Below are 576,716 nucleotides of genomic sequence, written 5' to 3' on the forward strand. Positions count from 1 at the left end.
TATTATATTTATATTCTGTTTAATTAATTTGACAGAAAGATCTCTTTCGCACTAAGCTGAATACAAGCTTAGCGCGAAAATGACAAATCAGAAAAATCTACTGTTCTGATAGCTATCAAATGATAATAGATAATTAAAGTATTTAAAATAAAGAGTATAGATAAGTTACATAATCAAATTCACGTTTAGATAAAAAATAGTGGTTTATGAAATTTTAATCAACAATAAAAAATAATAATAATATGAATTTGAAAACCACTGCACATTACTTAATAAAGTAGAAAGGCCTTTTTCTTTAATACTTAATTTGTTATTCATAATACTACAAAAGGTATTGTTTTGATGGTAGTGTAATCAATAAAAGTGTATATGGTACATCACTATGATCAGCTGGTAGCTGTCAAAAGGCAGTGCTGCCAACATAGCGGTGTGACATTTGTAGATAATTTCAGGTCGGCTATGCGCCACACACAACAGCCGCAGTATCGACAAACGTTCACAAAACGTTTAGACGTAATAACCATAGTGTCACTTCACTTCTTATTTTAGTAATTAGACCATTCAAAATTTCTATTTCCTTCGTTTTAGTTGTTTAAGTGTTAAGTGTTTTAAATGATGTTTTAATAATGCTAAGTGCCGCAACCGTATACGCATTCTGAAGCAATTACGTAATGGGAATTATGCTAGAGAAGTTTAAAGTTTTGCCCTGAAATTCAACATGGCCGCTGACACAGGAATGGATACTTGCCCCAGTCCGGAGATCACGGACTCCAGGAAACGGCCTCTCGATGGAGACTCGGAGAATGGCGACGTGAAGCGCTCACACTTCAGCTCGGGTGAGTCCGCGCCCGCGCCCTGCTTGTACATATTTACACACTACTTTACTTCATTGCGTATTTGGCAAGCAAATATAACATTGACATACTGGTCGATCCAGCTATGTAGAGATCCAACAAGATTCTTATCAGAACGCTCCGCGTTATCAGTTTGACCTATTTTGAAAGGTAATTGAGTTATAACTCGTTATTTGCTCGATATTTTTGACGAATAGATAATATTTTCTTGTAAAATTACTTATTTCGTGATAAGTTTGCTAAAAGTTCCATAAAAAATATCTATCGAATAGTCTGTTTATTACTAGCACGTAAAAACTATAATCCTCGCTTGATAAGTGCACAACATAAAGTTTTTCAATTTATCAGAAGTAATTCCACGTCGTTTGATAAGCGGCGGGCAGTCGGCGTAGTGCACGCCCGAAAGTTGTTTTAATTTAGTTGTAATTTATGAAATGTTAAACGAGAGTCGTTATTTTTTAGTGCAAGACTTGGTGACGGCCTTGCCACTGGCCAACGGCCATGGCAATATTACGTCTCATTTCGGTGAGTCGTCGTTCTACAACATCCGTTTCGCTCCTCATCGGCTTTGTGGTTGTTGTGGCGCGCGCCGCGCATGCCCTCGCGCGCACTCGCTCACGCTCATCATCTGCTGATGCTCACCATTATCACCCTCGCTCCCGAGCCCGAGGACGCTCGTTGGCTCCGTCAACGAGTCTCCCGACTCCCGCAGGCCCGTGACATCAGCGCGATGTGAGCCGGCGCAGTAGGTGTTGGCCGTCGGCCCGGCTGCGGCCGCGGCCGCTCGTAGCACCTCATGTCGCGTCGTATGTAGCCGCACATTGTCCACCCATGGCTTAGTCGTTGCATCGTTGGTGTGCTCATCACCTAAATGTATAAATCTCGACCATTTACTCTTTGGTTTCTCGCAAACTCTTCTTGAAAATTTTATTTCATTTCTGATCGCTTTTATTTCGCTTTATTTATTTGAAAGTCACGTCATTCAACTAACAGAAATTGGAAGATTAACATTTAATATCATAATTCATTAATTTATTTTTTTAAATACATTTTATTATTGTCACAGTATTTAGGTATAGATTGGCACTTCCTCATTACCATACATGAATGAATAATTTCGTATTATTTATTAAATGTTGACACATCTCATTTAAATGTTAGCAAGTTATTTTATATTCCAAATTCTTAGTAAAGTTTACAATTTAAGGTATAAACATGACACTGTAACGTCATATTTAAGTCAACAACGGGCTTGCCAGTGTGAACTAAGTAATTGTAAGCAAAAAGTTGGTGTTAGTGTGTGAAGGTCTGAGCTAGGCGCTGTGGTTGCAAGTAGTGTTGCCGAAAAATCGATAGTTTTACTATCGATAGTAAACAGCCAAAATCATCTACCCAATCGATAGGCCTATCGATAGTATCGATACTATCGATAGTATCGATAGTATCGATAGCTCTTTTTTGGCGATACTATTGATAAGTAACGATAGTATCGATACTATCGATAGTATCGATAGTTAAAAGAAGAAAAACTATCGATAGCATCGATACTATCGATAGTATCGATAGTTGAAAAACGAAAAACTATCAATACTATCGATACTATCGATAGTATCGCTCTTCGATATTGCGCAAGCTATCGATACTATCGATAGTATCGATACTATCGATAGTTTTGTACGATCGATAGGGCCCTTAATTTCGATAGTATTGAATGTAGCATTGTGTGAAACAATTCACACCATTTAAAGCTCGTATTTAATATATTTTATGTTACGTGGGTGTTTTTGCAGTGGACGTTTGGTTTTGAAGTAGGCAATTCTCTAAACTTTAAAGAGACACTGTTAAGTTAGTGGATAGGATTTTTTTTACAATACTATCGAAATTAAGGTCACTATCGATCGTACAAAACTATCGATAGTATCGATACTATCGATAGTATCGATAGCTTGCTCAATATCGAAGAGCGATACTATCGATAGTATCGATAGTATTGATAGTTTTTTGTTTTTCAACTATCGATACCATCGATAGTATCGATACTATCGATAGTTTTTCATCTTTTAACTATCGATACTATCGATAGTATCGATACTATCGTTGCTTATCAATAGTATCGCCAAAAATGAGCTATCGATACTATCGATAGTATCGATAGCTCATTTTTGGCGATACTATTGATAAGCAACGATAGTATCGATACTATCGATAGTATCGATAGTTAAAAGATGAAAAACTATCGATAGTATCGATACTATCGATAGTTTTTCATCTTTTAACTATCGATACTATCGATAGTATCGATACTATCGTTGCTTATCAATAGTATCGCCAAAAATGAGCTATCGATACTATCGATACTATCGATAGTATCGATACTATCGATTAATTATCGATACTATCGTTATTTGGTAAACTATCGATAGTTCGATCGAAAACTATCGATATGGCGCTATCGATCGGCAACACTAGTTGCAAGGTCATTGCCGGCTGCGCGCGCTGAATAGCCCGCGGCGGCGGCGCGGAGGCGCGGAGCCGCGGCGCCCGCGCAGCGCGGCTCGAGTGACGCGCCAAGGCTGCGGCAGGTTGTGCGAGATGTTAGCATTGCGCAACCGGCTGCGTTTCCTCGCGTGTACTCCAATCATGCTACATTTAGGAATGTTGATTTGTCGCCCTGCCTTGTTAGGTGTCTTGGAGCTATCTTTACGTGACAAACGCGGAGAGAAAACTTGTATTTTTCTACTTGCGGCTGTCAAATACCAGGAAATTGTAAGGTTTACGTAAAAGTTAGTTCGAAACGCGTGATGTTCAATATTCTTCTCTCATTTAATAGTCGTTACTCTTCGTTTGAGATTGGCCTACTTTGGCAGTTTGGCTCTTTGGAAAATTGCTCGTTTCCTGGTAAGTTAAATGTTGTAATGGGAAGTCATAGGGTGCTTGTGTTGGATATAAATTGGTGTTAATGGTGCCAAATTAGCTAATGAAGCATTAGTTAGGGCGGCCGAACTCACGGCACATTTACTTATGTTTCTCAATTCACATCCGAACGTTGCCAAATTTACTTTAGAAATTACCAAGTTTGATACAACACGGCAATATTTGAACATTGCTAGCGCCTGGTAATAAAGTAGTAGTCTATAAAGTATACCTTGATAAGACCCAAAACTAAGCGTATTTATCCGATCTAGATATTATTTAAATTGAGTCGTTATCAATACAAGCAACTTTAATAAAGCATGATGTAAACTTGAGACTTGATGACTGTCCTTTGTTTGGTAAGGACATTGCAGACTTCAATCACCTGATTATGCGAAAAAGTAAGATGATTCCATGCTATTAGCCGTAAAACAGCTCCACCAACCCACAGCGCAGCAGCGTGGGGGAGTATGCTCAATACCCCCTCCGGTTGATTGAGGGGAGGTCTGTGCTCAGCAGTTGGACGTATATAGGTTGTTTATGTTTACTTATGTAGACGTGAGAATAATTCCGCCAGTAACCGAAAGTGCATCAGCATTAGATAATCAGTAGCTAAATGTCAAGGAGACCATGTAATAGCCAGCGTTGACTGGTCACGACTAGAGAAGCGGGAGTTCGACTGCTACCTCAGCGCTCTTAGAATAACACCTAAGTCATCATCACCAGCCCATTAACGTCCCCACTGCTGGGGCACGGGCCTTCCCTATGGATGGATAGGGAGATCGGGCCTTAAACCACCACGAGGGCCCAGTGCGGATTGGTGGTTATTAACGACTGCTAATGCAGCTGGGACCAACGGCTTAACGTGCCGAAGCACGCAGGAGCTCGAGATGAAAACTTCTTTTTTTGTGGTCACCCATCCTATGACCGGCCTTTGCGAAAGTTGCTTAACTTCAACAATCGCAGACCGAGCGCGTTAACCGCTGCGCCACCGAGCTCCTCCTATGTAAAAGGTTATACATATTACATTAATTTTGCGAAAAGGGCGATCTATCTTGTATTAAAGCTTATTTAACCTTTTCTTTCTTTCTTTCGTTCTTACATAGTGTCTTGTCTATAACACTCAAGGGGTAGGCAACACACCCACTCCTCGCCAGCTATCTTTAAGTCTCATTTAATAGGGGGCCACCCTAATGCCATCAATCGGCCACAAATCCTAGAAACTACGTGATATCAACAATCTATGATCCAAATATAAATTAATTTTCATAAAGTTGAATTCAATGATTCGAAGGGTCATCATTTATATCCAAAAGCAAAGATAAAAGATGTAATGTCTGTTATCCATGATATTAGAAGGTTAAACGAAGGCAACTCTGTACAGCGCCATCTACATATTTTTTGAAGAACGTAGACGCGAAAGTCTCTCATTAACAATTTATATTATTTAAGCATCGCTGGGCTTGGTTTTCATGCTGTAGTTTAACACTCATTCGTGAGAGAGATCGAATCTTGCGCAAATCATGAGACTCGATCTAAGTTACATTGACATTTGTTTTTCAGGGTTCTGGGAAATCGGTCAAGTGCGTGTCGGACTTGACAATAAAGCTGTTTTGCTAGTTTTATTGCGTATTTTAGATTATAGAAGTAAAGCTCTAATACAAGATAGAAATTCCATACTCTCTGCTTACCCCGGTGGGAAATAGGTGTGAGTTTATGTATGTTTGTAATTAAATACTTTTTCTATCGTCCTATTTTTTATCTAATTATACACGGTCCAATAATTTACTTTCAATTTAGGATGTGTCCTTTTTTCCATTTCGCCGACGACGACCCAAACACGCGTTATTAAAACGGCCAACGAAAACCAATTAATTAATTACACATAACGAATTGCCAGCTTTTTAGCGACGAGTGTTCATTTTTAATGTTTTTTTTTTATAATGATTTATCAGGAATTACACACTACACCCATAAGCCGTGATAGCCCAGTTGGAAGAACGCTTGACTCTCTAACTGTAAGGTCGCTGGTTCTAATCCAGCTCAGGCCTATGATATTAGAAATCGTTTTTTCAATATTTTTTTGTGTTCTTGTTGTAATGTTGTAGAGAAAAGATAGCAAATCGCTTACAGGAATGTCTGTATAATATGACAATAGCACAGGCGGCACGTGTTCCGAATATTATCTACGTGGATAAACGTCGTACCGCTATTAGTTGAAGCCCTCGATATAATTTGCCCGCGTGCTGATCTTCTTTAAACTGATAAACAAGCAGGACTTGGTGGATCAGCTTAATGAGCTGTAAAATCTTTGTATACAGGGTGTTCGTGACATCGTAACGAACATTAAGGGGGATGATACAGACCATGATTCTGAGTAATTATCAAGTGGAATTTTCCGTCGCAAAATTTTATTAAATCATTAAAATCTATACTTATAAGGTGGAAAATTCCACTTCATATTAACTTGGAATAATGAACTGAATCATCCCTCTCAATATTCGTTACGATGTCACTAACACCCCGTTTAAGTACATACAGATAGCTATACTAGTAGGTATGGGTGTTAGTGACACAGTAACGAATACTATTATTTTCCGATCTATACTTTTGCGACGAAAAATTCCACTTGATATTATCTCAGAATCATGGCCTGAATCATCCCTCAAAGTTTTCGTTACGATGTCACTAACACCCAGTACACTTGTCTACAAATAAATACTTTCTGATTCTAATTTCGTTTTACGTTGGTACTAGTTAGTAACAAAAGCCGATAAAACAACAAATTTAGTACCCTGAGTCGTAAACTGGATACAGTGTTAAACAATATGTTCTGAACATGGATTCAAATAAACTGGCATATTGAGCAATGAATCCTTAACTGAATGTGTCACGTTTGTTTAATAAAATCGCATGATCTGCTGCGCTTAATCTCTTTATTCTACTTCAATATAAATCCGAGTATAATGCAGTTAATGGCGCGCACGTCCAAAAACCTTTGAAAAGATTACCATCAACGTGTCAAGGCTCGTTCTCAATGATATATTATATTATATACCTTTGTTCCCAACTCGCCATTGTTCCGTTATCAACATTATCAACTTGAACAAATATAACAAATCCGCGATAATGGTTGTATTACCTTATAACTGCTCGTAATGTGCTGATATACAGCTCCTTGATAATATTCGCGATAGAGCCTCTTATCTCACTTGTGAGACTAATATGTAAGTGTTCGCAAACTTGGGTACATAACTGGCTATAAGTGGGACGAATGACGAAAATAATTTGCTAGATAGTAGTAACACTTCGAGTGCAATCTCGAACGTATTTTGCAAGAATTTGGCGATAGCTCGACAACATGCTATTTTCGAAAATAATATATTCACTGACACGTCTCTTGCCCAAGATGAACTCGAAGCTGGCGAGATTGTATCAGATGTAAAAGTCCGCAATGCGATGTTTCAAATTTGCTTTCTTACCGAATTCGAGGTGTTATGCAATCCGTGTAAAAGCTTTCCCAGGGCCTAGCATCTAGGTCAATTTAAAAGTGGGGTGTTTACCCGGTAGGGTGCAATTCCATTCCATTATTTTGTTGTCCCACGTACCGCTGAACGGTGGAACAACTCACAGAGCTCAATGGCGACAGTAAGTCTCGCGGAATGGAATTGGATCTACAGAAACAAGGTGGGGGTTAACAGATTTATGGTATTTGTTAGCTGCAGAAGTATTCTATTTTGGACAAAATCCAATTAGTTTAAAGTTAGTAAAATATCTGTGATTAATAATTACTTTGTCTAAATTGTACTTTGTCCCTTCTGGTCAAAAGATGTCCCTGCAGCATCAATAGACAGATTCTATGCGCTTCACCTATTGTGCTCTCGTCAATGTAATAGTGTCAACGTATTGAACTACGAGTAACTGCAATAACCGACCCTCACTGCGCCTGTCCTTTGTCTTCGAGCGACGTAACATCCTCCACACAACTTGAATGGATGAAAGCTTTATCAAAATGACGTTAGGCGGTTACACAATCCCGTAGGTCTGGCTCAAAATAATCTGATAACAGCAACAGTGAAGATTCGGTTAAAGGCCTTAGTGAGGAGGAAGCTCGTCACTTCGACCAAATCGTATTTAGCCGAGTTAAATGAAACTCGCAGATTTAAGGGAGAAGTTTGTTGGCAGCAGCGTCGGTGTGGCGGACGTGATTCAATTTATGCTTTGTGGAGAGGAGACACTGCAGACTTGCAAAACTGACCTCTGAGCTAATACCTATTTACGGTGGTTTCACTCACGACGACGGTGACGTGTTGGATTTTGCTAGATGAACATGTACATAGAGAGTTTTATCTTTACTACTTTTTTAAGATTTAGAATGTGAAGCAACGGCAACAACGGCTTTTCTGTTTCAAAATATACGTTTCCCCTATAATAAACCTACGGTCACGAGCATTAATATGTATACACTTTGGTACCATGTCACATTAACTTTTTTGACAAATTGAACTGTAAGTCTCACTAAATGTCAAATATGTTAGTGCGACAGAGTCCTAAAGTGGGTACATTATATTGTTCATGACTGTACATACTCGTAGTCTACGTAGAGTAGGATCTTCTTAATTTAAACTTTTTGTATTTCCGATTACCCATAATATAAAAGTACTTTTTTATTTTGCACTGTCTATCCCGCTACGTTTTGTATTAAATTCATTTCCTATACCTAAAGGTTGCTGGAAGAGATTGCTACCTTAGCAATAAGTCCGCCTGTTGTACTACCTATCTAATTATAATAATGTATTTTTAATATGTTTTAAGTGCAATAAAGAGTTTTTGTATTGTATTGTACTTAAATTTATAAGTCACCTCGAAAAACTATTGTCATAAAAAATGCTTTTGGCAATTGGTTTTAGATGTTAAAGTATAATGCGATTCCGGGAAGGAGTGCCTTGATGACGCAACTGTGGTTTTGTCTCGCCTACTGCTTAGATTAATTGCTCAATATAAATCTATCTATAAGACCCAAAAGAAGATACTTTACGATAAAACTATCATTCGTATGCGATCATTTCTATAAATATTTTTCCCATTTTATTCTTGATATTGTACGTACGTTCCCAATCGAGAAACTTACACAGTTTGTTCGCAAGAAAACTGCCCGTATCGTAACTACAAGTAGAAACTTTGTCGTAATTGCTTTTAATATTGTTATTCTCATGGTATGGCTCCCTCGGAACTAATTTATTTTGTAGCTATTTCACGCAGAACTGTGGCGGTTATTCTATACCACTTTGTTTTTAATATGAAATAAATTTCTATGGAAATCGCCAGAACTATTGTTCAAATGCGGCATACCGAATCTAAACTTGCCAACAATGAAAATCAGCAGGGATTTCTGGCTATAACCAATCTCGGAAGTTTATTTTCATAATTGATGGAAGTTCTTCAGCAACTGTCTGTTGTTGTTGAAGTTTGGAGATCGCCCGCAGCCGCGCGCAACGATACATAGAGAACAGTTTGTATCTCTGCGGTTGCTCAGGGAACTTTTTATCATCCCAGAAGGCAAATAGTAACAGGAAAATACGACATGACGGGTAACATCCTCATCAAAATATGCAACATTGTCCAACCTGTCAAAACAAGACCGAAAAAGTGGTTCATTTGACGAAACAGATATTTAACGAATCCAATAATCTCATTCTGGTTGGTTGCGTTTTCCTCCCATAACCGCAGATTGCGTTTCGATCGAGTTAGCTCGACATGAAAACGCTTCAATCATATTCAAATTTTTCCGTGGCAGGAATGAGGAACTAGACGGCAATGGGGTGGAAACAAATCCATTACCGCAGCAGACTGCGACCGCTGGGAAATCGTTTGTACCGGGAAAATAACGCCCTTAAATCCCTCTCAAGATGAGCAATTACATTATGTGGCCACTCAACAAAATCTTCCTTTGTCCTTATTTATGCTCGTACGTTTCTTCCATTAGTTTAACAGCGAAAAAGCACTAAAACCTTTCGACATTAACAATCAGTTACAATCATAATATCGAAAATTGTTCGTGGTAACTTTACCTTGACACGTTACATTAGATGTTCCACGAAATCATTTCCATCGCACGCGGTATTTTCATTTCCTAATTGTAAATGCTGATTATTCACTCTCAACCTAGTTCCGTTATAACCGCTGCGTTCGAAACAGACACTTATTACATGTTGTTGATTGTGAAAATCGATAACCTCTACACACTACGCAATCATGGAGTCTTTAAAATAACAATCACTTAGTAACTCCTCACTGAATCGATTCGTTAAGCAAACACTAGAATTTACTTTTATAAAGTCAAAACTATTAACATTGCTCTGGGAAAGTAAACCAAAAAGTTTTCTGCTTAAGGCTGAATTTGTATTTTCGCTTGTAGTGATAATACTTTGTAAGTGTATACCTCTACATGTGTTCATGTTGGTGACAGCATTGGTATTAATCGATGCGCATTACAAATGGAATTGTCACAAACAGTCGCACGGGTGCGCGCGCGCAACGCCCCGATCGATGCATGACAATTAGCCTCCATCTTGTTTTTTTATGTTTTAACTTCACTCCGTGACCTTTTAAAGTCATTAGGTATGCTAGATAACCGTATTTCAGAATTGAGGAATAGATTGTATATTATTTGTTTTTGAATATATTTGATCTATACGTATATTATACTATACACTATGCGTCGTGCCGAGTCGAAGTGGTCGCCATGGCCGAAATCGGTCGGAGAGATCATCATCACTATACACCTCTGCCTGCCCCTTCGTTATGTTATGTTGTTATGTGTTACTTTTGACCTCGCCAAAGCGTTTGATACTGTGTCTGTTCCTTTACTAATTCACAAATTGGAAGGAATCGGTGTTCGGGGCATTGGACTGGAAATTTTCAAGGACTACCTCGCAGGGAGAAAGCAGGCAGTGAAAATTGATGAATACATAAGCGAAACAGAGGATGTAACTTATGGTGTTCCGCAAGGAAGCATACTTGGCCCAACTCTGTTTCAGGTTTACATTAATGATCTCTGTACTTTGCGACTCCCTAACTGTAGTGTTTTCACATACGCTGACGACACAGCAATTTTGGTTTACGGCAGGGACTGGAATTCAGTTTATAATACGGCGGAGCAATCAATGCATAAAGTTATTAACTGGCTTAATCAAAATCTGCTTACTATCAATTTAGCAAAAACGTATCATGTTCCATTTTCGATTCGTAGCAGTACGCAACCAACAAGTAACTTTGCAATCAAAGCTCATCTTTGCAAACAGATGGATGATTACAACTGTAGTTGCCCTGTTATTGCTAAAGTTGATAGAGTTAAATATCTGGGTATAAATATTGATTGTAGACTCAATTGGTCTGCTCACATTAATGAACTTTCAAATAGGGTCATTCGACTTATAAGTATCTTTAAGTCTTTGCGATACTCAGCTTTCTCTGAAGTTTTAAAATTAACCTACCTTGCGTTGTGTCAATCTATCTTGTCCTACTGTGTACCTGTCTGGGGTGGAGCTGCTAAAACCCACATGATAAAGATTGAGAGAGCGCAGAGAGCGGTACTGAAGGTAATACATAAAAAACCTCGTCTTTTTCCGACTGCTCAACTACATAAGGAGTGCAAGGTACTTACCGTCAGACAGCTCTATGTGCTGAATTCGATCTTAAGAAAGCACCGAGATACAATACCATCCAGACCCGACAGGCGCAGAAATGACCCCGCTGGTGTTACACACAGGACTGTATTCTCCAAGCACCAATTTTACGTCTTGAGTTCACTGCTTTATAAAAAACTTAATAAAATTTTAAACATCAGTAACTGCTGTCGGTATGAGCTTAAGTTTAAAATTCAAAAGTGGCTATTGGAAATGGACTACGAAAAAACGGAAGACCTAATAAAGTTTGTTGCCTGATGTTTCCATACACACTCACACCACACACCCCACAAACACACACACTCACACACACAAACTCACACAAACACATACACTCACACATACACTCACACTCACACACACAAACACACACACACATACACTCTAACAAATATGAACACTAATATTAAGTATGTATTTTAAATCCGAACAAGCTGTTATAACACTGGTACTGTACTGTCATCTCGCATGCACCGATCACTGCTCCTTAAGATACAGGCTAACCTAGTTTAAGGAGCAGGGTTCAAGTTTTGAAGCTTATGTTTTTAGTTTTTAATCTATTGTCCTTAGTTTGTTGTTCTTATGGTCAAATAAATATTTTTATTATTATTTATTATTATTATTTGACCTATTCTGAGAACACTTATAAGCTTCTCATATAAGATGCCAATTAGGTTAGTCCATCGCAAGAAGAATTAAGTTTCCACGCTGCATCGAGCTTTCTGTTAGATCAACGTGATAGGTGGTAGAATCTTTATCCTTTATCCATACAGGCTTTTCTGTTAATGCCATAAAGGTCTTGTAACATATTTCTTTTAATATCTTAATGTCAACTACAAGGTTGACATTTTCACTTCTAGTTATTACTATCATATTTATCTTCGATGAGTTCGTCTTTGAGCACACATCATTAGCAAATACTTAATTAGCATTGATGTTGTCAAGCTTATATAGGTTAACTATTAAGAGTGATAGATATCTATTATATTATTTTATCTTATCTTCAGAAAACTTATCTTTATTTTAACGATCCAAAGTACGATTATGAAAACTAACATGTGCAACATCTTGTATCTTCTGTAATTGAAGGGTGTGGCCAAAGTTCAACATTTCATTGCCGTATCCGGATTCTAATCGATATTTGAATTTGGCCGCGAGATAACGTGATAAAAAAAGACATGAAGCGGTATTTATAAGTTGAAATCTCATTGCATATTGTCACATCAAGCAGGATCGCGCATGGGACGAAATTAAAGCCCCCATTTGAATGCCGGCTGCGCAAACATGGGTTGTTATGCTAGCGCACTTTCGTTTTTATGTGGCTGTCCCACTGCCTACACTTACGCTATCGTTACGCAACTCTGTTTACGATTCGGTTTACAGAGTAATCATTTGTCAAGCGATTGTTTTCGACAATGTAATCGTTTCATTACCTTCGGCGAGTGTTTAAGTTTACGTAGCATGAAGGGACTGGCACTTAGCGCCTGCCACAAAAATGTTGCAAGATTCAAGCCCTTGTTCCATATTCTAAGCATCGTGTTTGACTAATCCATTCAGTTCTGTCATCTTTATTAGTTTGGCCGAAGTTTCAAAATATGAATGCGACCTTTCAATTTAAAGCGTCAATGTCATTACTCATTGAACGCTAGGGTTAAATGTTATAAAATTCCTTGTTCTGAATTCGCACATGTGTTCTCTTCGTCGTCACACTCTCTATGGCTAATGTTCGCGTTCGATCTGCAAACTTGTCTTGATGTTGACTAGTTGCCACCATGTTTCTCTGTCTTGTCGGATGTAGCAATTTATCGCGAGGGATTTATTGTCAGAATCCGCTTCTTATCTTTTTGAAAGAAACGAAAAATTGCCATGTTTCTTAGCACTCAGATACACCTTGACGATTACCGGTTTATTAGCCTGTAACGTCTTACAAAGTATTCTTCCAATACAATAAGTACAATACAAAAACTCCATGCAGATGGTTTATCCTTACGACCATTTGTATTCCATATTTGTTTGGAATCGCTCACTGTTTCGTGATCCGAGCATATTTGGATGCAGCTGATTCCTTAGCGTTGTCGTGACTGAATCCGAATATTGGAATATTAGAATCCGTCAGCTGCAGCCCAAAGAAAATGGCAATGCACGAATAGTCATAAAATCGATTCGATGCATTATTGGAAATATGTTCTGACCGAGCTGCAGTTTAACGTAACGCGCATGCGATAACGTTACCGCATATCTCGATGTGGGCGGTTGTGTAACGATTTTTTTTTCGTAATTTGCGAGCAGACGATCCATTTTCAAGCAAAAATGTTGCATCGTTTTTTTTTACCTGTTTACAATTTTCTAGTTACATTTACTAAAGCTTGTAGAGCGTGTGGTTTGACCCTACAAACAACATACTCGTGCACATGTAAATCTTTACCTACGCCTGTCTGTAACTGAAAAGGTTTTCTACGCTAGAATGCTGCAGTAAGGGTTAGGCTCTTGGCGACTAGCCAAAGTATTAAATGCAACCCTATCGTTTCTCCAGCAGGTTATGTTATTCAACGGATACAATGTATTCATCAATTCCTATTCCAATTCCTATCCAATTTGCAGACGCTACGGTATTTTTTAATAAATTGACTGATAAAGCAATTAAAAGCAGTTGAGGCGTGAATCTTATCGGTTATATAGCTTGACCTCAATAGTTTAGTATATTTATAAAGTACTCGACGTCAATGCTACTTTTAGATTGCCGTCTGGATATAGGACGGGATTTTTTTCGCTGATAAATGTTCTATCGAAGCTTTATGAACAGTTAAAAGTAAGTTCTTTTTGATATTTTTCGCGTGTCGCCTATTTAAATGTCGACGATGACAGTTATTCATAGTAATGTAGGTACTTTAAATTTTCCAGATACCTATTCATGTTTCTACAACGTTATGTTATAATATTTTGTCATTGAAATAATCTTTGAGTTTGTCTTATTTAAAGAAAGATTATTCAAGAAGGATGTGATTCGAAGCGGAACTGTTTTTTGCGAAAGACGCTAAAATTACCTTTTGATTGATTACATTTAGATTGATTAATGTGTTCATTTTAATTGAAATACTTGTCCCGCTTTCACACGTTGCATAAAATATAATCTACACAGGCAGGAAATCTAATTTTTTGTAAAAGACAAATTTACAATCAGAGAGTATAAGAATGTTTTAGCATAATAGCGCGATAATCACAAATTCATCGAAACTACTTTTACCAACAGAAAGACGAAGGGCGATAAAGCAGACAGCATCTTAATCCGTTAAGTTTGCTCCAGACGTTGATGAATAGTGGCTTTTCATTGAGATTTTATTTTCCAAGATGGATGGAGCTTTGGCTGTCAATTCCAGCGTCCAATGGGTTGGGAATCGCATTAGGGCCTTTCCGACCCGCCTCTATCGAAGTCAACGTCATAATTTGCAGTTCTTTCCTGAAGGGTTAGACTCTCCCGCGGGTAAACCCTTTGTTATAAATAGTCCTCCGGATTTGTGGAACACAAATATTTGTAAACAATTGTTTTATTTGTTTCCGTTGACAGATTATTCTGGTACTTTTGCCATTTTGCATGGGACTAAACATAGCTGGCGAGGAGTCACCCACTCCTCGCCAGCTATGTTTTGTTTACTATACATCTCTGCCTACCCCTTCGAGGATACAGGCGTAACGTTTTGCCATTTAACGATGCCCCCGTTTATTTTAGATACTTTATGCTTAATAATATTTTGACTTATCATTTCATCTGGCACTAAGAGTAATATTAAACTGTTTGCATCTAAACATAGTTCTTTAGTACTTTATTGCATATTTTACCACGCTGATGATATATTTCTCATAACTTTGGGAGCTCTGAAAATGATGTTTTCATTGATATAATAATGTTCGTACTCAAACAGAACAGTTCTACTGGTTTTATCGTATTTACCACAAGTCTGTGTAGATGTTTTGACGAGTGTGTACCCGTCCAGTGAATCTATTCCGTAAGATGTTTCAATCTTTATGAAACTACTAAAGGAGATTCTGAAAATATTCATTATATAAATTTCCTTGTCTCTTCGGTTTATTAGGGTCCAGTTCAGATCTAGAGTTATATGATTCCTTCTCTGATAAGCTGTAGCAGGAAAATTGTAATCTATGTTGAATTTAAGTTAATTTATCTAAAATTTAATGTTCGGAATGTAAACGTGGTGGAAATTCACCGTGTTATCAAATATTATACAAAAACCTGCAAAAAGATTTTTTTGACTGAATACTTAATTAAATCACTCAGTCTTGTCCCTAAGAATTTGTTCATACTTACTCTCACACTTTCCAAAAGTAATATATGAATGTTTTATATGTAGAGAAAAACATCAGTGCTCGTTGTAAATAACAGATCCATAACAGATTATAGCAGGCTGTTGCAACAGCGACGGTCATCTAATAAAACCCGGGGCACGTGCGCCGGCGGCGCATACGTGCGCGCAAGATGTCAACGGTGATACTGCGCAATAAGCCACATTTATAGCTATAAATTGTTCAGTCCGACTGTACGGCGAGGAATTAGTTGCTCGCTCGGAAATACCAGAAAGACAAATGTCTTTTATACTTACCTTTTTAATCTGATGATTCATTATACTTGAATTATCGTTGTTAGTCACCAAAGAGATAGAGGTTTTAAAAATTACGTGAAATTCCAAAAGATGATAACCGTATAACACTACTAAAATAAAAACCGTCACTATTTTCTGCTAAGAGCTTCTTTCAACACCAAAAATCTTTACTTACTAGCGCATCTACAGACACTGTTTCCATGACAGCAGTTAAAATTGGCCAACGTTTACACATTGCACCTAATCTTGGAGCGTCGTCTATCTATCTATCACCTACGACACTTGGCGTATAAATAGCGCAAGTGTTATTAGCTGGAACCGTAACTTTCCTCGCATGCCTAATTGACTGCATAATGTCATCGCCTTTTGTAAGCGCAATGACGGATACGGTATTAAAAATAATTGTTTTTCGTAGGTACCTATCTACTTTTGATTTTTTTTTCCCAACGTTTTCTATAATAGGTTTTTACTCTTAGACTATCCGTTCTTTGGGATTAATCTTTAACGCTCCCGTTTCTTCATTCCTTGTAGTATTTATAGTCATTACCGAAATTTCCTCCTTCAAATTTTCGCACTTTCCTATTTCAAATTTTCCTCTCCTACGTTATTTTTTGTCGCTGAAATATTAAAGAGGCGAATCCACTCAAGTTTATTAACAAGAAGTCGACGGAAATTCTAAACTTGTCGCTACAAATCCACGACTTATGAGGCTTCTGTAACCAGTATGATGTGACCTAGTTATACATTGGCTTTTCTAGTCCACGTATAAATTACCAAATGGTAATAAATGGTGGTCACTTTAACAATGACAAGACTCGTGAATTATTACTGAGGTGGGAAGGTGACGCTTGCCAACTGTCTCTGCACTTTTGAGATGCCTACTGTGTGAAAAGAATTGTATTCACGTCTAGAACCGGCTTTTTGTATTGAAGACCCTACTTATTGATATGCTTTCTTAAAGACTTAATTCTAGATAATTACTCTGAAAGTATTTATGAAAGTGAAACTATGACGAGTATTGTTGCGTAAACGTACATAAGGTTGCCAGAAACATGCTATAGTTTGAATGTTCGTAGATTGAAAATATCATTTCTTCAAGCTCTTAATTATTATTTTAGATAGCATCGTCACCCTAAAGCTGTGCTGTGACGTAGTTGCTACGTCAAATGTATTAATGTTACGACCACGCACTTTTTGTTTGACGTAAAGACTATTTGTTGTATATTTAAAAAAATGGCATTTTCATTAAAGATTTTAATGCATGATGCTTGAAACGTTGTTACAGACTTTCTTTTAAATTGTGAAGCGATCGCACTGACATTTGAACTTAGTGATATATATAATTATGTAATGCAATTGCTGATTGCTTATACGATTAATAGATACCTATTTTTCCTTAAAAACGTTACCTGTTACGTGGCACGTTCTCCTATATATCCTGTATATCCACATTACAATCCTAAATTCCTCGAAGAGTTTTCGTATCTGTCCCCAGAGAGGGAACCTGACATCTTTTCGTATCTCCTGTCGCGTAAACTCAAGCGTAGATTTATCTTATATGTCGCTGCGAGATATATCAGTCGCGACAAGTTGTCTGCATATTGCGGTGTAATAGTGGTTTTGTTGTACCTTTCCATGCGGGTGTAATTTTTTATCGTATCATTTATCATTCAGTACGTGCTTGATTGTGAAGCAATAAATTTTGCCATTTTTACCTTAAGAGACCGATTAAAATTTACCACATACATATTTCTATGCTAGTAACTGACTGTAGATACCTCTACATCCCTTCTCTACCCTCAATTACCCTCTCAGAAATAGTGTCAAACCCCACTTGAAGGTGCATAATGATCGTTCTACATACCGGTGCCTGCTCTCGCATGCGGGGACTGCAGCTATATTATCCCGCAAGTTTCCGTCGCATGCGGGAAGCGTAGGCTTCTTTCCAACGTTAATTGCCCGGATTGTAGCGAAAGACTAGCCATTTCTTATCCGGGATTTCTACAAATGGCCTCCGTATATTTTTCAGATGTATTACCATCTGTAATGAGCACGGAATTCTTTTACAAGATTTTATTTCTCCAAGGTTGATGCACGCTCGTATTAGAAAATAAGATTATATTAGCTGTGAATTGAAATCTAGCGTAACGTGCTGCTAATTGGTTTTTGTTAAGTACTATTACGTCCAGTTGCGAATGGATCTCAAAGATTATTCGCACGAAACGCAACACGTCATGCATTGTGATTTTCCTGTATTTGATCAGTTTTTTATAGAATGCCATTGAGTATTATTTCAGTTCATGTCACAGATTAATATTATTAGACCAATTTCGTCGCCAACGATATTTATGTCGTTGTAAGTCATTTCTCAAAATCGTATTCATATTTACTTCCCGGGCCCTACAAGATTTCCTGCTTTGAATAACAAATCTTGTCCTGAATCCATAACAACGTATTATACCCACACTAAGGCCCGTATTTATAAACCGATCTCAATACCGCTCTCAAGAGCGATATCAACTGAGTCACTCTCAAGATGTAAACAGCGTCTTAAGTGCGACGTTAATTAATAGACGAATATTGAGCGCGTATCACATGATATCGATCTCAAGTTCAGGATCTCAAGTAAACGTCCTAATTGAGTGAACTATAGACCGAACGAATCAACGTTTCGTTCCTGCTTTAAAAAAATATTTCGGTTTAGGGCTTCAAACATATTAAAAATTGTTCAATTCTTTACTAAAATGTTAAAATTATTATAATTCATACGTAGGTTATTTAAATTTATTATAAAAACGGTCATTTAACGTTTTAAAAATAATTTGTTATGATTTCAAAACGCAATGCGTAGTGAAAACAAAACACAACAAACGTCATTCTCAAAAAAAAAGACGCGTCCTTCGCAACCACTTGTTTTGTTTTTGTATAGTTTAGACTTTAGTTATCAATAATAAACGTAAAGTAATTACTGTCCATAACGATGTCAACAATTAAGAAGCATATTTTTACTCCCCTCGAGAAGAAAACTTTTTTGGATATATTGAAAAGATACTCCTCGGTGATAGAGAATAAGGATACCGATGGCGCTTCATTACGCGCAAAAAATGAAGCTTGGGATATTGTAACCAGAGAATACAACGCAAGCCCTCATGCTACCAATCAGGTAAACAAAGTTATTTAACCTTTGGTGCGCGATTTCCTCTCGCTTTTTGCTAGTTTTTTATAATTGCATCCTTGATTTTAGGTTACAAATAAACAACTTAGGAGATTGTGGATGAACCTCAAGCAGCGGCAAAGGGAAGCACTGACAAAAGAACGTCAACATCGGCTAGCTACTGGAGGAGGGCCTGCAACCAGTGATGCAGTTGTAGACCCAGATGTGTCTGAGGTGGCCCCTGCTCTAATAGTTGGTATTGATTATGCTGTTGACTCTGATACAATTCCAGGTAAGTAATTTTCTTCTAATATAGCATCACGCCTATATCGCCGAAGGGGTAGGCAGAAGTATATAGTAAATACAAAATCACTACTTGCCAGCTATGTTTAAGTCTGAGGGGTGAGCCTATGGCCAATGGTCTAGAGCCAGAGCTGGGATTCAAACCTGGCAGTATGTTGTAAGCCACACATTCTCCAAAAACAGCTATCATCAATTCTATCATTTTTAAATATGTAAATTAGATCTTTTTTATATTTCTCTGTTTAAATTACTTTGTTCCAGTAACCGCTGACCTTGCCGTCCAAGAAGTAAATATGGACTTGCAGCCCATCTCTTGTCTTCCCTCAACTTCTTCCCAAATACCATCCACCAGTGCATTTTCTTCATCACCATTCCCATGCGCTGTTGTTACACAAGCACCACTTGCCCTTGCCCCAACCCGGACAACATTGACACCACCTCCACCTGGAGTAGGTCCACTACTGTCTCTCCCTACAACCACTCCACCACCAGCTCTCCCTACAACCACTCCACCACCACCTCTCCCTACATCCACTCCACCACCACCACCTCTTACTGCTTCCACTCCACCACCACCTCTTCCTACATCCACTCCACCACCACGTCTTCCTACCCCACCTCCACGTTTTCCTACTCCACCTCTTATTAACCCATCAAATACAGCTACCCAAACTTTTCAAAGGCATAAAAGTTCTATTCTGGATAAGGAATATAAAGACAGACAGAGACGAGCTAATGAGATTCATGAGTTGGAGGTTTTATTGTTAAGAGAAAGAATAAGAGAAGCGAAGGCGAGAGCAGACCTCGCAGAACTTCAACTGCAGCAGCAGTGTTCGTCAGGTACATCAGTATTACCTACTTGCTCATCATACTATTTTAAAAACTAGTATAGCTTTGTTAAGTCCTGGGATAATTAATAACACTTTTCATCTAATTTGTTTCAGATACTGCAACTGATGCCTGAAGAGGGGATGTGGCATAATATAATAAATGGAATATTGTTAATTTATTAAATAAAAGCATATAAGTCAATATATAAAATATGTTTTATTAAATAATTTCAAATACTATTCAATCACAAAGCACTGCTCATAAAGATTATTGGTAATAATTTTCAACAATTGAATTTCTAATTAAAAATCCAGTGCTAGTGCTTGGTATTAAACTATCTGTTTCTTCTTGTTCATCATTCTGATTCTCATCAAAAACCATGACATCATTTAAAATTAATGACAAGTTGTGTAATACCGCACATGATACAATTATATGAGAAACAGTTGACAGTTTGTTACCTAGGCCTCTAGATAAACAGGGAAACCTCCGCTTCCAAATGCCGAATGTTCTTTCCACAACATTTCTGGTTTTTATTTGAGCTCTATTGTACCGTACTGAGGGAGCATCTTCGGGGGCAGGTCTTATAGGTGTGAGAACAAAAGGTAGTGTAGGATACCCATTGTCTCGGACAAGTCTTCCATTTAAAATACCCTGCGTGTATTTTATGTAAACTGATGACATTTGAAATATCCTAGAATCTTGCATGCTGCCTGCCCATCTGGCTACTATGTCTAATATTTCCCTGCGGGGCCCTGCAACAATCTGGACATTAATAGAAAAATCTGATTTCCTATTTCTAAAGACTTCATGGTGCTGGCACCCTGGTGTTGATACAATTTTAACATGGGTACAGTCAATAGCTCCATCGATCCCGGGAAGTCCAGGCCACTGTCCATGTCTACCCATCTCTTTAAACAATTCTCTGTTTCTGTTAGCCTCTGCTCCTCGGGGAAACTTTATGTAGTGTGTATGCAATTGAGCTAGCAACTTTGAAACCTTTAGGCTGTGATATGTGCAGTAAGTCTCCACAGACTATCTAAAAAGGCAAGGTTTGTGTAAGTCATTTATGTAAAATTAAATTACTTCCTTACTAACTTATTCCTGTCCTGGACACAGGCTTTCTTTCATTTACTCGTTCAGAAGGATATGGTGCATTGCTCTACTGTATCCAGACCTCAAGATGTTCAGATACATAGTAATTTCGGTGTTCATTGTGCTGTCACTTACACTTTTTAAAGACAAAAGTAGAATAATTAGTATTGAATAAATTCTAGCTTGTTGGGATGTAAGGGGCTCCAAACGACTTGCTTTGATTGGGATGTAAGGGGCTCCAAACGACACCTTTCGGAGCCCAAGCCAACCTCGCCTGCACGCGGTACATCCTGCTATTCAACGAAAGAGGCTCTGGCGACCCACCAACACGCACTGGACCAGCGCGGTGGGCTTATGGTCCAAACCCCCCCCAATATGACCTCAACACATAAAAAACGGCCCCCAGTCCCCGGCAGCCCCGTTGTCCGTGGCTACGGTAGCGGCTACGGTAACGGCGGGGCAGGGGGTGCGAAGAATCTCCGGGCTGGATTCGGCTACCACCAACGACGACTGTACCTGGCAACATACAACACGTGCACACTGAGGACCGACGAGAAGCTTACCGAGTTGGAAGAATCTATCAGCAGGTTACACTGGGATGTCATCGGGTTGTCTGAAGTCCGAAGAAAGGGCGAGGACACGATAACTCTGGGCTCCGGTAACTTGCTGTACTTCCGGGAGGGCGAACAACTGTCCATGGGTGGTGTCGGGTTTATCGTCCACAAGTCCCTAGTCAACAACGTGTTGACCATCGGTAGTGTTTCGAGCAGGGTAGCGTACCTGGTACTCAGAATATCATCGCGATATTCGCTGACTGTCATCCAGGTATACGCTCCGACCTCGGGACACCATGATGACGAAGTGGAGACTATGTATGAGGAGATTTCTAAAGCCATGCATAGCCATAAAAGCCACTACACGATTGTGATGGGGGACTTTAATGCACAGTTGGGGAAACGTTGCGGTAACGAGCTGAGAGTGGGGCAATTTGGATTTGGGGTCCGGAACACCAGAGGCGGGATGCTTGCGGACTTTATGGAGAAGGAGAACCTCTATATGATGAACTCCTTCTTCAGGAAGCCCGCGACCCGCAAATGGACCTGGATAAGTCCCAATGGCAGGTATAAAAATGAGATCGATTTTATCATGTCGACGAAAAAGCACATATTCAATGATGTCTCTGTGATCAATGCCGTTAAGACGGGAAGCGATCACCGCATGGTAAGAGGCACATTGAATATCAATATCAAGCTAGAAAGATCGCGACTGATAAAATCCACGCTCCGACCGGCGCCAGCCCAGATCCAAAACCCCGAGCGCTTTCAGCTCGAGCTTCAAAACCGCTTCGAGTACCTTGAGAACTGCGCAGACGTGGACGATATAAACGACCTGATGGTGGATGCTGTCCGTACGGTAGGTTCTAAACACTTTAGAACCCGCCGTACCAAAACGCAGAAACTCTCCGCACACACACTCGAACTCATGGATAAGAGACACGAAATGAGGCTGCAGGACTCAGCGGATGTCGTACGTTATAGACAACTTAATAGACAGATCTCGAAGTCTTTGACGAGCGACCTTCGCCAATTTAATACTAAACGTATTAAAGAGGCTATTGAGCGGAACAAGGGCTCCAAGGTGTTCGCAAAAGATCTGTCTATTGGGCAAAGTCAACTAGCGAGACTGAAAACTGAGGACGGCAGAATCATTTCGTCGACTCCCGAAATCCTGAGAGAGATTGAGAGTTTCTATAGACAGCTATATTCCACGAAAACATCAGGCGAAAGCATGGCTCGAGACCCTCGAGCCAAGCTTACCCGACACTACACTGAAGATATCCCGGACGTCAGCCTGTACGAGATTAGGATGGCCCTCAAACAACTCAAAAACAACAAAGCGGCAGGAGATGACGGAATCACAGCAGAACTTCTGAGAGCGGGCGGAACGCCAATACTTAAAGTCCTCCAGAGGCTCTTCAATTCCGTCATATTTCAGGGCAAAACGCCGAGGGCATGGAGCGGAAGCGAGGTGATCTTGTTCTTCAAGAAAGGGGATAAAGCCCTACTGAAGAACTACAGACCTATCTCGCTTCTGAGCCATGTCTACAAGTTGTTTTCGAGGGTCATTACGAATCGTCTCGCTTGCAGGTTTGACGACTTCCAGCCTCCCGAACAAGCCGGTTTCCGAAAAGGCTTTAGCACCATAGACCACATCCATACGCTGCGGCAGGTTATACAGAAGACCGAAGAGTATAATTTGCCACTTTGCTTGGCGTTTGTGGACTATGAGAAAGCCTTTGATTCGATCGAGACCTGGGCTGTGTTGCAGTCTCTTCAGAGGTGCCAAGTGGACCATAGGTACATCGAAGTGCTAAGGGACCTCTACCAAAATGCCACTATGTCAGTTCGAGTACAGAACCAGAGCTCTAATCCGATCCAACTGCAGCGAGGAGTGAGACAGGGAGATGTCATCTCTCCGAAACTGTTCACTGCTGCATTGGAGGATATTTTTAAGCTTCTGGACTGGAAAGGATTTGGCATCAACATCAACGGCGAGTACCTGACGCACCTTCGATTTGCCGATGATATAGTCCTAATGGCTGAGACCCTGGAAGACCTGAACACCATGCTCGAGCATCTCAGTAACGCATCCCAACGAGTGGGTCTTAGCATGAACATGGCAAAGACAAAAATTATGTCCAACGACCATGTCGCACCCACTCCAGTTCAGGTTGGGAACGTTACACTCGAAGTTGTAGACCAGTACATTTACCTAGGACAAATAATCCAGTTAGGTAAGTCCAACTTCGAGAAAGAGATCTCTCGTCGGATCCAACTCGGATGGGCAGCGTTCGGGAAGCTGCGGAATATCTTCTCGTCCAGAATACCTCAGTGTCTCAAGACGAAAGTCTTTGACCAGTGCGTGTTGCCAGTGATGACCTACGGCAGTGAGACGTGGCCGCTTACTATGGGTCTCGTGAGGAGGCTCGGTGTCGCTCAGCGGGCAATGGAGAGAGCTATGCTCGGTATTTCCCTGCTGGATCGAATCAGAAATGAGGAGATCCGCAGGAGAACTAAAGTCACCGACATAGCTCGGAGAATTGCAAAGCTGAAGTGGCAGTGGGCAGGACACATAGCGAGGAGAACCGATGGCCGATGGGGCGGAAAGGTTCTGGAGTGGCGACCACGTGTCGGACGACGCTCAGTGGGTAGGCCCGCTACAAGGTGGACCGACGATCTGGTGAAGGTCGCGGGAAGCCGCTGGATGCGGGCAGCGCAGGACCGATCGTCGTGGAGATCCTTGGGGGAGGCCTATGCCCAGCAGTGGGCGTCATACGGCTGATGATGATGATGAAATTCTAGCTTACCTGAAATGACGCTGTAGCATAAAATCTCAGAGTTAATAAAACTGCTATTTCCGGAGCAATCGGTAGACCTCTGTTGTCCTGTTTTTCTAAGTCACTTCTCAGTAACGATGTTATAAACAATACAGATTCTTGGCAGAATCTGTATCTTTTCTGGAACCGATCCGCTCGCATTTCAAAGGGATTTTCGGCGTCCCTGATATAAACTTTTGGCAAACGATACGCATCTTGCCATAACAAATCGTCGTAATGATCTAAATCGTCGTAATAATTGATTTCTTGTAAAATATTTTCTAATTCCATTATCGCGAGATCACAAAACCCGCACTCAAGTCACGGTTTGACGGCACTCAGCAAACACGATCTTAAGTAACAACTTGAGAGCACTCTTGAGAGCCGAGTTTCGTTTATTAATACGGCGTCACTCAGTTGATATCGTAACCCTAAACGCGCACTTAAGTTCCGTTTATTAATAAGGACGTCATCTTAAGAGCTCACTCAAGATAGATCTCAGAGATAAGAGCGGTTTATAAATACGGGCCTAAAACTCTATCGTTCTTCAAAGAAACCTACTTAACGAAATCACACTTGAGATTCTCCAATGGATGAAGTATGTTGGAACGCAAATGACCATTTGGATGTCGTCACTCGTCGGTTCAAATTTTAGATAGCGACGATAACCCGCCGCAGTCGGCTGACGAACGATCCGATCTAACGTGATTTATTGCCTCAGCTTTACATATGTATTTTCCAATATTTGGTATGCAGGATTTCACCCAACGTTGACAGGGGTGCTATTGATTTTCCATGTTCTAAGGTTGCCTTTTAACTTGAAGTTGAAACTGCTCAAGCTGTTAAAGCCGCTTACATTATCAACGTCACGGTCTGGAAAGTTTTGACAGAGACAAATAGTTCCTCTTATGATCCAACTTGTCAAGCATGTAAGCTGCATTATAGTCTATATTTGATCACTTATTGATTTTTAATTTTCCAGTCTAATTTGCAGCATTACGTAGATTTAACTAATGCGTCCATAGCCCACTCTCACTTAGCCGTCATCATCATTAGGCTCTGTTAATTCTGAATAGCTTTGTTTGTCCGGTTTGGAAGTGTATTTAAGTTTTAATAATAATGTATCTACATTCTAGTTGTGTATATTTGTGTAAACTTCTAGCTTTCAAATGCGTTAAATGCCTTCTGTATAAACATATTCGACCATTCCATAAATAAACATTATATTAACAAGATAAATGGCAAAATATAACGTATTCATGAGATATTTATTTGAAATATTTGGCCTATTAACCCAGACATTTGAGATAGGAGTGAGGCGAGGATCGCTAAACCCAAGGTTTTGCTAATACATAGGTAGCAGCAGCAAGCCACGTCGTCCATCACGCGGACACGCCTTCTGACAGACAGGCTAAATTGGTTACTTGCCTATGAAAGATTTACTAATATTATGTACAAGATTGCTATCGGTTGCAAATAAACATTACGCTACAATTGATGATTCAGGCGAAAATAATGTATTGATATAGAATATACGTGACTATTGATTTGAGCGAATTCAGGAATTTCTGCTTGCATCATCTTAAAGCTATTTACATTTCAATTATAACAAAATAAACAAGCAATTAAAACGATAATATGATAACGATAATACCCCGCTTGGAATTCTAAACTGCGATTAAACTGTCACTTTTTTTGCATTACAATTTGTTCATAAGTTTGACACAAACAAAATATTCTTGTTGATTCATATTCGTTATCTCGGTCGTAATTTCTCAATTGTTAGAGTATCTTAAACTGATAAAATATAATTAACGTAAATTACCGCTTTGTTCGAATTTTGAAAAGGGAAGCACATTTTAAACTCGGGTTCTCATTTTATATCGATGGGTTGTATCTGTACAGTTCGGCATTACCTTGAAAACATTTAGCCATAAAGAATTTGAACAATTTTATTATTCATCGTGCGTGACTTTCGGTCCTTTAGATTCAGTATGTTTGTTTACTGTTTGGACGATAGGAATGATCAGTATTGCCCTGAGGCAGAATCATAATCTTCCGCATTCGTTTTACAGCTGAAGGTCGCTCCATCGACAGCCGCACTGGGCGTGGAAGTAATTAATGAACCAGATATTGCGCTCACGTTCGCTAATGAAATCATGTCGCATCTAATTACTAACTTCGTTGGTTTATGTTATGACACGTTTTATATTAATTAAAAAGCAATAAAGCCCACGCAGCAAGTCGCGAATGTAGCGTTGCTCGGCAAGCGCACGCCTTCTTCTGCTATCTGTGATGAAACTCCGAAATTATCCTGGGTTGCTTCCAATTTAAACTTATCGATAGCTTTGATTGAATTATTCTCTTTGGTAATACAATCGGCTGCCTTATAAATCTGGAGATTGCTCGAATTCCCTCGAGTTAATCTTGAATGCCCCGGAGCTATCGTGATGAGATGGAAAGTTCATTTGTACAGATTCACGAGGGGGGTGAGAGACGTCCTCCGATGCCCAATTTGCCCTGAATACTAAGCCTCTGCACATTTGCGTACAAATGCGTTTTAATTACACCACCATTTTATTACCTACTCCTGAATTTAGTTTAATTAGAGCGATTAGGTTGAACTAGCGGTTGTGTCCTAGTTTGGCGTCACCGGAACTCCCAGTTAAAACGAAACTTGGTTAAATGACAATTTGCTGCCTTTGTTGGCAAGGACGGCGAGAGCTGGAGTCCAATTCAAAATGTAATTTAGATTTTTAAATCCCACCGCTCTGTCTTCTAATTTCATTCCAACATTTTTAATCGAGTTAATGATATGATATTTATTCTCTTTTATTTTTTTGTGCTCGTTCTTTTGTAGAATGACAATTTCTCTTTTCTACTTCAGCAAACTGTGCTAATGTCCCTCGTTACTTTGGACGGATATTCTTCAATTTCCATACAGCTATCTGAAATACATATTTGGCTGTATGTAAATGAGTACGAGCCACCAGGGTGAGGGGAGTCGGGAAATGAAACGTCAGTTGTTGTACGAGACAGTCGCGTCTGTTCAGAGCATCACTATAATCCGCTATGAATATATCACCGAGATTCCGCTGAAGAAGAATATTTAGTATAATAGCAGCTGTATTTTATTTGCCCGTCTCTCGGCTATAATTTTGTATTCAAAAATGGCTGACTGGTAGTCTGATTCTATATCTATCACTCTCTATCGACACAGCACAATTTTACGCTAGAATTATTATATTTGAAAATTGCGTTTTGTGTTTATACCAATCACTCACTGACCGAGAATTCGTTTCTTTATTAAATAATTTCCTCGCATGATCGCATCTACTTAAACATGGGTCTCAAATTCAAACACTACTATAGTTAAGGCAGGCAAGATTGCCGAGAAAGCCATTATTGCCTTAGCCAGTCAAGATCTGCAGTGCTCTATAATCAGTGTCGTTAGTCGTTACCAACCGGTGAGTTGAATTGTGAATCGATACAACCGCAACCGTGGCTTTGAGTGCACACTGCAAGGCTAACTGATGTCGTGACAACCACACTCGGCAAACACGATGCATATTCAAATAGCTCAGCAGTTATGTAGATAGAGTGTATTTAATTCCAGCCAAGGTGCCGTTTAAGTTTAGTAGACCCCATTCAAATGACCTCCTTCACGGATATAAAACGATCGAAATATAGACAGGCTAATGTACTGGAAAATGTGTTCCGTGCCTCGTTTACGACATCCGCTGAAAAAAATAATGTAAAAGATATTCTCCATTGCGCAAAGTAATATCTGACATTTAATATTATTCAAACTTTTAAAAAAGTATTGTATTTCGATATGGGCGATAAATGACCAGTCACGGTTTAGTCATCGTGACATTTAATAAATGCTGTCATCAACTGTAGCTTAGTAAAAGATTGCGTCACTGTATCTGCACTTGTAATAAATACTGAATCTCAATTGTTTTTGTGAACTCAAGCTCCCTGAGGGGCAGTGAGCACCATTACGTCTCGCTTCTGGATATTGCTGTTACAAATCTTGACAAAAAGTAACCCCCTAACCCCAGTAACCCTCAGGACCACCTTTTTCTTCTGTCGGGCCGTTTGGACGCCTAAGTGGGATTTTTCGGCTACTAAACTGTTAACATGAAAGCTAAAGTATATAGAAGTAGATACAAAGGGAAATAAAATAAATCTCAGTGGATTTTATGTGTTTCGTGCCGTCCGGGAGTTAGCGGTCGGTATCGGCGCTATGCAGTGCCTAACATATACCAAGCACGAACCGCGGGACTATGTCATCGTTTTGGCAGGTGTTTCACTGCAGTGATTTCCAACTTTGATGTTATAGCTTCACTCAATACAATCGTATTGACCTACTTCAATAGGTCATGGAAGCTTTGACTTGTTTCTATTAGCTTTGCGACAAAATAATGTCTCATAAAATAAATGTAATGTCTACTCGAAAGCTTTATTGCTAAGTCTCGAGTATTTTCTTTGTTAGTCAAGATACAATATTACTTGTTCGTCTCTAGTCGTACAAGGCGGATAATTACGGTCAATCGTCATTACGCGCGAAACACGTTGTCGTACATCTGGTGTCGTCCTAAACTAATATTCACACGGTTGGCGGATTACACGTAGACTCAGTTCCTAACTCAAGGGTCTCTAACAAGGCATGGGCAAAACGCCGTCAGCTGGATCGCAACTTTTTGGACCCCGGCCAACTAGGCCGAAGGCTTCAAAAGCATGAATGTAATACATAACAGATTGTCGAACCAACTAGTTTTCGTAAATCGAGAAAGCTGGCACTAGGTCAACTTTTTCAGATGAAGTAAAATTTTAAATTTAAAATCGTTCATGAAAATTTACCTCTTCGAGGTCGTCCCCTGGAACTGGTCAATTTAATAATGTCGAAGACAAGAGTGAAACGAGGGTCAATTCTCAAAGGAACAAGAATTACAACTTCAAAGAATTGATATAGCCCTTTCTCAATACGTAACTTATGAACTGATTAGATTTTTCCGCTTGTACTATGTCTTCCAGCAATTTATAAAACATATAAAAAAAAAAGAAGCTTTTGAAATTTTGCCAAGTGTGCCAGGCAAATGAGCCTCGAAAACAATCCATTTTGTTACAGCCATTGACTTCTGTACACTGAATACTGGCAGGTGATTTGACACTCGCTTTGTCTGGATTGGGGTCAATTGAAATGACAGATGCAATAAAACTGCCTGTATAATGTTTCCGAGTTGTGTCCTCGACGCACAGCCTATTTACGAGAAGTACGCGCACTCCAGGGACAATTTTACTCAGTTTTATTAAATTCAACACTATATTTTGCTTTATACTACACTGTAAAAAGGCCAAAAGCTTTTGACAAGCTCCTACAAAGATAGCGCAAAACCACTAAAGCATTCCTTTTGACCTTTTCCATGGGACGCACCCGGACTGGAAAACACATAAGTTACTTTGATTTCGCTTTGAGCTCCTGCCAAGTTGTTTTGACCGAAGTCTCAGGTGGAGGCGCACGTTCCGGCGGACTGCGGAGCCCGGCGGACGGAGACAGGCGCCGGTGGGATGCTTCTCAATTGAAACATATTGGACGTGGGCGACGGCCGGACGGCCAGCCCTTTGTGCACGGCTACATTTTCCTATGTAGATGACATTATCTCTGCGAATGGTTTTAAATAGGCCACATTGTGAAATTGTGTCGCATATGCCTGGCGTCGTTCGTTGCCATCGGTTTATGGAACCACAGCGCCTTCTCTATGTCTCTACTATCACCACCTACAACTAATTTCTCGACCCAATACATATTCAATTAAAAAATAATGGCTTATTTATGATAACAGTAAAACACGTGTGGCATGTGTACCATGCGTCACGTATTCCATTGCTTGAACATCCAAATTGTTATTGTCGATTATAAATCTCATTCCGTTAGATGACAGCAAGCGTGATTGGAATGTTAATGATCATACTGCGGCCATCATACCAGACTAGGATGCATTTCCAGTATCGGAGGTCGTCTATGTAACGATGCCATATTAAAGGCCTCCATTCACCATTATTTCTGATCGTTTATCTGTTCCAACAAATCCCTGTTTCCGTTGATTTATATGGATATTTGGACCCAAAGCCATGTTTTGTGGCGCACAGTTGAAATTTATGGACTCTCGCTCTCTCAAAAGCTAGTGGGATTACAGGAATCGTTTTTAAATTCCGTTGCTACGTGAATTTCATAAGAGGAATTTGGAGCGGAATTTATTTAGGCGAGTGAAACGTTAAAAAAAATGTTGACCAGTTTTTGTTATTTAATATTTTCTGAAAATCTAGTGATTGGAGTACGTCACAACACGTTTTCTGTCATAGATAGAATCTCTCCTTAGGTGATGTCTTTTGTGTTATATTAATGTGTCATTATTTCGTAGGCTGTCGCCTTTGTTATCCTCTAAAGATGAAAACTTAACGGTGATTTTATAGGGTGTGACGGTCCTATTACGTTCGCAAGGAAACTCATTACGCAGTACAATGTCTACCGAAGCATCAAGACGCTTCATTATTCATTTGAATATTATACTTTAGAAAATAACTTTACATTAAATAGGTGTTTCGACAATGCATGAATAACATTCAGCTGTAATGTTGCCTTAATATAAACTTGTAACATATCTCTTAATATTCTTGGCTTCAATGTCTTAGAGACATTCAGAATGTCTTGTATAAATTAAACATCTATCTACACGTGTTTGGTACTTATTCAAATTATAATTTCTGCTGCAAACGTTCGGCCAAGCATTGGGCCAGCCGGCCAATGTTGGCACTAACAAGTAGTTTCAATGTCAATAGAATGTTTCATACACATTCAACTGACATCAGCACAGGGCTACCCGGTGTGTACCTACATACATACTCGTGCATACATAATGTGCACTCCGTACTGACGCATCACAGTGAAGTTTTGAAACGAGCGACCAAAATGTACGTTTGTTATTTTGCAAGAGCTTTTGTTCGCTGGTCCTCTTCAGAAATTAGCATAAAGCATTGAGGTTTTATTACTTAATTCATCATAAATGTCTTTTTATATTTCAAAATTGTCGGTTCACATATAAAACCTCAATTATTTAATATTATCTGTTAGAAAGATGTGCTGTGTTTTTGTCAAGTTACCTTGAACGTCCGCTAAAGGCCACACGAGATTGTTTAACAAAAGATGATTAATTAGCATATGTTCACGACGATATTTTACAATCTTAAAATGCCAAGAAATAAGGTGCTAATAGAATTCAATTTCCACGTTGTGGCTGCGGCGAGGCGAAGCGTAACTTTAGATTGAAACGGACAAAAAGTTTTAAGGTCTTCGGAAAGTTAGTCTTTCAAACAACGTGTTCTCTTTGCTAATGCCTTAAAAACACAGCATTTCTTTCAAAGTTCCTAACTGTCGCTACCGACAAGATGAAGGAATCTTATTTTATCAAAGAGAAGCTTTCATTTCGCAATATTGAACTTGTAATTCATCCATTATTTTATTAGCAAATGTAATTACTGCAGTAGACGATTGGAATGCGATGTCTTCATCTCAATATCGTCTGAAATCACCTCTTGTTCCTTTCAATTAAATACGTTCTTCCTATGAAGTTACGTAACATTAACATTAACTGTACGATCATGTTACTTATTAGTTTGTTGTTCCATTTACATCGTCACGGATATCAGATGGTAACACTGTAATTATAATGCTTTATGGAAACATTTAATCTTTTCGAATCTTCTGAACATCCACTCTCGATCCATACAAGCACTGGCAGTCAGCACATTATTTTCCGCAGACTGCATCATATTCTTTCTATCGCAAATACATAATACATCATAAGCAGAACGTGTAATTCCATTTTCATGTTGATTGGCTTCTGGAAACAGCAATTGACTTTTTTTATTTCCGCAGCCGTGGAGCCGACATACCACTTCAAGGTTCTGGTGCCGTCCATGGTGGCCGGAGCCATCATCGGCAAGGGCGGGGAGACCATCGCCCAGCTGCAGAAGGACACTGGTGCCAGAGTCAAGATGTCCAAGTCACATGACTTCTATCCTGGTAAGTTTAAGCCTGTGGTTACTAACCCTTCTTGAACTGAGCTTTTTTAGATTGGTCTTTATGTTAAAGAGATATGAAACAACAACAACCTTTCTAAAATATGCAAAAATACGGTAAACGGTTTTTTGTTTCGGTCACTTCAAGGATTATAATTTTCGCTTCATCAACGAGCGTCATATTTAGACAGATTATATGATTAACACCTAATCTCAGATTAGTGACCTGTCCAACTGGACAATGAAACGAGGTCGTCTGAAAGCCCTTTAGTCGCTCTACTTTTTACGAAATCGCCTCAGTAACGATTGTTTTTGTGACTAGAATAATTACGTCAGTGTTACGCAAATCTAGTAGCGCTCTGATTAAACTCCGCTTAAACGACCTCTTGCCGAAAAATAATAAACATCAAACAAAGAGTTCCAATTAACGCTTGCGAGTATATCCATCTCGCTCTATTTCTTGTAGCAAAACAGAGAAATCAATTCGGCAATAATTTGGGGCACCGGAATGATGTACTTCAGTGCGTAGAGACGCTGCCGCGCTGCTCGTGAATCAATAGCGCCGGGGGCTCCACTAAGTGCCCTGCTTGGAGAAGCTCCACTTAATCGGCTGCCAACTTTACAGTAGTTCCTTTTGCCTTTACGTCAAGTAACTTAGACCTGTTACTGTTTTGCTCAGTCAAGTTTACGCTTCGAGAAAAGCACCCAGATTTACATTTTGAAATTTCAACATCGTATTTTCAATCAAAAAAATTCTCGAGTATAAACAGACAACGACAGATTACAAGTAAATAAGTTAGTCTACATTTTGCGAGGAATCATTCAAATAAATAGTTTAGTAATTTGACCATAATAATATTATAATCGTCTTGGCTAAAAGGCAAATCATAAAATTTCTACTACAAATACAGTTAAAAACCCGTAAGATTCACAGGGTGGCATTAATATCTAAACTGTATCTCCGCTTTCACTTTCTGAGCGATCGTAGTGTAGGCGTAGAGGACAATATAAGGAAAATCAAGTTCGCATCTTTACAAGGAAGGGATACAAAATAGATCCATTGCCAAGCACACTCGAGATGTGAAGTCATGCGTACTAACTTTGATCTTACGAAGTATACTGCGACTATAGATATACATGTTGTGCGCAAAAAAGGAATTATTTGCTGTTTTTGTTCGAGTTTTTGCTGTATTTGCGATGATTAAAACGTTTGCGTCTCAGAGTGGATTCCTTGTAATTCAGTCTAGCACGATTTGAAACTACGGTTTTACATAATATAACATAGCAATGCACCTGTACCAGAGATAGGCAGAGGTGTATAAGGTGTTAAGTGTACCCACTCCTCGTCAGCTATACTTATTAAATATTCATCTTTAAGTGTAAACAAACATAAATGCGTCATAAAACGACAAATACGCCAAAATGACGTAATTACTAAAAAAATACGAATTCAATTCGGTCTTTCGGTCAGTCGGAAACCTTCAAGTTTTTCTCTTGTTAACAATTAGATAACAAGATTTCTCCCAACGGCCAATCCAACCTACATCAACAGTATCAATATTGAGCAATGTTGAGCAATAAACTCAACCAGAGAACACCCAGTGTGATGTCAAGTGGTATTCTTAGACCACTGATGGTGTTCAGACTGATTCCAATTAGCTCGCTCGTTTCAGGTTTCAATTAACTGTAAGCAAACAGCCTGCATCGATTACCAGCTGATACTGAACGGGTGTGGATGGCTGTCATTACATTATCCTCACGATCTGCAGACTAGACATCTGAAGGAGAGATGTGTTTGGCACTCTAAAAGCTCTAATTTTCGCTGAAATAAAATACCTGATGAGGTGGCCATTTCTCGCGCCAGGTACTGAACGCCAGGCAACAAACACAAACAAATCCAATTTGTTAAATAAAATCTACATTTTCTCGCAGTACACTCCACTCGCCACAAAATGTGAACACAAAAAATGTTAACAGACTCAAAATTCTGGCTTCAATAAACTTAATAAAAAATATCAAAGAAGCGATCTCCTCTCGTGAGAGTTGTGAGGTCCATGACCGACCTCATCAAACCACGGTTACTATAGAGCCAGCAAAGCATGGCTTGGTTCATGTAACGAGTGCTTACTTACTTAAGTAAATTGTAGCCGAGACCGGCATGGATCATCTTACTTACGGTCCATCGGATGATCCTGTATTGTCTTAACCAAACTAGGGATGACTTATGATATGTCCCTACTGGGATTCGAACTTGTAACCTCCGGATCGTGAGCATAGCGCTCGCGATCCTTTATTGGCCCACTTGTAACTCCATCTTCAGTATTACTTACGTAAACAAAATGGAAACAGCTAGAATCCTACAAAATAGACGCCATTCATAGTTAAATAGCTTTTACCAGTCTTATGATTTCTGACTTAATGTTGTCAAGCATTCATTTCACATTTAATAGTCGTCCGTGTCGCTCGTGAATGATCCTGCTTTGGCGATCTATCTTCCATTTACGGTCCGCTGGAGACGTCTTTGTGGCGAAATTTGTGAATGCGAAACTCAATCAGGTGTCAAAAAACATTTCAGTTGAAAACAGGAGCTCTATTTTCATTGGTTTGGCAATTTATTTACTTACGAATATTACATTTATTATAAGCCTTTAGTGGTATGTTAAAAATTCCACATTTTATTTTTTATTGGATGTTGCCATGTACATCGCGCTATTTTAACTCGTCTGTATGTAATAAAATAAAACACTTGTGTTTACGTAACTTATTGTAGATTTTCTTTACATCGTATTGTCACAGGTTTGACTGCCGACTTGGGCTCTAAGACCACTGAATTTGACTTTGTCACGTGGCACAAATCCTGTGTGCCAGATACCTACAGGGATACAAGCGTGACACTATAATTATTAAATGACACCGCACCATAAAGAAAATCAACGCAAGTAATAAATTCCAATCAACTGATTGTCTGACACGCGTTGTGATGCGATAAGCTTCGTATTCAGAGCTCCAAGGCGAATGGAGGGCCACTCGAACGGGGCGGAGGCCTGAAAAGGCGACGTAATCCTTCTCTGAGGTATTGAAGCGGACATTGCGCTTATGGACTTAAACTTGACAGGTACATCCTACAAAGTCTGGTGAGGGAAATAATCCCGCCACAGTTTTATAAAAATTACACCCTATCTGGTAGGGCTTCTCTTCACCTATATAACACATTTATCTTGCATTTTAAAAAAGAAATGCACCAAAGACTGTCAATCTGTTAGCCAAAGTGTGAAAAATATAAATAAATTATCATAAAACAAACCAAATTTATGTAAATACAAATTTGTTCAAAGCAGAATAAAATTCCTGGATTGTTTACATAATTAAGGACGGTGGGTGGGTATTTGAAATTTTCATCACTCACAAAGTAATATACATAATTTGATTTGATAAAAATAAGCGCGCACCTTTAGGTAAAGGCAAGCCAACTCTGGCAAGTTTTAATAAGGCTTCGAAAGTTTTGAGAATCTCAAAATATATAAATATCTTTTTGGGAAGTCTCACAACTGAGACGAGAATCTTTACAAGTGGCAAAGCCTTAGCTTTAATTCCCAAACTTCTTGTAAATATTTTTCGAGGACGCTTCTTTTAATCCTCCATTTCATTTGTGGTAATGTCTGAAGAACTCGCTGAACGCAAATGGCGTTTAATTTCTCTTGATGACAGCTGAGTTTTTTCGCCTTCATAATTTGGAGGATTTCGCCCGTAATTGATATCTATTCATGGATCGTTATGAGTCTGTAGCCTTTTGTCATCAGCCTTTTATATTACACCATTAACAAGTAAACATGATCCTATTCATGAAAAATCTCTCGTTACAATGTACTGATCAGGTTTTATGATCAAAGGTAGTAAAAGCGTTGAATAGCGCTGAACAGCGACAGAGTTCAACGTCCTTAAATTACTTTTCACTTTACTGTTCAAAGATCATAGACGCTCATTTATTGTTATTTTAACTCAAATATAACACAATATCATGAACATATTTTTCTCCTATTGGGATCCTTAACACGTTACATCATTAGTGATTTTAAAAAAAGAATCAGTTTTACGATCCGTCCGATATTCATATCTGCACAGGTACTGCTAAACAGATAGAAGTAAAGAGAGGTCGTGTATAACATCAATGTATATCAAAAATTACAGCATACCGTACGTAACGAAGACCCCAATTAAAATTGGATTTCGTGAGCAGCTGTGCATACTGTTGCTAGGGTCGACCAATCAGAATACATCGATACCCAAAAGCCATCACACGACATATTTACATTATACATCCATTATACATTCGTTTTACAATTATGAAGACCATAGTAATTTCAAAGTTTGTGTTCACTGTAAATAAGGCTCTGGCTATTTCGGGGCAATGTTTCCACCTGTGTTCGGGAACTCGATTAAGCCAACGTGGCGAATCTGGTAACTTTAATATATGTAATTATAAGTTTCATACGTTGTATTTGGTACGAAACAGGAATCTACTAAATATTACGGTAAAGTTATTATACGTAGTTTTGTCGCGACTTTAATATTGAATGATTACTTATGATCACCTAAATTAGTAAGAATGAAAGCATTCTAATCGACTTGCGTGTTTTACGTATCGGTTTCTATTACTTATGTTGATTGTATATCTAATTGGATGTTTATTTGTGTTACTGCTACTAATAGAACCAATGTACATTCTCTTGGAACATTACACCTACCTACTTGCAATTTCGTGAAAGTTAACAAAGAGTATACTTTGTAGGTTATAGGTGTCGGAGCCGACTGCTGTGCTGACATTCATCAATAGCCGTTAAGCTAAGTGCCGGAAACATTCGAGAGCTTCAATACTCTGACGCGTTAATAACCCCAACTTTACGTATTGCTTTTATCTTTGTCTATTGACCACTGCCAGGGGTTGGAGAACATCCCTTTCTCAAAATGTCTGATAGCAAAAGGTTCCGTTCACAAAATGGGACATTACTCCCACATAGAAATATCTTGATCAAAATGATTGGAACATTCATTTTCCTGCGTCCTGCGTTAGGGACATCTTTCTGAAAGTTTTTTTGTTTACTAAGGAGATTTTGAAATAGAGTATTTTAGCGCCAACAGTCCGCCAAGCTGTAGGACATATTTATGTAGGCTGTTCATGTAAACAAAATGTAACATCACCGTCGATAATCTAACACATAGTTATGAAAACCTCTCACCTTGACACGCTCCGTCCTGCTAAAAACGTCGGTGACGTAATCAAAGGTGCGAGCCTCTTTAAACAGAAAATGTTTCTGTCTGTTTGCAAATTGTTAGAAATTGGTTATAAGGAGGTGAGAAAAAAATATCGTGATGAGGAAAGTAGTGGGTTTAAACGGAGTGATAACAATTAGGGTACGCCAGTTCCGGTTGGTCTAATAGGGTAGGTCATATTACGTAACTTGATTTGACGTAAGCAAAGACAAGAAACATGTATTCAAGAATGTTAAATCTAAACCTAAATCATTCTATTATTGTATTGATCGTGAATTTAAAACTGTTCGTTCGATATAAAATTCAAATGTATGTAAATGTGAAGATAATGTAAAACTTTTGTTTGACGTTGAACATCGAACGGTTCACGTTAATTCACGATACAGCACTCGTTTCAAACTCAAAATTTACGTAACTGCAAAAGCCATTTGTGAAAAAGTGGCCTTTATTCAACAAAAACAGATTACTCTTGTTAAATCCCGGTCCCAGACTGTGAGGGTTTTAAATTATTTTAAAATGAACAATGGAAATACCTATCACTACGGTACCTAAATAATAATTAGATTAAGCCAGGATACCCTCGTTGTTTGAATCGTTTTGAAAGCGAAAACTTTACGAGATAAAAGTACAAATCCAGATAATTTAAAGCAGATTCCTGCCAGGACTCGCTTTGTTAACAAAGAACTGTTCCACTTCTAGAATGCCTGTGAAATTACAGAATTTTACAGGCTGTAACTGATAAACGTGTACTTGTAAAGTGGGCCGCGAGAATGAAGCCTTTACCGAGACCCTCCAGGCAATCTACAAAAATATCCTTCGCAGATTGAATATACACCATTGGCAAGTTTATATTCCAAAAAATAAAAACTTTGAAGTGTTGCTTTTACAACAAACACTTCACAAATAGCAAATTATCTGAAACACAGTTCCAAACTATCCATCTAAATTCGTCAGCAACGAATGCCCTTTTCCATGTCCCAATGTTTTCTGACAAAGGGTTTATTAAGCACTTGTGGGGTCCTGGGGGTCCTACCTGGGTCCCCCCGGCCCGGTTATCCGGGTCACCCGTTTATCATCCGGATCCCAGCTATAAGCAATTCTTACATTCTCGTTCTGTCCGTTGAACATTTCCGGGGCACTTTCGTCACGTGCCTTGTTTGTTGAGCCTATCTTCAGATTAAATTCTTCTTCATCCTTTTTGTGAAGTGTGTAAGTAACTGTTTAATAAGGGATTTATTCAAATGTGAGAAGGTTCTGTTCTTTAGGGATTTATTGTTGACAAGTTTATTTTATTTTTTGCCAAAAAGTTTAGTAAAATTGATATTGTGGGAAAGATGCGACAGATCTACAGCAACGAATGTAAAATATAATATGAATATAAAATGGTTTAGCCTAAAACAAAACCACTCTCCATCCAATGAAGTATTCATATCATATATCTATTTTCCTCGTAGAAAGTCCAAAATATAGCATGAACTAAAAAGGAAAATGTGCACTTTATCACTATTTGGCGCTGTTTTTCTTCCTAATACTGTCTGGGTGTATATTTATGGCGGTGGCGTTGTATATGTCACACCCACTGGCTAGCATGTTCACGTGGTAGCTATCATACCCATACATATGTGACTGCACATTTAGATATTGTAAACTTGTCAACACACTGATCAGACTTTGTAGCAACTATATCCAAAAGACTTCCGAAACCGTCTTTCTTCATATTTGAAATATCTAAAAATACCTGTTACGGATGCAGCTGAATTTAGGAAAATACTTATTTAAACCTTCTTGAGTTAGTCCACGAGACGACGAGCATCATAGCACCAGATATCCGAGAAGGGGTAAGCAGAGTTGTTATAGGATATTATATAAGTACACCTACTTCACGCCAGCTACGTTTAAGACCCATGTAATAGAGGCGAATATATTGCCATTAATCGGGCACAAGTCTTGGAAACCCCGTGAAATAATCATTAGTCACGTAGAAAACACACGAAATTGACACACGCCAAGCAAACGCGTGACAACAACAAAAATAAATGTCAATTTAGATAAATTTAGACTCAAGAATCTGTGTACACTACACAAGGATGATTTCATACACTGATGATTATATGAATAACAAATCTTAACGTTTGAGGAAAACAGTGGTTAGATGTGATCAGAGATGTTGCAGATGTAGTAAACAGAGTCAAAAGGCTAACCTGCCGCGCTCTCGAGTCCAAGGTCGACGATATTTACATCACCGCTGATGTCACAGCCACCGAAATATCAAGTGAGTGTATAACTGTTAGTTATACTAACATAGATATGTTAACAGTTTTAAGTAATAATAAAGTTATTTTGTGGACAACATACCGGCATGACGAATGCTTAGGCAAAGAAGAAGAACCTGATATATAACATAAGAAATATCAGTTTAGCCGAATGTTGCGTTAACATAGGATGATTATTGACGTTTGGATAATTAACATTTACTTTTGTATTACGTGACCCGAAAGCATTTCGACCGATAGTTTGGTCATTACTAATCAAGCAACAATGTGCGATGAAGCAATGAACCAACACGATCTAATTAACGTTCTAAATCACCTGAATATTACCACTCTTAACAATTCGTGTTAAATTAGCGAAATTATTAAGTATTATACGTTGTTTGAGGTTTACGCGGTCATTATTAATACTGAAACACATAATACCGAGTTCACGCGGCATCAGTCATCACTTGCAACAGTATTATGTGTTTTATTAAATATTCGCATAAACCCGATCCAGCTCAACCAACAAATTGTTGTAAAAGTTTTTTTTCGCTACTATTTTACGTCCTCGTGTTCACCTTGACCACTTCAAAGCAACATTTCCCAAATTCCCCTCAACGTGCTAGAGACAATTTTAGAAAAGTCATTCCTAGCTGTCACAAAACGAAGATGTATAATGAGAGTTGTCAAATGTGCTGTCAACGGGGACCTGTCACTGCCAACGTCAGCTGCAGTGGAAATAGCCACGCGAATGACCTTGACCTGGAAATAACAAAACACCCATCATCACACCATGTTTTAAACTTGAAACGAAGCAGTTTCCAACCGTTATGAACTCTAGGCCGCGGCGATAAAGATGAGCTGTGTCTTTGTTAGCTGCAGATTGCTTTGGTTTGCTAAGCAAATTTTATTGCTGATGCTTTTTAAAGAACTGGGTCTTGTTTTGTAGGTGATAGAGTTGAGTATTGGTTTTGCGGGCGATATTGGCTGGATTATATAATGGTCGCGATGGTCGCGTGTCGGTGGAAAGACGGCCACGCCGCTTCACACTTGGCTGGTGGAAAAAGTGATTCGTTTTGATTAGCAATGGCGTAATGTTTGTGGTTTTATAACTTGTTTAAGCTCGGATGTTTCCAGAGTTCAAATATTGAGGTTACACGGGGCTCGCGACGCTCGATAGGCGGCGACACCGATATGACAAGTCTATTAAAATACCTGCCTGGCCTGCCAAATACCATACCCTTGGTTTATAACAAATGGGCTTGTATGCAAGTGTTTCTTCCTTTCAGAGTGTTTGAAGAGATGCGAAACGTTTATATACGAGTTCTGAATTCTGGCGGTTTAAAAGGCTACGTTGAAACAATTCATTTAAAAAGTTATTTTATATGCGCAAATGTAAAATTAATGTTGCTTTTTAGATGAATTGCTTTAATGATGTGGTCGATGCTTACCTAGAAAGTGCCTATTCACTCTTGCCTTAAAGAGGTCCAAGTTGTATTGCCGGTAAAGGGCCATCCGTCCGAATATATCCAGACTTTCAGTCTTCTGTTTAGATGGCGTCCGGTTTTATAACTGTGGGCAAAACATTTTGATAAATTGATAATCTCCCCGCGTGGGTGTTTTTATTTGCCGACTAAAATGTCCGTACGTTTTTGATATGTCCGGCTTTTTATTAGGAGTTAAATTTCGAAACGGCCACCCTATGTTCATCCTACGTTTCCCCTGACTTGACACAGCGAATGGCATGGGTCTTATAAATGCACAAAAAGGAATATTTCCCGCGGAATACTTTTTTGAAATTGTACTTTTTTCCACGTGAATGCTCAAGTTAATACCGTCACGTACCGTGACGTGACGTAATCAAAACATTCCCCCGACACTGACTTTTGACACACTTTTTTTCATCCGTTATTCCGTTTTCATATACGTCATACATTTTTCTGACAAGACCGGTAGTCAAAGTATTTGCCGTGATTCTTACTGGAATAGACTGCCAGTAGGTACTACAAATTGTATCCACATGGCGCTTTTATTATTTTATTATTGTATTTGTATTTTTTTATTGTTCCTAAAGGCCCTATTACATTGATCGGGCACGATGCGTCGCGTAGTTATGTTAAATACAGGGTGTTAGTGACATCGTAACGAACACTTTAAGTTATTCAGAACATGAATATGAGTTGATATCAAGTGAAATTTTCCGTCGCAAAAATATGAAATTGAAAATAATTTAAAAAAAAATACATTTTTTTTTAAACTTTTCGACAGTAATATTAGCTCAGAATCATATATGAGCTGAATCATCACCCTCAGTATTTGTTACGATGTCACTAACACCCTGTATATAGCGAAATCTTAGCCCCGCCTCGTATCGTTCCCGAGGAGTCGCGTAATGTAATAGAATTTAAAACAAATGGAATTCCATTGTCGCTGCTTACCCCGGTGGGAAATAGGTGTGAGTTTATGTATGTATGTATGTATGTTGATGTGAGGTGTGCTATGTGTATTTAAGTATGTATTTAGCACTGTGTCACTATAAATGATTATGAAAATTCTTGCGCCGCTTCTTCTTTGGCGTGGGTTGTGTGATCAATGACATATCCCATCAACCCTGGTGTCAATACATACGCTAGTTAGTTTCAATTCACAAAATTCTAAATTTTTACTCGGATTGAAATTAATTGATAGAAATCGTGGTTTTGTTGAAGAAAATGACATTAGAATGTGATTTTTCAAAAAGGCGGCGCTAACGTGACTTCACTACGCTATAGTTCGGGGCCACCACATGGCGGTGTGTAGATGACCAGCTTAATAGTGTTATTATCATAATATATATGGGCCATTTAAAGTTAATGCTAGCGGTCCCACATGGCTTCTCTTGTGGAACCGCTGTCGAGTGATTTAATTATGTTGGTTGCATTTTTATTTGTAGGTCTAGGTGCTAATTATATTTCATACTCTGGTATTCTGGTGGTCGTTTTCAATTATTTACCTACGCAGACCTACGGGGTATAACGTAGAACCCTTGCCCTGGGGTGTAGACTTCAACGTTTCCAGAGGCGGAGATAGGAGCTATCGGTACGGCAATGCAGGACGGAAGAGGCGAGTCCCAGGGACTGTAACCTGGAACCTGACAGAGGGCAGCAGTAACTGTCAGTACTATTCAGAGGCGGAGGACAGCAGTCCTAGTACGGCTTTGAAATAGACTACTTTGGTCGCCATCGCACTCGCCACATGTTTCCCTAAAAAGTAGCATGGAGAATGCTACACGGACAAGAGCGTGGCTCTTAAATTTGTGTTGATGATCTATGCATAGCTTTCGCTTATTAAAATAACTTTTGACACTTATTTTGGATATGGATAGATTATTAGAAAGGGCTGTTAGTGGGAGTCATTAATGATGTTTTTTTTTTAAATCAATGCTACCAGTTACTACAACAACAAATAATCGTCGCATTTCCTTAAACAACCGACGTAGTTAAAGCAAACAAAAAGAGCCCCCGAGCTCTTTCAAGTAGGCACTATTATTTACAGGCTAAACGACTGGAACAGAGCGACTGAAATATTCAGTCGCTTACGTAAAGCGGACGGACTGACGTCGAGGTGAAGTAGTACAATAACTCAATAGCGTGCATAATTGGATAATAGTGATAATCTGTCCCCTCGGCCTTGGCGGCCCACTGTTACACCCACGACTTGAATAGCTCTCACTCTCTGCGCCTCCAGTCGTAATCTTATACCTATTGTATTTAGCCGTGTTATTGTATAAAAGCCCGTTCACACGAGCCGCTTCAAGTAACGTGGAAATGCTTGTATACTAGCATCTATTAACTATCACATGACTATGACAGATGTCTCACGAAATTGTTAGCACATGTATTAATTAATTGGGTCTTGTACTAAGTTCTAGATAAATAATGAAATTCTGATTACTAAATAAGGACAGATCTAAAACTAACGAAAAACATTTTCTTTTTTCTATTTAACTTATTTATGAATTTTATTCAAGAAAAACGTAATAATAAGTCCGACATTTTATCACGTTTTCTATGACGTCACAGTGTGCTTTTTCATACAAATTCCATAGTAATTTCGTGTTTTGACGTTTAGAAAAAAGTAACTGATTTGACTAGTTGGAAACTAGCCTATATCTCATATATAGATTTGGTGTGATCAGGTTGAGAAGGGAATGTTAAGATGACTGGGAGTCTGGGAGAATATTTATATCCTTGCTTTAACGCGTTAAGAACCCGGTTTTAATCATGATAATAACCGCGTAGACCTCAAACAATGTATAGAATAGAATAGAATAGAAATAGTATGTATGTATGTATGTTAAGATGTTTTGGACTCGTGGTGCAGATAAAGGATAATAGGATTACGAAAGCGGTAAATAAGGCGAAGAATGTAGGGCTGGCAGAGGAAGACCTAGAAGGACGTACATTGAACAAATTGGGATGTCTTTAAAAAAGTTTAGTACGATCTACTTTGACCGGCGCGCGTGTATGATATGATATTTAGAAATGTGTCAGGATCGAAGCAACTGGGACTTCCTTAGGCTCTCTTTCCCAGGTGCAAAATAGGAGTGCATTTATGGGTGGTATTAATAAACTCATCTCAGCTGAGACTGCCCTCAACACAGTGTCAATATGACAGTTCTTATATAAAAACAGAGACTTGAGCATGGTCTTGAGGGCAGTCTCAGCTGACATTAATTTATTAATACCACCCTTTATGTGGGTCGTAGGGTTGTTTCAGGTGTTGTAAAGATTTCTACGTACTACATACACTACATTGTGTGTTGTTGTCAATAGTCAAACAGTGATTCAGAGAATTTGCATAAGCTTATCTATACTGCGTGACTTAGGTTGGTATTAAGAAACTAATCTCAGCTGAGACTGCCCTCAAGAGCATGCTCAAGTCCCTGTTTTTATATAAGAACTGTTATATTGACATGATCTTGAGAGCAGTCTCGAAGCTGAGATTAGTTTATTAATATCACCTTTAGAACTCCTCAATCGAAAGTTTCCGGAAAACTATCATTTTCGTCACTCAAATTGAATCATTGTTTTAATTCACCTTTGAATAGGTAACAAAGACAATAGTCACTTTAAACTTAGTTTGTAACAATCATTTATGCGATTTGTGTTATTGTAGTGACACCGGTTCAAATCCCAGCTCGGGCTCTGAATCATTAAAAAAAAAACAAAAAAATAATATTTTTCAAAATGGGCTTACATAGTCAGCGCTTTTTGAACGTCAAAAATTAAATTACATATTGGCCCCGATTCCTTCAGACGCCATCTAATTTTATTTTAAGTCACTTTCTTATCCGCCGAAAACGAAAGGGACGGATATGATTGTCGACAATTTAATTTTAAAACGAATGAATAGCCTGGGCGAATCAAATAGGCATATCGCTGGTATGCAATCCGTTTGACGTGCTGTCTACTTAATTCTGTCGGGTTATTGGCCGATGTAAAATTTTTAGACGGTTGTTTTAGATTACTGCTTAAAATTGACGTGTGTTCCATAAATTTTATGGCTGTCGATTACCCGTCCCTTTCTTTTTCAGCGGATAAGAAAATGACAGGTGTAACTTAAAATAAAATTAGATGACGTCTGCAGGAATTAGCACCATTATGTAACTAACAGCCCTTTCACACGGCAGTCCAGTTTTGCAGGATCGGCTTTTTACGGTATCCTGCTAAAATGGACGCTGTGTTCACACGGCAGTTCAGTTTTGCAGGATTCAGTAAAAAGCTGGTCCAGCAAAACTAGACTGCCGTATGAACACCGCTATTAAAATATATGTGTGATTAAACGGGATCCCGCTTCTTACTGGACTTCGGATCCAGTTTCTAGTGACAAAACCGAACGGCACAATTCGACCGGATCGGTTTTTTGCAGGATCCCGCATGCGGGATGCTCGTGTGAACGCTAGCATATAAACATATTCGCCATCAAACGGGATCCTGCAGAAAACGGGATCCTGTTAAAAACTGGACTGCCGTGTGAAAGGGGTGTTACTGTAAAACTACTACCACATCGGAATCTGTAACGCATTGAATTCGACTTTATGAATTCATATTCATATTAGGATCATAGGACTAGCCCTCTACCACATACGACTTAAACATAGCTGGAGTGGATGTATATTTGTTATTTACGTTCAATCAATAGAGAAAACCGCGTCGTTAGAAGTGAACCATGTTAATTAATTATTAATTATTAATAGTAGCTGGTTTGAAACCACATAACAGTTTACGGTATAAGTTACGAATCATTTCACAGTTTGAAGTGTATTGCTTTCCAACCACAAGCATTGTTTTTGTTAATTGTAATACTAATGTAAGTTGTACAATCCCTAGTAACTTAACCCACATGGGAAACGCCGTGAAGCTATTAGAATAACTTTCACATAGTTTCACTATCAACTCTGTCGACTTTTTTAGTCTTATTTAAAAGTAAAACTATTCACCGAATTAGTGACTTTCCTGGCTACGGTCCCCATATCAATATAGATGACGCTGTACAGAATTGCCTTCGTTTACCCTTCTCATTTCATGGATAACAGACATAATGCATCTTTTATCTTTGTTTTTGGGTATAAATGATGACCCTTTTTATTACACCAAGGTGCAATTACGTCTTCAACCCATTATTATTCCGATCAATATAAAGAGAAGCAATATAGATTGCAACATAATTGTATGTCAACTCGTGATCGGGTGCTGCGTATGTGGACAGGCCTGCTTCTGTCAGGGAGCTCATAAAACACTGTTTCTGTGATAAAGTCACATAAACTCTTTATTTTTCACTTTCCTTCCACCGACTGTAATTGGAATACCATTGTATTTAAGTCTATAAATTATGTAATACAAACTGGATTTAAAAAAAAAAAGAAAGGAAAACATGAAACTGTAGGACTAGGGCCCTGTGCTGGGAGGTTTTCTGGCCACGTTAGTTAGTAGTAGTAAGTTGGCCACGATGTGGTAGTAGTTTTACAGCTAGTTACATAATATGTAATTTAATTTTTTGACGTTCAAAAAGCGCTAACTTTGAAAAATAAACATTTTTGAATGTTTACATAAAGTGATCCCAATATCAAGCAAGTAAGTAACTTATTATTTTTATAGTATACTAGCGACCCGCCCCGGCTTCGCTCGGGTGCAATGCTGAGGAAAAAATGATATTATTTACGACATCACATTAAAAACCTCAAAAATAACAGTATTTCTACACTAATGGATGTTATTATACATATACACCTTCCTCTTTAACAATCAGTTGCGTAGTTTTAAAGATTTAAGCGTACATAGGGATATAGGGACAGAAAAAGCGACTTTGTTTTATACTATGTAGTGATGCTTCTGCGATTACATTGTATTTTGGAATAATGATGTACCCGAGTAATGAGAAAATAGGTAATTATCACGTGTAATCTGTACAACGCCATCTATATAGTTTTCGGTGAAAGTAGTCTGGAAAGTCCATCATTGGACACACTTAAAATGCATTTGATTCTAAGTAAATCAAGGAGGAAGCACGACTGAACTGTCATTAGGTGATTGCTTTCGTAACGTGGTAATATCAAAAATAATAATTAATAATAATAATATAATAAATAAAAAGCCTTTAGCCTTTTATCGCACCATCGGAAAGTCTCCCGCCTGGAAGCAATCTAGCGTGGCCCACATGGAAGTCTTTAAATAGGCTCCGGACTCAGGTTGGTCGCTGTAAGGATAATCTCTGCAGGTGGGGATATCTGGTTGATGGTTGCGATGATTGCGAGTGTGGAGTATCACCACAAACTATGGCTCACCTTTTGTGCTGTCCTAAGTGCCGTAACACCTGCACTATTAAAGACCTTTACGAAGCCACTGACAATGCCGTAAGCGTGGCCAATTATTGGTCAGCAAAAATTTAGTATCGATCGCCATCGACTCGCAAAGAAGAAGAGAATATAATTCTTATTCTTATTCTTAAATAATATTTATTATAATTTTGAATTTGAATTTTGAAATGATTGGAGTGTCTCGCCACGCGCTCACGTGTAGACCAGTGTAGGTGCGCCTTAACAAATCTAGCGTTCGGACAAACATTTGTAACAAGTGGCGCGACAGGTTAGTCTTTGTCACGAGTTGGCCCAACACATTGGCCTTCATTGGCTCACCTGTATATTGGTCAGTGGCCCAATATCGCAGTGCCCGTAACTAGATATAGTTTTTTGGCCCACTACTCTTAATTATCACAGCATTGGCCAAGTACCAAGTGTTAATGACCGTGCTGACATGCGAAAAGCGACGCTAAAATTATACCTTACGCTTCAAAATGCGGTGAAGGTGGACCAAGGTCAAGGAAACATACATATTTATATAACACATACATAGAAAACTGGTTATACGTTTGTATGTTGCATAATTTCTAGTTAGAGAAGATACGCTATCGCGGGTTTATCTGACGGAAACGAGTTTCTATCTAAATGTATTTATAATATCTTTAATAAGTGGATAAGGTTATCAAGATTGTACCTACGTGGTTTTCAATACCGCTATCTTTTCCTTAGATTGCTACACCTATTAAGGCAGTTTTCGGTAAACTAAACACTTCAAATGGAAATGGTAACAAATCGAATTCTTCGGTCTCTGCTTGCCCCGGTGGGAAATAGGCGTGTAAAATAAACTAGTGCCGTCCTTCACTTACAATAAATGCAAGAAAGAGATATTGATAGAAGATATATTGAGAGTTATTGAGGACAGAAGAGGCAAGATGATTGGACACTCAATAAAACACGACGTTAAAAACATCATAGAAAATAAGCTAGAAGGAAAGAGAGGAAGGGGAAGACCAAAAAGAGCTTACATGGAACAGATTAAAGAGAAGGCGAACGTCGTGTCTTATAAGGAAGTGAAACAATCGGCCTTTGATAGACATGAATGGAGAATGCTACACCGACAAGAGCGTGGCTCTTGAATCAGTGATGATGAATTGAAGATGGTAGTTGCCCCAATCAGATAGAATTTCGGCTTACCTTCTTTCCGGTAAACTCCCTCAGTTATTGTATAATTACTTATTAATTTATGCGACAAGATCATTGGACAAGATATACAAAATAAACGATGCTCTAAGGATACCCCGGGGCGGACTGTTTAATCGAAGTCGCTGTATAATAAACTAGCCATAGTAGCCACCCGTTTGGTTCCCGGGCTCGCACGGGTCGACGATTATTGTTCAAGAGTGAATTTTAATAGGGACTCCTAATTTTTTCTATTAATACAGGGTGTTAGTGACATCGTAACGAATACTGAAGGGGATGATTCAGCTCATGATTCTGCGTTAATTAAAAAAAAATCCTATTGGAAAATTCCAGTAAAAACTCGGAATCATGGCCTGAAACATCCCTCAAAGTTTTCGTTATAATGTCACTAATGTGGCTGCCAGGATAATGGAAATCTTCTTCTTCTTCTTGTCGTTTCGATGGCATTCAGATTTCTTCAGCCCAGTATTCCGCCACTCGAACAGCATCCTCGGTGGCACTCATCAGCCCCTCTCGCGTGCAGGTATCAGGGCAGTTATCAGATGAGCCATAGTCTGTGGCGTAACACCACACACGCCGCTCAAGTCCGATCCGATGAGAAAACCCCACCAGGACAGGTTATCTTTACTTCGGCCAACCTGTGTGCGGAGTCTATTTAAACAGTCAACTGTCGGCCTGGTCAGCTCATAACCCGGTGGAAGGTTCTCCGAGAGGGGGACAAATGGAGTAGGCAGCGTTGGCAATAGGAATACATAAAACTTAAATATAACTGGCGAGGAGTGAGTTTATATACTCTACACCTCTTGCCGACGGTACTATGTTATGTTATTGTTATGTACAGTCATGAGTAATATCATGTACCCACTTTAGAACCCTGTCGCACTAACATATTTGACATTTAATGAGACTTACGGTTTAATTTGTCAAAAGAGTTAATATGACGAGGTATCAAAGTGTTGTTGACCTTTTTTTTGAACGTGACTTATTGTGTAGATTTGCCGCAGATGGCGTTAACTACTTGGCCGGACAAATGGGGAGCGGTTAAGACTCTCACCCGATAAAGTACTCGTGACTGTACTCGTATATAAAATGTTCGTTTCTACTGAATTCTATATAATTTTTACCTCCTTTCCGTTTCAAATGCTCGTCTTGTTTTCCCAATAATACTGGCGGCTCTCATTACCATTCAATTTTTCTCTTGTCTCAATATTGGAATTGTATTCGTTATCATATTGGCATGCCAAACCCTCCCCCCCTCACCCCTCCCTGTTCTCAATAAAATTCCATTTCTATGCCTTTCGTGATAAAGTGTATTTTCCAGTGAGTCCAGGTTTATTGGCTGTATGAAATTAATTGCATTGAAACTGTAAAGGCGTTTATTTGTTGTCAAATTCCTTCCTTGATGAACGAGGTTTCTGCAAATTGTTTTTCATAGCGTTTTTTTTTATCAAATTGTTGTAAGGATTTTGAAGCTGATTTGAATACAATAAAATTGTCAGTAACAGTTTACATTTTTCTTAAAGAACTAATTCAGGTGTATTATGAATACGGGCTCAGCTTGTGCTGCTGCAATTTAGACCCTGGGAAATATTTGGTGATAATTATTTCACAATTTTCACATACGATGACGTCATCCTCCCCTACGGTAGTAGTTTCTGGCCAAAGATGATTTGCAAGTCTCTGCCCCACTCTGTATAATGAAACACTCTGCAAATTACTTAATAGTTCCCGTGGCAGGCCACAGGCGGAACAAATGAACTTAATACGCCGTACTGAACCATGTCAAGACCTCTATCAATCTCTAACAGCAAGTTATCCATCACATACTTTTACATACAGGGTGCTAGTGACATCGTAACACTTTGAGGGATGATTCAGACCACGATTCTGAGTTGATATCAAGTGGAATTTTCCGTCGCAAAAGTATAGAACTGAATATAATTTAAAAATCAACTATTTTTTTCATAAATTTTCCGATAGGAAACCCTAACTGCCTGAGGTGGCCATAGTCACAAATCATCAATATTTGAAAATGAATTATGAACACCTATTGTAAATTATTATCTAAATAAATAATAATATAATAAGGTAACCTGCAGTCACTTAAATTAATTTATTATTTATTAATAAATTATTTTATTAATTTTATCAAATAAATAGTAGTAGTTATCTGAACGTTGTTATTTATTTTATTTAGGGGAAACCAACAGTTATAAAATACAGAAAGTAGACAACAAACATAACAGTTGAAAACTCATTACAGGTTTCCACTGATAACCCTAAACTAGTTAATATGACATCAGAGAGTTGTGCACAGGCAAATTAAAGTTAGAAGAGAAAAAATAAAAAGAATATTAGGTGTGTAAAAACCATTCACGAATAATTAGGTTGCGAATAACTAGACAACGATTTATTCAATTAATGCCCAGCTCTGTCCAAAGATGAACCGTATGGGCATCATCTTGGATAAGGTCAAAACACGTCACACGTTAGTCGATTTTGCAATATAATCAGTCAGCCACATTCGCTCATGTTCTTTACTCTCAGAGAATCGGCAGTCAGATATTTGAAGACATTTTTTACGAAATCGCAATTCGCAGAAACTTCTAAACTAATTAGTCGCAGTCTTAATTGGAAAGCGTCGTCAAATTTAATTTATGTTATGTAAATATCTTCACAAATAATAGTTTTAAACTTTTCAGACTTCAAACGAAGCAAAAAGGCTTTGCCACCGTGGACATACAGTAGTGAGATGCTGTGAATTATTCGGGGAAAGGGAATGTCTAATGTTTCAAATTCCCGGCCTTAATCCCTATTAAAATGGGCGAAACCACAAGGCGCCGGGCAAAACACTTGAGAGAGAGAATATTCCAAGTGATTATAACGCGTTCCGAAATGGTAATAACCAGATCAGTAGGATAGAACTAAAATAGAATATAACATAACCATAGAATAAGGAATGATACTACGTATAGAACGGCAACTCTCCGCTCCCCACCAGCGGCTGAGCTAGGTTTACCTCACCCCTTCGGTCTTACTCTAGACTTCAGTAGTATGGGCGTCAGACGTCATACACAGATTCGCGTGTAAGGTATGTGTAATGTCTGTGTAAAACTGGGTTTTGCGGAAGTGTCCGCAAATGTGTGACATAATATAAGCTCACGACTAATATTCCCAATTGGGGTGGTCAGTAATACTTTTTTTTTATCACGTGACTTATTGTAGATTTGCCGCAGATGGCATTAACTACTCGGCCGGAGTGGTACATTCACCTTTTTTCTTTTTTTTTGACATGACTTATTGTAGATTTGACGACAGCCTCCGTGGTCTGACAGCCTCCGTGGTCTAGTGGTAAGAGCGTTAGGCTCACGATCTGGAGGTCCGGGTTCGATTCCCGATGGGGACATTGTCGAAATCACTTTGTGAGACTGTCCTTTGTTTGGTAAGGACTTTTCAGGCTTGAATCACCTGATTGTCCGAAAAAGTAAGTTGATTCCGTGCTTCGGAGGGCACGTTAAGCCGTTGGTCCCGGCTATTAGCCGTAAAAACACCTCCACCAACCCGCAGTGGAGCAGCGTGGTGGAGTATGCTCCATACCCTCTCCGGTTGATTGAGAGGAGGCCTGTGCCCAGCAGTGGGACGTATATAGGCTATTTATGTATTGTAGATTTGCCGCAGATGGCATTAACTACGTGCCCGGAGCTGTACATTCACCGCATGATGAACTAAGTACCTATAATGGTAGGTGGTGAGCCATATAGCCGTCTATGGTCGAACGGTGTTTGAGAAAATTTCACTTACATAAGATAAATTAATAACTCGTTGGTGCAAGTTAGAGTGAGACGCAACCCGCGCGCTCTCTCCCTTACTCTTTAGTGGCTTATGTTCATTTAAGACTAAAGTAAGACCCAGCGGCGGTGAGGTCGACGCCCAAATTAGTGCGGGCGGAGAGTTACTATTTTATACGTAGTTTTTTTTCCTATGTTATAACGAAGTAAATTCCAGTTTGTCGGATTTTCTTAAAGCACCTCAAACTAGTTAGTCGGCAGTAAAAGTGGAAAGTTTTTTTTAAAATTTGTTTTCCGTAGGCGTTCCCGCCCCAGTCTCAAGAGAGTAAAAAAAGATTTTTACTTCTAATATCCAATAAATTGATACCGTATGATGTAAGGAAGTTTTTTACCCAATAAAGTTCCATTATTCTTTAGCTAAGAATAAAATTACAAAGTAGCTGAAGAACAATAACTCTCAAACAAGTTTCAACGTCGAGTTATCCTTATAATTTACTTTGTATTATCTGTTACATAATACTTATTATATCTATATAGCAGTTCTTACTGAAGTACTCTAATATACTCAATCATTTAAATGACGGCTGAACAATTCTCTTGTATGCGTCTAATATTTTACTAGCAGGCCTGCAACGCTAACGGCGCGAGTAGAGCGTGTAAATGTCAAAGCGCGAGCTGTCAAATTTGACAGATGAGTTAAGGTTCCTCGTTCACGCATTGTGTAAAAACTATAAATTTTCTCATTTCTTATGAAACTGGATAGATATTTGTATTTTCTTTTTCTTGGCTCTTTAGGCAATATACAATAATAATAATTAATAATGATTTAGGCTAGTTTATCTTTGCTGTAAATCCATTGCATGCCGTTGTCACCTATAATTAGGGTAACAATTACTATGTCATTTTAGGAAGATCTTCACTGTAAGAGACTCCTTGTTAACTCTGTTGGTGACCTTTAATAAATAAATTATAGGTATATTTCCATTGGAGTGCGACATCTTTTGAAAAATCGCGAATGTCCCAGCCGCGTGCACCAAGGCCCTTATTTTATATCGCGTCGCGTCGCTGAAAATTTTATCGTAAGACTGCCACCTGTGTATTAACATATTTTCCTTTTACATGATCCATTTTTAACCATTGACACACCCCAGACATTCTATAAGAAAATATCATTTTTACCGTGTGACGCGTAAGTGCGAGCGGGACAAACAAGCCGCGCGCTGTCTCCCTTACTCCTTAGACTTAAGTGAGGGACAGACGGGGTGAGGTCGGCGTCCGATACGAATTGGTGCGGGGCGGAGTTACCGTTCTATACGCAGTATTATTCCATATTCAAAGCTTTTTTTAAAATACTTTTCGTCTTTACAATATTATTAGACAAAGAGTAGTATTGCAATCACCTTTCTTCCCCTGAGCTACACACACATTGAAGCCACGCCTCCACAGCAGCCAGATAAGACGTCCCTGATCCCTGTAACAGTCCCTTTGTCGGCTTATAACGACCGAGGAAACGAGGGTAGCCATTCTTCACCAATATTCGTCCTAGAATATATGTATAGATATTTATACATCTACAGATGATTCATAATTCCTACTCTTTGATCTTTCATTTACGTTCGTTACTTGTATGACAAGCATTGTAATTGCTTAGTGAATATTGAAATACACTTCTAATCAAAAAATCGAATACCTCGATGTTTATGTTTCGTAAAGATTGTCAGGAAAGTATTAAATACCAGAATATTATTAGGAATAAAAACGAAATATCATTTTACAGTGTATTGTAAGGTTTTTAATTCTTAATAGGTACATTAATGTTCCAAATTCAAATTACACTCGTGTCTTCAAGCATTATTCGCGTAATCTCTTTTTCTACTGTGTACGGTCACGAGCATTAATAATAAGTAATAATGTATACACTTTGGTACCATGTCACATTAACTTTTTTATAGGCTTATTATTTTCGAGGCGACTAAAAACTTAAAGGGCGACTAATTGTTTTGTTACAAATAATTACTTGGCAGCGATTAAATATTATTGCGACAGTTATATTAGATGAGGTTCGAAATGCAAGGATTTATAAAAACTCAATAATGGCTGCTACTTTAAGGTAGCAAAAATATTTAACAGAGCCAATGAAATTATAGGTGAGGTATTATAAATAATGACTTGGCGACTAATATTAAGACAGGAGAATTAAAAATATTTTATTGGCAAATATAGGCTTCCATATAAAAATACACTTTCGGGCTGCGATTTGCAAGCACCTAAAAAAATAAAACGGGTACTGTAATTAAGTATTAGGATTCTAATATTTTTGTTTGGGAATCAAAATTTAATGAAAACGGCGCCAAGCGCGCACGCTTAGCAGAGTGCGGGCCGCGGTGCGGGGGGAAATTCGCGGCACCCCGACACTGCAAATATAGGTTACGAAGGCTATATGGCAGGGGGCGAGCAAAGCGAGCCCCCTGGCATATAGCCGAGTGGGTTAGGTTACTTGTGACCATCGAGGCCCGAAGGGCCGAGAGGCGGCAGTGAAGTCCTTTTAAGGTCAATGATTTTGAAGGTTTATTAACAGTAGTGTAATGAATGTTCGGCATCTTGATGTTTCGGCCAACCGTAACTTCGGAAAATAGTTTTTCCTACAAATGAAACGTCGGAGTAACGAAAAATAACGAATTGTTATTAAGTCAAACGAAACTTAAGCAAATGTGATTTCGGCGAAGTGAAAAAAACCGAAACGAAAATAGTCGAAAAGCTGTCTGTTTAATGAAATTCGGCAGAAAAAAAAACGAACTTAAGATAGGTAACCACAAGTATTATTATAAACCAATAATATTTTTTTGCATGCCAATATTTGCTATATTTAGACCTCATAAAATGTCGCACATAGTATGTTTTATATGACCTTGTGCATATTTTTTAACACCCCATTTAATTTTATAAACGATCCCATTTTATAATTTATAAAAGCCTATTTTTTATATTTTATCCGCCGTCAAGTTGTCGCCTAACAATAAATTCAGTTGCTACACAAAAAAATCGCTGCCAATCTAAATTTAAATAAACCTCATAACTTAATATAAAGCTACTACTTTATGCTTAAAATGCTACTTCACTGTAGCTGCCAACCTATTATTTTTGCTACCCATTTTAATTATTTTTAAAACCCTAAATCACATTAGTTTGTCGCCGCGTTAAATACATGCCTTTTTTATATTGCTCATGACTGTTCACACAAGAAACATTGCAAGTAGAAACCCCATTTACATGGCAAATGTTCAAAACTTTCCCACAATGTGCTCCTTCATTAGAGTTCTTGTATAAATTCGTTAGAACTCAATTTATTTCACCAATATTCCACCAGTCATCCTCTCCAATGGTTTCCTTCATTGTGTCGCAAATTGATACCTTTTACAATGCCTTTCAATGTCAAAGGCTGTATGAAAGCGTCTTCCTATTGTTAATAATATGCCCCGGTTCTTTGTCGAATTTACTCTAATTTACACTTTCTTTTGACTACTTTTATCGGCCTGCGTGGTGCAGTGGTAAGAGCGTTGGGGGTCACGATCCGGAGATACTAGGTTTGAAATCCGGAGAGAAGAATATTAATAACCCATGGTTGAATAATAACCCTGACACTGGGTCATCGAAAATTCTATCCACATGAAAGAACTCTACTTTTTGTATTTAGCTCGAACGGGATTGACTTCTTGATCCAAATGGGAGGCGCTTGAGCCCTTACCAGTCTGTATGTAGTCTATCAAATTATAAATAATAAAATAAGAAAAAAAAAAGAATAAAAATTTTTATTCGTTTTAAACAATATTTTTTTAAATGCTAGTTGCCCCAAGCCCCTCTTTAAACTGGGAAAGTCTGTGTTAGGAGGCTTGGCCCTTCCTTATCTTAACTTAATTAGTGACTTATTATACGAAATATGTATGTATTTATATATCTTTCTTTTATATTTTTCTTTCTGTACTTAGAATTGCAAATTATCTCCTATGTCGAAATTGTACAAAAAAGTTTCCAAAACTTAGAATTCAAAGGCTTTCTGTACAATAAGAACTTTAATGTACGTATCGCGTGCTGTAATCATCAAACTTTGACGAGCTGTGTTCAACAACGGCCATAATCAAAAAGTGTAAGGTATTCGTAGAATGTAGTATATCACTACTAAAATTACGATTGAAGTCTCATTTCTATTTTATTTTGTGCAATTTTGGAGCTCTTTAATATGAAGAAGAAACAGTTATAGTGAATAAAGTAAAACAAAAATGCTATTTGAATTTAATTGATGTTTTATGCACCAATTACAGGAAAAATCATGAAAATGTTACCTTCCTGGCCATTGAAAAATGTTTTTTAAAAGATAATATTTATTATTAGAATAACTTCTTACAAACAATAACATAAAAAAAATCGAAACCGCCCCTGTTTTGTTTCAAAAATCCGATACGATAATGGCGACTTAAATTTTATAGTCTACAAAATGGCGGATTTTATTTATGCGAAGGCTGCGCCCTGTAATTAGCGTTAGGTTGGGTTCCAAATTACCTCGTCTTTAATCTGACCTCGGTACATACTTTTTACTTTCACTGGTGTCCCTTTACTACGCCTACACTCGAAATAAATTACCTTACGCCTAATTATATTACGGACAAGCAGTACAGGTACCGAAATCGAAGGAAAACTTCTCTCGGGTATACAGGGTTCGAAAGTTACTTTGCTTTTCTTTGTTTTAATGGATAGTAAAGCCTGATTGACAACTTCAGGTTAGTTAAGTACTTACCTAACTTACTTACTTAAGTAAGCGCAGGGTTCGAAAATGGTTAAGGTTACCCTATGCTACTATTATTATACCGGTATGAAATTACGGTACCGATTTCCTATTGGTCCGTAAAATTGTCCGTTATAAATTATAAATAATTGTATTTTTTTTTCAAGTCTGTAGATAATGATCTTCTTCTTATCGTGTGGGTTCTAATGATCTTCTTCTTATGAGGTGGATTACCAACCTCATCAACCCTGGTGTCAGGGTTACTATTGAGCCGCCAAAGGCCCCTGACATAGCCCATGTAACGACTACATACATACATCAGTAAGTAGTAACCGGGACCAACAGCTTAACGTGCCTTCCGAAGCACGGATCTTACTTTCGGACAATCAGGTGATCAGCGTGTAATGTCCTAACGACACTAGGGATCACAAAGTGATTTTTGAGATATGGGATCCCCACTGGGATTCGAAGCCGGGGCCTCGTGAGACCAACGCTTAACCACTGGACCACAGAGGCCGTTAAACGAAACTATTTCAACTTAAAATATTTATGTCGTTCAATGGAAGGTCCTTATTTCGACTCAAGTCGTTTTTATTTAACCTACACCCACCTGCGAATTGTGTTTAGAATTTAAACCAGCCTCCGCTTTTATTATAACCAAAATTAAAATAAGCTTCAGGAGCGCACTGAGCGTGAATTGACTCTTAAAACGTAATAAGATTCCCCCAAAATATATTACGTCTCTCAGAGACATGAAAGGACCCCGAAACCGACCCCGCCGGCTTGGTCGACGATTTCCCTCAATCAGCGCTTATCGCTAACGACCGTATCGATTAATTCTTTCAAATATTTTTCCTCTCAGACAACGCCCTGAGCCAAGGTTCGCGCCCAACTGGGCACCCTCAGGCCTGTTGTCTTAAACGTTGTACCGGGTGAGACCCTTCAGCGCTCCCCATTTATCCGGCCAAGTAGTTAATGCTATCTGCGTCAAATCTACAATAAGTCAAGTCAAAAAAAAGCAGTTAGACGCTGCGGAAAGTGTTAAAATACAACCAAAACTAAAATATGTTTGATTACTGAATTTGTATGGGGAACTCAAAATTTAAGAACACGCAACAGTAGAGAAAACCACACGATCTCGATTGTCTGCATGAATTCAAACTTATGAAGTCGAATTCAAATAGCTTTTTGTTTTCCATATTCAGTATCAGTTATTATAGTGCTGAGTAAGCATATTCTCGTTTATGTCGCCATGTCTAATCTTTGTCAATCTCATCATTGGCTTTCATATGTATAAAGACAGAATTATTAGCACTTTTATTGGCGCAGTATCGTTCGACCAGCTTTTAGCTCTTTTCTTTATTATCAAGTATCGCTTTATCTTCGTTTTGTTAGTCTCTTGAGAAATAATGTACTTAGTTAAGATACTTTTTGTAATTATTTCTTTTTTATTTTGGTGCAATAAAGTGTATTTGTATTGTATTGTAATGTTGTCTCAATTAGTAATGTAACGATTCGATTTTTTTTACAATCGCGAATGCGAAAAATACGTTGTACCTACGTATTTTCTCAGACGTTCATATTTGCAAAAATATTCGCACGGTTTTTGCGAATGCTAATATCCAGGAATATGCGAATATTCGCTAATGCATTATATGATTACTAGTCTCAATAGACAATGATATGACATTGAACTGGACTAGGCAGATTGACATCAACATATCATTAGCTCAGTAATTACACTCGTGTTATTAGAAAGGTCAGGAGTTGGACTCTCTGGGCGTGCACAAGTGTGACATGTTTGTTATGTAAATAATTTTCTATGTTTTAGGTAGATATATTTAAACCACAAGAAATTTAAGTGCGAATAAACAGGTAAAATTTCAAACAAACTGCAACATAATAATTTTCATTGTTCTTGAGAGAACTTTATCAGAATCGAAGCAAATGGAATTCTATAGTCTCTGCTTACCCCGGTTGGAAATGTTATATTATTTATGTATATGCATTGTCAAAAACTGGAGCGGTTACAAAGGCCGCATTGAAGCAATTCAACTAAAAAAGCAATATTGCTACTTGACATCTGTTGACATAGCGCAATTACCTACTTTTAAGTATGTGTGCAAATGTCAAATTGCAATATTGCTTTTTAGATGAATTGATTTTATGTGGCCTTTTTAGATCCCAGGTATTGTTTGTGTTTAAGTAGATAATGAAAAAAAAGGACAATACAAAGATACACCGTACCGTATCGCAAAAGTATGTAATTGAAAATAATTAAAAAAAAACACTAACGACAGGAAATTCCACTTGATATTAACCCAGAATCGTTCGATTCAATCGTCAATCGCCCCTCAGTATTCGGTACGGTGTCTCTAACACCGTGTATACTTTATTGCTACGCGATAGACAATTACTTACGGTCACGATCATTAATATGTATACACTTTGGTACCATGTCACATTAACTTTTTTGACAAATTGAACTGTAAGTCTCAGTAAATGTCAAATATGTTAGTGCGACAGTGTCCTAAAGTGGGTACATTATATTGCTCATGACTGTACACAAGTACCCTCTTCCAGGCAATCGTAATGTATACACAAACAGAGCCACAAGTAATTAGAAGATATGCACCCAATTGGTGTTATTATTTAGATAGATATGATGAATTCGTATAGTGACAGTGACGGATCACCAGCCCCGATAATTACTGCGTCTCACTAGACACAAGGGGATGATGACCAAGATCGAATGTTCGAAGTGTTCCTTCGCTGCTACACAAGTGCTGTTTCTAGTACACACTGTAGTGTAACCAAACGCAACTTATAGGAAAACCGAAACGCAAGTGGTACAGACGGTCATGTTGACAGTTGTCATTGAGCAACAAGGATATAAAAAGGTTAAACTATAATGCGCGGGAAAAGACTACAGACGCCTCTTAAAAGACTGTAAGACTTCTCTTTGGATGAAAGGCTATTGTACATGTTATGACGAATAATACGATAACAGATAACATACTAAAGTCACCAACATAGCTCGGAGAATTGCAAAGCTAAAGTGGCAGTGGGCAGGACACATAGCGAGGAGAACCGATTCTAGAATGGCGACCACGTGTCGGACGACGCTCAGTGGGTAGGCCCACTACAAGGTGGACCGACGATCTGGTGAAGGTCGCGGGAAGCCGCTGGATGCGGGCAACCGATCGTCGTGGAGATCCTTGGGGAGGCTGATGATGATGATGAATACGATAACAGAATCTACTACACACACCCTCCAATTTTATCAAAGTTATACCTGTCACTTTCTTATCCACTGTAAAGGAAAGGGAAGGGCATAAAATTTATAGAACACGGCAATTTTAAGCAGAAATTTAATCATCCCAAAATTTTATGTTGGTCAAGAACCCGACAGACTTTTATAATAAACTATTTCTATTCTATTAAAAAACCTCCCTATAGATAAGCTAGTTTCAATCCAGTTCTAAAATCATGGTCTCATTTTTTACTCGGAATAAAATTAATTAGAAGGAATCGAAGTTTTGTTCAAGTCTTCTGATTATTACATGGTTTTCTACCCACCCCATTAAGAATCGTGGGCGTGAATTTATCTTCTGCAACATGGAATTGTTGTAAATTGCGCTATTATGCCGCGATGAGTACTATTATGTCGTTTATTATTCATCTTGGACGTAATGCGAACTCTTATTCGCTACGTGACACATTTACACTGCCTACTTGCGCAGTTCTATGTACAGGGTATCATTCAACATAACATAAGCAGGAAAGATGTATACTACACTTCTCATCAAAAAAATCGAAACACCTTGCAAGTTTACGTTTTGTCAGGATTATCAGAAAAATGTGTACATTTAGGAATAAATGTTAAATGTCGTTTAATAGTGAGTAATATGAGCTTATCAAATCTTAATGTTAATGTTCTAAATTTAAATGAATTTTTCATAGGTTTCGTATTTTGTTAAATGAGTCATTTTTATTCCGTATGGAGTATAAAGGAAATGGATAAAACAACACACGTAAATGAAAAAAAAAGCTAAAAAACGTTTATTTAATAACTTGTATTCCCTCCCCGAGCTCTAATTACTGCTTCCATACGGTTCTTCATCGATCGGATGAGAGTCACGATCACATGCTGTGGTATATTGTCCCATTCCTCTTGGATTGCATCTTGCAGCTGGCTAAGTGTTTCTGGGGCAGGATCTCTTGCTCGAATTCGTCTCTTTAATTCATCCCACAGATGTTCAATGGGATTCATGTCCGGGCTTCTTGCTGGCCATTCCATAATAGAGATATCGACTTCGTTAAGATAATCTCGTACGACGCCCGCGGTGTGAGCCCTAGCATTGTCGTGCATGAATATGAAGCCGTTGCCAATAAAATGTGCATAGGGCATCACATGAGGCTCGAGACACTCTTCGACGTACCGATGACAGTTTAGTGCAGGCAGACGTGGCCCAGACACGAAAGCAAGCTCTGTCTTACCGTCGGCGCTGATTCCTCCCCAAACCGTCCACGAACCGCCACCATAGCTGACCTTTTCTTCAATGCAGCATTGTGCATAGCGTTCTCCGTCTCTTCTGTAGACCTTGTTCCTTCCGTCGTTACCATACAGCATAATTTTACACTCATCAGAAAAGAGAACTTTGCTCCACTGTAGGTATGACCAATTTAGGTGCTCACGTGCAAAGTTAAGGCGCGCTCTTCGATGGTCTGCAGTTAATTTCGGCCCATTTGCTGGCTTATGCGGTACCAGTCCACGATCCTTCAACCTTGTTCTAATTGTAGAGTCACTTACAGCCACCCTTCGTACAACACGAAGCCGCTGCTGCAGTTGAAAAGCGTTAAGGCGTCGATTTCTTAAAGAAGTTGTTACAATAAATCGATCATCTCGCTCAGAAGTGACCCGATTCCTGCCAGATCCTGAACGGCGCGTGAACAAACCAGTCTCCCGATAACGTTTATAGACTCTATGAACAGATGACAGGCTTAGATGCAGTCTTGCAGCCACAACACGCTGACTAAGGCCAGAATCCAGCAATGCCACAACTTGGGCGGCTTCTGTGGGCGAAGTATCCATACGTTTTAGAAAAAAAAACCTTTTTTCAGACGTCCCAAAGTCACAGTATTGAAATAAAAAACAAAAAGTTTAAGGATAGGCGCCAATTTTTAGTTTTTAAACGCTAAATGTACTCCAACCCTAAACACACATTTGTCTCAAAACAGTGATTCATTTCGTTTATAAGATAAACAAATGAAATTCTAATTTTGAATTTAGAATTTTCGCTTATTACTGTAATGGCCAAACTGCCAGCTATACATTTATGTATTTTTTTTCATCGTATGAATTCTTTTTTGTGTTAAATTCGGACAGAAACAATGAAAACGGAAGTGTTTCGATTTTTTTGATGAGAAGTGTATATACACCACTCAATTTTTCGCGGAGCAATGGTGTGGGGGAGCTATTATACTGTAGACGAATTTTTAAATGATAAGTTTTAATTTTAATACACACTTCCTCTCTTCCCTTCAACGTTGCTGTGCCCTACAGGGTCCATGTTTTAGTTCCTGTGCCTATGTAACACCCCATTGTACTACATGGAATGCAATAAAGATTTGAATTTGAATTTTTGAATTTTGGGGGTTCGCTGCCGGGCTTGGCACATTTTGATATCCACCCTCATAATAGATTGTAGTACATGTTAAGGATCGATGGAGCTGGCATGTTTTAAAAACAAAAGTTCCTAAAAATAAAGAGAAAAAAAAAATATACACCACTCCTCGCTAGCTAGGAGTTGTGTCCGGTTAATGGTAATAGGCTCTCCCCTCTTTACATGGGATGATGGGACTTAAAACAGCTGACGAAGAGTGGGTGTAAACAGGGTGTTAGTGACATAGTAACGAAAATTTTGAGGGTTTATTCTGACCATGGTCCTGAGGTTATATCAAGTGTTATTTTCCATCGCAAAAGTGTCGAATTGAAAATAATTTTAAACAACAAAAAGGCATGAATTTTGCGCCGGAAATTCCATTTGATATTAACTCTGAATCATTCCCCTCAGTATTCGTTACGATGTCATTAATACACTGTATACTATACTATACACCTTTGCCTACTCCTTTCGAGATACAGGTATGATGTTATCTTCTTCTCTTGTTCTAATCATTTTATCCCATGTAGGGCTCGAATAACAGATTTCCACTCTTCGCGATCTTTTGCGGCCTCTGAAGCTTGCTCCCGAGTCCCAAGAACCGAGTCTTTGGGTTTGATCAGAGCTCGTCGAGAAGAGTGTTCCACAGGTCTCCTAAGGACCTGACTAATCCACCGTCACTTCCGTGTGCGTGTGCCTTCACAGTATTTTGCGAAGTTAATCCCCACAATTCTGTGTTTGTGTGATGCTATATTGTTTGTTAATTTACTTCTGTCTATATCACTACGAAATAAAAGATTGAATGATCGATAGCCAAAACAACCGTCAGGCAGTCGAGAGGCATCTAAAGTAAACATGAGGCACGTCTAACTATTCAAAGTCTGCTTTGCTTACTCCGTCTGTCAACTAGCTTTGAAACACATCCATTCAATTGTACAGTGGAACACCGCTTTGACATTCGCTTCGGTTGATGTTCGAAAGGGCTTTATCTTGCGTTAAAGCTCCATTACTGGCACTTTGCATTCTGTTATTATAGCGAAAAACCTTCTTGTATACTGCAAACAGAGGACGAAAAAGCATTCCAACCTTGTAAAACAAGACTAACATACCCGCACGCGTTCACATTTTTACTTTGTAACGAAATGATAAAAAGAATAAATAAAAACGAGATGCTGTATTTTGATAAGAATCCCGCAACAAAAATATTTTTCAGAAACTTTTCGCTTGTAGATGGCTTAGTTTGCGTCGAGCCAAACTGACAATGAAAAAAGTTGGCTATCCGAACTGGCGCCCAACCTGGGGCCAATTTTTATTTTTTTACGGCGCTGTGACAAATTGTGTACAAAGTGGTTTTCAGCGCGAGAAATGTAATTATATACTCCTCTTGGCGTATTGCACGAATGTTGAATATTCGAGGTGAATGTTCACGGTGGATAATAGGTACATTTCCGGGCGAAGTTGCGAGGAACGGAACAAAGCGGTGACTGCTCAGGTTATTACTCAAGTTTCACTTTGACTGCCGATCTCATGATTACTGTTCGCTGTTTTGTTTCCAACCAACCTCCAACCTTCAATTTTGTATACCTATGTAAAAAGTATTTTTAAGTTATTTTTCAATAGGTATGATTTTCTTAGAAAACCCATTCTCCCTTTATTGCTTTCAATAGACATTATTCTCTTCGTACACGTTCGTCGAGTACGAGCCCTCTTGAATCTTGACCTCTTTGGACTCGCTTATTTGATTCTCGATTTCAAAAGGGGATTTACTTTCCCTTTCAAAGACCAAGTGATCAATACGTTTGCGTTATCCACCCTTTAACTTCTCAAAGTATAAAGTTGCCAGTTTCATTGCGGATTTCAACAAAAAAAGACGAGGTTTAAACGTTGTGGAAACGAGCCGTTACTCTTTAGTGTTACGGCCGCCATTTTTCCCTGTCACAGAGACGGGTGTTTACAAGCGTATCGTTTTACCCGGCATATCTCCCGGCCCGGACGTATCTTTTTACCCCGGATGGCATTAAGGCCGGTTTAGATTCCAGTATCCTGGGTAACGAATTGTGTCGGGGCTACAGATTTGACCTGGATAAGGAAGTGTAGGTGTTACAAATGACTCGAATACATTTACATTAATAATAATAATAAAATAATAATAAAATTAATTATTACTCAAACAAGGTACAATTTAAACACTTAACAGCGAGCCCTGCACTAGGGATCACCCTGTATCGCAGTGGCTCAATGAGATATAATTTTCGCTTAAAATTAATAAAATTATACATCAAGTCCGGTGGAAACTTAACTTACTAGTAGAATAATACAATTAAAAATTATATTAAGAAAGATAGGAAATAACAAATCTTAGAATCTAAAACATTTAGAACAATCTTAAAAGAAATTGAGATCAAGATGAAAATACAACAAAATTTTAAGTTATAAAAAGGACATGTAACAATAGAAGTATTAGGTATGTATGTGTGTGTGTGTGTGCGTGTGTGGGAGAGAGAGAAAGAGAGGTGTGTGTGTGTATGTTGCGTTTGGGTGTGTGACCACAGAGACGTATGGAACATTATGTTAGAGGTTTTATAATAATTTCTGTATGTAGGTAAGACAATGTTAATAGCCATTGACGGACCTGTTTTTTGGCCTGGTATGAATTGCAGAGTTTAATATTACAGCTATTTACCACCTTGTTGTAAATAACAGATTGCATGAACTCCGGAAGTTGTCGCGCGAATGACGAATTTACTTGAGGCAGGGGAAGCCTAATTGATCGTTTGTTTAAAAGATCTTTATAATCCGGACAAGTAATGAATTTACGATGCATTTTGAGTGTAGATTTCAGTATAAACAGTTGGCGTACATTTAGTACCCCCGCCTCAGCATACAGTAAGTTGGTAGGATATAGGTATGTCTTTTTCAGCATTACCTTCAAGACTGATCTCTGGGCTCTTTCGAGCTCTAGCATTATTGTAACGCCTTTTCCACCCCATACGCTATTACAGTATGTTATTATGGATTCGCACAGGGATTGGTAGACCATTCGCAAGACTTTTATATCGGCGGAGTTCCTTAGGAGTTTCATGACATAGATTTGCTTTCTGACTCTTCCACCTAACTGTGATATGTGATGATTGAAAGATAAATTTTGGTCAATATGTACCCCAAGGTATTTAATATGTTTAACTCTTTCTATTTCTTCGCAGTGACTTTGAGCAGCGTCGGAGCAGGTGGAATGTATTTTTAAGTGGGTTATTGATTTTGGATCGGTTACTTTGGTCTTGTGGAAGCAGATGAATTTCGTTTTTGATGTGTTTAGGGTCAGTAAGTTGTTATTTAGCCAGTTTTTGATGTTAATTAGTCCCTGATTAGCGTTTTCAAGAGCAGTTGACCATGACTGGCCATGGAATAGAAGAGCAGTGTCGTCTGCGTAACAGATGACATCAACATCGGAGGCAAGATGACTAGAGATGTCGTTTATATACAGCTGGAAGAGGGTAGGCCCAAGCACACTACCTTGGGGAACGCCAAATTCAATGGGTAGATTGTCACTGATGTTATCGCAAATTTTTATACATTGGTGGCGGTCAGTAAGGTAGCTTTGGAACCAAGATAATGGATGGCCTCTGATGCCTGCATATTCTAATTTTTTTAGAAGAATTGGCACTGACACAGTGTCGAAGGCTTTTGCAAGATCTAGAAATACACCTGTGCATTTTTGCCTATTATCCAGGTACTTGCAGATTAACTTAACCAGCGACTCAACAGCACTTTCAGTTGATCTACCTCTACGAAACCCGTATTGATTGTCACAGATAATGTTATGTTTTTCTAGAAAATTGACATTCCATTCCAAGTTTGAATTACTTAGGAAGAGTCGCTTAGAGCTATATGCAAAAGTTTCTAGACGCTGCCATAATAAAAGTAAGTTCTCCAAGTATTTCTCTCAAGAGCGTAACTTGTGTTTCCATGTTTTAGTTCGCAGCCGTTTCCTTTACAGCCACAGCGTGTAAATCGAAGTAAGTCGTCGACTTAAAGCTCGCATTGAAACAGTCCAGCGAGTCAACTCCGACCACTTTCTTCCACTGAACAATAACGACAGTAACTTCCATACTGTCTCATTGGAAATGTCTCGCTTGTAAATTTGTTTGGAGTTAGAAAGTCCTAACTGTTCGCACATGATGAATACTTAACTAGTTCCAATGCGGAGATGAAACGCTAAGTTTGCACGGAACTCCAACTCGCACCAGTTGTTATTAGGAAAATTATTCTCGACGACTGTCTCTTAAAAGATCCTATCTTATCAGTCATCTATCTGCCATCAGACATCTATCTGTAGCATTATCAAAGATTATGCCATCTTGTTTGTTTACCAGTTCTATTTTCGGCAAGGGAATGGAAACGCGAATAAGTTTCGATTTGGCGGATTGATGTTTGTAAATAAAATACAGAAATGAAACGGTGGCTTGTACGGAAAACCGCTTCAAGCGTCGAAATGACTTTTATTGCAGGCTCTTTAATAAACTTAAGACGTTTATCCAGGCAAATATATCCCGACAAACATGAAACAGTGTTTAATATGTAATGAACTTACATAAATCGCGGCTGATTTTGCAAACTGACGTATCTGCAATATGTTGCTAAAAAATTGTGTTTTATTGACAATAGCAGGTGCAAATCAGTACCGCCGAAAAATTCAGATACGTCAGTTCGCGACATCAGCGACGAAATTGTTGGGCAGAATTACATTTTTATTTGACGTGACTTCCTTACTTTGGCGCGCACTCCCTAACTCCTAAACGGCTTACTGTCATTCAGATTAAAGTTAGACCTGGCAGCAGTAGGTAATTTCTTGCGAGGCGGAGTGTTCGTTTTTTTATTCTATACCTATGGGCTAAAATAAAATATATTTCTTACGTTAGAAAAAGAAGATTCCATGATCTCCCCTAGCGTTATCCCGTTTTTATGAAATCCGCTTAGGAAACACTAGATAAAAAAGACACAATTAATCCCTTAATAGACTCCTAGACCAAAACCTTCTCTATCCTCAACAAAAATCACCATCTAACAGATGCATTCCGTTTGTCCGCAGGCACGACGGAGCGCGCTTGCCTGATCACGGGGTCGGTGGACGGCATCATGGTAGTGCTGGACTTCATCATGGATAAGATCAAGGAGAAGCCAGAGCTCGTCAAGCCCTTTCCCGAGGGCGTCGACACCAAGATGCCGCAAGATAGGGACAAGCAGGTAAGACGCGCTATGGATTGAGGATTAGAACCCTGTCGCAATAACACGTTTCGATGTTTAGCAACATTTTGTACTTATTGTTGCAATTAGTTAATGCGACACGGTTCCAACATGAAAGAGTAGCCCGAACTCATCGAGGGCGTCGACACGACTTTAGTTTACAACTTTGTCGCATATTAACGTGTTTGACGTTTACTGAGACTGTGGCAATTTGTCAAATATGTTATTGCGACATGGTTCATAAAGTATAGGTATAAAATACAGCAGGACAGAAAGATAGCGTACAGCATAGAGCGAAAGAGACAACAAGAAAATGCACTATTCTGACAGCTATCCTACGCGACATGTTATTTACACAGAAGGCATATACGTACCTATTACTACGGTCAAGAGCATTATTATGCACTAGCGACCCGCCCCGGCTTCGCTAGGGTGCAATGCTGAGGATAAAATTAAATTATTTACGACATCACATTAAAAACCTCAAAAATAACAGTATTTCTCCACTATTTAATGGATGTTATTATACATACAAACCTTCCTCTTGAATCACTCTATCTATTAAAAAAAACCGCATCAAAATCCGTTGCGTACTTTTAAAGATTTAAGCGTACATAGGGATCTAGGGACAGAAAAAGCAACTTTGTTTTATACTATGTAGTGATAAAGTTTAGAACCCTGTCGCATTTACATATTTCTAATTTTCTGAGACTATGTTCCAACTTGTCAAATGTAAATAAAGTATCTCGCGACATTTTAAGGATTCACCTTTGGTTGGCGTCGGGATCGTAGAGCCGCCTCAGGTACGCGCGATAAAAAGTACAACTATGTAGTGAATTTCGATCGCGGCAAATGTACAGATAACGTTAAAAAGGCTATAAAAATGCTTATATAGCACCTGCGGAGAAACAAACAAATGTAAACATACTGCGCGCGTGACGCTCACAATAATAATTGTCACATGAAAAAGCAAATCTTTACGATGCACGTGCCGTTGTGGAGTTTCTTTCTCCGCAACCATTCATCATTTATTACAGACAACTAAGACAAATAGCTTAACCTGAGTGTGCGTACGATTTTAAAGGCTTATCCATATTTATTTATTATGTATTTTCATCATTTCTTTTTATTCTTTGCATTTTATTTTAAATAATACTAGATAGATAGAATTACAAAAAGTCAAATAATCCAACTTAAAATTACTTAACCTAGAACCCACTCCGTGTCAAACCCGGCCCAAAAGTCCCCATGACACTAGCAGCGTTACCGCGCTGGATTGCCACGGACAACCTCTGAGCCAAGTAAGACCCGGAGCGGGATTATTTATTTAATAATGAATCACTTACAGCTATGCACATTATAACATTTAGTTAGGACATAATTAAAGACAAAAAAAGTCATTCTATCAACTGGGGTACCGCGGCTACTCTCTCTATAAACGCATACCAAAAACGAAACCGTCACACAAATACTTCAGCAGATATACACTTCTCATCAAAAAAATCGAAACACCTTGCAAGTTTACGTTTTGTCAGGATTATCAGAAAAATGTGTACATTTAGGAATAAATGTTAAATGTCGTTTAATAGTGAGTAATATGAGCTTATCAAATCTTAATGTTAATGTTCTAAATTTAAATGAATTTTTCATAGGTTTCGTATTTTGTTAAATGAGTCATTTTTATTCCGTATGGAGTATAAAGGAAATGGATAAAACAACACACGTAAATGAAAAAAAAAGCTAAAAAACGTTTATTTAATAACTTGTATTCCCTCCCCGAGCTCTAATTACTGCTTCCATACGGTTCTTCATCGATCGGATGAGAGTCACGATCACATGCTGTGGTATATTGTCCCATTCCTCTTGGATTGCATCTTGCAGCTGGCTAAGTGTTTCTGGGGCAGGATCTCTTGCTCGAATTCGTCTCTTTAATTCATCCCACAGATGTTCAATGGGATTCATGTCCGGGCTTCTTGCTGGCCATTCCATAATAGAGATATCGACTTCGTTAAGATAATCTCGTACGACGCCCGCGGTGTGAGCCCTAGCATTGTCGTGCATGAATATGAAGCCGTTGCCAATAAAATGTGCATAGGGCATCACATGAGGCTCGAGACACTCTTCGACGTACCGATGACAGTTTAGTGCAGGCAGACGTGGCCCAGACACGAAAGCAAGCTCTGTCTTACCGTCGGCGCTGATTCCTCCCCAAACCGTCCACGAACCGCCACCATAGCTGACCTTTTCTTCAATGCAGCATTGTGCATAGCGTACTCCGTCTCTTCTGTAGACCTTGTTCCTTCCGTCGTTACCATACAGCATAATTTTACACTCATCAGAAAAGAGAACTTTGCTCCACTGTAGGTATGACCAATTTAGGTGCTCACGTGCAAAGTTAAGGCGCGCTCTTCGATGGTCTGCAGTTAATTTCGGCCCATTTGCTGGCTTATGCGGTACCAGTCCACGATCCTTCAACCTTCTTCTAATTGTAGAGTCACTTACAGCTACCCTTCGTACAAAACGAAGCCGCTGCTGCAGTTGAAAAGCGTTAAGGCGTCGATTTCTTAAAGAAGTTGGTACAATAAATCGATCATCTCGCTCAGAAGTGACCCGATTCCTGCCAGATCCTGAACGGCGCGTGAACAAACCAGTCTCCCGATAACGTTTATAGACTCTATGAACAGATGACAGGCTTAGATGCAGTCTTGCAGCCACAACACGCTGACTAAGGCCAGAATCTAGCAATGCCACAACTTGGGCGGCTTCTGTGGGCGAAGTATCCATACGTTTTAGAAAAAAAACCTTTTTTCAGACGTCCCAAAGTCACAGTATTGAAATAAAAAACAAAAAGTTTAAGGATAGGCGCCAATTTTTAGTTTTTAAACGCTAAATGTACTCCAACCCTAAACACACATTTGTCTCAAAACAGTGATTCATTTCGTTTATAAGATAAACAAATTAAATTCTAATTTTGAAATTGAATTTTCGCTTATTACTGTAATGGCCAAACTGCCAGCTATACATTTATGTATTTTTTTTCATCGTATGAATTCTTTTTTGTGTTAAATTCGGACAGAAACAATGAAAACGGAAGTGTTTCGATTTTTTTGATGAGAAGTGTATTAGTTGGTGAGAATTCACTGAATACCATAACTTTGCCATTTTTTTTTTGACGTTATGTGATAGGTGGGACTCCCCCCTTCTAAAAAGGTGGATGGAGCTTCACACTCTATAATTTGAATTTATAATCGCCCGAATAATGTCCTACTAACACTAGTTTATAAGTCGTTTGTATACTAACATTCTATGGCCTTTGTCCGAAATAAACGATTTTATTTATTTATTTATTGAGACAATACTGATAAAAAGATAATATTTAAAAACTTATGTTGGCACTATTGTACGTTTCCGGTTTTGTACGTCAGCGCCCGTTCCAAAGTGTTCCAATTTTGAATATGTGGCGTGAATCGCGCAAACGAAGTTTTTTTAAATCAACAGTATAAATAAACCTATAAACTGCATAGAATAGGACCGCGATTGTCGGTCGGCTCCCGGGCGAACCACCGCCGGAAGACGATCTCCCCTTTTCCTCCATAAATCTCTTCCTTACCACGAGCAAGAAAATGGGGCTGAAGAAAATGAATAATATTGACTGTTGCGGGGCGAGTCTGATTTGAACAAAGAATTTCATACATACAGTTAAGCCTGTAATCCCTGAGGGGTGGGCAAGGACACGTCATCCATAAGATATATTAAAACCAATAGCCATCCATTCTAAAATCGGTATTGCCGACATGGTGACAATAAATTATTGCTTTTATAAACCCATATACCATACATAACCATTAATTGTAAGATCGATATTGCCGACATGGTAACAATAAATTATTGCTTTTTTTGGTTTGCCTCAGATGCCATTAACTTGGCCGGACAAATGGGAGCGCTTAGGGTTCTCATCAGGTACAAAATTTAAGCCTACAGGCCTGAAGGCGTCCAGTTGGTCGCGACCTCGGCTCAAGTCGTCGTCTGAGAGGACAATTTTTGACCTATCGTTCATAACAGATAACGGCTGGGGACTAACCACTTAACGTGCCTTCCGATGCATGGATCATCTTACTTTCGGACAATCAGGTGATCAGCCTAGGGACCAAACTAGGGATCATAAACTGATTTTTGTGACATGTGCCCACCGGGATTCGAACCCGGGGCCTCCGGATCGTGAGCCCAACGCTCAACCACTGGACCACGGAGGCCGTTAATACTCTAGATAATAATTATGGGATTCTCTTAAAATGCATAAATGTTTTTGTCATAATTTTAATTATCATAATCCTTTTTGCATAACGTTTTTTAACATAATAGTACTTTCCCATAATAACATCTAGGAATACTGGATTCTTAGGTATAATTTATTTTTGGACTAATATTTGTTGGTATAAATTTGATTCGCATATAAATAGGTATCCATAATTCTTTTTTAGAATAACAGTGTTTTGTCATAATTTTTACAAGGCATAACAGTAGGTTTGGGTGCGGCGCCAGCATGTTTATCTTACACACAAAAAATATAATGAATGATGACCAACTGCATGAAATAGTGTCAAAAAATATAAAAAGTCTCAATCATGAACCAAATGCAGCCAGGGAAAAAGTAAGTTTCTAAAATGTTCAAAGTTGTGCCAAAACTTTTCTTATTCGGGGTATAGTTTTTATGCTTATATATTATATCATTATTGTCATTAACTATTATGCTTATAGTAGTTATGAGTTTCAAAATTATGCTTAAAAAGTTATGACAAATTAATACTATGCGTAACTAATAATAGGACAAGCAACAGTATGCCATGGTAAATTATTACATAAAATTTTATGAGTAAAAATAGAGAACCAATAATTATTTATTCTAGATATTTCCCCGCGTATACTGATCTCATGCCATAAGTTACGACTATTAACACGATGGAACGCTACTAAAACCCGGTACAACACAGCCAAACGTACTTTACAACATAACTTACATACATAAACTCACGCCTGATTCCCACCGGGGTAAGCAGAGACTATAGAATTCAATTTACTTCGATCCTGACACACTTCTTCTTTTACAACATTATCTTAGTGCAAAATAAGCTGAAACCAGTAATTTTGCAGTCTTCCAGGTTCCCATACTTACCAATATACTTACATTAACCAATATACCCAGAGCACCATAATAACTATTACAATCTGGCCTAAATCTATGGCTGGTTCAAGGCTCGCAGACCAGTGAGGGATCAATGAGAAGTAGGCTATCGTGCCACGATAATAACTCGTCCAATTGGGTTAAAATGGCCACATCGAAGCAATTCATCTAAGAAAGCAATATTGCAATTTGATAATTTGCGCATATAAAAGTAAGTGCGTAATGCAAACAAATGTCAAATAGCAATATTGCTTTCTTAGATGAATTGCTTCGATGTGGCCATTTTAACCCCCCAGGATTATACTTAGTTACGTCAATTAAGGTAGTTAGTTAGAGGTAGGTTTTTTGTTTTATAAGATTTTGTTTATTAATATATCAAAATACACCCAAAAATACCCAGTGTACATATGCCATCATGTAATATTACACAGTTTAGTAGGCTGAAAGACACCTATATATAAACTTTATGACACTAACCTCAAAAAATCAGAATCATTTATTCAACGTAATTATCATGGATAAACTTTTTGAAGGTCAATGTAACATTTTTGAATTTACGTCATTTCGCATAGGCTGTTTATGTATTATGTATGTTATGTATGTATGATGGTCGTATCCTAAGGCAATTCTCACACTGCCTCGCATGATGCAGCGTAGCGCGTGGAATAGAATAGAAATAATTTATTTTAGATATAAGTAGGAATTGGTACACAGTAGGAGTGAACATAGTAATTAAACCTTATTTCTAAAAAGGGACGTTAGCTCAGCAATATGTTGTGACACTCCGACATTGAGGGAGTGCCACAACGCTGATTTTCAGCTGTGCCCCAAAAACACTAAAAAATATATAAATGCTTAAATCTAAACAATAATCAAAACAAATTAAAATTAATCCACATGCGGATTTCGGATGCGTATCATTTTCTGTGTTAGACTGTGCGTGTTTTCTATACAAACGGAGATATTTACAAGCAACAGAAGAACACGCATCCACGCGCTACGCTGCATTATGTGGGGCAGTGTGAGAATCGCCTAAGAGCAAATTAAGAAGAGTCCATTCCAGGTTCTGTTTAGAGACCGTCCTAAACCCAGGCCGTATTGTTGATAGGGTAACTTAGATCTGACGAGGGTATTGGTAAATTGCCAGCCGGATCACGCCACGCGCCCCGGGCACATTGGCCAATATCAATCCATGTATCACTATTACTTATAACGGCCTCCGTGGTCCAGTGGTTGAGCATTCTACTCACTATCCGCAGGTCCCGGGTTCAAATCCCGATGGGGACAAATCAGTTTGTGATCCGTAGTTTGGTTAGGACATTGCAGGCTTATCACCTGATTGTCCAGAAGTAAGATGATCTATGCTTCGGAAGACACGTTAAGCCGGTCCCGGTTGCTACTTACTTATGTAAGTACGTAGTCGTTACTTGAGTCACGTCAGGGGCCTTTGACGGCTCAATAATAACCATGACACCCACACGATAGAAGAAGACTATTACTTATTATGTGTTTCGAATTCATATTTTGGATCATAAATGATTATCACGTGCTCAGCGGTGAAGGAAAACATCGCGAGGAAACCCACGTTCCTGAGAAATGCATTTTCGGAGGTATGTGACCTAACGGTTTAAACTTAACGGTAGAAGGTCAGACAGGCTTCTGTAAAAAAACCGGACCTGTCTAATCTTCTTGGGGGGGGGTTATGTGTCTCGCATAACTTAAGCCGTGGTTGCTGAGTGTTTGAACGCGTGCTGTGAATTCCAAGAGTGGCATGTATAAAGAGACATCCTATTCCCAATTTATGTGGTTTCGTATTTGTGGGTTATAATCGGGAAAGCGTGTTGAATACTGTATACGCGAATAAGATTTACCACCACATCACACCTCAAATAAAAAAAGCAAAAAAAAGAAGCAAATGGAATTCTATAGTCTCTGATTACCCCGGTGGGCGTGAGTTTATGTATGTATGTATCACACCTCACTACGCCTAATAGAGTATTGATTTTGGATTTAAAGAGAACATTTGGTCTCACGACCACGTGACCGTATATCACGTGCTCAGCGGTGAAGGAAAACATCGTGAGGAAACCCACATACCCCAGAAATGCATTTTCGGAGGTGATGTGACCTAACCTGTATTGGGCTGGTTTCCCTTCGCGGGTTAGAAGGTCAGACAGACAGGCGCTTCTGTAAAAATCGGACCTGTCAAATCTTCAGGTCAGGTAAGCGGACCCTGTGAAAATCGGGATAATGCTAAGGGGATTCAGTCTCGACTTTAACCAGTCACTAGTCCCTTGCGAGTCATATCCTATCTCCGATAACATTATAATATTAATATTACTAGCTTTTGCCCGCGGCTTCGGGGTAACACGGTCCCCCTTTCCTTATGTATCAATTTTATCTTCCTACCTTGAAAGCTGCGAAGAATCCCATATATAATTTCACCCCCTCTTTAAAAGGGTTGAGGCAGATTTCAAAAAAAAAAAGATGCGCGATTTTCTTACCTTTTTTTATTTTCTTAGTCACAAATAGTCCGCATACCAATTTTTAGCTTTCTACCTTGAAAATTGCTCAATGCTCCATACAAACTTCCACCTCCCCACCCCCATTTCAGGTGGGTAGAAAGTCAACTATCTCCACTTAAAAAATCACATCAATTCGTCGCTCCGTTTTGCCGTGAAAGACGGACAAACAAACAGGCAGACACACACATACACTTTGGCATTTATAATATTGTATGGATTATAATAACACGTGTCAACGCTTGATGGATTTCCCTAAGAATATTAAAATTCGCTTCTCATTAAGGTAGGGTCTGGTTGGGATACGAGATTAATTTAATAGAAATGGTTTTGAAGACGGTTACAACCAGGACTTTTTCTTTGTAGACATAACATTACATAAGCTCACGACTACATTCCAATTGGGGTAGTCAGAGGTACGAGTACATCCATCATACTCAATTATTCATAAAATATTTATATGTTTTACTTTTATATGAATGGGCATGAAATGAGGAGGAATGAAAGGCATATAACGAGGAATGTTTTGAGTATGAACGTGGATGGATATAGGGGAAGGGAACGACGGCCTAAGAAATTGTGGATGGATTGTGTAAAGAAAGATATGTGAGTGAAAGGTGTGAGTACTGACAGAAATGAATGGACGAGGAATACATGTTGTGCCGACCCCACCTAGAGTGGGGTAAGGACAGGAGGATGATAATGACATGTCAAATCACATCCATCTTAGTTTTATAGTGTAAGTAAGTAGTATCATCATCATCAATTTAAGAGCCACGCTCTTGTCGGAGCAGCATTCTCCATGCTACTTTTTAGGGAAAAATAGGGCAGTGGTTTCCCTCTTGCCTTCCGCCCAAAGAAGCCCAAAGTAAGTTGTATAGGTAATCGTAAAGTGAACTAAGTACCCACACCTCACCGAGCTTTCTGTTAGACCACCGTCACACACACCCCAGACACTTCATACAAACAACCTCGTTTTACAGATGCGCGTGTACGATAATGTCAATTATATAGTACACGCGCATCTGTGTGTGTGACGTCGGACACCATACGATTAAGTCTAAACTATGTTCGAGGGGGGTGAGGTAAACCTAGCTCAGCCGCTGGTGGGGAGCGGAGAGTTGCCGTTCTATACGTAGTATTATTCCTTATTCTACGTCAGTGTGTCAATAATAGTGTTTTTTCTTACTTTGAATAAAAAGTTCACGATCTGTTTCTCTCTCTCCAGTCTTTGGTAGCGTAGACTTAAAAACTAAACACTATATCGGTACAATAGACGCTATAAGATCGATAACACGATAGCTCAGCCAACTAGCCCACTGAAATCGCTGGTCGATAGCTTTGCCCTAGTGGCAAGGTCGCGAGTTCGATCGCTGCTTGCACTCGTTACAACAAGAAACTGAATCGCTTTAAATTAACAATGTGTTTGATTAACCAAACGACCTAGAGAATGCCGAAGCAGCAAGCCAACCTTTTGTAAAATAACATTAAATAAGCTCACGACTTATGCCCAGCAGTGGGCGTCATACGGCTGATGATGATGATGAAGCTCACGACTCGAGGAGCTCGGTGGCGCAGCGGTAAACGCGCTCGGTCTGCGATAGTCTGCGAAGTTAAGCAACTTTCGCAAAGGCCGGTCATAGGATGGGTGACCAAAAAAAAGTTTTCATCTCGAGCTCCTGCATTAGCAGTCGTTAATAACCATCAATCCGCACTGGGCCCGCGTGATGGTTTAAAGCCCGATCTCCCCATCCATAGGGAAGGCCCGTGCCCCAGCAGTGGGGATGTTAATGGGCTGATGATGATGAAGCTCACGACTGTATCCCAATTGGTGTAGCCAGAGCATCCATCACAATATAAACTAAGTCCCTACACCTCACCGAGCTTTCTGTTAGACCAACGTGATAGGTGGCCGTATCGCCGTCTATAATGGCCGACCCAACTGTGTTGGTCAAAACTGTGATTAAGTTAAATCAATTTTAATATAAATTTCCTTTTTGAACAGTTAGGTTAGGACATTAGAGGCTGATTACCTGATTGTCTGAAAGTGAAGATGATCCTTGCTTCGGAAGGCACGTTAAGTCGGTGGTCTTCGGTTACAACATACTGATGTAAGTGAGTAATCGTTACATGAGCCATGTCAGGGGCCTTTGGCGGTTCAATAATTACCTTGACACCAGGGTTGATGAGGTTGGTAATTCACCTCACAACCCACACGATAGAAGAAGGAGAGTTTAATTATTGGTGCAAGTCCAGTACCGGGGTTCGAACTGGCGCGAAAAGCAAGCCAATGTACTACATCATCATCATCATCAGCCCATTAACGTCCCCACTGCTGGGGCACGGGCCTTCCCTATGGATGGATAGGGAGATCGGGCCTTAAACCACCACGCGGGCCCAGTGCGGATTGGTGGTGGCTGTTGTGCTCGTCTTTTTAAATAAATAAATAAATATTAACGACTGCTAATGCAGCCGGGACCAACGGCTTAACGTGCCTTCCGAAGCACGGAGGAGCAGACCGAGCGCGTTTACCGCTGCGCCACCGAGCAATGTACTACAGTGACTATAAAAATAAAAGTAAAAAAAAAGAAATACACTCCACGACAGGCGGTGAAGTGACTAAGGGAACTAACAGTGTGTTTGATCAAACGAATGGCCTAGATAGCGAAAGAGCGGCTTTCATGCCACCCTTTCATGACATAAACTAAACCAAAGAAAAAAAAGAAGCCTCCGCCGCGATAGGCAACCGCTGAGGAAATTAAAACCCGTATTGAAAATAAACTGCTGGGAACCGGGAACTTTCAACATATTTGAAACGTGCATTTTGCGAAAGGGACATTTTGCGAAGTGTACCTTTTTCGAAAGGGGCATTTTGCGAAAGGGATATTTTGCGGAAAATAGGTTTTGTGCATGGGGGTCAAAGGGTGAGAAGGTAGATCAGCTTTAGGAAGGGGTATTATCTTCGGGTATAGAGGGATTACTCCGGCCTTTGATAATGAATGTCCTTTTCAAAGACAAAGGTCATGTATTTGGGGCACATCACTTGCTTACACTAATCATGATACATAGACGGGCGTCCCACTACAATTATCCTAATTATTATCCTAACCGTGGCACAGTGGTTGAGCTTTAAGCTTACGACCAGGAGGTCCCGGGTTACAAGCCCGGTGGGAACATATCACAAAAATCAAGTGTGATCCCTAGTTTGGTGAGTGATCCGTGCTAGGGAGAGCACGTTAAGCATCGCTTCGATCCTGACACATTTCTCTTGTTGCCTCCACAATCGTTCAAACCAATCGTCTCACATCAAATTCTATGTAATCAATATTAAACCATATTGGGTGTTTTGTAGTTGCATTCTATGTCATATATTCACTATACTTTTTTGTTCCTTTTAATCGAAACAAAAACAAAGCGGACAGAAAAGGTAATGTTTATGGAAATCTTATAATGTAAAATACTTCCGTGACCAGGAACCTAAGTGGTGTTTCTCCACGGTAAACCCGTGAACGATGAGCCAGCCCGCCGCAAGCCCCGGGTCCCGGCTTTATGTAAATCCAGCGCGACTGACCGCTGCTATCCGACGTCTATACATTACTAAACCTCGCTTTGAATAGCCCAAATACCCAATAGCTTTCCTTCTTCCGCCCGTAATCTTCGATAGGGCTTCACTGTCGTACACCTTCATTTATGACGTACCTACCAACATAATGCTTCAAGGGAAAAAAATGGGGGCAGTAAATTATCTAACCTAATTTGGGCAATAATAGGTCTTCTTCTATCGTGCGTGTTGTGAAGTGGATTACCAACCTCATCAACCCTCACCAGGGTTACTATTGAGCCGCCAAAGGCCCCCGACATGACTCATGAAACGACTACGTACTTACATCAGTAAGTGACTGGGACCAACGGCTTAACGTGCCTTCCGAAGCACGGATCGTCTTACTTTCGGACAATCAGGTGATCAGCCTTTAATGTCCTAACCAAACTAGGGATCACTAAGTGATTTTTGTGATATGTCCCCACCGGCATTCGAACCCAGGTATTCCGGATCGAATAATAGGTAAATAGAGTAGATATCGATTTACTTCTACCCTTCTTTAATCTTGTATTTCGTCCCCTGTCACTTGAAAAGACATTTCCATAAAGACAAAAAATCGTTAATACAATAAAAACCGACAAAACAAAATTTTCGGTTTATCTGTCAAAATTTTGCCAGATGCTCAAATATTCTTTTTAAACCTCGAGAAAAAAAGAATAGAATAGAATAAGAATAAAATAAATTTATTTTTTAAGAATAGAAATTGTTTATTATAAAAGGACGCCACACACAAAGACACACTATTCCTTATTTAAAAAATGGTTATTGATCGGATTTTTCCAAGGTTCAAGCACGTGAAATATCAAAGTAAAGTAAAAATTCAGTGAGATGGCTTTCCCGGGTATCGAAGGAGTGTAAATCCGTAAGGTTTATCAGATTATTCCCAAAGGCGATGTTTGCTTGATAAGTGGCTGAATCTGGAATATTTAATTTCCGGTACGGCTCATTTCTCCTACTTGCGGCATAACAATGGCGACATCGCTAACAATAGCTTTTCATCCATGATCTTTTTAATTTGGCCGTGTAATATTGTGACTGGCTGAGCTTTTCAGGGACTCGATTCATTCAAATGTGTCTGTGTATTCCAAGATGGTGGAGGCATGTTGAATTCCATAGTCGCTGCTTACCCCGGTGGGAAATAGGCGTGAGTTTATGTATGTCTTTTTCTTTGTGGTGTCCTGACGTAGTAAGTGGAATTCCGTTGTCTCTGCCTAACCCAGTATACAGGGTGTTAGTGACATCGTAACGAAAACTTCGAGGGATAACTCAGGCCATGATTCTGAGTTGATATCAAAAGGAATTTTCCGTCGTAAAAGTATGGAACGGAAAATAATTAAAAAAAAAACAATAAATCTTTCATGATATTTCCGATAGGAAAATTCCATATACACAGTATTTCTTATGCCGTCACTAACACCCATACTTGTATGGCTACCTGTATGTACTTGTACGGGGTGTAAATGACATCGTAACGAATACTGAGAGGAATGATTCAAGTCATTATTCTGAGTTAATATCAAGTGGAATTTTCCGTCGCAAAAGTATAGGATTGAAAATAATCTAAAAAAAATATTCTTATCGTGTGGGTTGTGAGGTGTAATACCAACCCCATCAACCCTGGTGTGAAGGTGAGTGAGTGACTGAGTCGCCCAAAAAAAATCATTAATTTGGCGACTGATTTCACTTGATATTAACTTAGAATCATGGTCTGAATCATCCCCCTTAGTATTCGTTACGCTGTCACTAACATCCTGTATATGTATATCTGTATACAAGGCCAGGGCAAACACCTCTACGCGTGGACGCCTGGTAAGGGCGGGCGATTTGTAAGGATTTGGCAATATCCGTTATATCGCCCTTATATCAACAACTTTTTCGGTCGGATTTCGCTTGTCGCGCGGGATACGTTCTTTTCCACCCCCTTAAGGGATGATTTCGTAGATAAAAGTCATCTCATCATCGCCAGCCCATTAACGTCCCCACTGCTGAGGCACGGGCCTTCCCTATAGATGGATAGGGAGATCGGACTTTAAACCACCACGCGGGCGCTAATGCAGCCAGGACCAACGGCTTAACGTGCCTTCCGAAGCACGGAGGAGCTCGAGATGAAAACTTTTTTTTTGTGGTCACCCATCCTATGACCGGCCTTTGCGAAAGTTGCTTAACTTCAACAATCGCAGACCGAGCGCGTTTACCACTGCGCCACCGAGCTCCTCATCATCTATATACGTCTTTTCTAACATGCATGATGGACAATTGGGTAGATTCGTAGGTTGAGATATAAATTATGAAATTCTGATTACTAAATACAAAGGTCTTAAAAAACGTTTTCCTTTTTTCTATTTTAATAAAGAAAAGTTTAATAAGTGCGACATTTTGTCACGTTTTTCTATGACGTCACAGGTTGCTTTTTCATACAAATTCCGTAGTAATTTCGTGTTTTCACGTTTAGAAAAAAGCAACTGATTTGGCTAGTTGGAAACTAGCCTGTTGTGGGCGATAGGCTGATCCTTTATCTGTCACTATGAGGTTCAGCATATCTATCTTAGGACTTCGTATCAACAGGGGCTGCAAGTTGTCTTTACTTTGTGTTGTGTGTGTGTGTGTTTTTTTTTTGTGGCTCTGCCCACCCCATTAGGGATTACGGATGTAAGTTTATGTAAGTTCTTCCCTAGGTAAAGGTTAAACTATCTCCAAAAAAAAATCGGTCAAGCGGTTTAAGCGTGAAAAGGTCTATAAAATTATATTAGTGTGTTATAAGTATAGGTGTGTAATTGTACGTCCTTAAGGCTAAACTTCGTTTCTTGCTTCTATGCTGTTCTGGGAGCAAAGAAAAAACATAGAACACGTTCAGCTGCTTGTCTTCCCGGGCGTGTCGCAAAAACCGACAGAGGGATTGTGTCCTCTAACATGATAGACTAATGTTATGGGCGATAGGCTGATCCCTTATCACCATAAGGTTCATCGTATCCAGCTTACGACGTATCAACAGTGGCTGCAAGTTGTCTTTGATTACTTATAGCTCTGCCCAACCCCATTAGGGATTACGGGCGTGAGTTTATGTATCTATGTATGGTATGTTACGGCTAAGCTTCGATATAACTATGGATTTGGGATTCAATTGTCGGGGTGTAAGTAATGAGTGGATCTTTGGATTATCGTGACGTATCGCTGTGTAGTTTAATGAAGTTTGGATTTGTCTTGCGTGATGGACGGGGTGTTGGCGATGGGTTAGTCTCACTCCCGAATTCTGAGATGTTCCTTCGACTCATCCTCTCCTCGAATCGGCCTCTGTAGTATACAGAGGAGCTGACTGAGACCATGATTCTGAATTAATATCAAGAGAAATTTTCCGTCGCAAAAGTCATCATCATCATCACCAGCCCATTGACGTCCCCACTGCTGGGGCACGGGCCTTCCCTATCGATGGATAGGGAGATCGGGCCTTAAACCACCACGCGGGCCCAGTGCGGATTGGTGGTTATTAACGACTGCTAATGCAGCCGGGACCAACGGCTTAACGTGCCTTCCGAAGCACGGAGGAGCTCGAGTCGCAAAAGTATGGAACTGAAAATAATTAAAAAAAAACCACATACCTCCGAAAATGCATTTCTCGGGAATGTGGGTTTCCTCACGATGTTTTCCTTCAACGTGGAGCACGATAATCCAAACATGAATTCTGTCGAGGTTTTGGCCTGTGCTGGATTGGATGTGTTCGAACCTGCGACTTCAAAATGAGAGGCAAGCGTTCTACCAATTCGGCTACCACGGCTCCTAAGAACCAAACCAACCAAAATCCTGAAAGTATACCGAATAATTAACCTTTCGCCTTATGTAACAGCAATTAATAATGAAAACTTAGAAGTTGGTTGGCAAGTTGTTGTATGTTAGTTGTTTGCCTTTTACAGAAATAATTATAACAACAATCGACGTCGTATATTGGACGTGGAATGAACCAACCCAGGTTACCCGTTACACAATAGACCACAATTTTGTTGGGAAATCATTATTTTGTTGGAAAAGTTATATGAAATGTGACGTCTGTAATCATTTTGCGTTAGTGTTGAAATTGGTACAGTCTGCAAATGTTTCTTTGTATAATTTCACAGTTATTTAAGGGTCTTCTTTACTGACTTCTGATTTCGGGGATAGTCGCTTTCGTAACTAAATTTTTGCTTAGCAACTAGGAGTAACGGTTTGGGTAGATATTTGGGATTCTCAATATTTTTTTTATTTCAAAAGCCTACCCTTAACGTCGCTATGCTCTAGCATTCCCACACAGCATCTTAACATACCTACCTATGAGCATTAATTAGCTCCATTGTGGAGCAAAACGGTGGAATTTATTAATTAATAAGCTCCATTATAGAGCGATGCAATTTACAATTAACGTGCTCATCTGTGTCTGCACGGTTATGCTATTGCGTGTCGCGCGACTAATATCACAGGCTTCGATCAATAGAGGTTGACATTTATCTTCGCATCGCGGTGTAAATCACCAAAGAACTTTTTTGTTATGAGTCGATTCGGACAGCATTTATTTAAATTACATTTTACATTTTATTTTAGTGTGGTCCGAACCGCCCAATTGAAAAAAACCTGGGGCAATAGGCTAATGTCCTACTAATCAAATCAGTTACTTTTTACTAAACGTCAAAACACGAAAACACTATGGAATTTGTACGAAAAGCACACTGTGACGTCATGGAAAACGTGACAAAATGTCGGACTTATTATTACGTTTTTCTTGAATAAAATTCATAAATAAGTTAAATAGAAAAAAGAAAATGCTTTTCGTTTGTTTTAGATCTGTCTTTAATTAGTAATCAGAATTTCCCGACGCAATTCGGTGCGAATCGACTCATTCGAAAAGAGCATAAGAGGATTCGCGCCGCGGTCCGTACATGTGGTCCGAATCGACTAAAGACCCAAACTTGGAAAGCTTTCAAAGCATCAAACACAAAAGGGCACACGAGAGCAGGATATTTAAAAAGAAACAGAATTATAATACTCAGTATACCACGTTTGCCTCGCCGGTCGTGTCGGGACCTGTCCTATATGAATAGGAGATGTAGAACGAAATACGCATAGATGAAGTACAATAGGTCTATTTATAGTGGAGTCGTTTGTTCCTCTTTGTCAATAGGACGCATAGTAAATAAATGTCTGGTATTGAATGTGTTCCTCTAGTTATTAAATAACTTGTAATGTATATCCTCAGTGGTTTTTAAAAGATGTGTTGCTGTTGCAGTTTCTTGTCATTTCTTCTCCTCAGCCATAACACCTTGCGAAATGACGTAAATTCAAAAATGTTACATTGACCTTTAACAAGTTTATCCATGATAATTACGTTGAATAAATGATTCTGATTCTGATAATATGTGGCAGCCCTACTATACGCATGTTGGTAATATCCGATAGTCTCAATCTCACGACTAGCCTCTTTGCTCCAGTGGTTGATCGTTGGGCTCAAGATCCGGAAGCCCCGAGTTCGAATCCCCGTGGTTAGGACTTTACTGGTTGATCACCTGACTGTCCGAAAGTGAGATGATCCGTGCTTCGGAAGGCACGTTAAGCCGGTCCCGGTTGCTACTTACTTATGTAAGTACGTAGTCGTTACGTGAGTTGTGTCTTTTGGCTTTTGGCGGCCCAATAACCCTGACACCAGGGTTGATGGGGTTGGTAATCCACCTCACAACCCACACAATAGAAGACAACATCATTTGTTATCGAAGCAGCGATCTCCGTGCCCAAATGTCTCCAGTTTCCAAATATTTAACTTTCGAAAGTGTAACGCTAAGCACATTTGTCGAAGATGTCTCGGGTTCGATGCTGGGTTGTGCGACTAACGAGCTCCTAAGCAAACGGCTCCTAAACACACACCACACCTCCAGTTCCTTCGAGGGTGTCTCAATTCAATTGAAGTTTTTGAATTTATGCTTCCCTTCGACTTGGAAGTAATTTTAGATAAATTAAATAAGAATATTATTTTAATTTTAGTATCAACTGAATAAGTTGCTTTCTGGTGACTTCCGGGCCTGGCTACCCTGTAAAGAATTACGAGTGTGATATTGTAACATAACACAGGGAGCCGTGGTAACCCAATTGGTAGAACGCCCCTATTATATGGGCGATGAGTGGGTGTTATTACACTATAATACACCTCAGCGTACCCCTTCAGGGATAACGGCGTGATGCTTATCTTATCTTATTTAGCCTATTCGATCCCACTGCTGGGCAAAGGCCTCCCCTTGATTTTTCCACTCCTCTCGACTTTGCGCGATCTACGGCCAATCCCTCCGTTAAGCATTGAGGTCGTCACACCATCTTTTACGCGGACATCCTCGACTCCTATACCCGTCCTGAGGTATCCAGTGAGTAACGATCCGTGCCCATCGCTCCGGATGCATCGGCGTGATGCTATATTATGTTAAATACAAAGTGTAATCGAAAGATAGCATACTATGATTTAAATTAAAAAAAAAAAAAACACTAGTGACAACTCTGTATCTCAGGCTTAAACCAATGATTGTCGAATTTATTTTCGAATTCATGTTTGGATCACGTGCTCAGCGTTTAAGGAAAACATCGTGAGGAAACCCACATTCCCGAGAAATGCAATTTCGGAGGTATGTGTCTATCCTGTGGGCTGGCTTTCCCTTCGCAGGTTTGAAGGTTAGTCAGGCAGTCGCTTCTGTAAAAAACCGGACCTGTCAAATTTTCAGGTTAGGTAAGTGGACCGTGTGAAAAACGGGGTAATGTTAGGGAAATGATGACTAACGACAACTCTAAGCGAAAAGCTACAGTAGAGCTTACTTAATGTAAACATTTTAACTTGGACATTAAAATCAAGTTGAAATCCTGCTTCCTGTCGTTCACTGCGCGCGAGAGAAGTGGTTGTTTTAAAAAGGGCTTTAATGCGAGCGTTGGAGCATCGACGAGCCATTTTAAGTTGTTATTTACTTTTCGACCTAGTTCCTGCTGGATGGAGAATGAGTGCCTTAAAGTAACGTAAATCCAATTAAGTCCAAACTCCAAGTTATCTTAGGTCTGAGGGTGCCCAGTTGGACGCGAACCTCGGCTCAGGGCGTCGTCTGAGAGGAAAAATATTTGAACCTAAGGGGTCGATAGCGATAAGCGCTGATTGAGGCAATCGTCGACCACGCCGGCGGGGTCGGTATCGGGGTATCGGGGTCCAGAGTGTGGCCAAACCTAAAGCTATTGAGGGTAATACTAGCTTATTTAAAATTGCTGAATGTAAGGGAAATAACAATCTATGCTTATGAGTGTTCGACGCCCACGCACGCGGCTCATTGCATTATCCACCGCCAGCCAACACTGTAAGGTTCAAACTCGCTTGCAGCAAACACTCGTAAAAAGTAATCACTGCGTACATTAGTGCAGCGCAAGTGTTATCTAAAATGAGCTCTGTTTGCGCAGATAACGAATTGGCGATAGTGCATCGTGATAATGTTGTTTTCAAAATCCACTTGTTTTGTATCTGTCGGACTTGTGGGGAGCGTACAAACATAACATAAACAGCCTATATTATTATACGTCCCACTGCTGGGCACAGGCCTCCCCTCAATCAACCGGAGGGGGTATGGAGCATACTCCACCACGCAGCTCCAATGCGAGTTGGTGGAGGTGTTTTTACGGCTAATAGGCCCTCGAAAGCACGGAATCATCTTACTTTTTCGGACAATCAGGTGATTCAAGCCCGAAAAGTCCTTACCAAACAAAGGACAGTCTCACAAAGTGATTTCGACAATGTCCCCATCGGGAATCGAACCCGGACCTCCAGATCGTGAGCCTAACGCTCTAACCACTAGACCACGGAGGCTGTTTATTACATTGAGGTAAAAGAAAAACGTAGTTTTCTATTCTGCTTAGACATTGGTCTTCTTCTTCTATCGTGTGGGTTGTGAGGTGGATTACCAACCTCTTCAACCCTGGTGTCAGGGTTACTATTGAGCCGCCAAAGGCCCCTGACATGGCTCATTTAACGACTACTTACTTTCATCAGTGAGTAGTAACCAGGACCAACGACTTAACGTGCCTTCCGAAGCACGGATCATCTTACTTTCGGACAATCAAGCGATCAGGCTGTAATGTCCTAACCAAACTAGGGACCACAAAGTAATTTGAGCGTTGGGCTCACAATCCGGAGGTCCCAGGTTCGAATCCCGGTAGGGACATGTCACAAAAATCACTTTGTGATCCCTAGTTTGATTAGGACATTACAGGCTGATCACCCGATTGTCCGAAAGTAAGATGATCCATGCTTCGGAGGCACGTTAAACCGTTGGTTCCGGTTACTGATGTAAGTGAGTAATCGTTACATGAGTCTTCGTCAGGGGTCTTTGGCGGCTCAATAATAACCCTGACACCAGGGTTGCTGAGATTGGTATTCCACCTCACAACTACACGATAGAAGACTAGTAAATGTTCTCGCAAAAAGCCAAAATCAGCCAAGACGGATCTACAGGGGAGTAAATGGATTGGGCACACCTGCCCTGTGAATTAGACCTCTTAGTGAGGGGGCTCTCATACATTTAAAGGGTGGTCGTAAACGACATTGTTCCAAGATTTGATTAGGTATATTTCGGTGGCCGTCAACTAATGGAAGAAAAACTGTATTCTGAGGTCTCGCCACCTAAATATTTTGCAACGGCCGCCACTGTATACCTTCCGTATATTTAGCAAGCGAGCACGTGAATATTCGACCCTCTACCCCGGGATATCGGACAGCTGATTGGCCGGTCATTGTGAGGTGGATGCGAGCCCTCCCGGGACTACTCCGCAAAACCCCGTGTATAGAGCCAATTTATTGCTCGACTGACTATCAGAACTGACGTATGCTGTTGATGATGGTAACATAACATAGCGTCACGCCTTTATCCCCTAAGAGGTAGGCAGAGGTTGGTGTATAGTATTGTACAGTCATGAGCAATGTACCCACTTTAGGACTCTGTAGCAATAACATATTTGACATTTAGTGAGACTTACAGTTTCAATTTGTCAAAAAAGTTAATGCGACATGGTACCAAAGTGTATACATATTAATGCTCGTGACCGACACACTCCACGTTAACGATGTTTAAATCCCATGTAATAGAGGACTAGTTGTCCAAAAAGTAAGATGATCCGTGTTTCGGAAGGCACGTTACGTCGTTGGTCCTGGTTACTACTTACTGATGTAAGTACGTAGTCGTTACATGATCCATATCAGGGGCCTATGGCGGCTCAGTAATAGCACAGACACCAGGGTTGATGAGGTTGGTAATCCACTTCACAACCCACACAATAGAAGAGAAGATCAGGAAACCCCAGGACTCGTGTTGTTCTTTTGATGACAGCCCTGAATGGTCCCCATTTGTCCGGCCAAACAGAAAGTACCATCCGCGGCAAACCTACAACAATTTACACCACAAACGAATTCGTAAAGCGAACCAAATGCGACCTAAATTGTTTTACATTTAGTCCCCTTAGTAACTCCTTTACGCTACATCAGATAAATGCATGCGAAATACTGGACTATTAATACATTACCTGACTCTTTCCCACATGCTAATTGGCGTATGCTTTGTCTCTTTCTCACAAAGAGCGTTTATCTTAAAACGTGTCGTTTGTCCCAACAAACAAGGATTACTGTTTAGCTAGAGATAGGGCCAGTATCTGCCAAAGGTTTTTGTTTAAAGTCTTACTACTTGACAGCCAAGCAAAATTCTACCGGATTATTTTACTTGGCTGTCAACTGTCAAATACTTCGACTTTGATTCAATTCATGTTTGGATGTTAAATAATTGACAACCACATTGTGTCCAGGATTTTTGCCCTGTTACTTCCAGTCTCCGTGGTCCAGTGGTTGAGCGTTGTGCTCACGACACGGAGGTCCCGGGTTCGAATCCCGGTGGGGACAAATCACAAAAATCACTTTGTGATCCCTAGTTTGTTTAGGACATTACAGGCTGATCACCTGATCGTCCGAAAGTAAATCCGTACTTCGGAAGGCATGTTAAGCCGTTGGTCCCGGTCACTATTTACTGATGTAAGTACGTACGTAGTCGTTACATGAGTCACGTCAGAGGCCTATGGCGGCTCAATAATAACCCTGACACCAGGGTTGATGGGGTTGGTAATCCACCTCACAACCCACACGATAGAAGACTTACAGTTAAAACATAGCTGGCGAGGAGTGGGTGTAGGTATATAGTTCTGCCTGCCCCTTTGGGGATATAGGCGTGATCCTATGTTGTGTGTACATCCGAGTACTTATAAAACCTTCGGTAACAAGACACATAAAAAACAAACTATATCCCACTTGGAGTAGTCAGATGTACATCCATCGCAAGGTGAACTAAGTACGGTCACGAGCATTAATATATACGAGTAGGTATACACTTTGGTACCATGTCACATTAACTTTTTTGACAAATTGAAACTGTAAGTCTCACTAAATGTCAAATATGTTAGTGCGACAGAGTCCTAAAGTGGGTACATTATATTGCTCATGACTGTACGCCACACCTTGAGTACCTAAATATAGGCGGGTTAAAATTGTCACATCGAAGCAATTCATCTAAGAAAGCAATATTGCTATTTGACATTTGTTTGCATTACGCACTTACTTTTATATGCGCAAATGTCAAATTGCAATATTGCTTTCTTAGATGAATTGCTTCGATGTGGTAATTTTAACCCCTCTATTCTGTTTTCTTTCTAAACCTAGCATTTTTTGCTTCTGCAAACTTGCATAGTGGAACGTAGGTTAATTTAAAGTATCGTTCTGGCAACACTGTAATTCCTCTGCGGGTATTTTCCCCGGTACCCCGGCATGGCCGCGTGCCGCAGCGGTCCGCAGCGTTACGTAAACGACCGCCGATATTGTGCATGTCAGCTCGAGTTCTGCGTATGGGGTACGGACCCTTAACATACATGCCCACATAAGACCACGCCCATTACCCGTCTGGGGAGGCAGAAACCACGGCATTCCACTCACTATGATCCAGACGTACCACTTTCGCTACTTCCACTCATTAAAGAGTAACACCCCTAACATCCCCTTTTAATTTTTATATGTATTTTGTAACCCTTATTTATTTATTTTTTAAATCCATACTAATATTTTCGGGGACGTTGTCGAAATCACTTTGTGAGACTGTCCTTTATTTGGTAAGGACTTTTCAGGCTTGAATCACCTGATTGTCCGAAAAAGTAAGATGATTCCGTGCTTCGGAGGGCACGTTAAGCCGTTGGTCCCGGCTATCAGCCGTAAAAACAACTCCACCAACCCGCATTGGAGCAGCGTGGTGGAGTATGCTCCATACCCCCTCCGGTTGATTGAGGGGAGGCCTGTGCCCAGCAGAGGGACGTATATAGGCTGTTTATGTTATGTAATATTTTACGTAAATGGGAAAGTATTGACGTGATTTTTTAAGTTGAAATAGTTTAAGGGAAAATGGGGGGTGGAAGTTTGTATGGAGCAACCGGCAATTTTCAAGAAAGATTAAAATGGCCATGCGAACTGTTTGTGAGTAAAAAAAATCGTGCAACATTTCTTTTTGTATTATATTTGGAAGAATTAATCGAATCTACTGAGCTGGTCCTGAAGTTCCTTAAACAATATCCCGGGGAAGAGAATGTCGCAATGTGACGTCACCGGCGGTTGGTGCATAGCCGTGTCAGGTTCAGTCCTCCCGCGCACACTATTGCCGTCAAAAGGCGTCAGATATACAGGGTGTTAGTGACATCGTAACGAATACTGAGGGAGATGATTCAGACCATGATTCTGAGTTAATATCAAGTGGAATTTTCCGTCGCAAAATTCATGTTATTTTTTTTAGTTTTTTTAAATTATTTTCAATTCTATACTTTTGCGATGGAAAATTCCACTTGATATTAACTCAGAATAATCAGCTGAATCATCCCTCTCAGTATTCGTTACGATGTCACTTACACCCCATACAAGTACATACAGTAGCCATACAAGTAGGTATGGGTGTTAGTGACACTGCAACGAATACTGAAGGGGATGATTCAGACCATGATTCTGAGTTGATATCAAGTGGAATTTTCAGTCGGAAAATTCATAAAAAAATTTGTTTTTTTTTTTAAGTTATTTTCTGTTCCATACTTTTGCGACGGAAAATTCCACTTGATATCATCTCAGAATCATGGTCTGAATCATCCCTCAAAGTTTTCGTTACGATGTCACTGACACCCTGTATAGTTATATCACCCCACATCCCAAGATTGAGGTGAAGGTATCCTGTTGAATAACGGATGTTGGAGCATTTCCTTGCTGTAATATATTTCTTTTATAGTCACTGTGATCCTGTGGTTCACTGGCTAGCTTCTCAATTCTCAAACGGGGAACGCAAGTTCGAACCCCGGTACAGGACTTACACCATTAAGTTATTAATTTATCTTAAGTATAGTTTCCGCTGACACAGTTGGTTCAACCATATAGACGGCGGTACGGTCACGAGCATTAATATGTATACACTTTGGTACTATGTCACATTAACTTTTTTGACAAATTGAACTGTAAGTCTCACTAAATGTCAAATGTGTTAGGGCGACAGAGTCCTAAAGTGGGTACATTATATTGCTCATGACTGTACCTGTAATGACTGTGTATTGACTACTTTAGATAATAAATAAATAAAAACTGTATGAAGAGGAGTGTTACTATACTAGTTTTATTTACGTATAGTAGTTTAGGTTAAAGTTAAATTGCTTATTAGCTTGTAGGATAGATTGTAATATTGTGAAGCATACTTATTATATTTTATTCTAATGCTTCATTTAAAAAAAAACTATACTAGTGCCTGTAAGTAAATTAACTTTAAATATGTTCGTAATTGTGCAGAAACCATAGCATTTGCAAAATACCTACCGCTGCGATAACACTCATTCCGTACTATACAGATATAAATATAATTTAATTTCCAATAATTACTGGAAATATTTAGTGCAAACTAAAAATTGAGACGCAAAAAAAAATCCTAAAAAGAAAGAAAAGAATACAAAAAATAAAATGCTAAACGCTTCAGTTCGTTAATGTATTTTTACGTACCACATAACATAACATCACGCCTGTATCCCCGAAGGGGTAGGCAGAAATGTATTCTGTATACACCCACTCGTCGCCAGCTATGTTTAAGTTCCATGTAATAGGGGGCGAGCCTACTGTCATTAACCGGATACAAATCCTGGAAATCACGTCATATCGATAATATACAGGGTGTTAGTGACATCGTAACGAAAACTTTGAGGGGTGATTGAGGCCATAATTCTGAGATGATATCAAGTGGAATTTTCCGTCGCAAAAGTATGGAACTGAAAATAATTTAAAAAAAAACACAAAAATTTTCATGAATATTCAGACTGAAAATTCCACTTGATATTAACTCAGAATCATGGTCTGAACCATCCCCCTCAGTATTCGTTACGGTGTCACTAACACCCATACCTACTTGTATGGCTACCGTATGTACTTGTGCGGGGTGTAAGTGACATCGTAACGAATACTGAGAGGGATGATTCAGCTGATTATTTTGAGTTAATATCAAGTGGAATTTTTCATCGCAAAAGTATAGAATAGAAAATAATTTTAAAAAACTAAAAAAAAAACATGAATTTTGCGACGAAAAATTCCACCTGATATTAACTCAGAATCATGGTCTGAATCGTTCCCCTGAGTATTCGTTACGATGTCACTAACACCCTGTATATTATAATCCGAACATGAATTCAAACTCACAAAATCGGATTCAGTAGTTTATAGAGCCCGAGTCGGGATTCCAACCAAACTAGGCACTGGCCTGTTGTCTTAAACGTTGTACCGGATGAAAGCCTTCAGCGCTCCCCATTTGTCCGGCCAAGTAGTTAATGCCATCTGCGGTAAATCTACAATAAGTCACGTCAGGGATTCAAACCCATGACACTAAGATGTAAGCCACGCGTTCTCTGAACAAGGCTATCACGGATTTCACCAATTTCTTATCACTGCATCCATACATCACAAACCATAGGCGTATTTCAACGAGATACGCAATGAATTTATTACGCCACCACCGCACCATTCCAGTTTATGTCGATTAGAAGTCATTGAAGGCATCATATTCCAATAGAAATATTACACTCGTAAAAGCGTGTGCAAATAGTAATTCATCTCTGTCAGCACGAACAACTCGCCACCATATAATCAACTGCCTCTATCAAACAATCTTACACATACACGTTACAACACAAGTTTACCCACGTAATGTTTTTTAACTAATACATTTGACCACAAAACTTTCTGACTAGGTGTATTGTACAGTGTTATGCAAAGGTACATTTCCTCGCGTATTTCTGATACGTTTATTAGTAACCACGTGTGGTTGGGGGTACAAGTGTAAAGTGCGACCGTACAAGGTCATTTCGTTGCTATTAACTTAATCTAGTCTTAATGGTAGTCTATTTGAGTTTTCGAAACTTAATTAATTAACAAATACATAAATAATTTTTTTCGCCTCAAAAAATCCGCAATGCCTGAAAACCAAGGTGTGCTGTCCATACTCACTTATGGCGGCGAAACATGGCCGCTGACGAAAGAGCTTTTGTTTTTGTCTTTTGTTTTTGACGTGACTTATTATAGATTTGCCGCAGATGGCATTAACTACTTGGCCGGAGAAATGGGGAGCGCTGAAGGCTCTCACCCGATACAACGTTTAAGACAACAGGCCTGAGGGTGCCCAGTTGGGCGCAAACCTCGGCTCGGGACGTCGTCTCAGAGGGAAAATATTTGAAAGAACTAATCGACCCTAGTGGGTCGATAGCGATAAGCGCTGAATGAGGGAGAGAAACGAAAGAGCACACTTATAAAATTAGAGTGAGCAGAGAGCGCGCCATGTTAGGCGTCCACCTACCTGGTAGATTGTATACCAAACGTCGAAATTCGGCAACGCACTAAAGTCGATAATGTAGGTATACGAATCGCTAAGCTTAAGTGGAGATGGGCAGGACACTTGGCAAGACGGGACGAAAATAGATGGACTAAGGCTGTTACTGAATGGTGGCCAAGGGATAAGGGTACGCTCAAAACTGACGCTAGCATTTTCAAGGTCAGCCCAACTGACGTCATACGACCCTGCGTTGCCACTTCGTAAAAAATAAATTACCCACGTTCAATGGTTTTAATTTACTTTGTAAGGAAATTTTGTACTTTTAATAAAAGATTTACGTACACTTTTAATGACTTTGTATACTACGTGACAAATATTAGTAATTAATTATACGTATACATTAGTCAGTAATTCAATTAATTTGCAATAATAAAATTCGCGTCCTTAGAATGTTGGAGATACCAATTGAATGGTAACACTTACGGTCTTCTTGGACCATGGCGATATCGAGGCAGACCTCGAGCCCGGTGGTCGGATGACATTGTGAGGTACCTACGTCGGAAATTTTCATGATATTCATGGATATCAGAGATAATAATATGCATCTTTTATCTTTGTTTTTGGGTATAAATGATGACCCTTTTTATTACACTTAGGCACAATTACATCGTCCACCCATTATTGTTCTGATCAAAATAAAGAGATGCAATATAAGTAGCAACATAATTCTTTACATAATGTGATCCAAATTTTAATATCATGAAACAATTATTTTATATATGCGTCTGCCATTACATTGTAATTATGTGCCCGTGTAATGGGAAAATAGGTAATTAACACGTTAAAGCTGTACAGCGCCATCTATAATTTGAAGACTGTCTGAACGGTTAATAATGTGTTGTGTTACCTACTGTAAGTACAACAATAAAGTGCGCTCGAACAAGGATATTTCGTCCACCCATTATCTGACATGTAACGCGGGATATTGTTATTATTAGAACCGCGATAAAAAGCAAGGAAGTGTTGTGAGTTACGAGCAATGTTTCCTATTATAGGGCTTTTTGCTAGAGGGAAAAAATACACCTTTTAAATAAGGTTTGATAAAAAAAATGGAAAATGCTGCTGGAAGCCTGTTGTGTTTGTTTAGTGACGGATTAAATTGAAATGTAATTTGTTTTTACACAATCATACATACATAAACACACGCCTATTTCCCACCGGGGTAAGCAGAGACTATGGAATTCCATTTGCTTCGATCCTGATACACTTCTCTTGCTTCCTCCACATTCAATTATTTTTTTAAGGTAATTATTAATTCTAGAAAAATACTCGTTACATGTAGTAATGTTTTAATCCTTAACTTGTCGTGTGTGTGTTGAATATTTCATAGCTAGCTGCTAAGTTTAGACGGTTACTTATATAAAATCGATATTTGCAAACTCGTAAAAAGTCAGAAGGGCGTACTTTTCAAGAAAGATTTTCAAGAAACATTTTACATACGGTTAGCCGATGACATATTTTACATAATCATCGCCTTGATAACGACATCGCCTTGGTACGATGGCAGTCTTCTTCTATCGTGTGGGTTGTGAGGTGAATTACCAAGCTCATCAACCCTGGTGTCAGGGTTATTATTGAGCCGCCAAAGCAAATCAAATCAAAATCTTTAAGCAGAAAACTTAGAACTTATTTTCAATCAAAACTGCCTTTTTCCAACGGGTAGCGATTTATCACGAATTTTATCTGGACTGTACTGAAAACTGTAAAAATTTAAGAATACTCAACAGTGTTGCCGCCTACATTGAGTTTCTAGTTTTTATCCTCATTAGGAATTAATAAATCAAAATGAAGGAAAAGTACTTCTTCTCTTCTTTCGTCTAAGACCACATCAACCCTGGTCTCAGAGTTATTATTGAGCCGCCAAAGTCCCCCCGGCCGCGGGACCAACTGCTTCCTTTTGGACAATCGAGTGATCATTCTGCAATCTCCTAACAGAACTAATGATCACAAAGTGTTTCTTTTTATGTCCCCATCTGGATTTGAATCTGGGGCTTGAAAGTGCTTTGACTTTTCAGTCTTAAGTGTCACTGTTGCAAAAATAGGAAATCTTATGACTGCCCAAAGTCCGCTTTCTAACTTTATAATACTATTCCACCATCTGACCTAGCCTCTTCTTTCTCAGGTCAAGATCCTGGTACCAAACTCGACAGCGGGCATGATCATCGGCAAGGGTGGCAACTACATCAAGCAGATCAAGGAGCAGAGCGGCAGCTACGTGCAGATCTCGCAGAAGGCGAAGGAGCTGTCCCTGCAGGAGCGCTGCATCACTGTAGTAGGTGAGTGCGGCACGTGACGTCATCACCATGACGTCGTGACACATGAAGTAGATTGAGGAGCAGCAACGTGAGACGCCGTGATGAGTGGGTTAGTGACGTAACCAACTGAAGCAAGTTGCAGGTTGATCTTATAATCTAAAACAAAAAAGAACCATAAAACAATGACATACATTCCATCAAATTGCGCCCCAACTGCAATACAAAAAGAAAACTTATGGAGAATGTCAGGTTATGAAAGAATAGACACAGTGGAAGGATCCGATTTTGTAACTTTTTTTTTATGTGATTTGTTGTACAGCCTCCGTGGTGGTCACGATCAGGAGATTCGGGTTCGATTCCCGATGGGGACATTGTCGAAATCACTTTGTGAGACTGTCCTTTGTTTGGTAAGGTCTTTGCAGGCTTTAATCACCTGATTGTCTAAAAAAGTAAGATCATTCCGTGCTTCGGAAAGCACGCTAAGCCGTTGGGCTACTAGCCCAAACACCACCAACCCACAGTGGAGCGGCGTGGTGGAGTATGTTCCATACCCCCTCCGGTTGATTGAGGGGAGGTCTGTGCCCAGCAGTGGGACGTGTATAGGCTGTTTATGTATGTATGTGTGATTTGCCGGAACCTTTTTCAACATCACCGGCGTTGCTGTAACATCGTAACCTCGTAAGAAATGTAAATGTAGCAATCACCTTTTCTGACCTGAACACGGAAGTCTTCAAAAAATGTGAATCGCGCAATCATACTTAGTGGCACAAAACTGTCTAGTTTCAAAATACAAGTCAAAATATAGCGTACTTTGTGGCAATTTTGTTGCTCCGTCGCACAACATCTGCCGTCTTTACGACTTAATAATAGTAACTTACAAGTGGAACCCAAGGACAAACTGAACTACTGAACTATTGGAGTCATTACTAGATGGGATTACTGATTGGGGTACAATTTTTCACCAATTTGCTCGGCCATTCGACTTTAATATTCGATTTGCCTCACGCAAAAGTAGGGCTGCCATTTACAAAGTTATAGAACTTGGACAAGGAGTTGTAAAACTCTGAATTTTGAGACTTAGTACATATCACATATATAATCTGACGCCCGTTAATTTTACGACATGCTTAGAAAGTTTGAGGTTTACGCAGTTATTATCATAATTAAAACACATAATACCGGCTTCTTGCCGCGTTAATCAGGGACTCCCGATATTTCAACTCTGTTGCAAGTGCCATGACCACGGGACGGGTTATGAAATCCCTGATTAACGCGGTAAGAACCCGGTATTATGTATTTTAATTACGCTTAGGAAGAACAAATGGCTCAACGTGTTCTATATTTTTTATTCGCTCCCAGTACAGCATAGTTGCTTGGTACTTGATTGTAAATTTTAAATAGCTTAAAGATGGTGTTCTAATTAGTGTTGTTGTTGGGTTCAAATCTCGTTTGAGTGTGATTTTTTGTCGATTCAATTTTCTCTTTGTGAGTTTCCCTAAGCACTGGTGAGTGCTATAAAAACAAAAGTCATTTGGTGTTCTAAGTTTTAAATCTTGGTAACTTGATAATTTGACCCAATATCACCCGCTCCAGCCAAAACCCTCAAAATTGGGACAAATTCTGAAACTCGGATGGTTAGCTACCCTAAAAGAATAATAAACCAATGTTTACGACGACGTTTTTAGCCTGAGATCGCTAGCCGATTTCCAACTCGGCCGTTTTGTAATAGAAATATAGCTAAATATTTCCAGCTGGAAATGATGGATAGATTTGATTATTGACGTTCAGTACTTTCATTGCATGTTGGTGTGCTGGAGGTCACGCTCGGTCACGCCATGAGCTCCAATATTTATGGACTATTGTGCTTTATGGAGAACTATGGAAGCCTAATGTAAACGACTTATTTGCGCCCGGCAAACTGTTTCATGTGGGGAAAATGTAGAAGTTGCTAAATAAAAACCTGGAAGTTACACTTTTTGGATTTCAATCCGAATATTATTGGCGGCGCATTGGACGGGATGGATGCCGCAATTTTTTTGACTCAAAAATCTCAAAATTTATTGAACTTAATCCTTTTAAACCAGATATAAAAAAATAAAAGCGTCTCCACCAACCCGCGCTTGAGCAGCGTGGTAGAGTATGCTCCATACCACCTCCGGTTGATTGAGGGGAGGCCTGTGGGACGAACGTTTAACTTATCACGATCTTTACCGTCATAAGATAAACTTGACTTCTGATGTGATGTCATTATAATGTATATATATGTAATCTGTGGTGTCCTAAATAATAAATGTTTCTTTCTTTTTTAACTTCTTCTTTTTCTTCTTCCAGGCGAGAAGGAGAACAACAAAAAGGCATGTCTGATGATCCTGCAGAAGGTTGTCGACGACCCCCAGTCGGGGTCGTGTCCCAACGTGTCGTATGCCGACGTGGCGGGCCCGGTCGCCAACTACAACCCGACGGGCTCGCCGTACGCCGTGCCCACAACCGAGGTGACCACCGAGGTGACACGACCCACTCACGCGCACCCCGCGCTACTCTGCTTGCTTCCTATGCTTTGAAGCGTCTACAGTTCTCTGGAGAGGTTCCTTCGCTTGTCTCGGACACTTTCGGATACACTCTTAACACTCTTCTTGAAGATTATCTGCTTACTTTGTGATGTAGATGAACACCGGTTTGAACCTAGTGCTTGAATAATAACCGGAAAGGCTCTTACAGCTCAAATTCGGGTTCGAATTACTGAATTCGACTTTATGAATTTGAATTCATGTTTGGATCATAGGCAATTGATATCACGTAATTTCCAGGATTTGTGCCCGGTTACATGAGACTTAAACATGGTTGGCGAGGAGTTGGTGTACTGTTTATCGGGTTATAATCAAGCATCGGGTTTAAAAACTGTATGGATGGCTCGCGGTGTACTTGGTAACTACTTATACGCGAAAATATAAATTCTCCCCGTTACTTGAAATTAGGTAATAGTTTTGACAAATACAATAGAAGTCATTTGTTGAAAAAGGTACACTGCACGTTCTTTACACTGTCCTTTCCTTCTAAATCATCAGCCCATCAACGTCCCCACTGCTGGGGCACGGGCCTTCCCTATGGATGGATAGGGAGATCGGGCCTTAAACCATCACGCGGGCCCAGTGCGGATTGGTGGTTATTAACGACTGCTAATACAGCCGGGACCAACGGCTTAACGTGCCTTCCGAAGCACGGAGGAGCTCGAGATGAAAACTTTTTTTTTGTGGTCACCCATCCTATGAGCGGCCTTTGCGAAAGTTGCTTAGCTTCAACAATCACAGACCGAGCGCGTTTACCGCTGCGCCACCGAGCTCCTCAAAATAAAACCACATATTTGTAACTCTCCGTGCAACAACCTAAGAGTTTCTTATGGTGATAATGGCCCCGATTCCTGCAGACACCGCCTAATTTTATTTTAAGTTATATCCGTCATTTTCATATCCGTCGAAAAGGAAAGGGACGGATGATTCACAGCTCTTAATTTTAGGAAGAATGAGTAAATGAATGAACAACCCGGGCGAATCAAAAGGTACGTCGCTGGTATGCAATCCGTTTGACGTGCTGTCTACTTAACTGTGTCGGGTTATTGATGGATGTAAAATTTTTAGACGGTTGGTTTAGATTTGTGCTTAAAATTGACGTGTGTTCCATAAATTTTATGCTTGTCGATTACCCGTCCCTTTCCTTTTCGGCGGATAAGAGAATGACAGATATAACTTAAAATGAAATTAGATGGTATTTACAGGAATTAGCACCATTGAGGGACTTCACAGGTTACGTTCCCCAAAAACAATAAAGATGGCGCTGTACATATTTTCCTTCGTTTAACCCTCTAATTTCATGGATAACAGACATATGCATCTTTTATCTTTGTTTTTGGGTATAAATGATGACCCTTATTATTACACCCAGGCACAACACATCTTCCACTCATTAGTATTCCGATCAACATAAAGAGAAGCAATATAGGTAGTTCAGCGCATATCGCTATCGGCCCACTAGGGTCGATTACTTTTTCAAATATTATCATTTCAGATGACGCCCTTAGTCGAGGTTCGCGCCTAATTAGGCACCCTCGGGGTTGTTGTCTTAAATTTTATACCGGGTGTGAGCCCTCAGCACTCCCCATTTGTCCGGCCAAGTAGTTAATGCTTCGGTTAATGCTCGGGCTTGTTGTCGTCAAAGTTGATCAAGTGAATACCGCCTCGCCGCGCGGTGCGCCGTTACATAACCCGCGTCGTGTGTGGAACCGCCTTAAGAAAACCGATTCTGGTCGACCCGTGCTCACTCACGCGTAGCTTTCTACAAACTCATAACTTAATTAACCTTACTACGTGTATGTCAAAATTTGACCCTTTTAAACTCCCTTCTAATCGATAGGTTTGGTATCGATGTTTTCGAAGGTAATTATAATAACCTGCCTTCGTAGTATCGAAGCTATTATAAGCAATCCGGTTTTGGATTCAAAACCATATTCCTCTAAATTTATATCTAAATGTTAATTAAAACGTTTCGGTATTTTAGTGCACTTCGGATAATTATAGCCTAATTTAAAATGGTAATTAAATATATTTTTATTAACCTTTTGAAAGATTACAAAATTGTATGATTACCTATTGATTTGATCGCCCTGGCTCTTACTGCCCTGGTTCTACCCGCCCTGGCTCTACTTGCCCTGACTCTAACCGCCCTGGCTCTAACTGCCCTGGCTCTACCCGCCCCGGCTCTACCCGCCCTGGTAATACCTTCCCTGGCTCTTACCGCCCTGGTTCTGGTTCTTCGCTCCCTTTTTTTTTTTTTTTTTTTTTTTGGTAACGAAGGGGAAATCCTCATGGATACCTCGCCACCCGGGGGAGTGACGAGGTTATGTCGGACTCTTACCGACTAAAACCCCTCCGATGGCCCTCTGCTGCGCATGTCGGGAAGCTCCGGGATCTCTAGCGAACGCACCGGTGCTTCCCTCGCGCCTGCTATAAAAAATGCGCGTCCCGGGGTAGGTCCCCACCCCTACGCCATCCCGCATTTACAGCAACGCGAGGCCATGTCGCGTTGCCGTCCCTCCCGGAGACCGTGTGTTGGGCGGTTCGGGCCCCCGCCCTTACCACCCACGATCTCCAGTGTCCCCTTTCAGTCGCCTCTTACGACAGGCAGGGGGTACCGTAGCCCTATTCTTGCACCCGGTGCTACAGGGCGGTGGTTCTTCGCTCCCTGGCTTAACCCGCCCTAGCTCTACAGAAATTATTTATTTTATTTTATTTATTTATTTTAGACGTAGTATTAGACGCAGGTTATGTTAATTCTGACTGACTGTTGATGTCCCCATCAATGTAAATGAAGCCTGAATACCATTTGTAACGGATGACAATGTCACAAAACCCTCTTGTCGGGATTGTGGTTTTGCTGCGTTAGTGGTTTGCGTTCAGACTGCGTCAGTCAAAGCGAGTTATCTCGACAATTTGCTGCTGATTTTGGATACTCATTGGTCACTGAAATTGGTTACTCGTGAGCCAATAATCAATTTGAATCAATGTGACTATAACAGTCAAACTTAGAAATAGGCTAAGTGACTGAGTCAAAGATAAACGCCTAAACTTAGTCCCGGTTACTATTTACTGATGTAAGTACGTAGTCATTACTTGAGTCGCGTCAGGGGCCTTTGGCGGCTCAACAACCCTGACACCAGGTTTGATGAGGTTGGTCATTCACCTCACAACCCACACGATAGATGACCGAGCTAAACGTGTTGTATGTTTTATTACCACCAACCACTAAGTGCGAATGGTGTTAAACGGTCACAGTATAACAGTGTCCACTAGATAACAGCTAATGAAAGGCGCGCGTGATCGAGTGGCGCGCGACACTCGTCGACGACACTTGACGCCTATACTGCGACGATTTAGACGCTTTCCGAACACTATTTAACGCAACTGATACCTATTTTACGGAAAAAAATTGGCATACATAAGCCATCTTCGGGCGCATCAGCGTCGTGCCGAAATCGGTCGGAGATCATCATCATCACCTATTTTATAGTCTACGATCTAAGCTAGACAAATAAATCTGGTGTATTTGGGCTCTTCCAAGTTTTTCCACAAGTTTTTTGTCTTTATCATCTCTCTACGAACGACCTCCTTGGTCCAGTGGTTGAGCGCTGGGCTCACGATCCGGAGGACCCGGGTTCGATTCCCGATGGGGACACATCACAAAAATTACTTTGTGGTCCCTAGTTTGGTTAGGACATTACTGGCTGATCACCAGATTGTCCGAAAGTAAGATTATCGGTGCTTCGGAAGGCACGTTAAAACGTTGGTCCCGGTTACTACTTACTGATGTAAGTAAGTAGTCGTTACATGTCAGAGACCTTTCGCCGCTCAATAGTAATCCCGACACCAGGGTTGATGAGGTTGGTACTTCACCTCACAACCCACACGATAGAAGAGATCTCTCTACGTTTCGTTTTTCTGATATCACTTCTCCGCTTCAGTGGCGGCCCCAGGGCGGTGCGAGGTTTGCCACCGAACCCGAGAGGGGGGTTTGCAAAATCAACCAAGACATAAAACTCATACCAGTTGGCCGTAAACATCATTTTGGTAAATTTCGGTGGCTGTAAATTAATCGATTTCTTTTTGTATTTTAAGGGTCTGACGGGAGCCACTTTGAGGTCACGTACCACCTAAATATTTTGCTAAGGCCGCTACTGCTCCGATTATTTGATTAATATTTTTAAACGATATTTCACTTCACATCGCTGAACGATTTTCGCCCAACCGAGCAGAAAACTGCCGCTCAAAACTGAAAATAGAGGTTTGAATGTTGAATCAACAATGTGCACAGAAGCGAGCGGACGATAACACAGCTCAGGATTCTATTAGGAGCGCAAACAAACATCGCTTGGTCTAGTTCAGTGGTTCCTAAACTTTTTAATGTCACTACCCCTGTGAACAAGTATGGAAATTGAGTTTACCCCTAATTTAAAATAATTAAAACCACACAAATTCGAAATAATATACAGGGTGTTAGTGACATCGTAACGAAAACTTTGAGGGGTGATTGAGGCCATGATTCTGAGATGATATCAAGTGGAATTTTCCGTCGCAAAAGTATGGAATTAAAAATAATTAAAAAAAACAAAAATTTTCAGGAATATTCAGACTGAAAATTCCACTTGATATCGACTCAGAATCATGGTCTGAAGCATCCTCCTCAGTATTCGTTACGGTGTCACTAACACCCATACCTACTTGTATGGCTACCGTATGTACTTGTGTGGAGTGTAAGTGACATCGTAACGAATACTGAGGGGGATGATTCAGCTGATTATTCTGAGTTAATATCAAGTGGAATTTTTCAAAAGTATAGAATTGAAAATAATTTAAAAAAAATAAAAAAAAACATGAATTTTGCGACGAAAAATTCCACTTGATATTAACTCAGAATCATGGCCTGAATCATCCCCCTGAGTATTCGTTACGATGTCACTAATACCCTGTATATATTAACTTCTGTATTAGCTTCTGTCAAATCTTCAGGTTAGGTAAGCGAACCATGTGAAAAACGGGATAATGCTATGGAGATGATGAATATTATATGATCAAGGCACATCCCGGACACAAAAAAAATGCATTCTTACTGCGTGCCTAACCGCGTAAGTGTGAATTGGTTCGAGGCGTAGGGTTACCGCATACCCAGATTATTTCTCATTCTGTAATGAAAGGGAGTACTTGACCGGACAAATGGGACCTACATGTACAGGGTGATAAGCAGCTGAACACGTGTTTTTCATTTTTTTATTCGTTTTCCTCCCAGCATAGAAGTAACTCCACTTTTTCACCTATCTCCACTGAACACAAACGCTTCCGCGCTTGGGTGGGTTTCCAAACAAACTGCGTAGTTTGTACACCAATTTAGTAGTAACATAGTGACAGAGGTTGGCATAGTCCGTGGGCTATGGCCGCTTCTGTCTTTCCACAATGGGGGTGTAGACAATCAGTCAAGTCTACTAGATTTTGTTCTACTGAAAACAATAGAATTTGTAGAGAAACACGGACAGTGATGTCTCAAGAACGGCTTAATTTGTTGTTTTTAATAATTCAAAACTTTTTTTTTATTTTTTTTACTTGCTTTTTATTTTTTTTATTGTATCTGTGACTGTGTCTACGCCCCTATTAATAGCTTCCTATCGCTTTTTTTTTATCTTGTTGTTAGATGTACTAACGATACGTGTTGAAGACGAGTTGTATTTCGACGGGGAAGAAGCAAATACTCCTATCTTACACAGACCTAAATGTAAGATAGGAGTATTTGCTTCTTCCCCGTCGATTTATTTATTTAAATTATATTTCCTCGTCAAAACATTCGAAACATAATAATGCCAGTTAAGGGGATCACTTAAGCAATATATTCAATCAATAAAGGGTCATTTGAAAACTAATTACAATCTATTAGTGCTTGACAATATTGCACATAAAATAAATCAAATTATATAAAATGCAAGTCTAGTATTCAAGCTCTATATCTCGAAAAGTGATTGCCATTTTTTTTAGTAAGTAATCCCATATAATTCGATTTTTTTTATCGTTTGTTCAAATGCGACCCCATTACTAGTTTTGCTCAAAGTGATCCCAAGGCTAAAATTCCACCGTTACTGATGCGCTTCCCTGTGTACATTCCAGAACCACGGGCTGGGCAGCGGCGTGGGCGGCGTGCTGGTGAACGGCGGCGCCGTGGGCGCGGTGGGCGCCGTGGGCGCGCTGTCGCTGTCTCTGTCGCTCGCGCCGCCCGGCAGCCAGCCGCCGGCGCCGCTCACGCAGCACACGCTGGACCACATCAAGGTAGGCTGACTCTGTCACACGCGTGGGCGTGTACGGTTAAACCATTAAGGTCGCGTTCAGGGACGAACACGGAGCAGGCCGCCGGAAAAAACAAACGTATGATGATGTACTGAGCATTCACGGATAAGCGTTTCTGCGTGCGTTTGTTTGATTTGTCAAAATGAAAAAAAAAAAAATTGTCTATGTCACTGAATTGCCTAAATAAATAAATAAATAAATTGCCCGCGCCGCCTCTCCATAAACGGAGATAACGCCTGGCGCCCCGCGTATCCTTGAACGAGGCCTAAGTTTCAGCCTTTTTTCTTGTATTATACGATTGACTTTATAAAAAAGACATCGAACAAATGACGCGACATGATCCAAAGAAATCAGTTTTTCGTTGCTCGTCAAGAGCCTCCGCTATTAAGATCGCCGTCGGTTGCAGGTGGCCCTGCGTCAGTCGGGCTACAGCGAGGCGGGCGTGTCGGAGATCTCTGCGGCGCTGGCGCTGCTGGTGAAGCACGGCGTGCTGGGGCTGGCGCTGCCGGCCGCGCTGCCCGCCGCGCCGCTGTCGGCCGCATACTTCCCGCTGCAGCCGCAGGACTCGCCCGCCGTCTTCGGGCCCATCGGACAAGTGGGGCTAGGTGAGTGCTGACTACGCCGTCTGCTGGGGACGGCTCACTTCTGTGGACAAACATGGTCAATCTGTACTTCGCGGTTATTCATTTTAGCTTCTTTATCGCGCCGTACCCTATTAATACATTTCCTGTTTGGATGAGCCATACTATCTATTTGGAAATAAATAAATTCACAACTATATCCCAATGGGTTAGTCAGAAGTACATCCATCGTAAGATGATTTAAGTACTCACGCCTCTCCGAGCTTTCTGTTAGACCAACATCTTACTAAGTTAACACGTTTAACGCCACGCGGCCCACCGGTGGGCCATGAGAGAACTCATTTGGCCAAAGTAAAGTCATGATTTCCGTATTTTTTTACAATGTTGTATTATGGTCCTAATCGTTGAGAAATATGTTGTTATGCACTAATAATTAACAGTATTTTTAAAATATTTTTTTAAAAAACTACTTACCTAATAAACGCATTACCCTCCTTTACGTCGCGCAGTCGAGTAACATACAGATAAGACGCCATGTTTGTTTACATTGTAAGAATTTAAAACATGAAGTTATCCAGAAGAAGAGGCTGGTGCGGTTACAGTTACACAGTTACAGATAATAATTTAAAAAATCCGTAGTAAAATTTCACAAAAAATATAAGATTATTTACAAGAAATTCATAAAACATAATTTAATTCAGCTTTAGTAATTTCAAATTGTTAAGTAAAACATTATACTAAAAATACTTGTAACTGTCACCTCGCTAAACATAATTTCCCATAAAATTAAACAGAAATTTAATGACATTCACTAGTTGAAAATCTTCAAAATTCAACAAAGCCTTTACAATAGTATCATAAACATAAGTCATCTCATAAATTGATCATCAATGTGAATGACATGTCTGCTTTAGAGAAAAACCACAAGAAAATAGCAAAAAATAAATAAATTACCTACAAAATATATTCTACTAAAATAATGTATTTTCATGTATTTGATACTCAATTGGCGACATAATTCGGTATTCTTTGAATGTATCCCAATATTGGTGTACACAAAGTTACATAAGGGGGCGACAAGATAAGTTTTTTATTTTATCAAAAATATTTCCGCCATCTTGTTTCTGAGAATGTATCCGAACGTGTTAGCTGTTTGCACAGTAAATAGTGTTGCCAACATTAGAAAACAATCCATTTTCTATCGGATTTAGATTTTAGTATCATTGTACTAGTACCGAATAGTTCACTTTCACACGTACATTCTCAGAGCACAGGCACTGTAGTCCCCATTCCATGTTCTGCTTTCACACGAATCTAAATTCAAAATTTTTCGCAATTCATCGTTTTCGACTAAAAATATCTACTACTTCACGTGGCTTTGGATGTTAACTTGGTTGGTTGTTTGTGGAATTGTGTCTTTTTTAATGCGCTTATTGAGATCGGTTATCAGATTTTTTAATGTAGATTAGACTGTCGGGTAAGGAAATATGTCTCTCCTTAAATACTGGAGAGGATAGTGCGTGCTCTACCACGCACCACCTTATGCACTTTAGATATCGGGCTGTCAAGACATTTTTGCCGTGTTAACGTCACTCCACCGCATTGTCTTGACGGCCCTGCGTTCCACAAGCAATCCAACACATCCCTGGGTTGTTCTTTTCTACATAACATCTAGTACTCGCATGCTTAGTCTACGGTATACGTGTTGTATTGCTGATCTATCTACACTGTAACCCCATTGGCTTTTCTTATATTAATTATTTTTCCACAACAATATTTTATTTTTCAAAATTTTCCGAAAGCATCGCTTTACCATATCATTCTGTCGGCAATACATAACAGATGTTGTGCTATGGACAGATGTATAAATATCTACGAGGCAATAATTTTACGCAATAGTTTGTCCACGGCACAGAAATAGAAAGAACAACTGATGAGAGCGTATTACGTGATGATAAATTATAAAAACGTCCAAGGAAGCATGTCCATAGCTTGGCCACGTAGCAGGGAATGTTGGAACGGAATGAGATTCAAAATTGTTAGCGCCAAGCCATTCCCTGGACCTATACTATACCTGAAAGTTAACAGAGAGCATTGGGCCACATTACCCTAACATATATTGACATGTGCGGCTAAACTGCTCTGAAACAACGCAATTTTGGAATTTAAATTAATTACACAATTTACGAAAAATCGCCAGCCGCGTAATTGGATTTTAGTCGACATGTCAATCGCGCTGCGTTTAACGACATTCGCGAGCATGTTGATGTCACACGATATAAATATACAAATTATATAAAAGTATTATATTCAGAATCGTAAGACCCTTTCCATTTTATATACAAGTACATTCACTCATATATTTTAAGCGGATCAGGGGAGGAAAATAATTATCAATTCGATGGTTTTGAAGGATTAGTTGGTTTCGTACATCAACATTCTCTCTGCCCTAGTCGGTCGGGACGCAGCGTGCAGTAACCCCAACACTCCCTGCTAACTGGCCAAGCTATAGTAATGGGAACCATCGTTTCATTTTTCAGAGAAATACGCGGGACTGGACTTTGTTGATTATTTGAATAGCGCCTATTTCGGCGTTAACCGCGACGTTAGCAAAATTCTCAAGTAGTTCTCCCCTCAGTAAAGTAAAACTAAGTTGTTCTTTCTCCCATCGCCTTCTCAACAACACAGCGCTTCCGACGATATATAAACTCGAAAAATTAAATGAAGAATGGTCATGCCGGTGTACGATAACTATAATAGCATAATATAAATAGTGAGAACTTGATAGGTATAAGAAAATTGATAGTCCATATGTATATGTGTTAGTTGTAGACTATGAAAAGACATGTTTCATTATTATATATTTGGGGTTTTTAGAGTTTAGTTTATGTTTTAATTGTTGTTTTGAAGGATTCGCGTCTCTCGCTCTGTTTCTTGCCAAAATTAAAATTCAACACATTGAAATGGGACAATAATTTTGACGTTCAATTTAGAATCTGTCGCTTTACGGCGAGTGAAACGCCGATAGTGTTAAAGTACAATTTCGTTGGGCGTCTCGCCATTAGATAGATCTCGCGTGTAGAGTAATCTAAAATATAATAACATTAATAACTTTCTCGATTTTATGTAAGGTTGTACTAATGGCTAGTTAAGGTGTAGGCGGGGGTGCGTATATAAATAGGTAAGTGCACCGGCATCGCTGAGCGGGCCGCGGTGCGGGGCGCTGTGCGGTGTCACGCACGCTAACTCGTCGTTATTGTCGCAACAGCGCGAAACGTTCTAATGTAATGTGAGGCGCGGCGCGGGGTCGCGGGGTCAACGGGGGTCTGGGGTCAGCGGGGGGGTCTGGGGTAAGCGGGGGGAGTCAGGGGGTCGGGGGTCGGAGCTGGCGGTGCATGGTGTGTGTGGCCGCAGGGCGCGCGGGCGGCGCGTTAGAGCGTTTCGCGGAGGTTGCATTGGACGCGCTCCGTCCCGCAGCCGTGGCGCCCATCTCGCTGTCGGGCGGCGTGGGCGGCGTGGCGTCGTTCCCGTCGGCCGCCGGCCTGCTGCCGCTCAGCAAGAGCCCCACGCCCGCCGACGCCGGCGCCAAGGACTCCAAGAACGTCGAGATCGCGGAGGTCATCGTCGGCGCTATACTCGGTGAGTGGTTTTAATATCTGTTAACATTTTTGACCGCTTTCCGTTAGTCAATTCGGACCCATATACTTACCAACAAATTATGAGTCGAGCGGAGCCTATTCCGTTCGCAATGGAAAGGGGGTTTTAAAATTGGAATTCTATTCCGGAGTAAAAGTGAACAGGAGGTTATTATTTAAGCGTTTAAGAACTGTCACATAGACATGGTCGTGGGGGCAGCCTCGAAGCTGAAATTAGTTTATTAACACCACCCTAACGTAGCTCCGCCCGCGCCGCAGGTCCCGGCGGGCGCAGCCTGGTGGAGATCCAGCAGATGTCGGGCGCCAACATCCAGATCAGCAAGAAGGGCACGTTCGCGCCCGGCACCCGCAACCGCATCGTCACCATCTCCGGTTCGCCCACAGCTATATCCTCCGCGCAGTACCTCATCGAGCAGAAGATCCAGGAAGAGGAACTCAAACGGACCCGCCACAACGCCATCTCCAGCCTCATGCAGTAACAGAGGTTACCACACTGCTTATATATACGGCGCAACGGGCCTAGATAGAATGTTACAATTTGTGTCTTCGGCCAAAATGAAGTTTTGCGTGGTTAAGTTCAGTTGCGGAGTTTAAGGTTTGTCACATCCAGATTTAGATTTTGGAGCTTTTGGGATGATGTCTGGCGATTGATTTGATTAATAATGAAAGGCACGTAAGGGCGTTGACAAACTAATCGACATAAAGGTACGTGACCAGCGTCTCCAATTGATTAGTTCGACAACGTCCTAAGGTTAGGTATTTTATTTTGGTCGAAGGATAGACCTGTCAGCGTGGAGTCGACCGGTCAGCGCTGGGCTGGCGTAGCGGGGTGGGCAGGCCCGCCGGTCACTCCCAGCTCGGGGTAGTGTAGTTCTAGTCAACGGTCCGCCGTGGGCCCGCCAGACAGAGCGCCAGTTACCTGAGTGTAGTTAAGAGTTTATGTTGTTTTGTTTTACGAGAATATAAGTTATAGTGCGTTGCGCGCGCTCCCGGCCCGTGGCGCGTGGCGCGTGGTACGCAGCCCATGGTACGTGGCGCATGGTACGCAGCCCGTGGCACGCGACGCGTGGCTCGCAGCGCCCGCGACGCACACACCTATTTACAATACATAGATTTATGTATATTGATTTTATGCATGTACTATAGTGTTGAACATATTGGTATATTTTATGTTTATCGTGATGACAAGTTATTTTGTCCCGCCTAGCGGGCTTGTTAAGATATAAAAAAGTACGATTGTGATATCTCCTATCACGGAAATTCCTATTCCATAATACACATTTTTATTTTTGTATATTATTCACCACGCATACAATTTTATTTACAAAGTTGATTTCATTGTAAATGTTACCATTGATAAGTTATTTTAGTTTATGTGACATCGTTTAGTGTTAGAATTGAAATTTTGAATTTATACATGTATATGTGTTGAATATTGACAAGATAGCGATGGTACTAGGGCCAAATGATATCCGCACCAAAGTTGATAATTATTATAACTACGTTACATGGACAAGTACACCGCTGTTGTCTCGGCCGCGAGCGCCCCGGCTCGTGATGCTGCTCGCGGAGTTCGGCATTCCTGATCGATTTCTCTCAGTGAAGATCTTTATTTTTTATACATTTATAATATTACTTTGTGTTAGGAATGTTCATAGTTGTCGATTTGTTTGTCGGGCTAAATCACCTTACCTTTACAATAAGTACAAGTAATATAAAAAGTTCATGTCCAGATTAGTAGAAAATAATATATTTTAAAGGTTTTAAAAAGCAGATTCTATATATAATTCAAGAGGACAATATAATAAATTTTATTTACAGTTGGATATAATTGAATTTATTTTAGACGCGTCACCGTAGGGCCCGCGCCTCGCGCCTGCCTCCAGGCGGCGTCCGTGACGCGCGGACGCGTCGTGGTACTGGTCGCCGGTCGTGGTCGCCAGTGGTCGGCCGTGGTCGCAGCCGCCTGCGACTGTCGCGGCGTAGTTTAAGTTTGGATTACCTAGAAGTGCCATGATACGCACTGTAGTACTGTCGTGCAATATATCGAGTGTAACGACCCCGCGCGAGAAGGAGGGGAAAGAAGTACAAATGAAATCGTAAACATAATAAATATATAATTTGAAATCGGCTTAACGTACGGTAGTTTGTAAGAAAAGGAATTGAGAGACAATTCTCAGCTAAATCTTGATTAAAAATAATAATTATAATAAATAATTTAAAGCACTAAGTCGCCGCAACATCGTACTTCCGTGAAATTGTGAAAACGTTAATTATAAATACGTGTAAGTATCCCGCAGTCCAACGACATCTCGAACTAAGTTGAGTACTGTTGCTGTAGCGCCTAGAAGCGCGCCGTAGATGCATTCAAGTAGATAGTTATTGTACTTATATTCAATCTTTAGGTATCGCTGTTCGACCTTTCTGGTATTTTTCGACTTTCTCATCTTACTATACTAATATGTATTCGAGGGTAGGTACAGATATCGTCTTGTGTCAATTAAAGGTTGAGGTTTGACATACTCGCGACGGCGCGGCGCCCGATCCGACGGACTATCGGCTGGGTCGCCTGTTTGGGACAAGGTTGCCGGTCCCGGTTGTTAGACAAGGTTGCCGGTCCCGGTTGTTAGACAAGGTTGCCGGTCGTTAGACAAGATTGCCGGTCGTTAGACAAGGTTGCCGGTCGTTAGACAAGGTTGCCGGTTGTTAGACAAGGTTGCCGGTTGTCCGACAAGGTAGCAGGTTGATGGTTCACGCGCCGCGTCGCGTCATCCCAGGGCGTGACGGTCTCCCGAGTTGCCTGTACGTCGATTTTACAAGCTCAATTTTATCGAAACTAATTCTCGATTAGTCGGTACGTGTAAGTGAATCGTCAATTATTCTAAATCGTTTGGTATCTGTCAATGCGTTCAGTTGGCGAGCTTCGGTAGACGTCCCGGTCCCGCCCGCAGCCGCGCTCTATACTTCGCTCTCAGCCTCCGTAGTCGCTGCAACTCTAGTTATAATTATCGTATTAAAACCGTCATTATGGGTATATATAGATAATTTTAAAAAATAACTGGAAAAAAATGTTAATGTTGTTATACTGAAGTTGTTACAATATTTGAGAGTATATTATCGTGGATACAAAATAATAATTTAGTGCGGTAACATTACCAGATTAAAGTTTATCGTGTGGAAAGATAATAATAGCAGCGTCCCGACACGATGTACCTCAGGCGAGCGCAGAGCGAGATACAGTTACTGTGATACCGGCACCCGCACCGCACTGCACGCCCCGCCGCGCACGGGGGCGCGCAGGCCTCACCCGCACCGCACGCGATACTCTGCGTTACGATAAGGTTTCAATGTTGTAGGCTAAGGTAGCTAGTTGTCATTCTTCATTCTACAGATTACGGCGAGGCGGTGTCGCCGGCGCCGCCTCATAATTTTAATAGCTAAATGTTGTTGAATTTGTTGATAGAGTGGTTTATTGTAATTACCGTAGGTAGTTTAGTGGGTATACACGAGGTGGCAGCCGTCGGGTGCGCTAGGCTAGGGTAAGGTTCGATACTGTGTATAGGAACATGGCTGTGCGTTCAAGTCGAACTCAACATTAAGACATCATACGCTTGTTGTGGAGGGGCGCGGATCGCACGCGGCGCCGCCGCTGCCGGCCGCCGGGCTACGCCCTGGGCGCTCCGCCCTCGGAGCTCCGCGCGCGGCCGGCGGCGCGCTCACGTCACTATCTGTATATAATTGCATACATTGTTTCATTTACGTTCTCGTTGCTCATTGTCATCAATTTATTAAAGACTGAGGAATCAACTTGCGCATATTGACATCGTCACGAAGCGTCCCCAACGGTAGGGAATATTGTAATATAATATAATTGTTTGTCATTAAAATTGTCGCTCGGTGGACGTGGACCGGTCCGCGAGAGTCGTGTGCGATCCCCGCGGTACACTCGCGGTTAACCTCATTTGTATCGAATACTGTTGCGTCCGTGTAGGACGGTTCTCGCTAGGTTGCCTGTCCCGTTGATTTCCGAGTCCTGCGAGTGTACAGTGTGACAGCGAGCCGGCCGGGCCGGGCCGGGCTGGCCGGGCAGCGTGGCCGGAGGGGCCGGGCCGGTGTGGCCGGAGGGGCCCGGCCGGCCGGCGGAGACGCGCACCGTGGTCGCAAGCGTTCAGTCGTTGTCTCATCGCCTTTACACATGTTGAGATTGATATGTTATACTAATTCTATTGAATTATAACTTGTTGCGTATTATAAGTATGATAGAGAGCGCCGCTCGGCACGTTGTAATACGTTGAAACATTTGTTGCTGTGCAGTTCAGCGACGGGATTTTTATTTTTTACTAATAATATTTTTGTTAACTTGGTTTACGATACACGGGTCTGCAATGTTATCTACGAGAAATAATCTTTAATTAAGTTTGAATTGAAAATGTTGAATAATTTTTGAATTAAAAATTCGGTATATTTTAGTCAAATGTTAATTGTTTAGTTGTATTGTCAATATTGATTTTCTAATGAAGTGTTATTTTGCAATATTGTAATAGATAAGAGGTAAAATGGAAGGTTACAATGTCTTAGTGTTTAAAAGCTCGAAAACCAATTAAAAGGTACCTTGAACATTGTCTATATTATATTAACATTAAATAAACGCGAAAAAGAATGTGTCGTTTCACTTGCCTGCATCACCCTCATACAATCCCATCACACACACGCAGCAGCAGCGTCACCAAATGCAAAATGAATAAATACCACACGCGAAATCCGAGCTACGTTTCTCACAAACAATATAGATGGAGCTGTAAAGATTTTTCTTCGTTTAACCTTCTAATTTAATGGATAACAGTATGTCTGTTATCGAGACCCCGAGCCCGGTGGTCGGATAACATTGTGAGGTACGTCGGAAATTTTCATGATATTCATGGATATCAGACATAATAATATGCATATTTTGTATTTTGTCTTTGTTTTTGGTTATGAATGATGACTCTTTTTATTACAACCAGCAAAATACCTGATGGCAAATATCGATATATTTTTTATCATAGGGATATTCTCCGCACTCACAACGGTGTGATAAAAGGTGTTGTATTATTAGCGGTGTGACAAACAAGAAAATAAATCCTGTTTGTCATACTGGTGTGACCACGAGTCCGGAGGGCAACAATTACATCTTCCACCCGTTATTATTCTGATCAAAATAAAGAGAAGCAATATAGGTAGCAACATACATAATTCTATACATAATATCAAGCAACAATTATTTTTATACAATCATTTTTATATATTTTGACAGAAATAATGTATATTTTTAAATTGATTTCCCTGATAAGGAAAATCTTGCCTAATAAGTAGGTACCAGGAAAAAAAACGTAATCGGGTCGTTCTTCTTTTTTATCGACAATGATCTGTCCTTCGCCCTGCTATGTTATATGTTTTAGAATTTTATTTAATCTTTCCATTGTCCAAAAATATAGCTATCTTATTATATTTAAAATACTAGAGAAATACTAATCGGTTCCTCGACTAGTGATTAACATAGCTTGGTTGTTTTTCACAAAATTCTGTGACAGAGTGGTAAATCGAAATGCTGTCTCCGATGAAAAGGGCCACTCTGTCACAATATATTTTGCAATGCGCCTGCAAGGAACAGTATATTACCAAGATAAAGAGAAACACTAAATACTCCTCTACAGACACATCTCTATATGATGTTTTTTAAATATTTATTGCCGTTATAATGAAAGATGTTAAATCCGATATAACGAGAAAATGACTTCTTATTGTCGATAAAAAAGAAGAATGACCCAATCACCCGCAAAATTAAACTTAACTTCTCTATCAAAAATATCGAAACATATCGCAACTTTATATTTCGTAAGTCGTAGGTATGACAAAAATATTACATACACAGGTAGTAGTACCGCGGTATTAGCTTCGAAATATTAGTAAGTAATACTTAAATGTACTCAGTGGCGTATTTACGTAAAGATTTTTTCTTCGTGGTGAGTAATCTAAATTCAAATATTGAGTTCCAAATTCAAATGTTTTGTTGAACATAAACTCGGAAATGGTTATTTTTTTTAAGGGAAGATATTTAGCAAACTGATACACAAACTTAGAGGAAAAAATATACAACGCTATGGGAAAAACAGTTAAATAAACAATTGGTGATTAAATCACTGATTAGTTTTACGAATTAACAATGATGCGTCATGGTAACCAAAACAATGTCCTCACAATCAATTTGAGGATTACATAGCACAACAGTATGATGATTGATACTACAAAGTTACCCGCAATTTATGCGGTGTCTGTAAATTTTTCTAGTAAATTAGTACTATTGATTTAAGTAAGAGTTATTTTTGGCTATCTTCTATCGTGTTGGTTGTGAGGTGGAGTACCAACTTCATCAACCCTGGTGTCAGAGTTACTATTGAGCCACCAAAGGCTCCTGTAAAGACTACGTGCCTACATCAGTAAGTAGTAACCGGGACCGACGCCTTAACGTGCCTTCCGAAGCACGGACCGTCTTACTTTCGGACAATCGGGTGATCAGCCTGTAATGTCCCAACCAAACTAGGGATCACAAAGCGATTTTTGTGATATGTCCCCACCGAGATTCGAATCCGGGAGTTCCGGATCATGAGCCAACGCTCAACCACTGGACCACGGAGGCCGTGGCTATCTTAATTATCAGAGACCCGTGATACCCTAGTTGAAAGAACGCTGGACTCCACTGTGAGACACGCCTAAACCAATAATTTTCCATGTTTGGATCATAAATGATGAAACCCACATTTCAGGGAAACTTCGCAGCTAAGTATATGATAATATGACCTAACCAACGGCCTCCGTGGTCCAGTGGTTGAGCGTTGGACTCACGATCCGGAGGCCCCGGGTTCAAATCCCGATGGGGACATATCAGAAAATCACTTTGTGATCCCTAGTTTGGTTTGGACATTACAGGCTGATCACCTGATTGTCCGAAAGTAAGATGATCTGTGCTTCGGAAGGCATGTTAAGCCGTTGGTCCCGGTTACTACCTAATGATGTAAGTGAGTAATCGCTACATGAGCCATGTCAGGGGCCTTTGGCGGCTCAATAATAATGACACCAGGGTTGATGGGGTTGGTATTCCACCTCACACGATAAGAAGAAGACCTAACCTGTATCAGGCTGGTTTTCCCTTCGCGGGTTGGAAACTTGGAAGGTCAGACAGGCAGTCGTTTTTGTAAAAAACCGGACCTGTCAAATCATCAGGCTAGGTAAGCGAACCCTGTGAAAACCGATAACGCTATGGAGATGATGGTGTAGTAAATCATATAAAATACTTACTTACTTATTCAAAACTTTTGTTTGTTATTTTACTCTAAACTTTACAAGGAAGTCATTATGAATACTTACGTCAACAACCTCGATTAGAGTCGTTTGTAGTTATTTGCATGACTTTTGTATGTATGTAAAAACTTTTTATCTGGTGGTAAATAATGCCATCACGCTTTGCCATATCGTATCCTATGGGGGTTGGCAGTGTCTCCGATAAATTTTTCGTACAAGAGGTACACATTTTAAAAACGAAGTACTGAATACCCACCCACATACATAAACTCACGCCTATTTATCACCGGGGTAAGCAGACTATGGAATTTACTTTGCTTCGATCCTGCCTGACGTACCTACTTTGAAATAAGTAGGTACTTCTTTAAGTAAGCACTTACTTTTTCTCATACACTTTTTGTTTGGATTAAGGTATACCTACTCGCTATTTTTATTCTCAATTGCCACGGGGACAACCATAAATTATCATTAGACAAGCTTAGCAAATTGCTCAAGTTATTTTCTCGCGTTCCATCTACATGGCGTTATGCGCACCTGCGCACGCGCATGTCCTCTAAAATCACGTGCAGTGATAACGTAACGGCGTCAGAATAGAGCTAATATGGTTCTTGAACAGCGAATACATTAAAGCAAGTTGCCCAGATTACGTCAAAGTTATAAAACTCGCTTTATATATCCAAGGGAACTATTGTTCTCACACAGGTTTCCATGCGGTGTCGGCCAACCGTGACCACCGTACTAAATAGATGCGCTGCGGCGGACGAGTTAACTGCACCATTACCGATTCATATTAGTGTACGTTCACGATACGATATTCTTTTCTAAAGCAATACGCCCCCTGTTACTCTAAACTAAACATAGCCACACCCCGGACACCTCATACAACCTCGTTTTACACAGACACCACACACTGACGTTATCGTACACGCGCATCTGTGTGTGTGACATCTGACGTCATACGATTGAAGACTGAACTGTGTCCGAGGTGAACAGCAAAGGAAATATACTGAAGACTAGGCAGCATGGTCTTATGATCTTAGCCTGACCCACAAATGGGCAAAAGAAAAAGAAATCTGTGTCCGAGGGAGGTGAGGTAAACATAGCTCAGACTGGTGCGGGACGGAGTTTCCGTTCTATACGCCGCGCCGTATTCTATGACAGAGCTGGCGAGCAGTGGGTGTATATTGTATACTACAAGGTGTTAGTGACATGCTATGGGTAACTACACACATAGTCGGTTCGGCAGTATTAGCCGAACAACAAAGCCGACCCGATGTAATTACTGCACTTGTTCGGCCTGTGCCGATTGGGCAGTTCATTCGGGTTGACAATCATACGATTCGGCAGTACTTGTGGAACGACAAAGCCCACCCGAAGCAACTACAGGCCCGCTTTGCCGGCCCGCCTATTGAAAGCCGAACGGCTTTTTCTCGAACATGAATCTACATATATTCGATTTTTACCGCCCGGCTGTGTAGCTACCCTAACGAAAACTTTGAGGGATGATTCAGACCATGGTTCTGAGTAGATATCAAGTGGAATTTTTCGTCGCAAAAGTTATGGAACTGAAAATAACCTAGAAATACACTAAAATTTTCATGATTTTTCCGAAAGGAAATTCCACTTGATGTGAACTCTCGTAATCATGGTCTAAATCATCCCCCTCAGTATTCGCTACGATGTCACGAACACCCATAGATGTTCGTGTGGCTGTACGTAACGTGATTCAGCTCATTGTACACATCCCCTCGCGATGCTATAATTAATTATGTTGCTTACTTGTGTAGTTATTTGAAAAGGTAAAAACCAAAAAGCACATTACGTAAACTAAGATTTAATTATTGTATAAAACATCTCCTTGTAAAATATTCTTTTACAGCGTGATGTAGGTGAGACAGTGAGATTCATACGAAAATAATCTGGACGGCCACGATTACATAAATTCAAAAAATACTAAAACTCGACATATACAAATAAATGCATACCTACATAGCGTCGCCTTATGGTGAAAATCAAGTAAGCGTCTTTTTGGGAAAACACATTCTGAAGTAATTTAAAGGATTTTTGTTTTTATTACTCACCCGTGCTTAGGGAAAGTCACAAACAGAAAATTTAATAGAAAAAAAATCTTTTTTTTATAACCCTGTGCCCAGCAGTGGGCCCAAAGGTTTTTACAGAAGCGACTGCCTTCCAACCCGCGAAGGGAAAACCAACCCAATACAGGTTAGGTCACATACCTCCGAAAATGCATTTCTCGGGAATGTAGGTTCCCTCACGATGTTTTTCTTCATCGCACGTTTTTCATACTCCACTTGCTGCTCTACTGATATTTTTCAAAGGATTGGTGGATTAAAACTAGCTTGTCTATTGCGAGGTTTTGTTACGTGATTTTCACTTTAAGACGACGACAAATAATTTTAAAACTAAATTACAAAAAATCTAGATGTCATGTCTTTATGATTCGAGTAATTTCTTTTATAGATACTATAAGATACTATAAGTACGTCAGTTTTAAAGCTTGCTAGTATAGTCGAATTAGTCAATTCAGAAAAATTAAGTTACTAGTATAAAATTAGGTAGGTACAGGGAGTCTTACTTAGGCCTAAATATGTACTTTAATTAAGTACTTTTTACACAATCAATTTTCTGCATGGATTACCTTCAGTTTCCCCTGCGTTTCGTTACGTACTCTTATGTCACGTAAATAATATACAGTAGGTATATAAAATTTGCGCATTTGAAATGTGCAATTCTTATCAGTTAACAGAATAATATAACAGGCCGAATATTACTATAATACTAGTCCTAAAAATATCCATTGTTACGTTATATGAACTAGCTGCGTGACTTGTAACATGAGGTTAATTATTTTACAATACTATCTATGTGTAAGTTGTCGCCGTTTATACTATATTTGACTTAAATATTATTAAATTTCCTAACTAATTCACTACCATTTATTGCTTTACTGGATTGTTATATTATACTTATTAAGGCATACAAACTGTTATTTTATCTTTAAACTAATTCGTAAAGTTATGAATTACGATACAGCTAGTTTTAAAATGAAGAGCACAGCATATTAAATGAATGAATACTGAAATGGAACATAGGTAGTAAGGTAACAGAAGTAATGTTGTCAACTACTAAGTATGCAGGCCTACAAGATATAGCTATCTACAATCTAACTGGCATAATGTTATCTGACTCAAAATATGAATAAGTCTTTGGATGTTACCTATAACATGTCATAATACTAAATGCGACATAGTTCTCCTTTTGGTTACACTTAAAAATATACTATGAAATGACTTCATATTGTGGTACATGGGGTTCATAGTTGAAGCCGTTATAGTGAGTAAAACTAAGGCTGCGAGTGCCGGGGCCCTGAGCGAACGGCGTCAGTTCGTGCAGCAGGCCGGAGAACGAGGGCCGCTCCTCAGGGTCCACCTGCCAGCACTGAAGGCACAGTTGGAACAGTTCATCGCCGACGTACGAGGGCTGCGACGGACGCATCCCCCGCAACACCCTAGCTGCCACGTCCTTATTTGCCGAGTGATAGAACGGCGTCGCTCCTATCGTCAAGGCTTCCCACATCAACACACCAAATGACCACACATCTGCCTTAGGGTAGAACCTTGTCTGGCGCAGCATCTCGTGAGCAGTCCACCTCGTGTAATCCGGAGTCTCATGCAGTGGTCTGATGTGGGACAGCCCAAAACCTGCCACTTTCGCGACCCCCCCTTCACTTATGACGATATTGCGACACGCCAAACGTTTATGCAAAACTTTTTTACTTTGTAAGTACTCCATGCCCCTAGCAACATCGACACAGATTTGCAAAATTCTATTCTCAGTCACAAGACAGAATTTATTGTTTTGGAGGTCTCTATGCCTGCTCTGCAACATCATTTCCTTAAGAGTTTGTTTAGTTTCCTGTAGTACTACAAATAGGGTTGTGTTGGTTTCACAGATTCCAATGAGTGAGATTACATTCTCATGTTCACTTGATCTTATTAACAAATCAAGTTCCTGCAACATTAGTTTCTTGTCAGGTCTTTCCAACTCCCTGTCAGCGACTACCTGCACGAGCCCTGGAGTTTGGGCTCCATGTTGCTGCACTTTCCCTCTGGTAAATTTACCATAGCTGCCTAATCCAACAACACAGGATATATCTATATCAATGAGATTTCTAGGGATGTTCCACAGCTTTCTCTTCAGATTGCCGTAATAGTCTACCCTTTCCTCTTCATCCTGCAGGAAGCCAGAGTTCTCTATCTCAATACATGGTTCGCTGAGGCTCAGAGGCATGGACTGGGAACCTCTCTGCATCCTTGCCAGTTGAATCTTCTTTCTTAGAATTATAAGCAGTCCCACTCCAATAAGAAGCAAGACCACCCCAATAGCTATAGCTGCTCCCAGTGCCACCACCATGGGGGATATTTCCTCAGGCTCATTAATGTTAAGGATAATTTTCTTAGTGGATTCTGCATACCTGATTTTCTTCATGTGACCTTTCTCACTAACTACACCAAGAGACACATCAATATCATTAGTCAAAGGTAGAGGGGCATTATAAAATCCATTGTAAGTACTTCTGTCTCCAATAACAAAGTCTGACTTGATGTCATCAGGATCCAGTTCTGCTGTGATGTAGTAGGGAAGACCCTGCTCATCTGCATAGGAATAATTACCTAAAGTCTCCACAATAAATCCCTGTTGATACAGTTCTATGGAAACTACAATCCTGTACATAGAAACAGGTCCATTAATGTTTCTAGCCTCAGGTATATGTACAGACATTCTGTCACCACGTCTCTCCTTAATCTCAATGTCTGGTGGGCTTGGATCTGGTGTACCAATCATAGTTTCAGCTTTTGTGGTCTTATTGGGACCTTCCTCATCAAAATTCTTTGCAGCCAGGCTTATTGCATATGTAGACCCTGGATGTAAGTTTAACATTTCATACTGAAGAGAGTCATTGGGAATACGCCACTCTAGAGGGATGAGGGCGAAGTCGGCGTAAGTTTCTTCGACAGTAGCTCTGAGGATGTACTCTGTAATGAGGGAGTAAGCTTGTGGAGGTGTCCAGCGCACGCGGACGGTGGTCTCGGTGACGTTGACAACATCGAGGGAGGCGGGCTCGCCCGGCGCCGACACGTCGGTATCGTACACGCTGGCCGCGCCGCTCTCGCCGCCGCACATCTGGGTCTCATTCTTCGGACATGGAGTATTGCATGACTCCAAAGGGAGCTTGAAGTATCCGGGAACATTGCCACAGAAGCAGGTGCTCTCGTTGCCTATCACCGCATACTTGTAGTACACTTGCTCACATGCCGACAAACACACGTCTACAGACTGCCCAGCGTGCGTATTCAGCAGATCTTCAATCTTGAACTTATAGCAGCCGATGTAGTCCCCTCGGTCGCCCACGCTCACGTTGATAAACAATAATATCGCCGCTAATCCGGAAAGCGGTGTCTTCCCCATTGTTATTCTCGGTATTGAGTCATGCAGTTAATTTGACGTTGTGTTAACGCCCGACCACATTTTGGCTTTTAATTTAAAAGTTCACTGAGTTATCGCATTTGTCACTTGTCATGGAACTAAAATACTACTTTAATATACAAAATGATTCAAGTTCTTTTATTATGTTTGAGTTTAATCGATGAATACCTCGGCGTGCCGTCGCTAGCAACCGTTGCCGTTTATTATTTTGACACTACTTTTTTTTTTTTTTTTTTTGTTTTTGTTTTCCCCGAAGGGTAAGGCAAAGGGAACTATGCCCATACAGCCATGTCTGACGTATTTTGTTTCTTGATGATTAATGAAATGATGAAAGGTGATGATGATGAAACCTAAGCCCCCACCCTCGGAGTAGACTCCTACTCCGAACCCCAAACGAATTAACTCAAAAGTCCGCATAAACTTTTGAGTTATGAAGCGGCTTCCTGATACGAAGCGAATTTTGACACTACGTTTTGACATAACAGCCTAAAAAAAAGACGTTTGACATTGAATAGGTAGTGCTGTACCATGCTATAACATACTAGGATACTGAGCCTGGTATTCACATTAGTAACAGACAGTTCATTTAAAAAATATATATATCTCACAAAAATATAATTAAGTCTGATGCTTTTGAGACACTTAAATAAATGTCACCTTAATCTACCCTTCCCGCCGTAGTAAAATCATGCTGTTTTAAAGAACTCCCACATTCAACAAAAAAAAATTTGTGCAACCAGAAACAATCCCAATTACTCAATGACGATGAACCACTTTAAGGTTGATAGGATAATCACGTGTCATCATACGGTTTCTCTTAAACTATATTAAGAGTTCGTACAAGAAGTGGGTGTAAGATTTGCAAATTGTAATTGCATTCTGATATTACGGCTTTACGGCCACCCCATTTTATGATTACCGGCTTGATTTGTGTATGTATAACTTATATGATATTTATCGTAATCTTATTATATTTAAATCGGTTAGAATGTAGTTTGTATATTTTATATCACTGTTGAGAAATCCATGCATAGCAAATGTGAAATGTACCTATAAAGAATTTAGCAGTCGCGATATTATAGTATTTTCACATAGCATATTGTACATCCCTATATATCGCATCATAGACAAAAGACTAAAGGTGTTTTATATACAACGATTGCTTAGCCGAGGCATTGAGCCCACTCCTCTCCGCATATGAGAGGTGAGTGACTAGCTATTGGCTATATGATAAATAAACCAATTATTTCTCTCAGCAACAGCATGCTACGGTGTCTACTGGATAAAAGGCACAAAATTGTTAAGAAATGTTTACCGTCAACCTATCCAGCGTATTGTGTAGAGGTCAGTAGGTTATTTACAACTTTGAGCTGTGTAAAGCGTCCTTTATGACAGACAGAGAGAAGCCGACAGTCTTTTGCCGTCTCTTTCACACAAAAACTGTCAAAAACCGTTTGAAATGTAAACGTTACAAAACGGAAAATAATATACAAATGTAAACAGTGAATATTCGTTGCAAATTGGTGTATTTATTCTAATATTGCAACGAAAATGTCCACGCGATCTGGAAAACGTAAGTGGTATCCTGATTATTAATTAAAACTTATATTTTGAATCTCTTTAACCACAATTTTCTATTTGTCTAAGGAAATGGAATTAGCGCGCGATTATGTTTGTTTTCAGGGATACACAGCTCTATGCATGAGGACGCTATTAAGGCAGATGCCGAGTTGGTCGTAAAGGCTGAGAGAAAAACTCGAAGTAAACATTTGAAAGAAAATGAAGACCAACCAGGAGAAGCACATTCTAAGTTGAAGAAACGCCATAACTATGTCAGTTACCCCACTGACGACAATCATCTTGGTGACACAGTTGAGAAGGAAGGCAAAACTACACGGAAAACTAAAATATACACTCTAAAAGAGCAGGATATAAACATATTTGAGACAGGAAATGTTCACTCTGATAATGTTGTGAATACTGAAGCTAAAAAGAGTAACAGAGTTACTCGACAAACCAAAAAAATTCCCGAAAATGAAGATCTGCCTCAAAATGCAGAAAATGTAATAACTACAGAACCAGAAACAATCCCAAATGGTAAAGTTAAAGGCAAAAAGAATAAGAAAAAGAAGTCAAAACATTCTGATGCAAATGAGAATGAAGTTATTAATGTTGAAGTTAAAAGTGTTTCAAAGAAATCTAAAAAGAAGAAGAAGAAAGGCAAGAGAACAGACACTTCTTCTGAAGAGATTCAAGCAAATGGCTTGAATAGAAGTAATGTTTCAACTGATTCTTTCCACAGTGCTGCTGGCAGCCCCTTGACAGAAAAAACAATAAAAATAAAAGAAAATAAAAAGACTCCAGAAAGAAAGAAAAATTATACTACTTTTGACAAAACTGAGTCAGTTGAACCTTCTAGCTCAAATACTACATTTGAGAAAAGGGGAACACCAAGGCAATCAGGTATTAAAATTGCAATTCAAGAAAAACATGATACCTCATTAACTACAAAAAAGTCTAAAGATGCAAACTCCACATATGAGAAAATTGATTTAATTGAACCTTCTTGCTCAAATACTACATTTGAGAAACGATTTACACCAAAAAGAAAATCTAGTATAAAACATACAGCCCCAGAAAAAGATGTTTCTTTACATGTAAATACATCTAAAGAAGCAAATTCAACTTTTGTCAAAGAAGATTGTTCGGAGAAACTAAACACAACCTTTGAGAAGGACACTAAAAGAAGAAAATCTTTAAGGTCCAATGACTCCACAATCAACAGCACGTCTGTTATCCTCAACAGTACATTTGAGAAGACATTGGACAAAAAACAATGCAAAACAATCTCTCTTGACACTACCTTTGACAAAACGGATCCAAAACTGAACACTACATTTGACAGAACCGAATCCAAAAACAATTCTGCCAAGTCTTCATTGATTAGTTCTGATGGCACGGTCAACCTTACGTATGACAAAGATGATAATTCCCGCATAAGCATAACCAGTGACGAATCTAAAACAGAAAACATTGTTAACACTACTCCATTACTAATTGAGAGCAGTATGGATGAATCAAAAATATCCAGTTCAAAACAATCAATTGATAACCTTAATATGTCACAGGACAAGAGTTTAAAAGAAGATTCTTTAAAGCCACAGGAGGCAGCACCGGTAACACCATTAAAACGTGAAGGCACATTTACAAAGGACAGCCCTGAAGTGATGACGAAGAGGTCCTCCAACCAGACTCCAACTAAGCGTGCTTCTCTACCATATCCTGGCAATACTCCGTTCCATGTGTCTCGTAGTTCCACAAAGGAGAGAAGTGTCCTGAATGTGACTCGGTCCATTGAGAAGCCGACCCGTAGGTCTTCGTTGGCTGCTGTGGCACCAAGGCAGACCCGGGTGATGTTCTGTAGTCCGGTCAACAACCCCGCTGTGGTGACACAGCAGCGGAAGAAGGTTATCAAGTCAAGCCTGAAAGGTTCCAATAAAAGCTTTGTTTTTGATGAAAAAGGTAAGTTCAAATTATTGATAATTTTTATTTAAAATATCAACTATAATTATCAGTATAGTCAGGGGCCATACAGGCTCAGGCGTTATAGGCTGTTTATGATATAAGTGTTTCAGTGACTTGTTCTATAGATATTTAGGTGCAAAATAAGACAAGATTTCTCAATAATATCTCAATTTTTTTTAACCCCTTTTTTGCGCGCAATCTATCACCCTTAGATAATAAGCACTTCTTGTGGTGTATAGGTATCATTTTAGGTAAGCGACCAGTGTCGCTTCCTATTTTGGGTCTTAGTTGGCTAGATCCTGCGGCAGCCTCCTTCTTAGTCTTAGTTGTGTGTGCTCATCCATTAACATAAAATCTGCTGTTAGTAGTCATTTGGATCCTCCCATTTTGCTTTCCGTATAAGTTTTTAGGCCTAGTATGAGTAACATGACAGGACATGGCATCACGCCAGCATCCCCGAAGGGGTAGGCAGAGGTGCATAGTAAAAATAGAAATAAAGGAATTTTTTTTTTACATTTTTGTGCCCAAACATGCCATCGGTCGGCTGACCATAAGCAGTATTGATGGTTTGGTTTTAGTGGCGTGCAGGACAGGCCTTTAGAAGGCTGCCTTCATTAAGGAAAGAAAAAATATACAGAAGGATAGAGAAGGAAAAATATTTTAATTATCGCTTACCCTACACTTACCCCTTTATACCATTTAGAGTCGTCGGCGCGTCCAGGCGTGCGCAAGCGCTCGTACACGCACAACGACGCCGAGGACGTCCGCGCCGTGAAGCGCACGCGGCTGGCCGATGAGCTGCAGCAGTCCGTGGACCGCCTGTCGCGGCCAAGGACCTCCAGTGCTGCTGGTAACTATACCGTCTTCTTCCCAGACACTTCATACAAACAACCACGATTTACACAGACAATACACATTGACGTTATCGTACACGCGCATTTGTGTGTTTGTATTCTGACGCCCATACGAGGGGGAGGGGGGGTGAGGTAAGCCTAGCTCAGCCAGATTAAATTAGAGAAATTTAATATTATTCCTTATTCTATGCTCATCTATATATTCAATAAATAAGTAGTTGCCGCGTCAGCTTAACGTGCTTTCCGAATTCCGCTCCAAAACATAAAATAATAATGACAATAAAATGTGACGGCTGATAAGATATAGAATATTTTTAATTTATGGGCTTCTTATCGAACTTACAATGTCTCATACTATAATAGTGATAAATTACGATCTAACCAACTCTGCCTATTTTAGAAAATCTAAGTAGAAAATGGTCTACATTAAGAAGTTCACTTCAGCATTCACCCATTTTGTAGATTTTTTTAATAGTATAGGGTCGCGTTTGACCACAATCTCACCAGATGGTAAGTGACGATGTGGTCTAGGGTGGATCACGCTTACCTTGCAAATGCCTATTCACTCTAGCCTTGAAGACTCCCAGATTATAACAAGTTGGAAAAACAGATGACGGCAGACAGTTTCAGTCCTTTGCTGTTCGCATCAAAAAGGAAGAGGCGAAACGTTTAGGGCGGATTGGTGATATCCACAACATGATGATGAAATGCCTGCCGACGTCTACTTCGTAGTCCGTTCGTAGTCCCGAGTCCGTAGATGGAATGGAATGGGTGGAATTAACTTGCGCCTGAAACATAAGTTATAGCAAAAACAAGATTTGTGCATACTTCTCTTGCATACAGTAGAAGTTCAGTACCGCTGTTGGTGTAGGCCTCAGTTAAGGCTTCGACATACCAGGAGCAGGTCGCAGGTTCAAGGTCAGCAGCAGTGTAGGGCAGTATCAACGATAGAACTGCGTTCAGTTGTCATATTTAATTCCGTGCAATATTCTCCCACGACGAATATATTTATATAATAATTGTCACTGAAATCATATATGAGGAACTGCGCTGACACCGTGGAGGTCTGCGTTGAAACTGCGCCCGCACGTCGCCTGCTTATGGTGCGCCTTAAGGGTCCGCTTACCTAACCTGAAGTTGTGATGTGTAGCCGGTTTTTCACAGAAGCGACTCCCAGTCCGTGGGCAAAGGCAAAACCAGCCCAATACAGATTAGGTCACACACATGTGAAACGCATTCAAACACTAAAAAATGTTATTCCATAACAGTTTCTATGTTTAGAATGTTGTTGCATACGTCACAGTTATCGCGCGATGTTCTCGGCTGATAACTTCGATAATATTGTAAGGAACCACCCGCGCACACGTGTGCGATATCTCTCTCACGTGCTCAGCTGCAGCGTTAACACAACATCGCGCTTGTATCTCCGAAGATGTAGGCAGCGGGTTATAAACTTGCTTTACAAGTCAGTCGATTACATAAGATTACTAAATATTTTAATTCCGTGCTTCGGAGGGCACGTTAAGCCGTTGGTCCCGGCTATTAGCCGTAAAAACACCTCCACCAACCCGCATTGGAGCAGCGTGGTGGAGTATGCTCCTTACCCCCTCCGGTTGATTGAGGGGAGGCCTGTGCCCAGCAGTGGGACGTAAATAGGTTGTTTATGTACTAAATCTTTTAAGGGGCAATGTATACGTTTTTACAATAAGATTCCCATTGACATTCAGAATTTGCCTTTCAACTGCTTTATGACAGTAGTTAAACAAAAACTTTCCAAAAAAGGTTATTATAAAGTTAGTGATTATTTAGAAGATATGAATACATGGGATTAACTGTCTGGAAACTGATATTAGGCAGGTAAATTACTCAATTGTATATCAATATTTTATGTTTATTTTTATTTTTTTTATTAAAGAACGTCTAGGGCCCTGTGCCGAGGTTTTTCTTGCAGCTTCTTTTCCCCGGCTATACAGGTTGTGAGAAGCTGCAGTAGTTTTAGGCGGATGAGACGTTCGTTATGTAAAAATTGACGATTCAAAGTGTAACTATGTTACCTACTGAATAAAGATATTTTTGAATTTTGAATTTTATATGTGTCGTGGCCAGATCTTAGAATAGATCATTTCATTATGTGCTCGATCATTTCATCAAATGGTCATATTTCATGAAATAGAATATCACTGGTTGGCCACATCATGAGTTCATCATCAGTTTGGCCAGATCAATGAACACAAAACGTTTAACGATATGAGCAACTAAATGCATGATTACTTCATGATATGGCCAGACGTTGGGGTGTGCTCCAAGTTCGGCTCCGAGGGGGTGGCCCCTTAGAAGAGGTATGCGCCTGTTCTGTCATTCCTAACCTAACTTAATCTTGAATTTCCAGCGAAATTAGACAGCACACCGGCAAAGAAACAAGCGACGCCATTGAAGGCGAAGTCTGACTCCAAGCGCACCAAGCTGCCAGACTTCAAGGCCCTGCATCAGAAGCAGTTCGACCGGATGGAGTCCCTGGACGAGTGCCAGCGGAGGAAGGCGCGCCGCGCGCGGCAGCTGCTTACGCCCACAGGTGGGGTCGAAGTGCTAGAGAGGAGCAGTCCTAGGGGTAAGGAACACTTCCATACATACATACACATATTGGTGCTAATTCCTGTAAATACCATCTAATTTTATTTTAAGTTATATCTGTCATTTTCTTATCCGCCGAAATGGAAAGGGACGGGTAATCGACAAGCATAAAATTTATGACACACGTCAAATTTAACTAACCTAACCTAAATATTTTGCTAGGGCCGCCACTGCCCACAAGACCCCAAAAATCATGAAAATGTTAGGTCACCATGAAAATTACTATTTCATGCAACATGTATACAATTTCCTGTGTTGGGTGTTTATCATGCGAGATTAATGACACCAATAAAGCTAAAATGGCGGATTACGATAATTTGGATCGTATCGTGCGCAATCGCCCAAATTAATCTACATACCTACATTAAGTTTTGAATTATTACACGGTTATTAGGTACATATTTTGATTGTGATGTTTTTTTTATGTACACAAGATAAACCCACATAATTATACAACTACCTACATATACACAAACTTCGCCCTTGAACCGTATGGTCTTTCCTACCGTGTGACTCATCAACCCTGGTGACAGGGTTATTATTGAGCCGCCAAAGGCCTCTGACATAGTTCATGTAACGACTACGTACTTACATCAGTAAGTAGTAACCGGGACCAACGGTTTAACGTGACCTCCGAAGCACGTATGGTGATAGGCGGTCAGTTCAGCGCCCATTATAATGGTCCATTATCACGTTGTCTAGTACGGCTTTGAAATAGGCTACTCTGGACGCCATCACACTCGCGTCAGAGACAGAGTACTGCGGGGCGGAAGGGAAACCACTGCCCTATTTTTCCCGAAAAAGTAGCATGGAGAATGCTACACCGACAAGAGTGTGGCTCTCATATTAGTGATGATGATCACGTCGCTATAGTCTTAGACAGTTTTTATTTTATGACCCGCCTAGGTAGACCAGCCCGAGACCATGTTTTATGTAATTATTCGCTCCGAATTCAGTATAAAATACATGGCTTTTTATGTTATTTATTACCTGCAGTTGTAGTGCCGTATTCCTTTCAGCTTTCCTTTGGCTCAGCTTCCTTCCAGCCTTCCTTTGGCTCAGCTTCCTTTCTGCCACCGCTATCAACCGAGCTAGGGAGGTTTTTATTACACCTTTCTTATTTTAAATGCTTAACGAATGACCAGTGGCCTTGAATCCCTGAAATGTATCCTTAGGATTTAAAAAGTTCAAATACCTATTTATACTTATTTTACTTCTGTGTTACATATTGGTTTTATGAGGAATAAAGTCAAGTAAATCTACTTCTCACTTTTTTCATCTTCTCTCTTTAAATAAAAAAACATTACACAGCGGAGCAGCCTAGTAAAATATGCTCCATACCCCCTCCAGTTGATTGAGGGGAGGCCTGTGCCCACCGGTTATTATTACGTATTCTAACTTAGATCAAGTATATTATTTAGAGTATTTACAGAAAATATAATAGGCTAGTTTCCAACTAGTCATATCAGTTACTTTTTTCTAAACATCAAATCACGAAATTACTATGGAATTTGAATGAAAAAGCAACCTGTGACGTCATAGAAAAACGTGATAAAATATGCGACTTATTACGTTTTTCTTGATTAAAATTCATAAATAAGTTAAATAGAGAAAAGAAAATGATTTTCGTCAATTTTAAGTCTGTATTTATTTAGTAATCAGAATTTAATAATTTATCTACAATACTTAACCAATTCAGTCCTTATTTTTTTCACAGGAACCACAGAAACAAAGGCCGACAAAAAAGATCCGATCAAGAAAACAGATACTCCTACAAAAGCTCCGAAACTACCCACATTGGAGTCTTTAAGACCTGGGTACACACGATTTGGCTTCAAGATGAATTCAGACGTGAATCCCTTCAGTATTCCTAGTAATAATGATAATAAAACTAAAGACAAACCTGAAAAACCTAACGGTTTGCATGCAAAGTTGCCGCCAAAAACTCCGAACGCAGTGCTGCCAACATCACAAGACAAACTGCAAAGGCAGCCAACATTACCATCGTTGAACGGGAATACAGTGACGAGGAAAGAGGTGGCAAAACAAGCTGTAATGAGGGAGAAATCATTCACATCTCTTTCTAATAAGAGGGATGTAAAGAGGAGCGAAACCAGAACTATTATAAAGGGAGTGAGGACTAACAGGAGATTTGAGTTGCAAATGAAAATGCGGAACATTGATTGAGGGTGTTCGAAACATAAGCAGACTAAAAAGTAAGTTTTTTAGACACGTTTGAGCACTATGGAATGAATTTGACAATGTTAGCAATATTATTTAGTTCGTATATTATTTAGTATGTACTTTATATTAGTGAAAAATACTTTATAAAGTTAATATTATGTTACTTCTCTTGAAAAAGTTCATGGAGTCTCGCTTCAGTTTTAATCGGTTTCATACGCGTTGTAGCGTTCAGCCTATATTAACAGTACAAATAATAGACTAACAAAGGCGATATTAACTTAGTTTTAAAACATTTTTTTTATGATATCTATGATAAAGCAGTAAAACAAACAGAAAGACTCCACAGTAAACATAATATTCGATTTTTATCATCATTATACAATATTTTATAGATAAATGTGTGGCTTACTTAAAAAATATTTAAGGCTCTGGAACATCCCGGACACTCCGTACAAAAATCTTGTAAGTGCGAGGGAGACAGACAATCCACGCGCGCTCCCTTACGGCAATTTAGACTAGTGAGACCCAGGTGGGCGAGGTAAATCGGCACCGATTCGAATTGGTGTTGGACGGAGTGTCCGTTCTATACGTAGTATTAATCTTTATTCTTTGGCCTAGGATAGCACCCACAGGATCTTCGGCGCCATTTTTGTGTGGCCAAGTAAATCTATCCATACAAAAAATACCTAGTTCGTAAAAATATGCGCAATTGTGCAGTACACATACTTTAAACCTTAGTGAATATATAAATAATGTCAGATTGTATTTTTATACTTATTATTAAATATTGTTTCGCAGTATTAACCCAGATAATAGGCACCTAGTGTTGATTCTCATGTGCCATTTTCGTACTAGTAATCATGATGTAATTTTAGAATAGTTTTGAAACATTAAATATTTTACTAGGATTATTTTGATGTTTTAATGTATACTTAAATAAATACTGTTTTTATGGATCTCGCACTGAAGCAGCATGGTGAATCATGTTCTATACTGTTCCGTTGGTTGAGGGGAGACTTGTGTTTATATTTAATTATATTATTTAGGCTATATTTTGGGCCTTGATATTTATTTAAAACACTACTCGACACGACACCAGGGTTGATGAGGTTGGTAATCCACCTCATAACCCACACGATAAGAAGAAGAAAACATACATTACCAAATGCACACTGGCACAAATAACATTTATAATTTTGACAAATTCAAAAATATATTTATTCAGTAGGTAACATAGTTACACTTTGAATCGTCAATTTTTACATAACGAACGTCTCATCCGCCTAAACTACTGCAGCTTCTCACAACCTGTATAGCCGGGGAAAAGAAGCTGCAAGAAAAACCTTTGCAAAGGGCTCCAGACTTTTTTTTTTTAAAAAACAAAATTTTATACAATTGAGTAATTAAATTTATTGTTACATGAGGGTAGATTGAAATTAAACACATTTATGGCTACAATCAGATTTATTTATTCTCAACATAGAAGCCGCAATGCACGCACGTCGTGTCATCGCTAACCTGTACACAACTGCACTCCGAAATGTTCCAACTGTCATCATATCACTCGCGAAAAACAACTTATCATGAATTTACAATAACCACAGCTAGAACACTGATTAGCCACTATAAGGCAATTAAAAAATGTATTTAATTTGCTACTTAATCGTCTTAGACGTCAGCGTACAAAAGCAAGTTTTTGATGCACTTAAATAGCGCCAGAATCTAATTTAAAAACGCTATTTCTCTGCATAAAAAACATATCGCAAGTAACCAATCAGTGCTCTAGCCGTTACAAAGTGCGTTATACACTTACATTTAAACATACATTGGCCCGATTCCTGCAGACACCTCCTAATTTTATTTTAAATTATACCTGTTAATTTCTTATCCGTCGAAAAGGAAAATGAGGGAATTGACAACGAAACAGGCATCTCGATGAATGCAACCCGTTGCATGTGTGCTGTCAACATAATTATGTCGGGTAAATTTCTGCCTAAAATTGATGTGTTCCATTTGAACACTCAATGACGTCTTGAATTTTATGCCTGTCGATTACATGTCCCTTTCCTTTTCGGCGGATAAGAAAATGACAGATATAACTTAAAATAAAATTAGACGGTGTGTACAGGAATTAGCACCATTGAAAAACACTTGTACTATTATTAAAATACCTTCGCAGGAGATCTCAATACATTGTATGGAAAATAAATATCTCACTCTTAAGGAAATGCTTGTGTTGTACAATAGATATAAAATATATCTGCTTTTGGAAGCTATCTAATGTTAGCCCCGTCGACTCGCGTGATATATCCATTGCGTAAGTTAATCTCTCAATTTTATCATAATTTACATTTTGACCTGGCAAGTTAACAGAGATTGTTAGAAGTTCACAAAAAAAATACACGATTCTGAGTTAATATCAAGTGGAATTTTCGGTCGAAAAATTCATGATTTTTTAGTTTTTTAAACTTACTTTAATTCTATACTTTTGCGATGGAAAATTCCACTTCATATTAACTCAAATTATCCCTTTTAGTATTCTGTACGATGACACTTACACCCCGCACAAGTCAGTACTAGTGGCCGTACAAGTAGGTATGCGTGTTAGTGACACCGTAACGAATACTGAGGGGAATGATTCAAACTTTGATTCTAAGTTGATCCAGTGGAACTTCCTGTCGAAAAATTAATGAAAGTTTTAGTGTTTTTTGAATTCCACTTCATATCAACTCAGAATCATGGTCTGAGTCATCCCTCTAAAGTTTTCGTTACGATGTCACTAACAAACACTCAAATAGTTCAATATAATATAGATTGCAAGGAATATTACAGGTTTATGTTTTGTTCACCCCTAAAGCATTTATTGTGCCATTGATTACAAGCAACATTGCCCAAGAAACATTATATGGTGTGCACCTTAGGTTTCGTGCTTCAGTGTTACGTAGTGACTTTTTGGTTAACGAAGATGTCTGTGTCCAGCAATGGAACTGGCTGGCTGGATGAACACTCTCTGTTAACTGGCCAACTTGAATCGACGGTTTAGCAAAGGATCGGATGTTTGTGCCTTATTTAATTGACCATCGCACAGTACCGTTTAAGTTATGGAACAGCTAAGTTTATTAATACTCTCTAATCACTATCAGTAATTTATTCTATTTTAACTACAGATTTTGGCAATTTTACAACATGTCAAGGCAAGAATGCTGTTCGGTTGATTTAATAATATGTGTTCCATAGTGCACAGAAAAAAATCCCAAAGTTTTGAGCGTCTTTTTAGGTATGTGGTTTCGCCACGTAATTATAGTTTAGCTTTGGCGACTTCAAGGGCTCTGTCACACTAGTGTTTAGCAAACTTGCATGTTTCTAAAACGTGCGATTAGCGCGGATATTGCGCACGCATAATACACACCTTGTCTTTCCGCATTAGCGCATGCACGACTGTTTTACTGTGAATGTCTTCGCGTGATTCTATACTGATGTAACTGATACTATTTGCGCCCTAGAATGGTGCGCAGGACAACAGGACAGACAGATAAAGAGTACAGTCTAGTGCGAAAGAGACATACCAAAAGAATGGTTTATTTTGACAGCTGTCATACGCACCAATAGTGTTGTTTAAATCCGCCTTATCTAAGGCAGGCAAAAATCTCAGGACCGTATAGCCATTTTTATTCACTTCTATACACCGGCAAGGATCTTTTGGCGCGTGGACGACATTGACAGGAGGGCTCTGGTGAGCACCAACTCCTCAAACACACGGTAAAAATACGTTTTCATAGAGTGCAGCGCTAGTTCTGATTCTGGGTACGCGCCAAAACACCCTAGTCGGCCTGTAAAAGAAGTTGATCTTCCTCACGGCACGGAATACTATTTGATATTTCTTTTTGTGCACTTAAAACATGATTCCTTTGACTTTTAAGATATCTAATGTGCCTCTCGAGATCACAGCTCGCTTAAACCTTAAAATGTCGAACCGCCGTTCTACACACGAAACAATATTATAAAAACTATTGTCTCTAACTCTCTAGGATCTCGACAGATCAAGGGTTAATCCGTATCCGTGATATTTGTCGTTACTTCAGAACAAACAAGGCTTTAATTTAAAAATAAACAACTTAACATAGCTACACAGCCTTCTAAAACGAATTTCATAGTTACAAGGTCGTTTTATACGTTATTTTGGCTAAACTGATCACAGTTTAGAATTATTTCTCTTGTGATTCTATGAAATCGAGCTTTAATACTTCGTATGAGGAAACAACGTTCTTGATAATCATTAAAGGTTGTTTGTTATAAAGTTTTCTTAAAATATCATTTTAGTTATAGGCCATTCCGTCGCGTCTTAGAGGCACCTTACAGCTATGACTACAATGCTCCTAATGGCTCCTATCCATATTTTGTATCTATATTCGAGCTGAGAACTCCGAACGCGTTAGTTATCTTTAAAACTGGCAATAGGGTAGTTTCCAACTAGTCAAATTAGTTACTTTTTACTAACGTCAAAACACGAAATTATTATGGAATTTGTATGAAAAAGCAACCTGTTACGTCATAGAAAAACGTGACAAAATGTCGCACTTATTCGCAATTCATAAATAAGTGAAATAGACAAAAGAAAACGTTTTTTCACCTTTAGATCTGTCTTTATTTATTAATCAGAATTTCATAATTTATCTTTGACCTAGGAAACTACCCAATTCTAATAAGGTTAGTCGATACTTTGCACCTCTGTTATCGTAGGGCAAGACAAGGTTATACTGACAATACTGAGGGCAAAACATTGACGGCATCTGACTGCAGAAACTTATTTCAGGTCCCTTTTTAATTATGGATTGTTCCAAAACTCTAAAGGAATACTACCAAAATTGAGCGGTTAATTAAGTTTCTGCAGTCATACAATAGAATCACCAGTTGATCACAAGTAGTGTTGTACAAAAAATTACCATTTTTACACGCAGATATGTCGCAATTTCAATCATAACAAAAATACCGCATTTAGTGCTTATTTGTAAGTTTAATAAAATAATTCTACATAGATTTCTCACTATATTACAAGTCCAAATATATTTGCTCAGGCACCTAATACATAGCTATAGGTATTTTATGGAACCTAACTATAGCAAGGGAGCGGAGAGTACTGAAACCTTGCTCGTATGAGGCTGCCAAGCACAAAGATTAAACGCACAATGGAAAACTTATTTTACTATCACAAATAACTCTGATGATGATGCCACCAAAAGATTATCACTTCGAAAAAAATAGTTAACAAAGAAGCCTGCATTTAATTACATTGTGATATAAAATTTTGTTTAAAATAAGGATTACAGGGACCTTGGATTTTTTTAAAGATTTTGTATTTACAACTTCAAAGGCCACTTATTCTATCACCTGATATACTATAATGCATTATTAAACAGTTGGTAAGTATGTTTTTTTGACCATCATACGAGCATGGTTAGTTCCTAATCACAAGTTACTCGGAAAGTAAGTATTTAACACAAATAGAATGTGAATTTCTCAACACTTACCCGCTACGGGGAAACGAAGTTACAATAATTATCTTACACTTTATTTACACATTTTACACACCTTTATCTTTCTTTAAATTAATCAAAAAACAATAAGCGGACCCTGCTTCATAGACCTGTTTCCAAACTGACGGCGCGTAGAGAGCGTGGTTGGTTACAAATGGAAATTAAAAAAAAATCTTATTTATTTTTTCAAGTCTTAATTACATTTTTTTTTATAAGGGTTATGGCCTGGAATCAAGTCCTTTGGGCCAAGTCTTCGTTTCCATCAATTACAATTGATCGAATCAAATGTTGCCAGTTAAGTCTTCACATGACAAAGGGGTGTCGAAAATGGCTTTAGACCATTAAGAAAAAGGGGAATCATTGTCCAGGCATCTCGGTGACCGACGTTCATGCGGTCAACGTCCTAATGCTTATGAACTCTCTTCGCTCCGTTAGGAACAAAACAGACCTCGTCGAGGTCTTCTAGGCTGCACTCATACGTCAAAGCGAGTCAATTATCATACAATTTGTTATAGGAAGCATAGTTTAAATTGCAAATTGCACCATCACATTTTGTTCCCGTAAAAACAGTGATATCAACGTATGAACGCAGATCTAGACCGAAATAAGATAATAATTTAGTTCACATTATGATTTAAGTCCCAAATATATATCATTGCCGCATACGTATTATGTATTTTTCCCTTTCTTTACAGGTTTTAGTACAAGAACGTTTCGAAACTTCCTATGTTTTTAACATAGTTTAGCTCTATCTAACAAAGCCTCAGTACATAAAACATCTTTATTACATAATTATAACAAAAATATAAAAATAATACTCAACAAAAATAAGTAGTAGGTAAAACAGAGCGATCCCACATCACACAAATATTTCAATCAATTGATAAAGTAACTCGAGTTCTAGTAGTCGGTATTTACAACAATACAATGAATAGAAGTGGAAAGACAAAGAGATTTTATAACAGTGATTGGTACGGTACCTATAGTATATTTCCAAATAGTTATTAAGTATTTTGCAGATATGCAGGTACGTTTATATAAGAAAATAAATCTACACGATTGCTCATATATAATTTTAATCAGAAATTAATTTAACTGTGTTTTTCGTAGATTTTATAAAATACACCGAATTTTATGAAATCTACGAAAAACACAGTTTCAATGGCAAATTAATTCTAGACCAAAAGTAATCTGAAATTAATTAACAAGCCTATCTACAACCGAATTAGGGTTAATCTCTTTATTGATTCTCATAATATACTTCGACCTTCATAAAATTGGCATAATTTAGTGTTTATGTTAGTTATTATATTAAAAAAATATGTTAAACTCACATTTTTTAATTAATGTATCATGTATTCAAGTTACCCTTACGGCGACAATTATGTTGTACCTACTTACAGGTATAATATCTTTGCCAATTTTGTTATTATAACGTTGTCTAACCCGGGAAGTAAAGTACTTGGCTTGAAAACAACTTGATTAATTTAAGTATTTTGTCTATAAATGGCGAGTATTATTCCCAATGTTAAATACACAAATACATACATAAACTTACGCCTAATTCCCACTGGGATAAGCAGAGACTATGGAAATCAATTTGCTTCGATCGTGATATACCCTTACTTCCTCCACATTAATCAATCGTTTCATACACGCACGCCAGTTCAGAGTAGATCGTATTCCCAATATTCAAATTTGATTATAGGTAAATCTACTTAAAAAAATTAAGTAGTCTCACAAACGTAGTGTTTTAAGCGTTTAAATATGTACGCGGGTAATTTCATCAAATGCAAAACCTTAAAATTAGGTTAACGCGGTTATTATCGTAATTAAAACACATACAGATATGTCTGCCCGTAGAAAATTATGGATCTACCTACTCCACTCCAATCTCATCAGTCATCCCGTGATCATGGCACTTGCAACAGTGTCGAAATCGGGAGTCTCATAATTATCCCCGATTTAAACGCGGTAAGAACCCGTTATTATGTGTTTTAATTGTAATTAGGTATCTATATACACTTCAATTTGTATATATTTAATTATTTCCACCATGGCATTCGTATTGACAGGCCAACCCCGGTGGCAATGGCTATTCAAATAAGAAACAATTTGTTTTACTTTCTAAATTATAACAATACTTTTATGCAACTCAATGGTTCTACTGTTTTCGTTGCTCACAACAAAAAAGAAAGCAGGCTGAAAATTATTGCGTCTTTGTGTTTAGTATTTTTTTTTACATTCATCCATGATAATGGAACAGGCTAAGGTCTGTGTGTTGACGGTGGCAAATACGCAAACCGCGTCATGCCAAAAAGAAAAAAAAAGGTGTGTGTAGCATTAGGATAACTCGTTTTTATTAAAAAAAAATTGTTACCCTTGATTACCCGTGTTAAAGTTGTTAAAACCATAGCTTTTACCTAGGCTTTTTATAGGTTATCAATAAGTTAGAAAGTTGTAGTAAATGACGTTGCAAAATTATTGCAAATGGCCGCGTTAGAAGTTTGGTAACGAGGTGTGATTTATATTTGAAGCGTATTAGAAAGTACTTCTTATGCTTTATTGATTGCATAGCCGTAAAAAGGAGCAGTTTTTGTTCATTTATAAGGATCATTAAATCGGCAAAGACAACCATTGTATTCCCGATCTGGTCAATTTAGGGAATCAGAATCATTTATTCAACGTAATTATTATCATGGATAAACTTGATGAAGGTCAATGTAATATTTTTGAATTGTTCATTGAACGAACTTCTCCACCAATCCGCAATATAGCTACGGAGTAGGCTTCGCACCTTCTGATCGATGTTCTGTCTAGTGAAACGTATAAGTTACATAAGCGAATTTAACGTTCCACTTTTTTCTATTGGTTCCGAACTAAAAATATCCTGCGTCAACGAACAATAATGACTTTTTACAAGTGTGGGCGAAATGAATAGTTTTACTCGAGAAGCGGAAAAATTGGAAAGTAAATCGATTTTCTGTACAAACTTTGCCCGTTAGAGATGAAATGAAATAGTTTTTTTTTTATGACGAGTTATCACGAAAGATCGAAATGTAATTATCAACCACGTTAAAGTACTTACTCGTATCTTCGTGGAAAATGTTTTTGGAATACCTAGCTTCCTATAACTACGTCGAATTTAACCTTTTTCTTCGTTTTCTTGTAAAATCAATAAATCGCAGCCAATTTTGGAACTCGGAAGCGAGTGTTCAATTGAAGTCTCGAATTATTCTCAGCTCACTACGAAAAGTTTCTGTTTTACAGATACAACAAACCGAATTTGTTTAAAAATAACGGAATACTTATGATATTTGATACGTTTGCATGTTTGATTTTGACCGGCGAATGTAAAAGATAACCTACATGATCAGTGGGCAATTGGGTAGTTGACTAGGTCAAAGATAAATCTCAACGTGCTAATCTAGAAATAGAAGCCAGTCTAAGGTGAAGTGATGAAAAACAATCTCATTTTTGAATTATTTACAAATTTGAATTAAGAATTACTCAATAGTGAGTACGACGTTTGACTGCGTTTATTGATGACGTCCTACGACGATATTTCCATACAAATAGGCTAGTTTCCAACTAGTCAAATAAGTTACTTTTTACTAAACGTCAAAACACGAAATTACTATGGACTTTGTATAAAAAAGCACTAACGTCATAGAAAAACGTGACGAAATGTCGGCCTCTTTTCTGGATTAAAATTCATAAATAAATTAAATAAAAAAAAGGAAATGTTTTTCGTTAGGTTAATAGTAGGTAATCAGAATTTCATAACTTTTCTTGAACTTGGAACACGACCCAATTCCGCGGAAGTGAATCGTTTTGACGTTTCGTAAAAAATATCTCATTTGACTAAGTTGTTGGCCGCGAGCGAGGTCGGTGCGACGGCATTTTGGTTCTTTGGAGCGATGCTGATCATAAACCCGCAACGGCCTTGACAAGTGCCGATTCACATCAATGTGGTAATAAAATTATAACGATGTCTGTCCTTTACAATTTTCGGCGAAAAAACCTTTTTGTGTTTATGTAGGTACATCATAAATAAAATAAACAGCTTATAAACGTCATAATGATGGTCACGGGACAGCATGAAGTGTACGGAGTATAGGCAAAGAGCCAAAGAAAATAAATAGACGACCCCTCTCTGGTGGAAGAAAAAAACATTTTCACCTTATTCATTTACCTATTCGCCATAATGCGACCGGGATTCGGTGATAAGCGACGGCCCTTCACTCTCGTACAGTAAGCCGGTGGAGAGACATTAGACCAGAATAATTTTGAAGAACGTTTTCGGTATTAAGTTGACAGCACACGACTAACAGATTGCTGACCAGCGAAATGTCTATTTGATTCGCCCGGGTTACTGACTCATTAAGTTTAAAATTAACGGCTGTAAATCATCCGTCCCTTTTCTTTTCGGCGGGTAAGAAAATGGAGGTAGGAGGTATCCGCTCAACATCAGAATGTGCCTATGCCGTGGTACTTACTATATATACTTAATGTACATAGCTGTGGTACTTGGTAACATATTATACATCAATGCCTATACCTGTACCTTACAAGAGGAATATATTCTGGAGTTTGACATTTAGACAGAAACAAATAGATACGATACTACCCGTCAATACAAGTTTCGTTGGAAAATGAAATAGTGAAGATGTTAAGATATTATTTCATAGACAATCGCGCGGGACGTGTTTAGGCCACTTCCCGGAATAAAATTATCTTTGACTGACCTGTTTCGTAATGAAATTTGTTGCGTTCCATTTTGCTCATGTTAACTTTGGAGGAAAATTAAGTCCGTAAGCATAAAAACAATGTTTCATCACAGGCTATTTGTGCATCTGGGCATTTGACCCCGAAAAGAAAATTGGAGAAACGATTAGAGTCCTTATAAACCTCATAAGAGCCTTGTACCTACAAGGCTCGGGAAATAAGGATACGTTAGTTAGAAAGATTAGTTAGAAAGAAGGGATCTTGTAGGCTAGATAAGATTAGTTAGAAAGATGGTAGATACAATTTATATGGTTTTATTTTTTTAATTAGTAGTGAAAGATAATCTCCGAAAATGTGATGGAATGTTTTCGCCCACGCTGAAAATACAGGTTAAATGAATTCTTTTAAAATCCTCAGATTGAATATCATTAAAGGTTGTCAGCATGCCCGCGAAATAGTCTTTTTAGTACTCTGAGTTCGCGCCTAAAACTGCTCTGCTCGACAACAGGACAGACACGTTAAAGCAAAATATGTTTTCGAAACAGCCTTAATTTACGCTATTTTGAATATCCGCTGTCAATGGCCTCGACGGCAAATTGATTTCCACCGAACTCAATGATTTTAGGCATTCTGATGTACAATCATTGAGCAAAAGTTCATTCACTGAGCCCAGCGAATTATTTGTAAACAGTGGTGAAATTATGAACCATTAGTTGTCATAATTATAAAATTTATGCTTTTGTAGGTGTTTTTGGTCTATTACAGAAACGACATGTAACCAGGAGGTCTTTAGTGCAACCAGTTAATTTATTACTTTGCAAGAAACTGATTGGACTTTTGCAGCTTATCGTACATACATAAATTAGCTAAACATTGATTTATCTTTAGTACTGATGGAGAGCAGAGAAAATTTAAATTTAATTTACAGAAAGAAGAAAAGGAAAAAAGAAAGAAAGCGCCGAGAGCCACAATAGCGTGCGGACAGTCACAGATGTAGAACAGTAAGTAGCAGTAATCGGTCCTCAGAAGCTCGACGTAATTAACCTAATTAGAACTCCGTATCTAGGGGCAGCTGGCGGGACTGCCGAATGTTTACCACATATTATTTTAACATTAAGACAGAAATAACCCAGGAAACTACGGCTAAAAGTTGCGTGTGACCACGAAAATCAAGTTTCGAGAATCCTTTATTGAAGTTTTAAAACGAAGGCTAGTATTAATTACTAGCCAAATCAGTTACTTTTTACTAAACGTCAAAACACGAAATTATTTGTATGAAAACCTGTGACGTCATAGAAACCATGGTAAAATGTCGGCCATATTATTAGGTTTTTTTTTTATAAAAAAACAATAAATATTTTAAAGATCTAACTTTATTTCGTAATCAGAATTTATCTTTAACCTAGGATACTACCCAATAGTAAGCGATTACGAAATCATGAAACCTTTCGAAAATTCGAAGTTTAAAAAGAGAAGCTGGATAAAGGCGGCACGTGTCAAAACTGTGCACATGTGCAAAACCATTTCTTAGAAATTCAAATTGCGAACAAATTTTCAAGTTCAAGATGGCTGCTTTAGTTCACAATCCTTTTTCAAATCAAGGGCGCGTTTCTTTGACCTATTTACTCCGGGGTCCGCTTAGTTAACCTTTAGAAATTAACAGACTGCTTTTTACAGATCCGACTATTATCTGACCTTACAGTGCAAAGGAAAAACCACCAAGAAAAGAAACAATTAAAGGTTAGGTTAGGTTATGTTTGACATATATGATAGTAAGTAGTCGTGGTGAGTTTCCTCAAGAAGTTTTCCTTCGCCGTGACACCATTCCCAGCGGGAATCGTATCTGTGATCTTAGAATACGAACCAGTCTCCCATTGGGCCAACGATTATTCGTAGAAGGACAAACCAGATAAAAGGGCGGAACATAGGTACATAAGCTCACGAGTATATCCCTATTGGGTCGTGTACTAGCCTACTAGGTTTAAGATTAATTATGAAATTCTTATTACTAAATAAAAACAGATCTAAAAGTAACGGAAAACATTTTCTTTTTTCTTAACTTATACTTATATGAGTTTTGATCAAGAAAAACATAATAATAAACCTGACATATTATCGCGTTTTCTATGACGTCACAGTGTGCTTTTTCATATAAATTCCATAGTAATTTCGTGTTTTGTCGTCGAGTAAAAAAGTAACTGATTTGACTAGTTGCCTATTGGATAGTCGGAGGTACATCCATCGCAAGATGAACTAAGTATCCAACGAACAAAAGGAACGATTTTTCCTAGCGTGTTACGTTTTTCACGAAAAATAAAAGTATGTAAATTAATTTTAAAGATAACAAATACCACAGAAACGGATAAGATGTGATAAGATAAATGTCTGTTTATTGAACTGTCTGCTGACGACAAATACATAATGAACTAGTATAGGATAAATACAAAATTAGCATTCCTTTCATCAAGTATAGGAAAATTAGGGCTTGGTGGAGTGGGGAAATTATGTCAAAGGGGTATCTTATCGTTATTTATTGTCCTTCCTACTGCTGCCTATCGATACCCACATTCCCGGGAAATGCATTTTCGGAGGTATGTGACCTAACCTGTATTGGGCTGGTTTTCCCTTCGCGGGTTGGAAAGTCAGACAGGCAGTCGCTTCTGTAAAAACCGGTCCTGTCAAATTTTCAGGTTAGGAAAGCGGAACCCGTGAAAAAACCTATAGTGGCCTAACTATCGATAGTTGAAAAAAAAAAGATAGTGAAAGAAAATCAATAGTATGGTATCGATAGTATACATGTTTTTAAACTATCGACAGTTCGATACCAGTAGTCCTTTCTAACATGATGGACCATTGTACGATTGATGGACTATTGGCGGACCCAACTAGTTAACCAGCTAGTTCCGCCCACATGCGACAGATGGCGCCACCATTCAATAATGCAGGCCTGAAACGCGCTATCGAAGTTTGCACAACGCGACGCATAGGTACAACTTCCAACATAACACCGGTGGATGGACGATCGCCAGTCACACTACCAACTTGTGGCTAGCGGGGTAGCTATGCTCAGTTCGTACCCCGATTCCATCCTTTGGCTGCAGCACACCCTCGCCGCTAAAAGTTCACTTGAGCTGTTTAGCGTCATATGCATTTTAGGACTTTACTACAAGTTGTCTTCTTGATTACTTGTGGTTCTGACCACCCCATTGGGGCTTGAGAGCGTGAGTTTATGTTGGTATGGCTCTATCGGCGAGTCTTTATTTGTATCGTAGGTAGTTATGTTAAAAATACCCCGGCCATGGCAACCCTAGTCTATACTAGAATAGGGTAATAATGAGCTCGATTTATCAAGATCTTTCGTCTCCACTCCGCTAGCCTTTTCCTATCCCTAGCATTTGCTAACTCTGTAAATAACATTTTTTTTTTTTGGCCGAATACGGCTGAAAAGGATAGGATATATATAAATAACATATTTTTATGGTACCTATTCTGACGATATTTTTTTTTTAATTTTGTATCTGTGTCGCCTGCATATCTTGACCCGCGTCAATTCGATATTCGAAATAAAATATTTTACATAATTGATTATTTTATTACCTAGATGTTTTATGCATTAAAAACAAGATTTAATGAACATTTGTGCTGGCCTCAACTCTCAAGGACAAGAGGAATCTGAGATGCGATTACAGCATCTGCCTTCGCGTCGCCCACACACCTTTAATACACAATGAAGTAATCTAACTTGAATACTAACATCATTAACGCTCCAACAACTTGGTAATAACTCTTCAAACTAATTCTGGTTGCTAGAACCCGAACCAATTGTAATTAATTGTATTGTATGTTGTTGTCATAAGGAAATTTTTTTTATTTAGCTTTGGCAACATGGCTATTGGCTTAGAAAACGTTACAATCATGTCTTCATAAGTCTAATCGATTTTTCCTTCATAAGTCAACATCTTCAAAGGTATTTATCAACATTTTCAAGGTCGCATCTTCCATCGTCGCTTATGGGACCTGTAGCAGTCATTGCGTTATGTATGACACAAAATTAATGTCCTATTATTGTCCTATTATTAATTAAATTGGATGTTTGACAACAGTTATCATTGTCAGTTACACAGTTTAGAATTTACTCCTTTTTCCTTTGGCTCATTTAAGGGAAAGGCTAAGATCATAAGACTATACTGCCTAAGTAATTCAACAGCCTTTTTTCTAGTTTATTTTTTCTAATCTGTTTTACTACCAGCCAGTGTCAACTAATATTTTTACTATGTCATGGTATCGTGACAAAAACGTTTTCTTCAAGGCGTAGGCGTACACGGCACGGCTCACGAAATATAACGTCGTAAACGCAACTATTTTATATGCATGGCGATGCGGCCCGCAGTATACCACCCTTGTTTATGTGGTAGGATATTTATTACATATACGTTTCGATTTATTTTCGAGATAATTTAATTTTCGAGACGCTTCTGTCTAATGAGCTAGGTCAGGAACCATCAGAACGACGAAATCAATCGTCATAAAAAACGCTTCAACACATTTGCGAATGGAAAATAACAGTTCCAGTTTTTTATGTTATCTTAGGCTTTACATTTTCATAGATAGTGAAAAGCAACACATGTTTACAATGCAAATATTAACATTTTTAAGTATAATTAGTGAGTTAGGTCTCGAATTTTATTTTTAAAAGATCATAATAATATCCATATAATAACAGGCTGCCTTCAGGGGAGTTAGAAAGGTGACCTAGAAGCAGTTCATTTTAAAAAAAACAATATTGCTATTTGACATTGCGCGCTTACTTTTATATGCGCAAATGTCAAATTGCAATACCTATTGCTTTTTAAATGAATTGCTTCAATGTGGCCTTTTCAGACCCCTTGATGATTTGTGCTGTTGCGGTTCTGTTCTGCCCACCACAATATGGATTACAGCGTGAGTATTTACTCTATGTACAAAAGGTCCGAATTAGCGAAAAACCCTATAGAAGTCTATAGGCTGAGTAATTTCATTGTTAATGTTAGTAGGTAAATGACAAGGCATACCGTGTGACGTCAGACGGTGACGTAGGCGTGCTTACCACACTGCCAGCTAAATAAATAGAGCGACGAGTGGCTGTCAAGTGCGCGAGGCGTAATCTATCGATTGTGGCAAACGTGCTAAAATACTGGCCTTATGGCCTAGCATGAAATAAAGAAAAAAGAAAATTATTTTTAAAACATTTTAAATTTGGAACAGAGTAACACAGACTTCTTTCAACTTGTGTAATGAATTACTTTAGAATTTTTGTCTTGTTATGAAACGTATAAGGCAAATATACGTATTATATATTTTCCTCCGCCTCATTTATAAATAGTTTATAGAAAGTAAACATGTAGGTTTAATAACATAAATCAATGTCTATTGTTAGGTACTTGCTTAAGCATAATGTAACTTAAGTCGTAACTTTCATTATCGAATACTAAGCCAAGTTGCAACGTTGGTATTACTTTAACATTTTTTATGTTACGCGACATATTTTATCTCCTGATAACTTTGATATTTTTATCGCGTCTTATATTCGCCGCGTTGGCAGTATGCATTCGATTACTCATCGATGTGAGTGTTATCAGTTGGCCAAATCAATCGCCGGGAACTACGTAATTATGTTTACATATCCGATAAACAGTGAAAACGTGACTTTTTTTAATACACAAGAACATTCAGGCGATACACCTTGTCTCGGCTAGACAACACATTCACGGGTTCACATCCAAAAGTTTTTGTTCTTTTTGAGAATCCAAATCAAATTGTGCTTTCAAATAGACCATTAAATACGTACTTATTAAGATCGATTATTTTACTATGCGTGTAAACATCAATGTTATGCGCGTGCTGATAAAGGGCATCAATTCATGATTTCAAATCAAAGGTAGTCAAATCATCGATCGTTCGTGTTGAATCATTGTGTTGGACGGTCAATTTGATGCAGTTTAGTTAGCAACACGATTTGATTTGTCGACAAGTTTACAATTCAAGCGATACAGACGACGTTTGTCCTTGTTTCCGGCTAGCTAGTGCTGCATAGTGACTCACTCGCGACAACTTCACACTCGAATAGAAGAAACAAACGACCAGATCGACCCGTCTCAAGACTTAAATGAATGATTTATGTGATAAGATTATGAATCTACATTTTCTACCAGTTAGCGTATCTTTATTGTGACCAAATATGGGCGTTTAATTTGGACGTGAAAAGGCTGTTTCTGACTTCAACCCTTGTCACATCGGAACGAGTTTAAAAAATAAACAATTTTCAACAATACATGTTTGTGAAATTAACCATATCGGCGTGTTGAGTCAGGTGTTTTATAACAATTAACTCCATACGATTGCAATATTACAATGGATCCAGAATACCACGCTGTTACACGTAAACATTTCCTTAAAACATCTTGTTTCGTAAAATTGGGTTCGTATTTCATCATCTTTGTATTTGTAACGGATAGAAAAAAATACTACTAAAGAGACAAAATTTTTATTTTTTTAATTTAGTTTTGGCGACATGGCCGTCAGCTAATATGAGACGAAAGCAATTTAAAAAAAAAACCTAGTTTTATATTTAAGCCAAATGAGAAGAATTTACACTTCTTCGTTAAATAGCAAAAGAATAGGCCTTTTTAATTTATTCATATAAGGTAGGGCAGGGAGTTATCGGGGTCATGGATGAATATACTACTAAAATAAATAAATGGAAAGATTCGTACATTACAAACTACGCCCAAAACCCCAACAAGAATTTCTGAAACTAGATAACAAATAACGTAGAAGAGGGTTTGACACATCGCATGCTCCACCAATATCTTGGAACAACGCTAGGCATTCGATAACATATTGCCTAGAAAAGGTTTGGCGATTGGCCTGATAACTCAAAGAATGAGGAACTTTCCAGACCACGATTTCCAAAAACAATATAGAAGGTGTTCTATAGATTTAACATGATAATGGCCCCGATTCCTGCAGACACCGCCTAATTTTATTTTAAGTTATAATTATCCGTCATTTTCATATCCGTCGAAAAGGAAAGGGACGGATGAATCACAGCTCTTAATTTTAGAAAGAATGAGTCAATAAATGAATAACCCGGGCGAATTAAAAGGTACGTCGCTGGTATGCAATCCGTTTGACGTGCTGTCTACTTAACTGTGTCGGGTTATTGACTGATGTAAAATTTTTAGACGGTTGGTTTAGATTTGTGCTTAAAATTGACGTGTGTTCCATAAATTTTATGCTTGTCGATTACCCGTCCCTTTCCTTTTCGGCGGATAAGAAAATGACAGATATAACTTAAAATAAAATTAGATGGTATTTACAGGAATTAGCACCAATATGTATACCTATTTTCTCATTATTCGGGTACATAACTATTCAAAAGTTGCTTGAAATTTCCATCAGATACGTATGGTACAGAATTAAGTTGCTACCTGTATTGCTTCTCTATTTTGATCAGAATAATAATGAGTGGAAGATGTGTCTGGGTGTAATAACAGGGGTCATTATTTATACCCAAAAACAAAGATAAAAGATGCATTTGTCTGTTATCCATGAAAGTATAAGGTTAAACGAAGCCAAGTCTGTACAGCGCCATCTGTATATTTTTTGAAGAACGTAGCCTGGAAATTCCCTCATTGGGAAACATAATGTTTGGGAAAAGACACGAATACCTATACCATCGATATTATTATTTTAAGGTGAGACATACATACATACATACATAAACTCACGCCTATTTCCCACCGGGGTAAGCAGAGACTATAGAATTCCATTTGCTTCGATCCTGACACACTTCTCTTGCTTCCTCCACATTCATCAATCGCTTCATACACGCACGCCGGTTCAGAGTAGATCGTATTGAACCTTTTCTAAGGACATCTCCAATTTGGTCATCATAAGTCCTTCTCGGTCTTCCTCTGCCAGCCCTACCATCAACTTTCGCTTTATATACCGCTTTTGCAATCCTATTATCCTTCATCCGCTCTACGAAAGCTCTACGAAGGTGAGACAAATCACATAAAGATAAATGTAGTTGAAGAGTAGGGTTCAAGACAGTATCTTTAGCCATTGTGGTCCTGTGTGTGGGGCGTACTTCTCAATTTGGCAGCGCAATTTCTATCACCAGCACCAGACTTGCACCAATGAGTTATTTGATGTATCTTAAGTGCAATTTTCACTAACACAGTTGGCTCGACCATTATAGACTGCGATACAGCTCACTACCTATCACGTTGGTTTAACAGAAAGCTCGGTGACGCGTGGATACTTAGTTCATCTTGTCATGGAAGTGCCTCTGACTACCCCAATTGGGATATAGTCGTGAGCTTATGTTATGTTATAATATGTACCGGTAAAGCGGTAAGTTTTGAAGCGCGTACAGTCATGAGAAATATCATGTACCCACTTTAGAACCCTGTCGCACTATCATATTTGACATTTAATGAGGAGTACAGTTTAATTCGTCAAAAAAGTTAATGTGACATGGTTGCAAAGTGTATACATATTAGTACTCGTGATCGTACGACGCTTAAATGCAGATTAACATTTAGATTTAATAGTATAATAAATTAGGACCTCCAAGACGCAAGACCTTGAACTTCTAAACAGCTGCTAAATTAAATAACTGGAGAAGACAGTTGTCTCATATCACATTCTAGTCACAGATTAACACGCGCGGAATTAACTAGATGTTCTAATTATAACTTTATCGATTGGAGGCATTATATAAGAACCTAATATACTTATAATCTTGACTTTAGGTACCTACGGAAAAGTTTAAGTAGTTCGATCTACTCTGAACCGCTGTGCGAGTATGGAACAATTGATGAATGTGAAGGAAGCAAGAGTAGTGTGTCAGGATCGAAACAGATGGAATTCCATAGTCTTTGCTTACCCCGGCGGGAATAGGCGAAAGTTTATGTAATATTGACTTTAAATATTATCCAAATTAGAATCGATTTTGATGTTTAGCCTTGTAATCTAATATTTCGTACAATAATTTTGACATATTTATCGAAAATGTTTAGATGCGATTAGTCAACAATATAATGTTCAAAATACGAAAATGGAATACATTGACACGTTTTCATGTTTAGAACATGTAAGTTTTTGATTGGAGAACGTTAAACTTGATGTGGAAATGGAATTAACGTGCGCACGCTCCTATATTTATTCATGCCGATTTAGCTTTTATCGCCATACCTAATGTCCTTTTCTCAAGAGTGATTCGTATAAATGCTATTCGCTTCATAATGTATAAGTATGAACCTCAGCGAAATTATAGACGGGAGTTCCCAAGCGCATGCGCTTCCCCGAAAGTTCATGAAGGATCGTTCGTGTGACGTTTTTGTTTTGGTATGCATTTATAGGCGATGATTTCTTCATTGAGTGTACGGCATTGTACTTATGTTTTATAATATCTCACTTTTCTAGTATTATTCCTTATCCAATGACCTTTTCCAAAAAGTGGCAGAAAAAATGTAGTGCACAGAGTGTACTTAAAGCTAGCCCATAATTTCTTTGACTATGAAATATGGGACTGGGACTCAAAATACTAAAAAACATCTTCATCTTGAGTAGCTTGAGCGCTAAACGAATGAAGACGGCAATTTTTTTTGAGTAAGCAAAGGTGTAAGTATATACCCACTCCTGTTTTAAATCCCATGTAATAGGGGCGAGTCTAGAAGTTCTGTATAAATTATTTCAGTTGCCTTTGGCGGCTGTGTAATGGTACAGTGTTGCCAGGTTGCGGCAAATTGTTGCGACGTGTTCTGCTTGACTTGGCGACTGCGGCGTCGTCATTTATCACAAGTCTCAACTTTTTATCTGCAATGGTTAATTGTGATTTTGAATCGCGAATCGTCTCCAACTTTCGTTAAAAGTCAAGAGATACCGTTTAGTACTCGTATTTACGTCCCGAAACTATATTACTACGTTACGAAAAAAATATGATTTATGATAGCCAGTTATTTATACGTTTTAGTGCAAAATTTCTGGGAATTTTCCATGTTAGGTAGTAAAAACATTCTTCTTCTTTGCGAGTCGATGGCGATCGATACTAAATATTTGTAAAAACATTAACGTAAATAATTTAAGAAGCTGACGATCTAACGAACGAACATGAAAAGACTAAATTGAATCGCAACATAGGGTAACGAGTACACAGAGTAATTACGTTTTCTATACTTTTATACATATTTGTGCTTAGAACACAGGTGAATCATCTATAATACATTTGACTCCGCTCGCAAGGTTCCCTACGGAACAAATAAAGATTTTGTGACAGTTTATAAGCCACACAATGTTACATAAACGCGCGTAATACCTAGTGGGTTGGGCAGAGTCACAAGTAGTCAGAAGAGAAGTTGCAGCCGCTTTCCGTTCAAAGATGGATAATGATAAACCATATGGTGTCAGGTGATCAGCCTATCGCTCATATAAGTTTCACAATAAGCGATAAATACTCTGCTACACTTATTGCGGTCATATGAAATCAAAAAATAAATTGGTATTCTAGAACGTAATTGGTATTCTAACCAAGGCCGAGGCTTCAAAGAAATAGTATATCTAATATTGTATAGTATAGAGATATGTATTCTGTGAAGAGTTGCCAGGTCAAATGTAGTTTGAAACACAATAGAATAGATGTTTATTACGGGAAACACAAGTACCTACATCCTTACTATAGCATGCAATTCTGTATTCGCGTTTGTAAAGTATAAAGTTAAACTATTGTTAGCCATTGGAAACATATATTATAGCCGAAACTTTTCCACCAGTCATTTGTTTATATTTTCCACACTGGGTTTATGACCATGAAATATAGGATATGATGTAAATAATTTTATTAATTAAAGAACAAAACTAGCGAGCGGGCGGGCGGACAGTGCGCTTATTTGGCGCGCGATTAGCACAAATAGGTGGCGCACTTATTTTACTCGATTTATGTTACTATCTCAGCTGGTGACAAGCGAACTTATTTTGACTCGTGTCTATTTTAGTTATGACCGTTAATTTGGTAACAAAACACAAACTTATAACTCGATTAACGTCATAGTACAATGCCAATAAAGATAAAAATCTAATTAGAGGCGAACGAAAACGGTTCAAAAGCCGCATAGAACTTTATGTTTCTGCCATCGTCTGAAGAACAATATTTGTTTTGTGACAGAAGGAGATTGGCTGACATTAGTCTTCATAGTGAAAAACTAGCAGTTTGCTGCGATTTCGCATCGAATTATGCGTTGAATTTCCAATCTCTTAGCGTTTGCTTACATTTTAAAAAGATATTCGAAGTAAAATTGCAACTGTCTATGGGCTGATAGGTATATAAGTTAATTTATTTTATTTATTTTATGTTTAGAAGATATTAAAAAAGCAAGGACGCGAGGAGTGAGCAGTACAGTCATGAGCAATATCATGTAACCACTTTAGAACCCTGTCGCACTATCATATTTGACATTTAATGAGACTTACGGTTTAATTTGTCAAAAAAGTTAATGTGACATGGTTTCAAAGTGTATACATATTAATACTCGTGACCGTACATCCTATACACCTTTGTCTACTCCTTCGGGATAGTGTTGTATATTTATGTTATCTTTAATATTAAAAAATAGACTAGTTTCCACAGGAGGGGATCCAGCTTTATGTCAGAGTCACCAGGTTGCAGACAGCCTATCTCCGTAGAGAATTAGATAAAATTGCAGTGTCTGCCCATGGCCCAACCTGTCGCCCAGGAGGGGTCATGACCCCCATAACCGTCCCCCGTGGATCCGCCCTTGAGTTTCAATATACTTAACAGGTAAAGGCATCATGGTTGCGAGTCCAACATTATATTGACTAAACATCCGGGAACTGCCAGTTTGCTTGTCACTTCGAGGCGCAGATATTTACTGAATCGCAGACATTTATTTATACTAGATTTTTATAGAATTCAACTTGTGCCCGGCGGCTTTTTATCTGTTTTCCTGAAGATTCTAAATATATTTGGGGAATGTTATTATTTTCTTGCATTTGAAACATTTTGTACGGTCACGAGTACTAATATGATACACTTTGAAACCATATCACATTATTTTTTTTGACAAATTAAACCATAAGTCTCATTAAATGTTAAATGGGTGAAAATCAAAATGTGCCAAGTTTCGTGGCGAACCTTCATATAATTTTTTCGTGTAAAATTGGGTTCCGGCATGAAAAAGGATCCATTGACCCAGAACCCAGGAACCCAGGATCCTTTTTCATGTCGGAACCCAATTTTTCACGAAAAAATAATATGAAATTTCGCCACCAAACTTGAAATTTTGATATTAACCCAAACATGATAGTGCGACAGGGTTCTAAAGTGGGTACATGATATTGCTTATGACTGTACCGTGTTATTTTAATTAACTGATAATTAGTTGTCTTTTAGACATTTTATAAATCAGATTGTTTGCTGCAGTAGTAAGTGGAATTCCGTGGGCTCTGCCTACCCCAATGGGGAATAGGCGTGATCGAATGTATGTAGTCCGTTCGCTAAATCTGGTAACTTAGGACGTTAGGACAATATCTACAGTAGAAAAAGACGAAAGAAATGACGACCTCTGTGGTGTAATGGCTAGACCTTAACCGTAAGAGGACCTGGGTTCGATTTCCGGGCGCGTCAATTTCGAAAACGAATATTTCTAAATTGAGTTAGGTCTGGAATAGTCTGGATGTCTCTGCACCGATCCTTAATGGAAAAGCGTTGTATGTACTTCATACGAATAATACCGTCTATTCATTAGATGAGGTTTATTTATGTTATTGGCATGAGGAAGGAAAAACGCAAATGTTTCCTCTGTAGGGGAGACCCATAGAAGCGTGATACCATCAGAATTTATTGTTGTTTAAAATAATCCTTTTCATTACGACAGTAAATCGTTTTCTAACCACGTCACGGTCTAGTGCCTATAAATCTTCCTAGCAAATGCAAGGCTGCGAAGTCTTTATAAAAATAAAATACTAAACACAATTCGATCTCTGTTGAACTTTTTGTTGCGGATTTTTTGGCACTCCACGGCCGCAGGTTAACATGACAAATGTCCAAATGGCTAGACCTAAACTCTAGAGTTGGCAATTTGCGTGCTCCTAGCCCTGGGGAAATATCGTGGCCACGCGTGTTCATAGTCAACATGTTACATAGTCATGACTACAGGGTCAGTGACCTTGTGCATAGTAATTTACGATTACTAGGTAATTCGGGCAACTTGGGAGATCCTGACACACATACAATAACACAGTTGGCTCGACCATTATTGAATGCGATACGGCTCACCACCTAACACGTTGGTCTAACAGAAAGGTGAGGTGTAGGTACTTTAGTTACATCGTGTGCATATTTTATGTATTCTTTGTGGGAGATACTGAGGCGTTTAAAATGTTGGTTGTTCTGTTTATTGTTATTGAGAAGTCAAGGTTTTTCGATGTCTAGCCGTTGTTCGAAACTTTGTCCGTGTCCTTTAGCTTTTGAATTTTAAAAAAAAAACAGTTCTTCAACACTCCAGGCTCCGCGCTTTGGGCTGTGAGCTGCGGGTTTAGCACCGTTAAGCACGAGACTTTTTCTCTCCGGGAGACATGTCTCTTTCTGTGCAGTACTGTGAGAGAGTGACGGGTGACGTATGTCGAGGCGAGAAAGAGTCGCGCGCTTACGGTGCTAAGCTCGCTGATATTCCAGTCGCCAGTCAGTAAATATCTTTCGTATTTAAGCTTAGTTGAAGTTTTAATTGTTTTCAAGGCAAGGTCAGACTAAACCTCCGATATTTGGTGCAGACTGCTACACTCAACTTAGACCACGAAAATACCTATTATGTAATTATTTGAAATCACTATATTCAATAGCATATAATTATGTTGTTTTTAGCATATAATTATCTATGGAATATAAGGTTAAGGCTCTTCTTACTGTAGACTAACATATTGATTTTACACGACAATGAAACACAAGCTGAACTTGAATAGCTCCATATTCTGGTATCACCAGAAATCTATTTTGTTAACTTTTTAATCATTTGATTTATATCCATCTCTCTACCTATTTATATACTTGGAAGAGGGTATTAATATATTATAAATTTTGTAAAAGAATTAAACCCTTTTTATTTTTTTAATAATCACCTCACAACGATAATCATTACTTTGGAAATCAATCACGGAAGAAAAGGTTAAAGAAAGTTGAAACTTAAATGCAGTACGCAAAGTCGGAAGCCAAAATGACACCCACAAAGACACATTTAGATCTTTTGAAACATTTGCAATCTTTCAAATAGTCATGTTGGGGTTGTGTCACATATTCAGCTAAATAATAATATTAGAAAATAATGGTATTAATTACCTACATATTCATGTAATAATGGTAAAATTACAATGTTGTGGACATTATGAATAATCATAGTCAGTATTTACAGTCTCGGTCTAATAGTTATAGTGTAGTGCTCGCGATCTGGAGTACCAGGTTTGGTTAGAACATTGCAAGCTTGAATCATCTGATTTTCCAAATAAGTAAGATAATTCCGTGCTTCGGAACGCACATACCTCCCAAATACCTCCACCAACCTGAAATGGAACAGTGTGGTGGAGTATGTTCCATAATCCCTCCGGTTGATTGAGCTTATATTGTTTTATATCAATTTACATAATTAATTTAGTTTGTGTTATTTTTCACATCACTGAAGTACCAATCAAGAAAAATCTGCTGAATAATTTCCTATCTATTCAACGAGTATTGTTGTGCAATTCGTGATAACATGAGTAACTTTATTGATAAAATGGACTATTGTGGTTATGACTCATTTAGAGTCCAATCATATCAGACTAAAGAAATTGTTGTGTGATGCTCGGCTCGAAACATGAAACAAGAGGCTTCATACGATGATTTCATGATTTTATTTAGACAAAATATGTACAGCCTCCGAAGGAGTCCCAAAGTATATAAAAATAGGTATAAAGCTTAAAAAACACGATGAAGCAGAGGTTACGTACGGGAATGTCGTCAACGTAGTCGGCGAGGACTCACTTCACTCGAAGTTCGCTTTGGTACGTCGTAAATGCACCGAGGGCGCGCTGGGCGCCACCACACCACACTCGAGTCACACGCTGGCCGCGCGGCCGGCCCGGCCCGCCAGCTAGAGTGCCGCTGACTCGGGCGCCATGAGCGGCGACAGCGGGCCCGGTAGCCGCCGCCCACGCTCCACTTCGAAGCGCAGCTCGGGCGAGGCCCGCCGCGCCGCTGCGCCGTCTTCTGGCAGGAAAGCCGCCACCAAGAGCGCGCAGATCACCAGCAGCGCGCCCAGCACGAAGGGCGGCCCGGGCACCAGCCGCACGTACTTGTCCTCCTGGTCGCGACCGGCGGTTGCGTGCTCCTCGTTCAGGTCCACGTGGAACAGGTAGAAGATGACGCCAAACATGGCGGGCCCAAGCCCGTTGCACAGGCCGCGCACGCCCGTCACCATGCCCTGCACGACGCCCTGCCGGTCGGCGCGGCTGTTGACTGACACGTACGCGCTAATGGCCGGGTACGTGAGAGAGCCCAGCGCCGCCAGCACGCCCGCCGCCCACATCATCCAAGTGCGGCTGCCGAATCCGTACCACATCAGCTGCAGCATCTCGAACAACAACCCCACCATGATTGTGTGCTTGGCTCCCAGCGACCGCATGAGGAATCCCAGCACCACCTGCACCCCAATACTGAGCACCCCCACAATTGCAATAAAGATTGCCACTTGCACCACACCGAAACCCATCACAAGTTTTAGGTACACAAATATGCAAGAATACTGTCCGGCTTCGGGTAAGTACGAGAGGAACACTGCCACACACAACATTAACACTGTACGTTCTGCTCCAACTTTTCTTAGTGCTGCAAAGGGGTCGGCCTGTTCCCAGCTTATAGCGGGACCCCAGCCACTCGGTCTGACCTTTTCAGGCAGACTCTCAGGGACGGCCACCATTATGAAGAAGACGTCTAAAACGGCGACGGCAGTGGCGGCCGCCACGACCAAAGCCTCGCCGTAGAGATCCATGAGGTAGGCGCCGAGCGCAGGCGAGATTACCATGCTGGCGGCGAAGGTGGCGGAGACCAGCCCGTACGCGCGCGAGCGCTCCGCCTCCGTCGTCACGTCCGCGACGTACGCGAACACAATCGAGAACGTGACCGCGAATACACCGCTGATGCTGATCATGGCGAAGAACCACCAGGTGTTGATCGTCATCAGCGGAATCGGCGCACACGTGAAGAACACCGTCACCAGCAGGAAGAACTTTCGGCCCCACACGTCGGAGAGCGCCCCGATCAGCGGAGCGGATAGGAACGACAGAATGCCCTTGATTCCCATTATGAGTCCATTCATTAGAAACGTGTGATCCGGGAAGGTGGCGTTCAGCACGGAGATGATGGGCATGGTGAGCAAGCCCCACGCGAAGAACTCGAGGAAGATAACCACTAGCGCGTGGAAAACAGACGGCTCACCGATCCCCGACATCGTCATAATCCCGTCTTTCATCACAGTTTTTCTGTTCCGTATCACCATTTCTACTTCAGTTTTTGTGGTCTTCGTGGGCGTCATTTAAGATTTGATTTGTTTATTTTCCTAGAACTACTTATATTAGACACATTTTGGAAACCTAAGCACTACATTGATGAAGAGTAATGAAAACGCGCAAGTATCAGCAACGTCAAAAATCCACTGAAATTGAAAGATTGAAACGAAAAACAACTCGATATTTGAGTTGCCATAAGTTATTATAAAGTTCTACCAATCAATAAACCGAATTTAATAAAATAAATAATATTCGCACTAAAACCTTGAGAAACAATTTTGTGTTTGTTGTATAAATTGGATTCACATTAAATTATTTCTTATTTAGCTAAATAAGGATGTAAAAAAATTGTTATAATAAGCTACCATTTAAAATAAATAATGTAAATGGCAACATTTATTGCAGTAAACCATAAACAATTCACATTTTATTTTAAATACTGGCATTGGACTTTACATTGAATAGAATTCCAATGTTATATGCAAAAATTTGTTGTTATATTTATTTAGTTTAGTATTTTCATCGGACGAATGAATTATTTTTTATGCACAACACAAAAGATAATCAAAAAAATATATTTTTTATAGATTAAAATTATCGAAAAGTGGTTAAATCAGCTATCATAATATAATTTAAAAAATAAGCTGTCAATGTCAAATCGATGAAAGTTGGTAGGCGTCAACCGAGTCAAGATTTGTGATTTTGTTCTATAAAATTTAATTTAATACAATGGTAAGTTGATTATTCCTTTTAAACTATGGTTTAGTATATACTCTTTCAGAATCACAAATTATTTGATCTACATTGTTTACAGATTCGCTTCATTTTAATCCAAAACCGTGCGGGTAAGACGCGGCTAGCGAAATGGTATATGAATTTCGATGATGATGAGAAGCAGAAGCTGATTGAGGAAGTCCACGCAGTAGTAACTGTCCGGGACGCTAAGCATACAAATTTTGTTGAGGTAACTATGCTAAAACTGGCAGAAGTTCGCCAAATTCCTTACTTCTTGTTACACGTCATTTCAAGGGATCTTGGTTTTATTTTTTTAAATTTACAGTTCAGGAACTTCAAGATAGTGTACAGGCGATACGCGGGTCTTTACTTCTGCATATGTGTGGATGTTAATGACAACAACCTGTGCTACTTGGAAGCCATACATAATTTTGTGGAGGTGTTGAATGAGTACTTCCACAATGTGTGCGAATTGGACCTCGTCTTTAACTTTTATAAGGTTAGTAAACTTATTTGGGCGGAAGGCAAGAGGGAAACCACTGCCCTATTTTTCCCTAAAAAGTAGCATGGAGAATGCTACACCGACACGAGCGCGGCTCTTAAATTGATGATGATGAAACTTATTTGGTCTCTTCAGACTATAATACACATACATCATTACAAATCATTTTTCTTTTTAAATGTATGGAAAAATGTATCTGCAAAACTGCTTTCAAACATTGTTTATGTTTACTTTAACTGTTTAAAACAAGACATACCTACATCATTTCATCATTAAGAACTTGCCATTATGGTGGTTATGTAAGTTATTGTACAAGTTACATGTATGTTATTGTTATAATATTATATTTGAGCTGTTGATAATTTCAATCACAATTCTGTTATTACCTTACCTTTTTACATTAAATGTAAAATTTGTTAAACATTTAGATATGAAATAATTATATCTAATCTATTTGCCGAATAATGGAATGTGTATAAAAATAAAAATATTGTATCTGAATTTATGGCTAATAAATAAAATAAAATAAAATAAATCTATTGGCCTGCAAAGGTAATCTTTAAGAAAACATACTTTATTAACTGCCATACCCACTCTTTATAATATTTCTTACTTCAAATTCCAGGTATACACAGTAGTAGACGAGATGTTCCTGGCCGGAGAGATACGGGAGACGTCACAAACCAAAGTATTGAAGCAACTCCTCATGCTCAACTCTTTAGAATAATCCGGATTGATTCCATGTTACTAGACGTATGATGAATATTATGATCATGTTACGTAGTTATTCATGTGAAGCTGTTCTAGTTTATGTATCTTCAGGTAAGAGAGAGACAGTTAAAGCAAATTCAACAAGAGAGAGAGATAACTACATGTCTCTCTTTTACAGTACGATATAACAGTTAGTTCATTGTGTGATGGTCTGCATCTTGGTAAGGGTAAGGTATTATTTTGTCACCTTATAGTAAAAATCTCGTAACTGCATTTTGGAAAATTGCATGATGATGCAATCCAACCCACACGATAGAAGACCAGCGCCATCTGGCTAATTTACCTTGATTGAAACAAGCATGTTGAGCATGTACAAGGTTTTGTTAACATAAATGCGCGAGGTTCATTATAAGGCAGTCAAATTTAACTTGTTGAATGTCGATTCCATTCTGGATTTTTCCATTATTGATGTCTGGATTGGGACAGAGGGCAAGATGGAGAACATAGGCCTATTTTTCGCTAAAAAAGTAGCATGAAGAATCCTGCACCGACAACAGCATGGCTCTTAATTTAGTAATGATGGTGTATTAAAGTGGATTAGACATGAATATGTTATAAAGAAACCTTTACATACTGAATAGAGCAGTTGGAAGTATATAGTAGTCCTTTATATTATTAGAAAGCACATTAAATCAGAAAATATCTCAATTTAAAGTGATCTAGTAAGCTCTCAATGTGTTATAGTAATCAGTCAACAAATAATCTTTGAACTGTAAAAATGTAAGGACTTGTAAATCTCAAAAAAATATATCATAATTTTAATTTAAATGTATTTATAGAATTCTCATTCCATTTAATATAATGTTAAAATTTTGTAGCGGATATGGATAGATTAGAGAATACATTTCTAAACATAGTTGTCTCCAATTTCAGTTTATTTTCTTCCGTCTCCATCGAAGTTGTTTGTTCAAGATAGGGCCTCATTTGCAAAGACAAATGGCGTAAAGGCCCCAGGTACTTTATTCTTCTAGATATTCTTCTATAGTGCTAATATGCGCAACATGATAAAATTTTGTCATTTTATCGATCCTGACGATATAATTATGTCGTTTTGTCTATTGGTGCGAATGTGTAATCCCATTTACGTCATGTCGTTCTGTTTAATATACGAACAAAATCACGTGGAACGCATGTTAGGGAAAAAACAATCTTATCGATTTCGACAAAATTTATTGAATCGATCGATAATTTTATCACGTTGCGCCAGTTAGCGCTGCTGGTCTACGCGGCAACCACGTCGCGCGCGAATTATATCGAAAGCTTCGGCCAATAAACGCAGTGAATGCTATCTACGTAAACGGCGTACGGCTATTGGTTGGAGTCCTTAATGCATGCGCGCGCACGCGACGCGGTTGCGCGAGGACTAGAATTACACTTAAAGATCTTGACACTTAGATGTTTTCGAAAAGGCCCTTATATAGTTTATATAAGGCGTCGTCATGCGGTCGCGACAGTGAAACAGCGCCTAGCCTTAATTAGGAATCAAGTATGTGTATAAAGGTGTAAAAGTATTGCTTATAGCACCCATTGTATAAAATTAAACGCGATATTTGTAAAACTTGGTTTATTTATCAAATTAATATTATATTATAAAGTTAGTACAATATAAACCTATAAATAATTCGATTGCTTTTTTGTTTACGTACCCTATCAATGTACTATGTATATTAAAACACACTGGTTTATTGTCCTACTGAATCCAAAATTCGAGTATTTTAGTACTAACCAACTCGTACTTCGTGCTACAAACTAACTTTGGTACAAACCTCTTAAAAATAAAGTCTTAAAAACAACATTGGAATGTTCTAACAAGAGAAAAAGAAGATTATTAACCCTTCCACGGACAGAGACCATGGGTCATTGATGGTTCATAATAGATAGTATGACACCTTGGAATCGGAACGTCCATAGACGTTCTGTCCTTGAAAGTGTTAACATAATTCATGTTCCTCCATCTTTTGAACATAAACGCCTCTCTTTGTTTACGCAAACGGGACTCGAACCCAGACCTTTTTGATTACAGGCAAGACAATCAAATCCTTCATCATATGGACATAACAGGCCTTAAAATAATAAAACATAGATAGCGTCACGCCTGTAGGCGTAGGGTAACCACCCACTAAATAATTGATGTTTTTTTACCTTTTCCAAGCAACTTTTTTAAAGTATAGTAAGTAGCTAGAATATTACCTATATATCCTTATAATTTAAATGATATCTTTGGCCGGCACATTATCAAGACAAGTTTAAAAATTTAAAACAAAAAAACCGTTAATAAATCTATAGTTTATGGTACTGAATAATTCAAAATAATTTCACAATGTATATATTAAATTACAAAAGTATCTATAGTTGCAGTGTGAGTATTACATCGGCTTAGCTTCACAATTGACTCTTATATGAAAGGCTGGGCAGTGGGAATGCGAGCCCACTGGTGGGCGCCTACCCCCACTCCCACTGGTGGAGCATGGGCGAGAACAGCCACGTGTCTGGGTGGCCCACGTGCGATACCGTCCTGCCCATGTCGAATTGACTCCATCTGGAATTACCAGTTACCTTACACAGGGTGCTAGTGACATCGTAACGAACACGTTCTGAGCTGATATCAAGTGGAATTTTCCGTCGCAAAAGTATGGAACTAAAAATAATTACAAAAAGCACTAAAATCATGAATTTTCCGACAGGAAATTCCACTTCATATCAACTCAGAAGGATAGAGAGGAAGGGGAAGACCAAGAAGAGCTTATATGGAACAGATTAAGAAAAGGTTAACGTCGTGTCTTATAGGAAAGTTAAGGAATTGGCCTTTGATAGACTGGAATGGAAAATGCTACACCGACAAGAGCGTGGCTCTTAATTGATGATGATGATCAACTCAGAATCATGGTGTGAATCATCCTCCTCAGTATTCGTTACTATGTCACTAACACCCTGTATACTTTATAACACTAGCATCACGCCTGCATATCCGAAGGGGTAGGCAGAGGTGTATAGTATAGGCTAATTGACAACCTAGTGAAATGAGATACTTTTTACGAAACATCACAACAAGTTTCCTTTGTGAGTTTGTATGGAAATACTGTCCTGTGACGTCATCAATAAAAGCTTTAGGTTAGGTTATAGCTCTGAGGAGCTCCGTGGCGCAGCGGTAAACGCGCTCGGTCGGCGAATGCTGAAGTTAAGCACCTTTCGCAAAGGCCGGTCATAGGATGGGTGACCACAAAAAAAAAAGTTTAATCTCGAGCTCCTCCGTGCTTCGGAAGGCACGTTAAGCCGTTGGTCCCGGCTGCATTAGCAGTCGTTAATAATCATCAATCCGCACTGGGCCCGCGTGGTGGTTTGAGGCCCGATCTCCCTGTCCATCCATAGGGAAGGCCCATGCCCCAGCAGTGGGGACGTTAGTGGGCTGATGATGATGATGTTCTGTGTATACATGGTGGCAAGTATACGTACGAGAAGGGCGGTATCCCGCGCGAGATGTTGTGCGTGGGGCTGGCGACGGCCACGAACTGGTACGTGCTGCGCAGGTAGGCCGACGTGATCTTGGCGTCCGTGGCGCCGTGGCTGCGGTGGCCCAGGGCGCGGAACGGAAACGTGCCTGACATTTATAAATACAATTATATTATATCTTCAATAAATTTGAAGTGTTAGTTGGCGAGCTAGTTCCGACCACATGCAACAGATGGCGCCACATTCAATAAAGGTAGTCACATTACCTAGTTAACTAGTTTGGCGGCGAGGATGTGCTGCCGCCAAAGTATAGCTTCGGGGTACCGAACAGAGCATAGTACTCCGTTAGCCACAAGTTGGTAGTGTAACTAGGGATCGACGATCCAACGGTGTTATGTTGGAAGTTGTATATAAGCGTCTTGCTGTGTAAACTTCGATACCGCGCTTCACGACTGCTTCAAGACTGCTGCATTATTGAATGTGGCGCCATCTGTTGCATGTGGGCGGAACTAGCTGGCCAACTAGTTGGGGTCCGCCACATTAGCATAACTGGTTTTCTTATACCACGGTTGTGAGCATGGCATAAGAAAACCAGGTATGCTCAAAAGTGACAGCTAACATTTCAAGGTTATGCATTGCCATTTCATAATAAATAAATTACCCACCACCAATGTTTCTTTATTCACTTTGCAAGGTAATTTTGAACTTTTAGTTAAAGATTAACTTACAGTTTTAATATTTTTATATACGTGACAAGTAATAGTAATTAAATACATTAGTCAGTAATTCACTTAATTTTCAATAATAAAATTGACATCCTTGGAATGTTGGAGATACCAATTTAATGGTAACACTTACGTCATCAATGGGCTAGCAATGGCGGCTGATTATAGGATTGAGCATACCTGGTTTTCTTATACCATGCTCACGACGATTTCCCAATTGGGGTAGTCATAAAAAAAAAATAGTTTATTTCTTAACCTGTTACACTTTAACAAATATTTTTTTTGGTTACTCCTTTTAAGTAAAAAGTATACCGCTCTTCCAACAGACATTATTTAATACCAGGTTTGACAAAATGAAAAATGAAAAAAACAAGAGAAAGAAAAAAAAAATTAACACAAGACATTTGTGTGTCACTCTCTCTTCCTATTGTGTATGGATGTGTGTATGTGTGTGTGTATGTATGTGTGAGAGAGAGAAAGAGAGAGAGTGTGTGTATGTGTATAGTGTGGTGAGAATGTGTAATGTGTGTTAGTGTGTATATTAATGAGAAGTTGTGTAAATAAAATATATCAAATATTTATTATGTTTTATAAGCCACGGGATAGATTTATAAATAGTTGTCTACACTAATATTATGAAGTCATAGATACATTCATTACAAGATGACACTACGCCTCACTGAGCTTTCTGTTAGACCAACGTGATAGGAATTGAGTCATATCGCCGGCTGTAATACAATTACATTCACAATGGCAATACGCTTATATCAATGAAGGGGTCGGCAGTGAAATATATAGGTATACCCAATTCTCGCCAGCTATGCGGCGACCCTACTGCCATTAACCGGGCACAAATCCTAGAAACTATGTGATACCAATTATCTATGGTCCAAACATGAATAGCACATTAATTAATTTAGATCCATCGCAAAAGTAAAATAATGAATTCTACAACGGAAAATTCAATTTTATACAGGGTGTTAGTGACATCGTAACGAAAACTTTGAGGGATGATTCAGGCCATAATTCTGAGTTGATATCAAGTGGAATTTTCCGTCGCAAAAGTATGGAACGGAAAATAATTTAAATAAGCTCTAAAATTTTTATGACTTCTCCGACAGGAAATTCCACTTGATATCGATTCAGAATCATGGTCTGAATCATCCCCTTCAGTATTCGTTACAGTGTCACTAACACCCATACCTACTTGTATGGCTACTGTACGTACTTGTATGGGGTGTAAGTGACATCGTAACGAATACTGAGAGGGATAATTCATCTGATTATTCTGAGTTAATATCAAATGGAATTTTCCATCGCAAAAGTATAGAATTGAAAATAATTTTAAAAAACTAAAAAAATTTCATGAATTTTGCGACGGAAAATTCCACTTGATATTAACTCAGAATCATGGTCTGAATCATCCCTCTGAGTATTCGTTACGATGTCACTAACACCCTGTATTACTCAGAGTAATGATCTGAATCATCCCTCTGAGTATTGGGTAAGGTGTCACCAATGCCCTGTTTAAGGTCATACAACATACCATTGGCGGGGTTGAGGTCATTTCTAGCGGCGATGGCGTTGCACGCGCTATATGGCGGGTTGCAGGCTTCGCAGCGAGACAAGGGGTCGTGCTTGAAGTCGTTGTAGCGCATCGCGTGGTACATGTCGCGCAGGTTGTGGATGCCCGCCTGCGATTATACAAAAAAAAAAAAACAAAATGTTTTATTGTTCATAAATGTGGGTACATAATGGTGCTAATTCCTGCAGACGCCATCTAATTTTATTTTAAGTTATACCTTCAGAACCCCGATACCGACCCCGCCGGCGTGGTCGACGATTTCAATCATTCAGCGGTTATCGCTATCGACCCACTAGGGTCGATTAATCCTTTCAATATTCTTCCTCTCAGACGACGCCTTAAGCCGAGGTTTGCGCCCAACTGGGCACCCTCAGGCCTGTTGTCTTAAACGTTGTACCGGGTGAGATCCTTCAGCGCTCTCCATTTGTCCGGCCAAGTAGTTAATGCCATCTGCGGCAAATCTACACCCACGTTCATCCCTGGTTTATTTTTTTTTGCAAGGTGGTAGGTGTTTTTGTTGAACAGCCTCCGTGGTCTAGTGGTTAGAGCGTTAGGCTCACGATCTGGAGGTCCGGGTTCGATTTCCGATGGGGACATTGTCGAAATCACTTTGTGAGACTGTCCTTTGTTTGGTAAGGACTTTTCAGGCTTGAATCACCTGATTGTCCGAAAAAGTAAGATGATTCCGTGCTTCGGAGGGCACGTTAAGCCGTTGGTCCCGGCTATTAGCCGTAAAAACACCTCCACCAACCCGCAGTGGAGCAGCGTGGTGGAGTATGCTCCATACCCCCTCCGGTTGATTGAGGGGAGGCCTGTGCCCAGCAGTGGGACGTATATAGGCAGTTTATGTAGGTGTTTTTCTTAGTTTTATATTGGCAACACTTATGTGGTACCTGCTTCTCCTTGACGATCTTGGCGCGCGGGTTGGTGTGGTACCCAAACCAGTCCCCGAAGGCGGCCACGCGCTCGTTGCCGCCGCTCATGTTGAACACCGTCGGGAAGTAGGGGATGTTGTACGACGGGAAGTATGTCTCACGCTTCAACTCCTCAGTTCTGTGGAGACAAGCATTGCAAAATAATCAACTTGCAGCCTCTGTTGATATGATGAACCTTAAGATGACTTTAAGGTTCTCGTGAATTTTCTTTATTCCATTTTTTTATTCTAATTCTCTAACTTCTATAATCTATAGCATGGTATTAGAAAACCAGGTATCCTCAATCCAATGACAAGCCGCCATTGCTAGCCCTTTCTGACGTACGTGTTACCACTGTATTACCATCAAATTGGTATCTCCAACATTCCAAGGACGTAAATTTTATTATTGAAAATTATGTGAATTGCTGACTAATGTATTTAATTACTATTACTTGTCACGTATATAAAAATCAATAACAGCCTCCGTGGTCTAGTGGTTAGAGCGTAAGGCTCACGATCTGGAGGTCCAGGTTCGATTCCCGATGGGGACATTGTCGAAGTCACTTTGTGAGACTGTCCTTTGTTTGGTAAGGACTTTTCAGGCTTGAATCACCTGATTGTCCGAAAAAGTAAGATGGTTCCGTGCTTCGGAAGGCACGTTAAGCCGTTGGTCCCGGCTATTAGCCGTAAAAACACCTCCACCAACCCGCAGTGGAGCAGCGTGGTGGAGTATGCTCCATACCCCCTCCGGTTGATTGAGGGGAGGCCTGTGCCCAGCAGTGGGACGTATATAGGCAGTTTATGTTATGTAGTATATAAAAATCATTAAAACTGTAAGTAAATCTTTTGCTAAAATTTTAAAATTTCCTTGCAAAGCAAATATAAAAACATTGGTCGTGGATAATTTATTTTTTACGAAATGGCAACGCAGGGTGGGATGACGTCAGCTGGGCTTTGAATGTTATCTGTCACTTTTGAGCATACCTGGTTTTCTTTTACCATGATGGACTAATGCTATGGGCGATAGGCTGATCCCTTATCACCATAAAGTTCATCATATCCAGCTTACGACATCGTATCAACAGTGGCTGCAAGTTGTCTTTGATTACTTGTGGCTCTGCCCACCCCATTAGGGATTACGGGCGTGAGTTTATGTATGTATGTATGTACTGTAGACGACGGGTCGACATGGCAATTCTCTAGTGACGTGACGTTTTCAATATCGATATATTTTTATTATGTATGTAACAAAATGTGAATAAAATAATACCACGTTTTCATTTAAGTTAATATTTATTGCTCCAGTTTTCTGCCGTGACTGACAAATTGCATTCGTTGTTATCTCTTTAAGCTTTGTCAAATACAAATCGCTCTTTATGTTGTGTTCCCTGACGAAGCGTTTAACGGCGGCCCAGGCTAATTCAATAGGATTTAAATCGCACATATATGGAGGTAATCTAATAATATCATGACCATGTCCTTTAATTATATGGTCAATTTTATAATTGATATCAACGAGTTTATGTTGTTCTATAATTCTAAATTAATCTGGCTTTCTCATTGATCTATCGCACGATATATTATTGTCTTCCAGCCAATTTATCATAGTAATAAATTATGTGAGCGAGATTATAATCGATAAACGCGGTCGATACGGACTCGTGCGACACTAAGACTAAGACGCCGCGGGGACTGTGCGGGTGTGCGGGGCGACCCCGCCTCCGCGGCTCACCTCATGCCCCGATTGCCATGTCGACCTGTCGTCAACTATATGTATGATGTATAGATTAGAAAAAAAAGTGTACTATACTTCAGTGGTTCAAACCTGCAATGTCCTTACCAAAGGATAGTCTCATAAAGTGATTGAAGTAACCTGATCGTCCGAAAAAGTAAGATGACTCCGTGTTTCGGAGGACACAAAAGCTGTTGCCGTAAAAAACACCTTCATCAACCCGCAGTGGAGCAGCGTGGCGGAGTATGCTTCATACCCCTTTCGGTTGATAGAGGGCTGTGCCCAGCAGAAGACGTATATAGGCTGGTTATGTTTTCATGTTTACGTACCTAAGTTAGCGCAGGACCGGAAAGGGTGGTGCAAATGGAGGAGACCTATACCCAGCAGTGCGATAATGCGGGCTGATCGATGATGATGAGTTCTTAGTTTTGCAGGTCAGTGTTTGTTAGTTGGGGTTCGATTCCCGATGGGGACAGTCGAAATCACTTGAGACTGTCCTTTGTTTCGCAAGAACATTGCAGGCTTGAATCACCTGATTGTCCGAAAGGCACGCTAAGCCGTTGGTCCCGGGCTATTAGCCCAAACACCTCCACTAATCCGCAGTGGAGCAGCGTGGTGGAGTATGCTCCATACCCCCTCCGGTGATTGAGAGGAGGCCTGTGCCCAGCAGTGGGACGTGTATAGGCTGTTTATGTCGTTGTGTTGTGTTTGTTTTTTAATTTTCTTGAATGTTGGTATGCCTTACAAGTCCGCCGCCTCCGTGTACCCGGGCAGCTGCTCCACCACCCACAGCAGCCCCGGCTTGATGACGGCCGCCTGCTGCTTGGTGCACGGCTTGAACATGTTGTAGTCCACTATATACCTGTTGACAACAAAACCAGGACCTCATAATATAGCTTGCTTCATCTTCTACCGTGTGGGTTGTGAGGTGGATTACCAACCTCATCAAGCCATCACATTATAGCACCTAGGACATAATTATATCGTCAGAATCGATGAAATGACTGTGACAAAAGTTTTATCATGTGCGCATGTCAGCCCTACTGGCTTTGATTTTATGTCATGTAATTCATACCACTGATTGTTGTAAGTACCGCTGTTGTGCTTCTGGAAGATCTCGACCCACTCTTCGCCGCTGCGCGCCAGCCGGTTGGCCACCATCACGCGCGCGTACTCCAGTATCTGGGGCGACAACAATAGGGTAGTATCACAGATACATACATGGGTCGTTCTTCTTTTTATCGACAATAAAAAGACATTTTCCCAATTAATCGGACTTAACATCTTTAAAATTATAACGGCAATAAATATTTTAAAACATCATATAAAGATCTGTCCGTAAAGGACTATTTAGTGGTTCTCTTTATCTTGGTAACATACTTTTCTTTGCAGGCGCATTCCAATAAATATTGTGACAGAGTGGCCCTTTTCATCGGAGACAGCATTTCAATATACCACTCTGTCACAAAATTTTGTGAAAAACAATGAAGCTACGTTAATAACTAATTGAGGAACCGATTAGTATTTTGCTTTTATTTTGAGTATAATAAGATAACTATATTTTTGGACAATGGAAACATGTAATAAAATTCTAAAACATAACTTATTAAAAGCAGTACGTAAGACAGATCATTGTCGATAAAAAAGAAGAACGACCCACATACATAAATGTGGGATAATGAAATAGCTCGGATATTTTTTTAATGTCTTTACTTTTTTTTATACACACACACCTTATATTAAAACCGAAATCATCCCTCCCGTCCGACATCGCACCAAAGACTCTCCTTTCTTACTTTTAAAAACTTACTACGTCCCATTCATTAACCATCCTCCTTCCACACCATAAACAATCAAATTCCCATTCATTATCCTTACATAGCATTCTTACTTTCCTACATAAACTCACGCCTATTTTTATATGTATGTACCCGAGCAATGAGAAAATAGGTAATTATCACGTTAAATCAGTACGGTCACGAGCATTAATATGTATACACTTTGGTACCATGTCACATTAACTTTTTTGACAAATTGAACTGTAAGTCTCACTAAATGTCAAATATGTTAGTGCGGCAGAGTCCTAAAGTGGGTACATTATATTGCTCATGACTGTACAACGCCATCTATATTGGTTTTGGGGAATATAATCTGGAAAGTCTCTCATTGAAGATGCGATGAGGTGGTGCCAGGTTTATCGCTTACCTGCCCCACAGGCTGCACCAGCTCAAACAGCGTGCGGTTGCTGTTGCCGATGGTGGTCTCGCCGGCCACCAGCCCCGAGCTGATGATGTAGAAGTCGTCTGTCGACTGACCAACACACGTTTAATACAAACTTAAATTCAAATTCACAAATATCCTTATTCAGTAGGTAACATAGTTACACTTTGAATCGTCAATTTTTACATAACGAACGTCTCATCCGCCTAAAACTACTGCAGCTTCTCACAACCTGTATAGCCGGGGAAAGAAGATGCAAGAAAAACCTCGGCACAGGGCCCTAGACGTTCTTTACGTATAGAACGGACACACTCCGCCCCGCCCTGATTCGTATCTGGCCGCGAGCTAGATTTACCTCACCCCCTCTGGGTCCTACTTCAAGCCGCTAAGGAGTAAGGGAGAGCGCGCGCGGATTGCATTGATTGATTGATTGATTTCATTGTCTGTCTCGCTCGCACTTAGGCGATATAAATAGTGACGGTCACCAGACGACGATCCGACGAACCGGACGCTGATCGGATCAGTGTTGCCCTCTGGGTAAATTTTCACTGAACCCTGGCCTTTTTTGGTGAGCTGCGGTACCCATATACCTTTATGTTTTCCAACTAAATATTAATGTGTGTATATTTTAATGTGGTAAATGTATAAGTGTGTCGTAGGTTTTACCTAAATATACTTTTTTTTGACGTTTCGCCCCACTGAGTTCATATTATAAAGACGCCGTGGTGCTCCCACGGCCTGTGGCTGTGAGCCATCGTTTAGCTGGCGTCTCCGCTATGCGTCCTCCACAATATTTTTTTTTTGTTTTGGTTTTCCCCGAAGGCCAAGGCAGAGGAAACTATGCCCATACAGACATGTCTTATGTATTTTTTTTCTTAATTATGGTAATGAAAGGTGATGACGATGAATGATGAAACTTAAGCCCCCACCCACGGAGCAGACTCCTACTCCGAACCCCAAACGAAATAACTCAAAAGTCCGCGGCTTGTTGGCACGAAGCGAAAATAGATAGGTACACTTTCTTTATTGAATATTCCGATATAATAACACTATCGCAAATGTTTTCCGACTAACTTAATGCGATCATTAACCACAAAACACCACTTCGTATTAATTATTTAGATTATTCAATGAAGAAAGCAACTGTCCCGTTCCCGTTCCCGCCAAAAAACCTTGTCAAACCAAGGTCCTCCACAAAAGTCCCTGTTATCTTGGAAATTAAAGTACCCTACTCATGCTCTAACATGTATAAGTATGTATGTATGAATCGAAGTATGTAAGGATAATCTCTGCAGGTGGAGATATCTGGTTGATGGTTGCGATGAGTGCGAGTGTGGAGTATCACTACAAACGATGGCTTACCTTTTGTGCTGTCCTAAGTGCCCCAACACCTGCACTATTAAAAACCTTCACGAAGCCACTGACTTATTTGTCAGCAAAAATTTTGTATCGATCGCCATCGACTCGCAAAGAAGAAGAAGATCGAAGTATGTATACATATGAATACCAAAAATACCTGAATGAACGCTGGGTACGACGAGAGCGACATCTTGCGGCCAGGGATGAGGTTCTTGCTCTTCGGAGTCATCTTGTAGTTGAGTACGTACATCTTCTGGAACCGCAGCATCGACTGGTAGCTGAAACATACAAACACAGATCCGTAATTACTAACGGGGTGGGCAGAGTTACAAGCTAGTTATCAATAAGATACTGAGGGCTCAAACTGGATGACAGCGGCAGCGACTGTTCCGTTCTCGATGCCAGCGGCCAGATCGCGCGGCGTTGCGGCGGTATATGGTTGTGTCTCAAATGAACGCGATGTCGAAACGGAGACAACGCATTTTCGATTGTAGTTCTTTTGTTTCGTACGATTTATTATGGGCAAAAGAAGATCTGAATCCCTATAATGAATGAAGGAAACAAAAAGGCGAGTTTCAAACGCAGAGACACCCCTCGACTAGAGCACACCGCTCGTACCCCGCCCCCCGCGCCGCTGCCATCGAGAACACTTCAATATAGATCTTAGCATTTGAACGCGCCGCTCCCCGCACCGCCGCCGTCATCCAGTTTGAGGCCTAACGGACTCCGTGATCCAGCGGTTGAGCGTCGGGACCACGACATAGAACAACCAATAATCATCATATCATATCATCCAAGCCGTGTCGACTCCAGGTCGACAAATGTCTATCCCAGGTCGTTGTTATGATAGGCTCTACTGTGGCTAGCAAAACCGAACACAGAGTAACTGGCCAGCAGAATTAAACGTATAATACTATGTATAGAACGGCAACTCTCAATTCTCCACCAGCGGCTGAGCGCGGTCAACACGGGAACCCTCCGGTCTTACTTCAGTCTTCAATCGTATGGCGTCAGACGTCACAAACACAGAGGCGCGTGTACGATACTCGATATAAAATGAAGTTTTTTTGTATGAAAAGTCCGAGGTGTGCTCCCGATCCGGAGGTCCTGGGTTCGATTCCCGGTGGCGACACGTTTAACGAAAAAACACTTCGTGAGACTTTCCCTGGCTGGGTCAGGATATTGTATACAATTTGTTTATACACTTAAAAATTGACGATTCAAAGCGTATCCAATTAATGTTACTGTCTAAATAAAGAAGATATTTGAGAGTTGAGTTATTGACCTAACCTGTTCCATGTGACCTGGCTGGTATACAGGTTGGTGAGGTCTGGCAGCAGTTTGACGAGCCCGGTGCAGTGGTCCGGGAACAGTGTCACGCCGTCCGCGCCCAGGTTTGGCAAGGACAGCGCGAACGCTAACTCATCCAAGTCGCCCATCATGTTGATCCAACTGTGGAAAGCCAGAACCAAAATTAAAATAATGGCCCTGATTCTGCAGACACCTCCTAATTTTATTTTAAGTTATACCTGTCGTTTTCTTATCCGTCGAAAAGAGACGGATGACTGACAGCTGTCAATTTTAAAATAAATGAATGAATGAATAACCCGGGCGATTAACATAGGCATCTCGCTAGTATGCCCCCGTTTGACGTGTGTTGTCAACTTAATTTAGTCGAGTTATTCGCCAACGTAAAGTTTTGTGGGTCGCTTAAATTTCTGCCTAAAATTGACATGTGTTTTATAAATTTTATGCCTGTCGATTACCCGTCCCTTTCCTTTTCGGCGGATAAGAAAATGACGGGTATTACTTAAAATAAAATTAGGAGGTGTCTCCAATGTAACACAGATAAAATTTAATACATACATAAACTCACGCCCGTAATCCTTAATGAGGTTAGCAGAGCCACAAGTAATCAAAGACAACTTGCAGCCACTGTTGATACGATGTCGTAAGCTGGATATGATAAACCTTATGGTGATAAGGGACCAGCCTATCGCCCATAACATTAGTCCATCATGTTAGAGGACACAATCCCTCTGTCGGTTTTTACGACATGCCCGGGAATACAAGCAGCTGAATGTGTTCTATGTTTTTTATTTGCTCCCAGAACAGCATAAAGCAATATAAAAGTTTAATAAAAAGGATAAGTAAATAAGCACAGAACAGAAGATCTCACAGGATGTCGCGTATGGTGAGCCACTGGAATACATCGGTGGTCGCAGCATTGTAGCCTACTGCCAGCCCCTCCAGCTGGATGTAATACAGTTTCATCTGAAAACAAATACAGGTAATAAAAAAAACAAAATTATCAGAGACGCGCCGAATATTCGTTTGGTACTCGGTACCTATTCGGTATGAAAAGAGAGTATTCGTATTCGCCCGCACAGGTATTCCCTTTTGGTCTTTTTTTTGAGGTGACTTATTGTAGATTTGCCGCAGGTGGCATTAACTACTTGGCCGGACAAATGGGGAGCGCTGAAGGCTCTCACCCGGTACAACGTTTAAGACAACAGGCCTGAGGGTGAGGGTGAAAAATATTTGAAAGAATTAATCAGACGTTTAGCATTCCCACACCAGGGGGGTTAAAATGGCCACATCGAAGCATCTAAGAAAGCAATATTGCTATATGACAGTTGTTTGCATTGCGCACTTACTTTTATATGCGCAAATGTCAAATTGCAATATTGCTTTCTTAGATGAATTGCTTCGATGTGGCCGTTCGACAATTGACCTTTTTAAAAAGTTAATTATAATGTTAGTGACTATTTAGAAGACATGAATGCATGGGAACTGATAGGCAGCCAAATTACTAAATTGTATAATAATATTTTATGTTTTTTTTTTTAAAAAAAGAATGTCTAAGGTCCAGTGCTGAGGTTTCTCTTGCAGCTTCCCCAGCTATATAGGTTGTGAGAAGTTGCAGTAGTTTTAGGCAGTTGAGACATTCGTTATGTATTTAAACACCCAAAATTAGTCACCATCATCAATTTAAGAGCCACGGTCTTGTCGGTGCAGCATTTTTTACTACTTTCTACTTTTTTTTAGGGAAAAATAGGGCAGTGGTTTCCCTCTTGCCTTCCGCCCCGCAGTAGTCTGTCTAACGCAAGTGGGATGGCGCCCAGAGTAGTCTATTACAAAGCCGTACTAGGACTCCTGTTCTCCGCCACTGAATAGTACTGACAGTTACTGCTGCCCTCTGTCAGGTTTCAGGTTACAGTCCCTGTGACTTGCCCCTTCCGACCTGGATTGCCATACCGATGACTCCCATCTTCGCCAAAATTAGTATACATTTAAATCACAAAATGAATTATCTGACTTGCCTGGTACCAGTATGGGTCATCCGGGTGTTTCTGTACCATCTCCGCAATGTAGTCCTCATTCTTGTCTATGTACTCTTCAATCAACCCGCACACATCCGTTTTATTGTAGCAGTACCTGTTTTAGACACAATTAACAAAAATGTACTTCCTCATGTAAATCTCTCTCTTTATTTAAGAGCCGCGCTCTTGTCGGTGGAGTAATCGCCTTCATTACTCCATAGATAGGGCGTGTAGAACGGTGGTTGCCCCAACCGCCTTCCGTTCCGCAGTACACCGACCAATTTCTCAATCGGTGATGATCTAGCTAGAGCCCTACCAGAATCCATTTCGGCCTCCAACCAGTACTGATACCGCGGCTGCCCGGCATCAGGGCAACCTCATCAACCTTTATTTTATTGGCGCCGAGGATGTGCTGCCGCCAAAAGATGTTTTTCGGGCCACCGAACTGAGAGTACCCGCTAGTCACGAGTTGGTAGTGTGACTAGGGATCGACGATCTATGTAAACATATGAATAAACTCATTTATTCAACATAATTATCATAAATAAACTTGTTGAAGGTCAATTTAACATTAATGTTACACTACATAACTTACAATGCTTAGGCTTTCTGAATATTAAAAAAAAAACTAGACAATAATAATGTTCAAAAAAAACATAAAAGCGTTTTTTTTCTACCAAACATCTTTGGTAATAGAGAAGTATGGCATGGTATTCATATATTGCAGACATCTATAGTTTCCTGGTGAACCAGGTCAAGCAGGTAGCAGGGGGCCCCGATACAAAGCTGTACATGGCACAGGACCGAACCCAGTGGTGGAAGATTATTATTATTTATTTATTAAGGTACATACAACATTACAGTATGGCCCAATGCGCTGTATGACGAGAAAACAATATAGAAACTAATACAACAAAAATAAACATTGAATGAAAAAAAAAGAAAAATAAGACTACTTATAAATAATATGAAAAACACTAAAACAAATTACAATTCTCATAAAAGCCGATCTGATATTTTTGCTAAAAGATGCTTGTAATTCAATAGACTGCTCAGAACTTCTATCGCAAATCTCCATCAGAGTCCCTAACAGGACCCTCAGGTTCCACCAACCCCTTTCTCTGCCTTCGGCCTAAACAAACTATAGACAGAACACCTATGTATGGCGAGCGTGTAATAATTTCAATAAACTTTGTAAGGAAGTTGATCTTGACTTGTTTAACACCGGTTTTGCAGCGGCGAGGAGATTACTCAGTCAAAGGTTTTTTGATGCCTAATCTTCTTTTTATGTTCTTTATTTTAACTTTAATTTGCCTGTGCACAACTCTCTAATATCATATTTACTAGTTTAGGATTATCAGTGGAAACCTGTAATTAGTTTTCAACTGTTATGTTTTTTGTCTCTCTCTCTCTATTTAAGAGCTGCGCTCTTGTCGGTGGAGTAACCGCCATTCCTCTCTTCTTCCCGCCAAAACCTTCACCTCCCGATACGACACGACCTGCACCTTCTCTTTTATTTGTTTCATAAATGTTATCCTAGGTCTACCCCTTCCTCTCTTCCCTTCAATTTTTCCTTCTATAATGTTTGTTATAAATGAATCGTGTCGTGTCAGGTGGTCAGGTTGGTGGTGGTGGTTTTTTGTCTACTTTCTGTATTTTATAACTGTTGGTTTTCCTTAAATAAAATAAATAAATAAAATGACAATCCTTAGCAGTGACGGAACAACAACAAAGAAAGAAATACCTTCAAAATAGCATCTGACATAACATAAGCTAGCAACAACATCCCAATAAACAAAATAATAATTGATTGATTCAAAATACCAGTGTGCATGTATAAAACAATTGATGATTGCGGAGGAAGCAAGAGAAGTGTGTCAGGATTGATGCAAATGGAATTCCACAGTCTCTGCTTACCCCGGTGGGAAATAGGAGTGAATATGCATGCATAGGAGTGAATTTTCAAAATAATCATGTTTAAATTGCTTACCCTTTAAGCATATTCTGCCAGTGCATCCATATGAGGTCCTGTGTGAGGTAGCCCTCCAGGTAGCCGGCCGCGTATGCCTGCTTCTCATCACTGCAGTCCCGGCATGTGTGCAGCTCCAGAAATGCCCAGCTATTTAAAAATATTACATTATTTTGATTAATCATAGACTTAGGTTTGTAAAAAGAAGATTTGTAATGTTGCATATTTATTTTTTTAACTTAATCTTTATTATTTTTATTCTTGGTTTTCTATAAAAAAAACCCTTTATAATTAATATACTTTCATTCATTTTGTAAACTTGACACGCTTTAAGCCCTTTTCAGGGTTTCACAGTGTCGTATTGTATGAATTTTATGTAATGTATATTTGGATTTTAACTAAATAAATAAAATAATAAATTGTTGCTATCTAGAGCCCCTTATTTGCTGATAAACTGTGGATAGGCTGTTAGACAGTTCAAGAAAGTGGCAAACCAGACCCATAACATTAAACGGTAGTAACATACATGCAGGATGTAATAAAAAAGGTACTAACCCTGTTTGATTAATTTCATTACTGTAGGTAGCTTTAGCGACGAAGACCTTCGGTATATCCGCAAAATAATCCGTCACAGTTACCACAGGTTTATCGTTGTCCCATACTGCAAACGCGTACTTGCCTTCTGAAGAGCCTAAACATCCAAAAATCACGAAAATCCCGGCAGTAACACATAAATACATCCCGACGACTTAAGCATACAATAAACCCAACTTTCCTTACTCAAACAAACAGGTACTTTACTAAAATCTCTATATTTATTGTTGTTGAACATTTATCAAACAAAATGAGGCCACAATTGATAGTAAACAAAGGAAATATAATGCTTTGTGATAAAAACAACTTTTAAAATTGACGGCAGCCGGAGATTCGCAATGTTTTGACATTAATTGTTGACATTGACAGATCGACAAATGTTGCCATTACTACAAGTTTATTAACATTTGGTAGTAATCTTGGCTTAATGACTAGCTTAACCTGTGCTGATGAAAGTAAACTACGCCACTTAAAGAAAAACATACGGTCGAATTGAGAACCTCCTCCTTTTTTGAAGTCGGTAAAATAACGGCTAGCAAAAACCAACTGAAACCGTGACCCATTTATGAAATTTATAAATAATTGAAAGACAAAAATTCAGTCTAAGACGTTGTTTATTCACCTAGAATTTCACAAATAAATCGTCTCCAATATATCACAGATAAAATTACAAACCAAGTTATTTTTTTCCGGCGGGGAATCAAGTGATAGATAACTTCATGCCGATCTCGCCGCATTTGTAGCCAACTTCACGCATAAGGTAGGGCGTGCGTTCGTGCGCGGGTGCTGCCAGCCACTCGTTTACGTTGACGGCGACGGCGGCGTAGCCTTGCTTTTCCAAGATATCGAGAACGAGGCGAAAGATTCCTCGGAGACGGCTGCTGTTCATTGAGAAGCAGCCCTGATTGAAGTTCATTATGCACACTCTGGAAAAAATAATTACATTTATAACGTCTCAGATCTCTATTTTATAACATAACAGCAACTAGTCATCATCATCATCATCAGCCCATTAACGTCCCCACTGCTGGGGCACTGGCCTACCCTATGGATGGATAGGGAGATCGGGCCTTAAACCATCACGCGGGCCCAGTGCGGATTGGTGGTTATTAACGACTGTTAATGCAGCCGGGACCAACGGCTTAACGTGCCTCCCGAAGCACGGAGGAGCTCGAGATGAAAACTTTTTTTTGTGGTCACCCATCCTATGACAGGCCTTTGCGAAAGTTGCTTAACTCCAGCAATCACAGACCGAGCGCGTTTACCGCTGCGCCACCGAGCTCCTCAAACTAGTCAGTATTTGAAAGAAAATATTTTTTTACTCTGGCAACATTTCTTTTTGCTTTGTTAAACACCGTCATTTATCATTTACAATCTCTGATACGTGGTCAAGTACTTACGGAATGCCGCCTCTGGGTAGAAGTAGCTTCTCAATGGGGATCTTCTCGTTACAACTTCGCACTGGTAACGCTATCGGATACCCTCCTTTCAGACACATGAGTAAGTCTGAAACACATAGGCGGTCATCAGATCAATTTAATTATAATAGGCAATTTCTAATTAGGTCGTGTAATAGATTCAAGATGAATTATGAAATTCTGATTACTAAATAAAGACAGATCTAAAACTAACGAAAAACATTTTCTTTTTTCTATTAAACTTATTTATGAATTTGAATCAAGAAAAACGTAATAATAAGTCCGACATTTTGTCACGTTTTTCTATGACGTCACAGCGCGCTTTATCATACAAATTCCATAGTAATTTCGTATTTTGACGTTTAGTAAAAAGTTACTGATTTGACTAGTTGGAAACTAGCCTATTAGTCAAATCAGATACTTTTTACTAAACGTCAAAACACGAAATTACTATGGAATTTGTATGAAAAAGCAACCTGTGACGTCATAGAAAAACGTGACAAAATGTCGGACTTATTATTACGTTTTTCTTGATTAAAATTTATAAATAAGTTAAATAGAAAAAAAAATGTTTTTATTAGTTTTATCAATCAATCAACATACATAAACTCACGCCCGTAATCCCTAATGGGGTGGGCAGAGCCACAAGTTATCAAAGACAACTTGCAGCCACTGTTGATACGATGTCGTAAGCTGGATATGATAAACCTTACGGTGATAAGGGATCAGCCTATCGCCCATAACATTAGTCCATCATGTTAGAGGACACAATCCCTCTGTCGGATTTTACGACATGCCCGGGACAACAAGACGAACGTGTTCTATGTTTTTTATTTGCTCCCAGAACAGCAAATTACTAATTCTCAAACAAACGATTATCTTATCTTGAACCTATTACACGACCCAATTCGCGTGTAAGTTGAACAATGACTTCGAATGCCAAGTGTAGTTGGCCAATAGCGATAAGCGCTGAATGAGGGAAATATCGACTACGCCGGTGGAGTAGTAAAGGCAAGGGTAGGGTAGGAAAGGCAAAGAAAATGATGTCTCCTCACCTGCGACGATGCCGTTGGGCAGTACCACGTTCCTGACGAGGTACTCATTCCCGCCCAGCCCGCTCGCTAAGCTCTCCTCCAGCTGCTCCGTCATCCCGTGCATTGGGTACATCTGCACATTATAACAAAGAGGTAACGGCCTTCGTGGTCCAGTGATTGAGCGTTGGGTTCACAATCCGGAGGTCCCGGGTTCGAATCCCGGTGGGGACATATCACAAAAATCACTTTGTGATCCCTAGTTTGATTAGGACATTACAGGCTGGTCACCTGATTGTCCAAAAAGTAAGATGATCCGTGTTTCGGAAGGCACGTTATACCGTTGGTCCCGGTTACTACGTACTGATGTAAGTAAGAAGTCGATACATGAGGCATGTCAGGGGCCTTTGGCAGCTCAATAGTAACCCTGACACCAGGGTTGGTGAGGTTGGTAATTCACCTCACAACCCACACGATAGAAAAAGAAGAAGAAGAACAAAGAGGTTGGTCCCGATCTACTAGCCCAAATGCCTTCACCAACTGGCAGCACTAGGGTGGTGTCATGGTGGTGGTGGGATGGGGGTGGTGTCATGTCAATGTGACAGTTCTCATATAAAAACAGGAACTTGAGCATGGTCTTGAGGGCAGTCTCAGCTGAGATTGGTTTATTAATACCACCCTAAACATCTTCTATCTTGTGGGTTATGAGGTGAATTACAAATCTCAGCAACCCTAGTGTCAGGTTTGTGTCTGGTGTCAGTGGCAGCCCTAGCCAAATATTTAGGTGGTACGAGACCTCACAGTCCCCTCAAAATACAGGTTACTTTACGGCCGTAATATACCTAATTAAATGTTTTAAAAATGTCGTTTATGACAATCTATTAAATGTATGAGTTTTATGTGGCCGCTAATAGGCCCAACCCAGTTACTCCCATGTAGATCCGGAGCTGCCAGCCAGCGGTCCCGTCTTGGTTGATTTTGCAAGAATTAATCGACCCTAGTGGGTTGATAGCGATAAGCGTATATGGAACATGGCTCATGTAACGACTACTTGTATGTATGTAGGCCTCGACATACGTCACCCGTCACTCTCTCACAGTACTGCACAGAAAGAGACAGATGATGTCTGTCGCGGCGAGAAAGAGTCGCGTGTTTACGTAGCTAACCCCGCAGACTAGGGCTCAGAGAGTGAAGTCAAATTAATAACTTGCAATTTACCTCCTTAGCTTTCTCCAGTATATGCGCCGGCAACTGATACCGCTGGCTGTAGAAAGTGTTGACGGCTTCGTGTAACGTGAACAGCTGCATATAATCTAGGGTGTTGTGCTCTCTCTTCAGATGCTCAGTTAGATACTCCTTCGAGAACACCCTGTCTAGTAACTTGTCCTCGAAGTGACCTGAAATTATTGATAAAGACGGAAATACTTCAGAAATCAGAAATCAACGTAATTATCATGGATAAACTTGTTGAAGGTCAATATAACATTTTTGAATTTACGTGATTTCGCAAGCTGTTATGGCTGAGGAGAAGAAATGACAAGAAACCGCAACAGCAACACATCTTTTAAAAACCAATGAGGGTACATTACAAGTTATTTAATAACTAGAGGAACACATTCAATACCAGACATTTGTATCATTTAGGTAGTCATTAATCTTATAATAAGTTTTTTTTACATAATTGTGTATATAGTATTGTATTGTTTGACCTAGGAAACTATTCCTACATACATACATAAACTCACGCCTATTTCCCACAGGGGTAAGCAGATACTATAGAATTTTGCTTCGATCCTGACACACTTCTCTTGCTTCCTCCACATTCATCAATCGCTTCATACACGCAAGCCGGTTCAGAGTAGATCTTAATAAACTTTTTCTAAGGACTAAGATAAATTATGAAATTTTGATTACTAAATAAAGACAGATCTAAAATTGACAAAAACTAAGTTAACTTATTTATGAATTTTAATCAAGAAAAATGTAATGTTATGTGTGTGTATGTAATGTATGTGTGTTTGTTGCTGTGGTGTCCCTTTATAATAAACGTTTCTTTCTTTCTTTTAATAATAAGTGCGACATTTTTCGACTTGTCACATTTTTCTATGACGTCACAGGTTGTTTTTTCATAGTAATTTCGTGTTTTGACGTTTAGTAAAAAGTAACTGATTTGACTAGTTGGAAACTGATGTGCACCCGAATGGGCACCAATGTATTTTATTTTATTTTCATTTTTATTAATAACATTAATTTTATTTGATTTTATATATAATTTAATTTTAATATCTGATGTACTTATACTTATAATTATGGATATTAATCTGAAATAAATAATTTGAATTGAATTGAATTGAAACTAGCCTATTATTGCCGACAGGAATTTTCACTTGATATCGACTGAGAATCATGGTCTGGATCATCCCCCTTAGTAGTAATAAATAAAAAATAGTTTATTTTCGAAATCAACATAACAAATTGTGAATAAGTCTTCCCATTAAGTACTAAAAAGACTTGTGTCTGGAATGACTCGCTTGTTTCTATCCTTATTTATATTTTTGTTTGAGATGTGATCAAACGTCACATGAAAGGATGCGGCGTGGCCCCATCGCGGTGGGAGATACTAGCCCAAGATCGGCCGCAATGGAGGCATACTGTGAACACCAAGGTGTATGGCTTTGAACAGAAAAGTCGGGAAGAGCTTGATTTGAAACGCGACGAGCTGAAGGCCCGACCATCTGCGGCCATGACATATAACTATATCGGAGGTGTGCTGACGTGCAGTGAATGTGGTCGTACATTCACTGCTAAGATCGGTTACGTCAGCCATATAAGAGCGCATCTTAGGCGTTCCTAGATTGGAGACTTGTCGCCATGGCCGAATACGGCTGGGAAGGGATATATATTTATATAAATTAATGAATTTATAGTATTCGTTACGATGTCACTAACACCCTGTATACTGGATAGGCACGATGCTATATAAGCTATAATGAGCTACATACCAATGCCGAAAAATGTAGTTGTAATTAAAACACATAATAACGGGTTCTTACCGTATTTAAAGTAGGGATATGAGACTCCCGATATTTCGACACTGTTGCAAGTGCCACGATCACGGGATGACTGAACCCGCGGTAAGAACCCGTTATTATGTATTTTAATTATGATAATAACCGCGTATATTTAAAACATTGAATAAATGCAGTTATGTTAATGACTACTCTGTCCAACTCTGACGCGTAAAGGGCGTATTTCTTACCTAACGATGCCAATTCAAGGCAGAACTTCGCCCACGGTAACGCAGAGCTCCTGGCGTCTAACACTGGGTTGGTAGAGATCTGTCTGCGCAGTAAGTCCCACTGATCGGGAGGGGGGGTGAAGTTGTTGTTCGAGAGACAGTTGACGAAACCGAAGAGGATGTTCGTTCTGGCGTTGGAGAGCGTCGTCTGGCTTGAAGCCGCCAGTTGGCACAGGTACTCGATCAGGCTTAAGTGGGTGTGTGCCTGGGGAAAAACAAATATTTTTTTTTGACGTGACTTATTGTAGATTTGCCGCAGATGGCATTAACTATTTGGCCGGACAAATGGGGAGCGGTGAGGGCTCTCACCCGGTACAACGTTTAAGACAACAGGCCTGAGGGTGCCCTGTTAGGCGCGCACCTCGGCTAAGTGCGTCGTCTGAGAGGGAGAAACATATAGTGGTCAATGCATAGACATATAGAACGATAGCTCTTCGCCTCGCATCATTCGCATCTGTATTATTTTTGGAGAACGTAGCCTGGAATATATCTCATTAAAAGTCACTCACCATCCTGGAGAGAACCCTGGCAACCAGCAGACTCTTCTCAAAATCAACATTATTCTTCACCATGTAGTTAGCTATGGCATCCATCAGCTGCTCGTGGTAATATTCCGGATGCTTTTCCAGTATTCTCCCCTTGACTTTAGCAGCGGTTCTCAATACGTCATCATACGTCAGCTGGTCTATGCGCTGTGTCAAAATGTCATAGCATATGTGCAGCAGTTGCACCCTGGTCGGGTACACATTCTCCGTACAATTCGTCTGACACAACGACCATATGATCGACTTAGCGATCTGTGCGTCTATTTTCTGGTCGTGCAGAAGCAATCCTGTCACCACATTATTGATACACCTATCCGGCAAGTCGTGGGAGCAGCAATACGCCAACATATCCTTTAGCAACGGAAGATCCTGATTGTCAAGCTCCAAAGGAAGATGGATCTGAAACGCCAAAGGCAACGCCAGTTTCAAAGCGTCGACTAGATGGTTCTTGGTGTCAAATCTTGAAAGAAGGAAGTCCACGAACATAATTTGCCGGATGTTCAGCATGTTGATCTGACAACGGATAAGTTGGAGTAACGTTTGCACGAGCAACGACTCTGGAGGTACTCCGAGGAAGGTCAAGACTTTAACAGCTTCTATCGCTTCGTTCACATCCAAGGACCTGACATGTTTCTTGAAGTTTTGGCAGAGGAGGCCGAATGCGGGGTCCTTTATGAGGCTGTCGTTATCTTGACTGAAGCTGCAAGAAATAAGATGATTAGTTAACATTGAGGGTCATGGCTTTGTAACGGCCTCGAATCCGGTCCCGGGTTCGAATCCCGGTGGGGACATATCACAAAATTCACTTTGTGATCCCTAGTTTGGTTAGGACATTACAGGCTGATCACCTGATTGTCCGAAAGTAACATGATCCGTGCCGGTGCCCGTCGGTCCCGGTTACTATTTACTGATGTAAGTACGTAATCTTTGACACCAGGGTTGGTGAGGTTGGTCATCCACCTCACAAGCCACACAATAGAAGAAGAAAACCTCTCATATTCCGTGGACAGAAAGACTAGAACTCGGCGATGTTAGATACGGCTTGGCCGAGTGATATATTGTTTCTACCCGCTGTTTAGAACGGTGCGCTGCCGCACAAACGTCGGCAGGCGAGTACCTCTACGTCGTATTCTCTCTCAATACAATGACTCATTTCATTTTATAGACAAATTCAATTTACCTAGTTCTAAATTTAAAAAATCTATTATTCAAGCCCTGAGCTGATTTATTTTTTGTTTAATTTCTAACATAACCTTTTTCAACTCACTAGATGATTGTTAACATAATAATATCATGTATAATTGTTTATTATCCCATGAAAATAAATAAATAAATGCAACCAGGGCACACAAAGGGATTTTTGTGATGTGTCCCCACCAGGAACACAAAGCTCAACCACTGGACTACTAAGGTTGATTAGAGATAATGAACAGTCAGTACTAACTTGTCAGCTTTTTGCAGCTGGAAGATGCAGCGCAGCGCTTGCAGCATGTGCCGGTGCGTCATGGCAGGTAACTGTGACGTCACGGCCGCCAGCACGTCTGCCGGCGAGTCGGCCGCGCGTAGCATCACCGTGATCGCGTCTGATGAGGGGCACTGGCTGCGCTCTGACACTGCACAGAAATTAATGAATAGGCTAGTTTCCAACTAGTCAAATCAGTTACTTTGTACTTAACATCAAAACAAGAAATTACTATTGTAAACAAACTGGACTTAAAAAGAAATGAAACAGTAAGACTAGGGCTCTGTGCTGGGAGGTTTTCTGGCCACGTCTTTCCCTCAGCGATACAGTTTCCGATGTGGTAGTAATTTTACAGCTAGTTACATAATATGTAATTTTATTTTAACATTCAAAAAGCGCTATGTAAGCCAATTTTGAAGAATAAATATTTTTGAATTTTTTTAATTTTTTTACTATGGTTTTTGTATGGAAAAGTTTTAAAATTTTACAGTTATTTTTAAATTTGCTCTTCTCTATTTCTGTCTGTTGCATTATTCCCATATTTGATTTTGCTACTAATAATTGTAAAATTAACTTTTAACAAGTTTACATACAATACACACTCTCTCCTATTTCCCACAGAGGCAAACAGAAACCCTTCATAATTTACATTAAAAAAATAATTTAGACAATGTCAGTACAATAGTAGGAAGATTACTGTTACTGCTACTATTAATAGTAGAGGAACTTAAACCTATTTGTGATTGTTATTTTCCTTGATTTTGTGCAATAAGTTACCACCTTACAAATAAAAAATAAGCCAGGGATGAACATGGGTTTAAGTAATTGACAGCCAAGCAAAGTTCAGTTGAATTGTCTGATAATTGGATTCAATTCTTGGCTGTCAAATACTTAAATCCAGGTTCATCCCTGGTTTATTTTTTATTTGTAAGGAGGTTTTGTATTGTTGAGGGTAGTTACATGAGGCTACGCTGCGAGCGTTGAGTGGTGAGCGCACCAGCGGGCGGAGTACTCCGCGCCACACGCTCTTGAGGAGCAGGCTCATCACGTCTGCAACCAAAAATGAATAAACTATTTTTGTTTGTGGGACCAGAATGGGTAAAGAAGAATTTTATATATAATGTTAAAGCTGCTTATTGCTTGGGGACTATCACAGATGGGAATATCAACAGTGTTCTATCAAAAATCAAACATAAGCTTGTTGAATGTTGAAAATTGGATATGGTTTTAATTTTTTTGTTTAAGTGTATATATACTATACACCCCTGCCTACGCCTGTATCCCCGAAGAGATAGACAGAAGAGATGTGTTGTGTGTGTGTATGGGAGATGTGTTTTGATTTTTGACAGAACTCAGTTTTCCACCGAACCTGACAATGTTACAAAATAATACTGATTTGAGAGCAAAAAGGAAATTAATACAGAAAAACTATCAAATATACTAGTGAGTAAGTACAAGATAAATAAAGGGTAACTACGCTCCGTGAGAAAATAAGTCATATTGAGTTTTGCTACATTTGGAGGTTATATTTTACATTACATAAAGATTCAGTCAGATTTACTACAGGCTTGAGTATAGCAATGTTTAATAAATAATATAAAATATTGTTTTAATGGTAAGGAAATTATAGTTTTACCTTCGAGTTGGGTTGGAATTTTGGTTAAATGTTTTGAATACAAGGTACCAAAAAAATTCAAATAAATATTCAAATAAATGATGTCACTAGGTATACTAAATATATCATTAGTGACGTTACAAAATTCAATGAGGGGATAAGAAAATTGTAAATAAAGGAAAATAATATTCAAAATCGTACATACAAATCTTAATTCAAAAATTTCGCGTGATTGTTGACAGATTCCGTCAGTAACATTTGCATTTCATTTCATTATGTTCTTCACTTATCAAGAAAAATAATTTAGTGAGTGTTTTGGTAATTTATTTGAGTCAGTAGTTTAACTCGTTAAATCACATAAGGTATAAGTCTTTAGATACATTATTTAAAGTATTTATTTCGAAATATAAATAACAGGGTCAAGAAAAGAAGGTCTAAAATATTTATTTCGAATATGCGTTAAATGGAACGCTTCTTCCTGGCGTGGTTTTATGTGTGGTGACAACTGTCAACCAATGGATTTACGTCTAACATTGGTGGCCAGTAAAAAAAAAAACGTGAAACCTATAAGAAAAAAAATAGTTTTCGTGCGATGTTTTGGTTTTCGAGAAGTTGCGATATCTGCCGATTGCAGACTCTCGTTTTAAAGTGAATAGTTCTGTTATTACTTTATTTTATTTGAATCCCAGAACTCTCACTGACATCACCATGCATCAAGAAACTGTTGTACATTCACGGCCGGACCGTGAGATCAGGAAGAAAATCATAACACCCGGTGATTATACGATAGTCCCATATGAAGATTCTCGATGTAAAGTTGTTATTACTGATGTTATTTGCACCAACGAGGACGGTAAAATTGAGATAGATCCTGATAGTGTAGCGTTTAGTCCGTCTTTCGATGGGAATATGCTTATTGGGGACTTAGATAATTTCATTGACAAAGACTTTGAGTTGTTGCTTCAGCAGATGTGCAGTGGAGAGACATGCAGTGCTATTTTTGTATACAGAGACAGTGATAAGAAACTTGTTAAGGAGATATCCTGCACGGTGGAACTTAAAGAAGTTATGGAGGAGCAAGTTATAAGTGACTGGAGCTGGCAAAGGTTGTATGAGGCAGCCGTGCATCATAAGGAGAAGGGTGTTCTGCTGGTTAAGGACAAAAAGATCGTACAAGCATTCAGAAGGTTCAGTAAGGCACTAAAATTTCTTGTAGCAGTGGAGCCCGTGGATCCTAATGAGGTAGACGATGTCATGATGAGAGACATGAAAGAATTGAAGGTGCGTTTTATGTTCATTTTGACCTCTTCCCCTTCCAAAATACTAAATATTATACTATTGATATTTTACACTAAAAATGTTTGTTTTTTTTAGGTAAAGCTTTTGAGCAACTTAGCCCACTGTCAACTCCAATTTAATGAATATGAAGCAGCATTAGAACTCTGCAACAGAGCTCTTAAACTGGAGCCTGATAATATAAAGGTGTTATATAGAAGAAGTTTAGCCCATACAGGTCTTAAATTATTTGAAGAAGCATGGCGAGACATACAGGCAGTTTTACAACTAGATCCTAACGACAAGGCTGCACGGCAGAAAGCCAATGCCTTAAAACCAATAATAGAGAAAATTAATAAAGAGTATGAAAGTGTTATAAAAAAAATGTTTGTGTAAGTTCTAATGAGTATTTAGGCATATTTTATAAGAATTGTTGTTATTGTAAATAACCATATTCTATTCGTCTATAATTTATATATTACAGAAATAAGGATTTCTGATTTCAATCATTACAGGTTACGTAAATAAAAGCATAATAACTTTTCTGATAATTATTCTGTAATTGTATTACTTTTTTTACAAATACAAATATTGCATTTTCATATTTCATGTTCTAATAACATAACTTATCATGTTTTCCTTCTGTAAATATACAAATAATACCTACTTAATTATAGTGGTTTTATTGGATTTCTCTTACATGATGCATAATATAATGTTTTACCTTACAATAAAACAGTTATTATATGCAGAAACCTTATTCGAGACCTATAGAGTGAGACAGCATTACTTCCGTTTCCTTTGAACAGCCCCCAAACGCCCCCCACCCCCGCCCCCCGGCGGCCGGAACGAAGAGAGGGGAGCCTCGCTTGTCGCAGGCAGGCCGTGATCGGCTCGTCACATTGCATCTCACTGGAGTATATGAAAATGTGAAATTGAAAGGATGCCAGCAGGCAGGAATTAAAATATAGGTCTCGAATAAGGTTTCTGCATATAATAACTGTTTTATTGTAAGGTAAAACATTATATTATATGCGTTGAACCGTTATTCGAGACCTATAGAGTGAGATGTGTTTGTTATCGCCTGGTGGCAAGCGAGCTGTGTTATAGGTAGAAGTTATTAAGATGCCAATGTGTGAGATAAACAGTAGGTGTATAGTAAATTAATCAGTTTATTATTTAAAGTAATAGCTAAATGAACATATAAGTAAGTATGTGCAAATCAAGCAGTACAAAAAGTTCTAGAAATATTGTATTGATTATTAATTGACCGAATCTCTGACGAATAAAACTTAGCAAAAGTGTTGGGTGATCGCCAATTTCCCTTTGCCATAACCTCGTCGATAGGACAGTTGTCGAGCCAGTTGAACGAAGCGGCGGCGCTGCGCGTGCTACCCGCGCTGGCGCTCACGCCCGCCTCCCGCAGCAGTGACTTCACCCACCCGCCCAGCACGGTGCGGGATGCTGCTCGCACACCGCCTCGTGCGGTTATAAATAAATCAGTCAGGTCTGTGCCCCTTCTTCGTGCTGATACTTCAATCAGTTTACGTATCCAAAAGACTGGGCATATGGTGTCGTTGCCAGCTGTCGTCAATTTCCACGAGGATTGTCTGTGAGTATAGCTGTCAGTTTTTGAACCAAATCTTGGATGTAATATGACATAGCCCGAGTAGTCCGAGAAGTGATCTTTGTCCATATGTAAGAGGGTTAGATCATGAACCCTGCGGCTAGATGCGAGCAGGAGTATCAAAGCGGTTCGTCGGGATATCTCATAAAGAGTAAGATTGGTCAGACCATTGCAGGTTAGCCATTTTATTACTAGGGAGGGGTCCCAAATTGACATTGTTTTAGGACGTGTCCTTGCGTCGGCGACTGATATAGCTTTGAGAATACGCTTTACCACAGGGTTTGCGCTGAGCAACTCTGAATCGGGATTAGTTAAGGTAGCCACAGTAGACTTATAAACTAAAATGGTCTTATAAGACAGGCCTTGTCTTAAATGGAGATGAGCTAAATACTTAGCTAACTGAGATCCCGATGGGTTGTGACTGTTAACCTGATTAACATTGCACCAGTCGAGCCACTTGGCCCAAATACCAGCGTAGATTTTCTTAGTGGATGGCCTCCAACTTGAGTCTAGTAACTCCTTTTCTTCAGTGGACCAATTACTTAGTAAGTGACTCCACCCCTCACTAACCATACTTCTAGGCACATCTGGTCTACTAGTGGAGGTGGCATTCCCGTTCGAGTGTCCAACAGTCGCTGCCTCAACCACGTCAATGTCCAAGGGGCTGCTATGGCCCTGTTCTTCAAGTCTGGCCGCCAAAATACTTTGTGCCATCGTGGGACCAGCAGTAAGAATAGGCCCTTGGCTTTGTTTAGATGCGCAAGTACGCGAGGGATCAAGTGTGGTGGCGGAAATATCCACGCTGTGTGATAATGCCATATTTTGCTGAATGCATCGTGATACTCTGCTGACAGATCTCTGCAATCCCTCGACACGTACCGTGGTAGGAGGTGTGCACGTTTCGATGCAAAGAGGTCGATCTGCGGTGTTCCGTATCGACGGAATATCACCTGGCAAGCTTCTGGAGTCAGTGTCCACTCTGCTTCGGCCTTTTGTCGTGATAGAGTATCGGCCTCCACATTGTACTGTCCGGGTAAATAGTAAGGTACAAGATGTATCTCGTTCTCGTCCACTATCTGGAATAGCGTCCGTGTCATGAGAAAAAGAGCTTTCGAACGTAATCCGCCTTCGTTTCTTATATAGCTCACTACGCTTTTGTTGTCCGACTGGACTAGTACACTCGACTTCCGAAGTCGATGGATATTTGTGTGAATGGAGAAAATTATGGCCCACATTTCTTTCAGATTGCTGTGCCACGGTTTCTGATCGGGGTTCCAAATACCGCTGGTTAATCGAATGCCGTCTATCACCGCGCCCCAGCCTGTGCCGGACGCATCGGTTGTCAAGAAATGTGCGATGGGAGCACAATGAATAGGCGTGCTCGCCGAGAGCGCCTTTAACCACCAGTGGAACTCTTCTAAGACTGCTTGGTCGAGCGCACACTTCGCATACGGCCGGTCTTTCGGTAAACGAGCACAAGCCATCTGTAGTGGGCGGCAATGAAGCCGACCTCTTGGTATTGCAAACGAGGCGAAGTTTAATGTGCCCAACATGCTCTGGGCATCTTTGAGATTCCACTGATTCAAGATCATAATACGGTTGATCTTTGATTGTGTTCTCAGTCTCTTTTCTACTGGAAACATTTTTAAGTTTCGACTGAGGTCCCATGTGACGCCCAGATATTCTAAGACTTGAGTCGGTATCAGAACTGATTTCTTGAAATTCACCGTCCAGCCCAGTGTAGACAGAATTCGAACGGCTTCCGCAGCCTGATCTGCTAAAACATGTTTTTTCTGGTTGACAATCAGGAAGTCGTCGAGATAAACAATCACTCTCATGCCTCTGTTGCGAAATAGTTGTGCAATCCAGTTGGATATCATCGCAAACGTCACGGGTGCAGATGACAGCCCGAACGGAAGGCTCGTGATTTGAAGTAGCTCTGGTTCGACTGCATTTTCCATTTTGTACAAAACTCTGAGATAAGGGTGATGAGACTGGGCTATGGGAATATGAAAATAGGCTTGGGTTAGATCTATTTTGATGGCCCAGTCTCCCTTTTGTAAAAAGTCCGGAATACGATGCATATTGATTAGTTTGAATTTGAACTCGATCAGGTACTGATTCAATTTTTTTAAGTTGAAAATCGGTCGGTCGCTTGAATCCGATTTTTTCACTAAAAACATTGGACAAACAAAACTCGGAGTTGGCGGTGCGGGTACTAGAATGTTTTGTTTTTTTAAATCTATAATCTGTTTTGACATTGCTGCACTGGTAGGCGTTTGATATTTGTTCAAAAGTTTGTGATTGATAAGTGAGGGTACCCTCTGAAACGGTATGCGATATCCCGTTATTATGTGTATGATGTGAACCGGTGCGCCGTATTTTTGCCAACTCTTTACGTAATCTTTTAAACAACCGCCGTAAAACAAATCTCGTTTCTGTAGGTAGTCATTTGCGAAAGCGATTATTATTTTTGTAATTAGTTTGAGTGGGCTTTTTGTCGCCAAGTATAGTATTCGATTTTTGCCCATGACTGTTCTTGTTTTTATTAAAATTATTAGTACCCTTGCTAGTGGATGGCCCAGGATTATGGTCGGCCTTGTTGGATTTGCTAGCTCGTTTGTTTCGTGCGTTATCAGCTTTGTTGCGCCACGACATAAATGGTTCACCAGCGGTTGAACGCTTATTGTTGTAAAACACCTTGTGTGTCCCTCCGGCCTTAGTTAAGAAGGCGCTCATCAATTCCGGATTGAACAAACTTGATCGGGTAGGTGGGATTTTCCGCAAATCCTCCTTTATGTAGCGTTCTCTTACGCCAGACAAGATGCTGTCGCGACGTTTTTGTATAGTGTCGGCTCGTCTTCCGCAGACAAGTTGTAGTATATCTTCGGATACTTTAATGTATTGAGACTTATCAGAAAAGAGTTCACTGAGTTTATTAAATAACGTGTCGGGTGTTAGAACAGTTTCAGATTTATATGACCACTCAATAAATTGCTGCAAATTACATTTGAAAAGTTCGTTCTGTTGGATAACGGCATAAGTTAACGCTCCATATGAGCGATCTAATGATTTAAGCCACGATGAATCCGGGTCATGAAATCTCAGTTCCGTGTTGACATCTAAGTCACAAAAACCTGGCGTTGCGAGATATTTCTTCTCTGTCTCTATATATCTGACCCTATCCCAATCACTTGAATCGAATCGATGTAGTTTGGATAAAATATCAAGCCTAGAATCAGACGCTGTTTCGATCGCAGCCTCTTTTAAATTCGTTAAAATCTTACAGTCGAGAGTTTTTGGTGGCTTAGGCTTATTCAACAAGGGTTCATTCGAAAACAACGAATTTGCCAAATCTCTAGACGGGTGTAATGATATACTATCTGAGTCTGAGTCTTGATTTTTAAGATATCGTAAAAACGTACCTATTTGGGAGGACAACGCGTCTAATTTATCCTGTGGATTATGTAGCTTCGAAGAATGACGCTGCCGCTGCGAATTCCGGTTACGATGCCGCCGGGATTGGTCGGAGTTGGATGATGACGATGTGGAGTCCGAGCTACTACCGCTGCTACTGCTGGAGGATGAGGAACGTTCACGCTCTCTGGATCTAGGAGTCCGTTTGCGTTTTCGAGATCTAGTAAACTCTCCATCAACACGTGACCTAGAAGTCAGTTCGTGTACTGGTGCCCTGGAAGGCTGTTCGGAAAACCGTTCCTGTAAATCAGCGCGTTCACGTAATGTAGACCTGTCGCGTTGTGGACTTTTATCTCGTCCGTTGGACCTAGGAGTCCTACCGCGATCTCTGGGCCTAGAAGCCCGATCGGCCGATTTTTCCATGAGTACCGCAGAAATCTAAAATATACTTACGGTAAAAAAGAAAGATTAAATTCAAAAAATTATAATAACGAACAACAAACTTGCTTTTTTTTTTTTTTTTTTGGGGTGTTCGCACTACGAATGTCGATGCCAATGTGACGAGCCGATCACGGCCTGCCTGCGACAAGCGAGGCTCCCCTCTCTTCGTTCCGGCCGCCGGGGGGCGGGGGTGGGGGGCGTTTGGGGGCTGTTCAAAGGAAACGGAAGTAATGCTGTCTCACTCTATAGGTCTCGAATAACGGTTCAACGCATATAATTCCTGGTTTATTCTCACCAACATGTAGGTTTAGAATAAACAGGCTTTCAAGTACAGGCTCTCCATCTATTATAGGATTTAATTCCAAGCAAATTGTCTAATGATGATTTGTAGCTCTACCCAACCCGATAAGGTTTGCAGCAGTGAATTTTACCTTGTATCGTATGTCGACGACATGAATCTATATATTTATTTATTTGCAAAGGTATACACAGCATTACAGTGTAACCTAATGCGTTGCATGGCGGGAAAAATATATCCAAATATAAAGTAGTTATTAACTAATATACAACAAAAAAAAGAAAATAAGACAAAAAATAACATGAGAAAAGTACGCGAACAATACGCGAAAAATTACATAAATATTTCTTTTTTTATTTATTACCTCAATTACATGGCAGAACGCACTCTAGACGTTAACTAAAAAAACAACCAAGTTTACGCCGAATCTATGTCAAATCACATCACAATTCTTCCTCGAGTCATTACGAATGTATTACAATAACAAGCGACGAATGATTCTCCGTCGCCAGTAGCCCACAACAAGACAACACGCATTTGTTGAAAGCGGATTCCCGCGTAACTCATACGTGATTAAAGATTGCGTTTCCATTGTTTGTGGGGCATAGCACACAAAATATTACTATTTGTCAAACCGAAGAAAGGAAGGGTATTCGTACTCTCCGAAGCATGGAAGGCAAATGTAAGCCACTATTGGCTGTACCGATTCAGAATTACGAGGATTGTTTGCCCGTAGGTAGGTTCTCTCCAAAGCACTGATGGACTCAAACCTTTTTTATTAGAAAAACCCATGCAATGTCTGCATGTCTTTTGTTAACTCATCAGCTTTTGAAGCGACTGCCATTTCTGGCTGAACCGCTACATCGGATCTACCAGACGTTCATTGCGTAGTAACATAAACGCTAGTTGTTGTAGCGCGGTACCAAAGAAGCAATGAATGATGTGGAAAGTTTTAATACGTGCGTTGTCTCATATAATATGACCATTTTGGGCATATTTCGTTCCCAGGGGCTGATACTGATATTAGTTAGCAAAAAAAGAACGTCTAAGGCCCTGTGCCGAGGTTTTTCTTGCAGCTTCTTTTCCCCGGCTAGTTATACAGGCTGTGAGAAGCTGCAGTAGTTTTAGGCGGATGAGACGTTCGTTATGTAAAAAATGACGATTCAAAGAGTAAATTGTTACCTGATTAAAGATATTTTTGAATTTGAATAGGTATGCTCCCGCGCATCTCTAATTATAATAAGAACTCTGTGGTTAAACGCAACGCAAGTTCCATAAGAAACAAATGCTTACCTACGTATTTTTATAATAAAACCTATTCAAGAACTGCATCAGGATTTTAAAAATGACGTCATTACAATTTCTCCTCGAACCGGCCAAAAATTATCTCCGCATTTAAATATCCTTCAACAATTACTTTAGAATACATTGCGCATAATATTTGCATTCACGGAGTAAGCAACGAAGCGAATAGCAATGCACTGCGCATTACGACGTAGTTAACATAGTTGTGATGTCGTGTGACATCATCGTAGAGTAATGGAGCCAAGCTACGACTGCCACCGGTTGTGGATGTGGGGGCAGGAAGGTGGCGAGGAGCGGAGCGGAAAAAATATTGTAAGATAACATAAGCTCCTCCATCCTACTTTTTAGGGAAAAATAGAGCAGTGGTTTCCCTCTTTCCTTCTGCCCCTCTTGCTTCTGGCGGCTCTGATGATGAACATAAGTTCACGACTATATCCCAATAGGGTAGTTTCCAACTAGTCAAATCAAAACAGTTACTTTACCCTAAACGTCAAAACACAAAATTACCATGGAATTTGTATGAAAAAGCAGCCTGTGACGTCATAGAATAAGGTGACAAAATGTTGCACTTATTATTACCTACATTTTTCTTTGATAAAATTCATACATACATACATAAACTCACGCCTATTTTCCACCGGGGTAAGCAGAGACTATAGAATTCCATTTGCTTCGAAATAAGAAAAAAAAAATATATTTTTTTAAAATTCATAAATAAGTTAAATCGAAAAAGTCGTTATTTCGTTTTAATTAGAATTTCATAATTTATCTTTGACCTGGGAAAAGGGTATGAGTAGTGTCTCAACTTCAGAATGAATTAAGACTTAGGTACGTACCTAAAAAGCCAGTTTTAATTACTTACTGGCTAATTGTCAGGTGAGAGCCCTCAGCGCTTCCCATTTGTCCGGTCAAGTAGTTAAAACCATTTGCGGCAAATCTACAAAATGTCACGTCAAAAAAAACTGGCTAATTGCGTAGGTAATACGTTTTACATAAGTAATTACTATTCCTATTTTATATACTAACATTTTCACAACTATTAACTAAAAATACTGTCCATATCCTTATCGAGGTAGATAGAACCACAAGTCATTTCACATACTTACATAGAAAGAAGTTTTTATAAAAAAATCTACAAATAGGAATTTCAAAAATAGAATTAGTTAAGCACTTTTTTTCAAGCCATTGCGAGGTATGGGCATGATCACAAACAAGCCAAGTTTGCGGATATCGCTTCCTCGTCGCCTTCCGCCGCGCTTCTGGCCCCAATCTGACATCATGCTGGACGACCTTACGCAGTAACGAGCAGTCTGCTGGTCGCGCCCGCACACATCGCGCCAATATCGCATTCTACATTCAAACACGGCGGTAAACACTTTCTTTTTTCACCAAAACACCAACAAACACACCACAGTGCCATGGCCAGTAAGTATTAAAAGTGTTTCCTAAAGTGTAAAGTGTATTAAACTATGTTTACGTTTCTAATTATAGATAGTTATGTCAGCTGTGATTCAAAGGTACACAAAGTGAAGTAATGTCTCGTTTTAGATGTGTTTATCAAGATTCGTTTTAAAACCGTTTTGGGTACGATAAAATACCTCCAGTGTTTTGGAATGGAACGATATTGTTTGAACGATTTGTGGAATACACATTTCCTTTTATGGAATTTAGTGCCGTTTAAGACTATAATGCATTTAATAACATACAATCCTTCCATTTGTATAATTTAAGGAAACAAAAATCGTCCGTGTCAGGCAGGCACAACTCAGGCTCGTAGATAATTCCTATCCGGGTGGACAGAGAGAACCGATTAAGTACGGATTTAGCGTCTAAGTACCTTCATTTACGTGCGCTATTTTTATCAAGCAATTAGGATCCTCTCTCGTGTAGGTTGTGAGGTGGATTACCAACCTTATCAACCCTGTTGTCAAGGTCACTATCGAACCGCCGAAGGCCCCTGGCATGACTCATGTAACGACTACTTACTTACATCAGTAACAGTAACCGGGACCAACGGCTTAACGTGCCGAAGCACGGATCATGTTACTTTCGTACAATCAGGTGATCAGCCTGTAATGTCCTGACCAAACTAGGGATTACAAAGTAACAATTCCACAATCAGGATGTTAGCAATTAGGATGATGATTAACCTCTGATCTGCCGAGATACCAGACACAAAAATACACTTTACATTTTGTCTGGTTCGCTATTGTGTGCAAATGATCTGAATAACTTACAACCAACGAAAGGATAGGTCAGGTCAAGTTTACGCAAGTTACTAAAAGCAGCCATTTTTTTGACGTGAGTTATTGTAAGTAAGTAGTTATTTAAATGTGCAGTAGATGGCATTCACTAAGTGCGGGGACTGTTGCGGTATCTGGTTTCGGTGGGGGGAGGTCAGTGTCCTTTCTGTACGTTGTATATTCTATGGCATAACGTAACGATTATATTGTTTATTGATTTCTACAAGCGTTTTATGATAAATAATTGATCACAGCAGCAAGACAAGGTAAGGGTTTCCCACATTCAAGCGTAATTTTTACGTTTTTAGGATCTATATAAGATCTTATAGGATTACTTTCTTGTCCGCCTGTCTGTCTCTTTTTCTTTTTTTAGTTTAGTTAGTCTAGGGGAGTTAAGTTTGGTTATACCTAGCCAAGCCAGCTTAAATCTTTGGCGGCAGATGTGTTCTCCCACCCCTTTTATCGCCCCATCGGAAAGCCTCCCGGCTGGGCTCCGGACACAGGTTGGCCGCTGCAAGGATAATCTCTGCAGGTGCGGACACCTAGTTGATGGTTGCGATGAGTGCGAGTATCACCACAAACTATGGCTCACATTTTATGCTGGCCTAAATGCCCTAACATCTGCACTATTAAAGACCTGCTAAGCATGGCCAATTCCTTACTGGTCAGCAAAAATTTAATATTGATCGCCATCGACTCGCAAAGAAGAAGGGGGAGGGTGAAATTCAAGTCCGCGGTTATGTTAGTGGTTTTGTAAGCCGGATTAACAGACAAATCACGCTTTTAAATCCAGGACAGAGACACAAATAGCAAAACTTTCAGAACTTTGGTACTGAAGTCCGAAAGTTCTGAACCGGGAATATTCGAGTTTGTATAACTTCATCATCTGGTAGCGTTATCCCGTTTTCTCACGGGGTCAAATTGCCTCACATTTTGCATAACAATTCCCGGATATTTTAATTTGAGTCAGAGGTACATCCATGGCAAGATAGATAAGAACACACGCCTCACTGAACTTTCTGTTAGACCAATGTGATAGGTGGCTCACATTTTACAGGTCTGTTTTTTTATAGAAGCGACTGCCTGTCTTACCCACTTACCCTATTCTCTCCCAAACACCTATCCGTGAAGTTATACCTACGAATTAACTTACGGCGTGAATGATAAAAAACTAAAACAATAGGTTTACTTAGTTCTAGATATGGTTCACAAGGTCTCACTCAATGAAATGAGAATTAAAAATATTACAAGGTTTTTAGTGTACCTAGATCTCAGGTAGCAGATACTTAAAACGTACTTAATGTAAACATTCATTGTTTGCAAAATATGATTTCAAAACCTCTTGGTTGAGCGTAAATTAAATACTTATTATGCTCTGATAGTGAATCAATAATAAAATACAAAAAAACACAAAACGTTTAGGTAACTTGATACAAAAATGTACTTTTTAATTTCCAGGTAAAATAGAGAGCTTAGAATCTGGTCGAGGGATACAAGTGGTGACCCCAGGGCCGGAGCACACCTTCCAACTGGATGAGGAGGCGCTGACGCAGCTGCTGCTGAAGGAGGACATCAGGGACCGCAGCGTGGTCGTCATATCGGTGGCCGGGGCCTTCAGGAAGGGCAAGTCGTTCCTGCTGGACTTCTTCCTGCGGTACATGCATCACAAGGTTGGTAAAGATACGCCTGGCGACGACGTACCGCTGAACATCCATCGCAAGATGCACAAAGTACCCACGCCTCACTGAGCTTTCTGTTAGACCAACGTGATAGGTGGTGAGCCGTATCGCCGTCTATAATGGTCGAGCCAACTGTGTAAGTGAAAAGCTACACTTAAGGTAAATAAACATAAATACAATACTTACTTACAGAATATATTTTATAAGAACCCTGCCGCCGCGTGAGCGTATGTATCTCAGGGTACTATTCTCGGTCCCGTGTTTTAAATGTTGCATGAAATTTTTTTTTACAGTACAACTTGGGAGAGAAAGGCGGGGAATGGATCGGTACAGAGACAGACCCACTGACAGGGTTCAGCTGGCGCGGAGGCTCTGAGCGGGACACCACAGGGCTACTGCTGTGGTCGCAGCCCTTCAAAGCCACTCTTGATAATGGAGAGAAGGTACCTAACAAACAACTTTTGCTTTAGAGATAAGATGTGTGTCGCTTAACGCGAGACAGACAGACTACGCGCTCTCCCTTACTCCTCAGCGACTTACGGCCTTTTGAAACTAGTAAGACCCAGAGGGGGTGAAGGGTGGCCGTTACGAATTGGTGCGGGGCGGAGTTACCGTTCATACGTAGTGAGTGTATTAGGAGGTTTTGTTGACGAATGTGAGTTTTGAAAAACGCGCTTACCAGAACAAGACACGTACCTACAAGCACAAACAAAAGGTTTAAAAGGTAGGTATATAATATGTAGAAATGTAAATTAATATATTATAAATACAATTTCAATAAAAGGGAGCGGAGTTAGGTACCTAAGTGCAGTGACAACACCCCGTAAGCGAGACGGCCGCGCGGTACCCATTGTATCGAGATTGTAAGGATCGGCGTGACGCGTCGGCCGGTCCGTCGATGCATTATGTGAACGCACTACGCGTTACCGGTGCGCACATTCGTGTGGACAGCGAGACTCAGTTGGCGTGTTGGTAGCACATTCGTTGGTATAGTTGTCGTGATAGCTATGCGTGGGCGTAGCGCACGCCTCGAGATTCCAAATGCTCATATTTGTCACATGGGTCTAGCAGCTAAAGTGTTAAACCAAAAAGCAGTGGCGGCCCTAGCAAAATATTTAAGTGCGAGACCTCATATAGTCCTCTCAAATGTTTCGATCACGACCACCGAAATTTACCTAAGTATTTAAATCTTTTAAAAATGTTGTTAACGGCCATCCGGTATGAATTTCAATATTAATTTGCGGCCAGGGTGAACCAGTCTTGGTTGATTTTGGTAAAACCAACTCCCCCCCCATTTCAGCGCCCGGTGCGGTGGCTCACCTCGCACCGCCCTAGGGCCGCCACTGCCAAGAAGTAAAACCGAATTGATACTTCCAGGTGGTAATCTTGCTCATGGACACACAAGGCACGTTCGACAGTGAGTCCACGGTGCGTGACAACGCCACCGTATTCGCGCTGTCCACCATGCTGTCCTCAGTACAGATATACAACCTCTCGCAGAACATCGAGGAGGATGACTTGCAACATCTACAGGTGAGATTAACAATGTTGGCATACCTACCACTGGCTTAGAGGGCATTTGTACTCGTCATCAGTCTTGAGGTGATTACTAACCCCATCATCCTTGGTGTCAGGGTTATTATTGAGCCGCCATAGGCCCCTGACATGACTCATGTAACAACTACGTACTATCAGTAAGAAGTAACCGGGACCAACGGCTTAACGTGCCTTCCGAAGCCGGATCATCTTACTTTTTGGACAATCAGATGATCAGCCTGTAATGTCATAACCAAACTAGGGATCACAAAGTTATTTTTGTGATTTGTCCCCATCGGGAATCGAGAGCACATCGCTCAACCACTGGACCAAAGAGGCCATCATCAGTGATATGCTGTTCTCCCAGTTTAGGAACTTTCTCGGCAGTAAAAAGAGCATTATTACTTAACCCTTAGGCTTAGGCCTTAGATATAGAGTTTGATAAAGAAAAGCAGTGTCCTGACTATCTAGACTAGAATGAAAACGAAAAAAAAATGAAAATATTGTTTATTGTATTACTAGGACTTAATTAGGTACATTCATTTAATTATAAATAAGTACAGAGATATATTCAAACTTAGACCCAAATAAATTCATCTCTTAAAAACTGAGCAGAGGTCCCCAAACTAGGCACAGCCTGTATCTTGAGGAACCAAATTACAATTAGGTTGCTGAGTTTGTACGAATAAGGTAAAGTGAAATGTAGGTATACTAAAATTTAGGTTTTCAAAGTAGGTAAGAATTTGCCTTTCAACTGTTTTAAGACAGTAGTTAAACAGAAACTTTGCAAAAAAGGTTATTATAAGGTTAGTGATTATTTAGAAGATATGAATGCATGGGATTAACTGTCTGAGAATTGATATTTTATGGTTTTTTTTTTAAAAAAAAACGTCTAGGGCCCTTTGCCGACATTTTTCTTGCAGCTTCTTTTCCCCGGCTATACAGGTTGTGAGAAGCTGCAGTAGTTTTAGGCGGATAAGATATTCGTTATGTAAAAATTGACGATTCAAAGTGTAACTATGTTACCTACTGAATAAAGATATTTTTGAGTTTTTACAAGAAGCAGTTTAAACTAAACCTTTTTATTGAGATTAGAGTTCAGTTGTTCACAGAGTACGGGCGCCTGGCAGCGCAGAGCAGCGAGGGGAAGCCGTTCCAGCGGCTGCAGTTCCTCGTGAGGGACTGGAGCTTCCCCTACGAGTATCCCTACGGCGCTGTCGGGGGGCAGAAACTGCTGGCCAAGAGATTGGAGGTACTTTGGTTGGTCCTAATTGTTCGGCCCTTAGTGTGTGTGGACTGTGGGTATAGTAGATGGTGAGAGGTCGAGGGTATCTAGTTCCAATTGCAAGACACCAGTTTGTTCCTTGTCACTATTTAATTATGTTTTTATAATCGTAAAAATACACTTTCGCGGGAGGCGTCGGCACTTCAATTCCGTACAATATTGCCATGCAAAAAATATTATTATTTTATACTTGTGTTGCCAGCAACATTTAATTTTATAAATCTGAACTAGCAAATACATAGTGCATCTTGCGGTGGATGTAGCTCTGACTACCCCATTGGGATATAGTCGTGAGCTGAGTGTTATGTTAGAAGAACAGATCAGGGAGTCTAAAAGACCACATCGAAGCAATTTCATCTAAAAAGCAATATTGCAACAAGTGCGCAATGTCAACACACATGAACTAATAAAATAAATAAATAAATAATAAAAAAAATATATATATTGTACTAATTCTATTTTTCTTTTGTTTTGTATTTTGTTTTTTCCTGTTTGTGCAATAAAGTATTTGTTATTTGTTATGTTATGTTATGAAATGGCAGTATTGTTTTTTTAGATAAATTGCTATTAAGTACTAATTAGAAGAAGATAAATGCGTATGCGGCGGCCTTGACGGCTCGCGCATGCGCGTGCGATGGTATTACCAGTTATCTAAGCGCATGTAGACAGAGAAGGTCCTAAGGTTGACAAAACCATACTTGGTTCACACCCCGGACACTTCATAGAAACTTCGTTTTACACAGACACTACACATTGACATGATTATCGTACACGCGCATAATGTGTGTGTGACGTGTGACGCCATACGATTGAAGGCTAAAGTAAGACTGAGAGGGGGGGGGGGGGGGTGAGGTAAACCTAGCTCAGCCGCTGGTGGGGAGCGGAGAGTTGCCGTTCTATATAGTATTATTCATTATTGCATGCCTGCCTGCAGGTGCACGAGGGTCAACACGTGGAGCTGCAGGCGCTGCGGCGGCACATCGCGTCGTGCTTCGAGGAGCTGGCCTGCTTCCTGATGCCGCATCCCGGGCTGCACGTCGCCACCAACCCCGACTTTAAGGGCAGCCTTGCTGGTGAGCTTGTCTTCTGTTCTAATCGGGTTCGATTCACGGTGGGGGCATATAAAAAAAGCCGGCCAAGTTCGAGTCCGGCTGGAACATCGAGTGTTCCGAGACTTTTAACTTTGCTGAAAACTATTGTCTCCATATATCGAAATAAGTCGCGATTGTTTTACCCCGGGTGAGAGCCTTCAGCGCTCCCCATTTGTCCGTCCAAGTAGTTAATGCCATCTGCGGCAAATTTACAATAAGTCCCGTCAAAAAAAAAGTTTTTTTTTACCAACTGTTCTGCAAATAAAAGCTCGTTATGGCAAAAACATGTTTTTGTGATGGTACAAAAAATTTACGATTATCAGTTTTTTCCTTTACTTGTGCTGTAAGACCTTCGTTTTTGTCAAACACATGATTCTTAGTCTATGGTAAGTAATACACTTTGAAACCATGTCCCATTAACTTTTTTGACAAATTCAACCGTGACTCATTAAATGTCAAATATGATAGTGCGACAGGGTTCTAAAGTGGATACATGATATTGCTCATGACTGTACCCCATAGGCTTTTGTTCCCCGACCAAATGTATGAAAACAAGGCTAAAAATTATTTAGAAGCTTAATTTTTAACAGCTTCGACGGACCGCATACATAAGTATTACATGTTAATTTCAAATTGATACTTCTACGAGTTGCGGACTTACTCTTGACAGACAGATAGACAGACCAACGGACGAACAACAAAGTGATCCTATAAGGGTTCCGTTTTTCCTTTTCAGGTTTGGAACCCTAAAAAAACTTTGTTTGACTGTGCGACCAACTTTTTTAAAGGGTTTATAAATCTTGTCAATTCTTACAGAAATAAGCGCAGAGTTCAAAGAGTCCCTGAAGCAGCTGGTGCCGATGCTGCTGTCTCCACAGAACCTGGTGCCGAAGCAAATCGAGGGCCAACAAGTCAAGGCCAAGGACCTGCTCCTCTACTTCAAGGCCTACATGAACATCTTCAACGGAACCGAACTGCCTGAGCCTAAGAGTATTCTGGAAGTGAGTATTTGGGATGAAATTGCAGTGACTTCTTGTGGAGTTCGGGAACCTCTTGCTTGCTTTGTTTGAAATTCCAGTTGTTCCTATCCAGATTTTTTATAGGCAAGATTTGACCACAGTCCCACGTGATGAGACATGCTTACACAGAAAGTGCCTATTCACTCTTGAAAAGACCTTTGTACTTAACGGGAAACAAATTCAGTTAAGTCTCTTTTGCAATTATTTTCTTTATATTTTGGTGCAATAAAGTATATTTAAATTTGTCTAATATCAAATCTGCCTGCAAAATTTCTTGTGGGTCTGCTCATCTCTATAAGAATTACAAGAGTGATTAACATATGTAAATGACTAACTTATCTTAAAAATATATTGTTCAGGCCACAGCAGAAGCAAACAACCTCTCAGCAGTGGCGGAGGCGCGTGAAGTGTACGACGTGCTAATGGAAGAGGTCTGCGGAGGGGCGAAGCCCTACCTGCAGCCGCGGAGGCTGGAGGAGGAGCATCAGCGCGCGCGCAACAAGGCGCTGCACGCCTTCCACAGCAAGAGGAAGATGGGCGGTGAAGAGGTCGCGGCTGGGTACCGGGACCAGCTGGTTAAGGTATGACGCTTGAATCTTCTAGAGATGATTATTTCTATATGAGAAGACACATTAGGCGGCTCAATAGTGCGACAGCGAACATAAAACTCGTTTAAAGGCAATCTGAGACTCAAATTACTATATCTACTTACTATATCCACATAATACCATCGTGTGTGGTTCACGCCGCGACTTGTGCTGAGTGAGGCCCTTTTATCTCAGGACATCCACCACCACCTTATGATCATTTTAACGAATATCCATTTTGCTATTTTTGTTAATTGTTTTGTGAAGAATTTAAATTATGTTATTGTCTTGTTTTTGTGTGTGGCGTCCTTTTATAATAAACTATTTCTATTCTATTCTTATGTAACTACAAATTGCAATGGGCGATGATCATCTGTACCATACACTACCTACCCCTTTGGGGATACAGGTGTGAAGCATCACGCCAGAGAAGCGTCCCTGCCAAGGATTGCTTGAGTTATAATATTCTGTTTACCTCATTCCAGGAACTAGAAGAAGTATTCGAGCAGCTCCGCGCACACAACGAGGGCAAAAACCTGTTCCGTATCGCGGGCACGCCGGCAGTCTTCTTACTGATGGCGCTGCTGGGGTATCTGCTGAGCGTGCTGGGCGGCGCGGTGGGGATACAGACCATCATAGCCGTGGGGCAGGCGGTAGCAGTGGCCTCCGTCGTCATACTGGGCGTGTGGGCTTACAGCAGGTAACAAATAGGGGGTTAAAGAGATTTTTTTTGACGTGACTTATTTTAGATTTGGCGCAAAGAGCATTAACTACATATCCGGGGGGTGAGGGCTCTCACCCGGTAAAACATTTAAGACTACAGGCCTGTGGGTGCTCAGTTGGGGGGTCAAAAAGGCCATATCGCAATTTGACATTTGCGCATATAAAAGTAAATGCGCAATACTAATGTCAAATATCACTTTAATTTTTTAGACGTTTTGCTTCGATGTGGCTTGTTTAACCTCCAATTCATTTTAAATAACAATGTGGCGGATCCAGCTAGTTCCGCCCGTACAACACAGATGGCGCTTATCATAAAACGCAAGTCGCCTTAAACGCGCTAACGAAGTTTTCACAGCACGACGCACATATATACAAAACTGCCAACGTAACACAGTAAGCTATAGGAACCCGCCGGTTTGAGGCGTTTCGAACTCCTGGACCCGTGCTTAAGACCCGTGCCGCCTGCATGGAGTTGCTCACCTGGCCTTCCTAAACAGGGTCTCACCTGGTGGGCAGACTCGCCGGCGGCAACACCGGATTTGACAGGGCTCACGGAGGGGCGACCTTCGCCCGCGACGAGAAGAATTCCAAAGAATTCCACGGTTGGATCATCGATCTCTAGTCATACTCCAACGAAACAACTTTTGGCGGCAGCATACCACCTTCGCCGCCAAAACAAATCCAAACAAAACAGGAAATCAATCCAAAAACGTCTGAGATTATTGTTCAGCGAATCTGCATGTTGAATATCCGAACACTTACAACTGTTTTCACTACACCTTTATATTGGGCGCTAATTCGAAATTATTTGCTGTTTCAGAATAACAGGCAATCTACGAGACCAGGCCGTGCAAATAGACGATTATGCGAATACTATAAGAGACTATGTAAGTAAAGTGTATTTGTATCAGCCGTTCGAATTTTCAATCACTTACCCACCGAAATAAAATTGTTAGAGGGTAAGACATTTAAAAAACGTCTAAAAATTGGCAAGTTGATATGGAATTTTATGACTTGAATGAATATTTTCAACAACAATGATATTTAAATACTAATTATTAGGTACTTACTTAATTCCTTGATGCTTAATACTGACATTATTTGTAATATTGTACGTCCGACATGGACATGCTGTTGAGACAATTTTATAATACATTGTTTTAAGTTTACGCGGTTATTATCATAATTAAAGCACATAATAACGGGTTCTTACCGCCGTTATTATGTGCTTCAATTTTATAATGTTTGACACCTGCATGTATGGACCTACACAGCTTCTCAATAAATGTTTCTTGTTTACATTATACACAAGACCACGCCGTTGGGGTAGGCAGGACCACGGAATTCTACTTACCTACGATCCTGACGCACCACTCTCGCTTCTTCCACTCGTATCAAAGTCTTCATGCTTAATTAAAACACATAATAACGGGTTCTTACCGCGTTTAAATCAGGGATATACGACTCCCGATATTTCGACACTGTTGCAAGTGCCATGATCACGGAATGACTGATGAGATTGGAGTGGAGTAGGTAGTTCCATAATTTTCTACGGGCAGACACATCTGTCTACCCTGTTTCTTTGCCGCTTGTTTATGTATTTGATATCGGAATGTTCTGAACCATCTGAACTCGCACAGACGACAAACCGCACTCACTGTGTCCTCACGTTTTGTCACCACATTAGGTCGTTTTAAGCTTTATACCGCACCTACCACTGGATTCCACATGCTCGATAATTTGAACCTTCGTGAATTATTTTTTTCATGCATGCTTGCCAGTTTAGAGTACTTTTGACCTGGCGTTTTAAAATATTCTGATTCTGACTAAGTACGTAAGTGTATAGGACTAGGACAGTATTTCCATACAAATTCAGTAGAAAAATATTTGTTTTGACGTTTTGTAAAAAGTATCTCATTTGACTAGTTCTTTTTTAATTGTTTATCCCCTTGAGGAAAGGAAAATAATAATAATTCTTTATTAAAGGCAAAAACAAAACCCATTACAATATAAACTATAAAAATATATAGAATATAAAATCCAATTATACAAAATAAAATAGTTAATATTGTAAACATTGAATTTTAAAATAATAATATGATAAAAAATAGAAAGGAATAGAAGAAATAGAAATACAAAGGCAAAGCCGTGCCGTCATCGTTTTAATATTATTTTTCGTCATGTTCATTTCTAGGTTGTAAAATAAGACATGTTTTTTATAACTTTCAGTTGATGCGGCAAGCGTTCGACTCGGTGAGCCACAGAGCGGCGGCGGCGGCCGTCGGCTACAGCGGTGAAGACAAGAAGCGATCCTAACGCCATCTCTTGACCACAACTTATTACTAATTTATAGATACCCACCTGGGCGCCAGGCGATATGGACTCGCTAACAATTCCTTCGAAAAAAGAAATAATTGAAATGCATTTATATTGTTGCAAGAGTGGTGTGGCATATGGAATTCCGTGTACCCTGCCTATATCAACAGGAAATACAAGTGTTATGTATGTATGTATTGTCAATGTATTTAACTTGACCATAGAGCAACAATGGCCTACGACTTGAGGAATAGCCATCATAAACATAAACAGCCTATATACATCCCATGGTATAACAAAACCAGCGGGCTAAGCATCCTAAGCGTGCGACTCTTTCTCGCCTCGACATACGTCACCCGTCACTCTCTCACAGTATTGCACAGAAAGAGACAGATGATCTCTGTCGCGTCGAGAAAGCTGGAAGTACGGTGCTAAGCCCGCTGGTAATCCTATGAAAAGCCGCCATTTCACTTTCGGAAGTGGGTGACCTGTGAAAAACAGTTTAGGAAAGCGGACCCTGTGAAAAACGGTAGATGATGACCTCAAAGCGACTTACCACGCTTAACTGGTGGAAAATAAATTTAAATGTTGAGAATAAGAGACCAATAGAGGAAAACTAGAAATAGGACTTTTAAAACTGTCAATAATAGTCTAGTCTTTGTTTTCTATAAATATCTCGCTATTTTAATTAAAAAAATAACTTTAAAGTTTTTGCTATTAGTTCGCTAGTTTATTTTACACTAGTAACTATGTGTCAAATGGTAATTAGGGACTTTCCAATCGGCGTTCCCCAAAAACACGACAGATGGCGTTGTTGATTTGTTTCTTCGTTTACTTCTAATTTCATAGATAACAGACATTATGCATAGTGTTGTAAAACCGCTCGAGTCAGCGCCTAAACGCTGGAGTCGACGCTCGAGCAGATTGCTAATGCTCAAGTCGGGACTCGACTGAGGCGCTTGACGCTTGAGCAGTGGCTTGAGCGTTTAAGTGAAAAAGTCTATTCCGAGCGCCGGACTCAGCGCTCGGCTCAAGTTTGGGCGTGAGCGTCTAGATTGAATAGTAATTAATAAGAGGAATTGTTAAAAAAGCTATTATACATTATACGCGAAATAAAATGGTTTTAGATATATTTTTTTATGATGAATGAATTAAATGAATGAAATATTAAAATATTAATACAACGCTCAGACGCTTGAGCGCGTGACTCGAGCGTAGAAGTCTGAGCCGTCAACGCTCGCAAGCCTTAAACACTCAAGCGGTTTACGCTCGAGTCTAAAACGCTCCAAAGCGTCGACTCAGCGCTAAACGCTCGATGCTCAGCGCTCATTTTTACAACACTAATTATGCATCGTTTAGCTTTGTTTTTGGGTGTAAATGATGACCGTATTAATTACACCAAGGTACAATTACAACTCCACCCATTATTATTCTGATCAAAATAAAGAGAAGCTATATAGGTAGGAGCACCATACATAATGTGATCAAGTAACAATTAGTTTTTTTTAAATAATATGCTTCTGCTATTACATTTTTGAATAATTATGTACCCCAGCAATGAGAAAATAGGTTATAAACGTTAAAAGTGAACAACGCCATCTATCGTGTGTTCGGGGAAAGTCTCTAATTAAAAAAATAAACCTTTAGAGTATATTTTGAAAGGGTTTTACTATAACAGTGTTACTACAAAACAAAGACTAAAAGATAAACAATGTTTAAAATGTAATCCGTATGCGAAAGAAGTCTCGAGAGTCGCGGCGCTACTGTCGCAGATTTTGCATAGAATTATTATGACTTGTCAAGTTAGTCTCGTTAAAATCCGTCGACTTCTTTCGTGGCGCGAAATATTATTTCAAACCTAGTTTATTTTCAGTTTGTGTTTTGTAGTAACACTGTTAGTACGCTAGTTTATTTTAGACTAGTAACTATGTGTCAAATGTTAATTCGTGCCGTGATTATCTATGGTGCATTACTAAATCTTGAATGTTGTTAATATATCTTAACTGTTAAGTTTAAAATATATCATAATTACTCGCTAAGTTTTCTAATAAATTATAAGACTTATTAACGTATTTGCTGTTTTTTTAAAGGATAGTAATCAAAAACGTAACAATAAGTGCGACATTTTATTCCATTTTTTTTTGCATTTTTTTTTTGTTTTCCTATGACGTCACGCATCCTTTTTGATACAATTTCCTTAGTCATTTCGTGATTTGACGTTTAGGAAAAAAGTAACTGATTTGACTAGTTGGAAATTAGCCTATTACATGCAAAATTCTAAGATTATTTAATACGAAATAAAATTAATAAAACAAACGATATAAAAAATAAGACCTTTATTAATACATTGCGTTATAATTATACATGTATCAATTATTACCTATACCGAAACCAATGTACAAAATGTTCACGAGACAGGGTGACCAGAGCGGCCGTCCGCCACTTATATTTTAACTATAGCAACACTATTTTACAGAAATTCAAATATGGTGGATTGGGAAAAGAAGGTAATGCAAAGACATTATATACTTCGTAAACAAGACAATCGAGCCAAGAGAGAGAAGCCTGGTACGATAACCTTTGGCATAGAATAAGGAATAATACTACGTATAGAACGACAATTCTCCGCTCCCCATCAGTGGTTGAGCTAGGTTCACGCGGGACGTTTGCGCATATAAAAGTAAGTGCGCAATGCAAACAGCTGCCAAATAGCAATATCGTTTTTAAAACTAGTTGCTTTGGCCTTTTCTTAGTTCTTAGCTTGCCCCCGCGCCATGAATCCCGCGGCTGCGGCTCTGTTGTTTCAGTGTTTGCATAGAATTGTTATGACATTTAGTTCCATTGAAATCCGCGGGACTTTTGTGGCGCGCATTCAAACCAATTATCTACCACGGGTCATAAGACTCATTTAGACTCAGGATTATAAATTCACGTAAGTAGTAAAAAAAGGGATGAAGGCACGATCTATGCCATCCTTTCATTTGAACGTTTTTGGAATCTACCAGCGATTACCAAATTGTCTCAAAACGATAGGTTTTTATTCAGCGCCATCTATCGGAAAATCTGAATAATCTGGCAAAACATTTTGGTGTGAGGGGATGATATCATGTATTTGGTTTTTAAGATATCGGCCGTAAGGTCAGGAGCGGATCCAGCTGTTAAGGCTTTGGGGGGTTAGGGGGGGAGGGGAAGTAGGTGCAGACAACCTATCTCCGTAAAGAATATAAAATTGCATGGAACCCCATGATCCAAGGATCCACTCATGCGTAAAGTAATGTGCGTTGGTTTTTGGATCTACCTTTTTATTTTTTAATTCAAAAGAAACACAAATTTATTACATGCTACACGAAAATGTGACTTAATTCGAGTAAGATAAGCTCTGATCTAGTGACGGACGCGCCGCACATCGATCGCAGACTTATGGCACTAAAATAGATAACATAATTAAAAACATTCCTCTGTAAACATTGCTTATAATATGAGCTTAGCTTCGGCCGATAGAGGGCCTTAGGACGACTGTAATAGATGCCTTATTACAATCACACAGACTGCCTTTTATACTGATAAACTAATCCTTAAAAGTATCAAAATGGAAATGTTATTCAAACTAGGTGAACTCAGTAATCTCTTTATTATATCCCCGTCTCTGTCTCTCTTATGTAAGTGACTTCAATCTGACGTCATAGGAGTATTGCTATCTCTATCACACTGGTAACTTTCTATGGAAATTAAGTAGTTGCCTAAAGCAGTTTCAAAATTGCCAATGTTACACGACAAGTTAGTAGAGACACTTCAATTTTATATCATATTACAAAGGTCCAAGGCATCTATTATAGGAAAGACAACTTACTCCTAAACCGATGTACAGGGTAAACACACCAATCTACTCACAACAAACATCAAAAACAATAATACTCGGGTCAGCGAAACACTGCGTTTACCCTACAGTATTCAAAGTAGACCTTTGTCTTAGCACACATGTTTTTAATTTTATTTTACATGAAGTTTTTAGGGTTTAAAAATATCTGTGCCAAGACCTGGTCGCGGCCTCGCGCCGGCCGAATGAATAAATAACATTTAAAACGTTCAACAGTAAAATAAAACTATCCTAATTTAAGTGAGAATTGAGCATGGCCAGCGTGACGTGAGCTTCGACCAATCACAGCGCTCCGCTCCGTTCTCCCCGCTGATTGGTCAACCATCGGCCAATAAGCGTGTAACGCGTGCGCTGGCGCAAATTGTAGCCATTTTTAAAACATAATAGTGAAGTGAACAAGATTAAAACAATAGACTAAACTAATACTAAAAAAATATCCTAAAAATATACATATGCATTATGATTTTTAAAACAAAGATTTTGACGTATCCATAATAACAATTACACTAGAATGAAGAAAATTGACATAACCTTCGATTTTAATTATAACACTCATAAGACAACACATGTAGTAATACATAAGAATATATTGTCATGAAGCAGTCAATGTCTTGACTAGCCTTAGGGAGAAGCCAAATGTTTTTGAAACAAACAGTTTTACAACCAATGACAATTTATTTATTATTTTGGCACAACAGAGCTGTGTAGAGCCTACATAAAGTGAAAGTTATAAAAATACAAAATAATCATAGCATTTAAAAATATATATGAAAATGAGTGTGTACCAATATGTACCTAGTTTTACAAAATATAGTTTAAAAATGCAAATATTTCAAGATTGGTTCTACTGTTATTAACCTGTTGAAGGAACTGGACTGACTAAATCTAGCTCCGATTGTCTCTAGGCGACAATAGTAGAAGTGAATTTAGGCACTTTTGGCTTTTATTTACATTTCCTATATACATGTTTGGTGTCAATATTAAACAAAATTAAAACAAATGTGTCACAACCATGATACAAAAATATAACTCGTCAATGTCCAACTGGGAAATTCTGGCAAGAAATTAAATGGAGTATTATTATTAAGAAAACTATTTTTCGTAGGGAAAAAAAACATTTTATTTTTCATCAACAAAATAAACTCTGAAATCTACAACAAATATAATTATTTGATCCCATGTCGATGGAACTTCATAAACTTCCGAAACTTTGTTGAAATTAATTGGCACATTTTTGGAAAAATCCTTTTTCTATGATACTTTTTCTATGAGATATGTTTTCGTCTACATTTGGAAAAATATTTACAAATACTATTTTCTGATGACAATCTATTTTATATTGAAAAATCGTGATTTAAGTACCTCTCAACCTCAGTGCGGCACAACAAGTGATTTTGAAAAATATTTCTTTATTTCTCCAAATTTACACTTACATAAAATATGTTTTGGTATTTGTGCAACTGTTTAAATGTTGTGAATTAACAATATCCTACTTTATTATACAAATTACGTTAGACTATTAGTTATGATTTAATAAAGGTCGTGTTTATTTCGAATTATCTAGTTAAAACTGTTGCTTTTTAATCCAACATGGCCGCTCACATACATTCATTATAAAATGAACACATTAACTTGAACTTTACCAAATATACTTTCTGATGCCAATATTGGGATCCTCGAAGCGTTGTTGAATAAACGCTTCACATCTACTTTGTCATATCAATAATCGCTTTTTAATTTTAAACGTTTTACTCATGGCTCAAGTTGTACTAAGGAAGCAACTTATAAATTTGTCTATGCTACAACTACTTAAAACTTCGGTCTCTGTAAACACCTCTATACCTGATGCGATCCACCACCGATCCTATACCTCAATACCTCTTTTATGCTAAAGTCGGGAGACACTCACTTTCCTACTCTACAATATTTCTTTAATGAATTTAGAACTATACACGCATACATACATGTGTCATAATGTAAAAATATCATAGTTTCAGTGGCAAGTAAAAAGAAATACTAAAACTGTTGTATTGCTTAATTGGCAACACTGCTATCTATCGATTAGTCACAAGGGCTTTAAGAATATTGGCAGACCGTAAAACTTTCTACGATAACAACTACCCACTTACCCCCAGATTTTAGACACAATAGATAAACAATGGGAATTTAATCATAGAATAAAAATATACTACATATAGAAGGGACAATGTCCGCCGCAACGTTACGGGCTTGGTTTTATCTCACCAATAGTGGCCACTTTAGTCTATTTAAGCCGTTAGCAGGTAAGGAGTAAGAGAGCGCGCGCGAATTGTCTGTCTCGGTCGCACGCATGGTGTAAGGCGGCTCACGGCAAAAACATGATTTTTGTATGCAGTGTCCTATTTGTGACAATAGTTAATCAAAGGGGATTTGTTATTAAGGACTGGGCCATATTCGCAAAGGCTTCAAATATGTATGTGTGTTTAGCTCTGAACTCACCTGGCTTATCCGCAACCAGCCGAGGTTTCACCCGCACACACAGAAACACACAAACTAACTGTATACTCCAAATTTTATAACACTCTTCAAAACGTCTGATATGCTCGCCTTGCGCAACTCTCGAGGACATTTCAGCTTTCGAACTATATTCACGAACTTTTGGACGACATTTCAAAAATTATTTGTAGCAATTTGCACTTTACTTAAGTTGTTTATTAAGCTCAGTTTCATTATCTTCTATTTGAAAACTGCCTAGAACACTGAACAGGCATTTAAGTCCTATACTTAAGATGATATTTTCAAAATACTTTGTTGATTTATTATCTCCTTGAATTTCACAACCTTTTAAAACTTTCTGAGCTGAGATATCATTGAGCATAATCGGTTGGCTGATGTCCTTAACATTTATGGCGTTTTGGAACGGAGTTTTAAATTGATCGTGAAATGACATGCAGTCTTTTGAGCCAAAAAATGTATTGTTCTTGAAAATCTGTGAGATCTTTCAAAGTCTATACAGTGATCTTTATTATCTGCGTTAAATATCTTATCATTTTGTATTTGTTTCTCCTCTCCATACAGATCTGTAAATAGAGTCCATCTTTTAACTATACTTTTGTCTGTATTTTGTCCACATCTAATGATTCCTTTACAAGTCATATTATTGCTGTTATTTCGACAGTCAGTGTAAACTTGTCGACTGTGTCCAAAGCTATGACTGAATATAGATAGTTTCTGTGTTTTTCCTTCTTCGTTTTCACAATGACTTAATGGCAAACTTGGTCGCCATTCCGTCATATTCCCTCGCTCAATTTGCCAGTATCCAGAGTGGTATGATGTAGTAGGTGGTCTGCTGGTGTGTGTATGGTGTCGGGGGCATCACAACAGTTTGTGTTTGCCGTTGGGTGCGCCGGAAGGCCCTAAGGCGCGCTCCGCCGCCGCCGCCGCTGCGTGCTCCATACCCTTCTCTAAACATGCTTGGTACATGGGCTTCATTACCTGCAAAGGACAATGTTATATGATTTTGACGAAACGTTTTGTAAGTTCGAAATATTTGATTAGTATGCGTGTCATCATCATCAGCCCATTAACGTCCCCACTGCTGGGGCACGGGCCTTCCCTATGGATGGATAGCGAGATCGGGCCTTAAACCATCACGCGGGCCCAGTGCAGATTGATGGTTATTAATGACTGCTAATGCAGCCGGGACCAACGGCTTAACGTGCCTTCCGAAGCACGGAGGAGCTCGAGATGAAAACTTTTTTTGTGGTCACCCATCCTATGACCGGCCTTTGCGAAAGTTGCTTAACTTCAACAATCGCAGACCGAGCGCGTTTACCGCTGCGCCACCGAGCTCCTCAGTCTGCGTGTAATAAATGCTAATAGCAGTGTGAAATAGAGTTAGAGCGCACGTTTTGACTAGAAATCGCAAGATAATGTGCAAAAAATATTTGAAAAATGTATGAGAGTGACATAAAGACATGTCAATCCCATACATTTTTATAACTGTCGTTGTCGATTGTCCCCGATATCGACCCCGCCAGCGTGGTCGTCGATTTCCCTCAATCAGCGCTTATCGCTATCGACCCGTTAGCATCGATTAATTCTTTCAAATATTTTCCCTCTCAGACGACGCCCTGATCCGAGGTTCGCGCCCAACTGGGCACCCTCAGGCCTGTTGTCTTAAACGTTGTACCGGGTGAGAGCCTTCAGCGCTCCCCATTTGTTCGGCCAAGTAGCGGCAAATCTACGTTAAGTCACGTCAAAAAAAGAAAGCTGTCGATTGTGTTAATCGTTTGCAAGTTGCCTACTTATTTAGTGATTTCCTGTCGTGAAAACTTGTGTGTGTGTTATGTCGATGTATGGTGCGTGTGTATGGATGTATGGTGCTTGTGTATGGATGTATGGTGCGTGTGTATGGATGTATGGTGCGTGTGTATGGATGTATGGTGATGTAGATAGTGTACTCACGTTATCCCAGAGCACGTTAGCGGTGTCGTCAATGGTGACTCCCAGCTCGCGCATCTCGCCGCTGTACCTGCAAAGCCACCACCGCTTTATTTACAATTCATACCTTTACTCAACATCACGCCTGTATCCCCGAAGGGCTAGGCAGAGGTGTATAGTATAAAGGGTGTTAGTGACATCGTAATGAAAACTTTGAGGGATGATTCAGACTATGATTCTGAGTCGATATCAAGTGGATTTTTCCGTCGCAAAAATCATGTATTTTTTTAGTTTTTTTAAATTATTTTCAATTCTATACATTTGCGATGGAAAATTCCACTTGATATTAACTCAGAATAATCAGCTGAATCATCCCTCTCAGAATTCGTTACGATGTCACTTACACCCCGTACAAGTACATACGGTAGCCATACAAGTAGGTATGGGTGTTAGTGACACAGTAACGAATATTGAGGGGGATGATTCAGACCATGATTCTGAGTTGATATCAAGTGGAATTTCCTGTCAAAAAATTCATGTTTTTTTTTTGTTTTTTTTTTTTTAATTATTTTCCTATCCATACTTTTGCGACGGAAAATTGCACTTGATATCAACTCAGAATCATGGTCTGAATCATCCCTCAAAGTTTTCGTTACGATGTCACTAACACCCTGTATACAATTATACATCCATTCCTCTCCAGATATGTTTACATCCCATGTATAATGCGGGATAAAATAGGGCTAACCCTTACGAATATTTGTCACAGTCCTTATTAAAATGGTCATACCTGATATAAGCCCACAGGACCAGCGTAAGCAGCGCCATCCCCATGGCGAGGTTGCAGAGATTGGCCAGCGGGTAGAGCCCCACTAGTCCGAAGATGCCACTGAGTACGTAGAACACCATGGCGATGGCAAAGAACACGGAGGGCGTCCGCGCCGCCTTGAAGATGTTCTTGCTCTCGTTGTGCGCGCGGAACTGGTTGAATTGTTCTTCTAGGTCCTGGGGGTTAAAAAGACCACATCGAAGCAATTCATCTCTCCTTTATTTAAGAGCCGCGCTCTTGTCGGTGGAGTCATCATCATCAGCCCATTAACGTCCCCACTGCTGGGGCACGGGCCTTCCCTATGGATGGGTAGGGAGATCGGGCGTTAAACCATCACGCGGGCCCAGTGCGGATTGATGGTTATTAACGACTGCTAATGCAGCCGGGACCAACGGCTTAACGTGCCTTCCGAAGCACGGAGGAGCTCGAGATGAAAAGTTTTTTTTTTGTGGTCACCCATCCTATGACCGGCCTTTGCGAATGTTGCTTAACTTCAACAATCGCAGACCGAGCGCGTTTACCGCTGCGCTACCGAGCTCCTCGGAGGGGTCGATGGAGTAATCGCCTTCATTACTCCATAGATAGGGCGTGTACAACGGTGTTTACACCAATCGCCTTCCGTTCCGCAGTACACCGACCAATTTCTCAATCGGTGATGTTCTAGAACCCTACCAGAGTCCATTTCCTCGGCCTCCAACCAGTACTGATACTGCAATTCATATAGAAAAGCAATATTGCAATTTGACATTTGTGCATATAAAAGTAAGTTCGCAATGCAAACAAATGTCAAATAGCAATATTCCTTTTTCAGATACAGATACCGGGTTTAGTGGGTTGATTTATATAGATAGTTCTCGTAAAACCTCTAGAAATAAAGAAAGACGAACATTGCTGGCTGATCACCCAATTGCCGGAAAGTAATTTCGATCTCGGGGGTTAAAAAGGCCACATCGAAGTAATTCCACCAACCCGCAGTGGAGCAGCGTGGTGGAGTATGCTCCATACCCCCTCCGGTTGATTGAGGGGAGGCCTGTGCCCAGCAGTGGGACGTATATAGGCAGTTTATGACGAAGTAATTAATCTAACAAAGCAATATTGCAATTTGACATTTGCGCATATACACATATGCGTGTATGTTTATTATTTTTTTAGTTATGTTGGTATCATTATATATTTATTGCACCAGTCCGTGCCCCAATGCATAAATTTCTTTCACCCTAAGGTTGCCTGGCACAAATTGCTATTTAGGAATAAGGCCGCCTATTATATGTTTTTATTCGTATGTTTATAACATAACAAATACTTTATTGCACAAACAGGAAAAAACAAAATACCTTATGTCCTATGTTTATGTCCTTTGTATATGTCGTTGTGCATTAAAGTATTATTGATTGATTCGAATTCGGTAGGTAACATAGTTACACTTTGAATCGTCAATTTTACATAACGAACGTCTCATCCGCCTAAACTACTGCAGCTTCTCACAACCCGTATAGCCGGGGAAAAGAAGCTGCAAGAAAAACCTCGGCACAGGGCCCTAGACGTTTTTTAAAAAAATAAAAAATGTTTTTGATTGAAATGAGGCGTTACCGTAGTGAGTTGTTCACAGTAGGACTGGCTAAATTCATCTCCGCCCATCTTCCGCTTGGCGTGGAAGGCATGCAGCGCCTTGTCCCGCGCCCGGCCGTGCTCCGCCTCCAGCAGCTGCGACTGCAGGTAGGGCTTCGCCCCCCCGCACACCTCCTCCATTAGCAGCGTGTACACTTCCTTAGCTTCCGCTACTGCTGTTAGGTTGTTCGCTTCTGCTGTTGCCTGGAAGAAAATATAAGGGTGAGAATGCGGAAAAATGTGGGAGGTAAGTTTTGTGTATGGATGTCCGAATCCGTCCGGGTTGCACATGTTACAAAACTACTCCATCATCCCTGGTGTCAGGTTTATTACTGAGCCGCAAAGGCCCCTGACATGACTCTTGTAACGACTAAGTACTTACATCAGTAAGTAATAACCGGGACCAACGGCATACCGTGCCTTCCGAAGCACGTATCATCTTACTTTTTGGTCAGTCAGGTGGTCAGCCTAATCAAACTAGGGATCACAAAGTGATTTGTCCCCACCGGGATTCGAACCCGAGACCTCCGGATCGTGAGCACAACGGGAATAAAACAATAAATAGCCTATATACGTCCCACAGCTAAGCACAGGCCTCCCCATAATCAGCCGGAGGGGGTATGAAGCATACTCCATCACGCTGCTCCACTGCGGGTTGGTGTAGCGGGTAACAGCTGGGACCAACGGCTTCACGTGCCTTCCGAAGCACAGATCATCATGCGTGGACGGAGCAATTTTATATGGGACTTTTAGCAGTTTTCAAGGTAACAAGCTAAACTTTGATACATTAGAAAAACGAGCGAAGCCGCGGGCAAAAACTAGTAGTCAAACTAGCAACAACTCACCACAAGCATACTCTTAGGTTCAGGTAATTCATTCCCCTTATAAATGTTCATGTACGACTTGAAGTACTGGACGAGGTCCTTGGCTTTCACGCGCTGCCCGTTGATCAGCTTTGGCACCAGGTTCTGTGGGGACAGCAGCATCGGCACCAGCTGCTGCAGGGACCGCTTGAACTCTGGCTCGATGTCTGCAACGAGAGGGGAATAATTGGGTAGTTCCCTAGGTCAAAGATAAATTATGTAATTCTGATTACTAAATAAAGACAGATCTAAAGGTGTCAAAAAACAGAGGGGAATAATTAGGTAGTTCCCTAGGTCAAAGATAAATTATGAAATTCTAATTACTAAATAAAGACAGATCTAAAGGTGACAAAAAACGTTTTCTTTTTTCCATTCCACTTATTTATAAACACATGAGCCATGTCAGGGGCATTTGGCGGCTCACTAATAATCCTGACGCTAGAAAAAAAATAAAAAATATATATCTCCTTCTCATCGTTTGGGTTGTGAGGTGGAATACCAACCTCATCAACCCACATGACAAGAAGATTTATAAATTTTAAAGAAAGATGTACTCGTAATAATAATGAGTGCGTCATTTGGTCACGTTTTTCTATGACGTCACAGGTTGCTTCATACAAATTTCATGGTAATTCCGTGTTTTGTTTAGTAAAAAGTAACTGATTTGACTGGTTGGAAACTAGCCTTTTATAGTTATCGTAATATTGTACGGTCACGAGCATTACACACACACTCACTACACACACACACACACACACACACAAAACACTTCATGTCACATTAACTTTTTGTCAAATTGAACTGTAAGTCTCACTAAATGTCAAATATGTTAGTGCGACAGAGTCCTAAAGTGGGTACATTATATTGCTCATGACTGTAAATCCAGCGTAGGCAGGCCCCCCACAAGATGGGCCGATAACCTTCTAAAGGTTGTGAGAAAACGCTGGATGCGGGTAGCAGAGGAGTCTTGGGGACAAAGCAACATTACAGCACAATAGGCTACTTGGAAACCCAGTCATATGAGATACTGTTTACGAAGCGTCAAAACGAAAATTTTCTTTGGAGTTTGTATAGAAATACTGTGAGGTCATCAATAAGCGGTCAAACTACGTACCCATTGTTACTTAATTCATAAACAAAATTCGAAAATAAGTCGCAATGACATGTGTTTTTTTGTAACACTTATTTAAATTTACATTAAGATAAGATTCTTCATTTGCCATAAATGGTGTGTGACAGATGTTACAATAAATATAGTTTACCGTGCATTTAAATTACCAAAATTTATAAAATTTAAAATATAAAAGTGTCAATTCATACAAAGGTCCTATTATTAAATTAATTGTTGTACAGATTTAAATAAATGTCATTAAATTAATTCACATAAGTCAAATTCAAATTAATAAAAGTCAATAAAAAATATTTTAATCGAAAAGTAAAGTCAGATTTTTGATCACCTTAGACTGTCTTAGCGTTTTATAATCTTTGACCCAGTCAAATACCCTGTTGGCGACTTTATTCATCTATTACTGCATTATAGCCATAGAATAAAGAATATACGTATAGTACGGTAACTTTCCGCCCCGCACTAGTTTGTATTGGGCGCCGACCTCACCCCCTCTGGGTCTTACTTTATTTATTTATTTATTTAAAAGGTACACACAACAGGTAACAATCATGGCATGCGAAAATAAAAGGTTACAGATGTGGGTAATAACTAGATTGAAACCCAAACGTGTATACACGGCATGGTTAGGAAATTTTGTAACGTGAGGTTAGTTGCAGTTAAATGCTAAAAAGTGGTTAATTACTAAATAACAACAAAATAAAACAAGGAAAAAAAAGTGAAAAGAAACATTCCGTCACGGAGGGCAAGCATGGTTAACTACTTTTGTTAGGCACATGGTATTGCTGGCTGAGGACTTCTAGACAGGTACGTTTGTAGGGTCCGACATATCTGTTGAACACATCCAATTTAGGGTCGAACTTGGACAACTCATTGTAAAGCCGACACATTCGGACAATGGGATTGAAATATGAGGTGTTGTTTTTGTAGACATGGAGTAAAAATGTTTTGGGATGTCTGAGGTTACTTTAATATTAAATGGGCGTAAGCCGCTAAGGACATAGAATAAGGAATAATAGTACGTATAGAACGGCAACTCTCCGCTCCCCACCAGCGTCTGAGCTAGGTTTACCTCACCCCCTCGAACATAGTTTTAGACTTGAATCGTATGGTGTCAGACGTCACACACACAGATGCGCGTGTACTATAATGTCAATGTGTAGTGTCTTTGTAAAACGTGGTTGTTTGTATGAAGTGTCCGGGGTGTGCTAAGAAGTAAGGGGGAGCGCGCGGAGTGGTTGTCTCGCTCGCACTTACGCGTCAGGCGGTACACGGTGAATGAAGTGTCTGGTGTGTGGTATGGCATTTTTAATTTGCTCTATGGTTTCTTACCAGCGAGTCGTCCATCAAATTGCGGGTTGGTGGCGACGCGCAGGCCGGGGTGCGGCATGAGGAAGCACGCGATCTCGGAGAAGCACGACGTGATGTGTTTGCGCAGAGATTGCAGCTCCGGGTGCTGCTTATCTGATACCTGAGGACCACGGAGTTGTTTCCTAATGTTTATAATACAATCGAACAGAGGAAGCCGCGATAGCCCAGTTGGTAGAACGCTTGTCTCTCACTTTGAGGTCGCTGGTTCGAATCCAGCACAGGCCTAAACCAATAATCGCATAATTTGGTTTCAAATTTATGTTTAGATCATAAATCATTACGTGCTCAGCGGTGAAGGAAAACATCCCGAAACCCACATTCCCGAGAAATGCATTTTCGGCGGTATGTGACGTAACCTGTATTGGGCTGGTTTTCTATTCGCGGGTTGAAAGGTCAGACAGGCAGTCGCTTCTGTAAAAAACCGGACCTGTCCAATAGTGTCCGCAGCAAGGTTTTCTCTTAAAATGCATAAATGTTACTGTCATAATTTTAATTATCATAATCCTTTTTGCATAACGTTATTTAGCATAATAGTACTTTACCATAATAATATCTAGGAATACTGGTTTGTTAGGTATAAGTTATTTTTGGACTAATATTTGTTGGTATAAATTTGATTCGCATATAAATAGGTATCCATCATTTTTTTTTAGAATAATAGTGTTTTGTCATAATTTTTACAAGGCATAACAGTAGGTTAGGGTGAGGCGGGGGTGGCCCTTGGGCCACCCCTACGCCGCCAGCATGTTTATCTTACACACGAATAGTATACTGAATGATGACCAACAGCATGAAATAGTGTCAAAAAATATAAAAAGTCACAATCATGAACCAAATGCAGCCAGGGAAAAGTAAGTTTCGAAAATGTTCAAAGTTGTGCCAAAACTTTTCTTATTCCGAGTATAGTTTTTATGCTTATAATAATTATGCTTATATATCATTATTTATTATGCTTATAGTAGTTATGAGTTTCAAAATTATGCTTAAAAAGTTATGACAAATTAATACTATGCGTAACTAATAACAGGACAAGTAACAGTATGCCATTGTAAATTATTACATAAAATTTTATGAATTTTATTTTTTTTTTCCCTTATCACCATAAGGTTCATCATATCCAGCTTAGGACTTCGTATCAACAGTGGCTGCAAGTTGTCTTTGATTACTTGTGGCTCTGCCCACCCCATTAGGGATTACGGGCGTGAGTTTATGTATGTATGTATGTATGTAATTTTATGAATAAAAATAGAGAACCACAATCACAAGCGACAACGGGTAACGACATTGTACAACCGACATTGCACTAACTGGGAACTAACTTATACTGTCTACATAACCACTGTTCGGGGACTGTTTTATAAAAACTCCTGAGCGAATGTGAGTCAATTTGTTTATAGATGTCAGTGGGGGTCTCTTTTCTTCTAATCCTTTTATCCAGTTGGAATGTAGGGCTCGAATAACAGATTTCCACTCCTCGCGATCATGTGCAGTCTCTATACCCCATGACATGCCAAGACAGTATAAAATATTTGAGGTTCGGAATACTAAATATTACGTCCTCCGTGGTCCAGTGGTTGAGCGTTAGGCTCACGATCCGGAGGCCCCGGGTTCGAATCCTGGTGGGGACATATCACAAAAATCACTTTGCGATCCCTAGTTTGGTTAGGACAATACAGGCTGATCACCTGATTGTCCGAAAGTAAGATGATCCGTGCTTCGGAAGGCACGTTAAGTCGGTGGTCCCGGTTACTACTTACTGATTGAGTATGTAGTCGTTACATGAGCCATGTCAGGGGCTTTTGGCGGCTAAGTAATAACCTTGACACCAGGGTTGATGAGGTTGGTATTCCACCTCACAAACCACACGATAAGAAGAATTATAAAATATTTTCAAGACACCTTGAGCCGCCGCTGTAGTATGGTGCGGCCGCCGTCGGCCCCGTAGGGCGCCTCGTAGGGGAAGCTCCAGTCCCGCACCAGGAACTGTAGCCGCTGGAAGGGCGTGCGCCCGCTGTCCTCCAGCGCCAGCCGCCCGTACTCTGTGAACAGCTGACGACAAACACATGTTACCAACATCAGCATAACATAACATAAACAGCCTATATACGTCCCACTGCTGGGCACAGGTCTCCAATCAATCCACCGAAACGGCCTCCGTGGTCCAGTGGTTGAGCGTTGGGCTCACGATCCGGAGGTCCCGGGTTCAACATGGGGACATACCACAAAAAATCACTTTGTGATCCCTAGTTTGGTTAGGACATTACAGGCTGACCACCTGACTATCTAAAAAGTAAGATGATCCATACTTCAGAAGGCACGTTAAGCCGTTGGTCCCGGTTACTACTTACTAATGTAGTAAGTACTCATGCCTAACCTTACTAATGCTCTGGTGGAAAAGGGTTTTGCGAAGCGAGGTCATTCTACATACAAAACAAGCGAGAAATGTGTGCGAAGGATGTGTTGCGAGGAATATGTTGCGAGGTTTGCGACGATTTCACAGCTTCGTAACGCATTCTCGCACCGCACATTTGCGCATTATGACAGCTCCGCTACACTTCATCGTACGAGACATTTACCTCGCACAGCTCTGGTGGAAACCCCTACACATTTCCACAGCACAGCCACACATCCACAAACGACACATTTTACTCGCTCGGGCTTAAAGGAGTCGCCATACTGTGAATGTAGTCACCCGGATCAAACCGTATCTCACATAGTGAACGAGTGCCCTCTACACCGGTTCCCGGTTGGCAAACTTCTTTTGTAAATTTATCAGGTGGCATAGCCGAGCTGCAGTGTGTGACGGATTCGGCAGAGACTTGGTTAGGGGAGCTTCAGCTGGATATATGATCCACGCAGGATATTTTATTTTTGTCTGCCATACGCAATAATAATACTCGCACAGCTCTGGTGGAAAAGCAGCCTAAGAGTTCCGTTTTTTCTTTTGAGGTTGTCAGGATTGGGGTGTAAAATTCCTAATGGCTATGAGGGCTGGTTATCTGAGCCTAAGACTGAGTTGAAAACGTCCAGAGAATTGCAAAACTGTAGTTAAACGGAGAGCAAGAACGGAAGTGAAGAGACAAAATGTTGTCACAGTTATGAAAAAATAAATTTAATGTTGGGGTTGCCAACAGAGGTTCGGAACACTAAAAATGAGAGGTCCAATGGTACCTGTAAGTGCTGCAGATCGTCCTCCTGTATGTTCTGCGAGAGGTTGTATATCTGTACTGAAGACAGCATGGTGGACAGCGCGAACACGGTGGCGCAGTCACGCACCGTGGACTCGCTGTCGAACGCGCCCTGCGTGTCCAGCAGGATTATCGCCACCTGAAACCAAACAAACCCTCAAGTCATCATCATCCCCCTAGCATTATCCCGTTTCTCACAGGATCCGCTTACCTAACCTAAAGATTTCGGTCCGGTTTTTACAGAAGCGATTGCCTGTCTGCCCTTCCAACCCGCGAAGGGAAAACCAGCCCAATACAGGTTAGGTCACATACCTCCGAAAATGCATTTCTCGGGAATGTGGGTTTCCTCACGATGTTTCCTTCACCGCTGAGCACGTGATAATCATTTATGATCCAAACATGAATTCGAAAACAAATTTAGGCCTGTGCTGGATTCGAAACAGCGACCTCAAAGTGAGAAGCAAGCGTTCTGCCAACTGGGCAACCACGGCTTCAAACAATACTTTAAGCTATCAAATCAAATATTCAAATTCAATTAAAAAATATTTTTATTCAGTAGGTAACATAGTTACACTTTGGATCGTCAATGTTCAACACACAAAAACCTCGGCACAGCGCCGTAGACGTTCATTAAAAAAAACATAAAATATTGTTATACAATTCTGTAATTTGGCTGTATAATATCGGTTCCCAGACAGTTATCTTTTTTACATAATATAATTATGTTCTGTTTAATCACTCTGAATGTCAATATAGTGGTGAGGTGGTTTAGTCTATGCTTTAGGGTAGATGTCAGTGGGCCAGTAGACGGTCGCCCTACCTTCTCGCCGGTGTCGAGCGTGGCTTTGAAGACCTCGGACCACATGAGTATGCCGGTGGTATCTCGCTCGGAGCCGCCCCTCCAGCTGAACCCGTGCAGGGGCTCCTCCTCGGCTCCAAGCCAGTCGCCGCCGCCGCCGCACCCATACTGGAAGTAAAGGTCCCATTATTATGGGGTACAGCCTCCGTGGTCTAGTGGCTAGAGCGTTGCCCTCACGGTCTGGAAGTCCAAGTTCTAAAGACAGATCTAAAGGTGACAAACGTTTCCTTTTTTCTATTTAACTTATTTATGAATTTTAATAAAGAAACATGACACATGAGACATTTTGTCACGTTTTTCTATGACGTCACAGTGTGCTTTTTCATACAAATTCCATAGTAATTTCGTGTTTTGATGTTTAATAAAAAATAACTGATTCGACTAGTTGGAAACTACTCTATTTTCAACGATTAAAAATCTGACTGAAAGCGAAGTTCTACAGAAAAAACGTCACCTCTAAACTAGCATTCTTTTTACGGCGATACGGCTCACCTATCACGTTGGTCTAACAGTAAGCTCGGTTTTCTTCTTATTGTGTCGATGGCAAACTAAATAGGCCCAAAACTTGGCAACAAGTATGGCGCTATCTGCAGCGCTCATCAGATCCTCCTGCGTGCAGGTGTTCGGTCACGCCGGTGAGGCGTGGGTACTTTGTGCATCTTGCGATGGATGTTCAGCGGTACGTCGTCGCTAGGTGTATCTTTACCAACCTTGTGATGCATGTACCGCAGGAAGAAGTCCAGCAGGAACGACTTGCCCTTCCTGAAGGCCCCGGCCACCGATATGACGACCACGCTACGGTCCCTGATGTCCTCCTTCAGCAGCAGCTCTGTCAGCGCCTCCTCGTCGAGCGTGAACGTGTGCTCCGGCCCTGTGTTGACAACTTGTACGCCATGGGGTCCTGTGCGCTGCGGCTTCTCTGGGACTGGCTTTTCTGTCACTGTGGATAGACGGTATAGAACGTTCAAACTTTTTAAAGACATTTGACAAACTTCTTTTGTAAATTTATCGAGCTTTGGCAGTTACCTGGAAGAGATTCTTACTTAGCAATAAGGCCCGCTATTGTAACCTGTTTCTATTTTGTTTAATATTTCATGTGAGTGAAATAAAGTAACAGCTTCTGTGGTCGAGTGGGTTCGATTCCCGATGGGGACATGTCGAAATCACTTTGTGAGACTGTTCTTTGTTTGGTAAGGACTTTGCAGGCTTGAATCACCTGATCGTCCGAAAAAGTCAGATGATTCCTTACTTCGGAGGGCACGTTAAGCCGTTGGTCCCGGCTATTAGCAGTAAAAACACCTCCACCAACCCGCAGTGAAGCAGCGAGGTATGCTCCATACCCCTTCGGTTGATTTAGGGGAGGCCTGTGCCCAGCAGTGGGACGTATATAGGCTGTTTATGTATGTATGCAATAAAGTATTTGTTAATAAATCATAACAATGGATGTTTTGAAAACATGATTCTACGCCGGCGTTGAACTATGTACCTTCACACTCAGTTATTACCTTCCAACCATTTACCCTTTGACCTCACACATCGCAAGTCATTATTTACAAGCTATTTATAAGTTAATACGTTTTACTTTTAGTTTTACGGCCTCTGTGGTCCAGTGGTTGAGCCTTGGGCTCACGATCCGGAGGTCCCGGGTGCTAATCCCGGTGAGGACATATCACAAAAATCACTTTGAGATCCCTAGTTTGGTTAGGACATTATTGGCTGATCACCTGATTGTCCGAAAGTAAGGTGGTCCGTGTTTCGGAAGGCACGTTAAGTTGTTGGTCCCGGTTACTACTTACGTAAGTTAGTAGTCGTTACATGAGCAAAGTCAGGGGCCTTTGGCGGCTCAATAGTAACCCTAACATCAGGGTTGATGGGGACTTACTTTCGGACAATCAGGCGATTAGCCTGTAATGTCCTAACCAAACTAGGGATCACAAAACGATTTTTGTGATAAGTCTCCATCGGGATTTGAACGCGGGACTTCCGGATAGTGAGCCCAACGCTCAAACCACTGGACGGAAGCCGTTATAGAAGTAAATAATTTTTCTTACTTTCTTATTTAAGTGTGGACGCAACCTAACGTTGTACTGTAAGTGATATATTTTTATTGGTATGACGCGCGCGTTGCTAATGCCTGCATACAAGCCGCTTAGTGTAACGAGGTTACTGTGTATGGTCACGAGTATTAATATGTATACACTTTGCAACCATGTCACATTAACTTTTTTGACAATTTAAACCGTAATCCTCATTAAATGTCAAATATGATAGTGCGACAGGGTCCTAAAGTGGGTGCATGATATTGCTCATGACTGTACTTCACTCTGTCGGATTTTAAGTCGCATTTCAAAAGACAAATTCAAATTCAAAAATATCTTTATTCAGTAGGTAACATAGTTACACTTTGAATCGTCAATTTTACATAACGAACGTCTCATCCGCCTAAAACTACTGCAGCTTCTCACAACCTGTATAGCCGGGGAAAAGAAGCTGCAAGAAAAACCTCGGCACAAAGACATGAATCTCAATATTCTCAATATAAGAACGTCGATGAGGAAAACCGAACGTTCACCTGGTAATCTGCCTCGACATTACTAGATGCCGGTACTGACAAAAGTTTTGGTATATGCATGGTTTATCAAAACCAGGTATTTTTATTTTATTTTATTCGGAGAGCTTACAGCATTATTTACACAATCAAAACCTTAATAATAAATAAAGGCTAATTACAATCCTATAAACGGGAACGGGACAGTTGCTTTCTTCGTTGAGTAATCTAAATAATTAATACGAAGTGGTGTTTTGTGGTTAATGATCGCATTAAGTTAGTCGGAAGACATTCGCGAGTGTTATTATATTGGAGTATTCAATGAACAAAGTGTATCTGCCTATTTTCGCTTCGTGCCGGGAAGCCGCTTCATAACTCAAAAGTTTATGCGGACTTTTGAGTTAATTCGTTTGGGGTTCGGAGTAGGAGTCTACTCCGAGGGTGGGGGCTTAGGTTTCATCATCATCACCTTTCATTATTTCATTAATCATCAAGAAAAAAAATACGTCAGACATGGCTGTATGGGCATAGTTCCCTTTGCCTTACCCTTCGGGGAAAACAAAAAAAAAACTATAACATGCCGCCATTGCTAGCCCTTTGATGACGTACGTGTTACCACTGTGTTACCATTAAATTGGTATCTCCAACATTCCAAGGACGTAAATTTTATTATTGCATTAATTACTATTACTTGTTAATACATAAAAATCATTAAAACTGTAAGTAACTCTTTTACTAAAAGTTCGAAAATTCCTTGCAAAGTAAATATGAAAACATAGGTCGTGGGTAATTTATTTTTTACGAAATGGCAACGCAAGGGTCGGATGACGTCAGCTGGGCTAACCTTGAAATGTTAGCTGTCAGTTTTGAGCATACCTGGTTTTCTTATACTATGGGTTTATGTACATTTTATTCATTCAAGGTTCGTAATTCATTGAGGAGCTCGGTGGCGCAGTGGTTAACGCGCTCGGTTTGCGATTGTTGAAGTTAAGCAACTTTCGCAAAGGCCGGTCATAGGATGGGTGACCACAAAAAAAAAGTTTTCATCTCGAGCTCCTCCGTGCTTCGGAAGGTACGTTAAGCCGTTGGTCCTGGCTGCAGTAGCAGTCGTTAATAACCACCAATCCGCACTGGGCCCGCGTGGTGGTTTAAGGCCCGATCTCCCTATCCATCCATAGGGAAGGCCCGTGCCCCAGCAGTGGGGGCGTTTTTGATGATGAATTCATCATCAGAAATGACTACAAGTTGTCTTTTCATTGTTTACAGCTCACCCTGATAGGATTATGAGCGTGACGTATGTTTTGCCCTACAATATTACTTTCGCATGTCCCATACAACATACTTACTTAACACAATACGGTTAACAAAATTAGCGGCGTTCGACCGCGAGAGAGTGAAAGTTGACGGTTAAATATTTTCACTTAAACAAACCGGTGAGAACGAGTTTGCGAGAATCTTGTCGCATTATTAAAAAAAAGAAAGAAAAAATATTCATAACTAGCTTTGCGCCCGCGACTTTACCCGCGTTCGGTTGTCGCGCGGTTTCAAACGGTCAGCTTACCTAACGTGAAGATTTGACCGGTTTTTTACAGAAGCGACTGCCTGTCTGACCTTCCAACCCGCGAAGGGAAAACCAGCCCAATACAGGTTAGGTCACATACCTCCGAAAATGCATTTCCTCACAATGTTTTATTTCACCGCTGAGCACGTGATAATCATTTATGATACAAACATGCATTCGAAAACAATTTCGACTATCATTGTTTTAAGTTTACGCGGTTATTATCATAATTAAAACACATAGTAACGGGTTCTTACCGCGTTTAAAGTAGGAATTTGAGACTCCCGGTATTACTTACTCCACTCCTTGACTTACTTTAAACGCGGCAAGAACCCTTTATTATGTGTTTATATCGACTATCATTGGTTTCGAACCTGCGACTTCAAAGTAAGAGGCAACCGTTCTACTAACTGGGCTACCGCGGCTCCACTCTGGACGCCCACAGCCTCCGTGGTCTGGTTAGAGCGTTAGGCTCACAATCTGGAGGTCCGGGTTCGATTCCCGACGGGGACATTGTCGAAATCACTTTATGAGACTGTCCTTTGTTTGGTAAGGACTTTTCAGGCTTGAATCACCTGATTGTCCGAAAAAGTAAGATGATTCCGTGCTTCGGAGGGCACTTTAAGCCGTTGGTCCCGGCTATTAGCCGTAAAAACACCTCCACCAACCCGCAGTGGAGCAGCGTGGTGGAGTATGCTCCATACCCCCTCCGGTTGATTGAGGGGAGGCCTGTGCCCAGCAGTGGGACGTATATAGGCAGTTTATGTTTATGTTATGATACCTAGTAATGTCTTTATTTATCAATTGATTATGTATAGAATTAGAAATGAACAAAATGAACAATAAAATATACTTATAAACAATTTGCACAATAAATTAACACTGTGCTATTTACTGCACTCAGCAGATACCATTTCAATACCTAAAATGTTATCTCTATAGATATAGGTAGGTACTTTAGAAGACCGACCGATAATATTAGTCATAAAATCATCAAAACAAAAACTAAATTTTCCACGTGCATATACATTATTATGTTAATTAAATTAAAAATGGCTGATAATAAGTTATCAGGGCAATGAAAACGAATCGTGTCAAAATACGCCGAATCAATTATAGTTCCGTCTGCACTGGGCAGACTCAAAAGATAAAAGTTGTTTTTTTTATACAGGGTGTAAGTGACATCGTAACGAAATCTTTGAGGGATAATTCTGACCATACATACATAAACAGCCTATATACGTCCCACTGCTGGGGACAGGCCTCCCCTGAAACCACCATAAAATAAATAAATAGGTAATGACTTTGAGTTGCTATCTAGCGAATATAATGTCACAAAAGCATGGAACTGAAAATTATTAAAAAAGACACTAAAATCATGAACTTTTCGACCGGAAATTCCACATAAAATTAAACTCAGAATCATGGTTAAAAATTTTGAATCATCCACCTCAGTATTTGTAATTAAAGAACGAACACTAATTTAAGAGCCACGCTCTTGTCGGTGTAGCATTGTTGCTACTTTTTAGGGAATAATAGGGCGGTGGTTTCCCTCTTGCCTTCCGCCCCGCAGTACTCTGTCTGATGCAAGTGGGATGGCGCCCAGAGTAGTCTATTACAAAGCCGTACTAGGACTCCTGTCCTCCGCCTCTGAATAGTACTGACAGTTACTGCTGCCCTCTGTCAAGTACAGTACTTGTACAGGGTGTAAGTCTTCAGCTTGCCGCGAAGATGTTATACTACAGAAGCTATGTGGATTGCTACATACGTAACATGGATGTGGTAGCCCACGCACCGCCCGAGACCAATGATTATCGAAATTGTTTTCGAATAATTCATATTTAGATCATAAACCACCCCCCACCCTGAGCGGTGGGTACGGATCGTCACGCATTGGGTGCCTCATGAGGGTACATGCGTCGTGGCAGACCTCGAAAGAGATGGCCTGACGACTTGGACGCTTGCCGGAGGGACTGGCCGGAGTACGCACAGGACCGCGAAAAATGGAAAGAGGAAGGGGAGGTCTTTGCCCAGCAGTGGGATCTTGTAGGCTAGATTAGATTAGATCATAAAGTGATTATCACGTGCTCAGCGGTGAAGGAAAACCACATTCCCAAGAAATGCGTTTCGGAGGTAGGCGAGACAGGCAGGCGCTTCTGTTAAAAACCGGACCTGTCAAATCTTCAGGTTAGGTAACCGGACCCTGTGAGAAACGGTATATGGTAGGGAGATGATGATGGTGTCCAGAGCGGAGTAACTAATATACTTTAAGCGATAAGGCCGCCATTTGCCATGTACTTAGTTAAGAGACTTTTTGTACTTATTTATTTTTATTTTGGTGCAATAAAGTGTATTTGTATTGTATACTTTGTAAAATAGATGGTGCCTCGCCGTAATTACAAACCCTGGTAGGTATTTGCCGAACTAGCACCATCATCACCAGCCCATTAACGTCCCCACTGCTGGGGCACGGGCCTTCCCTATGGATGGATAGGGAGATCGGGCCTTAAACCACCACGCGGGCCCAATGCGGATTGGTGGTAATTAACGACTGCTAATGCAGCCGGGACCAACGGCTTAACGTGCCTTCCGAAGCACGGAGGAGCTCGAGATGAAAACTTTTTTTTGTGGTCACCCATCCTATGACCGGCCTTTGCGAAAGTTGCTTAACTTCAACAATCGCAGACCGAGCGCGTTTACCGCTGCGCCACCGAGCTCCTCGCTACTCGAACCAGCACCAATGAGTTAGTAATTTACAAGGAAAGTGCTTGGAAGGACCAAGTGATCGCGAAACACGCGCCATAAAAGTATAAGTAAATAGTTCATACTTCAACTTTGCACTCCACTCGTCCGCAATCTTTATGACGCACGTATATTTTAAAAGGTCGTCCTGTGTATTATAACCTGCAGGGCAGTAATTCAAATATCGAATATCGTGTACAGATCCGATCGGCGTGGGTTGAAAATCAGTGTTGCCCTCTGGGTAAATTTTTACTGAACCCTGGCCTTTTTTGGTGAACTGCGGCACCCATATAGGTACCTTTATGTTTTCCCACTAAATATTAATGTTATGTGTGTATATTTTAATGTTGTAAATGTATATGTGTGTCGTACATTTTACCTAAATAAACTTTTTTTTTAAAGAGATCCCTCCTTATCACAGGAAACCTAAAAATCTTAGTACAATCGGCAAACAAAAAAAAAACAAAAAAAAAAACAAAACAAAAAAAAAAAACTTTTGTATGCAATATCTTACAATGTAAAATAATATCAAATAAGTAGTATTAAACAGAACGACCAGGTAAAATGCCACATCGAAACAATTTAATCTAAAAAAGCAACATTGCAATGTTACATTTGCGCATATAAAAGTAAGTGCGCAATACAAACAAATGTTTAATGAATGTAGAAGTTAAGCAACTTTCGCAAAGGCCGGTCGTAGGATGGGTGACCACAAAAAAAAAGTTTTCATCTCGAGCTCCTCCGTGCTTCGGAAGGCACGTTAAGCCGTTGGTCCCGGCTGCATTAGCAGTAGTTAATAACCATCAATCCGCACTGGGCCCGCGTGATGGTTTAAGGCCCGTTCTCCCTATCAATCCATAGGGAAGGCCCGTGCCCCAGCAGTGGGGACGTTGATGGGCTGATGATGATGATTGCTTTGATGTGGTCTTTTTAACCGCCCTGTTCCGAGAACGTGTGAGTTACATCTTAGTGTCACCGGTTCGAATCCCGGCTCGGGTATTAAACCACTGAATTTGACTTTAACAGTGTTACTACAAAACACGTCGATTACATAAGATAACTAAATCTTTTAAGGGGCAATGTATACGTTTTTACAATAAGATTCCCATTGACATTCAGAATTTGCCTTTCAACTGTTTTAAGACAGTAGTTAAACAAAAACTTTACAAAAAAGGTTATTATAAAGTTAGTGATTATTTAGAAGATATGAATGCATGGGATTAACTGTCTGAGAACTGATATTAGGCAGCTAAATTACTCAATTGTATACCAATATTTTATGTTTATTTTTATTTTTTTAAAGAACGTCTAGGGCCCTGTGACGAGGTTTTTCTTGCAGCTTCTTTTCCCCGGCTATACAGGTTGTGAGAAGCTGCAGTAGTTTTAGGCGGATGAGACGTTCGTTATGTAAAATTGACGATTCAAAGTGTAACTATGTTACCCATTGAATAAAGATATTTTTGAATTTTGAATTTGAATTTTTGACACAAACTAAAAATAAACTGTATGTACTGTATGTTGTTTTGTATAAAATAAAATTAAATTTCATTTCTTAAAATAAACTAGGTTTGAAATAGTATTTCGCGCCACGAAAGAAGTCGGCGGATTTTAATGAAACTAACTTGACAAGTCATAATAATACTATGCAGAATCTGCGACAGTAGCGCCGCGGCCTTCGTATTATCATCATTGGCCTTATACGTCTGTTTCAGACGATTTATGACGTCATTGCCTCGAAGAAATGCACTTTCTTTCATGGCTGTGCAAGCCAATCCTAGAGCGGCAAACTCTACCGCACACTCTGCAGGAGAAGTCTCCAACTGGTGGATCTTTCGTATACGGATTATATTTTAAACATAGTTTATCTTTTAGGCTTTGTTTTGTAGTAACACTGTATGAGTTTGAATTCAAGTTGGGATCATAGATGATTAATATCACGTGGTTTCCAGGATTAGTGCCTGGTTAGTGGCAATAGGTTGGCCCCCTATTACATGGAGCTTACCATGACTGGTGAGGAGAGGCCCGGTCCCTGTATACTATACACCTCTGCCTACCCCTTCAGGGATACAGGCATGACGCTATGTTCTAGACCAGAAATGGTACCGATAGCGTGACTGGAAACGGAAATACGAATCAAGGTGGAGGCTACTATGCTGTTATTATATTATTTACTGCGATACATCTGAGCAAAAACTTAGATTGGGGACTTGTAGCCTGTGTGAAGGTCACCTTTGTTTTTTGAGGTATCAGTAAGTCGCAGTATTATTGGCGCTGTCCGCTACTACCCCACTACTACTACTATCTATTCTAAAAAGAAGAAAGAAACATTTTTTTTTATTGACTACTACCGCCTTAGAAGTTTTTTTAAAGAACGTCTAGGGCCCTGTGCCGAGGCTTTTCCTGCAGCTTCTTTTCCCCGGCTATACAGGTTGTGAGAAGCTGCAGTAGTTTTGGCGGATGAGACGTTCGTTATGTAAAAATTGACCTACCCACCCGAGAGAAGAAGAAGAAGCCTTATGTCTTAACTAAACTAGTGTTCTCATACATACATAAACAGCCTATATACGTCCCACTGCTGGGCACAGGCTTCCCCTCAATCAACCGGGGGGGGTATGGAACATACTCCACCACGCTGCTCCAATGCGGGTTAGTAGAGGTGTTTTTACGGTTAATAGCCGGGACCAACGGCTTAACGTGCCGTCCGAAGCACGGAAACATCTTACTTTTTCGGACAATCAGGTGATTCAAGCCTGAAAAAGGACAGTCTCACAAAGAGATTTCGACAATGTTCCCATCGGGAATCGAACTCGGACCTCCAGATCGTGAGCCTAACGCTTTAACCACTAGACCACGGAGGCTGTTAATCTAGGGTTCACAAAGTGATAATTGTATTATGACCCTACCGGGACCCAGACTGCAGAGGCTGTTAAATAATTATAAAAGATATTAAAAAAAAACATTAACCTGACTTGTATTGGATTGGGTTTCCGTTCTAAGGTCAAATCCGCATTCATTTCTGATTTAGTCGTTACATGAGCCATGACGAGCCTTTGGCGGCTCAATAGTAACGCTGACATCAATGTTGATGAAATCGGTCATTGACCTTACAATACACGCGAAAGAGAAGAAGAATTAGGTAGTATCCTAGGTCAAAGATAAATTATCAAATTCTGATTACTAAATAGAGACAGATCTAAAGGTGACAAAAAACGTTTTCTTTTTTCTATTTAACTTATTTATGAATTTTAATAAATAAAAATGTAATAATAAGTACGACATTTTGTCACGTTTTTCTATGACGTCACAGTGTGCTTTTTCACACAAATTCCATAGTAATTTCGTCTTTTGACGTTTAGTAAAAAGTAACTGATTTGACTAGTTGGAAACTAGCCTATTATTTGAGATAGTTTTGCGTTTAGTCGTAGCATCCACCATCACGATAACCCGCCAGTTCGTGTTATGAAAGGCGATGCGAATGGTTCCGTGTGAACACGTCTCTATGAATAATGTATGGGAATGCCGTGATAGGTGTACCATATTAAGTGATTGTTTTCGAAATCCATCATGCTGTTTGGAGAGATTTAGTTTAATATGTATAATTCATAATCATTTATTTAGGATTTATTGAGGAGCTCGGTGGCGCAGCGGTTAACGCGCTCGGTCTGCGATTGTTGAAGTAAAGCAACTTTCGCAAAGGCCGGTCATTGGATGGGTGACCACAAAAAAAAAGTTTTCATCTCGTTCTCCTCCGTGCTTCGGAAGGCACGTTAAGCCGTTAGTCCCAGCTGCATTAGCAGTCGTTAATAACTGGGCCCGCGTGATGGTTTAAGGCCCGATCTCGCAGTGGGGACGTTAATGGGCTGATGATGATGATGAATCATGAATCACAAGTACGTACAAGTAGCCATACAAGAACGTGTGGGTGTTAGTGACACCGTAACGAATACTGAGGGGAATGATTCAGACCATGGTTCTGAGTTGATATCAAATGGAATTTCCTGTCGGAAAATTCATGAAAGTTTTAGTGCTTTTTTCATTATTATTTTCAGTTCCATACTTTTGCGATGGAAAATTCCATTAGATATCAAATCAGAATCATGTTCTGTATAATCCCTCAAAGTTTTCGTTACGATGTCACTTACACCTTGTATACATAAATACATCGAGCACATTGAAATACTTCGAGAAACATTTAAATTCTCGTAATTCTCGAGATTAATCATGCCAGCAGACAAACGTGTTTTGGGGACTTTCCTTAACACTGTATAAGGATAAACAACTTTCTTAAATATGTTTATAAACACAAAAATGCAAGCAAAAACGTTGCCAAACGAGTTTTAAAGCATTAATTTATTGAAAACGATTAAGCGAATGAGGTAATAATGAAAATGTAAATGTATTTACAAAAATACATACAGTCATGAGCAATATAATGTACCCACTTTAGGACTCTGTCGCACTAACATATTTGACATTAATTTAGTGAGACTTACAGTTCAATTTGTCAAAAAAGTTAATGTGACATGGTACCAAAGTGTATACATATTAATGCTCGTGACCGTACATAAACTCACGCCCGTGATTCCTAATGGGGTGGGCAGAGCCATATGTAATCAAAGAGAACTTGCAGCCACTGTTGATATGAAGTCCTAAGATGGATATGATGAGCCTTATGGTGACCAGCCTATCGTCCATAAAAAGAACAAAAATATTTACTCTTCAAAATTGGCTTACATAGCGCTTTTTGAACGTCAAAAATTAAATTACATATTATGTAACTGGCAATACTACATAACTACAATTATTCAATAATTAACATGACATAAGCTCACGACTATATCCCAATGGGGTAGTCAGAGGTACATGAGTACGGTCACGAGCATTAATATGTACGATATTAGCGAGCGAAATGAAAGATGACCAACTCAGTATTAACGTATAATAAAGAGTAAAAGATCACAAAATTATAATAATGTAAAAAACCTAACTTACACCCCCGTTGCTAAGCGCCATACAATCAACAATACCTAGGCAATGTATACACTTTGGTACCATGTCACATTAACTTTTTTGACAAATTGAACTGTAAGTCTCACTAAATGTCACATATGTTAGTGCGACAGAGTCCTAAAGTGGGTACATTATATTGCTCATGACTGTACACCTCACCGAGCTTTCTGTTAGACCAACGTGATAGGTGAGCCGTATCGCCGTCTATAATGGTCGAGCCAATTAAGTTAGTGAAAACTGCATTTAAGATAAATTAATAACTCATTGGTGCAAATCCAGTACCGAGGTTCGAACCCGGCGCTCCCCGTTTGAGAAGCAAGCCTGTGTACCACACTGACTGGACATTATTTGAAATTTACTATTCGATATTGGCGAAGATTTTTCTAAATTACTGTTACTTCTTATCGTGTGGGTTGTGAGGTGGAATACCAACCTCATCAACCCTGGTGTCAGGGTTATTACTGAGCCGCCAAAGGCCCCTGACATGACTCATGTAACGACTACATACTTACATCAGTAAGTAGTAACCGGGACCAACGGCTTAACGTGCCTTCCGAAGCACGGATCATCTTACTTACCTAGTATATAAGCTTTATGTTACTAACATAACATGGTTTCCGAAATAAATATTTTTAATTTGAATTTAAATTGAATATCTTTGCAAAGCGACATACAACTCGCAAGTTTTCCAACAAGGTGACAGATAATTACACACAAACTCTCGCCCGTGAACCGCAATAGGGTAGGCAGGGCAACAAATTTTCGGAAGATAATTTGCGGCAATTTTTGCAGATGTAAAGATGGCTGTAATGATGTTTTATGGTACAATGATGATGGCATGATGTGTACACGGACAGACAGACAGGCAGAACTTACAATTCTGTATATCTTTGTAATTGACACGCAAATTCAGCTTCCCAACCACCTCATGGCCATGGCCTAGAACATAACGCAAAAAAAAACCAACTTAGCACTTTCAGGAACACAGACTACAGGTCATTGACCTATAAAGGTTTTAGTACACTGCAGCAGGAGTTCAAAAAGGCCACATCGAAGCAATTCATCTAAAAAGCAATATTGCTATTTGACATTTCTTTGCATTGCGCACTTACTTTTCTATGCGCAAATGTCAAATTGCAATTTATTTATTTATTTACATTTCGCGACTTTACAGTGCAGAAGCGCCAATGCGCCGTGAAACTTTAAATATAAACAGTATAATAAAAAACATATGAAACTTAAGTTTAAACAATATAAAAACTCATTTAATTTGCACACATCATTCAACATCTCGCAGAACCTCAGACACTCGCGACACACATACGTCCACTCACTCACAAACAGATCACACTCTGGTGCTGATGCAAGGAGTGCATTAAGCATGTGCACGGCACGGAGGAGTGGCGAGTGTGTGCGCGCCACAGTGCGCGCCGCCGACATGGCCAGCAGCGGGTGGCTGCGCAGCCGCAGGTTGTGTGTGGGCACGTTGGGGACGTACAGTCTCACCAGCTGCGTCACCAACTCCGGGCAGTCCGAACCACCACGTAACGTGCGGCAGGCATTTGTTAATAGAGTGCAATTACGCCTCACCTCTAGAGAATTAAACCCTAAAGTTCCCAATATTGCTTTTTTAGATGAATTGCTTCGATGTGGCCTTTTTAACCTCCCAGGTCACAAAATTATGTAAAACCAGTTATGTGTACCGTCGTGTATAGATTTTTAAGGTTGCCCGGAAGAGATTAAGGCTGTCTGAGAACTGATATTGAACTGCGTCTCACTCGCACTTACGAATTAAGCGGGACACGGGAATGACATTTATGTATGGAGTGTCTGGGGTGTGTTGAATTTCTTACTCTGTCTAACCTACACATAATTGGCGAGGTCCCAAACATCAGAGAACAACATATAAATGTCAATAACCGGAGTGGTACTACCAATTATAATGCAAAAATGTACGTAGGAGGGAACATTTAAATAACTTGGAGTAGCAACCTAATGTACCCTCATTGATTTAAAAGATGTGTTGCTGTTGCAGTTTCTTGTCATTTCTTCCTAATGTAATGTCCTAACCAAACTAGGGATCATAAAATGATTTTTGTGATGTCCTCACCGGGATCGAACCCGGGACCTACGGATCGTGAGACTAACGCTCAACCACTAGACCACTGAGGTTGTCCTCCGTGAGGTGTGGGTACTCAGTTCATCTTGCGATGGATGTACCTCTGACTACCCCGATTGGGATATAGTCTATATAAAATTAGGAAGGTATCAGCACCAATATGCATCTTACGACTTCGCACCATCATGGCTCCACTATGGATTATAACGACCTCCGTGGTCCACTGGTTGAGCGTCGGGCTCACGATCCGGTGGTCCCGGGTTCAAATCCCGGTGGGGACATATCACAAAAATCACTTTGTGGTCCCTAGTTTGGTTAGGACATTACTGGCTGATCACCAGATTGTCCGAAAGTAAGATGATCCGTGCTTCGGAAGGCACGTTAAGCCGTTGGTCCCGGTTACTACTTACTGATGTAAGTAAGTAGTCGTTACATGAGCCATGACAGGGGCCTTGGGCGGCTCAATAGCAACCCTGACACCATGTTTGATGAGGTTGGTACTCCACCTCACAACCCACACGATAGAAAAAGATATGGATTACCAATGTGATAAGATCCTCGTATCTGATACTGAGGCTTAAAATAGCCAAAATACATTTGCCTGGAAGCATTATTTTTCACAACAAGCGATGTACAGAGCAGTTTGAGCGTTCGGCCTATATTTCTGTGCATAAATTGGCTACCTGGGCGCGAGCCAATGCGCCGGCCGGCAATATTGAAATATTTATACAAGTTCCGATGCAAGACATAGCGCGATGGAGGCTGGACTGATAAATAGATAGATAGATAAAATCTTTATTTAGGTTGAAGACGTTACTTTAAACTTAACCTACGTGGTTACCCACGTCCAATGTTTTTAATTTTCTTTGCAAGGAAATTTTGAATTTTTAGTAAACGAACCACCACCAACCCGCAGTGGAGCAGCGTGGTGGAGTATGCTCCGTACCCCCTCCGGTTGATTGGGGGGAAGCCTGTGCCCAGCAGTGGGACGTATATAGGCTGTTTATGTTTATGTAGTAAACGATGTACGTACAGTTTTAATGATTTTTGTATAATATAATAGTTATTAAATACATTAGTTAGTAATTCACTTAATTTTCAATAATAAAATTTACGTTCTTGGAATGTCGGAGATACCAATTTAATGGTATCTGTTCAGATTTAACGTGATACTAACCTATTTTCTCATTGCTTGGGGTACATAATTATTCAAAAATATAATGTAATGACAGAATCATGTATAATAATTAAAGCTTGATATTTGGATGACAGCCTCCGTGGTCTAGTGGTTAGAGCGTTAGGCTCACGATCCGGAGGTCCGGGTTCGATTCCCGATGGGGACATTGTCGAAATCACTTTGTGAGACTGTCCTTTGTTTGATAAGGACTTTTCAGGCTTGAATTACCTGATTGTCCGAAAAAGTAAGATGATTCCGTGCTTCAGAGGGCACGTTAAGCCCTTTGTCCTGGCTATTAGGCGTGGAAACACCTCCACCAACCCGCAGTGGAGCAGCGTGGTGGAGTATGCTCCATAGCCCCTCCGGTTGATTGAGTGGAGACCTGTTCCCAGCAGTGGGACGTTATATAGGCTGTTTATGTATTTGGATGAGATACGTATAGAATTATGTTGATACTTTGCTTTGATTGCTTCACTTTATTTTGATCAGAATAATAATGAGTGGAAGATGCGTTCTACCTGGGTGTAATAACAAGGGTTATCATTTATACCCAAAAACACAAGATAAGGCCCTGCGCAGACGACAGACTATCCGTGACGCACTTTTTAGTCTGTGAAAATATAACCTAAGCAATTATATGCAGTAACGCGCCGGATTTTTTGCGCGTCGTGTCCTTTACTGCATATAATTGCATAGGTTATATTTTCACAGACTAAAAAGTGCGTCACGGATAGTCTGTCGTCTGCGCAGGGCCTAAAAGTTGCTCATGTCTGTTATCCATTAAATTAGAAGGGTTAAACGTAAGCAAATCTGTACAGCACCATCTATATTTTTTGGGGAACTTAGCCTGGAAAGTTCCCCATTTTTCTTAGAACCGTTGACGCATAAACTGTGGCGACTTTGAACTTATAAAGCACTTTGCACTATAATTTGTTGAGACATAAACGCAGAATTTTATGACAAAGCCATTAAATTGTAGAGTTAAATCCTCGTAAACACATCCGTAAAATAACAGTCTTGTTTACAGTGGCATATTTCATTCTCGCAGGGCAGCGTTACATCATAATATTTATAATAACAGGGTGTTAGTGACACCGTAACGAATACTGACGGATTCAACTTATGATTGAGAGTTAATATCGAGTGGAATTTTTCGTAGCAAGGAGCTCGGTGGCGCAGCGGTTAACGCGCTCGGTCTGCAATTGTTGAAGTTAAGCAACTTTCGCAATGGCGTGCCGCACTAACTATTTTACATAGTTGTGTTACACATATTAAAAACATCATCATCCCCAGCCCATTAACGTCCCCACTGCTGGGGCACGGGCCTTCCCTATGGATGGATAGGGAGATCGGGCCTTAAACCACCACGCGGACCCAGTGCGGATTGGTGGTTATTAACGACTGCTAATGCAGCCGGGACCAACGGCTTAACGTGCCTTCTGAAGCACGGAGGAGCTCGAGATGAAAACTTTTTTTTTTGTGGTCACCCATCCTATGACCGGCCTTTGCGAAAGTTGCTTAACTTCAACAATCGCAGACCGAGCGCGTTTACCGCTGCGCCACTGAGCTCCTCATTAAAAACATAATGCAATATAATTTTGGGGAGTTTGTATTAGTAGTTGCTAGTTCTGAAGCGGTTGGCAAACGACGAATATTTCAACAAGATTAATGAATGCCGCGTGCCTGAACCAGTGGTGTGCCGTTGATGGAATATTCCCATCTTGCGAACGATAACTCCTCTGCTGGACTGGGAGTAAATAAAAACTTCCCGTGCATGTCGTAAAAGGCGACAAAGGGACAGCGTCCTGTCGAACATGATGGATCATCTGTAAGAGCGATAGGCTGATCCCCTATCATCATACGGTTTATCATTATCCACCTTAGGACTATGTATCAAAAGTGGCTGCAAATAGCTTCTTGATTATTTGCAGTTCTGCCCACCCCTTCGGGGAATACGGGCGTGAGTTTATGTATGTATGCTACCGCGGCTTCAATTAATGGATGATTAACGTTCTTAATGTTTGTTTGTTTTGTATAATTCTTGCCTACCTAGTATAATGATAATTGCTAACATAGTTTTAAGGGTATTGTTACTAACACTCTATGGACTTAAGTTGTCTAAAAATAAACAATTTTTATTTTTGTTTTGTTTTTATTTTTATTTCTATTTTATTTTTTATTTTTATTTAGATTCTTTAATTTGTTTGCCTTTTATTTAAACAAAAATACTTAATATATATTTTATTTATTTTTTTATTTTATTTAATCAAGTAACGTATTTGCTGCCCCATTACCTACGCGATTAGGCAGCGATCTAGCGCAGTCAAGTGATTCACCCGAGGGTTCCTTACGTCATCACATTGGCGGATCTCCAAAAATTTCGTTGATTGAAAAGCTCTTAAGGTATTTTCGGAAATGTTTCCTATTATCGTCATTGATTTTAGAGAACAGGCTAGTTTCCAACCAGTCAAATCAGTTACTTTTAGCTAAACATCAAAATACGAAAATACTATGGAATTTGTATGAAAACGCACACTGTCTCTCTCTCTCTCTTTATTTAAGAGCTGCGCTCTTGTCGGTGGAGTAATCGCCATTCCTCTCTTCTTCCCGCCAAAACCTTCACCTCCCGATACGACATGACCTGCACCTTCTCTTTTATTTGTTTCATAAATGTTATCCTAGGTCTACCCCTTCCTCTTTTCCCTTCAATTGACACACACACACTGCACACTGTGACGTCATAGAAAAACGTGACAATTATGACTTGTTCAATCAATCAGTCAATAATTATGTAACATAACATAACACAGCCTATATACATCCCACTGCTGGGCACAAGCCTCCCCACAATCAACCGGAGGGGGTATGGAGCATACTCCACCACGCTGCTCCACTGCGGGTTGGTGGAGATATTTTTACGGCTAATAGCCGGGACCAACGGCTTAACGTGTCCTCCGAAACACGGAATCATCTTACTTTTTCGGACAATCAGGTGATTCAAGCCTGAAAAGTCCTTACCAAACAAAGGACAGTCTCACAAAGTGATTTCGACAATGTCCCCATAGGGAATCGAACCCGGACCTCCAGATCGTGAGCCTAATGCTCTAACCACAATAATTACGTATTTATTTATTTTTACTCTTCATATAAGTAAATAGTCGGTTAATAGGTGGTTTAATTCTTTCAAATATTCTCCCTCTCAGACAACGCCCTGAGCCGAGATTCGCCCTCAACTGGGCACTCTCAGGCCTGTTGTCTTAAATTTTGTACCAGGTGAGAGCCCTCAGCGCTCCCCATTTGTCCGGCCAAGTAGTTAATGCCATCTGCGGCATGTCTACAATAAGTCACGTAAAAAAAAGACATTTGCCAATGAAAAGAGATGGAATTTATATCCCATTGTATAATTGGAAAGGACAATTAAAACCTTTGACCTTATAAAGCTCTGTTAACAATACGCGCTGATAGGTCGCATGAGGTCAGGCAGACAACTTTCGGTCGGCGAAGGTCGGACGGGCGGAGCTTAGTCATATTGCTTACTGTTGTACAGACAAACATACAACTCATATCATCTCTATTAGGATGGGCAGAAATATAGAATAATAGGTAAATATTACGTCTGATTGTCTGAAAAGTAAGATGATTCCGTGCTTCGGAGGGCACGTTAAGACGTCCGGTCCCGGCTATTAACCGTAAGCGTAAGCCGGTGGAGTATGCTCCAAGCCCCCCTCCCGCCGGGTCATTGAGGGGAGGCCTTTGCCCAGCAGTGGGACGTATATATGCTGTTCATGTACGGTCACGAGCATTAATATGTATACACTTTGGTACCATGTCACATTAACTTTTTTGACAAATTGAAACTGTAAGTCTCACTAAATGTCAAATATGTTAGTGCGACAGAGTCCTAAAGTGGGTACATTATATTGCTCATGACTGTCTGTATGTGTAATTGTTACGTATAGAATATGGTCTTTTACTAGATCAATGATAATTTATAAAATGCTGATATAGAAACAGAAGCCAGTGTAAGATGTTCAAAAATCAATCTCAATTTACTTTTCCACTTATTTAAGAATTAAGTAACAATTAGTACGACGTTTGACAGCTTTTATTGATGACGTCACAGGGCAGTATCTAAATATATAAAAGGAGAAACTGACTGACTGACATATCAACGCACAGCCTAAACGGCTAAACGTAGGCACTTGGAATTTGGAAGGGACGTAGCTTAGGTACCGTAGAGGTGCACTAAGAAAGGAATTCCCGAAATTCCCACGGGAACGGGAGTTAGCGGGAAAAAACATTTGTATGAAAAAATCTAAACTGCATAAGTTAGATGCTTGAAATTTGACATGCACTCCCACACACACAAAGATCTCTCTTTTAAAACACGCCGCGCGGAGGAAGTCGCGGGCTAAAGCTAGTTCCATATAAACTCGGTGAAAAACGGCATATGCTAGGGAGATGATGATGAGGACAAGTCTCTGTCTGAAAGTAAGATGATCCATGATTTGTCACGAGAGAAATTTAAAACAAGTACAATCCATTATTCACTATTTTTACACGAGCCACGGCAGGGGCCTTTGGCGGCTTAATAACCCGGACACCAGGGTTAATGATGTTGGTAATCCACCTCACAACCCACACGATAGAAGAAAGAGGCTATTTTTATCAGTATAGGCGTTGGTTTCAGTTATTAGCCGTAAAACATCTCCACCAACCCGCAGTGAAACAGCATGGTGGAGTATACTCTATACCCCTCCGGTTGAGGGGGAGGACGTATATAGGCAGTTTATGTTTAATGTTATACTAATTACTGAGTAGCTAGTACTGTAATATATTAAATTATTATCACTATCGGGCATTGTCAAATATTATTATCGAATATAACAGCCGTCATAAATCAGACGGCGAATACAAGCGCAATGTGCAGTAATATAATAAGAAAAGATAACATTTCTTATCTTTATGACTTGTAAAAAGTAAGATAAGAATCGAAGGAAAACCAGTGTTCGGAAAACCCATTTAAAAAGTTAACCGATATAAAAGGTTAACAGATTCAATCGGTATCCTTTTATTACGGTAACACGTTAATCTGTTAACCTATTGAAACCTGTTAACACATATCAAGGGTTAACCTCGGTTTTATAGGTTATTACTAACGAAGAGTAAAATATTAAAACAAACTCAGCTGGAAAGAGAAAGATGGGTACAAACGGGAAACAAGCGTTTTTGAAGAATCGGCTATATTCGACAAAATTGAATGGAATCGTTAAAAATCGGCTAAAATCGTCTGGATTCGAGTAAAATTTACAAAATTGATTGGAATCGATAAGGATGGCTAGATTCCACTTCACTCGACTGGATTCCAGGTTATTCACCTACCTTAATGACACATCGGAGTTGGCAAAGTGGAGTTGGTAATGCGGAGTATCAACGCAACTTTTTCTTCTGGGGGACTTCAACGCCTACCATCAAGAGTGTTTGTACCCGTTCCAGCAGACCGACCATGCTGACAAAGAGGTGCAGGCTTTTGCCTTGTCACTAAGTTTCTCACAGCTGGTAAATTGCGCTGCAAGGGTACCTGACGTTGCCAACCATACCGCCAACTGCTTGGACCTTCTGCCGACAACTGATCCGGACCAATATCAAGTATCAGTGACTTTCCTTTAGGAACTTCCGGCCATTGTTTGGTGAGATCTCTATCTGTCTATCCCCCATCTGATCTTAACCGCAGAGAATCCAGGCGAATATGACGATACAAGTTAGCAGACTGGGATGAGATGCGGCACTTCTTCGCGTCCTATCCTTGGAGTGAGGTATGCTTTTCTTCAGAAGACCCGACGAGCTGCGCAGACCCGCATACCGGGTGTGGGGTGAAGAATATACCTGCAAAGCTCCTAACTCTGAAGAAAACTCCGAATAACGCCGCCAAGTCTTGCAAGAGGACAATACGCGGAGCTCGTTTCGACCATATATATAAGTAGGCCAAATCGGTGCGAAACTGGCTAAGTACCCAACTGGTATTTATCTAGCTAATTTCTGCCGTCTGTTGTTGCCGCCATTGCTGAAACCTGATGGATCGCTGACCTATACCGCGCACGAGAAGGCAAATTTATTTATCTCCTCACCTGCGACTCTCGTCTAGATGCTGAGAACAATATTCCACCTAGTGTACCTCCTTGTGATCTGGCAATGGCAATACTGGGCTGAAAAAAATTTGAATGCCATCGAAACTACAAGAAGAAGAATGGCAGAGATCTGTATCCGGCAACATGAGGTCCTAAAAATGCTTCACATTCTAGACGTGAATGAGTTCCGTGGTCCAGATGGTATTCCAGCAATCGTACAGCAGAACTGTGCACTTGAGTCGTCTCCAGTACTGACACGGCTCTACCGGCTCTCTTTGGGTTCAGGACTAGTCCCGAACCCATGTAAGCTTGCCTATGTGCAGCTTATGTCCAAAAAAGGTAGTCGTGCCGTGCCGACCCTGCTAACTACCGCCCCATTTCAGCGAACTTGAACAATTCCCTTCTAGCGTACCTTCACCAACGATCTATTTAGTGACCGCCAATTTGGTTTCCGCCGTAATAGGTCAACTGGCGAATTCTTGTGTACGCTACACACTTGCGAGGCTCTTGCCGTGTCCTTTGATATCACACAGGTTTTTGATAGGGTTTGGGAGAGTCTTATTGGAAATATAGCCATAGGCTTATTGGAAAGCTTCCGGCATATGGGATCCCTTCTAGCCTGTCTCTGTATCTGACTTCCGGAGGAATAGACGGATTTGGGAAGTCGTCGATGGGTGCTCGTCTGATTTACATGGTATTAGTGCCGGAGTCCCTCAGGGATCTGTTCTCTCTCCCACTATCTTCCTGCTCCAGATCAATTATCTGCTGATTTATGTCCTATGGGTATGCAGACGATAGCACAGTGACGGAGAACAAGCACCAGGGATGTCAGCGTTATCAGAACTTGTTATCAGAATCTTATGAATCGTGTGAATTTGACCCTTATTATTTATTTATTTATAGTAAGTCCGTCCTTAAGTCCGTCTCAGAACGGGGTGACAACAACTTGGTCGAATTCAACGCTTCCAAAACCCAGGCATGTCTGTTCACCGCGAAACGAATCTGGCTCCAATGTTCCGGAGTGTACCCATTAGTGATGTAACGAATATTAGCATTCGCGAATATTTTTTGCAGATATTCGTATACGCATGCGCGAATGTCTAAAAATTTACATTCGTTACACCATCACTAATATCCACGTCAATTACCAACTATCTCGAGCTCTATGGTATGGACCTAATTGCCAACCTAAACTTCGGCTGCTACACCGAGTCTATAACAAAATTGCAGCCAAAAATCAGACATCCTTTCTAAAGTCAGATGATATTTCCCCTCAGAGCAGTTGCTCGATCTATACACAGCACAGGTTCGTTGTAGTATGGAGTACTGCTGTCACCTTTGGCAAGGCTCTGCCAGCTCTCGGTTGGCCGCTCTCGACTTGGTGGAGCGTTGAGCATTAAAGCTCGTAGACAATGAGTCTCGAAGACTCGACTCCAAAGTCTAAAACACAGACGAAGGGTAGCGGTTTTTTATAGGATACACTTCGGTGTGCGGTTCAGTGTGTGCAGGAACTTCATGAGTTAATTCCACCCACACTATTCCATCTTCGAACAACTAGTCGTCGGCAGACATTTCATGTTATTGATATACCACCAATCCGCACTAAACGTTTTGCCTCTTCCTTTTTGATGCGAATAGCAAAGGACTGGAACTGTTGTCTGCATTTCCAACTCGTTATAATTTGGCATTCTTCAAGGCTAGGGTGAATAGGCATTTACTAGGTAAGCGTGATTCACCCTAGACCACATCGTCCCATACCACCAGGTGAGAATGACGCGGTTTTCAAACGCGGTCAAACGTGAGCCTATATTATTAATAAAAAACTGTCGATTTTAGTCGTTTCCAGGCGATTTTGTGGAATCCAGTCTAGTGGAGTGGATTCAAGTCATTTGTGTCAGGTTAAGTCCATTCAAGCTGATTGTGACGATTCTAGGTGCTTGTCAAATCCAGTCCATTTTAATCGATTCTAGTCGAATCCAGTCGATTCCTCGACTAAAAAATAGACTCGATTCAAGTCTTTAAATTAATATACGCATCATACAAAACCGTAACGTACCATACGCCTAAACCATGCGATACGGACTTCATCCTATGGCTACATATTAAGATGCATCCCAATTCCATCTCAGATCAGAGTAATATTCAAGATCACTCAAACAAGTGAGTTAGAGAGCGTTATTATATTGTCTAGATTCCATGACGACTACCTTCCGACTTCATACTAGTAACCACATCTTGCGTCATTTTAAAATGGAGTTCCTATAACCATCTGGTTACCATCAGATCTTGAATACTAACCAGAGCTAGAATGCTCGTCAAGGCAAATTATTTTAACATCGAGTTTCTAAGTTGACAATACAAATGACCACCTGGTCATCATCACACCCTGAGTATCAACCAGCAACAACCACCTAGAGTCAGAGTTCTCATCAAGACAAATCAAACAAACCCAAACTTCCTTTTGGTTATCATCCAATCCTAAATACCAACCACCAATAAAGTTCTCATCAAGACAATTCAAACAAGCCCAAACTCGAAGGTTACGCGTTATTTTAATATCGATTTCCTAACTTATGACCACCTGGTCATCATCAGACGCTGAATACCAACCACCAAAGCCAAGTATAGCTAGAAGGCTCATCAAGACAAATCAAACAAGCCCAAACTCGGAGGTCTAGCGTTATTTTAATATCGAGCTCCTATCCTTATAACCACCTGGTTATCATCACACCCTGAGTATCAACCACCAACAACCACCTAGGGTCAGAGTGTTCATCAAGACAAGTCAAACAAACTCAAACTCGGCGATCTTGCGTAATTTTTTTGTCCAGTATATATAATAATATAATATAACCTGGTCATCATCAGACCCTGGATCCTTCCGTCATGTCTACAAATCTTCTCGTAATTATCACCTATCAAACAAAAAAAAAACGTAACCAAATCGGATCATGCGTTCTGCAACTACGTTACGACCTTTATAGTAAAAAACAAAGCGCGTGGAACGATTAAACGACGCCGACAAGTGCCTGCAGGTTGCTTGGCGCAGCGTTGCCAGCATTCGTTTCGCATGACGGAATGGCAACATGCAAAAATAACCGTTTGTAAAGCGGTTAACCTATCATTCCTGTTAACCTTTAATTTCTGTTAACAGTGTTCGCAATAACCCCCTTGATAAAGAATACCGAAATGTTTCGGTATACGCCTGTACTGTTAACACATATTTATTTCGGTTAATAACCGAATTATTTCTGTTATTAACCCTAACCGGAGGAACACTGAGGAAAACCACTCTTTCGAAGGTTTTTGTTTTATAGATTGCGTCTGTCTGAGAGCAGATAAGTAATGAGAATTACTCGTATATCTATGCTCTTATTAGAATAACAAGAAGACTGAAATTATATCTTACATCGCCTAGAGCAGGGGTGGGCGCCTCTTACTTCAAGGCCGGAGTGAGATGGTGGCTGAGTCCAGATACGGACCCAGACCTACGGGTATAACCTAGAACTCTTGCCCGGGTGAAGACCTCAACGGTTGCAGAGGCGGAGATCGGAGCCATCGGTACGGCAATGCAAGACGGAAGGGACAAGTCACGGGGACTGTAACCTGGAACCTGACAGAGGGCAGTAGTAACTGTCAGTACTATTCAGAGGCGGAGGACAGGAGTCCTATTAAGGCTTTGTAATAGACTGCTCTGGCCAGACCACTCGCGTCACACAGAGTACTGCGGGGCCGAATGCAAAAGGGATACCACTGCCCTATTTTTCCTTAAAAAAAGTAGCATGGAAAAAGCTGCACCGACAAGAGCGTGGCTCTTAAATTAGTGATGGAAAAAGTAAATGATTTGATATTAAAAAAAAAAAATAGAGAAAAAAAATTGTCCACTCGGTTTACTATCTTAAGTAATTCCACCCAGATATAGTCATGAAATTATCGATATGGTACAGTCATGAGCAATATAATGTACCCACTTTAGGACTCGTATTATTATTCAATATAATGTCGCACTAACATATTATTATTTGACATTTAGTGAGACTTACAGTTTGTAAATGTTTATTTCCTTTTGGTGGTTGCCTGGAAGAAATTGCTCTAGAGCAATAAGGCCGCCCAAATTGTACTGTATTCATGTGTTAATGTCTGATTGTTTAAATGTAGTTCTGTGCAATAAAGTATATTTGATTTGATTTGATTCAATTTGTCAAAAAAGTTAATGTGACATGGTACCAAATTGTATATGAAGTCGTGACCGTACGCGGCGTGCGAGCCTTGTTATTGCAGATACTGATTTGACTAGTTGCAAACTACCCTATTATTGCGGAGCGGAGAGTTACCGTTCTATACGTAGTACAGGGTATTTGTTTGGGGCAAATATAAATTCTAAAATGTTGATCTATATAGATAGAAATAGAAGCCAGTATAAAATTATCAAAAATCAATCTCATTTTACATTTCGACTTATTTTCGAATTTTATTTATAAATTATATAACAATGAGTACGACGTTTGACCGTTTTTATTGATGACGTCACAGGCACTATTTCCATACAAACTTCAAAGAAAACTTACATTTTTTATTTTATTTTTAATTTATTTGGGTCAACCAACATTACTACTATTGAGCCGCCAAACCCCTGACACTGCTCATGTAACGACTACTTACTTACATCAGTAAGTAGTAACCGGGACCAACGGCTTAACGTGCCTTCCGAAGCACGGTTCATCTTACTTTTTGGACAATTAGGTGATCAGCCTGTACTGTCCTAACCAAACTAGGGATCACAAAGTGATTTTTGTGATATGTCCTCACCGGGATTCGAACCCGGGACCTCCGGACTGGACCACGGAGGCCGTTTATAAATAATTTACTTCATAAAAAGTATCACATTTGATTACGTTGTCAAGTCTAATTCTAAACTATAACCCATTACATTTACACGTCAACTTGATTAACACAACGTCAAACAGTCTCTATAATTAGTCATTACACACACTCTTCGATTCGGAATTTCTATTAAGAATGGTAATTAAAAAGCGCAATTTGAAATGATAATGTTCTCTTTATACTTGGCAGTGATTATAGATAAACTAACAACTTTGAAATTATTGCTTGAAGAGCTGCTATTGCACTCAAATTACATTATAACATTCTGATTTGCGTCGCATGGTTGGTTGAACCCAGTTTGAGTTTGGGGTTTATGAATTTGAATCCATGTTTGGATCACAGATACTGATATCACGAGGTTTCCAGGTTTTGTGCCGGGTCAATAGGTGGCTATTGGGACTTAGCAGGAGCGGATCCAGTTTTTATGTCAGGGGAGGGTCACCAGGTCGCAGATAACCTATCTCCGTAGAGAATTAGATAGAATTGCAGTGGTCTCTGCCTACCCCAACACGAAAGAGGCGTGATATTGTGTATGTCATCATCATCATCATCAGCCCATTAACGTCCCCACTGCTGGGGCACGGGCCTTCCCTATGGATGGATAGGGAGAACGGGCCTTAAACCACCACGCGGGCCCAGTGCGGATTGGTGGTTATTAACGACTGCTAATGCAGCCGGGACCAACGGCTTAACGTGCCTTCCGAAGCACGGAGGAGCTCGAGATGAAAACTTTTTTTTTGTGGTCACCCATCCTATGACCGGCCTTTGCGAAAGTTGCTTAACTTCAAGAATCGCAGACCGAGCGCGTTTGCCGCTGCGCCACCGAGCTCCTCATTTATGTATGTATTTTTGGGCAGTACATACTAGATTTGTGCATTTTAATTGGATCCATTTGTTCGTGGATCTAAGAACAGAGTAGAAATACCAAACAATATAATACAAAGAAACTACTTATTACGAGTTTTTCAACAATGGCTTAAACATGTGATTATTTTCAAAAACCCCGCCCACACGCGTGCGCAAGATTGCTGACGCCAATTTTAAAAATACCTGAGTATTAGTCATTGCTATTGTAGTGTGTATTACTTAATTTTTATTATTTTCTATACCCAAAAGTGCCTGAATGCAAATTGGTATTTGAACAAAAAGGTGAAAAAGTAAAATAGAGCAATAAAACGCTAATTGCACAAAAAATAATATGTTATACTTTTATTTTGATGTTAATATTAATTATTTTTTGATTTTAATAAGTTTCATTTTAATAATTATGATGATTTTAATAATCATTATTATTCTGATCAAAATAAAGAGAAGCAATATAGGTAGCAACATAATTCTGTACCATATCTGATGCAAATATCAAGCAACAATTATTTATATACTATTATATACTATATTAATTTATATTTTGAATAATGATGTACCCAAGCAATGCGAAAATAGGTATTTTTTTAATATATATATATATATATATATATATTATTGAAAAAACTAGTACATACAGCCAGGGTTCGAAATTATCAAGATAATTATGTTTCTTGATAAATATCTGATAATTATTATTCAATGCTTTTTACCTTTTTTTTATGCATACATGCATTAAGTATAGCTGATGAATCTATTTCCATTGGCCTGTATCATTTCCACAGTAGAATACAGGGAACTTTACAGACAAGGGGTTGTTGTACATCCGTGAGTTAACTAAGCAGCCGACATCCATAGTAGGCCAAAGGCCTGTGTCATGGATGTCAGGATTATCATGTTAAATCTGTACAACGTCATCTATGTTATTTTTGGGGAACGTAGCCTGGAAGTCTTTCATTGAAATAAAAGCAGTAAAAACTTAATTCACTTAATTGATACTGACAACAAATTATTTTACTCACATTCCACTTTCACTGTATAATAGTGGTTATTATGTTTATAAATTGTTTTAAAAGTTTATAAAATGCACGTAACATTTATGATATATATCTTTGAATCATAACTTCTCATGTACTTCAGGTATGTCAGAATCAAAGCAAATGGAATTTCTATGGTCTCCGCTTACCCCAGTGGGAAATAGGCGTAAGTTTAATTAGTTCTTGTGATGGATGTACAATCAAAGAAAGAACAGAAAAAGTTCAGCCACTGAGCCCAGCGAATTGTAAACCGTGGTGAAAATATGAACTTTATTAGTTGTCATATTTATAAAATTTATGTTTTCGTAGGTTTTTTTGGTCTATTACTGAAACGACATGTAACCAGGAGGTATTAAGTGCAACCAGTTAATTTATTACTTTGCAAGAAACTGATTGGACTTTTGTAGCTTATCGTACCTCTGACTACCCCAATGGTTATGAGCTTATGTTTATGTGACATGGATACAAAGAGAAGTTTTAAGATAAATAAAGGTACCGGTACCTAAATGCGGAAAAAAATATACTTTAAAAAAAAACTGTAGATTATCTTTTTATTAAGTCTGTCCATAAAGAGGTGATTAACAGTGATTACAGTTGCATAAGTGACATGCTTTCTACAGCAGTGTACGGTAGACGTTAACCTACTAATCATGTGGTACGAATGTACGATTAATGATACCTTATGCATATATCAACATAAATTCACCTGTCGTGTTTATTGTGGATTGTGTGTTAAATATACTATTTAACAGTACAGTTCTAAAAAGGTACCTAATAAGAATTTTGTACACATTAGAAAAGTTGAAGTTTAAATACTTTTTTCTCTTTTTCTTCTTCTGATCCTATTATTACTCCACCGACAAGAGCGCATCTCTTAAATAGAGAGAGAGAGAGAGAGATCCTATTATTCCCTTATTCTGATTTATTTATTTCAATATATTTTCTTTTGTTTAAAATACTTTTATAAAAAATAATGCATGACTTTTAAAATAAAATAACAGCTTGAGGGGGAACGTTCATATAACACAATCTATACAATGGAAAATGTAAACCATTTTAAAATATTATTATATTAAGGTACCTATGTTACCTTGTTTAATTTTATGATGAAACTGACTGAAATAATAACCAACTTTGTTGACATCTCACAGTTCAATTATGATGTAAGTAAGCATAAAAATAAGTTATTTAGATTAAATTATTTCTTTTAGTCATAATAAATTATAAGCACTGCCATGGTTAGTGAGATAAGAGAATGTACTAGACAAGATGATAAGACTCAAGGTCGGGATTAATTATTTATTTATGCTAAAGGTGAGTGAAAGAAAAATTAAAAATAAGTACCATTGGCAAAATGTTTGTAAAAGTTTCATCATAATATGAATGTCTATAGTTTAAAATCTTACACATTCTCGAGATGAATGTACTGTTGTCATAACATTGCAAAATAAAATAGAGAATGTGCTAAGGCAGCCTTTGTTTGTCATCATAACAATAACATCTACCAGTGACGTCCTAATAAGAATGCGCGTTTTGGACAAAGCAGTACATACAGTACAAAGTACATTAAAAACAAAAAACGTAAAAACATACAAACAAACATAATGACTGCGCCTGACACCACGCACCTCGTCTCCCGCGCAGCTATCGACCAAAAAATTACAACAAAAACATTGTAAAAAGCCCATACCTGGCGTGAGGCTCCTGTCCGCGCCTCCAGTCATATCCACAACCATCAGACGGCAATACGGTCACACAGACACCTCACGCGGCAACCACGCTTCTGCCCTCGCCACCCAGCACCAGAATCCAGGCAGCAATTATAAAAAGAACCCAGCTTCAATGTCACAAATGAAACACGAGGGTAAGGGGCCCGTGAGAGCGCGGCCCACCGATACAGCCGTCAACACCACACACCACCACGCACGCGACTTACACAGTAATATTTGAACATTATTTACCTTCTCCCTCATGGTAATTCTTTTCAAGATGTTTATGTCCCTCGATATCAGCCATATTCAATTTATTTATTTCGAGAACTGACTTGACTGAACATAGCGACATGCAATTTTTCCAACACGACGCAAGTTGACAACTTTCCGTAAAAAAAGACGTGTCATCTGTCAAAATTAGAGTTGCGCTTTAGCCTTGCACAAAGACCTGCGCCCACTGCGCCTTGCACTTGGCTAGGCGTGCGTGTTATAGTTTTTATATGGTTCCATTTTTCTAATTTTTCTAAGAGTCTAGTTTGATTTTTTTATAAAATTTGCAGAGTACTAAACAGAGAACATTCCATCTTCCCTCCCGAATCTAATTATGTACCACTTTTACAAACTACATTCATCATCATTATCACAAAATGCACATTTTAAATCGATATTCCATCATTTCCATCATCATCAACGTGGACTCCGACAAAATATTTCTGGAAATGCTGGAATAATAATAGCATCTCTAGTGAATTGCTTTATTTAGCTTAAAGGTATATGTGGAAAAGAGATAGCGCTATAAAATTGTGTATAAGTTTGATATTTTCCCTGCTATTGGCAAATATTCTTAACTGTCAAATATGATAAGAGTTTTTGTAGCACCATAGTATGTAAAAAAATTATAACTTTTCACACAGCCACCATTTCTTTAGTTATATTTTGCAATCAAGAGTAGATGGGTGGTGTGGTATCAGAATACACCTCCTGACTTCGTGAGTGATTTTATGACTGCTAAAACAAATTGCTACATGACTACATGCTATTTGTCATCGTTCGCTGATTTCATATCATATTTCGCTTGGAAAAATAATTAAAATTCTGACTAAATTAGACTGAAAGCAAGTGCAGTTATTCAATATGCAGGTAAGGCTACTTGTGCAGTTGATCTTTATGTTATAATAAATGTAGTTTCGGCGTTTACTACGGACAGTTTTGATGATTATTTTTAGAACCCCAATGAGGATACAGAATGGAACGATGTTCTCCGTGCGAAGGGGATTATACCTCAAAAGGAGAAGGAGATCTCCGAGGATGAGATCGTGAACATGATCGAGCAGACAATCCAGCAGAAAGCAGCTGAAAGTTAGTAATGTTTCATATCTAGGTTAGGTTGCACCTGTCGCTTTTATGGACCATCTGTACACCTTATGATTAAATGGTCTTAAAATTACATTATCTTCAACCTACATTTAAAAGACCTACATTTATTCCTAAAAAAAGTATTGTAATTAATATCATTTAGTTTTTTTTTTTAATTACAAATATTAATGTAATTGAAATTCTAGAAGATAAGCAGCTGTCCGAACTGGATCTGGACGGTTTAGATGAGCTCGAAGACTCAGAGGACGAAGCAGTAATAGAACAATACCGGCAGAAGAGGATAGCAGAGTTGCGGAGATTGGCAGAGCGACCACGATTTGTTGAAGTGCGAGAGATCTCTGGACAGGACTACATACAGGAAGTCAACAAGGCTGGGGATGGGATCTGGGTAGTTCTACATTTGTACAAACAGGGGTATGTACCTAAGACTTCATCAATTCCTGATAATTTTTTTAATATATTGAGAAATCTGGTTAATTTATTCTATTTATTTAAGTTGATTTTAGACTTTAGTATAGAAAAAAGTAACTTTATGAAATATACTTTAATTTAGATGCATAAAAATTTCTTAAAAATAAGCTTATTTTTATAATTAAAGCACATAATAACGGGTTCTTACTGCGATTAAATGGGGAATTGAGACTCCCGTTTATGTGCTTTAATTATGATAATAACCGCGTAAACTTAAAACAATGTATAAGCTTATTTTTATATTCATGAAGGCATATTTACATCTACATTCTCATCTAGAAAGAAAAAAATATTGTCTTGTCAATTTAATGATCTACAGATGTTACAAAATTACTTAGACAGAACTAAGTTACTCAAGAATAACTAAGTGTCTTAGGAAGAACTAAGTGTCTTAGGAAGAACTAAGTGATTTAGGAAGAACTAAGTGACTTAGGAAGAACTAAGTGATTGAGGAAGAACTAACTTAGAAAGAACTAAGCATAAGTACATCTTTCTTACAGCATCCAGCAATGTGCCTTACTGAACCAGCACCTCCGAGCTCTTGCAGTCAAGTTCCCATACACAAAGTTCTTGAAGGCAGTGGCTCAGACATGCATCCCTAACTTTCCTGAGAGCAACCTACCCAGTGTATTCATTTATTTCGAGGGGGATTTGAAGAAGCAGTTTGTTGGCCCCCACGAACTGAGGGGAACTGCTCTTACGTGTGATGGTGAGTCTGGTAGCAATGTGGTGGTGTACGGTGGCCACCTTAAAAGCTTATTTGTAATAAGAATTGAACACCAACCCTCACTTGTTGGCTATTTTGTTCTTGTAGTACTTTTAACCTTACTAGTACAATCGTAATAAATTACGTGCATTCGGCAGAATAAGTCTTCTAGTGTTATGTTTGTTTTATGGAGTACCTATAAAATAACACTGGTGTCTGCTGCAATCAACAACAATATGAAGACAGGTCTCTGCAACCAGGCATAAAAAAAAGAAACCTTTATATTATATAAAGCTACAATCTATACTATTTATTTTGCCAGTAGTGATTGAACATAAAAACTAGAAGCTCAAGTGTAGGCGACAACATTGTTAAGTGTTCCTAAATTTTGTCAGTTCTCCATCTCCGCTATCCAGCTAAAATTCGTGATAAATTGCTATAAAATGTGGAGCAATGTCTGAAGGATGGGTTATGAAAAAGAAAGGCAGTTTTGATTGGGTAACCTTTGGGTAATAAACATTACACTATGATTTTGCAGTTAAACACTACACAAAGGGTTATAGTGTAAAAATATAACCAAAACAATAATGTTTTGTTTACTCAAATAGTATGGGGAACTGTCAAAATTTAAAAACACTAATCAGGAGCGACACCTGATGGGAGAAATAGGCAGTTTTTAATCTAGGAAAATCAGTATATTGCCAAGAGTACTATTTATGGTCACAAGCATTAATATGTATACACTTTGGTACCATGTCACATTAACTTTTTTGACAAATTGAACTATAAGTCTCACTAAATGTCAAATATGTTAGTGCGACAGAGTCCTAAAGTGGGTACATTATATTGCTCATGACTGTATGTCAGTATTTATGTATTTATAAATACTTAATAAATTATTTGTTTCAGAACTGGAGTACATGTTAGGTCAAGTTGGAGCGGTGGAGACGAAAATAAAAGAAGACCCCAAACCAAAGATTAAGGACAAAATGTTCACAGACCTCGGCTCCAATGATTGGTGATGATGAGTCGATGATCAAATTGGTCAACTGGTGATGGACTGAGTGACAGACAGTATTGCTTAAAGTGTGGTGTTGGTGCTTGAGTCGCAATTTCACAAATTATTTATTTTTCTGTTTTATCAAGATTTCGTTTTATTGTAATAATGCTAGTACTTATTGTGTACAAATTGAGATTTTGATATAAATAATTAACTGTAATAAAATATTATATGGAAACTGTTTCAATTTATATTTTTTTACTGTTCTAAAAAGTCAAATCAAATATAATTTATTTACTAAATATAATAATAATAATAAAACACTTTATTGTACACATATTTACAAAAAAATACACAAAAAAAATATACTTAGTTTACAGGCGTAATGTATGCATGTATTACACAATACACAAGAAAACTGTAGAATATAATTAGATAATAATGATTAAAACACAATATTGCATTGCAAAACTTTATTACATTTCATTACACCATATTACTGGTGAGGGTGTGAATTAAATACTAAACATCTCTGCCTACCCCATTGGGGATAAAGGCATGTTATTATGTTACAACTTATTCACTATAGTTATTTACAAGTCCTCTAATAGTAAACATACTGTATCCAGTGAGGTAACCTTAGCAAGGTTTTGGTAGACTATCGAGAATTCGAGATAGGAACAAAACATTCCATCAGTGAAAAAGCTTTAAAAAGGGAAACATAGTATTGTAGATACAACATATTTATCGGAATAGTAATTATGTATTCTTAAATTATTGATTTCACTTTCGTAAAGATAACAATTGATTATCCAGTTTTTTATTCATTATTGTTTCTTTCTAACACTAACTAGATTTAAATCACAAAAATAAAACCATTCAGTCCAATAAACTGTACCTACAAGGAGTAAATTGTATACAGTTTTAGTGGCACCGTAACGAAAACTGAGAGATTATTCTGTCCATGATTCCGAGTTGATATCAAGTGGAATGTTCGGACGCAAAAGTAAAGGAACAGCAAATAATAAAAAAATCTTCAAAAAAAAATCTGATAGGAAATTCCATCATTTCAAAAAAAAAATTGAATTTGAAATGGAATTTCATTTAGTTCTGGTAAGGACCCGTTACTATGTGTTTTAATTAATTCCACTTGATATCATGGTCTGTATTATCCCCCTCAGTATTCAGTATGGAGTCACTAACATCCAGTTATGGAAGGGTATATTAATAATAAAAGTCGGTGGCAAACAGCAAATGACTTAAGCTGATTAAATGTCTATTGGCTCTATTCATACTAATGCCCCGTCCTCCCAGCGTAGGGCGAAGTAACTGCGCACTTCTGAGCTATATACCTGGTGAGATGCTCCCATCTCTTGCTTAAAACCTTCCACTTATCATCAGGAACGCCTAGCGACCTGCGGGTCTCCTCCAGCACTATGAACAGGTTGCTGCAAGTCAGATATTGCCACATGTCAATGTTGACTGAACACTAGCAACCACGGTGCAGGTTGATAGTGGTGACGCACTTGGCGATGCACTGCTCGACCGGGTGTCGAGACTTCACCCCCAACTCGAACACTTTCATCAAGATCTTCGTTGCGTATTCTTGTATGCCGACGATCAGTTCTGGCACCTTGTCGATGACTGACTGTACTATTTCCGGCTGCGTCGAGTCCAGGCCTTCGAGGATTGCTTGTAGACCTGGGTGGAATATACAAAGGATTAGGATATAGTTGCTTATTTTTTCCATCTTCATCACTACATAGTAAAAAACAAAGTCGCTTTTTCTGTCCCTATATCCCTATGTACGCCTAAATCTTGAAAACTACGCAACGGATTTTGATGCGTTTTTTTTTAATACATAGAGTGATTCAAGAGGAAGGTTTATATGTATAATAACATCCATTAGTGTAGAAATACTGTTATTTTTAAGGTTTTTAATGTGATGTCGTAAATAATTTTATTTTTTCCTCAGCATTGCACTCGAGCGAAGCCGGGGCGGGTCGCTAGTTACTCTATATTATTCGTTACTCTATATTCTATATTATAATCGTCTGAGATGTGGTGTTGGCGAAGGATGGAGAGAATAAGCTGTACTGAAAAGGGTCTGAAATGTGGAACTGATTGTGTCCGCTACATTTAATTAGTAGTAATTTCGGCTATTTGAATGCTATAGTTTTTTGTCCAGTATAATCAAGGAAACGTAATAATAAGTCCGACATTTTATCATGGTTTTCTACGACATCACAGTGTGTGTTTTTATGCAGATTTCGTGTTTTGACATGTAGCAAAAAAGTAACTGAATTGACTGATGAAGAGAAAATTAATCAAAACTTTTTTGTCTCGGATGGGACTTCAACTCATAGCTCTTGTCAAGCCAGAACGAGTGTGTTAACCATTACACCACCGGGTCCTCCTCCTGTCTATGCGAAATTCTTCCGATCTACGTATCGTCATTAAGTCGACGCTAGCGCCATCTATCTAGATTACTGAGTACTAATACTTCTTAGACCGATAAGTCTACAGTTACACGTGGATTTCAAGTTATCGTTAAGATACATAAACTGCCTATATACGTCCCACTGCTGGGCACAGGCCTCCCCTCAATCAACCGGAGGGGGTATGGAGCATACTCCACCACGCTGCTCCACTGCGGGTTGGTAACCGATCGTTAAGATAACACCTTTTAAATATTTTTTCGATTTAATTTTCTCTTTGTGAGTTTTCCTAAGCATGGGTGAGTGGTGTAAAAAACAAAAATCACTGAGTTGACTGGTTGGAAAGTAGGCTATTGTGTGTGTGGGGTTCGGAGTTGAACGTGGTGTCTCACCGGGCCTGGTGTCGGGCACGGCGGGCAGCAGCTTGGCCAGCAGCGCCAGCGCTGCCTCGCGAGTGGGCGCGTGGGCGGCGGCGGCCAGCGGCGCGGCGGCCCGCAGCAGCGCCGCCGCGCCCGCCGCGCCGCCCCACGCGCCGCCGCGTCGGGAGCCCCACGCCTCCAGCTCCTGGGGACGGAAGCTGTCGTGACAATCCTCTACTATCGTGTTGGTTCTGACGTTAGACCAACACCAAAAACCACATTGACATTATTTAAGCACATTCTTATTATATTTATGATTCTTATTATATTTTTTTACGGTTTCACTCAGCTAGACAAGTAACAGTCATTTCGCGAAAGCTAGGAGAAAAGATACCTCACAAATGGACACACTAGTTTTACTCCAGATAAAAAAAAATTGGTCACAGCTTGTACCCCCCAGTTTGGAATTAATAGAAAAAAAGAGGTTTTTCAAAAAAGCGCGTACGTGGCGTTCGAAGTTCATACCTGTAGCACCCAGTGCAGGTCTTCATCGTCCCCGGAGCGTCGTTGCAGGGCGAGCAGCGCGTGCGGCGGCGGCGCGGCCGACGCGGGCGTCGACACCTCCGCCGCGTTCAGGGAGCTCAGAGCGGGGATCGACCTATAACGTCGACAATACACTATGGTGCCAATACCAGTACTCTAAGTTTATGTTAGGTTATACCTGTCATTTTCTTATCCGCCGAAAAGGAAAGGGACGGATAATCGACAGGCATAAAACTTACATAACACACGTCAATTTTATGAATTTAAAAAACCCTCCCAAAATATTATATTGACCAATAACCCGACAGAATTAATTTGACAGCACACGTCAAACGGGTTGCATACCAGCAAGATGCCCATTTTATTCGCCCGAGTTATTCTTTCCTTCGAAAATTAACAGTCATCCGTCCCTTTCCTTTTAAGCGGATAAGAAAATGACAGATATAACTTAAAATTACGAGGTGTCTGCAGGAATCGGGGCCATTATTTATTTAAGTACCAATAGTTATTCTAATATAATCTAGCCCACAAGATCTCACTGCTGGGTAAAAGCCCCAACACCATCATGAGCGCATTGGTGGTGGACCGGTACGACTCGCCGCTGCTGAGCCACTGGGTGCGATTGCACGCGGTTACATAGCTACCCGGGGCTTCGGTGATTCGGGCCAGCCTCATGTATAGTCCGTTCAAAAATGATCTTCATAAAAGGTAAACAAACCTGTTACTACAAAGAATGTTCGAATTTCACCTAAACTACGCAAAGTATTCTTCTAATAACATCCGTAGCACTCAATAGATGTATGATTTCTTAGCTCAATGTGAAATTAACGTAAAATAATTATTAAAAACACATTTTTTCATGTAAAACCAAAAATCAAACAAAACCACACATAAAAAAGTTGACATCATAAATTCTTGTTAATCTGTGGCTAGCTGTCAATTTTACGATTAGTGATGAGACATTTCATTCAGGTCAGGAAAACGAGTCAGTTCCGTGAATAACTTAAGTGAGTGTACTGTACTTAATAAGCCGAAATGCGCAGAAAAAAATGACTTTCAAAGTGAGTTAGTGTAACCACAAAGAAACATACAATATATATTTTAATATTATCATACAAAATATTCAAACAACCCAAGAGATTTATAGTTTATTTTTATGTTGTCGTCTTTCGAATCTGTTACTAATACTAGGTTAAGCTTTTTGTTACTAACTAAATATGGACTAGTTTCCGAAATAAATATTTTGAATTTGAAAAGTCCCCCTATCGTCTTTCCATTTTTTGCAGTCCTGTGCGTACTCCGGCCAGTCCCTCTGGCAAACGTCCAAGTTGTAACCCCATATCTTTCAAGGTTTACCACGACGCCTGTACAATAGTTATTGTTGGGTGTGTATACTATATGAAGCGGACCCAACTAGTTGACCAGCTAGTACCGCCCATAACCAACAGATGGCGCGCAAAGCATTGAATGCGGTCCTGAAACGCGCTATCGAAGTTTACACAGCGCGACGCATATATACAGCTTCCAACGTGACACTAGTAGATCGTCGACCCCTAGTCTAGCGGGGTACTATTCTCAGTTCAAGAAGACTAGTTTATTTACAACTAAGTAATAACCGGGACCAACGGCTTAACGTGCCTTCCGAAGCACGGTTTATCTTACTTTCGGCCAATCAAGTGATCAGCCTGTAATGTCCTTAGCAAACTAGAGATTACAAAGTGATTTTTGTGATTTGTCGCCACCGGAGTTCGAATCCGGGACCTTCGGATCGTGACGCTCAACTGGACCACGGGTTTGTGTCATTATTGGGCATAGACGAGGGGATACAGGCGTGATGCTGTGAAGCATACGTACTGCAGTGTGGCGGCGTGTGCGTGCAGCAGCGCGGTGGCCCGCGCGGGCCGGCACGCCAGGTAGCGCCGGAGGAGCCCCGCCACGCGGTGCAGCACGGCCGCGTCGCGCGACATGGACTGCTTGGCCATGCACACGAAGCACTCCAGGATCTTGTGGACTTCGTCTCTGAAATTCAACAGTCCAGGTTAAAAACCACGTACTCAAAAGCTTTTTTGGTCAAAAAAGTCCCTTGCGGAAAATAACTTATTCGCAAATGGTCCTCAAAAAGAATTTCGATCAGCATTTTTGCAGTCACACAGGTGACATTAATAAAAAAAAAATTGGTTTTATTTTTTATTATTTGTTGACAAAACCACCATAAGAATATATAATCTGGGAAAATTTCAACTGGCTTACTTATTATGGTTCAATAATATACAGTCTTTTAAAAAGTTAGAACGAGGAACGGACAGATAGTAAAGATAGGCTTAGTAAAAGCATAGAGAGAGAAACATAATAAATTACGTGAAACAGAAAATCTTTTGCCATATCAGAAAAGTTGCCACAGTAAGGCGTAAGTGCGGCCCAAAAACCGCTTTTCCAGCTATTTTTTTTAATATCTCAAATTGATACAAGTAGCGACATCTACTCATACATGGAGCATGCTAAATTATATAAAGTATGGAAGAGAGCAGACATGGTCATAGAATAAGGAATAATACTACATACAGAACGGAAACTCTCCGCTCCCCACTAGCGGCTGAGCTAGGTTTACCTCACTCCCCCTCCTCGGTCTTACTTTATCGGAAGGGGAGTCGCACGTCACACACACAGATGCGCGTGTACGATAACGTCAATGTGCAGTGTTTGTGTAAAACGAAGGAGCTCGGTGGCGCAGCGGTAAACGCGCTCGGTCTGAGTTTGTTGAAATTAAGCAACTTTCGCAAAAGCCGGTCATAGGATGGGTGACCACAAAAAAAAAAGTTTTCATCTCGAGCTCCTCCATACACGGAAGGCACGTTTAAGCCATTGGTCCCGGCTGCATTAGCAGTCGTTAATAACCACCAATCCGCACTGGGCTCGCGTGGTGGTTTAAGGCCCGATCTCCCTATCCATCCATAGGGAAGGCCCGCGCCCCAGCAGTGGGGACGTTAATGGGCTGATGATGATCCCAAATGGAGTAGTCAGAGGTACACCCATTGCAAGATCAACTTAGTACTCACACCTGACCGAGCTTACTGTTAGACCAACGTAAAGATGCGCATGTACGATCAATGTGTAGTGTGTGTAAAACGAGGCGTTTCGTATGAAGTGTGCGGGGTGTGGCACGGTGTAGGTGTGTGTACTGACAGCGTGTCGGCAGCGAAGAGCTTGTCGTCGGGCAGCATCTCGACGGCGGCCAGCAGGTGGTGGTGGTGGTGGTGGTGGTGGTGGTGGCGCTGCGGCCGCGCGCCCCGCAGCAGCGCGCCCGCCAGCGGCAGCGCGCGCCCGCCCGCGCCCGCCACGCGGCCCCACACCGCGCGCACGCCGCCCTCCATGCGCCACGCCCTGGGGGCGTCATACAAATAATCATTGTGTTCTGTGTTTGTAACGAATAAAAAAACAATAACAGAATTCACGATCATCATCCCCCCCCCCGTTTACCACATTTATCATCATCATCATCCACAAGTTAACTACATTTATCACCATCATCCCCCAGTTAACAAAATTCATCATCATTATGCCCCAGTTAACAACATTCAGACGTACGATGATACTGAGAAACTTCTCGCAATACGCAGATAGTAGTAAATTAGGTAATTAGATACAGGGTCATACCTGGATCAGGCACCAGATTCTCACAGAACGTATTGTTGTATTTCAATGGCATTACTTTTTGTGAAAGTAAATAAATATGATTAAAATTCATAACCATCATCCCCTCGTTAACAACATTATCATCATCCCCCAATCAATAAATATATTATCATCATCCCCCAGTTAACATTTGTCATCATCCCCCAATTAACTTTATTATCATTATCATCCCCCAGTTAACAAAATACACCATCATCATAGTCCAGTTAACAACGCTCATTAGCACCATTCCCTTAGCTAAATTATCCCGTTATAGCGTTTCACGAGGTTCGCTTACCTAACCTGGGGATTTCGCAGGTCAGGTTTTTACAGAAGCGACTGCATGTCAAACTGTCCAACCCGCGAAGGAAACACCAGCAAAAACACTTGTTATTAGCACCGTAACATATTATACTGAAGTTCATTTACTATTCAATTAGTCATGTAAGTTTCCCATATACAGGTTGTTAATGACATCGTAACGAATACTGAGGAGGATGACTCAGACCATGATTCTGAGTTGATATCAAGTGGAATTTTGTGTCGGAAAATTCATGAAAATTTCAGTGCTTTTTTATAATTATTTTTCGTTCCATACTTTTATGTCAACTCAAAGTCATGGTCTGAATCATCCCTCAACCGACGACACCCTCAGCCGAGGTTCGAGCCCAACTGGGCACCCTCAGGCCTGTTGTCTTAAACGTTGTATCGGGTAAGAGCCTTCATCGCTCCCCATTTGTCCGGCCAAGTAGTAAATGCCATCTGCGGCAAATCTACAATAAGTAAACAAAAAAAAAATCCCTCAAAGTTTTTGTTACGATGTCACTAACACCCTGTATTATGCGGCCAGCCTAACTATACTAACTTGTGTGAGCTATGGTTAGCATGCGTGGCCGCAGCAAGAGCGGTGAGCAGCGTGTGGGACACGCGGTCCGTGGCGCTGGTGGAGCGCGCCGCCACCTCGGCCAGCTCGGGGTCGCACTGCAGCAGGGCGCGCGTCGGAGGGCGGTCCTCGCACTCTCTGAGGAGCTGCAGGATCTTCGGAACCTGAGGGAGAAATAAATAAATAATAAATAAATAAATAAAATAAGTTTATTCAACCACAAAATAAAAAGTAAAAACAAAAGTAAAAAACAAATATCGCAAAGTTAGTTCTGTTCGGTTGGTTGAATGTGGAGGAAGCAAGGGAAGTGTGTCAAGGGCCAAGCCTCCTAACACAGACTATCCCAGTTTAAAGGCTTGGGTCAACTAGCATTAAAAAAATGTTTAAAACGAATAAAGATTTTTATTATTATTATTTTATTATTTATTATCGAAGCAAATGGAATTCTATAGTCTATGCTTACCCCCGGTGGGAAATAGGCGTGAGTTTATGTATGTACGCAGTTCTATTAGGTACGAGGCACAAGGGATTCTGATACCCGCGAATAACCAACTCTGACTTCCCAAAACCGAAGAAGCACAAGAAGTTGTCCAACTGTATTAACTCACTTGACCGTCATTCGAAGCCTAAAAGTGAGAGTAGCATCCCTATCTTTCCGTTCTGCAGCGGACATGACGTCAGTTTTACTCGAATTATCAGGTTCACATTTCTCTCACCAGGTGGCGATAGTCAACATTTTGAATAACGAAAAATTGTTGCCTCATTGGCGGTTTATCTTTCGAACTGTGCGGACGAGTTCTAACCAAACTTGCTTCTATTTTCTTTATATTTCTTATCTGGTTAGAACTTAAAAAGTCAGTTATATTTTTACATTTTCAAAATTTTTAATTCTGCTAAACAAGTTTGGTAAGTGATTAATTATATTAATACATATTTTGTAAACGGTGTTACCGTTCGTAATATGAGTGGTTCGGGGAGCAGTAGCTCTAGTTCGTCATCCGAATCCGAAGATAACTCGATTCATCTCCCTAGGGCGGGTAACGAGGCGCCTGCTGGCACCTCGTGCAACAGTAGGAAGCGTAAGGCTCCTGGCAAGGGCCATAAAGGCAGTAAACGCAAAAAATCGAGTAGAGAATTGCGTGAATTTGCTCAAGAATGTTTTCAACAATTTATGACCGTTAACTCTTTTCAAAATTATCCTGAATATCAGGCGCCTGCATATGAGCAAAGGGATGACGACGAAGTCAGTCTCAACATTAGCGGTGAACTGTTTTCCGATGACGATGTACAGCCTAACAAAGCATCTTGTTCAAATATTGAATTGCCTCTGAGTACAGTGTTAAAACAACCTCCCATTTCTAAAACTTCTAGAGAACATCTTCATTTGTTAAATTCAATTCAACATTTGAACACGCCGGAGTGGGGCGACGTCAGGTATTCGGAAGTCCAAAAAAGTTACACGTCTACCCCCGGGTTTATAGAACTCGAGTGTAATGACGAAATAAAACCTTTCGATAGGTTTTCTAATTTAATTGTTGCTGAGAGAAGCTACGCGGCGATAACGCAAGCTTTACTAAAGCAGAGAGACGCCACGCAGGCTGGTCTTCAGTCGCTCATTTCATGGGCATCCGAGTCTAATGAATTATCTGCATCAACACTTAAGGACAAGGTTAACGAAATTTTTGTTGAGGGTAAATATAATAAAATCTCAACTGACCTTCTTCAGCTTTCTTGTGGCCATCGAGCTGACATAATTGAACAAAGGCGCGATAGTATTTTACGGTACGTAAAAGATAAATTTGTACGTTCAAGTTTGCGTAAAATCCCGCCTACCTGCGACTTTCTTTTTAATAAAGAGTTATTGTCTTCTACGCTTGAAAAAGCTGGTGGTGTTGGTAAAATATTTTGGTCTAATCGCAATGCATCACATAAAAGACCAGCTGCGCAAGCTGGCCCTTTTTATCCCAAACTGCCGGCGCAAGGCGCTCAAGGACAATACGCTCGTCCTGCTTATCATAACCCACCTGCGCAAGGTGTCTATCCACTGTATTTCCCTACGCAAGGGTCTATACCTGTTCCGATGTACTATCCTCCGCAGGGATCTAGCCAAATTTACCCAGGACAAGCAAAACGGTTTCCGCAAAACCAGAACATCAGGATGATTAGACCTGACTATAGAGCTTCGCGGCAGAAGCCTATACAACAGCATGATGGTCAAGCCCGTGGGCAACCTAAAAACATGCAACAGAATCAGAATAATTTTCGTCCTAAAAAATTCTGACTCGGACGAGTCGCACGTAGCGGGTCGTTTAGCCCACTACGTCCAAACTTGGGAGAAGCTGCAGGCCCCGGAACCCCTAATGAATATTATAAAAGGCTACAAAATCCCATTTGGACACAAGCCTCCTCTTTGCATGCCAGAAAGTATAAAACGGAGACTGATCACCCCCATTTCTCCACAAATGACGGTAGCAATTCAAGAGATGATAGACACAGGAGTTCTAGAGAGTGCGCAGCTCTCCCCAAGTTTCATTTCCCCTATATTTCTAACGCCCAAAAACGACGGGACCATGCGCCCCATTTTCAATCTTCGGAACTTGAACAACTACGTCATAGTGTCAAAGTTTCGGTTAATAAACATGCAAAAAATCCCAGACTTCTTACAACCTCACGACTGGCTCGCGAAGATCGACCTGTCAAACGCCTATTTTCATGTGCCGGTTTCCAAAACGCACAGAAGATTCTTACGGTTGATATACAACAAAAACATGTTCGAAATGACATGCCTCCCGTTTGGCTTAGCGACGGCTCCAAAGGTGTTTGCAATGCTAACAAATTGGATTGCACAAATCCTGAGAGACAAGGGAATTCGCATTGTAACTTATCTCGACGACCACTTACTCGTCAATCAAAACAAGGATTTGCTAATCCAACACGTTCAGGAAGCTGTCTTACTCCTACAAGAGCTGGGATGGCAAATAAACTTTCAAAAGTCTATATTGACCCCCCAACAAAGTTTGGAATTTCTCGGAATTCTTTGGGACCCCTGGAACGGCTTAAAGTGGCTACCTCCAAAAAAGTGCAAATCTCTGCAGAACAAAATAGTACCTATACTAAAAAGAAAAACTGCGAATTTAAAAGAAATTCAAAGTTTAATAGGCCTTCTAAACTTTGCCAGTTTTCCGGTATCACGAGGTCGTCTGAACCATCGCTTCCTTCTACAGTTTCAGAAATGTCTGACAAAATTAGATTCTTGTCACCGTTCTCTAGTCCCCCAGCCTGTACTAAAAGAGTTGAAATGGTGGTTAAAAAATCATTCTCTTCAATCCCACTTACACGCCCCACCAGTCAATCACTTCTTGACGACAGACGCGTCGGGAGTAGCCTGGGGCGCTCGCCTAGACGATATAGAAATGTCTGGTCCCTGGCTGGATCACGAGACCAATTTGCATTCGAACGTGAAGGAAATGCTCGCAGTATTTTATTCCATAAAAGATCAGTCTCGGTTCCTAATGAAGTCATCAGTGATGCTACAAAGCGACAACAAGACGGTCGTTTCTTACATCAAAAAGGAAGGCGGGTCGAAATCTTTAAACCTGATGAAGATAACGAGAGAGATCTTTGCTCTTCTCGACAAATACCAAATCCACCTGGTTGCCCATCACCTTCCCGGAAAGTTGAACAGCGAAGCAGATCGCCTGTCCCGTCATATGGCACCTCCCGAGTGGTATCTGCTTCCAGAAATAACGTGTGTAATTTTTGGAAAATGGGGAACACCTTTTATAGACCTGTTAGCGTCCAGCTCGGCACATGTTGTTCCACGTTACGTCAGCCTAGACAGGAACGACCAAAATGCATACTATCACGACGCATTCAGTCGCAAATGGGACTTCCCACTAGCGTGGGTCTTTCCGCCTCCGTTTCTAATACCCAAGGTCCTGGCACACCTGAATACAGCGAGGGGAGTGTACCTTTTAGTAGTTCCAATATGGGAGAAAGTGTTCTGGAGACCAGACATCAAGAACCGTGCCCTATCTCCGCCATTCACCATACGACGCCTTCGTCGAGTGCTGGTGGACACGTCGACCGGGCTACCACCGGCACAAGTCCACGAGATGACCCTGGAAGTATGGAGATGTGGGGGTGGTCCCCCAGCCTGACAGATTGGACACCGCAACAAAAGGAACTGCTTAAATCAGGTTGGCGCAATTCGACTATTAAAACATATCATAATGCATGGACAAAATGGTTAAAATGGTGTGTCTTAAACAAAGTAACTAATTCTTATAATCCATCTGGGTCTCATTTAGCAAGATTTTTGACAGATTTATATCAAATTGAAAAACTTTCCTACAGTACTATTTTAGTATACAAATCGGCAGTGTCCACCCTTTGTAACCCCGAAATGTCTGATCGATTAAGTTCCCATGTTCTAGTACAAAAAACTTTAAAGTCTATAGCTTCACAAAAACCAAAGGAAGCTAGCAAACCACCTATCTGGGACACGGATGTGCTTATCTCATGGCTTACACGCAATAATCCCGATACAAACAACCTTTATCAATGCTCAAAAAGAGCGGCTATCCTATTGCTACTCTGTTCTGGTCGTAGAGTCCACGACTTGACTCTGTTAGCCATTGACGACAACCATTGTTCTGTTTCAGATGACCAAATAATTATGTGGCCTATATTTGGGTCAAAGACGGATAAAAGAGATGTGCGACAGTCGGGTTGGCGTTTGACATCTAATAACAGTCAACCAGCCCTTGACTCTGTTTACTGGATAAAACGTGTAATTGCCCTATCAGAGGAGAAGCGGTCCATATGTAAGGCGAACAACTTGTTTTTAACCGTGTGTGGTCCAGCAAAGGCCGCCTCTCAGTCGGTGATAGCCAGTTGGGTGAGGAGCGTCCTGTCGGAAGCGGGTATCAAGGCTAGCGCCGGCAGCGTCCGCCCAGCCGTAGCTTCAAAGCACTGGGTACTCAACTTCCCAGTGGATGAAATCCTGATACGAGGAAACTGGCGTTCCCGGGAAGTATTCTTTAACCATTATCGTCGCGAGATACGACCTCATCCTGTTCCTATTCAAACTAATGTGGTGTCGGCTATGTTCACAGCCATAGCAAATTGAGATCGCATCCTTTATCTAAGTTAAATAAATTATCTACATATGATTCTTACAGTGTATGATTCTTATAATTTAATTACTTAATTATTTTCAAAATGTTATTGTGCTAAGCAATTCGAAATAAACTTAAGTTTCATGGTGACTAATATAATTTTATTATTTTTGTTTCGTATCTATACATATTGTTGTTAATTTGTTGTTAATGTTGTTGGGTATGAAAGAAAATAAAATATACCACATCAATTTGTATCTTTTATTTACATATGTCTCCTTTACATTCTAAAGTTGTGATAAGTTACGTAAAAATATTACACTGTTTACACTGTTCATTTTCTTTCCATTCTAAAAAGACCTTTGGGGCTTGATGCAATACATTTCCGTTTTTGTCACAAAGCACTTAAACACATATACACAATCACAACGTAGTCGCATTTTTAAAATGAATATAAAAATGAGTTGTAGTTCTTGATATAATCACATGACATTCACAACGTAGTCCTTTTTAATCAGTCACATAATCACATTGGCGGTTTTAAATATCTACCCCACATTATAAATAAAAACATTCACCAGGCGATAACAAACACGTCTCACTTTTAGGCTTCGAATGACGGTCAAGTGAGTTAATATCAGCGTTTTACCTACCAATAAAACGCTTATTAACTACTTACCTCATTCGAAGCCTACCTTTATTCCTGCCTGGGAACAAGTTCGAACGCAATGAGGCAACAATTTTTCGTTATTCAAAATGTTGACTATCGCCACCTGGTGAGAGAAATGTGAACCTGATAATTCGAGTAAAACTGACGTCATGTCCGCTGCAGAACGGAAAGATAGGGATGCTACTCTCACTTTTAGGCTTCGAATGAGGTAAGTAGTTAATAAGCGTTTTATTGGTAGGTAAAACGCTGATATTATTTCCATTTGATACACTGCCTTTTATTCAATAAAAACCGAAACATTTCACAAATTTTACCATAAAGGACTCAAGAATGCGTACAGTTACTGATTACTAATTAAATTATTTATTTATTTAATATTCGGAGAAACAACAGCTATAATTAACATCGTAGCATCTTATGGTAAACACAGAAGGCCAATTATAGTTCCTCGCAGATAGAAATTATCTAATTGAATTACTAGACTGGTACTTCCAGTTTACTGCAACTTTCTCGCTCCATCTTAGGCCTCGTCAATGCCTTCGGGCAAGTCTGGGGCCAAGAGCAAACCCAAAAAGGTAAAAAAAAAACCGGTAACCAGAAAACCAAATGCAAAAGTATTTATACCGATGATAACATATCAAAATTATGGTGGAACTCTTGGCACTGAAGTCTTACGATGCATATATACTAACTGTCTTAAAACTGTGTAAATACTGAATGTCATTGGGAATCTTATTGTAAAAACGTATACATTCCCCCTTAAAAGATTAGTAATCTTATACGACTGACATGTAAGGCAAGTTTATATTTATTCTTGGTATTAACAATGTGCCGGTCACTATTTTTTTAAACAATCCTATATGTATTTTTACACAATTTGTCTGTGGTTTCGTCTCCAATATAAGTGTGCTCACCTTCATGTAGAGCAGCAGCAGCAGCAGCGGGTGCGCCCGCGCCGCAGCCAGTGCGGCGGCCAGCAGCGCGTGCGGCGTGGCGCAGCAGCGCAGCACCAGCGGCAGCCGCGCCTCGATGCGGCGCCGCATGGCCTCCACGCCGCCCTCGCGCTCCGCCTCTTCGGCTTCCTCCACCACGTAGCGGATCAGCACGTCCAGCTGAACCGTGGTCAAAAGAGAAAGTGTTTATATTATGTTTACTAATCGGAGGGCTGGGGTGATCGCTGTCTTTCACACGCACGCACGCACTCACGCGTGCACGTACGCACGCACGCACACACACAAACATAAACACATAATTTATGTATACTGATGCATCGATGTACGGCGCATCTTCCGTTCTTTGCTAAAACTGTTAACATTTATAATTGTATGTGGAAGTTTGTAATGGCCTTCCAATTTATATACTTTAGTTTTTGTAATACTACTAAGATGCTGTTAATTTCCCAAACAAAAAATAAAATCCTTCACTTTAAAAAAAAAGTGATGACGAGAAAAAAAGACAAAAAAAAACAAACAAAAAAAGTGGTGTCTGTCTTTGTGAGTGTCGAAGACACTAGTATTTTAACATGTTACATCAAAATTAAAGCACATAGTAACGGGTTCTTACCGCGTTTAAATGGAGATACGAGAAAGTCGACTCCACTCGACTCAGCTTCAGCTAAGGATTTTGGTATTTTAAGTCGACTTGACGACTTTAATCCCAACTTATACTACCAATAAATTAATACGAAAATCATGACGTCATGCCTCCGCTCAACCGTATTGGAGTAAACTCAATATAAAGTTGGGGCAAAATTACTGATATTTGATATCAACGTAGAATCATGATCTTAATCATCCCTCAAAGTTAGTGACATCGTAACGAAAACTTTGAGGGTTGATTCAGACCTTTATTCTGAGTAGTTATCAAGTGGAATTTTCTGTCGCAAAGTATAGAATTGAAAATAATTTAAAAAACCTCAAAAATATCATAAATTTTACGACAGAAAACTCCATTTGATATTAACTCAGAATGATAGTCTGAATCATCCCCCTCAGTATTCGTTACGTTATAATTAAAGCACATATTAACGGGTTCTTACCGCGTTTAAATGGGGATATGAGACTCCCGATATTTCGACACTGTTGCAAGTGCCATGATCACGGGATGACTGATGAGATTGGAGTGGAGTAGGTAGATCCATAATTTTTCTACGGGCAGACATATCTGTCTACCCTCTTTCTCTGCCGCTTGTTCGCCGTTCTGCCGCTCGGGAGTCTCATATCCCCATTTAAACGCGGTAAGAACCCGTTATTATGTGCTTTAATTATGATAATAACCGCGTAAACTTAAAACAATGTATTCGTTACGTTGTCACGAACACCCTGTATATATTTATTGGCGCTAATTCCTGCAGACGCCATCTAATTTTATTTTAAGTTACACCTGTCATTTTCTTATCCGTTGAAAAAGAAAGGGACGGGTAATCGACAGGCATAAAATTTATGGAGTACACGTCAATTTCAAGCAGAAATCTAAATCAACCGTCTAAAAATTTTACAATAAATAAATAATTCATTAATACATCGACCAATAACCCGACAGAATTAAGTAGACAGCACGTCAAACGGATTGCATACCAGCGAGATGCCTATTTTATTCGCACGGGTTATTCATTCATTTTAAAATTAACTTGTTGACAATGATCCGTCCCTTTCCTTTTCGGCGGATAAGAAAATGACAGGTATAATTTAAAATAAAGACCTCTTAATTACTTTTAGTCTGCAGGAATCGGAGCCGTTATGAGTGTATCGATGCAGGTACCTGTTGGTGAGTCAGCCGGAGCGTGTCCTCGTGCGTGTAGTGTTTGGGCGTGGTCTTGTCGCGGCCCTGCCACACACGCCCGCTGCCGATCATCGTCTCCGCGAAGTCTAACACCGCGCTCGCCGCCCATTCCCTGACATAAACACAAGCTCATGACATATACATACCTGGCAAATGTCTACAAAGGCCTAAAATGCCTACAAGGTAGGTAGGTAGGTATACAAGTTATGGAACACCTAAAGGAACACATTACCAGATATTCACACATTACCAATAACTGCGTATACCTAAAACAATGTATACCTTCATTGATTTAAAAGATGTGTTGCTGTTGCAGTTTCTTGTCATTTCTTCTCCTCAGCCATAACACCTTGCGAAATGACGTAAATTCAAAAATGTTACATTGACCTTCAACAAGTTTATCCATGATAATTGCGTTGAATAAATGATTCTGATTTCTGTTTTCGCAAGATCAACTAAATACTACGGGTAATAATTTGTACGAACACATGGTCGCAATAAAACATTTCTATTTCTAATCTACGCCGAGATTCCTGGAGGGTTAAAAAGGCCACATCGAAGCTATTCATCTAAAAAAAAGCAATATTGCAATTTGACATTCGCGCATACAAAAGAAAGTGCGCAATGCTAACAAATATCAAATAGCAATATTGCTTTCTTAGATGAATTGCTTCGATGTAGCCATTTTAACCCCCCTGTTAGACCAACGTGATATGTGAGCCGTATCGCCGTCTACAAAGGTCGAAATAAATGTGTTAGTGACAATGCACTTAAGATAAATCAGTAACTCGTTGGTGCAAGTTGGTGCAGGTTCCCTGATTGAGGAGCAAGCCGGTGATTAACCAACACGCTGTACATCAACTCACCCATCAGGCTGCAACAAGGCAGTGAGGCAGTTGTGCAGCGTGCGCCACGAGGCGCGGTGCGCCAACAACGTCACGAGCAGCGGCCGCCACGCTGCGCACCCCGGTCGGAACATTAGGCGCATCTGGGAACAATGACAACTTTTAATATATTTGTCGGCGTTAGTTATGAATTAAGAAGAGAAATTGATCAAATCGGAAAATAAAATGAAGTTACATCACTTCCGTTATGAAGTTGCAACGCTCCGACGAAAGGTGGCGTACGGCCAGAGCTGCGTGAAGTCGAGGGAGTCACTACAGAGTCGTCGTGTCGAGCGGACGTGTACTGCACTGCCGTTCTAGTCGGGCAGTCTGCCGCGAACCTTCGTCATGAACGGACGTGTCGAATAATTACGATCGGAAAGTGGAGTGCTATAGTCGCTCACCTATAACTTGTAGGGACGTCAAGAAAGTGTGATCGGAAAAGAGCACGTGTCCCGATGATTCGGTCCGAATATAGGAACCATGGGTGGTGGAGGGCAAGTAGAGGGCGAGTAGCCCCTTCGCGCTAACGTCCTTATGCGCGCTAGATAACGAGAGACTGTGTAACCGTTACGAATACCGTGACGTTGCCGTGAGTGTGTACCTTATGCTGTGACTTTATTTAATCGTGATACAAAAACTATGTGGAAGTAAATAAAATGATTGTGATACTGATGACGGCCATTATTGTCTTCTAACGCCCACTCTTCTAACGCCCACCCTCCATTCTGATGATGATGTTACGCGACCGACCCCCACTGTTACGACATCAGAAGCGGGATTAGTGGACTTGGATGAAGACAACGTGATGCGACGTTCACAGCAAGACAATGCAAGTTTCGATTATCACAATCAGAAGAAGATTATGATGATTATCACATTCGTGTGACCACGTGATGAAGATGTAGTGTCATGCCTGAATTTGGAGATGGACCTGACTTTGAAGTGACCTCGACCTTGTTAATGACCGGCATCACTACATGCCGTGAGATATAATGGCGTGAACAGCACAATATTTCCATACTGTGTGCAGTCGTGTTTGGAAATTATGGTACCTCAACTTGGAAACTGTTATTACGGTGAGTCGTTTTCATACTGGAACCTTATTGTTATTGACTTTATTGCTGGGTGAATTTCCGTTTCAAATAATGAGAAAATTGCTTTTTTTAAAACCAAATTGCCGAGACATATTGTGTCAATCCGTGTCAATCATACCGCGTTTTCCAATCTGTTTTCATCATCGTCAAATCTTTGTATTTTGGTCTAAAAATATTTCGAATCAGTTTAGACACGCTTAACCTGCGTGGTTAAAGTTGTATTTTCTCACTCCAAGCAAAAATAAATTAATCATGACATGATAATTAAGTCTCGTTAAATAACGTATTTTGTAATCTACCGTCGTTCATCAAATGTTTCAAAATTCAACATTCTTTATTGAAATCTTTTTAAACTGATTAAAAGAAAGTCTTGTGAATACGATAATACAGTGAATTCTTTTGTTTCATGTTATAACTTGGTTCGGCAATTGGTGGATTGCAAGCGGGGATGAAAATGGCGCGGGCTGAGCTGTAGCCGTGTAAAGTGACGACATCATGGCAGCGCGTTGTATACCAGCCGGACTTGCTGCGCTGGTGCTGTTGAAGACCTAAACCATGTCACAAGACCAGTGGTTGATCTTTTATTGGAAATTCTTATAAGTCATGGTGAGTCGTATCTGTTTTACCTGATTTGAAAGATGGGAAGTTTTAATAGGATACAAACGAATATAGTGCAGAAAGTTCTCTTTTGTTAACTTTAGTTAAATTAGAAATCGTAATGAAGTGAAGTAAACATTGCGAAGTAAAATGATTTGGATTATGATTAAGTGAAATAGACTTGAAAAAAATGCCTCGAAGCGAATTGCCTTCTGAGTTAAATCTTACTGATTTAGAGAGTGAATAAGATGTTACACGGCACACATACTTTGGTATTGTTATTTTCTCTTTTGTTGTTGTGCTGCATTTCCAGCGTAGTCGTAACTGCAGTCCCGTTAGAGGCTGTTCAGGGCGCGGTGTGCGACTGGAGGTGTGGTGAGTGTGTAGGTCCATGGGGACCTGGTTTTAGTGGTATATGATTACCTTGTGGAAATGACCAATGATGGTCTGTTATGAAAGTGGCAAATGGTTGCCAATGTTATCACCGAGTATTAAGGTGCACTGTGGCTCCAGCGTAGTCGTAACTGCAGTCCCGTTAGAGGCTGTTCAGGGCGCGGTGTGCGACTGGAGGTGTGGTGATTGTTTAGGTCCATGGGGACCTGGTTTTAGTGGTATATGATTACCTTGTTGAGTTGACCAATGATGGTCTGTTATGAAAGTGGCAAATGGTTGCCAATGTTGACTTATAACCGAGTATTTATGTGCCCTTGTATGTGTGTGTATAATGAACAGTCTAAGATACTTTTGTTTTTTTTTTTATCATTAGTTGTTGATTGAGGCATTCTTTCAAATTGTTTACTCTGTGTGGTGATGCACTCTGGAAATCCACTTGATGGATATGCGTACTGAAGTCTTATGTAGAGTCACAAGTAGAGCTCATGTAGAGTCACAAGTAGAGCTCATGTAGAGTCACAAGTAGAGCTCATGTAGAGTCACAAGTAGAGCTCATGTAGAGTCTCAAGTAGAGCTCATGTAGAGTCTCAAGTAGAGCTCATGTAGAGTCTCAAGTAGAGCTCATGTAGAGTCTCAAGTAGAGCTCATGTAGAGTCTCAAGTAGAGCTCATGTAGAGTCTCAAGTAGAGCTCATGTAGAGTCTCAAGTAGAGCTCATGTAGAGTCTCAAGTAGAGCTCATGTAGAGTCTCAAGTAGAGCTCATGTAGAGTCTCAAGTAGAGCTCGGACAGAGTCCTTTAGAGTCTCATGTTAGGTCAGGAATGACCGAGCGAACTTGGATACTGTGCTGTGGTATATTGTTTCAGATTAACACACGAGGACGTGTGTCACGCAGGATGGCCGTGTCGGCGTTAGTTATGAATTAAGAAGAGAAATTGATCAAATCGGAAAATAAAATGAAGTTACATCACTTCCGTTATGAAGTTGCAACGCTCCGACGAAAGGTGGCGTACGGCCAGAGCTGCGTGAAGTCGAGGGAGTCACTACAGAGTCGTCGTGTCGAGCGGACGTGTACTGCACTGCCGTTCTAGTCGGGCAGTCTGCCGCGAACCTTCGTCATGAACGGACGTGTCGAATAATTACGATCGGAAAGTGGAGTGCTATAGTCGCTCACCTATAACTTGTAGGGACGTCAAGAAAGTGTGATCGGAAAAGAGCACGTGTCCCGATGATTCGGTCCGAATATAGGAACCATGGGTGGTGGAGGGCAAGTAGAGGGCGAGTAGCCCCTTCGCGCTAACGTCCTTATGCGCGCTAGATAACGAGAGACTGTGTAACCGTTACGAATACCGTGACGTTGCCGTGAGTGTGTACCTTATGCTGTGACTTTATTTAATCGTGATACAAAAACTATGTGGAAGTAAATAAAATGATTGTGATACTGATGACGGCCATTATTGTCTTCTAACGCCCACTCTTCTAACGCCCACCCTCCATTCTGATGATGATGTTACGCGACCGACCCCCACTGTTACGACATATTTTTTAATTAAAAAAAAAGTTTTATTTAAGAAATGTAGGTGTGTACATCGATACCGTCCGATCAATTTTAGACGAGTGTCTAATTCCAATATCTTCAAGTCACAGTCATAAATTACACCTAGACACCATCCTTCCTGGGCATCAATTTGGATTCAGGCAGCAGCATGGCACCATTGAGCAGGTACATCGGTTGACAGATACTATTAGTCAAACACTGGAAAACAAAAAATACTGCTCGGCGGTATTCGTCGACGTCAGCCAGGCCTTCGATAGGGTATGGCATAACGGACTCCTGTTTAAGAGAAATCCATGATGACAGACAGATTGATGTGTTGAGCAGGATACATAAAAGAGAAAAAGAAAAAACAGTCAAAAATTTACCACGTTGCGAATGTTAGCCCTGGGGGTTAAAATGGCCACATCGAAGCAATTCATCTAAGAAAGCAATATTGCTATTTGACATTGTTTGCATTGTGCACTTTTATATGCGCAAATGTCAAATTGCAACATTGTTTTCTTAGACGAATTGCTTTGGTGTGGCCATTTTAACCCTCCAGGTCCCGCAGGTTCTCACAGCTACCTGTCTCTGCGGCTGCACCCCCAGCGTCTCCCGCTGCAGCTCGGACAGCCAGTCCAGCAGCAGCCCGCAGCCCAGCCCGCGCCGCGCGAACACGTGCTCCGAAGACTCCTCCGAGTTCTCCGACTTTATCTGCCAACATACGGGAACCGTCAACCACGAACTTACGAAAGACATTTGGAATCGAAGCAGGTTTGAATCTATTTTGCGATTTGAAAACCTATACCAAAACGTCACGCGAAGTTAACGAATAGAATGAGGGTTTCTAGCACATTTTAGTTGTAACTAAGACCTAATAAAAACCGAGAAATCCTAATTCAGTTCGTCGCCGTCTGCGACGTATTGGAGTAGGGTCTACGCGTGTTTGTCGCTTGGAAATCCTAATTGATTTCGTATTGAACGTAATATTTGTCCGTTGTTGGAGCTCAGCGATATAATCCGTGCTGCTATCTTCTCCAGAATGGTTGACGTAGAATTACCAACCCCTTTAACGGCCTTCGTGGTCCAGTTGTTGAGCGTTGGGCTCACAATCCGGAGGCCCCGGTTCGAATCCCCATGGGGATATGTTACAAAAATCACTTTGTGACCCTTAGTTTGGTTAGGACTTTACAGACTGATCACCTGATTGACCGAAAGCAAGATGATCCGTGCTTCGGAAGGCACGTTAAGCCGCTGGCACCGGTTGCTACTTACTGATTTTAGTACGTAGTCGTTACATGAGCCATGTCGGGGGCCTTTGGAGGCTCAGTAATAACCCTGACACCAGACAAACGATAAGAAGAAGACCAACCTCTTGTACCGTAATTGTATGGTACGTACCTTGATCTCGTAATGTCCCTGTTGGTTTTTCTCTAATAAATGTGAGATGACGTCGACAATAAGCTGTGTGTCTTGCGTCTCTATGATTCGGTTACCCAGAGCTTCTAGCGTGCTGGGTGTTGCTGTCTCTAGAGCTGGGGAAAAGAAGGATTTTTTCGTGTTATATAAATTTTGACTAATGATTCTTTATTAAATCGATAGTACTATAACTATACAGGGTGTTAGTGACATCGTAACGAAAACTTTGAGGGGTGATTGAGGCCATGATTTTGAGATGATATCAAGTGGAATTTTCCGTCGCAAAAGTATAGAATTGAAAATAATTAAAAAGAACACAAAAAAATTCAGGAATATTCAGACTGAAAATTCCACTTGATATCAACTCAGAATCATGGTCTGAACCATCCCCCTCAGTATTCGTTACGGTGTCACTAACACCCATACCTACTTGTATGACTACCGTATGTACTTGTGTGGGGTGTAAGTGACATCGTAACGAATACTGAGGGGGATGATTGAGCTGATTATTCTCAGTTAATATCAAGTGGAATTTTTCATCATGAGTATTCGTTACGATGTCACTAACACCCTGTATTAAAGTCTTTGAACGAATGAGAACACACCAGCAATGAGTTGTTCCTTGACAGCAGGTTGCGGCAGCGTGGGCAGCTCTATCGTACTAGTTCGTACCACCTCGCCTGACGCTAGCGACCGTAGCACTGACACCACGGGACCTGACAGGCATTTGAACTGGCGGAGGAGGGACTCTGCGATCTGTAAGTGATAGTGTTACATATTAAGTAGAGGGTAGAATACTTTTGGCCGGTGGCTGCGCTTCACGGCTCGTTAGCAAATTAGTCGAATAAATCCTATGAACGCGAGAGGTTGTTTCCATTATCTCCGTGTCGACCCTCTCCTATGTGCAGGATTAACAGATAGATAATAAAGTGTCAAGGACTGATATATTTTGTCTCCTTGCCATACTACTTGTCTTCATTTCGCAATCTGTAAACTATACTCGTTCCTAGGGCGTGTAGTAGTGTATATGTAGGCTAACCTGTAGGCCATTAGGCCGGAGTCCACAGGTGGATAGTGGAAAGTCCATCAGATATGATGGTTAGCTGCGAATATATAAAAATAAACAGACCCCGACCAAACAGCGACAGGATTAGCAGAACGTGCGTAGCTCATTGGAACGGACTAACCTATAAAATGCTACTTCTTCTTCTATCTTGTGGGTTGTCGTTCATGAGTTATGTCAGGGGCCTTTGGTGGCTCAATAGCAACCGTGACACCAGGGCTGAGATTTTGGCAATCCACCGCATAACCCACAAGATAGAAGATTTGTTTATTGACATTACCTGTGGTACCCTGATATCAGGTGTGGGTAGCAGCGCCTTGAGCAGCGTGGCGGCGTGGTGCGGGCGACGGAGCAGTCCAGACGGTACGGCTCCGCCCGCGGACTGCAGGAAGCACAGCACGCGCTCCGTGTACGGAGTCCGCTCGCGGGACCCTGGCTCCAGCTTGGATTCTTCTGTTATTGACTGGTGGGAAAATGGCAGCCAAATGACTATATTGTGTAACTTGGAATACTTGAACGTCTAGGGCCCTGTGCCGAAGTTTTTCTTGCAGCTCCTTTTCCCCGGCTATACAGGTTGTGAGAAGCTGTAGTAGTGTTAGACAGATGAGACGTTCGTTTTGTAAAAAAATACGATTCAAAGTGTAACTATGTTGATGATGATCTCTCCGACCGATGTCGGCCATGGCGACACTCTTAGTCGGCACGACGCTGATGCGCCCGAAGATGACTTATGTAGCCTTTTACAGTGAACTCCCGCGCATAGCGAGGGCACGTGAGCACATCGTTACTAAGTAACTATGTTACCTAATGTATAAAGATATTTTTGAATTTGGGAGAAGGAATTGACGAGAAGTGAGTGGTCGTCGCATTAAGCACAGTTTGTATAGCGTTGGCCGGACATAACGATTACTATGAGTTTGGATTTGTAGTGGACAAAATTTGTTTGTAGACAAGACACTCGTATTGACAAACGTATTCTAAGATGCTAACTCAAATCATCCTCAGTTGAGGAGACCTGTAGAAGATCTCGAATTCAGCTCAAATTCTGTCATTATTTAAGTTTCGAGTAAGTTTTATGGATAAGTAGGTAAATATGTTTGATGGAAAGTGGAGGAAGCAAAAGTGGCCAAGATCGTAAGTGGAATTCCGTGGTGTCATTTATGAATGTAAAACTTACAGCAATAAGTTGCGAGAAGGCAGTGTCGACCTCATCATGGAACGTGTTCCCGTTGATGAAGGCGGTGTGCAGCAGCGGGGTGACCTGCTCCGCTGACAGCTGCGCCGGCGCAGGCATGTTGTCCCACGCGTCCTCCGACTCCGAAGGGAGCGGGGTGTCTTCGAACAGGTTGTCGTCTGCATGCGGATTTGTAGATTAGGTTAAAGAGTAGAAGCATAGAATCATCATCTCCATAGCGTTATCCCGTTTTCACAGTTTTTAATTTTCATGAATTTTACGACAGGAAGTTCCACTTCATATCAACTCAGAATCATGGTCTGAATCATCCCCCTCAGTATTTGTAACGGTGTCATTAACACCCTGTATGTGGGACCGTTCCACATTTTTTAAGGTACGGAATTGAAATAGACTACTCTGGGCGCCATCACACTCGCGTCAGACAGAATACTGCGGGGCGGAAGGCAAGAGAGAATGCTACAACGACAAGAGCGTGGTTCTTAAATTGGTGATGATGAAATATCTGGCAGGAGTGATTCCACGGCATCAGTTATTCCCTGTCTGGACAAATAACATGTAAGGCGGCGATCACCACAGATTTTACAGGTCACAGTGTTGCGCGAAAAATTGCAATATTGCGTGTTATAAGGACTGCACAGTTCCCAGCTTTAAAAAAAAGAAAAGCATGTCCAGTGGGCACATACCGGGCGGGTAGGCGGGCGGCTGCAGGCGCAGCGCGGCGGCGAAGGCGGCCCCGCCGCGGGCGCCGCGCGCGCGCTGCACGCGCAGCAGCTGCGACATGTACGCGCGCTCCACGCCCAGGCGCACCACCGCGCCCGCGGGGCACGCGTCCAGCGCGCCCAGCAGCGCGCTGCGGGGACAACACATACATTTATACCTCAATACTCAGTGCGCTCCTGTGCTTACCGGTAGCGTCGGTTTGAAACCGGGGCTAGCACCAATGAGTTATTAATTTGTCTACAGTTGGCTCGACCATTATAGCCGGCGATACGGCTCACCTATCATGTTGGTCTAACAAAGCTCCGTGTGGTGTGGGTACTTAATTCATCTTGCGATGGACGCACCACTGTCTTTGCCAATCAGGATATTGTTGTAAGCATTATATATTTATTTATTTAACACACATTTATCATACTTACGGTGTACATCAAATTAGAAATTAGCACACGAAAACAAGTGTAATTATCATAAAATAGTTCGAACTTTACATATTGAGCAAGCAAGGAGTTGAATAGTCACTTTTCCTCAAAACCAGAGTGAATAAGCATTTACTAGATAAGCGTTTAAATACTCATACTCATATATCTAACTTTGGCTCAATGATAACCCTGACACCAGGGTTGATGAGACCACCAGCCGATACGAGAAAAGATTATGAGAAAAGAAACTTTTGCAGTCACCTCATGGAGCTGACAGGCATGCCAAATGTCTGTATGAACAGAGCCAGTTTGTGAGCCGGCAGTCCTCGAAGCCCTGCCTCCAGCAGCGGAGGCCTCGCGCTCCGTACGAGGTGCAGTCTCAACCAGTCCGGTAGTAGGACGGCTTCTTCGGAAGATTCTAGAAGAAACGCCTGCGGCGCGTCGTTGCCCACCCAGATGGACTGTAGCCATGTGTACATCTCCTGGTCTGTATCGTCTGTGGAGGGAATAATATAAAAAATAATAATAATTGTTAACGCCTGACAAAATATAAAGAGCAAGCAGCGCGCGGCAAGAAATTGATGTTGCTTTCAATATTCGAGTAGGCGCAATTAAACTTCTTACAATCGACGTCATACCCGGGACAGCCAATAAAAATGCTCCAACGCAATGCTCCATGGACCAATCGTGGAGATCAACGTCAGACCAAGTTCGTTACACGATAATATATCGAATCGACTGTTGTAAAAGCCTTTTTGTCTTCACAATTTTTTTATTCGCGAAATTTGTAATCATCTAGAACTGTAATTCTATTTTTCATTATCATTATTATAATCACGTATTTTAAATTTGCGTGGTTTAATTTGATGACTCCTACGATTCCTGCTAAATTCACCGGAGGAAGCTGATCGCCGCAGCTGGATGCGAGTCTTCGAGTCTTCAGCTACACATCGGTCGCTACATAATAATAAAAAAGTTCCATCATCACCAGCCCATTAACGTCCTCACTGCTGGGGCACGGGCCTTCCCTATGCATGGATAGGGAGATCGGGCCTTAAACCATCACGCGGGCCCAGTGCGGATTGATGGTTATTAACGACTGCTAATGCAGCCGGGACCAACGACTTAACGTGACTTCCGAAGCACGGAATAAAAAAGTTTATTTAGGTAAAATCTACGTCACACATATACATTTACAACATTGAAATATACTCACATTAACATTAATTTAGTTGGAAAACATAAAGGTATATGGGTGCCGCAGTTCACCAAAAAAGGCCAGGGTTCAGTGAAAATTTACCCAGAGGGCAACACTGACACTGAATATGTTCGTTAAGCTGCAAAAGTCCAATCAGTTTCATGCAAAGTGAAATTAATTGGTTGCACTTAAGACCTTGGTTACAAGTCGTTTCTGTAATAGACCAAACACACCTACAAAAACATAAATTTTATAATTATGACAACCAATGGTTCGTGATTTCACCACTGTTTACAAATAATTCGCTAGGCTCATTGACTGAACTTTTGCTCTTTCAATTGATACCCAACACTAAAAAAAAAATGTTTTTCGGCCTTGTTTGACTAGGTTGTCAAGTAGCTTGTTGATCTCGTCTGGTTTTCAGGTATTGGGCCCGCTTAATGGCATTAAGCTCGCCCTAACTTAGGTCTTAAAAATAGCTGGTGAAGAGTGAGTGTATTAGCAACCCCCCCCTCCCGTCGCTACCCCCTTTCCGCATACCCCTTCGGGGATACAGCCTTCTTCTATGTTATGTGTACTCACACATGGATGGTCCGTAGCAGAGCAGCTTCAGGTGCGCGTGCGCCACGATGACGTGTATGGTGACGCGGCGGCCGGAGCCCCACTGCAGGGACACGCGCTCGCCCGCCGCCCACCCGCCCTCCGGCGGCGGCTGCTCCGCTGGGGCGCCTGTCGAACGGAGCTGGGGGAAATCATGAACGTACAGGGCGTTAGGGACATGAAAATGCTTCGATGGTCGGGAGGGGTTAGTTGGGCTCTGTTTTCCGCATTTAGACTCTAAGATGGCCCATTATGCGTGTAATTGTTGACTACGTAAGCCAACCTATCTCCTTCCAGAAGCTCAGAAGCCTCCTGGGGTTTCCACAGGCTTCGCGGAGCGACCCCATTCCTTTGAGGATTTTTACCCGTTGTGCTGACACTCCCGTGCATTCCAGGATTACATGGGGGGCAGTTTCTTCTGCGTCCAGACAGCCTCTGCAAAGTGGGCTGTCCGTTATCCCTAAGTTAAATAGGTGTTTGTTGAGTGGGCAGTGACCCGTAATACTGCACACTACTGTCGGGAGGGGTGACTAGACAAGACAAAATAATAAATGTTTCTTTATTTAAATAAAATAAAAAATAAAATAATTGTTTATTGTCATAGAAAAAGATCGACACAACATTGGGTACTATAGCTAGGACACACAAATGCTACAGAAGTATAACCCAGCTACCTGAACTAGGAGACCTGTATCTCAGGAAGCAGTGTTCAGCAATTACATCTTTTATAACGTCGGTTTAGGCAGACCATTGTTAAACTGAATTTATTTGACAATAAACTGTGGTTAAATAAGAACAAATAAATATGCATTTTGTATGTTAATTGTGTGTGTGTGTGTGTGTGTGTGTGTATATTAGTGTGTGTGTGTGTGTGTTTGTGTTTATTAGAAACGAGTACGTTCGCGGAAGCTTCAAAGTAGCCCCTATACCCGAAAAGCTGAAAGAAATGAGGTGGTTTGGCCACGTAATGCGGAGAGACCAGCAGCATGTAGTCCACACAGCTCTTTGCCTGCCCGAGAACAAAAGAGGCAGAGGCCCTCCTTATACTTGGTGGACCAGCATGTCCCGATTACTAAAAAATGAAAATTTACCCGACCCGACAACCCTAGATAGAATGTCATGGCGCCGCATAATTAGGAGAGCCGACCCCACCTAAAGTTTTTTTTTTATTTATTTATTTATTTTATTTACATATCCAAACACATTATCATTACAGGCCAGAAGAAAAGTGGGATAGCGCAAGGAAGAAGACAGGGCGTTACTGACATCGTAACGAAAACTTTTGAGGGATGATTCAGGCCATGATTCTGGGTGGATAAGTGGAATTTTCCTTAGCAAAAATATCATCATCATCAATTTAAGAGCCACGCTCTTGTCGGTGTAGAAGGAAAGAGAGGAAGGGGAAGACCAAGAAGAGCAAAAATATACTTAACTCAAAATAATTAAAAATACACTAAAATTTTCATAAATTTTTCGACGGAAAATTCCACTTTATATCAACTCAGAATCATGCAAGTAAGGCGATTGGGGCAACCACCGTTCTACACGCCCTATTTATGGAGTAATGAAGGCGATTACTCCACCGACAAGAGCGCAGCTGTTAAATAAAGAGAGAGAGATTACCTTGTACATGTGTTGGTAGAGTATCTGCGTGAGCGCATGCAGCGTGCGGTGCTGCTGCGGCCGCGGCTCGGGCGCGGGGCTGCGCAGCTCGGCGGGGGGCAGCACCCAGCCCATCACTGTCGTGCGCTCCATCAGGACTTGGCTCAGGTCCTGGCGGTACACGATACGGTTAACATTGCTTCTAAAACTGGCTATAATATACCGTGTTAGTGACATCGTAACCAATACGGGATAATTCAGCTCATTATTCTGAGTTGACATCCGCCGAGCCGTGGTAGCCCAGTTGGCAGAACACTTGCCTCTCACTTTGAGGTTGCAGGTTCGAATCTAGCACAGGCCTAAACCAATGAATGTCGAATTTTTTTTCGAATTCATGTTTGGATCATAAATGATTATTACGTGCTTAGCGGTTGCGTGCACCTGGACCTGTCAAATGTTCAGGTTAGGTTAGCGGACCCTGTTATAAACTGAATAATGCTAGAGGGATGATTCTGAGTTAACATCAAGTAGAATTTTCCATCGCAAAAGTAAAACACAAAAAATAAAACATTAATAGGATATTTGACTAGAAAAAAAAAAAAAAACAAATTATAAAATGGTAATCTAGAAATAGAAGCCAGTCTAAGATGACAAAAATCAATCTCATTTTTACTTTTCGACTTATTTTTTAATTAAGTAACAATAAATACGACGTTTGATCGCTTTTATTGATGACGTCACAGGACAGTATTTGCATACAAACTCCAAAGAAAACTTTCGTTTTGACGTTTCGTAAGGTTAGGATAGCTAGGTTGTCAAGTTGTCAATGTTGCGACGGAAATTTCCACTTGATGTTAACTCAGAGTCTGTGACATTTTCAATTACATCCCCCCCCTCCTATACTGACCAGCACGACGTCGGTGTGGTCGGCGTCGGGCGCGGCGGCCACGTGCCGCGCCAGGAACGCCACGTAGGCGGCCACGTGCGACGGTATACACTCCACCAGACACGCCGCTCGGATCCTCAGCACTACCTCCTCGCGGACTGCCTCCCAGTGCTGCAGCTCCCAGAGGAGGTCCAACCACTCTCTGAAAGCATAAAATCGGGTCGTGTACTACGTTCAACAATTCCGATTACTAAATAAAGACAGATCTAAAACTTACGAAAAACATTGCCTTTTTGATATTTAACTCATTTATGAATTTTAATAAAAAAAAACGTAACAATAAGTCCGACATTTTATCACGTTTTTTCTATGACGTCAGTGTACTTTTTCATACGATTTCGTGTTTTGACGTTTAATAAAAAGTAGCTGATTTGACTAGTTGCAAACTAGCATATTTAAATTAATCTGTTACATGTTTGCGGGGGGGGATTTGACACATACATACATACACATACATATACTCACGCCTATTTCCCACCGGGGTAAGCAGAGACTATAGAATTCCATTTGCTTCGATCCTGACACACTTCTCTTGCTTGGGATTTGGCATTTGCGCATGTAAAAGTAAGTAATTGCTTCGATGTGGGCTTTTTAACCCCCCACCCCCCCCTCCTGTAGGGTTAACATGCGCAACGGGATAAAATTATCCCTCTCCCCCCCTGTTTACGGATACATTGGTTAATAGCCTATTTGATAGGTTCTGACAGTTGTTTGCTCGCGGTGAAACAGGCACTTATCATTAAAAAAAAACCGGAAGAAATAGGGAGCGTTTTTTTAAACGGTTTTATATGTAGATATAATTATTATAATGTATTTAATATATTATTAGCCTATATGATCCCACTGCTGAGCAAAGGCCTCCCCCATATTCTTCCAAGTATCCCGGTTCTGTGCGAGCTCCATCCAGTCTTTTCGATAACCGTCGAGATCATCGCGCCATCGTTTCCGGGGTCTACCACGTCAACGGTGTCCGTCCTGTGGTACCCAGTGCGTGATGATCTTTGCCCATCGTTCCGGATGCATGCGGCACACGGCACTAGGCTAATAATAATAATAATTTAATATATTGCACCTCTTTTTATTCTTCCGCAGTTACTCTAATACTACCTCTGGGTTGGCTGGAAGAGATCTCTCTTAGAAAGTCCACCCTTGTAAACGTCCATTTCTTGTTTGTGATGTAACTAGTTGTTAAGTGCAATAAAGTATATAAACGAAAACGCTGAAGGCTCTCACCCGGTACAACGTTTTAAGACAACAGGCCTGAGGGTGCCCAGTTGGGCGCGAACCTCGGCTCAGGGCGTCGTCTGAGAGGAAGAATATTTGAAAGAATGGTTAAGGTGATGCGTTTCAGTCAGCTAGGTAACGCTGCGTCAGCAGATGGCGTTACTTCTGCAGTTTTCGTATCTTTTTCCATTTATTCATTTAGTGTTGAGTTCTGACCCAGTGAAATGTTAGGTGGCGAAATCTTACATACATTATCTTTAAGTTAAGCTACAATTTTGAAGTATTTACTGCAGATATCATATTGAAACATTGCATCAAAAGTTGGTGTCATTTCAATTTGTGTACAAACACGAAGCTGTCACACACACATGCGAACTAGGTTAGCTATTAAAAGAGATGCATAATTTGAAGTCTACTTCTAACTTCTAAATGGCGCATTTGGTAAAGCAGTCGCCGCCATTCTTAAGTTTCACGGTTCAAACCCAAGTGCATGTTTTAATTGTTTTTACTTTTTGTATTTTTTTTTTACAATTGAATTTGGCGAACCCCTCTGTTACGGAATTTTCAAAAAGTATCACTTTTACCAATAATATTATAATTATACAATAATGTACTTTGCACTAAAGTACCTTCCGTAATTTCCGTATTTTTTATTTTGTAAAATTCTAACAGGCATTAATCGCATCAGTGAACATGCGGCTAACTAAAAAACTACTGAAAGGATTTTCATACGGTTTTCACCAATGAGTAGAGTGATTCATGGGCGTGCTTCAGGGTATATAATTTATACAAGTATTTTTTTTTTTTTGTATAAAATAGTTCAAAAATGATGATGAATGTCAAACATAATTATCGTTACAAATATAGCCGACTTGGAGCTTTCGGCGAAAACACTGCCTGAGCCCATTGAGATATAACAAAACAACGTATGGTTGAATTGTTCCTTTTTTGTAGGTCTACCGAAAAGTGCACAATGTCATAATAATTATATTGTGTATAAAGAATTGTGTATATGTATTGTATGATTTTACAAATAACGATCACAGTACAGTAATAATAAGGTAGATTTTTCCTAAATTGCGTCGGTTCAAACTTTGTCGCATCGCGTTTGAAAGATGTAATAGCGCTTCAGGACGTCCCGCAAGCACGGCGCTGATGTCGCAGTATCCGCATATAATTATTATGACTTGTCATTTAGTTCCAATAAAATCCGCGGGACTTCATACGTATGTCAGTGACAGCTGGTGATAGCATGCGGGACACTTAGCAGCTAATCGAATTCTATGTTGTTTTCGCGCCCAGTCCAGACGACTTGCAGCGCATTTCTGGACTTATATTTACGCGTGGTGTTTATTGTTAGGTTAGTTAGTTCAGGTTAGGACGTCTTTTTTTAACGAGGACGTTAAAAAAAGACGAGGCTGGGACGTATTGAAGTAGTATTTCCATATATGTACGCGGCCTGAAATGGGCTGTTTCGGGGACCTGAACTGGTTGCTGTCGAACTTATTATCACGTTTTCTTGATTAAAATTCATAAATAAGTCAAATAGAAAAAAGAAAAAAGATTTTCGTTAGTTTTAGATCTGGGGGGCTAAAAAGGCCACTTTTGATGAATCATAATATGTTCCTATTAGGAATTGAATTGCAAATTGTAAAATGGCCACTTATAGATTTTCTGTCATGATGTCTGTGATGTTTGTTTATTATACATAAGAATTTCAAAATTTATCTTATTTTTTTTCCCAAAGGGCAAGGCAAAGGGAACTATGCCCATACAGCCATGTCTTGTGTTTTTTTTCTTGATGATGATTAATGAAATGATGAAACCTAAGCCCCCACCCTCGGAGCAGACTCCTACTCCGAACCCCAAACGAAGTAAGCGGCTTATTGGCGCAAAGCGAAAATAGATAGGTACACTTTGTTTTTTGAATATTCCGATTTAATAATACTATCGGGAATGTTTTCCGACTAACTTAATGTGATCATTAACCACAAAACACCACTTCGTATTGATTATTTAGATTATTCAATCTTTGTATTCAATGAAGAAAGCAACCTTCCCGTTCCCGTTCCCACCAAAAAGTCCGCGGAATATAAATAAATCTGTATGTTGGATGGAAAAACAATTAATTATAAATGACTACTATTTAGGCCGGCAAATGCAACAACTTTTTTTTTTATTTGGTTTTCCCCGAAGGGTAAGGCAAAGGGAACTATGCTCATACAGCCATTTCATTTTATGTATAGATTTTTTATTATAATATATGTTCTCTTTTAAAACACGGTACTTACCCATTATTTAAAAATGTTTAAATAATATGCGTTAAAACAAAAATATTTTTCCAATATTCCTTTTCTCAGATTGTAATATTTTGAGTTTTTTATTTATATTTATTCTCTTCATACAAAATCTCTTTAAAAATTGTCACTGACATTCTATTAAACTTGTCAAGTAGTCAAAGCCTTTAGAGAAAAAAAAACTATCACGCACACAAACTAACATTGACACCTCTACACGCTCAGCAAATACACTGTAATCTGCACCACTACAAATGTAGAATTGATCAAAATTGAGGGTCTGAAATATGGTACTTCTCGTATTCGGACCCTAAATTTTTGTTAGTTTGCGAAAATAATACACCAAAATATTACTATTTATCGGTTTTATAACAATATTCTTCTATCCGTTTTCCTGTAGCACTGCATCAACTTTTGTATGGAAAACGAATCACCTTAACCTACCAACTGCCTAGGTAGGTATCTAAATTACGTTACAAAAAACAATGAAATTAGGTACCTTTACTATTACGGAAAATTGAAGTCTCCTACTTTATTCGTTGCTTAATATTTCACGTGTTCCGACACGAGATAACACGTTTCGGAAGGTTCAAAAAAAAACATATTAACTTACTCCGGACTCACGTCAGCATTGTAATCCATTTCTGTAGTTTCCTCATTGGTTTGTGACAACACCAATTTTAAGCCCTGAAAAGAAAGGGAATATATTCATAAACCCAAAATGTATTATTTATTTATTTATCAATGTTCTACAACTTTACAGGACTATCCTAATACAATTGTTCGCTAGAAATATACATATATAAATTTTAAAGTAGGAACAGTGGGGTTAAAAAGGCCATCATCATTATCATCAGCCGTACGACGCCCACTGCTGGGCATAGGCCTCCCCCAAGGATCTCCACGACGATCGGTCCTGCGCTGCCCGCATCCAGCGGCTTCCCGCGACCTTCACCAGATCGTCGGTCCACCTTGTAGCGGGCCTACCCACTGAGCGTCGTCCGAAAAAGACCAAATCGAAGCAATTCATCTAAAAAGCAATATTGAAATTTGCGCATATAAAAGTAAGTGCGCACTGCAAACAAATGTCAAACAGCAATATTGCTTTCTTAGATGAATTGCTTCGATGTGGCCATTTTAACTCCCCCAGCTAATTTATACATAGCATGTGACACATAAAGGGCAATCGCTTCTGTAAAAAACCGGACCTGTCAAATCTTCAGGTTAGGTAAGCGGATCCTGTTAAATCCAGATAACGCTAGGGGGATGATGATGATGTAACATATAGTGACTTTTTGGAATTCGGATAGGCTACAAATGAATATATCAGTCCTGTCTGCGATCTCATTAAGTGTGTAGAGAGCACGAAACGAAAATTATAATATTTTATACCCACAGATTATATAACAAGGGAGATCGATCGAGCTCGGTGAGGGGTGGGTACTTAGTTCATCTTGTACTACCTCAATAGGGTAGTTTTCAAATAATACATGTTTATGGAACACGATGTTCGTGCGTCACCCAACAGGGTCCACATAATATCAGCGTCGTGGTTCACGCCGCGACTTGTGCTGAGTGAGGCGCTTTTATCTCAGGACGTCCACCACCACCTTATGGTCATTTCGACAAACATCCGTCTTGCTTTTTTGTAATTGTTTTAGTAGAAATTTGATATGATGTTGTTGTCTTTTTTTTTTGTGCGTGGCATCCTTTTATAATAAACTATTTCTATTCTATTCTAATAAAATCAGTTACTTTTTACTAAACGTCGAAACACGAAACTACCACGGAAGTATGGAAAAGAAAAACGTGACAAAATGTCGCACTTATTGTTAAATTTTTCTTTATTAGAATTCATAAATAAGTGCAATAGATAAAAGGAAATGCTTTTTGACTATATTTGTCTTAAATAAAGATTTATAATTAGAATTTCATAATTCATCTTTGGCGTAGGAAGCTAGCCAATTGGGATACAGCGGTGTGGGGAGCGTACCCGTCCGGCGCTGGCGCGTGTGGGCTGGTGCGCGTGCGCCAGGCGCTGCATGTAGTAGTGCAGCACGGCGCGCGCGCCGTCCTGGCTGTGCGCCACGGTGCGCCGCAGGTGCGCGCACAGCTCGCCCACCTTGCCCGCCTCGCCCGCGCCGCCCCCGCCCCCGCCCCCCGCCGACAGGAACTCGCACAGGCACTGCACCGGGAGCACGCTGCCACACACAAACCACATACTCAACTTCACGCCTCTTAGGCAGAGACCACGGAATGACGGAATTTCCCCAAGGAATAAAATAAATCATTACCATAGAATAGGGAATAATACTACGTATAGAACGGCAACTCTCCGCGTCTGAGCTAGGTCCCCCCCCACCCCTCGAAAATAGACGTCACGCACACAGATGCGCGTGTATGATAATGTCAATGTGTCATATCTTCTAAACCGTATCTAACAGCTGAACATACTTGGGGTTGACGTCAAATCTGGCAACCCTCGTTGCCTAGGTTTGTTGATTATATGGCGCATAACAACGGGGGTGTAAAGTATTATTTTAATTATAATTTTGGGAGTGAGGTAAACCTAACTCAGCCGCTGGTGGGGAGCGGAGAGTTGTCGTTCTATACGTAGTATTATTCCTTATTCTATACCTGAGCTGCAAGCTGATCGTGTGAACTGCACCCCAACGTGGATCTATGGCATTTGCACCCTGTTACTCTCTTATACGTGTATCCTTGTACCTGAGTTGCAGCTGGTCGTGCTTGAGCAGGTGGTGCAGCCAGGGCATGGCGCGGCGCGTGCCGTGGCGCTCCACCAGCTGCAGCAGCAGCGCGGCGCAGCGGCACGCCAGCTTGCCCAGGCGCAGCGCCGACGACAGCTGGATCACTGTCTCTATCACTGGCTGGGGAGGCTTGCGGGCTGGCCCGAGCGGGTCCAGGGTTGTTAGCTGGAAACAAAAAAGTTTTTCGGCGATTCGAATCACAAGTCGTCCAAGTTAAGAGTACCTTTTCCAAGATTGCTTATCAAATTCAAATTCAAAAATATCTTTATTCAGTAGGTAACATAGTTACACTTTGAATCGTCAATTTTTACATAACGAACGTCTCATCCGCCTAAAACTACTGCAGCTTCTCACAACCTGTATAGCCGGGGAAAAGAAGCTGCAAGAAAAACCTCGGCACAGGGCCCTAGACGTTCTTTAAAAAAAAAAAAAATAAACATAAAATATTGATATACAATTGAGTAATTTAGCTGCCTAATATCAGTTCTCAGACAGTTAATCCCATGCATTCATATCTTCTAAATAATCACTAACTTTATAATAACCTTTTTTGTAAAGTTTTTGTTTAACTACTGTCTTAAAGCAGTTGAAAGGCAAATTCTGAATGTCAATGGGAATCTTATTGTAAAAACGTATACATTGCCCCTTAAAAGATTTAGTAATCTTATGTAATCGACTGACTTGTAAAGCAAGTTTATTTTTATTCCGGGTATTAACAAGCTACTACCAGCTATCTACCCATTGACCCGTTTCACACAGGATCCGCTTACCTAATCTGAAGATTTGACAAGTCCGGTTTTTTACAGAAGCGACTGCCTGTCTAAGCCCAATACAGCATAGGTCACATACCTCCGAAAATGCATTTATCGGGAATGTGAGTTTCCTCATGACGTTTTCCTTCACCGCTGAGCACTGATAATCATTTATGATCCAAACACGAATTCGAATAGAAGGTTAGCTATCGACAGTTCGCCAACGCTACTTCTTATCACGTGGATTGTGAGGTGGAATACTAGCCTCCTGTCAGGGTTATGATTGAGCTGCCAAAGGCCCTTGACATGGCTCATGTAACGATTACTCACATCAGTAAATAGTAACCGGGATCAACGGCTTAACGTGCCTTCCAGAGCACGGATCATCTTACTTTCGGACAATCAGGTGATCAGCCTGTAATGTCCTATAATGATATGTACCCACAGGCGCACCCCTGATGCCGGGCAGCAGCGGTATCAGTACTGGTTGGAGGCCGAGGAAATGGATTCTGGTAGGGCTCTAGCTAGAACATCACCGATTGAGAAATTGGTCGGTGTACTGCGGAACGGAAGGCGATTGGGGCAACCACCGTTTTACACGCCCTATCTATGGAGTAATGGCGATTACTCTACCGACAAGAGCGCAGCTCTTAAATAAAGAGAGAGAGAGAGTACCCACCGGGATTCGAACCCGGGGTCTCCGGATCGTGAGTCCAACGCTCAACCACTGGGCCACAGAGGCCGTTTCGCCAACGCTAATCTGCTGCTACTGCTGTCTCCCTGTATGTTGCGTCACCTGGCTGAGCAACCGCGAGTTGTGCTCGGTGATGGGTTGCTTGGTGCTGGCGGCGGCCAGGTGTGTCTCCAGCTGCAGCACAGCTGCGCGTTCCGCCTCGCTGCGCTCCGCCTCCGCCGTCACTGAGCTGCCCCATTCAATGCTCGGTTTGCTGGAACAAGTGAGTGGTTACGTCGAGTGGAATAGGAGGGAACAAGGGGTGTGGCAAAAAAGCCACATTAATGCAATAGGCTAGTTTCCAACTATTAGTCCCGGTTTCCACAAAAAAAAAAAATTCATCTCGAGCTCCTCCGTGCTTCGGAAGGCACGTTAAGCCGTTGGTCCCGGCTGCATTAGCAGTCGTTAATAACCACCAATCCGCACTGGGCCCGCGTGATGGTTTAAGGCCCGATCTCCATATCCATCCATAGGGAAGGCCCGTGCCCCAGCAGTGGGGACGTTAATGGGCTGATGATGATGAAGAGTGGGAACATATCACAAAAGGCTGATCACCAGATTGTCCGAAAGTAAGAAGATCCGTGCTTCGGAAGGCACGTTAAGCCGTTGGTTCCGGATATTACTTACTGATTTATTTATTTATTTATTTATTTAATGTTCGGAGAAACAACAGCTATAATTAATTTAGTAGCAACTTATGGTAAAAACAGAAAGCCAATTATAGTTCCTCGCAGATAGCAAATTGAAAAAAAAAAAAAACAAACAAAAAGGTTTGCACTAATGCACATTACACTAGGCATAATAACACAGATGTAAGTAAGTAGTCGTTACATGAGCCATGTCAGGGGCCTTTGGCGGCTCAATAGTAACCCTGACCGCAGACGACGGAGTTGAAGCAGTCGCCGTAGCCGAAATCGGCTGGATCGCATCATCATCATCAGTAACCCTGACACCAGGGTTGATGAGGTTAGTGTTTAGTTGCAAATTCATAGTGTTCTATTTATTCCCTAAAGATCTTACCCAGTAATACAGGTCTCAATGAGCGCACGTAGAGTAGGATAGGTGGCGGCGGCGCGCTCTGCGAACCCCGTAGGGTTGTGTGCCGCGATCATCGTCAGCAGGATCCACGCGCGCCAATACAGCGACGTGATCGCCAGCGGCGGAGGCGTGTATCTATATAAAGAGACAACTAAAGGGCTATGAACCTTTCTGGCATATCTCAGTGGCGCCACCTAGCGGATTTTTTAAAACTGCGGCGCACGATGAAACCTGTGCAAATCGATAGGGGACACTTGTCTGAACAAAAAAGCTTTAATGGACCTTTGCTCTAAAGTGTCACGTTTTCAAGATATCTAGCTTGAAAGTTACGAAAACTGTCGTATGGATAAATCGATTTTACTCTTTATCTATATACAATCGTCATATAGTGACAAAGTGATTGATTATACATGAAACATTATTTAATATACAACATATTTATCTTATTGAAAAAATGAAATTAATAAATACTTGCAACAACATTAATGGTTTTTGTCTTTGCTACATTATATAGGAAGTACATAGGTACTTAACTGTGCACACCTTATCTAAGGTTACTAATTGCAAACTGAGTTTATCAGTTTGTGTTATGTATGATATAGGCGTCATTTACTCCTTAACTTGATTTTACTTGACACAACGACAGGATCTAATGAAATATAAAATAAAGTTTACATTTCTATAGCAATGCGTTTAGTGCGGCATCATTAGTACTCGTTAAAAAGCAGAATTCTCGAAGTTTAAGAAATCTGTGTAAGAGAAACAAAATGGTGTACTTATTAACTGCCATTTTGCTTACTCGTTTAATTCCAGGAACTACGAAAATGGAGGTCCTTTGTTTAAAGTTGCACGAATTTCTATTATTTCGGCGGAATCAACAAGGATAGCGAATAGCCATGCAATAAGTGTGAGTGAGACAACATCATACAATAAATACAATAGGACGATTGGCAGCCGGGTGAACTTTCAGTCAGTTTGCCACTTTCATCTTCAACGTGCGCACGCGCTTTTCTCTGTTCTGAGAATCTATCCTGTTCATTCTGTTGTATTTGTTACCACTGTTGAGTTTGTTAATATTCCTCTTGAGTTTGTTAGTATTTTTGTTGACTTTGTTAGTGTTATTGTTGAATTTGTTGTTGTTGTCTTGGCAAGATGTCCAGCCATGTTGGTGCCAGGCAATGATTTTTGTTGTGGTGTAAGCACTGTTCGTGGCCCGCGCCGAAGATCTCGGCGTCCTATACAGTCTTACTTGACAACTGAAGATTATATTGCTAGGCACCCCAACATCCTGAATTATGCTCGCCACTTATTTGACGATCGAGAGCTAAGTAATCTTATTTGAACATTGCAAAAATTAAAAATCTCAGTATGCAGTGTATCTGGTATCTATATTATAGTCCCTGGTCAGTATAATACATAAAATGACAATGTATAATTCGCTTCGTTTCTCAATCGTGCTTTTCATACTCGAAATGACATATGAAAAAAATTCGTGTATGGAAATAATATATCCTACTTTATCGAAGCTCTCATTATGTAGCGTCTTAGACGAAGTGTAATCAACGCAAAACATTTTTAACAGAAAGTCGTCAACTTATCTCTATTATAATTAGCCAGAGATAGCTCTTACGCCAAGCGTATCACTTGTGTACCAGACTTACGCTTTCAATAGATTTTATAGCCAACTATCACCACTTAATTATGTATAATAAATGATATTTGCATTTTTTTGTAACAGTAGAGAGTAATCAGTTCATATTAATGCAAGCACAACGGTAAGGCTGTTTTTTCATCTGACATGTGCTACGTTGCTAGGTTTAATATCCACCAATCAGATAATTGGGTCTGATTCTGATCGGCACAATGAACCCGATTGTAGGGTATGCAACGTAGCATCTAGCATGTTACTGGTGGAAACGCAGTCTAAATGTGACGTACTTACTTCATTATTGATGGAACAGTATTCTTATCGTTTCCAGCTAACTACGCAATACCGAATATGCCACATTTAAAAGAGGAAGTGAGGATTGCTTGCGCCCTAATAAATGCTTTCGGAAAACGGGTGACAGATCACCCACTCGTAAATGAAATAATCAACGATATATACCTTAAGCACGACGCCCCAAACTATCTGTGCGAGTTTGTAATACAAAACAATTTAAATCAACGCAGAGCCGCTTTCCAAGCTATAAACTCAAGTGAAGGCTTTCAACAGTTTCCCATCTTATCATATGAGGATCTGTTGATAATGTCTCTGGGGCCGTATCAAGTGACGCAGGCAAGAAGCTACTATGGCGAACACCTAAAAGAAAACGGAACGTTTTTCATTGAAATGTATGAAGAATTTGAAGTTGACTATAATTTAAATCAATACAAAATAAGTAGTTTGTGATCCTTGGCTGACAAGAGCTAAAATACTCTCGAGGCACCAGAGCAACAGAATTTATTTTGTATATATCTTGCTAAATAATAGTTTGAAAAACAGAAATAAACTTGTCGGTCACTATTGCAGCTGTATAGTTGGAAAACGGACACTAGGGTGCTGTGCTCATGTCATGTGCATAGTTTGGTATATGGGATGGGCTCGGCACCAAGAAATTCAACCCCCTGCTGCCTTTTTAGATCAAGTTATTATTTCTGATGAAGAAGAAGATTGATTATTCACGAAGACTGATATTCATTATCCTAATAGGTACGAATTTGTATAAAAAAGCCTATTTGTTATAAGTATATACACTGTATGTATTCAATAACAATTAGAATAAGAAGAAGAAGAAGAAGAATAAAATAAATTAGTATTGATTTCATTTTTAAGCAAAATATAAATAACTATATGACTACTTTTACGATGTTTTATTTCATACTTATAAAAACACAACTAAGAAAATCGATGAATAATTGAACAATGTGTTCATGTAATATGATTGTTATGAACTACACAGCTTAAGGTCCCGTTGCATTGAAGGCACACACCCCATTGGTGTGTCTATACGAACTAGGTATGTTCCATACACTGCTGTAAAGTAAAGTAGTCCTAAAAGCGAATTTTCACACCCCACCTGCTTTCACTGTGATTAGACATTTAAGCTGCCTTTCATTGAATAAACATAAAAACTCAAAAAGTGTGAAATTGTTAGACAATCATAGCAAATAACTTTGAGCGTGATTACCACGAGAATAAGTCATGAGCTGTACATCTCACGACTCGTTTCTGGATTTCTTTTAAGTTATACATAAAAGTAAGTTATAGATATTTATTTTATCTATTTTCTATTTATTTATTTTTCAATAAAGTAAATATGTGGTATATTAAACACTAATATTCCATGCATAATCACTTAGTCACTATATTCCAATTGCATATAAAAGTAAAATCGATTTGTTCATACAACACTTTTCGGAACTTTCAAGCTAAATATCTTGAAAACGTGACGCTTTAGAGCATAGGTTCATTAAAGCTTTTTTGTGCAGAAAAGTGCCCCCTATCGATATGCACAGGTTTCATCGTGCGCCGCAGTTTTAAAAAATCCGCTAGGTGGCGCCACCAGGCTATGCCAGCCTCCATAGTGAAATGTTCAATGCCCTTTAGAATTGTCTAACAAAAATATCATTTATTAGTACGGATTGACATAATAAATAAAATAATGGCCCCGATTCCTGCAGACACCTCCTAATTTTATTTCAAGTTATACCCGTCATTTTCTTATCCGCCTAATAGGAAAGGGACGGATGATTGTAAACAAGTTAATTTTAAAATGAATGAATAATCCGTGCGAATAAAATAGGCATTTCGCTGGCAATCCATTTGATGTGCTGTCTACTTAATTCTGTCGGGTTATTTATTGGCCGATGTAAAATTTTTAGACGGTTGTTTTAGATTTCTGCTTAAAATTGACGTGTGTTCCATAAATTGTATGCCTGTCGATTACCTGTCCCTTTCTTTTTCAACGGTTAAGAAAATGACAGGTATAACTGAAAATAAAGTTAGTAATAAAGTTAGTGGCGTCTGCAGGAATTAATCATATTCATATCATGTATGTTATAAGTGTACTGACCCCGCCGGCAGGGTGATATTATCAGGTGGGTTGAACTGGCACAACTGGAAGATGTACTCTGCTATCTCCAGCTTGTCCACTTGCAGTGGGTTCTCTTCCGGCGGCAGTGCGCATGCGCGGCGGACCAGTTGCTCCACCAGCTCGAATACCTCAGCTGGAGCTACTGGGATGTCCTGAAAAAGGTATAAGAGCCGGCGTATGAGACATACCATTCAGCGCTCAAAGCTTTTAGACACATATTTCCATTGTCTTAGTAAATTTTAGCACTAAAATCCACACACTCTTTCTGATTATATTTCATTAAGTGATACCATGGCATAACAAAATCAGGTATGCTCAATCCTATGACAAGCCGTCATTGCTAACCACTGTGTTACCATTAAATTGGTATCTCCAACATTCCAAGGACGTAAATCTTATTATTGTAAATTAAGTGAATTACTGACTAATGTATTTAATTACTATTACTTGTCACATATAAAAAAAATCATTATAACTGTAAGTAAATCTTTTACTAAAAGTCCAAAATTGCCTTGCATAGTAAATATAAAAACGTTGGACGTGGGTAATTTATTGTTTACGAAATGGCAACACAGGGTGGGATGACGTCAGCTGGGCTAACCTCGAAATGTTAGCTGTCATCTTTGAGCATACCTGGTTTTCCTGCGGCGGCAGGACCGCACGACTATTAGATAATTATTGTTGTTATAAGATGTGAGATTCCAAATTGGACGATGAAAAAACTCAATCCGTAGATTACTTTAAGTTTGACAGGTCCGTTTTTTACAGAAGCGATTACCTGTCTGACCTTCCAACCCGCGAAGGGCAAAACTTTCAATACAGGTTACGTCACATATGTACGTCCGAAAATGTAAAATGAAAACCATAAGGTTGAGCATAGGTACCCTGTTTTAGTATACATTGTTAATACCAGGAATAAAAATAAACTTGCTTTACAAGTCAGTCGATTACATAAGATTACTAAATCTTTTAAGGGGCAATGTATACGTTTTTACAATAAGATTCCCATTGACATTCAGAATTTGCCTTTCAACTGTTTTAAGACAGTAGTTAAACAAAAACTTTACAAAAAAGGTTATTATAAAGTTAGTGATTATTTAGAAGATATGAATGCATGGGATTAACTGTCTGAGAACCGATATTAGGCAGCTAAATTACTCAATTGTATACCAATATTTTATTTTATATGTTTATTTTTATTTTTTTAAAGAACGTCTAGGGCCCTGTGCCGAGGTTTTTCTTGCAGCTTCTTTTCCCCGGCTATACAGGTTGTGAGAAGCTGCAGTAGTTTTAGGCGGATGAGACGTGCGTTATGTAAAAATTGACGATTCAAAGTGTAACTATGTTACCTACTGAATAAAGATATTTTTGAATTTGAATTATCAAGACTTATATGACATCCCCTCGAGGCGAGGGATCTAGTTAGTTCAGTGACCCTGTACCTTGGACAGCCCGATGAAGATGACCCGTAGCAGTGTGTTCTGTGGCAGCGGCGCCTCGCAGCACAGGCGGTAGGTGACAGCACGCTCCGACTCCGGCGGCCAGTTGTCCACCTTGCTGTATACGTCCGCCGCCTCCACGAACATTATCTGCGCGACAACGCAAATAGTTTAAATAGTAAAGAGTGTGGTAATAATATTGTAATAGGTAGATCACAGCGGAGTACGAAGGATTTAATTGTCGTGCAATATGTAAAGTAATAATGTTTATCTACTGTTTGATACACATTAATGCGGAAAAGAAAAAGATGAGGAAAGGAAGAATCCTAACCACTTGCGCTGTCCCCATACACCTGAAAATAGCCCAGCTCATAGAAAAAGGGAAACACTCACGTGATCAGCTTCTCTATTCTTCTTACCAGGCCTGGTTTTTGTTGACAGCACAAGTAGCAATCACAGCAGTCTATTCACTATTACTCAGCGGCGGCGGTATATTTACGATTATTTTAAAATATTTGCAGAAAAAAACGTATTACAGATAGAACAGAAAAAACAAAAGGAGAACAAAACGTCCCTATCACGGCTGGTGATGATGATTATTGTACCTTGTTGAGTGCGTGCTGGTAGTCATGCCTGGTGGGCCTGTAGATGGGCATGGCGGTGTCCAGCAGCCAGCCCACGGCGCAACCCTGGATGACGCACAGCTGCTGCTTGTAGTCTGGTAAGTGCTTGCTGTGTGATGCTGTCACCAGGCAGCAGCAGCAGAACAGGTCTGCCAGGGACGAAAAGGCGCGCTCCCGGACCTGCAACAAGTATGGTCGTCTTTTTTTCTACACAACAAAAATCTTTATCTTCATCTTATGTTTTGGAGTTTACAACAATGACATATTGTTCCCGTGAATGTTACCATTTTGTGCAGTAAAAAGGCGCGAAAGTTATATAAAAAGAGCTGAGAGACTTTCCAGTCGACGTTCCCCAAAAACACGATAGATGGCGTTGTTCAAACGTGGCGTTGTTTTAACGTGATAATTACCTATTGCTGGGGTACATAATAATTAGTAAGAGTAAGGGAAAAGAGACAAATACTGAGAATTACTGAGGACAGAAGAGGCAAGATTGGACACCTAATAAGACACGACGAATTTATTAAAAACATCATAGAAGGAAAGCTAGAAGAAACGAGAGGAAGGAGAAGACCAAGAAGAGCTTACATGGAACAGATTAAAGAAAAGTTTAACACCGTGTCTTATAGGGAAGTCAAGGAATTGGCCTTTGATAGACTGGAATGGAAAATGCTACACCGACAAGAGCGTGGCTCTTAAATTGATGATGATGACATAATAATTCAGAAATGTAACGTAATGGCAGAAGCATATTTTATGGATTATTTGGATCACATTATGTATATAATGATGATGCTATGTAAATTGCTTCTCTTTATTTTGATCAGAATAATAATGGGTGGAAGTTGTAATTGTATTAGTTGTAGTTCTAAAAGGGTTATCATTCATACCCAAAAACAAAGATAAAAGATGCATATGTCTGTTATACATGTTAGAAGTTTAAACGAAGAAAACTTAACAACGCCATGTCATTTAGCTGTATTGCTTTTTGAGATGAATAGTGTCAATGTTGCGTTTTGAGGTCCTGGAGTCCCCGCAGGAGGTATGGGTCACCTCGGCGGGCGGCTCGTGCGGCGGCGGCGTGGCCAGCGCCCTCGCCAGCGGCAGCAGCGCCTGCACGTCGGCGCGGGCTGCGCGCACGCACTCGCGGGTCAGCGCGCGCAGCGGACGCAGGTAGTCCTCGGGCCGGAGGAGCAGCTCCTGCGGGTTGGTCAAATAGCCAATCAAATGTTGTTTGATCAAATCGCTAATCAGAAATGTTTATACAATTGTATTTTGGCAGTGATGTTTAAGGCTGAAATTTTAATAACATAACATAAACAGCCTATAGACGTCCCACTGCTGGGCACAGGCCTGACATCAATCAACTGGAGGGGGTATGGAGTATACTCCAACACGCAGCTCCACTGCGGGTCAGTGGAGATGTTTTTACGGCTAATAGCCGGTACCAATGGCTTAACGTGCCCTCCGAAGCACGAAATCATCCTACTTTTTCGGACAATCAGGTGATTCAAGCCTGAAAAATCCTTACCAAACAAAGGACCACATCCGGATAACATACACAGGATAACACAGAAACACAATATTACAAGAAGCGAGACAAAAAGCACAAATTAACGCTGTTGCCTCTCAATAAGTGAATAAATTTAGAAAAACGTTGTAAAATGTCACACTTATATTACATTTAAGTTAAATAGAAAAAAAGGAAACGTTTTATGTCACCTTTAGAACTTTATCTTTGACCTAAAAACTACCCAATGTGACCTCACTGTTACCTGGTAAGTATGCGCCATGGCAGCTGGCACTAGCTGCGGCTGCGCCTGTATGAGCGCGCACAGCACGGCCATGTTGTTGGGCGAGCGCACGTTGGACAGCTCGTTGTAGATCGTGTGCGTCACCACGCTGCGCAGGAGTGCCGGGCTTTCCGAGACCATCTCTCTGGGGAGGGGAGGGGTCGGTGTACATTTGTGTACGGGTGAGGACTTGACCAATCACACTCAACTCTCGGATTTATCTATTTAAGCTTAATACGGCCTAATGTGGTGACAAAACGTGAGCACACAGTGAGTGCGGTTTGTCGTCGGTGCGAGTTCAGATTGTTCCGAACATTCCGATATCGAATACATAAACAAGCGGCAAAGAAAGAGGGTAGACAGATATGACTGCCCGTAGAAAATTATGGATCTACCTACTCCACTCCAATCTCATCAGTCATCCCGTGATCATGGCACTTGCATCAGTGTCGAAATATCGGGAGTCTCGGTAAGAATCCGTTATTATGTGTTTTAATTATGATAGTAACCGCGTAAACTTAAATCAATGTGTAATGTAAAATTTATTGTGTCTGCAGATGAGAAGTTAATAAAAAATAAGCTCCTTCGTACCTGAGGCAGGCCTGGTACGCGGCCTGCAGCGGCTTGGTCTTGAGGCGCATGCGAGCCAGCTGCGCCAGCACCTCGTGGTCGCGCGCCGCGGAGGGCCCGCTCGCGTCCGCGTTGCAGCACACGTACGCCAGCAGCTCCTGCCCGCAGCGCCACAGCTTGCCCGAGTGCAGCCACGCTTCCAGCCGGGATGCCGATATTATGCGGATCTGGGGACAAGTCATCGGCATTCGTTGATCGTTGAAGGATACAAAATTTTCAATTTCAATGGTGCTAATTCCTATAAACACCATCTAATTTTATTTTAAGTTATACCTGTCATTTTCTATCCGCGGAAAGGAATGGGACGGGTAATCGACAAGCATAAAATATATGGAACACACGTCAATTTTAAGCAGAAATCTAAAACAACCGTCTAAAAATTTTGCATTGGCCAATAACCCGACAGAATTAAGTTGACAGCACACGTCAAACGGTTTGCATACCAGCGAGATACCATTTTTATTCGCCCAGGTTATTCATTAATTTACTCATTCTTCCTAAAATTAGGAGCTGTCAATCATACGTCCTTTTCCTTTTCGGCGGATAAGAAAATGACAGGTATAACTTAAAGTAAAATTAGGTGTGTACAGGAATCGGGGCCAATGATTACCTTTTTTTAGGAAGGGAAAATAGATGGGAAGGGGTAGAAGGAGGATAAATTGGCTGGATAATGTTAAGAATTATTATTATTATTAGCCTATATGATCCCACTGCTGAGCAAAGGCCTCCCCCATATTTTCCCAAGTATCCCGGTTCTGTACGAGCTCTATCCAGTCTTTTCGATAACCGTCGAGATCATCGCGCCATCGTTTCCGGGGTCTACCACGTCTACGGTGTCCGTCCTGTGGTACCCAGTGCGTGATGATCTTTGCCCATCGTTCCGGATGCATGCGGCACACGTGTCCAGCCCAGTCCCACTTTAGCCTGGCGGTCTTCCTGCCAACATCAGCTATACCGGTTTTTGAGCTGTTAAGCTGCTGCAGAATGTTAAGAAATTGACTGAAAATAGGGACGCAGCCGCGCTCTCCAGACTGGCTCAGAATAGGGAAGACTTTGCGGTGGTTGTCGCCGATGCCCGAATAGGGTATGGCAGTTTTAGAAGAAGACCTTTACAATACAATACAAATACACTTTATTGCACCAAAATAAAGAAATAATTACAAAAAAGTCTTTTTTTGTAAGTAATTTGTAAATAATTGATGTAAGTAAGTAGTCGTTACATGAGCCATGTCAGGGGCCTTTGGCTCAATAATAACCCTGACACCAGGGTTGATGGGGTTGGTAATTCACCTCACAACCCACACGATAGAAGATGTGGTTAAGAATAATTAAAACACATAATAACGGGTTCTTACCGCGTTTAAATGGGGATATGAGACTCCCGATATTTCGACACTGTTGCAAGTGCCCATTTAAACGCGGTAAGAACCCGTTATTATGTGTTTTAATTATGATAATAACCGCGTAAACTTAAAACAATGTGGTTAAGAATGTAGTTTGTCCATGTAACAGGGTATCTGAGTAGTAGAGATTTTGAGTAGACAAGTCCATTGGCCACCTGCTCCGACATATCGACGGGGAAGAAGCGAATACTCCTATCTTAAATTTTTAGGCAAATCGACTTTTAGATGTGAGTCGTTGCGAAATTTAATTTTACGTTGGCTGGCAAGATCTCTTATATATATTGCCCAGTTTTAGGCCGATTTTTGATTAATAGAAATAGCTCTTAAAATAAAGAATTTATATTATGTATAATTGACTGCAGTCTGAGAGTCTGACCTCGGGGAAACCGCAGGTTGCGGAGAGCAGCTTGAGGAAGCCCTTGCCGATGGCGTCGGGGGCGGCGCGCCGCTGGATCTGCTCCTTGATGGCTTCCAGCACGAGGGTCTCCACGTATTCATAACTGCTGGAGTACCTGAGCAGAATAGAAATAAAAAAGTATGCTTCTGCAACTGACTGTAACACAACAGTTATGTATACTGTAGCTGAAAATCAGCGTTTTGTTAACGACCTCCGTGGTCCAGTGGTTGAGCGTTGAGCTCACGATCCGGAGGTCCCGGGTTCGATTCCCGATGGGGAAATATCACAAAAATTACTTTGTGGTCCCTAGTTTGGTTAGGACATTACTGGCTGATCACCAGATTGTCCGAAAGTAAGATGATCCGTGCTGCGGAAGGCACGTTAAGCCGTTGGTCCCGGTTACTACTTACTGATGTAAGTAAGTAGTCGTTACATGAGCCATGTCAGGGGCCTTTGGCGGCTCAATAGTAACCCTGACACCAGGGGTGATGAGGTTGGTACTCCACCTCAACCCACACGATAGAAGAAGCGTTTTGTTCGTAAGAGCAAAAACTTGCGCTGAGCTATGACCGATTTGCGCTGCTGCAGCACACATGCATACCTGGCGTGTTTAATACAGAGTTTCTTCTCTGTTGATTGGTTATCTGTATCTAATCTTTTTCTTTTTGTATGCATGTGTGTCTGTAGACCAAAAAAATGTTTTTATCTATCTATCTATCTATACTTATGATGAGTATAATATTTTTTTTACATCTACATACATAAACTCACGCCCGTAATCCCTAATTGGGTGGGCAGAGTCAAAAGTAATCACAGACAACTTGCAGCCACTGTTGATACGATGTCGTAAGCTGGATTTGATAAACCTTGTGGTTTGATTTTGTAATAAAAGGAACATGATCGGAACTGAATGAGACCCGTCCCCCCTTCCAACAGGTATTTTATTGTATTACATTAGTATTTTTAAAAATATAACCATTTAGTTCTAACTTCAAATTCCATAGCGTTTAGAAATAAAATTAAAAAAAGGTTTGTCGAAAATCGAAATTGGTAGAAACAATGTTGTACCAAGCGCTACCCAGAATCCTAGTTAACACTTTCAAGGACAGAACATCTAATGACGTCCCGATTCCAAGTTGTCATACTCTCATACTACCTATTATGAACCACCAATGACCCATGGTCTTTGTCCATGAAAGGGTTAAAATCACAAATTCCGGCACAACCCCGCGTGTTTCGAGAAAGTCGTCATAGAACAAAAATATCAACTCACTAAGACACTTCGAATGAGATATGTCTGGAATTTGTTGATGTTTTGACTCATAATAATAAAAATAATCACACACACACCACACACCGCTCACCACCACCACTCATCGTCCGTTATTCTTCATATACAAGTAAGTTATCTATTTCCAAAATAGGTTTACCTGGGGTACACGGTGTACTCTAGTTCTGTGTTGTCGGTTTCCTCCTCTGTGCTTCCCATGAGAGGGGAGCCCGACCCTGAAGGCGACATAGTTCCTGGTAACAAAATTATATTAAATAAAAAAAATTAAAAAAAAAGTGTAAGTGTAAGTGGGTCGTATATCTTTTTGCCATTCGCAGTGGAAACGATGGGACCGTGGGGCCCTGAGGCGAAATTATTTTTGAATGACATTTCGGCTCTCATTGAGGCAACTGGAGATACGAGAGCTGGCAGTTATGGGGCAGTGGTTTCCCTCTTGCCTTCCGCCCCGCAGTACTCTGCCTGACGCGAGTGGAATGGCGCCCAGAGTAGTCTATTTCAAAGCCGTGCTAGAACTCCTGTCCGCCTCTGAATAGTACTGACAGTTACTGCTACCTTCTGTCAAGTTCCAGGCTACCGTCCCTGCAACTTGCCCCTTCCGTCCTGCAGTGTCGTACCGATGGCTCCGATCTCCGCCTCTGCAACCGTTGAGGTCTTCACCTGTATCCCTGGGCAAGGGACATTATACCCCGTAGGTCTGAGTCCTATCCGAACTCAGCCCATCCATCCATGATAATTACGTTGAATAAATAATTCGATTTCTGCGCCGACCAAAATTTAGTTCGCTCCCTCTGGGTTTTAAGCCGGGTTTTCACTGACGCGGAGATGGGCGGAGAAGAGCGGAGATGTGCGGATTTGACCAATCGCAGCGTTCGAGAGAGCGAAAAACGAAGACGGTCTGTCACTCTCTCCCTCACGGTGATTGGTCGATTCCTTCAGATCTCCGCTCCTCTCCGCCCAGCTCCGCGTCAATGGAAAAGCAGCCTTAGTTTAGTCCCTGCATAGTCCAAATGGCCGTAAGCTGCTAAGGAGTAAGAGAGAGCGCGCGTGGACTGTCTCACTCGCAGTTACGCGGTATTTTTGTATGAAGTGTCCAGTCTGTAAGTTATAAATGTTAACTGCAGAAGATACATACCAAGAGTGTTATCGGAAGGTATGAGATGCGACGGCGGCACCTTGGTGTTGAAGGCTGTCACTATGTTGTCCACCAGACACTTGCACCACGAGCACTCCACCCACCAGCGCTCGTTCAGTGCGTCTTCTATGTACACCTGACAAATAAAAAAAGAGCTTAAAAACGTTAGGAGGAACCTGGTTGAACTTTAGAGAATGAAAATAGAAATACCCAAGGTATTTTTCAAACAATTGGTATTCTTAATTAAAGCACATAATAACAGGTTCTTACCGCGTTTAAATGGGGACATGAGACTCCCGATATTCAACACAGAAACATACAGTTTTTATACAGTGTCGAAATATCGGGAGTCTCATATCCCCATTTAAACGCGGTAAGAACCCGTTATTATGTGCTTTAATTATGATAATAACCGCGTAAACTTAAAATATTCTTTTTTCAATATGGGTTTTATTTTTTATTTTTTTCTTGGTTTAAACTACAATCAGTCCTCTAGACTATAAGCAGTTTCGTTGAGTGGATAGGTGACGTATCAGGAGCTACAACCAGTGTCATAGCCTCCCACTTTATATAACATGGCTTCTCTTGAGAGCGCTGATAAGCACTGAACGGCGCCGACAACTTGTCGCCGGTAAGCGCTTATAAGTTTCTAACTTCCTTTCTGTATACGGCCTTATAGGCGCATATCTATTAAGGTGGGTACTGACTGGTGTTACGAGGCGTAATGTTGTGTTACACAGCGAGCGTTCGTGCTGTCAGTACTGGGAAATAAGGCGCTCGTAGCGAGCATCAACACTGATTTTAAGCACATGCTCATGCTCACTGCGAATGATACAATACGCCTCGTAACACCGGTCAGTACCCACCTTTAGGCAAAGCATTGGAATGGATCATCCTGATAATCTGACCAAAAAGCTGAAGTAAAAAATATACTAACGTATGTAAATGGTTACCTTAATAAAAGTATCTGGCCAACTCATACTGTCTTTGTGTCCAGCGTACAGCATATTACAAGCCAGGACAAACACCAGCGGATTGCCTTTACTCTTGAAAGCGGCTCCCTGTTCCCTTTTGAGTAACGTACAGAGAGTCTGCGTCACTGTTTCGTGTGCAAACATGTTTGGACGTATCTTGGTCAAGTAGAGCATACTCATACATAGTATAGGGTCTGGTTTTGATCGTTGCGATTTGAGTAGACGGATTGAGCCAGTTAAGAGCCCAAGCTATAAGAAAAAAGTAATAACTTTGTTAGATTTTATGGAATGTTATGTTCTTAAATATCAGGTAAAAACATTACATACATACACATACATCATTGTAATGTCATATGTTTTTTTAAGAGAGGCCTGTCCCAGCGGTGGCATATAGGTATATAGGCCAAAACTTTTTAAATTTTACACTAAACACATTACACATTAATTTCATCAATCATTTATCATTCAATTTTTTTTCTCTTCATTTTCATTATTTTTTTGCAAATGGAATTCTACAGTCTCTACATACCCCAGTGGGAAATAGAAGTGAGTTTATGTGTGCGTGTATGTATTTACTTTTTAAATATTTAGTAGGTACATATTTTATAATTTTTCAATATTTTATTTTCATATTATTGATGTGAGAAGGGGAAGCCTGTTCCCAGCAGTGGGATCTTGTAGGCTAGATTAGATTAGATTATTGATAATTCAATTCATCATCACTAACATTATTTACAGATTTATTAAATTCAAAACATACCAGTTTGTCAGAATTGTGGGTATCAAGGGCTTGCAGTACATTGGGTACCAGGTCCACAGGTTCTACTTCAAGGGAGGTGCCTCCTACTGCTTCAGCTGGTGAACCGATGCGAGACCTCTTTGTTGGAGGCTGAATGCCAAAACTTGACGACTCTCGCTTCCGTTCCACACCTAATACAATCAAATTGGATATTTTTTTTCCAAAACAAATATATAGGTACATATTTTTGTAAACAAAAAAAATAAAGTAGTTAATATGATGTTAGGGAAGTCAAGGAATTGGCCTTTGATAGACTGGAATGGAAAATGCTACACCGACAAGAGCGTGGCTCTTAAATTGATGATGATGAATATGATGCACAAGTATTGTGCTACCTATTAAATAGTAATTACGAAAATGAAACAAATTAATGATCTGCGTACACACCATCTAATTTTATTTTAAGTTATACATATCACTCTTATCCACCAAAAAGGAAAGGGATGGCTAATCAACAGGTATGAAATTTATAGAACACACATCAATTTTTAGGCAGAAATTCAAAAAAACCCTTCCAAAATTTTACATTGGCCAATAACCCAACAGAATTAAATTAACAGAATATGTCAAATGGGTTGCATATCAGCGAGATGCCTATTTACTTGCCCAGGTTATTCATTTTTTTTTAAATTAACACTTTCCAATCATCCGTCCCTTTCCTTTTCAGAGGATAAGAAAATATCAGGGCCATTATTTGTTTAGTAAACTGTCTATCCGATTAGTAACTTCTGTAACAAATTGATGAAATCTTGGTAACCTATAATGATAAGCTACATTTAGATACAGCACAATTATCATGTTATTTGTCTTTAGTCAGCAATACTAAGAGTAAGCACTATGGAAAAAAACAATAAATCATAACCAAACTAACGCCTCTTTCACTCACCGCTAGTGGATGGTTTATGTATATTTCGTTTTTCTGAGCTGGACACCACCACTGTGGACTTGCTGCCCAGCGCGAAGATATCCTGGGGATGTTGAGGCGCTTTACTCTTGGCACCTCTCCCAGCCGACGACATCTTACCCCTTTCCATGCTTATTAAACCACGACTGCGATCCAACTAAACCAGCTTTCGATAGCTCATTTCACGTAAAAGGAAATAAATAGTGTCGATAGTTGCTAACTAATGTATATTCAGAGAAAAACTGAAAAAATAACAGTCAGACTCTACACGAGACAAACGCCATTGCAAAACATAACAGCTGTCAATATGCGTTTTTTTTTTCTAGCCAGAAACGCCAATCATCCAGGAAGAATGCGATAGGCAATAACATGTTTATATAGCATTGTCTCTGTTTGTCGATTTGATTATAGTTACGTTTTTTACCCTGCCAGGGCCGCATTTAGACCCTACGAAAATAATTAATTATTTTACAGTGATTTGATAACTAGTAAATAAAAAAAGATTAACAAAATAACAAATATTTTATTTTTAAGAACGAAAATGTACTTTTACTTATTATGAATAAACAAACAAATGAAAAACTCATGAGGAAAATTAAAAAAATACAGAGTAATCAATTTAATGTTTCATCTTGTCATGGCGCTTGTTTTTGAAGAATGTACGCGGTTTGTTCTGTGCCTGTGCGGCTGCCTTCACTTGCGACAGCGACATCAATTCCTGCAAAAAATACATAAATTACAGTCTTTAAAAAAATGAACACTTGGATAAAAAGACACCCTATACAGTCATATATCCCATTGCTAATCACACCTTAATTAACCGGAAAAATAAAAGTTTGTCAACGCAGCAAATCTATAACAAGTAACATTCTCATATGACATAATATATTACCTATTAATAAAAAATTGAGGATTTTTTCCAATAAGATTGGCTATATAAGCCACAAGCGAGCACATGAACGTCGGAGTTGAAGCAGTCACCGTAGCCATCATCATTACCTATTATTTAAGAGATTTACTCACTTCGTCTTTGTCACTGTGCTTGTATCGCAGGCCACCCTGCGTAGCGGGCACGGCGCTGCGGCGGCGCTTCATGTTAGACAGCGGTAGCGGTGACAGACACTCGCCTCTGGACATCGCTTCGAAGCGACGGTTCACCAGAGACGCCTGTATCAATATTTCATCAAAATTATATTGGCTTACAAAGTGTAAAAGACGAAATCAGGGGAGTTAAAATGGCCACATTGACGCAATTCATCTAAGAAAGCAATATTGCAATTTGACATTTGCGCATATAAAAGTAAGTGCGCAATGCAAACAAATGTCAAATAACATTATTGCTTTCTTAGATGAATTGCTTCGATGTGACCATTTTAACCCCCCAGATCAATTGATCATAGTAGATACGTAGAAGCTGTATGGTCACGAGTACTAATATATATACACTTTGATACCATGTCAAATTAACTTTTTTGTCAAATTAAACCGTGAATCTCATTAAATGTCAAATACGATAGTGCGACAAGGTTCTAAAGTACATGATATTGCTCATGACTGTACTTAAGTTTATGTACGTGTATATTTAAACACAGCCTATATATCCACGACAACGTAGCTGGCGAGGTGTGTATACTATATACACCTCTGCCTACTCCTTCGGGGATACAGGCGTAATGCTATGTCATGTACATTGCCACTATTGGGCACAGGCCTCCTCTCATCAACCGGAGAGGGTATGGAGCATACTCCACCACGCTGCCCCACTGGTTGGCGGAGGTTAGAGCTAGTAACCCGGGCTTAACGTGCCTTTCTAAGCACGGAATCATCGTTTTTTTTATCTAATTTTATTGAGGGTTTATTCTGATTAGAATATGCCACCCTCGTAGTATACACAGGTTTGTGTTTAATGATCGAGATTTGTGACTGACAACCTACGTTTAACAGATATTTCTACGACGGAATCATCTTACTTATTGCACATACAGGAACCATAAAGCTACAGAAACAAAAGAGGAATAGACAGTACAATATGCGGCCTTATCGCTAAGTAACAATGCTTCCAGGCAACCTTTGGGGGCTTTGGGTATAGGAGGTATTGTCGTAAGAGCAATATTAGTAATCTTACATCGACAGTTTTATCGCCATCCATGCTGTTGTCACTCAAGAAGTTGAATAACAGGCTGTCGTTCTTCGGATCATTGCGTGAAGGTGGCGGCCCTAGTTCAGCTCCAAGGTTCACTGGTGCTTTGTTCCTCTGAGGACGAAGAACCAAACTAATTAGTTTACACAACAAAATTAAGTAGGTAGGTAGGTGGCGAAAGGAAACGAAGAGATTGAAACAAGTGTAATATACAAAAGTTCCTTATTTTCTAACTTTTTTTTGACGTGACTTATTGTAGATTTGCCGCATAAGGCGTTCACTACTTGGCCGGACAAATGGGGAGCGCTGAAGGTTCTCACCCGGTACAACGTTTAAGACAACCAGGCCTGAGGGTGCCCAGTTAGGCGCGAACCTCGGATCAGGGAGTCGTCTGACAGGATTTTCTAACACACATTGCGCATTGGTATCGATAAGCATAATCAGGGGCCTGTTTAATAAAACTTACAATTGTAAATTACAACGAAAATTTGGTGTTCATTACGTAGCTAATATGAAACTGCAAAATATTCGTGATCACACACTCCGCAATGTACATCAAATTGTCATTGTAATTTACAATTGTAAGTTTTATTAAACAGGGCCCAGGACCAAGATACTCTGCAGGCATGGTCGACGTTTTCCCTCATTCAGCGCTTATCGCTATCGGCCCATGATGCTCGATTATTTTTTTAAAATATAATCCTCGCAGACCGCAGACCACGCGCTAAGCCGAGGTTTACGCTCAACTAAGCCTGTTATATTAAATTTTCGTACCGGGTGAGAGCCCTCAGCGCTCCCTATTTGTCCGGCCAAGTAGTTAATGGCATCTGAGACAAACCTACATTAAGTCGCGTTAAAAAGATGAGCGTGTGGCGGACCCTACTAGTTGACCACCTAGTTCCGTTCACATGCAACAGATGGCGCCACATTCAATAATGCAGTCTTCAAGCAGTCGTGAAACGCGATATCGAAGTTTACACAGCAAGACGCATATATACAACTTCCAACACAACACTGTCGGATCGTCGATCCCTAGTCACACTACCAACTTGGGGCTAGCGGGGTACTACGCTCAGTTCCGTACCCCGAAAACATCCTTTGGCGGCAGCACACCCTCGCCGCCAAAAGCGTAATTACTCCACCAAAAATTTAAATTATTAGTATCGAGTATCGATGGTCAATTTAGATTTATATTTCGGGTTAAAAACTAGCAAGTATTTTGTATTGTGTTTTCCCTACCTTAGTAGAAGGAGTAAGCATGACAGCGTTATCATCCTGCTCAGGCTCAATGCGAGGTTGCGTGGTGGCTGGACGAGTCAGTTCCTTTTGAATATTGTCGATTTTGTTCTGCATACTTGTTATCTTCTCATTTAGACGCTCCTGTACAAACAACAATTTAGTTAGTCACCTGTTTTGTAACGTTGATATTACAACAACCGTAAAATACATTTTGAACGTTTTGGCAATGATAATCATTACCTTGTCACTTCGCAGTTCCAAAATAACACTCATGTTTTTAGACAGCTCCATGTCTTTATTCTGAAAAAACAAAAACAAACGGTGAAATAGACGCATGAGACATACTTCTTTAAGTAAATTACAATAAAAATCAATAAGCTGCACGTCTGTATCGCTAAAATTCGAGAACGTCTGGGTCGATCTGGTTGTTTTTGATTTTGAAATGTTTGTCGTTGTCCAAGGAAGGGTATAAACGGCTAGAAAGTATGGAAAAGGGTACACAAAGTTTACCGGGTCATCTAGTCTAGTTGGTAATGAAAAACTTACTAAGTTATTACCGCATCAATATTTATTAATAATGATAACGACCTCCATGGTCCAGTGGTTGAGCGTTGGGCTTACGATCCGGAGGTCTTCGGTTCGATTCCCGGTGGGGACATATCACAAAAAGAAGATAGAAGAATAGTGCCAAAGTCAAAGCCAGAGTATTCTCTGACCCTGGATATACAAATGATACAAGCCTATTGTACTTACTTTAACAGTAACATCGAGTTGCTCCACTCTCATAACCAGTCTCTTCTCTCTTTCCCCAGCCGCATCTTTCTCTTCAGACAACTCTTGTCGTATCTTCTCTATAGCAGTCTCCAGCTTCGCCCGTACATCAGACACGGTCTTGACCTCGTTCATGAGGTGTGTGATCGTAATCGTCTTCGAGTCCAGTTCTTTGTTCTTAGATTCTATTGCCGAAGTCAATTCTTTGAGTTTGAGATTGGCTTCTTCTCTATAAAGGGAAACAGGAAATAAGAAATCTCTTTCGATTCATTTAGAAATTTTAGATAAGTAGTCAATTGCCGTAAAATGGCTCGATTATTATAACAACGTGAATTGATAATAGTGCGAAAAACAATCCTTATTTGGTCTCTTCAACCAAGTTACGAATGACCAAGGTGATTTTACGTGATAGCTACACATCACACAATTAAAAGATAGTTTGTGAAATACGCCCACTATGAAACTTACTTGGAAGCTGTCATAGCATCTTCAATCTGCTGAATCTTGGTTTCCATCGCGAGTCCTGTCTCAGTGAGCTCTTGCACCTTATTTACCATAGCTTTAGCTTCTTCACCTGCTTTGTCCAAGGCAGCTAAAACCTCAGTTTTCTCCAGGTCTAGTGCCGATAGCTGCTGTGTTAACTTCTGCAGTTCTAAGTCTGAGTTGGCCAAGAGCTAGAAGAAGACATTTATATTATTTTAATTTGTGACGGCTTTTTTCTGTAGAGACTTGCAAAATTTGCACAATTCATAAAAATATAAAGTACCTCATTTTTGTTACAAATCTCTTTCTCCAAGTCACCATTCTTCTCGGTCAGAGAAATCACATCAGTTTTCAAAGATTCATTAGCTCCTTTAGCATCCTGCAGAAAATCACATTCCAATGAGTATACATTTAGTTACAATTCTTCGTCATTTTATTCTGACTATGAAGATTTTCGCGATGATAGACAATCTGAAAGTGGTGTATTAGGATCGGATTTCATCGGACAAATAATAATATAATTTGGTCGCTGACTAACTCCTATGAGAATTCGTGAAGTCATGTAATAACCTCATCATCATCATCATCAGCCCATTAACGTCCCCACTGCTGGGGCACGGGCCTTCCCTATGGATGGATAGGGAGATCGGGCCTTAAACCATCACGCGGGCCCAGTGCGGATTGATGGTTATTAACGACTGCTAATGCAGCCGGGACCAACGGCTTAACGTGCCTTCCGAAGCACGGAGGAGCTCGAGATGATTTTTTTTTTTTTGTGGTCACCCATCCTATGACCGGCCTATGTAATGTATGTAATAACCTAAACTAACTATTTTAGTTTGTTACATACAATACCGGAACCTTAGAGGAAATATGATTGGCCACCTGATACGACACGATTCATTTATGACAAATATCATAGAAGGAAAAATTGAAGGGAAGACAGGAAGGGGTAGACCTAGGAGAACATTTATGAAACAAATAAAAGAGAAGGTGTAGGTCGTGTCGTATCAGGAGGTGAAGGATTTGGCGGGAAGAAGAGAGGAATGGCGATTACTCCACCGACAAGAGCGCAGCTCTTAAATAAAGCGAAAGTGACATACAATACAACTAAAAGAAAAAATATAAAAGTTTGAAGATAAGCCAAACCTTGTGTCTTATTATATAAGAGTTTAAAAAAATGGGTCAAGGCTGGAGGAGAACACTACACCGGCAAGAGCGTGGCTCTTAAACCAATAATGGCGACAATATAATTCTTACTTGTAATTGCATCTGGAGTTCCTGAATCAGTTTCCCAGCGGAGACTTGTTCCTCTTCCAAGGCAGCAAGCTTTTCCTGCAGCTGGTTACTCTGATCACATACACTCTTAGTAAACGCCTCCTGGTTAGTTAGGGCTTGCTTGAGAGATTCATTAGCTGATACAGTTTCTTTGAGTCTGAAGAATGGATTTTTTAAATTAAAATATACGTTAGTATTTATAATTAAATAATCATTATCGTTATTCCGTTTTTCACGTTTTTGGTCCTCTTACCTAACCTGAAGATTTGACAGGTCCGGTTTTTTACAGAAGCGACTGTCTGTTTGACCTTCCAACCCGCGAAGGGAAAACCAGCCCAAGTTAGGCACATACCTTCGAAATGCATTTCTTGGGAATCTGGGTTACCTAACGATGTTTTTGCTTCACGACTGAGCACGTGATAACCATCTATGATTTATGACCCAAACATGAATTCGAAAATCATGGTATGAGTAGGCCTGTGATGGATTCGAACCTCGGATCTCAAAGTGAGAGTCAAGCGTTCTACCAACTGGGTTAGCGCAGGGCTGACACGATTACATCTCAGACGATTCATACATCGTAGAATTTGTCTTCCGGTCACTCTGAGTCTGTTTACTTTTAAAAAAAAATGGACTTACTCCTTCTCCTGCTTCATCATACTATTCTTCATCTCCGAAGCTTGAGAGTTAAACTCGTGTATTAACTCTTTTATATCTCTTTGGAGACGTATGATGGCTTCTTCTTTCTGTACAATTTAAGGACCATATTAGTTTTTCCTATAAGCTGATTTTATAGCGGAAATAACTTATTTATAATTGACTAAATACTTAATTGTTTTATGACTTATACATAATTGAGGATTTCATATCAGAAGAAGCACATATAAACATGTCCGTATACACAACAGGACCCTTCGTCTGATTCGATCGACAACCAGAGTTTCACTTTCGTAATATTTAGTACCTTCCGAGTAGTGTAAGAAAAATAATAGTACCTTTACAGTTAAACAAAAAACTTGAATTAATTTCCAGCAGGACCCTCCGTGGTTTGAAGGTCTTCAGACCATTGGTGTATATCCCTGTATAGCGGTGCATTAGTACCTTCAGATTATCTTCGTTTTCTTTTAAAACAAATATTAGTTTATAAGAAATAAATCTACAAAATTTTTATACTGCCAGCAGGACCCTTTTTTGTTTTGGTGCTTTCAGTCCAGACATTCATATTTCCTAGCAGCAGTATATTAGTACTTTTCAAAAAAATATCGCTTAATTAAAAAAAAATGTATTAAAAAGTAATAAGACTGATTCTTTATCAGAGAAAATATTCTAACACTTTTATTTATGTGATGCAACCAATGAAATAAAAATCAGTTTTCATGTTATATTAGGTAGGTACGTAGTTTAATATCGTCAAAAAGGAAAACACAATGAAAATTATAACAAAAAATAAATTATATTTACAAAAATTTACATTAGGAATTATCAATCAAAATTACAATTACCAATCAAAATTACAATTACCAATAGAAATTGTCAATCAAACGTTGTTCAGCGTGGGTTAATAAAGATCATAGTAGATCATTGGTTGCATCACATAAATAAAAGTGTTAGAATATTTTCTCTGATAAAGAATCAGTCTTATTACTTTTTAATACATTTTTTTTTAATCAAGCGATATTTTTTTGAAAAGTACTAATATACTGCTGCTAGGAAATATGAATGTCTGGACTGAAAGCACCAAAACAAAAAAGGGTCCTGCTGGCAGTATAAAAATTTTGTAGATTTATTTCTTATAAACTAATATTTGTTTTAAAAGAAAACGAAGATAATCTGAAGGTACTAATGCACCGCTATACATGGATATACACCAATGGTCTGAAGACCTTCAAACCACGGAGGGTCCTGCTGGAAATTAATTCAAGTTTTTTGTTTAACTGTAAAGGTACTATTATTTTTCTTACACTACTCGGAAGGTACTAAATATTACGAAAGTGAAACTCTGGTTGTCGATCGAATCAGACGAAGGGTCCTGTTGTGTATACGGACATCATATAAACAGCCTATACACGTCCCACTGCTGAGCGCAGGCCTCCCCTCAATCAACCGGAGGGGGAAAAGGTAAAATCAGAAGAAGCAAATGCACAAAATAAATCCCCAGGTGAAAAAAGAGTGAAAGGCAATATTCACCTTCTCAAGTTCCCGTCGGCCATACTCCAACTGAGCACTTAGCTCATTATTAGCAGCCCCCAGCTCGTTAGCCTTCTCCACTGCAGCAGCCAGTCTGTCCTTCACCTCCCTTATTTCAGCTACCGCGCGCTGCTTCTCCTCAGTAAAGTATTGGAGCAGCTGGTTGTGGTGCTCTGTTGTTAGTTTCACTGGGAAATTATAAAAAAAAAACATCGTGAGATTCGATGAAAAACCAATTTGTCAGCCCTCAGCGTTCCGCTATCTGTCCAATTAACCAGTGAATACCATCAGAGATACGTCTGTAATGGAATAATTATATAAATATGCATAATATGCAAAGCGAACATTATCATCTCCGAAAAACAATATTTTATATACCTGTATAAGGTAAAAAAATCAAACCACTTAATCTATACCGTAGAATGCAGCGCGCATATCGCGCGCAACGCGATAAGTGAACCAATAGAATCTGCAGACGCCATCTAATTTTATGTTATACCTGTCATTTTCTCATTGAAAAAAAAACAGGCATAAAATTTATAGAATACTTACACGTCAATTTTCAGCAGAAATCTAAAACAACCTTCTAAAAATTTTACATCGGCCAATGATCCGACAGAATTAAGTAGACAGCACGTCAAACGGATTGCATACCAGGGAGATGGCTATTTTATTCGCACGGGTTATTCATTAAAGCCTGATCAAAATCCCTTTTAAAATTAACTTGTTGACAATCATCCGTCTTTCCTTTTCGGCGGAGAAGAAAATGACGGGTATAACTTAAAATAAAATTAGGTGTCTGCAGGGGCCTATAATCCGTTAATTTATAGCGTAGCTTGCGATAAACTACAACATGCTACGGATATTGGTAAGAATATGCAGCTCTTTTCATTTATTCTTGTGTGCATTGTGCTCAACAAAGTATTTTATTTATCTATGTATTTTTTATCAGACAAACCACACTAAGTCGCATAAAACCTACGTTTATCCTGCAGACTGTCAATAATCTGTTTGTTTTTCTCATCTTGCTGTAGTTGCTGCGTCTTGAACTCTCGCAGCACTTGTCCAGAGTGCTGGTAGGCCTCGTACAACGCCGCCTGGTCTGCCTTGCAGCGGGACAAGGTCTCGCGCAGGCGTTCACTGTAGTCCTCCAGTACTGTGCAGATCTCACGGGTACTCGCGAGCCTGATGATTATTACAAATTGGTATTGTTACTCCATACAATTTATCACGACAGCGCCATCTATATTATTTTTCAGGAACGTAGCCTGCAAAGTCCCTCATTTCTACCAAAACTATGCATTCAGCATTATCTCAACGGCTTTTATGATAGGAAAATTGTAAAGTAGTAACCAAAAGAACCAACAGATGGCGCTGGTAACCAACGCCAAATAAAATAAGATACAAAATGGAGTAACGACGAACGACGCATTTTATTTTCCCGCTCCCTAATAATTATTATATTCAATAAAGTCATACCAAATATACCAAATCTATATCCTATTTCATCTGAGCGTTGCGCTTACGATCCGGAGGCCTCGGGTTCGAATCCCGGTGGGGACATACCACAAAAATCACTTTGTGATCCCTAGTTTGGTTAGGACATTACAGGCTGATCACCTGATTGTCCGAAAGTAAGACGATCCGTGCTTCGGAAGGCACGTTAAGCCGTTGGTCCCGGTTACTATTTACTGATGTAAGTTAGTACTAATTACATGAGCCATGTCTTTGGCCTTTGGCGTCTCAATCATAACCCTATCAGGGTTGATGAGGCTGGTATTCCACCTCACAAGCAACACGATAAGAAGAAGAAGCATTAACACGTCTTTTCTACGCTAATATTTTGCTGAATGTATATTAGTTCAATAAATACCAATTAATAGACATACCTACTCGGAGTCAGTTTAATAATAAAATCATTTAAATCATCAACATTATTTTACTTTTTAAACTTTGTATAATTTTATTAAATTTGTAGGATAGCATAACACTAAATGCGGCCCAGCATTCTTATTTTGTAACTCGGTGCGCGGTGGATAACTGAAATCTATCTATTTCTATATAGCACAGCACAGATCATATATTATAATACTAAGTAAGTATAGTTAGGTTAGTATTAGTATTAAAATATCTTCCAAGTTTATATTAAAAATCATTGATGTATAACATGGTTTAGATAACATATCAAAAAATAATGTAAATTAATTTTCTTTTGTTGTTGTTAAAAACGTTTTAGTATAAGTTCCCTGTAAATAACTTCACAGTAGGCGAATTTAAACAACGATAACGTATTGCAATTTGTAAATATTTTATATTATAATCTTACTTATTTAAGGTCTCGGCGCGATGTCTTAGTTCGTCCTGATACTGTCCTGAGACAGTTTCGTATTGCATCTGGACTTCCAGCATATTTTGCTGAAGTTTCTCATGGTTAGTTTCAACTTGACGCAGCTTTTCCTTCAAGTCCCAGTAAGCGGTATCTTGGGCAACCTATTTCAATACAAATTATGGTAAATTAAGTATTTCAATGTAAGTTAAATAGGTAAAACTATTCACAAAAATAACTTACCTTGAGTTTTATTATTTTCTTGTTCTCTCTTGAAACTTTCTCACGTAATTTTTCAACATCTGTGCTCATTCTTTTACGACCAGCTACTTTATTTATTTCAGCTATATCCATTTTTAGAGTTTGTAGTTTTGATGAGAGGAACTAGCTTGTTTTAGGAAATTTAGACCTACCAGCCACGCGGGAAAAAGATAAATGAACTTTTAGAGAAGATCGGAAATTCTACTTCAAAAAATGGCGGGAAAGGAAATTGCCCTTTTCTTTTGTTTTTCAGCCAGTGCGCAAAAAACAAATCAAAACAATCTAATAACGTATTTTTTTTTAACCAGTCCTTTTATTTTTAACCAGTCCTTTCATTATTAGTTTTAAAATTTTACTATTTATGTTGTACATTTCTATTTCTTTATCAAGTAAAATAAAAAATGCTTTTTACATTTTTTACACAATAAAATGGCAACATTTTTTTTTGTATTGGCAATTATCGCAATCAGCTGTCAAAAAGTCTAAGACAGTCGATAAAAATAAAAAGGTAAATTCTACTTAAAATTAATTAGATTTTCGGGCTGCAACTTGATTTTTATCCAGATTACTGCGTATTTGATTGACAACAGTGGGTGTTTTTTATAAACTGTTGTGTTATGTGGGAAGTTATGTAATGGATTTTTGAGGTTATGTTCTTTTGGTTTAGATGCTCACATCTTCACTTATCGTTGGTCTGCGGGCTGTCCGCACCCATGTGATGGTGACCAGGAACCTGGCGGCGGCGCAGGCCTCCGACCCCATCCAGCAGCTGTTCCTGGACAAGATTAGAGAGTACAAGAGCAAGAGCGCGTAAGTGCCGATTATTCGATATATTTTGACCTTGACAATGTTGCTAGTAGCCCAGAAGTTTAATTGTATAATTGTTGTAATATGTATATGAGGGGAAATTATAATATTGTTATACAATTCATAATCTAAAATGTTTTTTTGTTAATACACAACTTCATGACTAAAGTCTAAGTAGAAATTAAGGAGCCCTACAATGAAACTATCATGAATCATAATCAGTCCAATCACTAAAATTGAACCATTGAACAATGATAATGTTTATATTTTTGTCCTATGGTTCAAATGTTCGTTAATGAATTCAGATATTCACATAAATTAATTTGTCCTCATCGTTCTAGTGGCGGCAAGATGGTAGACGCGACACCCGAAATCGAGAAGGAAATGAAGACTGAGTTGGACAAGCTTGAGAAGCAGTATGGTGGTGGCGCCGGAGTGGACATGACCGCATTCCCCACATTCAACTTCGAAGAACCCAAGCTGGACCCCATCGATGAACAGTCTGAAGCCAAGAAGTGAAGCGTCTAGTAAAGCGTTAGTTGATAATTGTATAAATCATGTTCTGTAAGTGCGAAGGTGGTTAATAAATTATTGTATTAGACTCATCTTCTTTATGTATTACGCATTTGTTTCATTTGTGAGAATGTGTTTTTTATTTTAGGCCTGGTGCAAAGTAGGTCAAATATTTCCTACATGTATGTATGCATTTACAAATTCTCTTTGTTCCTGTGCTGCAGATATCTGTAGAAATAAGAAAGGCGAGACGTAATACTATTTATTTTTAATTGAAAAAAACACGGACTGACATATTCTTTAGCACCGGAGACGAACGAGAAGAGCCTTTGAGAGCTCTCTATCATAAAACACCAACACGTTGCGTTGCTCTAACATTAGCGGCAGGCGTTCATATTTCTATCAATATCATACTGCCACTCACTGTTCTAATAGTAAGTAATTAATTTTTAATTACTGCTAATCTTGTAACAACAGACTATCGCTAAAGTCTGCTTTTTGCTGCTAATAGGCTGATTTCCCACAAGTCAAATCAGTTACTTTTTGCTAAACGTCAAAACACGAAATTACTACCTTTGGAATTTGTATGAAAAAACTGGAAAAAGCAACCTATGACGTCATAGAAAAACGTGACAAAATGTCGCACTTATTATAAAATTTTTCTTTTTAACATTAATAAATAAGTTAAATAGAAAAAGAAAACATTTTTTGTCAGCCAGACATATCTTAAACTGTCTTTATTTAGTAGAATTTCATAATTTATAGATAATAAATAGATAATTTGTAGAATTTCATAGCGGCAAATCTACCATACATACATACACAAACTTACGCCTATTTCCCACCGGGGTAAGCAGAGACTATAGAATTCCATTTCAAATCTACAATTAGTTACGTCAAATAGAAAAAAATATGTCTACTCGCGGGAAAAGACAATCCCTCTGTCGGTTTTTATGGGAAGTCGGATGATAAGCAGCTGAACATGTTCTTTGTTTAAAATTATCTCCCAATGGAAGAAGCGATAAATACAAAGTTCATCTAAGGCGTTGTTCTCATGGCGTGACGCACCGTGTGTAGATAACATGTATGGCGAAAACGTGGGCCCGCTTGCTGAACTATTTGTAGTTGTGGCTTCCGAATACATTCCTAGAGCTTAAATGCTTAGAGACGGTACTGAAAACTATCGGCGTCCGAAGGACGTAATATACGATACCGACGACCCGATTACTTTAGACATAGAGGCAGCCAATCAGCTCGCGACACCAAACACTTCAGGACCCCGATACCGAACCTGCCGGCGTTGTTTTTTCCCTCAATCAGTGCTTATTGCTATCCACCCATAGGGTCGATTAATTCTTACAATATTTTTCCTCTCAGACGACGCCCTGAGCCGAGGTTCGCGCCCATCTAGGCACCCTCAGGCCTGTTGTCTTAAACGTTGTACCGGGTGATAGCCTTCAGCGCTCCCCATTTGTCAGGCCAAGTAGTTAATGCTATCTGCGACAAATCTACAATCAGTCACGTCAAAAAATTTTACATCTATACCTAGTCTTCGCCGGGTTTCGAACCCGGAAACTCAGAGTCGTAAGCCCAACGCTCAACCACTGGACCACAGAGGCCGAGAGTAGTGTAATAGGCCATTTATACTGCTCGTTGTAATGAATGTAGTATTCAATGGTATACTTATGGTGTATTGTTGTTAAGATTCAAACAGTTGCGCGTAACGCGCGCTAGCGAACGGACGCGGTTGTTTTTATAGACATCATGGTGACTCACTGTTAAACGTAAATTATCAGTTAAAGTGGGTTTTTAATTATTTGGTACCATCGGATGTGACTAAAACGATAACAACAGTTTAAAATTGGTGAGTTAATAGATAATTGCACAGAAAGTAATAATGCTAGTTACGGACTTGTTCATTGGAAGGATTCAGTTTGATCCTTTTTCGTGACTCATACTTAGTATTAGGTACTATGAAGTAATGTAATTAATCCAGTGTACTTTGAAGTTGTTTATTGTTTCGTTTATTGAAAATTATTTCAATATTAGTGAGTGGTAACAGTCAACAAGCTTCAAATTAATTCCAGGTAACAAAATGGCAGCCGCGGGTATTCCCCCCGTTGAAGGTTTGTGGAGTGATGATAAATGCGTTGAAATAGCCAACAGAGACCACTTCCCAGCTGCGGTCAAAGACATTGGCGTCCAGAAAAGTATTATCGATCGTTTTCTGAACTTCTACCTGAAGGGAAAACCTCATAAAGGACTCAGCGTCACAGATGTGACATTCGCAGTGATATCCATTATGCCACTTTGTGATAGTACAGAACAGTTTATATTTCAACCATCACAATATAAAGACAACGGAACACTTTTTTTTTTGACGCCAGAAGATAAGTTAAAAGATGCTGTCGACGATATACAAGTGAAGGACTGCGATAATTATACAGAACCAGAGTTAATAAAAACTGAAGGTCAGATAAATAAGAGGATTGATACAGTTGAAGTAGAAAAGAATGACGAGATACATGTTGATAAACCACATGATCAAAGTGAAAAGATAGTAGATGACGCTAAGTTCACTGTAAGGGAAAATAACGACTGCAATGCTGAATATTTAAAAAATACGCCTCGTGATAAACATACAGATAATGTTAACCATAACCACCAACAAGAGACAAAACAAGGAGCTACCGAGGGAACTGGAAAAGAATATATTCCGAAATTGCCACTTGACATGATAAGGTACAAAAAAGTATCTAAACCTCTAGCACCGGAAGAAATACGCCCACAATACGGCCCTTTGGAAAATGCTGCCTTCATAATTTCTTGTAACAAACTTCTTGACGAATGGGACACGAATCAAAAAGCTCGCATTATTTTGAAATACTTCTTTGGAATAGTCGCTTTAATTCTTATGAGGACTACAACTAAAAAGTATAAGCATCTAGTCAACACGTTTGGAGGCAACAAGTTTCTAACCACAATATATTTCACGGAAAACTATATTAACTACAGTGTTCCTCACAAAAAGTGCTTCAAAAACTGCTATAGGGTTTTCAGTAAACGCGATGGGAATATTCCTGTTATGTTTGCTAAGATTGTCAACGGTTCGTTTTACTTCGATGCTCTTCAAAGAGAGAACCTCTCATCAGAAACGTTCATCTGGAATTTGAACATATTCAAGCTTGGTCTTCTGGCTCACACAGCTGACTATGGCTTCGGGTTGGTGGGAATGGTTCAGAATCTCCATGGCCAACTTGGGAATATTAACTCGGTAGTTGAAGTGACGTACTGTGCGGAAACAGCCGAATCGTGGTGCAGAATGAAGAATTTCATTGATACGTACATGACGAGCGCTTCGCATGTGGCGACGTATCGCTGGGCTCGTGTGATCAGCACACAATACTTCAAGGACATCTCTTGCAGCACTAACTACGAATTATCCGTAATCCTCGCAGTGTTCACCGAGAAGGCTACAAAGTCATCAGACATCTGGAAGTCGTCGTGGGTACAAAATGGTGAAAATCTGGAAACATTGAAACGAATGGGACTGGATATGTATGAAAAATTTGAAGCTAATGTAGCTAAAGGAATATTACATAAATCATTTCATGTGAAAAAGGATACGTTTGAATTTGATTTCAACGAAGAAAATTAGTTTGACGAGAATGTATTTGATTTCAACGAAGAAAATCAGTTTGATGAGAATGTATTTGATTTCAACGAAGAAAATCACTTTGACCAGTATGAATTTGATTTTAACGAAGAAAATCACTTTGACAAGTATGAATTTGATTTCAACGAAGGAAATCACTTTGACAAGTATGAATTTGATTTCAACGAATAAAAACATAGATATAATTGCAATAAAGCAACGGTAAAGCATTTTTATAGGTATACTATTTACCTTTATATAAGATGGTACATAAAATGACGTCGTAATTATTTTATACGACAGAATTTACTCATTATTTTTTGTCGATTTGGTTTTGTGACGACTTGTGCCTACCCCGATAGGGATATTGGACATAAGATTATGTATTAAAATAAAAAATACCTACTTTGTCACCGGCGGTAGTGCCCAAAATGCTACAGTACGAAGTGCCTGTTAAAATTATATAGCAAACATATCTTTATGAGGAATTGTGTATGATTAAGACACAGGAATTCAAGTTAAACGTATTGTATTTATTCATTTGTTATAAACTTATAAGAAATAGAATATTGTGTTTTTTATTCATGAAAACTTATTGAAAAAATGTACCGAGAGACAGAATAGGTGGAATATATTAGTAATATTCTACCTACCTATATAAGAAGCGGTAAAAGTATCTCAACTCAATCGTAACTTATCATATCAGATTGCCTATAGCTCAGTAATGTTGATTGGCATTATAAATTTGTTGGAATAGTTTTGTTTCACGCGATACGTTATCCTATATCCTTGGCGTGTGGCGCGTCGGGCTTCAACACCTCGCAGCGTCAGTCGAAACACGTCTACAGCCGAACTCGGCCGCGCGGGTCGTAACAATCCAGCCATGGCAGCCGGCTTCGTCGGCTCCACGAAGAGCTTCCCCTTCTCCTTCGACGTGGACGTAGAGGAAGAGGATGGACGAAATACGCCGCACCTCAACAAGCGAATAGGTTAGTATTTATAGGTAACACTATTTATTTACATCTCGTTAGGTACCTACTGGTGTGCAGTCACGCAATGTTTTTTCCGTGTTTTCTTCGCACATCCTTGTTCGATTAAATAAAGCTATGGAAATACGTATTTTAGGTTAAATTCTTAATCAAAATCGTTAACCTGAAACGTGGAATCTATTTCGAAAAAGTGACACATCGTATTTTCGTCGAGATCATAACCAAACATGTCGCGGAAAACATTTGATTAGGATCAAAGAGCTATTTAATTAAACCCTCTTAGGTCACATTCTTTTAAATGCTTAAGGTTTTATAGTGCCTGTGAATATTCTAAAGTGGCCAGTTATTTATGCGGTCGAACGTATCCAATGTCCCCTCGCGTTGCGACGCCTTCTTGTTTTGCTAAGGTTACCTGGCGGAATTGAATCCTCCCTGTTTGAGAGGCCACTTGGTGTTGTAGGGGTCCTCCTAAAAACGTCCGCGTAGCCGGATCGATACTTATACATCAGCTGACTGGCGAATGGCTATCTGCAATGATACCTACCTACTATCGTTATAATAATACTTAGAGTATACTGTGTTTAGGCACAGATGTAGGCTAGTTAATTAATTTAGCATTTATCATCATTGTTTTTTTTATTCTTTTATTTAAGGATTGTCATTCCGGAGGTCCTGGGTTCGATTCCCGATGGTGACATAACCAACCTCATCAACCCTGGTGTCAGGGTTACTATTGAGCCGCCAAAGGCCCCTGAAATGACACATGTAACGACTACTTACTTACATCAGTAAGTAGTAACCGGGACCAACGGCTTAACGTGCCTTCCGAAACGCGGATCATGTTTCTTTCGGAGAATTATGTGATCAGCCTGTAATGTCCTAAGCAAACTAGGGACCACTAAGTTATTTTTGTGATATGTCCCCACCGGAAATCGCTGAGTGAGGCCCTTTTATAAAGGACACCACCATTGTTGACGCCTTTCCAAAAAAATCAAAAATATTTATTTTTCAAAATTGGGTTACATAGTCAACGCTTTTTGAACGTCAAAAATTAAATTACATATAATGTAACTAGCTGTAAAACTACTACCATATCGGAATCTGTAACGCTGAGGGAAAGAGGTGGCCAGAAAACCTCCCAGCACAGGGCCCTAGTCCTACTGTTTCATGTTTGAGTCTATACACCCTATCATACATACAAATCGACAAAACCATTTTATTTTTCTATTTACCTTATTTATGAAATTTAATAAAGAGAATAAAATATACTTTATTTCTCAATACTTACATCACAAATACAAACATAAAAACTAGTCATTAAATAACCCGCCCCTCACTGTTCCCGGAGTAGGGTTGCCATCCGTCCGGGTTTCCCCGGATTTGTCCTAGTTTAGAGGGCTAATAAATAAAAAAAAACTGCAGAGCGGGAGTCACCTGTTTTCACCATGAGCCTGAGACCCAATTCTGATACAAATTACAAATTGTCTTAATGTTTACTATCTATTTATTTGTACTCTGTTGTGTAAGTTGCTTTTTTCTTGCGTGTTTTGATTGTAAGTTATGTGTTATTCCGTACATTGTTTTATACTTGTTACTGCGGCGGTGTCCCTTTATAATAAACGTTTCTTTATTTTTTTCTTTGAAGTTGATGGTAGGGCTGGCAGAGGAAGACCGAGAAGGACTTACGATGACCAAATTGGAGATGTCCTTAGAAAAGGTTTAATACGATCTACTCTGAACCGGCGTGCGTGTATGAAGCGATTGATGAATGTGGAGGAAGCAAGAGAAGTGTGTCAGGATCGAAGCAAATGGAATTCTATAGTTTCTGCTTACCCCGGTGGGAAATAGGCGTGAGTTTATGTATGTATTTCTTTCTTTGAAATGGAAAAACGGAATCATTGCTCTGCCTGTCTGTCAACACACTTTTTTCGGGAACGCGTGGAGACCAAGTCTTTCTTGTTGATCAAGTTGAAATTAACATCTAAATACTTAAGTATGTCTGCGGTCCATTGATGTCACGTCAAAAAAAAAGGTCCTTTGCTGCTGTAAATAAATTACTTAAGCTTCTAAATGAACGCAGTCTAAAGAAACGGCCATTTAACCCTTATATTTTGCTCTTAAACTCTTAACAATTTTCCAGGTGCGGTACTTAAAGTACTGTACAAAGAATTCTTATTTTATCTTTATCTTATCTTATCGCTAGGTATCTACATTATTTGCGCCGTCGCAATGTGTTCTAGCCGACATTATATCTAAATATATCACAGTTGATATAAAATCATGGCGACAAAATTGATGGTACATCAATTTCTAATAAAAAACCGGCCAAGTGCACGATGGACTCGCACACGAGTTCCGCACCATTGACTAGGTAAAAATCAGTAGGTATTGATATTGGTACTAATTCCTGTAAACACCATCTAATTTTATTTTAAGTTATATCTGTCATTTTCTTATCCGCCGAAAAGGAAAGGGACGGGTAATCGACAAGCATAAAACATAAGAACAAGTCTAAATCAGCCGTCTAAAAAAATTACATTGGCCAATAACCCGACCCGACAGAATTATGTTGACAGCACACGTCAAATGGTTTGCATACCAGCGAGATACCTTTTTCATTCATCATTGATCTGTTTTGTCTGGCATGGTCTGGCGTGATACCCCAGCCAAGCGAAGGTCGCAGACGCAGGGGTCGATGACCTTGTTGCCACCGGCGAAAGGGGTTGATTTGCATTGCAGTCTGCTTTTAGTTCCCCTCTGACCTACTTCATAACTTATTATAATAAGTAAGTCTAAGGGCGGTATTCATAAACTAATCTCAGCTTTGAGACTGCTCTCAAGATCATGTCAATGTGACAGTCTCATACAAAAACGGGGACTTGAGCATGATCTTGTGGGCAGTCTCAGCTGAGATTAGTTTATTAATGGCCCCGATTCCTGCAGACACCTAATTTTACTTTAAGTTATACCTGTCATTTTCTTATCCGCCGAAAAGGAAAGGGACGGATGATTGACAGCTCTTAATTTTAGGAAAATGAGTAAATGAATGAATGAATAACCCGGGCGAATCAAAAGGTATCTCGCTGGTATGCAAAGCGTTTGACGTGTGCTGTCAACATAATTTTGTCGGGTTATTGGCCAATGTCAATTTTTAGAGGGTTGTTTTAGATTCGTGCTTAAAATTGACGTGTGTTCCATAAATTTTATGCTTGTCGGTTACCCGTCCCTTTCCTTTTCGGCGGATAAGAAAATGACAGGTATAACTTAAACTAAAATTAGATGGTGTTTACAGGAATTAGCACCAATGCCATCTTAAATTGTAAAGTTGTTATAAAACAAGATATAAGCTCGATTATTCCTAATAGGGTTCTTGGAACGCCGGCACTCAATATCATTTGTCGTGAATATAATATTTTTATAATAACAATATTTAAGTAGTTCCGAACCTAAGTCCCTATGACGTTTTGAACTTTTTACATATGTACATACATTCATGCATAAACTCATAAGAAGAAGAAGAAGCAACACATCGACGATGAAGCAACGCATCATCACGATAAGAAGAAGAAGAAGCAACGAAAATGTTTAAAGTTTAGCATAGGAATGTACAAACAAAATTTCCCGGGCAGTATTCTGAAATATTTTCTTATCGCCGACTGTGTCTTTCTAGTTCACTTTGGCTAAACATTACGTGATTGTTAAGGCTTAGTCGTCTATTTCTTAAAACTTGCAATATAGATAATGCATTTTAAGACAATAGGTAGGTAAATGGTGTATGGATGTTTGTCATCAACAACCTTTACGATTTGTCAAATCTTACTTAACCACGTACTGAATCATACTTATAGGTACTTACTTAAATAATTAAAGGAAAGAAAGAAAATAGTTAATACTTACCATATTACTTTTTTTAGATAAAGAAAATAATACGTGCACTTTTATGTATCCATAATAATAAGAAAGAAAGATATTAAAATACAGATGCCAGTGACATTAAAAAGTTCTAATTAAGTTTTTCATGTTTGCCTTACGGCGTACAAATATTACGTAGATTCTCAATACATGCATAATGACTACATAGTATAAAACAAGGTCGTTTTTTCTGTCCCTATATCCCTATGAACGCTTAAATCTTTAAAACTACGCAACGGATTTAGATGCGGATTTTTTAGAGTGATTCAAGAGGAAGGTTTATATGTATAATAACATCCATTAAATAGCATTGTACCCGAGCGAAGCCAGTGCATGATGAAATGAAAAAACGAAGATAGATAACATTATAAGTGTCGTGGGCTGATCGTAAAACTGGCCCGATTGAGATCTGCCTGGGCCTGGGCACACTATGTGATGTGCCGGCATTTCGTGATATGCCCCTCTAATACCCGCCATATCGTTTAAAGCATAACGTTTGACGATTTGCCTTATTATTTAATTTCATTTTGTTAGGGAAGCTAACAGGATTATTTACAAAATAGATTTGTAGTAACAAGTAAATGTCAACTACCACAAATAATTGTAAAATTAACAAAAAAAAATAAACTAGATAAAAATACGTTTAGATAATAAGAATTTACTCAGCTATGCTCTAGATAAATAAGGTGACCAAAGTATTCGCAAAAAAAAATATCCTTACATTTTTTTAATGGCGTTTATTTAAAAACATAAATATCCGCCGCCATATTTCTCGCACGTAAACACAGCTGATTGAACTGATCGCAATTAGCGCCACTAGTGTCGCGAAACGGAACTATTTTTCGATGCGCCCAGACATATCTCGATATGGCCAAGTGACTGGTAGGCAAATCGACAAACGCGTTGCTCTCATCGATCTGTCCAACTTTATATTGGGCATATCATGAAATAATCGGCCATATCACATCGGCCCTTGACATAAGCAATTTTTTTTTCATATGGCAGTTCTGAAGTATGAAATGTTAGGAACATGTGAATTTTGGTAACCGACTACTAAAATTTAATTTTTACGCATAGGTTCCAACCTACTTACGCACAAGTCAAATGAAATAAAACTTGCGTAGTGTCTCCTTTACTTGCGTAGGTATATTTTTTTGTAGACAAATTGTTTTTGTAGACAAATTGTATTATTGTATCAGCGTTTCACCTTAACAAGGATAGATTGTCGTGACGTCTCCGCTGTGATTGTGCTAAAATACAAAGCGTGTCGCGCTGTGCCAGCCGCGCGCTCAGTCGCCTTCTAAACACTGCACAACAACATTCTCTCCATTCAAACAACACGTTAAATAACTAAATAGTGCACAAAAAAGTGATTTAAAAAAACTAAGGTTAGAGAATTTCGCGCCAAAAAACACGTTCGATGCGAGTTCCCGCGCTCCCGTCCAGAAAATCGAGAACGTTCCAAATTTATATTCCAGCAGGTGCTAATAATGTGTGTGTATTCGTAATTTGTTTGATGAATGTTTGTGATTGCTCGCGTGTGGTGTGCAGTTGCAGACTTCAGCCTGTTAAATGCGTCTCACGTCCATAAAGATTTCAGCGTAATTTCAGCATAACTCAAGGTCGTCGTCTAACCGAAAGTACATCTTAACCGGTAATGTTATAGAAACTATTACGTGCCTCATTTCAGGGTTAGCTATTTATGTCTCGTGATTCACTCCAGTTTTCTTGCTAGAGTATAAAATTCCATAACTGCGTTGAAACTTGCATTTTCTCCAATTTGTTTTGGTAGGTACAAATCAGTTTATTCTTAGATTTTACTGCATTTGAAAATACACTTGCACAGTCATGCGTTGCGTGTACGAACTGCGCGGATTTACTCGAAGATCTATGATAAACAATCACATTGAATGACAGGTTTGCAGTAAAGTATCCATTGGCCAGAAGCCTAGTCGTCTGAAGATCAAAAGATGCCCTGAAAAAGTCACTGAAGGCAGCCAAAACGCGACTATCTATTGTAACTGTTCAACAAATAACAGAGAAAAGTGCTGCAGTACTTATATTTTTTTGTCGCAGAATTTCCGAGAATATTCTTAATTTATAGGTCTTTGACTTGCGGTGTTTATCTCGCGAACCGGTGGGCGGTTGGCGGGATTTGCCGCCAAAAATAGCCGCAATGGCGTAGCGTACGCGGACATCGTTCGAGAGTACCTGCAAGTTTGTTCAGGCGTTTCCGCGAGCGATCTGTCAGTATGTCACCAAAAAGGTCGTAACTCAATCTTCACTGTCTAAGTCTCGTAGACGTATTACAGACAGCTAGAATGCGAATGATTTTCGCAAATAGCGAAATAATTACGTAAACTGATTAGTGTTGAGTCATTTTCTAATGGACTACGCTTGCGACTATATCGCAATTGGGGTAATCAGAGGTACATTATAGCAAGATGAACTAAGTACCCACACCACACCGAGGTTTCCGTTAGACCAACGCAACGTGATAGGTGGTGAGGCGGTAACGTCGTTTATAATGGTCGAATAAATAAGGCTTCAAATCCGCAGAATAGGTACACAAAGGGCAAAAAAAACGATCAAAAGTCTATAATTCTTGGATAAAATTGCATCACACAGTGACCCTTGAAAGTATTAGGTGAATTGATAGATAAACACATTACTTACTCTCCTTTGGCGCATTCGGGATTGTCACTAAATATATGAACCTGTAATATTTGTGTGAATCGCTTTAAACAGTACTATGTACCACATCCTTTTTAAAAGAATTTGATTAGTTAAACTCAAACAGTTTTTACGGGATTAAATTGACGTAAACATATCTGTTTCGTGAAGAACCTATATTGAGAACAAGGTCGCAAAGCAGATGGTGTCCAGTATTATCTACGTACTTACATAAATAAATAATAATCTAGGTATCTATATTAAAATTATAAAGAGTTTTTGTGTACTTAAACATCGACTTCAAATAGGAGAATGCACAGAAACCAGTCCTTGTGGTCCAGTCCTTGAGCGTTGGGATTACGACCCATTCGATATGGGTCGTATTACAATCCCTAAAAATAATGATATACGACAGAAGAAAAAGATGGAAAGAAGTCAAATTTATTATCTTAGTTTATGTCGCTTTTAGCATCATAATGGCCCCGATTCCTGCAGACACCTCCTAATTTTACTTAAAGTCATACCTGTCATTTTCTTATCCACCGAAAAGGAAAGGGACGGATGATTGACAGCTCTTAATTTTAGGAAGAATGAGTAAATTAATGAATAACCCGGGCGAATCAAAAAGGTATCTCGCTAATATGCAAACCGTTTGACGTGTGCTGTCAACATAATTCTGGCGGGTTATTGGCCAATGTAAAATTTTTAGACGGTTGTTTTAGATTTGTGCATAAAATTGACGTGTATACCATAAACTTTATGCTTGTGGATTACCCGTCCCTTTCCGGCGGATAAGAAAATGACAGATATAACTTAAAATAAAATTAGATGGTATTTACAGGAATTAGCACCAATATAGTACATATAAGTCACTGTGGAAAATCGTAGTCACTAGCTTGCTTCCTAAACGGGTAGGCCTAGTTCGATCCCCGGTAACGGACTTTGCACCATGCTTAATTTATCTTAAGTGCATTTTTGACTAACACAGTTGGCTCGCCCATTATGAACGGCGATACGGCCACCTATCACGTCGGTCTAATCTAAGGTACTTATGCTTATTTAATTTTTATGTTTTATTTTGATTTTCCTTTCACAATAGGGGCTATTGACCGCAATCAATCAACCACAATCCGACAGTATCAAGAAAGTGCTTTTATACCCACTTATCATATATCCAAGTCTCAAGATTAGTAATTTTCGAACGTGGAATAAGGGAGCTCGCATCAAATGTCAAATTAAATTTAAAAAAAATAAAATAGAATTCGCGGCAAAACCGGTATTTCAGTCCAGAGGGGTTATAAACGCCACGTATACCTAGATGCAATTCATCTAAAAAGCAATATCGCAATTTGACATTTGCGCATATAAAAGTAAGCGCGCAATATCAAGAAATGTCAAATAGCAATATTGCTTTTTAGACGAATTGTTTGGATGTGGCTTTTTTAATACCCCAGTTGTTTTTTCAGTTTACTTAATGAGCTGTGTAATGTGATTGAGTGAAGTGTTGGATATTAAAAAATGTCAAGTAGAGGTGTACAAGATGGATCAAGATCGCCAAGGATAATCACAGACTCTTTCTTCGACAATGACGATGGTAAGCAAACAAAAATTTAAAATAAAATAATAAAGTCAAAAAGATTCCTTCGAGCCGGATTTGAACCAGCGACCTATGGATGTCCGTTGTTTGATACCTCTACAGTCCACCGCTCTACCAACTGAGCTATCGAAGGGATATGAGTGGCGGCGAAATTATAAAATGCTTTCTGTTTGTGAAGGTGACAGAGTAGGGTGACGATTATGTTTAGAAAGTGGGTACTGCATTGCGTCATTTGCGTCAGTGACCGTTTTAATTGCATTTTGTACCAGGATAATGTTAATTGTAAGCGTTATTAAATAATAAAGTTTAATAATATTTCTTAGTTTAAAAAATTGCATTTATTTACATTCTAATAAAGTAAATAATTTATATATTTTTATGTTAAGAAGATTTTTATTTTTTTATGAGAAGATGTTACTTAACCTAAATAAACAGATAAACAATAAGGAAAAACTCCACCATGTTGTTCCCCTGTGGGTGGGTGGAGGTGACTTTTCGGCTAATAGCCGGGACCTATGGCGTAACCCTTCCGATTGAATGAGGGGAGCTCTGTGCTCAACAGTGGGACCTATATTGGCTGTTTATGTTATGTTATAAGGAAATACGAAACAATGATTAAATACTTCGCTTCGTCGTTAACCTACTAATCAGGTATAATGTTAGCCAAACCATTGAATTTAATTGCTTAATGTAATAACGTTATCTGATAATAGGCGCAATCGATATTCGATAGAGTTTATGTATTTAAATCTTTACTGTTACGATACATTCGATAAGATAACATTTTACTACAAGTTGTTGGTATGCACGTGAATAGATTATTTATGAGTTTAATTAAGTACTTATGAATAACCGATTTATTTGCTTTCAAGATAAGGTTTAATACGTACGATGAGTACCTATTCCTCTCAATGGATCTCTTTTAAGTTAATTTTACGATTAGTACGCTGAAAGCAGCGCACATTTTATATTAGTTCGACAGCTCCAAAATAGCCGTCTCCTTTACTGTCGCGTCTGCACTACGTCACCTGGGTACGACAAGACGAAGACCGACCTCCTGCCAAAGCTGATGGAGTCGCATCAACACAACACAAACTTCAACGCTTTTGTGGTAAGCGACTTCTGCCGAAGGGAGAGGTGTATTTCGCCGTTTCCGTGGAAGATCACCTCTGTGTACCACTGAAGCAACATAGAAGTGGTTTTCTTTTTAAAATTTAAAATTGTATATGTATACTTACTTAGGTATTTATTTTATGCGCCTTCGTAGCCTGAAATCAATCAGGACTACGATTCCCAATACACGAAAGTTTATTGTTATTTATTTATGACAAGTGCAGAAAAATGACAGAGCTAGTTTTATATTGTCAAAATAAATGCAAATTAAGTTGGGTGCGCATTATTAAGTTATATAGTTTTTGTTGCTGTGTGATTGCGATGCGATTATGAAATTCTACGCAGAAGTAGCACCGGCTTTGTGAGCTGGCTGTCTCGGCTGCCAGTCAGCGTGCGTCCTCCACCGACAGAGGACGCTGACGTTGTTATCGCTAACTTCGACATAATATCGCGCGTGGCAGACCACATCGGAAATTAAAATTCAAATATCGTGCGTTTTACTTTTAATTTCACTGTGACATAGTGTGATATATTCTATTCCTTTCTTTTTAATATTGTTTTGTTTTTCAAATATATTATAATACGTATATTTGCGATATCGATGTGTCGTTTCGTGAATAGAAACACGTAAACAGCTGTTTGAAACAAGTTTAATTCAGTGTTGATGCTTACAAGTTACGATACATATTGCCATATCTTTGATATTGTTTAATAAGTAGGTAGGTACTTTAGTAGAATTGGAACCTTCTATGTAACACATAATATCCTTCGTGTGACAAAATGTCCCTGTAAACCTTTGTTCTTAATTATTTTTAAAATTAATCACTCGTAATAATTTGATTAATTGGGCTTTTAATCGGCAGCCATTTAAAACATTAATGTAACTTTTTATAACTCAAAGAGGCGCAAAGACAAAATTATGAATCGTGTTATGAAAGAATTTCATTATATGAATCACTTAGACTTAAAAACTTCCATCAAGTTACTATTAGTGATGCAACATGAGGAGATAGCGGTTGGTCCTTATCAGGTGACCCTTGGGACGCCGAATCTGAATGTAAAAACATTGCGTCACCTCTAACTGCTAGACTGCCTTTTATATAAAATAAATACCTAACACAGAATTATTTAAACCAACGTGTTGTCAATATTCTTCTTTGGAGTTTTTGCTTTTCAAGTTATGTCAGGTAGAAAGTGTAATATTAGCTTGGTTGAGCACGGCAATGCTGTTCAAAACTAGGTCGAAACTATTTTTCTTAACAGTTCATTTTTCCTTATTCATTTATTCCTTTTGCTAGTACATTCTTCGCAGCCTCAAGATGAACATTTTATTAGGTCTACGGTCTGTTCAGCTAGCGGGGTGCATTGGGTCGTGATCTCTGTTCATTTTTCACTTACTATACTACATCTGACAGAAAAAAAAGTGTTATTTATTGGGTTATGGTTGTGCTATTTTAAACACAGGGGATCTAAAAATGACACATTGAAGCAATTCACCTTAAAAAGAAACATTGCTATTTGACATTTGTTGATATTGCGCACTTACTTTTAGATATATGCGCAAATGTTAAGATGCAGTAAGTACCTATAGCTTTTTTAGACGGATTTGGTAGTTCAATGTGGTGTTTCAGACCACTTTGTTACTAATTAGTTAGTTATTATTAAAGCTGGTAAGTTTTTCAATATTCTGAATCGGATCTTTAAATATCGCATGTTGTCTAAGGGCAAGCAGGACAAGCTAATTAAAAAATAAAAAACAAACAAAGTCCAGTGCTTCATTAAACTCGAAAGAAGACGTATTCTATGAGTATGTACCTATATGATTGAATTAACAAATAGCTGAAATATACGACCAAATAGAAAGGAGACAACAGTGTAGATAAAGTACCTACTAGTATTAAGAATAAACAACTTAATCAACTGGAAAATTAATTAGGTAAATTGACCATAACTCATTATTGAGTTATTGGAAAACTTCAAGTGGGTAGGTAATACTATCCAGAGCTGATTTGATGTCGCGAAGGCAATAAGCTCATAAATTGCAAGTGAAGTGGACTCGCCTTGGTATGTGCTTGGTAAGAGCGGTGACGTAGTCCCATACCACCATGCTTGCTGTCCCATAACTAGTGTCGTCAGGTCCATCGATAACCGCTTGACGTCCCGATTTTCAAGAGTCCCAAGACCGATTGCATCGCGTAACCTGAATGCAACAACGATGACTTCTGTCTCTTTCACTCGTCGTCTTTTGTACCCTATACTTGAGGCTTTTAAAATTACCTTAACCATAATAAATAACTTACAAAGTCGTTATCGAAAGTGGCTATAAGTTGTCTTTGCAATTGCTTACTTGCAATAAATCTGTCCACCCAAGTCCTAGATCCTATTTATACTTTGTGTAGCTAGCTACCTTTGTGTATCTAGGTACCTTTATACATGTTTGTATGTACGTCTCAACTTAACAAGCATGTGTTCCGTTTTTTGCCCGTCTGTCCCGCCTTTTTGAAGTATCGAACCTGGCAACACTACACATAACAAGCCCATAACTCGCACTATAATGAGTTATTGAGGCCTCGCCTTGTGCTTATTAGGTCAGTTAAAGTGTGTAGGGGATCTGTTGATCGTAACTTCGTACCTATACAACTTCCCATTGTATAACTTGTAGTAGGGTTCCATTGTCAATTACAAGTTTGTTGGGTTTCACTTTTCGTGTTGCGATTGTTGCAAGTATGGTTGTCTTCTTCTATCGTGTGGGTTGTGAGGCGAATTACCAACCTCATCCAACCGTGGTGTCAGGGTTATAATTGAGCCGCCAAAGGCCCCTGATGTGACTCATGTAACGACTACTCACTTACATCAGTAAGTAGTAACCGGGACCAACGGCTTAACGTGCTTCCGAAGCACGGATCATCTTACTTTTTGGACAATCGGGTGATCAGTATGTTCTAACCAAACTAGGGATCACAAAGTGATTTTTGTGATATGTCCCCACCAAGATTCGAACCCGGGACCTCCGGTTCGTGAGCCCAACGCTCAACCACTGGACCACCGAGGCCGTTAATAGTTGTATGGCTGTAGTGGAATATAAACAGATAATGATGATTTTATGACATCGTTTATGGACGACTACAGCGAGTAGTTGCAATTAAACGGTTATAAAATTTGTAGTCTTGAGTCCAATTCTATGCCATAGCACTAAAATATTAATGTGTCCTCAGTTTCAATGAGTATAACATTACATTATTCGCCCTGTTCGTTACTTACCTACTAATTAGTATTATAATGTGTCAAGGAAAGGAATCCTACTATTCAATTCAAATCTCATATCTACAGCTCTTATGTTTTTGCAATAGTTTCCTCAACTTCTATGAATTTTTAAATATACTGCGTTTATGATAAATATTTGTCAGAAAAATGCGGCGAAGGTAATTATTTGTCGATTATAAGGGCGACGCATTGTGATGGATGACGTCATCGCTCAGCTGTTTGCCGCCATTGTTTGCAGTCGTCCAACGACGAGAGCAAACACCGAATATTTTCCATTTGTTTACCTTTTAAGTCCAATTGTCAATGTTACGTGGCGCGTTGTTGTTTGTAAACTCATTAATCTTGCGTGCATTTTGTTCATAATGTATTCTTATTATCAGTGATGAAGAAACCATTTAAAATACATGATTTTGTCCTTGCTACTATGAAAAAGAAGAGAAATACACGAAAGATATATGTATTTTTGTATCGCTAGTATTAGCCATGCTAACATTTACTTCTGCCACTTGCCGCTTTCACGGCTACTTTCTTTTTTAATTGGCTAGCAAATAAAATTTAGGTTTGTATACAACATACCATGTAGAAAAGATTCAGATTAAAAAAATTAATAGGTTTTTATGGTACCTACCTACCTATTAATTTAAAATAATAAGAAAAAAACAATTATATTGGAATAATGGAATTTAAATTGCGCATAATGTCACAGTGTCATTAAAATGTTAAAAATATTTTTAAATTACGCGTAACTAAAATGGCACGTTTGTATTATTATATAAATTGTGTTTTGATTACCTATAGATAAATGTTAATGATAATTTATCTTAGCATTGTGAATTTGTAAATCGTACGACGAGTGAACAACAATTATTTATTAATGTCGCAGTGAAAGTGAAGAACAATGTATAGTTTTGACAAAGACATTTGGCATGTTCGCCGGCAGTCCGAAACACAGGAGGAGACCGAAGACAACAGAAGTAATTAATATTAATTAATGTCTAAGGGCTATGAACCTTTCTGGCATATCTCAGTGGCGCCACCTAGCGGATTTTTTAAAACTGCGGCGCACGATGAAACCTGTGCAAATCGATAGGGGACACTTGTCTGAACAAAAAAGCTTTAATGGACCTATGCTCTAAAGTGTCACGTTTTCAAGATATCTAGCTTGAAAGTTACGAAAACTGTCGTATGGATAAATCGATTTTACTCTTTATCTATATACAATCGTCATATAGTGACAAAGTGATTGATTATACATGAAACATTATTTAATATACAACATATTTATCTTATTGAAAAAATGAAATTAATAAATACTTGCAACAACATTAATGGTTTTTGTCTTTGCTACATTATATAGGAAGTACATAGGTACTTAACTGTGCACATCTTATCTAAGGTTACTAATTGCAAACTGAGTTTATCAGTTTGTGTTATGTATGATATAGGCGTCATTTACTCCTTAACTTGATTTTACTTGACACAACGACAGGATCTAATGAAATATAAAATAAAGTTTACATTTCTATATACGCAATGCGTTTAGTGCGGCATCATTAGTACTCGTTAAAAAGCAGAATTCTCGAAGTTTAAGAAATCTGTGTAAGAGAAACAAAATGGTGTACTTATTAACTGCCATTTTGCTTACTCGTTTAATTCCAGGAACTACGAAAATGGAGGTCCTTTGTTTAAAGTTGCACGAATTTCTATTATTTCGGCGGAATCAACAAGGATAGCGAATAGCCATGCAATAAGTGTGAGTGAGACAACATCATACAATAAATACAATAGGACGATTGGCAGCCGGGTGAACTTTCAGTCAGTTTGCCACTTTCATCTTCAACGTGCGCACGCGCTTTTCTCTGTTCTGAGAATCTATCCTGTTCATTCTGTTGTATTTGTTACCACTGTTGAGTTTGTTAATATTCCTCTTGAGTTTGTTAGTATTTTTGTTGACTTTGTTAGTGTTATTGTTGAATTTGTTGTTGTTGTCTTGGCAAGATGTCCAGCCATGTTGGTGCCAGGCAATGATTTTTGTTGTGGTGTAAGCACTGTTCGTGGCCCGCGCCGAAGATCTCGGCGTCCTATACAGTCTTACTTGACAACTGAAGATTATATTGCTAGGCACCCCAACATCCTGAATTATGCTCGCCACTTATTTGACGATCGAGAGCTAAGTAATCTTATTTGAACATTGCAAAAATTAAAAATCTCAGTATGCAGTGTATCTGGTATCTATATTATAGTCCCTGGTCAGTATAATACATAAAATGACAATGTATAATTCGCTTCGTTTCTCAATCGTGCTTTTCATACTCGAAATGACATATGAAAAAAATTCGTGTATGGAAATAATATATCCTACTTTATCGAAGCTCTCATTATGTAGCGTCTTAGACGAAGTGTAATCAACGCAAAACATTTTTAACAGAAAGTCGTCAACTTATCTCTATTATAATTAGCCAGAGATAGCTCTTACGCCAAGCGTATCACTTGTGTACCAGACTTACGCTTTCAATAGATTTTATAGCCAACTATCACCACTTAATTATGTATAATAAATGATATTTGCATTTTTTTGTAACAGTAGAGAGTAATCAGTTCATATTAATGCAAGCACAACGGTAAGGCTGTTTTTTCATCTGACATGTGCTACGTTGCTAGGTTTAATATCCACCAATCAGATAATTGGGTCTGATTCTGATCGGCACAATGAACCCGATTGCAGGGTATGCAACGTAGCATCTAGCATGTTACTGGTGGAAACGCAGTCTAAATGTGACGTACTTACTTCATTATTGATGGAACAGTATTCTTATCGTTTCCAGCTAACTACGCAATACCGAATATGCCACATTTAAAAGAGGAAGTGAGGATTGCTTGCGCCCTAATAAATGCTTTCGGAAAACGGGTGACAGATCACCCACTCGTAAATGAAATAATCAACGATATATACCTTAAGCACGACGCCCCAAACTATCTGTGCGAGTTTGTAATACAAAACAATTTAAATCAACGCAGAGCCGCTTTCCAAGCTATAAACTCAAGTGAAGGCTTTCAACAGTTTCCCATCTTATCATATGAGGATCTGTTGATAATGTCTCTGGGGCCGTATCAAGTGACGCAGGCAAGAAGCTACTATGGCGAACACCTAAAAGAAAACGGAACGTTTTTCATTGAAGTGTATGAAGAATTTGAAGTTGACTATAATTTAAATCAATACAACATAGTAGTTTGTGATCCTTGGCTGACAAGAGCTAAAATACTCTCGAGGCACCAGAGCAACAGAATTTATTTTGTATATATATCTTGCTAAATAATAGTTTGAAAAACAGAAATAAACTTGTCGGTCACTATTGCAGCTGTATAGTTGGAAAACGGACACTAGGGTGCTGTGCTCATGTCATGTGCATAGTTTGGTATATGGGATGGGCTCGGCACCAAGAAATTCAACCCCCTGCTGCCTTTTTAGATCAAGTTATTATTTCTGATGAAGAAGAAGATTGATTATTCAAGAAGACTGATATTCATTATCCTAATAGGTACGAATTTGTATAAAAAAGCCTATTTGTTATAAGTATATACACTGTATGTATTCAATAACAATTAGTATTGATTTCATTTTTAAGCAAAATATAAATAACTATATGACTACTTTTACGATGTTTTATTTCATACTTATAAAAACACAACTAAGAAAATCGATGAATAATTGAACAATGTGTTCATGTAATATGATTGTTATGAACTAAACAGCTTAAGGTCCCGTTGCATTGAAGGCACACACCCCATTGGTGTGTCTATACGAACTAGGTATGTTCCATACACTGCTGTAAAGTAAAGTAGTCCTAAAAGCGAATTTTCACACCCCACCTGCTTTCACTGTGATTAGACATTTAAGCTGCCTTTCATTGAATAAACATAAAAACTCAAAAAGTGTGAAATTGTTAGACAATCATAGCAAATAACTTTGAGCGTGATTACCACGAGAATAAGTCATGAGCTGTCTCATCTCACGACTCGTTTCTGGATTTCTTTTAAGTTATACATAAAAGTAAGTTATATATATTTATTTTATCTATTTTCTATTTATTTATTTTGCAATAAAGTAAATATGTGGTATATTAATCACTAATATTCCATGCATAATCACTTAGTCACTATATTCCAATTGCATATAAAAGTAAAATTGATTTGTTCATACAACACTTTTCGGAACTTTCAAGCTAAATATCTTGAAAACGTGACGCTTTAGAGCATAGGTTCATTAAAGCTTTTTTGTGCAGAAAAGTGCCCCCTATTGATATGCACAGGTTTCATCGTGCGCCGCAGTTTTAAAAAATCCGCTAGGTGGCGCCACCAGGCTATGCCAGCCTCCATAGTGAAATGTTCAATGCCCTTTGTCCTAAATTTTATTGAAAGCGGTGTCACCCTACTCTGCTATTATTATCTCTAAAAAATATATTTATGTTGGTAGTTTATAAACGTGCTTATAAAACATAATTAAAAAATATGCTGTGCTTGTGCCTTATGTAGACTCCGCGCCAAAAAAGAAGTCTCGCGACCGCGGCGGCACTGCGCTAATATCCGTATAGAATGATTATGACTTGTCAATTAGTTCCATTAAAATCCGCGGGACTTCTTTCGTGGCGTGTACAGTCATGAGCAATATAATGTACCCACTTTAGGACTCTGTCGCATTAACATATTTGACATTTAGTGAGACTTACAGTTCAATTTGTCATAAAAGTTAATGTGACATGGTACCAAAGTGTATACATATTAATGCTCGTGACCGTACTTTAGTTAAAGATTATGGTAGATAGGTACTTACTGGTGCACACATACACTTTAGTTTTGATCCTCCATTTTCCAAAACCAGTTTTCCCGCGCTTCCAAGCGTGTGCCGCGCGTGGCGCCGCATCATAATAAAGCAATGCACATTATTTATTCTGCCTCTCACAACTCAATTAGGAGTTCGTAAAATATATTCGCTATAAAACCGACACTCCAAGTCGTTGCCAAGTTTCGTACGCATTGCGCATTGCCAGTATTTGCAGATCATTGACTTTGTACACACTGTTTCATTTAGAAGCGGTGTTTTGTTTAAAATACAAAAAAAGAAGTCCCTCGGCGGCGGCGCTAGTGTCGCAAATTCTGCATTAGGTAAATTATGACTTGCCAATGAGGAAATTGCCAGATTAAAAAAAATATGGATGATAATTATCTATTTTCTTATTGTTCTCATACATCATCATTCGTCATCAGCCCATTAACGGGCACGGGCCTTCCCTAACCCTATGGATGGATAGGGAGTTGGGGCCTTAAACCATCACGCGGGCCCAGTGCGGATTGATGGTTATTAACGGCTGCTAATGCATATTTGTACATAAAATTATGTAAATTACTTATCTATAAGTATTGCTTCTCTTTATTTTGATCAGTAGAATGCTGCTTGGAAGAAGAAATATTACCCAAAAACAAAGATAAAAGATGCATATGTCTGTTATCCATGAAATCAGAAGGATAAACGAAGGAAAATCTGCACAGCGCCACCTATATTGATTTTGAGGAAGGTAGCCTGGAAAGTTTTTGTAATTATTTCTTTTTATTTTGGTGCAATAAAGTGTATTTGTATTGTAAAGTTTCTCATTGGCATATCACGAAATACCAGCATATCATGATCTGCCCAGGCAGATCTCCATCGGCCCAGTTTTACGATTGGCACACGACATACATATAAGTAATCACAGATGTACCTTCGTATCAAATCGACCAACTGACTGGCAAACACATAAAATCTATCCTTGAGACACGACATAGTAAAGTTTATGTCTTAACATAAAGCTTAGTACTGTACTACTTACCTTAAATTGCATTCTTGGATATGAAATTGTACCTGCGTAAAAAAAAGACATATAGAAACGAATGTTAGGCTGAATTGTTCGTCGACAGTTATAAGACATTTTTCTATAAATGGCAACACAAGAATGGGGTTGTCAAATCGGACGGATTGATACACGCTCTCTTGCGTTGGGGACCTTGACGACATCGGATGTGTTTACCAAGTTAAGTGTTATTTTCTTAATACCAGAATAAATAAGTGTGATTACTGTTCTTCCGTATTTTTCTTACATATCAGAAGTGGTAAGTACCTACGTTTTTGGAATGTTTTGTTGCCACGCGTGACCACTTTTCAAGCTGGATAGTTTGTAAGTTTAACTGTAGAAAAGTGTTGTTTGAATTATAATTATTCTTTAATTATTAGTGAGACTCTAATTGTTTCAATTACGCATAGTCAACTTTTATTTCAAATAGTAGTTACCTATAGTTATTTAACCTGTCTTTATTTCGAAGAGTTACCCACATTCTAAACATTACGTACGGATTACAGAAAATAAACAAAAATGAATGTATTACTCTTGATATGTTCAACTTCAATGAATGACCTAATTAATCCAATGCTACGTACATACCTACATTTAAAAAAAATAAAAAAAATATATAAAAGGAAATAATAGTGAAGTTTTGTTGTAAAGGGTTATTATGTTTGGTAAAGATTAATACTAATTAATATAGCGGTAACAAAAATTTCGTTGTTATTGCGACCAGACATGTAAGTAGTTTACAAGATAATTTATGTGTTGTTTTTACATTTTTTTTCTTATAGGCCACATAATATGGTGGTTATGTATGGTATCTTAGGATTTCGTATCAACAGTGGTTGCAAGCTGTCTTTGATTACTTGTGGCTCTGCCCACCTCTTCATATACATATGTATGTATGTACATATGTAATATGGTCCGGTCAATCTGGTTTCAGTAATTGAATCTTTATTTAGATACTAAATTATAAAATGTAATTATTTTGTTTGGCCTAATATCATTAAGAGTCATTGTAATTATTATCATAAAGTAGAACTACTTAAATGTAATTTATTGTCATAAAGTAGAACTTGCTGGTATTGAGGGTTATAAGGGATTACTGAAGATGTCGTTTGTAAGGTCACATGCATAGTTTACGAGATTTTTACACAAATATTTTTAACTTTTACGTTTTTGTGAATAAAATGTTATCATAGCCTTATTATCCATCCCCTAGCAGGTTTTGGGTGTTCTTTAGTAACAATAATAGATCCTATACGAACAGCACATGTGATGATACCAGGTTGAGGTTACGGAGGTTGATGAAAGGGGTCAAACATAATATTGTCTATTTTCTCTAGATGCACCTAGGGCATGCTGTCCGGATATCGGACGACCGAACACTCCGGATTGTTCTTCGGATTTATTATCTGGATGGTAGAATCTGGCGGATAATTACGTGCCCCGGAAGCACCGTTTTCGAGTTATCATCAAAAACAGTAAAATTAGATTCTTTAAAATTCAAATGTTGGTTAGTCATTAATGGTTACAATTTTATTTTACGAGTTCTAGGAAATGGACGGAGGAGACGCAGTCCTTAGTCTGGAGACTCCTAGGAGGAGCCGTTCACGTGCCAGGCGCAGCCGCAGCCGCGGTGAAAGCCGCAGCCGCAGTCGCTGCTTGCTTGATCGCGAGCTGGCTTCGAGAAGAGAGCAGGAGAAGGTTGTCGAACTAATTAAAACTATTAAAGATGCTCTCCCATCGCAGCCGTTAAATCAAAGCGCACCATCAGTAAATAAAAATTTGGATTACAAAAATATTCTTCCGGAATTTAATCCGTCTCTGAAAAGCCAACGCATAGACATGTGGCTAAAAAAGGTAAATCAGTGCGCGGAGGTTTACGGCTGGGATGAGAGGACAGTAGTGCATTTCGCAATGCAGAAATTGGGCATTCGAAGGTTGGCGGCGAAAGTATATACGTACGGAACTTGGCTAGTCCACGTGGCGTTGAATAGTTTGTTTTTACCGTTGGAGCGGTAATTGTTTACCAAGATATGCAACAACGTGATGAATCTGAAGCTCAGAGGCGACGGCCTTACAACTCTCGAGATCCAGACATCCGAGCAGTCACGTGAAAGGCGCACCGACCGTGATGTGCATACCGAGGGTGGACTTCACTCTAATTGCAATGACTCAAGTAAGATACGTAGTACAAGTCGTAGACGTAGTCCAAGCCGTTTGCATCGTCACCGCAGCAAAACCCGAACCAGAAGCCGTAGACGTGTATTCCAAGCTATTGTCATCGTCAACGCAGTAAGACGCGAAGTAGAAGTCGTAGACGTAAATCGAGCTGTTCTCATCGTCACAGTAAGACGCGAAGCAGAAGTAGAAGACGTAGTCCTAGCTCCACTCTCTACCACCGTAATCGCAGTGTAAGTCGCCAACAAAGTAGAACTAGGAATAGTTCGAGTATACAGGAGCGAGAACAATTGTAAGCGCGAGAGCGAGCACGGCTGCAGTTTCTTTAAGATCAACTTCAACGTGACCGTGAACGTAGTAGACTACCAGACAGAAATGACGTCAATCATGGGATGAAACGTCCGCATACAGATGCACATGACGAAGGAATTAATACCGCGCATCGGTCTAGACGGATAGATAGTCCTACATTCACGTCCAAGGATGTTATAGACATACTAAACTCAATAAAACCCCAGCCGACGCCGGCAGGCGCACCCAGTCACTCTAATAACCCCAATCCTAAGAATATACTTCCAGATGTTGAGCCGTCATCGAAAGGACAGCGAGTAGTTGTTTGGTAAAAAAAAAAAGGTGAATGAGTGCGCCACCGTCTACGGTTGGGACGAAAGAACTACAATTCATTTCGCGTTGCCAGAAACGGCAGGGACTGGCTAAATCGTGGTATGATAGTCTAGAAACCATAATGTATACGTGTGTGGAATAGCAACAAAAGTTGTGTAGTGCATTCCCATTTGAGCAAAACTATGGCCAGTCCTCGGAGTACATGCTAAAGTGCAAAAGTATGTTCCAGGAACCAATCGTAGTGTACTTTTACGAGAAATTGGCAATGTTGAACCAGTGCAATATCGGCAAACGCGCGGTAGGTTGTCTGATACACGGGTTGAGTGACAAAACTACAAAGTCGAATGCTTTGGCGTTACGGTGCACAGAACCTGAACAGTTATTAGAATTCCTAATGAGTAATAAGGAGACAAATATCCCAGAACGTTTCAATTTTAGGAATAGGCCAAACGTAGGGTTCAATACAACTAGCGGCAGCAATGGTAATAGAGCTAGTGGTTTCAAGATAAAATCAGTACCGAATGACACCGGTATATTTTGTTTTAATTGTAAGGGATCAGGTCACCCATTTCGAATGTGCCCGAAACCACTTATTCAATGTACTCGGTGCAACAAAGTAGGCCATAAAATAGACAGTTGTTTTATGAAACCCGACGAGTAGCGTGATAGTAAGGCTACCAATTCTCAAAAGACGATGTGCATATCCACGTCTACTCTGAACTTGAAGTTCTATAAAGAAGTTTTTATTAACGGGGTTCCAGTGAAAGCTTTTGTAGATTTCGGCAGTGAGGTTTCTCTTTTGGCAAATTCAGAATTAACACATTTGGGCCTTCAACACAACAACGTAACGACAGCTTTAAGGGGATTTGGCAACGAAGTTGTTTATTCGTTAGGGAAGGTGACGATTAGCTTCACACCCTGCAGTTAGGCGATAGTGAATTATGCCGGATTCGAGAGATACTTTCATCTGACTTAGATGCTAATGGATTAAAAGAAATAAAGGAAAATGTTATCAAGGATAACAAGTTATACAGGTGTGTTAATTGTAATAGATCTGATTTGCGTTGGGTGGTGCCGAAGGGGGCAAGGTGGCAGCTATGTCGTATGAACCACGACGACATAGGCCAGATCCAGTGTTCTCTAGGCCAAAGGGCCTAGAGAACACAGGATCGGTTGAAGAGGACATATTGGTTTTCCTAAGATGTGATTCGTGAAAAAAAAAAAAAAATATATGTGGATGCTTGCATCGAATGCGCGTGTTCTGGGAATATGCGCATATTCTAAGAATATGCGCATGTTCTGAGAATGTGCGCATTAGTAGAGATTACGTCTACAAATTTTAAAAATGATGGAAAAAGTAAAAAGTTACTACCACAATTATTCGGGTCCATATCGTGTTAGTGCAGTACTCGGTAATGACCGGTATAAAATCGCGGCGACACCAGGTTTAAGTAATAGTAGACATAAGCGTAAAACTACAATCGCTGCCGATCGTTATGTTGCCCTGGGTTCATGTAGCAGCCTTAAGCATAAATGAAAGTGACACGGATCTTGAAAATATTGACAGTGAACATGATTTTTAACAGCGTTTATTGTTGTTGATCATGACTTAGAGTTACGAATCAAATTTAAATCAACGATATTACATCTTTTGTATTTAGTATAAATATCAATATGTGTAAAATGTGTATGAAGGTATCACTATACGATAAGATTAAAGGTATTATGACAATAGTTTGTTAAGGTAGCGACCATGTGATTGACTCGTTAAATTTAAAGTATAAAGTACCATGTGATTGGTTAGGTAATATTTGAGAAACAGAGAACCATGTGATTGGTTCGTTAAATTTAAGGTATGAAGAACCATGTGATTGGTTAACTAATATTAGAGAAACAGACGACCATGTGATTGGCTCGTTGGTATTGAAATAAAAAGGACCATGTGATTGGTTCGTTAGAACTGAGATAGAATGGACCATGTGATTGGTTCGTTAGAACTGAGATAGAATGGACCATGTGATTGGTTCGTTAGAACTGAGATAGAATGGACCATGTGATTGGTTCATTAGTATGTAATATAGATTAATTTAATTGTAAACAAAATCTATTACCTTATATCTAAATATCTTGAATTGTTATTCTGTGCAGCTAATTAAAATTACCTTTGTACCACCATAAATCGGTAGCTATTACCCACGGCTAGAAAGCATTTTTGTGGGTTCATATAAATCTATACCTATTACCGGTCATTCTATATTACCAACATTCTTAATTTGAATATAAATATTTTCTTTTACATTAATGGACGTAAAACCCAATGTTGAGTTAAATCGAATCTCTATCATTTAATTATTGCGTCTAGAAAACCGGGTCTTACGATTAAAATCTTTGTATAGTGAATTTCAAAATGAACAACCTCATGTCTATTCAAAAACTTAACTGCTCTATGAAACTGTGTGAAAAGATTGAAATGAAATGAACTGAAATGAAATGTATTCTGTGCATTTATTGTGTGATTAACTTAAATATACTTTGTTAATTAGATACATTAAGCTGGAAGCGTGCATCAATCAGCCGAGTGTTAGGCTCATCTGTCGACGTGTATGGGGACATACACGCGGTCTGGATGGACGAGTGTTAGGCTGAATTGTTCGTCGACAGTTATAAGACATTTTTCTATAAATGGCAACACAAGAATGGGGTTGTCAAATCGGACGGATTGATACACGCTCTCTTGCGTTGGGGACCTTGACGACATCGGATGTGTTTACCAAGTTAAGTGTTATTTTCTTAATACCAGAATAAATAAGTGTGATTACTGTTCTTCCGTATTTTTCTTACACGAAGAAAGAAAGAAAGAAACGTTTATTATAAAGGGACACCACAGTAACAAATACAAAACAAATAACAAATACTTATATGATTTAAAACACGGAGTAACACACAACTTACAATCAAACAAAACACATAATAAAAACAACATACACGAGAAATACAAATAATTGAGTGTGTGGACTGGTCAACGATGGTGGTGGTGTCCTTTATAAAAGGACATCATTTTTCATATTAAGTACTTACATTTACGTCTGTAAATACTAAAGGCGTGGGCCGAGGTCCGAGGTACATAATCAGAAGATAAAACACATAATAACGGGTTCTTACCGCGTTTAAAACAACAAAAACAAAACAAAAAATTAACATAAAATAATGTAATGTAATGTGTGCATGTATTGTTTAAAACAATGTATCATTTTAAACTGTTAATAAAATATTGAACGGGGGGTTAAAAAGGCCACATTGAATCAATTTTAGTGTTTTCCGTTCCATGCTTTTGCGACGGAAAATTCCACTTGATATCAACTCAGAATTATGGCCTGAATCATCCCTAAAAGTTTTCGTTACGATGTCACTGACAAATGTCACTATAAAAAAGGATAACGGTTTAAAGTCTTTTTTTTAATTCGCTTCCAGTCTAGCATTAAGCTTTACGTGTATGTTAACACGTTGATGGTCAGATTTTCTCCATGTTTTGACACAACACCTTGCGAAATGACGTAAATAAATTCAAAAATGTTACATTGACCTTCAACAAGTTTAAAATCCATGATAATTATGTTGAATAAATGATTCTGATTTGATTTGATTTCATCATCATCATCATCAGCCCATTAATTTCCTCACTGCTGGGGCACGGGCCTTCCCTATGGATGGATAGGGAGATCGGGCCTTAAACCATCACGCGGGCCCAGTGCGGATTGATGGTTATTAACGACTGCTAATGCAGCCGGGACCAACGGTTTAACGTGCCTTCCGAAGCACGGAGGAGCTCGAGATGAAAACTTTTTTTTTGTGGTCACCCATCCTACGACCGGCCTTTGCGAAAGTTGCTTAACTTCAACAATGGCGTAAACGCGCAGCCCGAGCGCGTTTACCGCTGCGCCACCGAGCTCCTCGATTTGATTTCAAAACGCGACAATGCTAGGGAGATGATGATGATGATGATGATGATGTGCATAGCAGTTCTGGCAGATTTAATACGTTAAGCACGACGGCTATGACCTTCCTGTGCATCTACGTGTTAAAACAGAGCAAGTGTTTGTAATTGGAATCATCAATTAGCATGCTCCATTCTCACTCAATACGGAGCGATCAACCCTGACCCGCGGTTTCGTAAACAATCGCACTACTTCATTATAATCCCCCAAGCATCTTCTCTTCTTCTATCGTGTGGGTTGTGAGGTGGATTACCAACCTCATCAACCCTGGTGTCAGGGTTATTACTGAGCCGCCATAGGCCCTGACATGGCTCATGTAACGACTACTAACTTACATCAGTAAGTAGTAACCGGGACCAACGGCTTAACGTGCCTTCCGAAGCACGGATCATCTAGCATTATCCCGTTTTTTACAGGGTCCCCTTACTTAACCTGAAGATTTGACAGGAACCATATAACCTAATGGTAAATAATAAAAATCAGTGACAGTGACATCGTAACGAATACTGAGGGGGGTGATTCAGACAATGATTCTCAGTTAATATCAAGTGGATTATGGTTCCACGTCACGTATTTTTACTCCCATTTGGCTATGTACGTACATCCTATATTTGTCCGGCCAAGTAGTTAATGCCATCAGAGGAAAACCTACAATAAGTCACGTCAAAAAAGTTGCTATATAAGTACTTAATGCAGGTTTTAATGCAAATTGTTTTCTAGAGTAGAAAGGCAGCAGTCACACAATTAGTAAAAGTCGCAATGTAAAAGCTACGTCGCAGGTGGTTCAATGGCTGTTAATTAAAGAATCCTATTAAAGTGAAGTTAGGTATTCCTATTGGAGTTATTGTTCACTTTACCTTCGGGCCAATATAGCCTGTTTGTATCTCCACAAATAACGACACTTGGTTAGGTTAGTTTCAAACATGGGCAGAAGCGACCCCCCACCCGTGTATCAGAATTATATAAAATTGCAGTGGCCACCTATGAGTCAAATTGTCAACTTTTTTCCCCGCAGGTAGCGAGAGCCCCACGAACACGGTGGGGGCGGAGGCGCCCCGGGAGCTCCCCAATGAGCTGTCGGCGCCCTACGAGGTGCCGCAGTTCCCCATCGAGCAGATCGAGAAGAAGCTCCTCATCCAGAGGCAGCTGAATGTCAAGTGAGTTGAACATTTTATTGGCTACAGAGCAACGTAACCCAATAGCGTAGCCAAGACTGTTAAAAAGTGGCAGGCGAAGAAAATTCAAGACAACTTACTTTTACTTTCATATGCGCAACTGTCAGATTGCAATATTGCTTAGACCAACTTTTCATTGAAATTGCGAAAAAAATACAATTCGCACTGCGCTGCGCGAAGCGGCATCAGGAAGTCGTTTCTATGCTCTATGGTCCTACTCGTATTACCCAACTACCTACTTAGATACTAATAAGTATCTCACAAATATATATATATATATATATTTTTTTTTGTATTGTTATATTTATATTTGTAGTTATATATATATAACAACATAACATAAAATCCGCTGCTCCACTGCGGGTTGGTGGAGGTGTTTTTACGGCTAATAGCCGGGACCAAAGGCTTAACGTGCCTTCCGAAGCACGGAATCATCATATAATAATTTAAATACTTTAAAGAAAATAATTTACGTGTCTAATCGTCAAACAATCCCCCGAGTTGTTCCAGGCGCAAAGGTCCCCATTACACTCGCCGCATTACCAGGTTGTATGGCGATGGACAACCTTTGCATCAAGAAAGAGCCCGCACGCATATCGGACCCCCTCTCTCTTAACCTACGCTCCAGTTCCCTAATGAAGGCTATTATAGCCTCCAACCCCCGACACCCTGTTGTCTCAAATATAGAGCCGAATATTTGTCCCGTTTTCTATCCGCAGCAATCTCAGCGGCGGCGCCAGCCGTCCGCACGTACTTTTAAGTAGATAGTGGCTCAATAATGACCGGGTGAGAGCCTTCAGCGCTCCCCATTTGTCCGGCCAAGTAGTTAATGCCATCTGCGGCAAATCTACAATAAGTCAAAAAAAAAAAAAAAAAAAAAAAAAGGCTCAATAGTAACCCTGACACCAGGGTTGATAAGGTTGGTAAACCACCTCACAACTCACACGATGGAAGAGGAGAAGAAGGTAGTTATACCTAAAATATACCGCGCTTATTTAATCATGCAAAGCTAACAGAGAGAGACCTTGAACTGCCTGCCGTGTCACTGCATAGTGACCACAAGTTTTTAACAACAGCAGCATAACGCGGGGTAGCGACTAGTTTACACTGTGCGAGCTAATATGCGAGTTTGGAAAAAAGGAATAGTCCCTTTACTATAACAACCGATTCTTCAGCACTCATCTTCATATTCGTCAAGTACTTACTTGATTTCACTCAATCACCCAACCGGGTGAGAGCCTTCAGCGCTCCCCATTTGCCCGGCCAAGTAGTTAATGCCATCTGCGGCAAATCTACAATAAGTCACGTCAAAAAAAAAAAACTCACCCGAACTTCTCTCGGTGGAGCACAAATAATCAATCTTTATTAAAACTAAAACATGACAACATATAGTTACCTGCTTACCAAAAACGTAAAGTCGTGGCCAGATCGTAGAATTGATCATTTCATGATGTGTTCGTCCATTTCATGATATGGCCAAACGTTGATTGTAATATCATTAAACGTTGACTATTCAACGATATGGTCAACTTAAGTTGGTTATTTCATGAAATATGACCATTTCATGAAATGGTCGAACGCATCATGAAATGATCAATCCTATGACCTGTCAAATCTTCAGGTTAGGTAAGCGGACCCTGTGAAAAAACAGGATAATGCTAGGGAGATGATGATTAAAAGAGAGCACTTTGTGAACAAACCTTTAGTGAAACAATCACCACGTTACGTGTTGAGGTTGTATTTAATTCAATTTGTGAATAGGCCTTGAACTTCACTACAAACAAATTAACACATTCGTGTCGTGTGAGCGCGGTCTTGCTATACGAATCATTTGTTTTGATAAAGTTAGTTTTCGGATAAGTATTTTAAAAAATACTAACGCTTATTTCATACCTCTCACTTTGAAGTTGCTGGTAGGGCTGGCAGAGGAAGACCTAGAAGGACTTACATTGACCAAATTGGAGATTTCCTTAAAAAAGGTTTAGAACGATCTACTCTGAACTAGCGTGCGTGTATGAAGCGTGTATTGATGAACGTGGAGGAAGGAAGAGAAGTGTGTCAGGATCGAAGCAAATGGAATTCCGTAGTCTCTGCTTATCCCGTTGGGAAATAGGCGTGAGTTTATATATGTGTGTATGTTATTTTATACAGCCTCTCAAAATATTTTATTTTATCGAAAAAGCTTTAATAATAGAAATAATATTATTTTTCTTCATTAATTGCGGCTTTCCGGCGGGTAAGAAAATGATGGGTAATAACTTAAAATAAAATTGGGAGGGGTCTGCAGGAATCGGCGCCGCGCCATTGTCCTCCATGAAAGAGTCATGACCATGAGTCATGGTGCACCTAAAGCCGGATTAAATGAAACCTCAAAAATATCGGGTGACGCGTCTGTTGAATATTTAATATTAGACAGGGAAAAGATCCAGCCAATAATCCCATAATAATCCGCTAAGTAAACCGCAGTGGATGAAACCAAGAAGAGAAATAGAATTAAGTATACAGGGTGTTAGTGACATCGTAACGAATACTAAGGGGGATGGTTCAGACCATGATTCTGAGTTAATATCAAGTAGAATTTTCCGTCGCAAAATTCATGATTTTTATTAGTTTTTTTTAATTATTATCAATTCTATAGTTTTGCGATCAAAAATTCCACTTGATATTAACTCAGAATAATCAGATGAATCATCCCTCTCAGTATTCGTTACGATGTCACTTACACCCCATATGGGTAGCCATACAAGTAGGTATGAGTGTTAATGACATCGTAACGAAAACTGAGGGGGATGGTTCCGACCATGATTTTGAGTTGATATCAAGTGGAATTTATTGTCGGAAAATTCATTTTTTTTTGTGTTTTTTTAATTATTTTCTGTTCCATACTTTTGCGACGGAAAATTCCACTTGATATCAAGTCAGAATCATGGCATGAATCATCCCAAAGTTTTCGTTACGATGTCACTAACACCCTGTATAAAGAATAACCCTATGCAAGTTTTAACATTTTTTACACATCATAGTTTTTACATAGTTCAGTTCTAACACAGTTCGTTCGACCATTATACAGGTAGTTAGTGACATTGTAACGAATACTGAGGGGGATAAAAAAAATGACAGGTATAACTTAAAACAAAATTAGATGGTGTCTGCAGAATTTAGCACTACTGTCTGTCCATTTATGACTAAGTATGAGGAACTCGTTGGCGCAGCGGTAAACGCGCTCGGTCTGCGATGGTTGAAGTTAAGCAACTTTCGCAAAGGCCGGTCGTAGGATGGGTGACCACAAAAAAAGTTTTCATCTCGAGCTCCTCCGTGCTTCGGAAGGCACGTTAAGCCGTTGGTCCCGGCTGCATTAGCAGTCGTTAATAACCATCAATCCGCACTGGGCCCGCGTGATGGTTTAAGGCCCGATTTCCCTATCCATCCATGGGGAAGGCCCGTGCCCCAGCAGTGGGGACAATGGGCTGATGATGACATACCTACTTACTTATTGGTAATCGATAGATTACAAGACATAATATGTATAAGCTCACGCACACAAGCAAGCTATCCCAATGGGGTAGTCAGAGGTACATCCATAGCAAGATGAACTAAGTATCCAAACCTCACCTTTCTGTCAGACCAAGATGATAGGTAGGTGAGCCGTATCACAATGTTAGTGACATCATAACGAAAACTTTGAGCGATGATTCAGAACATGATTCTGAGTTGATATCAAGTGGAATTTCCTGTCGGAAAATTCACGGAAATGTAGGGTGCTACCAGACCAATCGATCGATCATCGATCGACGGCATCGATCAACGTCGATCAAAGTTGATCGACTGGTCTGGTAACTTTAATTGATCGACAGATACTGTTCGATTAAGCAATCGATCGATTGCCGGGCGATGACACCGATCGATGGGTGTTACCAGACCAATCGATCGATCATCGATCGACGGCATCGATCAACGTCGATCGAAGTTGATCGACTAGTCTGGTAGCTTTAATTGATCGACAGATACCATTCAACTCCATCGATCGATGCCGTCGATCGATAATCGATCCGTCGGTCTGGTAGAAACTATCGATCGACGTCGACTATTCCATTCTACCATCGATCGATGCCGTCGATCGATAATCGATCCGTCGGTCTGGTAGAAACTATCGATCGACGTCGACTATTCTATTCTACCATCGATCGATGCTGTTGATCGATGATCGATCGATTGGTCTGGTAGCACCCTAGTGTTTTCTTTTTATTATTTTCAGTTCCATACGTTTGCGACGGCAAAATTCCACTTAATATCAACTCAGAATCATGGTCTTATAACAGTGTTGAAATATCGGGAGTGTCATATCCCTGATAATAACGCGGTAAGAACCCGGTATTATGTGTTTTAATAGGCTACTTGACAACGTCAAAACGAAAGTTCCAAAGAATACTCTTTGGAACTTTCGTTTTGACGTTGTCGTGGACTTCCGTACGGAAGTCCTATGACGTCATCAATGGAAGTGGTCAAATGATGTACTCATTGTTACTTAATTCATAAATAAAATTCGAAAATAATTCGAATAGTAAAATGAGATTGATTTTTGATCATTTTAGACTGGCTTCTATTTCTACGTTAGCATTTTATAATTTATCTTTGGCCCAGTCAAATACCCAACGGCCTCCGAGGTCCAGTGGTTGAGCGTTGGGCTCACGACCCGGAGGTCCTGGGTTCGATTACCGGTGGGGACATATCACAAAAAACACTTCGTGATCCCTAGTTTAGTTAGGACGTTACAGACTGATCACCTGATTGTCCGAAAGTAAGACGATCCATGCTTCGGAAGGCACGTTAAGCCGTTGGTCCTGGTTACTACTTACTGATGTAAGTACGTAGTCGTTATATGAGTCATGTCAGGGGCCTTTGGGGGCTCAATAGTAACCCTGATACCAGGGATGAGGGTGGTAATTCACGTCACAACCCACACGATAGAAGAAGAATACCCAATTATGATAATAACCGCGTAAACCTCAAACAATGTATAAACGACAGATTAAAAATAAAATTAGATGGTATGTACAGGGGGGTTAAAATGGCCACATCGAAGTAATTCATCTCATCATCATCAATTTAAGAGCCACGCTCTTGTCGGTGCAGCATTCATTCAGTAATTCATCTAAGAAAGCAATATTGAAATTTGACATTTGTTTGCATTGCGCACTTACTTTTATATGCGCAATGTCAAATTGCAATATTGCTTTCTTAGATGAATAATAATTGCTTCGATGTGGCCATTTTAACCCCCCAGGAATTAGCACCAGTGATACAAGTAATAAGTAGGTGTTGTCATAATTATAAGACTAATACAGCCTGTCGCAAGACATAAAACATATCGCAACGATATTAATAGCTCGATGACAGTAAGTCCACGTGGATAACCGATAAACCACCAGCTTCTGACGTACTCTAACAACTTTACGTTTTGCACTTGGGAGAAATTAATGTTTTACTCTATTGTATGGATCGCTTTCAACTTATTCCCGGGGATTAAATCGACAGCACTTTCTTGCTAGAATGAACAGTCATGAGCAATATCATGCACTTTAGAACCCCGTCGCACTGTCATATTTGACATTTAATGAGACTAACGATTTAATTTGTTAAAAAAAGTCAATGTGACATGGTTTTTTTTTGACGTGACTTATTGTAGATTTGCCGCAGATGGCATTAACTACTTGGCCGGACAAATGGGGAGCGCTGAAGGCTCTCACCCGGTACAACGTTTAAGACAACAGGCCTGAGGGTGCCCAGTTGGGCGCGAACCTCGGCTCAGGGCGTCGTCTGAGAGGAAAAATATTTGAAAGAATTAATCGACTCTAGTGGGTCGATAGCGATAAGCGCTGAATGAGGGAAATCGTCGACCACGCCGGCGGGGTCGGTATCGGGGTCCTGAAGTGTTTGGTGTCGCGAGCTGATTGACTGCCTCTATGGCTAGAGTAATCGGGTCGTCGGGATCGTATATTACGTCCTTCGGACGCCGATACTTTTCAGTACCGTCCCTAAGCGGGATGTATTCGGAAGCCGCAACTACCAGGGGATTTGGGTGGTGCGGAGCAGAATCGAAAAAGTGACATGGTTTCAAAGCGTATACATATTAATACTCGTGACCGAACACATCCCCCTGACGGTTACTCCTTCTGACGAGTCAATACGCGCGATTCTTGAGCTGATCTCCATGCTACAGATTAGGTAATAGTTAGCAACTTTCACTCTAATGTTGCCTGGAGAAATTGCTATTTAGTAATAAGGAAAAAGGAAATAAACGTTTTTATTAAGTAATATTATTTATTATTATATAAGGCAGCCGATCCGACCGTCTCTGGACACTTTTGTACTTGTTTTTTAATGTTTTTGTTGTATTGTAGTTATTACGACCACGCGTTTCACGAGGACCTTAGGACTTCGAAACAAAAGTGTCTGCAAGTTGTCTTCGAAGGACAGTATTTTATGGAAAATTCGTGATACAAGTATCTAAACACGCCGGCAAATATAAGTTTGCCGTTGTAATTGGATCAACCTTGCGTCAACCCTTAGCACGGGGTTTGTCCGTGCCATTAGCACTGTGGTTGCAACTTCGAGTGGCTGTCTGGCTGAATATGTTTGCCTTTGCTAACTGGCTGAATGTGACGCGCATTCGTCGCGCCCGCGTTTAATTAAAAAAGTAAATTAATTTACGCGCGAAGTTTGAATAGTGAACGAAGAATGTTTGGAAGCAAAATTGAATGCCAGAGGTGGACGTCGTCGCGGCATAATGTGTGGTAAAGTTATATTCGTTTCAAGTAATAATTTGTTGGGAAAACTCATCCTAGCCAGTGAATTAAGTGAAATATTGGAAATATTACCAAATATCCCTCGCCACCTTAAAGATTTATTAAAAATGTGAAGTGTTTCCAATCTATCTTTACATTAAGAAGACATTTAAAAAAAATATAAGTGCATATTTTTCTGTGTCTGCTGGAACAAGCACCAAAATGAAGACGTGGCTTAAAGGTCTTTGTAACCAAGCCAAAAATATAAAAAATATAGTTAACACTTTCAAGGACAGAACGTCTAATGACGTTCCGCTTCTAAGTCATACTATCTATTATGAACCATCAATGACCCATGGTCTCTGCCCGTGAAAAGGTTACCTAGCTATTTGACCCGACAGCTCCCATGCGATTAGACGTGGCTTATTACTGTATTTATTTTTCAATTGCTATTAACTTTTAAATCGCGTGACTAAAAAAATAAAACGTTATTTTTAAAGTTTTGTTAATTGGATTGATTGAAATTACTTATAAATGAATTTCCGAAATTGACTTGACCAGAAACACGGTTGTTAGGCACCAAGTACGGTCACGAGCATTAATATGTATGACACTTTGGTACCACATCACATTAACTTTTTGACAAATTGAACTGTAAGTCTCACTAAATGTCAAATAAGTTAGTGCGACAGAGTCCTAAAGTGGGTACATTATATTGCTCATGACTGTACCTACCTACTTATCGAAGTTGGGAACCGTATTGGGAATTGGATAGTATCCTAGGTCAAAGATAAATTTTGAGATTAAGTGCTAAATAAACACAGATCTAAACCTGAAGATACTTAAACATTTATTTTTTTCTAATTAACTTATTTATACATTTTAATCAAGTACTTAAAACTTAATATAAGTCCGTCATTTTATCACGATTTCTATGACGTCACAGTGTACGTAGTTTTTCTATTTCATACACACCTACTCCATATTGATTTTGGTGTCTTGACGTTCAGTAAAAAGTTACTGATTTGGCTAGTTGGAAACAAGCCTATTATCGCTAGCCGCGGAAGCTAGAAGAAAAAATAACTAGCCTATTCTTCAGTTACATCCGCACAGGTCCGTGTTGGTCTATGGTTACAGTACTTTTTCATTTTATGTACTTAGGTAAATAGCTACGAGGTAAATAGGTACATTAATACACAAATATATAAGTATAAGTATGCCCAATAAAAATGCCTTTTTAATACGTGTGTCATCTTCTTCTATCGTGTGGGTTGTGAGGTGGATTACCTACCAACCTCATCAACCATGTTGTCAGGGTTACTATTGAGCCGCCAAATGCCCTTGTCATGCCTCATGTAATGACTACGTACATACATACAGTCATGAGCAATATCATGTATCCACTTTAGAACCCTGTTGCACTATCATATTTGTCATTTAATGAGACTTACATACATACATAAACTCACGCCCGTAATCCCTAATGGGGTGGGCAGAGCCACAAGTAATCAAAGACAACTTGCAGCCACTGTTGATACGAAGTCCAAAGATGGATATGATGAACCTTATGGTGATAAGGGATCAGCCTATCGCCCATAACATTAGTCCATCATGTTAGAGGACACAATCCCTCTGTCGGTTTTTACGACATGCCCGGGAAGAGAAGCAGCTGAACGTGTTCTATGTTTTTTATATGCTCCCAGAACAGCATAGAAGCATAATGAGACTTACGGTTTAATTTGTCAAAAAAGTTAATGTGACATAGTTTCAACGTGTATACATATTTTTACTCGTGACCGTACATCAGTAAGTAGTAACCGGGACCAACGGCTTAACGTGCCTTCCGAAGCACGGATCGTCTTACTTTCGGACAATCAGGTGGTCAGCCTGTAATGTCCTAACCAAACTAGGGATCACAATGTGATTTTTGTGATATGTCCCCATCGGGATTCGAACCCACGACCTCCGGATCGTGAGCGCAACGCTCAACTACTGGACCTCGGAGGCCGTTCACCGAGATAAGAGAATTATTAAAAGCAAGATAGGCGGATAGAGCTTAGTGTCGGATTTCGCTTATTTGGACTATTCTGATGAATAGTAGGTACTTCAGGTTTATCTTAGGAGAGTGTCTGCTGACAATGCTGACGTCACACCACGCGTCCGATAGTGTCAGTTACATTTGGGTCGTGTATTAAGTTCAAGATAAATTATGAAATTCAGCCTCCGTGGTCTAGTGGTTAGAGCGTTAGGCACACGATCTGGAGGTCCGGGTTCGATTCCCGATGGGGACATTGTCGAAATCACTTTGTGAGACTGTCCTTTGTTTGGTAAGGACTTTTCAGGCTTGAATCACCTGATTGTCCGAAAAAGTAAGATGATTCCGCGCTTCGGAGGGCACGTTAACCCGTTGATCCCGGCTATTAGCCGTAAAAACATCTCCACTAACCCGCAGTGGATCAGCGTGGTGGAGTGTGCTCCATACTCCCTCCGGTTGATTGAGGGGAGGCCTGTGCCCTGCAGTGGAACGTGTATAGGCTATTTATGTTATGTACTTAAATAAAGACACGTTTTTGTCATTAATTATGCGCACTGCTAGGGAGTGGAATTCTTTGCCGTCTTCTGTATTTCCATATGCATACCCGGGTCCTTTCAAGGCCTGAGTGAACACCACCAGCACCACCACCTTCCGGTGTGTGCACCTTCTGGGCGAGCTCGCTCCATCTTAGGGCTCGTTAATGCTTTCGGGCCAGTCTGGGGCCAAGAGCAGACTATTTTGTTCCTTTTCCATCAAAGAAGAATTGCTAACATTCGTTTCTATTCCTTCCCAGGGCAGCAGAATGCGGTCAATCAGTGCGCTCATTCGGCGGCAGCGAGGCGGGCGGCGCGGGCGCAGCTGTGTTCGAGGAGGCGGTGCGCCTGCGCCTGCCGGACGAGGATGAAGCTGACGTTGTACTGCCGCACTTTCAGAGGGTGGCCATTAGCGGGGAGGATACTTCTGGGGTTAGTATAGTCTTCTTCTATCGTGTGGGGTATGAGGTGGATGACCTCAGTAACCCTGGTGTTAGGGTGATTATGGAGCCGCCAAAGGCCGGCTGTCAGATGTCGATCGAGAAGATAAGATCGAATATTATTTTGAAAAATGTGGCCTCTGAGGTCAAGCACCGGACACTGGCAGTGTCATTACAAAACGAAGACTAAAAGATAAGTAGACTAGGTTCAAAATGTAGTCAGTGTCACGAAAGAATTGGGTAGTTTCCTAAGTCAAAGATAAATTATGAAATTCTGATTACTGAATAGAGATCTAAAAGTGACAAAAAACGTTTTCTTTTTAACTTACTTATTAATAAATTTTAATAAAAAAAATATTATAATTTAAGTGCAATATTTTGTCTCATTTTCTATGACGTCACAGGTTGCATAGTACTTACCTGATTTCGTGTTTTGACGTTTAGTAAAAGGTGACCGATTTGACTAAGTAGTATTAAACTTGTCAATTAGTTTCATTAAAATCCGTCGACGTCTATCTTATGATAGTTTATCTTAGTCTTCGTCAGCGTCACACCTCGGACACTGCATACAAAACACCTCGTTTTGTACACTTACACTACACATTGGTGCTAATTCCTGTAAATACCATCTAATTTTATTTTAAGTTATATCTGTCATTTTCTTATCCACCGAAAAGGAAAGGGACGTGTAATCGACAAGCATAAAATTTATGGAACACACGTCAGTTTTAAGCACAAATCTAAAACAACCGTCTAAAAATTTTACATTGGCCAATGACCCGACTGAATTTAGTTGACAGCACACGTCAAACGGTTTTCATACCAGAGGTACCTTTTTGATTCGCCCGGGTTATTCATTCATTTACTCATTCTTCCTAAAATTAAGAGCTGTCAATCATCCGTCCTTTTTCTTTTCGGCGTATAAGAAAATGACAGGTATAACTTAAAGTAAAATTAGGAGGTGTCTGCAGGAATCGGGGCCATTGACGTTATCGTTCATGCGTATCTGTGTGTGTGACGCCATACGATTGAAGACTGAAGTAAGACCGAGGGGAGGGTGAGGTAAATATCAATTATGACATCTCATCAAATCTTTTTACCAGGTCCCGCTAGAAGACTTGCAAGTAGCCTCCACCTACCTGGTGCAGGCGCTGGAGATCCGCAAGAAGTACATGGAGATGTCGGAGCAGAGCTTCTGCATCACCACCGCGCGGTTCATACGCAGCATGGACGTCAATGCGCCTGCGCACACGCCCAGCTCCAAGAACCCTTGGAGTCATATTGCTGGTAACGGGGGTTTTTATTTTATTATTATTTTATTTATTTTATTTTAGGAAGATTTACAGACAAATAGCATTACTGTATAAAACTGATTGCTTAACTATGTGCTAACGAAAAATCTCCACAGTTAATTAAACATTAATTGTATGTAAATTAAACAAGTTCAAGCTTATGCCACAAACTTAAATAATAATAGAACGAATGTACCTTATCGGTGGTCTAAACCGGTATAGGTGCAACAGTAAGGAACCAACGCGACAACAAATAATTTAAATGTGTCGTTATAATATTATCTGTTGTCTCAAATAAACTGTAACTATGTAAATAAATAATGTTTCTTTTTCAAATCCTGAAGAATAATGAGTTAATTATTCACCCCATTACTCTCCAGATCACATCGTCCATCCTCCATTCCGGAAAGACAAGGATCCCTGGGAGGGCCACCTGCCCACCGCTAAGGGCTACACCATCAAGTCTGACCGCGGCATCTTCAACCTGTACTGCAGCGGTGACGACGGCCAGGAGAAGCGGGTTCCGTACGAGTACATCACGCTTGCGCAGTACATCCAGGATATGAACGTCATGTGTAATATGATCGCTGACGGACCCCTGTGAGTATCTATACTTAGGTTTAAAGATTATTTATTCTCACTTAAGACATTCATCATTGGGTCGTGTACTAGGTTCAAGATAAATTATGAAATTCTGATTACTAAATAAAGACACATCTAAAACTAACGAAAAACATTTTCTTTTTTCTATTAAACTTATTTATGAATTTTAATCAAGAAAAACGTAATAATAATTTCGACATTTTGTCACGTTTTTCTATGACGTCACAGAGTGCTTTTTCATACAAATTCCATAGTAATTTCGTGTTTTGACGTTTAGTAAAAAGTAACTGATTTGACTAGTTGGAAACTAGCCTATTATCATGTCGTCCAAACCGTATCCGGCGACGGCGACTCCTAAATATCTATCCCGGGTCGTTGTTGTGGTGGGCTCCGATGTGGCTGGCGAAACCGAACTTCGACTTGAAGGTCCGGTCACACGGCACACAATAAAGCTGGCCTAACGAATTTTGTGTGTAGTTATAGGAGGGTTTCGGCCGAGTCTTCCGTATTTGGCGCTTTGCGTCGAGATCTTGTAAAGACATTACAAAGTCACTTAAGTACATGAGAAAAAAGATAAACTAAGATAAAACTAAAATTAATTTCATCGTTCACATTAAATCATAAGTAGACCAAAAATAAATGCCATTTCACTCACTGTCACTTTCTTACTATTAAATTAAATATCAAACGGGTTTAAACTACCTTTCCAAAATGTGGCGTGCTAATTTTCTTTTAAAAGCGTTAAAGAAATTACATTTTTTTAATGTTTGAAGGTAGGTTATTATACATTTGAACCCTCCCTCCCTCATACGTCAGCATACGCTTGCCATAGTTGGTTCTGGCTCTTGGTACTTACCACTAAGTAACTAGCTCGCCTCGTGCTGCGTTTATATATTTCTTTTACTTAGGCCAGGGGCCGTCTGTTATTCAGCATCACATGATTAATGGACGAACCTTTTCAAGTTGAAAATCAGAAAAAAACCTAGTTCGGAGAACAACTTGCGTAAGGTAGAATGATGTGAAGAACTCCAATATTTGAGTTCATTATCGGAGTTCAAACAAAGTTCAAAGTTAAGGTGGTCCTTATCCCCGAAATGATAAAAGCCTGAAGAAATCTAAAGTGTGTGGAAGCGACCGTTCGGTTGACCGATCTGATCTCTTCAAACAAGCGTACCAAAAACTTGGAACCACGAGTGCACCTCTGCTCATCCTATCATATCGGCAACCAAATCTTACCGATCCTGGCAGAGTTATTTCCCAGCTGATGTTAGGTTAAAGCTACACTATTTGATTGTCAACAGCAAGTCATTCTGCTACCGCCGTCTGAGCTACCTGTCGTCCAAGTTCCAACTGCACGTACTGCTCAATGAGCTGAGAGAGCTGGCCTCGCAGAAAGCAGTGCCTCATAGAGACTTCTACAATATTAGGTGAGGCTTGAGTTAAGAATGTTAAGATGGATGTGTGGTGTGACCAGAATGGACAAGATTGGAAGTCTGAAAGCAGCGTCGGTTAGTGAGAAATTGAGGAGCAAAAGGTCAGCATGATGTGGGCTTGTAACGAGGAGAGATGAAAGGCATAAGTATTAAGCTTTGATACCAAAGATGATTTCGAATGTTTATTAAAACGATACGGTGTCAGTACTATTCAGAGGCGGAGGACAGGAGTCCTAGTATGGCTTCGTAATAGACTACAGTCTGGGCGCCATCCCACTTGCGTCAGACAGAGTACTACAGGGCGGAAGGCAAGAGGGAAACCACTGCCCTATTTTTCCCTAAAAAGTAGCATGGAAAATGCTGCACCGACGAGAGCGTGGCTTGATGATGATGATTAAAACGATGCGAAGTGATTAAGATGATGACAAGAGGATTCGATAATAATTTTGTAAAATTTCAGAAAAGTGGACACTCACATCCACGCTGCGTCATGCATGAACCAGAAGCACCTACTGCGGTTTATCAAGAAAACTTTGAAGAATCACGCCGATGAGGTAAATCTTCGCTTATGCTTAAGCTTGATGCCCACAAAGACCGCGTTCTCGGCGCGGGGTAAGCGGAATCAGACGGCAAACAAAATCCTGTAACTAAACTCGCTTGTCATTTTGTTATTCTTGTCACTTTCCCCTGTGAAAAGCGAGTCTTAGTGCTCGTGAACACTAACACCCGTCCGGGTGAGAGTCCTCAGCGCTCCCCATTTGTCCGGCCAAGTAGTTAACGCCACCTGCGGAAAATCTACAATAAGTCACGTCAAAAAAAAAACTAACACCCGTATTGTCAGATGTTAACTCGAATCTTCTTCAACTCCGTCGTCAGTTGAGGTGACTTTAAGGAACACCTCAAACTCAGCTAAAAATTGGTATTCTTAGACACTCCCTCAACCTTACCTACCTGGAGTTTAGTAAGGTTGAATTCCGGCATGACGTCATTACTCTCGTATTATTATGTTGGTAGTATGATATGCTCGACTCCAGGTGTAAACTCCTCAAATTGATGACGTAACTGTCATCTTAAAATACCAAAACTACTGAGCTGAGTCGAATGAAGGAAGTCTCTAGTCAACATCTTAGTATACGAGCGTAGAGTGCTTGGTTTAGTGGTACAGGTGGCCGTGCCTTCCAAATGGTATTCCTTTGCCCATCTTATTCACTTTGCCAGTCAGACTTCACCTGTAACGTGTATTCCAGGTGGTGACTCTGCACAAGGGCACACCGATGACCTTGAAAGCAGTATTCCAATCCATGAACCTGAGCACCTACGATCTCACTGTCGACATGTTGGACGTACACGCGGTAAGCGGAAGAACAACATATTCATTTTTATTTCAAAGTTATTTCTAGCGAAGATCAGTTTGATATTATGATCAGATTTAGATAGGTACTTAGATTAATGGAATCTGTTTGGTGGTGTACATAACGAATTCGTGTCCCGTTTTCGACTGTATAATTTCGAAGTCATTCTGTCAGGAGCGGATCCAGCTTTTATGTCAGGGGTGAGGGGGAGGTAGATCGTGGACCGGCGATTGGTTCATTGAAATAAAGATACAAATATGCTGATGAAGCTGATTTGCATATAAGTATTGTACGTTGAGAGCACTGCAGATTATAACAATATTTGATGATACATTTAGATAAGCAAAGTTGGCGTTAGAGTCGACTAGTGTGTTCAGACATTGAAAAAGGGAGGAATGACAGCAGTGGGTAAAGACAATAAATCTACATAAAAGAACTATGTTACCAATCTGTCTGTGTGTGTTTTAGAAGGGTGATGCATACACGGTCATTTTCTAACAGGGGGGGTGGTCACCAGGTCGCAGACAACCTGTCTCCATGGAGAGTTACATAAAATTGCGGTGTCCCCTTGCGGATAAAGCTAGGAGTCAGCAAATGTACTTACAGTTGAATAACAGTTGATAACGTCCTCAGGACCGCAACACGTTCCACCGGTTCGACAAGTTCAACGCGAAGTACAACCCCATTGGCGAGAGCAGGCTGCGCGAGGTGTTCCTCAAAACCGATAACTACATGAACGGGAAGTACTTCGCGAGGATCATCAAGGTAGGTAACGGCCTCCGTGGTCCAGTGGTTGAGCGTTGGGCTCACGATCCGGAGGTCCTGGGTTCGATTCCCAGTGGGGACATATCACAAAAATTACTTTGTGGTCCCTAGTTTGGTTAGGACATTACAGGCTGATCACCTGATTGTCCGAAAGTAAGACGATCCGTGCTTCAGAAGGCACGTTAAGCCGTTGGTCCCGGTTACTACTTACTGTGTAAGTACGTAGTCGTTATAAATGAGTCATGTCAGGGGCCTTTGGCGGCTCAATAGTAACCCTGACACCAGGGTTGATGAGGTTGGTAATTCGCCTCACAACCCACATGATAGAAGAAGAAGATCAAGGTAAATTTTCTCCAGCCTAGCCTTTGGTGTAAATATGGAAGGGAGATAATGCCTCGAAATGATTTTATTTCCGAAGATAAATTGTAGACTGTTTTAATCTTGAAAATAATGGTCATAAGAATATATTTGTGTGCTGTGTTTTAAAAGTCAATCGCAATGGTAGCTAGACCACTCACGACATCTTAACTACAACCGATCATGATTGGTCGGATCAACTTAGGAACTTTTCTTAAATGGCTCAAGTCTGTTTTTCTTCACAAAGCCACCAGCTTATCTTCCTTTCTATCTATTCCGTTGGTCCCGGTTACTACTTACTGATGTAAGTGAGTAATCGTTGGATGAGCCATGTCAGGGGCCTTAGTAATAACCTTACCAGGGATACTGAAGTTGGTAATTCACCTCACAACCCACACGATAGAAGAGAGACCAACTTATATGACGCAGAGAAGTAGATTACGGTACTTCCTTCGTCCGAAAATAGGAAGCTAGTGACTAGCAACCAGACGTAGACTCTTCTTGTTTATGTATGTTTATTTGAGAATTATCATATACTACTCATTGAAATTGAAGATCCTTGCTCTTCGGTACAAGCCTATGACTTATGCTTACTCTCCAGGAAGTGGCGTCAGACCTGGAGGAGAGCAAGTACCAGAACGCGGAGCTGCGGCTGTCCATCTACGGGAAGAGCCCGGGCGAGTGGGCCAATTTGGCCAAGTGGGCCATCCAGTACAACGTGTATTCGGACAACGTGCGCTGGCTCATACAGATCCCTCGGCTTTAGTAAGTATTGTGACGTTGAGTCTGGCTAGCGAACGCTGTTCAAGAAAAACTGCGGCAATTAAAAAAAAATCTAGAGCTGAATAAGTATACACTTTGCACAGGATCCGCTGACTTAAACTGAAGATTTGACAGGTACGGTTTTTTACAGCAGCGACTGCCTGTCTGACCTTCCAATCCGCGACGCACATATCTCCGAAACTCATTTCTCGGGAATGTGGGTTTCCTCACAATGTTTTCCTTCACCGCTGATCACGTGATAATGATCCAAACATGAACTCGAAAATTTAGGCTCCTGCTTGGATTAGAACCTAATAGTTAGAAAATAATAGTCAAGCGTTCCAAATGGGCTACCACGTTCCGACGAATAAGTATGTACACTTCCCAAGTGGAATTGATACTAGACACTTAGATATTATATAATTTTCGTAGCATCTAGTACTAACTGCACTTGGGCTTTCAGCTACATTTTTTTAATTGCAGCCTGTTCTCTCCTCTCTCACTCTCTCCTCTGCAGGGCTTACTACTTCAGCAGTTGAAACAGCTGCAATAAACAATGATAATATTTGTATTCCAGCGACATCTTCAAGTCCAACAAGGTGATGAACAACTTCCAGGAGTTCCTGAGCAACGTGTTCCTACCGCTGTTCGAGGTCACCAACGATCCCGACTCCAACATGGATCTCCACAAATTCCTTACTGTGAGTTTATTAACTTTGATATTGGCAAATAGATTGAAACAGGGGGAAAAAGGGAAGGCGGGACGCTCTTAGACCTGACAGACTGACTCTCACCATAAGGATTACTTTTTACCGTTTTACCGTAAGTACAAAAGAATGTGCGTATGGAAGTGGCTTATGTCATGTACAACTTATTGGTCATGTACAACTCTCAAAAATGCAATCGTACAGTCGGAGAAGACGACCTGGCAGGCCTGACGACGCTTAAGGAATGATCTGAGAAAAAGAGAGAAAGACTTATCCGATTTTCTCGTGGATCTGCATGTATTTTTAACGAAATGAACTTGCTAAATATGTACTTAAATAGTGAACTTTGAGGATGTTATACAGTTAAAATCGTGCTATTTTTTGGGGAAAAACTCTAAATATTACTTGATACTTACATAAATAGCTAATATACTTCCCACTGCTCAGCACAGACCTCTCACCTCAATCAACAGGAGTGCTTAACCATGCTGCTCCACTGCGGGGTAGTGGAGGCGTTTGGACCAGTAGCCCTTGATCAAAGCGTAACGTAACGTTGACGCCCTGAGCCACGCCCAACTGGGCACCCTCAGGCCCTGTTGTCTTAAATTTTGTACCATTTTTCTGGCCTAGTAGTAAATGCCATATGCGGTAAGTCTAAAATACTACAAGTATACAAAGTCTCGACAAAAAGGCTTAACATAGCTATTCTCTCTTCGCAGCACGTGATAGGTTTCGACAGCGTGGACGACGAGTCGAAACCAGAGAACCCGATCCTAGACCCAGACGTGCGCTCGCCCGAGGAGTGGGACGACGAGGAGAACCCCCCCTACGCCTACTACCTCTACTACATGTACGCCAACATGACCGTGCTCAACCAGTTCCGCAAGTGAGTCAACATCTCCATTACCTTTATCATTTCTTTCATTATTATTCTATCTTGCATTATTATTTCTATCATTTTTGCTTTCATAATTTCTTGCATTTTGTGCCTTCCATCAAGTTTTTTACGGATGATACTGGAGTTTACTGGACTGATTAAAAATATTTTACTGCAAACGATATAAGCAATGTTTTTGGAATCATCGAAAATGTTCAGTTACCTAGTCACATTGAAACATTTGGGTATAAGTAGTTTGGTAAACCTGGTTAAAAAAAATTAAGTTTAGTTCAGTTATAGTCCAGGCTGGATCGTGGTCAAACGCACTCAAATCTTTTAATAAAAAAGAAAGCTCCATACTTGCTACTCCAGAATGACTGACTCAAAGAACATATCCTGATGTCTTTTGTGTTGTTGCAGGGAGCAAGGACTAAACACGTTTGTGCTGCGCCCGCATTGTGGCGAAGCAGGCCCCGTGCAGCACCTGGTCTGCGGCTTCATGCTAGCTGAGAACATCTCCCACGGACTGCTGCTGAGGAAGGTAAACAACTGAAAGAGAAATGGACAGGGAGAAAGATTAACCGCCATTTTCTTTTTGTTAAAAAAGAATACACTGTCATTTTTTTTAACGTGATTAATGTCGGTTGATTGTGAAGAGGTCCAATGTGTTTTTCCAGAAAAGAAAGACGTCTTGAGGGATTTTCTTTTTCTATCGTGTGGGTTGTGAGGTGAATTACCAACCTCATCAACCCTGGTGTAAGGGTTTTTCTCACTTAGTAGTCGTTACGTATGGATGCTCTAAGAAGAAGAATTATTTATGTCGGTCGAGTAATAATGAAAACATAACAGCATCACGCCTGAATCTCCGGAGGGGTCAGCAGAGGTTTATAGTATAATACAATACCCTCCTCGCCAGCTATGTTTAAGTCATCTAACGATGAATCTACAAAAAACTGTGAAAAGTAAAGTCAACTTATAGTAACATCCCAACTCTCTCCAGGTACCAGTCCTGCAGTATCTGTACTACCTGGCTCAGATCTCCATCGCCATGTCTCCGCTGAGCAACAACTCGTTGTTCCTCAACTACCACCGCAACCCGCTGCCGGAGTTCCTGGCCCGCGGACTCAGCATCACGCTCAGTACTGACGACCCGCTGCAGTTCCACTTCACCAAGGTTAGTTGATTAGTGAGTTCAGTCGTCATCTCTCTAGTTCATTGTGAGATCACTAATCGATCTCATCAATCAATCACGGTTACTATTGAGCCGCCAAAGGCCACTCTGAAGCACGGATCATCTTATTTTTGGACAATCGTGTGATTGGCCTGCAATGTAACCAAAGTAGGGATTAGAAATTGATTTTTGTAATTGTACCCACCAGGATTCGAACCCGGGACCACCGGATCGTGAGCCCAATATCAAACAACAACCACGGAGGATGTTAATATCTGGTTCAGATGTTAGGAGTTCCTCCCATACTACCTGGCTCACACTACAAATTTCCCACACATAAGCTCACAACTATATCCCAATTGGGGTAGTCTGAGGTACATTCATAACAAGATGAACTAAGTACCCCACTTCACCGAGCTTTCTGTAAGACCACCGTGATAGGCAGTGTTTTCAAATCTAACAAAATCCACATTTTCTCTGAGTGAAACTCCTGACTCCACATTGTATTTCGAAACATAGAAGATAACTGTGGCCCTGTCGTAGGAACCGCTGATGGAGGAGTACAGCATTGCAGCGCAAGTGTGGAAGCTCAGCTCGTGCGACATGTGCGAGCTGGCCAGGAACTCTGTGCTGATGTCTGGATTCCCGCACGAGGTATGTGAACCGAGGATTTAGAGAAAGATCCTTCTTTATTGCGTCGAGGACAATACTTTGAAGTTCACACACATTGTGGTGAAATTATTCGCCAATATGCGTGAGATGTTCTTCTGATTGTGGATATGCTGCATTGCATCTTGGATATCCATCAGACAGGAGTTTAATTGAGCGGAATCGCAACGCACGGAACAATTTCATGTTTTCTATATTCTTATAGAACGGCGTTAACTTATTCGGTAAATCCGTCTTCATCAATTCTTTGGTAGTAAGTAAATCTGAAAAGCCAACACTTCGTATACATGTCCGATGTCACTCAAGTGGAGGCATAGTTTCAGATGCCAGTGCGGCAGTGATGAGGACCACTTTCCTGGTTTTGTCTTTACACCTCGCTCTGTCTGAGTTGTAATATTTTGTATTTTTTATGTGATGATACTTACCTTAAAAATGGTAATTCTTCAGATGAAGCAGTATTGGCTGGGCCCCAACTACATGAAGGAGGGCGTCGCCGGCAACGACATCACGCGCTCCAACGTCCCAGACATCCGCATCTCCTTCCGCTACGAGACGCTGCTCGATGAACTCACTAATATCTTCAAGGTATGTTCACACAACACCACCAACACAACACTTCCACAGATTCAGGTTAATTTCTTCCGCATTTAGGTGTCAAACATATTTTACACAACATGAAAAGGTCGTTACAAAAATATGGCCGTAGTCCTTTTGATCATCATCATCTCGTGACGGTTGTAAACTTGTTGAACAAACGACCAACAGAAATGACTAAAAATTCTGATCCGGTTACAACGGAGCCAGGACGTCTCCGGGTCCTCGTCATATGCGATCTGTAATTTGTGAGTCATTGGCGATTTTTACGATCTGTACCATCAGTATGCTGACGCCACCAATCCTGGTGTCTAAGATCACATAGCTCTTTTGTTTTAAAGAAGTCATGCTGACTTTCTGTAAAATAGAAATCAGACAAATTTTTTAGCAAGGTACTAGTTTTGCTTTAACATCACCATGTATCTACGAATGGTTAGCTATTTGCAATCAATAGGGTAGTTTCCAACTAGTCAAATCAGTTACTTTTTACTAATCGTCATAACATGTATTTACTATGTAACAAAGCAACTTGTGACGTTTTAGAAAAACGTAACAAAATGTCGTAATTATTATAAATTTTTGTTTTATTAAAAAAGAAAACGTTTTTTGTCACCTTTAGATCTGTGTTTATTTAGTACTTAATCAGAATTTCATAATTTATCTTTGAGCTAGGAAACTACCCAATTCCCTAGTCTTGTGAAGTCCATAAAGCATTCATAAACATTGCGTTAATGTGTTGTTTGTCTTTGTTTTTGGATGGTGTGCTGTTGTAACATGTTCTACGGGCGACAGTGTAACAATTATAACATGTATAAGGATATAAAATCTGCTGAAAATTTTCCATTAAGTACTTATATTTACTAAGTATTTTGTTTGGTTATTACTTCCCAGTTTTCTTTTAGAAAATTACATTTCATCAATCTATATTTCATATGTTATGATGTAAGTAAAGGCAGATTTTACATTCTTCAGGTGAATTGTAATAGTTTCGACATTTGTGTAACAAATTCTCCCCATTTTTACAAACTAAAAACTCTTTTACTTACCATCAAAAAATAACACTAACGTAAACTTTCAGGATGGGTTGTCGGCTCGCAGATAGACATCCACAATCACAGCAGTGGATGGACCAACGAATATACCTAATCATATACTAGTAGATACCTAACAAAATTTATTAACTATAACAACCTTGTAACAATTTAAAAATGTTATAATTATAACCTACAGGGCTGCAATTGTTGCCCCAAATATTGAGAATTTTACCGTTTTGGGCTGGTTGCCTCGGATTTATTATAAACCTTTTAAAAATCCAATATTTTTAGTAACGCTTTTCCTTACATGTTTAGTTGTGCCGCAAGGTAGTATCTTGGGGCCCGCGTCCCTTAAATTATATAGCAATACCTATATATAGGTATATTAGGACGAGTTTGTTCATCAGTAAATCCCAATATTATATACACTTTAAAAAAAGTACGTTTCATGTTTTTCTCATGCTTGTTGCATACAATAGGGAAAGTGTTAGGCGGGTCGTGGCGTGCGATAGTTTTAAATACCTGCAATGTATTTCACGTATTCTATGTAATCGGAGCAACCAGCTTAATGTGATGATAAGACTTAGAAATGGGCCCTCATTGTGATATAGATGGTTATATGAGAGATTGAAGTGCCATTTCAATTGTTAGCATTCACTGGTTCTATATACTATACATTCATATTCTAGGTAGATCAGAGCAACACGGACCTCAGCAGAGCTATACACTTTATTACCTACCATAGACATTTTTTTTGTTTTAGTTTTCCCCGAAGGGCAAGGCAAGGGGAACTGTGCCCATACAGCCATTTTTTATGTTTTTTTTTCTTGATAATGAATGATGACACCTAAGCCCCCACCCTCTTAGCAGACTCCTACTCCGAATCCCAAACGAGTTAACACAAAAGTCCGCATAAACTTTCGAGTTATAAAGCGGCTTGCCGGCACGAAGCGAAAATAGATAGGTACACTTTGTTTATTGAATATTCCGATATAATAACACTATCGCGAATGTTTACCGACTAACTTAATGCTACCATGAACCACAAAACATTTGTAGGGTCAGGGAAAGTTATAAGTAGGGTCATATGCTGATTGACGGAATACTGTGGGAATACCGTGATAAAACCACGGTCACACCATAGACAATTAGTGTCAATCAGCGTACGACTCTACAAATAACGATCACAATGCAATATTAATAAGGTCGATTTTTCTAATCTTCGTCGGCTACAATTTTGTCTATGGCGTAATCGTTTTACCAGTATTCCGTCGATCAGCATATGATCCTATAAATAACGATCATAATATAATAATAATATGGTCAATTTTTGTTTGAATAAAAAGTCATGATTGACAAATGATTGATAGATGTAATACCTCTCTACTGCTTGTATTGACTGGTGATACTTACCTACGGCTTGACTTGTAAGAAAGCTTATGTTGTGATTTTGTGAATATGTACCATTTTGTGTTAACATAAATCATTTTTACCTTTATGTAACCTAATCAATTATTGTTGTTAACTTAATATTTACCCAATTTTGTAACGACTAAGCATTTGCCACGCAGAATATAGTGCGCGTGCGATAGAGGCGGCGGCACCCGACCTTTTTTTTAAAGCCATAGAATAAAATAATACTACGTACAGAAAGGACAGTCTCTGCTCCGCACCAATACGGGCTTGGAGTGAGCTTGGAGTAAGCTTGATTTTCTTAGTACCGTCTTTATATAATATTCGAATTATTTTTGCAGTTGTTCGGATTTTTAAGACTTTTATGCGCCCGCGCCGCTTCCTAACGCATTCTGTTCCGCGTGGCTTCCTTATCCTCGCTAAATATTAAAATCTCACTTTTTGTCTAGTACTTACTTAAATAGTTTAATTTTAAGCTTGCAAATCGAAATGTTTACCTATAGAAGTTTATACCAATATTTATATGGTAATTAATTTAATACTACCACTGAAACTGAATGTTATCATGTTGTTTAAAATAAAGTTGCTCATCAACCGATTGTCTTGTGTCTTCTATGATAATCGTGCTGATTCCTGTTTACACCATTTAATTTTATTTTAAGTTATACCTGTCATTTTCTTATCCGCTGAAAAGGACAGGGACGGGTAACCTACAGGCATATTTATGGAACACACGTCAATTTTAGGCTGAAATTTTAAAAACCCTTCCAAAATTTTATATTGGCCAATGACCCGACAAAATTAAGTTGACAGCACACGTCAAAAGGGTTGCATATGAGCGAGATGCTTATTTTATTCGCCCGGGTTATCCATTCATTTTAAAACTAACAGTTGTCAATCATCCGTCCCTTTCCTTTTCGACGGATTACAAAATGACGGGTATAAAATAAAATTAGGAGGTGTCTGCGGGATTCGGGGCCATTATATAAATTCTTACGTATTTCTTCTTGCGCATTGATTGGTTGATTCGCATGTGTTAGTCCCAGTCAATCGCGTACATTTTCATTTGTTTAACTTCGTAATTGTCCGAGTTTCTTTTTTTTGACGTGACTTATTGTAGATTTGCCGCAGATGGCATTAACTACTTGGACAACAGGCCTGAGGGTGCCCAGTTGGGCGCGAACCTCGGCTCGTCTGAGAGGAAAAATATTTGAAAGAATTAATCGACACTATTGGATCGATAGCGATAAGCGCTGATTGAGGGAAATCGTCGACCACGCCGGCGGGGTCGGTATCGGGGTCCTGAAAATTGTTCGAGTAGCGTTGCCCTAGAATAAAGAATAATATTACGTATTTCTATACGTAATCGGTCACTCTCCGCCCCGCCCCGATTTGTATCGGGCTAGGCTTACCTCACCCCCTCTGCGTTACTTCTGTCTAAACGTAAGCCGCTAAGGCGTAAGGGAGAATTCAAGGACTATATTTGATAGAACTCATCGACCCTAGTGGGCGGTGAATGAGGGATATCATCGACCACGCCGGCGGGGTTGGTATCGTGGAATTAACGGCCACTAACACACATCACAGTATCTGCCTTATATTTAGAGGAAATATTGCTGTTAAATAAATTGTTTTGTTTTTTTTTTTGTAATAGCTGCACCGCCAGGCAACCCTCTCCCTATAAAGGTATTTGGTTAATGCATGGAATGGTGTATTTCGTTGATTTATTTAAATAACAAGTATTAATATTTAAAATAGATCATTGAATGACGAAATAATGTTCGATAGATTAACGATTTTATACAAGGTGTTAGTGACATCGTAATGTTAACTTTGAAGGATGATTCAGACCATGATTCTGAGTTGATATCAAGTGGAATTTTCCGTCGCGAAAGTATGGAACTGAAAACAATTTAAAAAAAAAACACTAAAATTTTCATGAATTTTCCGAGAGGATATTCCACTTGAAATTAACTCAGAATCATGGTCTAAATCATCCTGCTTCACGATTGTCATTAACTGTATGTGATCATAGGGTTGAATTGCGGTAAGTAGTAGGTACATAACATAAGGTAGGTATTTTTTGGTGTGCAAAAAGTTTTTTCTTTTTATACACAGCTACCTATGTACTTAATTAGGGTTTTTCTAGACTATGTTGCCCCAAAATAAAGATGGCGATGTACTGAGTTGCCTTCGTTTAATCTTCCAATTTCATGGGTAACAGACATACAACGACATAACATACATCATCATCATCATCAGCCCATTAACGTCCCCACTGCTGGGGCACGGGCCTTCCCTCGATGGATAGGGAGATCGGGCCTTAAACCATCACGCGGGCCCAGTGCGGATTGATGGTTGATGGCTTAACGTGCCTTCCGAAGCACGGAGGAGCTCGAGATGAAAACTTTTTATTTTGTGGTCACCCATCCTTTGACCGGCCTTTGCGAAAGTTGCTTAACAACAAGTTGAAGCACGGATCATCTTACTTTTTGGACAGTCAGGTGATCAGTCTGTAATGTCCTAACCAAACTAGGGATTACAGATTTTTGTGATTTGTCCCCACCGGGATTCGAATTTCGATATTCGATTCACGTAGTCGTGAGCATTTTGACTAATATGTATAATTATGTCCGCACGCACACACATAGTCTTACACACACATACACACACATTTACACTCACAACTACTCAAAAACACTTACCTACTATACTTTTACTTTTTTACTGTATTATTTACTAATTACTCTGCAAATTTATCATAATTGTAAATTTAACTGTTTAATATCTGGAGGTGGAGACCTGGTGTCCTATATGACAGGTTTTACCTAGTTTAGGCACCAGCCTCTTCTCAAAAATTGTATGCACAAACCAGCCTTTTGTTATGGATTCTTTTTGTAGAGGAAATAAACTTTTTACTTACTTACTTACTCGTATTAATTAGTTTAGCACCTTTAAATAATATTTTTTCAATGTTTTAGAAGGTCTTCTGGCACAGGCATACTTTGCTTAAAAGGAGACCCCAGCAATTTAGTTTTAAGATTTACTCTGTAAAAGGAAAAATAAATATTTTTTTTTATTATATGTCCAGGCAAAGCACGTGCTACCTTCGACACCAGTTCCCAACGGTGGGTCACCCTTGACGCCTCCACCGCCGGAAATCAACGTGCCCATCGTGAGCCTGAAGAGACCTTCACTAGTTTAAGATGAAACAGCCTATAATAGTGTCAAGGTCCAAAGTTCTTTTTAATTCAAATTCAAAAATATCTTTATTCAGTACAGTAGGTAACATAGTTACACTTTGAATCGTATATTTTTACATAACGAACTTCTCATACGCCTAAAACTACTGCAGCTTCTCACAACCTGTATACCCGGGGAAAAGAAGCTGCAAGAAAAACCTCGGCACAGGGCCCTAGACGTTCTTTAAGAAAAATAAAAATAAACATAAAATATTAGTATAATACAATTGAGTAATTAACCGGTTGACAGGTAGGCCGCTGCAAGGATAATCTATGCTAGTGGGGATACCTGGTTGATGGTTGCGATGATTGCGAGTGTGGAGTATCATCACAAACCATGGCTCACCTTTTGTGCTGTCCTAAGTGCCCTAACACCTGCACTATTAAAGACCTTCACGCCACTGACAATGCCGTAAGGGTGGCCAATTATTGGTCAGCAAAAATTTAGTATCGATCGCCATTGACTCGCAAAGGACGCCCTACGCCGAGGTTCGCGCCCCAACTGGGCGTGCCTAGTGGGCACACTCATGCCTGTTGTCTTAAGTTTTGTAACGTGTGAAAACCCTCAGCACTCCCCATTTGTCCGGCCAAGTAGTTAACTAAAATTGTTAAAGGGAATTCGTTAGGCGTCTTCCGTTATGTTATGTAGTTTTTATAAGAGATTTAAATACGTAATAAGTACTAATAAATTGGGTAGGTAGATACTAAGTAAAAATATATTTATACCTATAAGTAAATAAAATCTTACAAAAATACCTTGAGTTTTATTATTATGAAGAATATTTATTCCGTGGCATCCTAACGAAAACTTTGAGGGATATTCTTCTATCGTGTGGGTTGTGAGGTGAAGTACCAACCTCATCGACCCTGGTGTCAGGGTTATTACTGAGCCGCCAAGGCCCCCGACATGGCTCATGTAACGACTACTTACCTATCAGTAAGTAGTAACCGGGACCAACGGCTTAACGTAACTTCCGAAGCACGGATCATCTTACTTTCGGACAATCTGGTGATCAGCCAGTAATTCCTAACCAAACTAGGGACCACAAAGTAATTTTTGTGATATATCCCCACCCAACACTCAACCACTGGACCACAGAGATCGTTTGAGGGATGATTCAGACCTTGATTCTGACTTGATATCAAGTGTAATTTTCCATCGGAAAAGTATAGAATTGAAAATAATTTTAAAAAATCTAAAAAAAAACTAATTTTTCGACTGAAAATTCCACTTGATATTATTAGTACTCGGTTCGGTGAGCGGTGGTAGCCCAGTTGGTAGAACGCTTGCTTACTGAGGTCGCAGGTTCGAATCCAGCATAAGTCTAATCCAATGATTGTCGAATTTGTTTTCGAACTCATGTTTGGATTATAAATGCCACATGCTCAGCGGTGAGGGAAAACATCGTGAGGAAACTCAAGAAATGCATTTTCGGAGGTATGTGACCTAATCTGTATTGGGCTGGTTTTCCCTTCATGTTGCCAACTTATGTAATTTCAGATTCAGATTCAACTAAAATTAAATAAACTAAACAACTATTTGCAAAAGGACGGCCTCCGTGGTCCAGTTGGGTTCACGATCCGGAGGTCCTGGGTTCGAATCCTGGTCCCTAGATTGTTTAGGACATTACAGTCTGATCACCTGATTGTCCGAAAGTAAGACGATCCGTGCTTACTAAGGCACGTTAATCCGTTGGTCCCGGTTACTACTTCTTCTTGTCGTTTCGATGTATGTACGTAGTCGTTACATGAGTCACGTCAGGGGCCTTTGGCGGCCCCGACACCAGGGTTGATGAGGTTGGTAATCCACCTCACATCCCACACGATAGATGAAGAAGAACCAAAGATTCTTGGACCACCGGTGTTAGATCTACCCATCTATGCTTGCCATCGGTCCGCGGAGGCTCCGGCGAAGTACCTAGTTAATGCCATCTGCGGCAAATCTACAATAAGACAATAAGTCACGTCAAAAAAAAAGGTCCGCGGAGGTCCGTGTTCCTCTATGATTGGCAATTAACTTTTTTGCCGAGTATTTATAGACTGAAGAAGAGTCTCTTTTTCTTTTTGCTTCACTTGTAAAATTGTGTAAAATCAACGTCAAAATGGCAGGTCATAGTAATCATTCTAAATTCTCAAAAATGGGATAATTCCGCCGTTCAAAAGTTCAAACCACATCCATAGAACATTAGATCAGAATTAATAAATCCTTAGTTTATAGAAGCATGTTTTCCAGTTGCAAGGACTACAAGACATGGGCACGGTCGCGCAAGTAAGCTAGATCATTCCAGCTAAAAGATGGCAACCAAACGCGCTGATAATCGAAAGGGGTGAGCGGCTTTGCGACTAACACCCGTATCTTAAGATGTTAACTGGAACCTTTCTCAGTACGTCCTCATTTGAAGCGACCTTAGGAAAACTTCGAACTCTAAAGGCCAGGCGCGCACTACGAGTTTATCGCCGCGCGACAGTAAAGGGCAGCGGCATAATGTCGCACTGTAATACTGCGCCGCTGCGGCGGCTCTGCCATCAAATGCGCGCAATACAATTTAAAACTGTTTGGTACACAATTACAGTGCGACATTATGCCGCTGCTTTTTTCCGCCGCGCGGCGAAAAGCTCGTAGTGCGCGCCTGGCCTAAGGGTGGTATTAATAAACTAATATCAGTTGAGGCTGCCCTCAAGATCATGCTCAAGTCCCTGTTTTTATATAAGAACTGTCACTTTGACATGATCTTGAGCCCTCCGTAGCAAGTGGACAGATTCGCAATTGGACATATTCTCAGCTCGACAGATTCTCAGATGGACGGATTAGCAACTGGACAAGTCTCGAAGCTGAGATTAGTTTAAAAATACTACCCTAAAATTGGTATTTTTAAACAGCATCTGAACCTTAGAGTTTACTGCATTGAGGTTGTGAGGCAATGACATCATAATTTTCGAGTTATTTTGTTGGCAGTATGATATGGTCGACTCCAGTGAGTAAAGCTCTCAAGTTGACGACTTAAACGTCAGCTTAAAATACCAAAACCCTCAGCTGAGGTCGAGTCGAGTGGAGAAAGTTTCGAGTTAACATCTTAGAATACTGGCGTACATCTTCTATATCGTTCGTATACACGCACACTGGTAGAGATAGGTATCTAAATCCCGTAATCCGAATCCAGAAGTCACCAGAAGGCACTCGTGGTCTAGTTAGAGCGTTGGTCTCTCGATCCGGAGCTCCCGGGTTCGTTTCCCGTTAGGGATATATCACAAAAATGTCATCCCTAGCTTGGTTAGGACATTACATCAAATTCAAATTCAAATTCAAAAATATCTTTATTCAGTAGGTAACATAGTTACACTTTGAATCGTCAATTTTTACATAACGAACGTCTCATCCGCCTAAAACTACTGCAGCTTCTCACAACCTGTATAGCCGGGGAAAAGAAGCTGCAAGAAAAACCTCGGCACAGGGCCCTAGACGTTCTTTTAAAAAAAATAAAAGTAAACATAAAATATTGATATACAATTGAGTAATTTAGCTGCCTAATATCAGTTCTCAGACAGTTAATCCCATGCATTCATATCTTCTAAATAATCACTAACTTTATAATAACCTTTTTTGTAAAGTTTTTGTTTAACTACTTTCTTAAAGCAGTTGAAAGGCAAATTCTGAATGTCAATGGGAATCTTATTGTAAAAACGTATACATTGCCCCTTAAAAGATTTAGTAATCTTATGTAATCGACTGACTTGTAAAGCAAGTTTATTTTTATTCCGGGTATTAACAATGTGCCGATCGCTATTTTTTGCAAATAATCCTATATGTTTTTTTACATATATTAAGTTTTCAAAGATATATTGTGATGCCATAGTTAAAATATTAATTTCTTTAAATTTATTTCTAAGTGACATCATCTGGGGGGTTAAAATGCCACATCGAAGCAATTCACCTAAAACGTAACATCGTAATTTGACATTTGCGCATATAAAAGTAAAAGCGCAATGGAAACAAATGTCAAATAGCAATATTGCTTTTTAGGTGAATTGCTTCGATGTGGCCTTTCTAACCCCCTGATCACCGTAAAATGATCTGTCCTTCGTAGGCCCCAATCCCTGCTATTATTTACTTAAGTAAGTATGTACGGTCACGAGCATTAATATGTATACTTACACTCTGGTACCATGTCACAATAACTTTTTTGACAAATTGAACTGTAAGTCTCACTAAATGTCAAATGTGTTAGTGCGACAGAGTCCTAGAGTGGGTACATTATATTGCTCATGACTGTACGTAGTCGTTACATGAGCAAGGGGCCTATGGCTCAATAGTAACACTGACACCAGAATTGATGAGGTCGGTGACTGATCTCACAACACACACGAAGGAGATTATAATATACCACAGCAATAAAGGCCAGGTACGATTTTATATCCCCTGGAGCTCCGCCCCGCGGTACGACTTTTGTTGCGTCGACGACTTTGAGCCACAAGAATGCTTCCATGCACCGAGGTTTTTGTTGAGCTGCCATATGCTATGGCTCAATATCTTAAACTTCCAGTGAGTCGCGCAAACACCTGCGCGGTATTACGCGCACGTACATCCGCGGCGCGAATGACAACATCAAGAACCGGTCGCAACTCGGGGTCATGACAGGGCCGGAGACCACACCCTCGGGCCCCGAGATTCCCTTCCAGAGGGTCTCCTGTGCTGGCATACACATCACCGGGGTAAGTTCTGGCGTAAGCAGATTTCTTTTTCAGGGTTCTTAACCTCAAAAGGAAAACTTAACCCTTATAACTCATAGGATCATTTTGTTGTCCGTATCAAGTGCGTCTATCAAGTATCAAGACCTTTTTCATCGGGAACGCGTGGAGCCGTAATTCGAACCCGTGAATACGATGTAAGTCCGAAAAGGGGGGTTCTGAAAGGCCACATGGAAGCCATTCATCTACACTGGTCAGCAAATAAACCGGTCCAACCGCTCCCGTAGCACTCTAATTCGATTTCCAAAAAAAGTATAAAACTTACAACGGCTTAAGTTATACCTAAAGAAAGTGCATTTAATGTTAAATAATAACTTAACATTTATTCTAAACTACCGTCAATTCACATTGAAATTAAACAACAAACATATAAAGCAATATTGCTTTTTGAACCTTTGTTGGTGTATCGTATTCATAATTTCATTTTATATTTTTCCGCGAAATTGAATGTCGAGATTCGTTTCTAAACGTGTAGCGCCATCTAGCGCACTATGAGTCCTACTAATGACAACCGGGAGCCACCCCCCCGCGCCCCTGGAGTGAAGAAAAAACTATGGACACGCGTGTGCGCGCTCTCTTATAAATAAATCGTTTTGTCCTAATTTAATCCGTAAATCTGCTTGTAAGCTAATAAACTAGCATATTCTACGTGTTATATGAACAATTGGTGATAAAAGTTGATCCTGCATTGGAGTTCACCATCAATTCGAAGCCTCAGCTCGATACGTGCGCCGGCCGGCTGAAGAGGAATTCCATCACCCCGGAGCGGTTTGCTGTGGCAGCCCAGGTAGGACTCATATTCTATATACGCCAGGAACCGAATCTCGACCTCTCGAACCTTTAGATTCCGAAACCAGGCGTGTTCATTAAGAAACGCTTGGTCCCCAGACGTTGGCGAGACCATCACGCGTTTTAAATTTCTCGTCCCGCCACAGTTGGCATTGCGCACAAAAACCCATTCACAATATCAGGTGCCGCTTGAAGACTTGGTGCGCGCGTCGAGCTACCTGGTGAGCGCGCTGCAGATGAGGGAACAGTACATGGACGTGTCCAACCAGTCGTTCTCGGAGACCGTCGGCCTCTACCTCGCCAACCGGGAGATGCCTAACCGACACATCGTGGAACTGAACCGACAGTCGCGGTTGTTCAACGATGCTCTGCTCAACATTGACAGTAATGTATACTTCCACACACTGACAAGCAATTTATTTGAAGAGACTTATACTAGATTTGCTGCAAATGGCCGGAGAAATGTGGAGCGCTGAGTGCTCTCACTTGCTCTCACGACGTTCTAGACCCCGATAGAGATGGCGCGACAACTTTACTTTTTTTTTTGACGTGACTTAATGGTGCTAATTCCTGTAAATACCATCTAATTTTATTTTAAGTTATATCTGTCATTTTCTTATCCGCCGAAAAGGAAAGGGACGGGTAATCGACAAGCATAAAATTTATGGAACACACGTCAATTTTAAGCACAAATCTAAACCAACCGTCTAAAAATTTTACATCAGTCAATAACCCGACACATTCATTTACTCATTCTTCCTAAAATTAAGAGCTGTGAATCATCCGTCCCTTTCCTTTTCGACGGATATGAAAATGACGGATATAACTTAAAATAAAATTAATAGGCGGTGTTTGCAGGAATCGGGGCCAGTATGTAACTAGCTGTAAAACTACTACCACATCGGAATCTGTAACGCTGAGGGAAAGACGTGGCCAGAAAACCTCCCAGCACAGGGCCCTAGTCCTACTGTACTACTGTACTTTGTTTTGACGTGGCTTATTGTAGATTTGCCTGGCATTAGCTACTTACGTAGATACGTGTTAATCATTTATGATCTAAACACGATTTCCAAAACAAATTCGAAAATCATTGGTCATGTTGGGATTTGAACCTGCAACCTCTTAATGAGGGTCAAGCATTCTTTCAACTGGGCTACCACGGCTCTCGATACGAAAAGTAGAAGAATACATTTTTTCGGAAATACAGGTTATAAAATACGCGCCGTAAATTTGTTTTGGTCAGCTAATACATTTTACAGGCGAAGCGGCGGAGGAATATCTGAAGCTGACTGGAAGCTCCTCTGAAGTCCTGGACAGGCCAAAAGTTGATAGGTACAGCGTGCAACAATCTGCCACTAACAGTACGTACATCCACACTAATATCGGCATCCATATTATCTGTCTCCTGCTAACTTTTCACACGAAAAGCCGCTTAACTGATTTGGATGAAAATTGCCAGATAGATAGATCAACACTTAGGACGGTCATGAGCATCAATATGCATACATTATGGTACCATATCACATGATTTTTTTTGACCAATTGCACGGTAAGTCTCACTAAATGTCAAATATGTTAGTGCGACAGAGTCCTAAATTGGGTACATAATATTGCTCATGCATGACTGGACATGGGGATCTTTTTAGGAATAAAACTACAGCATCACGCCTGTATCCCCGAAGGGGTAGGCACAGGTGTATAGTACACCCACTTCTCGTCAGCATGTTGTTTTCTGGAATTATGTTTATAACAGCGCGTTATGACTTGTTAATGACGTTAAAAACTGCCTATTTCTTCCATCAGACGTCGCTACTGTTGAATGTTCTTAAATTTTGGCAGGCCTACAAATTCAAATTCAAATTCAAATTCAAAAATATCTTTATTCAGTAGGTAACATAGTTACACTTTGAATCGTCAATTTTACATAACGAACGTCTCATCCGCCTAAAACTACTGCAGCTTCTCACAACCTGTATAGCCGGGGAAAAGAAGCTGCAAGAAAAACCTCGGCACAGGGCCCTAGACGTTCTTTAAAAAAATAAAAATAAACATAAAACATAAAATATTGGTATACAATTGAGTAATTTAGCTGCCTAATATCAGTTCTCAGACAGTTAATCCCATGCATTCATATCTTCTAAATAATCTTCTAAATATAATCTATAAAAATAATAATCTTAAATAATAATCTTCTACATTTGAGCTTCTAGTTTGTATCGCTATTCGTGAGCACGAAAAGGTGGTTCATCGACGATTGTAGTGAAGTTGCAGCGTCCTGAAGTCAGGTGGCGTAAACGGGGGGTGGGGTGAAGGGTACCTGTCAGTTGCTCAGTTACGATCGGAACGCGGACGGTGACGGGTGTTGCCTCGTCGGTTTTTGTACGGGCTCGTATATAGGCACCTGTAACACGTCTTTTGTCTAACACAAATTTCGTACGGTGCAAAGACAATTGGTTACTTATAGGATAAGAATCACTTGTTCATGGATGAACTAAAACACCGTCTGCTAACTTTATATCCCTTAAGTAAATTAAAATTATTTATTTATTTTGCTCATAAAATATAGTAAGTAATATAAAAAGAATCTCGATCAATTTCAATCTTATGGTTTGTTTTTGTATTAATTTCATGGTTATGTTACAGTGTCTGCGTTGTCGAAAGTAGTGCACCCTTCAGAAGCAATGCGGATTTCCTTCGAGAGTCGCGAAGATCTTCTAGAGAATGAGATCCACGGAATACGTAAGTTTCATTGTTGATATTTTTAGAAGTTTCCTTTTTGATGGTCCTTTTTTTAGAACATAACCTCTTTAAAGCAGGACGAGATACCCTCCCAGTCCAGCAAAGAAGCTGTCAAATCTCCAGGTTAGGTATGCGGACTCCGTTGAGACGCGAAGTCTCGAATAAATTTTTTTTTTGATAATATTAATAACTCTATTTTCCGAAATAAAACCCATACAGGTTGATGTGGTTTGAATATCCTGAGACAGGGTTAACAGAGTTCTTTTTTTGACGTGACTTATTGTAGATTTGCCGCTATTACTTGGTTGGACAAATGAGAAGCGCTAAGGATTTTTACCCGGTACAAAATTTAAGACAACAGGCCTGATGCCCAGTTGGTCGCCCTCAGCGCTCCCCATTTGTCCGGCCAAGTAGTTAATGCCATCCGCGGCAAATCTACAATGTCACGTCAAAAAAATAAAAAGATATGGGTTTCTTCCAGAACCAGGCGTGCCGGTGGACCCGTGGGCGTGCCCGCAGCCCCCCGACCGTCACTACGTGTTCCGCTGGTACAACGGAGTGGTCCAGGTCTTCAGAACAGAGGCAGACGTCACCGACAACCGTCCTTTGCCATACCGGAACATCCCCTTCAAGAAATTCGTCGTAGATATGGATAAACTGGCCTCGATGAGTGATGATGGGCCGCTGTAAGTTTTGGGGTTTCATACACATTGGTTGAGTCACTCGTTTATTATATCATCAGGCGATTCTCACACTGCCCCGCATGATGCAGCGTAGCGCGTGGATGCGTGTTCTTCCGTTGCTTGTAAGTATCTCTGTATAGAAAACACGCACAGTCTAACACACAGAAAATGCATTCGCATGAACGCGCGTGGAGTTTTTGCTGCATGAACAATTAGGCCGCATGTTGTGCCTTTCTGTATCTGTTGTCCTTATTTCTGTGTCTATATGTCCTTTACACAGGACCGCGAAAAATGGAAAGAGGAAGCGGAGGCCTTTGCCCAGCAGTGATGTAGATTAGATTATGTCCTTTGTACTCAATAAAGTACATTTATCATTTGTCTCTTCCATCTAAGTCTTTATACACTATATCTTATCTGACCTATTCTTCAGGAAGTCCTTCTGTTTCCGACGCCTGAGCTACTTGTCTTCTAAGTTCAAGATGCACGCCTTGCTGAACGAGCTGCATGAGCAGGCTCTGCAGAAGGCCGTGCCTCATCGGGACTTCTACAATGTCAGGTAGGAGTTATCGATATTTTATGGCTTCTTCAGACATGCCAAGAGTGCTCTACACCGGCTAACTGAGAATTTTGACGAGAACTGTTGTCAGGATTGTAGTAAGTGGAACCCCGTGATTTCTACCCCAATAGGAGATAGGTGTGATATTATGTATGTATGAGTTCTTCAGCTATGCTCTTTTATAAACCCATAGCTCCATTTGCTTCGATCCTGACGCACTTTTCTTGCTTCCTCCACATTCATCAATCGCTTCATACACGCACGCGGTTGCGAATGGAATAAGGTAGTCTCCAACTAGTCAAATCACTTTACTTTTTTACTGAAAGAGAACCCCAATACCGACTCCGCTGACGTTGTCGACGATTCTCCTCGTACCTTCCGAAGCACGGATCAGCCTGCCAAATGTCCTAACCGTTTGAACCACAAAGTGATTTTTGTGACGGGATTCGAGCAAGGGACCTGCGGATTGTAAACCCAACGGTCAACCAACGGATCACGGAAGCTTAATTATAATATTGTGTAATAAAAAAAAAATATTATATTTTATGAAATATTTTCAGGAAAGTGGACACCCATATCCACGCCGCATCTTCGATGAATCAGAAGCATCTGCTGCGCTTCATCAAACGCACGTTGCGTCAATCCGGGGACGAGGTGGTGGCCATATCCAAGGGCGCCAAATGTACCCTCAAGTCAGTCTTCGAAGACATGCAGCTCAACGCTTACGATCTCAACGTCGATATCCTTGATGTTCACGCGGTAAGTTCTGGGGGGTCAGTTTTGGTTATAGATACGGAATCAGAATCAGAATCATTTATTCAACGTAATTATCATGGATAAACTTGTTGAAGGTCAATGTAACATTTTTGAATTTAGTCAATGTGGGGAAGACCGGCATACTGTTCTAAAATTTGAGTTTGACTGAGTTTATTGAAGAAGATATTATTTGTAGACCAAGTCAAATGATCGGGTATGATAGATAATTTACTTGGCTATGTTTATAAGTCTAAATATAAGAGAAAGCGCCGTTAATCTTTTGATATACAATCGTTTTTTTAAAACATGTTAAAGTAGACGGTCTTCCAATGCAGTGTGAGGCAAGTCCGTCCAGAAAAGAAAAAACGCATTATTAGTAAGAAATCGTACGCCTAGACGTATTAAAATACTTTCAGGCGGTGAACCAACAATGCCATTCTGATACGTACTTTACCGATTTATGAATAAGGCTTTCATTACATAGATAAATGATTATTTTTATGAAACAAGGCAAGACCGGCATATCTTTGGTGACAGTGGTTGTAAACATTTCGTCATGTTGTTTGCCCGACTGCGGTGAAGCAAAAGGAGGGTTATGCGCTATGTGTGTATACACACACGTATGTTCCCTCCTAACCCCTAAAGCACTTATCAGCGTTAAACAAATGAGGTGTCACTAAAAAACGTCTTGATTGTCTGGTGGTAGACTATGTGACGATTGTAAGGTGAATTACCAACCCCATCAACCCTGGTGTCAGGGTTATTACTGAGCCGCCATAGGCCCCTGACATGACTCATGTAACGACTACGTACTTACGTCAGTAAGTAATAACCGGGACCACGGACCTTCCGAAGCACGGATCTTTTTACTTATAGCCTTAGGTGGTAGCCCTTATTGATATAAGGGTTCAGAATTTCTCAGTCTTTCAATCATATTATCAGTTGAAATATTTTGGTATCAGGACCGGAACACATTTCAGCGGTTTGACAAGTTCAACGCAAAGTATAACCCGGTCGGCGAGAGTAGGCTGCGTGAGGTCTTCCTCAAGACAGACAACTACATGAACGGGACCTACTTCGCTAGGATCATCAAGGTACTTATGCTTTCTTGGGCAATTTAAGAAAGAAAGAAAGAAAGAAACATTTATTACTTCCGGAGACCACAGACACAGGACAGAAACCACACCAATTTAGCATCAAATTCTACTTTTTCTTTATGGCTGCATCATTTCGAAACGATGATTCTGCCAACGTCAAGGTTCTAAGAAATTAAACATTAAAATAGAATTTTGATCAGTTAAAGTATTTTTTTAGATTGACACTTGATAAATTGGTAGCATAACATAGCATCAGAACAGAATCTTCGAAAGCCTACTCTTCCAGCGGGCTTAGTACCGTAAGCGCACGCCTCTTTTTCGCCTCGACATACGTCACCCGTCACTCTCTCACAGTACTGCACAGAAAGAGACAGATGATCTCTGTCGCGGCGAGAAAGAGTCGCGTGCTTACGGTGCTAAGCCCGCAACTATGTTTAAGACCCACGTCATAGAAGACAAGTCTGCGATTAACCAAGCACAAATCCTGAAAACGTGATATTAATTGTCTATGATCGAAACATAAAATCGAATGGTGTAACAACGATTTCTTTAAGAACTTTTTTCCCGATGTCCACCACTGGTGGTACAAGAGAGATATTCAATTCTGTGGGTCCATATTAGTTAGTAACAATTAAAAACTTATCGTAAGTATGTTAGTAGCAGAAACAGAATTCAAAATCCCACAAAAAAAAAAAATTCAGAATTCCGCAGGGGCAGCTGCCGAGTGGGCTGCTAGCCAAAAGCTGGCGAAATACGGGGACTTGACGCGGACCCACGATTTTGTCCCTTTTGCCGTCGAGACTTCGGGTGTGTGGTGCTCGGCGGCCAAGGATTTTATTCGTGTTTTGGGGAGGCGCTTGAGGGACCGCGGTAGTGACCCCCGCGCCAGCTCGTTCCTGGTTCAACAGGTTTCCTTGGCAATAGTGCGCGGTAACGCGGCCAGTATAATGGGCACCTTTGAACCGGGTACGAGAGGGGGCGGTATTTTAGACTGACTAGTGTTTGTGTTATAAGTAATTTTAAATGTTTTAATTATTCGTAATTTTAAGCGACAAATTGTATAAATTATTAAGTGATTAGAAACAATAAATTAAATTCAAAATAAAACAAAACAAAAGAAACATCTGATTACACCTGGACGTGTAACGGCGCCCTATGACGCAGCATTAATGAAGTCTGTTTGTGCTGGCGCGAAGCAGGAAGAGCAGGGAGTAGCACCGTTTTCTTATAATGGCGTAAAAGTCATATTGGCCCCGATTACTGCAGACACCTCCCAATTTTATTTTAAGTTATACCTGTAATTTTCTTATCTTACGAAAAGGAACTTTCTTATCTGAGGAAATACATTGACCGAATTGGAGATGTCCTTTGGAAAGATTTAGTACGATCTACTCTGTATCGGCGTGCGTGTATGAAACAACTGATGAATGTGGAGGAAGCAAGAGAAGTGTGTTAGGATCGAAGCAAATGGAATTCCAGTTTCTGATTACGAGTGTACGAGTTTGTAGGTATGTCAAAGGAGGACTTTGATCGAGAAAGGTTTTCTAACAATGATGATGGCTTTCAGGAGGTGATGGACGATCTTCACGAGAATAAGTACACGAACATCGAGCCGCGCATCTCCATTTACGGCAAGAACAAGAACGAATGGACCAACCTGGCCATGTGGGCGCTGCATCACAACGTGTACTCGTCCCACGTGCGGTGGCTGGTCCAAGTGCCCAGACTTTAGTACGTATCAGAAGTGTATCATACTCCGGACGCTTCATACGAGACACCTCGTTTTACACAAACAGTACACATTGACGTTATCGTACACGCGCATCTGTGTATGTCCCTTCTGAGGCCATACGATTGAAGACTTAAGTAAGACCGAGGGGGGTGAGGAAAACCTAGCTCAGCCGCTGGTGGGGAGCGAAGTGTTGCCGTTCTATGGGTGGTATTATTCCTTATTCTATGATTTTTTGTCTCTGGGGGGTTAAAAAGGCCACATCACAGGAATTCATCTAAAAAGCAATATTGCTATTTGACATTTGTTTGCATTGCGCACTAACTTTTATATGCGCAAATGTCAAATAGCAATATTGCTTTTTTAGATGAATTGCTTCGATGTGGCCTTTTTAACCCCCCTGTTCTGTATTTGTGTCATTCGTTCATTTGAAGCCCGGAGATTCCAAACATAAATCTCTCTTACTTCCATCGATCTTTTTTATCCAGTGACATATACCGCATCAACAAGCTGCTGAAGAATTTCCAGGAGTTTCTGAACAACCTGTTCGACCCGCTGTTTGAGGTCTCCATCAACCCCAGCTCCAATCCTGAGCTCCATAAGTTCTTAACGGTATGTCTTAACTAATCTTACAAGCCAATGATGGTGCTGATTCGGGCAGCCATAACATAAATTTTCACTTAGTCCTTTGTGTTAAGCCGTTGGTCCCGGTTACTACTTACTGATGTAAGTAGTTTGTTTGTTTTGTGAAATTTGACGTCACACAGCTTAAACATGGCCGCCCGTGTTTCGGGTTTTGTAATACACATATAAAACGCATTCTTATTTTGTAATATACATATATATTTATATATATATAATTTAAAACGTAATAATATATAATGCCATATCTAACAAATCGCAGTGTAAGACATCCATGATACTACTCCCTGCACCAATCGGGCAACCAGTTTATATTGGAATGTGTCCGCGTGATTTAATATGCTGCGAACGCAATGTCTCAACTCAGAATACACTGGTGAAGCAAGCTATGCCATATTCGAATAAAATTAAAAAAAAAATTGTTATTGTTGCTCTTATATTTATCATATACCCTCAAAATGCTTTTGTACGTATACTTAGTTTTTAAGTCCTCAAGTAAGTGAATTTGTATTCTTATTGAGAATAAAGATTTCTTTAAACCTAAAAATAAAATATTTAAACGAATCGACCGTGTGCGAAACACTACACTGGGCTCCAAAACGGGTATCACTGATGTAGGGAAAAAGTCCGCCAAACTGAAGTGGGTCTGGGCCGGACACGTTTGTCGGATGCATCCGGAGCGGTGGGCACGAGTCGTTACTCACTGGATATATCAGGGCGGGCACAGAAGTTGAGGAAGAGCGCGTAAAAGATGGTGTGACGACCTCAATGCTTATCGGAAGAATTGGCCGGAGATCGCGCAAAGTCGAGAGGAGTGGAAAAATCAAGGGGAGGCCTTTGCCCAGCAGTGGGATCGAATAGGCTAAATAAGATAAGATAGGATAAGAAAATATTTAAAAATGATCTTAGTAAAAAAAAACTATTGGATAATTATCATTAAGTAAATGATAAACTACCATATCCGACATATTACATATTGTATTGTTACAACTTTCAAGTAGCCAATTCTATTCTCTTCGATCCTGATTCCTGACACTTCTCTTGCTCCCTCCACATTAATCAATCGTCCCATCAGTCATTGTCGCTGTTTTGAAGCAGAGTCAGGTAGGTGGCTAATAAATTAACAGGGCCCACATAATATCAGCGTCGCGGTTCACGCCGCGACTTGTGCTGAGTGTGACCCTTTTATCTCAGGATGTCCACCACCACCTTATGATCATTTCGACAAACATCCGTCTTGCTTTTTTGTAATTGTTTTAGTGGAAATTTGATACGATGTTGTTGTCTTTTTTTGTGTGTGGCGTCCTTTTATAATAAACTATTTCTATACCTTTTCTTTCTTTAGCATTTGATTGGCTTCGACAGCGTGGACGACGAGTCGAAGCCAGAGAACACATTGATGGGCGAGAAGATAAAGGCACCCCAGGACTGGGACCACGAGGAGAACCCCCCCTACTCGTACTACATATACTACATGTACGCCAACATGGCCGTGCTAAACCAGATACGGAAGTTAGTACATTGCTTACTTTTTCTTCCTGTTGTGAAGTCGATGATCGAACACACACAATATTTTGTTTTCTTTTAAAGAACGTCTTAGAGCCCTGTGGGCTTAGCACCGTACGCACGCGACTCTTTCTCGCCGCGACAGAGATCATCTGTCTCTTTCTGTGCAGTACTGTGAGAGAGTGACGGGTGATGTATGTCGAGGCGAGAAAGAGTCGCGCGCTTACGGTGCTAAGCCCACTGTGCTGAGTTTTTTCTTGCGTCTTCTTTTCCCCGGCTATGCAGGTTGTGAGAAGCTGCAGTAGTTTTAAGCGGATGAGACGTTCGTTATGTAAAAATTGACGATTCAAAGTGTAACTATGTTACCTATTGGATAAACATATTTTTGAATTTGAACTCTTCAACATTTCCGGCCAAGAGGCTAAATAATGCCATTTTGGGCAAAATTACAATAAATCATGTCAAAAAAGAACAAAAGCACTTCAAAAGGGACTTCGGGCGAGTTTATGTATGTAGTCGTTTACGGTGCAATGTTCGGTTATGGAATTCTTTGCCTGAATCCATTCGAAGGGCACCGTCGTTGGATGCTTTCAAAGGGCAAGTCAAGCAGCACTTTCTCATCTCTCTCTCTCCTCTTCTTTATAACGTTTTTCTTTTCTATTCCATTCTTCTTACATCTTCTTCTTTATAAAGTAGGTATTGTACTACTGTCATGGTTTCCTTTCTTCCATAGTAATGTATGTATATACCTATTTATGTATTTATATATTATTATAATCATTATTTATTGTATTCTATGTATTGTTTTTAATATAGTTTATCTAGTTATAAGTACTTATATTTTTCAACATTTTATTATTATTATTTTATTTTATTTTGCACTGTCTATCCCGCTACATTTTTCATTAAATTCATATCCTATACCTAAAGGTTGCCTGGAAGAGATTGCTACCTTAGCAATAAGGCCGCCTGTTGTACTACCAATTTAATTATGATACTAATGTATTTTTAATGTGATTCAAGTGCAATAAAGAGTTTTTGTATTGTATTGTAGTTAATGGTACATTTGCTCTTTGTTGTTTGCAGGGAACAAGGTTTGAATATGTTCGTGTTGCGTCCTCATTGTGGGGAAGCGGGCCCAGGTTCGCACCTGTGTGCTGCCTTCCTACTTAGCGAGAACATCTCTCACGGTCTCATGCTGAGGAAGGTTAGTGTCAGGATCGTCATGTCGTCATCATCACCTCTTTAGCGTTATCCTACTCTCCACAGGGTCCTAACCTAATCTGAACATTTGACAGGTCAGGTAAACCAAAGATTTGATGACGAATTTGTTTTCCAATTCATCATGGTCAGCGGTGAAGGAAAACATCGTGAGGAATCTCAGATTCCCAACAAATGCGTTTCGGACGTATGTGACCTAACCTGCAATGGGCTGGATTTTCCTTCTTGTTTGGCCAAGTAGTGAATGCCATTGGCAAACGTAGATTAAATTTAAGATCACGCTTTTTCCCCGTTGGAAGACACCACGCAATTCCTCTTACTACTGACACACCACCTTCGCCATGTCAGGGGCCTTTGGCGGCTCAATAATAACCCTGATACCAGGGTTGATGAGGTTGGTATTCCAATTCACAACCCACACGATAAGAAGACCAACTTCGCTTCCTCCACTCTCATCAAAGACTTCAGGCATGCTCGCCGGTACTATTAACCTGGCCTTTCTTTAAAACATCCTGGATCTGATCGGCGTATGGGTGTGAGCTAGATTAAGTCATGTAAAAAATCAAGTCTTTTTCAGCAGACCAAAAAAAATGCAACTTACTGGTTTTTTTTCCAGATGCCCGTGCTTCAGTATCTGTACTTCCTGGCTCAGATCTTCATAGCGATGTCTCCGCTGAGCAACAACTCCCTCTTCCTACGGTATCACAGGAACCCGCTGCCGGAGTTCTTCGCTCGTGGTCTCCGAGTGACCCTCAGTACCGATGATCCACTGCAGTTTCACTATACCAAGGTGACCTGCTCGTACCTATAAGAGAGATAACATAGTAGCAATTGGAAGGGTATGAGCAGACGCCACCGTTGCTTCGTTGCGGGTTGGTGGAGGAATTTTGGCTAGTACCAACTCTTATCGGGGTTCTGACGACTTAGGATGTGCCAATATATGACTGACTGCTGCCAACACCGCCTGGTACAACTGGGCAACGGGTTCCACTGGCCAACTTCTAAGAAGACAACGGCAGCTAACGTCTATATTCATCGGTACATATATTCCCAATTAGGCTAGTCAGATGAGATCTATCACCAGCTTTCTGTCAGACCAACGTGATAGTTGAGCTGTATCGCCGTCTGTAATGGTCGAACCACCTGCGGTAATGAAAAGAGGAATCAGACGTGAACTGTTCCCCGTTGAGGCAGGCAGAGACCACAAAATTCCAGTTATAACGATCCTGGTACACCATATTCGCTTCTTCTAAGCTCATCAAGTTCGTCGGTTTGACCCGGTCTTTATTTAAAACATCCTGGATTTGATCGCGGTATGTTCGCAAGTTCGGCGTTCGTACACCTGCATCATGAATAATTTATGGGTTTATTATATCACCAGGAGCCGCTGATGGAGGAGTACAGCATCGCAGCGCAGGCATGGAAGTTCAGCTCGTGTGACATGTGCGAGCTGGCCAGGAACTCTGTACTCATGTCCGGGTTTCCGCATGAGGTAATATCAAAATTAATTACCTAATTTAACCTCTTGCGGTTGAGGTTTCCAGACAATACTTAAAGAATGGGGTTTGGGTTTTATAAGGACACGTTCCCTTCTTATCGTGTGTGTTGTGAGGTGGAATATCAGCCTCATAAACCCTGGTGTCGGGCTTAAGGACATTTTAGTTCAGTTAATGCCATTTGCGGCAATAAGTCACGTCAAAAAAAGACAAAAACAAGTAAGCACTGAATGACGTCGTCGCCGTGGTTGAGCGTAGGTCTCACGATCCTTTTTTTTTTTTTTTGACGTAACTTATTGTAGATTTGCCGCAGATGGCATTAACTACTTGGCCGGACAAATGGGGAGCGCTGAAGGCTCTCACCCGGTACAACGTTTAAGACAACAGGCCTGAGGGTGCCCAGTTGGGCGCGAACCTCGGCTCAGGGCGTCGTCTGAGAGGAAAAATATTTGAAAGAATTAATCGACCCTAGTGGGTCGATAGCGATAAGCGCTGAATGAGGGAAATCGTCGACCACGCCGGCGGGGTCGGTATCGGGGTCCTGAAGTGTTTGGTGTCGCGAGCTGATTGGCTGCCTCTATGGCTAGGGTAATCGGGTCGTCGGGATCGTATATTACGTCCTTCGGACGCCGATACTTTTCAGTACCGTCCCTAAGCGGGATGTATTCGGAAGCCGCAACTACCAGGGGATTTGGGTGGTGCGGAGCAGAATCGAAAAAACGTTTGGAAGCTAATTTGAGCCATTGGGCAATGGTTGGCAGACCTAGGTCAATGTGCAGATTTTCATTGCGAAGGAACCACGGAGCTCCCGTGGCTTTCCGCATGAAACGATTTTGTATTACCTGTAGACGGTGAATTTGAGAGGGGCTCGCGTGAGCGAAAACTACCCCTGCATAGGTCATGATCGGACGGATGCAAGTCGTGTAGATTTTCACCTTATTCCTAAGGGACAATTTACTTCGCTTGTTAAGAGACAATGAAGACGGCCCATTACAAACGCGGCGCGATCGCGCACTCGTTTGATATGGGCCTTAAAAGTAAGACGTCTATCTAAGACTCGGTCTCACGATCCGGAGGTCCCGTGTTCGTATCCCGGTGGGGACATAATCAAAAAAATCACACTGTGATCCTGAAGTTTGGTTAGGAAGTTGATGATGATAAGCAGTCTGTCCCGGCTACTTTTCACATGCAAGCATGTGTTCGTTACATGAGCCATGTCAGGGGCCTTTAGCGGCTTAATAGAAACCCTGACAACAGGGTTGATGGGGTTGGTAATCCACCTAACAACCCACACGATAGAAGGAATGATTGAGACACTGCTAGGGGAGAGCCCGTTGTACTACGCTTGTGGCGATCACAGTAACCACATAGAACGGTACCTTTCCTCCTCGCACCAATTCGTATCGAGCGCCAATCTCAACCCCTCTAGGTTAACTCACACCCCGGAAAATTCATACAAACAACCTAGTTTTACACAGACACTACACTTTCCCTTAGGCGTCGAGAGTGTGCTGCCGCCAAAGGATGTTTTCGGGGTACCGAACAGAGCACAGTACTTCGGTATCCACAAGATGGCAGTGTGACTAGGGATCGACGATCCAACGGTGTTATGTTGGAAATTGTATACAGAGTGTTAGTGACATCGTAACGAAAACTTTGAGGGATGATTCAAACCATGGTTCTGAGTTGCTATCAAGTGGAATTTTCCGTCGCAAAAGTATGGAACTAAAATTATAAAAAAAAACAATAATTTTCATGTATTTTCTGACATCATATTCCACTTGATATAACTCAGAATCATGGTCTGACTCATCCCCCTCAGTATTCGTTACGGTGCCACTAACACCCATACTTACTTGTATGGCTACCTGTATGTACTTGTATGGTAAGTGACATCGTAACGAATACTGAGTGGGATGATTCAGGTCATTATTCTGAGTTAATATCACGTGGAATTTTCCATCGCAAATGTATAGAATAGAAAATAATTTTAAAAAACTAAAACAAAATCATTAATTTTGCGACGGAAAATTCCACTTGATATTAACTCAGAATAATGACCTGAATCATCCCCTTCAGTATTCGTTACGATGTCACTAACACCCTGTATATGCGTCTTGCTGTGTAAACTTCGATATCGCGTTTCACGACTGCTTTAAGACTGCATTATTGGATGTGGCGCCATCTGTTACATGTGGGCGGAACTAGCTGGCAAACTAGTTGGGTCCGCCACAATCCGCATCGGGATTTGAAACCGGGACCTCCGGATCGTTCCTTCGTAGATGAAGCAGTACTGGCTGGGCCACAACTTCATGCACGAGGGCCCCGCCGGCAACGACATCACGTGCACCAACGTGCCCGACGTGCGCATCTCCTTCCGCTACGAGACGCTCCTCGACGAGCTCGACAACCTGTTCCGGGTCTACAGGACTTGACTCACTAGCTGATTGGCTGACTCCAATCAATCAATTCAATAATTTATTGCATCAGTCATAGGTAAGTATTGCAGTCTACTACAATTCTACTACAACTTGGCACATAATATCAATAATAAAAATAAACGGGTACACCTCCCAAGGAGCATGAGGAGCTCGGTGGCGCAGCGGTAAATTACGCGCTCGGTCTGCGATTGTTGAAGTTAAGCAACTTTCGCAAAGGCCGGTCACAGGATGGGTGACCACAAAAAAAAAGGTTTCTCTCTCTGCTGTCTGTATCTCAAGCTCCTCCGTGCTTTGGAAGGCACGTTAAGCCGTTGGTCCCGGCTGCATTAGCAGTCGTTAATAACCACTAATCCGCACTGGGCCCGCGTGGTGGTTTAAGGCCCGATCTCCCTATCCATCCATAAGGAAGGCCCGTGCCCCAGCAGTGGGGACGTTAATGGGCTGGTGATGATGGTGATGACACCTCCCAATCCCTTTTGTTTCGATGACCGAGAGATCGGCGCCAGGTCTTGATTTGCCTTGGCTCCCTAGTGCGCTGGGCCCGTAACGTGTAACCTGGGGCATCCGCCGGCGGGGACGCGGTTGTGTGCAATTTATCCCCGCCACACGGCGGCAAGGAGGAACATCGTTGGGTTTTAGTGGGTATACCGGGTGGCGACACCCGGGGAGTCCCACATAACCACATCTAGGAGGCACTCTTTTCACGACTATACAGTGACTTCGTAACGAAAACTTTGAGGGATGATTCAGACCATGATTCTAAGTAGTTATCAAGTGGAATTATCCGTCGCAAAAGTATGGAACTGAATAATTCATGAATTTTCCAGCTGGAAATTCTACTCATACAGTTTATGGGTGAATATCAAAATGTGTCAAGTTTGGTGGCGACTGTCATATAATTTTTTCGTGAAAAATTCCTTTTTCATGTCGGAACCAAGGATCCTTTTGGTTTTTTTTTATGTCGGAACGCAATTTTTCACGAAAAAATAATATGAAATTTCGCCACCAAACTTGAAATTTTGAGATTCACCCTTATATTTGTATGTACATGAACAAGATAACGTGTTTATTTTACTTCCAGAATCGAGAATCAGAGTTGAAATGTGAATGAATAAAAGTCAAATTTAAAAACATAACACGGCTTCAAGTTGTATTTATTATGAGGAACGCTTATGTACAAGTTTCTACGTCACAACATAGCATAGCAGTACTGTTGTCTATATAAATACATTACATAAGTATGAAATATTATAATACAACTTATAATTACTTCTTGTTTCAATATTTGTACACGCTTCGCTGACTTTCGCCCAACCGACCCATAGTCACACCGAGTTACCCACACGTTTTCGCCCTTTAAAAAAAAAACATACATACATAAACTTACGCCTATTTCCCACCGGGGTAAAAAAAAAATTACGATTTCAATGGCTCTATTTTCAGCAATGATTTTACACTAGGTGTTACTTAACGGGAACACAGCGTTTTGATGAGTTACACTGTCTTTTAACAGTGTTACTAATGGGTATTTTTTTTACAAATGGGTAACAGTGTTACACAAAATGGTGCGACTCAACGGGACTAATCGGTTCTCGCTTGTGTAGCCGAGGTAACCCAGTTGATAGAACGCTTGATTCTCACTGTTAGGTCGCAGGTTTTAATCCCAGCACGGGCCTAAACCAATGCTTTTCGATTTTGTCTTCGAATTCATGTTTTGATTATAAATTATCAGGTGCTCAACGGAAGGAAAACATCGTGAGGAAACCCACATTCCGGAGAAATGCGTTTATAATTGACCTAACCTGTATTGGGCTGGTTTTTCCTTCGAGGGTTGGAAGGATAGACAGGCAGTCGCTTCTCTAAAAAACCGGACCTGTCAAATATTCAGGTTAGGTAAGCGGACCCCGTGGAAACGGGATAACGCTAGGGAGATGATGACTCGCTTCACTGGCATATGAATATTACTTTGGCTATTATTGCCTAGCTTCTCTATGATGTATCGCATATTCATATTCACATTCGCGAATATACAGGGTGGCCCAGAAGTTCAGGTTTTAAATGAAAAATTAGATAGAGGGGCTCATTAGCTACCAGAAACACCCCCATGTATGTTCAGCAATTATTTACGGTTTAGGAGATATGACCCATTTTGTACCTTTTTCTAGATTTTCTACCTTACTTCAGAAATAATCATTTTGTCGCTATCCCTTTCTTAATAATTATTTTATTTTACTTCAAAACTATGCCTAAGGCTGTGTACCGCTCAATCAAAGATAAATCAAAGTCAAATCAAGTATAAAAAAAAAGTTATCAGAAGGCAAAGTGAGAATTCGACCAAAATTGTTACAGTTGTTTAAACTTCGCCGAAGAATAATAAACACATGAGATTGTCATGGACCCTGAAAGTATTTCCAAAAACTGCTCCATTTAATAGGCTTTTAGAAACATCCAAAAAAAGTACCCTTAATAAGGGCATAAAACTAAGTAATTAGCCCTCAAAGATTGCAAGACAGACAGATTTGAAGGAAAATTTGACATTCTCATACAATGTAGCTGCTTCTTTCTAACGTTGTTAAAGGTGCATGGGGGTGTTTCTGGTAGCTAATGAGCCCCTCTATCTAATTTTTCATTTTGAACCTGAACTTCTGGGCCACCCTGTATAATCGCATATTTCTGGAAGTTCGTATTTGCATTCGCAAAAATTGTGCGAATATTTTGCGGATATAAACTTTACAAAAACAGTGCCTTTTTTTGAACGTAAACATGAAAAAAAAGGATATTTTTAAAATGTTTACGACCAACGTCAAGTTTCCACTTTGGAACTTTGATAATAATGGAATAGATATTTATTTGTTTTGATATTATATTTAAATAAAATAAGTTAAATATAAGTACAAAAGTATTTTCGACATGGGTCAAACAAAAATACTCCCTTTGATCACGTCCATTTAGGTGTACAAATCACAGAACATTCTCCGTCATTCTAGACCGTTCTAGAAGTTTCTAGAAGCCAGTGACTCTTCTGACGGCCTCTTCCTCGTCGTGGGGCGACATCTGTTGGTGCGAGTGGAACTCCATGGTGAAGCTGGCGAGCCCGGAAGAAAGCGAGCGTAATGTTGACGAGTAGCCCAGTAGTTCTGATAATGGGGCTAGGCAGTCTATCACCTAGGAGAGGAAATAGAGGTTGTAATGAGTTTATGAGCAGTGTATGAGCGTTGGGCTCACGACCTGGACTTCCCAGGATCTTCTATCGTGTGGGTTGTGAGGTAGAATACCAACCTCACCAACCCTGGTGTCAGGGTTATAATTGAGCCGCCAAAGGCCCCTGACATGGCTCATGTAACGATTACTCACTTACATCAGTAAATAGTAACCGGGACCAACGGCTTAACGTGCCCTCCGAAGCACGGATAATCTTACTTTTGGACAATCAGGTGATCAGCCTGTAATGTCTTAACCAAACTAGCGATCACAAAGTGATTTTTGTGATATCATCGGGAGCCCCCACTAGTTTCGTTAGGACATTACAGGCTGATCACCTGATTGTCCGAAAGTAAGATGATCCGTGATTCGGAAGGCACGTTAAGGTGTTGGTAAAGGTTATTTCTTACTGATGACGTAAGTAAGTAGTCGTTACATGAGTCGTGTCAGGGGCCTTTGGCGGTTCAATAATAACCCTGACACTAGGGTTGATGGGGTTGGCAATCCACCTCAAAACCCATTTAAGACTAATATAAACCATGCGGCAAATTAAGACCCAGAGGGGAAGGTAAGTCTAGCTACGAATTGGTGCTGGGCGGAGAGTTACCGCTCTTTACGAATTTGTATTGGGCTGCTTTTCCTTCGGGTTGGAAGGTCAGACAGGCAGTCGCTTCTGTAAAACACCGGACCTGTCAAATCTACAGGTTAGGTAAGCGGACCCTGTGAGAAATGTGGTATGGGTAAGTTACGAAATTAGTTAAGAGATCTAGGCCTGCAGGTTTTGAATGTAGTTCACCTTGTTATGTATGTTTAAGTTTTGTACGTCGTGTTGTGTTGTTGTTGCGTTGTGATGTTGTTGTCTTCGTGCCAAATCATTCGTGTCATTTTATTACTTTCGAGTACCTTCCTTTCGAGTGACCAGTTTGATAATCATTAAAGAGTCTTTATCTTTTAAAGAGTCTCTAAACTTGTTCTATGGAATGTATTGAAATAAAAATGTATTAGATGTCCTATAGAACAAATAACACTAAAAAGTCTCATTTTGTCCGATGACGTAATGTTCTATGGAACAAATGGGACCTACCCAGAGCTGTCACATTGAATGTAGTTCACCTTGTTGTGGTGTCGTATGGTGATGTGCTGCACGAGCGCGCGGCGCCGGCCCAGGTCGGCTAGCACCCGCGCCGAGTGGGACTCCGGCGACACCACCTGCACCGACATCACTGGCTCCAGGAGCACCGACTCTGCTTGCTCGAACACCTAAGGAGTATGCTATAGGGTTAAAACCCATCGCACTTCCCTATGCTTCCATCCTTGTCTGTTACTCAGATTCATTTGCAATCCGTCATTTGCTAGACCGAGAGAGAACGACCTATGCCGCGTGATTTTTTGAACCAATTCATCTAAACAAGCAATATTGCAATTTGACATTTGCGCATATAAAAGTAAGTGCGCAATGCTAACAGAGGGGTTAAAGGGCACATCGAAGCAATTCATCTAAGAAAGCAATATTGCTATTTGACAGTTGTTTGCATTGCGCACTTAAATTTCCATGCGCAAATGTCAAATTGAAATATTGCTTTCTTAAATTAATTGCTACGATGTGGCCATTTTAACCCCTCAGATGTCAAATAAGTTGCTTTTAAGATAAGATAAGATAAGATTATTTATTTGCCATAAATGCAGTGTGACAGATGTTACAAAAAAATTTTTCAGATGAAATGCATTGATGTGGCGTTTTTGAAGATTATATGTTATAAAGACTGATGCATAACAATAGCTCACGGCTACGTCCCGATTGGTGTAGTCACCGATTTAGGTAGTAGGAATACTAATACGATTTGGAAATCACTGTTTACTTTCAAGGGGTTTTAGAAGTAAATTTGGCAAGATTAAATTTAAACAACCCGGTAGACTCAGACACAGACTAGTAAGAGAAAAAACATGGCGTCTCCGGAAAAGGTGGTAAGTAGTGCCAACCAAACAAACATTTAATCAAGTACGCGGGCGCTCTGATTGGCCGTCCGCTGCGTGTTCATAGATGTGCTTTATAAAAAGTAAAGGTGCCACACCGAGCTGAAACCTACACAAAAAATTACGTGAAATAAAAGGTGTGGATAAAATATCCTTACCTTCCTGAGGCACTGCACGACTGTCGCCGCGATGACCGAGTCGGAGGTGCCGCGCCCGACCTCGAACCAGTGCAGGGTCACTTGTACGTCTAACATCTGGGAAGAAACAAATAAATAGTTATAATTACGTTGTCTTTGTGTTGTGATGTTGTTGTGTTGTGTTGTTGTTGTCGTGTTGTGTTGTTGTTGTCGTGTTGTGTTGTTGTTGCGTTGTTGTTTATTTATTTATTTATTCACAAAGTGGTATTATAATATTTACATAACAATAGTCTCGCCAAACTGCAGAGGCAGTTTGTTGGCAAGCCTGCACTCGTTACCTTAGTTTAATTATAATACCTACCTTTAAATAAGACACATACACTTACATTGTGATGTTGCGTCGTTACGACTGACAGAGACGGATGGAAGAGGAATACATGTTGTTCCGACCACACTTAGAGTGGGATAAGGCAGGAGGGTGATGATACATTACGTGGTGACCAACAAGCTGATTGGACCCGGGGTCGATTTCTGGGGCCCAGATCTGGGTGTTTCGCCACCAATACTCAGTCCTATAGACGAGAGGAGACGAGTTCTCCCCATCAATCCAGGACGCATTAGGCATTTCAGTGGTGCCGACTCGTGCACACCGAATTTTAACCTGCACCTCATGCATTTGTCACTTTCTTATCCGTCGAAAATGAAAGGGACGGATAATCGCTTAGCTGAGAATGTATGAGGCTAGAATGGTCGCCCCGCACCAATTCGTATCGGGTGCCGACCTCACCCCCTTTGGTAAATTGTAATAATAATTGCGACATTTTGCCACGTTTCTCTTTGACGTCACAGGTTGCTTTTTCATGCAAATTCCATGGTAATTTCGTATTTTGACGTTTAGTAAAAAGTAACTGTATTGACTAGTTGGAAAGTACTCTATTCGATTTTTGTATTGGACGTTTGTGATCTTGTAAACCCGATTACTCTAGCCATAGAGGCGGCCAATCAGCTCGCGACACCAAACACTTCAGAACCCCGATACCGACCCCGCTGGCGTGGACGAAAATTTCCCTCATTCAGCGCTTATCGCTATCGACCCACTAGAGTCGATTAACCCTTTCAAATATTCTTCCTCTCAGACGACGCCACGAGCCGAGGTTCGCGCCCAACTGGGCACCCTCAGGCCTGTTGTGTTAACGTTGTACCGGGTGAGAGCCTTCAGCGCTCCCCAGTTGTCCGGCCAAGTAGTTACAGTACAATAAGTCAAAGAAAATGTAATCTTGTGGGATCGTTTTACAGTGTTATATGTGGTGTCTGATGTAAGTTGTCGTAGAAGATTTGTATGATGGTTTCTCACCGGGCACCCGAGTTTGGGTCCGTGCAGCAGCGCGGTGGCGACGCCCTGCTTGATGGTGGCCAGGCAGCGGGGGTGCAGGTGGGCCAGGTTGGCTGCACTCTCCGGAGACTTGTCTAGTCTATGAAATATAATTATAAAATATAAGTCAAATTCAATTAAAAAAATATTTATTCAGTAGGTAACATAGTTAACTTTGAATCGTCAGTTTTTACATAACGAACGTCTCATCCGCCTAAAACTACTGCAGCTTCTCACAACCTGTATAGCCGGGGAAAAGAAGCTGCAAGAAAAAATTAGGCGCAGGGCCCTTCTTTAAAAAAAAATAGATTGTAATAACTTTATTCCCAAAACAGTGAAGGTTACAAAAGCATTTACATAAATTAAGGTTAACAATTTGTGACGAGTAGCTAACACTGCCCAGGGAAATGGGACTGACTCAGCATATTGTCGCTAAGGGTATGGTACGAGTACCCACTCTCACCAACACTGATATTCTGCCAGTACACAAATTACGCTTATTAATTAGTAATAAATGAATTGAACGTTGCTTTTTTATGTGGCCTTTTTAACCCCCCCCCCCCCCCCTTTCCCCCCCAGGTCCAATAAGGCAGATTGAACTCACTTGAGCACTTTGTGCGCGGCGACGCCCCTTTCAGTGAGGGCAGAGAGCGTCAGTTTGATCATCTGTCGCGCGCTGCCGATCTTGCGGTCCACGGCCATGCTGTGCCGGCCGCGCCCCACCAGGCTCTCCCTGTACGCTATCTGCAGCGGCCCCAGCTCTACCTCTATCTTGTACTCCCGGATAATGCGCTCTTTTATTATTTCCAAGTGGAGTTCGCCCATTCCTGAAAAGAAACTATTTAGAGAAATAAAGAAAGAAAGAAACGTTTATTATAAAGGGACACCACAGTAACAAATACAAAACAAATATATAATTTAAAACACGGAGTAACACACAACTTACAATCAAACAAAACACATAATAAAAACAACATACACGAGAAATACAAATAATTGAGTGTATGGACTGGTCAACGATGGTGGTGGTGTCCTTTATAAAAGGGCCTCACTCAGCATAAGCCGCGGCGCGAGCCACGACGCTGGTATTTATTGTATCTTGTATGTATGGTTCATTAGGGTGTGTAATTTTTGACACAAAAACAGATGTACTAAGCCTTTCGGTCCAAAAGGTCTACTTCCCAAAAGGACCACTGTCCCAAATCGCTTTCGGTCCAAAAGGGTACTAAGATTTTAAAAAAACTTAATTTCTCTACTTATATATAATTTCGTTTAACATAACGATCAAATAGCATAATGCTTTTTTGACATAATTTAATTTGACCTTATTTTCTAAGTGTCATTAGATCATAATGTTAAACGAAATTATATATAATGAAATTAGGTTTTGTAAACATCTTTTGACACCCGATTCAAAGTGTAACTATGTTGTTTTAGGTTTACGCGGTTATCGTGGTTAGGTCGCGGTTTCGGGAGTCTCATATCTCTGATTTAAACGCGGTAAGGACCCGTTATTATGTGTTTTAATTATTGTAACTGTGTTACCTACCGAACAAAGATAGTTCTGAATTTGAAAACTCACCATCCAGAACAATCTGGTCGCTCTCCTAGTTTGTAGATACCCTCAACCAAGCAAGCTTCAACCCTCAAGCTGGGGTCTTTTCTCAGAAGCTTCATCACCGCAGTATCACATTTCACAACAAGATATTATAACTCACCGGCCAGCACAATTTGACCGCTCTCCTCGTCAGTAGACACCCTCAAGCTGGGGTCTTCTCTCTGCAGCTCCGCTAGCGCAGTCTCCAGCGCCGGCTGGTACGCCGCGCTCGGAGGCTCAATGGAACACAGGAATACCGGGTCGGGGATGGTTGTACCTGGAGAAGGGGCATGTCTAGTAATAGAGGTAACTCTTAGAAACCTACAGACGGTGCATCGATCATCTGCAAAAGATGATGTAATGCACATCATTGACTCGTATAGTCCGCGCCAGCCCCAACAGTATCCTGAGCATGATTGTAAGCTGGACTGTCCGTAAATGACTCATTGTCGCATGAGTCACTTGTACGAGCATTAATATGTGTATACACTTTGGTGCCATGTCACATTAACTTTTTTGACAAATTGAACTGTAAGTCTAACTGCAATGACAAATATGTTAGTGCGACAGAGTCCTAAAGTCGGTACATTATATTGCTCATGACTGTACAGGAACAGTAAATAGATGTGTGTTATTATGTATTTGTGTGTACTAGGGAATACAATCCCGATATCTCGTCAAATTTTTCGGGATCAATCCCAAAGCATAACATGACGAGATCCCATTCGAGATTGACGGGATTGAGCGAATCTCCTTGAGTTATACTTTTTGTTTTGATTATGCTGATTTCCAAAGAAAACTTAATTATTTGGTTAGTAATATTGAAGAACGGCTTTTGTTTTCTTTCAAAAATTATTTTGTTTTAATTAACCTCACTATCACAAATAGTTTTCAGCCCAATAGAGGGTAGGTTACATACCTCGGTATCGATATTTACAATCGTGCGGGATCTCGAACTTGCGATCTCGAGTTGGGATTGCATTCCCTAGTGTGTACCGTGTGTGTGTGTAGTGTGTGTGTAACATTAGTAAGTAAGAAATCATTATTACTAACATCCTGGGTCCAAGTTATCCGAAATAAAAAGATTATTATTATAATATTTATAGTATTATTGTTTGTTGTTGGTCGAAGCGGTGGACATAAATGGCGTCGCGCGAAAACTACAAACTTACCAATTCCCAATAGAACACTAGCTAACTCTTCAGATGTTGGTTCAGCTTCCAAGTTCTGCAGCCGTAGCCGGGCGCTGGGCAGCATCAGCTGCTCCACTTGTTGAGGATCCTTGAGGAGTGTTGCCAGCTGGGTCTTGGCGCGGGAGGCGGCTGCTTGCGTTGACGTCACCAGGTCGCCCGTCATCGTCGTCTGGCAAGTGCTAGGATGGGTTATTTTGTTGAAGTGTTTTGATCAGATTATTACATACATACATAAACTCACGCCTATTTCCCACCGGGGTAAGCAGAGACTATAGAATTCCATTTGCTTCGATCCTGACACACTTCTCTTGCTTCCTCCACATTCATCAATCGCTTCATACACGCACGTCGGTTCAGACTAGATCGTATTGAACCTTTTCTAAGGACATCATCAGATTATTGATTTAGCTATTTACTTATTTATCCAAGAAGAGCTTAAGTCGTGGTAGCCCAGTTGGGAGAACGCTTGCCTCTCACCTTGAGGTCGCAAGTTCGAATCCAGCACAGGCCTAAACTAATGATTGTCGAATTTGTTTTCGAATTCATGTTTGGATCAGAAATGACTATCACATGCTCGTCTTCGTGAGGAACCCCACATTCCCGAGAAATGCATTTTTTTTAAATTTTTTATTCTATTTCTCTTTTGTTTTGTATTTTGTTTTTTTCCTGTTTGTGCAATAAAGTATTTGTTATGTTATGTTATGTTTCGGAGATATGTGACCTAACCTGTATTGAGCTGGTTTTCCCTTCGCGAGTTGGAAGGTCAGACACAGTCTCTTCTGTAAAAAGCCGGACCTGTCAAATCGTCAGGTTAGGTAAGCGGACCCTGTGAGGTAGGGGACAATGCTAGGGAGATGATGATGACCCAAGAAGAGTTAACATGGAACAAATTAAAGAGAAGACGAACGTCGTGTCTTATATGGAAGTGAAAGAATTCCATTCCAGTGATAGACAAAAAAGGAGAATGCTGTGCCGAGAAGATCGTGACTCTTGAATTAATGATGACGACACTGAGGGCCCATTTATCAAACAACTTATTTACTCGAATTCCTTCCAAAATCGAAAAAAAGTCAAAACGTAACATGTGGTTAACTTTTGATCATCTTAAACTAATTAAAACACAAAATAACGGGTTCTTACCGCGTTGGCACGGCACCGCGGGGTCATGGCACTTGCAACAGTGTCGAAATATCGGGAGTCTCATATCCCCATTTAAAAGCGGTAAGAACCCGTTATTATGTGTTTTAATTATGATAATAACCGCGTAAACTTAAAACATCTTAAACTAACTTCTATTTTTAGATTACATACATAAACTCACGTCTATTTCTCACTGGGGTAAGCAGAACTATGGAATTCCATTTGCTTCGATCCTGACATACTTCTCTTGCTTCCTTCGTTTCATTCTCGCACGCCGATTAAGAGTAGATCCTACTGAACCTTTTCTAAGGACATCTCCAATTCTCTCTTAAAAAAAAAATCTAAAAAAAAACAATTTTTTTTTCGTCTTTTCTGTTTCTTTTTTTTATTCTGATCTCCAATTTGGTCAATGTACGTCCTTCTAGGTCTTCATGTATCCGCCCTATCACTAACCTTCGCTTTATATACTGCTTTCGTAAAACTATTATCCTTCATCCGCTCTACGGGTCCAAATCAACTTAACTTTCCCTTCTCAATCTTAGTCACTATATCGTTTTAGATTAGCACTTTATAATTTATCTTGAAGCCAGTTAAATACCCTATTAAGTTTTTTATCCTTGTAAGTTCCAAATGTGATAAGCGCTTCGCATCGTCCTTCGTTATGCGCACTGCTAGAGAGCGGAATTCTTTGCCGCCTTCTGTATTTCCGAATGCATATAACCCGGGCGCTTTCAAGGCCAGAGTGAACAGGCACCTTCTGGGCGAGCTCGCTCCATCTTAGGCCTCGTCAATGCCTTCAAGGCAAGTCTGGGGCCAAGAGCAGACCCATCAAAGGCATTAATTCACGATTTGCGGTGTACAGGCATGAGCAATATAATGTACCCACTTTAGGACTCTGCCGCACTAACATATTTGCCATTTAGTGAGACTAACGGTTTAATTTGTCAAAAATGTTAATGTGACATGGTACCAAAGTGTATACATATTAATGCTCGTGACCGTACGAATGTATTATAGAGTTACCTTCAAAGCGCTGACGACTGCGATGTTCCCGGCTGTCACCTTCTCCACCGGCTGGTACTCGTCTGCCAGCGCCACGTACACGGCGCCTGTCTGGTAAATTATAACATAACATAGCACCACGCCCGCATTCCCTAAGGGGTAGGCGAGGTGTATAGTATATTATTATACAGGATGTTAGTGGCATCGTAACTAAAAAAAACTTTCAGGGATGATTAAGCCCATGACTCTGCGTTGATATCAATTTTTCGTCGCAAAACTATGGAACTGAAAATAATTTCCAAAGGAAATTCCACTTGATATCAACTCAGAATCGTAGTCTGAATCATCCCCTTCAGTAAATGACATTAAATTTTTAGGTATAACTATTGACAACAATTTAAATTGGAAATCACACTTGGAAAACGTATCCAAAAGAGTAAATAGTTTTGTATATGCCTTAAGGAAATTGAAAAATATTATAAATGTCAGTACAGCCAAAACAGCTTATCATGCGTATATAGAATCTATACTACGCTATGGCCTTGTTCTGTGGGGAAATGGAAATGGTGAAATGCTTCGTAGAGTTTTTATTAGCCAAAAAAAATGTATAAGAGCAATCGGTGGTATTCCATCTTATGAATCGTGTAGGCCGCTGTTTACCAGACTTGGACTTTTACCCTTACCTTGTTTATATATATTGGAAGTGTGCATATTTGTTAAAAGACACGAATACTTGTTTCGTAAAGCAAGTGATGTCAGTGGTAGAGTACAAAGAGACCCTTATAGACTTGTGTTGGATGAGGTCCCTAAGAGCGCGAAATACGGAAAAAACTGTTTGACTCTATGTGTAAAAATTTATAATCAAATACCTATTGAATGAAAATCATTAAATTTGACATCATTTAAACGGCATTTATATATCTGGTTAATTAATAAACAATTTTATAGTGTTCATGAATTATTAAGTATGCTCAATTATTAGATATTCATTTTTATTATTGTAATCTCTTGACCTCAATTCATTGTTATTATTGTGTTATCTTGATTTGTTATATTTTTACCGACTTCAAAAAAGGAGGAGGTTCTCAATTCGACCGTATATTTTTTTATATTTTGCATGCTACAATGTTTAGCTAAACATGTCATGGACCTGTATAATTTATTCCATCTCTGTATACCGTGTTTAAAGCAAATAAAGATTCTATTCTATTCTATTCTATTCAGTATTCGTTACTTAATATCAAGTGGAATTTTCCATCGCAAAAGTATAGAATTTAAAGGGACACAAAACAATCATGAATTAGACAGATTAGACTACTCTGGGCAACATCCCACTCGCGTCAGACTGGAAGGCAAGAGGGAAACCACTGCCCTATTTTTCCCCTAAAAAAGTAGGATGGAGAATGCTACGCCGACAAGAGCGTGGCTGAATTAATGATGATGATATATGAGGATGGTTGTATGGCTCACCTGCTCGCTCTGTTCCTTGGCGAGGTTGTATATCCGCTGCCCCTTGCATAGTTCCCCGGAATACAGCCTCAAGAACGTCAGTACTCCACCCTGGTCATCATGCTGCACTTTAAACGCTCGTGCTGACAAGTCCGAGCCGAAGGTTTTGTACAACCTGTGGAATACATCATAACATATAGCTGACGGCAATATACCAATTGGGTTAGTCAGAGGGACATCCATCGCGAGATGAACAAATCACATACCACTTGTTGGCAACATCAAAGTCTTAATTATAAATTTTACTGTAATATTTTTACGGCTAATAGCCGGGACCAACGGCTTAACGTGCCCTCCGAAGCACGGAATCATCTTACTTTTTCCGACAATCAGGTGATTCAAGCCTGAAAAGTCCTTACCAAACAAAGGACAGTCTCACAAAGTGATTTCGACAATGTCCCCATCGGGAATCGAACCCGGACCTCCAGATCGTGAGCCTAACGCTCTAACCACTAGACCACGGAGGCTGTTAACCCCCTCCGGTTGATTGAGGGGAGGCCTGTGCCCAGCAGTGGGACGTATATAGGCAGTTTATGTACTGTAATATATTTTTGCTATGGCAATATTACGAGACTTACACCACGGACTTTGCCGACGAGGCATGTTTTCTTCCTGATTGTGTAAATAATTTCCTAGTTTTTAATATAATACAGTCCACTTAACATCTCGAAGAGGTTTTATTTGCCGGAGCAACCATCGCCTCCAACACCACTCACCGAGTTATTTGTTAGAACAACGTGATAGCTAGTGAGCCATATAGCTGTCTATAATGGTCGAGCCAACTGTGTTAGTGAAAACAGCAGCATAAATTAATAACTCATTGAACTGGCGCTCTCCGTTTCAGAAGATTGGGACAATGATTCTGAATCGAAATCAAGTGTAATTTTCCGTTTTCCGCAAAAGTATGGAACTGAAAATAATTAAAAAAACACTAGAATTTTCATGAATTTTCTGACAGGAAATTCCACTTGATATCAACTCAGAAACATGATCTAAATCATCCCCTTCAATATCGAACCGAAGTACCGAACACTGAGGGGGTGATTCAGCTCATGCTCCATTGCACAAGTATAGAATTTCATACATTTTGTGGCGGAACCTACATTTTAACCCAGAATCATGACCTGAATCCCCCTCAGTAACCGTTACGGTGTCGCGTACATCCATAGCCATACAAGTACGTGAATGGGTGTCAGTGACACCGTGACGAATACTGAAGGGGATGATTCAGACCGTCATTCTGAGTGGAATATTCCATTGTAAATAAAATCAAATCCAATATACTTATAGCTCTTGGACCAATAAACGATACGAATGCTATCTACGTAGATGGATGTCAAACGGCTATTGGTCGAAGGCCTCGATATAATTCGCGCCGCGCTCGGCGCGGTTCTTTTTTTTTTTAATTAAGATGGGTTTGCTCTTGACTTCGTTCTTCCACAAGAAGAAGAGATCGACGATGGAACGAGCTTACCCAGAAAATGCCTATTCACCCGTGATTTAAAGGACCCCAGGTTATAAGAGTCAGGAAACACCGACGCCGGCAGCCCATTCCATTCCTTGGCAGTGCGAATTATGAAGGATGAAGCGAAGCGTTTGGTGCGGATTAGTGGTATGTCAACCAAGTAAGGATGGTAACCCGCCGTACGTCTGGATGTCCTCAGATGGAATGGACTTGGTGGAATGAGCTGATGGAGCTCCTGTGCACACGTTCCCGTGCAGAGCCTACTAAAAAAAGTAGCTCATAAAAAAAACCAAACATACCTGTTGCACTCCAAAGGCGACGGTAGATAAGAGACAACGGCATCCATTAGTGTTTGAACCCCGATATTCTTGTACGAACTTCCACACAATATGGGAAACGCCTTCATGTCTATCGTACACCTCCTGATGGCCTGATCAATTTCCTCGCTTTTCAAGTTATCTAACGACTCTTGTTGTATAATAGTGTCGGCTAAAGTGTCGTCTAGTGACGACAGAGTGTCGACCAACTGTCGGTGGTTGCTAAGAGTTTCCTCGAACCGTTTTCCGTCTCTTTCCGTCAATTTCCGTCGGGTGTAACTCTGTCCGCGGCCGTGTGTCCAAATTATTTCTTCTCGTGTAACTAGGTCGATTAGGCCTGAAAGGAAGTATAGGGAAACGATAATAGGCTACTTTCCAACTAGTCAAATCATGTACATACATACATAAACAGCCTATATACGTCCCACTGCTGGGCACAGGCCTCCCCTCAATCAACCGGAGGGTGTATGGAGCATACTCCACCACGCTGCTCCAATGCGGGTTGGTGGAGGTGTTTTTACGGCTAATAGCCGGGACCAAAGGCTTAACGTGCCCTCCGAAGCACGGAATCATCTTACTTTTTCGGACAATCAGGTGATTCAAGTCTGAAAAGTCCTTACCAAACAAAGGACAGTCTCACAAAGTGATTTCGACAATGTCCCCATCGGGAATCGAACCCGAACCTCCAGATCGTGAGCCTTACGCTCTAACCACTAGACCACGGAGGCTGTTTAGACCACGGAGGCGGATAATTTGTATGTAAAGCACACTGTGACGTGATAAAATGTCTGACTTATTATTACGTTTTTCTTCTACTTGATATTTGGATCACATTTGTTTAGAATTACGTTGTTATCTAAGTTGCTTCTCTTTATTTTATAATGAAGGAAGGATGTTGCCTGGGTATAATAAAAAGGGATGGTCATAAAGGTCACAAAGGTCACAACGATTATGTCTGTAATCCATGAAATTAGATGGTTAGATGGATGAATTTGATGATTGGTTGGTTGAATTGGATGGTTGAATTGGAATGAATTGGTTGTGGTGGTGAAATTGGGTCGTGTACAAAGTTCAAGATAAATTATAAAATTCTGATTACTAAATAAAAACAGATCTAAAACTAATGAAAAACATTTTCTTTTTTCTTTTTAACTTATTTATGAATTTTAATCAAGAAATATGTAATAATAAGTGCGATATTTTATCACGTTTTTCTATGACGTCACATTGTGCTTTTTCACACAAAATTCCATAGTAATTTCGTGTTTTGACGTTTATTAAAAAGTAACTCATTTGACTAGTTGGAAACTAGCCTATTGGATGGTGGTTGGATGGTGATGGTTGGTTGGTTGATGGTTGATTGGATGGTGGTGGTTTCGCTTTAAGCGATAAGGCCGCCATTTGCCATGTACTTAGTTAAGAGACTTTTTGTAATTATTTCTTTTTATTTTGGTTCAATATAGTGTATTTGTATTGTATTGTATTGTTAAGCGAAGGCTGCGCCATCTATATTTTTATTAGGGAACGTGGCCTGGAAAGTCACTCCTTGCTTACCAATGAGCCTGTCCTCATGCACCACAGGTAGATGCAACAACACTGGCTGCGCGTGCAGTCGGTCCTGCACGGAGCGCACACAGCGCTGCACGTCTGCGTCGCTGCGGTCCATCTTGTTCAGGTACAGCAGGCGAGGCACACGGTAGCCGGCTGCTTGCCGCCATACTGTCAGAGTTTGGGCTTCCACTCCTATACATGATAAAAAACCATCATCATCTCCCTAGCGTTATCCTGTTTTCACACGGTCTGCTTACCTAAACTGAAGATTTGCCAGGTCTGGGTTTTTACAGATACGACTGCCTGTCTGACCTTCTAATCTGCGAAAGGTCACATACCTCCGAAACACATGTCCCGGGTATGCAGGTTTGCTCACGATGTTTGTGAAGTCAAAAGAGCTGGAAGAGGCCCGTGTCAAAAGACAAATGGATGGAGAAGACAAATAATATCTTTAAACACATTTTAAATATTGAGTTTAAACACAGTTTAAATACAAACTGAATTTAAAAAAAAAAAGAAAAGAAAGGAAAACATGAAACAGTAGGACTAGGGCCCTGTGCTGGGAGGTTTTCTGGCCACATCTTTCCCTCAGCGTTACAGATTCCGATGTGGTTAGTAGTTTTACAGCTAGTTACATAATATGTAATTTAATTTCTTAACATTCAAAAAGCGCTAACTTTGTAAGCCAATTTTGAAAAATAAATATTTTTGAATTTTGAATTTTAAACTAAATATCATGTTTTTATGTTGTGTAACTAAACCCAACTCATCTGTTTATAGTCAATGAGACTGATCGCAAGATAAAAAAAAATATGTATTTTGTAAAATATTGTTTATAACTAGATTGTGTCTCTTAGGAATAACAATCCGGTGTAGTGCTGTAATGGTGTTCTTTTGTAAAGTGATGATTTGATCATCATTAAACGCTCTAAACTATGTGGCTGGAAAAAAATTTGATAAAAAAAAATCCTAGAATAAGTTCAATAAAGGATGTATCTACATCTACTTGATGGTAAAAACAAAACATAAAGACTTCCTCACCAGCAGAAGCATCCAGGACCACAACAGCCCCGTCAAGCACAGCCAGACTCTGTTCCACTTCCATTGTGAAGTCGATGTGACCGGGCGTGTCTATTAAGTTGATCTGGCTTCCGTGCCATGGGAATGATACTGCGGCCGCTATGGGGTACAATATGGTTTAATTTTTAAACTTCAAGAAATCCTTTTCTCAATTAGACATTATATTGAGACATACCATATTAAGAGGTCAATAGAAATACTAACAAAAACTTAGAATGAAAAAACATTTTTACGCTCACAGCACCTACTGTTTTTGTTTAAGTAATATGTTTTCTATATAAAAAAATATCCAGTAAAATGTAAAAAAAATAATTAATTATAGTATGGAGCAGAAACAAGCTCCTGAAAGGAGAAAAAAATGAAAAGCCTTAAAAATCATAATAACAATTGTTTTTAAATATTCTTACAAGTAATTGTAATTCCTCTCTGGCGTTCCTGCTCCATGTAGTCGGTGACTGTGTTGCCATGGTGCACTTCACCCATAGACCTTATAGTGCCTGAGTAGAACAGCATACGTTCCGTTGTCGTTGTTTTACCTGAAGAATTTAAAAAGAAATTATAGGTAAAACATAACCTCTAAAACCGGAAAATTGATGTGTTTGTTCATTAGATTATAAAGTGATATCGCGTGAATAAGCTAGGTGCAGCCTTAAGAATACTACATTACTATTGGAAAACTTATAAAATCATAAAACACGTTAAAATTGCAAAAGATACATTAAGAACAACTAACCTGCATCTATGTGAGCCAAAATGCCAATATTACGAATCTTTTCGATTTCAGTTTTGCTCTTAGCATCTGCATTATTACAATATCTACGCAGCTGACCATGTTTCACTAATTTTCTATAAAATTTCACAAAACGAAACGTCTTCATTCTTATAATACTTCACAGCTGATCGCTAGGCTGCGTTGCAGTAGGTATTTATTTGACATTTGACTTTAGTAACACAGACTAGTAAGAGATACTACGTATCAGACGAACATCTCTAGTACTAACGTTTTGTTTGATTGTTTTTTTTTTTTTTTGGTTTGGTTTTCCCCGAAGGGTAAGGCAAAGGGAACTATGCCCATACAGCCATGTCTGACGTATTTTTTTTCTTGATGATTAATGAAATGATGAAAGGTGATGATGATGAAACCTAAGCCCCCACCCTCGGAGTAGACTCCTACTCCGAACCCCAAACGAATTAACTCAAAAGTCCGCATAAACTTTTGAGTTATGAAGCGGCTTCCTGACACGAAGCGAAAATAGGCAGATACACTTTGTTTATTGAATACTCCAATATAATAACACTCGCGAATGTCTTCCGACTAACTTAATGCGATCATTAACCACAAAACACCACTTCGTATTAATTATTTAGATTATTCAATGAAGAAAGCAACTGTCCCGTTCCCGCCTCCCGCCAAAAAGACCTTTGTTTGATTGGTTTTAATGATACATGACAGTTGGTTTTTTTTTAATAATCGAATTTTACTTGGCAAAGGACTACGCGTCATGCGGCATAGTGTACAGGAGTGGGACGTTCAAAAGAAAAGGTCTTGTAACTGGAATCAGTATTATTCTACAGATTTTAATTCGACTTTGAAACAAGTAAGTACATATTTCAAAGTCCCAGATAAACGTAAAATCTGTAGAAAATAATACCGAACCCAGAAACAAGACCTAATGACCTCTTTTTTTAAGTTAGGGCTTGGTTCGTAGGGTTAAAAACATGTGAGAGATTATTCATAAAATTATTTATTTTTTAATTTTATACAATATTTTTTACGTAATGCAAGAAATGGTTTTTACATCGGAGGCACACACTTCTTTAGATTTAGACGGGATAAATCCATGCCCTTTAATATGCGATTTACACACAAAGAGATTCAAAAGTTCACTTCTTGGTGTATCTTTTAAATTAATTTCGTTTTCGAGACACTTCCGCCACTTATTGAGTCTTTTCTCGGTGCATGGAAAATGATGCAATGAAAACAGCGCCTGGTCACGAATTTTTGCAAACACAGCACTCGCGATACATTTTCGAAAGAAAATACATGCGAAAAGATTCACTGGGCTTTGTATTACAAGATAAAGTGGAGAAGATAAGCACAAATACACTTCACTCGATCACACAGTTTGTCATCTGTGTCGGCCATCTTTGACAGTACACCGGTAAAGATGGCCGATAAAGATGGCTGTCACCGCTAACCAATCACAGGCCAGCACAATTTGTCATACATCGTTAAAAAATATGGCGCCTATCGACAACATTCGTTCACTGATAGTTTCTATGGTCATGTAAATAATCAATTTTAAAATTAAAATTTCCATAAAATTCCAATCTTACAAAATTATTTTCATTTAGGTATTTTAAACCTTCATAATTTACGATTTGTAAAAAAATGCGTTATTGCATTAATGCAGTAACTTGTTGTAATTTTCTATTATATTAACCGCACGCAGATTCGTTTTGAAACCTCTTTCGATTATTGATTGTTGACAGCACAATTTTAGAATAGAATAGATTTTTTAAATCACTATTGATATTTAACAAAAAATTATTAGTTTATAACATAAAATCCGTTCCAGTCTATTGATTGCTATTTTTATAACTAAAATTTAATTACTTTCTTATTATTTTAGCTAGATTTTAGCTTATATTTCGGAAAGAATTGCCTTAAGTTTTTACACATACTTTCGCCATCCCTTTTCCTTTTGTATGTTCTCTCTCACTCTCTCTTGTACAATGGCACCTGCGTCGATTTGTTTGTGTTGAATACGTGACAAATTATTTATTGTGCTAAACAAGAACCTGATTGTAAATCCAGCTGGTTAAAGCTCCTCACGATGGGAGTACCAGCCTTCTTCCGCTGGCTCAGCCGCAAATACCCCAGCGTAATCGTCGAATGTATTGAACAGAGGGTAAGTAACATAACCTCAAACTTTGGTCTTATATCCTCCGCAAATTACAATTTAACTGAATAAAGCGTTTGAATTCTGCAGCCAACCGACGTAGATGGCGAGTTGATACACGCAGACTCTTCATTACCAAATCCAAATGGGGTGGAGTTTGATAATTTGTACCTGGACATGAATGGGATCATCCACCCGTGTACCCACCCTGAAGACAAGCCACCGCCGAAGGATGAGGACGAGATGATGGTAGCTATCTTCGAGTGCATCGACAGGCTGTTCCGCATCGTGCGCCCAAGGAAACTGCTGTACATGGCTATTGATGGAGTTGTAAGTAGAACATGCTCATACGGCCAATCACCAACATAATTTGACAGAATAAAACTAACACTATCTCTTTCTTGCGCTTATTGTAAGTGAAGGTCGGCACCAACTTAGTTTGACAGATTATAATAAAAGTTTGTGTCCAAAATTGGCACCGTAATCTTTCTTTGTTAAATTACGGTCTTCTGAAGACTAGGCAGCATGGTCTTACGATATTAGCCTGACACTAATGGGCAAAAAAATAATAATATGGTGTTTTACAGAAGCATAGATCAGTTTCTGATTTTGTGCCATTTGGCCTATATTATGCCCAGGTCTGTGGGGTTGATCCGGCGACAGTGGTGCTCATACATTAGGGCCTTTCCAACATCTTTCTTCTATTTCATATAAACTACTGATGCTTTTAATGATAAGGTTATATAACTTTGAAAACATATCTCTTCAAAATCAATATCAATCCTATGCTATAGTGATCTTGAATACAACAAACCAAACTATGTTTTCTTGCGCAATTATAGGCTCCTCGTGCAAAGATGAACCAGCAGCGCTCCCGTCGTTTCCGAGCCTCCAAGGAAACCCAGGAGAAGATTGAGGAAGTGGCTCGTATTCGCTCGGAACTGCAGGCTAAGGGAGCGTACTTGCCCCCAGAGAGGCCCAAAGAGGCCCACTTTGACTCCAACTGTATTACTCCTGGCACTCCCTTCATGGACAGACTTAGCAAGTGCTTGCATTACTATATTCATGACAGGTAAGAAGTTATTAATTTGTTTTTTAGTACTGTGTGTGGTGTGTTAGTATGTGAGTGTACGTGCCTGTGTGCGTGCGTGCTTGCGTGCATGTGTGCTTGCGTGTGTGCGTGCGTGCTTGCGTGCGTGCGTGTATGTGTGTACGTGCGTGCGTGAGTGCGTGTATGTGAATATCCGATCACTAGTTATTGGCCATTTTTCTGGTGTGCATCAATTATGCTACTTTGAACTTTTCCCAGGTTGAACAGTGACCCTGGGTGGCGTGGCATCAAGGTGATCCTGTCAGATGCCAATGTGCCCGGAGAGGGAGAACACAAGATCATGGACTACATTCGCAGGCAGAGAGGTGAAACTTTTTAATTAATTAACGGCAATCATCCATCCCTTTCCTTTTCGGCGGATAAGAAAGTCTGCAGGAATCAGGGCCAATATGTGATAAGATCTGTAAATTAATGTTATCTGGAAAATAACATATCGTCCTTGTCAATTTAAAAGGTCTTATGTGTCGCCTTCACCAATTTTTTTTTTGTCAGGATCGAATAGTATTTTGCTCCTAAAACATTCAGTACAAACTCTTATGTACGTAAATATCAATTCAAAACACAGTCATACAAAAAAATTTCAAGCGGAAGTTTTTTTTAATTTGTAATAAATTTTAAATTGGCAACGACGACATTCTATTCTAAAAAAACATGTTAATTTGTTTTTATAGCGCAACCGGACCACGACCCTAACACGCAGCACGTGTTGTGCGGCGCCGACGCAGATCTGATCATGTTAGGGCTGGCGACCCACGAGCCCAACTTCACCATTATCCGCGAGGAGTTCAAACCCAACAAGCCGCGCCCCTGCGACGTCTGTGGACAACTGGGTAAGGAGACATACCCTAGTGAGCCGATAGCGACAAGCGCTAAATGAAGGAAACCGTCGGCTACGCCGGCGGGGTCGGTATCGGGATTTTGAAGTGTTTGTTGTCTATGGCTAGGTCGACAGACCATTATGCAGTTAGTATATAGACAGGAATTTTGGAAAAAAATATATCATAAGGTTAGTGATTATTTAGAAGATATGAATGCATGGGATTAGCTGTCTGGGAATCGATATTACGCAGCCAAATTACGAATTATATTTTTAAGAACGTCTAGGGCCCTCTAGCGAAGTTTTTCATATAGCTTCTTTTCCCCAGCTGTACAGGTTGTGAGAAGCTGCATTAGTTTTTGGCAGATGAGACGTTTGTTATGCAAAAAATTACGATTCAAATTGTAATTATCTTCTATTGTGTGGGTTGTGAGCTGGATTACCAACCCAATCAACACTGGTGTCAGGGTTATTATTAAAGTGCCTCAGAATAATAATTAACATTGATACCATGACAAGCTGTAAACCTTATTTTAAACAGTATAATATTTTAACACTCACATCTTTATATATATTTGAAGTTTGCATTATGGTGAAAAAGAATTTGCATTTATTCCCAAAATATTCCAGACCCAGACACTTAAGGCCACAAACTTGTTTAGCGCTCCCCACAACAACCATGGAAATGGTAGGTTCTGGTCCATTTGCCATGGCAGTTAAAATTTACAATAAGATTCCAAAGGTACTACAGGAAGATTTAAACATAAAAAAGTTTAAAATTAACTTAAAAAAAATCCTAATTGAGAAAAGTTTTTACACACTGCAAGAGTTTTTCTTACATGACAAATAGACAGTAAGTGATGTAGTTTTTGTTGATATTAATTGTTTTTAAGATTTTCATAGTTATTTTTAGATTAAGTTTGTTTAATGTTAAGTACTTATTATTATTATTATTTTTTTTTTTTTATTTCTGTCCTAATGTAATTTCTTAATATTTTTGTTTGTTTTTGCTATACCCTCCCGGGTCCATATGTGATACTATAATATCTCTAACAACTGTTTACCATATGGTGTGCAATAAATACTTTGACTTTGACTTTGACTTTGAGTCGCCATAGGCCCCTGACATGACTCACCCTACTCCCCCACTCACTCACTCTCACTCTGATTATGTTACCTACTGAATAAAGATATTTTCGAATTTGAATTACTATGTATTTACGCCATCTGACATTTTGCGTTTCTGACATTTTGTGAATCTGTAATTTTGCGTTTTTGTCATTATGCGCCTAAACCTTTGGATTTAGTGGCGCTTTAGCGGCGTTTAGGCGCATTAGCGGGCGCCTTTCATTGATAATTTTTAACGAAGGCAGCCATGTAAAAGTAACATCGAAAATCTTTGCTTCCAGGGCACGAGATGAAGGAATGCACCGGCTCAACACCGGACGCGTCGTTGGTGCGGTCAGACCCGGCCTTCGGGAACCAGGACAACTTCATCTTCGTCCGTCTCTCGGTCCTCAGAGAGTACTTAGAAAAGGAACTCCAGATGCCCAACTTGCCGTTCCCGTACGACTTCGAACGCGCGTTGGATGACTGGGTGTTCATGTGTTTCTTCGTCGGGAATGACTTCCTGCCGCATCTACCTAGTTTGGAGATCAGGGAGGGAGCTGTTGATAGGCTGGTCAACTTGTACAAGAAGTGCGTGTATAAGACACGGGTAAGCTTTTGTGTTACATCTTCTTCTAGTACCAACCATTTCTAGTAATTCTTCTAGTAACAAGATTTTGGTTTGTTTTTCTTTTTGTTATTTGATATGTGTACTTATTGATTTCCGTGTGGTTTCTGTCCTGTGTTAAATGTAATGGACCTGTCTGTCTGTGTCTGTGGTGTCCGGAAGTAATAAATGTTTCTTTCTTTCTTTAATAAACTAATCTCAGCTGAGACTGCCCTCAAGAGCGTGCTGAAGTCCCTGTTTTAATATGAGAACTGTCACATTGACATGATCTTGAGGGCAGTCTCGAAGCTGAGATTAGTTTATTAATACCACACTAAAAGACTTGCCTTGACTCCCCCAGGGTTGGATAACAGACTCAGGCGACGTGAACCTGGACCGCGTGCAGGTGATAATGGACGAGCTGGGCCACGTGGAGGACGAGATATTCCGCCGCCGGCACCAGAACGAGCTCAACTTCAAGGCGAGAGACAAAGCCAAGAAGAAGCAGCAGGCGGTCAACTTCGCGCTGCTCGAGAAGACTTCCTTCGCGCCCACGGTGAGAGATACACGTTCCACAATTATGTTGATGCATATAGTATGCAGGGTGATAGTGACACAGTAACGAATACTGAGTGGGATGATTCAGACCATGATTCTGAGTTGATATCAAGCGGAATCGCTGTTTTTATTTATTTATTTATTTATTTAATTAGTACTGCCACATGGTTTACATTTATGCATTATACTAATTAACTCTAATTATATATATAGAGATCTGATGTAAATCACAGTTACGGCGTACCTAACTTACATAATATAATTGTCTTAATTTCTAACAAAAAGAAAAAGGAACAAAAAAGAAAACAATTAGAAAATTATATTAATATGGACCACCCATACAACAGCCATATCCCTGAATATGCCTATAAATCCAACAATTTATCTACATTCCTATCAGTTAGCTGTCATATGTGTGTAGCAATATAACACACAAACACATACACATACAGTCATGAGCAATATAATGTACCCATTTTAGGACTCTGTCGCACTAACATATTTGACATTTAGTGCGACTTACAGATCAATTTGTCAATAAAGTTAATGTGACATGGTACCAAAGTGTATACATATTAATGCTCGTGACCGTACACATAACACACACACGCTCACACACTCGCTGTTTACTAACACATATGAGACATGTTTCGTGAATTAAATAAATTATTATTATTTAATATGGCCGCCTATTGTACTTATGTTTTTATTCGTATGTTTATGTCCTTTGTATATGTCGTTGTGCAATGAAGTATTATTGATTGATTGAATTCCTGTCAGAAAATTCATGAAAATGGTGTTGATTCCTGTAGACACCATCTAATTTTATTTTAAGTTAAACCTGTCATTTTCTTATCCATCAAAAAGGAAAGGGACGGACAATCGACACGCATAAAATTTATGGAACACACGTCAAATTTTAGGCAGGATATTTTATATATTGGGCAATAACCCGACAGAATTAAGTTGACAGCGCACGTCAAACGGGTTGCATACCAGCGAGATGCCTATTTTATTCGCCAGGATTATTCAATCATTTTAAAATTAACAGTACCTAGTCAATCGTCCGTCCCTTTACTTTTTGGTGGATAAGAAGTTGACGGGTATAACTTAAAATAAAATTAGGTGTCTAGAGGAATAGGGGCCATTAAATAATTATCTACATTACAGGACATTACATTATTCTTGTACATTTAACAAATGTTAATATAATCTATAGTACCATATTTTATGGGTCATATGGCTAAACATGAGGAGCTCGGTGGCGCAGCGGTAAACGCGCTCGGTCTGCGATTGTTGACGTAAAGCAACTTTCGCAGAGGTCGGTCATAGGATGGGTGACCACAAAAAAAAAGTTTTCATCTCGAGCTCCTCCGTGCTTCGGAAGGCACGGTAAGCCGTTGGTCCCGGCTGCATTAGTAGTCGTTAATAACCACCAATCCGCACTGGGCCCGCGTGGTGGTTTAAGGCCCGATCTCCCTATTCATCCATAGGGAAGGCCCGTGCCCCAGCAGTGGGGACGTTTATGGGCTGATGATGATGATGGCTAAACATGGATATGTGTATGTGTATAGTAATTTGTTTATGTTTTGTGTTTCAGGCAATCGGGAGCACGAACACTGTGAAGAATGCGCGTCAGGAGGCTGCCAACATACGCATAGCCGGGATGCAGGCTGTAGCCGCGGTAACTACACTTTAACATAGCATACCATCACGCCTTTTTTTTTTGACGTTGGGAAATGCGTTACGCATACCACGCCGCCCGGGGGGACGACGTGGTTATGTGGGATTCCCCGGGTGTCGCCACCCGGTATACCCACTAAAACCCAACGGTGTTCCTCTTTGCCGCCGTGTGGCGGGGATACGGGAACGCAATTGCACACAACCGCGTCATACCATCACGCCTGCATCCCCGAAGGAGTAGGCAGGGGTGCGTAGCATATACGCACCCACTCTTGCTTCTTCTATCGTGTGGGTTGTGTGGTGGATTACCAACCCCACCACCCTGACGTCTGGGTAACTATTGAGCCGCCATATGAGTCATGTAACGACTATGTACTTATATCAGTAAGTAGTAACCGGGACCAACGGCTTAACGTGCATTCCAAAGCACCATCATCTTACTTTTGGACAATGAGGTGATCAGCCAGTAATGTCCTAACCAAACTAGGGATCACAAAGTGATTTTGGTGATTTGTCTCATGGAACCCCTATTATTTTCTAATAATTTTCCAGCAAGAAGAGACAGACAAACGCAACCGCAAGCGGTCGGCCGCGGCGGCGGGCCTGGACGATGATGATGATGATGATGACAAGCATGATGAGGTGCGCCTCTGGGAGGCGGGATTCAAGGAGCGCTACTACGAGAGCAAGTTTGAAGTGGCTCGCGACAATATGGAATTCAGGTACGTGGCGGAACCACGGAATGGAAGAGAGAGGTTGGAAGGGCCATATTCTCATTTATTGCATGTCACAAACATAAATTAAGGTGGAACATAGTAAAAAAATACATGTGACGATCTGCAAAAGCACGGCAATATAAAAGAGGCGACACTAGGTGCCTTATTATAATAATATTATAACATCTAAATAAATATTATTATTAAGTAATTAGATACAAAATTATACAGGGTGTTAGTGACATCGTAACGAAAACTTTGAGGGATGATTCAGACCATGATTCTGAGTCGATATCAAGAGGATTTTTCCGTCGCAAAAATCATGTATTTTTTTTTAGTTTTTTTAAATTATTTTCAATTCTATACTTTTGCGATGGAAAATTCCACTTGATATTAACTCAGAATAATCAGCTGAATCATCCCTCTCAGTATTCGTTACGATGTCACTTACACCCCATACAAGTACATACAGTAGCCATACAAGTAGGTATGGGTGTTAGTGACACCGTAACGACTATTGAGGGGGATGATTCAGACCATGATTCTGAGTTGATATCAAGTGGAATTTCCTGTCAAAAAATTCATGAATTTTTTGTGTGTTTTTTTAATTATTTTCCCTTCCATACTTTTGCGACGGAATATTCCACTTGATATCAACTCAGAATCATGGTCTGAATCATCCCTCAAAGTTTTCGTTACGATGTCACTAACACCCTGTATAATACAGTTGTTTAGTGTGTGTACCGCACCACACGTGTAAAACTTAATAACAAGATTAGAAAAAAAAGGGCCAAATTAGCGCGAAACGCGCGTCATATTAGGAACTGGAATTCTCTGCCGTCTTCTGTATTTCCGAATGCATATAACCCGGGTGCTTTCAAGGCCAGAGTGAACAGGCACCTTCTGGGCGAGCTCGCTCCATCTTGGGCCTCGTCAATGCCTTCAAGGCAAGTCTGGGGCCAAGAGCAAACCCATCAAAGGTAAAAAAAATAAAATATACTAATAAAATAAATAAATAAATTATATTTTTATTTACCCTGGGGGCCACATAATGGATCCCCAGGAGGTCATATAGCTTCCTCCCAAAAAGACGCTCGATCTAATCGAACGGATCGGTCTAGATGAGGAATTTTTAATATTAGGGACCTGGCCACAATAGATCTGACTAGGTCGCAGTGGCCATTCGGGCTGCATTAGTTCGAGCTATCTTGAGTTACAAATAATAATAACAGTGTGAGGAGCTCGGTGGCGCAGCGGTAAACGCGCTCGGTCTGCGATTGTTGAAGTTAAGCAACTTTCGCAAAGGCCGGTCATAGGATGGGTGACCACAAAAAAAATAGTTTTCATCTCGGGCTCCTCCGTGCTTCGGAAGGCACGTTAAGCCGTTGGTCCCGGCTGCATTAGCAGTCGTTAATAACTACCAATCCGCACTGGGCCCGCGTGGTGGTTTAAGGCCCGATCTCCCTATCCATCCATAGGGAAGGCCCGTGCCCCAGCAGTGGGGACGTTAATGGGCTGATGATGATGAATAATAATGTGCAGGTACCGCGTGGCGCTCCAGTACGTGCGCGGGCTGTGCTGGGTGCTCCGCTACTACTACCAGGGCTGCGCCAGTTGGAAGTGGTACTTCCCGTACCACTACGCCCCCTTCGCCTCGGACTTCGTCAACATATGCGGCCTCTCCACCAAGTTTGAGAAGGGAACGCAGCCGGTGAGAAGGCTTTTCAGTTTTCATCTTATCTTAATTAGCCTATACGATCCCACTGCTGGGCAAAGGCCTCCCCTTGATTTTTCCAATCCTCTCGACTTTGCGCGATCTCAGGCCACCATCTTTTACGCGGTCTTCCTCGACTTCTAAGCCCGCCCTGAGGCCTTCAGTTTTCATACACACTCGTAAACATAACTTTTTGAACCATTCAACTGCTAGCCACAGGCTTCTTAATCTTCTTCTATAGCGTAAATTTAGTTTCGATCGCCATCGACTCGCAAAGAAGAAGAAGGTTATGAGGTGGATGACCAACCTTAGCAACCCTGGTGTCAGTGTTATTATTGAGCCGCCAAAGTCCTCTGAATGACAGAAATCATGACTAACAGCTTAACTTGGCTACCGAATGGATCACAAAGTGATTTTTGAATATGTCCCATGACAAATATGAATTCGCAAACAAATTCAACAATCATTGGTTCAGGCTGGATTCGAACCTGCGACCTCAAAGTGAGAGGCAAGTGTTCTACCAACTGGGCTACCACGGGTTGACCAACGGCTTAAAGTGTCGTCCGAAATTAGTTTCGAAAAAAGAAATATTTTCTTTTTTTAAAACGTATATTGGAGAATTGGAGATGTCCTTAGAAAAGGTTCAATACGATCTACTATGAACCGGCGTGCGTGTATGAAGCGATCGATGAATGTGGAGGAAGCAAGAGAAGTGTGTCAGGATCGAAGCAAATGGAATTCTATAGTCTCTGCTTACCCCGGTGGGAAATAGGCGTGAGTTTATGTATGTATGTATGTTGAAGTTAAGCAAGTTTCGCAAAGGCCGGTCATAGGATGGGTGACCACAAAAAAAAAAAGTTTTCATCTCGAGCTCCTCCGTGCTTCGGAAGGCACGTTAAGCCGTTGGTCCCGGCTGCATTAGCAGTCGTTAATAACCACCAATCCGAACTGGGCCCGCGTGGTGGTTTAAGGCCCGATCTCCCTATCCATCCATAGGGAAGGCCCGTGCCCCAGCCGTGCCCGTGTATGTAAAACGTATATGTAAACGTGTGTTTTGTTTTTAGTTCCGCCCCCTGGAGCAGCTGATGGGGGTGTTCCCGGCGGCCAGCTCACAGCACGTGCCCAAACCCTGGGCGACGCTCATGAGCGACCCGGTAAGTTCACATAATCACTACATAGTATAAAACAAAGTCGCTTTTTCTGTCCCTATATCCCTATGTACGCTTAAATCTTTAAAACTACGCAACGGATTTAGATGCGGTTTTTTTAATAGATAGAGTGATTCAAGAGGAAGTTTTATATGCATAATAACATCCATTGAATAGTGGGGAAATACTGTTATTTTTGACGTTTTTAATGTGATGTCGTAAATAATTTCATGTTTTCCGCATTGCACCTGAGCGAAGCCGAGGCGGGTCGCTTGTTTATAATATTTTAAAAAAAATATGTAGAATTTTACAAGCAAACAAAGTTACATCGAAGTTTTGGACAGTTTACCAGTGCTAGTAAGCACTGTGACAGAGTAAAGAAATTATCAAAATCTAGAATGAAGAAATCGTCAAATGGTTTGGAATAAATAAATTGTCAAATACAGTCTGTCTAATAACAATCTATTGTAAATTTTGAACACTAAATTGATAGCTGCCTCTGAGAATCGTCTGCACTTCAAATTTTAGGTGCAGAAAAGTATAAATACCTGTCTCTGTATATTCCTACTAATACACCTCTGCTTACCCATTCGATACGGGCTTGATCCGGGTGAGAGCCTTCAGCGCTCCCCATTTGTCCGGCCAAGTAGTTAATGCCATCTGCGGCAAATGTACAATAAGTCACGTCAAAAAAAAAAGATACGGGCTAGATGCATATTACATGAATCAGAAATCAAAATCATTTATTTAAATAGAAATCGTTTAGTATAAAAGGACGCCACACAAAGACAAGACAATAACATCACTTAAATTATGTAATACAAACTGGATTTAAAAAAAAAGAAAAGAAAGGAAAACATGACTAGGACTAGTGCTGTGCCCTGTGCTGGGAGGTTTTCTGGCCACGTCTTTCCCTCAGCGTTACAGATTCCGATGTGGTAGTAGTTTTACAGCTAGTTACATAATATGTAATTTAATTTTTGACGTTCAAAAAGCGCTAACTTCGTAAGCCAATTTTGAAAAATAAATATTTTTGAATTTGAATTTTGACTTAAACATTTTCACAAAACAATTAGATACAAATTAGGTAGTGGTGGACGTCCTGAGTTAAAAGGGCCTCACGCAGCACAAGTCGCAGCGTGAACCACGACGCTGGTATTATGTGGACCCTGCTGGGTGAGGCACGGACGTCGTGTTCCATAAATATGCGTGTTCCATATTATTCAACGTAATTATCATGGATAAACTTGTTGAAGGTCAATTTAGCACCATTTCCATGTCTATTTCAGCGATTATCGTAATAGGCTACTTGACAACCTTGTCAAATGAGATACTTTTTACGAAACGTCAAAACGAAAGTTTTCTTCGCAGTTTGTATGGAAATACTGTCCTGTGACGTCATCAATAAAAGCTGTCAAACGTCGTACTCATTGTTACTGAATTCATAAATAATATTCGAAAATAAGTCGAAAAGTAAAATGAGATTGATATTTGGTCATCTGAAACTGCCTTCTATTTCTAGATTAGCATTTTATAATTTATCTTTGACCCAGTCAAATACCTTATTATCACGGGTAAACTTGTTGTTGTTGGCCACCTGATACGATACGATTCATTTATAACAAACATTATAGAAGGAAAAATTGAAGAGAAGAGAGGAAGGACCTAGGAGAACATTTATGAAACTTATAAAAGAGAAGGTGCAGGTCGTGTCGTATCGGGAGGTGAAGGTTTTGGCGGGAAGAAAAGAGGAATGGCGATTACTCCACCGACAAGAGCGCAGCTCTTAAATAAAGAGAGAGAGAAACTTGTTGAAGGTCAATTTAACATTTTTGATTCTTAGTCATATTTTAATTTTTAGAATTTGTCTTAAACACAGTTTTAGCTGAAGGCAGAAGAAATGTTAGTTCTTTACCTATCCTAGAAACCTAGCAGTGAATGATGACTCGAGCTCCCTATGTTTGTTAAAATATTTAGTTCTCATGGTAAGTGACTATGTATAGTTTTTATGAGAATAAAGCTCTTTAAACTGAGTTCCCTCCACAGTTCTCGCCCATAATCGACTTCTACCCGACGGACTTCAAGATCGACTTGAACGGCAAGAAGTTCGCGTGGCAGGGCGTCGCGCTGCTGCCCTTCGTGGACGAGAACCGACTCTTTAAGGCGCTGGAGCCTTATTACAAAGAGCTCACTCAGGCTGAGAGTTAGTACTTTATCCATTCTAATCATACATACACTCACTTCACTTTGTGATCCCTAGTTTGGTTAGGACATTACAGGCTGATCACCTGATTGTCCAAAAGTAAGATGATCCGTGCTTTGGAAGGCACGTTAAGCCGTTGGTCCCGGTTACTACTTACTGACGTAAGTAAGTAGTCGTTACATGAGCCATGTCAGGCCTTTGGCGCCTCAATAGTAACCCTGACACCAGGGTTGATGAGGCTAGTATTCCACCTCACAACCCACACGATAAGAAGAAGAAGAAGATCATACATACATACATAAACTCACGCCTATTTCCCACCAGAGACTATGGAATTCCCTTTGCCTCGACCCTGCACACTTCTCTAGCTTCCTCCACATTCATCAATCGTTTCATACACGCACGCCGGTTCATAGTAGATCGTACTAAACCTTTAAATAATCATCATCAATTTAAGAGCCACGCTCTTGTCGGTGCAGCATTTTTCGTGCTACTTTTTTAGGGGAAAATATGGCAGTGGTTTCCCTCTTGCCTTCCGCCCCGCAGTACTCTGTCTGACGTGGGTGGGATGGCTTTAAATAAAATATATAATAATAAATCGTTGTTGCGCGCCACAGTCCAGCGCAACATCCGCGGCCACGACCGGCTGTACGTGTCGACGGGCAACTCGAGCTACTCGTTCGTGCTGGGGCTGTACGAGGCGGCGGGCGGCGAGGCGCGGCGGCTGGTGCAGCAGCAGCAGGCATACCCCTTCCGCGCCGACGGCGTGCGCGGCGACGTGCTGCTCAGCGCCGACTGCGTGTGCCAGGGCGGGTGAGATATGCAGCAACAAGAACACCTCCCCTTCCCCTCCCCTCCCCCTCACCACCCCCTCCCCCACCCACCACATGGGACTTAAACATATAATAAATAAATAAATAAATTGATTTCCAAAAAATAATTGTTACAATGAAGTTTACAATGGTTGCACTTAAAATAGTTCAGCCAATCAGCTCGCGACAGCAAACACTTCAGGACCCCGATACCGACCCCGCCGGCGTGGTCGACGATTTCCCTCATTCAGCGCTTATCGCTATCGACCCACTAGGGTCGATTAATTCTTTCAAATATTTTTCCTCTCAGACGACGCCCTGAGCCGAGGTTCGCGCCCAACTGGGCACCCTCAGGCCTGTTGTCTTAAACGTTGTACCGGGTGAGAGCCTTCAGCGCTCCCCATTTGTCCGGCCAAGTAGTTAATGCCATCTGCGGCAAATCTACAATAAGTCACGTCAAAAAAAAAACACTTAAAATACAAGGTTGTGATTCGCTGTCCCCTAAACTAGGTAAAAACCTGTATCTTAGGGGTCAGTGAGTCTGGCAAAGCGTTGGAGTAATGTACAGACCAGAGTCATGTTAATCCATATGCGCAGTGGGAAACAGTAAATAATAAAAAAGAAAAAACAAAACAAAAGTTGAAATATCTAGTGAGGACTGTGTATATTATCACACATCATCATCACAAAGGAGATCATCGGATTTCGGCCCAGAAGCCAAAGTGCCGGCCAAAAAATAATTTTGCTATATTTCGTTAGATCTTATCCATCTGAGCATTTATTACTATGGCACCAAAGCTGTAGGGTCAATATCTTCGGTTTTATTTGAATTTAAAAAACTGTATTTTTCATACATTTTTGGTGAAAATGTAAAGTGCCGGCCAAGTAACAAAAATGGTATATATCCTTAGAACTTATCCGTCTGAGCATTTATTACTATGGCACCAAAGCTGTAGGGTCAATATTTTCGGTTTTATTCGAATTAAAAAAACATGAATTTTTCATACATTTTGGTGAAAATGTGAAGTGCCGGCCAAGAAACAATATTGGTATATTCCGTTATAACCTACCGTTTGACCATTTATTATTAGGGCACCAAACGTCTATGACCATTATTTTGACTTTTGTTGGACTTTACGTTACAGTTTCTGTGTGAAAAGTGCCGGTCAGCAAAAAACACATGTCAAAACTATCGAGAAGATACCTGTAAACATTATTCACTATGACAATAAACGTGTATGACCATTAGTTTGGCTGTTATTGGATTTTTAAAATCTCGATTTTTGATTTATTTTGTTATAAAATAAAATATGACAGGCGCGTTATTTAAAGGATCGTCAGAATGTTTATTACTATGACATTAAACGTCTATGACCACTATTTTGAACTCAATTAGATTTCTCAAAAATCTGGAGTTTTCATACATACCTACACTTGGGCGAAAAAAGTTTTATCTGGCGATAATGCAGGTAAAAGCGTAATATCGTGGTCGTCTTTGGACACATTTTTCTAAATCAAAAATAGGTTTTCGTTTGACTACTCTCTCACCTGATGGTGAGACACGCTTTAGAAGCTTATTTTTTTTAAGAAAAGTGAGGTAATAGATGCTATATCGGCCGAGTAGCACCAGGAGATTGTGATCGGCATACATGCAAAGTACAACTGCCCGACTCCTGTCTTCCCTAACAGCTACTTCAGACGTCATGCCAAAATACGAGTTTCATCACTAGATGGCAAGTTTATCTTTGGAGGGTGGTAACCATCTACGGTCAAGATGAATCAATACCATAATTCAACCTAAACTTGGGCCGTAACGTTGAGTCGAATGCAAAAACTACAGCCAACGTCGTATCTAAAATCAGATAGTATTAATATAGAAGTTCACCTAACAACACACAAAACCAAAACACAAAGTATTTATCTGACTAATAACTAGTCATTGGGAAAGCTCTGCTTGTTGTCATTGTTAAAATGTATACAACTTTTTTTTTAAAAGTCCAATAAAAGCCAAAGTCGACATTTGGTAATATAGTAAAAAATACGTTTCAAGTCGTTTACCAAAAGATTTGACTTATTTTGTTTCGCGGGCTGGCATTTTCCCATTTGAACCAAAACGGAAAGAGAGACGAATAAAAGTCAAAATAATGGTCAAAAATGTTTCGCACCAGTTTATTAAATGTTCTAAAGGTCCTTTGTAATCCGCCGTACCACAATTTTTGCCCAAAGCACTTTATTTTTAAACAAAATAAATAAGAAATCAAGATTTTTAAAATACAATAAAAGGCAAACTAATGGTCATACACGTTTGGCGCTATAGAAAAAAATGTTAACAGGCATCTAATCCATACTCTCAACATGTTATTTTTGCTGGTCGGCACTTTTCACATTTGAACTAAAACATAAATTCCAATAAAAGTCAAAATAATGGTCATAGATGTTTGGTGTCATATTAAAAAATATTAAGAAGCAACTATTAGACAGATTTGACGTATTTTTCTCGATGGCCGGCATTTTAACATATTAATCAAAACGGAAAGTCCAATAAATGTCAAAATAATGGTCATAGAAGTTTGGCGCCATACTAATAAATGTTCTAACGGTCCTTTGTAATATACCTGTATACCTCTTTTTCCTAACGGGCATAATATATTTTTTTACAAAATGTATGAAAAAACGTGATTTTTAAAATCCAATTAAAGCCAAACTAATGGCCATACACGTTTGGTGTCATAGTAAAAAATGTTCAGAGCAATGTAATCGAAAGGTTCGACACATTTTTTTTCTCTGGCCGGCACTTTCAAATTTGGGCCGGCGAAAGTATGGAAAGCCGATGATCTCCTTTAAGAGCCACGCTCTTGTCGGTGTAGCATTCTCCCCTAACTCTACATGCTACTTTTTTTAGGGAAAAATAGGGCATTGGTTTTTCCCTTTTGCCTTCCGCCCCGCAGTACTCTGTCTGAGGCGAGTGGGATGGCGCCCAGATTAGTCTATTTCAAAGTTGTACTAGGACTCCTGCCCTCCGCCTCTGAATAGTACTGACAGTTACTGCTGCCCTCCAAACACCATACATCCATACACACATCCATACATCCAACACACACACACATACATACATCCTCCATACTATACACCTCCGCAAACACTTCGCGCCGTGATTTTACGTTACGTTTTTTCAAGAAGCATCTGTTCCCTTCTACGTTTGGAATCATCTAGAAAACTCGAGAAAAAATAAAGAAGTACGTATGAGGTTAGTGACACCGTAACGATTACTTTGAGGGATGATTCAGACTATGATTCTCAGTTGATAACAAGCGGAATTTGCTGTCGCAAAAGTCTGGAAATGAAAATATTAAAAAAAAAACAAATTTAAAATGAGTTTTCCGACAGGAAATTCCACTTCATATTAACTCAGAATCATTGTCTGAATCATCCCCCTCAATATTCATTATCCAAGTTTTTTATGGCTGATTACCAAGGTAGTGGTTGCCTGGATGAAATTGCTTCAGAGCATAAAGGCTGGCTGAATATTTTAGAAATGTTTTGTAGGTTTTGTTTATATGCAATAAACATTTGATTTGATTTTTATGAATTCGGATTTTAGTTTTCGAACTTATATTTTTTTTATATCTCGACCAGGCAACTTTCGTCCCCGGTGATCGGCCTGGCCCCAGTCCTGGGCAACCGCGTGGTGTGCGTCCGGTTCACGGACCCGCAGTACCCGGATGACTTCATCTTCCCGGCGCGGCGGCTCAAGAGCGCCGTGCAGCCGCCGCGGGTGCTCAAACCCGGGGACCTCTCCCACCAGGAGAACAGGAACTGGAGGCCGCAGATTGGTGAGTACCCCGGACATAACATAAGCCTACGACTATATATATATATATATATATATACGACTAACATATATATATATATATATTTTCTTTTTACTACTTACTACTTTTTACTTTTTTTGACTATATATATATATATAAAAAAGTAAAAAGTAGTAAGTAGTAAAAAGAAAATATATATATATATATATATATGTTAGTCGTATATATATATATATTCTTTTTGTGCCCAAACATGCGATCCGTCGACTGACCATAAGCAGTTACACTTGGTTTTAAGTGGCGTGCGGGCAGGCTCCCTCATAGGGCTGGCTGCCTTCATTAACGCTCCTACAACACGAGCTGTTTCCTTATTGAATGAAATGTTCGCGCACCAGTCGCATGCCAACATATTTCAAAATAGTGTATCTGTGTTTCGGAAATTTACTGTCTTGTTCCTTAATGATAAATTAAGGATCGAAAGCAGTATTAAAATGTAAAATGTAATAAATACCTATCTATGTTAATGTAAAGTTTAATGCATCCTTTTTGACTAACATATAAGTGCTTTGGCGTTAGCTGTAAGCTTATATTGTGAATTGTATAAATAAATAAATTAAGGTGTTACTATATAGTTTAGATATTATCCCATGCGTGTGTCCTTTGAGGCGTGGAGATATCACAAATATCACTTTGTGATCCCTAGTTTGGTTAGGACATTACAGGCTGATCACCTGATTGTCCGAAAGTAAGATGGTCCGTGCTTCGGAAGGCACGTTAAGCCGTTGGTCCCGGTTACTATTTACTGATGTAAGTTAGTAGTCGTTACATGAGCCATGTTAGGGGCCTTTGGTGGCTCAATCAGAACCGTATTCCACCTCACAACCCACACGATAAGAAGATTATAAATAACAACAAATGTGTCTGTTTTTAAGTGTAAATGGCCTAAGCTGTGCAAGCGTGATGCGCTTTTAGCCTTCTTTTTTTTTCTCATTTAAGATATCTTTGCTGCAGTTAATTTTGCATGCCGTTGTCACCTATAATTAGGGTAACAATTACTCTTGTTTATATATAAGTAACTTGTAATGTATTTATTGTTGTTAACTCTGTTGGTGACCATAAATAAATAAATAAATAAAAAATAAATAAAAAGTTCCCCGGCACCGACATAGCTCGGAGAATTGCAAAGCTGAAGTGGCAGTGGGCAGGACACATAGCGAGGAGAACCGATGGCCGCTGGGGCGGAAGGGTTCTGGAGTGGCGGCCGCGTGTCGGACGACGCTCAGTGGGTAGGCCCGCTACAAGGTGGACCGACGATCTGGTGAAGGTCGCGGGAAGCCGCTGGATGCGGGGAAGCGCAGGACCGATATCTCAAAGCAAACGACCCAATTTGCATAGAATAAGGAATAATACTACGTATAGAACGGCAACTCTCCGCTCCCCACCAGCGGCTGAGATAGGTTTACCTCAATGAACATAGTTTAGACTTGGATCGTATGGCGTCAGACGTCACACACAGACGCTCGTGTACGATAACGTCACTGTGTGGTGTCTGTGTAAAACGAGGTTGTTTGTATGAAGTGTCCGGGGTGTGATATTGGTACATACATACATGGGTCGTTCTTCTTTTTTATCGACAATGATCTGTCCTTCGCTCTGCTATAACATAGCATGTTTTAGAATTTTATTTAATCTTTCCATTGTCCAAAAATATAGTTATCTTATTATACTTAAAATACTAGCGAAATACTAATCGGTTCCTCGATTAGTGATTAACGTAGCTTGGTTGTTTTTCACAAAATTCTGTGACAGAGTGGTAAATCGAAATGCTGTCTCCGATGAAAAGGGCCACTCTGTCACAATATATTTTGCAATGCGCCTGCAAGGAACAGTATATTACCAAGATAAAGAGAAACACTAAATACTCCTCTACAGACACATCTCTATATGATGTTTTTTAAATATTTATTGCCGTTATAATGAAAGATGTTAAATCCGATATAACGAGAAAATGACTTCTTATTGTCGATAAAAAAGAAGAATGACCCACATACATAAACTCACGCCCGTAATCCCTAATGGGGTGGGCAGAGCCACAAGAAATCAAAGACAACTTGCAGCCACTGTTGATACGATGTCGTAAGCTGGATATGATAAACCTTACGGTGATAAGGGATCAGCCTATCGCCCATAACATTAGTCCATCATGTTAGAGGACACAATCCCTCTGTCGGTTTTTACGTCATGCCCGGGAAGACAAGCAGCTGAACGTGTTCTATGTTATGTGTTATGTTATGTGCTATTGGTGTTCTTAAATTATCGACAGGAATACTAAAAGCAACATGTTTCACCAGGTATGGTGCGGTCGAACACGGTGGCATCGCTCGAGGCCGCTGGACACCGCATGCTGGGACACTCACTGCCGCGGGACCGCTCGTATGGTAACGTGCCTCCGCCCCAGCACCATGGACAGCATAGTAAGTACCTACTTTATCTATTTTTTAACGGCCTCCGTGGTCCAGTGGTTGAGCATTGGGCTCACGAACCGGAGGTCCCGGGTTCGAATCCCGGTGGGGACATATCACAAAAGTCACTTTGTGATCCCCAGTTAGGTTAGGTTAGGTTAAATACAGGGTGTTAGTGACATCGTAAGGAATACTGAGGGGGATGATTCAGACCATAATTCTGAGTTGATATCAAGTGGAATTTCCTGTCGGAAAACTCATTTAAAATTTTTGTTTTTTTTTTTCAATTATTTTCATTTCCATTCTTTTACGACAGCAAATTCCGCTTGTTAACAACTGAGAATCCTAGTCTGAATCACCCCTTAAAGTTTTCGTTACGATGTAACACTCTGTATAAAATGTCCAGTCTGACGTAATCTGTACCCCTTTGACTCATATCACAGATAAATGGAAACATACTGATAAACCCGTCAAATGAGGAAGGGTTTGTTAAGTCACGGGTCGCCGGTGACGTCATAATTGGCGCACGCGCCCCGCCCGCCCCCTGGTTGGGTAATTCTTTAATGATTGACGTTTGCACAACGAGAAATTCAAATTAAATACCTACTCGTTTTACTCCCTCCGGTTGATTGAGGGGAGGCCTGTGCCCAGCAGTGGGACGTATTTAGGCTGTTTATGTAATGTAGACGACAGGTCGACATGGCAATTCTCTAGTGACGTGACGTTTTCAATATCGATATATTTTTATTATGTATGTAACAAAATGTGAATAAAATAATACCACGTTTTCATTTAAGTTAATGTTAATATTTATTCATCTGAATCATCTAACGTTAATTTTATTTCTAAAATATTATTCTTAGTTTTCAATAATTTCTTAGCAAGTATATGTAAAATATACTAGTACAAAAGAAAAACAATAGATTTAAAAGAAATCTAATCTAAATAACCATAAATATTTAGATTAGATTTCAATAAATTATGTGAGCGAGATTATAATCGATAAACGCGGTCGATACACGGACTCGTGCGACACTAAGACTAAGACGCCGCGGGGACTGTGCGGGTGTGGGGGGCGACCCCGCCTCCGCCGCTCACCTCATGCCCCGATTGCCATGTCGACCTGTCGTCAACAGTATGTATATACTCGTTTTAGAAACTTACGTGCAAAAAAAGATATCCTGTCTCAGTTTTAGCCAACTGCTATTGTTTTAATTTTCGCAAATACTTTCATGCTCAGATTATTCTGGATATATGCAAACTTTTAATCCTCTCATTACGGCCTCCGTGGTCCAGTGGTTGAGCGTTGGGCTCACGATCCGGAGGTCCCGTGTTCGAATCCCGGTGGGGACATATCACAAAAATCACTTTGTGATCCCTAGTTTGGTTAGGACATTACAGGCTGATCACCTGTTTGTCCGAAAGTAAGATGATCCGTGGTTCGGAAGCCGTTGGTTCCGGTTACTACTTACTGATGTAAGTAATTAGTCGTTACATGAGCCATGTCAGGGGCCTTTGGCGGCTCAATAGTAACCCCGACATCAGGGTTGATGAGGTTGGTAATTCACCTCACAAACCCACATAGGGTAGCTCTAGGGTAGCTGCTTCTGGTAGAAACTCCACGGGTGAATAAAACGCTGGTTTAAAATGTAAAGAAAAGTCTATTGAACGAACATTCATGTATGTAACTCGTTTGTACACTAGCGTATTGTTCATTTAAGTTTTGTTATTGTTTTCTGTTAATTTCGGTTCAATAGTTAACGCAATCTATGATATCCTGTTATTGGCTAAGACACACTATGTAATTTAGATACTTTAACTTTACCTGTAAAACTGCTGTTGCATATCTTATGAATAAAATAAAATAAAATAATATAGGTACAAGGTAGGTATATGTGTAAATGCGCGGCGAGGCTAAGACCGACTGGTTTACTGGTGGGAGCCCGCCCCGCGCCTCCTGTTCCTAGGTCCGTGGCCGGACCACACACGATAGAAGAGAAGAAGACCCTCTCATTGGTAATTGATATCACGTGGTTCTTAAGATTTGTGCCCGGTTAATGGCAACAGGCTCAAACCCCATAGGATTCAGAGGTTGTTGTTCTTTTATGGCTAATGGTTGTCCGACCAAAAGTATCACAACATTACTTCGATAACTATAGACCAATTACCCTCTTTAAGACGGGGATTATACTTTTTAAAAAGCCTTTCATTTACGGAACTTTGGCATTGCGCAACTTGCGTTTAGCATAAATGGATTAGTATACATACAAAGAGATCAAAACTTGCGCCTACAAGCCAACCTGGCATTATACGCCAAACAGCCATTGCCTTTAAGAAAACAAAATTACAGCCAATCTCCGCCAGTGAAAGGAATCCATTATTCCAAATTCGAAATTCAAATTGGCCTATCGTCGCAGGCATTGACGTGTAATAGCGCGCGAAAGCAAACAGGAAGTGCGAAGGGAAGCCATTGTCCGACCCAGTGTCGCCAACTACGAAAATAATAATTACACGAGGGTTGCTAGCACAATAGGGGCGATTTTTTTTTAAATAACGGGTCGATCGGCTCAAGTGCTTCCTATTATCCGTCAGGAGAGGATTTGTCGGAAATGCTTTTTTTCGTTTTTATTGATTTTTTAGCCCTTTATGACCAGGTGGCGAAGAAGGTGTCTTAATTTGAGTTTTAGTTACATTTTTACGATAATCCGATAAAGATATCTCTCGACAAAGCTTTATTATTCTTTTCTTCCATCCGGTTGGAGCATTTTTTTTGCAATACTTTAAAAGAGTTTGTATTTATTACAAAAATTCGCTTTATTTTTTTTTTAAATTGCAATCACTTGTCAAGCAAGACACGAGTTCCAATTAATTCCTAATTTAACTGCATTGAAATCAATCAAATTGGGATATACGTGAATTCATGATTTCTTAGACTTTATCACTATTGTTTTAAAGTCGTGTTTTACTCGATTTCCTGACTGTCTCCCCTGGTAGGGGGCGCCACGTGCCGCATTAACCGCCCCCAAACTACGTGTTTTTTTTTTAATTGAATACGCTTATTTGATTTGATTTTGAGATTGGCGTGTATAAACACTATTTCTAAAGTCAATTGATGAAATTCCGGTTTCATTTTAATTTGATTGCCGTGTTACTTCTCTTTGACTAGGTACTTGTACCTACTGTACTAACTTTTTTTAAATCAGTTACTTTTTACTAAACCTCATAACATAAAATAACAGCCTCTGTGCTGTAACAGCCTCCGTGGTATAGTAGTTAGAGCGTTAGGCACAGTATCTGTAGGTCCGGGTTTCGCGATGGGGACATTGTCGAAATCACTTTGTGAGACTGTCCTTTGTCTGGTAAGGACTTTTCAGGCTTGAATCATCTGATTGTCCGACAAAGTAAGATGATTCCGTGCTTCGGAGGGCACGTTAAGCCGTTGGTCCCGGCTATTAGCCGTAAAAACACCTCCACCAACCCGCATTGGAGCAGCATGGTGGAGTATGCTCCATGCCCCTCCGGTTGATTGAGGAGAGGCCTGTGCCCAGCAGTGGGACGTATATAGGCTGTTTATGTAAACCTCATAACACGAAATTACAATGGAATTTGCATGAAAAAGCAATCTGTGACGTGTGTGAAAAACGTGACAAAATGTCGCAATTATTATTACAAATAAATTAAATTGAAAATAGAAAACGTTGTTTTGTCACCTTTAGACCTGTCTTTATTTAGTTATCAGAATTTCATAATTTATCTAGGAAACTATCCAATTATTCAAATTCTCCTAACTTCAAAGTAACTTTTCCAACAAAGGCTGTATATACATCATCCTTTGCGCGTGTCATGTCTTGTCGACATTAAAAATAAAAAAGCAGTTGCGCCCACCTCGTGAATTCTCCACAAAGACACGCCTTTGCCGGCAAATTTCGCTGACGCCACGTAGAGGACAATTTCTCTTTTGATTTTTGTACGGGTCCTGTACGTTCTACAAATCTTGTAAAATTTCAACTTTAATTTATTTATTTACTCCTAAAATATGGTACTATAGATTATATTAACATTTATTAAATGTACAAGAATAATGTAATGTCCTGTAATGTAGATAATTATTTAATGGCCCCTATTCCTCTAGACATCTCCTAATTTTATTTAAAGTTTTACCCGTCATTTTCTTATCCGCGGAAAAGGAAAGGGACAGATGATTGGCAGCTGTTAATTTTTAAATAGGTATCTCGTAGGCAAATAAAATATGTATCTCGCTGGTATGCAACCAGATTGACGTGTGCTGTGAACTTAATTCAGCCGGGTTATTGGCCAATATAACAATGTGGGAGTGTTTTTAAAATTTCTGCTGCTGGGGGGGGGGGGGGGGTTTGATGTGATGTACAGTCATGAGCAATATAATGTACCCACTTTAGAACCCTGTCGCACTAATATGTTTGACATTTAGTGAGACTTACAGTTCAATTTGTCAAAAAAGTTAATGTGACATGGTACCAAAGTGTATACATATTAATGCTCGTGACCGTAAACCTAGTGTAAACCGCTGGTGGGGAGCGGAGAGTTGCCGTTCTATACGTAGTATTATTCCTTATTCTATGCAAATTGGGTCGTTTGCTTTGGGATGTAGTCGTAAGCTTATGGTCATGTCTTATGTACTCACCAATCTTCTTATCGTGTGGGTTGTGAGGTGGAATACGGTTATGATTGAGCCACCAGAGGCCCCTGACATGGCTCATGTAACGATTTCTCACTTACATCTGTAAATAGTAACCGGGACCAACGGCTTAACGTGCCTTCCGAAGCACGGACCATCTTACTTTCGGACAATCAGGTGATCAGCCTGTAATGTCCTAACCAAACTAGGTGATTTTTGTGATATCTCCACACCAGGATTCGTACTCGGGGCCTCAGGATTGTGAGTCCAGCGCTCGTCTAGTGGACCATAGAGGCCGTTGCCGATCAGCAATACTCCTTGTTCTATGGTATAGTGACCAATAGTAAGACAATGACTTTTACAATTATAAAATCCACATAATCCCCAACAAATAGACGTCACCTCGCTACGGGTACCCCGCCGTCGTGAAGCCAGGGTAGGGACCCCTACACCGTCCCCGGGCACTTGAGCACGCTCGCCTTAATTATTACGGAATCGCAGCTCTTCCAAGAGGACCCTGTCTCAATTATTATGCTTTTTTCTTCCTTCCATACTTCTGGAAACTGTTAAAGAATGTCTAAGGTAATATTATGTTTCTTTTAAAGACATGTAGGAGCCGTGGTGGCCTAGTCGAACGCTAGACTCTCTTTCTGAAGTTGCAGGTTCGGAAACCAACTCGGGCCTTAACCAAATTTTGAATTCGTGTTTGGATCGTAAATGTCAACAGCGGTGAAGGAAAACGTAGTGAAGCCCACTCTCACGCGGACCCTGTGAAAAACGAGATAAAGCTAGGGGGATGATCCTTCCTTTCCTTAAAAATTTAAATCGAAAAACCTTGTGACTCGGACGGGACTTGACCCCGCAGCTCTTGTGAAGCCGCGCCGAGCGTGTTAACCATTACACCACTGGGTCCTCCTGTGCATGCCAAATTCTTTCCATCTATGTATAGCACGGGTAGGTGCTATAAAGAACAAAACAAAAAAAAAAAACAAAAAAAAACAAAAATCTGTTAATAAAATGTCTAACGTAAAAGTGTTTTTAGGAAAAACACATCACTTTGATTATTGAGAAAAAATATTGTCTTGAATCACACGCGTCGCCGTGTCATACAGTCATGAGCAATATAATGTACCCACTCTAGGACTCTGTCGCACTAACATATTTGACATTTAGTGAGACTTACAGTTCAATTTGTCAAAAAAGTTAATGTGACATGGTACCAAAGTGTATACATATTAATGCTCGTGACCGTACATAACTCTTTATTCGAATATTTCCTATTCAATATGTTCGACAATATTTCATATGATTCAATATTCAGGCGTCTGTCTTCTGGATGAGTGAATTCATAAAAATCCATATTGTGGAGTCGTTTGACTTGTATTTTACAATCTTATATTATTGAATTGATAGTAATATTGAAAGTGAAAGTGCGTTTCGGTGGAATGTAACCTAATCTGTATTGGGCTGCTTTTCCTTTCGGGTTGTAAGGTCAGACAGGCAGTCGCTTCTTTAAAAACTGGAAGTGTCAAACCTTCAGATTAGGTAAGATCCTGTGAGAAATGGGATCACGCTAGGGAGATGATGATTATAATTGAACTTTAGATTTGATAGAAAAGGTCTTAAAATCTAAGTAAAGGGAACAAATTATATATAAATCCTCCAGATGACAAATCGATAGCCCGATTAAAGAAATAACCCTGACACCAGGGTTGATGTGGCTGGTATTCCACCTCACAACCCACACGATATGAAGAAGATAAAGAAATAGTGTGTGTAGGCGTCATCGACTGCTATCTGCCAGCCAAAAACAATCGACTACTTCTCAAAGAATTCCAAATTCGAAAATTCAAATGAACCGCCCATAAACTAACTCATGGCCAGTAACACACATCACAGTACCCACCGGGCATCGACACCGGATGCTTGGATCTTAAGTCCAACGCTCTAACCCATAAACCACAAACGGACCAAAGCCTTTTGGTTTTTAAAACAACCTCATCAACCCTGGTGTCAGGGTTATTATTGAGCCGCCAAAGACCCCTGACATGGCTCATGTAACAACTACTTACTTACATCAGTAAGTAGTAACCAGGACCAACGGCTTCCGAAGCACGGATCATCTTACTTTCGGACAACTAGGTGATCAGTCTGCAATGTCCTAACCAAACCAGGGCTCACAAAGTGATTTTTGTGGTAAATCCCCACCGGGATTCGACCCTGGGACCTCCGGATCGTGAGCCCAACGCTTAATCACTGGACCGCGGAAGCCGTGATTCTCGCGATGATAAATAATCAGTTGAAATTCTTTTTTTTTTCTTTACAATCCAGCCAGAGTGCACTAGAAAATGGCTTGTAATTTCGGCGTGGCGACTGCCACTGCTCATATTTGCAACCGACGCTTTCAGCGTGGTGCGGCGGACGTGTCGCCCGCCCCCATTAGATGCCTATTATGTCTGAGCCTCACTGAGTACTCGTCGCATATTTTTTATGTCTAGTTTCGTCGCTGTGAATTTTGACAGGTTTTGAAAGGGTGAATGAGGATGTTTTGCTGGATTTTTGGATCTGCATTTACGGGAGCGGATTAGGATAATGTTGTGGTAAATTACGGAGAGGTTTGTGTTATGTTTTCAATAAAACGCCGGAATTAATTAATCCGTTTATTATTAGGAGAACAGTCTAGAGCCTTTTTAGCGGCATAACGAGAGAGCGAGACAGACAACCAGAGTGACCGAAAGGGAAAGCAATTCGGATACACAACAGTTTGGAAACGTTTTGTAATTTATACGGAGATAAAAAGATTTTTCTAGCATTATCCCGTTTTTGACGAGGGTCGCTTTCCTAACCTGAAGATTTGATAAGTCCGGTTTTTTTACAGAAACAAATGACTGATTTTTACAATAATTATTCGTTAAATGCTTTGAATTTCCAACAGCCTCCGTGGTCTAGTGGTTAGAGCGTTAGGCTCACGATCTGGAGGTCCGGGTTCGATCCCCGCTGGGGACATTGTCGAAACCACTTTGTGAGACTGTCCTTTGTTTGGTAAGGACTTTTCAGGCTTGAATCACCTGATTGTCCGAAAAAGTAAGATGATTCCGTGCTTCGGAGGGCACGTTAAGCCGTTGGTCCCGGCTATTAGCCGTAAAAACACCTCCACCAATCCGCATTGGAGCAGCGTGGTGGAGTATGCTCCATACCCCCTCCGGTTGATTGAGGGGAGGCCTGTGCCCAGCAGTGGGACGTATATACGTAGACTGTTGATGATGATGATGCTTTGAATTTGTAGTTGATTTGTTTGTTTTTGTAAAGTATATTTGATTTGATTTGATTTTGATTACTAATGACGGACTTTCCAGGCTACGTTTCCCAATAATAATATAGATGGCGCTGTCCAGATTTAACGTGATAATTACCTTTTTTCTCATTACTCCAGTACATATTCAAATTGGATGAGATGTAGTATAGAATTATGTTAATTTATATTGCTACCTATATTGCTTCTCTTTAATTTGAACAGAATAATAATGGGCCGAAGATGTATTGTGGGTGTAATTCTTCTTCTCTTATAGTGTGGATTGTGAGGTGGAATACCAGCCTCATCAGCCCTGGTGTCAGGGTTACTATTGAGCCGCCAAAGCCCCTGACATGGCTCATGTAACGATTACTTACAACAGTAAGTAGTAACCGGGACCAACGGCTTAACGTGCCTTCCGAAGCACGGATCATCTTACTTTTTGAACAATCTGGTGATCAGCCAGTAATTTCCTAACCAAAAGTATTTTTTGTGATATGTCCCCACCGGGATTCGAACTCGGGACCTCCGGATCGTGAGATTAACACTCAACCACTGGACTACGAAGGCCGTGGGTGTAATAAATCAAATAGATGGCGCTGTACAGTGTTGCCTTCGTTTAACCTTCTTATTTCGAATAAGGAGTTTTAACTACAACCCTCTGTCTCTTTATTTAAGAGCTGCGCTCTTGTCGGTGGAGTAATCGCCATTCCTCTCTTCTTCCCGCCAAATCCTTCACCTCCTGATACGACACGACCTGCACCTTTTATTTGTTTCATGAATGTTCTCCAGGTCTACCCCTTCCTCTCTTCCCTTAAATTTTTCCATCTATGATGTTTGTTATAAATGAATCGTGTCGTATCAAGTGGCCAATCATATTTCCTCTCCGTTTCTCTATAGTCTTCATTATGGTTCTCTTTTCTTCAACTCAACTCAACTCTTTCCAGCACTTACAACCCTATCCAACTCAAATATCAGCCGCACAATCCACACCTTCCCATTACACGTACACCTTTAATTCAAATAGAGTCTACAATCTCACAGCGCAATTTACCGTCCCTGAACCAGGCACTGATGACATACGTGGCAAAAAATAATGATGTGGAAAAGTTAAAATAGCGAGTGCTGTGAGCCCATCGGCGTTACAACCTCTAGACTCCTACAGACGAACTGGCTCTGTCAACACATCTGACTAATAGGTCAGATATAACGGTCTACCAACCGCGATAGAATATATGACCTCACTATAAAAGGCTTACATGATATGATTTCAATTTTAAAATTATCTTTATTCAGTAAGTAACACTTTGAATCGTCATTTTTTACCGACTTCAAAAAAGGAGAAGGTTCTGAATTCGACCGTATATTTTTTTTTACGTAAAGAACGTCTCATCCGCCTAAAACTACTGCAGCTACTCACAACCTCTATAGCCGGGGAAAAGGAGTTGCAACTAAAACCTCGACAAAGGGCCCTAGACGTCGTTTTTTTGAAAAAAAAAAAACAAAATATTATGTACAATTTAGTAATTTGGCTGCCTAATATTAGTTTCCAGACAGTTAATCCCATGCATTCATATTTTCTAAATAATCACTAATTTCAAGAGATCCTATAATGTTAAGTTTACAGTCGTGTAAAAAACTTAGGGAGTAAGGTTCCCTTACTCACCTTCGAACCTCGGCTCAGGGCGTCGTCTGAGAGGAAGAATATTTGAAAGAATTAATCGACCCTAGTGGCTCAATAGCGATAAGCGCTGAATGAGGGAAAATGTCGATCACGTCGGCGGGGCAGAAACGGGGTTCTGAAGTGTTTGGTGTCGCGAGCTGATTGCCCGCCTCTATGGCTAGAGTAATCGGGTCGTCGGGATCGTATATTACGTCCTTCATAAATTGTATGCAAATCAAACATTACACGTCTATTTGGTTGTATCGTCGATGTGGCCCCTTTCTGGGCGCCAACTATGAGCCCCTTTCTGGGCGCCAACTGTGATACAATGGGCCTAATGGCGACGCGTCGTTACGCACTCTGCAGCTTTGGAGAGCCTTCTAATTGTAATTATGGCGGGTAGAATGATAGATAATTCTGATTCTCAAATGGTCTATAAGCGTATAAGACGGTCTGAGCTGTGAAAAGAGAACCACGTGATATTTTGTGTGTTAATTTATTCTACTTCGTTTCTGATGAACTATATGTTGCGTTCTTCTCTTCTATCATGTAGGTTGTGAGGTGGATTACCAACCCCATCAACCCTGGTGTCAGGGTTACTATTGAGCCGCCAAAGGCTCATGACTCATGTAACGACTACATACTTACATGAGTAAGTAGTAACCGGGACCAACGGCTTAACGTGCCTTGCGCATCGTCTTACTTTCGGACAATCAGGTGATCAGCCTGTAATGTCCTAACCAAACTGGGGATCACAAAGTGATTTTTGTGATACGTCCCCACCGGGATTCGAACCCGGGAACTCCGGATCGTGAGCACAACGCTCACTCGGACCACGGAGGCCGTTATTTATTTCGTTAATAGGTATTCATTACATAAATAGGGCACAGGCCCCCCCTCAGTATGGAACATATCACGCTGCTCCAGTGGCTTTTAGAGGTATTCATTAGAGGTCCAAATATTGCGATAATAGATCTTGTTTTGTATATTCAAAATTCAAATTCAAAAATATCTTTATTCAGTAGGTAACATAGTTACACTTTGAATCGTCAATTTTACATAACGAACGTCTTATCCGCCTAAAACTACTGCAGCTTCTCACAACCTGTATAGCCGGGGAAAAGAAGCTGCAAGAAAAACCTCGGCACAGGGCCCTAGACGTTCTTTAAAAAAATAAAAATAAACATAAAATATTGGTATACAATTGAGTAATTTAGCTGCCTAATATCAGTTCTCAGACAGTTAATCCCATGCATTCATATCTTCTAAATAACCACTAACTTTATAATAACCTTTTTTGTAAAGTTTTTGTTTAACTACTGTCTTAAAACAGTTGAAAGGCAAATTCTGAATGTCAATGGGAATCTTATTGTAAAAACGTATACATTGCCCCTTAAAAGATTTAGTAATCTTATGTAATCGACTGACTTGTAAAGCAAGTTTATTTTTATTCCTGGTATTAACAATCGTTTTGAAGCATAAGGTCAAAAGAGCGAAATGTCAAGTGGTAGCAAATTGTCAAAAGAGCAGAATGTCAAAAGATATACAATAATACAGTTCGCGTACAGTTTTCTCAAGTATTGGTTTTTGATGAGACCTAGCCCAATGGCTCAATTTAACTGGGCAACCTCAGGCCTGTTGTCTTAAACGTTGTACCGGGGGAGAGCCTTCAGCGCTCCCCATTTGTCCCGCCAATTAGTTAATGCCATCTGCGGCAAATCTACAATAAGTCACGTCAAAAGAAATGGTTATTAATGAAAGCATTCTATTTCTATGTTATTTACGACAATGGAATCAAAAACGCTTTTTTTGGTCAATTGGTATTTATACCAAAGCCAAAGTCTTTGAACCTCTTAACGTCAAAAAAAAGTGAAGTGTCGTGTAAATATCGAAATACTTTGTTTGCCGTTCAGCTGGTAGTAAGCCGGTATCGATGGTTGCCACTTCGCGCTGAAATCCTTTTAGATCCCAAACTTTGATGTATAGAAGCTTGACGTCTCCCTACTGCTCTAAAGCTGGGATTATGTGGTGCTAACGCCATCGGTATATAGGTGCTGGAAGAGGTAGGTTTTTTGTTGTAATGACTTTCCAGGCTTTCCTCGAAAACAATATAGATGGCATTGTACACATTTGCCTTCGTCTAGCCTTCTAATTTCATGGATAACGACCTCCGTGGTCCAGTGGTTGAGCGTTGGGCTCACGATCCGAAAGTCCCAGGTTCGATTCCCGGCGGGGACATATCACAAAAATTACTTTGTGATCCCTAGTTTGGTTAGGACATTACTGGCTGATCACCAGATTGTCTGAAAGTAAGATGATCCGTGCTTCAGAAGGCACGTTAAGCGTTGGTCCCGGTTACCACTTACTGATGTAAGTAAGTATTCGTTAGATGAGCCATATCAGGGGCCTTTGGCGGCTCAATAGTAACCCTGACTGATGTCACCCTGGTGGGTTGATGAGGTTGGTACTCCACCTCACAACCCACACGATAGAAGATGAATAACAGACATATGCATCTTTTATCTTTTTATATTCGGCACAATTACATCTTCCACCCGTTATTCTGATCAAAGTAAAGAGAAACAATTTTGGTACAAAAAAGTTGGTACGTACAACGTAATTTCATACATAATGTGATCTAAATATTATATTATATAAATCTTTTTTATACTAATATATGCTCTGTTAATATACAGCCTCCGTGGTCTAGTGGTTAGAGCGTTAGACTCACGATCTGGAGGTCCGGGTTCGATTCCCGATGGGGACATTGTCGAAATCACTTTGTAAGACTGTCCAGAACAGTGAAGGTTACAAAAGTACTTACAATAGCACATGGCTCTAGACGTTCTTAAAAAAAGCATGAAACATTAATAATACATTGATCGAGCAGGCGCCATAGTCCTCCATAGCCCCAGTATCCCGGTCCACTAACCCCCAACCGAATAGCCCAGTTCCCTTTGTTCCCATAATCTGCAATAATCTACACGAATCGGGGATTGTCTTTGGGTGCACTGCATACAGGGATAATCGCCGGTTGGTGTCACACAATATTTAGATTAAATTGTCTTACGGGGCCTCTACGTGTTGGCTTCGGCCCCACGCACGCCTTCCAAAAGTCCGGGACTCCGTAGGCCCGAGATATACATTTACAACATTAAAATATACACACATTAAATTAATATTTAGTTGGAAAACATAAAGGTATATGGGTGCCGCAGTTCACCAAAAAAGGCCATATTCTAGGCAACTAGATCCTTGTAGGCGACATTAGAGCGTCACAAAGCGAGCGATTAAACACTCGTACCGTAGCGTCGAAGCGGCGGATTTGCAAGCGGTTTTAAGTCGACGAGTGTAGCAATACAGACTGAAAGCGAGGTGTCCCGCCTTATACACGTTTCAGACTGCGAATGCAGAAAAATAGGTATCAACGCCTTGTGGCTGTGGTTTATATTGTTATAGTTGAAGGTATACAGGGTGCTAGTGACACCGTAGCGAATAGAATAACTTTATTCCCAGAACAAAGAACAGGTTGAGGAGCTCGGTGGCGCAGCGGTAAACGCGCTCGGTCTGCGATTGTTGAAGTTAAGCAACTTTCGCAAAGGCCGGTCTTAGGATGGGTGACCACAAAAAAAAAGTTTACATCTCAAGCTCCTTCGTGCTTCGGAAGGCACGTTAAGCCGTTGGTCCCGGCTGCATTAGCAGTCGTTAATAACCACCAATCCGCACTGGGCCCGCGTGGTGGTTTAAGGCCCGATCTCCCTATCCATCCATAGGGAAGGCCCGTGCCCCAGCAGTGGGGACGTTAATGGGCTGGTGATGATGATGAGGTATACAGGGTGCTAGTGACACCGTAGCGAATAGAATAACTTTATTCCCAGAACAGTGAAGGTTACAAAAGTACTTACATAAATTAAGGATTATCAAATTATGAAGTAGATAACACTGCCCAGGGAAATGGGACTGACTGACAGCACGTTAAGCCGTTGGTCCCGGTTACTACTTACTGATGCAAGTAAGTAGTCGTTACGTGAGTCATGTCAGGGGCCTTTGGCGGCTCAATAGTTACCCTGACACCAGGGTTGATGAGGTTGGTACTCCACCTCACAACCCACACGATAGAAGAAGAATTGTCGAAACCACTTCGTGAGACTGTCCCTTGTTTGGTAAGGACATTGCAGGCTTGAATCACCTGATTGGCCGAAAAAGTAAGATGATTCCGTGCTTCGGAGGGCACGTTAATCATCAGTGGAGCAGCGTGGTGGAGTATGCTCGAGGGGAAGCCTGTACTCAGCAGTGGAACGTATATATTTATTTATTATTTACGTATAGGCTGTTTATGAATTGGTAGTAAAAATCATAAAAAAAAAAACATTTATTAGACTAATAACACCTATTAATACTTATAATATGAATGTTGTCAATATACGTATTACATTACATTCATTCCATTTACATTATGGTTGCTAATGAAAGGAAAACAAAAGTGACATGATTTTGTTTGTTGCAGATCGCTCCCACTCCTCTGGGCCTCATCGAAGCGGGTACGTACCGTTCCAACAACAATCAGGTTACCAGGGTCACAACCAGGGTCACAACCAAGGTCACAACCAGGGTTACAGCCAGAACCAACAGTCTCACCACCAGAACCGCTCCGGCTACAACCAGAGCGGCTCCGACAGGTTCGGAAACCAGGGGTACAACCAGAACAGATTCGGCAACCAAGGTTACAACCAAAACCGACAAGGATACAACAGCAACTCTCAAAGTTACAGCAGTCAGCAAGGCTACAGTCAAGGCCAGAACAACAGAGGTTATAACCAGAATCAGGGTTACAACAACCAAGGCCAGAGTTCTCAGGGTTACAATTCAAATCCACAGAACAGATCGCAGCAGGGAAGGCAGAGCCACCAAAGGGGGTCATCTTGGCGTTGATGGAACAAAGAAAGAGAAAGATGATTTGTTCTTATTGTATATAGGAAGTTAGTACTTAGGCGGTACTGAGTGTGTGACGCACGGGATTTAGAAGTAAAGAAAAAAAAATAGGAAGTGACAAAATGTTTTGCTATTATATAATTTTTAGGCGGTATTTAAAACTGATTATAACCAACTATGCCGCTGGAATGAAGTAAAATTACTTCTACTAAATGTTTATTAAGCTATGCAATACGGTTTCTATCTGATTAAAAAAAACTGTTTTTAAAATCCACGTTCAAGAAACTAATGCATTTTACAAAATAATAATAATACAGATATGCAAATATTTCAGCCTACCCTTACCAGAATATAGGCGTGTTATTTATGATTGCAATAGACGGGAAATGATTCGAAAACTAAGATTCGCATCTTTTTTGAGGGACTTTCCAATCGACGTTCCCCAAACACACGATAGATGGCGTTGTTCACTTTTAACGTGATAATTTATATCACACCACTAGATAATAAGGGAAGGAAGGGACGTTTCAAAAAATCAATATAGATGGAGCTGTATAGTTTTTTTATTTATTTATTCATTTGTACAAAATAAAACAGACTCAAGGAACATACAAAGAAAACAGATAGTACAGGTAAGCTTAGCTTTTTTTCAGGTTAGCTTGGTTTACCTTTTTTCTTCGTTTAACCTTCTAATTTCATGGATAACAGACGTTTGCATCTTTCATCTTTGTTTAAGGGTGATGATGACCCTTTTTATTATATGCGGGCACAATTACATCTTCCACCCATTGTTATTCTGATCAAAATAAAGAAAAACAATATAGCAACAATCATCGTCTTGCAACTAATATTCTATTTTTACTTATATGTATCATTGTATGTACATATTTATAGTAATGTATATATATATTTATATATATTTTATTTATTTATTTATGTTTTTTCTCTTATTCTATTTTACTTTTTTGCGCGCTACACTGCAGCTGTACAAGTGTACTATATCCTCTGCCGAAGGTTGTCTGGAAGAGATCGCTCTTAGCGATAAGGCCGCCTTTGCCCACCTTAGAATAAGTTTACCCTGTAAATGTCTTGTGAATTTGTGCGCAATAAAGTGTATTATTATTATTATATAGGTAGCAACATAGATCTATACATAATATCCGATTAATGAGAAAATAGGTGATTATCACGTTTGAACAACGCCATCTATATTGTTTTTGGTGAATGTAGCCTGGATAGTCGCTCATTGATTTTAAATGTACTTTACTTTGGCAGAGTTGCCAATAATCGACTATTCAAACATGATTTGATGATTTGAAATTTTATTATAATAAGTGAAAAGAAAATAAATGTAATTTCCATTGAATTCTTGAGTTATCATTTGCACTGTCCTTGCACGAGGCGTAATTGTAGCTCTAGCAAGTTGCTTTAATTAAGTGAGCGACAGACGGAGGGTGAAGAAGAAAAACTAGAATCACTTAGAATGAAATTATATTTTAAATTTACAGCTAAACCTAACTAACCTAGGTGCGAATGAGTCCGAAGTTAGGACTACACTGAATTTTACTTAAAAACTATTTTACATTACGGCTAAATCGAGGTCACAATTTGGTGGCGTGATTGACGTCAGCGCATCGCGTTCGGGCGCTGGCTCAGCAGGCTGGGTGTTCCATTAATTATGCTGACTTGAACTCGTGGAACGATGCTGGTCACGGCGTACGGGTGTGAGCAGGCGGGCGAAGGTACCGGTTACGTAACACTTTTCTTCGAATAGATAATGTTTTGAAGAAAAAGCAATAACATATTAATAATGTTATGTTAGTTAAGTGATATAGTGAGAAACAGTGTGATAAGACAGAGATGTGGTGTAAAAGATGATATAGTGACTAAGATTGAGAAGGGAATGTTAGGTTGGTTTGGATACGTAGAGCGGATGAAGGATATAGAATTGCGAAAGCGGTATATAAAGCGAAAGTTGCTGGTAGGGCTGGCAGAGGAAGACCTATAAGGACTTACATTGACCAAATTGGAGATGTCCTTAGAAAAGGTTTAGTGCGATCTACTCTGAACCGGCGTGCGTGTATGAAGCGATTGATGAATGTGGAGGAAGTAAGAGAAGTGTGTCAGGATCGAAGCAAATGGAATTCCATTGTCTCTGTTTACCCCGCTGGGAAATAGGCGTGAGTTTATGTATCATCATCATCATCAGCCTATTAACGTCCCCACTGCTGGGGCACGGGCCTTCCCTATGGATGGATAGGGAGATCGGGCCTTAAACCATCACGCATGCCCAGTGCTGATTAATGGTTATTAACGACTGCTAATGCAGCCGGGACCAACGGCTTAACGTGCCTTCCGAAGCACGGAGGAGCTCGAGATGAAAACTTTTTTTTTTGTGGTCACCCATCCTATGACCGGCCTTTGCGAAAGTTGCTTAACTTCAACAATCGCGGACCGAACGCGTTTACCGCTGCGCCACCGAGCTCCCGAGTTTATGTATATATGTATGTATTAATAATGTTTTAATTAATATCAACACACATAAACGATATAATTTATTCCTGGAAACAAAATCCAATACGATAACTTGTTATTTATGATTATGAGTTCGTTACACTACGCCCGTATCGAGTAAACCCATGGTAGCCCAGAAAACTACTCGAGGACGCAGGTTCGAATCCGCTCAGCAGGGTAACATGCGCAACGTGGTAAAAAAAAACCTTTATTTCGGGTGTTTTCCCATAGCAATTGTTCGTAACAAAAGTCTTATATCTATGTTAGTAAAAAAATTACAATTAATTAATCAATAAAAAAAAAAAAAAAAAAAAAATATCGATCGATTTATTAAATTTTGTCGAAATCGATAACTTTGTTTTTCTCTAACATGAGTGGCACATGATTTTCGTTCGTATTTTGACAGAACGACATTTTACTTATTTGGGGTCACATATTAGCACCAATCGACAAAACGACATAATTATACGGTCAGAATCGATAAAATGACCGTGATAAAATTTCAAACAGCCTAAACCAATGATTTTAGAATTCAAGTTTAGATCATAAATGATTATCACGTGTTCAGCAGTAAAGGAAAACTTCGTGAGCTGAGTCTAATAATTTGCCATATTGAAGCAATTAACCTAAAAAAGAAATACATATATTCATTTATGATCCAAACATTGAATTCGAAAACAAAAAAAATAAGTAGGAAGGTAATTACTTATCCCCAGGAACTCATTATTGTATTTTCTTTACTTCCATTTATTAATACCTACACCCAAAATATCCCAGTTATTATTAACAACGGAAATTAATCAACATTTTTCGACTAACCGTTTTGACACGTTTTCCAATATGGCGGACAATGCGTCTCAAGTGGCGTTTGTCCGCGCTCAATAGTTTTTTAATTCTTTTTCGCCACAATTGAAGGTAGATGAAAGGAAATTAGGGCCAGTACTGCTGGGGGCCACTTGAAGCTGAATGAGGTTCAAACTTAACGGCATTCGAGAGTCCAGGTAAGCTGCGTAATGGGCTGTTCATAATGCTTGGCGGTTGGCGAATTTCGTTACAGTTCATTTGTTTTAGGATTTTGAAGCAAATTATGTTGACACAACCCGCAGAGTCCCGATTACTCCAGCCAAAGAGGCAGCTAATCAGCTCGCGACACCAAACACTTCAGGACCCCGATACCGACCGGCGTGGTTAACGATTTCCCTCAATCAGTGCTTATCGCTATCGGTATCGACCCACTAGGGTCGATTAATTCTTTCAAATATTTTTCCTCTCAGACGACGCCCTGTGCTGAGGTTCGCGCCCAACTGGGCACCCTCAGGCCTGTTGTCTTAAACGTTGTACCAGGCAGGTGAGAGCCTTCAGCGCTCCCCATTTGTCCGGCCAAGTAGTACACGTCAAAAAAAAACCCGCAGAGTCACTTCTGGTATTTGTCCCTAAATTATAAGGTTGATGATGTAACCACCACAATACACTACTCTAAATTCTGCCCCTCTACTCATTCAAAAATAAACCAGGGATGAACGTGGGTTTAAGTATTTGACAGCCACGCCAAAATTGAATCCAATTATCATACAATTCCACTGAACTTTGCTTATGCAAACTCTATTCTGTCACACACATGACAACGGATAGTAATCTATCCGTTGTCTCAAAAAATACTATCCATTCAAATTCAAAAATATCTTTATTCAGTACCTAGCTAACATAGTTACACTTTGAATCTTCATTTATACATAACGAACGTCTTATCCACGTAAAACTACTGCAGCTTCTCACAACCTGTATATCCGGGGAAGAGAAGCTGCAAGAAAAGTGTCGGCAAATGGTTCTAGACGTTCTTTAAAAAAAAAACATAAAATATTATTATACAATTTAGTAATTTGGCTGCCTAATATCAGTTTCCAGACAGATAAATCCCATGCATTTATATCTCCTAAATAATCACTAAAATTATAATAACCTTTTTTACAGAGTTTCTGTTTATTTACTTACTGTGTTAAAACTGTTCCAAGGTAAATTTTGAATGTCAATTGGAATGATTGTCATTGGAGCTCCTACTAACTCTATGCTGTCACATACACAATCTCTGCTCTCTCTCTCTTTATTTAAGAGCTGCGCTCTTGTCGGTGGAGTAATCGCCATTCCTCTCTTCTTCCCGCCAAATCCTTCACCTCCTGATACGACACGAGCTGCACCTTCTCTTTTATTTGTTTCATAAATGTTCTCCTAGGACTACCCCTTCCTCTCTTTCCTTAAATTTTTCCTTCTATGATGTTTTTTATAAACGATTCGTGTCGCCAATGGCCAATCATATTTCCTAGTTCTCTAAAGTATCTATTATGTTTCTTTTTGTATTGACATTGCTATTCGTCTATTATTTTTAAAATCGCGCGATTGCCAACACATCACATTGGTTCCCAAGCCCGTCAATCAACTCACTTTCCCATCACATCTTAAATTGCTCATTCACACGTCGGCGGGTCCAGTCAAAACGTCACCTCAAGGAGTCAATCTCATCTGTCAAACGGCATTTGAATTTGGAACGTCTCGCGAATCGAGACGGCAAGCGGCGCGGGCGCAGCGTGACGTCATTGAGAGTCACGCGAGCCCAGCGTGGCGCCGGCACCACGCTGCCCCCTCGCGAAATCATTTACGTCATTAGTACCAACTTGAAAAGATTGTCTTTTGTCAAATTATATGGTGAAGTGAACATTCTATGGGCAGTTTCTGGGAAGCGAGCAGGGATGTAGTTCGCGACATTCGGTTGACTTTGCGCGGCCGAGTAGACGGTGTGGGAATGCGAGAAACAAGTGGAGTGGAAGATGCAGGTGAGGCGATATTGTTATTAGTAACCCGCATATTCGATGCCCTCTATTAGTGCGCCGGATTTCTAAGTTAGGTCACTGAGGTAGAATTAGTCCTACCCTACCTATAAATCTTTTTTTGACGTGACTTATTGTAGATTTGCCGAAGATGGCATTAACTACTTGGCCGGACAAATGGGGAGCGCTGAAGGTTCTTACTACAACTTATAAGACAACAGGCCTGAGGGTGCCCAGTTGGGCGCGAACCTCGGCTCACGGCGTCGTCTGAGAGGAAGAATATTTGAAAGGGTTAATGGACCCTAGTGGGTCGATAGCGATAAGCGCTGAATGAGGGAAATCGTCGACCACGCCGGCGGGGTCGGTATCGGGGTTCTGATGTTTGGTGTCGCGAGCTGTGTGGCCGCCTCTATGGCTAGGCAGGAGTCAACACGACACCTTAGACTGAGGTCCATATCAGAATATACCGTATGTAGTCTGAACAAATGGTATGGATAAACAAAGCGTCATAAAAGGTAAGCGTTATTTTACACAAACACTTTTGTTTCTTTATTTAAATTTTAATTCTGAAGGTCTTCTAGTCCTTTCTTCCGCCAAAATATTTTACAACTGTAATTATATTTATAAACTATAAAAATATCCTGCATGTCATTCAACATACAAACTCCAGGTCCCAAATCCACAGTTGGCCTGAAATAATGAGCCTCAAACGAAAATTAGTTGCCTCTTCAAACCAGCCTAAAAAAGTTACAAATTGTTTTAGTTCCCCCGAATTTTGCATTCGGAACACGCAGCCGCCGCGCTCTCATTGGTCGGCGTTGCTTCACGCTGATTGGCTCACAATTTGACAGTAATGGCGTTAACTTTGCCAAAATCGGAACAAAAACGCCTTTAGTACCATAGGCTGATATTAGATTTTAATGCTTATGTTTAGATGCAGATGGTTGATAATTTTAAGTTGTTTTTCCTGTGTTACAACGTTTAGCGTTTCATTTTCTCCCCTCTAGACAGATGTTGCTACACTTTTGTAACAATTTCGCCCACAACTCGTTTCAAAAGCCATTGTGTAACATTTTTTTGTATTATTTTGACTAATTCTTTTGTCGTGCGGTTGGTTAGATTATATCGCCGGGATCGTAATTCATTGGGCGGTTTTTGTTCAACGCTACCGGTTTTTATAAATAGTTTTTGTGTGAATGTTGTTTTTGTATAGCGATCTCGATTATTAGTTTTTGAAATTTCGAATACCTCATTGAATAATCATAGTACTTAAGTTCTTAATGTGGTCTGAAGAGTATCAATAAAATGTTTAAAATAACAAGTTCAGGAACAAAATTAATTTAGGTATGTTAAATATGACTTCGTAAAACATACTTACTAGCTATTTGATTTTTTTTCTAAAGTATAAGTTGTCGTCTACAATTCGAATTGAATTCAAAATATCTAGAACAGTAATATCGCGATGTCAATTGTAATTTGTAATATATGTGAGTTCTTGAGCATATTACTCATAAAAGTTACGATACTATACATTTTCTGAATAAAATGTAAACTAAAGGGAATTTGCTCGTCAATAAGTAAGCTGGCAATGCTGGCATGTAATATTCACGGGTGGCCGCCCTTTGGAGCGCATTATATTTTTTATTTTATACTTTTTAATAATTCGCGCGCGGGCTCGAGAGCTCCACTTGAGCACGGACCCAAAAAGTCTCGAAAATTCAGCCATGTGTCGCGAGCGACGAGACAGCCAAAGGGAGAGAGGGTTCCGTATCTTCTTTTGCAACGTTTCATGTTGGAAGCAACGTTTTATTAAGTAGGTATTTCCTTGACTTACCTATCATGTATCTGAATGTTTTATTTTTGAAAAATGAATCGGGAATAAAAAAATAAAGTTTAATTTGGGGTTGTAAATAATTTGTTTTTTTTTTTTTCTTAGCATGATTAGTGTTGGGTTCTTACCCGGAAAATTCCCGCGTTTTGGGAATTTTCCCAATTCTGAGGGAAAAAACCCGAAAAATTCCCATTTCAAGGGAAAATATTTTTTATCGCATATATTTGTATTAAAAGTAAGGATTTCCAACAAAGACCATTTAAATATAATGTATGCCTACTTATGCCCAATTTATTTTCTGTCGTAGTGTCGTATGAACTCTTAAAAAACTTATCTAAAGGAGATCATCGGATTTCGGCCCAGAAGTCAAAGTGCCGGCCAAAAAATAATTTTGCTATATTCCGTTAGATCTTATCCGTATGAGCATTTATTACTATGGCACCAAAGCTGTAGGGTCAATATCTTCGGTTTTATTCGATTTTAAAAAACTGTATTTTTCATACATTTTTGGTGAAAATGTAAAGTGCCGGCCAAGTAACAATAATGGTATTATTCTTAGAACTTATCTGTCTGAGCATTTATTACTATGGCACCAAAGCTGTAGGGTCAATATTTTCGGTTTTATTCGAATTAAAAAAAAACTGAATTTTCATACATTTTTGGTGAAAATGTGAAGTGCCGGCCATGAAACAATATTTGTATATCCCGTTAGAACTTATCCATTTGACCATTTATTATTAGGGCACCAAACGTCTATGACCATTATTTTGACTTTTGTTGGACTTTACGTTATAGTTTCTATGTGAAAAGTGCCGGTCAGCAAAAAACACATGTCAAAGCTATCGAGACATTATTAACTATGACAAAAACGTGTATGACCATTAATTAGTTTGGCTTTTGTGGGATTTAAAAAAAACTTGATTTTTGATTCATTTTGTATAAAAATAAAATACAACAGGCGCGTTATTTAAAGGATCGTCAGAATGTTTATTACTATGGCATTAAACGACTATGACCAATATTTTGAACTTAATTCGATTATTCAAAAATCAAAAAAAAGTTTTATCTAGTGATAATGGAACTATCTTGCTAAAGGCGTAATATGGTGGTCGTCTTTTGAAAAATAGGTTTACGTTTGACCACTACCTTACCTGATGGTGATACACGCTTAAGAAGCTACTTTTTTAAAGAAAAGTGTATACAAGGAATAAACAGCGGGGTGATAGAGGTAAGTACTATGTTATCGGCCGAGTAGCACCAGGACATTGTGATAGGCATACTTGCAAAGTAGAATAGAATAGAAAAAGTTTATTATAAGTACAACTACCCGACTCCTGTTTTCCCTAACAGATACTTCAGGCGTCATGCCAAAATACGAGTTTCGTCACTAGATGGCAAGCTTATCTTTGGAGGGTGGTAACCATTTACGGTCAAGGTGAATCAATACCATAATTCAACCTAAACTTAGGCCGTAACGTTGAGTCGAATGCAAAAACTACAGTCAACGTCATATCTAAAATCAGATAGTATTAATATAGAAGTTCACCTAACAACACACAAAACAAAAACACAAAGTATTTATCTGACTAATAACTAGTCATTGGGAAAGCTCTGCTTGTTGTCATTGTTAAAATGTATAAAACAAGTTTTTTTTAAAGTCAAATAAAAGCCAAAGTCGACATTTGGTAGTATCGTAAAAATACGTTTCAAGTCGTTTACCAAAAGATTTGACTTATTTGTTTCGCTGGCTGACATTTTCCCATTTGAACCAAAACGGAAAGAGAGACGAATAAAAAGTCAACATAACGGTCAAAAATGTTTTGCGCCGGATTATTAAATGTTCTAAAGGTCCTTTGTAATCCGCCGTACCGCATTTTTTACCCAAAGCACTTTATTTTCATACAAAATAAATAAGAAATCAAGATTTTTAAAATACACTAAAAGCCAAACTAATGGTCATACAAGTTTGGCGCTATAGAAAAAAATATAACAGGCATCTACTCGATACTCTCAACATGATATTTTTGCTGGTCAGCATTTTTCACATTCGAACTAAAACGTAAATTCCAATAAAAGTCAAAATAATGGTCATAGATGTTTGGTGTTATTAAAAAATATTGAGAAGCAACTATTAGACAGATTCGACATATTTTTTTCGATGGCCGGTATTTTAACATATTAACCAAAACTGAAAGTCCAATAATGGTCATAGAAGTTTGGCGCCATACTAATAAATGTTCTAACGGTCCTTTGTAATACGCTTGTATACCTCTTTTTCCCAACGGACATAATATTATTTTTTACAAAATGTATGAAAAATCGAGATTTTTAAAATCCAATTAAAGCCAAATTAATGGTCATACACCTCTGGTGTCATAGTAAAAAATGTTCAGATAATAACGATAACACATACCTAATCTAAAGTGGGACGAACACATTATTGGAATCACTAATAAGGATAACTCCCTCTTATACATAATTAGAAAAGCTTTTTATCATATAGATACGGAATTGTTTCTTAGGCTTTACAAAACTTACTTACGTCAGACCGCTGTTAGAACATGGGTTTCAAATATGGAGACTTTACTATCGGAAGGACTCTACTAGAGAGAGATCTCTCTTTACTCGAGAGAGTCCAAAGAAGAGCAACAAAGATGGTGACAGTACTGGCTGGCCGGAGTGGACCTTAGCGGGGGCCGCAGGACTCTCACCTCTGGCTTGCCTTCATTGGCCAGCCAGAGTGGGGCGTTAGAGCTATACGCTCGCAGGGTGGAAGTGAAAGATGCATAAGTCGCGAGTTGGTAAGGCGGGTAAACCGCCTCGCAGAAAGCGGTGTACACCTCTTGACATCCTGAGATGCTCACAACCATGTTGTTGCCTTGCCGTCCAGTCGCGTCGGCTAGATAGGTGACCCAACCAGTTAGTGACGAGTCACCGCCTGCCCAATGTGTCTCTGTTATTAAAATTGGTCGAGCAGGCGCCATAGTCCCCCATAGCCCCAGTATCCCGGTTCACTAACCCCCAACCCAATAGCCCCGTTCCTTTTGTTCCCATAATCTGCAATAGTCCTACACGAAGCAGGGATTGTCTTTGGGTGCACTCCCATAGTGCATACAGGGATAATCGCCGGTTGATGTCACAACACATTTAGAGTAAATTGTCTTAAGGGGACTCCACGTGTTGGCTTCGGCCCCACGCACGCCTTCCAAAAGTCCGGGACTCCATGACAGACCCGACCCGAGACATGGAAACGACATACAAATAATAATAAGATTAAAAATAATTAAATAAAAAATATTTTCCCATGATTCGGGAATTTTTCGGGTGTTTATTTTATTTTCCCATATTTTCCCGATATTTTTTCTTTCCCACCCAATTTTTTCTTTCCCTGCCCATCACTAAGCATGATCATAGCTATCGGACTCATTTCCATAATATTAACGACTTATTTCTGTGTTTAACACACAAAATTTGTCATGGATTAGAAAACATCGAGTAGGTACCTAAATACCATTTCATATTTGATTGGGTCGATTTAGGACTTGACTTGACCTGCACAGTGGGGCAGATTGTGTGATGGTTTATGCTCCCTACACCCCAGCAAGAATAATTAGTAGAAGAAGAGACTCCTTGGTCTAGAAACTCTGTGCCCAGCAGTAGGGTGAGGTGTTTTACGTTTAATTTGTCTTTTAAGTTATCATTCTGTGATATGTACAGGGTATTTTCGAATACAAACAATAGGTACTTACCTAAAACAAACGAAAACGATTGATAGATACTAACTTACTTAGTAAGTATTCGGAAATGCGATGATTTTGATGAAATTTGATGAATTGCCGAAGGACATTATAAGAAAATAGAAGCACTGTAGATACTTATCTATAGAGGTATATACCATTATGTGCCACATTAAAAAAAAAACAGTAGGTAGGTTAAAACGGCGTTTGCAGTTTGTGGATCCCTAAGTTCAAACTGCGCCATTTGACGTAGCATTATTATGTATTTCGGAAAATCCATTGTTTTGTAATCTCCCTCCGCTGAAGTGTTGGCATTGAACAGTTTTCTATAGCGCATTGTGGCTGCCATACATGTGTGCAGGGAAAGGTGGCGACATCATGTACTTATGTAATGAGGCTGAATGAGCGCACCCTTTGCCGAGGGAAGCAATTTTTTTAAGTTTATTTATTAATTTTTATTACTGTAAAAAGTTTTACAAATAAACTGTCAGATAGGTCTGATTGGCCCTACCAGGTATTAAAATTAAAGAAATAATATTTTCTAAATTGACTCGACTGGACATTATCCATTTTAGGGCGTAGGTAACATATCAATAGTGCCTGCACTTGGAGTCTGATAACCTGTGGCTCTGCTCAACTTAATAGAGATTACGGGCCTCTGTTTATGTACGTACTTAAAATATAAGTAAGTAATTTTGATTTGGTGATCAAGGTGTCTAGCAAGATTATTCTTTTAAAGTAGATATATCAACGCATTAAGAGCGAAACTGAATATTTAAATTGCTAAATAAATTAATACTAAACTGATCAAAAATCAAGTAAGTAAGCACTTCATGTCGAATTTTAATTAAGAATATCGGTAATAATGACCTCTACTTAATTGCATATGGAACCAATATTTTCGTGTTGACGTTTCGTAAAATACCTGTATCTCATTTGACTAGGTTGTCGTCTATTCTAGGCAATCGTAACTGGAAATGGTAGCGATCTCAGTTTTAATTGTGAATCCTTTCACAAATTAAAATGGATACAAAAAGCTTTCCACTCAAGCCTGCTACGAGTACAAACGGAAAAGAGTGAAATCAAATACTTTACAGCACGTCACAGCGTTTGAATTCCGAAGCAATTCACATCAAACGGTACGCCTTGTGCCTTTACCATTGTTTCGGGAGCGCCATTAGCGGGCAACAATCAAACAAAATGACAGTTCGCGCCATTTCCGTCCTATTGGCGGGAAAGCGCGAGCTTTTTAAAAGATGGATCTAGGAAACGATATAGGTTAATCAAATGTCGTTAATAGTAATACCTACTTAAAAATAAGAATTGGGTAGTTTCCTAGGTCAAATATAAATTATGGTATTCTGATTAGGTACTAAATAAAGACAGAATTAAAGGTGACAAAAAACGTTTCCTTTTTTCTTATTAACTTATTATTTGATGTTCATAATCATTTATTCGCAATAAAAATGGTATTACAGTTTGTAGTTTTTATTTATAAAATTTAATAAAGAAAATATAATAATAAGTGCGACATTTTGTCACGTTTTTCTATGACGTCACAGGTTGCTTTTTCATACAAATTCCATAGTAATTTCGTGTTTTGACGTTTAGGAAATAGTAACTGATTTGACTAGTTGGAAACTAGCCTATAACTGGAGTATTGAGGTCATCAATAAATGCAGGAAAACGTCTTAGGTATGTACTTATAATTATAATTCTAAATAAGTCAATAAAAAGACAAAATATATTATTTTTTGGTTATAATATCACTGACTTCTATTTTTTTAGAGTACGTTTTCATTTTATCATTTATCTTTGACTCAATCAGAAGCCCTATTTCTTTAATTTGAATAGCTACCAAAAATGGTTAAGTACACAAGTTGTTTTGCCTACTCTTATAGGACTCGCGACTGTTAGTCCAAGTATACATAGATACATGTAGTTTCTAGGTAGGTACTTCTAACATTCTCCGTTTCTGCCAAGTAGTAATGACAAAAAAAACCTACATTCTCCGGCAATTTCCGTACCCCCTGACAGCATTATCCCTTCAAACGGGTTACCTAATGGTTCTGAAGAGGTTTAGAGGTTTTAGGGATCAAAGGCTCAAAGGCAACGAACGTCATAGAGATTACTCTAAATATAGCCAAGTTGAGATATGTAGATATGAGAAAAAAAATGAACTAAAAAAGTAGTATTGAATTAATGATGATGATGGTGAAATATGAATGCGCTTTTAACTGAAACAATCAATTCTAGGTTTTTACGGCATGGGGAGTTAAAAATTCATCTAAAAAAAGACAATATTACTAATTGATAGTTGTTACCATTGCGCACTTACTTTTATAACTAACGTCGCTGATGTCGTGAATTCACGTGTCTGCAATTTTTGGCGAAACTGATTTGCACTTTTTACAATAAGGGACTTACCAATCGACGTTCCCCAAACACACGATAGATGGTGTTGTTCACTATTAACGTGATAATTTCAATACGTACCCCATAATACACCGGGATTGGAACCCGGGGTCTCCGGATCGTGAGTGCAACGCTCAACCAGTGGACCACAGAGGCCGTCAGGGTTATACTGAATACTTATGACACATAACAACATAAGTCCACAACTGTATCCTAATTGGGGTAATCAGAGGTACATCCATTCAATTCAAATTCAAAAATGTCTTTATTCAGTAGGTAACATGGTTACACTTTGAGTCGTCATTTTTTACATAACGAACGTCATCCGCCTAAAACTACTGCAGCTTCTCACAACCTGTATAGCCGGGGAGAAGAAGCTGCATTAAAAACCTCATTGCAAGATGAACTAAGAATACTTAAGTACTTATGATTTATATGTACTTATAGGTACCATTGCTACAGATTAAATGAAACATACATAAACTGCCTATATACGTCCCACTGCTGGGCACAGGCCTCCCCTCAATCAACCGGAGGGGGTATGGAGCATACTCCACCACGCTGCTCCACTGCGGGTTGGTGGAGGTGTTTTTACGGCTAATAGCCGGAAGCACGGAATCATCTTACTTTTTCGGACAATCAGGTGATTCAAGCCTGAAAAGTCCTTACCAAACAAAGGACAGTTTCACAAAGTGATTTCGACAATGTCCCCATCGGGAATCGAACCCGGACCTCCAGATCGTGAACCTAACGCTCTAACCACTAGACCACGGAGGCTGTATAGCCGGGGAAAAGAAGTTGCATTAAAATCCTCATTGCAAGATGAACTAAGAATACTTAAGTACTTATCATTTATATGTACTTATAGGTACCATTGCTACAGATTAAATGAATCATAAATAACAAGAATTTTTCTTTTCTAAAATTCTTTATTTACTTAATAAAAAGTTTACGAATGCTAAGTCCATAGTAGGTACAAGTAGCTACTTAAAAGATATATTACAATGCTAATTTATTAATTTATCATATTACCCAATCAATCAGGCACCATGCATCGGGATCGAGCAGTGTAGCAGATCGGAGCCACTTCGGCATATATTTTATACCTGTACCCAATGCATCGGGCCTGATGGATCGGGTAGTAAGATAGACATTTTCACAGACCTTCCTTACTCTTTATTTTTATTTATACCGGAAATCTTCTCAAAATAATCGCCAAACACATATTCAGTCATTTTGTTTAAACGATCGAAGTCCAACCCAAAATCTTCTAAAACTCCTTTGGCCGCTACGACCTTTGGGTTGGCTTTGAATCTTTGAACGATTTCAAGAAATTCTTCGGATGTAATTATTTCGAATAACATGGCTACGTCAGCATTTGTTTTTAGTTTTTTTTCTAAAAGATTCTTCATTTTATCCAATGGTAACACTTGTATTATTTCTTCTATAAGGAGATTCACTCGCTGGCTTCTTTTTCGAGCTATCTTGGAGACCGGTGCTGGGACTTCTGTCTCTGTGGTAGCAACGATCACGACATTGGCATTTGACGTGTTGAATATATTTGAATGGATGAGCAGAACTGCCTGGAAAAGATAAATATAGTGGTTATTCTTGGTTTTTTCTATACAGTTGGCTCGACCATTATAGACGGCGATAAGACACCTTGGTTGGTGTAACAGGAGTAGCGATGCGGCGTGGGCACTTATTTCATCTTGCGATGGATGTACCTCTGACTACCCCCATTGCGATATGGTCGTGAGCTTATGTTATGATTTCTATACTACCCTCATACTCAAACAATACATATAATAATATATTATGCATTATAATCTCATATTTCATACATACTTAAGTACATGCCATATATATTTGGGAAAACAAACAAAGTGATTACGTTATTACTTCAACGAAACCTTCAGAATCTTATGTAAAAAACTTATTATGAACCAAAAATAAACAAAACAAAAAAAAATGTGAAATAAAACCGTGTTCTTCTTCAACCAAGTGTCCGAAAATAAGATGATCCGTGCTTCGGAAGGCACGTTAAGCACTTGAGTCATGTCGGGGACCTTTGGCAGCTCTACGTATAACCCTGACACCAGGGTTGATGTGGTCGTTAATCCACCTCACAACCCACACGATAGAAAAAGAATAATTAAGTACCTATGACTTTCTGTAAGTGTTCTTTGATGAACACACATTACATTACCTACATCGTTTATTTTACATTTAAAATAAACGATTTTGAATTTAAAGGCTTCAATAACTTGAACTGTCTCACCTGTTGCACCTCCGGTAGCTTTGACAAGTCTTCCAAACAGTCTCCAAAATATTTGAAAAAATTATCCAATTCAGGATCATTTTTCTCATGCTCCATAACCACATCAACAACCTTATTTACATCAATCAGATCCACAAAATCTAGGAGATGCGGGTCATATTTTTCCATTAAGTCATGGTATATATTTAAAAGTTCTACATTTTGTTTTATAGGTGGTTCTGTAATGACAGCCGCCCCACAAAAACTTATTAAAAAGAAGTTTAAACTCAAGTAAAGCAGCATTATTGCGTTTTTCACACTACTTAGTTATTAACTAATTATTTTCCTTAGCGCTTCTTTTTATATCTTCTTTGATTTCGCTGTATTGAGTAAGATATTGATTTAGATCTCACTTTCCATGAAGTTACTTGACCTGTATGTATTATCTAAGGAAATAGATAAACAGAGTTCAATATCGACGCCTTACATGGAAAACCACGTAAGCGCATTTTTTTAAAATCACATCTTTATGTGATTTTTTGTCGAATTTGTTCGAATTTGGTTATCACATGCTCACCAGGAGGAGCTCGGTGGCGCAGCGGTAAACGCGCTCGGTCTGCGATTGTTGAAGTTAAGCAACTTTCGCAAAGGCCGGTCATAGGATGGGTGACCACAAAAAAAAAGTTTTCATCTCGAGCTCCTCCGTGCTTCGGAAGGCACGTTAAGCCGTTGGTCCCGGCTGCATTAGCAGTCGTTAATAACCACCAATCCGCACTAGGCCCGCCTGGTGGTTTAAGGCCCGATCTCCCTATCCATCCATAAGGAAGGCCCGTGCCCCAGCAGTGGGGACGTTAATGGGCTGGTCATGATGATGATGTGCTCACCAGTGAAGGAAACCCACATTCCGGAGAAATGCATTTTCGGATGTGACCTAACCTGTATTGGGCTGGTTTTCCCTTCGCAGGTTGGAAGGTCAGACAGGCAGTCGCTTCTGTAAAAAACCGGACCTGTCAAATCTTCAGGTTAGGTAAGCGGACCATGTGAAAAACGGGATAATGATGACATTCTGATGTGGTTTTTTGAACCTCAATTTCTTTGTACTTATTAATTTTCATCACGCACTTGTCGGTGCAGCATTTTCTATTCCAGTCTATCAAAGGCCAATTCCTTGTCTTCCCTATAAGACACGACGTTAACTTTTTCTTTAATCTGTTCCATGTAAACTCGTCTTGGTCTTCCCCTTCCTTCCTTTTCTTCTAGCTTTTCTTTGTATTAATTTTAATCTGGATAAAATTAAGACCACAAGTTTTTACTTGCATTAAAACTATCAAGACTATTGTAGGGTTTCGTTAACAAAAATCAAATGCGAATGTGATTATTCAAAAATGCGCTTACGTGGTTTTCATTATAAGTCAACGATGTATAAACAAGATTAATCAGTGTTCATAAATGGTTTTGTTATTATAGCACTTACGCGAATCACACGTGATCAGGGAAAACCGTCGACGATTGAGAAAACTGATAAAGACAAAATTGTTTCGAAGAAATTGCGTACTTAATAATTTATTTATTTATTTAGAAAAAAATATATACATTGTAACATAACAGAAAAATCCACAGCTGTTACAAAGTTTCTCTTAAAATTACTTAACATACATGACACACAAAATAAAATTAAAATAAAAATTATTCCCGAATGGAGCTTACAGGCATCATGCTTTCAAAAGTCTTCTCACATTCCTTCATCAAACATGCTATCGAACTAACAAACAAATCACAATGTGGCGCTGATTCAAGAACGGAGGTGAGCAGCGAGATAGCGCGCGGCACATAATGCATTTTTAATGCATTTTCGGAGGTTTGTAAGCTCAACTGGGCACCCTCAGGCCTGCTGTCTTAAACGTTGTACCGGGTGAGAGCGTTCAGCGCTCCCCATTTGTCCGGCCAAGTAGTTAATGCCATCTGCGGCATATCTACAATAAGTCACGTCAAAAATAAAGCGGAGGTATGTAACCTAACCTATATTGGGCTGGTTTTCCCTTCGCGGGTTGGAAGGTCAGATAGGCAGTCGCTTCTGTAAAAAACCGGACCTGTCAAATCTTCAGGTTAGGTAAGTGGACCCTGTGAAAAACAGGATAATAAGGTATAATAAAGGGGATAGAAAAAGATGACTATATCGAAGAAATTGTGACTCGGACAGGACGGGATTACCGCAGCTATCGTGAAGCTGAGATGAGCGCGTGAACGTGGATGGTGGAACCGTAGAGTTACAACACCATCCCACTATAAACATTTTCATGTCGCCCTGCCCTTGCGCTTCATTCGCTCGCCCTGGCGGGGACACTACCGTGCCCGTGGGGGGGGGGGGGGACTTATTATAGATTTGCCACAAATGGCATTAACCACTTGGCCGGACAAATGCGGAGCGCTGAGAGCCCTCAGCCGGTACAAAAGTTAAGTGAAAATTGTTAATTCAAAGTGTAACTTGTTAATGAAAATACTTAAGTAAGTATATCTAGTTATAGAAAAGGTACGTCGCGGAGATCATAAAAATAACCTCAAAAAAATAAAGCATTCACTCTCGAAGCACTAAAACGAAAACAAATACGTGTTTAATAGAAAATTGGAGCCATTAGACAAACAAGAGGAAGAATTATAACGAGATGGGCGAGACTGACACAATAGTTGGCACCTGTCAAACGTCGACGCTTGTCAAAATATGCGCCGGCGCAGAGTTAAAATAAAAGGCGTTTATTGAAGAGGTGGGATTGCCAAGTCATCGGAGAGGTGCGGACGTTTTAGGAGTCTGTACGCTGGTCGAAAAACCCGGTATGCAATAATCTAAACGTAGGTATTTTTTGTAAATAGAGAGATAGGTATGTTCCGAGACTTCTTCTATCGTGTGGGTTGTGAGGTAAAACCAACCTCATCAACCCTGGTGTTAGGGTTACTATTGAGCCGCCAAAGGCCCCTGACATGACTCATGTAACGACTACTAACTTACATCAGTAAGTAGTACCCGAGACCAAAGGCTTAACGTGCCTTCCGAAGCACGGATCACCTCACTTTCGGACAATCAGGTGATCAGTCTGTAATGTTCTAACCAAACTAGGGATCACAAAGTGACTTTTTTTATTTGTCCCCACCAGGATTCGACCCCGGGGCCTCTGAATCGTGGGCCCAACGCGCGATCACTGGACCACTGAGGCCGTTACCATAGACTGTTTTAACGTAACATAAGCACACGACTATATTGGAGCCAATTGGAGTAGTCAGAGGTGCATCTACCGCAAGATGAACTAAGTACCCACACCTCACCGAGCTGTCTGTTAGACCAACGTGATAGGTCGTGAACCGTATCGCCGTCTGTAATGGTCGAGGCAACTGTGTTAGTGAAAACTGTTTTGAGAACTGTTTTAAGGTGAAAATATCTAAGTATATAGAGGTAGATAAGTATACAGTGGCCCTGATTCCTGCAGACACCTAATTTTAATTTTAATTACACCTGTCATTTTCTTATCCACCGAAAAGGAAAGAGACGGATGATTGACAGCTGTAAATTTTAAGAATAATGAGCAAGTGAATGCGAATCAAATAGGTATCTTTGACATGAGCTGTCAACTTAATTCTGTCGGGTTATTGGCCAATGCAATTTTTTTATAGGGTTGTTTTGTGTGCTTAAGCACAAATCCGCGTAATTGACGTGTGTTCCATAAATTTTATGCTTGTCGATTACGCGTCCCTCTCCTTTTCGGCGGATAAGAAAATGATAGATATAAGTAACTTAAAATAAAATTAGACGGTGTCTACAGGAATTGGCAATGGTGTCTACCAGTATACAGATAGATATATATATCTAAGTATAGAAGTATACAGAACCCCAAAAGCGGGTCATAAATTCTTGCGAGCCACGGTGGTCCGGTAAGCGACGTGCGCGAGTGTTAATGAGGTGCTGTGGTGCGGTGACGCGGCATACCCCACCCGATCGATCGCGGTTGTGGTGGTCAGTTTATGACTGGACCACTCCAGGCATGTTTCGGATTTACTGTCACCTGTACTACAATATCAGCTGTAGGTACGGTCACGAGCATTAATATGTATACACTTTGGTACCATGTCACATTAACTTTTTTGACAAATTGAACTGTAAGTCTCACTAAATGTCAAATATGTTAGTGCGACAGAGTCCTAAAGTGGGTACATTATATTGCTCATGACTGTACACCATACACCTTGTATAATGCTGGATTAAGGATCCATGATGCTCTATTCGAAGTACGTGTAGACTTGCCGTCGTATGGAGATAGTGTAGTTTTGCCAGCAAGATTTCAAGGAACGATAGACTACTTCTTGGTATAAGAAGACAACGAAGACAAGGTATGCTCAAAACTGACAGCTAGCATTTCAAGGTTAGCACAGCAGCTGACGTCATCCAACCCTGTGTTGCCATTTCGTAAAAAATAAATTGCCCACGTCCAATGTTTTTAATTTGCAAAATAAAGTAAACAAAGGTTTAGTAAAAAAAAATACGTACTTATAGTACTTATTAATGATATTTTGTATACGTGTCAAATAATAGTAGGTTAGGTAAGTAATTAAATACATTAGTCAGTAACACTTAATGAAATAGCAACCTTTGACGTCATAAAAAAACGTGACAAAATGTCGCACATTAAGTACATTTTTCTTTATTTTAAACTCATAACCACCACCACCTGATTGTCCGAAAAAGTAAGATGATTCCGTGCTTCGGAGGGCACGTTAAGCCGTTGGTCCCGGCTATTAGCCGTAAAAACACCTCCACCAACCCGCATTGGAGCAGCGTGGTGGATCAGTATGCTCCATACCTCCTCCGGTTGATTGAGGAGAGGCCTGTGCCCAGCAGTGGGACGTATATAGGCTTTTTATGTATGTATGTAAAACTCATAAATAAGTACTTAAGTTAAATAGAAAAAAGAAAACGTTTTTCGTCACCTTTATATCTGTCTTTATTTAGTAATCTGCCATTACATTGTGTTTTGGAATAATTATGTACCCAAGTAATAAGATAATAGGTATTTATCACGTTAAAACTATACAGCGCCATCTATATTGTTTTCGGTGAACGTAGAGTGGAAAGTCCCTCATAGTCAGATGTTGCCAATTGTGTAGCCACAGAAGATGGTCATTGTCGGCCTTTTAAAAAATTGCTCAGGCTAGACCCATCAGCGGGCTTAGCACCGTAAGCGCGCGACTCTTTCTCGCCTCGACATACGTCACCCGTCACTCTCTCACAGTACTGCACAGAAAGAGACGATCTCTGTCGCGGCGAGAAAGAGTCGCGTGCTTACGGTGCTAGGCCCGCAGATCTGTAAATCCTGGCCTGGCTAGCTCGGTGGTGGGGTGAGATGTGAAGGTCGCATATGTTCTCATAGTCGAGTAGCGGGAAGTTTTCTTCTTCTTCTTAACGTGTCGATGGCAAACTAAATAGTATCGGCCCGAAACTTGCCAACAAGTATGGCGCTATCTGCAGCGCTCATCAATCCTCCTGCGTGCAGGTATCCGGGCACGCAAGATACGATGTAAGATGTTCCATCGTTTGGGGAACTGTGCCGCACTTGCACTTTAAGTTCGAATTTTCTTCTGATTACTTGTGACTCTGTCCACCTCAGTTGGCATACGACTGTGCTTCTAATACAGCAGCAGCATATGTGCAGCATTATACATTAATAATCAGTTTGTCTCAAATCATGCATTGACGAACGCTATTTTCGAAAATCGATTTCATTTTCTTTAGTTTTTCCAATAGGCCTATTATTAGGCCTATTATTAGGCCTTGGAAAAAAAGGATCACGAAAAATAACACCAAAATGTCCCACAATGGAACAATCATATGTACAGGATATGAGTACTTACCTTAAAATTTACATTGCATCAAAAACAGAGTTCCTAATTGTAAAAGAACAAGAAGGGCTTACACTAAAGTGTATGTTTCCTCAACAAAAATATGACAATGGAAGTAATAATCGACAACAAAAGCGAGGAAACCCGCGCTACAGGCGTAGTCCTCTAATAAATTCATTACAACGCACGCTCGTGCTCTATCGATTGTGGCCTCTTCGCCCGGACGTGCCAGAGACAATCGGCGCGATGGCGCTTCTCTACGCAACCATAGACTACAGGAAAACGCCATAACCCCACACTCTTGCTTACCAAAATTCACCCACATTTCTTTCGGCTTAAAGTCCAATACTGGCTAAAAGGTAAAGGTAGATAGATATGTTTTTAAATTCGAGGGTGTTCGAAAAATAAATGTAAAAGCCAGTGTTACTGACCGAAATAAAATGCGACCTTTTTATACCCGCGCAGGGCTGAAAGTTAACTGTTTCCAGTAGTGTGGTATACAATCTTTTTGGCGCGAACCTCTGTGCTCTTTGTCTCTGACTCACTGTCAAGCGTACTTATGTTGCCGCGTTTTTTGTTCTAATTAGTCGCCCCTCAGCCTTGCACGGTTGGCACCTATATAGCTTGGCCTATGCTTATAGTCTGATAAAAAAACTTTCGCGTTCGTTTACGTTTGAGCTAATTTGACCATAAAATTATATGTAAAGTTGCACTTTGGAGAGAGCGAAGAAGACAAGGATTTTATTCCTCTTCGTTCTAATATTATTTTCTGCAATTTTTTTGTCATCCTTTTGTCAATATTGATAGGTAAGTAGATATATTTCAAGTAAGTACTTAAGTATTTCTTCTATTCGTTGGTACATAACGATTCGTTCTGTGATTACAGGATGTTAAGTGTTACATTGGAGATATCTGTAAGTACCTACTGACGTAATATTTCCTTGAAAATTAAAGCATAGCTTATTAATGTCTAATTTACGAATAAAAAAGTTCATCTTGAACGAAGATCAAAATGTAGGTAGGTAGGTAATAATCACATAACATAGCATCGCGCATGTATCCCCGAAGGGGTAGGCAGAGGTATAGTATTTTACACCTACTTCTCGCCAGCTATGTTTAAGACCCATGTAACCATGAGTCTACTATTAACCGAACACAAGTCCTGGAAACCACGTGACGTCAATTATCTATGATTAAAACATGAATTCTAACTTATAAATTCGAATTCAGTAGTTTACAGTCCGACCCAGTATTCGAAGCCCTGACACTTCGATGAACGTAAATCACGCGTAAATCATGCGACTTTATACTTACACGTTCACCAACCCGCAGTGGAGCAGCGTGGTGGAGTATGCTCAATACACTCTCCGGTTGATTTGAGTGAGCTCCCCTCAGTGGGACTCAGCGCTCCAGTACCCAGCAGTGGGACGTATATATACGTATAGGCTGTTGTAATTGGGTCTCGAATGGCGACCACGTGTCGGACGACGCTCAGTGGGTAGGCCCGGTAAATTGGACCGACGATCTGGTGAAGATCGCGGGAAGCCGCTGGTTGCGGGCAGCGCAGGACCGATCGTCGTGGAAATCCTTGGGGGAAGCCTGTGCCCAGCAGTGGGCGTCGTACGGCTGATAATGATGATTATGTAAAATGGCCTTATAAAGTTTAAAAAATGATGGCAAAAACTCCACTTTGAGATACTTACCCACAAACGATATATAAAATTCAATACAACAATTACTTAGAATTTGACATGCCCCATGCATTTAACCCGGCGTCTTCGTATGAATGGCAAATCTTAGGCCCCTAATGGCGCACCCTTGCAGTATTCATTGCGACCCCGACGAATAATATTCACAAATTTGTTTACAGATCGACGAGGCAGTCGCGAGTTTCAGGGGGGATGTAAAGGGATGGATTTAGGCCTGAAAATTGTGCTGTTATTTGAGAAAAAAAATAAAAAATCACGGGGGATGTAAAGGGATGGATCTAGGCCTGAAAATTGTGCTATTATTTGAGAAAAAAAATAAAAAATCACGGGGGATGTAAAGGGATGGATCTAGGCCTCAAAATTGTGCTGTTATTTGAAAAAAAAAACAGGGGGGATGTAAAGGGATGGATCTAGGCCTCAAAATTGTGCTGTTATTTGAAAAAAAACAGGGGGGATGTAAAGGGATGGATCTAGGCCTGAAAATTGTGCTGTTATTTGAGAAAAATGACTCCAGGTTTTATTCCAATTTCTTTGGGGAACTTGACAGCGTTTCTCAAATAGTATGAGGTGCGCTGGATACAACATTCTAGCCATAGAGTTATAGCATAGCCTTATAAGCGGCCAATCAGCTCGCGACGACAAATACTTCAGAACCCCGATACTGACCCCGCCGGCGTGGTCAACGATTTCCCCCATTTAGCGTATATCACCATTAGGGTTGATTAATGCGTTTCAAATATAATCCTCTCAGACGACGCCGTGAACCAAGGTTCGCATCCAACTGGGCACCTTCAGGTCTGTCGTCTTTTTGTACCGGGTGGGAGCCCTTAGCGCTCCCAATTTGTTCGGCTTAATAGTGAATGCCGTTTGCGGCTAAGTAAGAGGTAATCTAGCAATCAAAATAATATAAGAGGTTAAAAAGCCACATAAAAGCAATTTATTTAAAAAGCGTAATGTCAAGAAATGTCAAATAGCAATATTGCTTTTCGGGTGTATTGTATTGCTTTGATGTGGCCTATTTAAAAATAAATGTGTGTTATCCCACGCCACGTCGTCGTTTACGACTATATTGTGGTTAATCATGTTTTACCCTATTAACAATAAAAAAAAAACTTTTAGCTATGTTAACTATTAGGTTAACTGAAGAACCTCTCTCTATCTCAAACCCTGAGTCCGTCCACAAAATCTCCCCTTGATTTATTTCCATCCGTTTTCAGAGCTTTCCTTCGATCATCCTGTGTTCAAAAATCATGACTAAACTTTGTTTTAGCAAGGTTTTAGGGAGATAAGTACTCGTAACTAGGTACATACTTAATCTGTGAAAAATAGCAATGTTTCCGATATCAAAGTATGTGGAATAAACAGAGGGGTTAAAATGGGTAGGTAGATGGCAACAATTCATCTAAAAAGCAATATTGCTTTATACATACATATGTACTTATTGCAATATTTTATAATAAACATTTCTTTCTTTCTTTCAATATTACTTTTTTTAGATTCCCTGGTAACTACCAATTATGAAACTTATAAAATAAATCAATCGTCAATACAAATACCTTGAAGAAACCTGCTACGTATAAGGATGATTTGCGTATCGAGTCGTCTGTAGAAACGCGTCACAACTCACAAAGCCCATGTTATAGGTACGCCGCGGCGCGATCGATCGCGGCCATGTTGTGACGTCACAGCACAGTATACGGTTCACTAATTAGGCAAGGCACTCAACGTTTGATCCTTTCCGTGGTAATTGCCAGTCCTATTGTTTTCTGCTTGTTATTTTTCAATCGTCACGAGCATGTAGCGCCTTTGTCATTGGCTTCTCCAATATCCGTGCCATTTTTAAACCTGACAGAAAAGTCGCTGTCCTTTTTCGTGGTAGGTACGGCCACGAGTATCAATAATTATGTATACACTTTGAAACCATGTCATGTTAACTTTTTTGACAAATGAATCCGTAAGTCTCATTAAATGTCAAATATGTTAGTGCGACAGGGTTCTAAAGTGGGTACATGAAATGCTCATGACTGTACTCTGCAGGATATTTTTTGTATAAAAAAAGGAAAATACAAAAATATCTTTAAAAATAACAGATGCATACGTGCATAAGATCAAGTTTATCTCCAGTTAGAGAACATTCCACTTACTACGATCTAATATCTAAGTATTTACTTAATCTGTATTCTTAGTTCGTAAGTCTCATTTTGGGTACTTAGGTACCTATTAATTAAGTATAATTATAATTTCTTATCTATTAAACTACTCAAGTGAATTTGCTACTTAGCGTTAAGGCAGTCTTTGGTAGGTACCTACTTCATATTTCATGTAGGTATCTAGTTCAGAAGGTTTCTTGGTATAAAGTATAACTTGACCTTTTTACCTAAACTGAATCTTTTTAATCATAATTGTGGTTAGTAAGGTAACCCCATTACTTTCCAGGCCACGTTTCCCAAAAAAACATAGATGGCGTGCTCTACCTCCAATGTGACAATTACCTATTTTCTCTAACATGTAAATAGCTAAAACCAGAAAAGATACTAAAAAGTCCACGCAAATAAACATAATACGTACCTATAAGTATATAATTAAAATTTTATTTTTGGTTTTTTTTTCTTGACAAGATTTATTGTGGATTTGCCTGAAATGGCATTAACTACTTGGCCGAACAAATGAGGAGCGCTGAGGGCTCATACCTGTAGGTATCACACATAAACAATGCTTACAGGATACTGTAGTTAATTTAAAAAAAAATGCAAGGAATTCTCATCACATCACTCGCTTGACACAAATCCTCACTTTCACGATACACCAATTTCGCTGAGAGGCCAATAGTTTTCAATTTCACCTTACCTGTCCCTCGGTTAATCCGGCATTTTATTAGTCTACCCTCCTAATACACGCACGTGCATACTCCTCGCCTTTGTTCTATCAAATTCACCCCCCAGCAACAAAAAGCCCCATTTCCTACCCTTTCAGAAGCAAAAGAGAACTCTAAAACTATGATTTAGGGTGTTCAATCCTAAATGCAAGAATAAAAGTTAGGTTATAACGGTTCTAAGGCGGCCATGTTATTATTTTGTTTTGGCGGGACTTGAGTGACGTTTAGCAGCCGGTGTTGCCATGCGGAATAAACTGTTATGCACGTTATGAGAGATTACACGGTAATCTGGGAATATTGAAGACAATAAAATGAGCTTACGGGGTCGAGAGGGGACGCTAATGTTTAGCGTTTTGCTTGTTATTGTTTGCCCTGAAGATTTTCCATTGTTTAGACTAAATATACTCCTTCATTATTAGGAGATTTTAGCCATCTCTTTTTTGTATTTTCAAACTTAGGCAGTTTATTTTCCAAATAAAAGACAGGAATAAAACTCGTTAATTTTATTAATTTTATAAATCGAAATTCATTACACCTCGTTTCTCATTATAGTTACAAATTCCTTCTCAATTAATACTATTATTTATAATAACTTCCCCTAGACCTACCTAACTATTAATAATTACATCGACCTAGACTTCAGAACATATAAATTAAGTTAAAAAACTTTAATTTCTTACATTCTTCAATTTATTACAACTGATGAAAATTGTTTCTTAATTTCAAATAAGTGGCTTATTGCTATTCATTGTCGCTGAGCACGGGAAGACACGCCCTTTAATTTCAGTGTTGCCAGTGTGCTTAAATTTTCCCTAATTTTAATTAATATTTACATCGAGTCATTGGCAATAACACCGCGTTCACACAACTGACCGCGAAATAGTTTAATAGCAAATACATTTTATAAAGTAACAACCTTTCATGTCTGTGTGAACGGGAGCTTAGTTCAAAATTTTCCTATCGAATTATGACGACTGAATTAAGTACAAAATAAAGAAATGACACATTTTTGCGAAAAACAAAAAAGTAATTTAAGTATTTCTCTGATAAACAGTAGTTTATTCGTTGTTTTTTTTTTATTACGTATACTTACATATTTTTTTGCTTATAAATCTTATTGTAAAATGGGACATTCAGTAAAATGTATTTTTACAATAAATTCCGTGACTTGAAGACTTATGCGATTGTATCCGTTGTTATTGGTATACTAGAAGACTATTCAGGTTAACACTTAAGTCAATCTAAACTAAACCAATCAAATCATGGAATGGTTGGCAAACATTGGTCAACGGCAATAAGTATTTAAACTCGAGAACACTTCCAATATTTACAAATAAGTATCTACACACACAGAACACTGAGTTATCGTAATTATACTATACACACAACAGTATTTTAACACGCCACTTCACTTATTAGCCAAATAACACGGGGCCGGTCAAATATATTGATTAAGGACGAAACAATTTAATGGACACTGTCTTTATTTAAAAGCACAAAAGGCTGCCCAGTTGTATGATCGTATACATCTTAAAACGATAAACATAATATTTTCTGTTTATTACCCATCGTTTTATATTAGATCGCATTTTGAAAGCCGAAATTACATTTTAGATTAATAATAAGGTATTGAACAGAGCAAACATCGCGAGGAAACGCTCACCCACGAAAAATGCGTTTCGTAAGTATGTGACCTAACCTGTATTCGGATACTTTCCCTTCGGGGTGGAAGGTTAGACAGGCAGTCACCTCTGTAAAAAAACCGGACCTGTCAAATCTTCAGGTTACGTAAGCGGACCCTGTGAAACACGGGGTAACGCTAGAGAGATGATCATGAACAGAGTAGAGTAGTATAAAGATATTACCCATATTTATTTCAGAATCCGGTTTCATAAAAGATTTTATAGGTACGTATTGGTGGAAATTCTGGCAGACTCAAACTTATTTTTATTCAATGTGCCAGTTCAACAACCCTATCTCGTTCATGCATTTATCGGAAGTAGAGGATAGCTCTATTTTTAAAACGGTCAAACTAATTTAAATTAAGTTCTATTCGCCTGAATTGACACTATTAAAATGATTAAAAATCATACCCATGTTATTTTGCTTACGGAAGGTGTCATGAATTATTTACAAAAAAACATTAAACTATGAATGAATGTTGAGCTTTGTTGTGATCGAGAAATAGACAATTTGGCACTCGGAAAACATTATTGGAAAAGCAAGAAGATATCTGTTAAAATATTAGAATGTGGCCCAGACATGAAAGAAAGTGCATTTTTTCGAGGCAATGACGTCATAAGTCGTCTGAAACAGACGTATAAGGCCAATGATAATGATGATTAGAATGTGAAAATAAACGTCGTACAAGAATCGTGAGAAATATTAAAACCAGCGTTTATAGAGAAAAATATCACAAAGAAAGTTCGAAGGACAAGTTCAAATCCTCAATCGTGCTTAAACTACATTACAACTATGAAATATTTACACTTTGTTCTTGTTAGTCCATTGCAGTCCACTTCACTGGAAACACTCAGAATTCACTTCTCACTAGTTTCTAAATTGTCTCTCTAAGCTGTAACCAGCTAGCTTTACCAGAGACAATGTTCTCGAAGGAGAAAAATATACAAATAAAAAAGAAAATATAATTAAATTACGTAAATTTAACGCAGTGAATAAAAATTCTGCAAAAGCTTTATGTGATTGGAAATCATTATACAATTTTTCACGTCTACAAAATTTCCTAAAATATTGCACAAAATTTCATTACTCAAATTCCATAACCATTCAACAAACTCCCTTAAAGCGGGTAAAATTCATAGCACGGCAACATTGCAACTTAACCTCAAATCATCAGACGAGACAGACGTAACTTTTTAATCAAAATACATCTCCTCTTTGAACATTGTCTCGTGGTAAAGCTGTGGAAATTTCTACCAGGCCCTGCCTTGGAGAGGGAGGTAGCCAGAGCACTGTTGCTGGTAGGCGGGTTGTCGGTAGGTGGAGACGAGGGGGTTGCTGCAGGCGGCCTGGCTGGGCTGCGGCGCGGAGTAGCCGGAGGTGGGGGTGGCGCAGTGGCTGTGCGCCGGCGACGACGCCTCGCCCGAGCCGCACGGCTTGCCGTCCTTCACCAACACTGGCACTGCCACCCGCCGGGGTGATGATGATGACTGGAAGATACACTTCGTTAAGTAAATAGTAAGCTAGTAAAAATATCCTTATTCAGTAGGTACAATTTGAATCGACAATTTTTATATAACGAACGTAAAAATACTGCAGATTATCTAATAGTACACCATTACATTAGAAAGCCTTAAAGAATCAAAACAGAGACAGATTAAGACAGATTTATTTTAAAGATTAAATTAAAAGCACGCTGTATGGTTTAGTAATGGACTTTTTTGTTACAATATATTATTTAAGATCTTTTGTACCACTGTAGAGGGAATACATTTTATTTAATTTTTCATTTCATTTCCTTACGTAGTTTTAAGAATATGAACGTCGCCTCATAAAGAAAAACTAGAAGGTACTCTATTTTAAGCGCCTTTTTGAAAAAAAGAGCAAAGCGTCTTTTTGAAAAATAAAATCAAAATTACAGATTTGAACTACAGCATATAGGGTTAGTGATCCCAAATGGCACTACCTATCCCGGTCACCGGTTATATGACAACGATATAATAACAGCCTCCGTGGTCTAGTGGTTAGAGCGTTAGGCTCACGATCTGGAGGTCCGGGTTCGATTCCCGACGGGGACATTGTCGAAATCACTTTGTGAGACTGTCCTTTGTTTGGTAAGGACTTTTCAGGCTTGAATCACCTGATTGTCCGAAAAAGTAAGATGATTCCGTGCTTCGGAGGGCACGTTAAGCCGTTGGTCCCGGCTATTAGCCGTAAAAACACCTCCACCAACCCGCAGTGGAGCAGCGTGGTGGAGTATGCTCCATACCCCCTCCGGTTGATTGAGGGGAGGCCTGTGTCCAGCAGTGGGACGTATATAGGCTGTTTATGTTATGATATAATGACATCCGACTTTGTCACTAATAACACAGAAGGCCTAGCACGCTAAAGCAAAACATGTTATTTATTTTATACACAAACATGTTAAACATGTTATTTATGTTATTTTTTTTATGTTTTTATGCTATTTGTTCGAGCATGATATTATGTTGCAAATTGGAAGCGACGATGGTGAATGTCGGTGTACGGATAAACCAAAGTTGGTTTTTGTTGCACCGTCAATTGTAAAAAAATGTATTAAGTACTGTGCTTATTTTTAATAAATAAATAAATAAATAAATAATGTATAAAAATAATTGTTGCTTGATATTTGGATCACATTAGGTATGTAATTATGTCGCTACCTATATTGCTTCTCTTTATTTTGATCAGAATAATAAGCCTGGGTGTAATAAAAAGGGTCATCATTTATAATCCAAAAACTAAAGATAAAAAATGCAGATGTGTTCATGAAATTAGAAAGATAAACGAAGGAAAATCTGTACAGCGCCATCTATATTGTTTTTGAGGAACGCAGCCAAGAAAGTCCTTCGTTTCGCCCCTGAAGTCCCGCCCTCACACGTTCAGAAGTCACGCGCCCGCCCGCTCCTTCCCGCCAAATTGAGCCAATCCCACCGCCCCGCGCAGTGTTACCCTACAAAACCTTTAATTTAATCATCCCCAAATAATATTTGCCCTTAATTTGGGTAAGACTATAATTTCATCGTTAGTTTTAATTGAGTTCGAAATGGTGTGTCGGATGTCGCAAATTAGTTTAAGTAGAGAGGTAGTTTTGTCCGTCTATCGTTCAAGTCGCTCGCGTCTGTAGGTTTTTTGACGTGACTTATTGTAGATTTTCCACAAATGGCATTAACTACTGAGGGACTTTCCAGGCTACGTTCCCCAAAAAAAAACTGTAGATGGCGCTGTACAGTTTTGTCTTCGTTTAACCTTCTAATTTCATGGATAACAGACATATTTATCCTTTATCTTTGTTTTTGGGCAAGTATAAATGATGACCCTTTTTATCTTCCACCCACGATTATTCTGATCAAAATAAAGAGAAGCAATATAGGTGGCAACAATTCTAAACATAGTCTGATCCAAATATCAAACAACAATAATTTTTATATAATGCCTTCTGCCATTACATTGTATTTTGGAATAATTATGTACCCGAGTAATGAGAAAATATGTATTAAGACGTTAAATCTGTACAACACCATATGTGCTGCCTCTGGTGAACGTAAAACTGGCCTGGAAAGTCCCTTAATAAAACGAACAACGGCAAGAAATACGCAAATATACTAACACATCGAAAAGAAAAAAACCTATCAACTCTAATGTCAATACTGCATAACAATCAGCTTCCAATAGCAAAGATTTAATCAAACATCCAGGCATTATTCCTTAACCTTTAATAAGAAAGAGATTGCATTATAAAAGCTTAATAAACCGAGGCTGAATGCTTTGATTCCTTTGCTAACCCTAATTCTGAATAGGTTTTTTCTTTTTTTTCTTTGGGGTTGCCGTGCGGGGCCCGTATTCCACTGTTCGACGGGAGATCGCTATCGACCGAACTGTCGAGGCTGTCGCCTTGGCAAACAGAAGCCGAACCAAACGCGTCGTCAGTGATTTTTATCGCTCACGTTCAAAATATTCATTATTCATTAGGAACTTTTTAATCATGATGGTACTCATCGAGATAAAAAGCGCGGGTGAAGCGAATATTTAACTATTGTTGAATTAGGAGGTGCATATATTTTGCCGTAGCACGTCTATCTCTGGTGGGTGTTATGTTTTTGATATCGATTTTGAGTATAATTAGGTAGGTATGGATCAAAATTGTACGGACCAAAGTAATTTATTTCCTTTTTGCGTTTGTCATCTGACAAAACCCCTAGCATCAAAATTATACACAGTGCTTTGGCCCTGATTCCTGCAAACACCTAAATTTATTTTAAGTTCTAGTTTGGCTGTCTCTGTTTGACAACTGTTAATTTTAATAAATTAATGAAATAGTAGTAGCATGGAGAGTATTTTACAGAAATGCTGCACCGACAAGAGCGTGGCTCTTAAATTGATGATGATGAATGAAATAATAACCCCGGCGAATTAAATAGGCATCTCGCTGATATGCATCCTGGTTGACGTGTACTGCCAACTTAATTCTGTCGGGTTATGGGCTAGTGTAAAATTTTCAGAGAGTTGTTTAAACAACTTTAAAGTTCTGTCTAAAATTGACGTGTGTTTCATAAATTTTAAATCTGTTAATCACTCGTCCCTTTCCTTTTCGGCGGATAAGAAAATAACGGGTATAACTTAAAATAAAATTAGGAGGTGTCTGCAGTAATCGTGGCCATTAGTCAAGTCGTCTACTATCAAGCATGCTGCGAATCTTGCTACTAGAATTTCAAAGTTCGTTATGTAATTTGGACTTGCGAAGAACTCGAAAATTAGCGGCCTTACAAATAAAAATTCCATCCTTATTTCAAGATTATACTAGGAATAAACTTGGTATAAGCCGATAGTAAGGAGATAATTTAAAATCTCCGAGAAGAAACTTACAATTCACCAAAAAATCACATCTGTCAATGTCAGTTAGTTTTAAGTTATTCCGAACTTAAACTAGGTTGAGGGTTGGTTTAGCGATAGTATGAGACGTTACACCAAGGTATAAGTTATTCCGAATTTATTTGTAGACTGTGCTTATCCTTAGGTGATGATCGGTATAAAAAGTTACACCAGGTTTATTTGTAAGGCCGTAGAAGTTTTCATAGATCTTCCCCTTGACAATAGCAAGATGGTGCATTCTTACCTGGTTGTGTTGGTTCTGTTCAGCCATTGCCTTCTCCTTCGCCTGTCTCTTACACTTGTAGCGATGATTTTGAAACCATATTTTGACCTGCAACAAAAAAATAACATAAAATTTGCCTCACGCCTGTAAGCGCAGAGCCACAAGTAATCAAATACCAAACTTGCATTCTACGTATCTATTTAAACTGTTTAATCTGTTAATGTAAGTATGTCCCATTATATTGATTTTTAAGTATGAAGGTACCTACACCTACAGCCTACGAGCCTCCACATATGAGGGCCTTTCCAGGCTACGTTTCCCAAAAATAATATAGATGGCGCTGTGGAAATTCAACGTGATAATTATCTATTTTCTCTTTACTGTGGTTCATAATTATTCAAAAGAAGCATCAATCATCATCAATTTAAGAGCCACGCTCTTGTCGGTGTAACATTTTCCATTCCTGTCTATCAACGGCCAATTCCTTGACGTTCCTATAAGACACGACGTTAACCTTTTCTTTAATCTGTTCCATGTAAGCTCTTCTTGGTCTTCCTCTTCCTCTCTTTCCTTCTATGATGTTTTTAATAAATTCGTCGTGTCTTATTAGATGTCCAATCATCTTGCCAAAAAAGAACCATACATAAAAATAATTGTTGTTTGATATGGATCAGATTACATTTTAGAATTGTGTTGGCACCTATATTGCTTGTCATAATTTTGATCAGAATAATAATGGGTGGAAGATATAATTGTGCCTGGGTGTAATAAAAAGGGTCATCATTTATACCAAAAGATGCCTTGTTATGATACGTTTTACATCTGTTATCCATGAAATTAGAAGGTTAATCGTAGGAAATTCTTTACAGCGCCATCTACATTGCTTTTGAAGAACGTAGCCTGGAAAATCCGTCATTGTTGAAAAGAGTAAGTAGTAAGTGGTCTCTCATGTCTTCATGAAGGGCATGTATAAACAACTCACTAATTAAAACACATAATAACGGGTTCTTACCGCGTTTGAAGCAGGGATATGAGACTCCCGATATTTCGACACTTTTGCAAGTGCCATGATCACGGGATGACTGATAAGATTGGAGTGGAGTAGGTAGATCCATAATAAACGCGGTAACAACCCGTTAATTATGATAATAACCGCGTAAACTTAAAAACAAAACTCACGCCTATTTCCTATCCAAGTTAGCAGAGACTATGGAATTTCATTTGTTTCGAGCCTGACATACTTCTCTTGCCTTCTCCACATTCATACGCATGCTGGTTCAGAGTATGTCGTACTGAAGTTTTTCTAAGGGCATCCCCAATTTGGTCAATGTCCGTCCTTCATGAAGAAACATTAGAAAACAGTTTTCCCGCCCAATTAACCCGACTGCGAATTACACCAAAGAGGTTAAGGTAAACGCTCCTATTAACGCCACCCAAAAATCGACATCGTTTACCGCCACCTTTTTTAAATTGCGGATATTTTGAATTGTGTCTGAGATAGAAAATTGATTCAAATGTCAAAAGATACATGTATTAATTGACCATGAAACAAACATACCCCTGAGCGTGGGCAACAACAGTCTAATTTGTGATTGGTCTGTAAGTGTGCAGTGTCCGCGCAAGCAACGCGCTCCATACAAGCCACTACTGAAATGCATAAGCATACAACATTTTTTTCTTAAGGTTTTGTGTCCGATGAAACATATTTTTCTTCACTTTAGTAATTATAACTACTTGTTAATACGTTTAAGAACTGAGAAAACATGCTATATTTGACATTTGTGTTAGTTTTAACTGATTAATTTGAGTTTTAAAATGTGGCGGTGATAGAAGCATACATTTGCAGTTTGGTTACTATTACCGCCACCTATGGCGGCGATCGATATTTGTATGATATTTGTATTTTTTAGTTATTTAAGGTAACATGCCCAATCATTCATAATGTTATCATCTTATTTTATAGTATGGTTCATGAACTATATTAAAATCTATTAACGCCACACATTTGGTGGAATTCAAGTATCCTGTGCTGCATATAAATTAACGTATTTTTTTAAGAAATGTATGAACAAGTAGTTGAAGTAATTATGAATTTCTAATTTAAATACTTTATATATTTATTAAAATATGCTTTGAAAATGGTTATTACATACGTAGCTCTCATTTTGAATATTTATTTGTTTTCTTAAGGCTAATTTGTATGTGGCGGAAATTGAAACACAGAAATTACATACATGTTTCTATTACCGCCACCATAGATTCCCTCTTATGATTTATAGACAGGGTGATGCATTATTCTTCGGACTGACAGAGACGGACGGACAGACCGAAACGGACGGACAGATAGAGACAGACGGACGGACAGGGACAGACGGACGGACAGGGACAGACGGACGGACAGAGACAGAAGAACATACAGAGACAGAAGAACATACAGAGACAGAAGGACAGGCAGAGACAGACGGACGGACAGAGACAGACGGATAGACAGAGACAGAAGGACAGACAGAGACAGACGGATGGACGGACAGAGACAGACGGATGGACAGACGGACGGACAGAGACAGACAGATACACACGGACCGGCAGAGATAGACAGAGACAGACGGATGGACAGACGGACGGACAGAGACAGACGGATGGACAGAGACAGACGTCAATTATGTATATAAATTTATGAAACCAAAAGATTTTTCTGTAGTTTATGTCATAATTCATTCAATAAAAAAATAACAATAATAATAAAGTTTATTGAAAACTCCTCATTCAGAATCATTTCGTCAACTCCCGAGATCCTGAGGAAGATTGAGAGTTTCTATAGACAGCTATATTCCACGAAAACATCAGGCGAAAGCATGGCTCGAGACTCTCGAGCCAAGCTTACCCGACACTACACTGAAGATATCCCGGACGTCAGCCTGTACGAGATTAGGATGGCCCTCAAACAGCTCAAAAACAGCAAAGCGGCAGGAGATGACGGAATCACAGCAGAACTTCTGAGAGCGGGCGAAACGCTAATACTCAAAGCCCTCCAGAGGCTCTTCAATTCCGTCATATTTCAGGGCAAAACGCCGAGGGCATAGAGCGGAAGCGAGGTGATCCTGTTCTTTAAGAAAGGTGATAAAGCCCTACTGAAGAACTACAGACCTATCTCGCTTCTAAGCTATGTCTACAAGTTGTTTTCGAGGGTCATTACGAATCGTCTCGCTTGCAGGTTTGACGACTTCCAGCCTCCCGAACAAGCCGGTTTCCGAAAAGGCTTTAGCACCATAGACCACATCCATACGCTGCGGCAGGTTATACAGAAGACCGAAGAGTATAATCTGCCACTTTGCTTGGCGTTTGTAGACTATGAGAAAGGGAGACCTGAGCGGTGTTGCAGTCTCTTCAGAGGTGCCAAGTGGACTATAGGTACATCGAAAAGCTAAGGGACCTCTACCAAAATGCCACTATGTCAGTTCGAGTACAGAACCAGAGCTCTAATCCGATCCAACTGCAGCGAGGAGTGAGACAGGGAGATGTCATCTCTCCGAAACTGTTCACTGCTGCATTGGAGGATATTTTTAAGCTTCTGGACTGGAAAGGATTTGGCATCAACATCAACGGTGAGTACCTGACGCACCTTCGATTTGCCGATGATATAGTCCTAATGGCTGAGACTCTAGAAGACCTGAACACCATGCTCGAGCATCTCAGTAACGCATCCCAACGAGTGGGTCTTAGCATGAACATGGCAAAGACAAAAATTATGTCCAACGACCATGTCGCACCCACTCCAGTTCAGGTTAGGAACGTTACACTCGAAGTTGTAGACCAGTACATTTACCTAGGACAAATAATTCAGTTAGGTAAGTCCAACTTCGAGAAAGAGATCTCTCGTCGGATCCAACTCGGATGGGCAGCGTTCGGGAAGCTGCGGAATATCTTCTCGTCCAAAATACCAGTGTCTCAAGACGAAAGTCTTTGACCAGCGCGTGTTGCCAGTGATGACCTACGGCAGTGAGACGTGGCCGCTAACTATGGGTCTCGTGAGGAGGCTCGGTGTCGCTCAGCGGGCAATGGAGAGAGCTATGCTCGGTATTTCCCTGCTTGATCGAATCAGAAATGAGGAGATCCGCAGGAGAACTAAAGTCACCGACATAACTCGGAGAATTGCAAAACTGAAGTGGCAGTGGGCAGGACACATAGCGAGGAGAACCGATGGCCGCTGGGGCGGAAAGGTTTTGGAGTGGCGACCACGTGTCGGACGACGCTCAGTGGGTAGGCCTGCTACAAGGTGGACCGACGATCTGGTGAAGGTGGCGGGAAGCCGCTGGATGCGGGCAGCGCAGGACCGATCGTTGTGAAGATCCTTGGGGGAGGCCTATGCCCAGCAGTGGGCGTCATACGGCTGTTGATGATGATGATTATTGAAAACAGTTCGTTTACAGTTTTTGTTGGAACGCTGTCTTTCAAACTAGGTGAACCTGTATTTTGAGAGACAGTGCCTTCCCAATTTATGTATCTATTAACTACATTAACAGTGGTAAAAATACGGTATTAAAACAACCTTTTTTTAAATAAAGTATTTTATTGTATCTGAATAGTTGGTTAGATATCTCGTTGGCGGTATTCGATGCAGCAAAGGCGGTAATAGAAAAAACCGCAATTCATGTGGCGGTAATAGAGGCAAGTGACTTTTCAGACATAAAATTATTTTTTATCCAAAATATTCACTCAAAATTAAAAATTCTTGATGTATTTAGCAGAAGACAGTCATAACAATACAAATAAAATAAATAAGCTGCACTAGCAAATACAGAAGTACTTAATTTCTGAGAGGTAATCAGAGCATAGCTTAACCTGGCGGTAATAGGAGCGTTTACCTTATATTCATTCTCCTAAACCAAGTTTTCATTTTCGTTTTCCCTCGTATAACTAGAAACGTTAGAAACTAGACGCGTTTGTATCAACAACTCAAGTGCCGTATTACCTCCTTAAACAAAACAAACTGGGGAAAGTTGTCATATAGAGAGTGTTGTGAGTTAACCCCATCCGAAATAGTAAGATGAGAGTCAACACGTCGCGACCTCCCTGAAATTAGCGCTGAAGCACGCTACAACCAACACTCCACCTTAATGACGAAAGAATAAACACGGCTCATGTTTGCGCCCGTCTTTGTCTACGCACGCTTGGAACGCAGCAAAATATACTCTTTATTTATTATTTATACATCGAGAGCGTTTCCTCTATGTTTATTCTTTGAAATGGATGTGTGCCCCCCGAGCCGGGCTTCTCGCGCCGTTCCGTTATGAAAACGCTTACCCGCGCATAAATACCCGCCATTTTGTCGACTGGATAAATGTGAGATCCGTTATAAAAACAAGATGCAATCGTTACATGGCTACTATAACGTGTCCGGTGAGAACTTTAAGTCGTGTTGTGTTTGACTAGGTATGTGGGAAAGTTGGCAGCAGTGACGCGTACTTTCGTTAGGAAATAATCCAGCAGGCCTAGCAACCTAACGGCGCCTGATTCCAGAAAGCACTTCCTAATTTTATTTTAAGTTATACTTGTGTCATTTTCTTATCCGCCGGAAAGTAAACGGGATAATATGCTAAAATTTATGGAACACACATACATTTTTCGCAGTAGGTACGTAATCATAAATAACGCTTTCCAAATTTTTCGTTTAAGGACGTTAGCCTATAGCTCGGTTTATAACCACACGTCAAATGGATTGCTTACCACGAGAGGCCTATTTGATTCTTCCGGGAAATTGTTTGATTTACTCATTCATTTTAAAATTAACAGCTTTCAGTCATAAGTCCCTGTTCTTTTTGGCGGGTAAGAAAATGACAGGTATAACTTAAAATAAAATTAGGCGGTGTCTGCTGGAAACGGCGCGAGTTATTTGCGCGACGGAGAGTTAATGGCGGCCCCGACGGCGGTCGTCGCTTATTGCGCGAGGCTCGGACGCTCTCCACTCGAGTACTTTCTTTTCAATCTCCTTGTGCATAATGCTTGGCGTTTCCTTGCACGCACTCCACTAGAGAGCGCTATTCACTTATTTATTTACCATCTAGATGACTGGCTGTGCGACATTTTGGGTGTGTCCAAGGGCCTTCACTTCAACGTTACGTGCTAAGAACTTTACACCCACTTAACGGGCGGGCGTGATGTTTTTCTAATGCCCAGCCAAGTTCCTCTTAGCTACTGGAATGCCTCCCACTTGCGGCTTTTGTTTATATTATATTGCCTTGGTAATTCTAATCTTCCTATTTGTGTAAGTACTTTTCAACTGCTACTTATTAAGTATAATATTTATATTCCGCTCTCTACCTCACCTTACAACTTTATCTGTAAATCTTTAGGTAGTAATTACGTTGATTTTCCTAAATATTTTAGATTTTTGCTCTTAGGATTGCTTTGAAAAAGCTCTTCAAAGACAATTCATTCATTATTTTAAGTATATCGCTTTTAATAAAATAAATTTAGACATCTCTACCCTAACAAAACATTAAAAAAACAAAAATTCTCATAATTTTAACTTTTCAAGGGTAGCATTTAAGTTAAAAAATTAAATAAAGATGGCGGCCACCCAACCGGCTGTCAACTTAACAATACAAGTCAATTTTGGCGCCAAAGCTCTCTAGCAAGTGTTACATCGAAACTTTACCTTGCTACGAGTTTATAAGACTTAAAATCTCGAGTTTTCTTTGTAAATCTTTGTATAATATTTGTGTGGTATATTGTAGAGCGCAGTGCGTAGGTGTTCCGTTCCACGAACCGTGACTGGCATTTTTTGGCCATAATTATTATGAATAACGATTGCTGTGTTTGTTTAACTCTTCATTTGGTGCACATATTTTTTTGGACGATGAGTCCGCGGTTCGCTTCCATATTTTTTTGTTACATTGACACACGTCGTGGAAACCATGGCCGTTAATTGAATACTTATTGGATTCCTTTGCGTTCAATTTGTAGAAGTGTAAAACATTTTTGTACGAATATCACTGGACGTCGAATAACAGGTCGGAAGTGAACTTGTGACCAATTGGAGTAATTGAAAAACAATGGACCTTCAAAGGCAGCAACTGAATATGCAGATTGGTAAATGTCATTGCAGTTGAAGTGTAGAATGTATCATGCCACGCTCTTGTCGGTGTAGCATTCTCCTAACTCTCCATGCTACTTTTTTAGGGAAAAATAGGGCAGTGGTTTCCCTCTTGCCTTCCGCCCCTAGGACTAAAAAAACAATGATGGACTAGTATGCATAGATGGGCCAAAATCAAAGCAGAAGCCCATCGGGTCCGTCAACGAAATAGCAGACTTCTTCTTCTTTCTTCTAATCCTTTTTTCCCTGTTGGGGTACAGGGCTCGAATAACAGATTTCCACTCCTCGCGAACTTTTGCAGCTTCTATAGCTTGCTCCCATGATATGCCGAGAGTTTTAATCTCTGGGTAAACCGAGCGTCGTCAGGTCTCTATGGTGTTACGCCACAGACTATGGCTCATCTGATAACTTGCCCCGCGTGCCCTGATACCTGCACGCGAGAGGGGCTGATGAGTGCCAACGAGGATGCTGTTCGAGTGGCGGAATACTGGGCTGAAGAAATCTGAATGCCATCGAAACGACAAGAAGAATGTCTCTATGGGCAGCCAGCTTTTGCGTTTTCCACGCGCATACCAGGTCAGAACTCCAATATCAGACTTACAAGAAGTTTAAAACATAAGTATTATAATGATTGTAAAAGTTTGGAAATATCTGATAAACAGTAGAAGAGAGGGGGCAGCTCTATTAAAAATATTGCGAGTTACATTCCACGGAAAACTAAAATAACCGCTATCGAAGGCGAGGCCTGTTTGAAACTTAAGTAACGTAGATAAGATGGACATTCTATTCTCACGGAATATTTTCCATTGCTACTCTTAGTCGATAATTCCGGTAAGCACAATATACATAATTTGCTAACCTCAAAACGTACGAATGAATCCGTTAAATTCATCGCGTACATTATGAAATTCGTTGAAACCTCAATCACAGCATGTCACTGATTTGTCAGACGCGGGCGCAGCCAACAATGGGTGATTGTCGCGGTTTATTATACAGAAAAATCGTATTGAGCGGCCGCGTAGAGTAAACACGGTCCCGACGCGCTGTCAAGCGATCAATACGCTTCATTTATTTAGTAACTTATAAAAATATCAGAAGACCCGAGCAAAAAATACCACGTTCTAAATTCGAAACTCGAACCGATCGATTTCCAACCGTATTTAAACGTGGAACTCGACGGTATAAGTTTTTGAACACGCAAAGGTGCGGCCAGTCGTAAAATTACCGAACGTGAGTGAATGTGGCGACAAATGTGAATTTTGAATTTAGATGGAAATTCATGTTTTTACAGGTGATAGGATTAGACGTCTTTGTTAATGTTGACCGAGTTACGATTGCAGTGCAAAAACCTACCGTTGCCATCCGGACACAAATCGAAACCACGTGATATCAACTATCCAAACATGAATTCAAACCAACCAGCTCCTGTGTACTCTACGCCCTCTCCGATCGATAAGAGAAAGCCTGTGCCCAGCAATGGACGTACATAGACTCTTTATACCCAAAAAATACAGTCCATTATATTTATAATACAAGATACATTAACAGAAAATAATAAGGTATGCGAGTTTATACCTCCCCTACCAGCGAACCGTGCTCTATATTGTAAAGCAACGGAAATATTGACTCTATTTGTAAAATTAATATTTATTTAACTTCCACTGATTAAGCTGCTTTGCACTAGGTAATAATCATGTTTTAATTATGTAAACATTTCAAACGGGAACAAATAACTGACAATTTATTTTATTACATTTTGTCCTTTGCGTTTGATGAGAATTCAGACTTCAACTTTTGTTTTATCGGCAGTTCACAGCGATCAAAATTTTAAAATGACCAATGTTTTTAAAAATATTACTTAAATAATTTATTTACACCATAAACAAAACTGTTATTTTTTTTACATTACAAAACAAATCTTACAACTCTATCTTACTTATATATTACTCTTAACCCTTTCACGGGCAGAGACCATGGGTCATTGATGGTTCATAATAGATAGTATGACACCTTGGAATCAGAACGTCATTAGACGTTCTGTCCTTGAAAGTGTTAAATATAAGTAATTAATGCAGATGATCCCTATTTGATAAAAAAACTAAGAAACTAGATTAAAAATTTTCACTTGAATTTTCGTAAGATATATACCAACAAGAGCCAATACCGCCTGCTATTATATCTAAGAATACTTAGGGATAAAAATGTTCGCAAAAATTGGAAGGCAAAATATCTCGGCCGTCCTACGCAAACACGCAACGCCGGTAATGCACTTAGCATTACAAATTCGGACCGCCAGACATAATGCCTCCGTACCTGCCCACAAAGGCCCGTATCAGGTGCATTATCCTCTTAGATACTACTAATCCACCACCACAATGAAACCCAACAAAAACCCGACCATTCATCAAAATATAATCTCAGAAAAACGCGAAATGAACCGAAAACGCCGCAGTAGCGAACACATCAGGCAATATTTTCGCGGTTATTACACAATCACAGCGCGGGAAACGAATCAAATTCTTTTTTCGAAAATTGTTTTGACATGTTGGCAGCGTTGAATAGCGCGCGGTTGCTGCGGGCGGACAATGATACCGCAAACAATTTTTACTTTTTTAAAATGAGGCAGATGATTTCATTTCGGCAGCCTTTGGCAGGAAGTTCATTCAAATCCCACGGTGATTAGAAAAAAGTGAAGTGGAATTATTGGGAAATTATAGGGCTGCTCAGAGATAAGCCGACGGTAGGCTTTGTCGGTGTAGCTTAAATAATGATGATCGCTTTATTAAAATGTAATTTGAAAGGAATAACATTTGCTTTGAACACATCTTTAAAAGGAATGGATATTCATATAAACCTGCAGTTACCTAGTTATTTGCACAGTCTTGGATTGATACTAATGATGACTGACTGTTATAAGAAGAAAGCTTTCTCACTTAACGTCCGCCGCCCAGCTCGATTTGACATCAGCATTAAGCGTAGCCATTATCTTATTGGTCCTATTAGCGTGCGCCCGCATCCGCGCATCCGCCCCGGCTGCGCGGATCGTGCTCGAGACAAAGCAACACCGTGCATTGTTTCCACATTTCAGAAGCTCCCACGGAAGTCAAAGAGTTCATTCACCCCGTTCCTTGTTTAATGTTTTTAATCGAGTTTTATTCGTCCTGACGATTAAGTTAGTTACTTACCTAAATGTTACTAAAAATCTTTAACAAAGACGGCCTACATTAAGTAATATCACAGAGAAAAGATAAAAACGAAACAATATTGCCAACATTCAAAAGCAAATCCTTAATATCATATCGAATAACAATAAGCCGAGATTTGTTTTAAAATTAGAACCATCCACGTGAAAGCGGGGGCCATTAGGATTATGAAAAAGAAATCAAAGTCGATAACTGTTTGAAAATGGAAGCGCAGCCCGCTGGGAGTCGCAGTATCAACAGTGGCGGCGCGTCGCGAACATCGAAATTTACTTAAGTTAAATAACGAAACGCGAGCCCTCTGTTTGCTCCGAACGTCAAATACTGCGGAATATTGTGGCCGGCGAACTCCAACTTCGCCTTTATTGCGGAGTCTATTTAAACGGAGCTATGAATATGCATTATGCGAATGGAATGCGTTTAGCAGCATTTCGCATTCTAAGCACAGTGGTGCTTGAATGAGCTTTGCAAAGCCCCACCAAAAAGTAGGGCAACCATTGACGACGTTACATTGGAATGACGATTTCATAAAACGAGGACAATAACAATTTGATGAGATAAATCATAAACGTGTCTACATACGAAAACAAAATCATCTTTTTTCCTATAGGTATAATAATAATAATGCTTAGAACAATTTTAATAATTTCCTCAATCTATGTATTTACCAAACCTACTACTAACATATAGAATATTCTCGTCAGAATTCGAACATCACTGCTCCCAACATCTCAAACATTAAAAACAAACAGAGCACGCTTTAAAAGAGCGAGTAATTTAATACTTAATGTGGGTAGTTGTATAATTCTTGGCGCGGGGATGCGAGCACGCGCTACCGTGCAACTGACAGGGGTCAGAGGGAGAAACGAGAGGGACGAGGAGGGACGAAGAGGGTCACGGTCCGAAGTTGACCACAGGACATTACAAAGCCATAATCAGCTCGTCTAAATTCGGTAGTTGTTGAGAAGGGATGCAGATTCCAAATTCCTACTTGGATATTCTAACTCCTATTTGGATAACTCGAGCTTTTTGCCGTCTTAAAAATTACTTATCGTTAAGGTTTTCCGTGAATTCTCTACAAAATCGATATTTTGTATGTAATCTTCTTCGTTTTTATTATATCTGATTTAGTTTCCTCGTGTCTACTTCATTTTAATATTTTCATACAGGAAATTTAGGTATTATTGATAATTCGATAGATTCTACTATGGGTATCAAATCAGGCGTTTAGTAAGAGTTTTATAATATGACTGTCTCACACAAATATCTGCGTCCCTTTCATATGTTGTCAAGTCAACATACTTAATTCAATACAGCAGCCTACACATTGGTGCTCTGACGTGGGCCATTAGATCTACCAGCACAACAACCCAGGCTCATTCCGTCCTAAACACACGAACCAATTAATACGCCGACAATGCACCGCATTATGATCGCGATTACGCGTCACGCCGCCATTGTCGCCTGACGTTTGTTTTGGCGCGAACGCTTGCTGTTGACACCCCCAAAATGGAGATTATTCATGGATGTTTGCGGCCCATTGTCGCCGTTACACGCTGAGTTTATGAAATTTATATTGACACGGCGAGATTATCGAGTCATTGTTATGAAGGATTTGAATTTGAACGCGTGTGGGAAAGCGGGACGCGTGCCGCTGACAGATATTTATAATAGGAACTTGTGATTACGCGGGAAAAATGCAGTCAGTGCTACCAATACAATAATTTAGGTTTAAAAATCCTGTCCCTCTGATATCAATTTATAACTATCTCATCTGGCCTGGCCAGTAATGTTAATAAAACAATTTCTTTCAAATTAAGTGCATATTTTGATTGTACGTAAAAGAAATGAAGCGGTTCAATCAAGATACTTAAGATTATTGAACTCTTTTTACCCGAAACAGGTATGTAGCTAAAAGTACCCCTCACTAATTTGAAGGCTCCTCTTGAAACCGCAAAATTTCTAACAACAAGGAAAATATAGCTCTTGAAATCAAAGAGATCCACCCCATGTCACTGAAGCGAAAACAAGGATGCCAACCTAACGAACCGCACCGTCTCCTACGGCAGTTAGATTTATATACCACAGACTTTGAAATTCTTCTTCTAAATACATACTCGTAACTGTGTAAAATCAAATTTTAGACAAGATGTAAAAACAAAACTTGAAAAGAATAACTTGAGATCGTAATACCAAGTCGCTCTCTACGGCCGTTATCAGATTTTTATGTCGTAACAAACAAAAAACACAATTTTTCCGATTCTAAATTCGAATTTCCCCTAGACAGACACGCCTAATTTGTTTTCCGCAACCGCCAAATTGTGTTGCCAGCGATAAAAATAACAAGGTTCTTTTACATCCCCACGTCGCGTGGGTGTTTTATCGGGGGCGTTTTGTTCAGTAATTGAATAGGGGCAATGGGGCTTCGTCGCTCGCGGCCATGTAACCGATTACTAGTGATTTATGTTGTCTGTCGGATACAGGACGACGCCTCTGGCGACGCCCTTATGAGTGTTACACGCTCGCACAATAAACCTATTATGGGACAGTGATACGGTGAGGTTATAAACAAATCGATGATTTAGTTGAGGGTGAAACTTCCTTGTTATTTTTCTTAGGCAAATGGTTCATATGGTTTGTGGTTTATAATTGATATCACGTGCTTTATAGAACTTGTGCCCGGTTAATGGCAATTAGGCTTGCCCCCTATTACATGGGACTTATACATAGCTGGGGATGGTGTAGATGTAGATGTATACTGTACGGTCACGAGCATTAATATGTATATTGTATACACTTTGGTACCATGTCACATTAACTCTTTTGACAAATTGAACTGTAAGTCTCACTAAATGTCAAATATGTAAGTGCGACAGAGTCCTAAAGCGGGTACATTATATTGCTCATGACTGTACACCTCTGCCTTTGCCGAGATAAAGGCATGGCTATGTTATGTTGTTTTACATGAATATTGAACTGGTTTTGAAAATAACAGTTAGGTATGACCGCGTTACGACATTCTGTAAGTTTATGGTGTATCTTTTTCAAACAATCAAATAATATCAATTTCGCCAACTTTACTAACTTGATACCTGAAAAACTTGGAAAATTGGAAAAACACCTTTTTAAAAACATTATAATGAGTAACTCACCTGTGTGGGCGTTAAATGTATGAGCGATGCAAGGTGCTCCCTCTCGGGGGCGGACAGATACTTCTGCTGCTTGAACCGTCGCTCCAGCTCGTACACCTGGCGAACAGGAATACCTTTTAAATTTTTGAACTAATATGGCAGATTATTTTGGCCCCATGTTGGGCGCCATTAGCACAATATTCCAGATACCGTACAATATATCGTGTTAGAAAGTATATAATCCCTATGTCAGTATTAAAAAATGTTTGATAAAGATAAATTGAACGAGTTTAGTTTGTTATTCGCTAGGAGCGTTAAGTACCTAATAATACTTAATATCTAAGTTTGCAAAAGTGTATTTTTCTTATTAAGTACTTAAGAAGTAAAATGATAGGTACGGGTCTCTGTGGTCCAGTGGCTGAGCGTTAGGCTCACGATCCGGAGGTCCTGGGTTCGAATCCCAGTGGGGACGAATCACAAAAATCACTTTGTGATCCCTAGTTTGGTTAGGACATTACAGGCTGATCAGTGATTGTCCGAAAGTAAGATGATCCGTGCTTCGGAAGGCACGTTAAGCCGTTGGTCCCGGTTACTACTTACTGATGTAAGTAAGTAGTCTATGAGTCCTGTCAGGGGCCTTTGGCGGCTCAATAATAACCCTGACACCAGGGTTGATGAGGTTGTTAATCCACCTCACAACCCACTCTCTTCTGCAAAAAATACTTCACGTCGATCGGATAATCCTAAACCAGAAGCAATGACAATCCAAATTAAATATAAAGACATAATATGCCATTGACACCAAGAAGTAGAGGAATGTCATTAGGTACTCCACCTAACTCTGAAAACCGAAACACATCTACCTAAACACACACCTAACTGAAAAAAATAAGCCATCCTTTTTACACCACGCTCGCTAGCTCGCTACATTACACACACACGCACACAGACCGGAATAGAATTAATTACACGAGGCGTAGGCTGTATGTATGTATGCCTTTGCTTCTCCCCTCCACAGAGGGCGGGGTTAGCGGTGGGCGGGCAATTTCGGCTCAGCTACAGAAACGGTTTATTTCATTAACGGATTACTCACTTTAAGTAATGATTAGTTTTTAATACGTCGTTTGTGAGTAGGATAGAAAGTAGAACCATAGACTTAGAAAGTTTCCGCGCTCTTTATGTAGAACAGACTATTTACTCAGTTATAACCGTAGTTGTAACCAAACTAGGGATCACAAAGTGATTTGTCCCCACCGGGATTCGAACCCGGGACCTCCGGATCGTGAGCACAGCGTTCAACTACTGAACCACGGAGGCCGTTAGGTAATAATTATCATAATATTCAAGCTGCGACCAAGTATAGCTAACGATATGAACAACCGGCAGATATCTGTAATATATTCTCGTCAACATTTTAAGATAACAATTTTAAGATTATATAAGTAATCCCCGCGTCCTGTTTTATATAAATAGGCACATCGTATACAAAAGCAATGTAAGTGGCAGGAGGTCACGAACCCGCGACCCTCCTCCTGAAGCAGTATTGATCCACCGCCCAGCCACTGGCAGTCAAGGCCGAGGATAGGCTAAGAGACTCCTGACATTTCGAGATTGTTCGCAGATATCCATCATAGCGCGAATGTCCTTAATTCATTGTAGATACGAGCACAATTATAGTTATAGGTACAGGGTGTTAGTGACATTGTAACTTAGTGTTCGTTAGAACACTAAGGGGATGATTTAACGCATTATTCTGAGTCAATGTCAAGTGGAATTTTCCGACGCAAAATTCATTATTTTTTTTAGTTTTTTTTAATGATTTTCAATTCTATACTTTCGCGATAAAAAACCATTTGATATTATGCTTTGAATCATCCCTCTCAGTATTCGTTACGATGTCCTAGTTCTAGCCGGAATGATATCGGATAGACCTAGTTTTATCCAACAGGGAATGGCTGGACCTAGTTCTAGCCGGAATGATATCGGATAGACCTAGTTTTATCCAACAGGGAATGGCTGGACCTAGTTCTAGCCGGAATGATATCGGATAGACCTAGTTTTATCCAACAGGGAATGGCTGGACCTAGTTCTAGCCGGAATGATATCGGATAGACCTAGTTTTATCCAACAGGGAATGGCTGGACCTAGTTCTAGCCGGAATGATATCGGATAGACCTAGTTTTATCCAACAGGGAATGGCTGGACCTAGTTCTAGCCGGAATGATATCGGATAGACCTAGTTTTATCCAACAGGGAATGGCTGGACCTAGTTCTAGCCGGAATGATATCGGATAGACCTAGTTTTATCCAACAGGGAATGGCTGGACCTAGTTCTAGCCGGAATGATATCGGATAGACCTAGTTTTACCCGAAAACAATCGGCTCGTACTAGGTTTAACCGGCTAAAACTAGGTGTAGCCGCACTTCGGGTATTAGCCGTAACATATATAAATAACCCTTGTTATTACACCTAGGCACAATACATCTTCAAACCATTATTATTCTAATCAAAATAAAGAAAAGCAATATAAGTAGGTAGCAACACACTTTGGATAATAATACTTCTTAGTACGTCACGCCAGTGACGATGGCTAGTCCACGTTCAAATTGCCCTCCATTTTGGTGGACAGTAAATTGTTATTAGATTTAAGGTTGTTTTTCTATTTAATAAAAAAAACACAATTCTATACAAGCCGATCCAAATAACAAGCAATAATTATTGTTATACAAGCCTCTGCAATTATATTTTTGAATAATTACATACCCGAGTAATGAGAAAATAAATAATTATTACGTAAAATCTTTACAGCGCCATCTATATAAGTAAGTAATTATCACACATTACATCGCACTACACACATACACACACACACACACACACACACACACGCTAACACGGTTCATTTTGCATGTTATGATATCCTGTTACCTATTGGCGAAGAAATTTTGTACATGTATTATATAAGTAAACGACTATTGTTAATGCTGTTGGATATCTAAATAAATAAATACTTATATTGTTTTTGGAGAACGTAGAGTGGAAGGTCCCTCGTTATGTGCGTGACATGTTTTTTTTAAGTCACTTATTGTAGATTTGCCGCAGATGGCATTAACTACTTGGCCGGACAAATGGGGAGCGCTGAAGGCTCTCACCCGGTACAACGTTTAAGACAACAGGCCTGAGGGTGCCCAGTTGGGCGCGAACCTCGGCTCAGGGCGTCGTCTGAGAGGAAAAAATATTTGAAAGAATTTATCGACCCTAGCGGCTTGACAGCGATAAGCGCTGATTGAGGGAAATCGTCGACCACGCCGGCGGGGTCGATATCGGGCCTAATACCATAGAATAAGGAATAATACTACGTAAATTCTAATACATACATACACTTATTGAGGAGCTCGGTGGCGCAGCGGTTCACGCGCTCGGTCTGCATTGTAGAAGTTAAGCAACTTTCGCAAAGGCCGGTCATAGGATGGGTGACTACAAAAATAAAAAGTTTCATCTCGAGCTCCTCCGTGCTTCGGAAGGCACGTTAAGCCTTTGGTCCCGGCTGCATTTTAGCAGTCGTTAATAACCATCAATCCGCACTGGGCCCGCGTGATGGTTTAAGGCCCGATCTCCCTATCCATCCATAGGGAAGGTCCGTGCCCCAGCAGTGGGGACGTTAATGGGCTGATGATGATGACTAATACTAATACATAGTAAATATATCTCTCAATGTTCAGCTTCCCTGTACACCTTCAATATATTTGGCAACAGAAAAATCCCGTCAACGACCTGCAAACGGTTACCTTTTTGATGCGATAATTATCTCTGTCGCCATGGCACCGCCCTACGCTATAAACTCGCCACTAACGCGATCTCGATTCTCCCCTCGCTTAGGTTAGCTGTATGCGATGCAACGGAGATCCGTAAGCGAAACATCGGTAATCCGAAATAAAAAAAAACTATACGAAACCATAACCGAAACTGCTGTAAAAGTTTCGCCTAATTTCCAATAAAGGGACTGCGCATCCACTAATGCCTAACACACTGACGATTCTTTTTTTTTGACGTGACTTGTTGTAGATTTGCCGCAGATGGTATTGACTACTTGGCCGGACAAATGGGGAGCGCTGAAGGCTTCTCACCCGGTATAACGTTTAAGACAACAGCCTGTTAAAAAGAGGTGTTTTGTATGAAGTATCCGTGTTGTAATACAAGTCGATGCGACCGCTTCACCTCCAATATCGTCTGCATCAGCGTCTTGTGAGAATCGCCTAAGTACTGAGTAGATATACCTAAGCGGGTAGAACACAGCCACCCTTACACGAATTATCCCAGGTCCCCTTCTGTATTTATTTGTAAAATGATCGACAAATATCCCTCAGGATCCGAGGGGCAAATACGACCCTCGCGGGGGTAAATTCTGCACGTTAAAAAATGCTACGAAAATGTGCTTAACCTATAACCTTGGGTTACCCGAATGTTGAAAAAAGAACCAATTTTCCTCCACTAACAACCGCAGCCTCTGTTACGACCATTTTACTTAAGTATATATTTTTTTTTCCGAAATAAATGATTCGGTGTTTCAGAAGGCACCTTATACGTCCCACTGCTGAGCACAGACCTCTCCTCAACCATAGAAGGTATACTCCACCACGCTGCTCTACTGTGGGTTGCAACAGCAATAGCAAGGGTGTTAGTATCCACTCTTCTTCTATCGTGTGGGTTGTAAAGTGGATTACCAATCTCGTCAACCCTGGCGTTAGGGTTATTATTGAGCTGCCATGGCTCATGTAACGACTATGTACTGACATCAGTAAGTAGTAATTCAATCATCATCATCATCAGCCCATTATCGTCCCCACTGCTGGGGCACGGGCCTTCCCTATGGATGGATAGGGAGATCGGGCCTTAAACCAGTGCGGATTGATGATTATTAACGACTGCTAATGCAGCCGGGACCAACGGCTTAACGTGCCTTCCGAAGCACGGAGGAGCTCGAGATGGAAACTTTTTTTTGTGGTCACCATCCTATGACCGGCCTTTGCGAAAGTTGCTTAACTTCAACAATCGCAGACCGAGCGCGTTTACCGCTGCGCCAACGAGCTCCTCAAGTAATTCAATAGCATTGACATATTTCATCTTAAGTACAATAAAGTATCTGCCCTAAAAGCGTTAAAACAGATGTAAGTACGAGTAACGTCAACTTTTCTTTTCTTTTTAGTATTACTTAGTTATTGTTAATTATTAATTTATTACTTCTGTCTACTTCTCAGTGATGCATATATTAATTATAAGTCGAGACTTCATTGGCTAATGTACAAACTATTTGCATTTTATAAATTGTTATTTAAGCTGTTTGTTTCCTGATTTGAAATAAATAAATAAATTCAACTGGTAACACTACTCGGTAACACTATTGGAAATAGGACTAGGCAGCATGGTCTTATGATCTTAGCCTGATCCTCAAATGGGCAAAAGGAAAAAAAAACTATTGGAAATAGAAGGAATTATGGCGTTGACAGTGACTCTCCAAACGGCGATTCCCGCTACAGCGAATCTCTTTACTTTCGGACAGTCGGGGGATCCTAACCAAACCGGAGCTCACAAAATGATTTTTGTGAAATTTATTATTTATTACACACAAGTCAACCGGAGGGGGTATGGAGCATACTCCACCACGCTGCTCCACTGCGGGTTGGTGGAAGTGTTTTTACGGGTAATAGCCGGGACCAACGCGCAACGGCTTCACGTGCCGAAGCACGTAATCATCTTACTTTTTCGGACAATCACCTGTGATTCAAGCCTGAAAAGTCCTTACCAAACAAAGGACAGTCTCACAAAGTGATTTCGACAATGCCCCCATCGGGAATCGAACCCGGACCTCCAGATCGTGAGCAAACGCTCTAACAACTAGAATCCCTGCTGGCTGTTACCCCCTCCGGTTGATTGAGGGGAGGCCTGTGCCCAGCAGTGGGACGTATATAGGCAGTTTATGTACACACAAGTATGTCCCCACATTATTACACACAAGGATTTGACCCCGGGACCTCTGGATCGTAAGCCCAACACTCAACCACTTAATATACCTTTAGGTATTTTACATGTTGTTAAAATGCGCTAGGGAGATGATGAATTTGGTTTTTTGACTCTTCTGTTTGGTATTTTCTGTATGGATAATATTTGTTTATGTTATTTAATCATAATCAATCATTAATTTGCAAGAACACAAAGTTAAAGATCTTATTCTAAGTAAATCAGTGCATGTATTCAACCTGCAAGCAGGTGTACAAATATTTATATACTTACTTACATACATAACCTCACGCCCGTAATCCCTAATCGGGTGGGCAGAGCCACAAGTTATCAAAGACAACTTGCAGCCACTGTTGATACGATGTCGTAAGCGATATGATAAACCTTATGGTGATAAGGGATCAGCCTATCGCCCATAACATTAGTCCATCATGTTAGAGGACACAATCCCTCTGTCGGATTTTATTTATATAAGTACTTAATTATATTATAATTAAGACTTATTCCTATAGTTAAAGAATTCGTTGTCACTATAAAAACACATATGTAATAACCATTTAGTTAAATCATGCTTAAATTCTTTCATATTTTATTTTGTATTGTAACTCACCTGCGCTTGCGTAAAGAGCACTCTCCGCTTCCGCCGCTGCGCTAGTGGGAACTGCATAGGCTTGGCATCGGGCCCTGCGCACGCGGCCAGCCCGCCCATGTTGTTGACGTGGCCCATCCCCGTCGACGTCGACGTCATCAGCCTGGAAACTAAAGCAGCCGCTCAGATACGCACACTTCGAGTTACCAACTATTATAGGGCCGGTTTAAATTAAAACTGGACTGAGTTACAAGGTCTTTAAGGCTTCTTACATCCAATTTAATAATGTGTCTAAGTTACCACCTTGGGTATATGCCTGTATGGTAACTTGTAGTTGTAATTATTAGATAAAATAAATAAATTCATCGGGCTTGATACTCGATGCGTAGATAATGTCACAAAATAGCGAAATCGTGGTCACCCAGCTGTTACAATGCTATCCGGACTTTAGGACCAAAGAGAAAATTAAATCGAGATTTTTTTTTAACTCGGACGGGTTCTAAACCCATTTAATTTTCTCTTTGTGTGGTTCCCTGAGCACGAGTGAGTGGTATATAAACAAAAATCATTTAAGTAAGTACATACTACTTTTTTGTTCTTTATATAAGTAAGTCCGTCTTTTTAAAACAGTCACACTAGATTAGTAAGTATGTTTTGTATTCCAGAATAATCTTCATTGTTTAAGGCTCACAAAATAGGTAAGTACAAAACAGTTGTTTTAAACTAGACCCCAAGACAGACTATAGAGCCCAAGACATCACATGCTTCGGTCTTTTTGGGTTGCTACTGTAACACTGCATTAAAAAAGAAGTATCGCGTTAACACGCTCTCTTGTATCTGTTTTGGATAGTGGTTTAAATTAGCTATAAGAACTTATAATAATAAATAAATAAATATGCTCAGAGTAGCTAAACGGGACGAAGCTTATATGTAATGTTTGTTGCGATATCTAGTACAAAACGCATTATATTAAATATTCAATATTCTTTATTTGCATACTATGATGGTGTACAAGTTGGTCAGTTACATAATACAAACATTTGAGTACACTTGTCAAATGTACATTGTCTAACAAAGTTCCATCATTCCCCTAGCATTATCCCGTTATTCACATGGTCCGCTTACCTAACCTGACGATTTGACAGGTCCGGTTTTTTACAGCGACTGCCTGTCTGACCTTCCAATCCGCGAAGGGTAAACCAGCCAATACGGTTATCTCCTCACGATACTTTCCTTCACCGCTGAGCAAGTGATAATGATTTATGATCCAAACATGAATTAGAAAACAAATTCGACAATCATTGGTTTAGGCCTGTGCTGGATTCGAACCTGCGACCTCAAAGTGAGAGGCAAGCGTTCTACCAACTGAGCTACCACGGCATTGTCTTACAAAGTTATGATTCACAGTTCTTTTATTTGCAATCAAAATTGAACTGTTTGCAGTTGACATAACACTAACATCAACACTAGCTTAAAAGTAACGTAACCTCCATGGTCCAGTGGTTGAGCTTTAGGCTCACGATCCGGAGGCCCCCGGTTCGAATCTCGGTGGGGACATGTCACAAAAATGTAACGTGCCTTCCAAAGCACGGATCATCTTACTTTCGGACAATCAGGTGATCAGCCTGTAATGTCCTAACCCAACTAGGGATCACAAAGTAATTTTTGTGATATTTCCCCACTGGGATTCGAACCCGGGACCTCCGGGATCGTGAGCCTAATGCTCAACCACTGGACCAGGGAGGCCGGTCCATTACAGATTTATGAATTTTATTAAAGAAAAATGTAATAATAAGTGCGACATTTTGTCACGTTTTTCTATGACGTTACAGGTTGCTTTTTTATAAAAATTCCATAGTAATTTCGGGTTTTGACGTTTAGTAAAAAGTACCTAACTGATTTGACTAGTTGGAAACTACCCTATTAGAGATTATATTTCAACTTTATGGTTGTATAGCAACCGGTGGTGAAAATTATTAAGTAGATCTGTCAAAGTAGGGTACACGCATTAATAATTATGTATACACTTTGGTACCATGTCACATTAACTATTTGACGAATTGAACTGTAAGTCTCACTACATGTCAAATATGTTAGTGCGACAGAGTCCTAAAGTGGGTACATTATATTGCTCATGACTGTACGTCAGCTAGTGCTGTGACGTTCATTAGCATAGTGACGTATCAGTCGATACTAGGTCGATCGATTCTTTTTTATCTAAAAATAGATTATTGATGTCGCGTGGTTTTCAGGATTTGTGTCCCTATTATATGAGATGTTAACATAGCTGCCGAGGGATCAGTGGGTGTATATAATAGACTCATTTGCCTACCCCTTCGGGGAAACAGGCGGGATGCTGTATAATTTAAAAAAAATAAACGTTCCACTGCTGGGACCGGAACATAGGTACACCACCACGCTGCTCCACTGCGGGTTGGTAGAGAATCAACCAGACCCGAGTCTTGAGAAAAGACCCGTCCGGGACTCGAACCCGGATTCTCTGGTTTGGACTAACGCGCCATAGGCGTCGTCGAATTTAGATAAGGAATTCCGGCCAAGTATTTAACTTCAAAAAAAAAACAAAAAAAAAAGGATGTAATGAATAAAAGTTTCGCTTAGTTAAAAGGTTGGTTTACGTACATCTCCACCAATCCGCGGGGGAGCAACGTGGTGGAGTATGCTCCATGGCTTCTCCAGTCGATGAGGGGCGGCATGTGCCTAGTAGTGGGACATACAACACTGTTTTATCTTATGATTTTTACATACATACATACTATTAAACAGAAGTAGTTCAGTACAGTTAGTGATTATATATTCATAATTCATAATCATTTATTCGTAATAAAAATGGTATCCAATTAAAGTAAAATGGAAATGGAATGGATGGTATGCAATTAAAATGGTAAGTATATAAGTAATTATATTATTTCAATAAAAATAACATTTTTATTTTTTAGTACGTAATCGTTACATGAGTCATGTCAGGGACCTTTGGCGGCTAAATAACCCTGACACCAGGGTTGATTCAAATTCAAATTCAAAAATATCTTCATTCAGTAGGTAACATCATAGAAGGAAAAATTGAAGGGAAGAGAGGAAGGGGTAGACCTAGGAGAACATTCATGAAACAAATAAAAGAGAAGGTGCAGGTCGTGTCGTATCAGGAGGTGAAGGATTTGGCGGGAAGAAGAGAGGAATGGCGACTACTCCACCGACAAGAGCGCAGCTCTTAAATAAAGAGAGAGAGAGAGAGTTTAGAAGTTAGGAGGAAACAGTCGTACATACAGACATAACGTACGTACATAGCGGTCAAAAAACACATTCTTCACCGCAGTCGACCAATCAATCAATACTTTTTTGCCCAACGACATAAACATACGAATAAAAATAAGAACAATAGGCGGCCTTGTTGCTAAACAGCAATTTTTGCCAGGCAACCTTAGGGTGAAAGAAATTTATGCATTGGAGCACGGGATGCTGCAATAAACTGGTGCACTTTTATCTTGTATTTGCTCATTATTATTCGTATTATTCGCGTTCACACAAGAATAATTATTGTCCGCCGCCATTATGCAAAACAAAAACAAAGCGACACCAGCGCCACTACCGGTGGATAATGTTACTATTTTACGATATGATCGCTAAGGTTTGGCCATATCATGAAGTAATCATGCATTTAGTTGGTCATATCGTTAAACGTTTTGTGTTCATTGATCTGGCCAAACCACATCATGATGTGGCCAACGAATGTTGTTCTATTTCATGAAATACGACCATTTCATGAAATGGTCGATCATTTCATGAAATGATCAATTCTATGATATGGCCACGATATATCCATCCCTTACTAAAACCAAAAATAAATTACATAGAAAATAAGCCAGAACATTAAACATTACATTCTCAATTACCACCGAAAGAAAACAATCAGTCATTGTTACGTCTCGGGTGAAAGAAATTTATGCATTGGAGCACGGGATGGTGCAATAAACATACAATTATACTCGTACCAACATAACTAAAAAATACCGTAAATAAAAATATATACACAAATATACAGGGTGTTAGTGACATCGTAACGAAAACTTTTAGGGATATGATTCAAAAGTATGGAATGGAAAATAATTTAAAAAACACAAAAATTTTCATAAATTTTCCGACAGGAAATTCCACTTAATATCAACTCAGAATCATGGTCTGAATCATCCCCCTCTGTATTCGTTATGGTGTCATTAGCACCCTGTATACATACATTCATGGAATAAGAAGACCAGAAGGCCAACCATACGTACTTGTATGGCTACTTGTATGTACTTGTACGGGGTGTGAGTGACATCGTAACGAATACTAAAGGGGCTGATTTAGCTCATTATCCTGAGTTAATATCAAGTGGAATTTTCGATCGCAAAAGTATAGAATTGAAAAAAAATAAAATAAATAAAAATAATCATGAATTTTGCGACGGAAAATTCCACTTGATTTTAACTCAGAATTATGGTCTGAATCATCCCCCTCGGTATTCGTTACGGTCACTAACACCCAGTACACACATACACACATATATTTACACACACGTACATAAACATACATACAAATAGCCTAATACAATATGATATAGTCGGATAAATAGAAGTAAATTTTTAAACAGAAGAGTAGCACAGACGAGAAGGGGTACCTTGGACGACGAAATGAACAAAACGAGGTCGTACAATGACAGAGGAAGTTGCCAAAACAATAAGTGACAGTAATCTAGCAATGGAGAGGTCGACGACGTGTCCTCTCGGATCGATCAGCCTCGATTTGAGATGACGTCACAACTGGGCCAATGATGAACGTTACGTTCAATTAACATAGATGTGTGATGGAATTTTACTGAACCCTGGCCTTTTTTGGTGAGCGGCACCCATATACCTTTATGTTTTCAAACTAAATATTAATGTGTGTATATTTTAATGTTATAAATGTATACGTGTGTCGTAGGTTTTACCTAAATAAACTTTATTATTATTATTTGTATATCGTTTCCATATGTCGGGCCTACGGAGTCCCGGACTTTTGGAAGGCGTGCGTGGGGCCGAAGCCAACACGTAGAGGCCCCTTAAGACAGTTTTATTATTATGTAGGAAACATTATCGTAAGGAAAGTGTAGTGTAGGTAGATATAAGTCGGTAGGGGGTGGTAGTATATTAGGTTGCCTGGCAGAAATTGCTATTTAGCAATAAGACCGCCTATTGTACTTATGTTTTTATTCGTATGTTTATGTCCTTTGTATATGTCGTCGTGCAATAAAGTATTATTGATTGATTGATAACTTTTATATACAAAATGTTGACGGTAATTGTTAAGTGTGCTCAGTCGCTAATATACGCTTCAACTGTCAAGACGTGGTCTTATTTACCGTTCCCGCCAAATATCACAGTTTTATTAATCCAGGTATAAAAGCTGTCGACGCAACATCGACTAGTAGCAACAAGTAGGTAATAGATACCTACAGCTATGTATCGAGTCATACACGGTACTTGCTCATACGCGTCACATACCACGTCATACACGCGAACCAATCGCATTCACACACGATTCACTGTCCACACATTCAACTCACCGCACTCAACCGACATCCATCTAAAAATTGTACAAATACAAATAATTGCAAATTAAACCAGATTTGTAAATCAAGAAGACAATTTCAATATTTCCCTTGTTCGCACTTAACAAAAGCTGTTAATTTGTGTTAAGGAATGTCGGAACATAATAATAGTTTCATATTTGGAGTCAAAAATAATGTAAGTAGGTAAGTAAGTCTTCTTCTTCGAAATTTAAAATGTGTAGCTATGTGAACACTTCGCATTATTAAAATGTCGCTTCTATTGCGAAACTCTATTGACATAAATTCAAAAATCTCATCAGAATCCATCGTCAGCAGTTACGTTCAATATTCCACACATTACTTCGTCCGCCGTCCTATTTACACAACACTCAACGAAAAGGGTCTTTCAATAAAATATTACTCCCCATTCTCTTACTTACGTTGCCATTGTGCGACGGCCCGTGTTTGGCTGTATTATACATTATCTGTGCCATCGAAAAACGATTTTAATCGTCTATGTTTTTTGCCGCGTAACGCAAAAGTTTTTACTCTATGGTCCTTTGTCAATGTCAATGGTCGGCCATTTTGTTATCGCATCGCATCTTTATTTGGATCTAATTGAAAAGTAGCATTGAATGGAGGTATGGGTGGTTGAACTGGATTGATGCAGATTATTCTGTTAAATGACGCGTGAAAGAATGTTTGCAAACAACGTTAACAGACGTTTGCGGAGGTTATAAGAGGGCAGTTTCTGGAATAGAAGTTGTCATTGACTTTTACTTTATTAAGCACGTACTTCATAGAAGGAATGAGAGGAAGGGGAAGACCAAAAAGAGCTTACATGGAACAGATAAAAGAGAAGGTGAACGTCGTGTCTTATAAGGAAGTGAAGGAATTGGCCTTTGATAGACAAGAATGGAGAATGCTACACCGACAAAAGTAAGTACTTACTAGAGCAAGAAGGTGAGGTTTTTACTTTAACAGTCCTTACTTAAGTAAGTACCCAGCTATACTCAAACTGAAAAATGTCTTTATTCAGTTGATAACAGATACACTTTGAATCGTCATTACATAAATATTATTATATTTTTTGGCGAACGTCTCATCCGCGCCTAAAAGTCTAAAACTGCAGCTTCTCACAACCTGTATAACCATGGAAAAATAGCTATGTGCTTACCTAACTATATAAATTATTGCTTTTTTTTCGGAAAAATAGCGTATTGATGAATTAATTTGTTTTTATTTTATACATTTTATCTTTGCTATTTTTAACTGTAACTACTTAAATAATAAATGATTGTCTTTGTTCAAATGTATACTATATTATACACCACACGTACAGTTGTGGCTTATACTGAGTACGGTTCATTTATTGAGGACGTTCTGCTATCTCATTTTGTGTAAGTTTAATTTTTTGATGTTCTTGTATTATTACTGTTACCTCTAATACCGTAAAACGGAGTGACTAAACGGCGGGGTGACGAGAAACAAAAACGAAAAAGTTATTGGCAACATTTTTCGGATAATATACAGATAGATACTAATTTGTCAAAGAGTTTTGTATTTTTCTTAAATTACAACATTTATTTGCAAAAACTTTATTTGAAGGTACTAGTATATGGTTTAAGATGATTTGAAATAATAAAAGAAGGTGAGACTCAAGGTTCACTAAATTCTACCCTATCATTACTATTTGTTTAAGTAATGGACAAGCGTCTCAAAGTTCTAGGTTGTTTCTATTCACCCCGTTTTACGGTATTTTTTTTTAAATAAGTACATTTCAAATATCGAAAGATTCCACAGGAAAAGGATAATATTATACGGACACGGCTCGCTCTCACTTCGCCAGTGGGGTGAAGAATGGCATATATTTTGACAACAAACAGTCGGTAATTGAACCGGGCACTGTCCCTTCAATCTAAATATAAATTATATCGCTATCCAGAGTGACATGGGAGGGATACCGGGTGTCACTTTCACACATATTTTTGGCGAATTTCTTTGTAGTGTTAAAAGCTATTTTGTGGTAACGATCTAGGTAAAGTAAGTACCTAAGCTAATTTTATGGGTTTAGTAGACAAAGGACGTATTCGCAAAACGCCTTATCCCTAAAAAAAGGACCTATTCGTACAATGACTTATTTTTAAAACGACCTATTCTCAAAATGGGTTATTCTTGTAAAGACCTATTCGCAAAATTCTTAAAGTAAATTTTACATCTTTTAATTCCGTGATGTAGTAAAGAATAATTGGCTTTACCCTTCTTCTCTTGTGTGGGTTGTGAGGTGAATTACCAACCTCATCAACCCTGGTGTCAGGGTTACTATTGAGCCGCCAAAGGCTCCTGACATGACTCACGTAACGACCCTAGCCTTAATATGTTAATGTCGGAAACGAACTTTTCAAAATTGACTCTGCTATGGATGTTTAAAATAAACTCCCTTCCAGTAATAAAATGAATTCAAACATTTAATTGGAAAGTGAAACTATCTTAAATCAGCGGTTAGTTGACCCTCAGTTAACAGTCGTAAAGTTAAGCTGCATGCGTTTGATGATCGCGAATGGCGTGAAATTGGTCAGAGAGGGACAGCGAGGGCTACGGAGGGATAGTGAGGGCTACGGAGGGACAGACAGAGGGCCGGAGTGCAAATGACAACAGACAGTAGCCCGGTCATTATCTGTGGTACTATAAAACTGTCACGAAAATAAGTGCAAATGGTGAATCGGAATCATTTATTTAAAGTAATTATAGTAGATAAAATTGTTGAAGTTAAATTTAACATTTTTAAATCTACGTCATTTCGCAAGGCATTATGGCTGAGGAGAAGAAATGAGAAGAAACTGCAGTAAAAAAGAAAAAGAAGAAAGTAAGAAATGATTCTACTTACTTAATTCTTCTTTTTCTTTCGTGTCGATGACATTAATTACAGAAATTTATCACCCCAAAATCATTTTAATTATAAGTATAGACCATCATCATCATCAATTTAAGAGCCACGCTCTTGTCGGTGCAGCATTTTCCATGCTACTTTTTTAGGGACATATAGGGCAGTGGTTTCCCTCTTCCCTTCCGCCCAAATAATTTAATCCAAACAAAAGTATAGACCAAATAATTTAAAAGTTTTTTTTAGAAATTCTGCAGAGTATATACTGTATATTATGCCTAAAGGCACATACCTAAGTACTTCAAAGTTGTCATTTCATGTTGTTTGTTTTTCTGACCTAGATCTTCCAAAGTAAAAGGTACTTGCACAAGGACATATCATTATATTATTAATAACCTAAATGTCATGCGCACAGAGTATGCAATTTGCCTTCAATTTACTCTAAAAACACTCGAAACATGTCAACACCAAAGGTCGCATTGTATAAACAAAAATAATCATAGAGACATACATATTCCGTAATAGGTAATGTAAATACTTAATGAAATATTGCTGTGAGCGGTATAAATCTTCGAAAAGCCTTCTGCATTAATCGTTACTTCATTAAGTACTTAAGTGCAGGTATGATACTGTCATACATACGTTATTTATTTTTCTTTTAAATTATTCTCTAATTGCAAGAAAATGCTCTAAAATAATATTTTATTCGATTTTGACGTAACAACATAACGCCTGTATCAAGCCTGTTTGTGTATGTATGTATGGTCATGAGCATTAATATGTATACACTTTGGTACCATGTCACATTAACTTTTTTGACAAAATGAACTGTAAGTCTCACTAAATGTCAAATATGTTAGTGCGACAGAGTCCTAAAGTGGGTACTTTATATTGCTCATGACTGTACCTTTGCTTACCCTTCAGTACACCGACTTCTCGCCAGTTAAGTTTAGGTCCCATATAATGGGGGGTCTTTTTTTATTGACGTGACTTATTGTAGATTTGCCGCAGGTGGCATTAACTACTTGGCCGGACAAATGAGGAGCGCTGAAGGCTCTCACCCGGTACGTTTAAGACAACAGGCCTGAGGGTCCCCAGTTGGGCGCGAACCTCGACTCAGGGCGTCGTCTGAGAGGAAAAATATTTGAAAGAGTGAATCGACCCTGGCGGGTCGATAGCGATAAGCATTGATTGAGGGAAGTTGTCCACCACGCCGGCGGGGTCGGTATCGGTGTCCCGAGTGGCTGTATCATCAGCAAATAAAGCTAGTTCGGTGTTAGGGGATTTAATGGGGGCGAACCTATTGTTATTAACCGGGATCAAATCCTAGAAACCACGCGATACTCATGACGTCAAATTTAGTGGTTTAGAGCCCACACACACACCACACACTGACAGCTAGCATTTCAAGGTTAGCCCAGCTGACGTCATCCGACCCTGTGTTGCCATTTCGTAAACAATAAATTACCCACGTCCAATGTTTTAAATTTACTTTGCAAGGAAATTTTGTACTTTCAGTTAAAGATTTACGTACAGTTTTAATCATTTTAATATATGTGACAAATAATAGTAATTAAATACATTAGTCAGTAATTCACTTAATCTTCAATAATAAAATTTAGGTCCTCGGAATGTTAGAGATACCAATTGAATGGTAACACTTACGTCATCAATGGGCTAGCAATGGCGGATTATCATAGAATTGAGCATACCTGTGGGCTTAGCACCGTAAGCACGCGACTCTTTCTCGCCGCGACAGAGATCATCTGTCTCTTTCTGTGCAGTACTGTGAGAGAGTGACGGGTGACGTATGTCGAGGCGAGAAAGAGTGGCACGCTTGCGGTGCTAACCCCGCAGGTCTTCTTATATCATGATTTGAACATTACTTAGTATAACATAAACAGCCTATATACGTCCCACTGCTGGGCACAGGCCTCCCCTCAATCATCCGGAGGGGGTATGGAGCATACTCCACCACGCTGCTCCACTGCGGGTTGGTGGAGGTGTTTTTACGGCTAATAGCCGGGACCAACGGCTTAACGTGCCCTCCGAAGCACGGAATCATCTTACTTTTTCGGACAATCAGGTGATTCAAGCCTGAAAAGTCCTTACCAAACAAAGGACAGTCTCACAAAGTGATTTCGACAATGTCCCCATCGGGAATCGAACCCGGACCTCCAGATCGTGAGCCTAACGCTCTAACCATTCTAATTCATTCAAAATTAGGCCTGATTTATATTCATTCTCTCTACGGTAGCACTTAGCGTCCAAGTGTTTACGCTTTTCTACAATTTTTCACACATTCTCTTGCTAAAACAAATAGATTAAGTATTTGCTGAGTACGTACTAAAATATCAACCGCTTGAAATTGGCCACTCGAACGTGCTCCGAATCACAACGGCTACCGTACTGCTGATTAGCACAGGGAGGGATCTGGTAGGCCTGGATTTCATACAAAAGAAAAAGAAAAACAGTAAACCAAAAGAGAAACTGTCCTCAAAAGTGGGCCTTCAAACCACCATAGAAGCAAAAAGTTATTAACTTTAAAATCTTACTTACTTTCCTTAGATTACGAATCAACAGAAGAGCTTTTAAAATAGAATAGTTATTTTTATTTTTTTAGTTTTCTTTTTATGTTTCTCCTTTAAGTACATCTTTTTCTAAATATTTTTCTTATACTTACCCACTGTATTAATAATAAGTCTTATTAAAAAGGATGCCTAATTTGGATAAATTGTAATTCCTATTTAATTGGTTCCCCAAAACACAGGCTTAGCCTAGTTCGGGGACCCCTGTTTAATTAACCAATGTTATTATCTGTATTTTTGTAATTGCACTTGTTTTTATTGTTTAACTATAATTGTCATTGTGTTGTTGTAAGTTTGTGCAATAAAGATTATTATTATTATAAACGCAGGTCTCTATTGCAGTAGATGGTCGATAATTTAAATTGATCTCTTCTTACGTGTGGATTATGAGAGATTCTGCAACCATTCTCTTATTATTCGACTATTCGTCGACAGGACGATACTTTTAATTCCGTTTCCCCAGCAGTCTGTAACCCTGGTGTCAGGGTTATTATTGAGCCGCCAATGGCCCCTAACATAGCGCATGTAACGACTACATACTTACAACTGGAAGTAGTAACCATTGAAAAAGATATATCTTTTTCAATATACTCGGTATATTTGGTACCATATTTGGAGGGTTCTAAAAAAGCCACATGTAAAAATTGTGTTTAAAATTGAGAAGGGAATGTTAAGTTGGTTTGGACACATAGAGCGGATGAAGGTAACAGAATTACGAAAGCAGTAAGTATATAAAGCGAAGGTTGGTGGTAGGGCTGGCATAATAAGACCTAGGAGGACGTACAGTGACCAAATTGGAGGTGTCCTTAGAAAAGGTTCAGTACGATCTCGATACTCTACACCGGCGTGCGTGAATGAAACGACTGATGAATGTGGAGGAAGCAAGAGAAATATGCCAGGATGGAAGCAAATGGAATTCCATAGCATCTACTTACCCCGGTGGGAAATAGGCATGAGTTTATGTATGTGTGTAAATGTATAAATTTAATACATCACTGACCACGGCCGTCCCAGTCACGATGATGTCGAAAAATCAATATTGACCAACGTGTAATGGATTTCGCGAACAGTGACGCGACTCCGACTTGGAAAGTGAAAGCTGAATACTGGAGCTCCTGAGTATTTGGGGGTAGACAGGCCATAAAACGGCAAGGAATAACTCTAGGACTGGGTATCTAACCTTTGTGTATTAGCTGAGAGAGCGAGGAATGGGCGAGAGAGAAGAGAGAATTGCGGAGTGACAGGTAAATGGCGGACGGTTGCTTGAATAATGTTTATGGAACACGACGTCCGTGCCTCACCCAGCAGGGTCCACATAATACCAGCGTCGTGGTTCACGGCGCGACTTGTGCTGAGTGAGGCCCTTTTATCTCAGGACGTCCACCACCACCTTATGATCATTTCGACAAACATCCGTCTTGCTTTTTTGCAATTGTTTTAGATGTTGATTTGATATGATGTTGTTGTCTTTTTTGTGTGTGTGTGGCGTCCTTTTATTATAAACGTTTTCTATTCTATTCTATTCTATAATGAAAGTACAAAATTATACAACGTTTAAAATAAACAAAGATAAAGAAATAATAATCGTTTCCTTCATACTCTATCCCACAATTTTTTGCCCTATTCCTTTCGCCTAGTAATAACCATCTTTTCCAGATGATTTATACAGTATCTTAGCATAGAGTAAACAAGAACACTACTTGTAGAACGGTAACTCTTCGCCCCGCACCAATTCGTATGACGCGCCGACCTCACTCCCTCTGGGTCTTACTTTAGTCCTAAATGGCCTTTAGCCGTTAAGGTGTAAGAGAGCGCGCGCGGACTGTCTATCTCGTTCGGACTTAGCGTTAGGCCGGATTTCCACTGACGCGGAGAAGAGCGGAGATGTGCGGATTTGACCAATCACAGCGTTCGAGAGAGCAAAGAACGAAGACGCTCCGTCACTCTCTCCCTCACGATGATTGGTCGATTCCTGCACATCTCCACTCATCTCCGCACAGCTCCGTGTCAATGGAATCGCAGCCTTAGGCGGCCCAGGATAAGAAAGAGATTTTAGTAACGAGTGTCCGGTGTGTTATTATTGAGTAGGTATGGTAACTTAACCTTACGTTCCGTACCCCAACACGCGCGTATCTCATATTTTTACCTTTTACCAAACAAGTAACATGATTTAGAAAAAAATAAAACCTAATGACGGTTATAAAACAGCGAAGTTTATAAAAAAACCATCATAATCTCTATTAATAACAGACGTTCATAATAATCGCATTATCTCCCCTACAGACAGTGTTGCCCGCACAAAATAAACTGTGCAAATTGTGCGTGAACAGCGAGGGAATAATAGACGCATTGTGTTGCCATTTTCCACCCTCGGAGACGTGTGGGGTTGGGTAGGTGGAACGGAAAAATTGTGTTATTGTTAACATTCTGAATAATTTGAGTTTTATTTTACCATGTGTGTTTAAAATACTTAAGTAAAGTGTCTAGGGTCAATTAAGTAAATGTTATCTATAGATGAGTAACGAAGATTAATTTGGACAATCGATAAGTAGAACTTAAACTCGGGCTCCAGACCACAGAGTTCGACTTGAGTTTGAATTGGGTCGTACACTAGGTTCACGATAAATTATAAAATTCTGATTACTAAATAAAGACAGATCTCAAACTAACGAAAAATATATTCTTTTTATATTTAAGTTATTTATGAATTTTAATTAAGAAAAACGTTAATAATAAGTCCGAAAAAAGCGGAAAAAAAAAACGAAAGCGAACGGAAGCGAAAGTTGATGGTAGGGCTGGCAGAGGAAGACCGAGAAGGACTTACGATGACCAAATTGGAGATGTCCTTAGAAAAGGTTTAACACGATCTACTCTGAACCGGCGTGCGTGTATGAAGCGATTGATGAATGTGGAGGAAGCAAGAGAAGTGTGTCAGGATCGAAGCAAATGGAATTCTATAGTCTCTGCTTACCCCGGTGGGAAATAGGCGTGGGTTTATGTATGTAAGTATGTAATAAGTCCGACATTTTATCACGTTTTTTTATGACGTCACAGTTTGCTATTTCATACAAATTCCATAGTAATTTCGTGTTTTGTCGTTTAGTAATAAGTAACTGATTTTGTTTATACTGTAATACTAGGTAAGTACTTCTGTATTTTTATTTATAACACCACATTTTGTACGAAGACATGGTCGCAATAAAACATTTCCATTTTATTCTATTCTATAATTTAGGCTCGCCCTCCACTGGGATGTGTGGGAATTAAACATAACTGACGAGGAGTGGGTGTACTATACACCTCTGCCTACCCCATTGGGGATACAGACGTGAATGATATTTTAAGAATTGCCGCAGAGAACCTTATGAATAGTAGTGGTGGCAATTTCAAAAAAGGAACGTCACGTCACTTTTTAAGAGAAAAACGTTTTGGCGGGTGTTCCGTCTGGGACTACGAAGAAAAAAACAAGTGAAGACGATTATTGTCGAGAGGAGCGAAACCTGAAAGACTAGTTGCTGTATTCTTTTGTATTAATATTTCTTATTATAATTTGTAGTAATAATATTTGGTTTCCGAGTGAAGAGTGAAGCGAAGAGTGATATTTGTGCTACTTAACATTTACTGATTAAGGTGATGTGTTTCAGTCAGCTAGGTAACGCTGCGTCAGTAGATGGCGTTACTTCTGCAGTTTTCGTATTTTTTTCCATTTATTCGTTTAGTGTTGAGTTCTGACCCAGTGAAATGTTAGGTGGCGAAATCTTACATACATTATCTTTAAGTTAAGCTACAATTTTGAAGTATTTACTGAAGATATCATATTGAAACATTGCATCAAAAGTTGGTGTCATTTCAATTTGTGTACAAACACGAAGCTGTCACACACACATGCGAACTAGGTTAGCTATTAAAAGAGATGCATAATTTGAAGTCTACTTCTAACTTCTAAATGGCGCATTTGGTAAAGCAGTAGCCGCCATTCTTAAGGTTCACGGTTCAAACCCAACTGCATGTTTTAATTGTTTTTACTTTTTGTATTTTTTTTTACAATTGAATTTGGCGAACCCGTCTATTTGTTACGGAATTTTCAAAAAGTATCACTTTTACCAATAATATTATAATTAAGTATACAATAATTTACTTTGCACTAAAGTACCTTCCGTAATTTCCGTATTTTTTATTTTGTAAAATTCTAACAGGCATTAATCGCATCAGTGAACATGCGGCTAACTAAAAAACTACTGAACGGATTTTCATACGGTTTTCACCAATGAGTAGAGTGATTCATGGGCGTGCTTTAGGGTTTATAATTTATACAAGTATTTTTTTTTGTATAAAATGGTTCAAAAATGATGATGAATGTCAAACATAATTATCGTTACAAATATAGCCGACTTGGAGCTTTCGGCGAAAACGCTGCCTGAGCCCATTACATAACAAAACAACGTATGGTTGTTGAATTGTTCCTTTTTTGTAGGTATACCGAAAAGTCCACAATATGTCATAATAATTATATTGTGTATAAAGAATTGTGTATATGTATTGTATGATTTTACAAATAACGATCACAGTACAGTAATAATAAGGTAGATTTTTCCTAAATTGCGTAGGTTCAAACTTTGTCGCATCGCGTTTGAAAGATGTATTAGCGCTTCAGGACGTCCCGCAAGCACGGCGCTGATGTCGCAGTATCCGCATATAATTATTATGACTTGTCATTTAGTTCCAATAAAATCCGCGGGACTTCATACGTATGTCAGTGACAGCTGGTGATAGCATGCGGGACACTTAACACCTAATCGAATTCTATGTTGTTTTCGCGCCCAGTCCAGACGACTCACAGCGCATTTCTGGACATATATTTACGCGTGGTGTTTATTGTTAGGTTAGTTAGTTCAGGTTAGGACGTCTTTTTATAACGAGGACGTTAAAAAAAGACGAGGCTGGGACGTATTGAAGTAGTATTTCCATATATACGCGGCCTGAAAAGGGCTGTTTCGGGGACCTGAACTGGTTGCTGTCGAACTTATTATCACGTTTTCTTGATTAAAATTCATAAATAAGTCAAATAGAAAAAAGAAAAAAGATTTTATTTAGTTTTAGATCTGTCATGATGTCTGTGATGTTTGTTTATTATACATAAGAATTTCAAAATTTATCTTATTTTTTTTCCCAAAGGGCAAGGCAAAGGCAAACTATGCCCATACAGCCATGTCTTGTGTTTTTTTTTCTTGATGATGATTAATGAAATGATGAAACCTAAGCCCCCACCCTCGGAGCAGACTCCTACTCCGAACCCCAAACGAAGTAAGCGGCTTGTTGGCGCAAAGCGAAAATAGATAGGTACACTTTGTTTATTGAATATTCCGATTTAATAATACTATCGGGAATGTTTTCCGACTAATGTGATCATTAACCACAAAACACCACTTCGTATTGATTATTTAGATTATTCAATGAAGAAAGCAACCTTCCCGTTCCCGGTCCCACCAAAAAGTCCGCGGCAAAGAGAATATAAATAAATCTGTATGTTGGATGGAAAAACAATTAATTATAAATGACTACTATTAGGCCGGCAAATGCAACAACTTCTTTTTTGATTTGGTTTTCCCCGAAGGGTAAGGCAAAGGGAACTATGCCCATACAGCCATTTCATTTTATGTATTGATTTTTTATTATAATATATGTCCTCTTTTAAAACACGGTATTTACCCATTATTTAAAAATGTTTAAATAATATACGTTATTACAAAAATATTTTTCCAATATTCCTTTTCTCAGATTGTAGTATTTTTAGTTTTTTATTTATATTTATTCTCTTCATACAAAATCTCTTTATAAATTGTCACTGACATTCTATTACACTTGTCAAGTAGTCAAAGCCTTTAGAAAAAAAAAACTATCACGCACACAAACTAACATTGACACCTCTACACGCTCAGCAAATACACTGTAATCTGCACCACTACAAATGTAGAATTGATCAAAATTGAGGGTCTGAAATATGGTACTTCTCGTATTCGGACCCTAAATTTTTGTTAGTTTGCGAAAATAATACACCAAAATATTACTATTTATCGGTTTTATAACAATATTCCTCTATCCGTTTTCCTGTAGCACTGCATCAACTTTTGTATGGAAAACGAATCACCTTAAAACTGGGTATGTTACTAATATATTTACGTTTTATTGTAAAGTTTGCTAACAGTAGAAGGAAAACAAACTTTATTAATATTCCTAAACGTCTCCAAAAGCATGAACGATTTGAAATTGTAAATTAAAACTCAATTGCGTAATAACTAATAACATTTTTTCACGTTAGCTTTTAGCCAAGTGCAATGTATCAGATGACGTCACCGGCAGGTTAGAGCACAAATTAAACGCCGCGGGGAAATTGCCAGTCGAGTGTTATCAGGTAGAAAAATGCTAAGTGGACAGTGTTGCTGATGGGAAAAATGTTGACAAGAGTTTATTTGCCGTGGTAGCCCAGTTGTTAGGACACTTGCCTCTCACTTTGAGGTCGCAAGTTCAAATCCAGCTCAGGCCTAAACCAATGATTGCAGAATTTGTTTTAGGATTCATGTTTGGATCATAAATGATTATCACGTGCTCACCGGTGGAGGAAAACATCGTGAGGAAATCCACATTCCCGAGAAATGCATTAAATCACTTTGTGAGACTGTCCTTTGTTTGGCAAGGACTTTGCAGGTTTGAATCACCTGATTGTCCGAAAAAAAAGATGATGATTCCGTGCTTCGGAGGGCACGTTAAGCCGTTGGTCCCGGCTGTTAGCCGTAAAAACACCTCCACCCGTAGTGGAGATACACTCTTCAGTTGATTGAGGGGATACCTGTGCCAAGCAGTGGGACGTATATGGCTGTTTATGTATGTTATGTTTCATATAACCCAAACTTCATGGTTCATCACATCCATCTTTGGACTTTAATACCTAATACATATATGGCTGTAAGTGGTGTTCGGGTAGCTGATGGCTTTGCCCATGCCCATGGAGATTACGGACGTGAATTACATTTTGAAATAAGTCCGAAGGATGCTTTATCCTCTATCTCGAAAAAAATGTAGCTAACAATTTTTCACTGGCTGTTTATAAGAAAAAACTGGCAGAGGAAGACCGAGAAGGACTTACGATGACCAAATTGGAGATGTCCTTAGAAAAGGTTTATTACGATCTGCTCTGAACCGGCGTGCGTGTATGAAGCGATTGATGAATGTGGAGGAAGCAAGAGAAGTGTGTCAGGATCGAAGCATATGGAATTCTATAGTCTCTCTGCTTACCCTAGGGAAATAGGCGTGAGTTTATGTATGTATTTATATATGTTATAAGAAAAACAAGTTTTGCATCGAGCGAAAATCTTGGACTCCGGATCGGTGCGGTGACCAACCGTTAATTTCAGTGAGTACCGATCGCTCCTTGGCCGGTATTTGCAGACGTGAGGCGCTGTTTGCCCGCACGACTCTAGTGGAGAACAAACAGAGCCCCGATCCAACCGAATTGCTTATTTTGTCTACCTACATAGCTCCCTTCAGGTACACTCCGATGATATAGATTAGATGAGGTTAAGAAAAAGATGCGACAATGCTTTGGATTCGAAATTGTTTTCCAGATTTTACCTACACGTGATTTTTTGGAAAATCTTTTTAAAACCAAATTATAATTGTTCTTTGAACGTTAACGATTTGATAAAAACCGAAAACAATGAGTTGTTGCCATTGAGATCAATGTAAAACTAGCTCAAAAACTCAGGACTCCCCATTTGTCCGGCCAAGCAGTTAATGCCATTTACGGCAAATCTACAATAAGTCACTTCAAAAAAAGTTGAGCGTCTTTCAGAAGTTAATTCATATAATTGAAGAGATCGATTCTACTTATTATGTTGTATATTCTTGGCTAAAACATTTGCAATGTTACCATCTTAAATAATACGAGTTATCGTTTTATTACAATAGAAAACATTCAGATATTAAATGTAGGTAAGTTTGTTTTTAAATAAAAACTAGCATATAAAAATATGACATGTCTACACTCACTAAAATCTTACTCTATGTCGTACGTGCCTCAGGGTACAACACTCAGCCCACTCTTATTTTTTACGTGTAATAATTCGGTGGACAGTATTCGAGGGTCTGAAGGACTTGTTTTTTGTGATGTACAGCTAGTTATGTTACCGTTTAATCTTCTGTCTGTAGTAGATGCTTATCTGTGCGGAAGCAAGCATTATCTTGCCTAATCGCTTGTAAATTCCGTTCCGTAACTATTTTATGTTCATTGTCATTCGTAATTTGTTTTACTGTTATACAAATTGTCCCGTTGCTGGTCATTCTTTTCGGAGTTGGTTTTAGTAGACGCAATAATCGTGCGGTTTTTTTTTTGATGACGCAGTTTAGTTTGTTGCGATTTTCTAAGTAACCTGACTCAATAGAAAAGTGTTAATCCTGCTAATTGAGAACGAAATTGGGTACTTCATTAAGAGTATTTGTGTAATGTTCTTAGTGCAATCTCAATACTTTTCAAAATTCGATCCGTTATGTGTCTTATTTTATTAAATACCTATTTTATTACTAGGCACATCAACAGTAAAAACATATTAAGTAAGTATATTTTAAATATAACACTCTGCTACTTAGCTTCAAGATTTTTATAAAATTCTTTAACGTCAAATTGTTGAAGGTTAGAGAGAAGAAAGACATTTGCTAACTAAATGATTTTTACAAAACTTCAAATGCTCTCCCTAACTACATTATTTGTCAATACTAAATCTCTTAAATCTTCACTCGTACCTACGTGATCAACAAAATCTACTACACTGTTATGATCATATAATCGAGTCTGTATTTCTGTAATCACAATGTTTGTTTGTCCGTGATGTTTGTACTTTCTCTGACTACCGGCTTTGTCCGTAGTTTAGACGAAGTTCACGTTTCTATGGGTGTCGGGTGACCAATACAGTCTTGGAATTAGTTTCGTGAATTCAGATTGAGTGTCGCTCTTTGGTTGTGGTATTGTCTTACTAGATTGCATTATCTGTCTTAAGTTTATCTTAGTGTTTTCCTTTTACTAGCAATAACGTTTTCGTGATTACAAATTAGGGCAGTGAATTCATATTTTATTCATATTTGTAAGTTTACGGTAAATAGAGACTGCTTTGTTAACTAAATTATGTTAATTAGATGCTATGTACGCTGTAATTGTCATGTATATACATAACATAAACAGCCTATATACGTCCCACTGCTGGGCACAGGCCTCCCCTCAATCAACCGGAGGGGGTACGGAGCATACTCCACCACGCTGCTCCAATGCGGGTTGGTGGATATTGTCATAAATAAGGCTTAAAGCTTGCGACAACAAACACATTTGGACCCTGATACCGACCCCACTGGCTTGGTTGACGATTTCTCTCATTAAATATATATGTAAGTATATGTATGTCATGGCCTGATATTAGTATTGATCATTTCATTTCGTTCGACCATTTCATGAAATGGTCGTATTTAAAACGGGGTCGTATATAATACCGGGCCCTGCGCACCGCTCGCATCGCCCTAATTGTTTATCCTATTCTGGATCCTAGCAGCCTTTCACACTGTAGACATACCTATTGCTGTGAACATGTGCGTCTAGTGTAAGATTTTTGTATCTTTTCATCATTATTTTCTCTCTCTCTTTCGCGTCGCTTCATTTAATTAAACTTGAGACCTGCACCAATTTCATCACAAAGCTCGCGTCTTATTTCACAGTTTTCTTCGAAATTAGCTTCGACAAATTCGACTTTCCCCCCATCTTACGTTACCCGGCCACTGTTGATCGAACTACTGCCCCTGTCGGTCTTAATTTCATGTTTATCTGCAAGTGCACCTGCGCTTGCGCTCCCGACACCAGAGGTATCCAATTACTGACACAGATCATGTAACAGACGAGACGATTCATTGAAATATAAACTGATACGCTTGTTAGGTTACTAGAGAGAGATTAGCACAGGATCATCGTCTCCATAGCGTTATCCCGTTTTCACAGTGCTTATCTGACCTAAAGATTTGACAAGTTCGGTTTTTTTTACAGTATTTTTTTTTAACGTGACTTATTGTAGATTTGCCGCAGATGGCATTAACTACTTGGCCGGAATTTTTTACAGTAGCGACTGCCTGTCTGACCTTCCAACCCGAACCAATCAATCCCATTCAGGTGTCACCAATTCACATGATGCTCATCCAAGTTTATTTATGTTTGGTGGTTTCCTGGCAGAAATTGCTTTAGAGCAAAAAGGCCGCCCAATTGTGCTGTATTCAAATAAAGAACCTATATTTGATTTAATTTGATCTTCTATTATCATTGTGTTAATGTACCCATTTCTCTAAATATAAGCATAGCATAATACTAAGTACAGAACGGCAACACTCCGCTCCCCACCAGCTGCTAAGTTCACCTCCCCTCTCAGTCTTACTTTAGTCTTCAATCGTATGGGCGTCAGATGTCACACACACAGATGCGCGTGTACGATAACTTCAATGTGTAGTGTCTGTGTGAAACGAGGTTTTTTGAATTAAGTCTCCGGGACATGAGTACTTTGGTAAGACGTGTTTAAACTTCACTTCTCACCCGAACAAAAAAAAATCACTATCACAAAAATCACTTTGTGATCCCTAGTTTGGTTAGGACATTACTGGCAGCTCACTCGATTGTTAGAAAGTACGTTAAGCCGTTGGTCCCGGTTACTGCTTACTGATGTAATTATGTAGTCGTAAATTAATATCAAATAATATATAACATGTCAAAATTATAGATACAATGCATCATTATCATAAAACATTTAAGTAACCCATCATCCGACTTGTAATATTCTGTCGCTTCTACCTAGTCACTCGTTGGTCTAAGGTTACTAAGGTGCTGGCTTGGTTGACGGGCACGTAAGGATTATTTTTACTTTTTTTTGAGTCACTTAATGGTATTGACACAAGGAATATGAGACAGATTGACAACCTCATAAGAGAACCAAGATTTTTTTATAATAAAATGGAAACAATACGGCATTTTTATTAGTGTATCGTGTCCTCTGCGGAAGGTTGTCTGGAAGAGATCGCTCTAAGCGATAAGGCCGCCTTTGCCTTTAGGATAAGTTTCTTCTGTTTCGTGTGCGATAAAGTGTGTTTTTTTTTTTCATTTTGAAATAAAATTTGTGTGAATTACATAACATAACATAGCACCACGCTTGTATCGCCGAAGGGGTAGGTATTTATAATCCAAACATAAATTCAAACTCATAAAGTGTTTGAATTACATTACTGTGTTAAGCCCCCTATTACTTGAGACTTAAACATGGCCGGCGAAGAGTACGGGTAGGTAAATAATACACACCTCTGCCTACCCTTTCCGGGGACATAGGCGTGATGCATTACATACATACATAAACTCACGCCTATTTCCCACCGGGGTAAGCAAAGACTATAGAATTCCATTTGCGCGATGCATTGCATTTTTGGCGTGATGCATTTTTATGTTAAAATAAGCCACAGATTGCTAAGGAAACGATTGATCCTCCCACCCTTTAACCACACCCCGGACACTTCATGCAAACTACCTCGTTTTACACAGACACTACACATTGACGTTACACGCGCATCTTTTTGTGTGACGTCTGACCCCATACGATTCAATGTTGGATTGGGTGAGGTAAACCTAGCTCAGACGCGCCAAAAATATATAAGTAATAAAATACCACTAGAAATAAGATTGTGTAACTTAAGTCTATTTAGAAGAAAATTTAATAAGTTGTTAACTAAAAGATGTTATTAAGTATACGATAGATGAGTTTTTGAATGATAAATTGTAATGACACTAATGTTCCAATTTGTCATGTAAAAATTCATTAATTTTATTCTTCAAAAATGCTCATAGCTGTTTCCATTTACCTATTGTCGTATTTTTCATGATGCATGTATTTATGGCAAACATGAAGAACCTATAATGTGAACACTGTCATCTGTATTTATATTACTCATGTTTAAGCAAATAAATTATCTTTATCTTTACGCTGGTGGGGAGCGGAGACTTGCCGTTCTATACGTAGTATTATTCTATGCCTTAACATAGTAATAGATACGAGTGTAAATTAGTGTGATATCTCTCACTTGATCGTGTGACGGCAAATTGGCAAGTAACTCTACACTGCACCACTCATCGAGTGTTGCCAATATCAAATTACATGTTGCATACGCGCCGGCGCCATTTTGGATGGCGGACACAAAAAAACTGAAATCGATCCTGGCTGTTAGGAATTTGGCGGGGAAGTAAACATTTTTTTACGGTTTGACATTAGAACACCGAACCCCGGTAGCGGACTTGCACCAAAGAGTTTTAATAGGCTACTTGACAACCCAGTCAAATGAGATATTTTGTACGAAACGTCAAAACGAAAGTTTCCTTTGGAGTTTGTATGGAAATACTGTCCTGTGACGTCATCAATAAAAGCGGTCAAACGTCGTACTAATTATTACTTAATTCATAAATAAAATTCGAAAATAAGTCGAAAAGTAAATTGAGATTGATTATTGATCATCTTAGATTTGCTTCTATTTCTAGGTATGCATTCTATAATTTATACATAACTAGTGATTTTGACTGCATCGGTAATTGGGTCGTGTACTAGGATCAAGATATATCGACCCTATGAAAAAAGGGACAATGCTAGGAAGATGATGACTAGGTTCAAGATATATTATAACATTCTGATTACTAAATAAAGACAGATCTGAAACTAACGAAAAACATTTTCTTTTTTCTATTTAAATTAAGTATTTAAGAATTTTAATCAAGAAAAACGTAATAAAAAGTCTGACATTTTATCACGTTTTTCTTTGCGTTTCGACGTTTAGTAAAAAGTAACTGATTTGACTAGTTGAAAACTATAGCCTATTATTTACATAAGTAAGTAGAACTCCCTGGAAATTTATGTTAAAATCCTGCACCTCTCTAAAATCCGTTCCTTGATTTTTTTCTTTATTTGTGGCAAAAGCGCAAACCGCGCGGAGCCAAAACCTTAAAAAAAAGATACGGAAGTAAATAACTTGTAGAGTGGTGACTCACTGGCAAACCTGGGGTCGTTGGAGGCGGGGTACCAGCCCGCGCCGCGCATGTCTCCGTAGTGTGGCAGGTCGGCTGGGGCGCAGCCGTAGCCCTGCACAGGCGCCCCGCCGTACAGCGGCACGGCATACGGGTTGCCGGACATACCGCACGACGCCGCCGGACCCAGCGGCGAGTTGATGCTGCTACCCGATGAGTTGGATCTGCAAACAACGGCTGACGTCAGACTAGACGTAACATAAACTGCCCATATAGGTAGGTCTCACTGGGCACAGCTTTGTCCGGCCAAGTAGTTAATGCCATCTGCGGCAAATCTACAATAAGTTACGTCAAAAAAATAACTGGGCACAGAAAATTTCAAATTCATATACAGGGTGTTAGTGACATCGTAACAAAATTTTGAAATGATTCAAACCATGATTCTGAGTTGTTATCAAGTGCAATTTTCCTCGGTAAATAATTAAGAAGATCACAAAAAAATTACATGAATTTTCCGACAGGAAATTCCACTTGTTAAACATGGTCTGAATCATCCCCCTCAGTATTTGTTACGATGTACCTAACTAAAACCTTGTATACATACATAATCTCACGCCTATTGATAAAATATTAATAATAATTCTAAACTTAATACAATCAGAAATCAAAATATGTCAATAATAAGTGTTAGGTACAAAAAAAACACATGTCATTGCTTAAAAACTAGATATTAATTAAACTTAAAGTTAGTCAAATAACCCGCCTCGGCGCATACCCGGCTCAAATGTACCCAAAACGCTGGCCGCGTTGCCGCGTTGGACGGCCAGCGAGATGTGCTGAACCAGGTATGATCCGGCGACCACATCTCGCAGACGTCGCCCTAGTTCTTTAACGAACTTTTACGAACGCCTATTTCCCACCGAGGGAAGGAATATGGAACGGAACAAATATGGAATTCCATTTGCTTCGAAACTGACACATCACGTTTCAAACACGCACGCCGGTTCCGAATAGATCATCGTACTGAACCTTTTCTAAAGACATCTCCAATTTGGTAAATTTACGTCCTTCTAGGCCTCCGTGGTCTAGTGGTTAGAGCGTTAGGCTCACGATCTGGAGGTCCGGGTTCGATTCCCGATGGGGACATTGTCGAAATCACTTTGTGAGACTGTCCTTTGTTTGGTAAGGACTTTTCAGGCTTGAATCACCTGATTGTCCGAAAAAGTAAGATGATTCCGTGCTTCGGAGGGCACGTTAAGCCGTTGGTCGTTGGCTCATGTAACGACTACTTACTTACATCGGGAAATAGTAGCCGGGACCTACGGCTTAACGTGGCTTCCGCAGCACGGATCATCTTAAGTACTTTCGGATAAACAAGTGATCAACATGTCCTAGCCAAACAAGGGATCACAAAGTGATTTTTGTGATTTGTCCCCACCGGGACCCGGGACCTCCGGATCGTGAGCCCAACGCTCAAACCACTGGACCACTGAGGCCGTTCACCAACGTGATGTGTGGTGAACCGTATCGCCATTCGCCGGTGTTTAGTTTTCTATAAGTAGAGGTAGGTACTTAGATAGTTTCAGATCCGAATCGATCGACCTAATCTCGATTACATCACTAAGCTAATGGACTGGAATGGATAGTTGAACGTCTTCTTTTTTTAGCAAATACTACAGTCATGAGCAATATAATGTACCCACTTTAGGACTCTGTCGCACTAACATATTTGACATTTACTGAGACTTACAGTTCAATTTGTTAAAAAAGTTGATGTGACATGGTACCAAAGTGTATACATATTAATGCTCGTGACCGTATATAATGATAGTTCGTAGTGACCCTTAAGTTTTCATACAAAAGACATCAACGATCTACATAATTCATAAAAAAAATTTTTTTTCATTGAGGTCTTCAAAATCAACCTCGCACTGTGTTACCGTCGGCGTCGCCTGTTTTTTTCTTAAATATTTATTTAGTGTTTGTCGAATGAGTAGAAATTAAGGAGATTTTTATATTAATAAAAATCATGATTTAAAAAAAAATAGTGATGGACGTCGTTTCTTATATTTTCGATGAAACAATTTAATCTTTAGAAAATTATAAATCATTATTTAAATAGTTCGACCCAAATCTGCCACACGCAGGGCGTTTAACCGTTATCCCGTCAGGCGCCAACTCGTCACCTCAAACAATACCAGGCTTATCTTCTAATCCCTATTTACACAATTTAATCTTCGCCCATCCCTTACAAATAACGCTACTTCCGACTCTAAGCCTTACCATTCACAAAATAACGACGTTATTTTAACCGTTACCCCGCGTGTATGATAAAACACCCACCTAATACCATGTTTGAATTGACAAATTGAGTTTTGACAGGGCGGGAAAATTCGCGCCGTATTTTTAGGTTAGGTTTTAATTGGGGTTAATTTCATTAGTTTACGGTGTTTTCTTTTGATTATCGGTTTCATTTGACGCGGTACTTAATAATTCAATTTTGCTTGAAGTGTTTCTATAGCTAATGGTTTCGAAATGAACGAAGTCTAGTTTTGTCTGCCTATTATTAGGAACGTAGGTATTAGCCCCGATTCCTGCAGACACATTCTAATTTTATTTTAAATTATACGTTATCCGCCGAAAAGGCAAGGGACGGATGATTGACAGTCGTTAATTATAAAATGAATGAATAACCCGGGCGAGTAAAATAGGCATCTCGCTCATATGCAAACCTTTTGACGTGTGCTGTCAACTCAATTCTGTCGGGTTATTGGCCAATATACTTTTTTTAAGGTTTTTTTTTTTAATGTCTTCCTAAAATTTACGTGTGTTCCATAAATTTTATGCCTGTTGGATTACCCGTCCCTTTCTTTTTCAGCGCATAGGAAAATGACAGGTGTAACTGAAAATAAAATTAGATGGTGTGTACAGGAATCAACACCATTACCTATTTACGGTACACCTACTGTATCTATTCCGTACCGTCATTGCATTTTCTTTCTTTCTGTATAATATTATTAAGGTTTATTTCAAAGTCAGATTACATATATTTTGCACTTCAGTGCAAGTTCGTACCCATTTTATTATTATAAATCAAAATGCTGATGTCCATAGGCTCTTAACTCTGGTATGCCTCTTTGAATGGGTAGGTATTCACGCATAAAAAATATTCGAATAAGATCTTATTTTGAACAATCTAAGTAATTAATAAAAGTGAGTATGTAAATGCTCTATTTTCTGCGTAAAGTTCCATACGTAATCAAATACCCTATTGCTAAGTCTAAAGACTAGAAAGTTGGGAAATGACAAAGGCATATGGTTTGTAAATGTGCTCTACCCATATTGATACTCTCCTCAGGTATAGATAGATACCTATATAAAAATAAAATATCGTATTATCTTCAATTCCCAAAATGATGCAAGTTTCTATTAACATTCAGTAGATATAGAAACCAGTTAGAGGTGAGCAAAAGTGATTGCGTCATCGTAAGTAAACGAATATTTTTAGTAGGTAGTAGGTACGTATGCTGATTGTCAACACAAATTATTTATTAAACACATACTCAAGAAAACGGATGGCGTTCTCAAATCATTTACATATTTTTATTTACTTAAACGACTGTTAATAGTCGGGTGATCTTGACAGTTCGATCTAAATATAGGTACCTCTACTTATAATCAAATAGGAATACACGTGTTAAAATGGTGCTGGCTTAACAAACTTTGTTAAAAGCCCCTAAATAAAAGAGAAAAATATGGTTAAGTATAGGAATTCCGCCAATTTTTCGTTGCTATGTAATTTTTATGGTTCTAAACTTGTCGCAGAAAAATATTTGGAAAATTTTCACTTAGCAAACAATTATTAATTTCCCAACTGCTACACACAACAACTACTTACACTTGCCAAAATCATAAACATGCGTATGGTTAGGCGTATTTTCTTTAATCAAATTAATATCTTCTTGCCAAATTATCTGGGTAATGAAAATTTACGTACTTAAGAAGTTTTAATTGTTCGACGATAACAGATTATTCTTAGGTACCTATAACATAAAGTCTTATTTGTATTTTTGCTGTGATGTTAGTAAACGAATCAAATACCTAATAATGTTATTAATCTATATCCAATCCGACTCCTTCTGAGACTATCTAATAATAATATGTAGTAATAATTGTTACATATGCTAAAAAATTAGGTCCGTGGCGTTTTGACTCTAAACCTACCTCCATAAACCTACAACAACCTACATACTTTAATAAGGTACTTTCCAGACTACGTTTCCCAAAACAATATAGATGGCGCTGTACAGATTTGCCTTTGTTTGACCTTCTAATTTCGTGGATAACATGTTATGCATCTTTTACTTACTAAGTTTTTGGGTATAAATGTGGACCCTTGTTTCTACCCAGGCACAGCACATCTTCCACCCATTACGAGTATTATTCTGATTAAATTAAAGAGAAGCCATATAGGTAGCAACATAATTCTACGCGTATCTGATCCAAATCTGAAGCAACAATTATTTTTATATCATCATCATTGGCCTTATACGTCTGTTTCAGACGATTTATGACGTCATTGCCTCGAAGAAATGCACTTTCTTTCAAGGCTGTGCAAGCCAATCCTAGAGCGGCAAACTCTACCGCACACTCTGCAGGAGAAGTCTCCAACTGGTGGATTGTTGTCGGTTTGATGGCGTTATTTTTATATATGCTTCTGCCATTACATTATATTTTAGAATAAATATGTACCGCGATCAACGAGAAAATAGGTTATTATCACGTTAAATCTGAAAAGCGCTAACTATATTTTTTTTTTTTTCGGAAAGTCCCTCATTGATAAATAACATATCTATTGTTTGTTAGACCGAAACTGTAACTACCGTTCAATCGGCTTCCTAAACATTCACTAAGATTACTTAGTAAGTATCTAAGTTTTTTTATTGAACTATTTTACAATTTTTTTATATTTCTCTTTTAAAAGTAAGTACCTACTTAATTGCGGTGTGATAATTGATAATCATTAAAAACAAAACATAAATTATAATAAGTACCTACTTTAGAAATGTTTGTATTTATCCTCCATATAATGTTTGTATTTTTTGCTTAAAATTCGGATAATATAAAATCCAAACCTACAAAGCTAGGCCTATTTGAAAATCCCACGAAAATTTTTAAATTAATTAAAATTTGCTATTGAGTTAAAAGTATAATTTTCAAAAACACGAATTTCGACAATAATTTTTAGATATTATGGCCTATTTCAAAAAAATACTGCTTTCGTTACGCCATTTGAACTTGAGCACAGCTTTAGAGGAGGTACTCTTCATTGAAGAGGTCCCCAAATATGAGTGTTTAATTGTTTGTCACTTGTAATTAGCCGTAGGTATGCTTGAGTGTGTATACATACATATGCATGCGCGCGGCGTCGGCTAGCGCGTCCGCGACGGCGCCCGCGGCCGCGAGTTCCGCAGGGTAGCACTGTAGGTCCAGCTTTATTCAATTTATACGATTCAGCTTAAAATCTTTTTCTTTGTCTTCTTCATAGAAATCTTCAGTTTATTTTATTTGATTGTAAGTCCGTTATTTAAATGTAAATTTTTCATAATTAATCACTTTAATTACACGATGTAACAAATGAGTCTATGTTTGTGACGGCATAGATTATTTCTCGGTAAAAAAGATATCGACGATTAGTTGTTTTGGAAAAGAAATGTTTAATCGTTTCATAAAGTTTAATATTTTAAAATCGTTTTTTTTTATTCATTGCGATTAAGTATCATTTCAATTGAAGTCGCGTCGCGGCGCAGGCATCAAACGACGATTGATAGCTCTCATATCTAAAGCACATTATTGACCGCACTCACATCACTTGACCGTATCACAACATACCTGCACAAACAAACGTCACTACTATACTCGTATCCTTCGACTACCGCCGCTCAAGCACTCTCGGGACCTTTGGCACTCGAAAAATCAGTGGGGGGGCACCCCCTCGATCGATCCACGCACCTGTACGGCGACGGCGGGTTGTTGGCGAGCTCGAGCTTGCGGTACTCCTCGATGGGAGACAGGATGTCGGTCACGGAGAAGGGCGTGGAGTGCTGCAGCTGCAGCTGGGAGAGGTTCTGCTGCAGCAGCGCCGACTTGGGCGACAGGCTCATCGCCAGCTCGGCGGCGCTGAGTTCCGGCAGCGCCTCCGCCGGACACGGCGAGTACGCGCCCTCCGCGGACATCCGACCGGCCGCACTCGACGCCACTCCACGGCTCAGCCTCTAGTGGCTCTCGGGCGAGAGTGGCGCCGGAGCCCCCGGCCGCGGCCCACTCGAGAGGCGCCGCCCCTTGGGCCGCGGCCGCCCAATGGCGCAGCTGCGGGCCGCCGATTGGCGCCCGCGCGTGTGTGCGTGGCGCGGCCTGGCGCAGTCGGCCGGCGCCCGGCGGCGCGCGCGGTGCGCCCCCCTCCCTGCGGTTCTGTTAATTGTTGCGTTTGACAATTTGGTGACCGCGGCCTGTGAGTTAACGTTAACTAGTTGACAATGTTACTGCCTCGTACTTATCATAGTAAATGAAAGCTTGCGGTTTGTTTGGTTGTACTCAACAGTGAAATTGACTATTGTTGTTTAACCTGAAATTACTGTGGTACTTACTTACTTATTTTAATATTGTATTAAGTAGGTATTAGTCTTTTAAGCCATGACTTCATACCTACCCTATATACCTATGTTTAAGATACACTTTGATACCATGTCACATTAACTTTTTTGTCAAATTTAACCGTAAGTCTCATTAAATGTCAAATATGATAGTGCGACAGGGTTCTAAAGTGGGTACATGATTTTGCTTACCTATGACTGTAGGTACTTCATAAATGTCACTGTGGTCCTGTGTGTCACCGGATTGCTTCTCAAACGGGGAGCGCTAGTTCGATCCCCGATATCGGTCTTGTGACTTAGTTGTAATTTGTTGTAACTTATAATGAATTATTAAATTATTAATAACGGCCGTCGTGGTCCAGTGGTTGAGCGTTGTGCTCACGATCCGGAGGTCCCGGGTTCGAATCCCGATCGGGACAAATCGCAAAAATCACTTTGTGATCCCTAGTTTAGTTAGGACATTACAGGCTAATCACCTGATTGTCCAAAAAGTAAAAAGATTCGTTCTTCGGAAGGCACGTTAAGCCGTTGGTCCCGGTTATTACTTACTGATGTAAGTACGTAGTCGTTTCTAGAGTCATGTCAGGGGCCTATGGCGGCTCAGTAATAACCCTGACACCAGGGTTGATGGGGTTGGTGATTCGCCTCACAATCCACACGATAGAAGAGAGATGAATTATTAATTGTAAGTCCTATCTCAAGTGCAATTGTCACTAACACAATTGGCTCGAGTTCGACGCTTATAGACGGCGATACGGCTCACCACCACCTTAGTCTAAAAGAAAGCTCACGTTCACGATGAAGGTACCGTGAGTACTCAGTTCTCTTGTTGCACTCACCTCTGGCTAACCTAACCTAACCTTACTGAGAATATTAATTGACTAGATGTAGGTAAGCTAACTAGTTAGTACAAGCCAAGAATTGTACTATATTTAAACTTAAACTTAAAAAATGGCTTATTGAGCAGGCATTCTATAGTTTTGACGACCTGTAATTGATAATATATTTTAATGTAATTGAATTCCGTAGTAATATTTACATACATACATAAACAGCCTATATACGTCCCACTGCTGGGCACAGGCCTCCCCTCAATCAACCGGAGGGGGTATGGAGCATACTCCACCACGCTGCTCCACTGCGGGTTGGTGGAGGTGTTTTTACGGCTAATAGCCGGGACCAACGGCTTAACGTGCCTTCCGAAGCACGGAATCATCTTACTTTTTCGGACAATCAGGTGATTCAAGCCTGAAAAGTCCTTACCAAACAAAGGACAGTCTCACAAAGTGATTTCGACAATGTCCCCATCGGGAATCGAACCCGGACCTCCAGATCGTGAGCCTAACGCTCTAACCACTAGACCACGGAGGCTGTTAAGTAATATTTAATTTAATTGAATTTTGTAATATCTGTGACGTGTAATTATTATTATCAATAAATGACTATGACTATGGCTAGTAATGTAGATAATGTAGATAATAAAGCGCAAGTTATGTAAAAAGAGTTTTGTTAAGTTTGTTATTTATTTATTTATTTTTATTTATACAATTCACAATATATAAGCTTACAGCTAATAAGTTATCTAACTCTTAAGCTTTTTTTTATGATGTGATTTGCCGCAGATGGCATTAACTAATTGGCCGGGAAACTCTTAAGCAATTAAGAACAATTTGAAATAGAAACCTCTGGCTAACCTAATTGATAATAACAATGGGCTTAGGTTATACCTTCTTAGACTATATTAATTGACTAGATGTAGGTGCTAATTCCTGTAAATACCATCTAATTTTATTTTAGGTTATATCTGTCATTTTCTTATCCGCCGAAAAGGAAAGGGACGGGTAATCGACAAGCATAAAATTTATGGAACACACGTCAATTTTAAGCACAAATCTAAAACAACCGTCTAAAAACTCGCCCGGGTTATTCATTTATTTACTCATTCTTCCTAAAATTAAGAGCTGTCAATCATCCGTCCCTTTCCTTTTCGGCGGATAAGAAAATGACAGGTATAACTTAAAGTAAAATTAAGAGATGTCTGCAGGAATCGGGGCCGTAAGCTAGCTAGTTAGTAGATAATGAAGCGCAAGTTAGGTATGTGAAAAGAGCTTTGTTAAGTTTGTTATCTAACCCTTGGGTAATTATGAACAATTTGAAATAAAAGGCTGTGGCTAACCTAATTGAGACTATAGTGCGCTTAGGTTATACTATCTTAGACTTTATTAATTGACTAGATGTAAGCTAGCTAATTAGTAATGTAGATAATAATCATGATTAGTAATGTAATGTTGGTAATCGCAAGTTATGTGAAAAGAGTTTTAAGTTTGTTATATGTAACACAAATGATCACAAAGCGATTTTTGTGATATGTCCCCACCGGCATTCGAACCCGGGACCTCCGGATCGTGAGCCCAACGCTCAACCACTGAACCACTGAGGCCGTTATTATTGTATTAAGTAGGTATTAGTCTTTTAAACCATAAGTTCATAACTACATAGATACTTCATAAAAGTCACCGTAGTCCTGTGTGTATGCTTCGTATAAGTGACATCGTAACGAATACTGAGGGGGATGATTGAGACTATGGTTCTGAGTTGATATCAAGTGGAATTTCCTCTCGGAAAATTCATGAAATTGTTTGTTTTTTTTTAACCTCGTAAAGCCGAGGTTTCCAGACGCAATAGTAAAAAAAACAATGGAGTTTGGATTTTAAAAGGACTGTCGGCGTTACGACTTTAAATCATGTAAAATTCTATACTTTTGCGATGGAAAATTCAACTCAGAATAATGAGCTGAATCATCCCCCTTAGTTTTCCGTTAGTTTTTCGTTACGATGTCACTTAGAAGTGTACAGGTAGTCATACAAATAGGTATGGGTGTTAGTGACACCGTAACGAATACTGTATGGAATAATTCAGACAACAATTCTGAGTTCATAACAAGTGGAATTTCCTCTCGGAAAATTCATGAAATTGTTTGTGTTTTTGTCATTTACAGATCAATCATACTTAGACCTCAAACTTTTCGTTACGATACCACTAACACCCTGTATACGTAGAGTAGGTAGGTCTGTAGGCCTTTTGTCTGTAATACTTACCTATTTCTTCTTGTTGTCTCTTTAACATAATGAATGAATGAATAAGAATTTATTTCGGATTTGAAATCCATAGATGTTAGTAAGTAATAATAATAATAATCTTTATTGAACATAGACTTACAATTTTACATTAATAAAAATATAGACAACTATAATATGACCAATTACTCTAGATATGCGGCGGTCCCTGCACTAAGCTCAGCTTGTATCGCAGGGGCCAGAATACGATTTCCTGTCAGGATTTACAAAATGGACACACGGACAGAATACAGAGCACTATGAAAAATTATAACTGCTTATATCAAAATACACAATAATGAAACATAATAAAAATATTTAAAATTAGCAAAAATAAAACTTCTAGGTATGAAGTAATGTGTGTGTGTGTGTGTGTGTACAAAAAGTACAAAGTAACTTAAACCTTTTTTTTTTTTTGACGTGACTTATTGTAGATTTGCCGCAGATGGCATTAACTACTTGGCCGGACAAATGGGGAGCGCTGAAGGCTCTCACCCGGTACAACGTTTAAGACAACAGGCCTGAGGGTGCCCAGTTGGGCGCGAACCTCGGCTCAGGGCGTCGTCTGAGAGGAAAAATATTTGAAAGAATTAATCGACCCTAGTGGGTCGATAGCGATAAGCGCTGAATGAGGGAAATCGTCGACCACGCCGGCGGGGTCGGTATCGGGGACCTGAAGTGTTTGGTGTCGCGAGCTGATTGGCTGCCTCTATGGCTAGAGTTAACTTAAACCTAATGTTAGTAACAGGTACATAAAACAAACAAAAGCAACAAAAATAAAATATTATGATGAATTTATCAGACCCGATTTTACCGGCGGACACCATATCCCGGCTTGACTGGTATAATATGGAGGTAGAATCCGTCCAGTGTGCCCATATTGGGCAATCAGGTCTGTCACACAACACCTTCAGGCATATACTGGGCACTGGGCTATAATGCACTATAGCGTACCTACATTGAGAAAGTCGGTGAGAGGAGCTCGGTGACGCAGCGGTAAACGCGCTCGGTCTTCGATTGTTGAAGTTAAGCAACATTCGCAAAGGCCGGTCGTAGGATGGGTGACCACAAAAAAAAAGTTTTCATCTCGAGCTCCTCCGTGCTTCGGAAGGCACGTTAAGCCGTTGGTCCCGGTTGCATTAGCAGTCGTTAATAACCATCAATCCGCACTGGGCCCGCGTGATGGTTTAAGGCCCGATCTCCCTATCCATCCATAGGGAAGGCCCGTGCCCCAGCAGTGGGAACGTTAATGGGCTGATGATGATGATGATTGAGAAAGTGTAGGAACGAAGCAAATGGAATTCCATAGTCTCCGCTTATCCCAGTGGAAAATAAGCCTGTGTTTGTGTAAGTATGTACGTACTGTACTTAATAGCGTTGTGGCTGAAATAATTTATTATATTATAATTAGGTAGTAGGTAGGTAGGGTGTCTATTAGAGAGCTGTTTAAAGAAATAAATATACTGACGGTCGCAAGTGCAATATATTTATGAAAACATTAGGTAGGTATGTAGGTATGTAAATACGTAAAAATGTAATTCTACCGAGAAACTGTGAAAGGCACACTTACAATCCATCCATCTCCCTAGAATTATCCCGTTTTTCACAGGGTCCGCTTACCTAAACTGAAGATTTAACAGGTCCGATTTTTTACAGAAGCGATTGCCTGTCTGACCTTCCAACCGGCGAAGGGAAAACTCTCCAGCCAAAGGCATACTTTCAATGCAAGGAATAAAAATGAAATTGCTACTCATAATTCTAGATTAAGTAAAGAATAATGGCGAGCGCCCATACAGGTTTTTATTTAAGTGCAAATTACAGCGTCTATTCATCAAAAATATCTAAAATGAGCCTATATGTGTTCTTAAACATATTAGTCTTAAAATAACTGCCTAACGCCTTCTCGCCAATGTCCTTTAATTCATCTTTTTTGGGATTACGTGTACATTTTTACAATAAAATACCGGATAATATTTTGAATTAGACAGAAAATAAATTTAAAGCTCATGTGAAACTTACTTTATGTAAAAAAGCTTATTATAAGATTAATGATTACCTAAATGATAAAAATACTTGGTATTAATTGTGTTTCTCTAGTTATTAAATAACTTGTAATGTATACCTATCTACATTGATTTAAAAGACGTGTTGCTGTTGCAGTTTCTTGTCATTTCTTTTCCTCAGCCGTGACACCTTGCGAAATGACGTAGATTCAAAACTGTTAAAACTTACCTTCAATAAGATTATCCATGATAATCCCGGTGAATAATTTTGATTCTAATTTCTGATTGAATTGAAGATGTCTGGCTCGGCGAGACTTGAACCCTCTGGTCTCCTGGTCCTCATCCTGTCCATGCGAATTTTTCGATCTTCGGAGAGCTGCAGGTTCAAGCGCCGTTCGAGTCAGAAGAAACACAAATAAAATTCACGGATTTTAATGGAACTAAGTAAGTATTACAGTAAATACTGGAAATGTACAGAAAACACGTGAAATAAACACTTTTTCATTTCAAAATTGGTTTTATTTTTTATAGCGTTAGTAAGTACCTACAGTAGGTCAAAGATAAATTGTAAAATTATGATTAACATAACATAAACTGCCTATACACGTCCCACTGCTGGGCACAGGCCTCCCCTTAATCAACCGGAGGGGGTATGGAGCATACTCCATCCCGCTGCTCCACTGCGGGTTAGTGGAGATGTTTTTACGGCTAATAGCCGGGACCAACGGCTTAACGTGCCCTCCGAAGCACAGAATCATCGGAAATTATGATTAAGTACTTACTAAATAAAAACAGATCTAAATGTGACAAAAAACATTTTCTTTTCTCTCTTTAACTTATTTATGAATTTTAATAAAGAAAAATATAATAAGTGCTACATTTCGTCACGTTTTTCTATGACGTCACAGGTGGCTTTTTCATACAAATTAGGTACATATTTTAATTTTACACACAGACGCGTGTGTACGATAATATCAATGTGTAGTGTCTGTGTAAAACGAGGTTGTTTGTATGAAGTGTCCGGGGTGTGACAAAACTATAAAAACGAGACATGCCCACCTTTTCTTTTTTTTTGATGTGACTTATAGATTTGCCGGACAAATGGGGAGCGCTGAGGACTCTCAAGCGGCACAAAATTTAAGACAACTGGTAGCCAGTTGTCCTTTTAAATAATTCAAATGAAATAATGTATGTTTTTGATTTGACAAGATACTTGGGCGATTTATTTAGTGTCTACAATTGGGGCTCACATACAGAGCATACTCCACCACGCTACTCCACTGCGGGTCATAAGAGATTCTAGATTATTCTATATTACCTATTACATATTCATTATTCTATATCGTCATAGGTATTCACGCTAAAACTTTGTTTAATGTGGCTGCAGTTTGATTTCAGTTGCTTGTGGCTCAGCTCTGGGCACGCCGTTACAAATTACAGGCGTGAATGTATGTATTTTGCATAAATATAGCTTCAGTTTTTGTAACAATTATATAAAACTAAGAAAACCCCAATAAATAGTGAAATAAATCAAGGAGTTTAAGTTTTCATCACCGCCAGCACCACGCCACGACAGGAGACACCTCCACTTATAGTGCGGCATGGGCCGTACATCCTTAACACCTGTCGGATAGTACGCAAATTCCTATCCTCCGACACTGACATCATGACTGAAGGCACAGATACTTAATTATTGTACCCTCCTTCCAGTGGCACTTGGTCTGCGACCCGTGTCTCTGGCAAATACCCTCCGAAAGAGGAGATAAACTAAAGTTTAAAAAAAATAATAATAATAATATCTTTATTTCGTACCATTAAAGCCTTAAATATATGACAATATTTAATAAATAACATTCAAATATAATCCGATAAATATAGTCTAGCGCCATCTATAAAATAGAAAAAGTAGTATGTTCAGTATACAATGTCATCTACCAGCGCAAATGAAAACTAATTTAGTTATTGTTCGATTTGATAGAGGACACCTAAATCTCACAACATTTTCAGTCAGTGACATCTATTGACGTCTCTTAGAATTAATATCATAACATTTTGACGTTTTAATTTTTGAACGATAAAATTTCTCTCAAATGTCTCAAAGTCTCAAACTTTATTATTGTTGTAAATTTTGGACCATTATTTTCGCTTTTATTATTGTTTGAATTATAACAATAATGTTTGGTCAATATTGTTTTGACATTTGATACGAGGTAAAATTATTTTATTCGTCGGAAACACCTGCCGGGAGCTGGCCACATTCTCTCTGTCTTCTTTTCAGCAAGTATGTAAATGTCATTTTTATATCTAATTTACACAGTTTTTACGTTAACTTCGGCGCCTTTTAGTTTTTTATGGTCGTTCGGTCGTTATCGAGTGGAAACCGTGCGTCTAAATGTGAAAATGTGGGCGTCGGAGGAAGATAACCTGCGCGGGGCTCGGGGCGCGCTCGTCACGTAACGTCGGGAGTGCCCCGATGGTGTTGCAGAGCGCGATGGTGCTGAGTACCGAGTGGGCGCAAGTGGAAGTGGTCGAGCTCACCAACGACGGAAACGGCCTGGGGTTCAACCTGGTCGGCGGGCGGAGCACCGGGGTCGTCATCAAGTACATCCTACCTGGCAGCGCCGCGGACAAGGACGGCAGGCTGCAGAGCGGCGACCACGTGCTACAGGTGGGCTCAGTCAATCTGCGCGGCTTCACGTCGGAGCAGGTGGCGTCCGTGCTGCGCCAGGCGGGCCCCACCGTGCGCCTGCTGGTGGCGCGCCCCGCCGACCCGGCCGCGGCCCTGCGAGCCCCGCTGCCTGGCACCGCACTCGTGCCCACCAAGTTGCTGGCGGACCCTGAACTACTCGACCGACACCTCATCGAAAGTGGCTACGGTGCTGTGTACGATCTCTCCCAGTGCTATGTTGACACCGAATATGTCAATGGTGAAGATGGCGATTCGGAAAATCTTGTAGCCGCAGCTGTCAGCATCATCGGAGACAACCCGCAACAGATCCCCGACCATCCTATTATCGCTGGTTGTGTATCTCCCACCATCACTATCACTGTACCTGTAGAAATACCAGATTTACCTGAAGTTGAAATTATCCATGTGGATCTGAATAAAAATGTTTATGGTTTAGGGATCACAGTAGCCGGCTATGTTTGTGAGAAGGAGGAACTGTCAGGTATATTTGTGAAGAGTATTATAGAAGGAAGTAGTGCAGAACAGAGTGGTAAAATTAGATTAAACGACAGAATTATTGAAGTGGATGGTGTTTCTTTAGCTGATAAGAGTAATCCCCAAGCTGTGGAGTTGTTGAGAAACACGGGCATCTCGGTTCATTTAGTCTTAGAGAGATACCTGCGAGGTCCAAAGTTTGAGCACCTACAGCTTGCCATATTCAACGAGGAGCGGCCGCCGTCGCCGTCCTCGTCGACCACAACCCTCTCCTGGTTTCCAGTGCCTTCCCAAGCAGATAATAGTACAACTGAGATAGAGCCTGAACCTGAATCTAACACTACCATAGACTCTAGTGTGCTAGAAGTTGGTGATATTGATGTGAATGAGCCCACACAGGAAGAATTAGACAAAAGACTTGACGAAATATTAGCTGTAGACATAGAAGAAGTTAAAAAGCGGTGGCAGGCTGAAATTGGACTAGAGAAGCAGGTTATTGTAGCAGAAGTCCTTAAACTTGAAGGTCTGGGCATCAGCCTTGAAGGAACTGTTGATGTAGAAGGAGGTCAGGAGTTAAGGCCTCATCATTACATCAGGTCAGTCCTTCCCGAAGGCCCAGTGGGCCAGCAAGGGACATTGATAGCTGGAGATGAATTACTGGAAGTTAACGAATACCGTCTACACGGGCTGACTCATACAGAGGTAGTGAATATTTTGAAGCGTCTCCCAAACCGTGTGAGACTAGTCTGTGCCCGGAGTTCGACAGAAAGTGGCCCTCGTCCTGTTATAAACCTAGCACCAGATAGAGAAGGATTTGAAGCTAGAAAAATAATATCAGGGAGCCTGAACAACCTGACAACACTGGTGAAGGCTCAGTCTGATACTTCCATCAACACTTCCAGTACTGCCACCCTGACCAACCACTCAGGTCATTCAAGAAAGTCCCGTTCCTTAGAGTGTGTGTCAGGGTTAGCCATGTGGCAGAGTAAAGAGGATATTGTGGAGCTTGTGAAGGGTGACCAAGGTCTTGGGTTTTCTATACTGGACTATCAGGACCCTGTCGACCCTCACGGCACAGTGATTGTGGTGCGAAGTCTGGTTCCTGGTGGTGTGGCGGAGAAGAATGGTCAGATATCTCCTGGTGATCGAGTGATGTCTGTAAATGGTATTAGTATTAAGAATGCGACTTTGGATCAGGCTGTGCAGGCGCTGAAGGGTGCTTCGCGCGGCGTGGTGAAGGTGGGGGTGTCCAGGCCTCTGCCCCCGGACACAATGAAGTCTAAAAGTACAACCACACTCAACACAAAACCAAGTTAATCTTAGCTCTAAATTATTATGTTCCTGTCTTGTGTTGTTGTACATCATTTGATAATTTATATACTCAAGTCAACAACAAATCATCATAAAAGTCAATCATAAAATATAACAGAAATTTGTTCATAAAATTTATTTACTCTTTTATGAACACTGTAGTTAGGTACTTATGTTTATTTACTTTGAAGATGTACTCGTACAGTCATGAGCAATATCATGTACCTACTTTAGAACCCTGTCGCACTATCATATATTTGACATTTAATGAGACTTACAAAAAAAGTTAATGTGACAGGGTTTCACAGTGTATACATATTAGTACTCGTGACTGTACTAATACATGTATTTAATTTCTATCAAAAACAATATTCTCCTTAAAATACAAAAGTGGTGTATAACAAAACAGGCCAGACTATACTAGTCAAAGTTACAACCATATCTAACAATTTACATAATATACGCTTACTTAAAGCTGAGCTTGGTGTCACATATCCAGCGTTCAAAATGCGTCGGCGCACTCTAGAAACATGCAGATTGAGTTTTATAAAGAACGGGATTTACCGACTGTTGAATCATGCGTGAACTCTTAATTATTTAAGTTCGAGTTCTAAAGACGCAACATGCAGCAAAGAAAATTTTATAAACATTGAATACACTTAACTTGAATGCTCAACTTGTAATTTTCAACACACCCTCAAACTAAACCTACCTTTATGGTAATACTGATTCTGTTTGTCAGGCGACAGTTACGGGAGATATTACAGTGAATTGTTTCAATTTCATACACATTAAAGAGGCCATTAATAAATATCAAATAGTTACCATCTCTCCTAATAGCTGGGTGGAATACCTATAATTGTAAATGGATATGTTTTGTCGCCTATTGCAGATAATATTTTATTTGTAACATTATTAAAATTGTATAATCAGTAACATAACAAAAGAGAGAATACCTATTTTAAAAAATGAAACTTATAGTCACTGGAACCTTAAGTTCATAATTTATAGTTGATTTCAATGTTAGGTATCATAGGCGTTATGTAAAACACCAGCTCATAATATGTGGACAGAGCTCAATGATATAAAATACAATAATAATTTACGCTTTACTAGTTAGAAGATGTAAGTTATCTTGTAAGGTTCACCATACCCTTTGGTAATGCACAAATTTTAACGCATCCTTTTTACATAAGTAAATATGATGAAACCTAGGCTAGTGGGAAAACGTTCAAACTTTGAAAGTTCTCGAATACCAATAAATATTCATTAATACACTTCTCATCAAAAAAATCGAAACACTTCCGTTTTCATTGTTTCTGTCCGAATTTAACACAAAAAAGAATTCATACGATGAAAAAAAATACATAAATGTATAGCTGGCAGTTTGGCCATTACAGTAATAAGCGAAAATTCTAAATTCAAAATTAGAATTTCATTTGTTTATCTTATAAACGAAATGAATCACTGTTTTGAGACAAATGTGTGTTTAGGGTTGGAGTACATTTAGCGTTTAAAAACTAAAAATTGGCGCCTATCCTTAAACTTTTTGTTTTTTATTTCAATACTGTGACTTTGGGACGTCTGAAAAAAGGTTTTTTTTCTAAAACGTATGGATACTTCGCCCACAGAAGCCGCCCAAGTTGTGGCATTGCTGGATTCTGGCCTTAGTCAGCGTGTTGTGGCTGCAAGACTGCATCTAAGCCTGTCATCTGTTCATAGAGTCTATAAACGTTATCGGGAGACTGGTTTGTTCACGCGCCGTTCAGGATCTGGCAGGAATCGGGTCACTTCTGAGCGAGATGATCGATTTATTGTAACAACTTCTTTAAGAAATCGACGCCTTAACGCTTTTCAACTGCAGCAGCGGCTTCGTGTTGTACGAAGGGTGGCTGTAAGTGACTCTACAATTAGAAGAAGGTTGAAGGATCGTGGACTGGTACCGCATAAGCCAGCAAATGGGCCGAAATTAACTGCAGACCATCGAAGAGCGCGCCTTAACTTTGCACGTGAGCACCTAAATTGGTCATACCTACAGTGGAGCAAAGTTCTCTTTTCTGATGAGTGTAAAATTATGCTGTATGGTAACGACGGAAGGAACAAGGTCTACAGAAGAGACGGAGAACGCTATGCACAATGCTGCATTGAAGAAAAGGTCAGCTATGGTGGCGGTTCTGTAGGTATGACCAATTTAGGTGCTCACGTGCAAAGTTAAGGCGCGCTCTTCGATGGTCTGCAGTTAATTTCGGCCCATTTGCTGGCTTATGCGGTACCAGTCCACGATCCTTCAACCTTCTTCTAATTGTAGAGTCACTTACAGCCACCCTTCGTACAACACGAAGCCGCTGCTGCAGTTGAAAAGCGTTAAGGCGTCGATTTCTTAAAGAAGTTGTTACAATAAATCGATCATCTCGCTCAGAAGTGACCCGATTCCTGCCAGATCCTGAACGGCGCGTGAACAAACCAGTCTCCCGATAACGTTTATAGACTCTATGAACAGATGACAGGCTTAGATGCAGTCTTGCAGCCACAACACGCTGACTAAGGCCAGAATCCAGCAATGCCACAACTTGGGCGGCTTCTGTGGGCGAAGTATCCATACGTTTTAGAAAAAAAACCTTTTTTCAGACGTCCCAAAGTCACAGTATTGAAATAAAAAACAAAAAGTTTAAGGATAGGCGCCAATTTTTAGTTTTTAAACGCTAAATGTACTCCAACCCTAAACACACATTTGTCTCAAAACAGTGATTCATTTCGTTTATAAGATAAACAAATGAAATTCTAATTTTGAATTTAGAATTTTCGCTTATTACTGTAATGGCCAAACTGCCAGCTATACATTTATGTATTTTTTTTCATCGTATGAATTCTTTTTTGTGTTAAATTCGGACAGAAACAATGAAAACGGAAGTGTTTCGATTTTTTTGATGAGAAGTGTATATTGGTAATTATAATTGTTTTAAAGTTAAAGCACATAATACCCGGTTCTTACCGCGTTAATCAGCGACTCCCGATATGCATATGCCATGATCACGGGACGACTGATGAAATTGGAGTGGATTAGGTAGATCCATAATCACATATCCATAACCCGGTATTATGTGTTTTAATTATGATAATTATATAACTGCGTAAACCTCGAACAGTGTTTTAAAGTTCTTTTCAACTTGCAAATACTTGCTTACCAAGCAAAAACTACTAATCGACTATAAATTACAAGGCTATTTCATTTGAATATCTGCCTAAATATGTACGAATCTTTTATTAATATTAACTTTCAAGTTCTTTAAAATGTAGTGTGTAGTTGAAAATCCGAAATTAATCTTTTTCGAGTAATCACAATTTAAATTGAGTCTTGAAGTAAAATGTTTTTTTTAAAGCTGACGAACGGAATGAAACATAGTATAATATAAATGTTATCACAAAAATAATTCTAAAATTAAAATCACGAAAACTAAAAAATATATACTAACTAGATTTTTTAACATAGACATTAATCTATCACAACCTGTAGATATACCTAAGGGAACAATTAACTGATGTAACTTTATGTACATAAATCGATTCTAATCTCGACATGACATTTAAATTATTCTATAAAAACTTATTTAAAAAAAAGAGGATTTGATTGTGAATAGAGTTCTTGCCGTTTTCAATATTTTCGAATATTTTTTTATTATTTATGCTTGTTGTTGTATGAGTAAGATGTCTACTGTAATTATAGTGTTTATGGGAACGCTTCACGGTGTTGGGAGCTGGGGGTTAAAATGGCCACATCGAAGCTATTCATCGAAGAAAGCAATATTGCTATTTGACATTTGTTTGCATTGCGCACTTACTTTTATATGCGCCAATGTCAAATTGCAATATTGCTTTCTTAGATGAATTGCTTCGATGTGGCCATTTTAACCCCCCTGTTAATATTATATAAACAGCAGTACTGCACAAATCCCTGTACCTTATTCTTTGACATACACAGTAGATATTTACGGGTGTGCGATATTCATTATTCTTGTATCATGTCGGATAACAGACATATGCATTTATATCTTTGTTTTTGGGTATATATAATGACCCTTGTTATAAGCATACTATCTATTGAAGTGTTAATGTAATAATTTGAGCCAGCACTTCTTCTGTCGTGTGGGCTGTGAAGTGGATTACCAACCTCACCAACCCTGGTGTCAGGATTACTATTGAGCCGCAGAAGGCCCCTGACTAAGTTTATGCAACGACTAAATACCAAAGCACGGATCAGCTGTCCTAAACAAAGAATCACCTAGTGACTTTTGTGAATTGTCTCCACCAGGAAACGAAGCTGGGACCTCCAAATTGATAGACCAACGCTCTTACCACTAGACAATAAACGCCGTTGCTTCCAACCATTCTTGACCTAACTACAAACATGAACAGTCTAAGAAGCCAAGTTTCATTCGCCTTCGAGAAATCAAAACAAATATTTTAGCATCAAATTTTTTTTTCCCTTTGATGGGTTTGCTCTTGGCTCCAGACATGTCCGAAGGCATTGACGAGGCCTAATATGGAGCTCGCCCAGAAGGTGCCTGTTCACTCTGGCCTTGAAAGCACCCGGGTTATATGAATTTCGCATATAAAATGTATCATGGTAAAGAACGTGAATATCCGCACTCCATAATTAATTTTTCCATAAAAATGTATGTAATATAATATGTGTTGTGTATGTATATTATATTTACGGAAAGTGCACTGGAACTTAGAGGCGCACATGTGATATGGATGTTGTTTATGTAGATATGTATGTATTACTAAGTTACTAACCATAGTTGTCTTAATAGCACTAGTTATGCCTTCAGCTTACTATGTAACTATTGGTAATTAGCATTGACTTCCAAAAGGACTTTTCAGACTAAAAAATGTAGATAGCGCTGTTCAAATTTCCCTTCGTTTAACCTTCTATTCATGGATAACAGACATATGCATTTATATCTTTGTTTTCGGTATAAATTATGACCCTTGTTATAAGTATTCTATCGATTGAAGAAGAATAATTTGAGCCAGCACTTCTTCTCTCGTGTGGGTTGTGAAGTGGATTACCAACCTCATCAACCCACCAGGGTTACTATTGAGCCGCCAAAGACCCCTGACATGGCTCATGTAACGACTACTAACTTACATCAGTAAGTAGTAACCGGGACCAACAGCTTAACGTGCCTTCCGAAGCACGGATCATCTTTCCTTCGGACAATCAGGTAATCAGCCTGTAATGTCCTATAACCAAACTAAGGATCTCAAAGTGATTTTCGTGATGTGTCCCTACCGGGATTTGAACCCGAGACCTCCGGATTGTGAGCCCAACGCTCATACCACTGGACAACGGAGCCAGCACTTGAATTCACTTAAATGAGCACGATCCAATGTTGGTTCACATTATTCCAGTAAGCATTATTTTTTAATTTTAATGGCATGATGAAATTGTTAATGGAATAACAGCCAGCACTGGAATTCGTTCACTTAAATGAGCACATTTCAGTGCTTGTTTAAATTATTCCATTAACATTCCAGTGGATTCTGGAATGCTTACTGCAATAATGTCAATCAAGCGTTAAGTCAAAAAGTTGTAATAATATTGTTAAACTTTTTAAAAGTAACTGTCAAAAGTTGCGTTGAGGAAGTGAATGGCACTTTGGAAGTCTGTACTAACTACCATAGATACATTATAAGTGGTTAGTTGCCTTATTTCAGTTCAGTTATAATTACATTCACATCATATAAGCTTTAATGACATGTTAATGTTAGTAACAAAACTTCGTTATGTATGCAAACTGCATCTAAACTGTGAGGTAATTTACTCCAAATTTGACGTAAATAGGGCCCTATGGCCCTGCAGTCATTCGTTAAAGAAATGGTGTCAACATGAGATTAGTACAACGTAATATTCTGAAGACTAAGTACACACACCTCGCCGTGTTATCGAGATTTTTTCCAATTTTGGTATCACTCACGAAATGCGACAAAATACATGAGGAATTGAAATTATAACTGAACTGATCAGGCATTAGGAAGTATCGTGAAAAATACGTAACTCGCAACTAATTGTCTTGTGATTATTTCTGCATTTAATTTGAAGCTCTCTTCTCGTAATTCGGATCTCTATCAAAAACTTTACTTAAGTAAATTTTAATACTAACAAAATTGGTGCACACAGACGAGTAGTTATAGATAATTTTATAAAGTAAAATAAAAAAAATCTTCCACTTAAATCAGGATCTAAACTTAAGATTTAAACTTAAATGTGTGCACTTGAATCTAAATATATTTTGCTGCCGTTGGTGCCCGTCCATTAATCATGTGATGTTTTTTTGACATTTTTAATCCCCACCCCCTTTGGTGATACATGGTGAGGTTCAAGACTAACCCCCCGTAAACTAACGTGTATTTTTTAGTAAAAGATCATTCGCCCACTTCATAAATTCTTCTTTGATAACAAGACGCTTTCGACTTTGTACGCGTTTGACGAAAAAATAATTGCACGAATCGCCGCTTTTCGGTTCAGTATCGCGCGTTTGCCGAAAAAATAAATACTCGTGATATATTACTACACCCCCCCACCCCCTTATGATATTTCGTGATTTTTTCATGGACCCCTACCCCTATCCAGACTCGCATGATTAATGGACGGCCCCTTGGGTATAGTGGGACATAATTATGTACGGGAAATTAAAAATATAAAACATAGCATCACGCATGTCTCCCCGAAGGGGTAGGCAGAGGTGTATAGTTTATAAAACTCACTCCTCGCCAGCTATGTTTAAGTCCCATGTAATCAAAGCCTATTGTCAGAAAACCACGTGATACCAATTATCTCTGATCCAAACATGAATGAAACTCACAAAGTCTAACTCAGCTGGGATTCGATCCCGCGACACTAAGATGCAAGTCACGCGTTCTCTGAACTGGGCAATCACGGAAAAATGTTACCAACAAATTAGTACAGACGGTCGATAACCTTGCTATACCCATTGGCGAACAAAAACTGAATTCTGTCAATTTTAAATTGTACTTAATTATAGTTTTAACTTAGTATATTATGCGCTTATTTCACGCGATATAATAGGGTAGTTTCCAACTAGCCAAATCATTTACTTTTTACTAAACGTCAAATCACGAAATTACTATGGAATTTGTATGAAATAACAAACTGTGACGTCATAGAAAAACGTGACAAAATGTTGCCTTTAGATCTGTCTTTATTTAGTAATCAGAATTTCGTAATTTATGTTTGGCCTAGGAAACCACCCAAATATATAATTAACGCTAACTTGTTGTTATAACTGCATGTAGTATAAGTAGAACATATAAATATATTTTTTTTATTACTTGTAATTCATCTCGTATGAAAACCACGTAAGCGCTTTTTTGAAAAATCTGTAAAAACCTTTAAAACTTTTTTTTTTTTCAAATAATTTCAACCCGGGTACCTAAAAATTGAGATCTTTTAACCTTTTTTTTAACGTTGCGAAATGCTTTACGCATACCACGCCGCCCGGGGGGACGACGTGGTTATGTGGGACTCCCTGGGTGCCACCCGGTATACCCACTAAAACCCAACGGTGTTCTTCCTTGCCGCCGTGTGGCGGGGTTGAAACTAGCTTGTCTAATGCTCACTGGGTGAGAGCCCTCAGCGCTCGCCATTTCTCCAGCCAAGTACTTAAAGCCATATGCGCCGAATCTACATACATACATAAACTCACGCCTATTTCCCACCGGGGTAAGCAGAGACTATAGAATTCCATTTGCTTCGATCCTGACACACTTCTCTTGCTTCCTCCACATTCATCAATCCAAATCTACTATGTCCAAAAAATGTATTGCCTGGTTTTGTTAACAAAAGTCACACCTTTGGATGGCGAGGGCGGTGCAGTGACGGCCTTAGGGCGGTGCGCGAGGTGTGCCACCGAACCGGGCGCCGAAATAGGGAGGGGGAAGGGTGGGGGAGAATCAAATAAGACTCATGTTTGATGTTACATTGAATGTAGGTGGCTCAAAATGTTCTTTATTATCTACCAATACAATGATCTTTTGACATAAAACTCATACCGGGTGGTCGTAATCAACATTTTTAAAGATTTAATGAGGTAACTTTCAGTGGCCGTAAAGCAAAAAAAAATGTATTTTAAGGACCTGAGAGGTGCCACTATGAGATCTCGCACCACCTAAATATTTCGCTAGAGCCGCCACTGGTGCTAATTCCTGCAGACGCCATCTAATTTTATTTTAAGTCATCCGTCTCTTTCCTTTTCGGTGGATAAGAAGATGACAGGTATAACTTAAAGTAAAATTAGGTGTCTGCAGGAATCGGTGCCACTGTCATTATGCTGCGCTAGTTAGTGCCCGGACGGGAATTCGCCTCTCTGCGCCCTTAGCCGCTTTATTTCAAATATATTTTATGTGTTCTACTTAAACACAACTCTATGAATGTTCAGAGATTGATATCAAACGTATTTAGAAAAACTGGCTGTGTCAATGTAGTGTAATGGTTACGACTAGTACTTCGGATTAGGAGCATTACTTCAGTTTCGAGTTGACCAATCGTTGAATTCTAGTATAGATGTTACATTGAATGTAGGTGGCTCAAAATGTTCTTTATTATCTACTGATACACAGTATCCTCTTCTTATACAGTATATTCTTATTATCGTGTGGTTTGTGAGGTGAAATACCAAACCTCATCAACCCTGGTGTCAGGGTTATGATTGACCCGCCAAAAGCTCCTGACATGGCTCATGTAACAGTTACTCACTTGCATCAGTAAATAGTAACCGGGACCAACGGCTTAATGTGCCTTCCGAAGCACGGATCATCTTTCGGACAATCAGGTTGATCAGCCTGTAATGTCCTAACTATATTAGGGATCACAAAGTGATTTTTGTGATATGTCTCCACCGGGATTCGAACCCGGGGCCTCCAGATCGTGAGTCCAACGCTCAACCACTGGACCACAGAGGCCTTTGAATATATCCAGTATAAAAATATAGATAAATAATACGTAATTTAAAGGTACCAATCAAAGAGCAAAAGTGCAGTCACTGAGTCCAGTGATGAAATTATGAGCCATTAGTTGTCATAATTATAATGTTTTTGTAGGTGTCTTTGGTCTATTACAGAAACGACATGTAACCAGGAGGTCTTAAGTGCAACCAGTTAATTTATTCCTTTGCTAGAAACTGATGAGACTTTTGCACCTTATCGTACATCCATCGCAAGATGAAGTAAGCACCTAACCGATTCACTACAGAATTGATATTATAAATTACAATTAATTTATTTTACAATTCTCTCTCTCTCTCTATTTAAGAGCTGCGCTCTTGTCGGTGGAGTAACCGCCATTCCTCTCTTCTTCCAACTTTTTTCTTCTTTTTTTTTTCTTTCTTTATTTTACAATTAAGTTTTGTAAAAAGAACACTTTGAGCGCGCCACGAGTAATCTAAATCGTACGTACGTAAAGAATTTACCTCAAATCATTAGAATTGGTCGAAAATTAAAGTACTTACTTAATTGTAATAATTGGCACATGGCCTTGTAGATTAAAATAAATTTAATAAAAGTCATTACCAGTACGTCATTTTTTTACTTTTTCAATAATAGGCAATAGATAAACAGTAAGTAATGCAGTCGCGACGCAAGCTTAAAAATGTGACCACGACAACAAGAGTGACAAAGATAACAAAAGGTGGACTTATCTCTAAAAGGTATCTCTTCCAGACAACGCCACATGTTTGAAATGCATAACTGGTACAACCAATGTCACTATTAAACAGTTTTATAAAATTGTGAAGCAAGCGAAAATCTTCTCACAAATAGATATTAATTAACAGATAATTCAATGGCTTTGCCAGCTAGTCGCAAGTACATTATACCAAACTAAGTATTTGTATAGTAATACTAAGCTTACCACACAACAATGTTTCAGTTTTAAATTGTAAATATGTAAAACAGATCGATTTTACAATTTATTTGGTCATGGATTGTAATATTACAAAACAATAATTTCCTCGAACGTGAACCTAGTTTCTATCACTGCAAGGTAATAAATAGTTTAATCACCTTGGCAGCTTTGTTAAATGTTTATAGTATATAAGTACATATTTTAAAATAATGTCAAAATTACAAATGATTTGTAAAATCGACCGCAGTGTTCAAGATTGTTTGGTAAAATATAAACTTTATATTTTTATATCAATTACGCCACATGCCGCTCCATAGCCATACATAAACATTTTATGTAATAAAGTGGTAGGAAGGAATTATTTTGATGAATTTGAAATGTACTTCATACAGTGTTGTAAGTGTTGGAAACATACGGATTGAAATAACGAGTTTTACAATTCAAAATTCTGAAACAAAATCATATCATTAAGCTTAATAATTATAACATAAATTCTTTTTCTATCGTGAGGTGGATGACAAACCATATCAACCCTCGTGTCAGGGTTATTATAGGCCCCGATTCCTGCAGACACCGCCTAATTTTATTTTAAGTTATATCCGTCATTTTCATATCCGTCGAAAAGGAAAGGGACGGATGATTCACAGCTCTTAATTTTAGGAAGAATGAGTAAATGAATGAATAACCCGGGCGAATCAAAAGGTACGTCGCTGGTATGCAATCCGTTTGACGTGCTGTCTACTTAACTGTGTCGGGTTATTGACTGATGTAAAATTTTTAGACGGTTGTTTTAGATTTGTGCTTAAAATTGACGTGTGTTCCATAAATTTTATGCTTGTCGATTACCCGTCCCTTTCCTTTTCAGCGGATAAGAAAATGACAGATATAACTTAAAATAAAATTAGATGGTATTTACAGGAATTAGCACCATTGGCCCTGATGGGATATAGGGCTCGAATAACAGATAAGCCCAACGTTCAAGCTACTAAACCACGGAGGTAGTAGGCTCTATGGAATTTTAGTTATGTCAATCCGTATGTCTCTAACATCTCAATGTTCATTTCCGATGAATCTTCCGTTCACTCAGACTGAAATAGCGATATGTGCGAGTATTGGGAATATGTGATAGTACTGTACAAAATAATGATATATGAAAAGAGTTACTTTGCAAATATAATTATTAGGTACCTAACTGTATGGAATAGAAGTTATTTTGCATCACGCTAAGAAGCTTGGCCGCTAGGTGCAAACACATGTAGTGAGATTTATGTAGGAACTTGAAACAATGGCGCTGATTACAGCAGACACTTCCGAATTTAAAGTTATACCTGTCATTTTCTTATCCGCTGAAAAGGAAAGCGACGGGTAATCGACAGGCATAAAATTTAATACATCATCACCAGCCCATTAACGTCCCCACTGCTGGGGCACGGCCTTCCCTATGGATGGATAGGGAGATCGGGCCTTAAACCACCACGCGGGCCCAGTGCGGATTGGTGGTTATTAACGACTGCTAATGCAGCCTGGACCAACGGCTTAACGTGCCTTCCGAAACACGGAGGGGGTCGAAATGAAAACTATTTTTTTTTGTGGTCACCCATCCTATGACCGGCCTTTGCGAAAGTTGCTTTAACTTCAACAATCGCAGACCGAGCGCGTTAACCGCTGCGCCACCGAGCTCTTCGAAATTTAATACACTCGTCAATTTTAGGCAGTTTCTAATCCTCTCAAAACACGTCGAACGGGTTGCATATAAGTGAAATGCCTATTTGATTCGCAACCGGAAATTACAAGCTGTCAATCATTCGTCCCTTTCCTTTTCGACGGTTAAGAAAAGGACAGGTGTAACATAAAATTACGAGTTGTCTGCAGAAATCAGAGCCAATTGCCTCATGTTAAAACAGTTAAAAATAATTTAATAACACTATTAATATTAAGAACAACAATCGACCAGAAACGTGTAGAGTATGAGGAACTTACCATGCTATGTTCCTCAAAAAATGTATAGATGGCGCTGTACAAAGTTTAACTTCTAATTACACTATAATTACAGATATATCAATCAATAAATAATACTTTATTGTTTTAGGAATATTTTGAACATAAAAATAATTATTTTTTTTAATAATAAGTATAATTTTCAATAATTTTACTTATTTTTTTTATGTACATTTGTACGCCTGCATGCAGGCCGAACACATCACTACATTGTTATTTGAATAATTTTACCACCTTTTTGTATTTTATGTGTTCTCGTAAATAAATTGATTTGATTTATTATTATTTAATTTTTTTTAATACTTTTATTTTTGATACATGCATTTTTTATCTTGATTTTTGGCACCCATTGTTTGTTTGTTTGTATACTCTTTATTGCTTGAAAATACAAAGGAAATTTACATATAATTTGTCGTTATCTATTGTTATTCACATCAAAATAGAGAAGCAATACAGATAGCAACATAATTCTATACCATAGTTGATCCAAATGTCAAGCAACAATTATAAAAATAATTGTAAAAATAATAAAATATTATTTTATTATTTTGAATATAATAAATTGTTGCATATTATATAAAAATATAATATGCCTTTGCCGTTACATTATATTTTTGAATAATTATGTATAATTGAAATAAATTTTTAATTGAATAAAATTTAAAATTAAATAATAATAATTATTATATTTATTATTATAATAGTACCCGAGCAATGAGAAAATAGGTAATTATCACGTTAAATCTGTACAACGCCATCTATATTTGTTTTGGGGAATGTAGCCAGGAAAGTCTCTCATCAAATTATTGTCACATATTTGTAGTAAATCATTTTTAAAGTATTTTAATGGCCCCGATTCCTGCAGACATCTCTTAATTTTACTTTAAGTTATACCTGTCATTTTCTTATCCGCCGAAAAGGAAAGGGACGGATGATTCACAGCTCTTAATTTTAGGAAGAATGCGTAAATAAATGAATAACCCGGGCGAATTTTTAGACGGTTGTTTTAGATTTGTGCTTAAAATTGACGTGTGTTCCATAAATTTTATGCTTGTCGATTACCCGTCCCTTTCCTTTTCGGCGGATAAGAAAATGACAGATATAACCTAAAATAAAATTAGATGGTATTTACAGGAATTAGCACCAATGTAATATTTGCGTTTAGTTGTCGCACTGTACAATACGTATTAAGACACGACTACCTAGCCTTACACTCGACATGTAAAGTTATAAACGAAATAAAAATATAAAAATCTGAAATACCTATATTTTTTGTTTCTTTTTCTCTCCACTTTAATTATTCAATATATAAAAACTCGTAAGTAATGTTATAAAATCTTAATGCAAATATTATTATTTAATAAAGAACATAATATAATCTAAAAAAATAATATTACTATAATAATACTACGTATTGGCTTCAGCCCCACCCACGCCTTCCAAAAGTCGACATACATAATAATATATAATCTGAGTCTTTTGTAAATATTTCCTTTTATTTTAAAATAGAAATGGCTCGAGCTGATGCAGCCCGAATGGCCACTGCAACCTGAGTTCCATTGTGACCAAGTCCCTAATTTAGAAGTCATCTAGACTAGACCAATCTGCTTGATAAGATCCAGTGTGTTATTGGGTGGGAGGAAGCCCAACCGACCCATAGTCACACCGAGTTACCACACCGGTATGACTTGGACCAATAAAATGATTCTCAATCACACCATAAGGCTATTTATCTAAGCGACGTTATACTGTGTGAATTTTATATAGTACTAGCGACCCGCCCCGGCTTCGCTCGGGTGCAATGCTGAGGAAAAAAAATAATTATTTACGACATCACATTAAAGCCTCAAAAATAACAGTATTTCTCCACTATTTAATGGATGTTATTATACATATAAACCTTCCTCTTGAATCACTCTATCTGTTAAAAAAACTGCATCAAAATCCGTTGCGTAGTTTTAAAGATTTAAGCGTACATAGGGACAGAAAAAGCGACATTGTTTTATACTATGTAGTGAAGCTCTATGATATCCTGAGGGTCCACTGTATGCCCCCCGAGTGCCTGGCTCACACTATAGGAGAGCCTCACAGCTGCACAGCAGGTGTAATCTCATTTTCCTCAACTCCATTCTATCCTAAAACAAATGGAAACTAAGAAAGGTTGCCTGGAAGAAATTGCTGCTTGTGTAATAATGCCGTCGTTCTGTATCTGTTGCCCTTATTTCTGTATCTTGTGTCACTTATGCTCAATAAAAGTATATTCATCTTATCCTAAACTAATCAGTAGAAAATTTACAAGTTAACAGAGAAGCTTTGCACCAAACTCCTCAATTTAGCTGCGTACGTCTGGTTATTCTACTAACTAGCTAAATCCTCACAGAAACAGTCTATTAAACACTCCCACTGGTGGCCACATACCTCTCCTGTCACAGAAAGTATTTTTTTTAAACTTACCTAATTTTCCAAACAGTTTCTCTATAAAATCTTAATTTATTTCATATTTGGGTGACCAACAGGTCTTAAAAACTTAAAAAAAGGATAGGTATTTAAAAACTGCTAATAACAGGTCTCCACCTATATAAAACAAAAGAAAGTCTCTGAGGTAAGTTGAAAATGCAATGTTACTATTCTTCCAAATGTATCATTGAAGTAAAAGTTAGTAATATTGTTTCAGAGCAGCCATGTGGATACCGAACTTGCCGATCACCATCGTTAGCGCCGTGGCAGCCAGCGCAGGCGCACTCTGTATATTCAAGTAACTACCATTCATGTATATAATCCAAACCCTGAGTTATGGAGGGTTCAAAAATTCGATACGTTTCGAGAAAAGGTAGGTAATGCCCTGCCCTTACGATTCGCTTTGCTCGTCTTGGCGGGAGCACTGCCGTGCCCCCAGATTATACTACGCATTATAGCACACCCCGGACACTTCATACAAACAACCTCGTTTTACACAGACACCACACATTGACGTTATCGTACACGAGCGTCTGTGTGTGACGTCTGACGCTATACGATTCAAGTCTAAACTATGTCCGGGGGGGTGCAGTAAACCTAGCCCAAACGCTGGTGGGGAGCGGAGAGATGTCATTCTATACGTAGTATTATTCCTTAAGTCGAATTTGTTTTGGAATTCATGTTTGGATCATAAATGATTGACACGTGCTCAGCGGCGAAGGAAAACATCGTGAGGAAATCCACGTTCCCGAGAAATGCATTTTCGGAAGTATGTGACCTAACCTATGTTGGGCTGGTTTTCCCTTCGCGGGTTGGAAGGTCAGACAGGCAGTCACTTCTGTAAAAAACCGGACCTGCCAAATCTTCAGGTTAGGTAAGCGGACCTTGTGAAAAAAACTGGATAATGATGACCAGGAGGGTTAAAATGGCCACATTCGAAGCAATTCATCTAAGAAAGCAATATTGCAATTTGACATTTGCGCATATAAAAAGTAAGTGCGCAATGCAAATAACTGTCAAATAGCAATATTGCTTTCTGAGATGAATTGCTTCGATGTGGCCATTTTAAACCCCCTGTGTGTAATAACTTTACAAAAAAGGTTATTATAAAGTTAGTGATTATTTAGAAGATATGAATGCATGCGATTAACTATCTGAGAACTGATATTAGGCAGCTAAATTACTCAATTGTATACCAATATTTTATGTTTATTTTTTATTTTTTTAAAGAACGTCTAGGGCCCTGTGCCGAGGATTTTCTTGCAGCTTCTTTTCCCCGGCTATACAGGTTGTGAGAAGCTGCAGTAGTTTTAGGCGGATGAGACGTTCGTTATGTAACAAATTGACGATTCAAAGTGTAACTATGTTACCTATTGAATAAATACATTTTGGAATTTGAAAGAGACATCCACGGCGGGCCGCCATTCGACCGCGAGGCGCGAGCGGACAACAAGACAGTCGTAATCACGGGCGCCAACACCGGTATCGGCAAAGAAGCAGCGTGGGAGTTTGCTAAGAGAGGCGCCAAGGTTGGTACACGCTGTATTTCACGCGTTATTTCTACCGCGGCGGGTAGACGTTCTTTAAAAAAAGCAGTTCATTCTATGTTACAATAGTAAAAAAATGCAGTTTAATCAGTTTGTGCATTTTAGAGTAAATTATATGTAATACAAATAACAGGTCACAATTTTTTTTTTTAAATAGTACATTTACAATTTAGTTATTTTTTTTATTTAATTTAGTTTGTGTATTTTTTGTGCATTTTACATTTAATGTTACAATAGTAATAATTAATAGTAAATATTCAAAAAGCGATAACTGAAAAAGTTACCAAATACACTGAATTAAAGGAAGAAGTTCTCAGAATTTGGAATTTACAAAAAGTATATATTGTACCCCTGGTGCTCTCCACCACGGGGGTGATTCCCAAGCACCTACACCAGTCTGAAAATGCTAGGCCTCCCTACCAACACGTATGTCATCATGCAGAAAGCAGCCATACTTAACACCTGTCGGATAGTACGCAAATTCCTATCCTCCGACATTGACATCATGACTGAACGCAAAGATACATAATTATTATACCCTCCTTCCAGTGGCACTTGGTCTGTGACCCGTGTCTCTGGTAAATACCCTCCGAAAGAGCAGATAAACCATAGTTTAAAAAAAATATATTATTAATAGTAATTATTAGTAGTAATTTTAATATTAAGAAATTTATGTAACGTCTTAAACCTAAATAAAGATTCTATCTATCTATCTAACAGAATAAACAATTTTTTTTTAAAGAATGTCTACTAGGGCCGTTTACCGAGGTTTTTCTTGCTAGATACCTACCATCCCTCGCATTTCGAAATTTGGCCTTTTTGCATTTTTTTTCACATCATTAATCACTTTAAGAGCCACGCTCTTGTCGGTGTAGCATTCTCCATGCTACTTTTTAGGTTAGGTGATAATTTGGTTAGGACATTGCAGGCTGATCACCTGATTGTCCGAAAGTAAGATGATCCGTGTTTCGAATTGCACGTTAAGCAGTTGGTCCCGGTTACTACTTACTGATGTAAGTACGTAGTCGCTACTTGAGTCACGTCAGGAGCGTTTGGCAGCTCAATAATAACTCTGACACCAGGGTTGATGAGGTTAGCCATCCATCTCACAACCCCCATGAAGAAGAGACTTGTAGTATGATACCGTAACCGTCCCCAGGTATTCATGGCAACCCTGACACCATGGTTGATGAGGTTGACCATCCACCTCACAACCCACACGGTAGAAGAAGACTTGTAGTATGATACCGTAACCGTCCCCAGGTATTCATGGCATGCCGTGACATGGAGAAGTGTGAGAAGACACGCAAGGACATAGTCCTGGAGACGCACAACAAGTACGTGTACTGCCGCCCCTGCGACCTCGCCAGTACGAAGTCTATCCGGGAGTTTGTGCACAGGTCAGTACAAACAAAGTACAGTCACGAGCAATATAATGTACCCACTTTAGGACTCTGTCGCACTAACACATTTGACATTTAGTGAGACTTACAGTTCAATTTGACAAAAAAGTTAATGGGACATGGTACAAAAGTGTATACATATTAATGCACGTGACCGTACGTAAGTCGTCGTCTCGTGGTGTCGTGTCTAGTGTTAGTACTAGTGTAGTGTGTGTGTGTATCTAGTGTGTGTAGTACTAGTGTAGTGTAGTGTGTGTGTACGTGTGTGTATCTAGTGTGTGTAGTACTAGTGTAGTGTGTGTGTGTGTGTGTGTGTGTGTGTGTAGTACTAGTGTAGTGTGTGTGTATCTAGTGTGTGTAGTACTAGTGTAGTGTGTGTGTATCTAGTGTGTGTAGTACTAGTGTAGTGTGTGTGTGTGTATCTAGTGTGTGTAGTGTGTGTGTGTGTATCTAGTGTGTGTAGTATTAGTGTAGTGTAGTACTAGTGTAGTGTAGTGTGTGTGTACGTGTGTGTATCTAGTGTGTGTAGTGCTAGTGTAGTGTGTGTGTGTGTGTAGTAGTAGTGTAGTGTGTGTGTATCTAGTGTGTGTAGTACTAGTGTAGTGTGTGTGTGTGTATCTAGTGTGTGTAGTGTGTGTGTGTGTATCTAGTGTGTGTAGTATTAGTGTAGTGTAGTGTGTGTGTATCTAGTGTGTGTAGTACTAGTGTAGTTTAGTGTGTGTGTATCTAGTGTGTGTAGTACTAGTGTAGTGGTACTAGTGGTTGTGTAAAGTACAAATATTACCATTGTTTGGCCCAATCAAACCCTTCTACTATCAAAAGGCCTAATATGGAAAAATAAGAAGACAAGGGGAGTTAAAAAGGCCTCACCGAAGCAATTCATCTAAAAAGCAATATTGCGATTTGACATTCGTTTGCATTGCGCACTTACTTTTATATGCGCAAATGTCAAATTGCTTTATTTTTTAACCAGGTACAAACAAGAAGAGCCGCACCTCCACATCCTGGTGAACAACGCAGGAGTCCTGGAACCCAAGGAGAAGATCACACAAGACGGCTTCGAGATGACCCTGGGCGTCAACCACCTGGGACACTTCCTGCTTACCAACCTTCTGCTGGATACTTTGAAGGTAAGGAGCTAGGATTTGTTAAATTTTGACTGGAGGTTTAGATGTTTGGCGGTAACAGACGTGCATACACACGTACATAGCGGTTAAACACATTACGCTCCTTTTTGCTTCGTCGCAGTCGGGTAAAAAGGGTAAAATCTCTTTGTCGATTTTACGTCAAGCCCACGAAGCTAAACGCGTTGTGTGTATTTTACTCAGTCCCAATCTAACATAAAAGCTTATTTTTTCCTTTTTTTTGACGTGGCTTGTTGTAGATTTTCCGCAGATGGCATTAACTACTTGGCCGGACAAACGGGGAGCGCTGAAGGCTCTCACCCGGTACAACGTTTAAGACAACAGGCCTGAGGGTGCCCAGTTGGGCGTGAACCTTGGCTCAGGACGTCGACTGAGAGGAAAAATATTCGAAAGAATTGATCGACCCTAGAGGGTCGATAGCGATAAGCGCTGATTGAGGAAAATCGTCGACCACGCCGGCGGGGTCGGTATCGGGGTCTTGAAGTGTTTGGTGTCGCGAGCTGATTGGCCGCCTCTATGGCTAGAGTAATCGGGTCGTCGGGATCGTATATTATTAACACAAAAGCAGACAGAGCTCAAATTAAGAAGAAAGTACTCATTTGTCTTCCAGGAGTCAGCACCAAGCCGCGTGGTGGTTGTAGCAGACAGCGCTCACAAACGAGGGACCATCCACACTGAGGACCTCAACATGACTGGCAGCAAAGACAAAGCTGCCATGTACGCGCAGAGCAAGCTCGCCAACTTGCTGTTCGTGAGGGAGCTGGCCAGGAGGCTGCTAGGTGACCCATTTTATATCTATAGACTATTCATCATCACCAGCCCATTAACGTCCCCACTGCTGGGGCCTTCCCTATGGATGGATAGGGAGATCGGGCCTTAAACCACCACGCGGGCCCAGTGCGGATTGATGGTTATTAACGACTGCTAATGCAGCCGGGACCGACGGCTTAACGTGCCTTCCGAAGCACGGAGGAGCTCGAGATGAAAACTTTTTTTTGTTGTGGTCACCCATCCTATGACCGGCCTTTGCGAAAGTTACTTAACTTCAACAATCGTAGACCGAGCGCGTTAACCGCTGCGCCACCGAGCTCCTCCTAGACTATTATTTTATTTTAATTTATGATAATAAAAAATGATCTAAAAATAACAATACGAGCTTATTATAAATAGAATACCTCCTCCAGCGCGCCACACTGGGGCAGAGCGCCCAAAACGCTGGCAGCATCTCCCCTCTGAACTGCCAGGCCTATCCTCTGCGGAAAATAACTGGGTCGTGTACTAGGTTCAAGATAAATTATGAAATTCTGATTACTAAATAAAGACACATCTAAAACTAACGAAAAACATTTTCTTTTTTCTATTAAACTTATTTATGAATTTTAATCAAGAAAAACGTAATAATAAGTCCGACATTTTGTCACGTTTTTCTATGACGTCACAGAGTGCTTTTTCATACAAATTCCATAGTAATTTCGGGTTTTGACGTTTAGTAAAAAGTAACTGATTTGACTAGTTGGAAACTAGCCTACTGCCAGCTCTCGGATCGCCAGTTGCCTCAATGAGACGCGCCGAAATGTCACTCAAAAACCAAATCAAATCTATAGACTGACTGTGAAACATGGGGTCGATCTTCTTCTATCGTTTGGGTTGTGATGTGGATTACCAACCCCATCAACCCGGGTGTCAGGGTTACTATTGAGCCGCCAAAGGCCCCTGACATGCCGCGTGTAACGACTTCTAACTTACATCAGTAAGTAGCAACCGGGACCAACGGCTTAACGTTCCGAAGCACGGATCGATCCCTGGAGGGGTCGATTCCTGGTGGGGACACCTCCTGGTCCTGGGTTCTAATTCCCGCGTGAATTTTATTATTATTATATTTGTTTATGTACACTAGCAGCCCAGAGCTGATGTGTGTACTTCACTGCACTTGTTTTTAAGATTGTTATTTTCTATTATCAATGTTCATGTGGTAAGTGTCTAGTCTGTGTTTAAAGGAGTTCACTGATGGTGCACTAATTATTAATTCTGGGAGCTTATTCCAAGAGTCCACAACGCGATTTGGCAGGAAATTATGTTTTGAGTTATTAGCACACAAAGGCTTGTACAGCTTTAATGAATGTCCTCTCAGAGTTTATGTGTGTTTATTGTTCAGAAACGGGCGTGGCAGTGGTGGCAGTGGACCCAGGTCTGACAGACACGACCCTCACCCGCAACATGCCCATGATGAGGAGCATCACCCGGTTCTTCATCTACCCGCTGTTCTGGCCAGTCATGAAGACGCCCAAGATCGGCGCCCAGGTCATCGTCCACGCGGCCCTGGATCCGAAGCTCGCGACATGTGCTGGGGACTACTACGTGTAAGTACCTACACCAAATTTGATATTACTGAACACCTAACGCGATCTACACGAGCTCATTCCACCATCCCCCTTTATCTTCGGAGGACTCCCAGACATACAGCCGGGTTCCATCCCTATTTGGTGGATATCCCAACTATTCGCACAAAGCGCTTCGCATCGTCCTTCATTACGCGCACTGCTAGGGAGTGGAATTCTCTGCCGTCTTGTGTATTTCCGAATGCATATAACCCGGGTGCTTTCAAAGCCAGAGTGAACAGGCACCTTCTGGGCGAGCTCGCTCCATCTTAGGCCTTTTAACGCCTTCGGGCAAGTCTGGGGCCAAGAGCAAACCCATCAATAGTAAAAAAAAATTGCTTCTCACATAGTAACACAGCATAGGAACATGCGATGCCGTACTGCCAGATGTGATACAACCCGTATGTGCGAACGCATTGGTAAATATTGTTCATATTTCAGAGACATGAAGAAGACGGATCCGTCGGCGTCCGCGCAGGACTTCGAGATGGCGCAGTGGCTGTGGAAGGTCAGCGAGAAGTGGACCAAGTTGAACGAACACAAACAGATACCGCAGGCTAGCGCCGCGTAGAATTACAGCTATAACCTATCACAAACAGCCCATATACGTCCCACTGCTGGGCACGGGCCTCCCCTCAATCCACCGGAGGGGGTATGGAGCATACTCCACCACGCGCTGCTCCACAGCGGGTCGATGGACGTGTTTTACAGCTCTACAGGGTGTTAGTGACATCGTAACGACTCAGAATGAAAAAATCAGACCATGATTTTGAGTTGATAACAAGTGGAATTTTCCGTCGCAAAAGTACGGAATTTTTCGACAGGAAATTTCATCACTGAATGAATTAGGGACTTTCCAAGCCCTGTGGAAAGTCCCTCATTGAAAAGGAAACATTAACTCAGTGAAGTTAGTACATAATTTACTAAGCTATGTTTGCATTTACTTTGTTGTTAGTTCTCTAGACATATTTTAATAAAATGTAGATTAATACTAGTGATGTTCCGAATATCCGTATCCGTATCCGCGGATATCCGAGATAAAAGAAAAATCCGTATCCGTGTCCGTTACTTTTCACGCGGATCTTTTACGGATCTTTTTCAGGTGATTAAGTAGAATTATTAAATAAAAAACTATAAAATTCCACTCAGATTGGTTTTATTTCTTAAAATCAAATATTTGGCACCTTTATATTGCAAACATTTAGATAGATAGATCTTTATAATGAAAGCAAGATAAAATATCACTTTTATAACAATGAAATAACTAAAAATTTAATCTTTTTTTGACACCAATCGAATAATATCGAATAAGAAAATAAAGATCCGTATCCGTATCCGCGGATCTTTACACTAAATATCCGTATTCAGATCCGTATCCGCGGATATACATTTTTAACGATCCGGCACATCACTAATTAATACACAAACCTTGCGTTGGTTTAAAATGACCCCAATTCCTACAGAGACATGCCAATTTTATTTTAAGTTATACCTGTCATTTTCTTATCCGCCGAAAAGGAAAGGGACGGATGATTGACAGCTCTTAATTTTAGGAAGAATGATTAAATGAATGAATAACCCGGGCGAATCAAAAAGGTCGAGTTATTGGTCAATGTAAAACTTTTAGACGGTTGTTTTAGATTTGTGCTTAAAATTGACGTGTGTTTCATAAATTTTATGCTTGTCGATTACCCGTCCCTTTCCTTTTCGGCGGATAAGAAAATGACAGATATAACTTAAAATTAAATTAGATGGTGTTTACAGGAATTAGCACCATTGGCCCTGTTGGGATGTAGGTCTCGAATAACAGATTTCCACTCCTCGCGATCTTTCGTAGCCTCAGTAGCTTGTTCCCATAACACGCTGAGAGTTTTCAACTCTCAACGGTCAACCGAGCGTCGCCAGGTCTCTTTGGGAATGCATTATGGTCTTCTTCTTCTTTGCGAGTCGATGGCGATCGAAACTAAATTTTTGCTGACCAATAATTGGCCACGCTTACGGCATTGTCAGTGGCTTCGTACAGGTCTTTAATAGTGCAGATGTTAGGGCACTTAGGACAGCACAAAAGGTGAGCCATAGTTTGTGGTGATACTCCACACTCGCAATCATCGCAACCATCAACCAGATATCCCCACCTGCATAGATTATCCTTGCAGCGGCCAACCTGTGTCCGGAGCCTATTTAAAGACTTCCATGTGGGCCACGCTAGATTACTTCCAGGCGGGAGACCCTCCGATGGCGCGATAAAAGGGGTGCATTATGATAATGGATAAAAAAATAGTTTTTACTTAAAAAAAATATAATCAACGTTACATAGTAATAATAGGTACTTAAGGCCATATATGTGGGTGGTACTCGGGTCGGTCGAAGAGCAGCGCGTGCGCAGCGGGCGCGTGCGCCGGCGCCGGGTGGCGGTGCAGCAGCTGCAGCACGCCCGTGCCGATGGCGGCCGGCACGCCGAGGATGATGCTCTCGGACACGCCCTCGATGCGGTCGCGCTGCCCGTAGTACGCCGCGTCGAACAGGTGGTCCGCTGTTTTCTCAAACTGCAAGGGAAAATTTATACCTTAAACAATCAATCAATAATTGGGTCGTATTACTAGGTTCAAGGTAAATTATGAAATTCTGATTACTAAATAAACACAGATCTAGAACTAACGAAAAATATTTTCTTTTTCCTATTTGACTTATTTATGAATTTTAATCAAGAAAAACGTTACAATAAGTCAGCCATTTTGTGTGCTTTTTCATACAAATTCCATAGTAAATTTGTGATTTGACGTTTAGTAAAAAAGTAACTGATTTGACTAGTTGCATACTAGCCTATTCTTTATTGCACAAAAACATAAATACAGAACGTGTACATAGGAATAAAATAAACATAATAGGCGGCCTTATTTCTAAAGAACTATTTCTACCAGGCAACCTTAAGTTTACGCATTGGAGCGCGGGATGGTGCAATACAATAAAAGGAAAAAATATAAAAAATAATAATAAGAAATGGTAACCATATAATCTACCGACATAAATATATATATTATATACATACACACAAATAAATACATACAATATAATACATAGTAAACGTTTCTTTCTCTCTTTCTTTAGAATAAGAAAATCATGAAAAAAAGAACATTCTTAATAGTCGTAATAGTAGTAATAAAATAAAAATTAAAATATTTTAAACATCGTCATAGGTTTACGCGATTATTATCATAATTAAAACACATTCATCAGTCATCCTGTGATCATGTCAGTTTTTTTTATTTTTTTTTTATTTATTTTATACTTATACAAACTTATAAACTAAAAACAATAAATCTCATCAATAAACCCCAACTTAAAATAGTGTCGAAATATCGGGAGTCTCATATCCCTGATTTGAACGCGGTAAGAACCCGTTATTATGTGTTTTAATTAAAATTATTTTATTTTATAATAAAATTTATGTATTGTATAATAAGTATTAGAACCCTTTATGAGACAGTGTTGGGTGACGAAAGTCGAATACAAGGCACTCACACTGGCAAGGTTGAGCACAGACTCCTTCATCCGCGCGAGGCCGTATCTGGTGATGCCGAGCACCTCGCCGCGCGCCGTCATCTGCCCCGCCAGCAGCTCCACGTGGCGCCGGTCCACGCTCATGCCGTGCCCTGACATCACCGCCTGGATCTCGCTTATGATGGTCGACTTCGCTGCTTCTATGCCTAGGGTCTGGTAGACCTGGGAAGAGAAAATAGGATGCTTTATTTCTTATAGACACTTTTATCCTGTGGTTGTGAGCCGTGGCAGCCTAGTTGGAAGAACGCTTAACGAACACTCATGAACTCTCATTGTAAGGTCGCAGGTTCGAACCCAAACACGGGCCTAAACCAATT

General features: G+C 39.8%; 26 protein-coding genes and 1 non-coding gene across 46 annotated transcripts in view; 13 read left to right on the top strand and 14 right to left on the bottom strand.

The window, feature by feature from the left end:
• The first annotated feature begins 452 nt into the window (after positions 1-452).
• LOC126375270 (RNA-binding protein Pasilla) lies at positions 453-115,246 on the top strand. 7 transcript variants are annotated; one of them, XR_007567551.1, is made up of 12 exons: positions 453-836; positions 1,317-1,379; positions 32,773-32,919; positions 68,805-68,959; positions 97,341-97,494; positions 99,805-99,977; positions 106,173-106,331; positions 106,756-106,954; positions 110,345-110,569; positions 110,845-113,195; positions 113,262-113,288; positions 113,329-115,246. XR_007567551.1 is itself a non-coding variant. In XM_050022200.1 (10 exons), exons 1-10 carry the CDS (start codon positions 719-721, stop codon positions 111,063-111,065), a joined length of 1,614 nt encoding a protein of 537 aa, XP_049878157.1. In that variant the 5' UTR covers positions 453-718; the 3' UTR covers positions 111,066-115,246. The 7 variants fall into 7 exon arrangements, 4 of the variants coding, with proteins under 4 accessions (XP_049878157.1, XP_049878158.1, XP_049878159.1 ...); XR_007567550.1 differs by having other exon boundaries at positions 110,845-113,288; XR_007567549.1 differs by having other exon boundaries at positions 113,262-115,246.
• A 4,496-nt stretch (positions 115,247-119,742) lies between these two features.
• Positions 119,743-124,620, bottom strand: LOC126375255 (putative inactive tyrosine-protein kinase Wsck). Its single transcript, XM_050022178.1, has one exon. The coding sequence runs from the start codon at positions 123,412-123,414 to the stop codon at positions 121,225-121,227; it is 2,190 nt and encodes a 729-aa protein (XP_049878135.1). The 5' UTR covers positions 123,415-124,620; the 3' UTR covers positions 119,743-121,224.
• Positions 124,586-133,537, top strand: LOC126375243 (muscle M-line assembly protein unc-89). Of its 2 annotated transcripts, none has more exons than XM_050022154.1 (5): positions 124,586-124,636; positions 125,116-126,954; positions 127,661-127,807; positions 130,201-130,419; positions 132,160-133,537. In XM_050022154.1, exons 1-5 carry the CDS (start codon positions 124,630-124,632, stop codon positions 132,627-132,629), a joined length of 2,682 nt encoding a protein of 893 aa, XP_049878111.1. In that variant the 5' UTR covers positions 124,586-124,629; the 3' UTR covers positions 132,630-133,537. The 2 variants fall into 2 exon arrangements, with proteins under 2 accessions (XP_049878111.1, XP_049878110.1); XM_050022153.1 differs by lacking the exon at positions 124,586-124,636 and adding an exon at positions 124,772-125,005.
• A 17,518-nt stretch (positions 133,538-151,055) lies between these two features.
• Positions 151,056-159,643, bottom strand: LOC126375277 (hippocampus abundant transcript 1 protein). The gene has a single exon (XM_050022209.1). It carries the CDS (start codon positions 159,511-159,513, stop codon positions 158,074-158,076), a length of 1,440 nt encoding a protein of 479 aa, XP_049878166.1. The 5' UTR covers positions 159,514-159,643; the 3' UTR covers positions 151,056-158,073.
• Positions 159,644-160,139: 496 nt separating this feature from the next.
• Positions 160,140-163,118, top strand: LOC126375340 (AP-2 complex subunit sigma). Its single transcript, XM_050022284.1, has 4 exons — positions 160,140-160,219; positions 160,302-160,451; positions 160,548-160,721; positions 161,350-163,118. The coding sequence occupies exons 1-4, from the start codon at positions 160,217-160,219 to the stop codon at positions 161,449-161,451; spliced, it is 429 nt and encodes a 142-aa protein (XP_049878241.1). The 5' UTR covers positions 160,140-160,216; the 3' UTR covers positions 161,452-163,118.
• Positions 163,045-179,708, bottom strand: LOC126375349 (putative phospholipase B-like 2). Its single transcript, XM_050022296.1, has 13 exons — positions 179,330-179,708; positions 178,796-178,924; positions 176,806-176,920; positions 175,662-175,756; positions 174,773-174,934; positions 173,640-173,760; positions 172,109-172,213; positions 170,979-171,085; positions 170,649-170,765; positions 168,149-168,308; positions 167,217-167,364; positions 164,949-165,093; positions 163,045-164,034 (listed from the first exon to the last, which is right to left on the bottom strand). Exons 1-13 carry the CDS (start codon positions 179,512-179,514, stop codon positions 163,938-163,940), a joined length of 1,686 nt encoding a protein of 561 aa, XP_049878253.1. The 5' UTR covers positions 179,515-179,708; the 3' UTR covers positions 163,045-163,937.
• Positions 174,563-327,579, top strand: LOC126375344 (ATP synthase-coupling factor 6, mitochondrial). Of its 2 annotated transcripts, XM_050022289.1 has the most exons (4): positions 174,563-174,567; positions 326,639-326,659; positions 326,819-326,961; positions 327,300-327,579. In XM_050022289.1, the coding sequence occupies exons 3-4, from the start codon at positions 326,819-326,821 to the stop codon at positions 327,475-327,477; spliced, it is 321 nt and encodes a 106-aa protein (XP_049878246.1). In that variant the 5' UTR covers positions 174,563-174,567; positions 326,639-326,659; the 3' UTR covers positions 327,478-327,579. The 2 variants fall into 2 exon arrangements, with proteins under 2 accessions (XP_049878246.1, XP_049878244.1); XM_050022287.1 differs by lacking the exon at positions 174,563-174,567 and having other exon boundaries at positions 326,625-326,740.
• LOC126375261 (uncharacterized) lies at positions 179,965-189,073 on the bottom strand. Of its 2 annotated transcripts, none has more exons than XM_050022185.1 (9): positions 188,943-189,073; positions 188,083-188,172; positions 187,105-187,273; positions 185,625-186,360; positions 185,077-185,320; positions 183,036-183,214; positions 181,842-181,953; positions 180,769-180,874; positions 179,965-180,294 (listed from the first exon to the last, which is right to left on the bottom strand). In XM_050022185.1, exons 2-9 carry the CDS (start codon positions 188,165-188,167, stop codon positions 180,069-180,071), a joined length of 1,857 nt encoding a protein of 618 aa, XP_049878142.1. In that variant the 5' UTR covers positions 188,168-188,172; positions 188,943-189,073; the 3' UTR covers positions 179,965-180,068. The 2 variants fall into 2 exon arrangements, with proteins under 2 accessions (XP_049878142.1, XP_049878143.1); XM_050022186.1 differs by lacking the exon at positions 188,943-189,073 and adding an exon at positions 188,759-188,931.
• Positions 189,283-190,557, top strand: LOC126375313 (uncharacterized). The gene is made up of 2 exons (XM_050022255.1): positions 189,283-190,018; positions 190,112-190,557. The coding sequence occupies exons 1-2, from the start codon at positions 189,446-189,448 to the stop codon at positions 190,406-190,408; spliced, it is 870 nt and encodes a 289-aa protein (XP_049878212.1). The 5' UTR covers positions 189,283-189,445; the 3' UTR covers positions 190,409-190,557.
• LOC126375042 (uncharacterized) lies at positions 191,058-193,600 on the bottom strand. The gene is made up of 3 exons (XM_050021884.1): positions 192,519-193,600; positions 191,349-191,622; positions 191,058-191,111 (listed from the first exon to the last, which is right to left on the bottom strand). The coding sequence occupies exons 1-3, from the start codon at positions 193,598-193,600 to the stop codon at positions 191,058-191,060; spliced, it is 1,410 nt and encodes a 469-aa protein (XP_049877841.1).
• On the top strand, positions 198,386-211,651 carry LOC126375271 (atlastin-like). Its single transcript, XM_050022204.1, has 11 exons — positions 198,386-198,525; positions 200,802-201,013; positions 201,316-201,465; positions 202,400-202,555; positions 203,661-203,810; positions 204,778-204,916; positions 205,751-205,935; positions 206,313-206,534; positions 207,026-207,240; positions 208,084-208,150; positions 209,493-211,651. The coding sequence occupies exons 1-11, from the start codon at positions 198,519-198,521 to the stop codon at positions 209,577-209,579; spliced, it is 1,590 nt and encodes a 529-aa protein (XP_049878161.1). The 5' UTR covers positions 198,386-198,518; the 3' UTR covers positions 209,580-211,651.
• Positions 211,901-257,914, bottom strand: LOC126375263 (atlastin). 4 transcript variants are annotated; one of them, XM_050022190.1, is made up of 13 exons: positions 257,754-257,914; positions 257,483-257,575; positions 240,460-240,522; positions 228,433-228,662; positions 227,684-227,830; positions 226,847-227,002; positions 225,575-225,724; positions 223,637-223,775; positions 221,161-221,345; positions 220,298-220,519; positions 218,669-218,883; positions 217,903-217,969; positions 211,901-216,930 (listed from the first exon to the last, which is right to left on the bottom strand). In XM_050022190.1, the coding sequence occupies exons 2-13, from the start codon at positions 257,526-257,528 to the stop codon at positions 216,811-216,813; spliced, it is 1,740 nt and encodes a 579-aa protein (XP_049878147.1). In that variant the 5' UTR covers positions 257,529-257,575; positions 257,754-257,914; the 3' UTR covers positions 211,901-216,810. The 4 variants fall into 4 exon arrangements, with proteins under 4 accessions (XP_049878147.1, XP_049878146.1, XP_049878149.1 ...); XM_050022189.1 differs by lacking the exon at positions 257,483-257,575; XM_050022192.1 differs by lacking the exon at positions 240,460-240,522 and having other exon boundaries at positions 257,754-257,913.
• On the top strand, positions 258,496-261,305 carry LOC126375321 (viral IAP-associated factor homolog). The gene is made up of 5 exons (XM_050022263.1): positions 258,496-258,644; positions 258,731-258,863; positions 259,067-259,295; positions 259,853-260,061; positions 260,968-261,305. Exons 1-5 carry the CDS (start codon positions 258,639-258,641, stop codon positions 261,078-261,080), a joined length of 690 nt encoding a protein of 229 aa, XP_049878220.1. The 5' UTR covers positions 258,496-258,638; the 3' UTR covers positions 261,081-261,305.
• On the bottom strand, positions 261,517-315,742 carry LOC126375227 (integrator complex subunit 1). The gene is made up of 36 exons (XM_050022122.1): positions 315,449-315,742; positions 314,524-314,693; positions 313,743-314,012; positions 312,790-312,925; positions 311,797-311,890; positions 310,346-310,481; positions 308,528-308,733; positions 307,919-308,081; positions 307,197-307,343; positions 306,126-306,323; positions 305,524-305,670; positions 304,061-304,233; positions 299,988-300,140; positions 299,031-299,181; positions 297,442-297,647; positions 296,708-296,915; positions 295,328-295,401; positions 291,155-291,335; positions 290,269-290,418; positions 288,628-288,787; positions 287,109-287,343; positions 286,392-286,558; positions 285,691-285,866; positions 284,794-284,976; positions 284,056-284,206; positions 283,433-283,566; positions 282,617-282,745; positions 278,391-278,512; positions 277,504-277,636; positions 275,658-275,855; positions 268,936-269,117; positions 267,582-267,779; positions 266,253-266,417; positions 264,381-264,513; positions 263,889-264,060; positions 261,517-262,759 (listed from the first exon to the last, which is right to left on the bottom strand). Exons 1-36 carry the CDS (start codon positions 315,594-315,596, stop codon positions 262,548-262,550), a joined length of 5,961 nt encoding a protein of 1,986 aa, XP_049878079.1. The 5' UTR covers positions 315,597-315,742; the 3' UTR covers positions 261,517-262,547.
• Positions 316,049-322,119, bottom strand: LOC126375282 (tax1-binding protein 1 homolog B-like). Its single transcript, XM_050022215.1, has 10 exons — positions 322,017-322,119; positions 321,360-321,534; positions 320,383-320,478; positions 320,085-320,290; positions 319,599-319,845; positions 319,086-319,145; positions 318,846-318,986; positions 317,592-317,720; positions 316,490-316,633; positions 316,049-316,184 (listed from the first exon to the last, which is right to left on the bottom strand). Exons 1-10 carry the CDS (start codon positions 322,046-322,048, stop codon positions 316,086-316,088), a joined length of 1,329 nt encoding a protein of 442 aa, XP_049878172.1. The 5' UTR covers positions 322,049-322,119; the 3' UTR covers positions 316,049-316,085.
• Positions 322,087-326,244, bottom strand: LOC126375044 (CAP-Gly domain-containing linker protein 1-like). The gene is made up of 5 exons (XM_050021885.1): positions 326,134-326,244; positions 325,891-326,054; positions 324,547-324,749; positions 323,565-323,752; positions 322,087-322,161 (listed from the first exon to the last, which is right to left on the bottom strand). Exons 1-5 carry the CDS (start codon positions 326,242-326,244, stop codon positions 322,087-322,089), a joined length of 741 nt encoding a protein of 246 aa, XP_049877842.1.
• Positions 327,580-329,196: 1,617 nt separating the features above from the next.
• Positions 329,197-331,693, top strand: LOC126375272 (uncharacterized). Its single transcript, XM_050022205.1, has 2 exons — positions 329,197-329,335; positions 329,559-331,693. Exon 2 carries the CDS (start codon positions 329,567-329,569, stop codon positions 331,127-331,129), a length of 1,563 nt encoding a protein of 520 aa, XP_049878162.1. The 5' UTR covers positions 329,197-329,335; positions 329,559-329,566; the 3' UTR covers positions 331,130-331,693.
• A 251-nt stretch (positions 331,694-331,944) lies between these two features.
• On the top strand, positions 331,945-388,064 carry LOC126375249 (AMP deaminase 2-like). 6 transcript variants are annotated; one of them, XM_050022163.1, is made up of 19 exons: positions 337,261-337,415; positions 340,167-340,294; positions 358,369-358,510; positions 368,142-368,313; positions 369,425-369,608; positions 369,994-370,213; positions 371,518-371,643; positions 372,110-372,203; positions 372,897-373,001; positions 373,635-373,766; positions 374,725-374,888; positions 375,463-375,586; positions 376,312-376,478; positions 376,890-377,010; positions 377,470-377,643; positions 378,184-378,294; positions 378,757-378,894; positions 384,442-384,631; positions 387,916-388,064. In XM_050022163.1, the coding sequence occupies exons 2-18, from the start codon at positions 340,219-340,221 to the stop codon at positions 384,553-384,555; spliced, it is 2,364 nt and encodes a 787-aa protein (XP_049878120.1). In that variant the 5' UTR covers positions 337,261-337,415; positions 340,167-340,218; the 3' UTR covers positions 384,556-384,631; positions 387,916-388,064. The 6 variants fall into 6 exon arrangements, with proteins under 6 accessions (XP_049878119.1, XP_049878123.1, XP_049878124.1 ...); XM_050022164.1 differs by lacking the exons at positions 337,261-337,415; positions 340,167-340,294 and adding exons at positions 341,809-341,900; positions 345,473-345,648; XM_050022165.1 differs by lacking the exons at positions 337,261-337,415; positions 340,167-340,294 and adding exons at positions 341,809-341,900; positions 345,500-345,648.
• Positions 340,340-340,430, bottom strand: Trnay-gua (transfer RNA tyrosine (anticodon GUA)). The gene is given in 2 exon segments: positions 340,340-340,375; positions 340,394-340,430. It is a non-coding gene; the product is annotated as a tRNA-Tyr (tRNA).
• A 1,074-nt stretch (positions 388,065-389,138) lies between the features above and the next one.
• Positions 389,139-406,195, top strand: LOC126375256 (AMP deaminase 2-like). 3 transcript variants are annotated; one of them, XM_050022179.1, is made up of 16 exons: positions 389,139-389,302; positions 390,310-390,511; positions 391,387-391,488; positions 392,771-392,866; positions 393,348-393,552; positions 393,980-394,105; positions 394,666-394,864; positions 395,824-395,955; positions 397,526-397,689; positions 398,176-398,299; positions 399,675-399,841; positions 400,922-401,042; positions 401,673-401,846; positions 402,438-402,548; positions 404,835-405,048; positions 406,075-406,195. In XM_050022179.1, the coding sequence occupies exons 1-15, from the start codon at positions 389,222-389,224 to the stop codon at positions 404,985-404,987; spliced, it is 2,157 nt and encodes a 718-aa protein (XP_049878136.1). In that variant the 5' UTR covers positions 389,139-389,221; the 3' UTR covers positions 404,988-405,048; positions 406,075-406,195. The 3 variants fall into 3 exon arrangements, with proteins under 3 accessions (XP_049878136.1, XP_049878137.1, XP_049878138.1); XM_050022180.1 differs by lacking the exon at positions 389,139-389,302 and adding an exon at positions 389,755-390,125; XM_050022181.1 differs by lacking the exons at positions 389,139-389,302; positions 390,310-390,511 and adding an exon at positions 389,755-390,125.
• A 311-nt stretch (positions 406,196-406,506) lies between these two features.
• Positions 406,507-423,467, bottom strand: LOC126375251 (ribosome-releasing factor 2, mitochondrial). Its single transcript, XM_050022170.1, has 14 exons — positions 423,265-423,467; positions 422,939-423,067; positions 422,493-422,630; positions 421,455-421,643; positions 419,883-420,237; positions 418,080-418,233; positions 416,631-416,720; positions 414,447-414,636; positions 413,396-413,551; positions 412,282-412,504; positions 411,660-411,777; positions 410,327-410,422; positions 409,308-409,454; positions 406,507-408,158 (listed from the first exon to the last, which is right to left on the bottom strand). The coding sequence occupies exons 1-14, from the start codon at positions 423,407-423,409 to the stop codon at positions 407,997-407,999; spliced, it is 2,292 nt and encodes a 763-aa protein (XP_049878127.1). The 5' UTR covers positions 423,410-423,467; the 3' UTR covers positions 406,507-407,996.
• A 1,785-nt stretch (positions 423,468-425,252) lies between these two features.
• LOC126375241 (5'-3' exoribonuclease 2 homolog) lies at positions 425,253-460,094 on the top strand. The gene is made up of 16 exons (XM_050022151.1): positions 425,253-425,443; positions 425,525-425,764; positions 426,277-426,506; positions 426,744-426,850; positions 427,217-427,375; positions 428,772-429,079; positions 429,438-429,632; positions 431,235-431,318; positions 431,870-432,039; positions 433,576-433,744; positions 434,812-434,901; positions 436,942-437,098; positions 437,716-437,911; positions 441,547-441,743; positions 444,074-444,196; positions 458,304-460,094. The coding sequence occupies exons 1-16, from the start codon at positions 425,369-425,371 to the stop codon at positions 458,726-458,728; spliced, it is 2,925 nt and encodes a 974-aa protein (XP_049878108.1). The 5' UTR covers positions 425,253-425,368; the 3' UTR covers positions 458,729-460,094.
• A 12,862-nt stretch (positions 460,095-472,956) lies between these two features.
• Positions 472,957-474,647, bottom strand: LOC126375318 (uncharacterized). The gene is made up of 2 exons (XM_050022261.1): positions 474,329-474,647; positions 472,957-473,630 (listed from the first exon to the last, which is right to left on the bottom strand). Exons 1-2 carry the CDS (start codon positions 474,608-474,610, stop codon positions 473,217-473,219), a joined length of 696 nt encoding a protein of 231 aa, XP_049878218.1. The 5' UTR covers positions 474,611-474,647; the 3' UTR covers positions 472,957-473,216.
• Positions 474,648-487,624: 12,977 nt separating this feature from the next.
• LOC126375306 (thyroid transcription factor 1-like) lies at positions 487,625-541,975 on the bottom strand. Its single transcript, XM_050022247.1, has 6 exons — positions 541,752-541,975; positions 535,764-535,963; positions 511,627-511,775; positions 505,019-505,114; positions 491,592-491,678; positions 487,625-487,956 (listed from the first exon to the last, which is right to left on the bottom strand). Exons 1-6 carry the CDS (start codon positions 541,973-541,975, stop codon positions 487,708-487,710), a joined length of 1,005 nt encoding a protein of 334 aa, XP_049878204.1. The 3' UTR covers positions 487,625-487,707.
• A 7,625-nt stretch (positions 541,976-549,600) lies between these two features.
• LOC126375301 (retinol dehydrogenase 13-like) lies at positions 549,601-574,265 on the top strand. The gene is made up of 8 exons (XM_050022241.1): positions 549,601-549,792; positions 566,583-566,663; positions 567,768-567,894; positions 569,176-569,312; positions 570,289-570,445; positions 571,071-571,239; positions 572,616-572,820; positions 573,280-574,265. Exons 2-8 carry the CDS (start codon positions 566,590-566,592, stop codon positions 573,407-573,409), a joined length of 999 nt encoding a protein of 332 aa, XP_049878198.1. The 5' UTR covers positions 549,601-549,792; positions 566,583-566,589; the 3' UTR covers positions 573,410-574,265.
• On the top strand, positions 549,803-553,254 carry LOC126375258 (patj homolog). Its single transcript, XM_050022183.1, has one exon. The coding sequence runs from the start codon at positions 549,985-549,987 to the stop codon at positions 551,989-551,991; it is 2,007 nt and encodes a 668-aa protein (XP_049878140.1). The 5' UTR covers positions 549,803-549,984; the 3' UTR covers positions 551,992-553,254.
• Positions 574,266-575,127: 862 nt separating the features above from the next.
• LOC126375234 (DNA-directed RNA polymerase III subunit RPC1) overlaps positions 575,128-576,716 on the bottom strand; it is a 37,831-nt gene continuing 36,242 nt past the window's right edge. Inside the window, exons 27-28 of the mRNA XM_050022135.1 lie at positions 576,361-576,561; positions 575,128-575,384 (exon numbers count right to left, since the gene is read on the bottom strand). Coding sequence (XP_049878092.1) covers positions 575,169-575,384; positions 576,361-576,561 — 417 coding nt within the window. The 3' untranslated portion in view covers positions 575,128-575,168. The remainder of the gene's footprint in view (positions 575,385-576,360; positions 576,562-576,716) is intronic.

The sequence above is a fragment of the Pectinophora gossypiella genome, chromosome 18 (genome assembly GCF_024362695.1).
Source record: "Pectinophora gossypiella chromosome 18, ilPecGoss1.1, whole genome shotgun sequence".
Lineage (NCBI taxonomy): Eukaryota > Metazoa > Arthropoda > Insecta > Lepidoptera > Gelechiidae > Pectinophora > Pectinophora gossypiella.

Coding starts and splice junctions, on each gene's coding strand:
- LOC126375270 (XM_050022200.1), top strand. CDS start 719: ATGGCCGCTGACACAGGAATGGATACTTGCCCCAGTCCGGAGATCACG. Junction 32,920..68,804: donor GTCACATGACTTCTATCCTG/GTAAGTTTAAGC, acceptor GTTTGTCCGCAG/GCACGACGGAGCGCGCTTGC. Junction 97,495..99,804: donor GCGCTGCATCACTGTAGTAG/GTGAGTGCGGCA, acceptor TTCTTCTTCCAG/GCGAGAAGGAGAACAACAAA.
- LOC126375255 (XM_050022178.1), bottom strand. CDS start 123,414: ATGGGGAAGACACCGCTTTCCGGATTAGCGGCGATATTATTGTTTATC.
- LOC126375243 (XM_050022153.1), top strand. CDS start 124,984: ATGTCCACGCGATCTGGAAAAC. Junction 126,955..127,660: donor CTTTGTTTTTGATGAAAAAG/GTAAGTTCAAAT, acceptor TATACCATTTAG/AGTCGTCGGCGCGTCCAGGC. Junction 127,808..130,200: donor AAGGACCTCCAGTGCTGCTG/GTAACTATACCG, acceptor TTGAATTTCCAG/CGAAATTAGACAGCACACCG.
- LOC126375277 (XM_050022209.1), bottom strand. CDS start 159,513: ATGACGCCCACGAAGACCACAAAAACTGAAGTAGAAATGGTGATACGG.
- LOC126375340 (XM_050022284.1), top strand. Junction 160,452..160,547: donor AGCATACAAATTTTGTTGAG/GTAACTATGCTA, acceptor TTAAATTTACAG/TTCAGGAACTTCAAGATAGT. Junction 160,722..161,349: donor TCGTCTTTAACTTTTATAAG/GTTAGTAAACTT, acceptor TTCAAATTCCAG/GTATACACAGTAGTAGACGA.
- LOC126375349 (XM_050022296.1), bottom strand. CDS start 179,514: ATGTATTTATGTGTTACTGCCGGGATTTTCGTGATTTTTGGATGTTTA. Junction 175,757..176,805: donor ATGACCCATACTGGTACCAG/GCAAGTCAGATA, acceptor ATTTGTTTTCAG/ATGAAACTGTATTACATCCA. Junction 167,365..168,148: donor AGATCGTCAAGGAGAAGCAG/GTACCACATAAG, acceptor GTATAATCGCAG/GCGGGCATCCACAACCTGCG.
- LOC126375261 (XM_050022185.1), bottom strand. CDS start 188,167: ATGAGCCTGCTCCTCAAGAGCGTGTGGCGCGGAGTACTCCGCCCGCTG. Junction 181,954..183,035: donor TACTGGAGAAAGCTAAGGAG/GTAAATTGCAAG, acceptor TATAATGTGCAG/ATGTACCCAATGCACGGGAT. Junction 180,295..180,768: donor CTACCCAGAGGCGGCATTCC/GTAAGTACTTGA, acceptor TATTTTTTCCAG/AGTGTGCATAATGAACTTCA.
- LOC126375313 (XM_050022255.1), top strand. CDS start 189,446: ATGCATCAAGAAACTGTTGTACATTCACGGCCGGACCGTGAGATCAGG. Junction 190,019..190,111: donor GAGACATGAAAGAATTGAAG/GTGCGTTTTATG, acceptor TGTTTTTTTTAG/GTAAAGCTTTTGAGCAACTT.
- LOC126375042 (XM_050021884.1), bottom strand. CDS start 193,600: ATGGAAAATGCAGTCGAACCAGAGCTACTTCAAATCACGAGCCTTCCG. Junction 191,623..192,518: donor CGTGCACACCTCCTACCACG/GTACGTGTCGAG, acceptor CTATACTCACAG/ACAATCCTCGTGGAAATTGA. Junction 191,112..191,348: donor ACAACTGTCCTATCGACGAG/GTTATGGCAAAG, acceptor CCTATAACACAG/CTCGCTTGCCACCAGGCGAT.
- LOC126375271 (XM_050022204.1), top strand. Junction 201,014..201,315: donor TGCGGTACATGCATCACAAG/GTTGGTAAAGAT, acceptor TTTTTTTTACAG/TACAACTTGGGAGAGAAAGG. Junction 207,241..208,083: donor GGCGTGTGGGCTTACAGCAG/GTAACAAATAGG, acceptor TTGCTGTTTCAG/AATAACAGGCAATCTACGAG.
- LOC126375263 (XM_050022189.1), bottom strand. CDS start 257,856: ATGTCGCTATGTTCAGTCAAGTCAGTTCTCGAAATAAATAAATTGAAT. Junction 227,831..228,432: donor TGCGGTACATGCATCACAAG/GTTGGTAAAGAT, acceptor CTTTACTTCCAG/TATGGGTGCGGCGGCGGCGG. Junction 216,931..217,902: donor CTAACGTGCTCTGGGATAAC/GTGAGTACACTA, acceptor TGTCCTTTGCAG/GTAATGAAGCCCATGTACCA.
- LOC126375321 (XM_050022263.1), top strand. Junction 259,296..259,852: donor CTACATTTGTACAAACAGGG/GTATGTACCTAA, acceptor TCTTTCTTACAG/CATCCAGCAATGTGCCTTAC. Junction 260,062..260,967: donor AACTGCTCTTACGTGTGATG/GTGAGTCTGGTA, acceptor TATTTGTTTCAG/AACTGGAGTACATGTTAGGT.
- LOC126375227 (XM_050022122.1), bottom strand. CDS start 315,596: ATGGAAAGGGGTAAGATGTCGTCGGCTGGGAGAGGTGCCAAGAGTAAA. Junction 308,082..308,527: donor GCGTACCAGGCCTGCCTCAG/GTACGAAGGAGC, acceptor TCCCCTCCCCAG/AGAGATGGTCTCGGAAAGCC. Junction 295,402..296,707: donor CACGCGCCAGCGCCGGACGG/GTACGCTCCCCA, acceptor CTTTCTTTTCAG/GGCTTAAAATTGGTGTTGTC.
- LOC126375282 (XM_050022215.1), bottom strand. CDS start 322,048: ATGAAGAATAGTATGATGAAGCAGGAGAAGGA. Junction 320,479..321,359: donor AACTCCAGATGCAATTACAA/GTAAGAATTATA, acceptor GATTTTCTGCAG/GATGCTAAAGGAGCTAATGA. Junction 319,146..319,598: donor AACTCGATGTTACTGTTAAA/GTAAGTACAATA, acceptor TTGTTTTTTCAG/AATAAAGACATGGAGCTGTC.
- LOC126375044 (XM_050021885.1), bottom strand. CDS start 326,244: ATGGATATAGCTGAAATAAATAAAGTAGCTGGTCGTAAAAGAATGAGC. Junction 324,750..325,890: donor CGCGCCGAGACCTTAAATAA/GTAAGATTATAA, acceptor AATAATCATCAG/GCTCGCGAGTACCCGTGAGA. Junction 322,162..323,564: donor GCCGACGGGAACTTGAGAAG/GTGAATATTGCC, acceptor CTATAAAATCAG/CTTATAGGAAAAACTAATAT.
- LOC126375344 (XM_050022289.1), top strand. CDS start 326,819: ATGCTCACATCTTCACTTATCGTTGGTCTGCGGGCTGTCCGCACCCAT. Junction 326,962..327,299: donor GAGTACAAGAGCAAGAGCGC/GTAAGTGCCGAT, acceptor TCATCGTTCTAG/TGGCGGCAAGATGGTAGACG.
- LOC126375272 (XM_050022205.1), top strand. CDS start 329,567: ATGGCAGCCGCGGGTATTCCCCCCGTTGAAGGTTTGTGGAGTGATGAT.
- LOC126375249 (XM_050022162.1), top strand. CDS start 332,010: ATGGCAGCCGGCTTCGTCGGCTCCACGAAGAGCTTCCCCTTCTCCTTC. Junction 369,609..369,993: donor CCCTTGGAGTCATATTGCTG/GTAACGGGGGTT, acceptor ATTACTCTCCAG/ATCACATCGTCCATCCTCCA. Junction 378,295..378,756: donor TGTCTGGATTCCCGCACGAG/GTATGTGAACCG, acceptor GTAATTCTTCAG/ATGAAGCAGTATTGGCTGGG.
- LOC126375256 (XM_050022179.1), top strand. CDS start 389,222: ATGACAGGGCCGGAGACCACACCCTCGGGCCCCGAGATTCCCTTCCAG. Junction 389,303..390,309: donor CTGGCATACACATCACCGGG/GTAAGTTCTGGC, acceptor TCACAATATCAG/GTGCCGCTTGAAGACTTGGT. Junction 402,549..404,834: donor TGTCCGGGTTTCCGCATGAG/GTAATATCAAAA, acceptor GTTCCTTCGTAG/ATGAAGCAGTACTGGCTGGG.
- LOC126375251 (XM_050022170.1), bottom strand. CDS start 423,409: ATGAAGACGTTTCGTTTTGTGAAATTTTATAGAAAATTAGTGAAACAT. Junction 414,637..416,630: donor CAGTCGTCAGCGCTTTGAAG/GTAACTCTATAA, acceptor AGCACTTGCCAG/ACGACGATGACGGGCGACCT. Junction 413,552..414,446: donor TAGTGTTCTATTGGGAATTG/GTAAGTTTGTAG, acceptor CCCCTTCTCCAG/GTACAACCATCCCCGACCCG.
- LOC126375241 (XM_050022151.1), top strand. CDS start 425,369: ATGGGAGTACCAGCCTTCTTCCGCTGGCTCAGCCGCAAATACCCCAGC. Junction 426,507..426,743: donor CATTACTATATTCATGACAG/GTAAGAAGTTAT, acceptor AACTTTTCCCAG/GTTGAACAGTGACCCTGGGT. Junction 434,902..436,941: donor CGACGCTCATGAGCGACCCG/GTAAGTTCACAT, acceptor TTCCCTCCACAG/TTCTCGCCCATAATCGACTT.
- LOC126375318 (XM_050022261.1), bottom strand. CDS start 474,610: ATGCTGCTTTACTTGAGTTTAAACTTCTTTTTAATAAGTTTTTGTGGG. Junction 473,631..474,328: donor AGCTACCGGAGGTGCAACAG/GTGAGACAGTTC, acceptor TATCTTTTCCAG/GCAGTTCTGCTCATCCATTC.
- LOC126375306 (XM_050022247.1), bottom strand. CDS start 541,975: ATGTCCGCGGAGGGCGCGTACTCGCCGTGTCCGGCGGAGGCGCTGCCG. Junction 505,115..511,626: donor TGCTCTTTACGCAAGCGCAG/GTGAGTTACAAT, acceptor CCTGTTCGCCAG/GTGTACGAGCTGGAGCGACG. Junction 491,679..505,018: donor TACATTTAACGCCCACACAG/GTGAGTTACTCA, acceptor TTTTTGTTGCAG/GTCAAAATATGGTTTCAAAA.
- LOC126375258 (XM_050022183.1), top strand. CDS start 549,985: ATGGTGTTGCAGAGCGCGATGGTGCTGAGTACCGAGTGGGCGCAAGTG.
- LOC126375301 (XM_050022241.1), top strand. CDS start 566,590: ATGTGGATACCGAACTTGCCGATCACCATCGTTAGCGCCGTGGCAGCC. Junction 567,895..569,175: donor TTGCTAAGAGAGGCGCCAAG/GTTGGTACACGC, acceptor AACCGTCCCCAG/GTATTCATGGCATGCCGTGA. Junction 571,240..572,615: donor GCTGGCCAGGAGGCTGCTAG/GTGACCCATTTT, acceptor TTTATTGTTCAG/AAACGGGCGTGGCAGTGGTG.